The sequence below is a fragment of the Lycorma delicatula genome, chromosome 9 (assembly GCF_047948215.1).
Source record: "Lycorma delicatula isolate Av1 chromosome 9, ASM4794821v1, whole genome shotgun sequence".
NCBI lineage: Eukaryota > Metazoa > Arthropoda > Insecta > Hemiptera > Fulgoridae > Lycorma > Lycorma delicatula.
In genome coordinates, this window is record NC_134463.1 from 124,594,824 (window position 1) to 125,096,593 (window position 501,770).

A 501,770-nucleotide genomic window follows, 5' to 3' on the forward strand; every position below is an offset into this window, starting at 1 on the left:
TACAAATTCAGTTAAAAGATTTTCTTTTACAGAAACTATATTACTCTGTTGATAAATCTTTGAATAACGCTAATTAATTTAAAGAAATATGTTTTATATATATCCCGTTCAACGTGTACATAAATACAATTTTTTTTTTTTTTTGTCTTCAGTCATTTGACTGGTTTGATGCAGCTCTCCAAGATTCCCTATCTAGTGCTAGTCGTTTCATTTCAGTATACCCTCTACATCCTACATCCCTAACAATTTGTTTTACATATTCCAAACGTGGCCTGCCTACACAATTTTTTCCTTCTACCTATCCTTCCAATATTAAAGCGACTATTCCAGGATGCCTTAGTATGTGGCCTATAAGTCTGTCTCTTCTTTTAACTATGTTGAGAGCTCTCATCAAGGATGGAGTATTAAGTTACTTACTGAAAATAAAAATAAAAAGCAAAAGAAAATAATAAATAAAACACTTAAAAACATAAAGATAAATACAAAAAAAAACCTTGTAAGCATTAAAAGTTTGAAATTGCGAAAAAAAAGATTTTCATTGTGGGCGCTCCGATACTTAGGGGGAAGTACTCCGATAAAATAAATTTTAATCCCCAAGTGGTGATAATAAATTAACAAAAGAACTTTTTAAAATCGTTTTAAAAATACAAAAATACAGCCATAATTATAAATTTAAAAAATTTTAATTTTGTACGAAGGTAGTGAAAATTTTAGGCTAATTTTTTCTTTCAATAAATACTATTAAGAGTTAATAGTTAATATTAAGAGTTAATATTAAGAGTTAAGAGCTATTAAAAAATAAGATTCTTACACTTTAAATGCAACGGGTAATTTGCGAGATAAATTTAAATTTAAAATATATCTTTAAAAAATTAAACAATTTTTTTTTAATAACTCAGACCATGGAATGGGACGGGCAGAAAATGTTATAGCAGTGTGAAGGCCTATTGATGTAGAAAATATGCGTGCAAAAAATTCCAATTAACTTCTTTTCTAAAGCAAGATGTAACTAAAAAAAGAAAAATATTTTAAAGTCATTTTTTTGGATGAATCATAAATAAAATGTTTTGATAATTTGTGATCTCCATAAAATAAATTCAACATTTGTAAGAAAACGTTTTCATTCAATCGCCCTAGTAAAGGTTTGAGATTTTATTTTGGCCAAAACCTACCCAACCCATTTTCCAATTTTTTCAAAAATTTAATACATTCTTTCCCTCCGAAGGTTAGTGCCTGTCTACCAAGGTTGAATAAAATCAATCTACATGGTCCAGAATTATAAAACCAAATGCAAAATACAAACGTACGCACATATTAAGCACAAAGTCCGTCTGACAAAAATAGATTTTTTGGATTTGGGAACATTGTAATAAAACATTTTTTGCAGATCATTTACAATTTATTTAAATCTATTTTCTTTTGTTAGATTTTTCTAAATGTCTCCTTAAGGCGCAAAACTTAACAAAAGACGAATTATTATTGAATTTTATTTTCCGATCTATACCTTCACCGTTATAGATATAACTGCTATAGGGAGCATTTATCCCTACAGTCGGGACAGGAAAAATTAAATTTCTAAGAAATAAAAATATTAGTAAGACTGATGAAAATTTTAGTTACTTTAAAAACAGAAGATTATTCAAATTCAATTTATTTTATTTTTTTCAAAATAATATAGGATTTAAATTTATATCCATAATGTGTTTTTTCCTTATAACAATTATGGTGGCTGTGTGTGTGTGTGTGTGTGTGTGTGTGTGTGTGTGTGTGTGTGTGTGTGTGTGTGTGTGTGTGTGTGTGTGTGTGTGTGTGTGTGTGTGTGTGTGTGTGTGTGTGTGTGTGTGTGTGTGTGTGTGTGTGTGTGTGTGTGTGTGTGTGTGTGTGTGTGTGTGTGTGTGTGTGTGTGTTATGTATCATTATTCGTATTTTTATTAATATTAAATTTTTGTTTGTTTTAGTCTTGGTACGACTACAAGCTACAATGGGACCCAAAAGAATACGGTGGGGTAGAAATGTTACACGTTCCATCCGACCATATATGGAGACCGGATATTGTATTATATAACAAGTAAGTGCGACGAATATCATAATTAAATAAATAAATTAGCTAAGTATGCCTTTTCGGTTGAAAAGTTATGCTGATATAGATAATGTGACTCATAATTTGACCACAATCCTGTAGGAGGCAGCTTGGCGGTCGACACCAGACAGTAGACATGAAGAACAGGGAGGCACGATCTACCTGAGGGAGGTTAAGGATCTAATATCTACCAAGAGAAATTTAGAAGGAGATGGCAATATTACAGAAGGCCTGAGGATAAAACATTTTTGAACAGTGTTGCTTGTAGATTAAAACGGCTGCTGAGGTCTATTAAAAACGAAACATTCAGAAACTTCCTTGAGAATCTCTCTTCTTTTATAAAAGGATGATTACGCACTACGGACGACCACGAAGGCTTCAATAGTCGTCCCGCTTTGAAAACGTTAAACGGGTCCTGGGTCCGAGCGACAGTGTGAAAGTTGATGTAGTTGTAAGGCATTATGATAAGTCTTCTGTCCTTTCGACATTCAACGGGCTGGTGAGAAAGAAATAATCAAATTCCTGAGTATCCAATTCCTATCGGTCTTCCTGTGAAACCTTTTTCGTCAGCATTGGTTCTGTGAGTAATCAGAAGAGGGAATTGAAAGAAAGCTCCCGGGTAATTTATAACAATTAAAATGCTTTTTATGCTTCCTTTCAAGGCCATCCAGTATATAACACATCCCAACCCCGTAGGGGAAGACACTCTCACCCACCTTCCGACGTTACCGGCCGCCACACCAACCCTCCGTTTCAAGCTCTGAGGGGCTTTACCGGAGGTCGTCTTTAGACCCTATAACTGATTACATCTCACAGTTGCCAGGTCTCGGTCGGAATGCCACCGATGTAAATGCCTCGGTAGACATTTACATCTGTAAAATACGAATCAAATTTTGCCTTCAAGTAGGCTTCAAACGGACATCTTCACATCCAACTTAACGTGATTCCCTCAATACAACTAACCGAGACCGCGGAAGCGCGGACCCCGCGCCTAGTCTAAATTTGACAACACCGTTCGTGACTGTGAATGACTCGGAAAACGAACGAGTTGTAAGTTAAATCAGTGCTACACTCGTACCGATCAAAATAATGTTTCACGCAACATAGAAATTCAGACCTACACCCGATAATTCGACCGAATTAGGTCACCTAACAAGGAGAACGTAACCTCATTCCGTCTCACGCAGGAGTCGGGGACAAACTCCGCACTCCCACCCGGTCCCATCATGAAGTCTCGCGAGGCATTACCAAGTCACAATCAGCTTCGCCACCGACGGAACGAAGCCACACTCCCGGTCGCATGGGCTACCATACCCCTGGCAACGTGGCCACCCTAGCCAGAATTCGATACCGATATAACCGGGGCACGATGCCAATGCGCCTACCTCCAACCAATCCGATGCCTAGGCCGGAACCCTAGCCACCCGGGATCCTACCATGATGAAATACCTTGATTAAACTCCCTCTGTAGACCTACACACCGCAAGGGTGCGAAGAAACCCTACCGCTATAGACCGCTCCTCGCGGATCATCCGATTAATACGGAGATCCAGAAAGTAATGTATTCTCTCGAGTTTCCTAACAGCTCGTGAACGTTCGACCTCATGTCGGGGACAGACATAGAGGACATGGTCCGCTGTATCATCAGTCTCACAATCCGGGCATTGACTCGAATCCACCGAACGAAACGTAGCCAAACTCACCCGAAAGACACCATGCCCGGAGAGAAACTGTGTGTTGTACCGATTGGGGAAAATCCATCTAATCGCACCTAAATCAGACTCTATCTTTAATGGCATTCTTCATACTACAAGCTTCCCGACGGTATGGAAGGTGTCATAGATGGTAATGGTTCCGAAACCGGGTAAGCGGACCCGTGATGTAGCTTCATACAGGCCGATAGGTCTGTTAACTACTCTGTCGAAGGTATTTAAAAGACTACTTCTTCTGAGGCTATGGCCGATTTTGGAGGAGGAGCCTGTTATTCGTGGTCATTAGTTCGGCTTCATACGCGGTCACTCGACAATCGACCAAACACACAGGATTGTTAACGTCATCAGCAAGTGCCTACGAGAGAAGATGTACTGCTCGGATGTTTTTCTGGACATTTGATAAGATTCGGCTTCCTGGCCCGCTCTCTAAATTGAAAAACACAATTGAAATTGATTTTTCAGTATTACTTGATCCTAAATAAAATATGAATTTTTTTTTTACATTTAAGTATTTATATATTGCAACTTTCTGGACATAATAAAATTTTTTTACGGTCAGCCGTCATTATATTTTAAGGGAAATTAGGAGGCCCAGTACTTCACAGCGGCCGGAAATGAAACTATGTCCTTAGATTCACCCGTAACCAGCCCGCTCAAGATCCCTGAAATTGCTAACACCTGGAGTTTTCTGAGGTTCGGGAATTCTCTGGCATATGCGACTGACACTCAAAAATCAAAAACGGGAAGGAAAGGAACAAGAAATAAGACAATAGGACCGGTGCATGTCTTGGTTAATTGTGGATTTATAAGGTAAAAAAATTTCGGTTCGTTCTCATAATTACTATTGGTATAATTTCAGCCTAACGTTTTACAACTTCTCGTTAAGTTTTAAATAACTTAAAAATAACCGAAACGCCTTCGCTAGTTTTTTTTTTTTTTTTTAATCTAATAATTTCACATGTGTGTTACCACACAAGAGTAAATGCTCTGTAAAATTTCTCCGATTACCACGTTTTATGTTTTATCAGTCATGTTTATGTTTTCCTACGAAATTACTTAAAACAGAAGTTAAATATATATACACACACATACATATAATTAGTAATCATTTGAATATTTTGTTACTATTCATTCTCAGCCCTAAAATTTTTAAATATTTTAAGGCTGCAAGGATAACTACAAGAAAAAAGATAAAATAAATTCTGACAATCTAAGGAAAAAGACAAGAATTTTTAGGCTATTCACCTTTTATTTACAATTTGAACTTAAAAGAACCGGAAATTGAAATGTGTTCAACCTAAAAATTGAAAGACATCTCGTTAAAGATTGTTTTATAAAAGTATAGATAAGTTGAAAGAAATACTAAATAGGATAGATTTATTCCTGGTAGAAAAGTTAAATTTGAAAATAAATAAGTAGAAAACGGAATAATTGAATACGGAAGAAAATAGTTATGAAGAAATAAACATTAGGATAGGAGAACGTACTGTAACGTATAAGAATTAGCGGAAATTTGTTATTACGCTGTGGTATTTCAAAGTACGAACTGAGTGATGGATATCAAAAGCAGATTGACACAAACAAGGAGATTTTTCATATAGGAAAAACGTTTACAGTATTCAAAATACGGAGCTTTGATTTAGAAAAGCGTTCTTAAATAGGACTATTAAAAAGTAGTGCTTTGCGATGATCATAGAGACGCCAGGAAAAATAGAAAACGCAACATAAAATGTAGACTGTCGCTCGTGAGGAGATTTAAGGAATTTGTTTCTTTATCTTTGATTGTAGAATAAATATAAGTTGAAGCGCCTGTCGGTTAAAATATTAAACCTTGTACAATACAGATACAAATACGATACGCGATGCTATTCTGTCAAAAACCTTTTTCTCGCGTGAAAGCGCCACTCCGTGCTTCAGATGATGCGGAAATTTTAAAAAACTCATAATCCTGTGACTAATTTTTTTTCAAGAAAAATCTTTTGATGTACGTTTCGGTCTACCGATGAATATTATTTAAGTCGAACGCATTACCGTGCTCTAGCTTACTATCTAGAAACTGATCCCTAGAATCGCCGGTCGTCCGGCTACCTAGTCGTTTATATCTATTAACCTTTAACATCATTCATATCGATCTATTATGACAGGTTGTTTAATGCTACGCGTTACCATGACGACTGCTCTCACTTACCCCGTTGAGGACGCGGGCGTGACGTTTAACCCTTTAAATTTAATTTACCTTACTTCGCATTTTTTTACCTTACGGATAAAATTTTAGGAAACTTAAATATAAATAGACGAGCATTTAACCGTTGATTTATGTACGCGCCATCATAAAGAGATTATTAAGTAGGAACAAACATAAATAATAGTAAAAGTATAAAAGAGGGATTAGAGAACGAAGCGGTTTGTCGTGCATATCGAGATATACATTATTTATTTCCGAATTCAAAGCAGGTGTATGAGAAAGATACAGAAACAGGAAAGATTAATGTGAGATGTAGGTCGTATAGTAAAGAAAATCTGTGGATAGATAAAGAGCGTGGAGGTGTAGTAAAAGAATATCTTAAATATTAATTTGTCGAGATGAAAATAAAACTATATATGCCGGAGAACCTATTTATGTGTGTGTGTTTGTTCGCGTGCGTATATTTATTTTTATGTACACATATTCTAAAGAAAATATAAAAAAGCGAGAGACCAGTTAAATGAATCGAATAAGAAAACGTAGTATTACAAAATAGAGTTTTAATGAATGCGAAAAAGAAAGAAACCTATCAGAAGTAACTAAGGGAAGCAAAATTATAATCGGAAAAGACATGAAAAATTATTCACATATTTTCAAAAGAAAGATACATTCTCTGTCATAATTATATCGCTTATAGATACCGATTAAATCTATTAATATTATTGGAAATTTTTTAATCGTGATCATAAGTAATTCTATTAAGCATCTATTGCCGGTAAAAAGTTATCGTTAATTGAAAATACAATGCGTCCCACGAAAAGGTATACGCTTTTCATTTTTTATAATTCGCCCATTTTCCCACTGATTCTATTAAAATTTTATAAAACGTAACGAAGGTCCTAAAAATGTTGTGAAAATTTCACAACATTCTCTTGTCTTCTAAGAATTATAGACAAAACATGGCGGCTTTCAAATAAAAACATCAATTTCAGAAAAACCATATTTTTATTCGTTACAAAGTAGCTGATAAAAATGATTAAAACCCGATGTTAATTAGAACTAGAATAATTAAAAACAGGTAGATATTCCTGGTTATGACTAATTATTAACTTGTTTTATTCGATTTGATTAGCTGTTTAACAATACATCATCTGTTTTTTTATTAATTTTTACCATTTATTTTGTAATGAAAAAAAAGTGGTGTATTTGAAATTGATGTTTTTATTTGGAAGCCGCCATATTGTTTCTATAATTCCTAGAAGGTTGAAATTTTCACACAACATTTTTAGGAACCTTCCTTAAAAGATCTGTAAAGTTTCATTAGAATCGGTGGGGGAATGGGCGAGTGATATTAAACCAAAAACGTATACCTCATTGTAGGACACCCTGTAAACAATGATATATCAATTAAAATTAGATATTGTTATATAAAATATATATTGGTACGTACAGTGTCAATAGTACCGATGTTTACTATTAAACAAAAAAGAATTCCATCGGTGATATGAACACCGTTTTAATGGGTTCTTTAATAGGGTTCTTTAAGTGTATTTTAATACACTTAAAATTGAACAATATTAATTCATTTTTACCCTACCACGATTTTTTTATGTTCTTTTTCAAAACAAATAACCTGTTTTTCAGTACGATTTATCTACATTTTTTTCAGGATTTTGAGGTCACAGTGGACCACTTTAGTCAACTCTGATTCGTCTTTTCCTTTCATTTTTTTTTCTTGATTGCTTCCCAATACTTCTTAATTCTGTCAGATCTTGCTTTTCTGAGTTCTTCTGGACAAACCCTGGTTGTTGTATTCGTTTCTTTAATTTTAAATCTGGAGTTTGCTTCTTTTATTATTTTTATATTGTCAGTTTTGTTTCGTAAATCTTCTATTGTGATTTCTAGTTCTTGCATATTTTATTTAATTTCGGTTATCCAGGTCGGTGTTTTGGACATTTTCCGGTATTACTCGATCAGTTTCCTGACGAGCCTCGTCAGGCTTCGATTCTGTTTTTATTATTTGTCCAAAGAAGGAGATTTTTTTCTAAAGTAGTCTAGAGCTGATTCTACGTCTTTATGTACTTCATGGTTTGGTATGAGTCTCCATACTTCGTCATCAGTAAGTCGTCTTTTATTTATGCATGTTCTTAGAATTCATCTTTCTACTCTTTGCATCTCTACTGAGTAGAAAATGTTGGATCTTAGTTTGAAGAGTGTTTCGCTTCCATATGATATTATAGCATTTACTGTACTAAGTTTGTTATTTACTGTGATGCATCTTTTGTTATTTGTTGTTTTGGTGGTATTTTTTGCATAATTGAGCTTTTGTGTTCTTTCTTTCCAGTTTATTTTTTCTTTGATGTCATGTGTGATATTTTTTCCTAAATATTTAAACCGTTCAACTAGCTCGACTTTGTGTCCGTTTATGATTATCTACCTTTTATTAAAAATAACATTTTTTCAGTCCTTTTTAAATTTCAATTTTTAGGTCATTGCAAATGAAAAAACAACTTACAAGATGTTAATTTACCGCTGACTTCAAAAAGTTAAAAAATTAAAAACTATAAATTTCTTTCTTGTTTTAATAAGGTTTTTAAACCAGTTTAACAATTATTATAAATTTGGTTACTTTTTTGTAATTTCCAATATGTTATAGGAGCACAAAGAACGCTACCCGTAAAGAAACACAATTCGTCCATATGAAAGAAAAGATGAAAAACCTCCTACACCTTGATAAAATAAGTAAAGGAATAGAGAGAAACGATGTTATAAAGCTACTGATAAAAAGCTCTCTGTAATACGGAAATATGTAGAGCAGTGATTCTCAACTTTTTTAGCTCCACGACTCCCAAAAAGTAAAAAATATATACAATTAATATTTCGCGACCCCACTCCCAACTGCAACCCGATGAAACCTAGTTAAAGTATTTAGCTGCGTTGATAGCGACGGGTATGAAGAGGCACGTTTGAAGTGTACAAACATGAGCAATTTACTTACAGGTTACAACTTGTGTACGTGCTCCTTGAAATTTGGTCTGCTTGCATAATATTCGCTGTGAGAGCATCACGTTTGAACACGAATATGATACGTTGGAAGACAGAACTCAGATAGTTATCGCGAGGGAAAGTGTTAACCCGGTTATTGGAATTGTGTGGTGAATTAATAATATTTTTCAAGGTTCAAATCCTAGTAAAATCAGTTACTTCTATACAGATTTGAATACTAGATCGTGAATACCTTTGTTGGTTGGGTTTCAATTAACCACACATCTCAGGAACGGTCGAACTGAGACTACACAAGACTATACTTCATTTACATTCATACATATCATCCTGTGAAGTAATACCTTACAGTGGTTCCGGCGGCTAAACAGTAAAAGAATATTATCATAACCTAACCAGACATTACCTACGGTTGCTTCGCTCGCTAACCTCGTTTCATATAATTTTGATGATAAAATCTTTTACGGTTAAGGGGGTCGGCTGGAATCCAAAAAAACAATTTACAAAGACTTTTAAATTTTTTATCAGTTTTACTTTTAATGTTGCATAATTTTTAATGTAAGAATGTCATTTGATCAAGAGGGTCAAATCTTTTTGTTTTTACTGAACATGAATGACCTTGCGTAAGATCTTTACTGAACTGTAAATATTGCATAATTAAACGATTAATATTTAAAAACCCTATGGCGTATTTTAAATAAATATCAGTCAACAGCAAAGTCGAAAAATTATGCGATTCTTTGTCGATTTTTAAAAAATTTAAATTAAATTAATAACCGTTTTTGTATTTTTTTGCGGGAAAATAATGTAAACGTCGAAATCGTTCACGCGACACATCTTTATGCACTAAGAATTTAATATTATTCAATGTTATTAAAAAACAGTAATATCTTTTTTTATAGATAATACTACTCTTAAAAATCTTTCACGATATGGAAGAGATTTGCGACTGAACACTAAGAAATTTTCTCTACTAAGTAAAAAATAAACATCGAAATTTGTTTTTAGGTAATAAATCGTAAGATATTAATATACGTTAATCTGATTAATCTGGTGATTACGCATAATTACCGGTGAATTTGATTAATCGCCTCCAATGCTGGAGAATTTAATAAAATCTAGCTCTCATCGCAGCTTCGCTCGTGCTATATCGTAACTTGCGTTTACCGTAACGATCGACCTTTTTATTTTATGTTTTTTAGTCAAGTAACAGGAGACAGGCGCAGCTAGTCACACATACAGTAACGATGGCAATGGCTGTGTTGGTTGAGCCACAGCGCCGTATACCTTCGCACTCCTTAAAAAAAGTCGGAATTCAAAAAACCTGAAAATGATTTTTAAACATTTACCTGAAGAGTATTTACAAGCCCATATTTAGTGAATATCTGGTTTAGTATAGTCAGGATCGGGGAAATTCACAACCATTTAAAATATTTTTTACCTTTCTTCAACCCTTTCAAGGTCGAATTTCAAAAATCTAGAAATTGGTTTATTCTCATGAAGATACATTCACCAAAAATCAGGTTGATTTCTTCATTTGTTACCGAGAATTCAATAAATTACAGGAGTTTCAGAAAAAAGAATCAAAAATTCATTTTATCCCTTGAAAAACTCGGAATTTCAAAAAATCTAGAAGTTTATATTTAGATATTCGCGTGAAGATTACACACACAAAAATTCAAGCTGATATCATCATTTTTTACCGAGAAATTAAAAAGAAAAAAAATAGTAAATTTCATTGTTACTCCATTTTAACCGTTTAAACTCGGTATTTAAAAAAAATCCTTTCTTAGTTCACTTACAACGTAAGAAAAATATGTATACAAATTTTCATCAATTCATCTTAAGTAGTTTTTGCTTTGCGTTGATTATGAATCGATTACGATATGTTGTTTTCAATTTTCAATAAGACCTCTACTGAAAAATATCTTGGGAGCGGCTGACTGCAAGAAAGAAGCATGAGAATTTAGCAGCTCGCCACCTAGCGGCTCAAATGAGAACTGGAGTACCGTAACGGATTAGTCATTTTTTACAAGTTTTAATAAATAATTTTTCAGTTTTAGGTAATATTTCCGAATAACCGTAATCTGTTAGATCGAGAATGTACCTGATACATGGAATAGTTACCCTTCAACGTACTAACAAATAACTCTAACTCGTTTGAATTTTGAAAATCGGACGATTTTTGCAGAAATATTATAAGAGTACTCCATTGCACCTCCTAAAACGGGCTGCCCCTTTTACCGGTTGATGTTGATGATCGTTCTAGCCTCCCACGAGGGGCTCACATACGTCACTGCTTTAGCTTCACATGTAGTCTCCACGGGAAGCCCATTATTGTTAAATAAAGATATTTAATATTATTTTATTTAAAGTAAATTTAATTCTATTGTTTTTTAATATTATTCATTCGATTAATTTGAATCATTTAGTTTAAACCCGGCTGATAAAGCTATAGAGGCTCACAGTTTACAATTCATTAAAATTTGTTCCGTAACCGGCAAATTCCCGCTACTACAAATATTTTTTTTTTCAGGATTTTTTGAGAAAATATAACAAAAAATTCTCAGTTATACCAAGAAACACGGTTCCTCTTTATATAACAGAATAGATACCGGTCATTTTAGATATTGTCCGCATTATTATACTTTACATATTAAAATAACAACTCGACCGTAAGCAATAATTACTGAATTTATTATTTAAATAACTAAAACATTACTGTTAATTATTCGAGGTTAGCGAGCGAATGTTATGTTCGGTTAGATTATCGTGAATACCGGTGTTCTTTGGCGGTTGGATTTCAATAAGCTACACATCTCAGGAACGGTCAACCTGAGACTGTACAAGACTATACACTTAAGTTTACATTCGTACATTTGATCATCTAAAGTAACATTTTTTCCGGTGATTCCGGAGGCTAAATAGAAAAAGAATATTATCGTACCTAACCAAACGTAACCTAAACTCGCTTCGCTCACTAACCTCGTGTAATTAACCTTAAATATACAAATTGTATATGTTATCCTCCAAAATTTGAGGTGATTGTTCAAATTCTCCGCTAATTATGCGAAGTCATCGGATTAGTCAAATTTACCGAATATATAAAATGATGCCTAATACGTACAAGTCGATTTGAAATCCTTTTTTAAAAAACAAAAAAAATGCCTGCAAAGAATTTCGTAACTGTTTCGGGTCGTCCTTGACAGATTTTTATATCACCATATCCTATGCCATAAGGTTTTTTTTTAAATAATATTAAAGACTTTATTATTATTACTTAAAAAATCTATCAAATCAATTATAAAATAAAAAATGTATACAAATAACCCACTTACTGTAGAAGTCTAAAACAGTAGGCTTAAGATACATAAACACAAAGAAGAAGAAGATACATAGATTATTTACATTAAAAAATTTTGTCTAGTTTCGTGTTTAACGGTTAAACCGGCTTAGAAATATTAAGCAAAATCTAAAAAAAAAAAAAAAAAAAAACATTTTTCGTTGAATACGATCGTGTATCCCCTTCTCATATCGGGGCCGAAATTTAGTATGTTACAACTTATGTAGACGAATATTTTTTATGGTTTTCCTAAGTTTCTGGTTATTCGTTTTGGAGATATATTATATAAACTTGGAAAAAAATTAAGTTAATTTTATCTCGGCCCCTAAATCTAATCAACTTAAAATTTCAGTACTGAAAACAACCCATACAGTACTACCGCTAAACCGATTTCAAAATCCTGCGATGTCCACACAACAAATTAAAATCTTAAAATGGCAAAAGTACCTTATTCTCTATTACGGTTAAGTTTAGTAATATAATGGCATCGTTATGTGTTGAAATACTGGACCCAAATTTCAAGTATTGATTGTTCAGACAGTCAAGTTCGGAGATATTTATAAAAAAAACAGCCCAAAAACCATTTACTTATCTAAACGCATCTTTCTGGTATAATTCTATTGCTTTTTTTTCGGTCGAGAAGGTTGAGATTTGCAAAGATTTTCTTACCCAAAATTTTGACTGATCATTACAGTTTACCTTACAGCTGCTTCAGCAGTTATGTATTGCTGGAAAAGCAATAATATTTTAACAAAAAAAATTTTACAACACCTTTTCATAATTTCTTTGATATTTTATTGTACTTTGTCTTGAAAACGTTATATAACACACGGTTTAAAAACCACCTCAAAAAACATCGGCCTTTAAAAAAAAATTAATAATCAGTTGTAGGACTTTCCTGTCGCGCGGTTTTTTCTGGCTTACACACACACACACACACACACACACGCGCGCGCGCACACACACACACACGCACGCACGCACACACATACAACTTAAAATATGTATCAATTTTATTTAAATAAAATATTTTTGGTTCATATAATTGTCATTCTAACTAAAGCGCGCGCGTATACCGTACTTTATTCACGTGGGTGTAGCGGTACTAGCGGCCACTTTAAATATTTTTTCACACTTAATATTATTAATTTATTTAATTCTACCGGTCACTTGTGACATGGTAACAGCAGTCGACTGCAACAGCTGTATACTAGTGCTCCTTGTGATGAAATGGAGCATATTGACGCAGCATATCCCTTAGCCGCTAGTTTGTTTAGAACATATTTTAGAATGGGGGATGAAATTTTGCAAAAATCTTTTTTTTGAAAATATTATTTTTTAATTGTTAACAAATGTGCGTAAGAAAAATAGGACTTTAATTAGGCGAAATCTTGAGATATGGAGGGTGACCTTACTCAACAGCCACCATCCTTGACCTTTCAAAATGAAAATTTAACGGTAACAATGCCCCATATATAGAAGTAATCTGACCGTGTTTGGTCAAAACCGGTCAAGTAGTTTTGGAAATATAAGGTGAATTAGAGTGTGACAACAAACACTCATACATACGAACATCCGGAGAATTTTCATTCGGTTTTTTGAGTTCGTTAGGTGTGAAAACTGCAAATGCCCAAATCGGACCGATTACAATACTTTATCTTCTAAAGCTATAGCTCTGCTATACCGCTAGACGGAAAAGTAAAAAAAAAAAAAACGATAAATTTACTCTTTAATAAAAAGTAAAATCTGAAATTGTCGGCACTATGGAATGGACTAACGTCCATTAAAAATTATTAATTAATGATTATTTAAAAAAAAATTAATGATTATTTAAAATTTCTGAAAAATTTGATAATAAAAAGATTTTGGTAATAGGGGAAAAGGGTGCTTTTGTAAGAATTTTATCGCAAAAATAATTTTAGTGTTATTATTTTGAATATTATTATTCTTAAGTACCACCGATTTTTAAGTCCAACTCAATTCAAGGTTAAACACATCCTCAATATCGCTCTACTGTCGTATCATTTTTTTTTTCAAAACTTTCACTGAAATAACCCCGCTAACATGTACAGATTATAAAGGTAAAATTTCATAACTGTACATTAAACCGTTCCTGAGATATAAACTCAAAGAAAGGTTCAGCGTATACGTAACCAAAATTTTGGATACAGAGATCTTAAATCGTCGATAAATATAAAAGTTGGTCTTGGACATTGACATTATTTGACCGATAGCGATGCTTTTCTTCTGTTTTATAATTTAAAAACCAGAAACGAATGATAACAGTCAAATAAAAAGAAAAATACTGGTTTACCCAATGTTGTTTACGGTAATCTAATAATCAAATAGATTCTCAAAAATCGTCCGTCCTTTTTCAACTACATAATATATAAAGTTAAGTTAAAATAATGTAATACTTAAAAAAAGTTGTGAAATACATAATTATGATAATGGTTAATAAAGAAAGTTCAGTAACTTTGAACAGCCGATTTACATACCGCTTTTCACTTTTTTTTTTTTTCGGTTTAGTCCTGATATATTGTTAATATCTAGCTTGTTAATCTAGCTACAATTTTCTGATGATATAGTAATTCTAGCCGAGAGTAAAAAAGATTTAGAAGAAACAATGAACGGCATGGATGAAGTCCTACGCAAGAACTACCGCGTGAATAATAAAGAACTACCGCGTGATATAATAAAAAAGAACAAAAGTATGTTTTGAAGTGGTTTGTACTCGGGCGTTCGTGGTGGGAGGTGCACGTGGTAGGTGTCTGACGTTTCCTTTGTTCACAGCATTTACATTTTAGTCGTTGAGATTGAGCCGTGTACGCGTATGACGGTTTTGTGCGAAATGACGAATCCGTAACTGCTGTTCAGCGAGACTTCCGCCGTCAGTTTAATATCCATCGTAATGCAAGTGTCCCTTCTCGTAACACAATATTGCGACGGGTAAAGTAATGAAATGCGGTAGAAATAATGTAGATAAACCACTGATTTTAAGGAGGTAAAAGAATTTTGTTATTTGGGAAGTAGAATTACTAAAGATTGACGAAGCAGGAGCGATATAAAATACCGAATAACACAGGCGAAACGAGTCTTCAGTCAGAAATATAATTTGTTTACATCAAAAATTAATTTAAAGATTTTTGAAAGTATATGTTTGGAGCGTATCTTTGTATGGAAGTGAAACTTGGACGATCGGAGTACCTGATTAGAAGCTTTTAAAATGCAATACTATAGAAGAATGTAAAAAATCAGATGGGTGGAAAAAGTGACAAATGAAGAGGTTTTGTGGCAAATCGATGAAGAAAGAAGCATTTGGAAAGATATAGCTAAAAGAAAAGATAGACTTATAGGCCACATATTAAGGCATCCTGGAATAGTCGTTTTAATATTGGAGGGACAGGTAGAAGGGAATAATTGTGCAGGCAGGCGACGTTTGGAATATGTGAAACAGATTGTTAGGGTTGTAGGATGTAGCGGGTAAACTAAAATGAAACGACTGGCACTAGATAGGGAATCTTGGAGAGATACATCAAATCAGTCAAATGACTGAAAACAAACAAAAAAATATTAATATCAGTCACCGTTCATCTCGTTACCGTTACGCAACTGAAAGCTTACGTAAATGCATTATTTAAATTTGTTATAAATATAAATCACTGGGTGTGCAAAGCAGCATGAAATATTAACTGTCAACAAATTTTTATTTAATGGTAATTGAAGTACGGATAAAAATTTGACGATAATTTATAAGATTTTTCACTTTTTTTGTGATTTTGCAACAGTAGGTACAACAAGATAAATATGATTTATAAAATAATTCTGCGGGGAATTTTTACTACAGAGTGGTTTTAACTTGGGATTTCGGTTTTTTTCTATAATAAAAAAATATTGTTATTGATAGCGTAGCGTAACATATTTTACTTACCCTTTTATAAGCATACTTTATATCCATAAATACAAATGTAATATTTTTATTTTAATTCATAATTTCAATCGAGTAAATATTTTATTTACTGATCTTTATAAAATTAAAAAAAGAACACTTTACAAAAAGAAATAGGTTATAATAAAAACAGAAAAAAACCCATATAAAGTCAAATTTTATAACATTCTAGTTGTATATAGCGAGTAAATAAATTACTAATGTTATGAAAGAAAAGGAAAATGGAAACCGTGCGATTTCTGATGACATGATCCTATAAGTGGTTGTAGGAGCTTCTGTACTACTAAATTATTTTTTAATTTTGTAAAGCACCAGTGTTAGACGCAGCGAACCAAAGTAACTTGCGCGGTTATTTTTTAAGTTTAGTATTTCAGCAAATTAAGAAACGTATAGAAATTAATTTAATATAACAACAACAAAATATGAATATGAAAACTTTTTTTTAATCAGAAAGTCTTACCTCACGCTCAATATCATTTCTCATTTTGTTTTTTTGTAGCATTCTTTTCTTATTTTAAACAAAACTTAAGTTTCTTCTAGTATTTTTTTTTCTAAATTATTTGTTTTCGCCAGGGGAACCCTTATTACACTACCGTACGTAATTAAAAATAAATCTAAAAGAATATAAAATAAAATTCCTTTTTAATTTTAATTACAAAAGAAAAATTTTCTTTAAATATTTAATTTTCGACCCAAAATTAAGGATAATTAAATTGTTTTTTTTTAAGTGTTGAAATTTTTTTTACGGTGTAATATTTTATTTTACATATTTTTCACCCGTTATAAATTGTATGTTATACAGTGTCATTCACGGGAACCGGATGTTTTTAAAATAATCATAAAAAATTGAATATTTACTTTAAAAAAGTTTTATCGGTATTGAAACACTTTTTAAATCAAAGCATTTGTTACTTACTCATGAACAAAACGTTATGTCCGGCAAGTGATGTCCATTTTGGGCAATACATTGTTGTAGCCTTTCACGGTAGGCCTCAATTCTTTGCGGCATGTATACATCAATCTGGGTGACGTGATGACGAATTGCGATCTTTACGTCCTCCAATGTACGCGGTTTCTTGCCGTACACACGCGATCACAGAAAAAAATCATAACTACTCAAGTCGGGGGACCGAGGGGGCCAAGGAATGTCGCCGAATCTGGAAACGATCCGTCCCGGAAACAAGTTACGGAGAACAGCCATCGTTACCCTCGCTGTGTGCGCTGTAGCTCCATCCTGCTGGAAAAACGTATTTTGAAAATCGATTCCCCGGTTTCGTAACTTGGTTACGGTTTCGGGGATGAAAAACTTCAACATCGCAATATAACGATCGCCTGTTACAGTTACGGCAGCGTCATTTTCTTCAAAAAAATACGTTCCAATAACACCGATCTTTCCTATTGCACACCAGACAGTCACCTTTGGGCTATGAAAGGGTCTCTCGTGAAGCCGATGTGGGTTTCTTTTTGCCCCATATCGGCAATTCTGTTTGTTGACGAAGCCATTCAGATGATAACGGGCTTCGTCACTCATTAACGATAAAAAATTTTCATTTTCTTCAAAAACGGTAAGCGTTTGTCGACAAAATTGTAATCGCTGCGTGAAATCTTGCTCGTTTAACTGCTGCACGACGGCTATCTTGTAAGGATGGAAATGCAGGTCTGCATGCAGAATTCGTCTTACCGTACTTGTGCTCATTTGAAGCGCTGCTGAATGCCTCTGAATAGAGCGGCGTGGGCTACTTACAATGGCTTCCCTTACTCGTTCGATATTCTCCGGAGTGCTAGCGGTTCGTCCCGGTGGTTTTTTCTTCAATATTGAACCGCTTGTTCGAAGGTTGTTTACCCGTTGCGATATATGTTACGAGAAGGGACGCTTGCGTTACGATGGATATTAAACTGACGGTGGAAATCTCGCTGAACAGCAGTTACGGATTCGTCATTTCGCACAAAACTGTCATACGCGTACAGGCGTTGGTCTAGCGTCCACGGCTCCATCTCAACGACTAAAATGTAAATGGTATGAACAAAGGAAACGTCAGACACCAACCACGTGCCCCTCCCACCACGAACGCCCGAGTACAACCCACTTCAAAAACATCCGGTTCCCGTGAATGACCCTGTATAATAACCCTTTTACGTTTCTGAAGAATTTACTTTTTCAGATATCGTTTTAAAAAAAACGACGGAAAAGCGGTGCATAAATTTCCCGACTTTACCCTTGACAAATTACGGATTTAAAATCATCGACTTTATATAAAGCTAAAATAAAAAGCGTACAGAAAAATAAACTCTTGCTACAATTTCTCCTATGCACGATATGCTCGCAAATTAGGAAAATCAGAATGCGGCACCGGCGAAAACGCACAATCAACAACCGTAAGGTTTTTATTTTTTAGCCGCTTCCTCGAATCAGTTAATTTGATAATTGAGGGTTTTAATCTACTTAGTGGTCGGGGTCGGAAAAAGCCATACGAAGTCGACAGTAGGTTGTGTAAATACACTGACGGAAATGTCTGTCGAGGCGTTTGCATCGGTGGTATCCTGACAGAGTCCAAACTGATGACTGTATTCTCTTATAGAGTTTAGATGGTCTAAAAGACGACCTCCGGTAAAGCCAATCAGGACTATGATCGGAGGGGATGGTGTGACGACCAGGATCGTTTCAAGGCGAGTGATTTTCCTTACGGGGGTCAGGATGTAAACTTATGTTTGGTTTAAAATAATTATTACTTATTTTATGTACAACGCTTGCTATTGGTATATGCTACTCTTTGTCAGGTGTTTTAAAGGGTGGGTGAATAACTATTTTTATTTACTACTGGAAACTGTCACAAATTATTCGTATTAGCTGTGTTGATTTATTATTTATTAAAATAATATGTTTTGTCTGGATTTGCTGCGTTATTATTTTTAAATACTGGTTGATCAATTTTTATAATAAAAAAAATAACTTTACTGATATATTCTTTCCAGTAAATTACAATTACAATATAATTAGTTTACAGATTTCTTTTTTATGTCTTCAGTCATTTGACTGGTTTGATGCAGCACTCCAAGATTCCCTATCTAGTGCTAGTCGTTTCATTTCAGTATACCCTCTACATCCTACATCCCTAACAATTTGTTTTACATATTCCAAACGTGGCCTGCCTACACAATTTTTCCCTTCTACCTGTACCTCCAATATTAAACCGACTATTCCGGGATGCCTTAATATGTGGCCTATAAGTCTGTTTCTTCTTTTAGCTATATTTTCTCAAATGTTTCTTTCTTCATCGCTTTGCCGCAACACATCTTCATTTGTCACTTTATCCACCCAGCTGATTTTTAACATTCTCCTGTAGCACCACATTTCAAATGCTTCTAATCTTTACTTCTCAGATACTCCGATCGTCCAAGTTTCACTTCCATATAAAGCGACGCTCCAAATATATACTTTCAAAAATCTTTTCCTTACTTTTAAATGAATTTTTGATGTAAACAAATTATATTTCTGACTGAAAGCTCGTTTCGCCTGTGCTATTCGGCATTTTATATCGCTCCTGCTTCGTCCATCTTTAGTAATTTTACTTCCCAAATAACAAAATTCTTCTACCTCCTCTTTTCTCCTCATATTTTCACATTCGATAGTCCATCTTCGTTATTTCTACTACAATTCATGGCTTTCGTTTTGTTCTTGTTTATTTTCACGCGCTAGTTCTTGCGTAGGACTTCGTCCATGCCGTTCATTGTTTCTTCTAAATCCATTTTACTCTCGGCTAGAACTACTATATCATCAGCACATCGTAGCATCTTTATGTTTTCACCTTGTACTGTTACTCCGAATCTAAATTGTTCTTTAACATCATTAACTACTAGATCCATGTAAAGATTAAAAAGTAACGGAGATAGGGAACATCCTTGTCGGACTCGATTTTCTATTACGGCTTCTTTCTTATATTCTTCAATTATTACTGTTCCTGTTTGGTTCCTGTAAATGTTAGCAATTGTTCTTCTATCTCTGTACTTGAACCCTAATTTTTTTTAAATGTTGAACATTTTATTCCAGTCTACGTTATCGAATGCCTTTTTTAAGGTCTATAAATGCCAAGTATGTTGATTTGTTTTTCTTTAATCTTCCTTCTACTATTAATCTGAGGCCTAAAATTGCTTCCCTTCTCCAATACTTTTCCTAAAAGCAAATTTGTCTTCTCCTAACACTTCTTTCATTCTCCTCTTAATTTTTCTGTATAGAATTCTAGTTAAGATTTTTGATGCATGACTAGTTAAACTAATTGTTCTGTATTCTTAACATTTATCTGCTCCTGCTTTCTTTGGTATCATGACTATAACACCTTTTTTGTGAAGTCTAACGGAACTTCCCCTTTTTCATAAATATTACACACCAGGTTCTACCTGGTATGCAGATCAATGTGGTCAATTCTACAGGTATTCCGTCTATTACAGGAGCCTTTCATGTAAATGTATATATAAACCTTTGAGCTGACGATGGTTTTGGGCTCTGGAGGATGTGAAACGCGAAGATATTTCGAAGTTTTCTAGAAGTCGAATCATGGTAACTATTACAGTAGGTAGCTTTCTTATGAAATTTACCTAACAACTGAAGAATGAATTCGTGTACCATCAGACATAATATAACAAATTACAAACGGACATTACTTGAGGTTAGCACCAAGCTGTAGAGGAGAAGCATTTTGAATATTTACTGTAGAACGGTATGCTTTCAAAATTTATTTCATAAGTAATTTACGATCGAAAATATTTATTAAAAATTAAATTAAAAAATTTTATAATATTTAAAGTAAATATTAGCAGTCGATATAGCCGTTTAATTTATTGTTAATTATTAGTTATTGTTTTTTTATTATCAATATTATAGCACTGTTAAAAGTTCGTTATTGTATGCATTATGAATGTAAAATGTAATAAAATTGTTTTTGTAGCGCGTTTTTCCTCGTTTTATTGTTTACACGATTTTCTCGTAATTGCAACTTTGAATGCTTATAACTCGATAACGAACGCTTTAAAAAAAAACAGTTTCACCATTGTTTTTCTTGGAAAATTTTAAATCAAAATTACGTATCATACTTGTGTGTCCACCTAACTATTTAAAAAGATTTAAGTTTGAATGAATATGGCAGACAAAAATTAAAAACCCACCGTAATACAGAATTTTTTTAACTATGTAGAACCCCATTTCTTTCTGCTTCCAAATACCTCTCGATGTGCAATATAAAGCTGTTTCCATACTTAAATATCACCCGTATATACGAGTAGTATATTTCAAGACGGAAAATTATATTTCTTAATTATGAAAATAAAAATTCAAATCTAAACGTAATATGAGTATGCTAAACCAATGTATATATATATAGGGTGATTCAAATAAACGGGTAATTTTGAAAGTTGTGTTGGTAGCCGTGGGCGATCGGTACCACTTGATAAGTGGCGCCAGCCTCTCTAACCTAACCTGCCATTTAGTTGTCATGAATCCTTGGAGCGGTGCGCAACGCGCATTTGCTATCAAAGCGTTTTACAAAAACAATGACAGTGTGGAGGGAGCGCTTAGAGAATTTCGCCGTCATTTTAATCCGGGATGGCACGACCGTGTTCCATCAGCACGTGCAATTAAAACACGGATATCTAATTTTGAGGAAACCGGTTCGGCAATGAAAAAGAAACCTCCAGGCCGTAAGCGAACCGTCCGTACACCACAGAATGTTCAAGCTTTACGAGATGCTGTCACACGAAGTCCACATCGGTCAATCCGTCGTCTCTCAGCATCTTTACAATCGCATAGTTCAAGCGTTCGAAGAATGTTAGTGAAGGAGTTGCAATTACATTCGTACAAGTTGCTGATCGTCCAGGAACTGAAACCGAACGATGCAGTTGTGCGAGCACAATTCTGTAGTGTAATGCTTCAGAAGATAAATGATACCGAAGAGTTTGTTCACGAGCTGTGGATGTCAGACGAAGCGGATTTCCACCTCGGTGGATTTGTTAGCGAGCAAAATTTCAAATACTGGGCGCAAGAAAATCCTACGCAGCTACACCAGCGTCCGTTGCACAGCCAGAAAGTGACCGTGTGGTGTGCTATGTCATCTTACGGTGTTATAGGCCCTTATTTTTTTGAGAATGCCAACGGTCTTGCGATTACAGTGACGTCGGCTCGTTACGTAGCCGTGCTTGAAACCTTTGTTGTGGAACAACAAAAGAGATTTCCACCGATTCTTAACACAGCCTGATTTCTACAAGACGGAGCAACGTTACATACTGCACGAATATCGATGGCAGCTGTACGCCGATTGTTTGGACATCGTGTCATTTTACGAAACGGTGACATTAGATGGCCTCCCGGATCGCCTGATCTCTCAGCTTGCGATTACTTTTTGCGGGGTCACCTTAAAAAGAAAGTGTTCCACAGTAGACCTGCTACAACGGAAGAACTGAAGGCAAAGATCCGAGAAGCGATTGCGGAAATTCCAGTTGAGATGTTACGTCAAACCGTGAACAATTTAACGAAGAGACTTCGTGAGTGTTTACGTAGAAGAGGAGGTCACCTGGAAGATGTCATCTTTAAAAAATAAACTAAAATGTATCTATCCTAAAATGGCAACATTTGTACAATTACATGAAATATAATTCATTTTGTAAAAAAAAATTTTCATTAACGTTATTTAACTTTTAAAATTTCCCATTCCTTTAAATCACTCTGTATATATATATATATATATGTGTGTGTGTGTGTGTGTCTGCATACGATTAGACGTTTAGGCTGTATTTAAAATTAAATTTGGCTTAATCTAAAAGAAATTCACTTTTAAAGATACCAAAATTAGTAATAAATAAATGAAATTAAACGATAAAATGCTAAAATGACGGCACAGTTAAATTTTACTGCTACTTCGGTAGACATAGATAATACGGGTTTATGTGTAAACCCATTGTGTGCAGGAGGCGCTACTTACTCCGACCGCTCTTTTGCATATATCAGTCTAAAAGTTTTTCACGTGTGCCTCACCGAGATAAAAACATTTAAAATCTGAACCTAGTGAATATATTTCAAAATGTTGTAAGCTAATGTTAGAAAGCTAATTGGTTAGCCGTTTTAAATCTGTTTTAAGCTAATCGGTTAGATACTTGGCTTTTGTTAAAATATGACTATTGATTTTTTACATGTAGTTTATTATATCCATATTTGTTGATCTCTTCGGTTCTCATTTTCGAAATGATATAAATAGTATATGATATAAATAGTTGCTTTAATTTCAATTGTAAAATTGCAAAATGCGTATTGCCTACAACTTTTTAAGATTATACATTTTCGCGGTGATGGAACCTCGCATGTGATAGTTTTTTAAATATTTATATCTTAATAATAGTGTAAAAATCCACGTTAGTTACACCACTTTCGAGGCATTATGACACTACACTGTTAACAAACTTAAGGCTGAAAAAAGTTAATTCGTTCCTAAATCCAGTGCTTAATATAAATAACACAGCTGTGTTTTCAGGTACATGTTTTGACCTGCACAGACATGATTAATCTTGTCCATCGAGGCTCACTCTTCAGTATTAGATATGATGTCTTAATAAGTGACTATGATATGACTTAATTCTTCATCTAGTATTGTTTATTTATAGCTTACAAATTACGTTAACAAAGTCAAACGATAAAAAATGAGCTAACAAAATACAATACAGGAGCTTAAAATGCCAACTATACGTTGAAAAATAAAGAAAATCCTTTAATTAAAATTTAAAAATTTTTCAAAAATGGTGGATGATAGAAAGATTCTGAGTTCATATTCATTTTCAACATCAAAAAATAGATTAATATCACGTTTCGCATGTTAGGAAACAAATATTATATTTATCAGTGCTATTTTTATCACTCGTGACCAAAAGGGTAGTTTTTATGACTTATTAAAAACTACCTTATATATTGGCGCCAAAATTTTCTAGAAAATTTTAAGAATTCTACAAATTTCAAAAATGTAATAGTGTTATTCTAGAATTTTCACAATGTTCAACAGTTTTAACGTTTTGTAATGTTTTATGGTTCTTACTCCTCGTCATTCAAGAGCGATTACGATAGGAATGTCAAATACCCACAATATTTTTGCTTAGTTAGAAAGTAATAATTTTCCAAAATTTGGTTGAAAGCGGCTCTGTGGTTTAATAAGAGATTTTTTCCACGTCTCCCACATACATACAATGACTTTTTAAGTATGTATTTAGGATGTATGTATGTATGTTCCACCGTATCAGCTCAACGTCTGAACCGATTTAGATGTGTGACCCAGCATTGGTATCCTTACGCTACCGGGGGTGTCATAGGCTAGAGAAATATATATATGTTTCTAAAATGGTGGGTTGGCAATTTTTCGGATTCTACTTGTAAAACTTAACAAAAAATATACTTAGGAAAAATGGCAATTTCTCCTTTGTTCTCCCCCTGTCCGCCATTTTGTTATTTTTATATAAAAATGTATACCTAAGTTCGAATAGAGGAATCACATTAATATTTTGTAACCGTCTTTTAAATTTAGCAAAAAATCAGGAATTAAATACCTTCGCAAATTACAAAATGGCGGCTATTTTTATTTTTATATCTCCATAAATATTAGTTTTATCAAAATGTATATTTTTTTCTAAAATATTAAGCCATTTATTTTGAACAAAATAACATTTTATTTTTTTAAATCGGTCAATAAATAGCCGAGTTATAGCAGAAAATTGTTTTAATTTTGTGTCTATTTTCATGTCCTCCACTTTACGTTCAATTCGATTAAATATTAATTGTTTTTATTTGTTGTTAATTCTAATATTGTAAAGTAGTATTAAATTAAGTAACAATTTTCTCATAATAATATTTAACATTACATAACAATAAAACAATTGATATTAATTTTTCACTTTAATAATTTTACACAGCGACTGTTACTGCTGATCCTGTTAATAATGTAAAAATAAAGCTTCTTTCAACAGGAATTGTGTTCAAAATTATCACGACCAGCCTATCTGGAGCGACGAGAATCCTTAAAAAGTAGCCATCAACAAAGATTTTTCCTGAACATACAGGCAGGTATTTTTAATGACCATCTTTTGGGTTTTGCCATTCTACCAAATAATTTAAATGGAGAAAATTATCTTGCTCATTTGCCGAAAATCTTCCACATTTTTGGGAACTTCTACAATTAAGAGGAAATATGTGGTTTCAACAAAGTGGAGCTTCAGCATATTTCAGTCAGTTGGTATCAGATTTCTTGCATGAAACATTCCGTGAAAAATTGATAGGCCGCGGAGGGACAGTGCCCTGGCCCGCCCGATCACCTGACTTAAACCTTCTTGACTTCTATCTGTGAGGCCATTTGAAACATATTATTTATTCAACACCAATACTCAACATTGAAAATCTTCAATAAAAGATCCAAAATCGATTTCAAAAAATTAGGAATACTCCCGGAATTTTTGAATGGTTATGACAATCTCTCCGAAAAAACTGAAAACTTGTGAATTCTCTAATGGGGGACCCTGAGCATCTCTTATAACTTTTAACAATTGTTAACTCTTTATTTTAAAAAAAGAAGTATACCTAATATTCTACAACAATTAACGTAAGATTATCACAGGCAGTTGTTTTATTTTTTTTAATTATTAGGTCTATTAGGTGAGAAAATTATTCCTTAATCTGATACTAATTTACAGTATTACAATTAACAATAAATAAAAACAATTAATATTTAATCGAATTGAACGTAAAGTGGAGGACATGAAAACAGACACAAAATTACATCTATTTTCTAAAATAACTTAGTTATTTGTTAACCGATTTAAAAAAATAAAATGTAATTTTGTTCAAAATGAATGGCTTAATATTTCAGATAAAAGTATTTGAAATTTGCCGGTTGAAGCACAAACATTAATGAACTGTAAATTGTGAGCCTCTATCAGTTGGTGAAGTGGATTTGAACTGAATGATTCGAATGAATAATATTAAAAAATTAATAGAATTAAATTTACGTTAATATTCAGTTAAAAAAATTTCTGTTCCCGTAGGGACCGCGTGTGAGCCTAAAGTAGTGAGGTGATGCGAGCACCTTGTGCGAAGCTAGACCAATCATCACAATCAACCGGTAAAGAATGAGGTGCCCCTGGGGCGCTGTTTTGGAAGATCCAATTGGGTGCTCTTATAATCTCTGCAAACAGTCGTCCGATTTTCAAAATTCAAACAAGGAGCTTATTTGTTAGTAGATGTATGATTATACGTACGGCCCCGCGTTGGAATCCTTATGTTACCGGTAGAGTCATAGGCTATATATCATATGACATATGTATCTATATATATATATATATATATATATATATGTTATTGGTTTGCTTGGCATTTCTCCCGCCACCACTCCATTCGGTCGCCTTAAAGCATAAGACCGAATGTCTGTGCCACAAACGGCTACTGAGCCTTGGAAACTTTAGCGACTTGTATGCTAAATAGCTCCTAGAGCTTATCTAACAGCGTGAGCGGGCAAAGCGCGGTGCCATTCACCACCGGCTTATGTGTCCCAACCGCTCACTTGTCATATATTTACTAAAATGGGTAGACGCACCCCGTCAACTACTAAAAATATATATGACATCCATAAATTAAAATTTACTTCGTTTAGACAGCAATTCGCTGTATGCCACGCCTAGGTCGCCGGATGCCAGAAGTACCTGTTCGCCATATTAAAGCGCTTGAAGACTTAATTGGTGGTGGTCAGCCATATATCTCTAGGTTAGGTTATTGCTGTATCCTACAGTAATGCGGTAAGAGTCTTTCCCTTAAACAAACTACGGATGCCGGTTAAACAAAGCAACCGCATCTAGGAACTTCCACACGGTTCGACAATGCGGCTCTCGCCACACTGACACGCCGCTTATGAGTGGCCAATTGATACCTAAGTTCCAGGGTGGCCCGGTCTCTGACCCCCCCCCCCCCCCACCAAGCAGGGCAGTCAAACATCAGGTGTTCATTTGACTGGACCTCCTCGGAGTCGCACAGCTCATCAGCTGCCAGGCGGAACCGAAACAGATTTTGGTTCATATTAACATGATTGGTGAGGAGCAACTGGGCACCCGTCGCCCGTAAAAATGAACTCGAGGGATATCATCCCCCAGATCCCGTATAAACTAGTATAGGGATCTTCCGTTAGTCGTGGTGTCCCATTCCAGCTGCCATGCTTCCATCGTGAGGCTCTGCAGCCTCTTCCGCAGGCGGGAGATGGGCAACTGAACAAAATTTAGGCTATATTCCTATATAGATATGTATATATATATAATTAGATAAATTTAAAAAAAAGTGGATAAAATTAAACTATATACAAAATTGTCACTCGCATTCTCTTTAATTATCCTATATTAGAGTCAATGTTTTTTTAATCTTTAATATTTACCTGTTGTACACAAACATTTCTTAATTTATTTTAATTATTGAAAATTAGGCAGGTAATTCCGTGATCGAACCTGAAAATTTGACTTTTAAAATTTGCATAGATTTTTATAAAAATTAAATAATCTTATAAATATATCGTAAAAAGTTAATATTCAATTGATTTTTAAAATTAGCTATTCAGTTTAGATGTTTTATAAGTAAGCTGTTGCGCCGTAACCGAACCTCCAAATGAAATTTTTCTTTTTAAATAGTTTTGTATTTTAAAAAGTATCCAAAGATCTTTTTGATCTGATAAAAAGAAAACTCATTTTCGTTGAAACTTAATGTAAAAAGTTTACATTCGTATACTCGTTTATTCATGTACAGATGTTACTTTAGGTAGGCTTTTTTAAGATTAGATTGTCTCTCATTGTAATCGAAACTCGTCATGAGGATGTTTTTTTAAAAAAAACTATATTTAATAAAAATCCAAATATCTCGTTGATCAAGTAAACGTATAACTTATTTCAATTTAATGTAATTTAATTAACATTATTATAGTAATAAGGCATTACTCTAATGCATTGTAGTAGATTATTATAATCTATAATCATGTATTATGCCAAACCAATTCCATTACGTAACAATATTTTATTCCATTATTATTTTTACTATTAAGCTATCGCAGTGTGATCGAACCTCGAAAAGCGATTTTTATTTTAATAAAAGTGCAAATATCCTGTTTATTGTGTAAAACACTACGTTTTTATGTAAAAAAAAAAAAAGGTAATTTATCTCAGTTTGAGTGTGTAGCTACTACTTTAAGTAGTATTTGTGTTCTCTGTTTATAGGACTGAACTTCTAAATTTGACTTTTTTTTAATGTTTTGTGTTTAAATTAAACTGCAAAAATGCTTTATTTAATTTTTTTTAAAACCGGCAGTGATTTGCATAACTTTCCCCGTTAAGCCGATCAAATTATGCAATTCAATTTTGAAAAACTTTTGTGGCCGTGCCAAAAATATATTTAAAAATTTGTAACAGAGATTAAAATCAAATCGATGCTTACGATTATGAATTCTTTTCTACGGCCTTTATGAGTTTGTTTTGGAAGAAACCAGAAGAGGAAAGTTATGATGAATCAAAGATACAACATTTATACAGATTATTAAAGGAAAAATTGTTTATGAATATTCAAAAATTTCAAAATGTAAACTTCGGTAATCGGGAGAAAGAAAAACTACAACGTAGCGTTACAAAATATCAATCAATAATGTTCCACCCCGCAGCCACCCCGCAGTGCATCTATTGTCCAGAGAACGACGATGCCGAACATACGTTGTTCATATGTCCAAGATGGGCCGTTAACAGAGGTCAAATACTAATTAATGGTCTTACACCAGAAAATCTCATAAACTGATTGGGGTATAACAATGAGAACTGGGAATGGTTCCGCAGGTTCGCCGGGGAGGTCCTGCGGGCCAAAGAGGATGAAGATAGAAGAATGGGAGTATAAACAGTAGGGTAGGGCGGACAGTCACTCCATGGAGGGCCTGTACGCCTTGGTGTCCGGGTACCTGAGAAGGGGGTGAACTCCAGGGGAGTTTGAGTTTGGGTTAAAATAAAAGACCAAGTCCCGGTCGGCGGGGTCGTCCCTGCGGGAGCCTAGGCTCTTTGTGGGGTCGGCGCTGTCGATTAGAGGCCAAAGGCGTAAAGACCGAGTCCCGGTTCCCTGCTGAGGCGCTGGGGGACGGCATTGCCGGACCTTGGCTCTAAAGGGGGGATTAGAGGCAGGCAATGTAAAACAAAAGATCCGAGACCGGGGAGGCCAACCTGCCGTGCCGGACGTATAGCCGGCGGGTGGGGGACGCCTCCTTTGAGAGTAAAAGGACACTCTCCCCGACTGAGTATACTTAATTGGATATCCGGTCGGGGAGAGTAGGGAAAAAAAAAAAAAATGTTCGGCCGGCCTCCGTGGCGCGAGTGGTAGCATCTCGGTCTTTCACTCGGAGGTTCCGGGTTCAAATCCCGGACAGGCATGGCATTTTCACACACGCTACAAGTCATTTATCTCATCCTCTGAAGCGATACTTAACTGTGGACCCAGAAGTTAAAAAAAAAGAAAAAAAAATTAATTTAGTCAGCTTCAGTTATTTCTTCACCGACATGTATTAAAATAAAAAAATGTAATAAATTTTAATGTTATTCATTTAAAAAAAAAATATGTTTATTAAAATGTAAAATTACTTGTTTGATTATATTTAAATTTTTCTTTTTTTGATTTTTGAAGTAAATATACTCAAGAAAATAAAGCGACAACCTAATCTTTTAATACTTTAATATTAGCATCACAATTTTGAAAAATACGTTTTCGACTTTTTGGAAATTTTGGGTTCATGCATCAGAGGGATTTTTTAACGATTAAAATATTCATTCAAATTTAAATAAATTAAAATCGAAATTTAAAAAAACATTTTTTCAAATTACTTATTTTTTTGTAAATTTAGCAACTCCCATCAGGAAAAGGGTATTAAGTTATATTTTTAGTAACTCTATTCTTTTAAAAAATACGTTTTTAGCATTAAATATATGAAATTAAAAACGACCTTTTTTTTTTAATGGTTACCGTACTCAAGGAAAAGCATTCGGAAAAAATTAATTTTTAAGAAAATAATACCGAACTGGTGATAATGAATTTAAAAACAAGATCTTTTTTAAATTGTTCAAAAAGTACAAAAATGCAGCTATAATTCTAAACAAACAGGTAATTTTCTAGGAAGGAGCGAAAATGTTTGGCTATTTTTACTTGCTTGTACGAAGTAAAGGAAGTATTGTGCGAAAAATTTCAGTATTCAGATTTCAACGGAAATATCCATTTTGACCATCCCTGAATCCATTTTGACTAGTTTCGGCGTGACTTCTGTACGTACGTATATATATCTCGCTCGCATAATTCAAAAAAACAATTGTTGGTAATTGTTGTAATTCAAAAAACACAGGTTACAGTGAGTCAGTAATTCCAATGCTTCGGGGATAAGATCATAGATGGACTTGTAGCGAGCCTGTAAAAGATGTATTTGTTGCTTTTCAGCTCCACATCGGCCGCATCTTGGGCTTTCCGCAGCTCCCCATAGGGTCAGCCTCTTATTGCTGATAACATGATTTGTGCGAATCCTGTTGATATTACACCACTATCTTCTACGAAGAGAAAATCCTGGTACCCTAAGAGTTGGATCTGTCACAAGGTTTAAGTTAGTGATATTCTGGCCTTGACATAGTGATGTCCAGCGATCATTTGTGTTGAGGTCGTTGACCCGATCGGCGGCTGCTATAACTGGATGTCTGGACTTTAGTATCCGGTGCTGTTTCAGAATATCTATATCGGCATGAATAGGTAGAGATGGGTTAGTATTATACTTTTCCAACTATGATTTGAGGGCTACCAGTCGTCTAGTTGGTGGGGGGAGGGTGATATTACTGAACAATGGCAGCCACTTGAGCGGAGTTCATCTAATGGGTCCAGTCATGGTTCGCATAGCCTCAGATGTGTGTCGACGAGCTGATGTGGCAGCTATTAATCCAAACAGGAGCACAATATTCTGCAGTTGAATCTAAGAGAGCTAGTGCACCGAGTTTTAAAGTTTCGGCGGCACCTCCCCAAGACAAATCAGGCTTCTGAATCAGGTTGGCTCTAGTTTTAATTTTAGCCGATAATTTTTCAAGGTGTTCTTTAAAGGTAAGACTTATGCGTTACCTTATTCATTTAACACATTAAACCTACATTTTAACTTTAATAATAATTATAGACTATAATAAACAAATTTTGGAAATGCTTTAACTATATTGTGAGAATTCTTCGCAATACTTGCTAAAACCAACTCGATTTAGAAAAAAATAATTTAATTTACTAATAAAAACAAAAACATAAACGATTAAAATACCGGATTATTCAAAAAGGACTTCAGAACTCTAAAAGCATATGAAAATTTATTTACATAAATTTCAAATTCGATTGAGGTCTCGTTTCACAGAAAAACACGTCAAGGTTTGACTCGCGTTCATTAGTACGGAATTTGGCCACCAACACTGTCACCGATGTTAAAAATGGATACATTTACAGCTGAGGAACGTGCTCGCTGTGTCTTTTGGTTTCACGACTTGAAGTCAGCAAATGCAGTTTGCTGCATTTGCTGATGGTAGGGATCCTGCTAGTAGGCATACAAATTACACTTGGCAACAAACCTTCGTGGACATAGTTTGTTGTATTAAACATCACCGAAACGCCCACGCGTTCCTGAAGTGGTTTGGAACAACTCAGAGGAATCTTTGCACGTAGTCCGAAGAAATCGACTCGACCTTCGTCACGCAAGAGTAATCCACAAACGACATTTCGGTTCGTATTACGTAAACGATTAGTGCAATCAAGTGCTGAAGCCGTACAAAGTAACCGTGGTTTAACGCATTGCAGATGATTACAAAGTTGCTCGGTTGCAGTTTTGTGTGGAAATGAAGAATAGAATTGCAAACAACGATACAATTTTAGACGATGTAATTTTTAGTGATGAGTCAACGTTTTACATCAGTGGCGAGGTAAACTTTTACCCTCATGAAAATTTGCAGTACATTCGTGATAGCCCGAAGGTGAATGGTTTTTGAGTCCTAAGCAAGTAAAAACTGTACTTCTTCCAGTAGCCAATCGTAAATGGTATCGTCTATCTTAACACGCTTCAAAATTTTTTAATTCCTCAGTTAGACGATGATGAGCAAGATGGATGCCATTACTATCAGCAAGACGAGGCACCACCTCACTACCGCCTAGAAGTGTGAGATTTTCTTAATACTCGATTTCCAGGTCGGTGGATCGGTCGTGAACGTCCAACTGTATGGCCACCTCGCTCGCTAGAATTGACCCTGTTAGATTTTTCTTCTTCTGAGATTTCATTAAAGTTCGGGTTTATGTACCCCCTTTGCCTGCCGATCTTATTGATCTAAGACTTCGAATTAACCCCGTAGCTTCAGAGTGAATTAACCCCTAGACTTGCCGGCTACAGTTTGGACTTAAACGACTTCCGGTGGGATGAATATCGGATTACAAATGGTAGCCGTATCGAACCAAAGTGAATTTTAAATAACAAACTTAATGTGTTGTATTATGAAATGAGGCCTCAATCGAATCGGTAAATTATCTCTGTAGATTTTTATATGCTTTTAAAGTTGATTGAGAAGTCCTCTTTGAATGACCTGGTACACAAATAAGAATTCACTTCTTTCAATATAAAAACAGTATTAAATTAATAATTAAATTCTTTTTAATTGGGCTGTGGTTGTATTGCCAGACTTCTCTACAATAATAGTTGTTTAGAACAACTCAATTTTTACTTTAAAAATATCTTTTAATTTCTTTTCAATTTTTGCCGCTTTAGAACGTATTCATAACGTATTTCGTTATGAATACGTTGGAATCTCCTTTGTTTCTTTCTTTTTTGCTGTTTTCTCTCTTCCCAATATTTTTGATTCTTTCTGTAAGTAGTTCTTCCAACCGTTTCATTTTTGAATTTTCTTTCCCCGTCTTTTGTTGTTGATCTAAATTTATTTAAAGTTAACATATTTTTCTTAAAATATTTAGTTTTGACTTCACATAGCACACAAGACACAAAGCAATAATTGGATAATTTATTTCTTTTCATTTTTTTCCCCGGTGAACAAAGAAACCTTAAAGTTTTGTATATAGGATTATTTATTGAGGTTAATAACTTCTACGAGTTAAACTTATTAAAGATTCGATGTTTCAGCGTAAATATAATCTAGAATGATAGTTAATTCTTGTCCGATACAAATCTCTGGTCCGTAGTAATTCAGTAGACGATCGGCTTGATGTGAATTGGGATTTTCGTAATCGAGTTTCGTCTTATTTACCTCATCATCGTTTGACGATTCACGACTACTTATGAATACCTAACTTAATACCTGCTAGATTACAGATTCTGATGGTCATTTTATTTTTTATCGAATAGAAATGCACAGTTAAGTCGAGTTACCGATACGTAGCGTTGAAATGTACATTATTAAAATACGACTAGACTCGAACTTTTCTTGTCGTGTCTTTTTTAAACGTAACGTGCGATGAATTTTTAAACCCGCACCGGCATACACTATATGTAATCATAATCAAAATAAACAATCTTCATTATTTCGTAAGATATATTATAGAATTTACACCAAACCGAATATAAAAAAGAGAATATCAGTGAAGAATAAATAGGCTATAATTCAAAACGATAACAAAACCGTCATTGTTTTTTCATATATCTGGAGGGTCATACGTATGTTGTAATGCGTGTGCGCAATCACACAAGCAATCTATCTCCCGGGACTTTCCTATCCGGCTTATTTAAATTATCGTTTTTTTAGGATATGAATTATCCCGCGGCTACAGAATAAACGCTAACTCCATTGATCGCTCTTTTTTCTTATATAATACGAAAAATAATAAAAGTTTGGTGGGGGAATTTCATTACATTAAATTGCATGAAACCCAAGTCGGTAACCAATTTTTATATTTATCATTAATATACATATACTCGTGTGTGTGTGCACGCGCGCGCTCGCGTGCGCGCGTGCGTGTGCGTGTGCGTGTGCGTGTGCGTGTGCGTGTATTATATTTATTTAAACAATTTTTTTCTTTCCCGACTCTAGCTACATCGGCGAAGTGTATATACATCGCTCAAATAAACAATCTAAAAAAATTGATCTTTTTGTGCCTTAAGGAGACATTTAAAATAAAATTCTAATAATGAAGTAATAATTTGCGAAAAATATTTTATTCCAGTGCTCCCAATTTATTTTTGTCAGATGGACCTTTGTATATTGGCTTATATATTTGATCATATTACTCTGATCCCGTAGACCTTTTTTCTTCATACATGATAGACAGGTATTACATTCGGGAAGAAAGTTTTGCAGAATTTGTAAAAAGGTATGAGGTGTATTTTTTTACGAGATAAAATTTCTAATATTTACTGGGGCACTTTAAAAAAAAAAAAACTTTTTTTACAAAAGTTGAAGTTTTCTTTACAAAGTTCATAAATAACAAAAAAAAAATTATTTTATATTACCTATAATATTAAATAAATTTAATATTAAAGGTAATATTAAATTTTATATTAAAAGTGGAGGAAGTGTTAGGAGAAGACCAATTTGGTTTCAGGAAAAGTATAGGGACAAGGAAAGCAATTTTAGGCCTCAGATTAATAGTAGAAGGAAGATTAAAGAAAAAAAAACCAACATACTTGGCGTTTATAAACCTAGAAAAGGCATTCGATAACGTAAACTGGAATGAAATGTTCAGCATTTTAAAAAAAAAAGGGTTCAAATACAGAGATAGAATAATTGCTAACATTTACAGGAACCAAACAGCAACATTAATAATTGAAGGACATAAGAAAGAAGCCGTAATAAGAAAGGGAGTCGGACAAGGATGTTCCCTATTCCCGTTACTCTTTAATCTTTACATAGAACTAGCAGTTAATGATGTTAAAGAACAATTTAGATTCGGAGTAACAGTACAAGGTGAAAACATAAAGATGCTACGATGTGCTGATAATATAGTAATTCTAGCCGAGAGTAAAAAGGATTTAGAAGAAACAATGAACGGCATAGATGAAGTCCTACGCAAGAACTATCGTATGAAAATAAACAAGAACAAAACAAAAGTATTGAAATGTAGTAGAAATAACAAAGATGGACCGCTGAATGTGAAAATAGGAGGAGAAAATATTCTGGAGGTTGAAGAATTTTGTTATTTGGGAAGTAGAATTACTAAAGATGGACGAAGCAGGAGCGATATAAAATGCCGAATAGCACAAGCTAAACGAGCCTTCAGTAAGAAATATAATTTGTTTATATCAAAAATTAATTTAAATGTCAGGAAAAGATTTTTGAAAGTGTAAGTTTGGAGTGTCGCTTTATATGGAAGTGAAACTTGGACGATCGGAGTATCTGAGAAGAAAAGATTAGAAGCTTTTGAAATGCGGTGCTATAGGAGAATGTTAAAAATCAGATGGGTGGATAATGTGACAAATGAAGAGGTATTGCGGCAAATAGATGAAGAAAGAAGCATTTGGTAAAATATAGTTAAAAGAAGAGACAGACTTATAGGCCACATACTAAGGCATCCTGGAATAGTCGCTTTAATATTGGAAGGATAGGTAGAAGGAAAAAATTGTGTAGGCAGGCCGCGTTTGGAATATGTAAAACAAATTGTTAGGGATGTAGGATGTAGAGGGTATACTGAAATGAAACGACTAGCACTAGATAGGGAATCTTGGAGAGCTGCATCAAACCAGTCAAATGACTGAAGCCAAAAAAAAAAAACCTTTAATATTTCCTTCTCCCAAAAACATGGAACTATATCTTGCAATTTTGAGAATAACAACCCGCCAAATCGTCTTTCTCAGACTCCATTACTGAAGAAGAGACACAATTACAATTGAAACGTTGCGACTGTCATTTACGGGTTCTAACCAAGCAACTTTTGGATTAGACAATAAATGTTCTACTGTATATATATATATATATATATATATATATCACGCACGTAGCTAGCGAGGGGCTAAGGAGGCTATAGCCACCGCCGAAATTGTCGGCCGATGTGTGCTGCAGCTCCCATCGCCCGACAATTATTAAATTTCATCATTCAGGGGTTAAATCTAGTAATTTGGGTACAAAAAAATTTATTTACATTTTACATTTAAAGTAATGTACAACATCTCAAAAGTATTTTCACAAAATTTGAGATAAATCGGAACATAATTATCTGCCTAGTCATTAATCCCCTCCTATATACCTTAACCCGCCGTTACTCGACGTGTGAGCGCCGGGCTAACTCCGACGCAATTTTAATAAAAATAATTGATTACTGGGAATTTCCCGTAAGCCAGAAATGCAACATTTGCTTATCGCATTCCAAACACATGCGTAGACAGCTAGACGGCGTTACAAGAATCTTTCAAATGTTTTCAAGCTCTTTCGCCAGGTTAAGCTAGTCCTAAAAAAGCGGATGAACTAAAAATCTTAGCTATGTATTATGTATGATATTAAACGTTTTGAATCTGTCCTCCAAGCGGAGTATCTTAATTGGTTAAATTTAAAATGCGATTTAGAAGTGATTGAAGTATTGGATCGCTGCAACAAAGAATATTTGCCGAATATCCATTATATCTTACATGTTTTAGCGACTCTTCCGGTAACAACATGCACTAATGAACGCTCGTTCTCCACAATGAAGAGAGTCAAACGATTGCGTGTAACAGGTCGGGGGATGGAAGATTAAGTTCGTTAGTTTCTTTGTCGGTGCTTAGAGTTAATCCTGATGAAGTTTTAGGTATTATGGCGAGAAAGAAAAATCGACGACTAGCTTTATAATAATTCGTAACTTTTATTAGAATGTGAATGTGAAGGTGGAAGGACGAGAGAGTCAAATGCACTCACAATAGTTATGCTATCTTGTTCCATTCTCTGTGCACATACCCTCTCACAGTCTCCAATACGTACAAACTTACCACAGTAGCAATTTTTTTCTTCCTTTCTATGGTTGTTCAGAAGCCATCTTTTTCTTTTATACATTTAGGTTATTTTTACTATTAATAAATTGAATCTCGTGCATTAAAAGTGATTAAATACGTCTGAAGTTTGGAATTTTTTAAAAATATTTTTTGTCCAGATAAATGTTTTTTTGTGTGTAGTGGCAGAGCTTGAGTTATTAATCCAAGGATATCAAATTCGAATCCTAATCGGACTCATTAAAAATGATTTATGCTAATGTACAATTCCCATTCAACCGAATCGTAACGAACTCGTTATCTTCAGTGATGGAAATAAAAAGCATTCGAAGATCGGAATAAAGCCATCACCCCTTGTGTGCCTTTGGCTGCGAATTGTAAAAGTTTTACGAACGTTGTCACTTTTCTTCTCATCGGGAAAAATATTTGGATCAGAGGTTAAATTTTACGTAAACTTTTAATTTACCGTTAACATTTTTTTGTTATAATTCCAATGAGAAATTTTTTAATGCTTTTTCACCAACGAAAAGGCATTAAGAAATTTAAAAAAGCGTCGAAAACCTTAACAGTCAGTTTTTTAATTACAAAGTTTATGTAAAAATGCACTTTGAGTGAGAAAATTAAAAAAAAATACATACATGTTTAAATACCCCACCGCATACACATACACTCACACACACACCAGAGAGAGAGAGAGAGAGAGAGAGAGAGAGAGAGAGAGAGAGAGAGAGAGAGAGAGAGAGAGAGAGAGAGAGAGAGAGAGAGAGAGAGAGAGAGAGACAGAGAGAGAGAGAGAGAGACAGAGAGAGACAGAGAGAGAGAGAGAGAGAGAGAACAGAGAGAGAGAGAGAGAGAGAGAGAGAGACAGAGAGAGAGAGAGAGACAGAGAGAGAGAGAGACAGAGAGAGAGAGAGAGAGACAGAGAGAGAGAGAGAGAGAGAGAGAGAGACAGACAGAGAGAGACAGAGAGAGAGAGAGAGACAGAGAGAGAGAGAGAGAGAGAGAGAGACAGACAGAGAGAGACAGAGAGAGACAGAGAGAGACAGAGAGAGAGAGAGAGAGAGAGAGAGAGAGAGAGAGAGAGAGAATAACATTACTTTTTGTAAAACTGAAAAAGTAGTATAAAAACCTCGGATTCAAACTTCACATTGTTTTTTATGAAAGTAATGATTCTGAAGTTTGAACCCGAGGGTATGTTTTCCAGGATGAACAGGTGTTTCCAGTTAAATTTACAAGCTGAAAGAGTGAATTTACTGTAAAATATATAGTAATAAAACACGGGTTTGAGATGCCCCCAAAATTACAACAAATAATCAACAATCAAATGAAGTTTGAACCTGAGGGTCTCTTTTCACGGGTTTATTCGATACATTAAAGAACAGCTACTCACAATGATTTACATGGTAAAACAGTTGATTTAATGAAAAATTCATAGTAAAACATATGCTTAAGGTGTTTTTTCATTGAATAGTTTGATGATGCTGTCATAGGGATCCCCCCCGTCACTATTAATAATGATTTTTCTACTACAAAGGGAATCACTGTTTTACTATTACATTCTCATCGAATCCAATCTTACATTGAGAAATTTAACTGCAATAACCATTATTAAGTGTAAATTTTATTATGATATTTGATCATCATTACTTTCAGAGATAGTGTAATATATCATTCATTATTTTTTAATGTAAACAATAATAATTATTTAATGTCTATAATGTCAGTTTAAACTTAAAAATCATTGTTAGTTCTTTATTAACCATTTATCACGTCATAAATAAAAAAAAGGGCGCATCTCGAAAACGGTACTTCCTAGGCCAATTCTAACGCGATTTTGAAAGGTTTAACTTTCCAACTTCCTGGAACGATAGCTGCTAGTTTCAAACGTCTAAGTCCAACCGTTCTCGAGATACGCTCTTTTCTCACAAATTTTTTTTAATTTAATGATGAAATGAAATAAAAATATGTTTATATTATCTAGTAACCATTCAATTAACAGTTTTTGGTCACTTTTAAATTTATAACGATGTTTTGAAAAAAATCAGGCATCATTACTTTCAGCCAAATCGGGATGATAGGTGATAAAGGTTGTAAATTGTTTTTTTTTTAATTTTTGAGATAGATAATCTCATATATTATCTTATACATATTATACATAAGAAAGGGTATATTTTATATTAAATAAGATTTCTAAAAAAGGACGTATCTCAAAAATGGTGCGTCCTAGACGATTTTTAAGCAATTTTGAAAGGCTTAGTCGAAAGGATTCTTTCCAACTTACTATGAGTAGTATGCTATTGCACAAGATTAAAAAAAAGAACTGCCTGGATGGAGCAAGGGAAGCCGCGGTAGAATATTTTGATTAAAACAGCATTGCAAAAAACATAGTTGATTATAAAATAAAAAAGCTGACAACACAGTTCTAGGACTCAACATTGAGTTTTTTCTGATGCACGGCTTTTAGACACATTTTATTTAAATATAATATTAATTAAATAAACGAAACAATATTATTTCGTTTACTTAATTCAATGATTCTGATTATTATTAAAACTAACTACTATTATTTAATTCAATGATTCTTTTATAAGTGCGCGCACATACCTTATTTAATTCGCGCGGTTGTGGCGGTACTAGCGGCGACGGTCGGCACTAACAAAACTAACACAACTTACATAGAACAAATTTCGCTTTTACGGTCGGCAGACCGGTGTAGCCGTGAGGCTTAACGCAGCAGGTGTACCGAGTCGACCGGGCGATCGCGTTCGAGACCCGGCCAGAGCAAGTTACTTTTTACACTTTAATATTATACATTCATTTAATTCTACCACTCGATTGTGACGTTACAACATAGTAGTAGTTTAGAGCATTTTTTGGGATGAGGATGGGATTTTTCAAAATATTTCTTTGCAGTTATTGTTATTTTTTAATTGCTAACAAATGCCCCTAAGAAAATATGACCTTAATTAGGCGAAATTTCGAGATACTAAGGGTGACTGTGCTCTATAGTCTCACTCCCTTAATATTTTAAGTTGAAAATTTAACGGCATCAATACCCCATGTACAAAGTAATCTAAGTTTGATCAAAATCGGCCCAGTAGTTCTGAAGATATAAGATAATTTAGAGGCCAACACTGAACACTTGTAAATACAAACATTTTGGGTTTTTTGATTCCATATGTATCAAAACGTCAAGATCCGGTGAAAACCGTATAAGCCAAAATCGGACCTATTACAATACTTTCCCTTCTAGAGCTATAATTCCGCTATAGAGCTATCTAGACAAGAAAGTAAGAATAGGTAAGATTAAAGTTTATATTAATTTTTTAAAGTATAAACACATGAAATATTGTTAAACAAATAAAAAAAGTTAATATGTAAATAATTAGAAAATAAATCTTAATTCAGAAGGGGTTAATGAAAATTATTTGAACTTATATTTATGTACAGATTGAACGTCGTGCAGAAACTTCAGGGTTTTTTTTATTATTTGAAAATTCATCAACAGGTTAATATTGGTTCTGTAAAAGAGAGAATCTTTTATTTTAAATAAATTGGTGGTAAAATGTTTTAAATGGCTCGGTAATGTATTAAAAATGATAACTGAAAAGGTCCTTTCTCATTAATCGAAGTATTATGTTTAGTTATATGAAATAAGTTCTGTTGTCTGATTTGATATTTGTTGCGAATATTGTTTTGTTTTTTTTTCTTAAAAAAAGATAAATTAATTTTATTATTATTATTATCATTACTTTTTGAAATTCATATTCTTAGGGTAAATCTTATCAGTTAGTGTTAAATTGATAAAATTAAATTTCGTTTATTATTTTTCGAAATATCTTACATTAGTCTCCGTTCTTATAAAGAATTATTTATTAATTTGGGGAATGTGGGGAAATTTATTCAGTTAAATGTTAGAATCTTATTTTATTTATTTAACAAAGCTTATATTTTTTCTTTCATTTTTGTTAAATATTAGTAAATTTTTTATACGTTTAATATAAACTAAATTTACTGGGACACCGGTATATCGTGCAAGTACAGTCGTTGTTTAGTAGACAAAATGAGATAAGATGACTTTTTCTCCATTTTATTCAAAAGATAAGAAATGTAATTTGTGACCTGATATCATTGAATTCTAACCGTTCTTTTTCTTTTTTTTTAAACTACTGTAAGGTATTTTTATTATTACTATTTTTAGGAACTCTTATTGAAAATCCTGCTTAATATTCTATCGGTGTAATTACGTCACCGAAACCGAAAACGTATCGTAAAGTAAGACGGCGAACTTCGTTTTTACTCGAAAGAGAAATTCTCAATTAATCAAATAGAAAGAAAGAGTGAAGGAAAAAGAATGTACGCGATTAAATTGTATCATAACGGGAGAGAATCCTGATGTAAAACGTACTAAAGAAGCCGTACGGAGTTTACACGTTGCGGTCGTGACGACATACGGTTATCGTAGGGCGGGAGAACGAAAGAGCTACGGAGGGAAAATATGGACGAAGCGCGAGAGGAGGTAATGATGAAACAGTTAATACTCATCTCTCCCTCGCCGGCCGTTACTTTACGACTTAACCGTCTACTGATAACGTGTAGACGACGTTTACCACCCCGCGTCCGAATTTTCTCTCTAAGTCTCATTCCCTCTCTTGAACTCTACTCGTTGCATCTTCCTTATCGGCTTCGTTCGTGCAGTAATTTCTCGCGTACGACCGTAAAATGATGCGCACGTAAAAAGTACGTTTTGCATCCCTTATGTGGGTTATTTAAACTTATAAATTTTGCTAGGAAAGGAAATTGAATTAATTTTATTTAATCGTATAAAATTTTAAACGGACCGATGCTAAATTAATTCTTTTTTTTCTGGGAAGTATAGTTATCAATTTTTTACACGGTTATTCTAATACTATGCTCGTTTACACGAATGGAAACAGAAATCTGTTGTCGGTTGACGATCTTTTTATAGTAACTATAAACATAATAGCGATAATAACATGTTCCAGTCATTTGTTCTCGTTTATTTTTATCTTAAAGAAAACAGTTTATGATAATAATCCGTAGAACTATTTTATAATGATGTCTTTTATACTTTGATTAAATTTTTTGAAACATTTTGAAATCATAATAATTTGTTTTTTTATATATATAAAAGCTTATCATCTTTTTTATAATGAATATTTTTTATAACAACTTACCTAATATCTTCAGCAGTTTTTCACTAGATAGGAGCATTAATAGGTATTGACTGTGATAAAAAGAAACATTACACAGATAGGAACCGCATAAAATTGGTCGGTAATAATCGTTATATGAAAAAGGTTTGACGCTCAAAATATTGGTGGCTTTGTGTAAAAACCTTTAAGATGACCACGTCTTATCTTAAGTATAATACAGACTACAAACGGTTATAACTCCCTTACTTAAAGTAAAAAATTTTTTGTGTGACTTAGTAGAGGCAATATATATATATACATTGCCCCATATACATTACCTCTACTCAGTAGTAATAAGTTGTTGCCTCGTTATTGTGTGTATATATACACATATATATAATAAAGGGTTATTTTTTTACAGAAGCAGTACATTAGATTGTTTCTTTTCATTACTTGTTCCGAATTTTTTTTTAATGATTTTGACACGCGTAAGAACTTGAGATACAAAAGACACCGATCAGAGTTTGTTTTCTCTCAGAGTAATGATACATGTCAGCCATTCACTTCGGTGAACAGAAAGAACGTTTAACTTATATAGTTCAACATCTCGTACCTTACAATAGGTTTAGAATGTCGAAGTGCAGCAGTCTATTTGGTTATTGTAGATCGTAACCACTTTATACTTCTTTTACCTTAGTAAGTTTGAATTTGGATCCTTATTAAGTACTTGTTAATCTGAATATGATCGTTATTTTTTTCTTTATTCATGTGTGCTTGATTATGTGTAAGAGAGAGATCCAATGAGCACATTTAAAGATGCTAAACAAAAAAAAAAAAACAAAAAAAAACAAGAATACGATAAACTCGTGGAATTTTCGGTTATAATTAATAAAGAAGGTTCAGTCGACGAAGTTAGAGTACTGTTTTGCGAATGGTACACTATCATACGCTGTACACTATCATGTGAATATAAATAAGACACCGTTTAGTTGAAAATATTCTACAAGTGATAATTCTTTTTACGTCTGACTTTCTAAAACGATGAACTTTCTCTTTCAAATAAACAATACAGAATTAATGTACGGTAATTAATTTACGAGTAAAACTAAACAAAGAACGGGAAAGTTTAAGAAATATGAATTAAAAAATATCCCCCAAGGCTAAAAAAGAAAAATTTGAAACGGTAATTAATAGGGCTACATATTTAAAACAAAAAAAAAGAAGCTTTTACTTGTACAACTTGTTAATTCAGACACATATTAAACTGTTAAAAAGTTAATTTAGAACTTTTGAGAGCGTTTATCTTACCGGTTTCTAAATATTAAAAATAATTCAATGAATTTTTAATAGATAATAAAATTTATGCAGATTCTACATTACATGTACTTCATTCAATTCGTACAGAGGTTAAAGGAAAATATAAATCGTTTTCAATTTTTTAATGATATCCATCATTACCTACTAAAATTTTGAAGATTGCTTTCATCTATATGGAGAAACGTTGTTTAGTTACGTCCAAATAATTCCTTGATGTGGTTAGTCAAACCTTCTTAATCTCTCAATTATGTTGACTGTGTGTGTGTGTGTGTGCGCGCGCATTCGCGCACCCGCCCGTGCATGTGTATGATTTTTTACTGATAAAGGTAAAGAAAGACGTTTTGTGCAGGATATACATGTTGGTCAGCCATTCTTCAACCGCCATTGTACTGTCATTGGTCAATTGAATTACGTACCATGATTGGCCTAAATTTCGTGCATTCCCATCCGTCCGATTTATTCATTATTGTGATCGGTTAACTAATTGATGTATAGTGAGCGGCATGGAATCAGTATATTCTGATTTATCTGTGTGGTTCAATTGCGATTTTTTCAAAATGTTCTGCGTCTCGGATATGTCTCGGTGAAAGGTTAGTAAATTTCATGATAGGCTGAAAATGTATAAAAATTTGCGGGGTGTAGACCAAACTTAAAGGACTAATTCAGGATATCAAAACATACAAAAATAATCATGGAACAAATGCCATACTTCGCTTAATTTTAATTTTTTCCGCCATTTTTTATATAAATCTACCTTTCTATCTATCTTAAGAACGGATTGTGATATTTTAATGAAATTTGGTGTACATGTATCCAGCGCCATGTCTTATGTATGCCCCAGGTATGAAGCTGAATGTAAGAAAGTATCTAGAAAGCTTGCGAGGATCAATTCTGGTTTTGATCTGTGGTTAATTGAAAAATCTAAAGAAAATGTAACATAGCTGCTGATTTCCTTAGATTCTTAGGCTTGCGAAGGATGCTGTTATTGACCGAGGTAGAATAGCAACCCAGGTGGCTAGGGGCTCCCTTGGTGCTTACTCAGCCAAGAAAGGCGTTTCGGCATCGAGTCCTGGTTAGCTGAGATAGTCGCTGTTAGAATGAAAACGGACATGTGGAAAACTTTGTGATGGAGCTGCGGTATGTGAGCGTGTAGGCCATTGATTCCCAAAGTGGTCCAGGTGGACCCCCAGGGGTCCAAGGGAGACTCGACGGGGGTCTACGTTGGCGTGACAAAAAAATGGAGGTTCACAATTCGTTAGCGGGGTCCACGAAAATTCATCCGGTTTCGATAGTGAAGAACTAAAATGTCGGCTTGACTTTGCGTATCGATCTAGGCAGATAATGTTTTGAGTAGCTCAGCGACTGTTACTTGTAAAAACTTGCATATTCCATATTCAGTACACTTCAGTTACTTTTTTGACATCCACTCACACCACAGTCAATCAAAAATTAACCGATCAATTCTCACTTTTTTTCGGAAGCTGTTAATTCGTAAAACTCAGCCGTAACGCAAATTTTCATAGTTAGATCTAATCTTCACATTTTCCGTCGACTGGAAATATGGTAGAAATGTAGCTGCAGGGGGTCCACCGGAACCAGCAAAATTTTGAAAGCGGTCTATGAGAAAAATAAGTTTGGGAACCTCTGGTGTAGGCATTGACCTCGCTCCCGAAATTGGATCAGAGCAGAGAGAAATAGAGTATATTTTCATTAGAGGCTTATTAAATTTGTGAATTCGTTTCTTAATTTTTAAATAAATCAAGAGATCTTTAAGTAAACTGAATTTTAGGACAAAATTGTCGTTTTTGCGACCAAAATTTGTTTTGTTGGTATGCGGATAGTATTTATGATGTTTAAAGACTCTATCAAAACAATGATCTGAACGCAAAGTCTTCTTGAAGTTAGATATAGGAAGACTTTTTGTGTGAAACCTTTGGCGTTAAAGGAAGGCGCGGTGATCGCGCTTCCGCGAATCGATTAATTTGATAATTGAGGATTGTAAGTTATGGTAGGCTGTTGTGGTTGAAAGACGCCATACGAAGGCGATAATAGGTTGTGTAGATACAGTGATGGAAAAGTCAGCCGAGGCCTTTGCACCGGTGGCATCCTGAAAGAGGTTCCCTGACGATAGTGTCGTGTTTTCAAGTCTAGAAGACGACCTTCAGTAAAGCCCATCGTGGCTAGAAACGGAGGAGGTGGTGAGGCGACCGGGATCGTCATAAGGCGGGTGTCTTCTCCCACGGAGTTCAGAATCTAAATGTATCCAACTACATTTTCTACAAAATAAAGTTTGAAAATTTTACTTTTGAAAATTCAAAATTGAACCGTATTTAATAGGTCCGTTAATATTAATTTCCTCAAATTATATTTTTTTTAGTTAAAATGCCTTTCAAAAGTACCTTTTATTGTGAACAAAGTTACACAAATTATTTATTTAAATCGATTGATAAACAACTGAAATTGTTAAAATGGATCGCTAAATTTTACGGCCAGACAATTTTGTGCTTGTTTTCATACGTAATTTTTGCAAATTACTTTTTTAAATTTCACCCGTATTCCTGATGTTTATCAACCGATTTGAATAAATGGGGTGTCAGGTTTGTTCAAAATAAAAGGCTTAACACGTTATTTAATAAATTATAATTCGATAAAATTAATATTTATGACTAAACTACTTCAAAAGGCTTGCCATTTTGGAATGTTTTAAGGTAAAATTTTCAAACTTATTTATTTTGTAGAAAATGTTGTCGGGTAAATACACATTAAATTTCATTAAAATACTTCAAAAAACTTTTAAAGATATGATTTAAAAAAATAAAATTAAAAATTTTAATAAACCGACGACGACAAAATCTTAAAAAAACATGAAATAATTAAATAATTGCATTTATACCTTAAAGTTCTTTGTAACATTGTGAGATTGTTTTTCAGACAATAAAATTTAAGATTTTGATTAGCCGTAGTGCGTGACTATAATGATAACCAAAGATCATCTATGCGGCCATGGGGTCTTCGGCGCCTACCTGTGCGGTAGAAGGAGGGCGGATGAGCTCTATTGCCCTTAATGTTGCGACCCGGATACCCCAGAACACGTGGTGTTCTGGTGTCCGCAGTGGGATGAATACCGCCTACCTTGCTCGGCGATTACCGGACCGCTCAACGTGGAGAACATCAACGCCCCCATGTTACGGAGCCCAAGAGTTTTGATACCATTGCAGGGTGCAGCGAGGGTTCTTCAGGAGACTGATCGGGGAGGATGAGGGACAGCCCTCTGCGGAGCTGCCGTTTGCACGTGCTGCACGAGTGGACGGTAGCGATGAGGCACGGAGACTCTCGCACCCCCGAGCGAAAAAACCGAGTCCCGGGGGGAATGCCCCACTCGTGGTGTCCCCGTTAGAGGCATCGGCATAAAGACCGAGTCCCGGCTCCCGGAAGGAGTGGCGCCCCGGGAACAGCATAGCCGGGCGTGGTGAATTCTACTCTGGGGATTTGAGGCGGGCGCAAAGTGAGATCCGACCGGCGGGCCGAGACGTGGAGACCCGTTAGAGTAAAGGATACTCTACCGGGCTGTGTAATAACTGCAGGAGAGAAGAAGAAAAAGAGAGAACAAAAGGTCATCTATGCGGTCTACGAGTCACGTACGACGGTTGAAAAAAAGTGATGAATTGTTAAACGGCTCTTCAAATTGAATAAAACAAGTTAATAATTAGTCATAACCAGGAATAATTAATTATCTATCAGTTTTTTAATTATTCTATTTTTAATTATCATCTGTTTTTAATCATTTTTCCCAACCATTTTGTAATGAATAAAATATGTAGTTATCCGAAATTGATATTTTTATTTGAAAGCCGCCATTTTTTTTTATAAGTACTAGAAAATTTAAATTTTCATAGAACATTTTTAGAACCTTCATTAAAAGGTTTCATTAAAACGTTTCAATAGAATCGGAGGAATGAGCGAGTGATACTAAAGTAAAAGCGTATTTCGTGGAATACACGGTATATACGAATATATATATAATAAACACATTCAATTCTGTTGTGGCATCGGTGGTATATTGTAAAATTCTTTCTTATTATTTGCGAATTACGAAAATGATTGTTTTCATCGTAAATAATTAAGTTTGACGGTTTAAATATTAATATCTGTAAATACGCTTGAAGACAACCAGTTCAACCAGGATACTTCGACAAAATAATAATAAATAATACTTTGCAGCCTACACAGTATACCAATACATTGATTTTAGTTGTATTCATCTCAAGGCTTTTTATAGATGTCACCATAGAAGTCAGTTAACTTGATAAAATAAACACTTTTTTTAATTATTTATGTAATCATAGATCAATTAAAGTGATATATTTTTCTAAATAGAATCTAAAAATATAAGAAAACTAGTTAAATGAAAATAAGTTACAAAGTAAAATAGGTTTTATGAAAACAGCATTAACTATGTACGTGTATTTTTTTAGATGTCAAGCTGCCCTTTCTATGTTTATTTTGTAACTGTATACGTATCGACGTTTGCTTAAAATTCAAATACTGATTGAATGATTCATAGCCTATATTTTTAGTGAAAATTTCAGGAATGGTTTTAGCCTAAAACTTATACAGATTACTCTAATATTTTATCAGTATTTAAATTCAAATTGACAGCGTATATCATTTTATAATGTAACTTTTGTTCAGTAAAATTTTAGATCGCTTACTAAATAGTGCTTGATAAGAATAGTAGGCGTATGGTTTTTTCTTGTAAACTTTTAGAATTATGTTTATTTTTAATTTATTTATTTTCGGTTTAATCTAACTGAGATGTAAGATTTTTAATATAAAATTTGATCGTAATACATTTACCGTAGGAATTTGTAAATATAGTACGTTTACTAATGATAATCAAAATTGGTTTTATACAGGCTGTAAATAGATTCCATTTAAAGTTGGTTCAAATCGGCCGTGGTGTTTTTTTTTTTTTTTTTGTATTCAATTTCAACTCAATAACTACATTCGTCCGATTTTATGATTGTGCAGAATGAAGAATCAACAGAAAACAAAAACAACCTTTTTAAAGGAAATATTACGAATTATTTTTTTTTTTTTCAAGTTGTCAAAGCAATTAATTTATTCGATTAAACTTTTGGCAACATCTGCGATTTTATCGATTGAAATATTTATCGATTACGAAAAATATTGTGGTTGGAGAAAAGAACTATTTGTATCTTTTTCTTCGGAAGATACGAAGATCTTCGTATTTTTGATACGAACAGGATCTCTTATCTCTTACGATTACAAACTCTGGATTACAAAACTCTGTTAATATTAATAAAACACTTAAAAGTGGAATAACACTTTTTAAAAAGTTTTTGATTTTAGTTTATTAATTTAAATGTTATCGGCTCTTGAAAATTAAGAAGAAATTCTACGGTACATTTTGAAATTTAATTACAAAGAAAAGGAAAAAATGCGTTTTAGGGTGAAAAAAAATTTGAGGATGTTTATGGAAACGGTGCGATATCAGTACGTGTGTTACAAAACTGGTTAAAGTACTTTCAATCTGAAAATTTTAATGTCAATGATACACCTCCTTCTGGTCGTCCATTGACTGAAAAAGTCGCTTAAATCGTAGAAAAATTGATCGAGGCCTGAACTTTTAGCAGTCATGATATTAGTTACGAACTAAACATCGACTAAAAATTAATTTTAAACCGTCTGAAAAAGGTTGGATGCAAAAAACCTATGTTCGGATGCCACATGATTTAACGATGAAAAATTTATTGGATCGAACTGTGGCTAAAACATGAAATCGAATCGTTTTTGAAAATGCTCGTTATGGACGATGAAAAATATGTCATATCCAATAATACTGTACGGAAAAGATCGCAGCTCGAACTGAATTAAAGCTCTGCAAACAGTGAAACAGCCAGGATTGAAGCCAAGAAAAATGATGCTTTGTGTATTGTGAATTTGCAAAAAAATTGATTCACTATGACCTACTTCTTTTCACTATGAAAAGATTTTTGAAAGTGTATGTTTGGAGTGTCGCTTTATATGGAATTTGGACGATCGGAGTATCTGAGAAGAAAAGATTAGAAGCTTTTGAAATGCGGTGCTATAGGAGAATGTTAAAAATCAGACGGGTGGATAAAGTGACAAATGAGGAGGTATTGCGGCAAATAGATGAAGAAAGAAGCATTTGGAAAAATATAGTTAAAAGAAGAGACAGACTTATAGGCCACATACTAAGGCATCCTGGAATAGTCGATTTAATATTGGAAGGACAGGTAGAAGGAAAAAATTGTGTAGGCAGGCCGCGTTTGGAATATGTAAAACAAATTGTTAGGGATGTAAGATGTAGAGGGTATACTGAAATGAAACGACTAGCACTAGATAGGGAATCTTGGAGAGCTGCATCAAACCAGTCAAATGACTGAAGACAAAAAAAAATGACCTACTGCCGCCCGGTCAAACGATTGATTCTAAATTCTATTGTCATCCTGACCCCCACAGAGGAAGAAACCTACCTTGTGACGATTCCGGTCATCACACCACCCCCTCCATTCCTAGCCTTGATGGGCTTTATCGGAGGTCGTCTTTTAGACCTCCTAAACTTGATAACACAACACAGTCATCGGATTGGCCTCTTTCAGAATGAAAGAGGTTTATGCTACTCGAAAAGTACCATATCTAGAAATAAATTGTATAATATGCCGATCGGGGGAAATCCACCAAACTGCCTGCACACACTTCTCAAATCAGGAAAAATGCTATGCGTGTAACAACTATCGGACGATTCAATCCACCTGACCTGCCACAAATGGAATTCCTGCTGGTCTATCTCTTTATGAGCCCAGAGGTAAGTTGGCCTACCTTCTTAGCATCATAACGTAATTGACACTCAGTCGCAACGATATCGCCATCGATATCCTTGCGACTGAGTCTCCTTGTTATTTCTGGTATTAAGCTCCTGCTTAATACCAGAAATACTAAGGACTGCCTCTCGAGAAACAGTTCTATAGGCACCAATCAAAGACAACAATAGGAGACGCTGGGCCCTGAACAAAATATTCCTATAACTTTGTATCTCATTTGATGAGCCCAGACAGGTGCAGCATACAGCATTTTAGCTTCTCATACACCCTTATATAGAGCATGCATGGTTCTGTAATTAAGCTCCCGGTCACGGTGAACTGCTCTCCGAATAACGATTCGAAAGATTACGTCAAGCAATTTAGATAAAGCGGCTAAAATTGATCGAAAGGAAAGGTATCATCTTCCATCACGATAATGTCAGATCTCATACATTGACCGTCGAAAAATTGATAGCTTGGCCGGGAAAGTTTGATGCATTAACCGTATAATCCTGATCTTGCACCGTTATACTACCGTTTGTTTCGTTCTACACAGAACTCTCTTAAAGGTATAAATTTTGCTTCAAAAGAAACCTGTGAAAATCATGTATCACAGTTTTTCGCCCTGGTAACACAGAAGTTATACAGCGAGAGGATTATGATTTTACTTTAAAAATAAAATTACAAAAGGTGGTCGATCAAAACGATTCATACTTGGTTTAATAAACTTCATTTTAAATTTTAAAAAAAGCCTTGTTTTCCTTTGCATTGAAATACAAAGAAACGTTCCCCCTAACCTATCATATGTTTCGCATTTACTCTCGCTCCCCGATGAAATTTATAAAATTTGATAGTGGAAAATTAATTTGCTTCCCGTCAGTAAAATCTTTACTTGTAATCTGTTTACGTAAATATATGTAAACATTATAAAAACCGAATAAACTTTAAATAAGCTTTAGAGATGTTTACGGGGATAACAAAGTAGTAGTATCAATTCTGCTATTTAGCAGGTCCTTACACAATATCGGCTCTTTTCTATTTTCAGCTAATCTTATTGTACGAACATAACTTCTTTCTACCTTAATATCATCGAGCGGATTCCTTCTTCGTCTTCCTCGCCCTCTTTTATCATTCAGAGTACTCTCTAAGACAAACTTAAACAAACAGTCCTTCCTTAACACGTATCCAATCCAATTTCTTTTTCTATCTCTTAAAGTCTCCGGTAATGATCTACTCTCTCCCGCTCTAAAACCTCATCTTTACTAATTCTGTCTGTTCTCTTTATCTTTTTCATCTTCCTCCGATCTACATTTCGAAAGAAATTCTAATATTTTCTCACCTTCCCGGCATAAAGTCCACGCCTCCACTCGTATAATGCTACTCTCCGTACAAAACATTTGGCGAGTCTTTTATCGAGATGTTTTTCAAGCTTATCGCACAACAAGCTTCTATATCTATTGAAAGCTTATTTTACCGTTGCAATTCTACTCTTTATTTCCTTTGTGCATTTATAATAACAAAAACGTCATATATATATATATTTCCTGTAAGGAGAGTTTTTTAGAATCCTCATATTGATTGTTGTTTTTAAGTTACTATCCTCTTTTAAAGAAATTGTTGTGTTATTTTATAGATATGTTTATTCGGGACTTAACAATATCCGCGACAAAAAAAAAAAATTAAAATTAAATATTGTTTATAATTGTATACTAATTTATAACAGAAACATTTGTGCGCATAAAGAATTCGTATTTAGAATTTAACGAACGTTTCAGCTTCTTATGTGTATGTTTATTGTTTATATTTAATTTATATTTAAATCACCCGTTTGATATAACTCTCCGTAATATGTAACTTCGTACTTGTTTAATTAAAGTATTTAATTATAATACAGCATTCCTTCGGATATCGCTATTTCCTATTTAAACAAAATTAATAAATACCAGTATATATCATTCTGTGGTAATCGTTTCAAAGTTTCAAAGGTTTTTCTTCTTTAAGTTTCGGTTTCTGAAATATTCTACTAAAATATATTCCCGCTTAGTAACAAGAACTTTGTCAAAATTTAAATAACTTATAAAAAGTATATTAAAATTGCTTTTCCAGTCTCTCCTTTGGCGGGGTGGTAGCGGTCTTGCTTTGGCGGAGTGGTAGCGTCTCGGTCTTTCATTCAAAAGTTCCGGGTTGGAATCCCGATAAGACATGAATTTTTCATACGCTAAAAACTTTCATTTCCATATCTTACGCACATACTTCATTCAAGCTTATGTGGCGATATCATCAACTAACAAAAGAAAAATTGTTTTAATTTTAATATTACATATGCTTGCAAAAATAAAAAAAATAAAAAATATATATATATATACAGAGAGTCCCGAGAGATGTTTGTCAAACTTAAGGGAATAATCACGTCATAAAAATAAATAAAGTTCATGTAATCAATTGCCTACTTCATTTTACGTCTGCCCGACATTTTATTTTTTTTCAATAAAAATTTATTTCTTAGGAACGGACATTAAGATATTATTTCATTGAAATTTGTTTACATGTACCGAATAATGTCTTCTACAAAATAATACAAGTTTGAAAATATTATCTTTGCAGAATTTCAAAATGGTGGCCGTAAGAATATTTTAATCTTTAATATCTCCAAACGTATTAGTTTGATCGAATTATATTTTTGTTAGATAAAATGTTAAGTCTTTTGTTGTAAGCAACATGACTCGCTTGTTCAGTTCGATTAATAAACAGCTAAGGTATGGCTAAAATTCTTAAAGTCACAAAAATTAGCGGCCTAAAAATTTTATGCCTGTTGTACTATTAACTAATATTAGAAATTACGATTCAATCAGGGAAGGAAGTGAAAACATCTAATAATATTAATAGAAAAAATAATTTAACGGTTATTAATAATTTAAGTTATTAGTATAATTAAAATAAAACAGCCTTCGGTGAATATAAGTATTCTAATTTTCTGTTCAGAGAAATCTTTTTCATAATGATAAGAAATTCTTATGCATATCCTTTCAAATTAAACCTAGTGTATCACGAAGTTCTCCGGGGACTTTCATAACCTATTCTACTCGTGAAAATAATGGATAAAGTTCGTATAAATATATGTCCTAAAACGCTTCGTTTGCGAGTTACGGCTAGTGAAAGATTTAGCTCGGATTTCAGCAACCCGGTGAAATTACATCGTACTGAAATTTTATGACGTTAATTAAGGGATAGAATTAGCGATTTCTTATGGCATTTGACCTGAAAAATTGAATAAAATAGTTTTTGAAACGGTAATTATAATAGTCTTTGATAAATCTGTAGTGAAAATCAATAAATTGGGGTAAAACCCCTGTTTTTTTTTATGTTTGACATGTAATAACTTTGTTAAAGGGGTAATAAACACATAAAACTTGAAAACAAAATTCGTAAGAATTTATTTCTCAACAAAATGGTATAAGATATATTGAATAAAACAAAAATAAGTTAGAAAAGGTGGATTTTATTTAGAAACAGTTCACTAGACTAAAGTGTATTCATTATACGTATCGCTTTATAATAATGTGTAGAAAATGAGCCTGCCATTTTCTACACATTACTTGGCACGCTTCTGTACTGCTTTTGTTGCTCCTTTTAGTTCTCTTCAGGTCTGTCCTAATGTTGTTCAGCCGCATCCATAATGCGGAGGATTAATTCCTCACGAAATTGTATTATGGTTTTGTATACAATATTTTTCATCCATTCCCAGACGCAAAATCCCAAAGGTGTTAGATCGGACGATCTTGATATCCAGGAGGAATCTGGACCACCACGACCGATCCATTTCTCAGGGAAATGATGATTTAAGTGAATGAAAACGGCACAAGAGAAGCGGGGAGGCGAGCCATCGTGCTGGTAGTATACTTTGCGTCTCAGCCCTAGAGGAATATCTTCGAAAATTCTTGAAAACAGTGTAAGTAGACCTCAGCGTTTAAGCAGCCGTGTAATATGAACGTGCCTAACGGCTGATTGTGAAGAAATCCGCATTATACATTGACGTTAAATCGTTATTGAAAATTGTCTTCCACCGTTTCATGAGGATTTACTTCTGCCCATGGATGCTCATTGCGCAAGTTGTTGACGCCATCTCGAGTGAAATGTGCCTCGTCGACTCACAAAGCATACTAGTAGAGTTGTCTCTTGCATACTGTTTTCGGACCTATTTTGTTAGATTTTTCAGATAAAAAACCATAAGGAAACAATAATACTGCCCCTTAATTACGTCCTAAAAATTTTAGTACGACCAAATTTCACCGGGATAGCTGAAATACGAGCGAAATCTTTTACTAGTCGTAACTCGAAAACGAAGCATTTTAGGACATATGTTTACATGAACTTTTTCCATCATTTTCACGAGTAGACTAGATTATTAAGCCCCGGGAGAATTTCATGATTCACTCTGTATATTATTTTGTCTTTAATATATTTTATTAAAATTCATCCTAAACGTGTTAAAAAAATATTTTTTTTTGCTTGATGAAATCGCTACATAAGCTTGAAGCTTGTGCATGGGATATGGAAAATAAATTGTTCTATATTTTTCTCATGAAAAATGCCATGCGTGACCGGAATTCGAACCATTTTCTTCATATTGTGAGTGTTCTGTAACGTCTTAGTTTACCTCATATTTAAGCGCCTCTTACCTGACCCTTCGCGTTTTAAATTTATAATATTGCTACTTTTCTCTCTCACACTTTCTCTCTTTCTCTGTCCCCCATTCAATAACAATTGGCATACACCTAATTGCAATTATCCTACTCCTCTTTTTTAATCCTGACCGGCATTCGAACCCAGAACCTTCCGAAAAGTAGAGATGCTACCGCCACAGAGGTCGTCTTTATTTGTAGCACATCATTAAAGATATATCACCGAAGCAGATCCTTGCATCCTATTTATCTCCATTTTATTCTATTCTAACGTTATATCCTAACCGCACCCATTTTCTTTTTAGATCGTCTATAATTTCTAATTCCGGTCTCTCTTCTTTCCACCTTCTTACTAATCCTTACAACAATATTTTAATCTTTCTTCTTTTGATCATTTGTTCCAGTCGTTTGGCTCTCTTATTCCGATTAAATTTCTCTTTTCATTTATTCTTCTCATAACTTTATTTTTCACCATGTTTGTCCTCTTAATTTTATTCAATTTTCTGCTTGCTTTTATTTCAAATGCGTTTAGTTTAAGTTTTCCGTTTTCGCTTTTCCAATCTTTTGTTAGACATCTTCTTAAGTACTTATTTCATACCATATTCTGTCTATATTAATAATTTGTAGGTTTTTAAATTATTTGCTGAATATGCTGTGTTTCGTCTGTTAAAAACAACATGACGTTTGTGAATTTTATACAATTTATTTTAATTTTTCCAACGCTTTTTCTTCCAGTTCCTTTATCTAGAGCATTTGCATTATATTTTCGAGGTACATATTAAGCAGGATCGGATAGGCATACGGCAGCATACGGTTAAATTATATAAGAAAAACATAAAACGTAATTTAAATGTTGCATTTTACCTTATTGCTATAGAATAAGTTCAAAATAACCACTCTGGGTATCGATACACTTTTGTGCTCGACTGATCATGTTGAGCAATGTCTGACGCAAAATGTTGTTGTCAATTGCGTTGATTTCCCGTTAAATGTTCACCTTCAGTTCATCAGTATTCTGGGGATTAGATGGGTAAACTCTCTCCTTTAGTTAGACTTAAAGAAAAAAATCGCAAGTAGACAACTGTGGAGAACGTGGAAGCCACCGTCCTCTGCTGACAGCTCGTTCATTTGTGAATGCTCCGTGAACGATTTAGTGAAAGTTTGATGTGTGAAACGTTGCTCCATCTTGTTGGAAGAAGCTTATTCTTTTTCATTATCAGTTAATTACGCATAGAATTCTTCGAAAATTGTGTATTGACAGTCCGGTCAAAAAATATCGGTCCTACTATACGATTTACGGAAACGGCACACCAAATACTAATTTTCTCTTCGTGAAGTGGACGCTCGAATATCTCGTGAGAATTCCTCACCATCGAATAGCTGGTGTTCTGGGAATTAGCACGAACGGATAAATGAAATCGCGCCTCGTCTGACATAAGATACGATATCTGGTCTATCTGTCCACCAACAATGTATGTTGGTCTGTATTTGGTCTTATAACTCTGGCCCTATATAACGATTGTCTTGAAACTTAGTAGACATTATAAAGTAAGTACTATAAGCTAAGTACCTCAGAGGCTCGCGATGGAAGCATGGCAGCTGGAATGGGATACCACGACTAAGGGAAGATTCTTGTATAAGTTTATACAGGATTTGGAGGGATGGTAAGCTCGTTTTTAAGGCCAACGGGTGCTCAGATGCTCGCTAACCAAGTTAACTTCAACCAATATCTGTTTCGGTTTCACCTGGCAGCTGATGAGCTGTGCGTCTACGAGGAGGTCCAGTCAAATGAACACCTGTTGTTTGACTGCCCTGCTCTTGGGGGGAGGCCAGAAACCGGGCCACCCTGAAACTTAGAGGTCAAGGGGAAAATTGGCCACTCACAAGCGGCGAGTCAATGTGGCTCATTGTCGGACCGTGTGGGAGTTCCTAGATGCGGTTGCTTTGTTCAACCGGCATCCGTAGTTTACTTAAGGGAAAGGCTCTTACCGCATTGCCGTGGGAAGCTAACTCTGAGTACGGCTGACCAGCAGCCAATTATTATCGGTCCAAAGCTTATAAAATGGTGGACAGGGACTTGCTAGCATTCAACGACCTAGGCGTAGCAGCGAATTGCTGTCTAGATAAAATAAATTTTATTATGGATTTCATATATATTTTTAGTAGTTGACGGGGTGCGCTTACCCATTTTAGCGAATATATGACAAGTGAGTAGTTGGGACACGTTAAGCCGATGGTGTATGGCACCATGCTTAGTTCGCTGACGCTGTTAGGTAAGCTCTAGGAGCTATGTTAGGATACTGGTCGCTAAACTGTTCAAGGCTCAATTGCCGTTTGCGGCCCAGATATTCGGTCTTATGCTTTAGGGCGACCGAACGGGATGTGACGGGAGAAATTCCAAGCAAACCAATATTCTAAAGAACTAAGTACTATTTTAGAGGGAAATTTTTGTATTAAATTTCTGCAAAAATTGTAAAAAGTTTTAGGAGTGTTTTGGCTGAAACACCCCTGCTTAATAATGCGGTTAAAATTTGAAGTCTTTACCTTAGCAAAAAAAAAATGTTTTTACAAAAGTTGAAGTTTTATTCATCGACACAAATTACCAAAAATCTTTATTTAATATTCACCCCTTCCCAAAAATAAAGCTCTATCATGCTTCAGAAAAGGTGTTAATGGAAGGTTTTTACATCTACGTTTTCGACACCAATACGCCTTCAAATCATAAAAGTTTTATGGCCCTCCCATTCATATTGTCTGTCGTAACAAAAAGTATTTTTAAATTTAAAAAAAATCTTTTTTTAGTTTATTTTGAATCTAAATCCATCTTGCAAGTTATCCGTACATAAAAATTGTAATTTATTTGATAGCCCTTACGTTTTAGTATTTGTTGAAAAAAAATTGCCATAAATTTTCATCCCTTCCTAGAAAATTACAACGTTGTTTATTTATAATTATAATTGTACCGATGTATTTTTTAAGGTTCTTTTTAATTTATATCATTATTTAGGAATTACTTTCATAGAAATTAATTTAACTCGAATGTTCCCTCTTGAGTAAATGGGAACACCCAAAATGAAAAAAAAATTGCAATTTCAAATTTTTAATACATATTTTTTTAAACAATAAAGTCACTAAAATAATTTAATACCCCTTCCTTGATGACAGAGCTCCTAAATTAAAAAAAATCTGATGTGGACACTACATTACTTCCTTGTACCCTGATTAAATTACATATACACCTTTTTTTTAAATGAAAAGTGCATAAAATTTTATTTCATTAATTACTTCTGATATTTTATATATATATAAATAATAACTATATATATATATATATATATATATATATATATATATATATATAGTTATTATTGAATTATTATTTATTGTAATTTTTTTTTTGCAATCAGAGGTTAATAAATCAATATATTTAAATCAAAAAACAAGAAGATGAAGTCAGATTCGAACCAATTGGCCTTCCCCTCTAAGATCCAAACATTTCATTAATTAAAATTTTATTTGGCTATAACTTTGGAACCAATGAAAATAAGTACTACTTATGATAATCGTTGAAAAGCTCTGAATGAGAACTTATTACTGCAGTTAAGAAAAAGTCCAAAATTAAAATGTTTTTGGATTTTGGCCTTCTTTGGAAACTTTTGGTCCAGTCGATTGCAATCAAAAGGGGAGATGCACAACTAGATGTTACAACAGTCCTAAACACAAAATTTCAACATCCTACGGCTAATCGTTTTTGAGTTAATGCGAGATATATATGTATATACGTACGTACTGACATCATGCCAAAACTAGTCAAAATGGATTCAAGGATGGTCAAAATGGATATTTCCGTTGAAATCTGAAAACCGAAATTTTCGTGATCACAACACTTCCCTTACTTCGTACAAGGAAGTAAAAAAGTCGAAAAAATGTTGTTTTTTTTTTAATTAAGATTTTAATTTATTTAAAATCAATTTTGGTGAATATTTTAATCATTAAAACAGCCCCCAGCATGAGTTCCTAGATTTTCAAAAAATTTAAAACAAATTTTTCGAAATTTTGATGTTAATATACTAATATTAAAAATTTTTGTTATTGCTTTATTTTGTTGAACAGATGTACGTTAAGGATTTAAATATACTCGTAATATTATAAGATTTTAAAAGATATACATATAATCAAACAAGTAATTTTATATTTAATACAAAAAAAAATAGTTTAATCGATAACATTCAAATTTATTACGATATATATTTTTATTTATTTTTTAATAATTTGTAAACCAATAACTGAATCTGGTTAATTAAATAATTTTATTTGATATTTTGTAACGCATTCATACGATGTAAAATTAATTCATAATTTTTGTTATTGTTTTTAATGAAAACAAATTATTTTATCATAAATGTACTAATAGAATTTAATTGTACTTTATGTAATTTAAATGTTAGTCTAGTATACAGTTTACTGCTGCCTTTTTTAATATTTTAACAAGGGGGTCCTGAATGTCTGGCTGTACTTCTGCCTTTTTTATGATGATCTTATTACAAGAATTGAAACAATAGACTTCTGCGCCTTAGTTCTTTTATAAAAGACAAAGCTGCCACGATCGCATTATAATCTGAGCGATAAAAAAAGCTTTATTTAGACGTACAACCGTGACACTCTTAATCTAATTTTAGTTTAGAAAAGTTAAGTGTTTGATAAAGAAAACAAAAGTATAAGCTTTTTCTAAATCGCTTGAATATTTCAACGATTCCGAGAATCTAAATCGACCGAAACGATTTAACTTTCACAAGTTTGTTTTAGAAAGTCACGGTATACGGCTCGAAAATACCTTGGGCTTTGTCAGTTCACGTGACAAACTTGTACGATCATGTATTTACTGCTAAGTGGTAGTAGTAGATACTGTATTATCGAGTTAAATTCTTTTCCACTAACTCCCTTCTCTTTAGATTATGTTAGTTGGGCTACCATTTTCTGTACTATACTTCCTTATTGATAACGTCAATGCTCATAAGCTTTATTAATAAAATAATTTAATTTTAACATGTTTTTGAGGTTTTAGGGGCGTTGACTACTGTGGTCATTAGTTCCTTTCCACTTAAAAAAAAATTTCTTTTACATCCTGTTAAAAAACAATACCCCCGTAGTCAGAAGACTAGCTTTGTCAATACAAAACATCTAAAAAACACTTGTTGAAGGTTATAAAAATCATAAATAAAACACAAGATGACAACGGTGTAAAAGTCCCTTGCTGCTTAAAAAAACACTTCAAAATACAAAACACTTTAAAACATTCAAGCCATCTCTAATGAAATTTTTCAAAAAAATTATGGAAAAATTAAAACATTAAATCACAAAATTAAGTTGAATCACATAACTAATTTGTTAATTTCTATCGCCTAGGTTTCCCCTAAGGCTATATTTTCTTCTTTCTTTTCTCAATTTTTCCTGAAGATCTCGATGTTGAACTCCAGATTGTCTGAAACCTCTGAAATGGATTCTTCTAATTCTCCTCAGGAAATAACGGAGAGTCTCCTACTGCCTGCATCAGATGATGCCAGCTCCGATTGTGCGGTCAGTAGTGTATCAGAGTCCAAGACTCTATACACTCCCCGCTAAAGTTTGCGGGGCAAATGAAGCACCCGCCTTCGGAGACTCCATCGTTGGACTTCAAAGTCCTTTTTTTCTAATATTTTAATTTCCGGCTTCGTTGTTATCCGAGTGGGAATTTTCTCTATTTTTACTTTAACCTGCTCTGACTTAGTTTCGGGCTACTTTTCTGTTTTAATCTCATTTTCGCTATTCTTGCGACTGGTTGATGGCTCATTGCTAGGTTGTGCAGAACTCTTAGATTTGGAAGCATCTGCTTTCTCTGCGACGATTTGAAACTGCTTTTCCTTGACGGTCGGCATTTCATTGATGATGCGTTCGACCGTACTGTGCTTGGTATTCTTTGGCGTTCTGCCGTACACAATCTTCCTGGCTTCAAAATAGCTGACTTTCTGTGTATTCTTATTTCTTGTACAGCTACTTCTTGTTTGTAGAGTGGAAAATTCCTAGACCTTGCAGAACGGTGCCCGTGACAATTAACGCATACAGATAGATCCCTGCACGGGTCTATGGGTCACCGCACGTACAGGTAGGATAAACTAGCGAAAGTTTAACCTGTGGAATCCAACTTTAACCTTCTCTGGACACTTTGGCCTGTTTAAGGTAACATGTAGACGGTAAAACTGTCTCCGTTGCGTTGTGTATTTGGTCGACGACACGCAATAACTCCTTGCGCATGAAGTTCGTCTACGATTTCTTCTTATATACAATTTAAAAAATTTCTGCACACGACTGCATCCTTAGAGGAATTCAGTGTACTATGTGGTGTAACCTCGATGTCCAAGACTTCGATTTTCTTGGTTTTGAGTGGCCGTGACGATTTTATGTCGTTGACAGTTTCAACGAACAGCCCAGTAGCAGTCTTCCTTGTTTCTGTAACAGGTCCACCAGCAGCAGCTACCACGAAAGGACTGACTTTCGAAAAACCCCCTTTTCGTTTGATCAAAATATATTTTGGAATTATTCCAGTACTCTTCGGACAAAGCTTCGTTCGATCTGTCTTCTCCATCTTCAAGATTTCTATACTCTTCCTTCGCTTCGCTTCGCTTCCTTCGCTTCGCTTCCGAAGCTAAAGAGAAGAGATTTTACGTGGACCCTCTGCCACGGAAGTTGAAATATCTATAACAATTGTTTCGTCGGTCAATATGCCGCAAGGTGCGGACGGGACACGATTAGGCGTGCTCCGGATCATTGATCCTCCCTGGGTTCCCCAGTCAGTCGCCTCCCACAGATTTAACCCAAGCCGGGGAGCCAGGTACTGTCTGACCCACAATACCGACATCTCAGGGCTTGCATGTAGCAGTAAGGACTCCGATACCCTTACCCGTGGAACAATCCCTGCCAAGGGCCAAAAAGACTGATTCATACAAGGCGGCGCAAGACTTCAGCAGAGCAAGCTCACAGTATCCCACCCTCAACCCGGCTGCACAGCCGGGAAAAGGGATGTGCACTCCTCGTCCACACTCCGCCAAGCGACGACAAAACTTATTACGGTCATGCCTCCGGTTATTTTTTTTTCCATAGTGAGAGAAAAAATCTCTGCAAGCCGCCGTCAGGCCCGCACTGACGGCAGTGCGGGGCTCTCACCCGCTAAACACCTCCCCTTCTTATCATGCAGGGCCGGATGTAAACCATATGGTACGTACACAGCCCCTGCATGATCACCCGGGCACTCTATTGTCCGAATCTAGATGACCGGAAGGCGGTCATATAGAATCCAGATGGCAGAAGACCTACGGGCTGATCGATGAGCGACGACTCCGAGGAGCCCCCGCCGCCCAGCCCCAGAAGCTGCCCCCCCCCCTTTATCACCCGTCATCCAACTTCATGACCCTTCCGATCCACATATAATCAGCCTGTCGTCCCCTCTCCTCATTGGCCTTCTCCCTATCATTGTTGCGGTCGTAGTCGAGACACAATTGTCGCTAGCGGTAAGTATCACTGCTTACCGAAATTATGACAGTCTTGCATTGTTTCTGTCCATCCTTGCGTTGTTTCTGAGATATTCCGGAAATCATGCATGTCCAGACAGGAACTGGGTGAATTCGTAGCCTGGGTTACCATGCTTTCGCTCCACCCAGTTCCTGACAGCCTACAAGTGACCTATGAGCCTACAAGTCCACCTTCTTTTGTCCGAATCTCGCCATTTTTTTTTTTTTTTTTTTGTTATTATTATTATTATTACTGAATTTAAGTTAAGCTATCCTTTTTCAATGAATTTTTAATGACTATCATAAATAAATCATTATTCTGATCTGTATATAAAAATACATTATGTAGATCTTTTCATTAAAAATGAAATGTAATGTACATAAATACAGAAACATAAATTACAAGACAAAAGATAAATTTGTTTAAAGTCCATGTTAATTATTTAATATTTAAATACAAATACATGAAATAATATTAAAGTAAATAGATTAAACGTAGAAAATTACTACCAAATAATTCTCAATTCAGAAGCCGCTATTGAAAATTATTTTAAACAAGTATTTAAGTGTACAGGTTGAATAGGATGCAGATGAATAATTGTTTTTGTTATATTTTTAATCAGCATTATTTAAAAATTCATCGTAGAATAATATTTATTCTTTAGAAGGAAATAAATTTTTACATTTTATTTTAAATAAATTAGTAAAAAGATTTTTCAAATGTTTTGTCAATTTATTAAAAATATAATAATAGCATATAATAGCGTAATAAGATACTTTCATAAACCGAAGTATTGTGTTGAGTTATACGAAGACAGTTCTATGATTTTGAATTTGTTACAAACGAAATCAATTAGCTCACCCCAAGAAAATGTTATGTAATAAAAACATTAAAAAATTCCGCTTTTTTGGTAACAAATAATTAAAACTGAATATTTAATCTAAAATACAAACAGATTTATATTAAAAAAAATTTTAAAAAACTGTAAATAATTTTTGAAGTCGTCTCCGATAAGATCGGACGTTTTCGATGGGTTTCTTGATGAATACAGTTTCATAAAATATGTCTTTTAGACTAACGATGTAGTTGTTGGCGTTCAAGATGACCGGACGAATATCGTTTAACCAATTTTCTATGGACTGAAAGATGTGTATAAAAGTTGAAAATACGTTTTATGATGTGCCTAGATGGCTGTTAAATTCACAGCCATCCTAGTCTGTTATTCATTTAAAAAAATTAACATTGTCTTTCAAGAATATTTTATTAATTTTTACTTATTCCCTTCCTTCGTATTTTTCCTTATTGTCGTTTTTCTTTTGAATTTCATTTTTTGGTTTATATTCGAAAAATATAATAATACTTGTTGATTCGAACCGTTCGTGTTCGATAAGTAATTCAATAATAAAAACTCGTCTGATTGTAGAGGAAAGGTTTTTATTGCTATAAATTAGCATCATAATTCAAACTAAAGTCGCGTGCTTCTCCCTATATTTATATTATAACGGACTTAATTACATAAAATCTCAATAATCCAATCGTTGTATTTTGTTAGTTATTTTCAACCAAGATTTATATCATTAATTCCAGCCTCGTCTGAGTTTAATAGTATCTCTTGTTAAAAATAGAATTTACATCTAACGTTACAATATTTTTCAACATCCTGTCTTTTTCAAAAAAAAAAATTTTTTTTCATTTTATAACGAAATTTCATTATATTTTATAACAATAGCGGTTAACGACACAAATCTATTATCGTTATTTTGTTTATATACGTTTAAATTTTAATAATAATTCTGTAGACGTACACTTCTTTAAACATTATCCAAAAAATTATATTAATAGTAGCCGGCCTGTCCAGCCGTAACGTGGACCCTCAGGGCGCAGGCAAATCCCGGAGCCAATTTAAGGCCTCCTCGGGTCCTCCCGGGGCCACGGAGCTTTGGTTTGCTTGGCATTTCTCCCGCAACCACCCTATTCGGTCGCCCTAAAGCATAAGACCAAATATCTCTGCCACAAACGGCTGCTGAGCCTCGAACAGTTTAGCGACCTAAGCAGCTCCTAGAGCTTACCTAACAGCGTGAGGGGACTAAGCGCGGTGCCATACACCACCGGCTTACGTGTCCCAACCGCTAACTTGTCATATATTTGCCACGAGGCCACCGAGCTTACCCCAGAACCGTAGAGCTCGCTTCGCTCGCGATTCCCGTATTGCAGAGGGACGACGCCTTGGACACCCGCGGAGCTCGTTTCGATTGCCATTCCCGTCTACCAGACGGCTCCGCCCCCGGAGCTCCGTACTGTTGGTTATGTTCATGATTGTGACAATAGTACTGAAAAATAACAATTAAATTATTAAGGCTTTATAGAAATCTGCAAAAAAACTAGATTACAGAAGATAGAATAATAGTAGCCACGGTAACTGAAGTACACACCTTTGACGATGAAAAATTCATAACGTATTTCTTTACGTGGATTCAGAAAATAATGAAGTAAATGATTAATCTTGTTTTCCTTAATGGATATCTTTAACTTACAACTTCACCCTCCTTGGGGCTGAAGAAATAATATTTTTAATATTTTAACCTTCAATGTAGCTAGGGTCTCGATCTGTGGCTTAAACCTTCCGTGGCATAATACGAATATATTCTAAAAATTTGAAAGCAATCGATCGGTTGGTTTTTCGAGATATTTCGAATTGCCAAGAAACATGGTAAAAATTTGGGTGCCATTGATCGAGAATTTTTTTTGTTTATCCAGAACAAACAAAACCATCTTCGTTAGTATAGTTATAAATGTAGATTAAATTTGTTTTATTACTATATACGGTCAACAGATTTTGAAATCGTACATTTCACTTATTATTGTAAACGATAATACAATAATGCGTTGAGTATTTGTAAAAATAAACTTCTTAAATACGGTTACCACATTAAGTACGATGACGACTTCCTTTATTTTATTTATTCTATTCGAATAAATTTATTTAAGAAAATTCTTATTATAGGCATCTTTTCTAAAAATAAATTTTAACGCTAAAAGTTGTAAATTAAGGTACTTTCAAAACGGTTAATTACGTCTACAAATTTCTAAACTGCTTTTTTTTAATCGTTAAATTAAAGAATAAATAATTTTACCTGTTGGGCCTTGACGTGTTACGTAACTATTCTAGTTACTGTAACGCGTACACGTTACTGTAACGTAACTATTAAGTACTGCACGTATGTATAGCTCATCTGTCTGGGTAGAGTTAAACCGATTAATTTCAAAGAACTTGAATAATTAAGAGTCTTAATCGTAATTATAAATGATCATATCGCATTTAAATATACCCGATTTGATTTAAATAATCGAAATGTAAATTATTTTTATTTTCAATATTTCTTTACACGTACTAGTTTTGATTATCTTTGATCATAAATTTTAATTTTTTTGTAATACAGATTGAAAAAGGAAACGATATTAGGGGCTGTTATCTTTTTTATTTTGTATGTTTTGTTTAATTATTTGTTACAATTCTGAAGAGTCCTAGCAAATGAAAATCTATAGACGGTGATGAAATAATTGACGGACGATGAGTGTATACAATAAATGAAGACGGTAACAATAAATGAAGTTTTTTTCAGCAAATATCTAAAAAAAATAGATTTTGTTAAAGTTAAATCTTTAAATTTTATTAAATTACCTGAAATTACGTTTGCGTGTGTGTGTGTGTGTGTGTTTGTGTGTGTATATATATATATAAAAACACATACACACACACACACACACACACACACACACACACACACACACACACACACACACACACACACACACACACACACACACACATAATTTTTTGGTTGTTTACCTAATTCATCACAAACGTTTTTTGAAGTTTGTACAATGCCATGCCTGACCGAGGATTCGAACTCGGGACCTCCCGATGAAAGGCCGAGACGCTACCAGTCCGCCACGAAGATCGGCGTGGCATTACTTTGTTATGTACATTAAAAAATAACTGTGTTGTACTTTTTTTTTAATGTAATTTCCTGCTCCCCATAACAGAAAGTATTTGTTACGCTAAACTTTTTACGTTTTACTTGAAAACTAAAGATCTAAGAAAACAATTTTAAACAAAAGTTTTAGCGACAGTTTCCTGTATAGTTTTAAGATTTTCTTTTTTTAGTATTGCATACCTCAAAATTGATTTAGTTACGGACAAAATATTCGATTACTTTCGAAAATCTTTTTTTTCGAATTGTCCGGGTTATGGAGATTTTTATCGAAAATAACTGTACCACTTTTTTTTTGGTATTTAATGAAAGAAAATCTTGTTCCTTTATTTTGGTTTATATTTCATAATACGATAAAAAATATTAAACAAAAGTATTTTAAAAATATTTTTTCAATTCCCTGGGCCAACGGTTGGTTATATCAAAAAAATTTACTTAAATAAGTTTTAGGTCCTCATATAAAAATAGTAGGAAGTTAAAACGAATTCGATAACATACTTAATAAGAGAGTTACAGAGATATTGTTTTTACTTGTTTTTTTTTGGTCTTGATCATCCCTTGCCGTAAACGTTGGTCATATCAAAAATTGTTTCAGACAAAATTTTTAGGTAATATTTAGAGGACAACCACTTATAACGATTCGATGCTGTGCCTATTAAGGGAGGTGTGATTTTTTTTTTTTGTCTTCAAAACCCCATTTCGTCACCCCCTGGGGCAATGGTTGGTGATAACAAAACTTTACTTACATACCTTTTAGGCGCTTATCCAAAAATAGTAATACTTTAAACGAACTCGATATTTTACTTAATAAGAAAGTTATAGTAATATTTTGTTTTATCGAAAAAGCTCCCCCATTTCCATCCCCCTGGTCCAATTTTGGTCGTTAACGAACTCGACCGAGATTTTGGAACTATTTATTTTTAAGGCACAATTTGAAAGTGGTTGGCGCAAAATTACGGCAGTTATCGTGTCCACAAGAAAGTGAAATATAAATTATATATATATATAAACTTTTGAGCTGACGGTGGTTTTTGGATCTGGGGGAAGTGAAACGCGAAGATAATATGTTGAAATTTTCCTGAAATAGAATCGTGGTACCCATTACCGTAGGTAGCTTTCTTATGAAATCTACCTAAAACAACATAACTGAATTTATAATGCGATCGTTTTTTGGGGTGCTTCAGCGTACATTTTCAAACGTGTTGAAGCGTATTCAGGCATGCCTAGAAGCAAGTGAAGGCTATATTGAGCATCTTTTGTAAATAAAATTTTATTGTATTAAATATCAGTCCTGTTTCTATCGTTGTTTGAATATAACAAATTAAATCTTTGTAAACATAGGTTCACAGCTTTATTTGAGTCACCCGATTGACTAGATGATAATTTCAATTTTTAAACAATTACCGTAAGTAGATACAACATAATCGAATAAATATAAATACAAAAGGAAAATTAAAGCCAGTACAGGTGGTGAGTGCAGGTAACATATTACTGGCAAACTTGTTTCAAATTGGACTGTCCACAGCTGTTTTATTTTTATGTGATTTTGTCTTATTTTGTAAATACTGGCAGAAATTTCTTAATTTTTATTTTATTTATTTTTATACTTAACTTATGCTCCTTTTTTTTATTTCATTTTTTTTATTTATTTAATGTTATGTAACGATGATGACTATATGCCTAGTATAGGAGCTTGTTCTTGAAGATTGTTGTTTCATTTCAGGAGCGATTTGTATTTCGTATCAAATAAACTTTTTACTGTCGTAGACATAACGGGAAAGATTATTAAACTTTTTTTAAAAACTATTTATTATTTTCGTTCATACGTTACCCTATTTATATATCCTTTATTTTCTCACGCTTACTTCTATTATTAATACTGCTGTTATTTTTTTTTTTTTAATGTGAAGATGATTATCTTTAGGATTCTTATTTAGCGTTTGCAGTTAATGACTGTTTTCAAATTTGGGTTTAAAACAAAAATAATCGGTCTTAAATAAAATGTATTATAAAATTTTGAGTAAAAAAGTACATCTTAAAAAACTATACTTTCGTCGTGATTCAGTTAATCGGTTCAAGGGCTTTTGATGAAAGAAATTTAGTTGTACACCCGTCAGCGAATTCGTATTGACAGCGTAATCTATTCTGGGGTGGTTAAACGAGAACTAACAGAATTTAATTTACAGACCGGCTTAGTATTTACCGAGGCAGAAATAAGCGTTTATAAATTAAAATTCTGGAATTAAACAAATTTACAACCTTATCATCCGATCGGAATTTTACAGAGTATTTTTGAGGAGGGAAATATAATAATTGCTTGTAAAAATTAATTAATTAAATCAGAATCTTACTTAAGGTAAAATTGTTTTTATTTACTAAGGACTGTTTTGTCGGTATTATTATAAAATCTTTTCGTTCAGGAAAGATATATTTCCGACTAGTGGAACGTGCTCTGCTCTCACAATATTTGGCTGACGATAGTCTGTCTCATTTTCAGTGATGTCAAAGTAATACTAAAATTGCTGTTTGTGTTTGTTTTTTTTTTCTCTCATTTTTAGGTCAACTAAGAACACAAACGTAATTGCTTTCAAAAAAAAAAGAATTTTTGCAAATTAAACATTTATTTTGATTAACAACTTTCCATATTTAATTTTTCTTAATCGATATTCATTTTATTTCCTTTTTATTCATAAAAAATATAATAATTGACATTTTCGCTAATGGTAATGAATTTTGCCGGTATAAACTAACAAAATTACCGTGTTGGATGTACACGTAAATCAATTTATTCTCAAACGCCTACAAGTAAAAGTAAAAATTTATACTCGGAAATATTAAAGGTGTTTTAAATATCGACTTTTTGATCTTAGCAGCAAATTATTAACTAAATCCTTAATTTGTCTTTACCAAACGATTACCGTGTATTTAATTTTTAAATGTTTTTGATATCGATTTTATTTATTTTTAAAAATTTATCTCATTTTAAATATTTTATTTTTATATAAATATGTGTCCGTTTAAAAAAAAACCCGTTGAAGTTAAAGAGAAACCTACTTTTTACAATTCTAAAAAGAAGGAATGTATAAAGATGATATAAAGAGATTACTAACGAACGTGAACTAAGGTACTGTGGAATGTGAGAATATAGTCGTATATAACTGTATCTTTATCGGTAAAATAATGATAAAAAATATAATTTTAACAAATATCTTAGCAGACAACTCTTCTGGACAACTAACCGACGGAGTTTGTCAATCTATTTATTGACAAAAAGATTGTTTTCCATCTAAGAAAAAAATGTTTGACCTCAATCCATAAGACTGAAACATAAAATGGAAGCGGAATCTCACAGGACGTGAGACTATAAAAATTGTTTGTACATATATAAAAACGAAAAAAATGTCCAGGTCAGGGAAATTTCTTTCAAACGATTACTACAAATAAAATGTATGTGTGTCGGGAACGTCTTTACGCCTGGATTCTGTGTGTGTGTTTTTCTTTCTTAATTTATTTATACTTTATCAAAAATCGTGATTTGCTAATTTGTGAAACATTATATATTTTGAAATATCGGACTCGTTTAATTAAGATAAACTTTGGAGTAAATAAACTTCAATGTAATTTAATTCAAAAAGTAATAATAATGTTTAATTAAACCAACTAAAAGTTCCGAATATCTGATCAAATTTATATAAATTCCAGATTTTAACCCAAAAAATTCTGGAAAACACAATTTTAAATCCAAATTCAGATCTAATTAATAAGGTTCTTACAAATTAATTCATCTTTTTTTTTTGTCTTCAGTCATTTAACTGGTTTGATGCAGCTCTCCAAGATTCCCTATCTAGTGCTAGTCGTTTCATTTCGGTATAAAAATTAATCATAAACATACTTATTTGATATTAGGATTTAATCCCTGACAGAAATGAGAGCGGAGAGTTCAGGATACAACGATGTGATAAAACTACGAATAAAAGTTAGATTTCTTTGTTCCCATATTGTAATGCAGAAAAAATGAATTCCTTTGACGTAAATTTACACAAAATGTTTACTTAAAAAAGTATTTCAATTTAAAATAATACTAGAAAACAATATTTTTTTGTTTATTTTCGCAATTTTTAATCATGCGACAACGAAATTTCTGTTACGTTGTTTGCAGTTAGCGTTTGTAATGGATATTCTTGGAGTAATAATTTCACATAAGTATGAATAATTTAAAGACCTGCTAATAAAATCTCCAAAGCAGAAAGGAATCCCTTACTGCACATAAAGCTTTAATTATTTCACGACCGTAACAGGTAGATTAATTAGTTGCTTTACACTATTTGACCTAGTCTTTCTTACGGCTGTAACCCTTGTAAATTATTTTAAGTACAAATTGTAGTACTCAATTTCGCTCATTTTTCGGATCTGTTTTGAAATATTACCTACACTATAAATTTTTTTGTCAGTAATTTACGCTAAATGATTTACAAATGACGTACGTATACGTCTTAAAATATCCTCAAAATTTATTTGTTTATTCGCCCTGTAATTCATTCCTCAAATGATCGAGACGAGTGAAAAAGCGGTTTATATATATATATATTGTTGGTTTTAAATTTTCATTAATTTCAAATATGTGTAAAAATTTACCGTGACCGAATTTTTTTTAACTTAGTTTGCTTTTCATTCCTTCTACATTTGGCCTATTATTTTCGTAGATTACTCAAACCCCTGTGCAAGAAAAGTTCCTACACAAATAAAAACTCATTTAAAAATTACTCTTTGAGACGAATTATATTTCACTATTTTGTAAATTACGCAAATAACGGCTACAAACTGTATAAAATTCGCCCTTAAAAAGTCAGGGATGTTAATTAACTTATTATAAATCAATCTTTTCATTATATGACGGTAATCAATTCTTTATTCATTTTGCACAATGAAAATGGAAATTTGTAGCGTATAAAAAATGTCATATATGACCGGCATTCGAACTCCGGACCTCCGGATGACAGGCTGAGACGCTACCATTCCGCCACGGAAATTGGGCAATAGACGTTTCCATAATTTATTATTAATAATTTTGTTAAAAATGTTTTAAATTGAAAACTTTTAAATGATATCTTTAAATGACTTTTAAACACTACCTGTTGCATTCATTTTATCTGTATTACTTTTTTTAAATATTTATTTTAATAGAATAAAAATTGTTTAATACTTGTTTGCTTTTTTGTGAAAGAAGGTAGTATAATTTTATTTTTATTTTAGAAAATATGGGAAGATTTATTTTTAAAGGAAGATTTTTTTGGCGTAGGGTTTTCTTTTAATTTTCTAGTAAATTATGAAATATATATTAGGTAAAATTTTTTTTTTTCAAATCTGTAAAAAAGAAAGGTTTTTAAAAAGACAAAATTTTATGTCGATCAATTTTTAAACAAGATGAAATTAAAGATGATACATCTTTGAAATTTAAGAAAAATAAAAAAACGCATATTTTTATTTTTCCGCTTTTCGCTTAAATCATTAGTTTCGATATGCAAAAGACTCCACATTTTTATCCCGTTGGGAATAAATTCCCGTCTAATTTTTACCAAACTTTTAGGGAATGTACGCCATTTGTGACAGTAATACCCGAATACAGTAAAATGTTTATTTGGGATCAAAATGCGGTTAACGTTACTAAAGTATCAACAAAAATGGCAAAGAAGAACCACTTCATAATTTTTCCTAGTATATGAGCAAATAAAAGGACGAATAGTTTAAGTAGATAAAAAATTAATATATATATATATATATATATATATATATATATATACGAGTATTATGATTTTATGCTGATTGTACGAGCTTTTGTAAGATCAGCATCAAACCTAAATCCGCATCTTCGTGTACAATATATATCGTTTATGTTATTATTTCATTGAAAATAAAAAAATATGTGTCAGAGAAAATGGATTTATTGCTTCGAAATTGAATTTTATTGTAAACAAATGTATTGGTGTGTGTGTGTGTGTGTGTGTGTGTGTGTGTGTGTGTGTGTGTGTAAGTATTAAGATACGATATCAATCGAAGAATTTTTGTATTTCTTATTTTCTTCTTAAAATCAAAGAAATTAAAAAATGTTATAAAACATCAAAAATAGACTATAAAAAGGAAGGTTTTTTTTCATGTGATAAAGAATTTTGTTAGTATCAAATATAAATCTAGGAATTACAAAGGAATTCTTAAAAATATTAGAATACTATTGTAGTATTTTATGACAATAAAAAATGGACCGCGTCGAGGAGGTTATAATGAAAAAGATACACGCTTTAAAATTGTAATGTTATAAGGGAATGTTAAAAATTAAATCGGCCGATAAGACATAAAAAGACGTATTTATAAGAAAAAGAGAAGATAAGAAGAAACAAAGCCTGTCAATGGTTTACAGTTGTATCGGATGGACGTGTCACGGATTACAGCATCAAATTCGTATCGGTTAATTTATTAATAGAATAAAATGTAGAAGGGCTAAAATCTGTTGCGTGAGAAAAATTTAGAAAAAATATAACCGATAGATAATTTGAAATATATTTTAAAGAAGATACAGAAAGATTATTATATTTCCACAAATTACCAAAGAAAGGAGGATTTTATCAAAACGTTCAGCGGCTAACAAAATAAAACTGTAATCCGCGTTATACTGCTACGACTTACAGCTTACATGTTTCTTTATTATCTATTAATAATGAACCGTTTTAAAATCTTAACTTATTCATTGTGTTAAATTATTCGTCAGCTTGGTGTGTTGCAATGAGAATGGCGAGAAACGAAAGAAGCCGTACAGCGCAGGGTTGCGCTACCTATAAAAATGGCGTACAGGACGGTTCCAGAGGAGGCGGCACGAGTACCAGCAGGACAACCTCCATCGAGGTTATTGATTGAGAAACGAAACCGGAAACGTAGAGGACTTGCACCAGGCGAAGCCAGGCAGCAGCTTACAGCGACCTGACAAGAACAGCGGAACACATCGGAGAAGAAGTGGTTGACCTGGAGGCTTATCGCACGGATTGAATCGTAGCAAAGCAGAAAGCACGGAGAACCGAATACCTTACAAGCTCCTCACTAGCCTCGGCGATTTTGGTGCTTATCTGCACAGATTCCGTCTACGTGCAGACCCTGCGTGTGTCTACTCCTGGGAAGTAGATACCCCAGAGCACACCTTCTTCGACTGTGGAAAGCGGGTGCCGCTACGGAGAGGCCTCGGAGTCCTCCAACTGACACCAGACTATATGCCGCAGTATATGCTCAGGAGAGATAGAGAGCGGCTTGCAGTAGCAGAACTTAGCCGCAAAGATCCTGCGAGAGAAGGAGCAGGGTGGACAAATGAACAGATAGTGAGAAGAAAGGGACTCGACCACGTCTAGGGCGCCATGGCTGACCCAACTCAAATGAGAAGGCGAGGCTCCCCGATAATAACGTTCGAACCGTCCGGCAGAACACAGAAGACCAGCGAAAACCTCAGGAAGTGAGGTGTAGGATACCGGACTGGAGAGCGAAGGAAGGACAGACAGCTCTATGCAGAGCTGGCGTTCGTTCGTGCTTGCACGGATGGGCGACAGTGATGATGCACGGGGACTCAGAACACACTGAAATCGAAGGCACCTCCTGAGGCTGACTGATGCTTAAATGCGGTTTCCGGTTCACTCTCGATCTAATAGGTTACGGTTATTAGAAAATTTTCTTATATCTTCGCAACCAATCTTCCGATTTAAAAAAATGAAACGGGAAATTTATTATATGTATATATTATTATTATTATTATTATGCTTTTACGGCCAACATGGGACCACTTAAGTCAATTTTAGTTGGATCTTTTCTGAGAAAAGCGTGTTATTTTACTCTTTCGAGCTGCCCAGTATTTCTTCATCCGTTCAGATCTTGCTTTCTTTTCTTCATCCGTAAACACCCTCTTCGTTGTATTTTGTCGTTTGTCTGTCTTTTGTTCAAATCTAATGCTTTTATCTTTTAGCTTTGTAATTTTTCCAGTTTTATTCTGTAGGTCGGTCAGGGAAATTCCCAATTCTTTCATATCTTCTCTAATTTCTTTGATCCATCCTACTTCTAGCTTTTGGAACCAGAGCTTTTCAATGATATTTCTTGACAGTCTTGTTTCCGGTGTCCTTATGAGATGACCGAAGAAAGAGATTCTTTTTTTCCGCATAGTATCAGTAACAGGCTCTATTTCACGATACACCACCTCATTTGGCACAATCCACCATCGGCCTTCTTTTTGGTGTTTTTTATCGATACACGTTCTGACAATTCTCCTCTCTATTTTCAGAATTTTTTCAATTCGGTTTTTCTCAGTAATTTTGAAAAGGGTCTCGCTTCCGTAGGTGACTTCTGGCTGTACTACAGTTTTATAATGTTTAAGTTTTGTTTTAGCAGAAAGGCATTTTTTGTTATATGTTGACCGAGTTAATTTTTGGGATTTAATCATTTTATTTGTCCTGTTTTGCCATGTCACTTTTTTATTTAAATTATAAGTTATTATTTCCCCTAGATATTTAAATTGTTTTACTATTTTAATTTTCTGATCGTTTACCGTAATGTGCTCTATTACCAGAGGATCTATGGCCATCAGTTCAGTTTTTTCGAAAGAGATATGAAGCCCTATCTTTTGTGCTAGGTTTTGAAGGCTCATGATTTGTGTTTTGGCTTCTTGAATATTATTTGCTAAAAGAGCGAGGTCATCTGCAAATCCTAGGCGATTTATTGTGATGGAGTTTTTCTTAGTACCCATTTTTATATTTTTGGGATTTATTTCATACCATTTTCTCATGACAAATTCGAGGGCGCAGTTAAAAAGGAGTGGTGAGAGGCCGTCTCCTTGCCTCAATCCAGTTTTTATGTAGAAGGGTTGAGAGAGTTCACCTCTGAATTTCACTCTGGACTGGGTATTGGTTAAAGTTAATTTTATCATGTTTACGAATTTAGGGTGAAGGCCCAGGTTTCTCAGAATATTCAGCATGGATGGTCGGTGTGTACAATCATAGGCCCTTTTAAAGTCGACGAAGGTGATTATTAGTTGTTTTTTCCGTCTTTTATATAAGTCCATCATAAGTTTTAGGGATATTATTTGCTCCGGGCAACCTCTCCATGGCCTAAATCCCCCTTGGTATTCCCCAAGTATATGTATATATATATATATATATAAAGTTTGTACGGTATATTTGATATATATGTATATATAAAGTCAGCCTGTCTGTCTGTCTGTCTGTTTGTTCTCCCATCTCGCGAGAACCAAGCGACCGAATTTGCAGAATATATAATTGTTATCCCGGGGAAGGTTTGAAGTCATAGACCGAAGCTTTAGTTTCCTTGAAGGTTAAGATATTAAAAATATTCATTATTACTTCACCCGAAGGAGAGTGATGTTGTGAATTAAAGATATTCATTAAGGAAAAGAAAGATTAATCCATTTAATTCTTTATTACATTTCTGCTACCACGGAAAAGAAATCGGTTATGAATTTTTCGACGTCTACGATATGCGTAATTCAGTTACCATAGTTACTACTGTTCTATATTTTGTAATTTAGTTTTTTCAGGTTTCTAAAAGCCTAATTTATTTAATTGTTATTTATTTTACGAGGATAACGAACAGTGCGGGGATCCAGAGGGCGGAACCCTCAAGTAGACGGGAATGGCGAGCAAAAAAGCTCTGTAATACTGGGGTAGGCCCCGTATCCCCGAGGAGCCCCTGAGTTGGCTCCGAGGTTCGCCAGGCCGACCTGGGCCTCGAGGTTCCAGGTTCTGGCTAGACGAGGCGGCTAGTTTTATAATATAATGACAAATAATTTTATAATAATATAATAAATACGTGTTCAAAATAATTTTTAACAGCTGCTTCTGAAATGTGAAAATTATTTTTTAGCAATTTTTTTCTATTTAATTTACAGTAATTACTCGCTATTCGTTGGGATTACGTTCTGCGAACTTACTGCGAATGCTAAAACCGCGAGTACGGTAAATTTATCTTTATGGAAAAAAGTGGGTTAAGTTCTTAAATCATAAACAACAGCGTTTAGAAAGATGGTAATATGCGATAAATTCTTACTAGAAATACGTGCAGATTAAATTAATATTTTATTTAGTATATTTATGTAAATTATGTTCAATAACACTAATTTTAACAAAAGTTTATTTTAAAATACAAAAATAAAACTGTTTAAGTCACTAAAAAATAGAACTTTTTTTGTTAAAAAAAAAAGAAAAAATCGTTATTTGTGTCAGTTTTTTTTACTTTTTCGAGTTCTTCATGGTACGGTATCAAACCATCCATGTCAAGTTTACATCTAAAGTTCATGGCTCGTTCTAAAAACGGATCAATTTCATTCACTTTAGTTGTTAATTGCCTACCTAAATTAAAAATCTCATTCAGCGATTTGAAGTTACTAGGCGTAACTAAAATGTCGCTACCATTCTCTTAATAACCAATTGGAACAGCCCTCTGAATTTAAGTCGAGATTAAATTTAGCTAAAAATTTAATCCGTTTATTGAATCGTTTCAACGAATTAAAAGGACCTAATACCATTTAATATGGGACTTGATTCGCTATTAAACAGAGATTTTTTGCCATCGCGGTTTCTCATTCTTTCAAATAAATAACGTATTAAATCTACATATTCGTAGAAACAAAAATAATAATATTCTTTTCCAAATTATTTAATATATTTATTATTTTGAGTAGACCGTATCAAAGAGATACGATTAACCAAACTATCGAAAAGGTGATTATAAAAGCCTAATCTGTTCGCTCTCAATAAGATATTAAGGCCGGTTCATCCAAAAAGACGTACTAAGTTACGCTAAGTTTTGTCAGTTTGGTTTCACACTAATTGCCAAGCTAAGCTTGGACGTCCCTTCCTTTCTAGATTTAATGTTATTTCTGTACCGGTCCGATGAAGTTAGGTAATTTAGTTATTATAGCGATGTTCTCCTAAGTGTGTTCATTTATTTTTTTTAAAAGGAATGTTTATCGATTACTGTAATCCGCTTAATTTATATACCGTCCAGTATTTTATTATTCGATTCCACCGCAATATAAAAATATTTATATTTAAATATGAGGCTAGGAATACTAAAAAAGTAAAAAGTTAATGAAAGCGTAGAATTAAAATTATGAAAAATGTTAAATCAAACAGACCTTAAGTTATCAAATTTATTTCGTAGAAATTAATTAAACATCGATGATGCAATCAAACTATCGATATGAACTTTATACGTTTATAAAATTATCCCTAAATTGTATTAATTTTATAATAAAAGCATTTTAAAAAAATTAGGGTTCAAATACAGAGATAGAAGAACAATTGCTAACATGTACAGGAACCAAACAGCAACAGTAGCAATTGAAGAACATAAGAAAGAAGCCATAATAAGAAAGGGAGTCCGACAAGGATGTTCCCTATCTCCGTTACTTTTTAATCTTTACATGGAACTAGCAGTTAATGATGTTAAAGAACAATTTAGATTCGGAGTAACAGTACAAGGTGAAAAGATAAAGATGCTACGATTTGCTGATGATATAGTAATTCTAGCCGAGAATAAAAAGGATTTAGAAGAAACAATGAACGGCATAGATGAAGTCCTAAGCAAGCACTATCGCATGAAAATAAACAAGAACAAAACAAAAGTAATGAAATGCAGTAGAAATAACAAAGATGGACCACTGAATGTGAAAATAGGAGGAGAAAAGATTATGGAGGTAGAAGAATTTTGTTATTTGGGAAGTAGAATTACTAAAGATGGACGAAGCAGGAGCGATATAAAATGCCGAATAGCACAAGCTAAACGAGCCTTCAGTAAGAAATATAAGTTGTTTACATCAAAAATTAATTTAAATGTCAGGAAAAGATTTTTGAAAGTGTATGTTTGGAGTGTCGCTTTATATGGAAGTGAAACTTGGACAATCGGAGTATCTGAGAAGAAAAGGTTAGAAGCTTTTGAAATGTGGTGCTATAGGAGAATGTTAAAAATCAGATGGGTGGATAAAGTGACAAATGAAGAGGTATTGCGGCAAATAGATGAAGAAAGAAGCATTTGGAAAAATATACTTAAAAGAAGAGACAGACTTATAGGCCACATACTAAGGCATCCTGGAATAGTCGCTTTAATTTTGGAGGGACAGGTAGAAGGGAAAAATTGTGTAGGCAGGCCACGTTTGGAATATGTAAAACAAATTGTTAGGGATGTAGGATGTAGAGGGTATACTGAAACGAAACGACTAGCACTAGATAGGGAATCTTGGAGAGCTGCATCAAACCAGTTAAATGACTGAAGACAAAAAAAAAAAATAAAAGCAGAACTAATAAAACCTAAAAACGGCTCTTGTTTGTCGCACTTCCACTTTTTTTTAACCAACTTCTTCAGATTTCATGAAAAGATGAATTATAGTGAAAAAAAAAAAAATTTTTTTAAAAAATAGAAATTACGAAACACCTCATCAATACAGTATAAATTAATAAACACAACACATCATACTTACGGAGGATAAATCTCGCGAATGTTACTGAGATCAGAATTAAAAATATTTTCACAGTTTACAATATTTTTACGCCACGTTTATTCGGCTAAATAACTGTCTAATTGATGACGAGCACTGACACCGTGTTTTTTATTACTTCCTTTTACAACATTTGTCATCAAAAAAGTAAAAAAAAGTGGCGGTGCGATAACAATAAGGTTATGTTATTAAGTTATACATAATATGCATATTTTAAATTAATTAGACTAGGTTAGCGAGCGAAGCGAACGTAGGTTATGTTGATATACATACGATTCGTCAGTACACGTAGTCAATAAAATCTACACAAACATAACCTACGCTCGCTTCGACTGCTAACAGACATATTTTTTATTTAATATTTTGTTTTTCGACAAAGAAGTCGCATCAAAAAAGTGGCGGTAAAATAACAAACATGTACCTGAAAAATAAATAATATAAATAGACAGTACAAGTTTTAACTATTACACTAATAAAATTTATACGTAAAATAAAAGGAAAATCATAAAATTTCTATTAGTTTTATAAAAACTATTGATTTTACCGTCCCTCATTATTATCAAAAATAAAAAACACATTTTAACTTGTAAAATAATATTAGTTGTTATTATTTTTTGTTTTACTTTTTATAGCGATTCACTTAAAAATAAACCTCAAAACACCCGTGCGGCTATCTTCAGAATCTACCGCTGCATCTAATCAGCACGTAGTCTAGGCATCATTGTGAGCGACCGCTACCTAGCAAGGGATCTTCATCGTTCGTTCACTAAAGGCTACGCTTTGTCGATGTAGCCACGTAACTCTCATCCCCGATTCTCTCTTCAACTCATTATACGAACCAAGGCCCATCTCTTCTTTAACATTATTGATGATGGTTCCTTTCGGTCTATCTCTAGGTTTTTTACCCGAAACCTTGCCCACAAATACATTCGTCAAAAACTGGTCATGTCGTATTATATGCCCTATCAATTTCGGTCTTCTTCTTCGTATAACAAGTAGCAAAGACCTCCTCTCACTTACTTCTGCTAACACTTGATCGTTTCTTTTCCTATCCATCCAGCTTGTTCTTGTTATTCTCCTCCAAATCCACATTTCCATCGCTTCCAGTCACCTTCTTTCTGTTTTCCCAAGAGTCCACGTTTCACACCCAGACGTAAGTTTTAGCGAACTGTTTCCTTATTTTCGTACTCGTATGATTATCGATCATTATATTCTTTTTATCCTTGAAAGCTCGTTTTTTCAGCGCTATTTTTCTTTTTACTTCTGTGGCACATTTATTATCGTTAGTGATGGTGCTTGTCAAGTAACAAAAACTGTTAATCTTCCGTCTAATTTAATATCAACCTTTGTTTTTTCTATAATCATAGTCATTGCCTTCTCCTTATTAATTTTCAGTTTGGTATAGATAGAAAACAAAAAAATAACCCGGCCGGTAAACCGAAAAAAACAAATTGGACTTTATTCATTTAACAACTTTGGTATTTAAATTCTGTAAACAATATTTAAATATAATATTAAATTACGATTAAAAAAAGAATCAAAAAATTAACTAGATATTGTTAAAAAAAAAAAAAAAAGAAAAAAAGTCGTTTGATAGTTTTATCACAAAATCGGTAATATTCTATGTAAAATGAATAGTGTGTCCCAACAATACATTTTACTATTATGAAAAATACAAATGACAAACGAATCACTAAGTTTGATGTAAAATCTTTAAATTTCTGGCGTTCGGACTTCACACCTGACTTCGAAACCGCTAGTAATATGCGGAATTACAAATCGGAATTTCTGGACGGGCAGCTTATAAAAATACGTTAGAATTTTTCCATTACGATAAAACGTTAGATAAAACAAAGAAAGTATTCCAAAAACTCTACGCTAGTTTCTTTATCGCCATATTAATAACAACGTAGGCCTATTAATGGTGGGGTGGTCGATCGTAAATTCGATGTACGAATGCGGTTATCTGTCTGAGGCCGAACACCCTCTTTGTTCTGGCAAAAAGCCCGAGTTGCACAAGAGGTGTCGTCCGTTTAGAGTTACAGTCAGTAGCCTGATAGCCTCATTCGATTTTTTTTTTTTTAATTACTCGTGCGTGTTTTTCGTTCATTAATATTATGAAATAGTAGTCGACAAATCTTTACTATAACTATTACAATTTTACAGCGTTTTAAGCTATTTCGAATAAATTTATATTTATTACTTCGTAACTTTGCCGATTATTAAATTATAAAGTAAAAAGGGCAACTATTGAAACGCATTAAAATTTTGGGTATTTTGCAGTTATTGATATTTTATCCCTTGAATCAACAACGAAAAAATCTAGGACATAATGCTGTATGTTCGGATAAATGTACGCATATCTATTTTGCAATATATATGAAATGAATGGAACATAAACATATCGGGCCTCCTTGGTGAAGTGGTAGCTCTTCTTACTTTTCTTAACGTAAGTCCTGGTTAGAATCCCAATTTTCGAACAGATTTTCAATTCTTGGCATTTTTCACACGCATGAAAAATTCATTTCTTAATAAGGGCTATAATTTAGAGTTTGTTTACATCAAAAATTAATTTAAATGTCAGGAAAAGATTTTTGAAAGTGTATGTTTGGAGTGTCGCTTTATATGGAAGTGAAACTTGGACAATCGGAGTATCTGAGAAGAAAAGATTAGAAGCTTTTGAAATGTGGTGCTATAGGAGAATGTTAAAAATCAGATGGGTGGATAAAGTGACAAATGAAGAGGTATTGCGGCAAATAGATGAAGAAAGAAGCATTTGGAAAAATTTAGTTAAAAGAAGAGACAGACTTATAGGCCACATACTAAGGCATCCTGGAATAGTCGCTTTAATATTAGAAGGACAGGTAGAAGGAAAAAATTGTGTAGGCAGGCCACGTTTGGAGTATGTAAAACAAATTGTTGGGGATGTAGGATGTAGAGGGTATACTGAAATGAAACGACTAGCACTAGATAGGGAATCTTGGAGAGCTGCATCAAACCAGTCAAATGACTGAAGACAAAAAAAAAATAATTTAGAGGTCAATTAATGTAATTAATTAAGGAATAATGTAAATTATTAAGGAATAATTTTTCAATTCCTTGAAAAAAATCATGCAATTTGGTACAGTAACTTATTTTTTTATGCAGAATTTATACTAGGGGTGTTCGGATACTTGTCGGCCTGATGTAGAGATGGCACAAGTATGACCAAATAACTCTGATATTTGTCAAGTAGGATCCTTTAGATGGCGTGCTGCGAAGTTTCAGACCCGAATGTTTAGTTGCTTGTTTGCAGATATCGAGTAAATCAAATAACTTTTGCTTGATATTTTCTGAAAAATAAATAAATTTAAGTTCGAGCTGTTATAAAGTAGATCTTTTTTTCAAAAGGTTTAACCCCCAACAGACATACAAAAAGCGTTAGATTTCACTATAGGATTTTTCCTAGTAGGTAAAAAAGTGGGCTGCTGAATTTAAATGTGATCGTACATCTATTGAAGATGATGATTGTTCGATATCACCGACCAAATCGTCACAAAAAACCGCAATACCGCATTAAATGATCGCGGAGTGTAGGGTCGCAAGCTTGCTGACATTGCAAACATCACGATAGACTGTTTCAATTATATTTTACACAATCTTTTAGGTATAATATAGCTTTTCGCTCGAGGATGCCGCGTTTGTGAACAATCGATCGAAAACGCATTCCACCGAACACTTCTTAATTGTGTTTAGACTTATTTAAACGCAATGCCGCTGAGTTTCTTCGACGTTTTATAACAGTGCCTGAAATATGGATTCACCATTACAACCTGAAGACCAAACAGCAGGTGGAAACAGGGAAAAGTGCAACAAAGAAAGCGAAAATGGTTCCATCTGCCGAAAAGATCATGCCTACGGGTATTTTTACTTTCCCGTCTAGCGCTATAGCTAGAAACGATAGAAGCTAGAAAATACAAGGGAAAAGTATTGCAATCGGTTCAGTTTGGAGATGTGGGGTTTTCACCGGATCATGACGTTTTCACTCCTAAGAAACACAAAAAAATCGGATGGAAATTTTCCGGATGTTAATGCTCGTCCGTACGTACGTACTTACGCGTGTGTGTGTGTGTGTCCGGTGTTGCACTCTAAATTGCCTCATCTCCAGAACTACTGGACCGAATTTTCCCAAACTTGGTCATATTAGTTCTGTATATGGGTCATTGATGCCATTAAGTTTTCAACTTAAAAGGACAAAGGGCTGTACAGCAAGGTCTTCATCTCCAGATTTCGCCTAATTAAGATCTTATTTTTCTTAGGCATTAACTGTTTCGAGGCTCAGTAGCCGTTTGTTGTACAGACATTCGGTTTTTTTGCTGTAGGGCAACCGAACGGGGTTGTGGCGGGAGAAATGCTAAGCAAAACAATTTTCTTACGCGTATTTGATAACAATTAAAAAATAATATTTCCAAAAAACATTTTTTTGCAAAATCGCATCTCATCCAGCGGCTAACTGTGTATATTGCATCAATAGTACCACCTCTCATCACAAGGAGCGCTAGTGTAGCACTGATGTAGAGCTGTTGTAGTCGTCTGCTGTGTTGTGATGTCACAAGTGAGCGGTAGAATAAAATAAACGAATAATATTTAAAGTGTAAAAATGTATTTAAAGTGGTCGCTAGTATCGCCACACCCGCGCGAATGAAATACGGTATGCGCACGCGCTTCAATGTAAAATCACCGAATTAAATAAACTAAAAATATTATATTAAATAAAATCGTAAATATTTTAAATTAGGTTTTGTATATATATGTAAGCCGTGCATCAGAAAAAAGCCGCTTGAGGAGAAATTTCTATAACTGGGTCGTCAACTTTTTTTATTCTCGTGACGTGTTGGTCGTTGACTAGCTGGAAAAAGACGAAAACTTTTTTAATTTTTATTTCTTATTACCGAACATTTTAATATTTTTTTGGAAATTGTGCTCTAAATATTGCACGATTAAACAGTTAATATTTAAAAACCCTACAGCTGAAATAGAAATCGAGTAAGAGAAAAACTGGGAAAGTTACGTCGGTCTACGCCGCTTTCTTTTTAATTTATTTGTACTGTCTTCTGAAACTCAACTTAGAAGTATTAGACTCGTATTTTTCTACCGACCGGTTTTTATATAAATGAATAAGTAAGTATTTAGGTAATATCTATATCTAACCCCCTTTATGAATCATGAGACCTTGCCGTCGGTGAGGGGGCTTGAGTGCTCAGGGCTACAGAGTAGCTGGACCGAAGGTGCAACCATATCGGAGAGGTATCTGTTGAGAGCCAGACTAAGGAATGATTCCTGAAAGAGGACAGCAGCTCTTTCAGTAGTTGTTAGGGGCGTGAGTCACAATGACTTAAACGGCCATATCAACATCACTCAGTCCTCTGAGTACTGCGCAGCTGAAAGCAATGGAAAACTTCAGCTGTTTTTTTTTTCCAAGAAAATGTGACTCGCTGCATTTTCACACAACAATAATGGAGGCGCCTTCCTTGGTAAAATATTCCGGAGGTAAAATAGTCTCCCGTTCGGATCTCCGGGTGGGGACTATTAAGGAAGCGGTCACCAGAAAACTAAAAAATAACATTCTACGAGTCGGAGCGTGGAATGTTAGAAGCTTGAAAAAGGTTGGTAGGCTAGAAAATTTAAAAAGGGAAATGGGTAGGATGAAGGTGGATAGGCCACATACTAAGGCATCCTGGAATAGTCGCTTTAATATTGGAAGGACAGGTAGAAGGGAAAAATTGTGTAGACAGGCCACGTTTGGAATATGTAAAACAAATTGTTAGGGATGTAGGATGTAGAGGGTATACCGAAATGAAACGACTAGCACTAGATAGGGAATCGTGGAGAGCTGCATCAAACCAGTCAAATGACTGAATACAAAAAAAAACTATATCTAAGTACTAGTATAATTTAAAATCGTTTACGCTTCACGGTAAAGACAATTTATTTTATTTTTAAAAATAAGTTAGCTGTGTAAATTAACTCGTGAAACAGATGAGTTTTTTAATAATAAAGTTTCCTCCTCAACGAATCGGAAAATAAAGAGCAGTCTTATTCCGACGTACGTTGCATCGATAGGTCCCCCGGTAGGCGATTTTATCGATTTAAATAAAAGGAAAAGTTAAAAACCTTTAATTTTAACGTAACCGACGGTGTAAGCGGAAAATGGGAAATAGATGAAGGTAAAATCGCTGCAGAGTGAAATAAAATGATGTACGCTACGCTAAGCGACTCAAGTTAAAGTGATACCACCGATCGCCCTTCAACAGTGAAAATGAAAGAAAGGCAAAAAAAATATAAAACATTTTTATGAAAAATTATTTTTTTTATTCGTATATCGTTAATTAAAAGTAATATTCGTGAAAAGATTTCATAAAATATTTGTTTATTTTTTTTTTTTGTACAGTGGATGATTGACTGAATAGAATACATCTGAATTCCGTTAAATAATACACTATATTTTACATGTAATTTTATAAAAACTTCTTTTAGTTATATATTTAATAAATAAAAATTAAAGTATGACCGGTAATCCGCCCTGAAGACATATCTATTTATAGGGAAACTCCGCCGGTCGGTCTAACATCTAAATTTTGGTTATTAACATTTTAAGAATATCCTGTTAGGCGCCCCCCCGCTACCCATCTAACTCGTAAAAAACGTTTTGTTTTTGTATTTTTTTTTTTTTTGCTTGAATGATATTTAATTAAAATTAAACTAATTTTAATTTTTGTAAAATTTGTAATAATCTTTTCTTTAAAGAATATTAAGATAAATTTACAAATTTTTATAAGGCTCAAATCCTAGTAAAAATCGGTTGGTTTTGTACATATTTGAATATCAGGCAGTAAATATCGGTGGACTTTGTGGGTTGAGGTTCGATTTACCACACGACTCAGGAATGGTCGGCCCAAGGCTGTATAAGACTGCCTCATTTGCATATCGTATATATCATCCTCATCTAATTGGATCATGGGGAGGTTGCTTTTTGTTCACTGCTAAAACAGACTGCAACAAACAGCCGACGCGACGAATCTTGATGCATGGTGCCACGGCAACGGCAGCCGCAATTCGAATCATTTTACTATGTTTTTAGCATAACATTTTCTCATTACTTAACAGCGAATGGGTCTTCGTAAGACGTATTGTGTTAGCAGAACACAATACATTTCCTAGTTAGTATTGGTTCGCAGAACACAATTTTTTGAAAACTGAATAATGTTCAAAATATTAGTATAACTAATCTAACATTATTACATCTTTAAATTTAATTTGACTAATTATTATATATATTGTTGCCAAATGGCTTCGACGGAACGTAATTCGTAACCTTCTGGTGGCCCTGAAAAGGGCCGTTTTTTGCGTTAGCTCTGAGAAGAGCTGTTGCGGCTCGTCCGGTCGGGCTTTCCCTCAGCGGCAGTCGGGTCCTGACTACAGCGTGGCAGTGGTGGTGACCTTCAAAGCCCCGCAGAGTCGGGTCGGCGTCGGTCGTCCTTCGCTGGCGCGGCTCCCCGAGCGATCCCACGCCTGGCCGGCTCTTGCTGCTGAGCCTGGCGAGCTGGAGCTGGAGCGGGAAGGTAGCGTCCGCGTCCAGCGGCTCCCTCGGCTGACCGCCCAGGGAACCTCTTCTTCAGGTGGTGGTCGACGATGAATCGCCAATTCGGAACGGAACGGAACGCAAAAGTAGCGGGAGTATCACAAATTCTCCCTTCGAATAGCAGAGCCTGGAAAGTGTCCCTTGCTGCTGTATGATTCTGTTAATCGGGCGTGTTTCAAGTGTTTATTTTAATGTCGTGTCTAAGTTTAAAGTTTTGTTTTAATTTTACGGACGGATTTGTGAATAGCGTTCCGTACCCGTTTGGACCAGCCTTGCCAATTCACTCTCGTGCACGCTCTTTTATAGAAGCCTGAGAGCGGTGGGGTTGCAGCGCCGCTATGATGGGTGAAGTGCACGGTCATCTGCGCGGTGGGAGTGATGCTTGTCTACGCGCGTTCGTACACTGTGCGCCCCTCTCACATCGTTGCTACCGTTATCACCCGCCGATATTGAATTAGGCATATATGTGGTAACAATATATTATATATATACACCTATGAAGCAACTTGTCCTGACTGACTGATTCACCGACTTCCAGCAAAAACTATTGAAAATAAATTGATGAAATTTTGTATACACGTTCTTCTTATGGAGCAAGTGCATACTAACAAAGGATTTTTTTGAAATTCCAGGTATTTTTTTTCTGTCTTCAGTCATCTGACTGGTTTGATGCAGCTCTCCAAGATTCCCTATCTAGTGCTAGTCGTTTCATTTCAGTATACCCTCTACATCCTACATCCCTAACAATTTGTTTTACATATTCCAAACGTGGCCTGCCTACACAATTTTTTCCTTCTACCTGTCCTTCCAATATTAAAGCGACTGGTCCAGGTATAAAATTCCAGGGTATTCCAGGTATAAAAGGTTAAAAAATAATAATAATAATTAGTTTTACCATTCTTTTTAATACCACGGTAATAAATGAAGATATAAACTTGATTTTCGATGTGTAATCTTCATGTCAATATCTAAAAATTAATTTCTATTTTTTTTAAATTCCCAGTTTAAAGGGTTAAAATGGATTTTTTGAAACCCAGCTATTTTTTTAATTTCTCGGTAACAAATAAAGAAAGATATCAACTTGATTTTTGGTGGGTGTAATTTTGATGTAAATATCTAAAAACAATTCTTTAGATTTTTCGAAATTTAACCTTGACAGGGGTGAAGAAAGGTAAAAAATTTGAACAATCGTTTCAAATTTTCCCTATTTTTGGCTATATTAAACGAAATATTTACTAGATTGGGGCTTGCAAATACTCTTCAGATAAATATCTAAAAACCATTTCGGGTTTTTTTAATTAAAAATTTTTACGTTTCCGGTTAGTCGACTAAAAACATAAAAGTAATAAAAACATTCAAAAATGGATAAACGTTGTACGATCACCTACTAGTGATTTTTGTCTCTTTCTAAGAACCAAGCAAAATGCATTTTTACCCGAACGAAGCACGAGTAACCAGTTATAAATAATATTTTTAAAATGGAGGCCGACTGTTTTGAAACCCACATTCTTATATCACTCAAAGTTGCGGGTCCTGTAATGAGTAAACTTGCTCTGAAGAAATTAACAATACGCTGGTATTTTTTTTAATTGAACAGGCTTTAATTTTTATTATTATTATTATTCTCACAAGCGTGAGTTTAATGAACACAGCGGTATCCAAGGAGCAGAGCCCTGTGGCAAGTCTGCAAGAGCGAGCGAAGCGTGCCATGACCGGCTAAATATCCCCTAACGGGAAACACAAGTAACCGTATAGCACGGGCGAAGCCGCGACGGATATGCTAGGTTGAAGATTATAATATATTTTTTCTATGTCTTTATTAAGCTTTTGCTTATCAGTTTATATCGGGTTATCTCAATTTATTAATAAGATAAATTGGTCTGACAAAGACTGTTCAATTTTCTTATCTTCCTTTTTTTGTTTTTCTTTATTTAAGCGTTGGACAACAATTCGTTGTTTATAGTATATTTTAATAAAAACTTATTTTTTTGTAAATATTAATAAAAATTTTTAACGTATTTTTAATTTCCGTTTTATCAGGATTTAATGAAAATCTGAAAACAATAATTTTTACTCATAAATAAATTAGTTTGCTATTATAAAAATATTGCGGGTGAAGCCCGCGACATCAACGATCAATTGATCAGCACGATTAGGTGACAATATATTTTTATTTACTCATTAAATCGGAACAAAAACAATTTTTTGTTAAAAAATAAGAATTATAAAATGTAAAAAAATTTAATTTAATTTTCAAAATAAATTTTAATTAGACTAGATTAAATTTTAATTTAATTCGCTTTAATTTCTTTTTTATTTAATTTTTTATTATTTGAACTTAATAAGTTTAACATTTTCAAACGCAAAAATTTATCTCGCCGTCATTTTGGGTACAAACATCGTACCATCTTTTTATTTACGCCATTTTCTTGTCTTAAAGAAGCGTTTAAAATGATGTATCGCACAAGGGTGTTACTATTTAAAATATTTGAGTTAAAACCCTTGGGTCATTCCCCTAGTACGGAGTGAAATTCTTTTTCTCGTTAAAAGGTAAAGTAATTGACCGATACCTTATCCTGAATGTTATAATATTCTATCTGGAATGGTTTTAAAGTTGAGGGGTTCCGTACTTTTGAATCACTCTGTACACTCGTATAGTGTTCTCTAATATTTCGGTCTTTTTTTGTTTTTAATAAAAATTATAATTTGTTTAACTCTTCTTCGTGTTCAACTGACATTGCTCGCACAGTTTTTCTCAGTATTAAATTTTTTACAATATTTTTTTGTCAGATTTCTTTTTATCTTGTTAGATCGTTAGTAAAGAAGTAACACATTTTTGTAATTTGACGATACGTGAAAGCTAAAAAATTGTTTTTTGTGACAGTAATTTTTTGTGTTTTGTAATAATTTTCTTAAAGATTTTGAGATACAGTTCTTAAACCGGTTTTATTCTAATTTTCAAGTTAAAAATCATAGAAACCGTCAAATTTACTCTTTAATTTAAGTTCCAAGAATATTTTTTTTTTATAGTCGCATCAACAATTAAAATCATTAACGCCTTATCAGTTTAATGTAACTTTACCGGTAAATATATAGTCTTGAACAAACCTCAGGCCGACCGTTCCTGAGACGTGTAATTAATTGTAACCAGACCACTAAAAAACGTATCCAAGATCTAGTATTCAAATCCGAATAAAAGCAGCTATCCTTTATTAGGATCAGAAACCTGAGAACTCTCGATTTCGATATCGGGTGATTTACGACGACGAGTTTACTACTAGACCGTCCTGACGAGGTAAGAATTTTAATACGGCTTCCTTTCACATTTTGAGCCGCAATCGGTTTGAAATTTTTTGCAAGCTGTAATCGAAAATGAAACTTTTCACCTATGTTTGTACGATATTATTTCTTTATTTTCACTTACAAAAACGCGACCTGAAATTCTATCCGGTTCTTCGTGATCCGTTTTTTATATATGACCTTGTTTGTATATTCTTTTATTTGACTCTATTCGCGCATCGTTATATGAAAATAAGGTACCGTTTAAAATCAATTTATTACACGCAACCGGTTTTTTAATTCAATTCTTTAGAACTTTGATTGGCTTTCTTTCATTATATGTGCGCTTTTCTTCGAAGTAATTAAAATATGTATAAAAAATTAGCATTCTAGAAAAAATAATTTTTTTATATTCAGCATACGATTACGTTGAATGTCTATCATTCAACGTAACGACTACACATCGAAAAGCGATGTGTAATTATGTTTACCATTTCATATGTGATTATGACGACTATACATTGAAATGTGCTAAGCGGTTATTTCTAATATAGCTAAATTTTATTTAAAATATACTTATTGTAATAGCGATAATAATTATCTACTAGTTATAGTTATATTGATATTACAATATAAGAATAATATTATTGATGGGTTCGAGGTAAAATTATTAATTTAAAATAGATTATGTTGATGATATAAACTATTGAACGCTACAAATATACTGGATCGATTAAAATAAATTACAAAGGAAAGAAGCTAAATTTCGAAAAGAAAAAGGAAGTAAATTATGATCTTTAATATTGAAAATACAAAAATCCCTAAATTTGAAATTTAAGAAGAATTGACCGATTAAACAATAAGAAACTTCTACCCCTGACGGTTGACCGGATAGCTCTACTCCCCGCGTTGTGCTAATGCAAAGTTAGCACAACTTTAGTTAGTTAGTTGATTACTTGTGAAAGGAACTGTCGGATGATAGTAATAAAAATAAAATATGTGTACATAGAAGTCGAGACAGGCAGCACTCGTCGTCCTGGTAGCTGCCGGTCAAATTCCATCAGGAACGACGTTGGAGTTGTGCGAGGGGATAATCCTTGGATGGCCTCGAAAACTTCACGTGCGTAAGAGTACGCAGCGCAGAAGCCTTGATAGTATGCACTGGTGTTTTTAAAACAACCTCCTACGAGGCTACCACCGTATTGGGAAAAGCTCTCCCGATCGATTTAGTGGTGAACGTTCGAGCAACCATGTAGAAATTACGAAGAGCTCGCGAAACCGAGGTATTTGAAATGCGGTTTCGAGTCGGAATAGTACCGGATTGGAACGGTGATCACAGTACACCGGACCTAAATTCGCCCATCTCTCGCCTGCAGAAGAGGCTGCAGAGCCTCGCGATGGAAGCATGGCAGCTGGAATTGCACACAACGACTAAAGTAAGATCCTTGTATAAATTTATACAGGATCTGGGGGGATGGTATGCCTCGAGCTCGTTTTTAAGGGCAACGGGTGCCCAGGTGCTCACCAACAATGTTAATATCTGTTTCGGTTCCGCCTGGCAGCTGTTGAGTTGTGCGTCTGCGGGGAGGTCCAGTCAAATGAACACCTGATGTATAACTGCCCTGTTCTTGGGGGGACTAGAGACCGGGTCACCCTGGAACTTAGAGGTCAAGAGTAAAATTGGCCACTCATAAGCTGCGACAGCCGCATTATCGGACCTTGTGCGTGTTCCTTGCTTTGTTCAACCGACTTCAGTAGTTTACCTTACGGAAAAGTCTCCTACCGCACTGCTACAGGAAGCTAACCTAGAGATATGTACGGCTGACGAACAGCCGATTAAGGTTCCAAGCGCTTTAACATGGTGGACAGGTACTTGTTGGCGTTCAGCGACCTAGGCGTGGCAGCGAATTGCTGTCTAGACGAAATAAAATTTTAATTTATGGATGTCATATATATTTTTAGTAGTTGGGTGCGCCTACCCATTTTAGCAAATATATGATAAGCGAGTCGTTGGGACACGTAAGCCGGTGGTGTTTGGCACCATGCTTAGTCTGCTCACGCTGTTAGGTAAGCTCTAGGAGCTATTTAGGATACTGATCGCTAAACTGTTCGAGGCTAAGTAGACGTTTGCGGCACAGACATTTGGTCGTATGCTTTAGGGTAACAGAATGCGATGGAGGCGGGAGAAATGCCAAGCAAATCAATTCGCTTGCCTAATTCAGATTGAATGTTTATCTACTTTCTGCAATGTATATCACCGTAAAACTATACATGAGTATTATTATTATTATTAAATTAACAAATCCATTTTTCTATTTTTGCATTTTCAACGAAAAAATTTATACAATTCGATAGAATTGTTTTTAATTTAGATTTTCATCGAGAACATTTCTTTTTTTAATTAAATCTTTGTAGATATATTTTAGTAAGAGATTTCAGGCGAGAAGGATAAAACAACACAATAAAGTCAAAAATATATTCGCACAAAACGGTTTTTTTTTTTAATTTTGAATCAGAATTCTCTTCCGGATTATAAACAAGAATTAATATCCAGAAATAACTTTTACTATCGGATAATTCAGCTATGCGGGCAAAAATTTATTGCTGTAAAACGTTGATATCTTTTAAAATAACTGTGCATTTTTTTTAGAAGAGTTAACTCTAAAATTTTGAAAAATTGGGGTCTTCTCGTAATTATTTCGCTTCGGTCGGTTTTACTTAGTTAATTACTTCATTATTTTTACTTTCGATTATAGAAAATTAAAACCTTGAAAATATGTAAAAGTTATCGCTTCAATTTTCATTTTCAGACGCTATAGTTTCTCTTTAAATAATTTCGAGTTTATAAAAAAATATTTCGACATATTTCACCGCTTACTGTCTGTTAAAAAGATCAGTCGATTTTATATACTCGGATGTCTCTGTTAAAGAGTGTACGATTTTGTGTAACGAAGTTAGTTATTATATAACTCTTGCGTTAAATGAAAACACGAACCAGAAATAAATTCATGAAATCGATACGGACGAGTGACAGTTCATGCATATTACGCTCGACTAATCGGGAACTATGGATTATGTATTTTATATACAGATTACTGAAACTGAAGTTTATTCAATTTTGAAATATATTTAGAAATATTGGAATAGTTTATATTAGCTTTTTTTACAATGACTTTATTAGATCTGTTGTCAACCCTTTGTTCATGCACTGTTACAAATTTTCCTACTTTAAAAAAAATTACATCATTTATAGTTTCTGAAAATTAACGGTTTTATATTTTTTTTAGTTATTTAAAAATAATCTTTTTTGTTTGTCTGTTTATATCCATTTCGCTCAGATATTTTCACGGTAAAGCGGACGGGTTATTTACGACCGAATTCCACGCCTGACCGATCGATCTGATTCGGACCCGAATCCTTTTAAAGTAAAAAAAAGAAACGCTGCCGTAGAGATCGGCTGAAAAAATAAATAATTATTAATTAAAATTAAACAACTCGGAAATTAATTTAACTTTTCTAAAAAATTTTATTATTTATAAAAGTAAATAATTACGAATATACGAATGTACAGCGTCTGAGATAAGATTGTCGCTTGTCAATATGGTACTCTTTGAGAGTAATTATGGTTATTATATGACCGATCAGAGGTATCATGTTGCGCTAAATATCACCTAGGTACTGATTTGCGACAGCATATTCGACTCTGTGAAAGAATAACAGGAAACTGCTTCGTTTCTCACTTTCGTTTAAGATCGGGATACTTGATATTCTTGATAATAATTTTGCAATTTAATAACCTTCTTTTTTCCTGTTTAGCCTCCGTGAATTACCGATCAGGTATTACTTCAGAGGATGATATGTATGAATGAAGTGTAGTTTTGTACAGTCTCAGTTCGACCGTTCGCCGTTTAATAATCTAAATCATCCAAAATGTGTTCGATTTTTTCATGTTTTTATATTCGCTTTTATATATTTTTTATTTAAATATTATTTTATTTAATATCGCTCTATTGCTGCCAGTTCTATTGCTTTGGCAACAAAATATAGTGGTCGGCCAAAATGTTGGGTGTGGTTTTTTGCAAATGTCGATGTTACAACAGCCTCCTTAATTCAATAAAACTAAAAATTATTTACGTAGATATATGTACGTGTGTTGGTCTGTTTTCGATTAATATCTTCGGACTGGCTCGATATACATTCTTTAAAAATGGCTCATAAAATTTCTGTAAATAGGGCATTGATAGAATTTGGATGAAATTAAAAACAGCAGTTGGCTTTCGTTTTTTTTTTTTTTAACTTTTGATTTTTTTGTAAAGTGGTGTTAGAAAATTGAGCTTCAATATGATTAAAGTATTTATTATGTTATTTAAAATTTTTAATTTTTAATTCGATAAAATTTAGAGGTGAGGGGAACATTCAGCAATATTTCTAAACAATTTTTTCCTCATATCTCGTGAAACACTCGAACAAAAATTTTCAAATTTGACTATATATATTTGGCTATCTAATATATCAGTCTCAGTTTTGGCTAATATTTGACCCCATCATACCAGGAGGCATCAAGAAATCCATTTTTTACTTTCTTGTACGAATTAAAGGAAGTATTGTGATCGCGAAAAATTTCGGTTTCTAGATTTCAACGGAAATATCAATTTTGACCATCCCTGAATCCATTTTGGTTATTTTTGGCGTGACGTATGTATGTATCTCGCATAACTCAAAAACGATTAGCCTAGGATGTTGAAATCTCGGGTTTAGGACTGTTGTAACATCTAGTTGTGCACATACCCTTTTGATTGCAATTGACTGAACCAAAAGTGTCAAAAAAGCTCAAAATCCCAAAAAAAATTGGATTTTGGATTGTTTCTTAACTGCAGTTATAAGCCCTCATTAAGAATTTTTCAACGATAAATCAAAAGTGGTAGTTATTTTCATCGGTTCCAGAGTTATAGCGAAATGAAATTTTAATTAATAAAATAATTGGATCTTATAGGGGGAAGGCATATCAGTTCGAATCAGACACCATCTCCTTTTTTTTACTTTTTTTTTTAATTTAAATATATTGATTTATTAATAAATTATTAACCTCTGATTGTAAAAAAAATTTACGATAAATAATCATTCATAATCACAATTAAATAAAATATGAAAAAATATCAAAAGTTATTAATGGAATAAAATTTTATGAACTTTTCATTTAAAAAAGTGTGTATATGTAATTTAATTGGCTTACAAGGAAGTTATGCGGTGTCCACATCACATATTTATTATTTTTTTTGTAAACTTTTTTTAGGTTTGTTGAATGACGGTGCACCGAATCGGACCGACTTATTGAAGCAATTAATTATTCCAGTAAATAAATTTTTAACCCCGAAAGACAAGGATGATGAGTGGGATACATACTTAAAATATCAGTTTCTTTAAACATTCGCTTTGTGATAGGAAATCGACTGTGGATAGGATTAATATAAACGACATAGGAACTATGTCATGAAAACAAGTGGTTTTCATCGAACCCGAATTAAAATGGGATTTAAAAATGTTTCGAATATTTTATAGTTTCTGATATTCCTTTTGTCAAGTTATAGCTGCTATTAAAAAGGTTATATGCGGTACCCGATGAGCAAGTGGGAAAATGGAATCCAAATTTTGTTACTAAAGGTTTTACCAATTATATTTTAATGCAGTATAATTTTGACGATAAAACTTATCTAGAATCTGGAGGGTAAAGTCAAATCCTTATTTTTTTACTAAACATTTTAATCTTAATTGTATTCAAAATATTATAATAAAGTTATTAATATTTCAAAATCCTATATTTGAAGTTCAACGTCGGTTTATGAAGCCCTTAATCTTTTTTTAATTTTATTTCTATTTAAAATGGTCAGACCTCAAACATTTTTTTTTTTATAAATTAAAACCGTTCACAAGAAGTTACGTCTTCATAAAAGTAAGAAAAACACGGAAAGAAATGAGGTAAAAAAATTACGACCGAGCATGAGCTAAGGCACCCCGAATATAAGTATATGAATATAATTAGTATTTTTTTTTTTTACTTTACGTACACCATGTAGTTCTCGATTAAAAAGTCTCCGACTTATATTATATGGAAAAAATATACAACAGGACTACTGAAATTAACATCTTTAAAAAATAAAAAAAGAATCATCAATATCAGTCGATTCGATGTACAGTAGTAAGACGCTGAAAAATTAAAAACACATCGAATTGAGAACTTACTCCGTTTTAAGTCGATTAATATAAATAAAATACACGTAAAACAAACGATAAAATGTATAAATTTATTAAATTTTTAAATAATTATTAGTTTTTATCGGTAATTCATCGAATAGAATCCGTCTTTTTTTTTATCGGTGAACTTCATGTTTTTATCTCGTGTCCTCGTTAAAGTTTTATTCGGTTACGAGTTAGTCTTAGCGTTGTTGTCGTTTGTACGAACAAAAGGTTCAAGTTTAAATCCTTTAATTAAATATTTAGCCTTTACGTTCTGCCCGTTTTTAATATTTTAAACGGAGCGAATAAAGAACAATCTAAGAATTGTAAAACAGAACTTTTCTACTAACCTTGCAATTAAATTTTAAAGATGTTAAGATGTTACGGTAGCCCGGCGACAATTGTTTTATCAGCCGTAAGAAATCGTTTCGTATTTATATTTTTATTAAATTGTTTGTAATTATTATTACTTAATAACGGTTATTGAACGTTTATTAATTTTTTTTTTAATTTACAGCCTAATAAGTTATTTTTTCGCAATTATAAAAGTGAAGTAATTTTAGAAATTAAATCTTTCGTTTTTAAAACATTATTTTGCTTTTTCCGTGAAGCGAAAAAAAATCTGTTTTAAGTTTTATTTGAAGGTATACTCAAAAATCAAATCTGAATTTGAAATAGATATTTAATTTTTTTAATTAAACCTTTTTACGTAAAATAGAACATTTTAATAAAATGCCCTAAAAATTCTACATTATTTTTCAGTTACTCTTTAAATTCGTTTATTAGAAGTCGGGGTCAAATTAAAAAAGTAGAAATTTTAATACAAACATATTAATACTAATTTTTAACGCGCGTAATAGTCGTTTTCGTAGTTTAGAATTTTAAAATATGTATAGGCCTTCATAATAAATTTGCTTACAACAAACACAAAAGGTGGAAACTTATTATGAAGTGAATCGATGTTAATACAATATTCTCAAGCGAAGACCGTCTAGAGAAACAGATTAATAAATATCCCTAATGTTTGAAATAGTAGATGTTCTTACCGTAATTCATCTGCTAACGAGTTTACCCAATACGCGCACTTAATTTTCTAAGATTTCTACTTTATCTTCCATCGATAAAACAACTCTTTTTCGTTTTGTTGCAGACATTATGTAAAGGAACCATAAAGATATCGACTCGTATGTTAGCGGCACTAGAGTTAAATTAATTACGCATAGGGACTCTTAATTAAAGTGAATTTATGTAGGCTTAAAATATTCCAATGAGTAAAACTCTGTGAATTCATCGTCACGTCATGAAAATTACTCTGTCTGCCCTGCGCAAAGTTATGAAACTTAGATAAGGCAAACAATACAGTAATTCTCCATTTAAGCTTTTCTTGTTTACGAGATCTAATTGGTGACGTTAAAATTAATATTCTCTTTACTAATAGATGAAATTTTATAAATCCAAGTAAACCGTATTAAAAATATTCACTTAATAGTTGTAAAGTGCTTAAAAATTTATACTTAAAAATATATTTCTTTTTGTATTTTCAGTGCTGACGGCAATTTTGAAGTGACGCTGGCGACAAAAGCGACCCTTAATTATACTGGTCGTGTAGAATGGAAACCGCCTGCAATTTACAAATCATCCTGCGAAATCGACGTCGAATATTTCCCGTTCGATGAACAAACTTGCGTCATGAAATTCGGTTCATGGACCTACGATGGTTTTCAGGTTCGTATAATAATATTGATAACGGTATTTGTATACTTTTTTTGTATCGATTGTATTTTGTATAATATTAATCGTATTTTTTATTTCGCGGTTCAGTACTGGTAATATTAAAATAAAAAATGTGCTCAGAAATTACTCTTAACCACGGTCGGATAAGTCAGAATTTCCGGTATGTAGAAGACCGGCTACGTGAACTTGTTTGTTTTTTGACGTCCAGATAGGCGTATTTCTGACTTTGAGGATGTATACTGTATATCATAACTGTATTTACGTCTTTTAAATGTTTGATCAATAAATTTGAAAAAAGTGATGCTTAAAATACATTTTAATAGATTTAAATATAATATCTAAACCTTCGTGGCCATTTCCTCAATTTCATTGATAAATCTTATGTCTATGTCCAAATCTTTGAAAATTTGGTACAATTATTTTAACCAGAATTTTCCATAATTACAACTAAACTCGTGGAAAATGCTAGAATGCACTTTCAGGTTTCATTTCTAAAAGATTACCTATTAATCTAGAAGTGAATTACTCAATATGCCTCCATCTATTTGTTTATAAAAATTGTTATTGAACTTTCATACGTAAAGTTGTCTTCTTATAGCGATATCCTAAAAGTAACTTGTTTTTTTGACGTCTTTGCAATGAAACATGTTTTTATTTATGAAAGGATCTGTTTGCAAGAAAGATCCTCATCCCTTCGACGAACTGAAAAAATTATAAATGAATTTGTAAATCTGATCGCTTTCTTGCTACTTCAGGGTATATTTTCAGACATATTGAAACGCGTTCAGGCATTCCTAGAGGCAAATGGTGGCCGTACTAAGCATTTTCTGTAAATAAAAATTCATTTTAGTTAGGATTATTCCTGTTTCCAAATTATTATACGAAGATAATAAATTACTTTTTTTTAAATAATGGTGCACAGTTCTATTTTTCATCGTTTATATTTCTATATTTTATAAGTACCGATAGATTACTATAAGAAAGATTCCTATTTAGGCCGATCGACCGATCTTTTAAATTTTCTACAGTTTCTTTAATCGGACCGTTGGAATATAGTGCACGAATAATATCAAAACAAATAAAAATTTTACCGATTTGGAAAATCTCAATATTTTTACAATATTTAATATTTCCGCTAGGATTATCATAATTGATTTGAATGTTATTTTCTCCCCTTCCTACCATCATTCTAACATTCATAGATGACGTGTTTCAGAGTGGAATACAAAAAAGAACTAAATATTATCTTTCAGATAGAAGTGAATAATGATTACGAAGAAGAAATAGTAAGAAAATATTTCGAAAGATAAAAAAGCAAAAAAATGAACGGCAATAGGTAAAAAGAAGAAAAATGAAAATAGGCAAAATTTACCTTCACGAAAAAAGGAATATATAAACTACAGGATTTTTTTTAAGAAATATAACATAGATATAAAATTTACCACAAATAAAACCGTCAGATATTAATTTATAAATAATATAGACGAAAAGAACAATTTCAATAAAAATAGAGTATACCAAATAAATGTGATTATAACGCCACGTATATAGGATAAAAAAATTCAAATTCTGCAACATATTTAATAGAAAAAGGACATATTCTCATCTGACCCCTCGTAGGAGGTGAAATTTTAAAGTCCGTAAATTATAATACACAGAAAAAGGAAAACGTTTAAATATTCTAGAAAACATAGAAATATTCACTAAAATTAAAAGGACAGCATATAATTAATGAACAAATAAAACACTCGACCCTATGTAATATTTAAACATTTTTAAATAAGAATCAGAAGTATTACAATAAATCGTATAACCGTTACAACGTATGAGAAAAAGCAGAAGAGGCCATGACAGTAGGGATGGCGAGTGGGAGGAGCTTAACTTAACATCGCTATTTATTGGACGATCACGACTCAGGAACAATCGTCACTGCCAGTACATGCTACTCTCTCCGGCAAGGAGAGTGTATTGCTAACTCCAACATCTAGGGCTCCAAGAGGCGCATTCCTGCCAGGCCGGAAGGCTTTAGCACCGAAAGGACTTCAGGGGACAGACTGAAGAGGAATCACGTCGACAGAACGAAGCACATAAGCAACTAGTTTTCTAAAATCAACCCCGGTAAACGGTTCAGTCTGGCTAAAGGATCGGAACGCAGTACACAATTCCGTCTATAAATAAAACAGATTTAAAATATAACCGTCGAATAAATAATTACCAGCCCGATAAAAAGAATGTCACAGCAGCAAAGGAATTTTGTCCAGGCTCTGCGATTAGTAGGGAGATTCATAAATCTTCCGCTATCCTTGCGTTTCGTTCCAGGAAACTCAAAACTAGTTGTGAAAATGGAGGCACTACGGAAGGCGTCAGCTATGAATGTTTCAGTGACATTGTTAAGAAGGGCAGAAAATAACATTCAAATCAATGAAAAATTTCACTTTTTAAATTATAAATTTGATGAAAATTGTTTTAAATGAAAAAAAAAAATGTTAGTTGATGTAATTTAATTTTCTTTTTTTTGCGTCTTCCACTAAATGTCGGTCGAAGAATTTTAGAAGCGATTAATCGTATTTGATTACCAGGTAGGTATATGTATTTTTGGCAGCTATATTGTTTTGACATGACCGAATTATAAACAACCAGCCGGTCTGGACCCCCACTGTGCTCATTATGCTTGTGAAAATTATGCTGAAAAGTAACAAATAAAGCACGTTCAGTTTATAAAAACTATCTTTGTATTTTATTTTCACCTTAAGGCATTTTTGGCAACGCGCGACCGAGACATCAGACGGAGGGAGGCAACGTCGCTTTATGTTTCCTTTGTATACAAAAAAATCACAGGAGACGGTGACGTGCGACAGTATCCGCAAGCGATCGCTCTTGAAGTCGAGAGAGGCATATAATTAGCATATGGTTTTCAGAATAGACGGCAGATGCGAAATTTTCTTTAGAAAAAGACAATCTTCAGATTAATTTAATCTAAGAAAATAGGCCGTGTATGATCCTCAAAATGAATCGTATAAAGATGTGTATTCGAGAAAATATTTGGGATGCTATTGTGGCGCAATTAAACAAAACAGGTTTGTTATTTTTTTAATGTTTTCATTTTGATTTTTACAGACAATGAACCAAATTATCATAACTTTTATTTATGTCAAGTCTATACGATTGCCAGTGCCTCTGCATCTGAACTTTTCCTTTTGATTTCATATTTCGAACCCGGACGTGCTTCCAAAGCCACCCCCGTTTGGTTCAAAGATTGCATGTTGTTTTGGAAGTGCTTCTGTAGAATCAAACTGGTAAACAGATTAAATAGAGTTTTCGAAATGTCCATAATGTAGCAGATTATGTAATCAACACGCAACTAATACCAAGTCGACACAGATCTCGGATAAAATTAGTGTAGTAGAGTAAAGTATTCTAAAAATTTGGCTTAGCAAACCAAATGCGTTTTCTGAAACTCTTCTCGCCCGACACAAATGATAATTAAATATCTTCTTAGTTGTGTCATTTTTAGGAATTTTTACTCAGATGTAGAAAAGGCATTCCATAACGTAGACTGGAATAAAATGTTTAGCATTTTAAAAAAATTAGGGTTCAAATACATAGATAGTAGAACGATCGCTAACATTTACAGGAACCTAAACAGCAACAGTAATAATGGAAGAACATAAGAAAGGGAGTCCGACAAGGATGTTCCCTATCCCCGTTACTTTTAAATTTTTACATAGAACTAGCAGTTAATGATGTTGAAGAACAATTTAGATCCGGAGCAACAGTACAAGGTGAAAAGATAAAGATGCTACGATTTGAAGATGATATAGTAATTCTAGCCGAGAGTAAAAAGGATTTAGAAGAAACAATGAACGGCATGGATGAAGTCCTACGCAAGAAATACCGCATGAAAATAGACAAGTACGAAACGAAAGTAATGAAATGTATTAGAAATAATGAAGATGGACCACCGAATGTGAAAATAGGAAGACCAAAGATTACGGAGGTAGAAGAATTTTTTTATTTGGGAAGTAGAATTACTAAAGATGGACGAAGCAGGAGCGATATAAAATGCCGAATAGCACAAGCGAAACGAGCTTTCAGTCAGAAATATAATTTGTTTACATCAAAAATTAATTTAAATGTCAGGAAAAGATTTTTGAAAGAATATGTCTGGAGTGTCGCTTTATCTGGAAGTGAAACATGGACGATCGGAGTATCTGAAAAGAAAAGATGAGAAGCTTTTGAAACGCGGTGCTATAAGAGAATGTTAAAAATCAGGTGGGTGGATAAAGTGACAAACGAAGAGGTGTTGCGGAAAATCGATGAAGATAGAAGCATTTGGAAAAATATAGTTAAAAGAAGTTACAGACTTATAGGCCACATATTAAGGCATCCTGGAATAGTCGCATTAATATTAGAAGGTCAGATAGAAGGAAAAAATTGTGATGACAGGCAACGTTTGGAATGTGTAAAACAAATTGTTGGGGATGTAGGATGTAGGGGGTATACAGAAATGAAACGACTTGCACTAGATATGGAATCTTGGAGAGCCGCATCAAACCAGTCAAATGACTGAAGACAAAAAAACTCAGATATGGCTTCATCATGTAGCTGTCCAATTGAATCGCCTGTTATTATTCTCTTTCCCAAAATAAATTTTCTGAAAATCGCACTGTTACCTTCACTGTCATAAGCACCGACATCAACTGCTATAAATTTATAATTCGCGTCCACAGTAGCTAAAAATACAATTGAAAAGAATTCTTTATAATTAATCAAGAGCCAATGTTTCCTAGCGCCTTTATACGAACTTGCTTGCCGTCTATGGCACTAGTATGATTCGGAAAATTTATGTATTCCAAAATTATTCAGCAAAACTTTTAAAGTGATTCGAGAAGCGAAGAAGTTTATGACGATGATTTGGTAATCACCTTAAGTCATTTTTAAAAACTTATCACCTAGATTAAAACAACAAGCTAAAAATGGAATTTTTGTTATTTTAACAAAATATGAAACATTAAATTTGGTCTGACTGATATGCCCAAAAATTAAAAAAAATCCGCGATCGGAGTGCTACCTACCGGATCCAGTTATGAACCTTAACCACCCCAAGATCAACAACAACACATAAACAAATAAATTAATTAAAAAAACATTTTCTATCGGATAAAATTGTAAATCTAAACCATTCTCGAATCAACTTAATCACACACACACACACACACACACACACACACACACACACACACACACACACACACACACACACACACACACACACACACACACACACACACACACACACACACACACACACACACACACACACACACACACACACACACACACACACACACACACACACACACACACACACACACACACACACACACACACACACACACACACACACACACACACACACACACACACACACACACACACACACACACACACACACACACACACACACACACACACACACAATTTCATCAAAATCAGTCCAGCCGTTTCAGTCACATACATACAGACAGAAGAAATATATATATATATAATATATATATATATATATATATATATATATATATATATATATATATATATATGATTACCTCTTATTGTCTTTTTGAAGCTTAACAAAAAATTACCATAACTGTAAACAATTGTTTTAGTTTTTCCAATATGCCTAAGCATGTAATTAATAAAACAGTAATATCTGTGAAAATAAATTAAACCAGTTTCTTCTACTTGTTTTAAATACGATTTTTAACTCGGTTGTATGTATTAATGACCGTTAAACTAAAAAAAAGTACCCATTATCAAATAAATAACTTATATAAAACATTAAAAAAGACGGGATTTGGAGAATTATTCCAAACGAAGAGATTTACAAAACTATCATCCCGATAACTAATAAATTTAGAAGGAAGAGAATTTCCTTTCTAGGACATATTTCAGAATGGAAGAGACCAGACTTATCAGACGGATAATCGAACTTTTCTGGAACAAGAAAAGCAGACCAAACCGGTTATACGAAGTACAGAAAGACATGGAGAAATTAGACATAATCCAAGAAAACCTAAAAATGAAAACCGGAAACTATGAGAAATTATAAAATAAAGAAACAAGATTCCTATCAAAACCTAAGAAAACAATAAGCCGGGTGTACTCTGAACAAGAAAGGGCAAGAAGATCTAAAACCCTTAGAAATTACTGACAAAAAACAAAAGCTGAAAAACAACAAATCAGCAAGAAAAGAAAGAACTTGCCAAAAAAAAAAAAATGAACTAAAGTGATCCATTATGGTCTTAAAAGTAATAAAAAAAAATTTTTTTTTTTTTTAAATTACTTATATTTAAAAATTGCGTGCTATTTTATTTTATTTATAATGTTTGTTGTATTTAGTGCATGCATCTTGGTTTAAAGTGAAAACAGTAGAAAGGTCGGTATTTACACTGAATAAACTAACACTTATGTTCTATAATATATACTGTACTGTGTATATATTATGTATGATGGTATGATCTACGTCATGAGTGGCAGAGACAGATGAATTACTGCGATAACAATATAATCAATTACTAAATACAGATTACATATATGCAAATCAATTATTACGATAACATGATAAAAAATACTACTAATTTAATATTGCTCTGACTTTTTTTTTAGGAAATTTCACCGTTGAAGATCCTCTTAGAGTTAAGATTTTGTTAAATCATAACAAAAGCAATAAACATAAATTTGTTTTTTTACTAAGAAACTGTTTTTAAGAATTGTTTTTCTCATCAAGAGATGAAGGGCCATTTTTTCTGTTAAAAAATTTCGAGAAAAAAAAGCTAATTTAGTATAAATATATTAGCAAATTCTAAAAAAAAAAACGTTTTCAGAAAAATAATATTATAAATAAATACAGAATATTTGTATGCATTTATATTCCAGCTAGTTAAAGGGTAAATTATTTAATTTTAATTAATTTAGTAGAATTACTAAAGATGGACGAAGCAGGAGCGATATAAAATGCCGAATAGCACAAGCGAAACGAGCCTTCAGTAAGAAATATAATTTGTTTACATCAAAAATTAATTTAAATGTCAGGAAAAGATTTTTGAAAGTGTTTGTTTGGAGTGTCGCTTTATATGGAAGTGAAACTTGGACGATCGGAGTATCTGAGAAGAAAAGATTAGAAGCATTTGAAATGCGGTGCTATAAGAGAATGTTAAAAATCAGATGGGTGGATAAAGTGACAAATGAAGAGGTATTGCGGCAAATAGATGAAGGAAGAAGCATTTGGAAAAAAATAGTTAAAAGAAGAGACAAACTTATAGGCCACATACTAAGGCATCCTGAAATAGTCGCTTTAATATTGGAAGGACAGGTAGAAGGAAAAAATTGTGTAGGCAGGCCACGTTTGGAATATGTAAAACATATTGTTAGGGATATAGGATGTAGAGGGTATACTGAAATGAAACGACTAGCATTAGATAGGGAGGGAATCTTGGAGAGCTGCATCAAACCAGTCAAATGACTGAAGACAAAAAAAAATTAATTTAAAAACTAGTCGTATATAATAATGAGGTTTATCGAAGATCGGATTTATTTATTCAGTTGAAAGGCTGGCTATTTTGGGGCTTATATTTATCAATGTCGATTCATAAATCACATTTCTTTCATCGATTCCTATTATAATCGACTTTTTTCCGAAAATAACCATTTTTATTTCCTTTTACGGAGTAAAGGAAGTATGTGATCGAAAAAAATTTTGGTTTTCATATTTCAATGGAAATATCCATTTTAACCAACCCGGTATCCATTTTGACTAGTTTCACCGTGACGTCTGTTCGTACGCATATGTGTCTCGCATAACTCAAAAACAATTAGCCGTAGAATGTTGAAATTTTGGATTTAGGACTGTTGTAACATCTAGTTGTACACATTCCCCTTCGATTACAATCGACTAAACCAAAAGTGTCCAACAAAGCCCAAAATCAAAAAAAAAATTGTATTTTGGACTTTTTCTTAAATGCAGTAATCAGCACTCATTAAGATACATATCTATATATATATATCACATATATCTCAACGATATATGATAAGTGGTACTTATTTTTATTGGTTCCATAGTTGAAAGCAAATGAAATTTTAATTAAAGAAATATCTGGATCTTACAAGGGGAAGTCGATTCAAATTCGATTTCCCCTCATAAGATCGAAATATTTCATTAATTATCCAAAAATTTCCTTTTTTTAAGTTTTTTTTTTTTAATTTAAATATTTTGTTTTATTAACTTATTGTAAAAAAATGTGTATATGTAATTTAATAGGCGTACGAGGAAGTCATTTGGTTCGCATCAGATTTTTCCCTACGTTAGACAAAATCTTCTGCTTTTTACGGAGAGAATTAAAATTTACCGCTAACTCATGCAGTAATTTCCCTTTCGGCACGCCAGAAGGCGGGAGTGCATTTCACCGGTGCTAAGTGGGTGATAAAAAAGATTTCCATCTTAAAATTAATAAAAACTTCAAATTTACTCAATACGACAGTGGTTGCATGTGAAAAAAGTTTCACATGTTTAGCATAAGATCTTCTTACAATTCCAAAAAAAATTTGGTCATCCCTTGCAGTAAGATTCGGTCACATCAAAAATTGTTTCAGACAAAGGTTTTAAATAGTGTATAGAACACTAACGACTACTTTAAACCGATTCGATTCTTGGGGAAACTCGATTCGATTGGGGGATGTGAAACGCGAAGATATGTCGAAATTTTCAGGAAGTGAAATCATGGTACCCATTACAATAGATAGCATTCTTATGAAATCTATCTAATCACGCGAGTGAAAAATATTGGTGTTAAATAATCCAGGTTTCTCAGGTTTGTTTTTACTTTTTTTATAACCTCTTGAAGAGAAAGGTTACAAGTTAAGTAAACAAGTAACATCATACAAATTTAACGGACAGATCATCGGGATTTTGGGACAAGAGTACGGGAGCTTGCGGTTCATTGAGCGGTTTTGCGGTTAATTACTTTAGTATAGTTTGCGGTCACTTTGTGGTTTCAAAAGTATCTCTTTCAATTACTCTCAGTATATCTTATAACAAAACCAACGAACAGGCAAGTGATATATATGTATATATATATATATATATATATATATATATATATATATATATATATATATACTGGCTGAACATCATATTTTATACATAAGTATTAAATAATTTTTATTTCTTGGATGAGTAAATTAGACATTTTTGAAGTTATACTTCTTTTGATGCGTTAGGAGAAACTGATCACAATGTATCTTCAGCAAGTTACGGAAGTTGTGCGCACCGATGTACAACACCATGAAGATTTGTGCAGGCCCTAGTGGACCAGTTTGCACGCACATGCGTGTACTGTCTAATTCAATCAGTCGTTCAATGCAATTAAGTGATTAGCACGATTACCACTAGCAAGTGATTAGCATCTTGTTAGCATGTTGTAAGCATAACAAATATTGAGTCATAATAAATATGTATTTATATACACGGATTTCTGAAGATGGATATTTTAAACTGTGAATATTGTTGTTCTTATACGTAAAACATTATTTGTATTGCAGTGTATATTTATTTATTCTTTTTTTGTGAAAATTGTGTATCAAAGTTTGAGGTTATATTTATGTAAGTATTACTTTTTATGAGTAAAATTATATTTTTAAGATCACAGAAAATAGCACGCATCAGATAAATTCTTTATTTTGCATATATAATTTTAAATTAACCAAAAACAAATTTTTTGATAAAATACACTATTATAAAATAAAACTATTTTTGTCATATTTTTCATATCATAACCCTCGTGCCTATTCAATCGTCATCCTAAGAATCAATGGAACTAAACTAATCGAAATATATTCGATGAACTTTGTTTTATATGATAACGAATCTTCAATACTTTTTAAATTGTATAAAATAAATATCATTTAATTTAAGTGTTATTTATTCAAACTTTTATTCATGGTATTTAATGTCGTCTATCGATCTTTTGACTCGGTTCAAATTTGTTTGAATGCGTAGAAAAAATTATTTTTCTATTCACACCAAAGTATAACTTCTTACGTACGTACATAAGTGCACACGAGCTTTTTTTTTAAAGTTGCGAGTATTTTAAGAAAATTCGAGATTGTAGAATTTATAATCTGTTTACCTAAGCACGATTTTTTTTTTACTGTTGGAAATTTTTCTGATGAATCAGACATTTAAAAATATAAAAATAAATTTCCAAATTATGATAAAATTTTGCATCCGGTTTTTAAGACTTCTTTGTTTGGTTAGGCAAGTGCAGGCACTTTATAGTATTAGAAAAGTTAAAAATAACGATAGAATCGTTAGGTTTGGCACTACTGCTGAAAATGGTATTATAGAATTGAATCTACACTCTCAAATAACTTATCTAATTTCAGTATACCTGAATTTCAACAAACGGTTTCAAAATTTTAATTCATTATATGATGTGGTATTAATGTATGAAGTATCGAATCTTTTATTTTACCTATTTGATTAAAATGAGGTATTTAGATATATATCCGTCTACATTACCTACGAAAGACTAATAGGTACTAAGATTTTAGACAATCAGGGTAGTTGAAGATGAAGATGTTAACAACACAGTTTATGATGAACGGAGGAAAATGATTAAATATTTCCTGCAGTTCATTGAGGTTGGGACGCTTATGTTGAAATATGTTAAATTCTGTTGCAACAGTTTTTATGTTTTTTTAGTTATTCATTTTTATTATATGCATTTCTTTAACTTGCAGTGGTTCAACCGTGTCCTCAAGTCTTGCAACCTTAATAAAACACATTTCCCGATGTCATACAATAGTGAAACTTTACACAGCGACGTAAGTCGGATGACAATACAATAATCCATTGTTAATTTCATATACTTCTATATTTTATATATACCGGGTGAGCCAAAAGTCACTACCCGTTGTAAAGGTCTGCATTATTTAAGTAAAAAAACAAAAATAAATTGAATTCATAACTAACACTGTATTGAAGCTACATGATCATTTTTTAATCCGTTGTTTCTCGAATTGTTTTCTATCTTTGTCGATGCATTTCTGCAGATTACCTGAGATTCTTAAGTATACTTGTTTGCACAGTCGTGTAACGGAATCTATTTCTTCGAAAACGTTTTGAATAGCGTCTTTCAAGTCCTCAGTTATTTGCGGTTTTGTAGCGTAGACTTGTCTTTAACAATTCCCAAAAGAAAAAATAAATTCACGGGTGTAAGGTCTAGAGATCTGGGTGGCATTTCTATTGCCCGTTGCCGTCCAACAACTTTCCTACCAAATAACTCATCGACATAGTTTCCCGCAGCTGTTGCGTAACGGGGTGGGGCTTCATCATTTTGAAAGAAAAGTAAGTTGAAATCGTCGTAGTTCATTTGTAACCCCGAAATGGCGTAGATTGTCGACATTTCCAGGTACTTCTCTTCAATTACTATTCCAACAAAAAACCAAGGCCTAATTATTCCACGACATGGGATACCACCCCAAACGGTAACACCAGATTGATTTAGCCGTCTCTCAAAAACCAATTCTATGGTTCTCTGAATACCAATAGGTTCAGTCGTGTGACGTGGCCTGTTAATTTTAAAGTTACGTCATCACTACAAATTATATTAAAAAACAACTCGTTATCGCTTTTTCTTATTTCACTTAACTCGCAAAATTGAAGCCTACGATCAGGATCGTCTTCCAATAGGCCACGTACGAGACGAGATATGTAATATTTGAATTTAGCTTTACGTAAAATTCTCCGAACCAAACTTCTAGAAATATTTTGTTCGCGATATTGCGTACGAGTAGACGTTTTAGGGCTCTGGGTAACCGCTTGTAAAACGTTAAGTTTAGTTTCATAACTATATGATAGCCTACCTACCCGAAACATTCTCTCAAAACGTTTTCGTAAATTATAGACAGCCTTCCGTGCCGGTGGAACAGTGTTGAAATGATTATTCCATTCAATTATTATTAAATTATAACCATCTTTACACCAGGTTTTTAAAGTAAAAACTCTTTCTTCATTAGTTAACATCTTCACAAATTAGACTCGACAATGTCCAATGAACATAATAACAGTTGTATATAACAGATGTTTCTATACAACAAACTGTGATGTTTGTGTCAATAACTATCTGATGAAAACAAAAGGTGGTAATTTAAAATCGATGGGAAGATCACAAATAAGTTATCTTAATGTTTACAATGGGTAGAGACAATTAAAACGACTAAAAGTAAAAGCTTATTTATCGGTTTAAAAACTTATACCATTAAAGAAAAAAAAATACTGGTAAAATTAACATTTTAGAAAGAGATTTTTATAACTTAAGAGAATTTAATTTGTTCAAATATAATTTCAAACAACTCAGTTCTACGGAGGGAATAAAGAATGAAATAATTTAATTCCACAAGAATTACTTTAAAAGAAGTATTGAAGACACCAAATCTAGGAAAGCGTGTAGGAAAGGAGATTAAATTGTACAACGATGAAAAAAGGAACAGCGACTCGGTGAAAGAGATGTTACAGAAAGCCCATCAAAAATACAAAGAAAAGAAAGCAAATGATGATAAAGAAGCCAGTTGGTAAGATTGGATATTCACAACCGATACAAAGCGCAATTGTGAGCTAACGAAACACTATTCCAGCGTAAAGTTCGATTGGTATTTCGACGCCAGCGCGAATCGCGATTTTGAACAACAGAAATACCTCAAGACTGCCAAGCTCCCTTGGAATATAATATACTAGCTCCCCATCACAGCTACGCCAGCGCTATATTGTTACTTGCGTTTCCCGTAGCGTTCAATCTTTTTATTTTATGTTTTTTAGTCAAGTAACCGGGAGACAGGAACAGCCAGTCACACATACACTAACGATGGCAGTGGCTGTTTCCGTTGAGCCACAGCGCCGAATACGTTCCCAGCCCTTAAAAAAAATCAGAATTATTAAAAATAAACCCAAAAATGGTCTTGAAATATTTATCGGAAAAGTATTTGAAGGTCAAATTTACTGAATATCCCGTTTACTATAGTCGGGATTGGAAAAATTTACAATCGTTGTTCAAAATGTTTTTTACCTTTCTTCATCCCCTTTTGATATCGAATTTAAAAATATTTATAAATTTGTTTATTGACGTGAAGATTACATTCACCAAAATTCAGTTGATTTCTTCATTTGTTACCGAGAAATAAAAAAAGTAATACGGTTTCAAAACAAATTAAAAAATCCCAATTTAAACCGTGAAACTTGGAATTTCAAAAAAAACTTGAAATTAGTTTTTAGATATTGATAATCATTCAATTCAAACCTAGCTCGCACAGTGATAGACACTCAATTCGTTTATTCAATTCATTAAACTTTACGCTTCAACCGGCAAATCTCCTCTATTACATATTTATGTTTTTTTTTTTCAAGATGAAATATATCAAAAACCTTCTCAGTTATGCCAAGAAACAAGGGTAAAAATTTGGTTGCTATTGGTCAGCTACTTTTTGTTTATCATGAACAAATAAAATCTCTCTTCCTTTATATATAATTTTCTACAAGATAGATAGATAATTTTGTTAATGAAAATTTAATTCTATTATTATGCAATATTATTCATTCTGTTGATTTAAATCATTCAACCCTGTTCACAGTTCATTAAAATTTGTGCTTCAACCGGCAAATCTACATTATTACATATACGTATATTTTTTTCGAAATTTTTCGAGATGAAATATAGCTAAAAACCTTTTCAGTTATGCCAAGAAGCACTGATGGGGTAGTTTTTTTGTTCATCACGAACAAAGAGAAACCTCTTCCTCTATATAATAGTATATATATATATAATACCAAGACATATTTTACTTAAAAAAATTATCTTTATTAATCTCTTGAGTTAACCAATCAACTATATAAACTTAAAAATTAAATTCACTTAGAATTCTCTAAGCTTCGTCAGGTGACAATACACATTCATCCAAGTGAAACGTAGTGAATTTATACATTCAAATACACATTATGCAGAATTCTCTTGCATACTGTAGAGTATGTAAGAGAATTTTATATGATGTGTGAATGAATGAGTTTTGTCACCTGAAGAAGCTTAGGGAATGTTATATGGTGTGTATGAATGTGTATTTTCACCTGAAGAAGTTTAGGGAATCTTATATGGTGTGTATGAATGTGTATTTTCACCTGAAGAAGCTTAGGGAATTTTATATGGTGTGTATTGTCACCTGAAGAAGCTTAGAGAATTCTAAGTGAAACATAGTGAATTTAATTTATAAGTTTGTATTGTTGCTGTTGGTGGTCTCTGTTACGCAAATGAGAGCGTCTCGGACTTTCATTCAGAAATCCCGGGTTCGATTCCCGGTTAGACATAACATTTTCACACGCTATTGTCATTCATCTCATCCTCTGAAGAAATACCTAACGGTGGTCCCGGAAGTTAAAAAAAAAAAAGTTTGTATAATCGATTAATCCAAGAAAGTAATAAGAATAATATTTTTAAGTAAAATATGTCTGGTCATTTTTATTGAAATTTGTATTTTTGTTAGGGTAACCTAATAACTGTGTATTAAATGGTGTAATAATGGAAAAATTTGATTGAGTAGGAGGGAAATATCGGTCTCAGTTTACCCAGTAATAAATAAATTGTTCAATCCAGCTCTATCATCTGCTTCTTTTTCTCCCGTTCCTCTTAGTACGACGTAGATAGAACGTCTACGTATACGGTTAGCTTTACCGTGTTGTAAATAATTGCGAAAAATATTTCTCCGCTATCGGTCAAAAAAAATTTGGTATTCAACTTTCTAAATATCCAGTTTCATTTAGAACAGATTGGATTCAATCCATTAACAGTATTAATCCGATGATCGTATTACGCGTTCATTAATTATTTTTAAATGATAAATTATGCCGGTTCCGTCGAAAGAGAAAAAGCTATGATCTCCATTAGGGAACGATAGAGACAGATGTCGGGTTTATGTATTACATTACAGTCGTTGACCGGAAAAAGGTTTTTTCAGGATCTGATGATCCCGACCGTTTGTCATCTGCAGCCCTCAAGATAATATTATTAAAGTAGAGTGTGTTAAACGGCCGGTGGTGAGCACCTACTTAGTTTCTTCCTCTACCGTTCTCATGATGACCGTCGACGACAACAATTTATCAAAAACATCCATAACGTGAATTTCTTTCTAGTCTCTCTGTTTCCGTAGTAGAGTTAGCACTTTGTCGTCCCTACACGTTCTTCATCGATTTAATGATCGCACGCCTCCATTTTACCACATTTTCTTTTATACTCGTAGTTCGTATGTGAAACGTCATCCGATGCGATTTATATTCTACGGTAAGCCTAAGCTATATTTTATTTATAATGTTCATCGTTTAATTTCTTTTATTCGCCGAATAAAATTTATTTAAATCATCTAACGGTGACTCGATGCCCTTAAAAATAATTTTATAGACTTTTCGACGGTTTACGGCCGTTTTTATACATGTCAGTCATTTATGAAGTTTAATAAAAAAAATTTGAAAATATAGTTTTTAGTATACGTTATTACAAATGATCAAAAAAGTGAAAATCCACCTTACCAGCAAATTAAATGTGTTTCTCTAGATCTTTCAGTCCTTAGACCATCATCAGGTGAATAAAATAATATTATAAAATAAAGTCAAAAAATTAAAATGATTAAGCAGTCATGACTCTTTGCTTGTTATTATTATACTCGTTTAGTATAATTAATTATTATACTAGAGTATACTGATAACAAGCAAACAATCATGACTGCTTAATCATTTTAATTTTTTGACTTTATTATAATATTATTTTATTCACCTGATGATGGTCTAAGGACTGAAAGATCAAGAGAAACACATTTAATTTGCTGGTAAGGTGGATTTTCACTTTTTTTATCATTTGTAATAATTTATTAAATATATTAGCGGTAACCGTATTTGAGAAATTGATTTTAGTATACAGTTAAACCGATCAGAATTGTTTTTGAAATAAGCCCGACAATGATGCATAAGGTTAAGAAAGATGAGCAAAACATAAATCGAAGAATTAAAGACAAATCGAAAAGATGGAGTAGAAGCTTAACTGAGTTTTAGATGAGATTACCAGTGGCCTGTTTTTTACCGACTTTTCGAAGAAAGTACGATATTACTTTCGGCCCCACGGTGGGAATGGGGTGTGAAAATATTTTTTTTTTTTACTTTTTGAGATATAAATTGTACGAAAAAACCTCTCATTTAAATTGGGATTTTCTTATATATGAGGGTAAGTCAATTATTATCCGCAATTTAATTATATTTTTGTTTATGTTGGTAGTACTGTCGTGTTGCGTAGATGACGGATGGTTTAATTGTTGTTATGTCTGTGTAGGTTTGATGCTGCTAGGTTAGTTCCATTATCGCTGCCCTGCCGTTAACCATGGCTGCTCTGCTTTCTGTTTGTACGAAAGAAGAGCACCGTTCAGCGATCCGTTTTTTGCGGTTGGAAGGTGTATCAAGGTGTATCCGAAATTCATCGAAGACTTTCGGTATAGTACGGGAACAGTGTCTACGAACGGATTGAAAAATTCAAAAACGGTCGCACAAGTGTTACGCTCGACGAAGTAGCCAGACGACCGTTTACCGATACAAATGAGGAAAACATTGAGCGTCCACTGGACACGGTTTTCTTAGACAGACGAGTAACTATCGATGAAGCGGCACATCGTCTGCAAATTAGTCACGGTTCTGCCTACGAAATTGTCTACAACAGACTCGGGTTTCGTAAAGTCTGTGCAAGATGGGTTCCAAAACGACTCACACAGTCGCATAAACAAACGCGCTTGGACATCTGCCAAAAATAATTGGATCGCTATGATAACGAACGGGATATCTTCTTAAACAGAATCATCACCGGTGACGAAACAAGGATCCATCGCTACAAGCCGGAGAGTAAACGGCAGAGTATCGAATGGAAACATCCTAATTCGCCCTGCAAAAAAAACGTTCAAGACCCGACCGTCCGCAGGAAAACTGATGCTTACGGTTGTTTGGAATTCACAAGACTCAGTACTTGAACGTTATGAGGAAAGGGTCACGACAATAAACAGTGCGCGTTACAGTGAGATTCTTACTGCCAAGCTGAAGCCTGCAATTCGAAGCAAACGCCGAGGACTGCTGTCAAAAGGTGGTGTGTTGTTGCGCGACAATGCGGTCCAATGGACCGTTGCCCACACTGCTGAAACGCTCCAGAAACTCAACTTTGAAGTACCGGCTCGTCCTCCGTATAATCCTGATCCTGGCCCTTCTGACTACCACTTGTTTGGTCCACTCAAAGAGGCATTAAGGGGTCGTCGATTTACCTCGGACGAAACGGTGAAAGAAGCGGTGCATTCCTGGCTCGCAGCTCAATCTAAAACCTTCTTTTATGAGGGCATCAGGAAGCTTGTGCGACGATGGATGAAGTCGCGTTGAAATGCAAGGGTACTATGTTGAAAAATGATGTACATGTAAGATTCCTATTTGTATTGCGATAAAATTTATTACTACTTTGCGGATAATAATTGACTTACCCTCGTATCTATATTATAATTTATACGCCTATGTATAAAATTTTGTGGCTCAAAAATCTTAAAATCTAATCAAAGAATTTATTTTAAATTTACATATCCTGTAGTATGTAAAACGTTGTGCATTTGAAATATTTTGAAGATATATATTTTTTCGTTCTTGAATTACGCTCAATTTAAGTTCGAAATAATTATTTGAGTGGGGCGCGTTAGAAGCGTGGATCGTTATGATGCTGCAAGATGGAACGTGGAAGTTTCTTTATCTGCAGCGTTGGTTGTTAGCAACATTGTTCGGCGTATTCAGATTACTTGAGGGTCATGATGATCGGGTATGTAGTTGAGCGGGGCAAAAGAAAACAAAATAAAATAACCAAAAATGGTCTTTTTACTCAAAACTGCACAAGAATCTTTTTTTAAATCTTCGTTCTCCAAAGAGTAAAAAAAGAATTCTGCAAAAACGAAAGTGATTCAGTGTTTTTTTTTTTTTTATATAATGTACTTTATGTATTTTATGTGTCATGTGAAGAACACTAATTTTTCACTCTGATTGTTACCTGTTGTGCTTTTTATTTTTAAAAAATTAACAGAGTTAAAGTAAGAAACTGGTGAAATCTGCACAATGTATGTGCATTCTATTTTTTGAACATAAGTTATTTGAAAACTTTTAATGTTTACTGTTCAATTTTGTACATTACTTAGCCAAGTCAATTTTGTATTTCCACGTGACATTGTTATTTAATATTTTTCTTAAAGTTTCGTTGGAAGATGTCAGCTTAAAATAAATTTTTAGAAATTCACGATTTAATTTTCATCTTTCGGGTTATACTCCTAAAGTTATCGAACTTTGCAAATTATTTTATTAAATAAGGTCTTAAGAACTCCCATTTTCATAGCTGGTTTTTCTTTTATTTTTCAAAAAAGATTTTTTAAAATTTTGTTTGCAATATTTTATTCATGGAACCAAAATAACTAACGGAATTTCGTACAACGTTATCCTACCCTAAATGTTTTTAGGTTATTCGTTAAGATTTTATTTTAAATATGTTATTTTGAACACAAAAATATACTCTTCAAAATGTTTTGAAGAATACATTCTGGAAAGTGAGAACATTTTTTTTCAAAAACCTGAGCAACTCCTCACTTTTCATAAATCAAAACGTGAAAAGTATGAAGTTTTTATGAACTTTTACACCTTACTTTTCATTTTCCGTTTCTCTTTTTTCAACTATTCTAATTTAAAATCAACACGTGGAAGAGAAAAAGAAGCGACTTAACACTAAAGATATAAGAGGCTTTGGTTGTTAGGTAGAAACTCGCATCTGCAGTTGTCCGATAAACTTTTGATATACAAAGCGATTCTAAAACCAGTTTTGAAGTATGGCATCCAGCAACGAAGCACGACGTGCAAAAATAACGTCGAGATTATACAACTTTTGCAGAACAAGTTGAAGAGATGCATTGCAAAGTCACCGTGGTTCGCTCGGAATGAGGAAATTTACGATCGTCTTGGATCGCTTATGTTCGTGACGACATCAAACGGTTCGGTCAAACATACAGACGGCGATTAAAGTCCTGTGTGAACTTTCTAGCAGATAATCTCCTAGACAACAGTGAAGATGTTTGGCCGCTGAAACCCCAGCGCGTGCTGGGCTTGTGATATCTGAATTACGCTTAAACCGGTTCGGTAACAGACGTAAGAACTTGTTATGCTACTATTTTGTTAATTTGTATCTATTGTTTAATGGTGTTGTAGATTCTTTTTTGGTTAGTTTTTTCATTAGACTAGTAACCGCTTTAATCTTTATGATCCCGATTAATGCAAATGCGTTTATTTATAAAGACTATTTATGTATATGCAGTTTATCTACGTTTTTTTTTTTTTTCGTAGGCGGAGGAAAAATCTCTACCAGCCGCCGTCAGGTCCCCACTTACGGCAGTGCTGGGCTCTCACCCGCTAAAACCTCTTATCACGCAGGGGCCGGATCTAAACCGTATGATATGTACACAGCCCCTGAATGATCACCCGGGTACTCTATTATCCGAAAATATCTAGATGACCGGAAGGCGTCCCCAGGAGGGGACCGACGAGCGACGTTTCCGACGAGCCTCCGCCATCCACCCCCAGAAGCTGGACCCCCTGATCACCCGTCATCGAACTACATGTCCCTATCGATTCACATCTCCTCAACCTGTCGTCACCTCTCCTCATTTGCCTTCTCTCCTATCGTTGTTGCGATCGTAGCCGAGACACAATTGTCGCTATTGGTGAGCATCAATTCGATTATATTCTTGGTCCCCTCCACATCCGGTTCCTCGAGCACTACTCTTAAGTCGCGCCATCTAGGGCACCACATGCTGTGCTGTATGCTTCCCGCCGCAATCGTGACAGCGACTCGTATTATTTCTGCCCATCCTGTACACATATTCCCTGAAACATTATCGTCCAGAGAGGAACTGGATATTTACGTACATACGCTTTATTGAGGATTTTCGCCGGAAACCTCTCTTCACGTGTTTTTATAATGTAATTTACTTGCGGTTTCTTAATTGGAACCGCAAGTAAATACGCGATGTTTGAGACAAAAAATGCTGTTTATCTTTTATTTTAAAAAGCACAGAAAATAGCAGAAAAAAGTGACAAGAGAAAAATTTAAAAGAACATTTTCAAAAACAGAACTGAAATGTTAACCGCAGCATATGAAGCCCTCGCCTTAAAAAATATTACGAGTAATTGAAGGTAACCTAACGGTAGGAGCTAGCTGAATGCCATTTCATCAGTCGTATTTCAATAACGTCTTTTACTCCACCTCAAAATAAGTTTTATAATAAAAAGAACGATTCAAATATAGCAATATTTTGATCTTGCCCGATTTAATGTAGAGCAGTTAGGAAGATTCACAGCGACATCCGTATTCGTAACAAATCTAGTAGTTATCTATTTAGATAACGCCCTTCAGTAGTATTCCTTAAACACATAAGTTAGTACTCGTTCCTACACCGAACGTGTTTGTTCGGGTTTTAAGTTCTTGTTGAATCATGTTATATCGGCCGTGTATATTTAATTTAAACTGCTTGTTTTACAGGTCGATTTGCGTCATGTAGATGAAGTAAAAGATTCAAACGTAGTAGAAATAGGAGTCGATTTGTCCGAATTCTACACGTCCGTCGAATGGGATATCCTTGAAGTCCCAGCAGTCAGGTAAGGAATATATGTGATGTTATTTTTTATTGTTTTTACTTTTTTAGTTTTTGACTTCTAGATAACTGTTTTTAAAATCGCCTGATTGAAAACAACAACTAACTTTTAGTTTTAAAAAGTCTAAATTAAAGAATTTTTTTTAACTGTTTACATTATCATCGCTCGGAAATAAAAAATCTAATAAAACAATAAGGAAAATTAAAACAAAATAAAAACGAACATTAGAAATCTAAAAATAAAATTAAAACCTAAACTAAAATATGAAATACAAAAACAAAATAAAAAACTTGAATTAAAATATTAAACACAAAAAATTACTATCACAGCTAACATAATAAAAATTTAATTATAACCACTATCACAGATAAAAACTTATCTTCTGTTATTGATAACAACTATATATTTGTTAGTTGTATATATATACACAACTAACAAAAATATGAAATAAATTTAACGAACTCCGAGAGGAGTGTAAAGGCTCCTTATTAAAACTACAAAAAACTGTATTATATAAATAAATTATATTTTATATAAATTATATAAAAAATTATTATTTCTTCAAAGTGTAAGTATCAAGAAATAAAAATACCCGATTCAAAACTTCTTTGTCATTGCCCAGGACTCGACGAATGTTCCTGGGCAATTTAAATTTACAACGCAAGGCTGCATAACGCATGCGATCCACAAGGATGTGGCGCACAGTCAAGCTGCAGTCGTATGCATACGTGCGTTTACTGCTGATATCAGATATCCGTGAGTAGCTCTCCTACGTCCTAACCGCATTCGGCAAAGGACCACTTCCTCACTTCAAATTTTCCTGTATGAGGAGTCCCACGACATGGAGTTTGTTATCTATCTACTGTGCCACAGTTTTTTAACTGCTGTAGCTCCAGTCATCTTGCCAATCTGCGTGAAGAGTGAGTTTTATATAGTTAGTAAAGTCGGATGTAGTAACAGGGGTAGTGAAGGACGGTTGATTACATGTGTCTTTAGCAGCAGAATCTGCACGTTCATTACCCGGAATCCCCACTTAACTAGGGATCCAGCAGAAACTCACTTGTGTGTTGCGACGGTTCAACTCGGCGATTGCATTGTAGATTTCGGTGACGATAGGATGTTTGGAATAAATTTTTCCAAGGCTTGGAAAGCGCTATACGAGTCACTGTAAATAAGAATATGACGATATTTAGAGTTAATGATATTCAAAGACTTATTTATAGCGTATAGTTCAGCAGTAAAGACACTCGTAATACCAGGTAGACCAAACAATAGGTTCGGTCATTAACGATAAACGAGCATCCAACGGTATCGTTCTCTTTCGATCCGTCCGTATTACCACTAGGTCTGGGTTTGTCTTGGAGAGAATATCGTGAAACATTTGCCGAAAGAAAATAAGTGGTGCTGATTATTGTACATCATGAGGTCAAACGTAAAACTTATAAGGTTGATTGTCCACGGATAAGTTGAAAAACTAGAAGGCGAGTCGATATTCATAAGGTCCAGTAAACGTCGGGTACGAATATCTACAGGTGCAGTATAACGTGAACGGTCCTCGTATCTTCGGAAATAAGGATTTCCAAGGACTGCGTCAAAAACCGGGTGATTTGGCTGTCCCTTAAGACGGGTAAAACGAGATGCTAAAACCTGGTTCCGTCTATCCCAAAGCGATGGCTCACCGCAGTCATGGATGCTTACGACAGGGCTTGATCTAAAGGTACCTGTAACAAGCCGAAGGAAATCATGATATACAGCAACCGGCATTTTAAATACGGTATTACGCGCTGAAGAGCAGGCGACACAACCCTAATCCAAACGAGAACGAACTAAGAAAATAGTAAAAACTCAAAATACATGACCGATCGGCACCCCTGTTGGTATTGCTAAGGGGACTCGCAGCACATCTAAAAGTTTGGAACAACTCGTTTTTAATTCTTTGATGGTTTTGACCCGCGTAAGGCGGTAACAAAAAATAAACCTTCAAATCTGAGACAAAAATTAGCTCTCCAGTGAGAAAGATTTGCGGAATTAAAGGAGTCCCGCAAGCAAGGAAAGGCTACACATTTTGTTTTCTCAAGTGAAAATGTGAAGCCGGTAACCTTGGACCAAGTTTCAAGGCGAAATATAGTGTTTTGTAGTAGTATCTCCGCTGTGGCTGTTGAATAGGACGCAATATATATGGCAAAAATTTGAATGAAGATTTGAACATTTGAAGAACATTTGAATTTATGTAGATTATCGATGAAAATTTTTGTTACATAACCGTAACAAAAATTATTCTTGTCACAGAAGAAATCTGAAACCATTACAGAAACCAGATGACAGCTACATCTGCGACTATTTTATTTTAAATGTACGAGCAAATTAAAAATTATTATTACTTTAAATAATTTAGTTATAATTTTATTAATTATGATAAAAATTCTATTTACAATAGACAACAATAATTAAACGGATAATAGTATACAATATTCGATATTTTGGGAGCATCGAATAAATTCCCTTTGTTGTAGCACTGACGCAGCAGCCCTTGGTCTCCACTGTTAACTACTACCATTCTATACGAATAGTATTATACCAAATTTTCTTCTACTGTAATGATTTCATGTACAATATTCCTCGATATTCCCGAAAATAATTTGTAACTTCTATGACGATTACGGAAAAATGTTTACCGTCGCTGAAAACAAAACTTATTTTCCTCGTGGAAATATTTTGTCATATCGTTCACACTATTACGCTTGTAACAAATAATCGTTTCTAATTTTTACTCGAGGTGTAATAAAAATGTCGTTTTAAAAAGATTTTATAATAATTATTCTTTATGAGAAATTACTTGGCAGTTCTTGCTTGGAAAATCGTTAACAGTTACTGTATGATAGCGGGAAAACGATTCGGTCAGTTAGATTTATTATACAAGAAAAAAGCAAACTTCAACAGTTATATTTGACCTCCATATGACTTTCCTTGCGATGTTGCCAGCTAATACTGATGAATTTTTCTTTTATTGCATCCTACAACCAAGTTTAGTATGAACATCTACCGAAAAGTATTTTGCTTGAAATAGTTAAATTTTTTTCTAAATAATTGAGTTTATTAGACATTTGGTTGTGGGTTTGGTAGAAAATTTTAAAAAATTAAAATTTACTACAATTATTACGTATTAATTTGTTTAGATATTTCATTGAGAATAATTTTAATCGTTCAAAATGTGTGTAGATTGATTTTATTTAAAGGTAGTCGATATAAAAAGAAAGTAAACCAAAATAAACTAAAGAAATTATACTAATACGTATAATATTAGCTGCAGTAGGTTTATCCAAAAATTTATTTTCGTACATAGGGATTCTATGTATGAAAAAACATAAGTACAAAAACTGACTGCCGAAACAGTCTAATGCCGTAGAAAGAAAAACAGTTCGAAGTACCGTGTGTCTAAAAAAAGCACTTCTGGATTTCAAGAACGAATATAATTATTTTATTTTGTAGGAGTCAATAATGTTTTACGCGTAAATCTTGAAATGACAACGATTAAGATTTAGTTAATACATTCTTCGTCAGATAGCAGCCGCGTTAGACTGTTGTACAAGCCAATATTGTTATGAACCCGAGTTTCAGCACCTTGGTGTCACCAGAAGGAAAAGCAGAATGCGTGTACCGGTTCGCAGAAACAAAATCGGTGACTGTCGTACAAAAAAATTATACGAGTATCTATCGTAGAAATTCTCCGAGTGATAAAACTATACGTAAACGGTACGAAGATTTTTGGAAACCGGAAGCGATTTGAAAGGACACTTACCGGGTACGCAAAAAAAAAAAAAAAATGTGTGAGAACACAAAAATGAAAGTAATAGGATAGTGGTTGCATCAGCTCAGTCGGGAGGTCCTGTTTAAAATTATTTAAGATAGTAGATTCCGAGCTAGGTAGGTACACAGATGTGAATGTCGCTTATGGCATTTGTATCGATGGTATCTTGACAGCGGCCAGATGAGATTTGTCTTGAGGCCATGAAGATGACCTCCGATAAAGGCCCTTGGTACGGAGGGGATGGCGTGACGGTCGGATCCGTCACGTGGTGGTTGTGTTGCCCTTGGGGTCAAGACGTATTTATTAGAGGTTCTATTAATCCGTTTTAATTCTGTTTTTTTTTTTTGTTTTTTTTTACATATGTACCAATACATTTGTGATAAGTTAATACAACATTCTGAGACATTATAATGTCTTTCCACGAAGTTTAAAACGTTCAATAGTAGTGATAGCCGTCGAGTAAAGATTCCTTAAAGCACTGTCCATGATATTTTTCGCAAGCGACTGAAACTTTGTACTTATAAACTGCAGCTATTCCGTGAAATTAAACCTAACGATAAGCCACGAACAGTTCAATTTGTAACGACCATGTTAGACTTCATTGCTGCTGATGAAAGCTACATTCAGCGCATATAGCTTATTTATTTTCTGATGAAACAACATTTCATTTTCACGGAGTCGTGAATGTCATAATTGTCGAGTATTGTGCTCATAAAATCCACACGAATCGGTGGAATAGACTGCAATTGCCCGAAAGTGATGGCGGTATATTTTAGTATCTTTAATAATCGAATTTTTTGGCTATTTTTTTTCTACGAGCAGACTGTTGCGGGCATAGTGTACTCGTACTCGAGACATATTAGAGAAATTTATGTTTCTGCAGACTGAAAATGCGGAGGAGCTAATTTTTCAACAGGATGGAGAACGTCATGCAGAACATCATATGCGGACTGCGCTCAAAGACAGGTTCCCTGATACAGGCCAGAAGGTTCCAGAAGGGATAGGGAGAGAAGCTCCTACGGTTTGACTACCGCGAAGCTCCGATTTGACGCCGATGGATTCCTTCTTTTAGGGCTACGTAAGGCTACGATGGCAGAAAGGCTCCTGGAATAGACGGAATACCTGTAGAATTACTGCGCAGTGCAGGTAAGGAAGCGATTGATAGATTATACAAACTGGTGTGTAATATTTATGAAAAAGGGGAATTTCCGTCAGACTTCAAAAAAAGTGTTATAGTAATGATACCAAAGAAAGCAGGAGCAGATAAATGTGAAGAATACAAAACAATTAGTTTAACTAGTCATACATATTAGGAGGAGACCAATTTGGTTTCGGGAAAAGTATAGGAACAAGGGAAGCAATTTTAGGCCTTAGATTAATAGTAGAAGGAAGATTAAAGAAAAACAAACCGACATACTTGGCGTTTATAGACCTAGAAAAGGCATTCGATAACGTAGACTGGAATAAAATGTTCAGCATTTTAAAAAAATTAGGGTTCAAATACAGAGATAGAAGAACAATTGCTAACATGTACAGGAACCAAACAGCAACAGTAATAATTGAAGAACATAAGAAAGAAGCCGTAATAGAAAATGGAATCCGACAAGGATGTTCCCTATTCCCGTTACTTTTTAATCTTTACATAGAACTAGCAGTTAATGATGTTAAAGAACAATTTAGATCCGCAGTAACAGTACAAGGTGAAAACATAAAGATGCTACGATTTGCTGATAATATAGTAATTCTAGCCGAGAGTAAAAAGAATTTAGAAGAAACAATGAACGGCATGGATGAAGTCCTACGCAAGAACTAGCGCGTGAAAATAAACAAGAACAAAACGAAAGTAATGAAATGTAGTAGAAATAACAAAGATGGACCACTGAATGTGAAAATAGGAGGAGAAAAGATTATGGAGGTAGAAGAATTTTGTTATTTGGGAAGTAGAAATATAATTTGTTTACATCAAAAATTAATTTAAACGTAAGGAAAAGATTTTTGAAAGTATATATTTGGAGCGTCGCTTTATATGGAAGTGAAACTTGGACAATCGGAGTATCTGAGAAGAAAAGATTAGAAGCTTTTGAAATGCGGTGCTACAGGAGAATGTTAAAAATCAGGTGGGTGGATAAAGTTACAAATGAAGATGTGTTGCGGCAAAGCGATGAAGAAAGAAACATTTGGAAAAATATAGCTAAAAGAAGAGACAGACTTTTAGGCCACATACTAAGGCATCCTGGAATAGTCGCTGTAATATTGGAAGGACAGGTAGAAGGAAAAAATTGTGTAGGCAGGCCACGTTTGGAATATGTAAAACAAATTGTTAGGGATGTAGGATGTAGAGGGTATACTGAAATGAAACGACTAGCACTAGATAGTGAATCTTGGAGAGTTGCATCAAACCAGTCAAATGACTGAAGACAAAAAAAAACAAGGGCTACGTAAAAGACATTGTTCATCAAAAAACAATCCAGTCACTCGACCACCTGCGCCAAAGAATAACAGCGGCCGTAGAAGCGATTCCTGCATCTACGCTCGCCAGCGTTTCGAATGAGATGAATTATCGTTTTGACGTCACCAGGGTTTTAAACGATACTCGTATTGAAATACATTAAGAGGTAAAAAATACTTTAAATTTTTTACTTTAATGTAATAAAATACATATATTTTTTTATAATTCTAAATGTAATGAAGTAAATTTAATATAAAACTGCGGAGTTCTTTTTCGGATTCTTTGTATAAAACAAAAATTAACGTATCTATTAGAGGTTCTATTAATCCTTTTTAACGATAATTTTTTTTTTTTTTTACTTGTATACAAATACATCCACGATAAGTAACGCAACATTCTGAATAAAAATATGTTTATTTTCTCTCAAAAACCGGTTACAAAAATGGAAAAAACATCAATAGCATGTAAAAATGACAGACCGAATTAATCAGTCTAACGAACTGGCAACACAGCTTACTCGTTAAAAATAGGCTTCCAATTTCACGGTGTTATTTGTAGCGTAAAAATATACTTGAAGATACATCGCAATGCGAAAAGCATGTTTTATTACGTAAACAAAGATGGAAATAATATTACAAAAATTTTTTTAAATTTGCTTTATACTTTTTAGTCGTACTTTTATCAAATTATTATCATACATTGTATGACTTTAATTAGTTGGTTATTTTAGTTTTCAAAAGATAACATCATATATTGAAATTTCTAATATATTTATAAAATATCAAACAAATTTTCAATCAAATACAGGGTCATCATAAAAGAATGGTGCGGTTTTGAACATGGTTTAAATTAAAACAGAATTACTTACAGTTTATGTTTTTTTTATTTTTCAAATTTGTCGTCTCAAACATTTTTTTACATAATTAATAAATTGCAATATGTGCGCCCTTAGTCGCTCGACAAATGTCCAAACGATACTCAACTTCTCTCCAAACATTAGTTAATATTTCTTCGTTAACGGTTGTCATCGCTTCATTAATCCTGTTTTTTAGGTGGTTAAGGTCGCGAACTTTTTGCGTATAAACAATGCTTTTGATGTACCTCCACAAGAAAAAATCGCAAGGTGTCAAATCTGGACTCCTTGGAGGCCAAAGTACGGGTCCTTGCCGCCCTATCCATCGATCTCCAAATTTTTCGTTCAAAGCGTCCGTGACCGACGCATTGAAGTGCGGGGGAGCACCATCTTGTTGGAAATGAAATCGATGAATGTTTTCGAGTTCATCCGGCTGAGGAAAGCAATAATCGGTTAACATGTCAAGATACACGACTCCATTAATTGTTTTTTTCAGCGAAGAAGAAAGGCCCTATTACGCGATTTTTCATCACACTACACTAAACATTAACTTTAGGCGAATCGCGTTGTTTCTCAATAATTGCGTGTGGGTTTTCAGAGTCCCATATTCGTGAATTGTGTCTGTTAACGCATCCATTCACGTGGAATGTAGCTTCGTCTGTAAAAATTATATCGTCTAAAAACGATTCGTTTTCACTTATTCTGTCCGACATTTCAACAGCGAAATCGTAACGTTTTACACCATCATCGGGTTTCAATTCCTGCAGTATCTGGATTTTATAAGCGTGTAATTTCAGTTTTTTACGTAAAACTTTGTGAACTGTTTATTTTGGAATACCTAATTCGACGCTTCGACGGGGGATGGACTTCCCAGGACTTCTAATTACCGATCGTCTAATTAGTTCAATCATTTCGTCTGGTACACTTGGTCTGCCGGTTGATTTTTGTTTCTTAACCGATCCGGTTTCTTCGAATCGATTGAACCAACGTGTTATGTTATTTTTGTGTGGTGGATCTCTTCCGAATTCACGTCGAAACGCACGTTGAACTAAAATTACGGATTTTAATTCGGCAATCAATAAAACACTTTTTGCTTTGTCTTTATCCGAGAACATAGTAACTCGCTAAACTCACAGCGACAACAATACAAGAACTGACGTTGTGGATACAACTGCTGATAAACAAACTTTTGGGTTGGAGACTTTCAAGGATACCAATATAACACCTAGAAATTTCCCTACAATCTTCCTATGAATTACTGAAACCGCATCATTCTTTTATGATAACCCTGTATTTACTATACAAAGTAATGAAATAGTGAAGTTTTTATTTCATTTACTTAATTAAATTATTAATTAAGGAGCTGTGTCTCAACATATTGCCCGTCAAAAATCATATATATATATATATGAGTGATGACGAAATGTTGTCAAATTCTAAACTACAAAAACTCTCGTACGTAAGTTTTTATAATTTTTTTATGTCAGACAGTTATCGGATTTGTCATCTGCGACCCCAAAAACCCCGCATAGCCGTTTTACAGATTTTGCAATTTTTTACTCCCGCTTCCTTAATTTCCACCCTTAATTTACCCCGGTATGAGAAGATGTTTTCAAAAGTAATGGTGGAATATTGTATTGTCACCCGACCTTAGTAAATGTGCAAAATTTCATCAATCGCCAATGTCAGGAAGTATGTTAAATTATTACACCTGCACCCTTTATTTACTCCCGTACGGGGGGATTTTTGTAAAAGTAATGGTGGAATATTATATTTTCACCCGATCTTTGTAACTGTGCAAAATTTCATCGATCGGAAATGTCAGGTAGTATGTTAAATTAAGGATGTAAGATTTAAGGACAAACATGAAAAACCATTGTAAGTAAATGAAAAGCAAGTAACAAAATGTTCGTTTGCATTTTAATTGTTGCAGTATTTAGGCTAAATATTATTTTCTGACGTAAACTATATACTTTAGGAAATGAAGGCCAGTGGAGCTTCTTTATTTCATATCAAAATTTGCATAAAGTGATGCAGCTATTATAACGTCCGCAGTTTTTAACTTCCCTCGTCAATGAAAATGTGCTGATTCGAACAGGCATCTTTTAGATTACAAAATCAGCGTATTATCATCATTTCATCCCGACCTTCCCTTCAAAAATTATAGCTAGATTGGTAGAATATAAAGCCGTTAACAGCGCTGATAATCGCGATCGATGTATACTCGCAGTATAATATATTGTATAATGTAATTTGCATTAAATAAATTTAAAAAATAAAAAAAACATCACATAGTATGCGATCGTTTAATCGCTAAACATTACAATATTTCACATTGTTTATTACAAAGTGGATTTAGAATACGACCGCAACAATTCATAAATTAACAACAATCTTCATCTTATAAACAACGGTTTCTACATTTTCACTTTTCATGGCGTTTCTACTGTTTATACTGTAACTGCTTTTCATATACTCTTTGTAACAATAAAGCAGTTGAATAGTTACGGTAGAGTTGTACTGTTTTCACTAAATCATTTTCATTGCCTCTTTCATCCCTACTGACAAACATACTTACGTGCACGCTCACACCCTCTGAATATAGGAATGCATGGGTGGTTTGTCTGTGTGTGTGTGTGTGTGTGTGTGTGTGTGTGTGTGTGTGTGTGTGTGTGTGTGTGTGTGTGTGTGTGTGTGTGTGTGTGTGTGTGTGTGTGTGTGTGTGTGTGTGTGTGTGTGTGTGTGTGTGTGTGTGTGTGTGTGTGTGTGTGTGTGTGTGTGTGTGTGTGTGTGTGTGTGTGTGTGTGTGTGTGTGTGTGTGTGTGTGTGTGTGTGTGTGTGTGTGTGTGTGTGTGTGTGTGTGTGTGTGTGTGTGTGTGTGTGTGTGTGTGTGTGTGTGTGTGAATGTGATACCTGTAAAGGCTGGATCACGTTGCGTTTAATTAAATTTCACTGTACAATCGAGTAAAATGAATTCTTGACGATTAGGTCGAACTACTGTTCAACAACATACCGACTGTTTTACTTCTGTTTACGTCAACACCCCCCATTTATTCTTCAGTTCTAATCGGCGGGTGTATTTATTTGTATCCCTTGAATCTAATTGAAAATCTATACTGGATTTGAAACGAAACACATTAACGTCCAATTTCGTGCCGCAAGAAATATTTCACAACCGTTCAGCGTTAGGAATTCATCCGTACGTTTATGTATTTTTAGATTTGTGTGCATGAAATTTTATGGAGTATTAAAAATATGCTGAAACAGTACAGTCACACTAAATAAATGTATTTACGCTACGAATTTTTATAACAAAAAGAAATACGTTGAACGCCATGGAAAAACGTATAATTGAAAATTATTAAAAATTATAAACGTTTTAAAAATGATGGAACTTTTTATTATTTAGGCCTTTTGGAACTAATCGATATTTTCCTCGATTGAGTTTTCGGTGAAAGAACACTAAACTCCACCGAGGAAGGTGCTGATAATTAGCTCCGAAATACCTATATAAGAACAAATTCCATAAATTTGAAAACGAGTCGTTTACAGCTTTTAATAATTTTAAATATTTACTTACTTCATTATTTAGCTTTATCGGCCAATCTTTATACGACTATAATTATGAGCCTTATGAAGCATCAGAGGTATAAAAGGCGTTAGACAAAATTGCTTTCACCGAGAGTAATGGTGTTCATTATACCGTTCAGTTTCTGCGGTGAGCAGAGTAAGGTGACGCTTGTCACCTTGAATATCAGCGCTATTTCATTGTTTTCAGATATTGATAAAAAATGTATATAGTTGAATTAATAATAAAAAAAATAAATAAATAATAAAATAAAATCACTTTACTCTCGTCTTCTTCGTGTACTCGGCATAAATGTTTTCTATTCTTGAGCTTAACTACGCGAGTTTTGGAAGAATTCTGTGAGTCACGGTAGGTTACCTACAGCAGTTGGATACTACGATACTAATTCTAAAATTAATGATTAATTTTTTTTAATTTTTTAAATGCTATCTACGGAATAATAAGACATTTACACCGCTAATTATGATTAGCCCACCAGATGGTTTAGTGGTTAAGTCGTCGTCGCAAATCAGCTGTTTAACAGCTGATTTTCTAATTCGAAGGATCTGAGAGTCAAATCGTAGTAAACGTTACTTGCTTTTTTATGAATTTGAATACTAGACACTGGATACCGGTGTACTTTGGTGGTTATTAACTACAAATCTCAGGAATGGTCGGCCTGAGTCTGTATAAGACTATATCTCATTTATATGTCATACCTATCACCCTGACCTCCTTGGGCCGTGGTTGGGGGTTTGCTTAATATCCACAAGTTGAACAGATTGCAACGTACACATTAAGAATAAAAAAAAATTTAATTAATTATGATCCATACTCGATAACGATATATAGATATTCTGATCATCTTATCCACCAAAAGGTTATAATTTTTTTAGGGTTCGGGTAATTTTTTTACGAATCCACCTCTTTTCTTCTAGATGTTAAAATTACGTCGAAAAAAAAGATTGTTCAAAAAAATATGAATTCCTATTAAGACCCTTGAATATATACATATAATTTTTTTTTCTGTATTTTATAAATATATTTTTCTTTGAACATATATATATATATATATATATATAAAACGTCTTCCGAACAGACGAAAATAGTCTCTAGATATGTTCTTAAAGTGAAAATAAAGAAAAACGTTCATACAAATAGTAAATGCTTCGTTTACGAGTTTCAGCTTACGAAAAATTTCATCCTGATTTCTGCTTCAAGGATAATATGAAATAACACTGGAATTCTTAGAACTTATATTAAGGGGTAACCTTCATGTTTTTGACGTAGAAAATTGAATAAAACATGTTTCATTAACTTCGTTACATTTAATAACTTCTTTCAATTTTTTATAAATAAAATAAATTTATTCCGAGAAAATCACGTTAAGTAATGTCAACTTAACGTGAAAAAGTTTAAGAAATTTGACTTTTTACTTCCTTGTACGAAGTAAAGGAAATATTGTGATCGCGAAAAATTTTGGTTTTCAGATTTCAACAGAAATACTTAGTTTGATCATCGCTGAATCCATTTTAACAAGTTTCGGTGTGACGTCTGTACGTACATAACTCAAAAACTGTTAGCCGGAGAATGTTGAAATATTGGATTCAGGACTGCTGTAACATGTAGTTGGGCACCTCTCGATTTTATTGCAATCGAGTGAACCAAAAGTGTACAAAAAATCCGAATATCCAAAAATTTGGATTTTGGACTTTTTCTTAACTACAGTAAAAAAGCCCTTATTGATAGCTTTTCAACGTTATATCGTAAGCAGTGGTTATTTTCATCGGTTGCAGAGTTATAACAAATTAAATTTTAATTAATTAAATATTTGGAACTTACAAGGGGGAAGACACATCGGTTCGAATCCGACTTCATTCGCTTTTTGTTTTTAACTTTTTTTTATGTTTATAATGATTAAAGTGTATGAACCTTCGAACTAATGATTTAGAGTTTCTGATAACCAGATTCATTGCAACTATGTAACTTGCAACAAAAAACCAATAAATTTGAATTAAATTCTAACAATTTCAACTATGATTTAGTAACATTCATTTTACGTATTATAATTTGAATTAGCCTAGTACGGAATCCTTATAAAAACTTTTCAGTCGATTGATAATATAAAGAGAAAAAGTAATTAAAACTGAAATAATATTCCTGATTGAGGTAACCGTAAAAAAAATTTAATCGTATCACAGAAAAATAGTTAAAGCATGTGAAATGATAAAAAGAATTAATTTAAATGCGTTACAATTTGCCGTATTTTTTCAAATAATTCAAGATTTCTATAATTAGATAAAACTGTTTTAAAAAAAGCTTTCATAACGTAAATTGGTTAGTGTTAAGTGATTCGCAAAGTCATCAATTATCTAGTTTTTGCCATGCCAAAAACGAGTTATTTTTCTCTTGGTAATTTTTAAAAACTGTGCATTTTAAAGAGTTTAATATGTAATTTTCATTAGGAAGAATAATAGAACAGTTTTTTTGTTTAATTAAATATTTATCTCTAAAATAATTATAATTAATTTTCACTTTCATCTGAAACATTTCTATGATAATTTTCCGATGGAAAATATTTGGATTCAAAATAATAATATTTATTTGTGGTCGTACGGTACCTGATAACAGACATATATCGCTCATAAATGCGGCTTAGCTTATTCTAAAAGCAAAAAGAATATTACGTATTAGAAAATGTAAGAAATTATTTTGTTTCGCATTTCTTTCTTCACTAAGCCAAATATGCAATCATATCGTACAAAATTCTCAAAAATGCAGGTAATATAACATGTAGCGCTAGAGTTGACACCGTTCTTTTCACTACAGAGATGTTATTTCTCTTAAAGAAAAATCTCTGATATTTGCACCTAAAATATATCACAGCTACTATATTAAAGATTGTGATAGTGTAAAGCAATAGATTAACATACCTCTTTCTGTGGGAAACAATACATTAAAACATTATAATGTACACTTGTGCGCGGGCGCGTGTATTAACCATTTATATACGACATACATAGGTATGTTTGGAAAGTACTCGTACATAATTTGTTACAAAAATCGAAAATTACATATTTATTATGAAGCTTATATGACATATGCACAAGTATACCGCTACTTTTCTGCATATACACTATTCATTTCCAAGCATTTGGTCGGCCGGGATATCAACGTTCGTATTCTTTTGTCATACGTCCTCCTTTGACCATTTACACACGGCATTCTTTACCTTTTCGTGAGTTGAAAAGCGTTTTCCCCCCTATAGTCTTTGAAAAGGCGGAAGGAAAAAGAAAAGAAAGGTGCCAGGTCGAAGCTACGGACAGGATAATTCAGAATATCTCAACCAAAACTGTTGAGGAGATCGACAGTTTTTCTTGCGATTGACGCCGAGCGTTATCGTGCAACAGACACACTCCCTTTGTAGAAGGGACTCTCTTCTTTTGTTTTGAACTGCCCGATGAAGCTTTCGGAAGATCTTCTGACCCCGTAGGGGAAGACACACTCTGCCTCCCCCCTCCGTTCCGAGCCCTTACTGGCTTTACCGGAGGTCATCTTCGAAACCTCGGCTTTTGACATATTTTAGTCCGCCTTGGCCAGGATGCCACCGATGCGAATGCCACGAGTGATATTCCCATCGGTGTACTGCTATTTAATTAACTCAAAACAAAGCACAACTCACCGAGTATTTTACAAGACTGAAATTACCTAACTAAACGAAGAAATTGAACTACCTTTTTTTTTCTTTTTTTTTTTTAAGAGGTGGGAAATCCCATTTACGGACGCTTAAGCAGTGTCGGGCTCGCTAACAGGTGCCGCACGATGATATTAATATGCGTATGTAAACCTGCGCACTACCGACTAAACTACCACCCCTGGCTACCACCCTTCCTGGAATCGCTAACGAAGCATTCCTTCTGGAAGGGGGTTACACGCCCACTCACACATTCATACGTCATAGTGCAATATCACCGTACATCAAGTAACTATGTAACCATATGTAACTACATACTACACACAAAGAAGAAAGTCACACAATATCTGTGGATGCCAACAAATACGGGAACGGAGTGTCCGTGGCCTCTTCACGTCAAGGCGACCCCCACATGTACGAGGGACCCCCTAATCGCTCACTCACGAACCTGTCCGCCCCCGCACTCTCCGACGCCGCCCATTGTTTCGTGACTCCTCCCGTGCTTGGAGGTCCCTCATCATGATTTTCACATACGTAGTGATCGCCTTCCAGTTTTCTTTCTTTTCTATCATTATGTCCATCAGCTTCTCAGGTTGGAACATCACTTCCCTACCTAGTACGTCAAGTAGCTCTGTCCTAGGTCCTTCGTATCTCGGACAGTGGAAGAACACCTGGTGTGGCGTTTCCTCCTCCTCGCACACCGGGCAGTTCTGTTCATCGTCGAGACCGTACTTATGAAGGTATGCTTTGTATCCCCCATGGCCCGCCATAAACCGGGTAAGGCTGTAATCCAGCAAGCCATGAGCTCTCTCTCACCAGCGCCTTACATCTCTCACCAGGCGGTGTGTCCATCTGCCTTTTGTGACAACACATCATGACAGAAACAATTTTTGTTTTGTTATTCTTTCAGTTCTTAAACTAATTTGAGATTTATCATGCGGTATAGAATCCATATGATAATAAATTGATATCTTATCATAGCTTCATAATTGCGCATTTTCAGTATTTGATACTTTTTTGGAATCACCATTTAAACAGAGTTTAGAAAGAGTTTTTAGACTAGAGTAGAAAGCATTTAGATATATGATACAAACTAAAAAATATGAAATACATACATAATCTTTTAACAATCAAAAATTAACGGTTGTTCATTTGTTTTTTATGTATTTATTTACATATGAAATAAAATAAGTTTAATTACAGTAATAAATATTGTAGGAAGACATTGTGCCTACAGGACGGTCTCCTGTGACGCGGTCTGCATCATTGCGGGAACGCCACCAATAGACCTATCGGTGCAGGAACGATGCTTGCGGTTTGAAGGTGTAAACAAAGAGAATGCAAGAGCGCAGATCATGGGCCATCTGGCAGCAACGGTGGGAGGCGAGCCAGGTAGGACGGTGGACTATGCGTCTGATTCCGGACGCTTTCTGAATGCTTGGGTGGAACGTAAGCATGGTGAAGTTGGATACTGCCTCGCTCAACTACTTTCAAGCTATGGGAACTTTGATAGCTATCTGCATCGCTTCAAGAGGAGGAGAATGGCGGGTTGCAGGTACTGTGCGACAGCTGACACAGCCGAACACACCTGGTTCAACTGTGTCAGGTGGGAGAACGAGAGACGTCAGTTCCGGTGGCCGTAACACCAGATAACGTTGTCAAACACATCCTCCAGAGTGAGAATGGATGGAGGGAGGTAGAGAGAGTGGCTCGTCTCATACTAACAGCGAAGAGGGAGGAGGAACCCCCTTGACGTGCACACGGTCATCGATGTCATCAGAAGCGTCGAAATGTGTTTTATTTTTGTAGTTGTACTTTGTAGTTGTAGTTAATGTACTTTGTTAGGTTAGGAATTTATGATTGTATTATGTGTCTTTGCTCATCCCTTGACGTGCACACGGTCATTGATGTCATCAGAAGCGTCGAAATGTGTTTTATTTTTGTAGTTGTACTTTGTAGTTGTAGTTAATGTACTTTGTTAGGTTAGGAATTTACGATTGTATTATGTGTCTTTGCTCATGTTGTTGTTGGAATATGCTGCCGGATATACCGATGGACATGGAGTGGGGGGATATTGTGTGCGGTGCTCTACCGCTGACGTCGAGGGAGACATGGCGCAACAAGTAATGAGGGGTCATGGGAATGCGTGGGGTATCGAGGACAGGTACAAGTCCATCTTGATGCGTGTAGGGGCCAGAGAGGCAGCTTCTATGACTAGGGTGTTCAGGCCTACTCACACACAAGAGGGGGTGGGTCGGAGCTCCCCGATGATGGTATGGGGGACCCTTGAGGTGTGCATGGGGGGACGCATACCTGTGAAAGGCAAACGAAGTGTGTGTCTTGATCAGGTATAATAGTGATGAGAAGGGTAGCTCTCCTGCAGAGAAACATTCTGATCACCGGAAGAAGTGATTAGTATGTTTTTGAGGAGGCACAGGAGATCCTGATGGGATGTCTGAGTTCGGACGAGCTAGGGAGGGCAGACTGCGCTGCCGTGAAACCCTGAGGTGACTGTGTTAAGCTTTTTAGCGTGGGCTGGTTGTCTTGGAGGAGTTTAAAAAAAGAGAAAAAATTACAGTAATAAATATTGTAGGAAGACAACTTTTAAAAAAACATTAAATATTAACAATTATCACATAAAAAATAGAAAAGTTTTTGTAGAAATCTGTTGAGTTGCATTATTTGAAAGTAAGTGACCTTATATAGAGTGTAAATTCACGAAGAAATCATGTAGCATTAATACCTTTGAGAATAATAATAAATGCTTGTACAATAATACTAAAACTATTTTTAATAGAAAAATGTTATTACTCCAGTTATTAATTCCATTAATTCCTCTCCCTTCCCAATAATAATTACTAATAGCTGAGGAAATATTAAGTTTTAGATTAAACAAGTATTTAATTTTATCTTTTAATTCATCATATATTTTTATTCTGTTATAATAATTAAAAACAGATAATTTTCGGAAGAATGTGATATTTACATACTGTGAGCAAATCTCAACATCTAAGTGGCGCATACTAGGTAAACTTTCTATCTAAATAGATAGGTTATTTATGCACTCATGTGTACGCTATTACCACCATAATGGTAACAGTTAAGTGATAATTGTGATACCATCGTTCTTGTATGAATCCATTGGCTATCAACTTGATAGGGTACCGGTTAATGTTACATTAATGGTGTTCTGCTTTCAAAAAGGAGGAAGCCAAAAACTGGATTTATTGCTTTTTATTCCATCCTGATTTCTAATTCGATTTCTAATTCTATCTTATACATATGATTTATTGATTTAAGTTGTTAAGTGCTACTTATGTTAAATTTTGTGATAATTCTCTTTTTGCAGGCATGAAAAGTTCTACACATGTTGTGATGAGCCTTATTTGGATATAACATTCAATATTACAATGCGTAGAAAGACATTATTCTACACCGTTAACCTTATAATACCTTGCATGGGTATATCGTTCCTTACAGTACTCGTGTTCTACCTGCCATCTGACAGCGGTGAAAAGGTAATTAACAAAAAGTAATTATTACTTATATTTACATATAAATTAGAAAAAAATCTCCAAAATTTATTGGAAATTCTAAAAATAAATGCAACATTTTTTGCATTCCAAAATAATTTGGGTTGTATTTAAGTTTAATTTCTAACTCATTGTAAATTTTTTATTCGCTTATAATTATTAAAAACAAACTATTTTTGAAGAATCTGGAACTTTCCAGATAAGAAGCAGAATCATTACTTACCACTTTACTATGTATGTTACTGGAATAATGGAAAAATAATATTTTAAATTTCAGAATTTGGTTTGATATTATTTTAGATGAAGTTGAAGAACAAATTATACATTTTGAATATTATTTTTTTTATTTTAATCGAGAAATTAATATACTTATACTACCCTATAAATCAAGTATTGATGCTCTACTGAAGGGACCAGTTTCCACTTATATCCATTTTTCATGTTTCTCTGCCACCTATATTAGCCTTGGATAATTTAATTAACCAAAATTATCCTTAATGCTTGGATAATTTCTCTCCACCTTAATGGTATGCAGGTCTAGTTTCTTCTTCATCCTATCTTCATTTTCTTCCTTCTATTACTTTTCCTCTAATTCCCATCGATAGAATAGTTATTGGAGAAAGGAGTGAATTATTTACAGTTTAACTGGATACACAATTTTAGGAATTAGTGAGTTTAGGTTTAGGAAAACCTGAGCCTGTTTTCATGCCTCTTTATTACCTGAAAAAATTAGTTTATTGTACATACTTTGAGCTAGCTAAAACCTAATCATTGATCTATTATTTGCTGCTTTCATCCTGTGTAAAGAAACCCAGACTAATAAAGAATTATGAACTGGATGTGCAACCATTAATCTTTAAAGAACTTCCTAAAGAGTTTTTTTTCTTTTCGCAGCACTTTGTGGGCAGATCACCCTTTTTTACTAACCATCCCCTCTTATTCTTGATGCCTTCTTCCTCTGAATGTTCTAAGGGTTTTACCTGTGCCCCACATCTTCTGAATTCTTTTCCAAAATTGAGGAGAATACAGACTTTATACCTTGTTTTCTGTCTGGTTTGGTGGAATGGCTTTGCCTCTTAACCTGTTAAAGAACACACACACACATACATAATTAAATACATCCTTCTTAATCATTTGCTCTGTCCAAAATCTTTTCAATCCTTTTATAACCTTAATAATTTATTTATTTTCATAAATGTCCTGTTCTCTCTCTCTCACACACACACTCTCTCTCCCTCTCCCCCCTTGCTCTCACTCTCTCTCTCTCTTTTGTAATCCTTACTATCCACCATAAGGTACTTCTAAAATGTGTCTCTACTCTCCTTTCATCTTATTTATTCCCCAATATCCTGCCCCATATATATTGCCACTGGCAGCTACCTTTTCTATTTGGCAGTTTTTTAATATTTCATTTCATATTTATGATAATCTATAACAATAATAATAATTTACTCTTTGTTACTGAATCTGTACCCAAAGGAAACAAATTGTCTCAATATTTCATTGAAGGTGATGTTTTTCACTTCCTGTATGTGGAATTTGAAACTGGCAAGGGCTCTTAAGAAATGCTGTGAATCAAAACAGATTTACAGAAATTCAGTCAGGAACTTCAACCATAGACATTTGATTGATTTCCGTTTATAGCCCATCATAAAAAATCCACTCCTGTGAAAGAATTCTCCTAAGTTTATTGTAACATTGAGTGAATAAACTCTTGTCAATCTCTGCACCAAAATCATCAACTATAATATTATTATTAATATCACATCAACTGCTGATTACACCTTACAAATTCCATCTGTGCACTTAATCATTTCATTAATATTTTTAGTTAATTGCAACAGATTCAATTAATCAAATAATAACTTTTTACTATTTAACGCTTTATGTTTTAACATTTATGTAGAGTTTTTGCTGAAAGTTTTAAGTAAAATTCATTTAATTTATTTTGAATAGAAGGAGGTGTGTGTGGTATTTTATTTTCAACACACAGAATAATTAAACAGAAATATCTTATACTTCTATATTAGATTTCTTTGTGTTATATCATACTATTTAATATTTATTTATTTTTAAATTTATTAAGGTTGAGATAGAAAAACAGAAATCATTCTGAAACATTATATAAATTTTTTGTGTAAAGCAAAAAGAAATAAAAATAGGAAACATGATATTTTTATATAAACCTTATTATTTAGAAATACGACTGTACACTGACATCAATCAGTTATTTTTTTTTAAATTGCTGCTATAGCTTTTTGTCTCGTAACCTTAGTCGAATATATTTTCCTCAGAAAGTATGTTCGCTTCCAAATAATTTTCTGTCAAGGAAATCCTCTGCTCTTAAAATATTTTACAGCAAAAAATATATAAATAGAGACTTTACTTTTCTTTGATTTTAAAATACATTTTATAGAAATTTATGGTGATATACATCAGTAGTAATGCTACTGCTTTTAAATCAGCCGATAAAATATTTTATGTTATTTTGAAAACATAATTGTATAATGTCTCAAGATATTATATAATTATTTGGACTACAACAGAAATGACAATGATATAAATATAGATTGTATTTTTATATCTACTTCATCAAAAAGTAATAATATTTGTCATTTGCTCTACCTTGTTATCCTTTTTTATTATAGTATTGTAATTTTGATTCTCTAAATTATATGTTTTATTAATATATTAAATAATATGTATTAATTCTTTATTGCACTACAGGTCAGTTTATCGATATCAATATTGCTGTCACTGACTGTGTTTTTCTTGCTGTTAGCTGAAATTATTCCACCAACATCACTAGTAGTACCTCTTCTTGGAAAATTTGTACTTTTTACTATGATTTTAGACACTTTTAGGTAAGTTAAGTCTGCTAGTATTATTATTATTACTTTATTATTACATTCCCATATTTTAGTATATAATCTATTAATTCTTAGATATGTAACACCCCTTTGATTCCAAATATCTTTTTAAATTGATTTACTGTTTTTGAGTGGAATAAATAGTTTGAAGAGCTTTGCAGTTGTTTTTATATAGGAAAAGCTGCTCGAAGCCATTAGCAGTTAAATTGTCCTTAAACTGTTAAGAATAAATATTTTTATTAAACATACAGGCTATTCATATGATAATATATCTGAGTCATTCAGTAAATAAAAAGAAAAACAATTGTTAATTTAAAGGTCTACTCTATTAATTTAGCACTTTGTGTATTTTTCAACATTGTCCTTAGATAAATTTAACAATTTATCTAACTTTTTACTTTTTAGTTTGCTACTTTCCACTTTTCGAAATCATTATTCAAGAAACAATACAGAAACAATACAGAAAAAACCATTGTAAAGTGAAATGTCACAGTGTTCTTCATAAATCAGTTCAAATATGCAAAGTGAATTAAAAAAATTTGATATGGACACTACATGACTTCCTTGTACGCCAATTAAATTTACATATTAACTTTTTTTTTTAAATGAAAAATACATAAAATTTTATTTCATTAATAACCTCTGATATTTTTTAATTTTTTTTTTATTGTTATTATTGAATTATTATTTATTGTCATTTTTTTTACAGAGGTTAATAATTATTAATAAATCAATATACTTAAATTAAAAAAAAAATTTTAAAAAAAGGAGATGAAGTCTGATTTGAACCAATGTGTCTTCCCCTTGTAAGATCCAACTATTTCATTAATTAAAATTTTATTTTGCTATAACTCTGGAACCGATGAAAATAAGTACCACTTAAGACATATCGTTGAAAAGCTCTCAATGAGGGCTTATTACTGCAGTTAAGAAAACGTTTTGGGTGTTTTTGGACACTTTTGGTCCAGTTGAATGCAATCAAAAGGAGAGGTGCACAGCTAGATGACAGCATTCCTAAATCTAAAAATTTCAACATCCTACGGCTAATCGTTTTTGAGTTGTGGGAGATATATATGTACGTACATACGTATGTACAGATGTCTTACTGAAACTAATCAAGATGGATTCAGGGATGGTCAAAATGGATATTTCCGTTGAAATTTGAAAACAAAAATTTTTCATGATCACAATACTTGCTTTACTTTGTACAAGGAAGTAAAAAAAACAGAATCATTCTGTAGTTTACAAATTCTGAAAATGAAAAGTGAAAAGTTGAAATGCACTTTCAAAAAACAGGCCCAGGTCTCATCACAAATTATTATCTTTTTCATGATCTCATGTTCTTCAATCTAATGCGCTATTTGAGTTTCCTACAAACATGAGGTCTGATTTCTGTATGATTATTGGTAAGTTCTCTTGAAACACATTTTGCATACATTTTTTTCTGAATTATTGCCGATCTCCATGGTGGAGTGCTAGCATCTCAGTCTTTCATTCGGAGGTCCTGAGTTCAAATCCCAGTCAGGCATGGTGTTTTTCATATGCTACAAAATTTCCATTTAATATTCCTATGCACAAGCTTTGAAACTTATATTGTGAATTAACCATCTAAAAAAAATAAAAAAATGTTATATGATCTGTACTCAGCTATAAATAAGTTTGTCAATGTAAGATTTCAGAACTGCCATTGAAATCTCATTTGGTCTTTTATCACATTGCTTATTAATAACACTTATTCGATTATTTTGTAAATGTCCTCAACCATTTATTTAAATGTGCACAATTTATACCCTTTTAAAAACCAGAATCCTTATCACTATATATTGTTCTTCGAAAGAGTAATTATGAGGTGAATGATTGATTACAATTACATATATTAAAATACTTGTCAATAAGCTGTTTTAAATAAAAAACAGGGATGCCAGCTTATGAATTTGAATGTATAAACTTCTTGTTTAGATGTGATTTTAACTGTACACATTTGTCTCTACTTATTGAATAATCCTTGTAAAGTCTGATTCTTTTATATTCATTGAAGTACTAAATGTATTAATTTTTTTTTCGATCTTTATAGTATATGTGTCACAGTAGTGGTGTTAAATGTGCACTTTCGTTCACCACAAACACATACAATGGCACCATGGGTCAAGAGAGTTTTTATTCATATACTACCAAGACTGTTGGTCATGAGACGACCTCATTACCAAATGGATAAAAGGAGGTAGGTAATGAATGGTTGTTAGAATGTTGACTTAAATTTATGAGATAAACTGCATAATTTAGAAAGAAGCCTTAAAAGCCTTCCTGATTTCTATTTATTATGTTAACAAGAATAATATTCAGAATGATTCATGAAGAATGTAACAAACTTTTAGAGCATGATCTACTAGTGAAAATAAAGAAGAAAATCCATTTTAAACATAGATTCAGAAATGCATCGTTAATGAGTGTTGGCTGATGAAAGATTTCATCCTGATTTCTGCACCTTCAGTCAAATTAAGTCAAATTTTATTTCTGGAGCCCAAATTAAGTATAGATTTAATGTTTTTATAAGAAATTTGACTTGACAGATTTTTTAAAAAATAGGACCTCAAGCTGTATTGTTAATAGTTTTCAAGAAAGTTAAAAATTTGTAAAAGACAAAAAATTGGGATCGAAAAACATACTATTTTATGTTTGACTTAAAATAACTTCATTAAATGCGTAAAGACAAAAATTTTAAACAAAACTTGTAGAGAATTTGATTCTGAGCAAATTGCTACAAATAAAGTCTAAGAACAAAATACAAATGTAAGAATTTCAAAGTTTATTAAAAACAAAATGTGGCAGATTTTAAGTAGATATTAAACTGTTCAACAGGTTCTTGCAGCTTGAGGTACCATGCCTGAGAGAATATGTCATGCTAATTCCCCAATAACATCATCGGATATGCTGCAGAACGAACGGGCATGGCATGCAGTGTGAGGATATTGGTTGCAGTTTAGATTATCCTGCGGTGCAGGGATGAATACTCCCTGATTTTCCTTAGGTCTGTGTTCATAATTAAAGCATGCCTGGCCCCAAGGAGAGATAATAGATAAAAATAAAGTGTTATGCCTATGGCAGTCACTTAAAAGAAAATTGTTCTTGTCGTTTCTCAAGAAAAACATCAGTTCATTATACCTGGTAGATTAACTGCTTGTTCTTAGATCACAGGAGAAAATTTTCATACACCCAGTGCACACATTTATGTTAGTTAATAGTACAATTAAATTTAGAAAGGATTGTTTTAAATCAAAACAGTTATTAGATTTTGAAAATATTTCCTTCTTTTAGTTGAAAATATTTTCATACATTTACAATTACTCATAAACTTAGTCACTACTTTCATCATCTAGTAATTTTCAGTCTTCCACTTATTCAAATTTTTACTTTCTGTCAGCCTCAAATATGTCATTTATTTTTTTATTTTTTTTTTTTATTGTTACCGAAATGATATACTTAAATTGTTTTAATGATAATTGTGGTTTCACTGTTTTTAATTATATTGTTTTTCCATTTGACAGTCAAAAGAACAAACAAACTCGTAGGGTATAATTATTAGTTATAATTAAGTATCCATCATTTATAAATTTAAATCAATTTGAAAATAAAAATCTTGTTTCATAAGCAATATAAAACGTAATACCTACTCAATAAGGGGTTAATGCAGCATTCTATAAAATACTTATAAAATGGTACCAATCTGTAGGGATATTTTTGATCAGTTTGTTCAGTCTGTAAAATATTAAAAAAAGCTTTAAAACACTGGCTTATGAAGCACGGATTTAGAGACATTTTCTTAATTCATTCTTCTATTAAACAGTGAATGTTGTCACAAATTTCTCCATTATTTTAGATATTTATTTTCTATAAATTATTTAAATATCTAATTTTTACAATTATCATAGTAAAGAAAAACACCCATAAACAATAACTGCTTTTTTCTTTAGTTTGTTTTGAACATTACATAGAAATAGTAATTTGTAATGTTAAACCAAACCAAATTTACATTAAAGGAAGTTGCAAGACTAAAATAAGAAAGAAGAAAAACCTTTTCTTTTAAGTAAATTTCATTCACTTTTTGCACGCTTAAAATTTTGTATTGTGTTTATGGCAAACCACGTATTATTGTTATTAATTTTATTTGTTTTATATTTTTAATTATGAATATATTTTTTAATATATACATGTCATGTTATGTTAAGAACACGATTTATTAAATTCATATCAAAACTTAGGTGTATATGAAAATATATGAAGTGATTTTACTTAATTCTGCAGTTGAATAAAACACCATTAAAAATATTACCGTATTTATTCGAGCCACCCGCACTTTTTTTTGGAATTGGAGAGAAAAAATAAAGGTGTGGAGCTTACATGAAACATAGCCTTTAGCCAGGATAATTTATATAAAGTAAACAAACGTTTTCTTAGAAGTACCTAAATTCATTCACATAAATATAGTTACATTAGGCTTTCGTTTATCAATACCGGATGCACTTATACAGAATACATCCTTAATTATTAACATTCTGTTCATATTATCGATAGGAACGAAGTTACGGTATTTTTATAAAACTTGTATAGGCTGCATGCGGTTCTAATGACACTACAGTTACAGTATCAGTTACCCACCCTCGTCTTGACTATTCGCCATAGTCGTTGTACTGTTTGTATATGTGTTTGATGGTTGTGTGCATTTTATCTGTTTAGTTTATCTTATAGAGTTTAATACGGTGATTTATTTTAATTACGGGATTAAAATGAGTACAAAAGGACAGCGTCCACGATCTTTTACGGTAAATGAAAAATTGCGCGTTTTAGAAGAGGCTGAAAAAATTGGAAATCAGGCGGCAGGAAGAAAATTTGACTTAGATGAAAGCCGCATTCGAGACTGGCGTAAGAAGAAACAACTTCTGGTGAAAGGCATTGGTAATAAAAGGGCGTTTCTTTGCTTAAAACCAAAATACACACATACAAAAAAAATTGTATGGCTTTGTATGGAAAAAAGGAAATGCGATTATGCTGTCACGACAGAAATGTGTCGATCATATGCTTGTGAAATCGCTAAATCGTTGAATAAAGTTGATTTTAAAGCAAGCCGTGGATGGATAACACGACTTTTGCACAAAATGATTTGTCAATAAGACGAAAGACGACCGTTTCTCAACGACTCCCAGACGCTTATGAACAAAAAATATTACATTTTCACAAATACATAATAAATCTTAGAAAAGATAAAGGCTATTTGCCTTCTCAAACAGGAAACGCTGATCAAACCCCCGTATATTTTGAAATGTCATTTGACAAAACCGTAAACAAAAAAGGTGAAAAAAGTATTACGATTCGCACTGGTGGTAATGAAAAACAAAGGTGTAGTGTTATGCTTTGCGTTACTTCTGATGGATCAAAATTACCTCCCTACATTGTTTTTAAAAAAACACACTTCCTACCGGTAACAGGTAAATGGAGTTATTATCAGAGCACAGGAATCAGGATGGTTGGATGGGAAACCTTAATTTTAGATCGGATCAGGTGTGTATGGCAAAAGCGATCAGGAGATTTACTTAATAAAAAAAATATCGGTATGCTAGTAATGGATAGTTATCGGGGGCATACGACTGATAAAGTGAAAGACATTTTTAAAAAGGTATGACAGACCCAAGTAATAATTCCAGGCGGATTGACATCTTTATTGCAACCGCTTGATGTCTGCATTAATAAACCGTTCAAATCTGCATTAAAACAACTGTACAGTAAATGGATGGATGATGAAAATTTCTTTCTCACGCCTACAGGAAGAATCAAACGCCCAGATTTTAACCGGATTTGTGTTTGGATAAAAGATGCTTGGGAAGATATTTCCGCGGAATTAGTAAGGAAAAGTTTTAAAAAATGCGGAATGTCTAATGAATTTGATGTTAGTGAAGACGATCACCTTCGGCAGAGCGACGTGGAGCCTATCGGTAACTCTTCTACAGACATTGACATTGACAGTGATTAATTAAAAATAAAATCCCATATTAAAAAGTGTATTGAAATGATCCTTTTCAACATGATACTTCCTTTCGTTTTACTGTACTACTGATTCTGAACTAAACTAGTACTTACGGTAATTAATCATTAATGTAATATTAATATTGTAATTTAAATGAACGAATTAAATGCTGTACTTTATGAATATTTTCATATTTACGTATTTTTTATCATATCTGTTGCACTTTAAAATACCAATATATACTCGATTTTTTTTAGATTTTCGTAGATTTTTAGAAAATCGTGGTACGAGGCTTATTCGGGGGCGGGGGGTACTCGAATAAATATGGTATTTATTTTTAACGTATTTATTTATTCTTATTTTTGATCTTACATTAAGGGAAAAATCAATTAAACAATAGTTTAAAAAAATATTTTTTTTATAACAAAAATATTTTTGTTATAAAAACCCAAAAATAAATAAATAAATTTGTTTGATAAATTCTTTATCTTAGATAGTATGGTAGAATTAGATGACTAATATAGAAGGAAAATGATTTAATTTTAACTGTATAATTTTTTCTATCAGTCTGGCAGGATCATGTCATAGAATTATGGTGCGAACTTGCAATGGATTAGAACTAAGAGATCCAGCCGCAGGATTGTTTGCTGCTCAAAATTCAGCATCAGAATTGATTGATACTGCTCAGCATGATGTCTTCCCAAATTTGGAACAATTAGATGATTTCGCACCTCGGTAAATAAGTTCATATTGTCACTTTTTATAGTTCTTTAGTACTAATTAATTATTAGACAGCATGTAGTTTTTTCCTGAGCTATATGGTTATGCAATATACTATTTAAAAGAAAGTATGCCAGGTGGATCAAATTTTATATTTTGGGGTTTTTCAGATATTGATGTTTCATGACCCTATCTAAAAGAACAATCTTTGCATTAAAAAATTATATGTGTGTAATTATATGTGTAAGTTGGTCTGTTTTTTTTGTGGTATCTCCAGACTGGATGGTTTGGCTTGGCATTTCTCCTGCCACAACCCCATTCGGTCGCCCTAAAGCATAAGACCACAAACAGTTTGTGGCACTGTCTGTGCCATAAACAAGGCTCAGTACCTTGAAGCACTTTAGCAACCAATGTCCTAAATAGCTCCTAGAGCTAACTAACAGCATGAGTGGGACTAAGCGCAGTGCCATACACCATCGGCTTACATCTCCCAATCACTCACTTGTCATATATTTACTAAATGGGTAGGCGCACTCCATCAACTACTAAAAATATATATGACATCCATAACTTGAAATTTACTTCATCTAGACAGTAATTCGCTGCCACTCCTAGGTCGCTGAATGCCAGCAAGTACCTCAGTGACGGATTTACCATAAAGCAAAACAAGCAGCTGCTTGAGGCCTCACTTTGACAGGGACCTCGAAGTAAAAAATTTTGAAAAATAAAAGTAAAATTACAAAAAATAAAGAATATATTTATAATACTTTATGTATTACTTTTATAACTTATGTATAATTGTAATTGCTATCTTCAGTTATGTAAAAGCTTCATTTATATTTATAGCATAGATTATAATGACAGTATATTTTAAAATTGGTTTGTCATGCAAACCATTTTTTCCCGCGCGTCATTTCCATGTGTAACAAAAAGATGGCGCCTTGGTCAAACGTTTTGTTCGTCTTTGTCTAAACCGGCAGAGATTCTTGGAGCATCTTGTTTCGTTGCTTGAGTCAAAGATACAAGGTATGTATTCGAATCATACTATTTAAAAATTCAAACGAAAAATTAAGGTCAATAAAATTCATTAAAAAATGTATCAGGTTGTGTCTGATTATTTCTGTTATCATAACCTATATGTTTATCAAATGAAATTTTGTAGGATAATAGGCAATTGGAACTTCCAGGGGAGGCCTCATAGTTGGGAGGGGGGCCTCAAAAATATCGATTTGCTTGGGGCCTCGTCCAAGGTAAATGCGGCGCTGAAGTACCTGTCTCCACCATCTGTGTTTGTGATAATTTACTACTGCAGTAAGACATTTTGAAAGCACTTGTTACTAAATTTACACAAAAATATTTTTTTATTATTATTACAAAATTTTTATTATTTTACAAACATTACAATTTTTAGTAATAATGAGCGAATGCCACACCAATCTAATTTGTTGCTGTTTAGTTCATGCATTATCAGTGAATTCAGTAGATAATTTTGCTATTATTTGACTCTTATGTCTTACACTTTATTCACCAACCAGTATGACAACAGTATGGAGGCTTGTTCAGTATATTGTCTGGCCTGTTTAAGAGTCCTGTCTACCTTGTTTTGCATCTTGTCTAGTTTATTCCATATTCTGGTTGACTGCAATCAGTTGCTGACTAAACTCAATCAGGGCTTGGTCGGTGACAATCACCTGTCTACTCAAATAACCCTTTTTGGAAATAAAAACTGTACATACTTGTACAGATTGTACACTTCTATTCTTCAGCTACATTACTTGGTATTGCTTGATGTGGATTTTTATAACCTAAATATTCTGCAACATGTGAGCTTTAAATTAAAATTCCTCTACCCCTAGTAAAAATAAATGCAACAAATCAAAATATACTTAATTCTCATTGTGTATATACTTAAATATCACCATAATTCATTCCTCATAAAAAAAATAATAATTAATAATATGGCTTATATCAAAACCAGAGGAATTTCTTTGGAAAACTACCACTTCTTTCCAAATCCTCTATTTTTTATGTTTTATGCTGAATTTGAGATTTTAGACTATTTTTTTTTTAATTCTGCTAACATTACATGCTTTTTTGATACATTACCTAAAATATCATTATTTTTTTTTTTTACTTTTGTTCTCACTTAAAAGTTACACCCCACAAGCAAGTTATAAAATGTAAATCTTCTGAATAATCAACTTAATAATTTTCTTTGGCCCATATTATCATTTTTATTTTATTATTGTTACCAACATACAAATTCATTTGCATACAAATATTCAATTAAAAAATAGACCTATGAAAAAATAAACTAAAATACTGTGTTTCTATATTTAGCATACACCCAGGTATAAAAATGGTCAATTTTCCATTTTGACGGGAAATAAAAATATCAAGAAATTATGTCCTTTTTTTGTTGCTCAACTGTGCATAAACAGTCTGCGTACAATTCTTCATCTACAGCATACATTGTCATCAAATGGCTTTGACTGCACGTGACACCTTAGAACCTTGTGGTAGCCCTGAAAAAATATTTTTTTAAGATTAAAAAATCAGTACTTTTGTCCCCAGTATAAGAAAACAATAACGTAAAATGTCATAATAAAATTAGACTCATCTCATCTTTTAATGTATTGACTATGGAATATACACTATAATGTTGACATGATGTTATACTGAAGCAGACTACATACTTGTTACATAGTTAGATCTAGTATATTTCAGTACTACTCATCGTAACAACCACCTACTTAATTGAATCTGGATTTATTAGTATGCTTGAGTCTACACTTAATGACTGTAGTGTTACTATCAAGTTTATCTACATATTTAGTACTTAAAAATAAAAAATCCAGCTGTTATGTGGTTTTTTTATGTTATATTTTACATGAAAATAACAGAAATATTTGTACAGAAATGATAACTGTTTAAATAATTTAAGTGTTATTCAGTTACAAACATATTATTTTACTTGAAAGCTTATTATGACTTTTTATGGGTAATGCCTTTAACTTATCAGAATAATGAATGATAGTGGTATTTAACTTATCAAAACAATGAATGACGCTTATAGTGGTAGTGATAGTAGATTACTACACATAAAGTCATTAGGTAAGTAAAATAGTGCAACAGAAGTAAAATAAAGTAGTAGTCAACTGCCCATAATTTTCAGAAAGTTCTAATAACATTGATTGTTGTCTATTAAAGGTTATCAAATTTATTTGCCATGTTGTTATATGAAGTGGATCAACCGTTATATATGCGTGTTATGTTTTTAACCTAATTTTTACATTCAGTATATTTTTATTTATTAAAATATCGGTTTTAACATCAGAAAACATTACGTTAAAAAAATAATTCAGCTTCTGGGTCAAATTTTTAAAAATTTAGGCCTGCATTCAACATGTTTTAAACATATAATGAATTAATAGTAGTAGATAATTATGAAGAATATTTTTTTAAGTACCGTTTTGAAATTCAGTTTCGAAGATATTATTTTACTTGAAAGCTTATTATGACATTTTGTGGGTTTTAACTTATCAGAATAATGCTGCTAGGCTGCAGTCGGCATTCCATACATGCGCACTGTGTACTCGCATCTGTTGGCAAGCCACGTACACTTGTGTCTTGCGACAGGCAAGTGAGGATGCCGAACTTCAACAAAACAGGCCGATTGTAGTCACACGCCACACTACTCTTGGTGTGTTATTTGAACGCGCGAGGATGCATGAACATATCAAGCAATCGGATTTATTATTAAATAATATTAATATTAAGTTACAATATGTAACTAATCTTGAAAAAGCAAAAAAATAAAAACTTCATTGTAATTATATTGAATAGAGATGTTATGGAACCCTATCTACACATAATCTGTTTCTTTCAATTTGATCTCAGAAATAAGTGTCATTTTAGATGACACATAGTGACTCATAGATTTTAATGATTGATTTATGACTATATGCAGGAAATACCTAAACAATGCAATCTTGCAATGAGTCATAACAGAGACTGTCCCTTTTTAGAAAAACTCATTAAATGATACTAAAAATGACTACTTCAGTTTTCTGATCAGTCAATCACAGATCTCGAGACTGTTAAAAGGTCTCGATATCCTGGTTTGAAAATTGAACGAACGTTTATAATGAGCATTATTTGATTTTTTATAAATAATAATATACACATGCACATTATATATATTTTATTGATTAAATTATATCTATAGTGCGATTTTGTTTATATTGTATTTTATTTGATTTGTTTTTTAATTTTTGGAAACGTGTTATTGGTCACAATGTTTTCTTGTACCATATGCAAAGAATCATTTACGTTAAAAACAAATCTGCAGCGGTATTTAAGTCAACATAGTATCACTAAATACGATTGCAATATTTGCAAATATTCAACGACGCGATCGGATAATTTAAAACGACACAATTTTACTAAACATAAGAAACCACGTGAAGAATCAATGAGTGATATTCCTTGTGTATTGTGCAGTGACAATTATTCGTGTATTATGCGCAATGAAATGCTTCAACATTATAAGGTAACGCATGATATTGTGATAGTGGATAAAGAGTTTTTATCATTTGATAGTGAAAAACAATTTGATGAGTGGAAAACAGCAATCGAAAAAAGTGAAAAGAATCGTTTTGTGCGTCACACAGGAACAAAAAAAAGTGCTGTCTACCAAAAAGCAAAGGCAGAAACCGACGAATGCCATAATTGCTCCCACTGTACAAGAAAAACACGATATTGCAATAAATTTGTTATCCGATAGTAGCATTGTTTTCTCTACTTCCCAAGATTATTAATTTTTTTACTTTTTAAACTTTTCTTTTTTACGATTTTTCAGCTTTGGTCAATTTCATAATTTTTTTTACATTCTATTATTTGTTTTTCAAACTACAGATAAGTTTGTTATATTTTTAATAATTTAAAATTTTTTTTAATGTTTCGTTCATTTTTTTACTCATTTAAATTTTTTTTTTCATTCTTTTTTTTATTTTTTATTGTTTAAATCTGGTTATGGTTTGTTTTTCTGTTTTTATTTTATTACTTTTCATTTGCTCTATTAAACAAACAATAGAATTTTGTCCTAATTTTTATCCTATAATATTAATATTATTTAATAATAAATCCGATTGCTTGATATGTTCATGCATCCTCGCGCGTTCAAATAACGCGCCAAGAGTAGTGTGGCGCGTGACTACAATCGGCCGGTTTCGTTGAAGTTCGGTATCCTCACTTGCCTGTCGCGAGACACAAGTAGCCACAGACGCCACTACGGAAGTATTCTGTATTCCATACGTAATATTCTTGTATACGCTGTACAAGTAATTACGTTTGTTTGCGAGTATTTAAATGCCTCCGCTGATCAAGAATCCCGCCGTCTGTGAAATACGTGGTGTGATTCGTTTTTTTTAGTGCTAAAGGCATGAAAGCGGCTGCAATTCATTGTCAGATCAGTGAAGTGAATGGAGAAAACATTATGAGCGATCGAATGGTACGAAAATGGATTAGAGCTTTAAAGATGTCCACCGGAATGTCATGATGAATGGAATGACGACCTTCTGTCATTACTGAAGATTTGGTGCAGAAAGTTGACGAAAAAGTGAGAGAAAACATTTCTTCACTATCTGAAGAGTTTTCTCAAGTTTCAAGAAGTGTTGTCAATGAAATTATGACCAAATGCTTAAATTATCGACGATGATGGTGTCAAGCCGACCGTGTTGCAGTGGTTAAGTCAGGCGGCAGACTTCTATGACGACAGTGTTCAAAAGCTAGTTGCATAATGCGACAAGTGCCTTATTATTGCTGGCAATTATGTAGAAAAGTAGATTAAATATATATATATATATATATATATATCGTACAGGCTTTCGGATAAAAATTATATTTTTAAGAATAGTGTACTTGTTTTTTTTTTAACGGTACTTTAAAACATACCTTGTAATATAGAGTTGAATTAACATCATTTCATCTAGTTTACAAAAGTTTAAACTGTTACTAGTTCAATTTATATATGTAAATTTAAAGACTTATAATTTACTTCTATTAAATATCAAAGGGAACTAGAAGCATCAGGATTGGGAAGTGGTTGTCGAATTCATGGTACTCCTCCTCTGCCACCTTTAATCTGCCCGGATGAACTTCCTCCACCACCATCGGAAGAGACGCTATGTCGACGACTAACCCATTGGCATCATTGTCCTGAACTGCACAAAGCTATTGATGGTGTGAGATTTATTGCTGATCATACAAAACGTGAAGAAGATTCTACTAAGGTACTTTTTATTTGATGTATGTAGTTCATAAATTGCATATTGATAGTTCATTATCTTAAAAAAAAAATTAAGTTTATTAAAAATTTATTTTTGCTTTTATCACTTTTTATCTCTTGCTAAAAACAACTTTTATATACCTTATACATTGTACCTTACCAAATACATTCATAGTTTTGAGAATAATATTGACTTTGCCCATGTCTGTAGCTAGTGCAGAGTTAAGTTTTCAAAATTGAAACTAATAAAGACTGCCCTAAGGATGACAATGACACAAAATAAATTAGACAGTTCAGCTGAAATGTTGATAGAACAAGATAATTTAAAAGAAATAAATTTAGAAGATGTGATAGCAAATATTATTACAATTAAATCTCACAAAATAAAACTATAATTTGTATTATGTAATGTTTCTATATATGTAATTATTAATGTATTTATAATAATTGATAGTGCAATAAAATGATACATAATGGGAGTAATAATCTTTTAGTTTGTATATGATGAGAGGGGGTTAGAGAAGCTATTTTGATATTGTTCAAGGGCGCTGTTTACCCTCTCAGGCTGGCCTTGGTGATGTAAATTTTTTAATGACTGCAAGAGCTAATCATTTCAGTTACATTTAGCTTTTAAGAAATTGAATTGTTTGCGTTTAAAGATTAAAATTTTAGGATTTAGTCCATCTACTATAAACAAAGAGGTTTTATCAGCAACAAATAATGTTAAATCTATATATCTATTAGTTCAAGTGTTTTATTAAACAATTTTTCTTGAGATGATTAAATTGATATACAAAAATTAATCAGAATATAGTGTTTTACTTTGAATTATTATAACAAAATTTTAAGCTTCTCATAATTAAATATTTATTATGCTTATGTATACTACCATCATAGAATCATCTTTTGGGGCTGAATTGATTGCATCAAATACAGTTCTTGATATTAGCACTTGTCCATATAACAACTAAAAAGATTGATGGAGGATTCTGAGAAAACTATTTCAGAATACCAGATCTCTCAATCTTATTCGTATATAAGATGGGGTCCCTCTCAACTAAAAGAGTAGTAATTTAAAATATTTGCTGTTACTATTTTATCGAGTTAATATAATTAATATTGAATTAAATTTCAGGTGAAAGAAGACTGGAAATATGTTGCAATGGTGTTGGATAGATTATTTCTGTGGATATTTACATTGGCTGTATTAGTTGGTACAGCCGGTATCATTTTACAAGCACCAACACTATATGATGATCGAATACCAATAGATGTTCGGCTGTCAGAAATAGCATCAACTACAGCTAAACCTCACATAGCAACTGGTTTATAAGAAATAAAGGTATTAATTTATTTTTTTGCAAATATTAATATTACAATAAATTTATGTTTATATGATAATTCACTTAATAATATAAAGTTCTGTTATGACAAACCAAACTTTTATAAGAAAAAAGTAACTTTCAGTTGTTTTTGCATTTGCCTTCAATGATTGGTGCTACTGTTCCCACTCTGGCACAAAAAAAGGTTATCTTACTGCTGGCAGTAAATGCTGCACTTGGCAATAACACCATTTTGTTTTTTTTTTTTTAGTATAAATTCATTGTTTTTTGTGTTACTTAATGATGAAGTGTGTAATGATATGCTTCATTTTTAATGAACGTGGAAAATATCTAAGTATACCATAAAATAATTGAGTTTCTTGTTATTTGGGCTTAATAAATTAATCTTAATTTACCTTTATTAAGAATAATAGAATTAAAAATGTATAACCATATGAAAAAAATATTGCATTAAGATAAAATATATTTTTATCTTGATTATACCGACATTATTTTTCTATTAAAAAAACTTTTTTATTCTTTTGGATGGTAAACGTGTAGATTTTAAAATATCTATGATAAAAAGCATTTTTTGATTGTGTGCAATCTGTTTATAAACCTGGATTCAAAATAATAAATAAGTTATAATCAGTAACTACTGTATTGGCTCTACAACAGCTCCTTGTAAATATTTTTTTTTTTTTAAATATAAAAATGTCTATCTATTAGTACCACAAATGTAGTAATTGAATATGACAAAAATTACGTTCAAAAATTCCTTAGCTCTGCTCAAAAACATTAACCATCCCATTCCAAATATGAGTGTGAAACATTTTCCAAATTTTTTAATAACATGAAATTAACAAAAATATATACAATTTCATCATTTTCAGTAGCTGGTTTTTACGTTACAGTTACCATTGTTATTTTTTTCTGTGGTACTTGCTCACTGCCATCCTTTATAATCTTATTGTTGTTTTGCCTTAATCTTCCTGGTTACATAAGACACATTATTTCTACTTTATTAATGCTGGATAATAAGATTATACTAATACCTTTATTAAAACAGAAAATACTTGCACAAAAAATATTTTATTATATACACAAATCTAGGTAATATTCTTGGTCATTAAATCAGTGGAGGTAGTGTGATGTAAACAAACAAACAAAATTTAATAACCTCCACATATATTAAATTAAAACAAATTTAGATACAAATAAAAGAAACATGCATAATTAAATTCTTTAATTAATTTATATTTTTATTTCCGTGCTTGTTTACAATACTTAATCAAAACTGTTCAATACAAAGTATTTAAAAATTTATTAATTAATTGTCAGATAATTTTTTTTTAATTCTTGAACCTTACTTTATATAGTATTGGACAGACTATAATTAAAAGTTTCACATCTTTCTCTTTAAGGTTACACAAACTTCATTAGTATGATGGAATCATAAAAGAATACTTGTTTAAAAATTAGTTCTGTTCTAGCATTAAAGAACGAACTGATTACCATAAAACTTTCTTTGCTGTAAATACAGAATGATTCAGGAGGATAGGGAAATGAAGTCATACTGAAATTTTTAAGGTGTTATATAAAGGGGTAAACTTGATGTCTTTTATGTTTTTTGTCTGAAAAATCTAATAAAAGGTTCTAGAAATATATCTCTTAGTTTTCATAATATCAAACACAAAACAGAAAAATTCGGTGACAAAAATACACTTCTTTTAGGTTCGAAGTACAACAGGTACTTCAAACAACAGATTTCTGTACAACAGATTCAAAGAAACGGGAAATATTAAAAATTAAATAACGTTAATGAAAAATTTTTTTTAGAAAATGAATTTTATTTCATGTAATTGTACAAATGTTGCCAGTTTAGGATATATACATTTTAGTTTATTTTTTAAAGATGACATCTTCCTGGTGACCTCCTCTTCTACGTAAGTACTCACGAAGTCTCTTCGTTAAATTGTTCATGGTTTGACGTAACATCTCAACTGGAATTTCCGCAATTGCTTCTCGGATCTTTGCCTTCAATTCTTCCGTTGTAGCAGGTCTACTGTGGAACACTTTGCTTTTAAGGTGATTACAAAAAGTAATCGCAAGCTGAGAGATCAGGCGATCTGGGAGGCCATCTAATGTCACCGTTTTGTGAAATGACACGTTGTCCAAACAATCGACGTACAGCTGCCATCGATATTCGTGCAGTATGTGACGTTGCCCCGTCTTGTTGAAACCAGGTTGTGTTAAGAATCAGTGGAAATCTCTTTTGTTGTTCCACAACAAAGGTTTCAAGCACGGCTACGTAACGAGCTGACGTCACTGTAATCGCAAGACCGTTGTCATCCTCAAAAAAATAAGGGCCTATAACACCGTAAGATGACATAGCACACCACACAGTCACTTTCTGGCTGTGCAACGGACACTGGTGTAGCTGCGTAGGATTTTCTTGTGCCCAGTATCTGAAATTTTGCTTGTTAACAAATCCACTGTGGTGGAAATGCGCATTGTCTGACATCCACCATCCACAGTTGGTAAACAAACTCTTCGTTATCGTTTATCTTCTGAAGCATTACATTACAGAATTGTGCTCGCACAACTGCATCGTTCGGTTTCAGATCCTGGACGATCTGCAACTTGTACGGATGGAATTGCAAGTCCTTCATTAACATTCTTCAAACACTTGAACTATGCGATTGTAAAGATGCTGAGAGACGACAGTTGACCGATGTGGACTTCGTGTGACAGCATCTTGTAAAGCTTGAACATTCTGTGGTGTACGGACGGTTCGCTCATGGCCTGGAGGTTTTTTTTTCATTGCCGAACCGGTTTCCTCAAAATTAGATATCCATGTTTTAATTGCACGTGCTGATGGAACACAGTCGTGCGGTCCCAGATTAAAATGACGGTGAAATTCTCTGCGCTCTCCCTCCACACTGTCATTGTTTCTGTAAAACGCTTTGATAGAAAATTCACGTTGCGCACCACTTCAAGGATCCATGACAACTAAATGGCAGGTTAGGTTAGAGAGGCTGGCGCCACTTATCAAGTTGTACCAATCGCCCACGGCTACCAACACAACTTTCAAAATTTCCCGTTTCTTTGAATCACCCTGTATTTCTGGAAAAACTGATGTAATGAAGTCTACGAAAAACAAAAAAAAAAAAATTAACTTTTTTTTATTAAAAACAAAACAAAACTTAAAATAAAATTGTATGAATTTGTACACATTTAAAACAGCTCTTTTTAGTATAATAAATTTAGATCTTAGAAAAATTAAAATACCTTTAATTCACTTAAAAAATAATATTCACTGTTGTGTTTATAGTATTAATTTACAATAAATGTTTGAAAATTAACGTTGATGAAGGTTTCAACTCGTTTCCTTACATTTTCTGTTGCCACCATAATGATATCTAAGCATTCCTTGATGAGGGCAGCAGCATTGAGAATGCAAGCAATCACTTAATCACATCTGTCTAGTTTTGTTTCTATACCTTGCATTTCATACATCCCTACAAACAGGAATCTAAGGGAGTAAGATCTAATGATGTAGGTGGACAATTTACCGGCCTTGTATGTCCAACCCATCAAGAGTTGTCTTATTTCTTTTGTGAAAATGTGTTGGTACTTCTTCAAGTTTACAATACATTTCAGTAAATTTCGCTGTTGAGAAATTTTCAAGCACTGTAAGAAACCCATTGTTTAAAAATTCCAGATAATTTCTCCTTATGATATGTTGTTCTAATGTGAAAGGGTCTATTAATTGGTTATCGGTCCAGATCAAACATTTACCGAAAATCATTGCTGGAAATTTCATTCCAACTACAGCATGTGGGTTTTCTTCAGACTCCCAGTATGAAATTCATTTGTTGTTTATACCATTGCAAGTAAGAGTAGCTTCATTTGAAAATAGTATGAACAGAATTAAGTGGGAGTTATTGTTAATTTGTTGACAAAATTGCAGTTGACTGGTATGTTCACCATGCTGGAGGTGTTCCCAGAACATGATAAGGATGCTCCATGAGCATGTAATGTCCTCCTACTATACTCCGTGGAATTTTGAATCGTGTAGAAATTCTTTACATGCTCATTTTAGGACTTAGTTGCACCACCTGAAGAATATTTTCCTTTTCATCACCATGAAACACTAGTTGCCATTAAATGAAACATGAACACTGGGAAATGTACCAATCTCATGAAGATTATTAAAAGTTCTACAAAAAACTTTATGGTTTGGAACTACTCATCCAGGATACTTAAATCAGTATTCTTCCACCACAGCTGTACACAATAATCATATCAGCAAATTCTTCATGAGTGAAAAGACAGAATTTTACTTTTCAATGCAGATTCAGCTAGAAAAATGTAGGTACACTTAAAACGGTACAACAAACACAAAAACACTACCTAACTTGATTCTCAAAAATAACTAAACACAATCAAAAACAACTAAATCACCTAATATTTATCAACATGTAACAACAATTTTATGACAATAATGATTGTATTCAAATTAATTTTGAGCACAAAATTAGTGTTACCAACCCAATTTTTCAAAGGTCTAAAATGTACTAAAAAATTTTACAAATTAATAACATTCTTCTGTTAAGTTTTGTTCTGTTTTGTTTTAATAACAAAATTTAACTTTTCTTTTCTCTAGAGAAGTTTAATTCTCTACAAGTTTTGGTAATAAAATGTATCATTTATTAGTCATTTAAGACTTATTTTGGTAATAAAATGTATCATTTATTAGTCATTTATTTAGTCATTTAATTGTTATAATTTTAACCTATAAAAAGTGTTTTTCATAACACATTCTTTCTGTTTTAAGTTGGATATCATCAAAACTAAGAACGATACAGTTCTGTTAACCCTTTTTTATTTGATTTTTCACATCAAAAAACATAAGAAACCATTAAGTTGACCCCTTAGACAACACCTTAAAAATTTCAGTATGACCTCATTTCTTTAGAGAACTGAAATCCAAATGTAATTTTTCACTAGCCATAACTCGATAACAAAGCCTTTTCAGACATATGTTTGTATGAACCTTTTTCCTTATTTCAGACTCTACATTCAGTTCCCAAATTATTTATTTCCCCTTCCTCCTGGATCACTCTGTATATCCTCTAACACAATCAACCCACAGAATTTGAATCTTTGACTATTTACTGGAACCACATGAAAATATTATTATTTTATTTTTACAATTATGAAACACGCCTTCCACATCCAAATCTTCAAGTAAAGTACTATGTTAACCATAATCATATTCTGTAAACCAAAAAACTTTCTTTTTTACAGTTATTTTTTCAAAGTACCTTCTGTCATGATATTTAAGAACATTTTGGTTATGCTTTTAGTGAGATATTAGTTCTGAATAAAACTTGGTGATAAACCAGTCACGATGTGTAAAACACAGTTCAGCATGTTTACAGGCAAATAAAAGACTTTTTTTAGGATGAAATGCTGGGCCGCTTCTAATATCCTGTTGTTACATCCCCAAACTTTTGAGCTCTAACAGACTATCATTCTTGAAAATGTGTCAAACATCTGGAGTTTGACTAAAGTAAAACATATTCTGAAACAATTAAATGTTTAATATATAAAGGTACAATATTAAATAAAGAATATTAAAATACCACTAAAAGAACTTAGAGTAAGATTGGCTATTATTAACTAGATTTTTAAAACATTCATAAAGTACAAAGGTACTTTATGAATGTACAATAATAAATCACTGAACTAGATTAGATCTCTGTATAACAATAAAATAATAAAAGCAACTGAGTCATGGGCAAGCCAGTAAACTGGATTCCTTATGACTGACATTTTTGGTACTCCTGCAATGTCTTAGTGAGTGGCATATTCAATTTAAAATTGAACGTAATATTAAATGAACTAATTCCTGTCAATTATCAAAAATAAACATTATTGACTCCAGTTTCGCTATATCTTCTTTGATGGCAAAAAATTAACTGTAATTATTTTTTTTTAATAAATTAAGTGTGAACTTAATATCACACAGGTGGAAACTCTTAAAACAACAAAAATTCAAACACATTTTAACTTTAGTTAATATAATTAAACTTACGGGAGAATTAGTCATATTTTTACTTTAAATGGACCATACAATTTTTTTATCACCACATTTTGATTGAGTTTGAATTTTAAGTTCTAAGTGACGCACTCCATAGATTTCATTTCATAAACCTTCATTTTGTTTAAAAAATGATATTGCAGTGACAGAATATATTGCATGGTTCATTTACATTTAAAAAATGGCAAATTCCTGTACACATTCTCATTATTTGCTTTTTAACTCAAATTTTCTTTATGCAGAGTCTATTCATTCTTCATATTACCATCTATTAATCTGTATAAAATTTTAACTTGCTTTGATAAAACAAACTGTATGATAAAAAAAAAAGAAAATATTTTTAAGCAAAATAAATTTAAAAAAAAAAAATGTAAATCTCATTTCTGTTTTTTCCCTTTCAGAAACTGTGGCAACATTAAGAAATAATAAGCAAGTGTATACTTGTAAAAGTAGGTAATATTTTTAAATACTGCAATTTTATGTCATCATTTTGATATCAACACCTGCTGTAAAATCCAAAGTCTACAATTAAATATTATTTGAAGTGTGATTTTAATCTATGTTAATTGAAAAATCATGTTTTGAATTGATGATATGAACAGTTTAACTAAGATTTATCAACCTGTATTTATTAAATATTATTATTATTATTGTTATTTTACTACAGGCCAAGTGCTCAATGAAGATATAATAGTAGTGGTAATAATAATTATAATTATAAATGATAAATACGGAAACAAAAAATAGAATAATTTACTAACAGTTACTGAAATTACTATTTAGTATAAATAATAACTAATTATAATGTCCACTACAAAAATATACTTACCTGTTATTAATTTATTTGTAAAATAAATTAATAATAACTGATATTGTATAATTATGTTATAAGTGTTATTTAGGGCTAATGCATTATGTATTTAACAAAAATAAAATTATTATTATTTGTACCTAATTAAAAAAAAAAAAAACATGGTAATTATTTACAAATAAATTGCCCAGATTTTAATAATCACATGTGTGCATACAAACACTTAAATACATACACTACACATACATGCATACACATAATACACTTTGTACAGTATAACCGCAATGGATTTAGACCGTGTTAGTATCTTAGCTGGTGGATGGTCTACATACATACTCATCTGCATTTCATTATTTTAAACTGTCCCCTTTGTACACACTAATATTTGAGTTTAATACTTTGGCAATTCCTTATACTATCTATACAAACCAAGAGTTTTAATTTTAGCAATAAAAAAATTTATTTTTTAATTTGAAAAAAAAATCTCATTTTTAGTTGTAATATTTTACAGATATCAGATTATACTTAAAAGAAAAATTGATAAAAGAATGAATTAGTAAAAAGAAGATGAATTTGTAAGTTTTCCTCCGGTTATCCCAGAATACTAAGTGAAAGTATCTGTAAAATTTTTTTGTACCAAATCTTGATGTTTGGATTAATTTTTATTCCTTGAAACCTTTTGCTGAGATATCTTCCTAGTAAGTAGAACACAAAGAACTGTTCCTTCTTCAAAATGAAGGTAGAAACTATGTTTGAAAGTTTAAAAAATAAATTCTACACAAATGGTTGAAAATCCTACTTTTTTTTCAATTCTGTTTACCAATCATAGTAGTAATATGTTACATGATTCACCGACTAAATCGTTAAAAAAATTGTCTGACTAAAAGGAGAGGAACTCTCGACTACTCAAAATGAAAAAACTTCCAAAGAAATTCATTTTATTTGTTTAAATCTTTTATTAAAATAAATACAGAATGTGTAAATTAAAACATTTCACAAAAAGAGAAGAAGTTTATTTTTTATGGCTAATTCTTTTTTCCATTTCATAGTTCTTTTTTAAATGTATTAATCTATTTTTATTGAGAGGAAGCAAGCCATTAGTAAATATGATTATGAGGACATACCTACCTAGGATTTCAGTTGTAAACTGCTACATGTTGTTTTAAATAAGTTCATCTTGCAAGTTTTTTAAAATAACAAATTTTACCATTCATGTGTAATCTACACAATTAAGAAAAGCACACATAAGTTGAGATAATGGAATATAGACTAATAAGATTTAAAAAAATAAAAAAAGACTAATAAGATAGAGTATTAATTGAAATAGTGAACTTGTGTTTCAATTCTGTATGAAACACGAAGATAATATGAGAATAAAATGCAATAAATAGAGACTTAGCCAAAACTTTAATAATGTATTTAGTAGATAGAGAGATCTCGTTAAAAAATGTTAACATAGGTCATAGAAAACATGCTGCTATCAGTAACAGAATACAACTCAAAATATAATATTGATACCAACGTCAAATTCTTTGTACACAAAAAAATAGCATTATAAAAAAGAAGATACTGTTGATTTTAAGCGCATGAGTTTTCTTGAAACACTTAAAGCAGAATCATTCTCAGAGTGATCTTAAAAAAAAAGTTACCTAAAAGAGATGTTAAACAAAAACCTTATAATTAAATTTCTGATATCTAGAGAATTGTTAATCCATTACTGATAAATGAGACCAAAGTAAAATTCAATCTGTTTTCTAAATTTCATTGATGAGCATTATATATAGCTAATCTTTGTGAGAGATAGCCATATAATATGCGTGTGATTTCATCAGACACTTATATTACTATGTAAAAAAGACACTAAAATATTTGCTTTTAGTTTTATTATTCGCCTCTTAACAACTTCTGAATGAATTTATTGGCTAAAATCATCCTCAAGCTGCAGTAAATAACAGGTGTAATAGTGAATCGGGTAATTTGGCAACACTAGATATACTACCATTGATGAGCTGGGAGAATAGAATTATAGTTTTCTCGTGTTTTACAATTCAATCAGAATGGAGTTGTGGAATAATATCTGCTGTATTTTTGCTATTAAAGCACAATACAACAAAAATATTTGCATGATTATTACAAAAATAATGACAGTTACATGACAATGCACTAAATGTTCTGGAATCACTTATATATTCATATTTTTGTATAATGACTGCTGCCCTCTGCCCACACAATAAAATGTGAGTTTAAAACTTTGAGAAACAGGCACCACATTGAAAAGAATTGAAACCATTAAAACTGTGCATACATCAGAAAATGTTGCTAATTGATCAGTACAAAGTATCATTTCTAATTACACTATAAAAAGGATTTATCCCAAGATGTCCGGTACATCTGTGTAAGATTCAGATCGTGCATTCGCTGAATGATGTTGATCATGAAAACTGACTTGCTTTCTACCATCAGCTGTTAGACATGTTCAGTGTTAATTCAGATCTAAACAATTTTTTGATGAGTGGTGATGTTCATCCACCTTTTAGGTTTCATCAGTAAGTAAAACTTTTGCTACTGGTCAAGTGTAAATCTTCAAAGATTACATGAAAAGATGGTAGTGACAAAGTGATGGTCTTGGTGTGTCACTTCATCATTTGAAATTATAGGGCTATGATTCTTTGATGTTGATGTCAGACAAGAAATTATACTAAATTCACAATGCTATATTAGATCATTTCCTTCAGCTTGAAGGAAATTTGTCAATCTGTTAATCAATACACGTTTTTTCTGCAAGATGGTGCTATGAGTCACATTTCCAACGGTTTCCGTGACAGTTATCCTAAACGTATCATCTTGAAGATAAGGACATGCCATGGTCCATAAGATGACCAGATCTGCCTGCATGTGATTTTTTCCTTTGGGATATTAGAATTATATATTTTCCAAACATACTACAAGCAACATCCACGACGTTAAAGGATGGAACCAAGAAGACGTGGCCGTGCTGCAAAATGTGATGTGTAACCTTTGCACTAGTCCAACTATGTTGGAATGTGTGAAATAAAATGGTGGCCATCATTGAGATGTTATTTTTAAATAATTGTAAATAGTCTATTTTCATTTTGTACATATTAGATTGATGATATAGTTCTTTTTTACTTATTTATGGTATATTTGTAATCGACCAATTCACTGCCAAACCAGACACAATGTTTAAAAATTCATTAGGTTTGGCCTGTGGTTCCTGACACCTTTTAATTGAACACTGTTGTACAAACACATGGATGTTCTAATTAGTAAAGATTAATCATGATGTCTAACTTTTTGTTCCCTTATGATAATTTTCCATGATTTAATTTATTATTTATTCTTTAAAAAAATTTATATATATTTAATTTAATGTTTTATTTTGTTCTACAGATTTTCCTTTTCAGTTGTGCCTACATGTTTAAAATATAATGTAAATACAAATGCTTCAAAAGAACTCAGATCAAGAGTGGTTATTTCCAAAGTCGTGACCAAGTATATAATCTAGTTTAAATTTAAACACAGTGTGAAAACTTTTTTCTTTTTTAATTAGTGATCAACAAAATAGTTTATCGTCAAAAGAGAACAATAAATAAATTCAGGACATGGTGGTAATAATTTGCTCTGAATAAAATTTTATTCGGTTCATTTGTTATTGTTTCATTTATTATTACTGATAATGATTATTTAGCGATCAAAATTCATGTTAAGTTGTAAATTTTTACATAATTTAAATGGTTGCATTTTGTTATTTATTTTATTCTTTTAATCCATTTGACATTTCCTTCTTATTAAAAGGATGTTACTAAAGTACATGAACTGAAATACTATTTGGACACATGACTGCAAATAGTTCCCCTCTGACATAGTATTCCACTGTGCTGGCAGGTTGTAAATACAAATGCATTATATATGTAATTTGTTTTGTTGTTTTTTTATTGTATTATCAAAATTAGTGAACCATTACAAATGTTAATAGAGAATTACTTTATTATCGCACATCCAATAGTATTTGGTAACCATATTATTGTTAAGCATGTAACATGATTTACTGCAAGTCTTTATTTACTGTCAGCCTTTATTTATGACACTGTTTCAGTGTTACAGATGCCAATTTTATATCTATAAATTCTCAGTCATCAATAACTTTTTTGGATTATTATTATTATTCCTAATGTGTACATTGCATTCTGTTCTACTAATGAACAATAAGCATCCTCCCCCCTTGGACCAATGAGATAAGGATAATATGTAGACATGTAAATGAAGTGTAGTCGTATACAAACTTAGCCAAACTACTTCTGAGACATGTGGTTAATTGAACCCCAATTACCAAAGTATACCAGTATCCAATGTCTAGTATTCAGATCCATATAAAAACAACCATCTTCTAGTAGGGTTCAAATCTGAGAACCTTCAACTTTGAAAAGAAGCTGTTAAATAAGTGTTTTTGCGACAATGAGTTTACTTCTAGACCAGCCTGTGGGCTATCTTTTTTGGATTACAAAGACTTTAGTGTACTTTTTAATGAATTTATTTGGTTATGATATTTTTAGCAATACTCATTGAAAAGGAAAATAAAATATTTTCTTTAATAGTGTTTTTAAAATCTGTTACCTTTTTTCAGAAACATCAGGTGTATCAGATGACTGGTTCAGCATCATTTTTAATTCAGTGGGCTTTCTCTGAACAGCTTTTCTGGTTAATAAAAAATTAAGTATCTCTTCTAACTGGCCTTGTAATGATTGTTTGAATTAGATACTATTTAAATGAAATTAGTTTGACAATTTTTACTTCGTGTTTTGAGTTTTTTGTACCTTCATAAATGCTTATGTCTTGTTTAAATACATATTAGGTGTGTAAAATCTTACCCTGATAACAATAAACGCCTCACATTAAAGAAAGATTAACTTGATTAATGTTATTATTACTTAATAATTATACAAAATATTGCAATAAAACTTCTTTTCCTTTGAATTTTGTAAAAAAAAAAAACATGCACAAAATAGGTGGCCTTTTGAACTGCCAATAACAGACTTTAATCTGAATACTGAGTTGTTTTAAAGTTGATACTATATTCTACTTTTTAATCAAATTTTAGTTATTTAATTACACTGATAGACAAAAAAAAAAACTATTTTAATATTTCTCAAAGTGTGATACCATTTCTTGAATTGCTTTTTTGCACACATTACAGATCAGTAAATACAATTTTTCTATCGCTCGTTGTTTTAAATAAATTATGCTTCAAAAAAAATTAAGGGAAAATACAGTTAAAATCTGTAAGATTTATAATTTTGCATGGCCATACCTGTGTTAGAATGATTTCACTGATGCTTTTCTTTTATAAATAGCCTCAGACACATCCCAAATTAATGTCCAACAGTAATCAGCTAGCATGATAGTATTCCATTTCCCTTTGTAGCGGCTTTCCATCACTGAAATGTCTTGGTGGAAGTGTTCACTGCGTTCGTCACTTACGTCACTGAAGATGTCTGGGAAAAAATCCAGATGTGAGTGGAGAAAATGTATTTTCAAAGACATATTACATCCCATAGCTTTGTATGAAGTAAGAAGTTGATTAACAATATCGTGGCAATTGTCGGATTTTTGTTTGTCGAGAAATCTTTTGCAAACGTCTTTAAACGAAGCCCAAGCTACACTTTCTACATTATTTAACAGTGAGTCATCTTTGACCAACTCTCTTATTTGAGGACCAACAAATATTCCTTCTTTAATTTTTTCTTCATTTACATTCGGAAATTTCTGCCCGATGTATAAAAATCCGGGATAGATTCTTCAATAAATTTTTCATTAGTCCTAGCTTGATATGGAAAGGGGATAAAAATATTTTTTTTGGTTCAACTAAGGGCTCATGAATATTTTTTTCATTTGGAGTTAAGCTGTCTCGTTTCTTCCACTCTTTGGTAACGTAATGTTTATCCCTAGCTTGTTGAATGGCTGTCCCATTCACAAAGAAATCACATGTACTTAGTACAACCTGAGTGCATGCCTAACAAAATAGCTATAAATTTCAAATCACCACATATGTTCCAGCTATGTTTTTTATAATTTATTTTTTTCAAGAACCTCTTTCATCACATCGTACGTCTTTTTCAAATTAATACCATAAGGTATCGAAGGATATTTGTTACTGTTGTGTAGTAGAACCACTTTTAAACTATATTTGGACGAATCTATAAAAAGGTGTCAGTCATCAGGTTTATGAACTTGTCCTAAGTACAACATAAGCTCATAAATATTTGTGCAATAAAACTAATTATTTTCATCAATAAAGTACTGAGAAAGTTCTTTTTGTCGGCTTTGAAAGCTCGAAATTTTTTTGAAGTAAATTCCAACCTTGCAGTCTTGATCCTAACAGTTTAGCTTGATTTTGTGATAAATTTAAATTCCTAACAAAGTCATTTAATTCCCCTTATTAAACAAAAGTAACAATCGGTTACATGATCCTTTGGTTTTCACCAAACCATTGGTACATATGTCATAATATGTGACTATGATATGATTTAATTCTTCGTCTAGTATTGTTTATTTATAGCTTACAAATTATGTTATCAAAGTTAAACAAAAAAATGAGCTAACAAAATACAGTATAGGAACTTAAGATGTTTAAACTAACTATACATTGAAAAGTGAAAAAATCTTTTAACTAAAATTTAAAAATTTTTCAAAAGTGGTGGACGATAGAAAAATTCTGAGTTCATATTCGTTTTCAGAATCAAAAAACAAATTAAAATCATGTATCGCATGTTAAGAAACAAAAATTATGTTTATCAGTGTTATTAAATTATTGTTGTCAAAATATTGCTCACAGTTTTGGTATATTATACTCAGAATGTTAGCAAACAATAAAGCCATACTCTAAAAAACAATTATTCACACAAAAGTAAGATTATAATTATTATATAATTGTTCACTCTAAGAAAAAAAAAATAGTAGTTAAAATATTTATATTAAGAGAAAAATAATAATTTTCTTCATATTTGAGGAAACATAAACTGACAAAATATTATGTATTTAGATTTCTCCTATAACTGTTGTTTTATGTTTTATTTAAAGAAATGGTGTTATTTTGTTCAAGTTCAAAATAAAATGCTTAAGATTTTTTCCAATGAAAAGAAAATTTGAAAAACTTAATATTTATGAAATTATTACTAATGATTTATATATGAATTGTGCAGTGATCATTGTGAAAATTGAAAAGATTAGAAAACCTTATTTATTTGTCATATAAAGACCAATATTTTAAATTTGGATTTCAAATTTTGTTAAAATACTTCAATTAGTATTTGAAATATGAATTCTTAAAAAAACAAACAATGTTGAAAGCTAAGTCTTATAGAAGCTGTTTTCTTTATTTTTTACATGAACTACCACACTACATTATTTTGCTATATAATCTTGAAACATTTATATATATAAAATTGATTGATTTCTACCTTTTTTAAATGTTTTTTATGCAAGACAATTTTAAGATTGAATCTGTTTTTATTTTTCTTTCTTCCAATTTTTATTAAACTAGGACTTCTTAGAGAATAATTTTACTCTAGGCATCTGATAAGTGAATACCTATTTTTAATTGCATCCTGTGGTATGTATATGAATTTAACATATACTTGGATCATGGAAGCTTAAGGACACTTATTACCGTTTCAAATAATCCCCCTTAGAATTCAAAATAAGCACCAGCATTGTCAATAACTTCTGTAAATGTTTTGGTACAACATCCACAGCTTTTCTTTAGAAATCGCTGGATACTGATTTCAAAACATCACAGATTCTTTCCTCAAGTTCATCAATAGTTCTCAGAAAAGTCTTATAATCTTCTTCTTTAGCGCAACCCCACATAAGGTGTCAGAACAGGACTGCTAGCATACCACTCTGTTGGTCCATAACAGCATAACCATCTTCCTGGAAACTGAATATCCACCAGTCAAACTGACTACTAATTACTACTGTTATTGTTATTGTTACTGACTACTGTTATTGTTACTAACAATAACAGCCAAGTGTGGAGGTGCACCGCTCTGCATAAACATGAGCTATCCCATTTAGTATTATTCCGTTGAGTAATAACAGGCGACACAAAGTTAATAACCATAACCAAGTAACATTCACTGATCATCGTTTTCATAAAAGATAAGGGCCACCAAATTTGTCGCTATCATTCCACATAATACTGTTACTTTTGGACATGACTGCATTTTTTCAACAGTAGCACCTGGATCAGCATCATTCCAATAATGACAGTTATGCTTATTAACATTACCACTAACATGGAAAGTTGCCTCATCAGTCCAAGAAATGTTATCAAACAGATTTGGATTATCTTCCTTCCATCCTAAAATGAATTCTGAAAAATCCATTTGGTTGTCACAGTCCTTGGGAAAGAATTAGATGACATAATGAGGCTACCATGGAAAGAAATTCAAATTTTTATTTAAAACAGTGCGAATGGTGTAGCATGTTAATTCACTTTCTCTGGATCCCTGATGGATGGATTTTGTAGTTCTTCTTTCAACACAGCCCGTACTCGTATAACATTTTCAGATCATGAAGTCAATGGCCAACCTGGTGGTAAATCCAATACAGAACCTGTGATCATTAATTTATGGCAGCAGGTTCTAATGGTATTTGGATGAAGTGTTGCACTTATACCATTCTCAGCTCTCCACCGACACTCAACTTGAACCGTCGATTTCCATACTATACTTTCTGTGATTTTTTTCTTTCTTCTTTGCTAAAAACTAGAGTCATTTTCAGTTGCCTGAAACATAAATGGTAAGGAATAAGCTCTTGCTTTCTGTATGATGAAATCTTTTTATTTACCAATAAAAAGATGTTCCAACATTAAGTATTATAATTTAAAAATAGGTATTGACTTATTAGACAAACTGCATTATTAGTTTATTATTTTAAAACTGATAAACCAATAAATTCCTTCTGAATTTTTCACCGTTTCCATAATCAAAAACTTTTTGTATCATCATCATCAGTAATTGACTTAGGAGACTAAAAGAGGATAGTTTTACTGATATAAAAGGAAAATTAATATTTTTGGATTTAGTTCAGAGAAATCTAGTATAAAAGTATGTGAAACCTTTCAAAAATGCAATATGAATTATTTTTTATATATGAAAAGAATTTTCAGAGTAACAAAATTAAAATCTCTGCACTTCTAAATGACCCTAAAATTTTCATAATGTAGAACAACATAACTAATTGTAATATTGCAAAAGTAGCAGAAAAATCAGTTGTGCAACATTTTAACATCTATATTGAACAATTAAACAAAGATTTAAAGCTGAATTGCTTTTTTCTTTCCTTAATAAAATTGTATTGGTAATTACCCAAATTTTTTTCACCCAGTATGAAGTATTCAATAATTTTAGTAGTTTCTCAATATGAAGTTTACAAAAAAATCAAAGGTGATGGACAGTATTAACTTTGTTATTTTCCATTTATGATAAAAGATAAAAATTGGTTCATTATATTTTATTTAAATTTGCACTGTTGTAAAACTTTTGACTTTTTTTAATAGTCAAATTTTGAAATTTTTTTTGTATACTTTTCTTGTATTGCTTTAAAAAAACATTTACCTGTTTTATAGAATTGAAAAACTGTAATATAGAAAATTTATAATAATTTATCATAACTTTATTATTTTAATAAAAGAGCATTTTAATATTTTCTTACTTCAAGAAAGCAACACAAAATAGTTTCTCTATCTTTTTTTCAAATGAACTTTAAAATGCTTCTTATTGATAATTTCTTCAATTATTTATTTATCTTGCTACATTAAATATGTTATTTCCTTCTCCAATAACTTTTCACTATCCATGGTGGTTTTTTTCTCTGAAAATACCACGAATACTGTGAATTGTGAGATTATAAATGTAAGGAAAAAAGATTATGAACTCTTTTAAAGTGTGTAATTGTACACCCACCTTTATTATTACTAATATTAAATTTTAATTACATTAATAAACTTTGTTATTATTTTGTGTACCAGATTGTTATTTATGTTAACATAATTGCATACTTAAATGCTTCCTGCATGTTAAAAAAGAAAGAATTTCAATGAATTATTTTATATCGCTCTCCTTTAACCTTTTGTTTTAGACTGATGATTTCCAACATTATCAATATGAATAGTATCTTCCAGTAGTTTTTTCCAACAGCTAACATTGGTTGGTGTTTAAATTTTTACTTATTTTCTATTGCTCTAAAAAAAGTCTGAAAGTTCAACAGCAGTAATATACTTTGAAAGCAGTTATACTGTATAGCTCTGAATAGCAGAGGATTATTGTATTTATTTTTTTTTTTATCATAAATGCCTTTCTCAGGTACATTTTCTATATGGAAAAATATATTTAATTATAGGAATAATACATATATATATATATATATATATATATATATATATATATATATATCAACAAATAATTGTGTTTATATGGGTGTATAGTTACTTTTCAAACCCACTGTATTTCCTTATACATTGAATCAAACACCTGTCACTACTGAAACTAAAAGTTATTTCTCAATATTTTATCTATTACTCTCATTCTAATCGCAGCCTTTTGCCAAAATCCGAAAAATTTTTTGTTTTGTAAATGAGAATAATAATTTAGGAAACATATTGCAGTGGTCAAAATGAATTCCTCAGTTTTTAGAATTTAAAAATTTTGAGATCTGCATACAAAAATACAAATAAAAGGTAGGAAGCAATTTGTATTCATGATTAGAATGTGTGTGTGGGGGAATACCTACTTCTCTTGATAAAACATCATGAAAATTAGCATTATGACTTCCTGAATCCTCTCATCCCACAACAATTAAATAGAATTTATTTAAAGTTCATGATTTAATATTTTAAATAAGTGATAGTTACAGAGTGCCACGGGGAACCAAAAGAGGGAAAGGCCCCTCTTGGGTTCAGGAGATCAGAAAATTATTTTTATTTTTATGTTATAGTCTACTTATAACATTTTTGTTAAAGTCGGGTAAAGAAAGGTTGGCTCTCTTAAGATTCTTGATTAATAGCTCAATCCAGATGTAATTTAATTAAATCTCCCCTGACAAATATCAAATTCAGTTACCAATATGACAAAAAATATCTTTCATAAATTTTTTATTGTAAAACAATCATAATATGTACTGCTTTTAATTCAACTTGTGCAGCAAATCTTTCATAAATCTTTTAAATTTAAAAAAATTATATTTAAGGTATACTTTGAGTTAATTTATACATAAAGATTATTGCGCATGAAACCAATGATCTCTTTTAATTTTAAACTTCTTAAAGACTTTTTTAACATCCAAGTCTTTACTTATATAATACGGTCTAAGAATGGTGAGTGTTAAAATAACAAGGCCAAAACATTATTTAAATCCAGATCCAGTTCTTGAGTAGATTAATCAGGGTTCTATTTAATAAACTTCTGAAGCTGCCTAATTATAGTATAAATAAAAAAAAAGTATTAAAATGAACAAACCTAAATTTGATTCATTAATAAAATATTTTTGCTCTTATAAGTTGAAATTGTCATTTTTAAAAATTAATTTTAGTGGGAGTTTTGATATGAAAAATTTTAAATATTAAACTGTTTAATATTAAGCTTCACAATTACTAAATGCATAGACGATAATTTATTCTTTAACATTTCTAAGTAATATTACAAAAATAATAAATTTTACATTAACAATAACTGAATTTAAATTTATGCATTCTGTATGCAATTTATCAATTTAAATATTCACTGATAATAATAATAATAATAACAAATTATGCATTCGTACATACATATATATAAATAGTATGTTCATAACATAATATGTATGAAATTAGGTTGTATTACAGTATCATATTTTAGAACTAATATTGTATGTTTTTTTACAGAAGACTTTCTAAGAGTGGTACTTACTGTTAAATTTATTTATTTAACTGGTGGTATATTTTATTTTGTATTTACTTCTACATCCACAAAGCTAATTCTTTGTGTAGATATGAGTTTTAAATTATAAATTATTTATAATAAAAAATATTTTGCTTAACTCTCAGTTATAAACGATAATGGTGGCCTATGAATAATCCATACAAAGATTAAACCCCAGATAACTGAACTATAAAAAAATAGATGATTATAACTTTAAATTATATATAAAGTAATAAACACTGGAGATGTTAGCCACCTATTAGAAAAGAACAGTCATTTCATAGTGCTCTACAGTCAAACAGCTGTACAACGCGTATAAGGCATACACTGTATTTTAAAGCATGAGAAACCGAGAAACAAATGTGTTCTTTTTAACAGACCGCTAATGTTCTTGCTTGTTTAATTCATATCCCTTTTCTTTTTCTTTGTTAGATGAAATAATGAAATCATATTTGTATACATATATGATAATATGTGTGTGCTGTTAGCACAGATACGTAAAGAACAAATTTATTCTTTTACTAACTACCATAATGTCATTTAATTATTTTTATAAATGGCTGCCATTTTGCCTATCAGAACTTTTTTTTAATACTTAAATTGCTGCAAAAACTATAACCTTAAACTATATTGTTTTTATATTATCCATTAAGAAAGTTATAGAATATTGGAAGAAGCATTACATTAAAAACAGGTGAAAACAAGATACTTTTTTCATAATTTATTTTAATTACTATAGGTGTTCTTCAAATAAATTAAAAATCTAAAATAACAGAAAAAAACAAGGTTTATTAAAAGTATAAAATTAATTATTTTTCATCGATCGGTTTATGATATAACTTAAAATATAAACTTTTTTATTTCATGATAAATAATGTCTGATAACATATTAACATGCTGTTCATAGCACTTATTAAATATGTTTTGATGCTTTAAAATATACTGACAGTTATAAATAAAAAATAAATCCTACCAAGCGGAGAGTGTACATAATGCATTCTTTCATACAAAAAAGTTAAATTAATTTGTTGCTTTACATTATCTGTCAAAATATTTTTCATGGCTGCAACAAATATGTTATACTGAGGTACAAGCTGAATGTAATGATTTAAATACTATAATTAACAGAGTTAAGGCTAAATTAACACTTGCAGGCTTAAGTATCATTTTCATTTTGGTTTGCTTAGCAAGCTGGTAATTTGTAACAGTGTCAACTGGTTACTAAGAAAGCAGTGACAAACAACTTTACTCCTTACTTTTTGCATTATACCTGGCATGATATGCTTGTTATTCCTGGAAATGGCTGTGTCATTTTCAGGAGTGACTTTTATTTTATGTCAGATAACCAATAGGTGCTATGGTTATGGCTTGTAACATACAAATAATAAATAATATTAGAACACTAATACGTATGGTTTTTACCTGCTCATTTAAAAATAACATTTTGGCATTATAATAGGTTAAACCTTAAATTTATTTAAAATAATTATGAAGTGTCTTTCGTTTCTTTCCGTAAGATGTTTCATTTTAATTAATGACCAGAATCAAAATAATATTATCTTGCCCATTTTTTGCTGAATCTCCATGTAATTTAATAAAAGTTCCACATTATTCAGATAGATCTGTATGTACTTAGTTACATCATATGTGTTCATCTATCATTTTAATTTTCAATAGATTTATTCTTAACCCAGGACTTAATTTTTTTCTCCTGTTACCAACTCAATCTGGGAGACCATCATCTACTTAAACTGTTCACTGTTAATTTAAGCATCAGATTGTTCAAATCTGCCAAGGTCAGTTAAAGACTATTTCATTTACAAACAAACAAAATTTAATGCTATTGTTCATAGTTTCTTAAAACTGATATTGGAGGAAACATTGGCATGAAGACTATTTGCTTTATTAAAACAAACATTCTCTTTGCCATTTTATATAAATAACTTATTAAAAAATTTTAATCTTTTACTTTTTTTAATGTGATGGTTAGTTTTGAATTTAAAATACAAATTGTCTGATCATTCTGTTGTTTTTTGTTATTTTTATAATGTCCTTCAATCATGCGTTAAGATGTCATAGTATGCTATAAGACAGAAATTTTTAACATTTTACAGCGTTTTATTTTATACGTTTTTATAATGTTTCTAATCAAGTGGCATATAAACAAGCACACTATTGTTCAGCAATTATAATATGAAGTGTTATTATTAGCTATTGTCAGTTCAAATATTTGCAATTAAGTAAATGTTCATTATTTTATTAATTTTTAATTAGTAATCAGATGATGAAACAATTATTTGTCGTTCTTAAAGAGTTTTTATTGTAGAAATTATGATTAAAATGTGAAATAGATCTACCCATTTTTTGATTGAGGTAATATTAATAATGATTGTAAAAAACCAGTGAAGTGAACTATAGAAGATGGTTGTTCAAAATTCCTGCTCCTAGAAAGTCTAATGGTAATAAAAAAAGTGTGATCATTGTTTGTCAGTGAATGTAAAACGGTTGTTTTATTAGAAATTATATCTAATATAAGGAATGATAAAAATAAATAATAAGCTCTGATTTGTAAACCCAGCTTGATTGATAACATTAATCTATGGTAAAACAATAGTTTAATTCTTCTAGAAATAATAAAAGAAAATACAATAAAAATTATAAATTTATTTTAAAAATTTTATAGATTGATTGCCAATAATTGAGCTTAGTTATATTTTTTCTCCATTTCTTCTGAAGCAATTACTTCTCTACACATCAATCAAAACAATTATACCTAATATAAAAGATTGAGTGATTTTAAAAAAAAATCAAAACATATTGAATTAATGAAAGGTTCTGAAATAGAGATGATTAATTAAGAGTAATCATATGTTTTATATGCTTTTTAAACAAGAAATTTTAAATATTTTTAATGAAAAATTATTTCCCAATAGACAAAGCTCTCATAGTGTTTGACATACAAAAACCAAGCAGTAATGGAGATACTAATAAAAATAATGAATTTTTTCTTGTAAAAAAGATGTTTTTTTCAACACAGTAGAAGTGTCATAGGAAAATTACCAGATAATTGGAAATTGTAAATATAATCTAACCAAACTTAACCTATGCTCGCTACTTAGGTTAGCGAGCGAAGTAAGCATAGATTAAGTTTCATTACATAATACTTATATTTATAATATAAGCAATAATGCAAATATATTATATTTCATTTTCCAATTAGCCGGGCACATTGCAGTAAGTCTGATTTTTCAGTTTGCCTATGACAGAAATATTATTTTATTTTTTTAATTTTGATCTAATTTTGCTCAGTTGACTTGGGAAAACTCTGTCATATGAAATTTCCGAGTACTTGAGTCAGTTAATTTTTTCTTTTGTTGGAGATTTATCCATCAAATAAGTTTTAAGTTTGTACATGGAGACATGAAATGGACATTTTTGTATAAAAATACATTATGCCAAAAAAAAAACCATTCACCACTTCATAAATTCTATTGGAATTATTTTCTGGTTTAAAATAAAAGTTGACTCATATTCAACAGAATAAATCCATTTATTTTGAATATCATCAAACTGTAATTTACAGGACCTAATAATAATTATTATAGCCATAATAGTAGAAATCAGTTGTCTTTTTAAATTATTGCCATCTATTTTATTTGCTGTATGTTGATTTGCAGACTTTTTTGACAAAAAAGGTTCCTTCTTTTTTTTAATTGTTTTCTGATGGAACTTTTCATAAATATATATTTATGTATTGTAAAATAAAACCCCCTTTTTCCAAATGAGATTGAATTGAAACCAATCTGGATAATGAGATCTGAATAACACTCGCACATATATAATATATATATGAGGTCTGTAAATAAAGTAATGAGAAGTTTTTTTGGCAGCCAAAGTGGCAATACTGTAAAGTTACTAGTAAACAGGTTATTTGAACAGCTGATTAATATTTCTAGTCTATTGTTGCTACATGAGACGTAAACAAACTTTTTGTAAAACAAGTTTTTATTGTGCCTTACAAAAATCAGTGATACTAATTATGAGCAGTGTTGTGCAATCAAGTTTTGTATTGAACTCGGTGAGAATGCTACTGAAACATTTTCAAAATTGAAAAAGGCGTATGGAGATGACGCTCTATCACAAGCAAAAGTTTTTAGGTGGTTTAAAGCACTTTCAGATGGCCAGGAGAATCAGTTGCAAACAATTCATACTGTGGAAGACCATTAATATCAAAAAGTGACGACAATGTTGAGCTAATCAGAAACTTGATACGGTACAACCAGCGATAAACTGTCAGAATGATTGCAGAACATTGAACAGAATTTGAACCAAACCACAGTCCATCAAATTTTGACAAATGAATTGGACATGAAAAATATTTGTGCAAAATTAGTCCCAAAAACCTCACTGTTGAACAGAAAAACAACATGGTGTCTGTGCCGCAATCTTCCAGGGCAAATTGAAACTGATCCTGATTTTCTAAAAAATGTTATTAATGGTGATGAATCTTGGATATTTGAGTACGACCCAGAAACAAAATGCCAGAGCAAGGAGTTATGCCAGAGCACTTCACTTTTTTGGGAAAAAATGAGGAAATCAAAACCATGCTATTTGTTTCTTTGATAGTAATGGCATTCTCCAAAAGGAGATTTTGCCTAAGGATAGACTATGTAAATCAATATATTTACCGAGAAATTCTTGAAAGACTGTGGATAAGAGTTGCCCGCATGAGAACAGCCATCATAGTCAGCTGGATGCTGCATCATGACAATGCACATTGTCACACTGCACTCTCAGTTAATGAGTTTTTGGCAAAGAAAAACATTCCTGTAGTTCCTCTCAACTACCTTATTCACCTGACTTGAGTCCCTGTGAATTTTCCTGTTACTGACTTTACAAAAACACCTCAAAGGACACTATTTTGGAACAGTAGAAAACATTTTAAAAAATGTAACCAACCAACTGAAGGATATTCTGAGTTCCAACACTGCTATGAAGAGTAGGATAACCGTTTGAAGCGTTGCATGGCTTCTCAAGGTAACTATTTCGAAGGTGATAGAGTCCATGCACAATTGGATTGTTAATAAAAAGTTTTTCTGAACAGTCTTTATTTACAGACTTCGTATGTATAAAATATTGCTTACAGTAAAATAATACAGAATGAGTTTTTTATTTTAATTTAAAAATTCAATTTATAATAGAACTTTAATGTTTTCATTCTTTTTATTAAATAGAATAATATATTTTTAAAGAAATCAAACATAAAAACACAATAAGTTTACAACTTAGTAAAAAAAATAAACAGTTGAATTTAATTATTTTTAAAAAGTCAATTATTTTTGTCTTATTTAATTAAATAATTTATGTGCCACACAATCATAAATATGGAATGTTTATCAGCCAGTTAATTCAACAGTATAGTAACCTGTCGGAACATTTTATTCATCATCTGGGTCACTTTCATGCGACTGAAATTTTCTTTCTTGTATTCCCTTGACGTTTCACTTTTATCTTTAGAAGAATAAATTGCAATTATTTCATAAATTGAATTATTTTAGCTTAAAGACTTCAGTTGGCTTTAGCTTTCTGAAAAACCATTTTTTATAGATTCGGGTCGTCAACCTTATCCCAACCCTGACCTTAGAGGACCAAGAAGGACCCTTCTGTCTTAATAACCTAGCCAAATTTTCTCCATTTAAAATGCTGAGCACTCGCCTTTTCATCCTCGTCGACCAGCTATTTAATGATAACTTGTACCCCAACACACATTTCCAAGAAATTGAGTAAAGAGATCAAAGTAGGATTTGCTGACAGAACTGACCAACTGCAACTGTTGAGAAACTTCTGTTCATGACAGAAACAGTAGGATTTAACGATGAACATATTTGGATTCTGTTCCCTGTCAGAACATTTTACCAACATTTGATCAGAACTCTCCCCTTTATTAAGTACCTTAATAAAATACTAAGGTTGTCATCATTATTAAATACATATTATGCTCATATTTCCACCTAAAATATAATATTATCTCTTGAGGCAACTTCAAAATGTCAGAACAAGGTTTCAAAAATGTACTGAGCAAAATCATTCTTGGTATCCATTGTGTAAATCTTGACCAATATTTTAAAAAATTATATTAATTTAATGATTAATTATGATTTAACTGTTTTTATTATAGTAATGAGTGTGCAATCTTTGCTAAAATGAATAGTCATTTATTCTAAAAAAAAATAATATTACCTCTATTAAATCAGACATCAGAACTGTTTATAAATAAATTAAAATTTAATATGAATTCAATTTTTATAATATTATAATAGTATTGAATCTGCAGTTTGATCAGTGATCAGTTATTTAGATTAGATATTTTCCCAAGATTTGTTGATAATTACGCTTTAATATTTTACCCCAGGACCTTGCTGTATAAATACATGTAATTAATTGCATTTATGATGAAAGTATAAACAGGCTGGATGCAAAGTCACAAGTTTATGAATAATGTATTGAATTTTTATTAGTAGCTAAACATGTGAAAGCTATAATTTCAACAGTTCTTGTTTATTTGTAAAAATAGATCAAATTTTTACTGATAATTTGTAGTTATTATGGACAAAAACACACATTTAATAATCAATAAAAGTTGATCATGTAAATGTGGTTTTACTGTACACAGCTTTTTGTGAAAATTCCTTTTTATTTTTTTTTATAAGTTAATAAAATTATTTTTAAATTCAAGTGCTTAAGGTATACAATTGAATACATAAATTCAGCATAATGAGCTAAGTTGTTTTAAATCTTATAGTTAATGTTGCCTGTATAACCTACTTTCTGAAATGTTCACATATCAGTACCAATAGAGCATAATAAAATGTTGCAATAGCAGCCATGTTACCTCATCCTCATGCATTAAGAGGTCACCATATCAAAAGTATAGAAATATTTTATTTAGATAATGATAGAGTGGAACTGAAAAAAAAAATCTTTCATATTTAACATTTATATTAGTACATATTTGAAGATAATTAGTATTTCCATTATTACAATAAAGAACTTTAAAAAATTCTATTAAAATAATGCTCTGATAAATGTGATTTTTTTTTAATTTCCAAAATTAGTGTATGGTCAAATGAATATGAGAGCAGTATATTGTGAAAATATGAAAAACATTTTGCATCAAGAAAATATTCCTTTTCCCAAACAAGAAATTATTTTTTTTACATTACTCTGCCTATCACTGTTCTATACTGGTTTAAAAACATATGTACATAAAGAATCCCATGTTTATTTATTTTTAGTACAATGATTTATTTTTATATTTTGTTCTAAATAAAATTTAAATTAAATCTCACTAATGGGACCAAAATATGTTGAAACTTAATTATAACAAAATAAATAAATAAATTAAACGCCATAATAACAAAATATATAATAATGTGAATTATAAAACTGTTAATAATATTATTAATAATGATAATGATGATAATAATATTTAGAAATAAATAATTATATATGTATAACATATATAAAAAATATATATATATAAATGAATATGCAGTTAAAATTGACTTTTTTTAATAATTTTTTAATTCATATTATTATTTTATGAATGTTATTTTTAAATTTGTTGTATTGTAATTATATGCTACGAATGTGATGGAACATGTAAAATTACTTCTTTCATAAGTCGCTGGACAGAATAGAAAACTATCATAGTTTCTAACTTTGTTATAACATGACATTCTATTATTATTTTTAACAGCTCAATATCAGAATTAATATTTTAATTATTTCACTCTGTTGTAGACAAATAATATCTAGGACAAGCTTTAGTGGTGAAGTTTTTTACAATTGCAGTGTAGGTGGTGTTTGTCACCGTGTAAAATTTAAAAACTTACCATATCATATGTTTAGATTATACTTCACATAAAGTTAAACATGCAGTAAGAGAGTAGATAGTACTTCACAACACGCACACTCTCTCTCTCAGTCTATCTCTCTCTCTCTCTCTCTCTCTCCCCTCACACTCACTCTCTAACAAATTATGCCTGTTTTACAAAAAAATTAATTCATAGCTCCTATTCTTTCATGCAGATGTAATTCCACAAGCTATTAAACCGACGTAAGCATACACCAGCTTCCCTGTACCCAGCCCATCTGAAATACTTATATTTAAAAGGACACTATACAGATTTACCAGAATTTTGGTTTCTTTTTAACTTCTTTAATAATCCAATTTACTTGCATTTAAACATATGAGCATATGATATAGCTGAACTGTCCTATTTATATCACTTGTGTATAATATTATTTTACTCTATTCTTCTGTAAATACCATTTCAATGTCAATACTTTCAATGTCCGATCACCTTTAGTAAATCTACTACTTTTCCTTTTGCTTTCTATCTTCCAAGATTAATCTCTTACAAAATTCCTTTCCTTTCTTTTAACATATACAAAGCAACATAATTTATTTTTCTTAACACTTTTTTCTCAAATTTCTATCTACTTCTACAATATCCTTATTTATGAATTCCTTATTTTTTCTTATCTGCTTATTATAAGTTATAATTTCCTTCGGTAAATTTTTCTGTTCTGTTTTAGTTACGAATATTCTGCTGGTTATATCAACATTAGTGCCTGCTCTTCTGTTAAAATTTAATTAGCAACAGCTTCATCAGTCATTACCCGTAACTAATGAAACTACTGCCATTGTTTAGTTTAACCAAAAACCAGTTTATTCACTTTATTATAACTTTCACCATTTAAATTTTAACTTATTTCACATTTTTTCCTTTCAGAATGCTATCTCTTTTGAAACGTAATGTTTCAAAAGATGTTATAATGCAATGTAGCACTGCATAGTATTATAAATGTAGTAAGCCATCAAGTTGAAGGTCATAACATTTCATCTGAGATTAATGTTTTGTTATTATAAGAACTGCTACTGTAAGACTGATAAAAAGAATAAAAATTATACAAAGGTAATTTCATGTTGATTGCAAATGTTGCCATATTTAAAAGATATAGATCATCAAATAACAATATAGTTTAAAATAAGTCCTAGATATTGTTTAAACTGAAATAATGAATTCTTGTTAAATTTAGTATTAATGAAATAATTTTCAACTCCCTAGTCACTTTTATCCATTACTGATCATACAATCAATCACCAAAACTTTTTAATACAGTACTTTTATTTAGTTTCTAAAGAATGGGACATTTTTAAAGATTACCAGTTTTTTTAAATCGAAAAACAACAAGTGAATCAGAAATTTTAGTTTATTATCTATTTTTTCTTATAAAAGAAGTAATAAGTATAACAATTAAGAAAGTTTTGTGATTTTGCTGTGCATGGTAGTTTATTTTCTTTTTAATGGTTATTCTTTCTCCATAACTGATCTCAGGATAATATTTTGAAATTTTTGTTGTAATTTTGGACTTTGCAATTCATACATCTTTATAATGTTACAGATTAATGATAAAATCAACTCTGATTTATTACAGATACTTTTGTTTTATATTACAATCATCTATTTTTCTTGTCCAAGAAATCATGAAATTCAATTTTGGTTTATGTAAAACAAATGTCTTTTTTATTTACAATTTTTTTTTAAACTTTGTTAATATAAATGTTTGTAATATATATAAATAAAAATATAAATTAAAATTTAAACTTTGTGTTTGCCAATTCACTTTTACATTTTAATATAAATATATTTTGTTAATTTATAATAATAAATATAAATTTTTATTATCTGGTTACTGTAATACTGCTAACTACTAGAATTTATATCTTAAATATAATTAGTATTGTAAATTATTCAAAAAAAATTACTAAGGTAATTTGTGAAACTTTACAAATGAAAATTCAACAGATAAGAATTTTTCATTAAGCCTTACTAATAACGCTTGCTATAAAAGTAGACCAGTAAAATTAAATTAGTTCTAGAAAGAAAAAGATAAAATAAGAATTTTATTGCTCTCTTGTAGATAAGTGCTAAAAAAGTACAAATAGTTAGAGTTCTATCTATACTCTAAGTAGGTTCAAAATGGATAGTATACCCACAATATTACAACTATTAAAATCATTTGATACTACTGCAATACAAATACTTCTCTTGCTCATGACCAGAACTGTGTCATGTGTCTAACGAAATATTAAAACATTAGTTATTCATAAAGATGAAAATAAAATCCATTTACTGCAAATAACACCTTTTAGAATAACAAATATTCTAAAAGGTTTAAACAAAATATAGAACAGTATAAATACAGAACAAAAAATTATATAAAAAATAAAATCTATCCAACACTGCAAAATCCCCTGAGAAGCCCAAGGAGGAAAACCCCCACTTACATATGCTTATTAATTATTAAACTGAAGAGTCACCATCAAGACATTTTAAACTTCTTAATACTCTGGGAAAAATATCAGTATCAGAATGAGACGCGATTGTTCACATTATAAAAAAGCATCATAAAAGATACAAAAAAATTCATGGCATAATTGATTCTATGAGTTCTACTGTAAAATAAATGCCATGATCTAAGGTTAGTTATTGCAGTATTAAAATGGATATTTTTAATACATCATTCAACTTTCCAAGCAAAATGAATCTCAGATGAAATAACACAACAAATCATCTTAGTTTGAGAGACTTGGTATCAAACAAAACAAAAGGAAATCCGTGTACGGTATTTGATATGTGTAAGAATTATATAATTTATAAAGCAAACAGCAAAGAAATCTTTTTAATTTAATTAACATAAAATGAACAGTAAGGACGTCAGGTAAATGATACATACTATAGAAAAACACCAACAAAGAAAATAATTTTTTTGCAAATATATTTCTAAACTTTATGCCAACTTCTAAGGACAAGACCAAAAATCCTTATAGCCTGGCAAACAATTTTTGTCTCATAGAGCTTAAAATCAAATGCAACTCTTAAATCAGAAATCTCAGTCATTTGAATGAGGATATCATTAGACATAATATAATTGTACTAAAAAGTACTTTTCTTCTTTGAATGTGGTATGACATAACACAAAGGAGACATTTAATGTCAATTTACTCCAAATGGACCGTTCAAGTAAATGATTAATATCAGCCTGAATGTTTATTAATATCAGCCATCATCTGCAGCCCCCAAAAATAAATAAATTTTCCAGTCATCTGCATTTAGCAATAAACATGAATTTGTAGTATGACTCACAATGTCATTTATGAACAAAATAAATAAGAGAGGACCAAGGTTTAAACCTTGGGTAACATCAGATTACAGCAAAAACAGGTGGTTTTACCAAGTGTGTAAATATGAAATCGGAATTTTTTTATAGAAACTGCATGTTTATTATATGAAAATGATAAAAATATTTTATTCAAAATTTTGTCTATCGCTAGCTATACATTTTTCCCATCTCTCTGACAATTGATTAATGCCATGGCAAAAAAAACTGTTGCTCTTTTGAAGCAAATCAGTCGTCGAGCCATTTTCATAAAAAGTGAAGCGCTGCTCAGCAAGTGCATGTCCTATCGATGCAAATAAATAGTAATTGGATGGAGCCAAATCTGGTAAGTAAGCCGCATGCAAAAGTATTTCCCAACTGAACACTTCAATTGTTTCCTTGACTGGTTTTTCTGTGTGTGAAGGTTCATTATCATGAAGAAAAATCATTTTGTTTGGTCTTTTTGATATTCTGGTCGTTTTTCACACAATACTTTATTCAAATCAATCATTTATTGTCGGTAGCGTTCAGTATTAATGGTTTCACCAGGTTTTAGCAACTTATAATAAATCACACTCTTCTGATCCCACCAAACACAGAGCACTGTCTTCTTTCCATGGCGATTTAGCCTTGAAATCAATTTCTTTTATGCTTAGTATTCTTGAAATATATCCTACTTTTCATCACTGTCACAATTCAATGGAGAAATGACTTTCTTTTATACCTGACATTTCTCAAGTAGTATTTTGGTTTTCTTGCTGTCCTTTATTCAGTTCATGAGGAACCCATTTTCCAGAAGATCCATCTTCTGGATCTTTCCCATGGCTTTCAAACATATGGAGACTGCTTTTCGTGTTACATTTAATTGAACCATGAGTTGTTGTTGTGTTTAAGCATCATCCTCATACAACAATGCTTGCAATTTGCTGTCTTCAAACTTTTTAAATGGTCTTCCACGTTCTTCATTTCTCACATCAAAATCGCCACTTTTGACTTTTTTAAACCACTCAAAGTAATGTGATTTACCAAGAACATGCTCACTGTAAGCTTTGACAAGCATTCAATGGAATTCTGCAGCATTTTCTATTACCATATCTTTAAATGTTAACAGAAAATCAATTCTGTCCGCAAATCGTAGTTTGTAGGTACAAAACTCGACATGTTCAATGCTAATTAAAACTATGCTGTTGTATGAAACTTGTACTGTTGTGAGTTGAAAATCTTTGTCAGCTGTCAAAGAAAGAAAATGGCACCAATGATGCGGTTTGACAGTAATTACATTGACAGCTAGGGCCATCTATGGGCAAATTCACAATTGACAAGTTCACATTAAATTTTAAGAAACAAGACTTTTTTTAACATCATTATTTAATACTACCACCTCAACTTGTTGAACATAATTATTGTAAAACATTTTTATTTTATATTATATTTTTACCACATCTGATTTGTCGTATTTTTTTATGGAAAATTTTTTTGAATTCTTTTTTGGTACTTTTCTGTCAGTTTAATTAAATTTATAATCATCTTACTGAACTAAATGGGATGTTTACCTAATGAATCAGATTTTATAATAAAATATTTCTGCAATATCAGTCACAAGCAATAAATAAAAAATATTTTATTATTTCAGTTTATCATAAAAGTGTATATTTTAAAACTAAGACAAAATATTTCTTGCAACATGGCTATTGTTATAATAACAATATGACTGACTAGGGAGCTCATCTTGCTAAACTCATTTTTTTTTTAATAAACTATTGCATTAAGTCAAGATAAACTTTCCCACCTATAGAATTATAAAAAAAATAAAAGTTCTGCTGCATAATGATGGGAGATTGCTCACCAAACACCAATTCTAAATATGCATAATGATTTTTTTGAGAAAAGTATAAAAATTTTCATCACTCTATATTTGGATATTTTGACTGTTCAAGTGAAATCAATTCTTGTCACTAAAGTTTACTAAAGTAAACTTGGTCCAGCATCTCAGTTAGTATCATCAACAACAGACTGAAACCAACAATACTTTGAAGCACTAATGCTTTTCATGATTTTTTTTTTTAGTTCATGAACATAATGAATGTAAATATGCATGGAATTTTAACTTTTTTAGTAGCTGTTAATAATCCAATTTATGAAGATAATGTTAAAAACGTTTTGGATGAGTGAGATGAACCCTCTCACATCCTCAAGTACTTACATGGTTAGCATTGATGCAAGGTAACTCGGACCCTTGATCCTTTTTACACTTTCAGTCTCACAAAATGTATACATTAAACACGATAGTATTAATATATTTGAAACTACAGATGGGAGAAATTTCAAATGAAACTAATCTTGTACTGAAATTCATATTTTTGAAATATTATATACAAAATAAGTCTATAACACACATTCATTTTTGGAAAAAACATACATGACATAATACACAGGAATGATACAAAACCAGCACTATTACATGATACTTTTATTTTAACTGCTGGCACGGATAACCTTGAATTGTCATCTGGCAATTAGTGTTAAAAAAATGTTATCCATGCATGATATCCGAGTTATACCCCTGATTTTCTAGATTGCATTTTTTTTCTTAAACAGCAATTAAAAATTACTGTTGTCATGTGTCATTCTAGATTGAAATCTAAAGAACAGATTAATATGAATATTTTAATACATTTATGTAATTTTTACTTATATTATTTTATAATATAGTAATATTTCATGCCTATGCATTTAAATGAATTAGTTTTACTGAAATTCTATGTTGAGGGTAATCGGGTCAAAAATGTTTTTTTACAAAGTTATAAATAATTTATTTCATAATAACAAAAAAGGACCTAAAAATTGAATAAGTAATCAGCTAGTAAAAATATATACTTATTATTAAGACTATTAGTACATTGTTACAAAATAAAATTTTATTATTAATAATTTTATCTATCTAATGTTTCAACTGTCACTATTTAATTTTTTATGGTTATGTAGTGCTATTAAATAATATAGATTGAGGAATAAGATGATTTTTCTTTTTATTTGTTTATGCATTTAGTTTGTACAATGTATTAAAGCAGTTTTTTTTAATGTTTAAATTGAATTAGTGATTTCAAGTTTATTACAATACAAATTCTCAGACCCCCCCCCCCTCAAAAGATGGAAATACCATAAGCATGAGGTGATAAATAATTCATAATAAAATATAATATTATATTAAACTGAACAATTCTTTCCTTAATAGAATTTATTTGTTATGTATATTTTTTTTATATTTTACTGATGTCTTAATGTAATTTTAAATATTCTATCTTTTAAATAAAAAAAAATATTATTGAGATATGAAAGCAAGCAAGTTATTGATAATGAATTAATTATGATCATATTTTACATACAAATGTAATTCAGTTCTATGTTGAAATAAAATTATTATCGATTAAATCACAGTCTTTTTTTATGAAATAATTAATATTTATTATTGTGTTGCTTAATAAAGTAGACCTTAAATATACATTTTTTTGTGTTTTTCATTTTATAACTGAAGCATTCTGATATGAAAGGCCTAACCAACGATATGTTATGGTAATTGTTTTTTAACATGGAAGCAGAATTTTCTTCTTCAAGTTTACAATTTGATTGTTTCTTGTGGTAGGATTTCTTTAGCTCTATAAGTCTAATTACCTTTCTATCTGGAAAGGAATTAAACTATACAGGAATTGGTTTATAAGGTTTCATTTTGGGTTGTTTATACAGGGAATCTAATGTTTCATAGATTTTTGTTCCCTGGGGAGATAGCAGCCTGCTCTATGTAAAATACATTTTAGACGACTACAGTGCATCAAGATTAACACTGTACATAAAAAATGTGAACTAAACATTTCTAAACTGCCACTTAAGTCAACAGTCACAGTTACAGACAGATTTCAAGCATCAGTATTACAGTTTTTCATGTACAATATAACAGAATTATTTTCTTTCATTATTACTAATAAATATATCAATTTTTCATTATTATTATTATTATTATTATTTTTTTTTTTTTCTTATTTTTACAGGTCTCTACTACTAAGCCCTCGTCACATTCTTAGAAAGAAATTAGTATCACCATCAGGATATCATATGTAAGGGTGTAAAGGGCCCTTACATTTTATTTAAAAGCACAAACTACTCGGAAACATTAAAACAACAAAGACAAACACAACACTTTTGGGGTGTAAAGGGCACCGATATTAAAAATTGAGATAAAAATTTCAATGAATATGAAATTAAAAATATATGTCTATACAATACCATATCATTATTCTACCTGTCTCGTTTATTAATTTGTTTAAGCACCCTCGGGGCGACCAGAACCCCCGTGAAGCAATATATTAGTTGCGCCAGGGTGCCGTGGCAGTTGACTCCTCCTTATTAACAGGCTACAGGCATCCATTGTGCTTACCCATAGCCTCGCGCCCTCAGTTTACCCTTGAGGGTCCCCCATGCCATCATTGGACACACCCCGACTAGCTGCTCTTGAATGCAGACGAGCCAGGATGGCCTAGGCAAGAGGGCTACCTCCCGTCACTACACCTGCCATGCTTGAAGACCGTATATGCCATTCTTCATGTATATGGGAAGACTCCCATATACATGAAGAATTCTCTTAGAGATTCTTTAACACAGCTTTAAAAATTTCCAACTTTTAGAGACTCCTAAGAAGTCCACTGGTGTGTAAATAAGCAACTATCTTTTCTTCATTTACATTATCCAGATCAGCAGTAATGTCATTTCTTAGACAGAACCTCTTTCTGACGTCCTTATATATTGTACACTCTTTTATTAGATGCTTAATTGTAAGTGTTTTATTGCAAACACCGCACATTGGTCTCTCTTCGCCCGTTAACAAATATGAATTTGTTAATCGCATGTGGCCAATTCTAAGTCTGGTCACAGCTACTTGTTCACAGCGAGTCAACTTAAAGTCGCTTTTCCATTTTAATGGAGAAGTTTTTATTGAATTTAATTTTGTATTTAAACTCCTCCAATCAGTATTCCACTTGTTTCTTGCTATGTTCGTTAGACAGTTTTTAACATCTGCCACTCTTACAGGAAATGCATCCAAATCATCGCAGACTGTTGCCTTTCTGGCAGCTTCGTTTGCGCTCTCATTACCTGTAATACCAGCATGCCCTGGAGTCCATACAAATACGCATCGCTGTCCTCGTTGATTTAAAATGTATAAAATAGACAGGATGTTTGAAATTAGGACATCCTTAATGTTTTTGTTCCGAATTGCAACAAGTGCACTTAGAGAATCGCAACAAATTAGCACTCTCTCTTCGCAATAATGTTCTGTGAAGCGAAGAGCTTGCTGAATGGCAGTAAGTTCTGCCGTATAAACACTGGCCATATCTGGCAGTTTCCAACAACGGGCTTCTCCATTTATATATATGGAGCATCCAACACCATGTTCGGTTTTAGAACCGTCAGTATAAATTCTAAAATGTTCTTCGTAACTACTGACGGTTGCCAAAAATTCCTGTTGGATGATCACTGCTGGCTTCTTTTTTATTTCTCCCTGAGAGAGATCCAACCTTGTATTTACCGCTGGTAAAGGCCATGGCGGTATTTCTCTTGTGGAAAATGCTAGTATCTCAGGAATAGCAATTTTGTATTTTCTTCTTAATTCGTGGTAACTAATTCCGGCTGGTCTGGAATAGGTAGCACGACGTTCATGTAATGCAGCCATAGAATGATTTGTAAAGAGTTTGTGATTTATATGGGCAGGAAAAGCCCATACATATGCTGCATATCTTAACAAAAGGATCTCTCTTCTATAATGTAGTGGCAGTATTCGGCTTCAGACATTAGACTAGTCGCCGGACTTGTGCGGAAAGCGCCTGTCGCATATCTTATTCCGCTATTATGTATTACGTCTAACTTTCTTAAATGCGACTTCCTAGCGGATGAATATACAATACATCCGTAGCCTAGTTTTGTTTGTACCAATGCCTTATACAATCTCAATAATATTTCTTTATCTGAGCTCCAATTAATATTCGATAAACATTTTATAATGTTTAGGACTTTTTTTGCATCTAACACTTAAGTCCTGTATGTGTAATCCCCACGTAAGGGATTTATCCAATACCAGTCCTAAAAATCTCACGTTATCCTTATATTGTATTGGATTATTGCAAATTGTCAACGTAGAACTTTGATGAGGAATTCTCTTCCTACAGAAGTGTACACAGCATGTTTTTTCTGTTGAAAATTGGAATCCATTATTCTTTGCAACTTCACTTAGAGCGTTAATCGCTCGTTACAATTTGTATTTCACCATAGAAGTCTTCTTGCTGGCATACACAATTGCCAAATCATCAACATAGACGCTTTTGCTGATTTCTACTGGAATGGCTAATATCAATTTATTAATGGCGATGGTAAACAAGGTGCCGCTCAACGGCGAACCTTGTGGTATGCCATTTTCCAACATTCTTTCAGATGAATATTCATTGTTGACACGTACTTGGAAGGTACGGTCATTCATATAGTTGCTGAGCAATACATGCAGATTGCCACGAATGCCCCATTCGTGTATCTGGAGCATTACTCCATGTCGCCAGGTCATATCAAAAGCCTTCTGAAGATCGAAGAAGACTCCAACACAATGTTTCCTTGTAATAAAGCTGTTATATATAATATTCTCTAAGTTGATCATTTGATCGGTGGTAGAGTGGTATTGTCGAAAACCTGCTTGATATGGTGATATCAGGTTTTATTTTTCTAAAACCCAAACGAGTCGATTATTAATCATTTTTTTGAGTATTTTTCCCATAGCGCACGTCAAGGAAATAGGACGATAGCTATTGGGATCTGTTAAATATTTATTTTTCTTCGGTACTGGAACAACATGAGCTTTTTTCCACTGCTGCGGGTACATTCCATCCCGCCATATTTGATTATACAGTTCTAATAATCTGTGTTTTGCAGTGGTATTCAGCTGCCTGATCATATGGATTTCATCCGGACCAGCAGCTGTGTTGCCTGCTTTCTCCAACGCTTTCACGAATTCTTCCATTTTGAATGGTACATTATATGAGTAATTATACTCGGTTCTGAAGTAGACCTTCAAGTTCTTCTTTTTTCGCTCGAAAATCTTCTTCGTAGTTGGCCGTTTTGCTGGCCTTTTCGAAGTGATTGGATAATAGCTCTGCAATTTCGTTTGGAATGTCTAATTTCATCTTCATCTTGAAGGCTAGTTATGGGAGCAAAATTTTTACGCCTACAAATCGCCTTCACTTTCCTCCAAACGTCTGATGCAGTAGTACTTCTGTCAATGGATGACACGTATTGCTGCCAGGATCGTTTCTTCGAGTCTATCATGAGACGTTTTGCATACGCCCTGTATTTTTTAAACACAATAAGATTCTCTGTGGTAGGACGTTTCTTAAAGACGTTATACGCCCTTTTCTTTCTTTTTATAGCTTCACTTATTTCATCATTCCAACGTGGAACGGGTTTATTCGTAAGTTCCCCAGATGTTTTGAAAATAAATCTCGATGCCGACTCAAGTATCGCATTTGTTATAGCGTCGACATCGTCCCCGATAACTCCAGTTGTTTCAGGGAGTATCGTTCTAGCTGTGAAGCTCGTCCAATCTGTCTTTTCAAACAACCTCTTTTAGAGATGGGATATTTTTTTCTTGTAGCATCAGTTACAATTTGCACCGGGAAATGATCGCTTCCATGCAAATCGTCTAAAACATGGAAGCTGTACCTCGGTGCTATCGATCCGCTTATGAGTCCAAGATCTATACAGGACGTCGATCCATCTCTGGCATTGAAAAAGGTTCCTGACCCATCGTTTAAAAGTATAAGTTCAGAATTCATCAGGAACCTTTCCACGGGGATCTACTCGATCCGATCCCCAAAGTGAATTATGAGCATTAAAATCAACCACCAGTAAAATAAGTGGAGGAAGCTCAGAAATGAATCGTGCTATGTCATCCTCCTTCCAATCAAAATTCGGCAGGTATATGCTGCAAACAGTGACCTGTAGCGGACCCTTCATTCTAATGGCGACCGCTTGCTGGTTTGTATGTATTTAGATCAACAGCTTCGGCGGTAGCTCTGGTTGATGTTAATATGGCTACTCCACCTCTAACTCTTACATTTGGCGGTTGATCTCGCCGAAATATATCGTATCCTTTTAATTTAAAATTTTCATTTCGGCTGAAATGTGTTTCTTGCAGACATATACAAATCGGGTCTACAAGCGTTGGAGCTCATGGATGTTTGAAAAACATCCATTGATGTTCAATTGTACAATCGACTCGCTGATTTTAAATTAAATTATAGCCTAGGTTTTCCTTTCGGCCATCCTTTTTTTCTCCATATTGCGAACAGCATTGTGTTCGCGAGAACGTCGTCGCCCGTATAGCTTCCAGTCTCCGAATCGGAGACCACCGAAGCCGCCGACGACGACGGACATGGATCGATGCCGGTTTCAGGCGCCGATTGAGAGGCGGCAACCTGGCCGACCCCCGACACGAGAATAGCACCAGTCACCGCCTGTGGAAGGGGGGACAATTGCCCCACCTGTGTGGTTTTTTGTGGCCTCTGTGGTTTAGAGGCCTCAGTTGCAGGAGGCTTAGAAACCTCTATAACACACTCTTTCTTCTTATCATGAAGGATCTCGCTAAGACGGACTTGACCTTCTGGTTTGGCGTCCGTTTTCTTTTCTACAGGAGCAACTTTCATTTTTACAGATTTATCTTCAGCAGGCTGTACCACTATCTTTGGCTTAACAAATTCTTTGGTGCTGAAAGGCTTCATCTTGCTTTCGATGATCCTTTCAATCGTTAGCCAAAGTAGGCGCAAGTTCGTTTATAATTTGAGTGTCATCTACAGCAATTGGAGCAGGAGCAGGAACAGCAGCCGCAGCCTGAGCACAAGTTGTTGTTGCTCTAGGCTTGCGGGCGTTAACAATCTTCTTTGCTTCGAAGTAGCTGACATTTTGCAGGGTTTTTACTTCCTGCACAGCCACCTCATCTTTGTAGACAGGACAGTTCCTGGATCTACAAGAATGTGTTCCCTTGCAATTGATACATGTAGGAGGCTCTTTACATGGCTCCCCTTTATGCACCTCATCACTGCACACGCATATTTGCGGTCTTTCATATCTAAGAGCGGTGTGGCCAAAGCGTTGGCACTTAAAGCACCTCATAGACTGCGGGACAAATGCCCGCATCATCCAGTCGATTCATCGTCCAGTCGATGAATCCCCGCTCTTACTTTCTCTGGCAAAATAGGCCGGTTGAAAGTGAGGACATGAGAGGCTGAGGGTAGGACCTCACCGTTCCTTCTCATGTTCAATCGACGACACTCTATTACTCCTTGCGATGACAACTCTTCAACAATTTCTTGCTCCGAGCAATTTAGAAGATCCCGACAGATGACCACACCCCTTGTACCATCCCCACGGTACGCTCAACACCTGTTGAGCGTACCGTGGGGATCAACACGTACAGACAATTCTCCAATCTTTTTAAGACCTAGGATCTTCTGAGACTGAGCATCATTTACAGTCTCAACATGAAGTCCTGTGAAGGTCTTCCTTATTTCTTTAACAGTCCCTCCAGCGCATTTAGTTATTTCCCGAGCAATGACAAAAGGACTCACCCTCGAGAAATTTCCATCCTCCTTTGTAATGACCAAGTATTTGGGTTTAAGTACATTACTACTCTTGAAAAAAGCTTTTTGTAAGCTTTTTTTTTCAATCTCAATCCTTCTTGATCCCGCACTCTTTCTCCGTTTTGCCTCAGGCGAAACGGCTGGTTCTAGACGAGGGTGTTTACGTGAACCCTCTGCCACGTTTGTTTGTTCAACTTGCATGAACGTTTTATCCCTTCTGCAGTAAGGCTAGCCGCCGGGGTACACCCCCACTTCAGGGCTACGAACTCTGGAGGTCCGTTCCGGTATTCCGGTGGAACCGGCATATGTCTTGGCAGAGAGCGGATGCGCAGTCTCTGCACTGACTCCAGGCCCTTACACAGCGACAATTTCAGGGCTCCCATGCCCCGAAAAACTTGAGAACCTTAACTACATGGTTGCCATCGCGGGGGCATGTGGACAACGATAGGCCTCCGTTATACCTGCAAATAACTTCGACCGTGGCCGCCACATCGCCAGCTCTAAAGGTGGTATCAATCCATTTCCATAATCTTTAAGAATTTCATACCTGCAGGTGGCCGCGAAATCCAATCCTGAAATTCGGCCTGTAGATGAAATTCGGCCGAAAAATAGCATATCCGAGAACAACACTCGGAACCCCGTTAGCCAGCTATATGTAATGTACGTAAGTACAGCTGTTGGACGTGGAACGTAGATGTTGTGTTCCGGACGTGGGGATTATCTACCTCAGGGCATTATTATTATTTTTTTTTGTATTTTTACGGACATCGACTACTAAGGTCATTAGCCCTCGTCACATTCTTAAAGGAAATTAGTATCACCATGAGGATCGTCATATGTAAGGGTGTAAAGGGCCCTTACATCTTATTTAAAAACACAAACTACACAGAAACATTAAAACACCACAAAAACAAAACTTATGGGGTGTAAAGAGCCCCTAAATTAAAATTTGGGATAAAATTCTCAAAGAAGATAAAAGTAAAACTATAAAAACAATACCATACCATTCCATTTATTTTCTTATACCCGTCTCGTTTAGTTGTTAATTTTAGCACCCTCGGAGCGACAAGAAACGCCGTGAAGCAGTATATTAGTCGCGCCAGGATGCCGTGGCAGTTGACTCCTTATAAACATGCTATAGGCAGCCATTGCGCTTACCCATAGCCTCGCGCCCTCAGTTTACCCTTGAGGGTGGTCGCCCATGCCATCATCGGAGACACCCTGACTCACTGCTCTTGAATGCAGACGAGCCAGGGTGGCCTAGGCAAGAGGGCTACCTCCCGTCACTATACGTGCCGCGCTTCGAGACTCGCATATATAAATAAATGAAACTACCTCTTAGAGACTCTTTATCACAGCTTTAAATTTTTCACTTTTACAGACTTCTAAGAAGTCCACTGGCGTGTAAAAATGCAACTATCTTTTCTTCATTTCAATTATCCAGATCAGCAGTAATATCATTTCTAATACGGAACCTCTTTCTGAGGTCCTCATATATGGTACACTCTTCTATTAGATGCTTGACTGTTAGTGTTTTATTACAAACACCGCACATTGGTCTCTCTTCGCCGGTTAACAAATATGAATTTGTTAATCGCGTGTGACCGATTCTAAGTCTGGTCACAGCTACTTGTTCTCGGCGAGTCAACTTCACGTTACTTTTCCATTTATATGGAGAAGTTTTAACAGTTTAATTTTGTATTTAAACTCCTCCATTCAGTATTCCACTTGTTTTTAACTACGTTAGTTAGACAGTTTTTAACATCTGCCACTCCAGGATGTTTGAAATTAGGACATCCTTAATGTTTTTGTTCCGAATTGCAACAAGTGCACTTAGAGAATCGCAACAAATTAGCACTCTCTCTTCGCAATAATGTTCTGTGAAGCGAAGAGCTTGCTGAATGGCAGTAAGTTCTGCCGTATAAACACTGGCCATATCTGGCAGTTTCCAACAACGGGCTTCTCCATTTATATATATGGAGCATCCAACACCATGTTCGGTTTTAGAACCGTCAGTATAAATTCTAAAATGTTCTTCGTAACTACTGACGGTTGCCAAAAATTCCTGTTGGATGATCACTGCTGGCTTCTTTTTTATTTCTCCCTGAGAGAGATCCAACCTTGTATTTACCGCTGGCAAAAGCCATGGCGGTATTTCTCTTGTGGAAATTGCTAGTATATCAGGAATAGCAATTTCGTATTTTCTTCTTAATTCGTGGTACCTAATTCCGGCTGGTCTGGAATAGGTAGCACGACGTTCATATACTGCAGCCATTGGATGATTCATGAAAAGTTTATTATTTATATGAGCAGGAAAAGCCCATACATTTGCTGCGTATCTTAACGAAAGGATCTCTCTTCTATAATGTAGTGGCATTATTCCGGCTTTTTTACAATTATCATTAACTGTAATTATTACTGAATTTTCAGATATGAAAATTATTAATTCTTTTTTTTTTAATTTTATTGTCTGTATCATTATTTTTTTTTTTTTTTAATATTTATTTTAAGGCTATAAACAAGGACAAGTTCGCAAAAAACAGGAAACTACACTCTTAATGAATGTAGAAATATTTCTAGTAATCTTATTTTAATTCCAAGCTGTTAGTTCACATTTTTCGTGCAAATGAAAATAGGTTGCCGTTTAACATATTTTATGCCATTTACCATGAAACATTGTACCATCATAGAAACTGATGTAAAACAAAGAAGAAGAATTATTTTGACTTTTTTTAATATAAATTTGGTCTAAAAGTAAAAAAAAAAAAATCCCTTGTTATAAAAAATCGCCGCCGAGCGGTAAAGAATAAACGCACCTTTTAAATGGAATTTCTTATAATTATCCCTTACAGAGCACATCGTGATTGCCAAACTTAGTTTCTCATTTACTTCTAATTTTATTTTTAATTAAATAGTCATTTAATTGACTACTCATTTTTAATTGACAATTAAAGCTGATTGGAATAGGAATTAAAATGTTAACTTGAGGTATATTGTTGCTCTTTCTAAGATTTTATAAAGAAAAATTTGACTGAATAGTGGGAGATAATGATTATATTGTACAGCACAGCGGGGAGAACGATATGTACCTCGCTCTGGTAACTATGTGGTCACTGTGATTGTGTTTAATCTTTTTATTTGGCTTTTGAAACTACATATCATGTAGATTACATTGAAAATATAATATTCGTTGAATAATAGAAAAAACTTAACTCCTAACAAACAATATAAACATTCTATCAATGCTTTGTAATGGTGTGAGATAAAACATTGCGGTCAGTATGATAAATTAATTTCTTCGTTTCTCTCTCAACCTTCTTTAGATAAGTTAAAACAATGAATTTTTCTTCTGTGATTTCCTTTTTTCTTCCTGTGAATGCGATAAAAATTCTGTGTTATCATCACAGATATGTAAAATAGAATTCGATGTAGTGGAAAAAGTATAAATTTCATAAATTTTTCTTTTACCACCAAAATCTAATCGCTTGTTTTACATGTAACTTTGTAGCGAGGGGAAATCTATTCTATAGTTGTACGCAGCTACACACCATACGAGTAGATTAATGTTTAACTTTTGAACATAACATCTACAAATATTTCTGTGTTTTTAAAAACTGAAATATCTATTAACATAATACTTTTCATCACATTCTTGCTATTTTAACGAATGTCATAATCCCACAAAATCATGTAAGCCAGTTGTTATTTATTAAAATTATAAATATTATATTACTACGTAATTAATCGGTCGATTACATAATTTGACCAGAGGGACATATTTTTCGGTTTCAGTGATTGATGTTGGTACTTAGATTGGGTCAGCTGTCGTTTGAAACAACATCTAAGAACCAATGTTGAAGTGATTATTGTTATCTAAAGATTGGTGTGTTTGTGTATGTAAAAACCGTGTTTAAATTTCGTTATGTACTTTGAATTTAAAATATTCTGAATTTTTAATTAGCTTAATTTTGCATTTTATGTATTGTTAACGTAAAGTAGGACATTCGTTTGAACCACGCCTCTTGATCGTGTTATGTATCGTATTAAAACCACGTTGAAAATAGATATGACATAATTTGCTTGAAATTTTTACACTTGTTTACGTATTCAATTTGTTTTGAAAAATGGTTTTCCAGTCGATAGCTCTAAATTTGTTGAATAAAACGCTTGGTGAATATGTTGAAAATTTGGATAGTTCCCAGCTGCAAATCGGAATTTGGGGAGGTAAGTGTTAAAATTAGTGAGTGATTAACATTACTATAACCTAATAGTACGTGAAAGAGAATATTACCGGTAGAATTTCTGTTCATGATAATGTTTGAGGTTTGGTTATATTATCATAGATTCATAGGCTGTAACTGGTACAGCCTATGAATAACTCGTGTGAAAAAGTGATAATGTACCTAGATAACGTTGTGTTCTGAGAGTATTTTTTTGTTTTCATTGTAATCTTTTAGTTTTATTTAACGATATGTTTAATTGAAATCCTAAATCCAGAGTCTTGTCAAGAATTTGATTTGTTTCAATTTACAATCTGACAGTGGAGACCACAAAACTGCATAAAAGGTTGAACTCAGTCCTTTGAAATGACGCTGTTTTGTTTACACTATCCACTGAACAGCCTAGGTTAATATACTAATATAATTATTAAAAATTACACCCCAGGTTATGGTATTGATTATTTTCGGTTTGTGATTTACTTCTTAAACAGAAAAGAACAATATTTAGAAATAGAAAAAAAGTGGATATCAACTGAGATTTTGGTCCAACATTTTGTTACTGTTAGCAATTATCTTTCTAATATTTGGGTTAATCTAACCGCTGATCTTGTCATTGATGTAATAGTCGCATAAGACATGGATGCACACTTTTATGGATGTATTTCTGGCCCATCCCATTTTTTTTGCAATCATCATGCTAACTTTCCACATTTTGCCCAAATTCAGGCTCCATTTACTTATAAATACAGTTAATTCCCTTACAATAAAATTTCAGGATATTTTCTTTTAGTATTAAATATTCATTTCAGTTCTTTTATATCTGTTGCTGTATAACTGTTTGTGTATTATCTTTAGTATTTTCAAGCTTTCTTTAATACATTAATAATATGTCTTGTTGAATAATTCATGATTTTTTTTATCAGCTGGTTAGGTTTTATTTTTACTGTTGTACAAACAGAAAAGCTGGCTAATCGGTTTTTGAGAAGAGGGTTAATCAGTGTGAAGGTATTAATAATAATAGTTAGCTGTTCAGTATTGGATTATCATTGTGTACTGCTATATGTGGTTGTGTACCACTGAAGTTTTGCATTTTATTCTTTAAATTTTTTAGGTGTTGTATTTGTTTCTATTAATTTTTTTTTTCAATATTCTATGTTTGCTTACATTAAATAGAAAAAGTATATATGCATTGGATATATTTTATAAGATCATTACTTTTTTTCAATGAGGTTTTGCTTACAATAAATAAACTAAATTATACTAACATTAAATCACAAGAGAACAACTGTTTGTAAAAGTATACAAAATTGGTTATTTATTGTGTCAGTTTTTTTTTAGTTTTATATAAGAATACTTTTCATGTTTATGCTTTTACTTTTGCTGAAGAAATATTTTATCTTCGTTTTTGTTTGACTTATAAACAGAAACTCATATAATTTTTTATTATTTAATATTTTTAATTTTTCCCAAGTTTTTAGTTATTCATTTCACAAGTCCATTTTCAGTTTATGGTCTTTTAAATTGTTTATTGTTGAAACTTTTTTTTTTTACATCCCGAAATAAGCAAAAGATAGCAATTTACAATTAAAGAGATTGTTAAAAATATTTGTCATTTAGAAATTGAATGTGCTAGTTATAAACAGATCTTATTAAGTACAAAAAGATTTCCCAAGTTAAATGAAAATATATCCAAATTTTTACAGTGCAATTCAAACAGTATAAATAATCAAAAAGCTATAGCTGTTTCTGAGTGGTTGACTTTCTTGAAAGATTTTGTCAAAAACTTTTTAGTTCGGTCTATGAATTATCCCCATCGTAATCCGAGACTACAGTACAACCTTTCATGACTACACCTATTATTTCCTTTTGGAAACTCAGTTATGGTTTGCTAATAATTTCTATTATATTAGGTTTCCCAAATGAAACTGTCCGCCAGTGTTTACAAGCATTTAATTTATAATATTCAAATAACAATAGAAACAGGAATACTACTTGCTACAATGAATTTTTATTTACAGGAGATGCACAATATGGTCACCATTTGCTTCCACGAATGCCCAAACATTTTTCAACATTATTTGTTGTTTGACTTTGGAATCATGAAATTCCAGAATCTAATGAGGATTTTTCCTAACTAGGAATAATTATGTATTCCAATGTGAAACCACATTTCATCTGAAAAATATTACATTGGGAAACGTCTGCTCCTCTTCATTTATTTAATACAAAAATCACTGGCAATATTTAACATGTTTAGGAAATTCAGTATCTTGTAATCAATACACAACAGTTATTTTGTACAGATATAGTTTTAAATGTTTAGTCAGTGCTCTGTGCGTACTGCTTTATACTTTTGCTTGTTGTACCAATTATCTGATAGATTTTTTTTTGAACTTTAAGCTATGCTATCAGAAATATCATCATACCTTTTCCTCTGTCAGGATAGCTAGTCTTCCAGACTGAGGCAGATCTTTGACTGATTCAGTTTCTTAGAACTTATTAATCACATTTCATATAACATTGCAATGTGAAACATCAGTACTTTGAAGTTTGTAATGAAACATTTCCTTCTTGTATTCTATATAGCCATCATCACAACAAAACACATTTTCAACCAAACAACTGCAAGCGTCAAGTGCTTAAAACTATCATCGTATAGTCAACAATGAGACATGTAAGTCAGTTGTTGATTTCACTGTTGACAGTATCAGAAAACATTTTAGATTGTATTTTATTGATTGAGATCCAGATACTTTTGTTTAGGTGTGCACAGTTACATTGGGACACCCAGTATACATTATTTAAACTTCCACGTGGTATATTAGTTACTAAACTTCTTTCCAGTTTATTACATAAGAATTTCTTCTTTATTTTATTGATAAAATTTTTCATCTTCTTGCATATTGATCATGTGATTCACTTGCTGTTCATTTAATGACTAATTTTTGCTACACTTACATTATCTTCTTTAAAAATTAAAAAAAATCTGTTGAAATGTTATTACTGCTTTTAATTTATGTGCAGACTAATTACTTTTATTGTTATTATTTTTTTTTTAATAAACAAATGTAATGTATTCATTAATTAATGTCAAAAGAAATAAATTATGATAGTAATAAAATATGATTGTCATAATTGAATCTAGGTTTTGTTACTAGTAATGTTATTATCTGCTGAATTATAAAATACAGGTACTGTTCGCAAGAGAGTTGTAAACTAATTTATAAATTCTAAAATTTATTTCCTTGAGTTAATAAAGTTAAAATTGATCGATCATTATTAGCATTATCATTATCAGCACAGGATTCACATAATCAAATACGATGTTGCATGCTCTTAAACACATGTTGCAGCATGTGCTGAGGAATTGAAGCGACACATCGTTCAATTTCACTCTGCAATTTATTAGGATGAGTTTATAAACAACATCCTTAAGGTATCCCCACAATAAAAACTCAGGAGGGGATAAATTAGGAGATGGAGGGGGTCCCTTTCAAAATCCCTTCTTGAAATCGCTTATCCATGAAAATACTGATCCATGACAGTCATAGTGTCATTTGGCTGCATGAGCCATAGCATTGCCCTGCTGAAACCCACATGTGTTCCAATTCTTGATACTCATCAGACCACAACCAATCATCGAGTTGTTCCCCATCTGGCATTGTTACAGATGACATGAACCGCTGACAGAAAGCTGCACATTTTCCAGTGTCTGCAGATAATAACTCTTGAACAACATGAATTCAGTATGGATGCATCTTAAAACACTTGCTTGATGCCGTGTGGGCACTACCGATGGAAAGACCGATGGAAGATAGGCGTTGCACAGATTTCTTGGGACTAACCCACCGGGTTGGTCTAGTGGTGAACACGTCTTTCCAAATTAGCTGATTTGGAAGCCGAGAGTTCCAGCGTTCAAGTCCTAGTAAAGCCAGTTATTTTTACACGGATTTGAGTACTAGATCGTGGATACCGGTGTTCTTTGGTGGTTGGGTTTCAATTAACCACACATCTCAGGAATGGTCGAACTGAGAATGTTACAAGACTACTACACTTCATTTACACTTATACATATTATCATCCTCATTCATCCTCTTAAGAATTATCTAAACGGTAGTTACCGGAGGCTAAACAGGAAAAAGAAAGAAAGATTTCTTGGGACTAACTTTTCTAGTATTAGCACTTTTCAGTCGACCACTTTTGGCTGCATTTGCCGCATTCCCTGTCTCTTGGAATTTTTCATACAGCCACTTGATGGAGGACTTGTTTGTGCATGCACACTATACTTTTCTGTGATGGCATTCTTAGTCTGGACATAACTGGCACATCTAATGTATTGGGAGACAATGAGCAGTCTCTGCTGCATTGTGTAACCCATTTTTCCTCAATTTTTCTTAATTAAACCTTTAACAAAAGAAGGAAACATTCTTCCATATCGCAACACTTTTTGAAGACTGCAATATAAAACAATCAATTACAACATTAAGACAACTGATATTATCTGATGGCAATAGCTGTTGACGATTATCTCTGGATAATTAGAAATGCCAGTTGGGTACAATCTCATCATTTTTGCATAAGTTTAATCTTTTGAGTTTCTTTCGTAGGCTATGATTTTGTTTAATGGTATTTGAATCTTGGGATGACCCCATCTTTTGGTTGTTCACCATTTAAAAAAAAAGCCCAAAAAGGGTTCCATAACTTCCCTAGTTTTGCCTCTGAAAGATTTTTGTTTCAAATATATCATATTATTTTTAAATATTAATGACCCAATTTTGCAGTGTTTAGAGAAGTTGCAAAACAGATCAAAATGTTCAGAACCAAAACTTTGGTCAAATTTGATCCCTTGATCAAATGACAGTTACTTCATTTAAATTTTTATTAACAGCCACAACTTGAAAAACAGAGATTAAAATATCAGAGATTATAAAAAATGTTAAATTTTTAAACTGGTCCCTTTGGACCCTGTTTTTTTTTTTAAATGTTCATATTTACATTAATACTGTTGGATTTTCAATCAATCTTGAAAATTAAAGTTTGCAAAACTTTTAATTTTAAGTACAGGTCCCATTCAGCCCCCTTGTTTTTTGGGGCTTAAAAGTTTATTTATTTGAGTAATTATTTACATCAAATCAGGCTGACCAAATTAGGCTGATTTGATGTAAATAATTACTCAAATAAATAAACTTTTAAGCCCCAAAAAACAAGGGGGCTGAATGGGACCTGTACTTAAAATTAAAAGTTTTGCAAACTTTAATTTTCAAGATTGATTGAAAATCCAACAGTATTAATGTAAATATGAACATTTAAAAAAAAAACAGGGTCCAAAGGGACCAGCTTAAAAATTTAACATTTTTTATAATCTCTGATATTTTAATCTCTGTTTTTCAAGTTGTGGCTGTTAATAAAAATGTTAAATGAAGTAACTGTCATTTGATCAAGGGATCAATTTGGTCTGACTAAAAACGAAATACAAGAGTACTAGAGAGTTGCCTTCTTGTCAACAAAATTGAAATCAGACCAAAGCTTGTGCGTGGGTGTGCACACGCATGAGTAACTATATGAAGTAACTATATTAAAATTAAAAATGGCAAAACCCCTACCTTTTTAAAAATGTTTTCTAACATTTAATACCCATCTGTATCTTATACAAATTTTTTTTAGAGATAAATTCAAAATACAGGCACATTTATATATATTAATAACACTTACATTAATTAATTTCTTGCAGAAATTTCAATAACTTTTTGCTTTTTCTTTTTTTGACTAAAGAGTCATGATACATTACCATTTGCAAAAACTCAGATACCCAAAAGTGTAGCCAGTGGCTATACTTTCCCATTATAGCACAGCAATAAAGCCATAGCTAATTTATTTATGCGTTTCATTTTTTTAAATAAAAGAATTATGCCCAGTATATTCAAATTTACTACTCTAAATAAAACAAAGTTAATTGCTGAAAGAAATAAGTATAATTATTTTAAAGAACTTGAAAATTCTGTTAGAATTCAAAAAGATTATAACTTCTTGGATGGATTGTAACCATGTAAGTTTAAATGTAAATAAAATTATTGTATTGTGCTTCTCAGGTAGACTTAATGGCTGTTAATCGGATAGAATTACCACTAATATTATTTCTGTTATCCATAAAGCAAAATTTCTGAGTGTTTTATTAGATGACAAATTCTCTTTGAATGATTTCATTTGCACAGATCAAACCTTACTGTTTTACTTTTTAGGATCTTAATAAAATAGCATGTCATCATTTTTGAATATTTATTATGCTCACATATATTCCCAAAAAGTATAATGTCATCTCTTGGAGCACCTAAAAAAAGTCATAATGCTTTTTCAATTTTTTGGTGCCCATAATTATGAATCTTACACTTAAAAAATTAACTGATACTTAGAAAATTGTAAATGTTGACTTAAGAACACCAAAGAACGCTGTGGATTGGTATATACCAGTGTTCTTTGGTGGTTGGGTTTCAGTTCCTCAGTACTCAGTACCTCATCTCAGTGCTGGTTGACCTGAGATTGTACAAGACTACACTTCATTTATGTTCATACATATCATCCTCATTCATCTGAAGTAATACCTAACAGCGGTTCCCGAGGTTAAACAGAAAAAGAAAGAAAATGTTGATTTAAACTTTATTTATATTTATGAATGTACAATCTTTGCCAAAAAAGGAATAGTCACTTATTCTTAAATAAAAATAATACCCATATTTATCAAACCAAACAATGGAAGTGTTTTCATGTTAACTCAACATAATACTTTGTCGTATAAGAAGTGGGCATATGCTTCCATTGCATAAATTTCTGAACTACCTTACCATTAATTTATTTAAATGCAATTAATTTTTTTTTTATAGAAACAATCATACTCTATCAATGAATTTTTAAATAATAATTAAATAATGTTAAAAAACCCTGAACAAATTGTTATTAAGGCTTTCTGAAATTTTAATTATTTTATATTTAGTGTTTTCTCTTGTATTTGTCTTAATATTATTTCATGGTTTATATTTTAAATACCAGAAACTAATATCCACTTTAATTACATTATTTTATAACTTCAGGTTTTTTACCACAGTTTCCCAAGCAACTGATGGGGTAGTTCCTTTTATTGTCCATGGTATACTGTACCTACATATTTCTAACATGATATGTCTTAATACATATCTAAAATAAGGATAATAAGGACTAAAATAAGGATTTATTTATTTACTGCCTAAACTTAGGAAAATTATGACTTACTAAAATCTATTTTACAAGTGTTATTTCAAAAGAATCTTTCTCTTGAAAAACATAGGTAAAAAACAAGTTAACTCTTGTTAATTTTGTTATTATATTTCCATTTCCTTAATTTATATTAATGTAAGAGTTTGTAACAAGCATATTATAGTTTGTTTCTTATAAAATTAAGCCTTTGTGTAGAAAATACAACCTTAAAATTGTGGTTTGATTTCAGAAAGTATGCAACTGCATATTTAGTCAGTGTTTAATAAGTTTGTTGAATAACATGATAAAATTTAATATAATACATTTTTTACATAAGTTAAAAATGACTTGCTTTCAAATCATATGTAAATAATTCTTCCGTTAATATAAAAGGAGTAACTATCTAACTTTACTAATTATTCTATATATTATCTACTTTCATTTATATAAAAATGAGTCATTCATAATTTTTAATCATTTTAAATATTTATTGAGTAAATTATGTACAGCATTATTAGAATGTAAATTGTATAAGTTTATTACTGCATTACTTTTTTATTTTTAAATTACAGGAGATGTAGTATTCACCAACCTCAAATTAAAGCAGAGTGCCTTAAATGATTTAAATCTACCATTTAAAACTGTATATGGACATTTAGGTAAGTGTTTTATAATAATTTATATAATTATTTTACTGAAATTAACTTAAAAATCTCACATTTTTTAAGATGTGGGATCCTGTGAAAGTACTCTTTTGAAAACTTAAGGTAATATATGCCATATCTCAATATTATTGTATTAGGTGGTTTATTTAATAGAATTTAAATATAACTGTTTATTGAAAAATACATTGATTAAAACAAGTATTCAATAATGTTATTCATAAACTAATGATTCATCCAAATATTGGTAAAAATATGAAAGAGTTAAATATGTGATGTTTAATTATTTTAAAATAAGAGATTTTTTTGGGCTTTTTGTAATTTTCTGGTTTTTGTGATTTTGCCTTATCTTCCCATTTCATATATGTAATTTTTTATGATCTCTTAAAAGGATGTTCACAAGGATACTATTTAATACAATTCTTCAATTTAATACTATGTGCACAAATGTACAAAATTATTTTTTCTGTGTAGCCTATACAATTCCCCAATCTATGGTTTGCCAGTTGCTCTTTATTATACATTTCATAAATCTCATCATCCACTCCATTCTAGTTTTATTGGGTTTTCTTAGGCATCATTTATAAGACTCTTAGTCACTGAATACAGCTGTTGAAAAGGATATTATAATACCAAAACATTCACTGTCAGCTATCTTAGATTTAGATTTTAGGAGTAGTGGTTACCTATATTTCTCAAGGCAGACAGTAAGACTGAAATAATGTTTATTCAACTCTCAGTCGTCTGTATTCAATGTCCAGGAAATCTCATGTCTCAATTTTATTCTCAAAAGTTGGCTTGTGGCTTACACCTCTTCAAGCCTGATGTAGATATCCAGACCATGTAACATGGATGTGGACCGGTCCAGGTCCTTGTGAACAGTTTACTTCAGCTTTACTTCACACATTGAAGTCAGAATGAAGCAGGTGACCATACCAGTGTTGATTGGTTGTGTGTTAAACAAAAAAAAATATTTTGGCTTAGGACCAGCTCTATCCAAAAAAAAAAAAATATTGATACTAGAGTTTCTTGAGTTTCTTCCCAAAAGACATGTCATTAATGTCAGATCAAATTTAATTGACTTTGCATTTTAAGCCCCCCCCCAAAAAAAAAATACAATAAAACCACAATGCAAAACAGGATTGTTGCAATCTTGATTTTAAACTTTGTGGTGTTAATAAAAATGCCCATTAATAATTTTAATTTTCCTTTCTCATTACAGTAGTTAACAGTTAATATATCTTCATCGTCAACATTAATAAACAATAACTTTATGTATTTCTACAATGTTGTACATTTAGATTTTGACTTGATCCTAACTAAAACAATATTTGGCTTTACATTTTATGGCATCTATAGGCCTGTTTTCTCATTGGTACTTCTACCATTATGTTTTCTACCGTCTGATTTTGTGTTAATGTTCTACAGTCTGACTTTCTGTATTAATCTCAACCCGTGAAACTTTAACATCTATTTTGAATTATTTAGGTTGTCACTCTTATGTAATAATTAATATTCTAAGCTCAGATCTCACATTTGAATGAGCTTAATTCTTATTTGGAGTAGTCTCCAGCCAGAGATCTGAGTAAAGCTATATGTGTTGCCAAAATGCAATATTTGATTAATTTTTTTTTGTCCTTTCTGCTTGGTTTCAAGCTTTTTTTGCTAATGTTTTGTCAACCAATTTCACTATGACAAAGAAAGAAGAAAGAACTACTGATCCAGTTCAGCATTCATTCTTATTCTGTTTTTTTGATTTTGAAAAGTGATCCAGCTCTTATGTGATATGGCCATCTACTCCTAAAAGATTCACCAGCTTTGCAAAAAATAAACTATTTTGATTTATTAAGAAATTGATAATTATGAATATTATTATTATTAATTGTTAGTATTTTGCGAGTATTGTTTAATCTATTTCTTTTTTCATAGGAAAGTTAGTGTTGAAAATACCATGGAAAAATTTATATTCCGCCCCAACTGAAGCATCAATTGAAAAATTATTTTTGCTTGTCGTTCCCCATCAAGAAATTAAGTATGATCCTGAAAAGGAAGAAAAATGGAAACAGGAAGCAAAACAGGTAAACTAATTGTTTTAATTTGTATTTGTTCTCCGCCCTAACATGCAAATGAAGAACACCATCTTACCTTATTTATCTTTGGTTTAACTTTGTTTTTTGTGAATATGGGTGATTTGTGTTATTGTATAAACAGATGATCTTTCTTTCTTATGCCATATCTTCATACATGTTGGGTATTTAAATTGTATTGTCTTTACAGACCATATAGTACAGCATTACTCTTCAGGAGAGCATGAAGTATGGTTAATTAAAAATGGAACAAGAAATTAGGAAAGGTAAAGCCTCCACAGAACAAGATGTACAAGGTAGTAAAGACTATCATCCTAAGTAGTATGCATGAATAAAGTGGACTCATGCTATTATTGCCTTTCATCTTTTAGGTGTGGCAAGACCAAGGATTGATCTTTCTCAGCATGCTGGATTATTAAGCTGAAAAATGGCATGCAAGTTGTACCAACAAATTAAGATAAAAAATTTGCAATTCCTTTATTGTGCAGTTGAGAATATCTTTAGGATCTCATAAGGGATAATATACACATTTATTCAAAATATTTGAATGACATGCATTAAAATGTATGTTACATGGATATATATAGTATATTACATGGATTCAATTGTTACATCTTCTTTTTTGCTTGGTATATTCCATAATTAAAAACTTTATAACTTTTCTGTAGGTCTTGCTAAACAGTTTATAATTCAGGTATGTACTTTCTCGTGATATATAATTGTAAAGATGAACTCCAATCTACAATTTATTATCACTAAATTATGGATGCTATCAATATCTGCTCCTAGATATGCTTTGCAGTCGAATTGATTTCTAAATTTTTGCTTAACCATGATATAATCTCTCTGATACTATGCAGTATCACCCAGCTTTTTCCATGTGTATATTCTTCTATTTTCTAATATTGCCAACTTTGTGTTTTGGCAATTAGTAAATTATACTTCATGCAAAACTCAGTAAGTCGATCCACTGTTTCATTCCTTTTGCCCAGTCTGCATTTACCGACAATATTTCTTTCCTTGCCTTTTCCAATGCTGGCATTCCAATCTCCAACTATTATTAAATGTTCATCCCCTTTTATGTATTTAATTGCTTCGTCAATTTTTTCGTATACACACTACCTCATCATCATCCTCATGAGCACTTGTAAACATGTAGACATTAAAAATCGTTGTCAGTTTAGGTTTTGATTTTATCCTGATTACAATGATTCTATCACTAAGCTTTTTGAAATACTCTACCCTCTTCTGTATCTTTTTGTTCATTACGAAACCCTGTATTTGGCTGAGTTAATTATTATAAAATCACCTGACCAAAAGTCGTTTTTAACCTTTATTATTCTAATATTCCATGCTCTGACTCGTAGAATGATATTTTTTAATTTTCTGGTGACTCCTTTCTTAGAGTCCCCACCTGGAGATCTGAACATTTCTGGAATATTTTACCAAACTAAACTGAAACTGATTACACCTAAACAATATGAAGAAAGAAAAGTTGATAGCAATCCAGAAATAAAAAGAACCACTTCTACATTTTGAGTGCCAGTTGGATATAACAGAGAGAGACCAGTTATTCAGTATGGCGGAAAATACAGTCATCTGGTTAATAGTGTTCTTCATAATCGCTACTGAATAGAAAACCATGCAACTGAAATTATATACAGTAAAAAACTAATGTGCTGTCATGTTGGCTGTTGGCCATCATAGCAGGTGATAAAAAATTCTGCCATGGTAAAATAGAGCAACTTTCTTTCCAACAGGAGAAGTTTCCTGTTGGTATCACTTAGAAATCCTACACAAATTCTGCTATTTGGTCATAGATTCAAGAAATATGGTATGGACTAGTAGACCAGGTGGCCTATTACGAAGAAAGTCAGTGTTTGTGTTCAACATATCATCTCATGGCCAAGATTTGGAAATGGTTGTTTGTATCTTTATGTAGGATTGAGTAGGCCATTCAAGAAACATTTATTTTATATGATAATATAATGAGTGAATGCAGCCAAATGTGAGATCATGCCAACAGTTTGTATCAACTGTGCTTCATTGCCTGCAGTTTGCCATTGAGTTCTTTAGTCTTGGATGTTTTAAAATGATAGGAATTTCAAATCTTCTTGAAGGAATTATTTTAAGGAATACGATTGTCTTAAAAGATATAAATCAGCAGTGATAATTCAGAAGATGAAAATGAAACTGATTGAAATCAGAGCATGTTAACATAATTTTTAGTAATTTATTGTATACTTTACCATTTTAGGACTTTTAAATTGCGTTTACCTAAACAGAGTAAATTGTTTAATTTTAAACTGAATTTGAATAAATAAAATTTTTTAGTTACTATGAAACTTAATTGCAGTTTTTATTGATCTAATTAGAACTGCAATTTTTTCAAGAATGCTGTTTAATCATAAGGTAAGCTTGGTAGCACTAAAATTTTTACTAGTATTGATGATTTGTTAGTTTTCACTATTTGTGTTGTAAGTGTTAGACAGTGTTTTGTGTTGTAACTCCATGTGTTTTTTGGGAGCAAAAATCAAGAAAAAGTTTGACCAAAACATTATTAATATGATAATTATTCTAATCTAACCGATTGAGAATGATTAAGACCTAACTCTTTTTAAACGTAATAAATGTGTAATTTACGCTTACGCTGTGTAGCAGTGGTAGTAAAAAGTTACTCTGGCTATGATGCAAATGATGCATTAAAGCATTAAAAAATGCTGCTGATATTTTTTCATTTAATTTTTTACATAACATATACAATCTGTGTATTATATACAGTGTGTAAATTTTTTTTTATTGTTTACTTTAAAATCTCAAATAAATTTTGAAATATAAAATTTCCGTCATTTCTTGGCTGAGAGATGCACTAAAATGGTCAGCGGTTGGTGTCCATCATGTTTGACATACAATTCATGTTTTTCTCATCTATTAATTTTTGACTAGAAATTGTAGTGTTTGCGTCATGAAAATAAAGTTTGCCCTTGAAGTGTTATATCTTATCAACCACTTGCATAGAAAAAATTGATTTACACCTATTATACATTAATTTTAAGTTAATTGAACATAAAAAGTGTCCTCTTATTGATTTTCTTGATAATTCAATATCAGCATGTCGAGACTCCATATAAAATTAGAATTGTGCACAGAATTACTGTTTAGTAAATGTAAAAGCAGAGTTTTACATGTTACTTAACTACTGAAAAAGATTTTTAATGGTCAGTTTCAATACAATGTTGATTTTATAAAAACTCACAATTTTGGCACAAGTAAAATGAAAAAAGAATTTTCATGAAAGTTAACAGGAATTTCACTTACCTCTTAGAGACAAGTACAGTTGTTTTTCACATATCTGTATAACATAGACATTTACATTGTTTAATTGAAATTATATAACTTTGACACTTATCAATAATAGTTTTTAGTTTATGGTGTCCAATTCATATTTGGTATCAGTTTTTTAATGGTTTTTGACTTTTGATTAATTGCACAGTATAGTGATGTATTTCAGAACATGGTTTCCATTATCAGACATAAAAATTATAGCATTGTCAGATCTTTTACATCTAAGCAATTTTTTTTTTGTCTTCAGTGATTTGGCTGGTTTGATGCAGCACTCCAAGATATTCCCCCTATGTAATGCCAGTCATTTCATTTTGGTATACCCCCTACATCGTACATTCCTAATGATTTGTTTTACAATTATAAATGTTGCCTGCCTGCACAATTTTTCCCATCTACCTGTTCTTCCAAAAGCAACTATTCCAGGATGTCTTAATATGTGGCCTATAAGTTTGTTTCTTCTTTTAACTATATTTTTCCAAATACTTCTTTCTTCATCAATTTTCCACAATACTTCTTCATTTCTCACTTTATCCACACAACTGATTTTTAATATAGCACCACATTTCAAAAGCTTCTAATCTCTTCTTCTCAGGTACACAGATTGTCCAAGTTTCACTTCCATATAAAGCTACGCTCCAAACATATACTTCCAAAAAGTTTTCCTCACATTTAAATTAATTTTTTATGTAAGTAAATTATATTTCTGACTGAAAGCTTATTTCACCTGTGCTATTCAGCATTTTATATCTGCTTCATCTATCTTTGGTAATTCTACTTCCCAAATAACAAAATTGTGTTCTACCTTCATAATGTTTTTCCTTCCTTGTCAGGCTTCTTGTTTTCATCCTTCTTATATTCTTCAATTATTACGTAGATTGGTTCCTGTAAATGTTAGCAATTGTTCTTCTGTCTCAATACTTGAATCCTAAATCTTTTAAAATTCTGAACATTTTATTCCAGTCTACGTTATCTTTTCTAAGTCTATAAAGCCAAGTATGTTGGTTTGGTTTTCTTTAATCTTACTTCTACTATTAATCTAAATGCTAAAATTGCTTCCCTTGTCTCTATACTTTACCTGAAACAGTTAAGCTAATTGTTCTGTATTCACATTTTTCTCCTCCTGCTTTCTTTGGTATCATGACAGTAACTTTCTCTTTGAAGTCTGACAGAACTTCCCCTTTTTTGTAAATATTACATACCATTTCATATAATCTATCTATTGCTTCCTCACCTGCACTGCACAGTAATTCTGTAGGTATCCCGTCTATCCCAGGAAGCTTTTGCCATTCAAATCTTTTAATGCTCTATTAAATTCAGATCTCAGTATTGTATTTCCCTTTTCATCCTCTTTGACTTCTTCTTCTTCTTCTATAACATCAGTTTCTAATACATTTCCTCTTTATAAATCTTCAATATATTCCAGCCACCTATTGACCTTTTCTTTTGCATTATTTAACACATATTAAATTTTAACTTACTACCACATAATTCTCTGTAACTTTCCTGTATGCTCCGTCTATTTTTCCAATGATATTTCTCTTTCCACTTCTGAACACTTTTCTTTAATCCTATTTGCTAATTTGCGCTTCCTGTTTATAGTATTTCTTAATTGTTGATAGTTACTTTTACCTTCTTCATCACTAGCATTCTTGTACTTTCTACATTCATCCATCAGCTGCAATATATCCTTTGATATCCAAGTTTTTCTACCAGTTTTCTTTGTTCTGCGTAAGTTCACTTCTGCTGATTTAAAAATTTCCTTTTCAATATTCTATATTTTCTATCTTATCTTTTTTACTCAGACCTCTTGCGATGTCCTCAAAAATTTTCCTCCTCAAGCGTCTCTAAATTCCACCGATTCATCTGACAACTTTTCTTCAGGTTTTTAAACCCCAATCTACATTTCATTATCTAAATTATGGTCGCTATCAATGTCTTCACAAGAATATGCTTTGCAGTCAAGGAGTTGATTTTAAAATCTTTGTTTAACTACGATATAATGTATCTGATACCTTGCAGTATCACCAGGCTTTTTCATGTGTATATTCTTCTATTATGGTAAACTGGGTGTTGGCAATTATTAAATTGTACTTCATGCAAAACTCAATAAGTTAGTCCCTTGTTTCATTCCTTTTGGCCAGCCTGTATTCACCCATAATTCCTTCCTTGCCTTTTCCGATGCTTTCATTCCAATCTCCAATTATTATTAAATTTTCATCCCCTTTTATGTATTTAATTGCTTTGTCAATTTCTTCGTATACACACTACCTCACCATCATCATCATCGTCATCGTTGGCATTTGTAAACATATAGATGTTAAAAATCATTGTCAGCTTAGATTTTATCCTGATTACAATGATTCTATCGCTAAGCTTTTTGAAATACTCTACCCTCTTCTGTATCTTTTTGTTCATTCTGAAACGTACTCCTGCCTGCCCTGTATTTGATGCTGAGTTAATTATTCTAAAATCACCTGACCAAAAGTTGTTTCTTCTTCTTACTGATTTTCGCTAATTCCTGATATACCTACATTTAATCTACCCCAATTTCCCTCTTTAAATTTTCTAACCTACTAACCTTTTTTAGACTTCTAACATTTCATGCTCCAAATCGCAGATGTTATTTTTTAATTTTCTGGTGACCCCTTCCTTAGTAGTCCCCACCTGGAGATCTAAGTGTGGGACTGGTTCACCTTCAGAATATTTTATCAAGGAAGGCGCCTCCATCTTTATTACATGAAAATGCAGTGAGCTATATCTTCTTGTAAAAGAAAAACAGCCATAGTGTTCCATTGTTTTCAGCTGTGCAGTACTAATAAGATTGAGTAATGATGATGATGATATGGCTGTTTAAATCTTCCTAACCTACGCCCTTATACTGAAAGAGCTGCTGCCCTCTTTCTGGAATCATTCCTTAGTCTGGCTCTCAACAGATACCTCTTCGATACGGTTGCACCTTCAGTCCAGCTATTCTGTATCACTTAGCATTCAGCCCCCTCACCATCGCTAAGGCCTCACGATTCATAGAGGGAGAGATCTAAGCATTAAAAACATTAAAATAACTATTATTAACCACACATTTAAACATTTTAAAATACACAGGAGGTGTTGTAGTTGTGAGCCTATATCAAATGCACAGACAATACTAAAAATGTATTAGAAATTTGTTTAAATGACCATGATAATTGATGATTAGATCATTTTTTTAAAATATCTAAACATTGAATGTAGAATTGCTCTTGAATATTAATTTTGTTATCTTTTAATGTTATCAAAGGATGTTGAAAATACATTACACTAGGGAAATAGACAAAAAACCACTACTTTTAATGCATAACATAAGATAATTTCAAACAAATTAAAACTTAAGAATACTACAGAAAATTACTAGGAGAAGCAGCATTATATATATATTTTTTAATGTGATTAAGATTAAAATCTTAATAAATAAAACAAACATTTTTTTCTTGTTTAGTGCTATTGTTCATTTTTGTTTGTAGTGGATGCTCTTCACTGGTCACTGAACATAGTGTGCTATGTGATATCTGAACTTTAATTATTTTAGTTTTAAAAGGTACTTGCATTTTTGACATATGGAATTGGGATTTGAATCTTATCAAAACAATAATAATCTGATACATCGCTTGAGCTGATAATGCGCATAGGTTCGATTGTTAAGTCTGATAAACCATTTTACACAAACAAAAATGAAGGTGACTATTTTTAATGGTTTTATTTTTTCAGTTAAAATTTTAGTATTAGCAGTTCCATTACAAGAAACATTACCAGAACTTAGCATTTTGGTTTCTGCTGTTACTACTATTAGTACTGTATTACTTATTATTACTGACCAGGCAAAGCAAAGCCCTGTTTGAATTTGACCTTTAACTATTTTCTGTGTGTGATGTAATTCAGCTAAGGGTTCACTGATTTTCATTAAATCTTTCATTTATTAGCTTTAATTTAATTAAAGCTTTCTCACCTCTATCCACAATGACATTTGTTAAAAAATTGTTGCATGACATTCTCCATTCCAAAATGTGACCGTTAAATTACAGCTGATACAGTTGTTGGGAAGAGCACTGATTAGCTCACAGACTTCCTAGCTGGTGCTGTTTTTATATATATATATATTTTAATTAAAGAAGCAATTGCTGTATGTTAGCTCTAACAATTAATGTTGTTTGAATTATTTTAGTTCCTTCCCTAGAACCTTATCGAATGCTGAAGCCAGTCATTTCTATTTAGTGCCTGCAGCAATAATTATAACTGAATTACTTTACAACCGCTCCAGTCAGCTGTTTACCAAATAAACTTTACTATGAAAACTACTTCTACCTTTCCTCTTGAGGTCACTTCTCTCAATTATTAACTTTGTTGTATATTTATATACTCTAGCTGAAAAAAGCTGTGCAGATTTAGTGGAGGTAACATCTCAACAGTCATCAAGTCTTGTCTCCAAGGCTAGTGCTCACAAGATTACTAATACAGTAAGATTATTGTGACACGGGTATCATTTATGATTGACAGCTCCATTTAAATTTTCACTCTATTAATTCATTTTCATTAGAATCCGCTTTATTTTAAATTAAGTACAAAATGAGTGAAGTCTACTGCTGACAGAAATACTTTGTTGCTTTTGATTTGGTAAAGACTTTGAGAATCTGCCTGATTATGACTACTCTGTCTTATAAATATTAAAATAATGAATATTTAAAGATGTTTGTGTTAATACCTTTTTTAATGTGTTAAACATTTTTTAACTGTTTTTCTAATTTTTATTTTGCAGGCTGAAATCGCAAAAGTTGAAGCGGCTAAAAAACGAGAACTTGAAAAAGGTAAGTCAATTTTTTTATTTGATTTTATTAGGTATTGTTGATTTAAAGTAAGGTAGATTTTTGTAGCCGTGATTATATATGGTCGATTAGTTTTAATCTGTCTGAAGATCATTTAAACCTACGATCTTAGAATTCAAACGCTAGATAATGACCTGTATATTTTCAGTGAACATAGAATATGTTATCATTAATTATATTTATTGTACTGTACATATGTAATAGATCAAGGTAACAGAAGATTGAAACAATAATGTAATTAGTAGTTTTTGCTTTTATCGCTTACAAACTCTGTTATTAAGTTTTTAGCATTTGCACATCATGTTACTACAAAATTCAATAAACTCTTAGATGTTTAATCATGACTGTAATAGCGTTGCTCTCTTTATAAGGATCTCCCCAAATTTTTCTCTTCTTTGCAAATTTGCCTTCATTTCGAACTTTATCGACTCGCTGTTATGTTTTTTTTATGTTTTTTCGACCTGTAATACTAATAATACTGTACTTATTCAACAGAGGCTCTATTGTTTTCCTTTCATCTTTCTTGTTTGCCTTTTGCTGCTGTAGAAAAATATTTTTTTCTGTAAGGTTCCTCTATATTTGGTGCTAATAGACTTACATCTTTTCTTTGATACTCTGTCCTTTTTAATTATATAGCATTAAAATAAGTAATTCATCAAATTAGAACTTCAGTTAATCGAAAACTGAATTGCTCATGAATCATTTGCTTTAGAAAGTTTTCTTACATTTGCATGTAAGAAAGTTTTTTTTACATGGAGTGTACTACATATAAGATTCCATATCCACGTCATTGAATTACCATTTTTGAATACAGCCTTAATTAACTGAATACTGTTATAAAATTACTTTCTTAATAATATTATCAGTATAAAATCTTTATATTTATAAATTGTGTGAATTTTACAATTTTTTTCTTTTATACCGTGTAGTTTATTGCATATTGTTTCTCTCTAAAAAATTACAAAATTTTACAAAATAATTCTTATATTTTGTTATCTTTATGTTTCTAAGATTGGATTGTTATTTTTTTGTAATTTTGGGTATTTAGTGTACAGTAGGAAATTGGTGTATGGCAAATTGTTCATAGATGTATGAAATGTTTACACCATACAGTGATTTTATTTCATATGTTCATTTCTTGAAAGAGATATTCATATCTTCTACCTTAAAATATCTGTATCTGTAATTTCTAAGATTCATTCTTATTTAATGAATAAAGTATATTAGTCTTTACATGACTCGCAGACACTTGTAAAGCCTTCAGGTGTAACATATTGAAGGTAGAAGCATTTAAATGAGGATAAAATGACAGTGGTTGGAGTCACGCTCATCAATGAATTCAATCAATTCATCAATTCATTGATGAATTCAGTCAATTCATCAATGAATTTTGATTAGGTTGGTAATCATTGAAGTTGAGATTTTTTGATTAATTATCCTTACATCTAAAAAGTTTCTTTTCTATTAAAAATGCCTTATGTAGTCTAAATTAGCTATTCACTTGCATATAGAAACCACCTTGCAGCTTTGTTTCATGTTTCTTTATTTTTTATACATCCTTGCAATTTATAAACCATGATTAATTTTTTTTTTAATCATTATGAAGTGAACATTTTCTCAGTAACCAACATAAACTAACTTGATTAATTGCTAAGCTTTGGTTATCTAAATATGTTTTAAAAAAGAGAATGCAAAATGAATTATTTTAGAATTTAGCTGTTTATTATCCATCTATTCAATAATACCATGCTGTTGAATTGTCATTTGAGCTTATGTATGACACTGTTATAGCAGTACTTTAACATTTGTGGGAATCACAAACCATCACACCTTAGCAATGCCATTATGGGAATTTTGTGGGTACCAATCATTTGTGAAGTAAAACAAGCGCGAGTAATTTTTATTTCATTGTTGAACATCTGCTAAAGTAAAATGATTAAAAAAAACACACGTGATTCAGGAGGGTTGTTAATTGTGGGTACCAATCATTTGTGAAGTAAAACAAGCGCGAGTAATTTTTATTTCATTGTTGAACATCTGCTAAAGTAAAATGATTAAAAAAACACACGTGATTCAGGAGGGTTGTTAAAACAAACACAAAAATTCCTTACATATATGTATCCAAAATTGCTTTATTTTTTGGTCTTTCATGTTTTTTAAACTGATGCTATTTAAAGTACAATACATTAATTTTTTTTTATGAAAAAAATCTTGCAATAATAACAATAAATACATTTATATTTCAAAACTGTGGCCATTTCAACTTATTCTTGTGTTTCACATATTCATGTAGATGCTCTATTTCTAAAATAAGGAGAAAGACTGAATTTTGAGCCAAATTTCAGTACATTCACTTTGAATAGGAAGTACTGGTTATTGATAAATTAGCTGTCACTAATTACTGTTATAATATTGCTTTTTTATTATAAATCTAGATAATGAATTGCATTTTATAATAAAATTTAAATAATATAAATTCAAATAAATTTGAAGTATTTCTTATGTCTTTGTGTTTCTTAGAAATTAATGTTTATTAATACCTAATTTATTAATTACATTATTTTCTTTTTCATAATGAATCAAACAAAAATCTGTTTCAAAATATATGGTTGGGAAAAAGGTTTCTTAATTTTTTATTGCAAAAGTAAATTTTTATTAAACAAAATTTTTATGTGCTCTTTTAATATTCTGTGATTTCTGGACAAAAAAGTGTGATAAATAACCATTTTACAGGCCTCTTTTGAAGCCAACCAACTTCCCAGCCAAGCTTGATTTCATTCTGATTTAGAAACTATTTAAACTATTTACTATCTTCAAATGATCTTTGTTGGTGTTTACTACGTTATTGATGTCACGTATCATGGGCTGACATTGTTGGTGTTTACTACGTTATTGATGTCACGTATCATGGGCTGACAGAGCAAGGTAGTTAACACCAATTTTATACCACATATTAGCCTGAGTATGTCCCTTTTAATTTGTCCTTTTTTGTATTTTGTAATAGAATTATTAAATGTATTATTAAATACTGAGTGGTGTCACCTTTCAAAAGCATACTAGTTGCCAGATCTTCTATGAGAAGATGAAGTGAAGATTCTCCAACCCTGAAATTATTAGAATTTAGAATTTGAGTGTTGACCATTTCATGCTTGGAAAGCTTTAAACTTCCCTAAAGAAAAAAAAACACCATTATTTTTTCCCTATGGGATGGCTAAAACTTATAATTTAATTTAAAAGTGGGGCTGAAGCACTCATAATATTTGTTAATCTGGGATTAACAATCACTCACAATCTGGGATTTAGCCTGCTTGGCAAAGGCTAAATTGTTAATAGCAAAGGCTATTCATTCTTAACATTTATTGTTTATTATAGTAAAGTTAAGCAAATTAATTTTTAATTTTTTTAACATCCAAAGTTTTTTTACATTTTTTGCTATATATTTTTTTTTATGTGGTTCATAGTAATATAAAAGGCACTTCTGTAAGTTTAGAATACTTCCAAATTTATAACATTACAATAACATATAACAAACATATACAGATAGATTACAAAATTACAAAATAAATATATTTTTTTTAATAATAGTAATAATAATAATCATAATAGTCATTACTTATATTTTTTTCTGGCATGTTGTTGTTTGATTTTTTTGATGTTGATGGATTATTTTGGATGTGTCTGTAACATTCTGTCGGTTGATTTGGTGCATCTTTTACATAGTTTTGAATCCAATTTAAATGTTTGCAAATAAACATAAAAGTGTGCACAAGTCCTTTCATTCCACATTCGAGATCCAACTCGCTGTCATTATCTTCCAGTTCCTTATAAACTTGATGTGCAATGCCAACTAGATGATCTGTTCAAAAAATATTCATCATTAATTAGTAATTAATCAAAACAGATTAATTATTAATTAATAATGATGATTTTTTTTTTAAATTAGATATTTAATTTAACTTATTATTTTTTAAGATAAATGTATTTAATTAAACTAATAAAAATTTAATGTCCCATCTAATGGGAAGGGGAAGATGTTTTTGCAAATATTAAAAATTTAAAATTTTTAATAAAACCAAGATTTATGTAATGTAACATTGCATGCCATAATGAAACATTATTGGAAAAAATTTTCTTTAACTGTTTTTGTTTGATACATCAGAACTTTATTGAATCAGAAGTTTTATCTGATTTATAGGTTTAAATGAAGCTTCTAACGTACACTATTGTACGCTACACTTGGTGAAGTGAATAAACTATATACTTTTTACTTTAAAGTAATACTGGTCAAGTAAAGTAAACTCTTGAGACTAAGTGAATAACCTTTTACTAATACTTATAAGTAAATACTTGTAACATTTGTAGTTGTCCAAGTATTTGCTATTTGCGAGTAGTTTTTGCATTTTGCTTTTACTTATCCAGTAAATACTTGATACCTGTACATCATCATGTTCAGACACGTTGGTCAATACATCAAACGTTTCTTTTGTTTTAACCTTTTCCCATCACAATGATCTGCGGTTGATTAGTGCTCCGCGAAAATATGTTGGTATCTGATTGCCTCAAAAATTACGATAATTTAATTGCAGAATTTTTTCGCGCATTTCTACTGTGTTTTTTATTAGCGATATTTTTTTTTTTTGCTTTGTGTTTATGAAACATAGTTTGCTGATTTTAAAAATCATACTTTCAAGCAAAATTGGGCAAAATATAATGAAAAATCATTAAGTTACGTTAAAATCATTAAAAATCAGTAACATATGTTAGTATAAGTGAACGTAGATTCAGAAAACTACGTTTTAATAACTCTCACCACTCAAAAGGCTATTCAGAGTGTCAAAAAACCATTTTTACTGTATACTCTTATTCATTACGAATCTTTATGTGTTACATGATGTAACACATAATACATAATACATACACATAATATATCTTTACCGATATCATTTGTCAGAAAAGATATTTATAGACCAAGTAAAAGTGACGTATTCTTCTTTTTTTTGTATGCGGTATATCATAATTTATTATGTGTTTCATACAACGATATGTTGCTAGTAAGATAAGCTATTTTTGTAAATAATAAATAAATCCGTAACCCTCATAGAAATTATAATACACAAATAAGGTTTTCCAATTTTTCCCAATTTTACACGAACAAGATTCGCTAATATTGGGAACCGTATCTTAAGTTGACCACCAAAAATGTGTTTCTTTAGAATGTTTCTTTAGAATGTTGTTTGTTTATTGAACACTGTTTATCGTGCCTGTTTCCTGCTGGTTTAAAAGATGTTATTAACCATGGGGTAATTCCCACTGTGGCAAAGGCATACCATTAAATTTAGCCATGGTTTGGCAAACACTGCTCCGTTTCCAATGCGACTGTCATGGGTGCTACCTGGCCAAGAAGCATCAACGCTAGTGATTTTTTCAGTGGAATTACATGTTGTGATTCAAAGTGCGTGCAATCCACAGCTCCGCATTGCGAGAACTCCATTTCCTCTTCGCTTCATTTAACTCATAGGCATTCTGTGGAAAAGTGAGTCCACTCAGTTTCATTTATTTATTCAGAACTTAATCGAAAGTTTTGTAGAACGGTGAATCCCGAAGTCTTCACTGACACAGTTTTGAAATCCAGGGTCTGAGAAGTACCGCAAAAATACTTACTTCCATCTTCTGTTGACGACAGAACACCTCCTCGCTTTTCATTACTTTCTTCCAAAAAAGCGTTCGTCAAAAATTCAACTGATTCTTTTGCAAAACGATGCAAAACGAATTAGTTCTTCATATCTTCTTGGACTCAAAACTCGCCCTTTCTTTGTAAGTTTTTGGTTGATGAATGTTGACAAAGGCAGCCATACCAAGTATAAAAAATTTGATAAGGTTACTAGCTACCTTGAAATTCTACCAGTAAATACTTGAATACTCTTACAAACTTAGGATTTTATTCACTTGTTTTAAGTAGAGTCTGACCGTTTTAAGTAGAGTCTGACCAGAATCAGTAATTGCGTGTAGTTACAAGTAAACGCTTGATAAGTAAAGGTTATTCACTTCCCTGTTTTACAAGTAAAGAGAGAAAACTTGTCAAGTATTTGGTTTACCATTGTTTATTCACAGAACTGCAAGTAAACACTTGTATAATTGCAAGTAAAAGTACGTACTGGTTTTTATTCACTTCACTAACTATTATTATTATTATATAATTCTATGCGTACAACCGGTTTATATATAAAAATATTTCTATTTAAATATTTTACTAGACTTTCTTGATAAAAAAAAAGCTGACAACACAGTTGTTTCTGATGCATGGTGTACACACACAACTTAATTTAATTCACATGGGTACCAGCAGTGATGGCACTAGCTAAACTAAAGTAATTTAACAATTTGCATAGAACATTTGCTAGTACGATCAAGCCGTGAGGCTTAATGCTTACAGGCGATCATCAAGACCCCCCCAGCCAGACTGAGTTACTCTTTTACACTTTAAATATTATTCATTTATAAATTCTACCACTCACCTGTGATGTCACATAAGACATACAAGACATATGTCAAGTAGCAGACAATAGAATTTTTTGGGGTGGGAGTGTGATTTTGCAAAAAACGTTTTTGCATGATGCCATTTTTAATGGCATCAGTGCCCCATATATAAAAGTAATGTGACCAAGTTTGGTCAAAATCAGTGATTTTAGATGATAACACCAAACTCACAGTGTTTTGGGATTCTTAGGTGTCAAAACATCAAGACATTCCCAGTGAAATTACATGCCCAAATTAGACCAATTACAATATTTTTAAAGTAAGGGTACTTGTTTAATAACAGGAAGCCAGTTGTTGTTTGCTGTATGACTCACTGTCTCCTTATTTTAACTGTCATTATTTTAACGATAATATATGGTTTCATATATTCGCTATTATATTACAATGCATCAATCACCAAGAATGCAAAGATAATAAAACTGCTTGTAATATCAGTGCTGTTTATTTACTTTATTTACCTTTATTTACTCATTTCATTCCATTCGTTGCAACCGGATTTAATAGTTGAAAATGGATATTTAGGGTTAAATGAAGAAATAATCTTTGCACTGTTACAACAAAAATGAATAGATGAATAGATGATGTGTGAAGGGTCATAACAAGCAATTATTTAACAGTGATCACATATCACATACAGTGATGCTGTCATTTACATGAGTGCCACATGAAAGTAAACAGCTCATATCAATTGCATGGTATGAAAAGTAATTTAAAAAAACCGTTGTAATAGCTGTGTGCAATAACATCAGTATTGAACACATTAACAAGGTGGCCAGGAGTCGGGCAGTAAAAATATTATTGTTGAAATATTGGACCCAAATAATTGAAATAGTGGGGTAGTGCAAAATGGAGAAACAGTACCCCATTATCTTTAATAATATTTAGCCGAGTTGAAGCAGCAATAATCATGCGAGAAAGACTGATTTGTCCCATACCGAAAGCAGTTGCCGACTTCTGGCCCCGGCAACAAGTACATCATTTAGCTAATGCTAATAGCTAGCTAGTAATTTAAGCAGGCAGGTGTGGGTTCAGCAAGTGGCGGGCTGTAGTTGTGTATACTATATCTAAGGTTAAACAGAATTTATTTTTCAGGATGTTTTAAAATGCGAGCCCAGATTTTGACAACATTTTGTTTATTATCTCTTGATGTATGACATGTAACCATGACATGTGTTATTATGATAATTGTCATCATTTTCCGAAAGTAATAGAAAATTACTCCAACAGTTGAATGAGGAAGTTTTTTTAATTTGCTTGTCATGTTCTGTGTTCCTTTCTTATTTCCTGTGTTCTTAAAATTTTCATGTCGTCCACAAATAGTAGTAGGTCATGATAATCTTTAATCTAATTTGAAAATAAGATAAAATGTGGTGGTGAGAAGGATGATCTGAGGGGGAAAAGGAATACTGTGAAGTCGAGTGCCTGTTTCACCCACAGCTCAGGAAAACAAAATATTTTATCCATAGAGTAAGTGCACATATTAATAACTAATGATTGTTGACATTTATGATACGGTATTTTTGGATTTAAAATTCAAACCATTTGGAATATTCAATACACTTTTTTCTTTTCTTTTTGGTTTTATCCTATAGACATATTTTGGTGAAACTTTTTGTGTACTAATTTATACATTTTTTGTGTACTTATTTATTGTGATAAATATAGTTCTGATAAATTCAACATAGCAGCAGATGGATATGAATCTCCACTAGAAACGGGTCCTAATAAAGGCAGTTACTTTTATACGTTAGAATACTAGCTTGTGGATTCCAGTGTTCTTTGGTAGTTATTTCAAATTAACTACGGTTCATTTACACCTGAACATTAATTCCCGGAGGCTAAACAGGATAAAGAAAGAAAGGGGCTCCACTAGAAAACATGAATTAGGAATAGGTATATTCTAAGTTTTAAAGAAAGAAATAGTTTGTTAAAATATAAGTCTATATATTCGTTCATTTTCAGTTTTTTTCCCAGATTTCTTATATAACACTGTATATCTTTGTGTTCGCAAATAATAAGACAAAATTAGCGGTATATTTAAGTATATTTTAAAACTGATCAAAATATTTGTTTAGTTTCATAAAATTGATTTTTAAGAAACGATAAAATTTATGAAGAATTAATTTAAATTTAAGTAGGTTGATAAAAATAAACCAGTAAGAAGCATATTAGGTCTTTTAAATAAAGCAGTAAATGATGGTTCAACAACACCTGGAATGCCATCAAATGTAGGGTCTATGAAATTGAAAACTGTATAAATAAGGTCAAATACCCTGTGGCCAAATCAATTTTCAGTGAACGAGTTCATGTTGATTATTGTAGTTAGATGAGGCAAGCTTAAAAACTTTTTTTAATATAAAAATGTAATGTTATTAGAAGAATGCAGAAAATGTTGTAATTTTAAACTTGAATTTAATACAAAATTGAAAAAAAATTAATTGCTGAGCATTTCTGCAGATATTTTAAAATAAATAAATGTGGAGTATAAAGTCAACCAACACTCATTTCATTTGGTTTCATATCATTTATGCAGTTTTGTTGAAAATCACAAATGATTTGTATTAATTATTTTAGATTAATCATTGACAGTTTATACACCGTATTTAGATTTAATTCAAATACAGTGAAACTCATATTACTATCTCGGTTTAATATTTTACACATTTTAACTAAATGTCCCATGTATATACTAATTTGCCATTTCATTATTCATATGAACAAGATATTATTTTCACTTACAATTTTTAGTAATGAAAATTCCTGCGCTGCAAAACATATCAATGAAGATCTCCAAACAGAAGAATTCCCAACATCAAAACTTAACTCGGCTTATGATTGTTTATTATATATTAACAGATCATTTCCAATGATTATTTATACAAATGTCCTGTACAACAACCTGTTGTTGAACAAGAAAACATAAATACATATTGACATTCAGATGGTATAACAGTCCTCAACTTAGCACTAGAAGAATTTAAAATTTGCATGGGAATGCCATTTACTAGGAGGGTTAGTACAGTTCTAATCAAGAAGATTTTTTTGTGACTTAGATATATAAACTGTTGATAATAATGTGAAGTAGTAGCGAGTTGGGATTAGATATTAATCATACCGTTGAAGATTGACATATAATGCATTTCATTTATTTGTGGATGAATTTATTTTCACAAGAAATAGAATAAATTCATGTAACTGTTGTAGTAATCGACTGAAGATTAAGTAAAGAAATAAAATAAAATTTTAAAATTTGCTTTTCTTAATTTTACAGTTTGACCGTGAACATATATAAATAAAAAAAAAAAACCAATTGGAATGTGGAAGTCATAGCTCATGGAAAAGTTATGATACCAAAATTAAGAGTGTGATATGTTATAGGATTTTTATTTTCCCGCTATAAATTCATTTTTATTTCCTAAAAATGTTTTTCAGTTACCGTTTGTTTAAAAATTGCACTACACGTATTGATTTTAAAAAAAAGCAAGTCTTTTTTTTAAACTGTACTCTATCCATTACATTTTGGTTCTTAATTGATCCATACAAGATGAAACTGAGCTTCATCTAAATAAAGAATGTCTACTGTCAATTGATATGTCTAAATCACCCGAACAATGAAATCACCTGTAAGATCAGGTTCTACTCTAAAAGTTCATACATTGTTTTAATCTAATACGCATGTATAATTTCTTTGTTTTTATTGTTGAATAATTCTTAAAGTTTTTTTGGTAAACTTTACTGAGTAACTGTAGTAAAGAGTTATACTGAATATTTTTGATTTCTCAAAAAACCGATATATGACTTATATATGCTTATGATCAATAAAACATATATTTCATGAAATCTAGACAGTCTGAAAATAGCTGATTTATCTGATCCCACTTAGTCCCCACTTAGTCATTCCATGAACTGTTTGTAACAAAACTGATCCACCTGATAGAGTTATGAAATGACTACATACTCTTCTTTTCAATGTGACATTTGTGTGTTAACACCGGAAGGTTAATTCAGGCAGTGGGTTGATATAATATATATTTTGTGTGATTTAATCATTTGCAGTCATATTGATCCAGTAAGAAGAAAGTTTCAAACCAGAGGTTAGGTTTCTTTTTTTGGTTGCTTGTCTGCATGAAAAAAAAAATTATAAATGTTTATTCAAAAAAAATAATAATCTGTTGCCCGTCCTATAGAGTTATCTCTTAAAAAAAAAATGTTTTCAACTAGAGACTGTACTTCACACTTATTCATTAGTTTACTGTTATAATATCCTAATGGCATCAAAGCCATGAACTATGAAACTTTATCTCTAATGGCTACCTGAAATTCTTATGCTGACCGTGATTGTCAATATTACCAAAAAGATTTCCATAGATGTGGGATTGCTTTCATTATAGGGCCTCACAGATTAGGATGATACATCTTGCACTCTCAAAAAACCATTTTATGGAGGTATGTAGCTTTCCTCCAGTATTCACCATCTACTTGGGATAATATAATCAAAGAGAGGTCTGTTTTAGTTATTACCTTGGACCTTGTTCAAATTGTAGTAAGCACTTGAATTTAAATTTTGCCGTAGTTCAGTTAATATCACATATATGATCTGAGTTTATATATGGAAAAGGTATCTCCTCAGAGCTAAAACTTAGATCAGTCGCACCAAATTAATCAGACTTTATGGTCCTCTTTTTTGAAATCTCTTTGTTTGGCTCTAGATGTATATGAGGCTCGGCTGATAAATTTTGCACATGTATGCGTAGCGTGGGAAGAGATATTGGAATGAAATAAAAAATAGATAAAAGTGCAATATCTTAGTTACAAAATACAGTATTTATTTTTCAATATAATCCCCATTTACACCGATACGTTTTTCCCAACGTGTCCCAACATGTGACAAATTTTAGCATTCAGTCACTGAAAACATCTGGTGGTCTTTCCCGGATCCAAGTGGCTACTTCTTCACATCATTTTCGGTGGTGTAATGATTACCTTTGAGATCCCTTTTGAGATGGGGGAAGAAGTGGAAGTCGCAAGAGCCAAATCTGGCGAGTATGACAGATGCGAAATATGCTCAAAGTTCAGCTTGCGGAGAGCCATCAGAGAGTTTGCATGATACCCATCATTTACGGTAATGTTGCCTACTCATTCGTGATACCCATCATTTACGGTAATGTTGCCTACTCATTCTTTAGATATGCCTGCCTAACTGAATAGCGATGCATTGGTGGGTGATTCGCCAGTCACTTTGAAGCACTTCCTTTCGATGTTTCTTGTCAGTCACAGAAACTGGTCGTCTGCTGCGAGGTGCATCCTCAGTTGTCTCTTTACCAGCTTCACATTTGTGAAATTTCAACGCCCACCTATTCACAGTACTCCTGTCAACAGTTTCACTTTACCATAAACTGCTTTTAAACGATGAAAAATATTCATAGGATTCCCACTTTCTGCTGTTAAAAATTTGATCACAAATCGGTAAAACAGATTTCAACGTATTATCGCAAGTTTGTAGAAGGCGATTTTTAGCTATCATGTGCTGTTACGCCCAACTCGATAATACCTTTTGTCTCCGTGTAGCACACTAGTGTGCAAAATTTATCAGCTGAGCCTTTCATCAAGAATTAGATTATGAAAATGAATAAATTGATTTATGAAAAGATAAATAGTTATAAGTAATCCTAACAAATCAGATTTATGAAATCTAAATTTATTTTCAACAGTTTTTAATTTTCAAGTAGAACCATTTGTGACATCTTATATCTCATTTGACTACATGTAATAAACAAAGTTATTTTAAACAGTATTCTTAAGGTAAGCTAATGTCGATGATTTGATTAAGGGTGCCAACATTTTCTGCATTCTTTTCTATTTTGACATCATTTTGTAGAAATTATTCTTTCTACATTTAATTTTACATTTAATTCTGAGTTAAGAAAGAGCTTCTTATTTTTTTTCATAAAGTATTTAATATATTTTTAGTATGTTATGCTTTTATTGATGTACACTAGCGTGTAAATTAATCTGAACTCAGGGAATTTTTGTTTATTTTAATGTTGTGGCTATATTGTTTGACCACACTCATTCTTTAAGTTGTCTTTGTAATGTGAGATTATTATTTTTGGTTTTTTAACAATTTTCATGTTGTAAATAGTGTCTTGAGAAAGTTATTTGATTTTTTATTATAGAATTATTTGTTTGTACTTTTTGTTCTGTGTGTCTTGAATATATAATAATATGGACATAACTCAAGAAAGCATCTAAAAATTTTTTTTTTTCTAAGCATTACCAGTATGACACGATGGATAAATAGCTTCTGAGTGTGGTATTGGCCTAGGGACGGTGATTGCTATTTTAAAACAATTTAAAGAAACTGGTTCCTTTACCCTTCAAAGGAAAGGTGAGTGTGACCATAAAAGAAAAGCTACTCTAACACTGACAAGGGTCAGTTTTATTAGTGAGAAAAAATAAACTTGAATCTGCTGTGGACTTAAATTGAGAATTAGAAGCCAGTGGAGCAGGTTTTCACATGACAACTGTTGCAGCTGGATGGAAAGCTCGTTGGTTAAAAGCATCTTTTAACCAACTATGTGCAAAAAAGGTTCTTGTGGGCCAAAGCACATGCTAATGGGACCAAATAAGACTGGAAAAGTATTATGTTTTCCGATGAGCCACAATATTTATATTCAGGGACAAAGGGTTTCACTCATTAGAAGAAAAGTATCAGATGAAAATACAGCACCGGCTGATATTCAACAATCATTTAAACATTCACAGAAAAAATGTTTTGGGGTTTTTTCATATTCAAAGGCCTTTGTTCATTACTTCCTGCAGATGGTATAATGAAACGTGATGGATAGGATATATCAATAATGTTAAAGAAATGGTTACAACACAACCAAAACAAATTCCCTCTAGGCAATGGAATGTTCCACCAACAAGATCTGACATCATGCCAAAATGCCAAAAAAGTGAACAATTTTTTCAATGAATGAAACAAAAGACTAGCCAGGCAACACCACAGACTCAAACCCAATTAATTGAAAATCTTTGGGCAATAACAAAAAAAACTCTCGAAATTAAATTGTACCACAAAAATTGATCTCATTAGAGCAATAATATTGGTATGGTTTCATGATGAAGAAATAAAAAAAATGTGTATTACACTTGTCATGATGCCAAATCATGATGCGAGGTGATTAAAGAATAAAGGAGGAAATATTTAATTACTAAATATTTACAAATTGTACAAGTATGATTTTTTTTTCTAAATAAAGTTACTTTTTATTAAATTATCTGTGTTCGGATTAATTTGCTCGCTATTGTATTAACGTATTGAATAAAAGAAAATAGGGAAATTAGAAAAGGAGCAAAATGAGTAAGAGTGCAGATTTTAAGCATCTTAATGCTCACGTTACAAAAAACATAATATGAAACAAAATCTTTCTGTAATAAAACATTAAAATACAATAATTAAATCATTCTTACTGTCGCATATTAATGGTCCTCCAGAATCTCCATCGCACAAACCTCTTCCGCTGCTCGGTTCTGTGACGCAGATCAAAGATGAATATTGTTGTTTTGTTAACCCGTGACAGGCTTCTTTAGAATGTTCCGCATTCACATTTAATTTAACTAAATTTGTTGCTTCTACATTCTTTTCGATGTCACCCCATCCAATCGCTGTGCAAGGTATCTCTTTTCCGACAGGAAAAGGTCTATTATCCATCGGTATAGGTGATGTATAAAGATCGAACAGCAATGGCATCATGAGCTTAACTAATGCTACATCATAACGGCCGAGTTTTCTTTCCTGGAAAAATGAAATAAACCATATTGGTTAAGCTTTTAATAACATTGTTGATGATAACTTAATAAATTATGCGGTAGTTATTGATCGCTTGTCCGTTACAGACAGGCTGTGTGTCTGTACATTGTGTAGCTGTTCTGTAGAATAAAAAGGCTCTCTGGGCTTTATATGAACCAGTAAAGTGATTTCCCATTGACAGGTGAGTCAAGGAACCCTGATGATTTTTAAAGCAAAATAAGTTGCCAACCCTGATGTTTAGGCAGGAATTGAAGTAGCTTTACCTTGCATACTGGATGTCATTTCAATAGTGGAGCAGAGGACTGCTATACACCATGTGTTCAGTAGAAATGTATTTTAGAAATAGTGATGTGGTTGTGTTTACAACAATTATTCTATCTGGCAGTTTAATATTCTATGTCATTATGCCAAATGGATAATAAATCTCCAAATTACAACCTCTGCAATGAAAAATAAGCCACCAGGTCCTGTGCAATTTGTGAGAACTCCAAACATTGACAGTCACGTAGGCCTTCGGTGCTTAATCAGAAAGCACATTGCAGCCTTTGTTAATCCCACAGTAGTGTCAGAAGAATTTTACATTTTTTGTGTCAATGAACGACTTTTTGTGCAAATTTTATTAAAAGATTTAATGGCAGGACCATTTGATGAAATGGACCTGCTAATGAGTGATGAAAGGCATTTTAAATTATCAGGTGCAGCGATTAAAAATTTATGTTACTGGTCTGATACAAATCCTAGTGGGCTTTGTGTGCAGCCTGCTCTCTGTACACATTTAACTATCTGGTGTGCTCTGGAAAGTTTTGGAATCACAGGGCCATATTTCTTTGAAAAGGAAGGGCAGGTGGTGAGTATATTCTGAATGGTACATTAATGATGATGTAAGATTTCCTTACTCCCGAACTACTTTGTTGCGAACGGCTTGAATTGTGATGTGGTTTCAGCAGGATGGATCAACAGCTCGCACTGCTAGAGCATCACATGATCATTGGAGATGTTTTCATGCATGTGATTTATAAAGGAGGAGATTTTCAAGCAAGAATAAACAGAAACTGTCTCAGATGAACATAGTGCAAGCAGAAATTGGAAATCTGCAAGATAGACCACAGCAGTGCATAGAAATTGTGGAGGGCATTTGTGTGATATATTATTTACAGCAATAAATGGCATTATATTTACTTTAATAATATATTAAAACCTAGTTAGGTGAATGAAATTCTATATTTTATATTTCATTTTTAAAATTGTTAGATTCCTATGATGTTATTTGGCCTTACAAGTGAGTCTTACTCTTTTGTACCATCAAGAGTGTTTATTACATTTTTTAATCGCTTTGTATATTAGTATAATAGTATATAATTATAAACTTATAGATGCGCAGTAGTTGTGAGCTGTCTTAAACAGTGTAGGCAGCAGCACTATATCGACTACACAGTAGAGGAAATACTGTACTGATGTTCAGGATGTTCAACATCTGAGGATGTTCAGGAAAGTCCTGTTGGACTTTCTACCTGGATGTCACAGATAGAAAGAGGCTAATCTGAATCCTGCAGTCCAATTGCATCGTTCATGAGAATTGAGCTTTCTAAATTTTGACAATATAAACTTAATTTACACATATAAAAATTTACTTAAAATTTATTAATGTGAATGTTAGTTCTGTCAAGGTAGATCTTGCTCATTGTAGTTTATTTGATTTAGCAAAATGATCTCTGCAGCAAGATTAGATTAATGAAGTAAACATTTAAGTAAATGCAAAATAAATTGTCAGTAGTAATTGATACCAACAATAATAATATTCATATCGGCAATATAGTAAGCACTGTTTCCACAGGGATTATTGTAGATTTCTCTGGCTGATGATTGCTATGGAAATTCTTCCATTACATCCATAATATTTATAATATTATTTCCTTTTTTTGTGTTATAATGTTTTCTTCCTTTTTTTATGTAAGCAAGATGTCTGGGAAATAAATTATAAAAAAATTATATCAAAAGTCAACACACTTGATAAGTAGAAAAGCACGAAGGTATTCAGCAGTCAGAAAATGGTTCAGAGACAGACAAACTAATTACGATAAGCATAATTATAGACTTAATTGTGATTATAGTGAAGTAACTAATGTGTTCCCTGGGGGACAGACTAGAAATAGTAAATAATGTCATCCAGACTCCATAGGGGAAGACACCCCTATAGGGCAGTCATCAATCATTGCCCATATAGGGGCAATTTCAGTTGCCACGCCATCCCCTCCACACCTAGCCATTATGGGCTTTACTGGAGGTGAAAAGGCATATCTCAGCTTTGTTCTTATGTCACCCCAGACCATATAGTGAATGTTGTTGGTCTGGAGTGGAAGCTACTACTGGTGATTTGACAAAAACTTTCCCTTCAGTATACTTCACTAATTTGTCTAATAAATAAGCAGCCGACATGAGTGAAATGTGCATTATTTATTTATTTTTTTGTATATATGAGTATATTTGTTAAACAGACTTTGTTTTCATTTATAATTTTGTTTTAAACTTCATTAAAAAAAAAAGAAGAAATTAATTACCTGACTTATGATGATGAAACTTATAAAGCAGTTACAACAGATGGTCTAAATTTTGAAATTTAATCATTGACCGAGCTTCCTTCACTGATTTACCTTCATTATATATACATTACATGTTTAAGGGGTCGAATTCAACCTGATTAAGGGTTTCTATATCAGAATTACATTGAACTTATAAAGAGAATTGATAATAAAAATTTTAATTTGTACTGTTTATAAATAAGATTATCCATATCGTTAATTAATTAACAGCAATAGAACTTCATTTTTTGTGTGAAAAATACATGAAAATTTCTTTTGGTTTAATAGATTTTCTTAAAATATATTTCTGCTCATTTTAATAGCTTAAAAAGAATTAATTTAATTTGAAGTCTTCAAATAATCATCTTCACTACACAGTTGAGTGTGTAAAATAAATTTGGTAGTAGGAAAGCTGTTAATTAGAGAAGCCATGAAAGAGAGGGAAGGAAGCAGCAGCTCTTTGGATTTAACTTTCAACAGAAACATTGCCTTTATTTAGATAACTTTTATTTAAGCTATTACATAAAGTATAGACTCAAATTCTGGTATGTAAATTATTCTCCTAAGGTAAGATGGTTTTGCCGAATGAACTAAGTAATGGAAATATTTGCAAATATAATTTTATACTTAGATCTATACAGTATGACATTTTATCCTGTTAATCGTGCATTCTTATTTTGTATAGCGTCGGTTTACTTACTGTGAAAGGATTAAAAAGAAATAAAACAATAAAGTAGATTTTTTTTATCAATATTTACTCAATAGCAAAGCAATTACCATAATATTTTTAAATAATTTCTAGCGGAAGCATATTTTTCTATTTTACTACATAAAAAAACCTGCAGAGGTTCAATTTACAAAGCAATACTGCAAATGTACTGTGCAGCAACCACTTTATGAATTAACTCAAGCAAAACGTTTTCATGAATAGACCTCAGTAAAAACAAGAAAAAGGTTAAATTAAAAAACCTTCAGAGGAAACAATTAAAAGAAAGTAAAGCAAAAAAAGGAAGTATAAGAAATTAATAATACCAGACAAAACTATAATTTAAAAGAGGTATTTATCTAAATTAAATGAAAAAAATAATATTTTAATTAAAGAAAAAGCAGAAACAAAATTATGGTAGAACCAAATTATGGTTGAAATTATCACATTTTTAAAGATTTGCAAACCTATTAAACTTTTTTCATCATCTGCTTTCCCATTAATTTTATTGTAAAAATTATAATTATTTATAATCACATTTATATCCATGAATGTGTATATAGGTGTTCTTATTTGTTTAAATAGGATATATCTTTTTTGGAAGTAACATTTTCCAGAGTATTTAAATCTGGTTATCTGCAGATAAGAGAAATTCAAAAGTGAAAATTTTCACTATCTAATTTTTGATAGCCAACAATGGGGTGTGGAGAGATGTCTTTTCTTAAAGAAAAGACTGTTTAAAAATTGACATGTCTGCATATAATTTTTCTTAATTAAATCAACTTTCACGCTCCCATGAAAACTCGAATTCCTCTAGAAATTAAAGAATCGCTTATGACAGGCAAACTAACCGACCTGATTATGGAGGATGGTAATCATGTTGAATATTTATTTAAATTTGAAATTCAAGGAGTACTATTCTTCCTTTGACAGAAAAAGTAGAACGTTCAGATTCTAAATTGACTCTTCCTTTAAGAAAAATAGCAATAGATAGACAAATGTCCAAGAATTTAGCCGCTGTATTATTGTTTTAACTGGTCATCTTTTTTTCATATTGTAGAAAGTAATTTGCCTTACTGATGGCAGTATTCATAAGCTAAAATAGTTCACAAGTTAAAATGTGGAACTGTAAACTAATATGCAAATACTTTTATGCAAATAAGCTTGTGCAGAGTACATGGAGCTCATTTAAATATATTGACGTTACACAATATTAACTTAAGATGTAATCCTTCACTATTTTTATTTAGAAGAAAATGCAAAAAAGAGCAGAATATTTAATTATTAAGATGAATATTACTGCAGATAATGAAAAGTAAACAGATATTATTTCTACACATTGATAAAAGCTAATAAGATTTTAAGTGATTAATTTGGCACAGTATTTTACTTATGTAATGTGCTGTAATTTTACAGCGTTTTACATTTGTAATGCTGTTCTCTGTTCCTTTCAGTTTTTATTTCAAAGATATGGTTGTCATTTAACCTGTATGTTGTAATTTTCAATTTTTACTCTTGAATGAATAGAATTTGATGGTCGATTATTTTTATTTTCCAGAGGAAGTTAGTTTTGCCAATAGCTTAATTGTAAATTGAGCGGAGAATTTTTTGTATTTAAAATTAAATTATATCTACAGATTTGAAAATATTTTCTTGTTTTTTCCATTTTTACTTTGGTATTATAGATGTACCAGGAAGTGATGGCCGTAACTTATTTCTTCCTCTGTCCTTATTTTGTGTTTTTGCAATAAAAATTTATATCTTGAGAATGGATTGAAATGTGTTAATGGAATTTGTATATGTATGCAATGACTAATACAAAATAAGTACAGAAATTTTCAAAATAGCTACGATCTAAATTATTGAATCGTTAATAACTTTTTTATATTTAAGTCTGTTTTACTAGATAAAATTTTTTTTATTGTGAGTAAAATAACACCTCGTTTGTACAAATAGGTTGGAAAAAAAATGTAAGTTTTTTGATTACAAATTTGTGATTTGACAATTTAGATTTTGGATTTTTCATCAATTTAAAAAAGTAAAGTAGTGTACCTTGCTGCATTTCAGAGAGCTTTACCTCTGAAATTTGGCAGTAATCTCTTTAGATTGTTCCTTTAGATTCTTTTTCATATTTTTATTAAGAAGCAAGCTTCTCTTTTTTGTTTTAATTTTATCATTATAGAAACAGACCAGTTTTTCAGTTATTGATGCTCATTAGGGATCATATAAATGCAGGAATTTTGATAGCATGTGCAGAGTACTATGTTATCAACAGTATAAATTTAAGAAGGAGAGCATGACTGAAACCCACTTCCAAAGAAAACATTTTTTTTATCCTGTTCGTTTAAAAAAAATTTACTAACATATCTGCATGTCTGTGTTCATGAATCTCAGATTTGCGTGTAGGTTATCAATCAGTGTATTATGTGAAAACAGTTCAGGTTTCAATGAATCAGGCCTTTCTAAAATCACAAGAAAGAAAGTAGAACTGCAGTATAGACCCGCCAAGTAAATAATCGCTCTACCAGCTACCGACTCAGTAGATGCAGTAGTCTACCTAATTTATATAGTTATAAAATATAACTATAGTATAGTAGTAATATAGAGTATAGTATAACTATACTATAACTATATGTAGTTATATTTATATTTTGTGGACAGTTGTCCAGAGAAAAAAATGTTATGAATAAAGAAAACAGGATGTAGAAAAAGTAATGGATTTACCTTACAAAAGGACTGTGAATACATTTTATCTGTTCTCAGTGATGTTCTTGCACCCTACTTGGGATCAATTAGGAAAACCATTAGGACTAGTGATGTCCTTGTTTTGTGTTTAGGATCGATTTGATCGCAACATAACATCCTGTGCTTCCTTATTATTTAGATAATTTGTACTACTAATTTTTATAAAGGTGGTTAACAGCGATTACCTTAAAGTTTGGGTTGATAATTATATTCTCAGCTGTTCTTTTTTGAGTGTACCCGTTATGCAGTTGATTTATATTTGTTAGGCCTGTTATTATTATAACATCAGCTGAGCGCACTGGTCTTCTGTTTGTCCAGTAACAGTGTGCAGCTCCTAATATGTATTCATCTGATATTACGACCGCAGTACATTTTATCTGAAACATATTTTTTCTTTTTACTGTAAAATGCATTATCAGTAAAATAAAACCACACAAATGATTATATCTAAAAAAAAGCTGCACTAAATTCAGAATGCGTTAAGAGAAAAAAATATATAAAATTAATATACGAGTACAGTAATTCAAATATTATACCTTATCTCATTTTATGTAATATTAAATATGTTTGTACTGAAAATTAATTTAGGTTAATACAATTCGTTATTAATTAAAATATTCTCATATCAGCTTAACAAAAATTATGTATACATTTTATAAAATAATAAAAATTACGACTTGCCTTTTTAATTTGTAATAAAATCTTTTCAAAATCCTGATTTGGTTTTATTCTGTAGTGGTGTACTGTTTAGTGCTTCTTCTATACATGACAAACTGCATTACCGCTATGAAAGAGACTTATAATTTTGAAGAGATCTTGAGAAATCATATTTCTATGATAAAGAGCAAGTCAGGATTTCGTAAATAAAAATTTTGTTTTACAATGTTTTTCATTTTTACTTCAGGTAAAAATTGTTATTCAGAATCTATTAGATGATTAATTTTACTAATATATACAGTGATTCAAAATTGCATGTCAATACTATGAAAATTGATTTGGGATAATTATAAGTAGAAGAAAGGTTTTTATAAATATGTACAAAAAAATGTTATTTTTAATTTATGACTAGTCAAATACTTCATTGGATTTATGCTGTTAGAATAAAATAAACACTGAAATTCTTGGAGCGCAAATTAAACAGCATTTATATGCTTTTAACATGAAAAATTTAATAATTTAATAAAATAGATCTTGGAACTATATCTTGTTGCAAAGCCCCCTCCCAAAACCTCACATTTTAAAGAAAATTATCAGTAATGCTTAAAAAAGCAAATTAAATTATCTGAAAGTTTCTCTTTGCTACATGATTGTTAATAACTGCGATCAATAATTAAATTTTATGTACTATGTGCGAATAATTTTGTGTTTTGTTTATGTAATTTCAAACTAGTTTGCATTTGGCGAGTTGATAGTCATGCTGTTAATTATGGTAAAGTAAGTAGTAATGGTTCTGATTTGAGGTAGGTCAATTAACTAGATTAGATAGATACTACCAAATTTGTTATCTTTTTTCTTGGGTGCACAGCAAAATATCATTATCAATTCCTACACAAAATTACCAAAGTAAATGATTAAAAATTGAAATTTGTAACATTTGAAGTTGTGGAGAGATCTGAGAGAAATAGGTTTTTTGAAACAAAGTCTAGTAGATGTTGGTCGGCAATAATTTATAAGAAATACAAATATTAATTAAGAAGTAATCAATACTATACAATTATTTCGTATTATCATCATCATCAGAAGTTGAAATGTTTGTTTAAATGTTTTAGAATCGAGCATTTGGCAAACATTACGGGAACAACAATTGTACCCGTTCTATATATTTTGCATGTACTCTATATATTACTGTCAGATAGATTCTATTAAGTGGATAAAATTCTGTCGATGATTAATTAGAAATGTGTACCAGGCACATTAGAAAATGCTATCGATCCCAGTTTACATAATCATATTCTGGATTATTGAAGAATCGTGCTTCATGAGGAATGGGTTTCTCAATTTATTCCAAAAATAAATAAGTGTGGGTATTCCAAAAATACCGGAACTTGGACACAGCAAGAAAATCTACATGACATTGCCACCATAGTGCATTTCCAACACACTTTTTCATTTAATGTATAACATGTCCTTTTCTATAATAATTGCAGATTCTTTTTTTTTCTTGCCACCAAGGATTTCAGGAGTGTAATATTTGCAAAGGAATCCGATTGAACTTTTGTGTTTGTAGATAAATTGGGATATGGTTTATGCACAATTGCGTAGCAGCTTAATGTTCTTGTAATGTTAGAGATTATTTAAATAATATGTATGAGAGATCAGTCAAAATGGTTCAGTAAAATCAGCATTATAATCTCTTGATATTGCATCATCAGATTCTTTTCTTTAGGGTTAGATGAAGTCAATTTATTCACGCTTATCGATACTCAAGAAGTAAGAAATCATGTAGAAAATGCAGCGACTACTAAGAATAGTCTTGATTTTATAAAACATATTTGAGAAGGATGGATGTGTTGTGCCCATTGATGCATTCAACATAGCGGTGGCCATATAGAACAATTACTTAGAATATATTGTGGTATATACAGAAGCTTCAACTAATGAAAAGTGGTAGAAGGAAAAAGAAAGAAAATGAAAAATATAAATCAACAAATTAATTTTAAAAAGGGAAAATTCAGAAATAACAAAAAAGGAACAGTGAAAAGAATTCTAGAATAATGCTGAAGTTTCGGCAATAGATTTTCTGAAACCATTATACTGAATGAACAAGAGGATGGATTGGCTACTGTCTTACAAGCCCTAGAGACCCAAGAATGTGAATACTGCCAAGAATCAGCAAGCGGTTCTAGTTACAATAACTGTCAAATATATAAGCAAAAGTGCTTCATAAGCATATTTCAATTTGCAACTAGTACAACAGTGTTCTGTTTGTGTGATGAAATAAAAGAAGCTAAGCCCTGTTCAGTTAATTCACTCTGTACAGGGGAGGTCATGGTGTTATTATTATTAATTTATAAAGCTATTAGGCTAGTCTCCTTTGTAAGTTGTAAAAGTATGAAATCTTTGTATAAAGTTTATTATTTATAATTTCTGAGTAAAATTAGAATTATTGTTTGTGACTTATAATTTACTTATTGTGTAAAATTTTAAAAATCTTAAGAGATAATTTTAAATAAGACTAATACAGCCTGCAGGAGTTTCTCACTGATACAATTTAGATAAAAAATCTATTATAGAAAAATAAATAAATGCATCTAATTTTGGCTGTAATGTTTTATTTTGGAAATTGTCTTTTAAATGTTTAATGCAGGACAGTTAAGTTAATTGATATTAATTGTTATTTATATGTTTACTTAAAATTTACATACAGTACTAGCATTTTTTTAATAATTTTATACAAGATAATTCTTACTTGTCTTAAGCTTATTCTTGTTGGTATTTTCTGGATTGTCATCAGCATATGCAGCATTACTTGGTTTTTTGTGAAAAATTATTGTTATTTTTATTAAGATTATAATTTGTGTCTGAGTAATATTATAATAATTAAACATTCACAGACTAGATTATAAATTAGACCGATCAAAATATTATTAATATTCAGCAGTAGAGTTTTAAGAACTTTTCTATCTTCAATATTTTAATTTTGAAAAATCTTATAAACAGTTATTATCGAATATATTGTGTTTATGACAGACTTATGATGATCGAAGCTAATTTGTGATTTGCAAATAATACATGTCGACACCAGGTTGTAATAAATGCAGAAGAATATTTTAATCACATAATTATATAGGCTAGCTATTACAAAGTATAATAAGATTATTATACTTTCTTCAAGGGTGTTCAGTCACCCTTGATGAAAACTCAATATGAGGTTAGAGATATAAAGTGGCCATGATAACAGATATTTGACATTACTGTTCTGAAGAAATATTCTGAAATATAAAGTGGTTAGACCTATTACATTTTACTAAGATTAAAATTTCAATAGTTTCGTAATTATCTTCTACATTTTTCAGTAAATTTTATTCATCTGTCAGCGAACTGTTATTTTTTAACCATACTAATTAATTAGCTAAAGCTTAGTGAAACCTTTTTAGAAATTAGAAAATATAAAGAACAATATTATGAGTACTTATGATCATTATATTTATTTGTTGCCATTTGTAGCATTTATAAATTAATAATGGATTTACTATATATAATGCTTTTTAAATAAAAGTTGTGTTAAAATTAAATACATATTACTCACGTCAGTGTGTACAGATAATGCTACGTATGGAAATTCCCCGGGAGTGGCTCTTAAACCTCCTGCGACACGATTTTGTATTTTGCGACCAAAGTTTTTTTGAATTAATATAAATATTAACATGATATGCTGTAATATTTTCATTTATTTCTTTTGCATTATAATTGTGTTATATTGTTTAGAATAATTAAATTTTCTAATGTTATTACTTTTCAGGGTTTTATATTATTCATAGATTTTTTCGTTTAATTTATAATTTCATATTTTTTCTTAATAAGGTTATATTTATGTATTATAAATAGATCAATTACTATTATTGTTTACATTTTTTAACATTTATTTTTTTTCTTTAATAGATGCTTTAATCAGCTGGTTTATTTTTAAAAATGTGTTAATTTTTATTTCATTTTTTCTGGTTCATTATTAATATATATATATATATATTCATATATATATATATATATATATATATATATTCAGCAATACATATTTTACTGTTGTCAATAAGTAAAGTTATTAAATAAAAAAATTGTCAGTAAATGATTTCTTTGAATATTCTTTTTTTTTACAATTTATTTATACAGTTTTGTTTGGTCTAAAAAATAATAAAAAGTAAATCTTTAAATTAAAAATTAACAGCTGTTATTTATTTGTAATAAATAATGTTTTTTGTTCAAATGTAGTAATGGATTATTTAATAAACTCTTTAAAAAATGAAACTGATTACTTAATTTTTAACTACAAAATAAAAAAAACCAACTGTATATCATTTTGCTGTAACAATTCATTAAGTCGTAATAAAAAAATGAAAAATGTAGGATTGGGGGAAAATTTTCTTCTTATGTTAATTCAAAAAACAATTTTTTTTTATTTGAAATGAAGTTTATTAAACCAAATATGTCATTTATTTTGATCAACCGTATTTTGCCATTTTTGAGGTAAAATAATACTGTCGTCGTAGATTGAGTGTTTTCTGAATGAAAAACTGTTAAGTAATTTTCACAGACCTTTCTTGTAAACAATTTTATACTGATTTTTTAGACTGAAACAAATTTAGTCTGGCACCGCAAGGTCATGACTAAGTGATGGTTATGTTAAAAGCACCTTGCCAAATGCTGTCAATTTTCACTGGAATGAATAGTTTCAAAAATTGTTTGATTTCATTTGGTCTTAGTAACGATTCGCCGATGGAAATTTGTTCCATTAAAATTTTTGTTGTTAAATCTTGCGTCATCCAACAAGTTTTTTAATTTTATTTGTATTCTGCCTTCTTCAAATTAATTTGAAGTGACATTTAGTTAATTACTGATATCACGACTCTTAATGTACCAGACTTTCTCACTTTTTTAAACGGTTTCATAAACATTTTCAGGACAACCAGAATGTGGTGTATTGAGATCAAAATTTTCAGATAGTTGAACCATGTTCGTGTGGCCGCATTTACTGATACTGCGTCATGTATATAAACATCACAAACTTTTTTTAGCAGCCTTGGTTCAATTCTTTACTTTTTTGTAATAAAATTTCAAAATATATTGAATTTTTTCAATATTTCAACTTGTTCTCAAAATGTAATAATTTTTAAATAAATAATATAATCTTAAATTTGTAAAAAATCTCTGATATGTCACCTTTCAAAAACAGATAGTGGACAGCTTTGATTAGTATTACCAGAATTTTGTAATCCTAAAGCCAAATCTACCAGGAGAACACAAAGAAACTTCAACCCAACAGGTGCTTTCCGCACAAGTCCGGCGGCTAGTCTGATGTCTGAAGCCGGAATAATGCCACTACATTATAGAAGAGAGATCCTCTTGTTAAGATATGCAGCAAATATATGGGCTTTCCCTGCTCATATAAATAATAAATTGTTTACGAATCATCACATGGCTGCATTATACGAACGTCGTGCTACCTATTCCAGACCAGCCGGAATTAGGTACCACGAATTAAGAAATAAATATGAAATTGCCATTCCAGATACATTGGCAATTTCTACTAGAGAAATACCGCCATGGCTCTTGCCAGCGGTTAATACAAGTTTGGATCTCTATCAAGGAGAAATAAAAAAGAAACCAGCAGTGATCATCCAGCAGGAATTTTTGGCAACCGTCAGTAGTTACAAAGAACATATTAGAATTTATACTGACGGTTCTAAAACCGAACATGGTGTTGGATGCTCGATATATGTAAGTGAAGAAGCCCACGTTTGGAGACTGCCAGATGTGGCCAGTGTCTACACGGCAGAACTCACTGCAATTCAGCAAGCTCTTCGCTACACTGAACACTGAAGAGAGAGTGCTGATATGTTCCGATTCATTAAGTGCACTTGTCGCAATTCGGAACAAGAACATTAAGGATGTCCTAATTGCAAACATCCTGTCCATTTTATACGTACTAAAACAACGAGGACAGCGATGCGTATTTGTATGGACTCCGGGGCATGCTGGTATTACAGGTAATGAAATCGCAGACGAAGCTGCCAGAAAGGCAACAGTCTGCGATGTTTTGGATGCATTTCCTGTAAGAGTGGCAGATATTAAATACAAAATTAAACACAGTAAAATCTTCTCCTTATAAATGGAAAAACGACTATAAGTTGACTCGCCGTGAACAAGTAGCAGTGACCAGACTTAGAATCGGTCATACGCGATTAACAAATTTATATTTGTTAACCGGCGAAGTGAGAGCAATGTGCGGTGTTTGTAATAAAACACTGACAATCAAGCATCTTATAGAAGAGTGTACCATATATGAGGACCTCAGAAAGAGGTTCCGTTTTAGAAATAATATTACTGCTGATCTGGATAATGGAAATGAAGAAAATACAGTTGCAATTTTACACGCCAGTGGACTTCTTAAAAGTCTATAAAAATGAAAGTTTAAAGCTGTGACAAAAGAAACTCTAAGCGGTAGCTTATATATATATATATAAAGAAAAAATGGTATTGATAAGTTTAATTTTAATTTTAAATGTATGCATATATGCATAAGGGAGTCTCGAAATGTGGCACGTATAGTGACGGGAGGTAGCCCTCTTGCCTAGGCCATTTTGGCTCACCTGCATTCAAGAGCAGTGAGTCGGGGTGTGTCCGATGATGGCATGGGGGACCCTCAAGGGTGGATTGAGGGCGCGAGGCTGTGGGTGTACGCTGTGCATGCCTATAGCCTGTTTATAAGAAGGATTCAACTGCCACGGCACCCTGGCGCGACTGATATACTGCTCAACGGCGGTTCTGGTCGCCCCGAGGGTGCTTAAACAAACTATAAATGAGACTCGTAGGAGAAAGAAAGAAAGATATGGTAGGATAAGTTTTAATTTTAATTTTAATTTAATGGTCTTTTGGGAACCTATCTCAAATTTTAATATTGGGGCCCTTTACACCCCATAAGTGTTTTGTGATTGTCCTTGTCTTTATGTCTTAAATGTTTTGTGTAGTTTGTGTTTTTAAATAAAATGTAAGGGCCCTTTACACCCTTACATATGACGATCCAGATGGTGATAGTAGTTTCTTTTAAAGATTGTGACGAGGGCTAATGACCTTAGCAGTCGATGCCCATAAAAATTCAGAAAGAAAAAAAAATAATAATATTTAAATAGATAATAATTAATTTTAAATAGATAATATTTAAATAAATAATATTTAAGTAGAATAGTATTTAAATGATTAAAATTGAATGTTTTATAGTAAACTTGGTTTAATTATATTGAAGTTACATGTATCATATTTGATTATAATTTTTATGATAATATTTCACAAATTTATGAAATTCTCTCTCCCTCTCTCTCAATATATTTATGTATGTATATATATATATATTATATTAATCTGATCAACTAAGTACAGAATTAATAAATAAAATAAAATAGGATGACACGCCTACCTTATTGCATACTTCATGCATGAGCGCTTTCACGAGTTACTTGCATCATCAGTTGCTCCATATCATTTTTTTTTTCTTTCAAATTATATATTAAAATTTAAATTAAAAATCATCGTATACTATACTTAAGATTTAAAATTTAAACTTGTTAAAAGATCCTTTTCCAAATTAAAACTAAAAAATTTTAAATTAAAATTAAAAATTGCATATATATAAATATGAAGTCATTTACTAAAATTAAAAGTTACAAATAAAATCAGTAGTAAAAACAAAATAAAATAAATAATTTAAGCAAAATAGAAATCCATGTGGACTAGCTAGCCAAAGTTATATGACTGTCTATTTTTCTAAAGTCGATCCTTTCGAGAATCATATTTTTATTTATTAATTCTGTGTTTAGGTTGATCAGATTTAATATAATTTAATTATCGGATTAAAATATAATATAATGATTGGATTATAGTACAGAGGAATATAATTTTTGCAAGGATCAATTTTAGAAAGAAAAAAAAATATATATGTATGTATAACTTTGTTTTCATATACTTAAAATTATGGGCATTATTCGATTTTAATTCCTTTTTTTTTAAAATAAAGCTACATTAAGTTGATATTTTTTCCAGACCAACCAAAGACTGATGACACATTTGCTGAAAAGTTGGTGGCTCAGATAATTAGAAATGTACAGATTTCAATTAAGGATATACATATTCGATTTGAGGATAAGGTTACTGATCCTTCTTCACCGTTTGCGTTGGGCATTACCTTGCATAACCTGACTGTTATAACTACAGATAAGAACTGGTTTCCTTCTATTAGTCAGGATCGAATCGGATATATTTTTAAGGTTGGTATATACTGTTTTGATGTTAAATTTTTATTTGGTTTTGAGAAAAGCAATGATTTTAATGGTTCCACGATCTTAATTTTTTATTTATCATGACATTAGAAATTATTTTTTGTGATCATCATGAGTGTTATTTTCTGCCCATCCTAGGATTGTTACTCTGACATTCGTAGTTGACTCATTCTAGATAACCTACATACTCAAAACTACTTTTAGCAACACTCAAATCAATTATGATAATCCCAGCAGAAATATAAAATATTGAAAATATCTTTTGTGATCAGAAGAAATTTACACATGTATGGTAAAAAAATTTTGTTTAATTTCTTTACCGCAAAAAATTGCCCTAATTTTAACTTTTTTTGGTTTTTGGTTTCTTTATAGAAGTCTGAAAATTATATTTCTTAAGGTTTTTAGCCCAATATCCAGTTTTGAATATTGGGCTAAAAAAAACTAAAACTGGATAATGAAGAACTCATAGTTTCACTTCTCTGTATGTTTTATATTGCAATCATAATTATTACAGTAGTTGAGGACTGGCTGATATTTTCTAAATAAATCTTTTACTTTGATCAACAAATAAAAATACATTATTTAGATTGCATCAGGGGTGGGTAGACACGCTAGTCTGTGTTAAGGTAAAGATATGAAGGTAAATCTAGAAAATAATTAAAAAATAATTCCCATTTCAGAAATTGCTAATGAAAATTATTTGAGAACATGTAGACTTACATGGGATTTAGAAAATTTAATTTTTTTTTCATTTTTAATTTATATTATTTAACAATTCATCATCAAAGCAATATTGTTCCTGTAAAAGAAAATTATATAATTATTTTTTAAATAAAGTCCTAGGAAAAACTTTTAAGTGGTTCTATTGTTTATTAAAAATTGCACTAGAAGCACAAGGCCCTTTCTTATAACCCTAACAGCTCTTTTGTCTGGTGTGACAGAAGCGGAAATTATTATTTTTTATAAGTGACTATTCTTTTTAACATTAATTTTCTAATTGACAGTCTACATGATTCATACTTAATGCTGCCAAACAATGATCTGAAACCCATTTTTTTATTTTGAAAATTCATCCCGACTCTTTGATTGAACCCCAAGAGATGACAGTATACTTTATATGAGTATATATGTATCCATAACAAGAGAACTTGCCATTCAATAAAACACCCAGAAATTTACTTTATGACCAGTAGAAATTGTTATTAATCGAAATTCACTTCATAATCCATGCGATCAGCAGTGTTTTATCAAACTGAGAACAGATAAGTACATATATCAGATACTAGAATACATAACAACATAAGTACATAATACATATATATCATAATAGAATACATATTACATATATAATAGAAATGCATAACTAGAATATATAATAACAAAACTACAAACTACTTACCAGTACATCCCTGAAATATACATGTGACATAGTACCATGAAATGGAATTGTACTTAAAAATTAAATAAAAGGTTTAAATATAAGGTCTTGTATGGCATGAGTGCTCTATTCTGTATCTGCATAAAATGTTACAAACAATGATATTAAATAGTGTTTGAGGACTGAATTTTTTTTTAACACTATAAAACATTTATGTTTTTTATGGAATATATTTATTAAATAAATCTTTTATTCTTATCATTACATTATGTTATTGTACAGTTTATGGATCAATCTGGAATGGGTAGATATGCTACTCCATGATTAGAAAAAGGTGTTATCCCAGTATTTGCCAGTCAAGGAAAACCTTGATCAGACTGCTACACAAAATGAGTAAAAGAATCTGATCCATCAAAAGAATGCTATATTCTAAATTTTAGTTAAACATTGTCTACTCCATAATGAGGGTAAAATTATAAGTAAGTTGATTGATAAAGAAAAGCTATAAATTTACAACTTACTTAAATAAGTTCTGAATTTATAGCTTTTCTTTGTGTTCCATTGTGTTAATATGTCAAATCATTGACATTTTTGTTTGTTTCTAGCATTTAACAATTGATGGCCTATCTGTTTATTGGAATTCTAATACTCAACTCTTTGGTAGGTTAGCAGATGAAAAGTTGATATTTAAAGAATTTCAGTCTGGTATTCCATCCAAAGGACAACTTATTGAAGGATATAATTATAGTAAGCATTAAAATTAATTTTTTAAATAAGTTTTACTTGTGGTTATTTGATAGATAAGAATTAGTTATTTTTTCATCTTATATTTTATTTTTACAGGCTTCAGTTTTTATTATTTCTTTAGTGCGGTTTTTTGTTTGATTTTTAAAAGAAAAATATTTCTGATTAAAAATTTGAACAGTTATATATAGAATATACTAACAGAATATAATTATATAACAGAATATAATTGTATGAGATTTTGTCATTCCAACAACAGGATCCTCATCACTGCACCAATTGATGTGGCAAACACATTTGGAAACTCATTTAGGTCAGTTTCACTCGCATCATCTTACTGTCCTGAGTTTATGAGGTGTAAGTTGGTAGAAAATATCCTGTTCGTGACTGTAGACTCGTGAAATGAATTAAACATACCTTTCTGTTTTGATGAGCTAAGGTATGCCTTGAGTAATTCATGTGACACTTTTCCTGGAAATGATAATATCCGGTTTAGTATGTTATCACACCTCCTGAACACTGCATTACAACATCTTTTGTGTATCTGCAATAAAATATTTTCTGATCAGATTTTTCCAGATTCTTGGTAGAAACATTGGTGATTCCCGTACTGAAACCTAAGGTCTTGAACGGTAGAGATATAAATCATGCCCTCAAGTTATCATCCTATCTCCTTAACCAGTATCATGTACAAGTTGATGGAACAAATGGTAATGGTCGTCTAGTGTGGTACCTCAAGAGAAACTCCCAAATTGCCCTTGAACAGTGTGGTTTTCACCAAGGTAGATCATCTATTGATCATGTAGTTGCTCTTGAATCTGTCATTCAAAATGTCTTCCTATTTCGCCAATGCCTTGTTGCTGTATTTTTCAATATGCAAAAGGTGTATGACACAGCTTGGAGGAGAGGAATCCTAAATGAACTGCACGAATGGGGTATACAAGGAAATTTCCTTCCATTTATCAGGGAGTTTCTCAGCAGTTGGTCGTTTCGAATTCGATTTGGAACAATGATATCCAAAAATTTCACACTAGAAAACAGATTACCACCACAGGGAAGTGTTCTAAGTGTTATCTTGTTGCCATAAATGTTATAACAAATGCATGTAAAAATCTGGTTTGTTTTTTATTTGTAGATAATTTTTTAATTTTAACTTTAGCTGCTGGTGAGAGGCTGCTCCAAAATACAATAACCTGTTTAGAATCATGGCATAAAATGACTGAATTCATGTTTTCTCCAGAGAAAACAAAATGCATTTGCTTTTCATGATTGAGGGAACATCTTGACCCTCAGCTGTTTCTTCATATTGAGCCAGTTGAAGCAAGCACACAGGTTAGGTTTTTAGGAATGTGGTTTGACCTACAACTAATGTGGGTAACATATTTAAAGGAGTTAAAGGTAAACTCTTTAAAAATGCTAGACATACTGAGACTTCTAGTTAATACTTGGGATGCTGATCGAGTATCCATGTTGCACTTCTACTTAGCTCTGATTTGTTCATTATCTGAGCTCTGATACTTGGTGCAGTCCATCATTCATTTATCTGTTTGTTACAGATACATTTTGCTCAAGCTCCTGTGGTAAGCCTACTATTGGGCAGTGGTGGGCCATTTCTTTGGATTAGATGGAACCAAGTGATATGCTCCTGTGTAGCTTGTATTAAAGCATGACCAAATCATCCCACCTTTGATGCGGTGTTCTCTAACCCGCATCTTAATCAATATCAGGAATGATGTTTTGTTTATAAACATCAGGTAGTTACAACATCTCGGCGCATACAATAGTGTGCTCTATATACACGCATTACCACACTTACCGTTTGTTTATTTCATATCTCATTCTAAGAATGAACATATTTTAGATTCATCAGATATTGTACAGTCAGAAAGTGTGAATAATTGTATTCAAGATTAGGAGGTGATCGGGGTGTGATATTTTTTGTGTATGCATAGAATAATAATAATACTGAATTTTTTATTTACATTTATGAGGTGGTTAATGCATACATTTAGCATGTTGTTATAAAGTGCTTACAAAAAACTGTTCATTGTATCTTTGTTTGAAGCCAAGTCTAGTTTTTTTTTTTATATAGAACTTAATGCAATCGAAGTGCAAATATTTTTTTCAAATAAATAAGCATGTTAAAGGTTAAAGATTACTGGTCTAGTTTGAGAGTTCTCAGTGTAATATTAATTATGTATCCATCACAAAATAAGTAATTGTGAATGGCATCAGCACCCTGTATAATAGATAAGTAAATAGATTTATATAAATTTCATTATTCTTATTTATTGTTGATGTTTCAGTTTATAAATAAATTTAATATGCTAAATTATTTGTTTTGAGTTTTTATGTTTGCCGTACTATTACCCTAAACTTTATGAATTTAAAATTGTAATTCAATATTTGTTAAATCCCTTCACCTTAAAATCAGCAAAGTTCTACTACATCTGAATTGCAACAAATTATGCAGTATTTGGCGGACTACTTGCATTATTATTGTGCATTAGGAAGTACTAGTTATGGCTCTTTAATTTTTATAAAATTTATAATTCTTTATTAGGATTATGTTATAATTTTGGTGAAAAACCATTTTTCATCTTTTTCTTATTAAGAGGGTAAATCAAATATAAATCAAGATTTTTGTTCCTGAGCGTCTATGGTTGGTAGAACTGCGCCTGTGCTTCTGGTATGCTTGGGTAGGGTCATTAGGAATGAAGAGAGCCAGCCATTTCACGCCAACCAATTTATCAGTCACGCTCACGATGTCAGAGCAACAGGTACACCCCTCCACTGTGCAACGCATAATAATTAAAATTTCTTGCTCGTTAAGGAGTTCAAGCAACATAAATTGGGAGCTGTCACACGATCATCACAAACAACCTATAGTTCCATAAATTGTATGCCAGATGGGTTCCTTGCCTTTTGACTGCAGATCAGAAGTTGAGACTTTTGGAGGTCTGTGAGAGGCTTACAGCAAGGTTTGCGAAAGAAGGTGATGCATTTTTGAGTTGGATAGTCACCTGCGACAAAATGTGGGTCCACTACTACACTCCCCAGTTGAAAAAAGCCAGTATGGAGTGGCGGAGGAAAGGGAAGGCAGCCCCAGTGAAAGCCAAGACTTGACTGTCAGCTGGCAAGATTCTTTCAGCTATTTTTTTTGACTGGCGAGGCATTTTCCTCATTGATTTTTTGCATGAGCAATGCACAATCAGTGCTGCTTACTGTCGCGAGCTGTTGAATGAGTTCAGGACTGCATATTGCCGCAAAAGACGAGACCAACTGATTCAAGAGGCCATCCTCCATGACAACGCCAGGCCCCACACTACAGCTCTAACAGTTTCAAACTAGAAGAAACGCACTGGTCTCAACTTGATCATCCTCCCTATAGCCCAGACCTATCGCCCTACGATTTTCATTTGTTTGGGCTGTTTAAAGAACCTCAAAGAGAGCAACGATTTGAAGATGACAAGAGCTTGGAGGTATTCATGCGCAATTGGTTCCTGATGCAACCAGCTTCATTCTACGATGCTGCAATAAAAACCTTCTTTCTCACTGGGAAAAATGTATTTCTAAAACAGAAAGCTATGTAGAAAAGTAAATTATATTTGCCTTTTATTTTTCAATAAATATTTTTTTTGTTTAAATAAAATCTTGTTTATATATGATTAACTCTCGTATTAAAATATTCATTAAGGTTATTTATTAAAAAAAAGGTCTGTTATCAAAGAATGTTCATTTTTTAAAATATTTTAATAATATTTTAATTACATTTTATATTCTGGTTTTATGTACATTTCATTTAAAAACAATGAAAAAGACATATTTTTTTCAAAATTTCTTCTGTTCAAAATTTTGTTGAAAATTGTTCAAGTAAAAATTGGTTTTACACTTTAAACCATACAAGATAAATATTAATTGAATGAAGAAAAAAGATAAAAGAATTATATTTTAAACAATGGCTGCATAATTGGAAATTCAAATTTCATAGCTTTTGTTTGATTTATTAATTTTTATTATCAGTAAAATTCTTGACAATTTCTTGTGCAATTAACAACTACTTTTTTATAAATTTGTTTGGCGTTTACCATAAACTACAAATTAACTTTCTTCAATGCGCCTTATTGTAAGCAAAGCAAGGTTTACCTAGCTATAATACAGTTTCTTTGTGTACAAATTGTTGTAGATGTCTTCTACAAAACTTTGAACTCTTAATGATCTTAATGATTTATTTCACATCATAACAGTGATTACTTTGTTATTTAATATCGCTATTATTATGTTTTGTTTTAATTTCATAATTTGTGTTTGTTGTAAATATAAAATAATTATTTCACAGTGGTTGGACCTATCAGCTGTGCTGCTAAGCTTCAGCTTAACATGAAACCAGAATCAGATGATTTTAAAATTCCAAAAGCTATACTTCATATTGAGTTGGAAAATGTTGAGATCAGTGAGTGTTAATAAGTATTAATTTACATTATTTTATATGTTTATATATTTTTATTTTCACATAAATCTGCTTCTTTGCTATTTCTTAAGAATGATAATTTAATTTATAATCAAAATGTTAACAGGTCAGGTCATATTATTTTGCAAAGTAAATAGTATTCACTTTTTTGTATTGTTTATCAATAATGGAATCGCTGAATACAAAATATTAATGATATAACACTAGGTGTACAAAAAGAAGACCTACTTAATAAATTAATTTTGACTTACAGTGATGAATCACAATTAAAATGAAAGAGTAATTCTTGCAGTTTTTCGCTTTAAGTGTTCACTGTGAGCACTTCTGTCACGGCACATAGCCAACTGATAGGAGAATTCATCCCATACTTTAACCAAAGCATCTGGTGTAATGGAAGAGTCAGCTTTAATTCTTTGCCTCAAATCAGACCAATCAGTAGGTAGCTGAGGGACAAAACAAGTTACTTTATAAAACCCCAAAAATTACATGAGGTCAAATCAGGTGACCTTGGAGGTCACCTAGGTATATTATGCAAACAAGCTCTGTCATCAGGTTCTGCCAGTGAGGAGGCTCACCATCTTATAGCCAGATAAAATTCTCTGGTCCATCCAGTTGAGGAAGAGCTGGTTATACAAATAAGCAATTCTCATTATGCTTGCTTGGAATAAAAATAACGACCATTAAACTTGCCGTTGAGATAACGCACAGACAACATGTAGAGAATCCCATTTGCATAATATGTTCATGGGGATTTTTGACTCCCAGATATGGATATTAAGTGTTTTAATTTTTCCACTATGATGAACTGCTGACTCATCAGTAAACATAATACAATAAAGAAAGTCATCATCTTCACATCGCTACATTTTGATTGTGAAGTCAGAATATACAGTAGGCTTTAAAGCGCATAACAACTGTAAATGGCATGGACATATATGTAAGCATTTTCTTTAAACATTCCACACTGTCATCAACAGGATTGCTAGTTCACATGCCTTACTTATAAATTTTTAGAACTATGCAGAAAAGAGGCTCACTGACATGTTCAACGTTTTCTTCAGATACCTACAGTGGTTCCATAGTCTTCCCTTTAACGTCCGTGATAAATATTATTGTTACTGATGACGATTAAATTTTCTATGGAACTTGTGTTGAACTGTAATTACAGATTCATATTCAGCAAACATGCAAATTCAGAAGGCTTTCTGTTAGGAGTCAGTCACCATCTTTACTAGTGGCTTTGTCAAGAAGAAAGGTAGGGATCAATATACAGCCATGTGTACAATCCTTTTTGCTCTTTGATTCTAGCTTTCACCACTGTACATTTCATCCAACAGATATAACAAATTAAAACCCCAATATTGTTTTTGTACAGTATAAAACAACTCGCCTAGAAATGTATTTTGATTCATAGACCGCCTTCAAGCTTTGCTCCAGTTATAATGTACATTAAAAATAATTAAATTATTACTGTAGTAATAATATTTAATGTAAGAAGAATAATAAATAAAATGGAATAAAAAAAGATTACACGTGATTAAATACTTTAAATGATGTCTTTAAACTGGGGAGTTATGAGTACTCTTTTAGGCAATTCATTTATTAACATTTGAGATTTATAATTAAGGTTGCAGCCCAAAGGCTGGTCTGGCTCTGTGCAGTATTTGTCAGTACATAGCAACTGTTTAGTAAGTTTAGATGGCATTGGATGTATTTACTAGGTCTGTAATTATAGAATAATAATATTAATTATATCAATATCAGATTTAGTTACCTTTCTTCTGGTTTGTGGTTTTTACTTCACGTAGACGAGAGATTAATGTGCATTTTAATTCTTTATGAATACGTAGTTCATGATAAAATTAAATAGCAAAAGGTGATGGTGGGGGTCTGTAAATATAGTGAGAAAGAGTTCATGGTCATAAAGATAATGTTTAACTGAAAAATAAATTTATTTAACTTTATTAATTAATGAACCGGTTAGTGATGTTTTATAAGTTGTGAACTTATGTATACAACCATGCCATGACTGTAAACTCATGTATACAGTCATGATGGACTGTTGTAACAGTCTTGGGGATAATTACCTTTTCAATGAAAATCATGATAAACTTGTGTACAAAGTGAAGCCAAAAATATATTACTTTTACTATTATTAGAGAATAAAATATAAATCATTAATTTGAAATTTATTTATTCTTGTGTCATATTAGTAATTTTATCATTGTGGTACTTCAACGCATCTGCAGACCATGTAAAAACAGCCGATTAAAAATTTGTAGGGAGTAGCAATCCGAGGAGAAAAGATTAAGATTTATTGCTGATATTATGCGTTTACATGATGCTAAGAATGGATAAAAAATTATTAAGGAACACTATCAATTCATTTTTAGTTTTTCAGAGAAATTTAATTTTCAAATTAACAAAAGTAAAACAAAAGAATGGAAATGTAACTGAAAGGAAGAAAACAGCGTATTAAATAAACATTAAGATAAGTGAATGATATGTAACAGAAATAGAAGAATTTTGTTATTTCAGAAGTAAATTATAGAGGATATGTAAGGAAGATGTTAAAAACAGTGCCGATTAGCATGAGGAAGGAGAGGCTTTAAGCAGAAAAGAAATTTATTATGAAGTATAGGTTTTTGTGAATTAGGAATTTAAAAAAATGTTAATATTGAATATATTTCTGTAAGTTAGTGAGGTGAGATACAGACATTAGAAATACCAGAAAAAAAGTTGAAGTATGGATTTATAGAAAAATCTTAAGAAGTAGGTTGACAAGTTCAAATTGAATTAGTAAAAAGACCGGTAAGCTTTTTTTTAGAATTAAGTTAAATTAGGTCATTACATTAAAATCACCCGTGTTAATTTAGAAATGGAAGGATGTGTAGAAGGTAAAAGCTGTGTCCGAATATAAAGATGTGGGATTTAACAGATATGTTGAAATTTTGAATTAAAAGTTCAGTGAAAGAAAAACAGTAATAATGATGAGGGTATCAAATCACTAAACTGATGACCCATAACAAAAAATTTTGATGTTATTGCTCTCACATTATAATGCTTATAGAAGTATGGTCATTTGAGATTAATATGAATAAGATTATGATGAACTTAAATTTTTTATTATTTGATGAAAATTTAGTGTAATTTTTCTGTTACAGAGTTATCTAAAGCACAGTATTCAGACATATTTGCTTTACTGGAATCATTAGATAGAATGTCACGAGCTTCTTTGTATAGAAAATATAGACCAGAAGTTTCTACATATAAAGAAAATTACAAGACTTGGTAAGAATTGTTTTTATACTTAGTATTATTTTTACGTGTTGTCAGAATAGTTTCTCTGAGATAGGCGTTGTCTGTCCTGATTTGTTCTTCTTCCCTTTGTACGTACATCTATTTTGTAAAACTCTTACCATAGTTTTTTCAGATATTGCATAAAATGAAAGATGAAGGCTGTTTTTAAATATATCATAGACATTTTAAAAGTTGTTCTTTTCTTAATTATGTAATGTCCAGTACCCATAATGAAAACAGCCAGACCAACTTTGTTGATGTTAATATAAAAGCGATCAATCTCTTACAATATTTATCACATAGGTCTTTTTTACAGTTCCAAAAATTCTTTTGGAAAAAATGTTCTCATGTAGTGTATATGTTAAAAAACTTCAGTCCTTCAGTGTAAAGATTTTTGTTATAAAAATTTTGCTGAATTTAACAGTTTCTTGAGACGCTTAGCACAGATTGCTTGAAACACTATTATCCTTGCATTAATAAAAATCCAGAATTTATTGGGTATAAATTTTATAATTTTTTTCTCTACATTTTACACCGTAATATTTGAAAACTGTTGTTCTTATATGTAATATAGTATCTGACATTTTATAAAATGACTTGTAGATTTTTAGAAGTTTTTCTCTTTTTACCCAGAAGCACAATGAATAAATTTGAAGAGACAATGGCCTGACTACGAGGACCATTCTTCAGAAAGTTCTTGGCCTGACAAAGAAAACAAGATTTTTTCAGAATTTACTTTTTTTTTAACATAGTCACCTTGTAATTCAATACTTTTAGACTGACTTTCCAACATTACCCTCACTATAACGCAATTTATCAAACTCTACAAAATAAGCAATTGTCGTCTCAGCTTTAACCTCATCATTTGAAGTGAATCTTTGTTCAGCAAGTCAGACCTTAAGGTGTAGGAAAAGAAAGTAAGTTGCTGGGAGCCAAATGTGGCACATGTGAAAACATTTTGAAGCCTAGGTAGTAGAGTTTTTCAACAACAATCCAAGACTTGTAACATCATCATGGTGAAAGAGCACTTTCTTTTTAGCCAGATATGGATATTTAGCATGAATAGCACTCTTCAATCAGTCTGGTAATTCATAGTACTCTCTAGTGATAGTCCTGCCTCTTTCCTGGTTTCTATGACCACCACACTATGAGAATCCCAAAAATATCTTCATGGACGTGGAACTGTCTTTTACTTTCTTTGGTGCACTTTCACCTACACCCACTTACTATTTGGACTGCTTTTGGTGGGGCATGTAATGATGAATCCATATTTTATCTATTGTTATAAAGGATTGAAGAAACTCAGCGGTATCATGTTTAAATAATTTTAAACACATTGAAAAGTATTCAGTCTAATGCAATTTTAGTTGATTTTTAACAAATGCAGCACATATTAGGCAGAAAGCTTTTTCATACCCACAACATCATGTGAAATATAATGGTCTGTTAAGATGTTTGCGATTTCAGCAAGCTTTGCCTTCTTTTACTAAGCAATCATTATAATGGTGCTGTGGATATTTGTGATGATTTTGTTAGTCGGATTGGTTTTTGGGCATCTCGAGTGTTCAACATCTTGAATAGATGTATGACCACATTTAAATTCAGCAGCCCACATTTTCATTGTCAAAAACGAAGGATCTTTTAACCCTTTGAAGACCACTTGACGATTTTTCATCAGGTACAGTTTTATGTTAAAAAGACCAACTGGCGATTTTTTGTCAATCTCATTTTATGCAAGAAAGACGATTTGGTGGAATTTCATTTGTCAGAAAGAGTTTGGTACTGATAACATGTTTGCTAGTCTTCCCTTAGTAGAATTTGTTTTGTGATAACGTTTTTTCTAGTCTTCCCTTAGTAGAATTTTTATATGAAAGGAATATCATTTTTACTGGAACTGTTATAAGAAACAGAAAAGGTTTACCCAGGAGTTAAAGCAGCATCTACCAGTCGGCAACAAAATTTACTACACCATAAATAATATTTCTTATTTCTGATTTTCAGATTACCTTAAAATATTACCTAAAAATTGTATGTACATGAAAATAGTGTTACATTTATAGATTCATAAAAAAAACATTTTACCGACAAAAGTATTAATTTTAGAAGATTAGCTAAGAAGAATAACAAAAATGTATTAAGTATTACTTATAATTTCATTAATGACCGTAAATATTTTATCAACTTTAAATTTAAAATAACTTTTCTTTTAATACATTTTAAATGATTTAGTACAACTTCTGTGTTTGCATGTTTGGTGCCATGACTTATTGATGTTTGGTTCTAAGCTGTCAGACACGTGATGTAACACACAGGTGTTTTTTTATATTTATTCGTACAGTTGAGACGTTCCCTTTGTTCTCCACTGGATCTGACTGTCCAATGAATTAGTGCCACTTGTCTTTTAGATACTTTACATGTCACAACCATAAGTAAAACTGAGACAAATAGCGCAAAGAAATGAATTAATGTACTCCTTTCTGTTATAAAATAAGATATTATTATACAAGAGTCATTTAGTAATTAAAAACACAAATACTTGTGGAGCCAAAAGAGTTGACAAGAGGATTATGATACTTTTGGAACAGTACGTTTAAAACCCTCTGATGACTTTTGATCAGCTCTCAAAATTTCATTTAATAATAGGCAGTCATCTTGAAGTTTACAAATTAATTTAACAGCATGCAGTGGTTGTTTTTTGTTTTCCATAGGTGAAAGTAGGTTAATATATCCTTGTATGACAAAACACTTGAATTCATTATATGAACCTCAGAAATTTTTACAAGCAGGTAGAAAAATTTAAAGACAATCAAACTTTAGTGACTGACAAGTGCCGTTTGGGACATCAGATTGGTTTTAACTCAACTGCCTTGATACTCACATAGACTATCTCATTCAAGAAGACCAAGATTCATTCAAGACAGTTGAGATTACAGCTGAAAAATTACAAGTGTTGGTACAGAACATATCATTATCACTAACAAGCTGAGGTACCATAAAATAAGCACAGGATGGGTTCCAAGAGAGAGCCCGTCTGATTCATGATAATGCCCTGCCCCATACAGCTCAATTTACTCGAGAAACCATTGACAAATTGCATTGGAAAGTACTACCTCAATCCTGACTTCACCCCATCAGATTTCCACTTGTTTGTTTGGTACTACATGGTAAGAAGTTTAATGGCAATGATGATGTCAAACAAAATTTGCTAAATTGGGTGTGACATTAAGAAAAGATTTCTTTGTAGCAGGCACAAATAAGCTGATTCACAGATGGGACAAGTGTATTAATGTTGCTGGAGATTATGTTAAACAGTGAAATAAAATGTCACATCGATTAAATAAACCAGTTTAGCTCCAGAGTAATTTGTGTCTTTAATTATTGAATGATCCTCAGAAATCCACTGTCAGAAGGAAAACTACACAATTTATACCGGGTACCTCAAATGTAACTTTAAACAAAAGCATCTGAATTTCAATCAATAAAATGCAATTTATCTTTGTTTTATTTTTTTAATTGTCAGCAATGAAACGAACAGTTGACTTTGTTCGTAAATGATCTCCATGAGATTGTTTGCTTTTGAATTTTAATCTTGTCTGATATTTATGAGTATTTATTATTAGTATATTATCATTTTTATTAATCTTTGCAGTTGTATTAGGGATAATTTAATACGTCCACTGCTATACCCTTTCATCTTTGTGTGAATTCATCCATTTTGATATACCTCCAATATTGTTATCACGAATATTTCTTGTTTCATTGGTTTTAGAGAGATAAGGAGAGCTATGAATGCTTTTATTGTTACTATACAACACTCAAACGAGGTCTAATTTTTATTATAGGTTTTTTTACAGTACAGAATGTTGATATTTTTAAACGGATAAGTATTTTGTTTAGAAATTGCAAAAAACATTTTAGTATAGACAATAATACATTAATAACTATGTAGTAGTAAATGTGTTACATTTAAAATTAAAAATAATTTAATTTTTAATCCTTTTGAAAAATGTATTTTTTCTTTTTAACAGGTGGAAATATGCATACTCTTGTATACTAGAAGAAGAAGTGAGACGTAAACATAGAGATTGGGATTGGACACATATATTTAATCACCGTAAAATATGTCGTCAGTATGCTAATGCGTATCAGAATAAATTGATTTATGGTGGTAAAGATTATATTAACGAGATAACAAATTGCGAACAATATCTTGATGCTTTCAATATTGTTCTCATAAGACAGAAAGTAGAAATGGAGGTCAGTGATTTTATTTTTAAATCTGATAGAGCTATGTTTTGTAATTGTGTTTGGATAGTAAAAATGCTACATACAACAAAGGATGTATGATTAAGTAAATTTGATTAGTTTTTTACTGAAAATTTATAATGTTCTTGACAGTTTTTATGATGATTTTATTAAGTGTGTCTTATTAAATCAGCTTATGTATAAACTGTCTGTTTATAACCAATTTTCTTTTGGTTATCTATGATTGTCAGATTTTTTCATGGTAGATGAGTTTTCAGATGATGGGAGTTTTCCCATCCTTTGTAATTTTACTACCATTTATTAGTTTTTTACCTGTTTGACTGAGTATATTGTATTCCCCTATTTTAATTTTATTTATTTTCAAGCTAGATTTCTGCCCTAGTATTACTTCCACACTGTTCAGTATTTTTTCTAACTATTCTTAGTTTTTCCTAAACTAAATTTTCATTATCAGGTCTTAATAACTTTATTTACTGTTCTTTCACGAATGAGAATGAAGTAATTGACTTCATTCTCAATTCCTACATTATTTCTTTCACGTACAAGTTGAAAAATAGCAAGGAGAGTAGATTACTTTCTCGTCTTACTCCTTTCTGCCCCTTCTATTTGATTAGCAATCTAATTCTTATACAGATTGTAAATAAATTTTCCTTCTTCATATTGCAATGCATTTTCTTTAAAATTATTAATATTTTATTCCATTCTGTATTAACAAATGCTTTTTCAGATCTCTAAATGCCATGTAGATGGCTTTATTCTTCCTGCTTTCCAAAATTAGTCTGTGCATAGAACTACATTTTTGTTCTCAATATTTCTGAGAGTGAACAAGCTTCATGCGATACACACCTTCCACTGTATACTCTATTCTCTTGTTAATTATTCATGTAGGCATTTTTTTACGCATGAGATGTTGACATCGTGTTGGTAATCGTTAAAAAAATTTCTTTAAATCAAGAGATCTGGACTTCCATCAAGAAGTACACGAGTTAAATCATTACAGGCTTGGTGAGGTTTAGCATAGCAATTTAGTCGTTCAGTTTTTCCATATGCCATAAATTTCCAGGGATGCACAAGGGCATTTGTCTAGAAAACCTTAGCCTATTCTTATGAGACTCAGTAATTTTTAGAAAAAAGCAATTTCTTCCTTGAGACTAACTCATTGAATATCACTGTTTTAACAGTAACACCTTAAAATTGTTACAGCCAGTAGGATGTTAATTTTGTGAAATGATGGTTTTTTCCAGTAAATTAAAATAAAAAATAATCGCTTAAAAGATATAAATATCTAATGATTAGGGCTAAACCGATAATTTAGGCACTGATTTGTTAAATAAACAATTTATTTTTTATTTTATAATAAAACTAATTTAATTCAGCGCTGAAATTATTTCAGAGTTCTTGTAGACTGACTTGATTACATTAGATATTATTATAAAATGAACTAAGAAAACTAAAAATATAATTAAGAACTATTATTAAAAAATGTTATCTGTATTCATATAATAAGTACAATATATTTAATACATCAGTACATTTAATCTAATACAGTAAATTTAATTAAAAAAAACTCAAGCCACATGGAAAGAAAAAAGTTCTAATGATCAGTAATGCTGAGGATTTTTGAAATTTTAAGTAATAAATATTTCAATTTTTATTTTTACAATACAGTTTTGGCAAAATATTTCAGTTATTTAAAAAAAAGTTTTAATATAAATTACACTGTTTGCTATATTATTTTGTTGCTTTCTACTTATTTCTACCACATTTAAAAAGCTCTATCCCCCTTTTAAAAAGGTAGTTCTTCTAATATAGCTGTTTAATTTGGTGTAAAATAATTTCATTAAAAACATGATGGAAAAAATGAAATTTTATGGTTACAGGTGTTCTTTCATTACTTACCCATTATGTATCTAATTTAAAATTATGAAATGCAAGCAAATAAGGGGTATGAATCAGAACTATCACCTTGCATGTTCGGTGGTTGGGTAATAATATGATAATAAATTTTTTTTGTAATAATGTTGTACAACCTCATATTATATAGTAAGCCATACGTAGTAGTAAATGGTATAACATCACATCCCTCATAGTGATATTTTGTGTCATAGTGTATTTTAATTACTATTACCTAATTGATCTTGCCTTTGTTCAATGGTTTAATTATTTAATACAGAATTACGAATACCTCATAATGATTACAACTAAATAAATTTTTTGAAACAATATGATTAAAAATTAAATTTCAGATAAGACCATGAGAGGGTAATATCTGAAGGAAGTATTATTATTGTTTTAGGTGGAAAGAGAAGGCAAAAAAAAGAAAGATACTAAACAACAAAAAAGCTGGTTCAGTGGTTGGTGGTCAAAAGAAGTTAGCGAAGAAGAAACTCCAAGTAGTGGAGATATAAGTATGTATTATTGAGTTTTTAGAGTATAATCTGTCCACAGCAGAATCCTGTCTACATAGAATAGTTCCCTGACCCTATGAATTTTAAGTTAATTTTCCCTCTATAATAAAACTTGGCTGATACAGAAATATAAAGAAGACTCCCTTACTTAACAACAATCTTTTATTTAGTGTAAATTATTATCCAAAAAACTGTCGGCATGTAGTTTGTATCAATTCTATGCAAACATTCAGTTGTTTGTTTCATTTACCCGCAATATAAATTGTTCAGTGTAATAAAAAATAAATCATAAAAGGTTTTAACAGATATATCTGTTTTGCTTACCTTTATATTTTATGCATTTTCATTATTTAATTAATGTAACTGGTGCCGAATTATGTATAGTTAATTATTAATTATTTGGTGTCAAGATGGTAACAAAGATACACACAGTTACTTTTATTATTTCTACTTTAATAAAAGCAAAACATCTGTACTAAATTAGTCTTAATATAATGCAAATGTCCAATCTCACTTCGTATATGATCAATCACCATCAAAGATGAAAGCAAGGCGACACTGGCCTATATTCGCAAGGCGACATATTCACACTATGACTGCAAGTGAAAATGATATTAAAAACAATACTGATTAATGTAAAATTATTCAGCATATTAAAGTGACAGGAATTGGCTATATCCCCCGTTCTTTTTTACAAAAGAATGATTCGGAATTTTTTAGTATGGTTTTTAAAATTATATGATATTGGAGTATCTGAGAAGAAAAGGTTAGAAGCTTTTAAAATGTGCTGCAGGAGAATGTTAAAAATCAGATGGGTGGATAAAGTGACAAATGAAGAGGTGTTACGGCAAATAGATGAAGAAAGAAGCATTTGGAAAAATATAGCTAAAAGAAGAGACAGACTTATGGGCCACATACTAAGGCATCCTGGAATAGTCGCTTTAATAATGGAAGGACAGGTAGAAAGAAAAAAATGTGTAGGCAGGCCACGTTTGGAATATGTAAAACAAATTGTTAGGGATGTAGGATGTAGGGGGTATGCCGAAATGAAAAGACTAGCACTAGATAGAGACTCTTGAAGAGCTGCATCAAACCAGTCAAATGACTGAAGAAAAAAAAAAATTATATTGGCTGAGAGTAGAATCCTGCAGAGAATGTTCAGTAAAAATTAAAATTATTGATTGTTTTTCTTTAAGTGAAGACGAAATTGCATAAAGCACCTCATTATACCTAAATTAATTTAAATATGTTTTCATAGAAAGTTTTAAAAACTTTCATCGTGCTTCATTTTAAGTGTTTTTATCGTTTAAAATAGTGACTGTGATGTTCTTAAAATATAGTAGTATTTAGGAGTTTTTGCTTGTAATAAAATTATTATAATTAGTGTAAATAATGTGCTAACAGAACTTGTCAATTAATAATATATATATATATATATATATTAATTGGCAAGTTTTGTCAGTATATGTAATCTAATTTATATAACTCTGAAAATTCAAATAATTCATCAACATACTGACCACTTATATATTTGGGAGATGTTCTTATTAAACCTGTAACAGATTGCTCCTGTAAATTAATATGCGATTATAATTTTTCAATCATGACAGGATTTAGAATCCCGCGAAGATACTTTCATCAAAACTTAAGGTACTATATGTGTACCTCAATATTTTGTACTAGGTAATTTATTTAAATATATATTAGTAGAAGAATATTTTTTAATAGAATTATTAAATACAATTTTATTATTTAATATAATTTATTATTTAATATAATTTATTATCTATTAATATTTAACAGAATTTAAATAAATATATATATATATATATATATATATATTTTTTTTTTAAACTCCATTAATATTAACCACCTCATACAAAATATTGTGATAAGAAATACCTTACCTTAATTTTACCATGAAATTACTTTGACTGGATCCCACAAGCTCATTCATGATTGAAATATTTAATTAAAATGCTTATTAAAAATTCTAAAATAATGAAAACTGCAGAGCAATAATATGAATTTAAAAATATATAATATGCATATATATTATTAAAAAAAATAATAATATATATATATTAATTCTTTTAATATAAACCATCTAGTACAGAATATTGAGATAAGATACATCTTACCGTAATTTTACCATAAAAGTACTTTTTTGGGATCCTACATCCTCAGTCATCTGTTGCAGTTTTTATAAGACTCTCTCTGTCAAACACTGTCTGATGGTTTATCAAATTAAAATATTGTTTTTAGTTATTCTTTATATCATATATACTTATTTTATATTTTTATATTAATAAATTTCCTGATGGTCCGCACTAATCTCAGAATCTACTAAACCAATTTCAATGAAACTTTCCATCCTTATAGCAGACTAAGCAGAAAGGTTTCCACTTTGTTTGATACTGATATGTTAAAAAGAGCCATAGTTATTACAAATTTTGTTCACTTATCTTTTTGACATGCCCACAAGTTAGTCCAACAGTGTACCGCATTACTCACTCTGCCCCTCGTTCTAAAGAACACTATTGTCTTAAGGTTATTTAATAACCTTTACATATATGTGTTGCATTGTATTAATGCTGACATACATTGGGTTATTTTCATGTTTAGTAGGGATAGAGAATTCTCACCAATATACTTTAAAATCATGCTAAAATCATGTTTAATAGGGTTAGGAATTTTCCCATAATTACAGTATAGCCAGTATTTAGCTTACTTAGCCAGTGTTAGCAAGGGTTTCTTTTCATTAAGTTCGGTTCTTGAAAGTCATCGCTAAGTAATGTTATACCATACATATAATCCTTATTCTTTTGTTTAGTTTTGCGATGCCAAAAGATGATCATCTTCAGACAATTTACTGCAGATGCAATCAAAAAACAATGTTGTAGAGCTAATAAAACTTCAGAACGGTAGAATGGAAAATTGAATAGTGGTTTCAGTTATAATCCAGTTATTGACTTTGCAATAGAAACAGATATCAATTACCCAGTATGGTTTGCCCTCATTGTATGGCCTTAAAATGGAAAGGTGAGCCATATGAATATGTGCTCCATGATAATTTGCACGAAAGAATACAAAATCTAAGAAACACAACTTTCATGGCATTTTTCCATTTGTATTGGGAAGATGACTTTGCTTTATTATGCAAAGAAGTGCTATTACACTTTCAATTGACAGTCAGGAAAATTTCAACGTAAATTTCGAGGAGCCTTCTTAGAAGGGTACAAGAACGTATATGATGGGTGAACACATATTAGATCGAGTGTATACAGTTCATCCAAACAATCATGAATGTTATTCTCTTTGTTTACTTCTGCTCAGTATACGTGGGCCAATTTCATTTGAAAATATCAAGACTGTCGATAATGTAATTCATCCAATATTTCAAGCTGCATGTCAAGCTCTTGATATTCTATGTCACTCATTGGAATGATACGTTGTCTGAAGCAAGTTTATTTGCTAGCCCTGCCAAAATTATATAACTTGTTGCATTAATGTTGGTATTTTGCAGTATTTCAAACTCAGGTTCATCGTGTATTAATTATAAAGAACAGTTCTCTAAAGAGTTGATTCAAGATATTGTGTTCCAAATTTCTTATGCTGATTTTAGTTTATGCAAGGAAAGCATTGAAAGTGATTTCTTACTTCTTTAACAAGATTTTATTACTTCAATCGGCACTAATCCGATAAGTCAATATGGATTGCTAACTCCATATTAGTGTGCAAAGCATTTCAAAAGAATATTTTTCTGAAACCACTTATGACAGACAACAGCTATTTCTACAGTTAGAGATAATGAAAGATTACTGACAGATGAACAGAGAAATATATATTAGCTCATTCTTCAAATTCTATATTGTAAATCTGGAAATGCATTTTGCCTTGATGCGGCAGGTGGTACAGGTAAAACATTCTTAATCAAATTGATTCTCTTGAAATTAAGAATGGTAGGCAGGATTGAATTAGCAGCAGCTTCCTCAGGAATCGCTGCTACATTATTACCTGGTGGAGAAATGGTTCATTCTTTATTCAAAATACCAGTAGATTTGAGTTGCAGTGAATTTGAGGTTTGCAATATTTACAAAAATAGTGTTAAAGCGAATTCGATACAAAACACAGACTTGTTTGTTGGGATAAGTGTACTATGCCCCATAAAAAATTCAGTAGAAGCTCTCGATAGAACGTTACAAGATTTTGTGCAATGACAACAGATTTATAATGGTGTAACTTTTATCTTTGCCAGAAATTTTAGACAAACATTGCCTGTAGTTACATGAGGTACTAGAGCTGATGAAGTAAATGCTTGCGTTAAACAATAGAATATATGGTGTACCATTTAAACAGCGTTACATACAATAAACATAGGAGTTCAGTTTGGTGGCAATACAGATGTTCATGAACTATCTTCTGCTTTATTAAACCTTTAAGATGATAAAATACAAGAGACAGATGGCGTGATGTGTTTACTGCCATTATTATGTTGTAGAGTTTATTCAGTTGCAGTTATATTAAAATTAAAAGTAGGTGTTCCAATTATACTCATGAGAAATCTGAAGCCACCACAGTTAGTTATGTAATGGAACTTGATTGAAAGTTAATCTTTAAAAAATATATCAACAAAGCGACTATTTTAACAGGCTGTGGCAAAGGAGAAACTGTATTTATCTCTAAAGTTCCAATCAAACCTAGTAACTTTCCATTTCAGTTCAAAAGACTCCAGTTTCCAGTTAATATATGTTTTGCAATGGCCATCAGTAAGTCACAAGGTCAAACTTTATGTACAGCTGGTATAGATTTATGAGCTGCTTGCTTTTCTCATGGGGAGTTGTATGTGGTATGTTCTCGAGTAAGCAGAGCAGTGAGCTCTTTATTTGCTCTGATAATGGAGAAGCCAAAAATGTAGTTTATAACGGGGCACTGATGTATAAATGTATCTACAGAAATGAAGATTTCATCTATCTGTATTTATATGAATCTTGTTATTGCTTGTTTATAAATATCTCAAAGTTATCAAATATCGATTTAACGTATCGAGGACGTGTAAATGATGAGTCTGTTACTTTATACTTTGAATATACATAAATCGCAATAAGAAATATTTTATTTGTATTACTAGCGATTTATAAACTCAATAAGTACTGCAACAGTTATAGCCGCAAGTACCTGCTAGTACATGTAATATTTTAGTGATATATTTCATTTTTTGTCTTTTTTTTAACCCCTAATATTTTTGAATTTGTGTCAATATCAGAAATAGAATGTTTATTGTTTATTAGATGGTCTGCCATCTATACTACTATATAAAGAGGAAGAGGGTTTTTTTTTTGTTCTGGATAAACAAAAAAAAAAACTACGTGATATGGTTTTATATATTTTTAATCTAGAAAAATCTAATATGTACATGTACATATAATTGTTACCACTTATACACCTAGCTTTTTTTCCTGTATAGCCTTTGGGAATTACCATTCAGATATTACTTCAGAGAATGAACAAGGATGATATGTATGAATGTAAATGAAATGTAGTCTTGTACAGTCTCAGTTTGACCATTCCTGAGATGTGTGGTTAATTGAAACCCAACCACCAAAGAACACCTATATCCATGATCTAGAATTCAGATCCTTTTAAAAGTAACTGCCTTTACTAGAACTTGAATGCTGAACTCTTGACTTCCAAATCAGCTGATTTGGGAAGACACGTTCACCACTAGACCAACCCGGTGGTTATATACACCTAGCTTAATATCGGCAGACACAACACTAGCACCTCAGATGTCACCGGGAGTACAGTATATGTACATGCTTGCACAAGCATCACTCTCACCACGTATCTGACCACAAAGCTCTCCAATCATAGTGGTGCTGCAGCCCCACCACTAGCAGGCTCCAATAAACGAGCAGAGTGAATTTTCAATTCATTGTCGACCACCACCTGGATAAGAGCAAGAAGAAGAAGAAGAAGATGGAAGAAGACAAGAAGTTCCCTGGCCGTCTCAACGTGGGACCTCCTGGTAGATGCCAAATCCCCATTAGAGCAGCAGGCCTGGCCGGCCCACCAAGAGAGATGCTGGGAGTAAATGATGCTACCTTCCCACCCAGTGTGTTGTGCTTTAATCGCCCTGGCCAGAAGACGACAAACAGCCCTTTTCAGGACTACCATAGCATTTTAAAGTGCAATATGCCATCAGAGCCATTCTGTGATAATATGTATATCTAAAACCCAAATTATAGATGTTTTGAAATTCTAAGTTTCAGGGGTTTAAATTTTATTTTTTATTTTTATTTTTTATTTTTATTTTTTTTTGAAACCCTGTTATATTTTTAGTTTCTCAATAACAGATAAAGAAATCAACCTGATTTTTGATCAGTTTAATCTTCATATCAATAAACCAATTTCTATATTTTTTAAATTTGACGTTGAAAGGGGATGAAAGGTAAAAACAATTTCAAACAATGATTGTAAATTTTCTCAATCCAGACTATACTAAATGAGATATTCAGTAGATTTGGTCTAGCAAATACTCTTCAGATAAATATTTATAAAACATTTTTGGGCTTTTTTAATTCCGATTTTTTTAAGGGGTGCGAAGGTTTGTGGCACTGTGGCTCAACCAACACAGCGACTACCACTGTTACTGTATCTGTGACTGGCTGCACCTGCCTCCAGTTACTTGACTAAAAAACATAAAAAGATTGACCGCTACAGAAAATGCAAGTAACCATATAGCATGGGCAACACTGTAACAGGGAGCTAATATTAGATTAATCTAATTTATTTTTTAATTTCTATAATGTTCAAGAAATCTAGTTTTAAAGAATCTATTTGTTTTCACCATATAAATACCACCACAGTCATTATATTTAATTTTATAAATTCCACACAGATTGTTTTTTTATTATTATTTTTGCTTTTTAAATGTTTTATTGTGCAGTTATTAAGAGGTTTGTACGCTTTAAATATTTCTATTGTAATTTTTATAAATGTTTTCAGTGATATTAGTGCGTAAATACTTTGTTTTCACTCTCTTGTCTTATGTATCCGTTGTAAGGTAATTATGTTGTTATTGTGTTTTATAAATATTATTAAAGTAGTATCAAATCCACTTTCAATCGTTATATGTTTTATGATGTTTATTTAATCACAACTTTTTTTTTTGTTATGTGTGTATTTGATTTCTCTGTTAATCATATTTGTACAAGTGTTAATTTTTTTTGAAACCAAAGGTGGTTTAAAATAATTTAACATTCTTTTATTATCTATTTCTAATGAGAATTTTAATTTGATAAACCATAATCACAAGCAGTGTTTGTGAGAGACAGTCTTATAAAAACTGCAACAGATAGCAGCACTTATATATAATAAATTAATACACAATTTTCATTATTTTAGTACTTTTAATTTTTAATATGCAGTTTAATTAAATATTTAAACCATGACCGAGGATGGGGGATCTCACAAAAGAAATCCCCCATCTCTTGGGGAAAATTATGTTAAGTTGTGTCTTGTATCAATATTCTGAACTAGATGATTTTTATTAATAGAATTTAAAATGTATAACAATTTAACAATACAGGGGATAATATGAATACTTATACTCCAGTAATATTCCAATAATAATTGATTTTCATGGGATCCTGCATCTTCAGTTGATATTAAATTGTATATCAAATTCTGCTGTCCAGTATTAGACAGCAGAATTTGATATAATCCAAAATAATTTTCAAAATTTTTAGAAGAAAACAATTTTGACAGACTGACAAATTATAAGATAAATATGTTTTAATGTAATTATAGAATTAAATACCAACTGAAGATACAACATCCCACAAAAATTAATGATTGGAATAATATGACAAGTATAATGTATCTAATTACTATGTTTTGGTGGTTTATATTTCGTATAATATTAAATATATATATATATACCAGGTGATATTTAAGTAGGGAAACCGCTTTATTCTGCATTTCTGAGAGGTATTTGGATGCAGAAAGAAGTGGGGTTCTACATAGTTAAAAAAATTTGCATTATGGTGGGTTTTTAATATTTTTCACATATTGAATCAAACCTAATTTTTTTAAATAGGAAGGTACACATACGACATTTGATTTTGATTTAAAATTTTACAAAAAAAAAAAAAACAATGGGGAAACCCATTTTTCTGTTAATGCCTTTGTTAACAATAAAACTAGGCAAAATGCACTGCATGAACAATTTTATTGTACTTACATTCATAATGCTTACAATAATGAACTTTGAACAGTACTGTAATACTGATAATAATAATAATAATAATAATAATAATAATAATAATAAACAATAACTAATAATTAACAACATATTCGTAAAAAACTGTCTTTACAGTCCCAAAAAACCGATGGCATCAGCTTTTTTGAAGAATGTGTTTGATGGGTCTATGCGTTTTCGAGAACTGGTGTGTTCTCACTACATTGATTGAGCTTTTGTTTCTATCGTAACAAATGTAACTTATGTCTCATTGCCTGTTAACGATGTCAAGCAATGTTTTGAAAATGATGAGTTGAAAAACAATTCACAGGTAGCAGAGTTTTATGACTCTGCTACTCAAGGGTATTCAACAGATGTGACAAGTAATTTAGATGCAATTATGTAGAAAAGTAGCTTTAAGATATGTATAATAAATTGTTTTTTTATCAGTTAGTGTTTTTTTAATAATGAATCTAAAGTTACTCTCCAAATAGCTCTTGTATAGAAAATTAATTCAGGTTGTAAGGGGAAATATAACATTTAATTTTAATTTAAAAATAAGAAATAACATTTTAAGCCGTAAGTTTTTATTTGATATGAAGGACCTTTTTTTATTATGGATACAAATGTCATATATTATAATCTTATACAGATGTCTTTTAAAACTATAAAACCTATCTATCCGGTACGCTTAAGTGAAAAAGACATGAGTAAGTTATTAAATACATTTTGTTATCAGTTTTTGCAACACCTTAAATTCTAGAGTAGATGCTGAAAGCGGTTGACATCACTGTCGCTATTGTATCATTGGCTGAATACATACTTCCACCTTTTTTACTGTGTTTCTTGCAACTATTTTCAGAGTTTGTGAAACTTTGAAGTTTCTGAGTTTATGAATGGGATAGCCGATTCAAATTTCATATAAGGTTGTGTGTTTTGTGTAAACAATATTGTGTTGTGTTAAACGGGTGAAAGACTTTCATTTACTTAGCTGTATTTCAATAGTAATTAACAGAAAAGTTATTTTTACACCTATTATTGTGTATTACTATTATTATATTTTAATTTGTCAATCAAGTGCCTGTATTATTTGTTATTGTGGTATAAGCAACAAAGTACTGATGCTGAGACTGAAGAAAAATTTCTGAACTAAAATTGGACATACGGCCTTTTCAGAGGTTGCACTATCTGAAAAAAATTTAATTTTTATTTATTACATAATAGATTTTAACAAGCTGTTCAATATTTTACATTTCAGAAAAACAGTTCCAGGAAGCAATGACTTCTGAAGAAAAAGAAAAACTATTCAAAGCTATTGGTTATCAAGAAAATTTGGCTCCTGATGATTATCCAGTTGAATTTGTTGCTGTAAAACTCACATTTTCCCTACATTGTCTTGAAGTATGTTTTCTGTTTTAATTTTATTATATTATCTTTTTAATATGGAAAAATAAATAAATTTTTCATTTGTTTTTGTTACTTTATGTCTCCAGCCGTAATAATTAATTGCGTGTAGGTAATAATTGTTGGATATCAGATACCTGCAGTTAAGTTTACATTTCTATGGTTCCCATTTGTTTAAAAGATATACTTTAAAGGATTAATTTTTAAAGGATTTTTTTTTTTTTTTAGTATCTTCTCAGAAAGTAATTAATTGTATTTAAAATGCATGTATTTTAATAATTAGATAAAATTATTTTGGAGAAACAAGAATGTTAGTAAAAATTGATATAGTATATTTTTAAATATAGCATTTATTATTACAATTACTTTTATAAATACGATACAATACTATTTTATTAAACGATAATTATGCTTCGGGATGAAACTCACTAATACGTTGACATATCAGATAGAAAATCTTCTCCCTCCTTGTGTCGGTGACACCATAGAAATTCATATAAATAAGAAACCAACAAACTCTATTAGCCATCATTAAAGATTGCATCATTTTTGTATATATTTAATGTTGATTAGATGAGGTTAGTGAGCAAGCGCAGGTTATATTTGGTTAGATTATGTGATATAAGTATGATTCATCACATATCTTTGAAAAAAAAAAATAGAATAATTTTGGAGGGAAATTCTGAAAGAGTTCCCAGGATTAATGCTGATAAAATTTTACTTTGCGAAGGATATATATTCATCTCTTTTGTACTGTAACAAATTCAGTAGTCTTGTTTTACATATGATAGACTGTTTGGTATCGGTAGCCGTTGTACGTTGGGTAGTTATGTTTCACCAACCGTATGCAAAAGTAGCAAAGTACGTGGAGCAGATTTTTAGTAAGTTTTGCTAATTAATTTTCTAATCAAGAAGACAGATTTGTCTACACTGACAGTCAGTTGCCGGGTATATCGGTTTAGTCGTATTGTTATTAAGTATTCTACACTGTTAATGTGTAATAACTGATAAAACTAAAAAATTCTCCCTAACTAAAATTACAGCTGTTATTTGGTTCTTGATGTCAAAGAATAATTCAGCTGAAGAGATCCAAAGATAAATTAATAAGATCTACGAGCCAAGTATTAAGAGCGATATTTAAGTTTGATAATGATATGCAATTCAGAAATGACAAATGAATATTTATAATGAAGAGTGTAACAATCGTATTACAGTAATGATTGCTGATTCGGTAGCAATAAAACAGTTGCAGAAGTCAACATTTCTCTATTAGTAAGTAATTATGATATTTTAACTGAGAAGTTGGGTTCAGAAAATTATATGCAGGAAGGTAGCAAAAAAGTTACAAAGGAGCTATACTAAATGCTTATTGAAATAAATTGGAATTCAAGACTATACTCTAAAAACCAAAACTATTTCAAATGTAACTAAAACCTAGTATCGAGAAATTATAAAAAAAAAAAAAAAATATTAAAAAGACTGTAAGACAAATGAATCTGAATTAAGACCGTTTCACATCGATGAATACTTACTTAAGTGACTGTATTGGATGATATTTTATTCTGTTTTTAAGTTTTTGTATTTTTTATGTCTTGTATTTTTTTTGGTAATATTTTTTTATCTTTTCTCTTGACTGCATACAGATGCCTTGGCATCTCTGCAAAGTACTTTTGACAAAATGTCTCTGAATTGTATTACTTTGTAACTGGGTATTTTAAATCACCATGTCAGTAGTTAAACAATTGTTATCAGATCGTATAGATAAATTATATATTTATAAAATATTACTAAATAAATGAAAAACAAAGCAAAGAGATTTTAATAACAAAAAAAAATTGACAAATAAATACTTGCTAAACTATTTAAAATGAGTATTTTTAGAAAAAGAACAAAAACTAAAAACAAGTAACTGTTGTTTTAGACAAGCCCAATAGAAAACATAAATCTAGCTTATATAAAGCTAAACCATTTAAATATCCATTCCACATTGCCCGTCGCAGCTTATTCTACACTTCTGTGTAGATAAAACTACACATAGTAAAAACTACATGTAGGTTGCATAGATAAAACTTAAAGAAATATAAAGATAACATGAACCTGAAACTAATCAAAAAGTTTTTCTCCACCCATGAATATTAAGAGGCAGGATTATCAGCTTAATGTTCTTATGATTGAAAACTTTCAGAAAATTATTTTTAAAAGACTTTTAATTCTAAACAAGTTGTGTGATATCGTACTCTTATCATTGTTGAGCAATGAAATTTCTGTTTTACTATCAATATCTACTTCCTGGTTATTAGATCTTGTTTTTAATTTACTGAATTTTTGACCGGGTTTCCAGGTAATGTTGGGATAATGCCAATTTCTTTGGATTTTCATATTTGTAATGAGCGAAATAGTCTTTTATTCTAGTTTCAATCTTTCTTTCAGTTTGCTCTGCGAAATCCTGAATTACAAATATTAGCCTCGCAGATCAGTTTATAAATGCTCCCTTTTTTGATGGGTTTGGTTTTGCCCTTTGTATTTCAAAGGATAGACCAATTTTCAAGACAAAGCTACAATGACATTGACACTTTGTATACAATGGACAAGTATAACTCATCTGACCATCTTTGCACGCTTTAACAACAGAAGAATATACATCATCCTTGTTTAAATTTCTATATTTTTCATTAAGACGACTCCAGGTCGTTTTTTGTTGATTTTAGATGTTCAGTATTTCTTACTGAATTTGTATATCAAGTTGTTTTCGCTATCTATTGGATAGTTCTTGAACTGTGTTAGGTTGAGTGAAATGATATTTGTATGGCACTTTGAAGAGATATTTTTTTGAAGAAAGTTTGTTTTGTTGACTTATTTTCCATGTTTATTCTACTGTCACAAAAAAATTTATTTAAAAATTAACAAAATGAGTGATATTTATTACCTTAAATTAGTCAAATTGTTGTATGATATCTTGGATGATAGCGATGGAGACAATTTTGATTCTGACAAAGAAATTGAGGTTGTGTCTATTGAACGTGAACAAATCATGAATTATTTTGATGTTGGTTCTGAAGGAGAACTAGATGATGGGGATAGGAACCCAACGTGTGACGATCCGGTTATTTGTTATCAGGATTTGTATTCAAATAATGATTATTAAGACCAGCATTCAAAAACAAAAAAAAGTTGTTTCTGTAACTGAACCTTTGTTAAGTGATATTATTTCTAATGATTCTACTTCTAGGCTATATTACTATTAATGATTCTACTAGTGCTACTATTACTCCTGTTAGTTTTTCTTAGAAATTTCTAACACTTCTGCTGATAATTCTATTTGTACTGAATTAGATTTAGGCCTACTTTCAACTTCATCAGCTCCTGTTATCAGCTCTCCTAACATTGTAAGAACTCTTATAATTATTTTTTTAAATTATAAAATAGTTTCTAAGAATAATAATGTTCCTATGTACACCTAGTTCTCAAGTGTAAATAATCAGAATGTGTGAAACAGTAGTATTCACTCAAAGTAAAACATCAGACAGGCTCTGGGTTTTGTGCTGAACTTTACTAAAAAAAAGTTTTTCTTTCAAGTGCTTTAACTTGTTACTCCAAAGTGATATCTAAGTAAATTTACAAAGCATATTCATAAAGTGAGGGCCTTTTGGTCATTAAAAAGAATTAACTCTTGAGAAAAGGTTTTTACTTACGGTTTTAGTTTACTACATTACTTCAGTTTTCACAAAATCTGCATTCAGTTCTAAGCACTTTTCATAATGCTGTACCAGTTTCTTTAACCCCTCTGCATAGAAGTTGAAGCTGCCTGGGAATTGAACCGGTTGACAACAACAGTCTTGAGTTCCTTGTCGTTTTCTAACCATTGTGAACCAAGCCACTTTTTCAAATGCAAAAAGAGGAAGTACTTGCTAGGTACAAGGTTGGGACTATATAGAGGGTGGTCAAAAAATTCCCAATGAAGATCTTGAATCTTCTTGGTTAAGGCAGAGGTGTGAGGATGCGCGTTGTCATGAAGGGGGATAACACTGGAGACAGTTTTCCACGTTGTCGACTTTGGAGTGCACATCTCAGTTTGGTGAGCGTTTTGCAGTACACATCAGTTGTAATTGTTGATCCTCGTTCCATGAAATCAACCAAAATGACGCACTTTTCATCCCAAAAAACAGTAGCCAACGTTTTTTGACTCTAGTAAGGAGATTGCTTAAACTTTATTTGGTTTGGGGAACTTGAATGCGCCACTGCATTGATTGTTGTTTCAATTCTGCGTTGGTGTAGGATATCCATCTCTTGTTATCCGTAACAATGTGGGAAAGCAAATCATCTCCATCTTGTCGATACCAGTCCAAAAACACTCTTCCATTATACATTCTTTGCTCTTTGTGTTTGTCGGTGAGCATTTTTGGTATCCACCTTGCACACAATTTTTGATATCCAAGCTTTTCTTTGACAGTCATGTAGACATTGAGGTGTGTCCAACATGTAGAAATTCATCAGCCAGAGCACTAACCGTCAATTGCCGATTGCATCGCAGTTTTCGGTTCATCTGTTCAACGATTTTGTCGATCTGAATATTGGGTCTGCCTCTCTGTTCTTCGTCATGCACATTTGTGCAGCCATTTTTAAAGTCTCGACACATTGTCTAGCCTTTCCTTCTCTCATTAGTGTAGGTCTGTATGCTAGGCACAACTCCCGATGAATTTCAGCAGCTGAAGATCCTTTTGCCCACAAAAATCAAATCACAGCGTGCACTTCATAACCAGTGGGAGAAACAATTGTTGCAGACATTGCGATCTGCTTTCACTGGCAGGCAAATGGCTATTGAAGCAAAGCAACAGCTGCAGTGGCTTTCTAAATAGCTGATAGATGGCCCTACATGCATGAAATTGTGTTCAGACCAGCTAATATTTAAATATAAGCCAAACGCCCTTACTTTATGAATATGTCTTGTATATTGAAAGGGTATGTTCCCGTGTTTCTAAAAATATGTTATGTGCAATATAAGTAACTGTACATATAACAATTGTAAAAATATTTAGTGCTTGCATCGCAGCAATTTTGTTTTCTACATTTGAAAAGGAAATTTCAACATAATACTTACACTTTGGGAAGTCACATTTATCTTTTTTATTTACGTAGGTCAGATCTGCATGTCTTTTTCTTTCAGGTGGTAAAATCCATGTAAGGAAATTATATAATTATGATAAGTAGGAATTTTTTTAAAGCACTCTAAATTGCCCAGTTTCTGTGGACCACCATGTGCAAAGAAGTCCAGTGTTCAAAGTGTTAAAAATTGTGATTTTTTTTACATCGCTTTATATGCTATTTTTGTCCATGCTTTCTTCAATCCTTTTTCTCTTTTTTGTAGTAAGGTTTGCATCAGTTTGTTAATTTTTTCTGTATTTTGTCAGTGATCTGGTCTTTGTATTAAAACCACTGAGCTCAGCTGAATTTTTAATTAAATTCATTTCTCTCTGATAGACCTGCAGATCCAGCAGCTCTCCTCGCTTGTGCCATTCTCCTTTTGAGTTTTACTTTATTTCAGCTATCCTTTATAATTTTATTCTCTAATTAGCAAAATTATGTGACTTACGGTATATTATATTTACCCATCTTAATTTGTTGTTCCTTATTATTTTTGTTTCTATCGCATTTCATTTTACTTTTTATTTTCAAACTGAATTTTTCTCTTAGCTATGAATCCATGTCACTTGTTATTTTTTCTAACTCAATTTTGATTTCTGTTAAAAGAACATTGTCGTCACTGAATCTCAAACATCAGTAGAAATGCAATAATATGTGAGAAAAATAATAATGAAATTTGAAAGCAGGATTCGGATTCTGTATATACACATTATTTTTAGCAGTCATAGTTTGTTTCATCTTAGCATCATTCTGTACCGCTCTGATAATTCTGCTGGTATTGCAGAAATCTTGCACATATTTCCCTATTTCATTGTTCACTTATTTTATATTACATCATTAAATTAATGTACATACATTAGTATATACTTTAGGTGGCTAACATGAGTCGTAAGTTACTCAAAACTATATAGCTTTCTCAAGAATAACAAACATTCCTTGCCAGCCATACTACGGAGAATGAAAAGTTAATTCTTCTATATTTATGGAATTAACAGAGCCTTACATATTTTTCTGAGCATTCAGAACTTTACTGTAAATAATCTGTTTCACTTCTCTTTCAGATATTATGATCTAAACGTACATTTAATGTGACAGATCAGTAAATTACTACAATCATGAATAATTAAAATTTAAATTGACTATAAATTTTATAGTCTTGATTATAGATTTTTATAGATTATTGATTTTTTATTTTTATACTGTACTTATTTACATGAAACACTTAACTAGTAGCACAGAGCAACTAGGTAACATTTTTAATGACAAAAAAAGTTATGATCTCAAAGTGAATAATAATAACAATAATATGATGTGTATCTATTAGAGAAAATCAATATAAATGTAATATCCAGTAGCAGTTAACAAAAAAAAATGTTCCTTTTGATTGAAATCCATCAGCCTAGCGTTAGTATAAAATATGTATGCTAGAAATTAACAATAATTAAATTCTCTAAGTTGAATAGGTCTGCAGTTAAAAGTATCATTCAAATAAATACAAAGCGAGTACTGGTCTTCACCATTCAAAAACTACACTTGTCTTTTTTCAGAAAACTTGTATTTAGATATTTTAGTCTACATGATTTAAAAATTGGACAGATTACAACAAAATGTAATTCTGCTTAAAATTTTACAAGTAGCATAACTGTTATAAGATAGTTATGGTTGGAAAGGCCTATCATTTAAATAAAAAAGCTCAAACTAGAGAATTTCTGCAAATTAACAAAACAAACAAGTTTATCTCTCCGTATTAAGAAGTTACACAAATCTTAAAAAGTGATGATTAATGCGTACTTGTCTTTCATTTGTAATTAATTCTGTCTATATAAACAGTTTTTTTTTTTTTTTCATTTTCGAGTCTGTTGTAGTTTTAGTAAAAGTATGATATGAAGATTTAGTTGAGTAAAGATTAGAATCTACATTCATTTCCTCACCATATTATTCTTACCATCACCGTAATCCATATATAACGTTTGAATGAGTAAGGAATGTACCTCAGTACACCAAATATTTTTTCCTTTCTTTGCTTTATCCCTCAGTAGTCAAATCTACTCCAGAAAAAAATCAAAAGTTGACTGTAGTTTAAATATAAGAGTAGTTAGGTTGTGTACTCTGTATTGCTGTCTTTTACGTTGTTATTTCTGTTAAATCTTCGCTAACGTGAGTTGCATTGCAGCAAAGGGCATACTGGACTTCTATTTTGTAGATATACCATTCCTATTCTTATGTATAGAAAATATAGGTGATAGATATTATCATAAATATGTTGCGTGAGAAACTACTACGATGTAGAGATGTCTATCAGTATTTGACAATCACAGGATTTCTCCTAGTAAATGTAAATTTTCATTTTGTCATGCGTTAAGTCGTTTTTGCTCCTCTGTTAAAAAAAAATTCTGTGTATTGTTTTTATTTATTTGCTTACTATTTATTTGCATAAGCTAAAGTAAGATTTAAGTTTTGAGGAGTGCAGGAGGAATTGTGATAAAATTATAGGAGAGGCATATATTTTTTAAACTATTTATTATATCAGTGAATTTTTGAAGATATTTTTAGATGTATTTTTAAAGCATTTATATCATTAATGAATCAATATTATATTGGTTGTTTTTATTTTACAGATTCAAATTAGGGATGAAAAAGCTGTAAAACCACAAGTCATGGTTATCAGTTTGAATGAAGTCACATTGCAGTGTCAACAGAGACCTTCTGCTAACGGTTTAAGGTGCTTTGTTACTAAATTTATTTTTACCTATTTATTTTTTTTTTACAACACTTAAATGTACCATATGTTTAGAACTTAACCTTTCTCTATTGCAGGTATGATTTACCTAGGAAACACCATTAAACCGCAATTCACATGTATCTATTTATATTTCAGTGATATCCCATAATTTTATTTTTTAACTTGAAGCAATGTTTGTTTTATATCTGTAGATCATTAACTTAAAGTTCATAATTGTATATTCAGTTATACCAAAATTACAAAATATTCCCATAAATTCTTTTTAATTTCAAGGACAAGATCTGCTAGTGTGGAAGACTGCTGTTTCTTTGTTCATATATCACTATTTTAATTGTACCTAGATTCGTGATGCCATGCATTTTGGTGCATGTAGCCGAGTCATCATATGACAAACATATTCATAATAAATTTCAGTCTATGTTATTCCTTTAATCCAGAAAAATAAAATAACTTATCACTCACTTTCTTCTGTTCAGAGACTACAGTAGCTGTTGTTAAACTGACTAGTTCAGGAGAAAGGTAGTGTTGCTTGGGCTTAAAAAATGTTTGTTCCTAGTATTAGTTTCTGAGCTGTTAACTACCATTTTAGTATTTTTATTATATATGTTCCATCCTTTGGTTCAAATGAAATCAATATGTTTCACTCCACATTTTACTAGAATTAATCTGAATCAAGGAAAGACTTTTCACCTTCTTTTCCTTTTATGTAACAGTAGGTTGACTTATCTGTTCTTTGCACCCATTGTAGTAGATGAGCCTTAATTTCTTTGAGATTTTCATCTTTTTCTATTAAATGAGATTCAGTAAGTCTTAAAGTTTTATTATGTTAACACAGATCTCTAAATTGTTACTCACCACACCACAGAGGTTAGCACATTCTCATTAACAGTAGAGAACATAATGTTTGCTCTATACTTCATAGACTATCTTCTACTATCTCTCTTCCCTATGTGGAGGGTTAAATTACACCAGGAGGTTGCTATTTATTGCCATGTAACTTCTTATAACAGAGAAGTAACTTTATTTCATATTAAGTTTACGTCTCATAATATAATTAGAGGGAATCTTCTGTTAGAATTATAATGTCTGCCAAGAATACCACTTTTCTTAGTGCCAGGTAAAATTTGTCTTTATCCTTGGCATTAAAGATATCGAATTTTGCTACAGGTAGAGGGATTACTTCTCCTGTTGAGCATTTCATACTTGATATCAAATCACCTCAGAAATATTTAATGAATAGCCAAATAGTTGCGAATGAAGAAAGGTAAATCCTTTCTTCATTCTCAACTGGACCAGCTTCAGTAGATTTAACTGCAGAGGGTGTTGACCGTAACTGATGAAGCCATTTGAAAAAAAGTTTACGTTTAATAGTATAGAATAAAGAACAATACACTAGATTGCAAATTAAAAAAAAATTGTATATCATTATATTGTTAAGAAAAATATTATCGTGTCATAATTTTTTTTTCAGTGTGGAAGGTACAATGCATGAATTGGCAGTAACCGGATTGGAGCAAAACAACATAAATCCTCAGATTTGCAGTAGTTTAGATCTTGAACAAAATAGCAACAGTCAGAGAAGTATTGGTGATACACATCTCATAAATTTCTTGTTTGAATTAAATCCACTTATGAAAGATTGTGATATCAATGTTGATATCAATTTCAGACCGTTAAAAGTTATTTATGATGCCCAAACAATTAATAAATTGGTCGATATTTTTACACCTCATGAAGATAAATCTGCTTTAGTTTATCAGTAAGTTTTTTTATTTTATACTTTATAACCTTTTTGTTGTAATAGATTTTTGTTCTTTGTTTTATAAATGTTTTCTATGTTTTAGTATTTATTACCAATCGACTTATGCTGAGAATGGTTACATATCTGACAAGTTTTGTGCACATATGACTTGTTTGTTTTCTGTAATATATGTTACGAACATTTAAAGTGATACAGACACCTATTTTGAATGTTGTAATTTTTTATCAGCAGTAATTTCATGAGAAATTCCAGAGATATCGCACAATATCTCCTATTTTATATGATCTGCAATGGATTCCAGTGTAATATTGCACCTATGAAACCTTCTACATGTGTCTATATCAGTTGTAGTATATATAAATACTGCTAGACAGTGTTACTTCCCCAAATTCGATTGGAAGAAAGATTTCATTCAACAACTGATAAAAGTATTATTGTGTTGTTTTTTTTTTTATCATTGCGCTGAGCAAGGCTTTGGTAATAATGCAATTTTGGATGAATTGCATAACGATTGGATTGATGACTAATCTGAATTCAATACATATGATATTGATGAATGTGGTTTAGACATTGAATTCCAAAATATTTCTTTATTATTGTAATATTACTGAATAATCCTGAATTTTTTCAATTTGTCAAAATGTGTATTTTTCAATTCTTACCGTAAATGTATATCACAGATTAATCTACCTTATATTATATGAATTTAAAAAGAAGTTTCAAAATTTATTCTTCATCATACTTTTAACTTATATTAACATTATTAGGAAAGCTCTGAAGTACGAGGGCAAGTTAAAAATTATCTACACTTATCCTTAACGCTCCTTTAAGGTTTTCATAGTGCCTTCTGCGCATGCATGCTAAAGTTTGGTACATCTGCAGTCACGTGTACGAAATTTGATCCCAATCGCAGCAGTGGCTTTCTGGCTGTTATAATGTAAGCATGTCTGCTATTATGCTAGCCATTTGTACCTAAGAGGAACAATGAACAGCGATCCAGTTTATCTCCTCAGAGGGTGTGAAAGGGGCTGAAATTCATTGTATCACAATATGGGAATATCGCTTTATCGCATTAAGAAGTTTTTTGTGGATCAAGAAGTTTAAAAGTGGGGGAGGTGAGTGTGACCTACAAAAAGGGAGTAGGATACCCATCAACCTTCACCACAGAAAAGATTCTGCAAGCTCAACAGATGGGTCTGGCGAATAGGCGAGTTATCATTGATAAGGTAGTGTCTTCTTTGAACTCAGTCATAGTTCTGCCCATCAAATCATCCACAATGAGCTTGGCTTCTGTAAAGTCTGTGTGCATTGGGTACCAAGACAGCTTACTGCAGAACATAAGCTCAAACAGTTTTGACTCTGTCAGTGCTTACTCAATCGCTTCAAGAAGGAAGGTAACACGCTTTTGAATAGAATACTCACCATTGATTAAATGTGGATTCATCACTGAGCCAGAATTAAAATACCAGAGTGGTATTTTAATTCATATATTTTAATATACCAGTGGGCAGTACTTACTGCCTACCTTTGTTAGCTTCATTTTTTTATCACTTGTTGACGTGTTTTGGAACCACGCCCAATTTTCAAAACTTATTGTACTAGTATTTGTAAATATCTGTTAATCTTTATATAGTGTTTAGACAACACCCCTCCCTAAATTTGACATCATGTCTTATCTGGTCTTCTTGTTTATTTGTTATTAATGGTTACACTTCTCTTTTAATTTTATTTATCTATTTCCTGTTTTCAATAAATTGAGGTTCTTGAAAAGGACTAACTTGATATTTGTTGACCTGTTCATTTATGATTGTTTTATTTTTACTTTTTAATTTAAATTTCTAGATTTTCTAAAATGTTCATTCTTCTTTTAACACATTTGTGTTTCATTGATTCTTCCTCTTTCATTGGGGTGTGCCCATCTTTTATTAAATGCGTTGCGTAATTAGAATAATTTTTAAAAGATGTCATGCGTTTGTTATATCTTAATTTTAATTCGTCCCGTTTGTCCAATGTATGTTGCATTGCATTTACATTTTTTTGTATATACCATTTCTGTTATATATATTTTTTTCAACAAATGTTACTATTACAAACCTATTTTATTGTATTAAAACTACCCTATAGTTTTGACAAACAGGCTGTCTGTAAAGGCAAGAGCACAAGCCATCTGCATGTAGCAGAGGAGAACGTGAGATGAATTGAAAAAAGTTTTCTACAAAGCTCAAGAAAGTCAACCCGTAGAGCAAGTAGAGAACTTGGAATACCTCAACCAATTGTTTAACGTGTTTTGAGGCATTGTTTACTTTTCGAGCCATACCACCTACAACTTTTACAACCTCTTCACAGAGGTGACAAACCAAAGCGTGTTGAATTTTGTGATCAAATCCTGGAAAACATGGAGGATGACACTTTTCTTCTGCATTTAATTTTTAACAATGAAGCAATGTTCCATCACAGTGGAAAAGTGAATAGACATGATATTTGCATATGGGGGTCTACAAAATCCCCATGACATTCTACGGTCCTATCATGGACCATTATTTTTTGCAGAACACACAGTTACTAGGATAATGTACCAGGACATGCTGGAAAGCTGGTTTTTCCCTCAACTAAATGAAGATTCACAAGACTTCATTTTTCAACTGGACAGAGCTCTGCCCCATGGCACCTAGATGTTATTTGCACAGACGCTATCTGAATGAATCTCTACCTTAACAGTAGATAGGACACATCAGGAATGAAGACCTGACTCTTCAGTTCTGGCTTCCAAGATCACCTGATCTCACACCGTGTGACTTTTTCTTGTGGGGTTTGTGAAATATGCAGTTTACGTACCACCAGTTTGACTACCTAAAAGGTCAGGAAAATAGTAATTGTGAAGTATTTTAATTAAAAATAAGAAGTTGATAAAAAGAAAAAATTTTGTGTGTAAAAAACAATATTTGATATCATTTTTTTTAAAAATATTAACTGAATGATATGCCAAATAACATTTTAATTTTTTTCTAATGTTTTCATTAAGTGTTTATTCAAATTTTTTTTTGTAAAACTGAAAATTTTATGTTATTAGTTTTATATGAACTCAGATCATACTTTTAGATGGTGATTACTTTTTTGTAATAACAATGCTTTTATTCTTCTTTATACTATAGCTTTATAGGTCATAATCTTGAATTATGACTGGGAACTTGGAAGATGGTTATTTTGATCGTGTGAAATTAATGTATTTGGTGTGAATTTATTTACAGACTGCAGATGGCAGCAAATATGAAATTGGCCGAAGTAAAAGAGAAGTCAGCACTAGGTCTGCAATATACAATACAACAGCATTCCCGTCTCAATTTGAAGATAGATGTAATGGCATCATATGTTATTATTCCGTATTCAGGATTATACTCTGAGTAAGTGATATGATGAATTTATTGATATGTAATGTAAACATCTAGTAATATAATGCACTTTTTTTTTAAAACACCAGAGATCTATGTTATCATATTTCTGTTTTTTTTTTAACTCTTGGTGCATCACTTAAATTAAGATCTTTTGGGTGGATGTTTTCATTTGTGTACACATCAGATGATGAACGTGTTATATTTAAAATCACTAATTTTTTTTATAGATAGGTTTTGGTTTCTGATAAGTGTGGAATTTTCAACATGTTTTTCTTTTTATATTTCTTTTGGTTTTGTTTGCAGATTGATTTTTTAAGCATGTTTTTATGATCAAGCAAGTGCCGATTATAAAATAAATATTATTTGGTTGTACATATGCAATAATTGAAATAAAAAACATTTTTTTTTTTTTTTTTTTTTTAGTAATTTATGAATTTGTTGACATAATGCTTTAGTAAAAAACTAGCCATATATACAAATCTAATATGTTTGGTTCGGGAAAAATCCTGAATGCAAGTTCACCTTACTACTACTTCACATTTGTTTTTCATATGTAACTATCCCTCACATATTTAAAACAAAAATTTAACAAAATATATAATTTTATTGATACCTTTTTTTTTACCAGTAGATCTACAGTTATTTTTAAAAATACTGTATTTGTTACTAGATAATTTTCAAATACTTGTTCCTTTTTTCTGTGAAAATCAGGTCTGAGATGATCCTTGTTTATAATGTGGGAAGGTTGAGTGTAAAAACAAAAGGCAGACAAAGTTTAACACCTTCTGTAAAAGCAATGTACAAAAGCGGAAGAAAAGAAGATGAAATTTTAGAAACTATGATGTCTGAATCATACGATAAATTTGAACTGAAGATTGAAGATATTCAGGTATGACATTTATATTATTATTGACATTTCAGATGTTAAGTTTTCATATTAAATATTAATGAGCTGTTAAATTAATTCTTTTAAATCTCTAAAATATAAGTTAATGTTCATTTTTAATAATTTGGCTTTTTATCGTTTGAGTCATTCAGAACTCTTCCACAATCCTTTTTCTTCTGGTATGTTTTAATATCATTATATTTATATCAGCTTTACAATTAGTAGATTTCAATTAACTAAATTATGTGTTTTTTTGGGATTTTCTCTTTTTTCTGATTGCTCTTTGTATTTCTCTTCAACGTATATTCCTAATAATGTCTTTGTAATCCACAGATTTATGTTTGACATCCAAGTCCTTATTTTCTTCATGAAAGTTGTTATCTCTGTATTCATAAAATACTATTATATTACTTAATTTCAGAAATATATCTATGCAGTAATAACTTTGAGTAAAGGTGAAAAAAATGTTGTTACACTGACAAAAAATATAAGTAAAAAGCATAGCTTACAACAGTCTATTACAAAATAATTCATGTTATATCACTGAATAATTTATGATAACAGTTGTGATATTAGTAAAGACAGTTATACTTTTTATCTAGGAATTTAAGAATATGTTTTAGTTGAATATAAGTATTTTTAAAAATGAAAATTTCAGTAAAAAGTTGACACAATATGTTTAAAAAAGTTGATTAAATTTTACAAGATATTCATTTCAAGATTTATACCCTTTGATTAAATCATTAGTTACAAAATGTAAGTATTGTTGCTCATTAAGAGAACATTTGTATTGTGAAAATATTAACAACGAAATGTGAATTGTCTGAAAGACATGAAATGTCTCTGACTGAAATTTTTCCTTAATTCTGTGAATTTAACTGTAAGTTAAGCACTAATGTTCTGATTTTTATATGTATTGTCACACCATTGTGGTTCAACAAGGATATTTAGAGCCTAAATATTTCTTACAAATATATTTTATTATCCTAAAAACATATTAACAAAATAAATAATAAAAATAGTTAAAACGATAGCGGCCATCTTATTGTTATTAAATTACATTTATAAATATAAAAACAAAAATAAAAAAAAATTTATATCAGTAACTTAAAAAGCTAAATACTATTGCTATTAAAAATTTAATCGTGAACCAAATTTAAAAATAAATAACAGAAAAAGTAATCAGTATCAACAAGTAATTAAAGTAGACTTTTACAAATATAAACTACTGTTGACACTCTAGTGTTCTCAATATCCTAGTGTAGCATGTTCGCAATTTGAAAAAAGGTCAAAATTTGTTTAATGACAAATTATAAAAACCAAAATTCACTCAAATTTACTAAAAAGATTATAATGACCGCTAGAACCTAATATTGCATTAACCAGATAACGCTAAAAAAGTCCAAATTTCATACAATTTTTGCCACATTATTATTTTTACTGTGGTTTTTTTCTGCCTGTTTAGCCTCTGGGAATCACCGTCAAGTATTACTTCAGATTGAATGAGGATGATATGTAAGAGTGTAAGTGAAGTGTAGTCTTGTACATTCTCAGGTCTACCATTTCTGAGATGTGTGGTTAATTGAAACCCAACCATCAAAAAACCGATGTTCTTTGTTCATGGATACCGGTGTATCCATGATCTAGTATTCAACCACATAAAAGTAACTGCCTTTACTAGGATTTGAACATGGGAACTTTTGACTTTGAAATCAGCTGATTTACGAAGACACATTCACCACTTTAGACCAACCCGGTGGGTTTACTTTAATTGTTTATAAAAGAACTACCCTACTCTTTATGAACAAATAAAATACGGTTACTTTCACTACTGTTTACCAATAACTCACCGAACAACTTCTTGTGTTCACCCGCTGTCTACGCTGGTAACTTGTAACGTACTCCTCACTCTGTAGTTACCACATGTTTACTGATATCGCTGTTATCAGGACACCACTGAACATGGCCTCACAAAATTACTGATGATGTTCGCTGGTCTTTGGCAGTATTTATATCCTTTGGCCTGCAGGACCAGTATTTGCCTTATCCTTTTAATTGTTGAAGCATAGTAATTTTCACTGTCCGCGTCCTTACATTTTTGTATTGATTCGTTTCCCAGTCCAGTAACCCTTAGGTTGAACAAGAGCTTTTTACAAAGTATGTATGAACAGTCTGTATTACATAGAACAAATTGTTGAGCAAACTGTTACTCCCAAGAAAAGAACCCCATTTAGAGTCTTCTTTTTATTATTATTTTCTCTTTCTTTCTTAATATGAGGAAATTCATTACCTTGGTTCATTTATGGTCCTGTTACAGTATTTATTGTCAATCAAGTATAAATAAATGTTTGTTTCAATGTTCCATTCGCTAACAAATTAAAAATTTATAGTAAGAAAAGTATTAATGATGTTTTTACTGATTTTGTTTTACTTTATTTTATTATGTATAATTTTTTATGTATTAACTCATAAATATTGTCTGATTAATTTACTTAACAGCAATTGTAAGTGATAAAGCAATAATGAAAGAACATGTAAGATTTCTGATGTTTATACTAGTAAGAAAACTGTCATTTGAATGAGATTTAAAGGATGCTGCTTGTCAGATTGACCATTAAGACTACACGCGTGAAGTGATAATGACAACAATAACCATAATAGTGACAATATTACAGAAGAGAATAGTATGAAAACCAAATTCTACAGCATAGAATTTTTTCCTATTTTTTCAGTGCGCTAGACTTTCTCCTGTTAAAATTTGATTTCATCCATAGTGGAATATTGTTTTTGTAATTTTTTTTTGTTTTGAACATCAAACAATAAATCAGCATATAGTAATGTAAGTAAATTTCTGCTCAACAGAATACAGTTCATAATAGAACATTTTTTTTTTTAAATCATGAAATTTTATTATTCTGGTTTTATTTTTAAAGGAATTAAAAAAGTTATGTAAACATAACTGAAATACATTATTTATTAATTATCTGAAATTTGTTCCAGATTATTCTTGCTCATCCTGGTGAACCGTGGCGCAAAACATTAGAAAATTATGAAAATTCAGAATTACATTTACTTCATCCGACCACTTTATTTATTGAAGTGCATAAGTGCCTTGTGTCCGATGACCCTAGGTTACCGAAACTAAAAATTATTGGAACCTTACCAAATATTACACTTAGAATCCAAGGTATACCAAATATTGTATTATTTTTTCTCATCTATTATTAATTATTTGTATTGTGGATTTTATTAAATACTTTTTATTGTATGACGTGCTGTATTTTCAGTGGCTTCATCCTAATTGAATGAGTATTTTTGTAACATCATTCATAAACTGAACCTGATTTTAGTCTGTCCAAGGCTGTTGTTTTGGTTCTGTAATTATTGATTTTTTTAAGCTTACAATTGTTGATCACTGTAGCTCTATGCATTCAGCAAGATGGTGAATACACATGTCCACCGGGTAAATAGTTTGTAAGTGTATATAAATATTCAAAATGTGTAGTAAGTCCACAACATATGTTTATCTAGGGTACAGGGCTTCTGAAATATAATGTTCAAACTACTTTGTAAACTTTGTTGTGTATTTATTGCACATACTGCAGTTTAAAAAAATCATAAAACTAAAAAACTATGCAAATCTAGTAGAAGTTCCAGCACTAGTTATGGTAGGTAGTGTGTCTGGAAACAGTGTGTGATTTTGCTAATACTGTAGGATTATGTTTGACAATGGCCAAATCTCCACTGTCAATTTTTACTTTATAAATCCAATTTTGTTCAAGCATGTTTATTTGTTTATTCAAGATGCTGAATTTTCTGTCCAGTAAAAAACATCTTATTTATAATGCATGACATTACATTAAGTTAGAAAATTATACTTTTTTAATTAAATTAATTGTGAAATCTGTATAATGATTGATTGCTTAAGTGAGGATTCACCCTGCAAAAATGCAGCTTTTCTTCCAGTTCATTAATGTTTGATAATAAGTTACTGGTTTAATCCCATTTCAGATTTGATAAAAATGGTTGCTGATGCTACATTTGAATTAAGAATTCTACAAAAAAGAATTTTCCAATTGTGCAATTTTTTTTTTAGTGCCACTTTTTTATAGATTTTTTCTGTCTTTAATTCAAAATAGTTACTGCTATAAACTTTTGATATGATTTTGTGTTATGTTAAAAAAAATATTTGCATCTATTTATTTATATTTTTATTAGCCAAATAAGCATTTTTTTCTTTCTAACCTAAACAGAATTTGTGACTTATTTTTTATAAAGTAGAAATCTCTTTTATTTTTTTGTTTAGTTACATAACAGTTGTCTTTGTTTTTAACACTTTTTAGTAAAACCACGTTTTTAATTTTACCATAAACAAAGAACCTGCTCTGTGAGCAGGTTCATGACAGCGGCTTATGTCATGACAGTTACACAGTTTGGACAAGACGATAACATCAAAAATTGTTGTATTAGAAATTAATATTAAAAAATATACTGCAAATATTAATTAAAACAGTTAATTTTATTATTTTAACAACTGGTCATTACATTAAAAATTTTTGATTTTAATTTTAGATATTTATTTTTAAATAATTTTGCATTCTTTTAGAATTCATATTTTATAGATCTTTGAAAAAGGTCTTGGAAGTTTTTTTCATTAATAGCAGCATTCCAATAACTATTAAAAAAGCATAAACGTGTATTCAGGCACAATTGCCAGGAAGAAATATCTTCCACATTTACTCTCACTCTGTTATAGATTCAGTTTTACTCTTTTTGTAATTAAGTTTTAATAAGATAAATTACAAATACAAAAACAAATATAAGATAAAAAATAGATATGATTAAAGTCCATATACCACAGTCGTTTGGAAAGTTCTCTGCCTGAAACAGAGCTAGCGCAAATGTAACCAAATGACTTTGATATTTGCCAAGTATGATCCTTTAGATGACAGGCTGTGAAGTTTCAGACATGTGAATTTAGTTGCTTATTTGGGAAGATTGATTAAAACAAACTAGTGTTAACATTTTATAAAAAATCAAAAAAATTCAAGTTTAAGCTGCTATAAAGTACTTTGTTTTAAAAGGCTTAATATTGATGGACATGCAAAAAGAATGAGATTCCACTTTAAAGGATTCTTCTCCTTTGTTTTCTACAGTAAAAAGCAGGTTGTTGAATTTAAATGTGGTCAGACATCTATTCAAGGTGAGTGCTCAGGATGCCAAAAACCACTATCGCTGACAAAATTGTCACAAAAATCCACAGATCACCAGCTAATTTAAATATGATTCTGCTGAATTTCTTCAATGATCTATTGCAGCACTTGAAACATGGATTTGCCATTACACACCGGTGAAAAACTGCCATCAAAACAGTGGATAGGAGCAGATAAAGGTGTGTCGGAGAAAGCAACAATGGTAACTACACCAGGGAGTATTGCGCTTCACTAATGGACTGATTGTTGTTAGGGCTAAATATTAGTATTGGACAAAAAGAACGAGCTCTTTTACCACAATAATGCAACTATACACATGTCTCGGGTTGTTGCTGCAAAACTCCATGACCTATTCTGTTTGTTTGTGATTTGACCATTTGATTTTGTATTTTTATGTTAAACTGTTTAACATATCATTTTGTATTGATGTTCATTTTATATTAAGTTTCCAATTTTCTAACAAGCATTTAATAATCGGTTTAATGGTCAACCTTTATTAATTATCATTAATCATTTGCTCAACTACTGTAAGCAAATGCTTTATTTACATAAAGGCTCAAAATTTTTGTTACCAAATTATATACTTTTATTATCACTTAATGTGATGTTAATGTAATTAACATTCTTAATAAATAAATACTTTGTTTTTGTAACTTTTTGTTTCAGAGAAAAGATTATTTGATACTATATCATTATTGCTCAGTATTCCTTTTAGCGAAACAAAACCTAAACCGGTTCCTGAAGATCCATATTCTGGAGTAAGCAAGTATTCTTTAACTGTTTGTTTCTATTCATATTTTTAAATATACCATTTGAGCTCTGCAGTTAATTTTATATTAATTTAAAGCTTGACACAATGATTCTATTCTTTCAATGGTGTTAACATCAATTTTTTTTTTTTTCAAAAAATTGTTATTTTAGATTATTACTACTTTATAAATTAATTTATACTGTTCAGTTGAGAATCAAATTGGCCCTTGGTTGACAAATGGAGGTTTTCTTATCCCACGAGTGACTAACATACAAACTTTTATAATTAAATAGTTTACCAATTAGACAATCATTTTTTTTAAGTTAATACAATATTAAGAAAATTTGTATAACTATTATATTGGCTATACTAATTTTACATTATAATGTGTTATCTAAAACCATAAAATTGGGTAATCTTCATATATGTTTTTGAATGCAGAAATGATCATGTGTGTTGTTAAAAAATGCAACTACCTACCCGATAGGTTAGAAGTTTAACACACAATCATAACATAACACAAAACAAGAAATAAAAATAAAACAAAATAGTACAAAAACATTAAACCTTATAACACAAGAACAACAAAACCAAAACACAGGAAAGACCAGGCAGAACCCTAAATTCCCTCAGCAATCTGTTCTCTTGTCAGGTATCTGATGAAACTTTCAACGATTACCCATTCGGCCCAGTTTTTCCAATTCTTACGGAACTTGAGTCCTGTAAGCTTCCTTTGACCAGCAGGAACCCATTATCAGCATAAGCCACAATCATCACACAATGATTCCATCCAGAAGGGAATCAAACTCCACCACCCATAACAATGGATTCTACACACTGCCCTGAGGACAACCCTTGGACAGCATCTTGCCTACCTCATGCCTTTTTTAATTTCAGTTCCTTCATGTCACTCAGTTTTGCTAAAGATTTGAGATAGATGTGTTTTGTTGTAAAGAGTTTCCTAGTAGTATACCGATATTACATATGGTATTTGCATCGGTAGCATTCTGACTGAACGAAGAACAAGGCTAAGAGATGCCTTTTCCCAAGGTTCTGAAGATGACCTCCAGTAAGGCCCATAAAGGCCAGATATAATGAGGGGTGGTGTGGTAACCGAAACAGCCACATGGTGGGTGTCTTCCCTATAGGGTCAGGTGCACTGGTTTTTTTATTAATTTAAAGTTTATTGCTATTTTATTTTTTACATATCCTTCTTCCTACATTGTTTCTTCTATTACTGTGTTTAATATAAGTTATATATATATTAATATAAGTTAAATTGATGTTTGTATTATCTTATTACAATCAGATGAATTTACATGAATAAATTTTTCACATAATAAATCATTCAATATAATATACATAATATTTATTAAAATAATTTATATATATAAATCGAGTATGACTATTCTGACAGTCAAAAATGGAAAGTTTTCTACAGAAAATTCTACTGGCTGATCCAGAGATCAGAAAAGTTGCCAATCAGACACAGTAGGGTAACACTTAGAAAACTTGGATGAATCAGAGCATCTAGAAACTCTCATAAAAGTCACACCAAAATCTAATAAAGTATAACAAAATTTCATACTTTGCCTCACGCAGTGTTAATTCCCTAAGAAAATCAGGAAAACTGAAAATTTGTACAGATATCTGTGACAAAGAGAAAATACTGATTATGACCTTGCAAGAAATGAGAAACACTTTTCAGAACTCGATGGAAAGTCAAGGGTATAGACTTTACAGAGGGATTCCGAGTAAAAAAGTCATGAGAAATTATGCTGTACAATTTGGCAATGGTTTTATACTCGGTCTTAAAATAATAGATTTCATTTTGAAATCTAAATCTCAATCTTCGAAAATCTCCATATTAACCCGTAAATCGACTAATAAAAATTACACATTCATCAATACCCACAACCAACAAATGAGAAAAAAGTCTCAGAAAAAGAGGTTCAAGAATTCTGGGAAATCCTGGATAAAATGATTGTTAATATTGCTGCGAATCACATCAAAGTATTGCTTGGAGATTTCAACGCACAACTTGGCCAGGAAAGAAAATACAGAGATGTAATCAGAAAATAGCCAGCACAAAAAGAACAAACAAAAATGGTATTAAAACCACTTAATTGTGCAGAAATAACAATTTAACTACCAAATCTACATATTTTGAATGTCTTCCACATGAATTAAAAACCTGGAAACATACAAATTATAAAAAGGCCAAATTTCAGTTAGACCATGATTTCACGGTAAAAATTATCATAAAGAGATCCAGAATGTAAAAGTTTTGAGAGGAACTGATTCTGGTTCTGACTATTGCATTGTCAAAATAAAAATTAAACTAACCCCATTTAAAAAGAATAAAAGAAATTTTGACCTAACGAATTTAATCGATAATGAAGAATTTAAAAGAATACAAGAAGTTCATAGTATCAAAAATTTAGATGAGCTGGTCCTAAAATTAAAATCCATCACGAAAGAACTTGCACCATTTCAACCTAAAAAGAAACATGCCTGGTGGAACACAAACTGTGATTTAATACTTGAAAAAAGACATCAATCATAGTTAAACATCAAGCCAGGAAGTCTGAAGAAACTACTAAAAATTTAATTGAAATACGTAAAATCACCAGCAAAATAATTTGTAATCCTAAAAGATTTTATTACAAAAATATGCTGGACCATATTCAAGAGGGATTTAACAAGAGTAAAACTCGTGACTATTATCAAACCTTCGGGAAATATCTGGAAAAACATGATTCACCAACATTGATGTTAAAAAATGAGCTAGGAAAACTAGCTCATAACAATTTAGAGAATGCAGAAATACTGACCAAATCTTTCAGTAAATTATTAAACTGCAAAGAGCCAACAGAGTTGCTAGAAGTAAAAACTAATATGAAAATCCTGTCAAAACCAACTAACATTGACCCACCAACATTCCAAGAACTGATTCAAGCAATAAAAGAAATGAAAAACTAAAAAACTTGTGACAAAGATTAGGTATTCGCAGAAATATGAAAAAATGAATGTCACATTTCCCTTACAGAACTTCACAGCCATTTAAATAAAATTTAGATTAATGAGAAACTTTCAGATCATTGGATAACAGGGATCATCCATCAACTCTTCAAGAAAGGCTATAAAACCGATCCAGACATTTACAAAGGAATTACTCTGTTGGATTGTACTTATAAAATCTTATTGCAAATAATTCTGAACAAAATTAAGAATACCTTAGAACTGCAAGTAGAGGAAACTCTAAAAATCAAATAACAAGTTTAGAAAAAATTTCAGGAAGAATCGGATGTAAAATATCATTTGAGAAGGCGGAAGTAATGGCATTAGATTCATTATTTATTAATAAAATCCAAATTAATGATCAAAATATAAAATTTACAGAACTGGTATTTTACCAGAAGTGTTCTACACCTGTTAAACCCTAATCCAAATTAAAAATGAATGTAAAAGTGATCAGACAATTAAAACCAAATTTAGGATCATCAGAACCTACATAATAAAAATTACAAAAAGGATGGTGTGTGGAGAATTCCCACTAATGAAACTGTTTATAGAAATGTGGAACCGATGATCAGTCTTATAAAAAATCACAGAATTTCCCATTTCTTCCACATCTTTAGAATGCCAGAGAATAGGTTATTATAACCATAGGTTATTATAAACAACTTATAACCGGAGTGCTCAGTGTGAAATCTGGCAGAAGATACGAGGGTTATTTTTTTTCAAGGTCCGATCGGTCACTAAATTAAAACCACAGTGAAAATAAACAATTTTTTATTTGTAACAAGTAGTTACATAGTTACGCTATTTTTCTACATAGTCGCCACTCTTATTTAGACTTTTGTTGTAGTAACATTTTAGTTGTGGTACCAACTTTCCAATACCCTCGTCATAGAATGGAGCCACTTGTGTTTTCAGCCATGTTTCTATGCTGGTCTGCAGCTCTGTGCCAAAATGTTGTCCTCCTAGCCAGTGTTTCATATGAGCAAAGAGGTGAAAATCAGATGGAGCCAAGTCCGTGCTGTATGGTGGGTGATCAAATACTTCCCAACGAAAACGCTGCAGGAGCTTCTTTGTTACAGTTGCAGTGTGCGGCCGAGCATTGTCATGGAGAAAGACAATGCCTGATGACAACATTCCTCTCCGCTTATTCTGAATTTCCCTTCGTAGACGTTGAAGAGTCACGCAGTATGAGGCTGCAGTGATAGTTGTGCCACGTTCGATGAATTCCACCAAGAGAACTCCATTCCGGTCCCAGAACACAGTAACCATACGCTTTCTGTTGGAGAAGGTTCGCTTGAACTTGTTTGGTTTACTGGAGAATGAGAATGCATCCAGTGTTTGGATTGTTCTTTTATTTTTTCAGTTTCAAAATGGACCCATGTCTCGTCCCCTGTGACAATTTTGTTCAAAAAATTTTCTCCTTTATTGTGGTAGCGCTGGAGAAACGTTAGGGAGGCGTCCATTCTCATTGTTTTGTGATGGTCAGACAGCATCTTGGGAACCCATCTCGCACACAGTTTGCGGTACTGAAGTCTCTTACTCACAATCACGAGATCATCGGTTGACACTTGCTTCCTTCCCTGACCGCCTGCATCATGACCATCTGTACGTCCTGCTTTAAAGTTTCTGCACCATTGTCGCACTTTGCTGTCACTCATTGAAGTTTAACTGTACACATTACTTATTCGTTGATGAATTTCAGCCACGTTACACCCCTCATCCTGAAGAAATCAAATTACCACACGCACTTCAAACTTGGCGGAAGATGCTATTGTTGTAGACATATTTAGCTGTGTGTTCAGAACTAAACGAAGTGACTCGGCGTGATTGAAGGCCATACTAGAGATGCTGCACAACACATGCGCAAAGGTTCATCCGATTTTTGCATGGGTTTTTATTTTGCGACCGATCGGACCTTGAAAAAAAATAATCCTCGTATATCACTGTAATTATAGAAGATCCAGAAGAGACTGGACTGAGGATTGAGGGTAAACCAAAGTTAAAAAAATCTCTAAACACAAAATGTTTTAAAATGGACAAAGTGACTAAAATTGTGCAGTTAACGGATGAATAATGAAAAATTAAGGTTCAAAATATGAAAAAAATATTGGCAAAAACAAACCAATAAAGTCCAAAGAAAACGAACCAGAAAATTGACTAAAGTGATCCATTGAGGTCAGACAAGGACTGAAAAAGTATGCAGTGTAATACAAAGATTAATATTTTATAATGAAATGCCTTAATAATATAGTCTATGTTCATGAAGATATACCACGCTATCGAACCTGTTCTGATTTTTTGTTCTTCTGTCCAGCACATGCACTCTCTTTTTTTTTTTTTACATTCCTTTACTTGTTTTATTTTTGGACGCAGTTTTATATTTCAAAAATTGATCAAAAGGTTTGTTGTTCAGTCTATATAAATCTATTCGAATCATATATCCCTCAAAATTTAGTCTTCTTTTTCAGATTGTAGTTTCTAAATCTTCAAAAATGTTATTTATATATATTTTTTTTAATTTTATAAATTTTTTTATTTAATTGGATTCTGTATTGACTTTCGTTTTCTTGCGTCATGGTTATGAAGATATACCATGCTATTTCAGTGACTGTGTCGCCCTCGATCTTTTGTGGCCTTGTTGTTAACAGAACCTGTTTTAATGGATTCAGTCATTGATTTTAATACTGATGTTTTATTAGGAACTGGGTATATACATTTAAAGATTCTTGCACTCCAGTCACTGATCGCATACTGAGTACAACTCTGTGATAAAAACACATTCCTCTTGTGAAAACACCATCTTCTCATTCACAATGCACTAAAAGTTCTGGTTGCATTGTGCTTTGTAAAGGCTACCAGTAGTTTACTGCATTGGAGCGATAGATGTTTGACGAGTCTATTCTAGTAAAATGTGGGGTTGTAGCGCAGTTAATTCAAATTTTTTTAAAAGACTGTTTTTGGGTTGCATTTTATGTAAATATATATTAATTATATTATATATGTATTATGTATTATATTTTATATATATTTCTGGAACTGAATTTGTCGACTTGCATTTGTCTTCATATTGTTTCAGAAATATATCAACATGGAAAATGTATTTTAGTAAGTTCTAAATTAATTAAGGAGGCTTTGAGATTAAAATGCATATATTTTATTAAATTTATTTTTTTTTACAGATCAACTTATACGGATCTTCTAGTTCAATATTTAAATTAGGATTAGATAAGGAACTTGATTACAGTAGAAGGAAACTGAAATCTATAAATTATACATCAGAAGAAGAGATGACACAGTTTACTGATCTTGATGCTAGATTTCAGTTAAACGGTAATAATGTGAACTGTTTATAGTCATATTAATTTTTTTTTATTGTACTGTGAATCAGCTTTATGTATAGCTTCACTCACATCATGACTTGTCCTCCACAAGTGATGTGTGTTTATTAATGTTTTTGATGAATCCTAGCTGAAATTGTTTTTTCTTCAAACAGACCCGCAGAGGACCACGCAAATATCATTTTAATTCCTTCTGTTCTGATTTTTCTCTTTCTCCTTCAGAATTCTTTTATTCTTTCATTATGCAAGTTTTTCATTCTTCTGTTGAGAACATGCACTCTCTTTTCTTTTTACATTCATAAGAATCTCTATTTGCAGAATTTTTCTCTAAATTTTTTCCTATCTTGACAATCTTTTATTTTATATTTATTTTACTTAGTTCTTCCTTTACTTGTTTTATTTTTGGAGGCAGTGGTTTATATTTCAAAAATTTATCAAAATGTTTGTCGTTCAATCTATTCGAATCATATATCCCTTAAAATTTCTTCTTTTTTGGATTGTAGTTTCTAAATCTTCAAAAATGTTATTTATTTTAATTTTATAAAATTTTTTATTTAATTGGATTCTGGATTGACTTTCGTTTTCTTGGGCCGTGGTTATTCTTAAAATTTTCCTTTCTGTTTTTAAAAGTGATTCTACATTTGTTACATTGGAAGTTTATCCGTAGAGGATTACTGGTTTCAATACTGTATTATAGTGTTTTAATTTTGTATTTATGGAAAAATGTTTCTTCTTTTTAAATTTTAATCTCAAAACTATTTTTCTGCTTTCAAATGCCTTCAGTCGTTTAATTATTAAAATATAATTATTTTGTGTAATTAGATAAGATTATTAAAAACAATTTAGTTGCAGAAAGTGACATTCATGTAGCACCATTTTCTGAATTAATTTGATAAATTTAGTTGAGATCGGTTAAACATATCCCTCTGCAATTTTCAGCCAAAAATGTTGTATGAGTTTATGGAAATTTATAACAGTGTATGTAAAAATTTGAAGTAGGTGATTTGATTATTTCAGCTGATACAGGTTAATCAAATATTATAATGAAATTTGTTTACTAGATGTTACTCGACTGTTGCGTGTCTTATAATATGAATTTTTCATTAAAAATTATATCTTTTTTCATTAAAAATTATAATTATATAAGGGGAACATTTTAGTAGATAATCTGATCTAGTTGAAATAAATGTCTGTTTATTTATTTAAATATAGATACAATGTTATTTTAAAAACTATTTATTTGCCTGTAAAATGTGTAAATAATCTTGAAGTTTACACCTACGCTTGGCGATGAGTTTTACATAACACAATTAACTAATTTGTAATAATTTATAATTTTTGTATGGTATTTGTAATATTAATAAGTAAGAAAGTGTTATATAATTTTGTTTGGAAATGAAAACATTATATTAAAAAAAAAACTTCCATACAAATAAATAATAAAAACAGACAATAGCGGGCATGAAATCCAACTTTCAACTTCAATGTGTAACCGACATAGAAGTCCTGTTGTATTAATTCCTATTATTTTTTTTTTTTTTTTTTTAATTTTATTATGTTCTTTTATTTACAGAAATTGTTATTGAATTACTCCAGAAGGAAAGCAGTAAAGGAGATAATAAACCTTTCCTTACTCTAAAAGTTATGACTGTTGAAGCAAATTTGGTTATGCAGACATATAATATGTGTGTCAGTCTGCTAGTCGGTGGTCTTTCTGTCACTCAGATATATTTAAATAATCTTATAAGGATGATCAGTACTCCTATGACCACTGGGGAAAGTGATTATTTGTTTCAATTTAAATACACGCTTGTAAGTATATTTAATGTGTAAAGTGTTTATTTATAAATTCCATATTGGCAGAAATATAAACTGCATTTCCTTGTACGTTGTACACGTAAATTTTAATTTAAAAAAAAAATTATTCCAGGAAGTATGATTACAGAGTTGTTCAATGCACATAATTAGCGTAAACTAATGAAACCCATTAACCGTTGATATAATCAGATTGTATTATTCATTGTACAGCGACAGTGATTGTGAATTTTGTCTTATTATTGGCCTGACAATAATAAGACAAGGAAAAGTTCAGTAGTAGAATCATAAGTTTAACAAAAGTCATATGAATGTTTGTCATGAACATAGGGCTAAGAGGCTTTGTGTTCAGACGGGTAATTTTGTTGAATAAGTGATTAAGTAATTGGATAAGCAAAAGTTGAGAAAACTAAGACTAGGATTTTTGTTCTTCCATTGCATTTTAAATTTGTACGGTGTAAAGAGAAAAATTAAGCTACTGTAAATTCTGAGGAAGATAAGTCTCAAAAATTTTGACAGCTGCATAAACAAATCCAAAGGTAATATTTACACAGGTATTTTTATAGTGCTGAGAAAAGTATACAAACTTAGAAATTACCAAAAAAGTGAGTAGAGTTGAAAACGAATGGATAAATATAAAAAATGGAATAATTAAGACGGGAGGGGAGTTAAGGTAGAGAGGTAACAGTTGTACAAAACTGTTAAAAAAATATATATCGCAATTAATGAATAAAGTAACATAGAATGGATAAATACTGTAGAAACGATAAAGTCAGGAACTGTATATGCACTTAAGACATGTATATTATTAATAGAAAATGCAAAATAATATTAAAAAAATATTATTGAAAATGTACATGTAACATAGAGAAAAATAAGAAAAAACTTACGCGGAAATAAAACTAAAACTATTAGTATATGAGCTGTAGATGGAAAACCATTATTTGAGAGAGAAAGTGACGGGGGGGGGGAAAGAACTTACAGGTGGCAGGAATATATAGAGAAACTGAAAATTCTATTTTGAGATTTAATTAAGCTCGTAAAAACTCAAACAAAAATAAGTTTAGGCAGTTGTGATAGATGATTTGCCATAGATTATAATCTTGTTTAGGAGAAGCATGACTAAATCATCCAACAAACCCTGAACCCTGTAGTGAGAGACACTTGTCTTGTGACGATCCTGGTCGCCTCACCACCCCCTCCATGCCTAGCCCTGATGGGCTTGTCTTTTAAACTTGATAACTTAACACAGTCATCAGTTTGGCCTCTGTCAGAATCCCACTGAAGCATATGCCTCGGCAGACATTTCCATCAGTGTATTTACAGAACCTATTAATGCCTTTATATAGCCTCTTCCAACCATGACCATTTTCATAATTTACAATCTTCAAATATTAAATTTACCGATTCGCAGAAGCACGATACCTGCACCTTCCTCTAACATTGAAGGTGTCGCACAAAAACTCTTCCTGTATCTAAATTTAATTAGACTATGCACTCAGATCATTACATCAATCTCTCTATTCTCAGGGGTTCCATTCTGTAAATAGAGCAAATAATGAAACCCTGAATGGCGAGAAGGGTATTTAATTTTTTACGCTACAGTACCTATTAAAAAATTACATAATAACATACTATATGCTTATAAACAAGTGTAGACATAATGAATATGTTTACTTGCATACAATATTGTATTTTTATCCACGTTTGTGTTTTTATTCATGTCATGTTAATTTGAACAATGAAAAACTAGTGTACAGTATGTATAAAACGGTAAACATTAAGATAAAATAGAATGTTTTAACCACATAATGTAGGCCTATGTTAACTTACTGTATTCTTTAAAAAAAAAACTTAATTTTTGTTTTATTATTAATTTTATTTTCTAGTTCTTTACATAATTCGCTATACGGTGCTAATGCTGTTTCAAGTTGTCATTTAAAATTTATTGACTGCTCTAGAAAAGGATCAGTTTCAGAAACCTTTGTTATTAGCTGCCTGGCTAGACAAAAAATTTAATTTACAGATTTTAAGTTTAATTCACTCGTAATTTAATTTTTCTCTTCATCTTTCATTGTAGGTAAAGACTGTGTTATCAGCTCTCAAATTTCTTCTTCGGTGAGCTCTTCCTTGTCACTGTTCATCCGTTCCTGAACATCTGAAGCATTGATTTCATTGAAACCTTCTTGAATTTTATGTGCTATTTGCACACTATCGTTCACAATTTTATCAGCTTTTTTTTTCAGTTTTCATTTTTCTCTTAATATTGTCAGACCACAGATTCCACCAGTGTGTATTGATTGCTGATAATTTAATTTCATCAACTGACTCCTTAATGTTTACAATGTAATCTACAGTGGTGTAATTTCACCGCTAGCTTACAGTCAATGAATCCACCTCAGTCCACTGAAAGTATGCAGATAATTGGCTTTGAAAGCAGCAATGATCCCTTAATCCAAAGGTTGAATCAGAGCTGACATGTTTGGTGGCAGAAATAACACTTCTACATTAGGATGCAAACATTTTACTTCTGGATGTGCTGTAACATTATCAATTAAAAGAAGAACTTTAAATGGCAAAGACTTTGTTTTCAGATAAAGTTTAACATGTTTCGCAAAAAAATGAAACCGCTCAATAAAAAGAGATGCTGTTATCCACACTTTTTGGTTTCATTTTCATAAAACTGGTAAATGATTTTTATCTTTACCTTTCAAAGCCCTTGGATTTAATAATTTGTAATCAAGAGTTGGTTTCAGCATGAAGTCACCACTAGCATTGCAGCAAAACAGGACTGTCAGATGTACTTTAAGACTTTTTAAAACCTGGAGCAGACTTTTCCTTTATTGATAAAAAGGTTCATCCTCATCCAACAGAAGTCTGTTTCATCTGCATTAAAACCTTGATCTGCTAAATCACCTTTTGTTAATATGAGTTTATGCAGTTGTCTAGAAATGAAAGCACTGCTTTGTGGTCAGCTGATGCTGTCCCTCCAGTTATGCTAACATTGAGCAGGGACAACTGTTTCTTGAAGTTTTCAAACCATCCTTTACTAGCATAAAACGTAACTGCACCGGTCCCACTTTCATTCTGAGATTTAACACGGTCATCAAAACATGCTTTTTCTTAAATAAGAAGTGAACTGAGAGGTACCCTTTTTTTTTGCATTTGATTTTCGAACCATAAATTCAAAGCTTTTTCAGTTTTTTCAATGTTTGTGTTGTGACATATAGACATAACCTTAGCCGATTGAGAAGACCTACCGTTATACTTTTCTGTATCTTTTCTTTATGTTTTATTATGTAGCAAATAGTTGATTCACTAATGTTAAGCGGTTTTGCTACTGAAGCTATGCTTTTACCAGTTTTCAGTTTATCTCGGTCAACTTTCCTAATTAGAGGCATAATTCTTTTTGTTGTTTACTTTTGACATATTTTTTTATTAAAGACGAGTCTTCAAAACAAAAAAAAAAGAACAATAACTACGACAAGCATCTCAGAACTTACTAAAACCACGGACAAACCGAACGTATCCGCTCAATATCACAACTGCAACTTGGTGATTGGTTTTTTTTACTGTATGTACTGAACTTGAGAAAACAACATAAGCAGCCTGCACGCCAACTGCTTCTGCTTCCAGATGAATTGGCATTTGCGCCAAGAATCAAAAAAAGAGATTCACAAATTTAAAATATACCTTATACCTTAAAATACTTATATACTCATACCTTAAAATATACCTTTTCTATTAATACATGTCTTAAATTCAAAATATACCTTATTTCTCTCTGTCCTTGTTCGCTTTTGGGAGCAAGGTCAATGCTTACATCCCCCACACCACAGCTCCATCACAGAATTCTCCACATATCCATTCTCATCCTAACAGAGAATACCTCAGCTAACCGGGGCTCGATGCCAGGACTGAATAGACTACATAGAGTTTGGAAAAGTATTCACAGATTTTTAAAATATATTAGATATTATATTCAAAAAAACAGGAGCCAATAAAATGTGAGAATAATCAAACCATCAGTTTAACATCTTATTCATAAAAAATAATCTACGATTGTTTATACATGATAAGATTATGTTACAAAAGGTACTGGGTGATGATCCCTTAGGTTTCAGAACGAGCTTATGTCTGAAAAAGGACATTAAATATTAATCCGTATCCCGTATGTAAAATTCCTCCTCATTTCAGACGATTGGAATGTGAATTGCAATATCCAGTTGAAGAATAGTCAAGTTGATATTCTTCACAGAAACAATAGATTCAGCTTACATTTCAGTTACAGTGAAATCATTCACTAGTTCATCCTTGAAAGCTAACTTAGGATGAAATTAATAATGCTTGGATTCAACAAGATGAGATGACCGACTATATTGCAGGCAGTCCATCAAGTTACAGCAAGAGTTTTTCAGAGATTGAATCATTTCTAAGCGCTTGTGACTATCACTTTCTCCAGTCTTAAGTTCACTATTACTTCTAGGTTATGCAAAAAATAATGTTTGTCAAGGAACCCCCCCCCCCCCCTACAGCTTCCAGGAACTTCCATGAACTACTGCCATTCATGATTTTACCAAGAACATTTCACATGAGCGACTTGTAAACAAGAACGAATGCATGTTCTTGTTCTTTGAAAGCAAGAAAAAATGCTTGCAGATGTGCCTGGATGATCACAGTGCCATTTCCTATAACTACTGTAAGATAAGTCGATATTACAAATTGTGCAAGTGTGTGACAGTGTATAGCTTTTTTCAAACGCAGTGTAAAATATTAAATAAAAATCTTTTTAGATATATAGAAAAGAAAGATAAAGAAGATCAAAGCCACCAATATAGCATTTCTAGATTTGGAGAAGGTATTTGATAATGTAGAATGAAATAAAATGTTTAAAATAAACTGATTATAGGAAAGAACTTATACACAGAAAATGAAGAAAGACAGGCTCTTGATTCAGAAAGGAGTGAAGTAAGTAGACATGTTATACTAGAACTCCTGTATATGGTAAGCATATTTACTCCTTATGATTTAAATTAAGTCAGACATATGTGTTTTGTGGCAAATATGTGACTTCCACATAGTTACTATTTGCTTAACATTTACTTTTCTCAAACAGTATAAAGGAATTTGTTTTTTCTTTTTCCTAGGTTGATAAAACCAGCCCAGATTTTCGTACTTATCACAAATCTGTTCTACAATTAATTGAAATGAATTTCTCTAAATTAAATGCTCTTGTACACCAGGAAGCGCTTCTTTATATGATACATTGGTTAAATAATATACAGGTTTTAATGAATTCTGTAAGTATTTTTTTTCTTCTTGCATATAAAGAAATAACATATTAAGTTAGCTGAGACATTGAATTATTCACTGAATTATAAATTAAGATTTTCTCTTTTTATTATTATTTTTAAGCTATTCATTCAATAATCATCAAGTTTGCTAAAAATGGTAGCCTTTTTTGGCCTCGTTAATATTTTTGATTGATTGATTAGAAAAAGCTTTTGACATCAAATTTATATATTATGAAATTGTTATGAGCAAGAATTTCTCTTTTAAATTATTAAATTTTGAAGAAATTTTTTTTTTTTTTTAAATAATCTTGATAGTGTTTGTTTTCATTATCAGTAAAGTCTGTTTAATCTGGTCAAAGCTGTTTATCATATGCCATATTATACTCTTTATTTTATTCTCAGATAATGCGTACAGTTTTTGTGAAATAAAAGTTTTATATCTTTTGTAATAATTCAATTAAAAAAGGAAATTCTTAATTTGACTAATTTGACCTTTTTAATCAAGCTTTACACTTTATTACATGGACTGTTTACAGTTTTTTTTTTTTATAGAGGAACAGTTACTCTTGTTAAAAAAAAATTGTCTAAGTAGGTCACTGAAAATTTTTTTTTTTCTTCGCGTAGTAATTTTTTTTATGGCAGAGTTATATATATCTTTACTTTATTTACATATTCAGAGTGGCATGTGAAAATTAGCTGGAAAATTATTATGTAAAAATAAAATATATATTCCCCCCATTCCAGAGCTTATTTAGTTTCTCTGAAATCATTTCTTATTTAGATCAAGCTGCAGATTCTCACCTTGTCTTTCTGCATGTTTTCATTCAGGCAACTGTTTTTTAACTGGTTATGTAGACAGTATTTATATGTTAATAAAAAAAGATAATTAAATAAACTTAAAAAAACTCCCTGAAATTATAAATAAAAATTTCCAATTTTTTTAATTTGGTACAAAAAAAATAGAGTTAGTTGAGATAGTTGTCTAATTTTGTATCGATTTTAAAAGTAAAAATTTAATGAAAAATTCAAAAGCAACAAGATTTTTTTTTACATCTAAAAATTACTTATTTTATTCAGATTAGAGAAAGCTGGAGAACAAGATAATGCTCAAAAAACTTAAGTAAGGTTCCCAACTGTTATTTTCCTTTTGTTATGTACATATTTTAAAATTATTATTTATAATATTCTCGGCTTCAGTCAATTTCTCTGGTGTTCTATATTTGTAGTGACCCATAAATAGTCTTATTCCAATTTTATCTTTCTTTTAGTTTGCCCTACGTATCCTCTTTCTTTTCTGTTTAACATCTGGAATCACCATAAGGTATTACTACAGAGGTGAATGAGGGTGGTGGATGATATGTATAAATATAAATGAAGTGCAGTCTTGTACAGTCTCAGATCGACCATTCCTGAGAAGTGTGATTGAAACCCAACCACCAAAGAACACCGGTATCCATGATCTAGTATTCAAATTTATATAAAAGTAACTAGGATTTGAACCTTAGAACTTTGGACTTTGAAATCAGCTGATTTGCGATGACGAGTTCACCACTAGATCATCCTGGTGGGTCTGCCCTACATTATCCCAAATGGCAATTGTTGTCTTTACAAATCGATTTATAAATATCTGCTATCTTGATGGTTTAGTTTTACCTTTAGTGTTTTGTTAGTAGAGAAGCTGATTTCCTAGATGTAGCCTCAAGTTGAATTTTTAAAAATTATTTCGTTCTTGTGAACCGTACCTGTTACGAAATAATTTATTCTTCATATACCAATATTTAATAAGCTGTGATGAGTTAAATTGTATCTTAAGGAAATAATGTTTGCAGCAAGATTTAGGTGAGTAGTGGTTTTAATAGATGTAATCATTACTTTTTACTTTTTGAGCGCTAATTACTTTTCCTAATCAAACATTTTTTCCAGACTGTGTTTACTTTTCTTCATAATTTAATGTTTCAAAAATAAATAACCAAATTCTTATTCGCTTGCCTTTTATTTTATTTTTTATTTGTTTATAAATTTCTCCATTGCAGTGATAAATATTATGTTCAGTAATATGGTTTGTTATTTTTTACAGAGCAGCGAAGAAAAAAGTGAAATTATTCTAGAAGAAGAAAGTTATCCATCTTTGAAAGAGGTTAAATCAAGCCACAGTCGTTTGTTTGTGATCAAAGAAACCTCATCAAAATCCTGTATGTTTTATTACTTTTTAAAAATTTAGTATTTTGTATTATGGATTTTCCAAAATAAAGTAGTTTATTCTGATCGCTAGTTTGTCAGAGTGTTTGCAGGATTACAAAAGACCCAGTCTGAAGTTGATAGTAGTAGTCCCATAAGTTAAAAAATGGTCATCTTAGGCACAAAAAAATCAGATTCCTTGACCGAAGTTAATGAATTAGAAACTTAAGACATTGATTAAAATTCCAGTAAATTGGAATTTTAAACTGCTTGGGGCTATTTATTATTTAATTGTTGAAGTAGTCATTCTATACACCAAAAACTGGGTTGTTAAGTTTGGAAATTTCTCTTTAATTTTTTAGTGACTGTTAAAATCATTTCTTAGTTTTCCTTAGACCTCTGTAGGAATAAATAAGGCAAATTTTAGCTTGTAATTATTTGCGAAATAAAAAAATTAGAGATGAGTGAGTCAGCAAGGGACTTTCACATTTTAATGAAAAATAAGCTAATATATATATTTTTTTACCTTTGAGAACCGATTATCCATTCTGCAGAAGTAAGAAACCCCCTTTCCTTCTATTTCAACATTCCCTTTTATAGTTGTTGACTATGTTTTTTGATATATATTGTGTCAACTTATTAGTGCTTGATACAGTCGAAACAAAAAACTTCAAGCTTATTTAGGCCTTCAGTTCTGGTCTGGTTAAAAGCAATATAAGACTACGCTCTCTATTGCACGTAAATGTCTTTTCCTTATTCCATTTCTTTTTTGTTAAATCAGTATTGAAGCTTCTGCTTGAAATATACTAGTAGAGGTGAACATCAAAATATTATGGATGTAAAATGACTATTTTATATCCAGTGACTACTTAACAAGGAGACTTCCCTGTCAGATCTTAAGTGAATTCTATTCAAAAGGAGGTCATAAAAAACATGAAAATCATATTCTTCAGATCAGAGAATTGAATGTTATAGGTTTAAATAAAAAAGTTCAGATAATTTAGAAAAAAAATGGTTAGGTACAGGTAGATGTAGTAGGAATTAGGTAAAGTGTAAAGACAAATTTCTGGTCTCAGAGTTGCCAGATAATTAATACAAATTAAAAAAAAATGCACAGACAAAATAATCAGTAAGAGTAGGATAAAAAGGATGTTATAAAAAGTAACATGACAAAGGAATTATTTTGGTCGGGATAGATTCAAAGTCATAGCCTACAATAATATTGCAGCTTATACATTATATGATAATGTTACATATTATATTTACAGCAGTGAATTTGTTGGTATGGTGTGGGTAGTTAGTTAAATATGTGTGGAAGGGAGCAACTGGCCAGCCACACCTGTAGGTCATGTTCCCACATCACTAGCAGAATGTGTGAGCAGGAGGTGCCAACATCCATTGCACAATGAATCGGATTTCTCACCAACGAAGGTGAAAAATCCTCTGAAATTTTGACTCGCCTCCAGGCACAGTTTGGAGAGACTATCTTTTTATTTTTTAGCCTCTGGGACCACTATAATTGATTCAGAAGAAAAGATGAGATGACAATTTTGTAATATGTGAAAATGCCATGTCTGATCAGGATCCAAACCCAGAACCTCAAGATGAAAAGCCTAGATACTGCCACTAGCCATGGAGGCTGGCTTGGAGATGATGGTACCCAATCAAAAACTCAAGTGTTAGATTACATCAAAAATTTAGAAGTGGTCATGAGGCGGTGGGGAATGAAGGTCATGAACATCGTCCGTGGACCAGAATCAATGATGACAACATTCAGATTCAGGCCATTCATGACCTTGTGGATAGTGACTGCCTCATTACTGTGTATGAAATTGCATCAGAGATGGGCATAAGTGTTGGGAGTGTATATACAATGTTGTCAGATGTCAGATGTTCTTCGATACAGCAAAGTGTTGGCGAGGTGAGTTCCACGTCTACTTACTGAAGCTCAGAGAAATGTCTGGAAAGAAATTGTTATTGGCTTCTTAATCACTTTGGGGAAGAAAGAGAGGCATTTCTTGACCATATTGTGACCTGTGACAAAACGTGGGTCCACTGATATACCCTGGAAAGCAATGAAACAAATATGGAGTGGTTAATTAAGCGATTATTAAAACTTTTTCGGTTTTTAATTAATTGTCGTTTTGGTTTAAATAGTCAGAATTACATTTTTTTGATATTGTTTTACTTGTCTCACGAAGATCTTTACTTTAAAGCAAAGTATGACATAACCGAATGTCACATTAAAGATTTTTGAGCCACGCCTGCCTCCTGCCCCCCTGAAGGTCAAATTGGGGCTTACTGAGTTAGCTTCTCATATTGGAGAAAATTTCCAAAGAAAGGATACCTCAAATAACAAAAAAAATAAAGGGGAGTATACAACCATAGTTCTAGCTAACTAAACAAATACATTTTTGGCTACCATTTTGAACCGGGTGATCAGAATTTAGTTTTAATTGCATCATTTTCTTTTGGCTCATCGAGCTCTTTAAAATGGTATATCAAATGGTCATCAGTCCCTTTCAAAATTTTGAGTTGTTTCCCGTCACCTAAAAATCAAAAAGAGTGAGATACCTTCATTGAAGTAGCCCCTCGATACAAGGAAAAATGCCGAAAACCGCATCCAGTTAACTCAATTATAAAAAAAAGTTTGAGGTGAATGTAAGTTACTTTTCAGCCACCCAGTATGTAAATAATATATATATAAAACAAAATTAAAATGTTTTCATATGTAGTTTCAGGAAGAAAATCAAAAAAGAAACCAGTGGAAACAATTGATTTAAAACTTAAAGCAGCAGTTAGTGAAATCGGTATTACATTAGCCAATAATGAATATCAGTTGGCACGGCTGGAAATAAAAGGTGGGGTGGGAAGTGTTTTAGTGAAAAGATCGTACACTCAAATGGATGTAAAAATTGCTGATATAAAGGTTATTGATTTCAAGAACAGTGTTCATCCTAAGGTAATTTTTTATTACATTTTACTAATATTGTAATTATTATTATTAATACTTCATATTCATATATAAATATAATATATGGAATTACACTATCGGTTTTAAGAAGTATATGATTTTACAATAAAAAGAAAAACTATTTACAATAAAATAAAAATTTATTACTAGATGAGATTTTTTATTGCTAAATAATCATAATCAGTAGGTACAAGAATTTGCAAAAGTCAATAAAACAGCAAAAACAAAAGTTAATAAAATAATTATCAAAGAAATAATAATACAGGTCAACAAACAAAAAAAAAAATCTGAAACAGATAAAAAAAGGTGAATTAGAATGTATTTTTTATGCTGAATATTAAACTAAAATCAGTTTTTTTCATCATCCTCAGATTTTTAGTTATGACACTAAAATATTAAGAAACTTCTTAAATAATAGAATATAAAAATAATAATAATAATAATATTAATTACAATTAAAATTCCTACTTTTATTCTGCAGACATTTACGCTTATCTTAATTTCTTTTTTCTTATTTTCCTTTTATGTTCAGTGAATGAAGGCTTCTCTTTTTATCATAAAGCAGTAGTCACTCATCATAGATTCATCCCATCTGCCTTGACAACGTTCCATCTGCAGTATATCTCCGTGGAACGTTTCTCATTGTTCGTCGTTGATCATTTTTGAGTTCATTTATAAGCAGATCATAGTTTTCAGATCTTTTGTTTCCAAGAAAACCGGTAACGACTGAATGACTTCCATGCTGCTAGTTCTTCAGGATTCATTTTGCTATCAAACATATTTTCATGAATTAATTTTCTTATTTCTGGGCCGATGAATATTTCCTCGTTTAATTTGGCTTTACTTAATTGTAAAAAAATCTCAGCTAAATATTTAAAGCTGTCTTCATTTTTATCTAATGCTTTTACAAAATTCTTCATCAGACCTTGTTTTATGTGTAGAGGTGGTAAAATAATACGAACTGCTTTGACAAGGGGAATATTGACAACATTTTTGTTTCCTGGAGTAAACTGATTTCTTTTTGGCGAGTCTTTAACTGCATAGTGTTTGTAGCCTGACAATCCCACAAACACAAGAAACACATATATTTCATATAGTCACTCTGGAGACTGAGAAGAATCCTCCTATTTTATTTTATTATATAATAAATAAAATAATGTATCACTGACCTGAAAGCAATAGGGCTTCTGCCCTATTGCTTTCAGGTCAGTGATTATTTGCCATGAGTGTTCATCATACTTAGTAGCTTTTAAAATTTCTCACATACGTTTCTCACATATATTTCTTTCATTCCTACACCATGTGCTACCAGTATAAAAAAAACTTATTCGAGTTATGCAGCAACACTGCCTTTAAGCTTCTTTTTGATGAGTCTATAAATAGACGGCGATCATGAATAACATATTCAATGTCCAGTTCAGACATTAGCCCCCTAACATCATGGCAGGAACAAATTAAACCATCTCTTCTAAAGTGTTTCAGTAAATGTTTGTTTTGATTTCTATATACTCAAATTTTAGTATCCTTGTTTAATAATTTCCATTGTTTAAGATGTGAACCTGGGAGTTCTGCATGTTTCGACAAATACAAGTCACGAATTAGGTCAGTTAGTTCTCCTTGTGTGATGAGGTGAGGTTCAGTATTTGATTCCTCTGGAATGTAATTAATATCTATTGGTGTTGAGGATTCATCAGTTGAGCCTTCTGGGGAATCAGAAATTTCTCTCCAAGAAGTTGAAGCGATCAGAATTTGTAAATCAACACTAAGTACTGGTCTCATAGCTGAATGAACATTTGGGTATGCGATACTGCTTTTATTGTTTGAACTGAAATCAGTAACATTTGTTAGGAAAAAAATCAGTCATCATAATGGTTAGTGGGCTCTTGCCAAATCATAGGTTCACCAAAAGGCAAATGCTTTTTTTTTCCTTTTAACCACTGGGTTAGTTTAACATATCACTTGATGCATGCTACATGTGGAGCCCATGATTTACCTTGGTCTCCCAAGGGACAGTCAAAATAATGTTTGTAAACAGATTCGATAATGGTTTTTGTTAACTTTTCGTTGTGAATTCTCCACAAACATTATAAAAAATATTTGGAGAATTTTTACAAGCCCTATTAGTATTATTAATTGGAAAATTTAAAATGTTTTAATGAATGAAAGTAAACTGAAATATTACAGAAATACTTACTTAATTATAAAAATAATTAAGTTTTAATTTACAAATACGTAATTAAAATATTTCATTAAATTGTTTCACCAAGGAGGATAATGTTTCAATGAATTATTATGAAATTGTTTCAAATTATTATTATGAAATATAATTATGAAATTGTTTCATAAAGGAGGAATAAAACACAGTGTGAAACACATATATGCACACACACACACACACACATAAAAAAAAATGTTGGTGTTCAATAAAATAATACCAGAAGTTGTTCTGTAATAAAAATATTTCACTAAAATTATGGCATCACTTATGAAACACTGTATAATATGTATATGATAAAACTACTACCACAACTAAAGAACATAGCAAGTCATACCGAGAGCTGAACTCATACTGAAAAAAATTTCATCGCATTGAGTTACTTATTACTTGACTCACTGAAATGTCTATACATGTCTGGCTTGACTGACATAAAATGACATAATTTGATTGTTATGTATCAAATATAGGTCTACAGGCATGCATCGCAATATAAATCAGATGTAGATAAGCAAACATACAGACATACTGACTTATTTGTATTGTTTGTTCCACAAATGATGGAACAAATAAATTTAAGGGATTGTTACTTAAGAACGTTATGTGATGGGTTGTTTCGGAATACATATTCAGATTCAGCATATAAAATACTATATGGAACACCTACTCCCTTTTCACTTCCAAATTTTATGTTGACCAGTATAATTATAATGAATTTAAAAAAATTATAAAAACCCAGTTCATTTTGTGAAAAATGACAAAATTGGTATTTCTATCTACACGGATAAAGAGGAACCACATTTGGCTGTAATAAATTTTAAACCAATAATGTGATATTAATTAGTACTTATTACAGAACTATATTTTTCTTTATAGTTGATCATTTATATTTAAATGTTTATCTTACTGTGCATTAGTTTTTCTATTTCTTCATTACAGAAATCAGTCTCTAATTTTGTCGTCTGCTTACTGATATCTCTTTATGACCTTGTTCTCATTTCCAGATTAACTGCTGCTGAAATTTCTTTTTATTTTAGGATACAATGAAAATAACTTGGGGCGAATCGGGGTCCAATACATACCAGCCAAATTTTTTAAACCTTACTTTGTTTTAGCCAAATACAGAGATGGACTTCCTGAAGGTTCCACTGAATTGATTAGCTTGTATTCTCAGTTATTTTATTATATCCATTTTCATCTCCAGTATAAGTACAACTAAGGAATTCATCCTCTTGCTTAATTTTTTCATGTCCACTTTATTCTGATCTTTTTTAATACTACATCTGACATCCACAGATATCTGTTTTATATATTGTAGTCATTATTTAATTCTACAGTTTTACTCTTTCAGTTGTATCAGTTGAGAGTATTTAAGGCTACTTTCATTCACTTTTCTATCTTCAGATAATAATTTATAAACTTTTCCAATATGTAGACTGAAATTTTTTAGCTAGAATAGACATTGAAATCCAAAGAAATAGTTACATTAATTATGGATATTTTTAACCATTGGGACCAACATTTTGGGTACAAGCAGAGATTCCACCCTCAAAGTGATGTTTGTTGTATCTGCAGAGGGTCCTCTATATGCCGACGTGCCGAGGTATCTGTATGTGCCGACGAGTTTAAAAACATCAAGCGGTAGGCCATGGTAGTTGAGGGTGCAGAGGTACTGTATATGAGAAAGGGCCTGAGGGAGGAATTGGAAATAAAAGTGGGAAAAGAAGGAGACTTCTGGTACCATCAGAAGATTGATACAGGAGAAACTCGCAGACGCTAAGGTGGTGAGCAAAATCAAGACCTCGAAGACGGCTTTGATCAGGATTATAGATGTGTGTCAAGATACTGAGGCCAAAGAAATAATTAACTCTGTAACTGCTGTGTGCAAATCTTAACTGTATGCTGATAATCACTTCGAAGAGGGTTGCCTTCGGGTAGACATGGAACGTGGTTGTTCAGGTAGACAAGGTGGCTGTGAACACATTTTGTGATTTAAGGAGATTACAAATCGGGTGGCTGCACTTCAGGGTTGAAACATGGACAGATGAAGCCAAGTGCTTCAAATGTTGTTGAGAAGGACCATCAAGCCAAGGACTGCAAAGGCAAAAGCAAATGTTTGGTTTGCAGAGATGTAGGGCACAGAACTGGTGAAAGAGAATGTACGAAGACTGGCTGCGAATCTAAGGGGATGGCATCTAATGTTTAAAGTACAAATTTTTTACAAGTTAATTTAAACAGGAGTGTTCTTGCGCATGATATGCTGGTGAAAGTAGCAAAGGACAAGGGCGTCGACATGACTACACTGTGTAAGCCAGACCCGAGGAAAATCAAGGAGGTGTGGTTCAGAGAGTGTGCTATCTAACTATGACACATGTCCCTATCATTAGTATGGGTAGAGGTAGGGGAATATATATATATATATATATATATATGCAGAGACAGACTATAGCTGTGGTCTATAGCTGTTACATATCCCTAAATGTGTTCCAAGATGCCTTTAATGATTTCCTGGAAAAATTAGTAGACTCCACCAGGGGAATCATTATAGCCGGCGACTTTAATTCAAAGAATGCCGCACGGGGTTGCACCTAGACAAATACGAGGAGCAGAAGGCTGATGGAGGTGATGAACCTCAGGGGCTTGGTGTGTCTAAGTCTTGGAAATGTCACAACGTATGTCCGATGTGAATATGGTAGTGTTCTGGATTTAATGTTTGTGATAGAAGATATTTGCAGGACAGCTGAAGTATGGAGGGTGTTGACCAAAGAGTTGTTAAGTGATCATTGGTATGTGTATTTCGAGGTGCAGTCCACAAGCCCTGCCCCAGAAGCTAGGAGGGAAAGGTGGAGGATCTCCCCGAAAGAAACAAAGTTGTACAGGAAGCTGCTCAGGAGCAAGGTTGCGGAGTTTGAGGCTATGACTCTTTGGAATGTAGTTGATGTGCATGAGTCGGCATACCAAGCAGTGAACCTGCTCCTGGTGCCGGTAGAAGGAAGCCAGTATACTGATGGCTAAGAATATAAAGTCCAAGAAGGCGAGGAGGAGGTACACTAGAGAAGGTAGAAGAAATGGTGGCGGTAGTAGGCAAGAGGCATGGCAATTTAATATTAAATCGTTATGACAATCAGATGTTACAGCGAATTAAATTCTTTTTTCTGTGACTCTTTCTGAAGATATCCAAAACATTTGCATAAAATTTTAATTTTAATTGAAAAAATGTAATCAGTTTTGCTTCTCATTTACCATATTCTTTTTTAAAGTGAAGTCCTATCACTTTGTAATAAATATTACCGCATGACCAAGTTTATATCGCTTCTGGACTTGATGGCACAGCACTGTGATTAACACTGATGTATAACACAATGCACATGCTTAATTTCATATGTGAGGAAATTGTAAACAACAGCTTACAAATTGAAGTATACAGGCTGATCTGCTTTTTTGTACTTTTTATCAAAGTATTTATTAACATTACTTCTTAAAAACATATTACTTGTTAATAATGCTTCTACCTTCGCTTCAAATACGCGGTTATCTCATATTTGTAGACTTGTCCTTGTATGTAGTTATGATCATCGGTAAAACAAGTAAGTACTAAAAAAGTAATGAGATAAACAATAAGATAAAAAGAAAACTACTGGACCGAGTTTAATCATTGAAATTTCCATTAAAAAGCAATGCAAAATTAAATATTACACATGCTGAATATAAATAGTAATACTAATAAGAATTGTTTTATTTATTAATAATAATAGAAAATAACAATGTTTAATTTTATAGACATTACATTAAATTGCAAGCATCTATTACAGCTATAATATAAGCATTATTTATAGCTATAATAGATGCTTGCAATTTGAACCTGTAACCATATGACAGTCAATTAGTGGTTTAGAAGTCTTTTATATTGACATTTTTCTTGCACAATGGTTGCATTCTACTTGGAAATCCCAATGTTCATTGAACTTCCTGGCCGACACCAATAGTTATTCCTCCTTGATATTCCATATGTTGTTTATTATAAAAATATAATTTTATAAAGCTCCTTTAAAGAAATTTGATTTGAAAAATGATTTATTGGTTAAAAATTCTCGTTTTAATTTTTCTCTGAAATTACTTTTTTTGTCTCTGAAAATGCAAGCAAATTGTTTGAGGTAATAGAACAATTTAATTTCTTATATTATTTAGTCTGGAAAATAATTTTGTATTGGACGTATTTTTAATTGGATATTAATTTAGCGATGCAGTAAAAAAATATGTCATCCAGTTGGTAACTACAATCAGTATTTCAGTGCAAAACTTGACAGTATTATGCTTATTTTTGGAAACTGTGGTGTATTGATTGGTCTTTTTTTTATTTTTTTTTTAGATATTATCAATTCTTGGAAAGGAAGAATTAATAACAGCCCAAATAGTGATATTCAATGAAGAATGGCAAAGGAAAGGTGATCATGTTTCGATGTCAATCAGTGCTAATGTTGCGTGTGTTAGAGTCGTTTTTCTTAATCGGTTCCTCACATCTGTTATGGTTGGTTTGTTTTTAAGTTACTATTTTCATCCTTGTAGTATGATATATGTATATATATATATACACACACACACACACACACACACACACACACACGCACACATATATCTTTTTTCCCTTTTTTTTTTTTACAAAACTTCGAGCATTATCATGTATAATAGTGGTTTATAATTAAAGGAATCTTTTTGTAAGAATGATGATTTTCATTACATATGTAGTCAGCCTCTGTTCTGAACAGTGTGAAGATATCACTTATATGGCTGAAATGCCTGTATTTTGTTGGGGTTTGGAATAACATTGACAGACATCTGGAACTACCCACCAGGTTGGTCTAGTGGTGAACGCGTCTTCCCAAATCAGCTGATTTGGAAGTCGAGAGTTCCAGCGTTCAAGTCCTAGTAAAGCCAGCTATTTTTACACTGATTTGAATACTAGATCGTGGATACCGGTGTTCTTTGGTGGTTGGGTTTCAATTAACCACATATTTCAGGTATGGTCTAACTGAGAATTTACAAGACTACACTTCATGTACACTCATACATATCATCCTCTGAAGTGTTATCTAAACGGTAGTTACCAGAGGCTAAACAGGAAGAAAGAAAGACATCTGGAACTCTAAATAAGCGTAGAATAATGTACTTGTAAATGTTTTGTTACCAATGTAGACATCAGGCTGTGGGTATATAATAAAAATTCTTTGCAACATAAACGTGTTGTGACAAATTAATGTTACAGTGTTTTGGTAAGTGGCAGTATTAAAATTCTCTTTGAAAATATCTGAATGTACAATTTTTCATATTTATTGAAGCTTTTAAATGCTAGGAAAAGCTAAAGAACTGTATAGGCTATTTGTCTGAGAGCTCCATAACTTGGAGAATATTGAATCTGGAGATTTTTTCTAGAATATGCAATGATTGCTAATATCGCAAAAGTATTGGCACTTTTTTGCTGTACCATTATTTATAAGTACTTTTCTATATAAAATTATGTTATTTGTGTCTTAGCGATTTATTTATATTTTTTTTAGATATTAATTGTATAGAAGATGCACTTGGTAATATTAAAATTAGTATCTTGAACTTAATTAAAAATAAGCCTAACATGTTATAATTTGGCTGAAGTATTGTGATTAATAAAAAGGAGACTAATTTACTTGGAAGCACTAGTACCTTGAAGATGGTATAAAGTATGTTGCTTATGACAAGATAGTACTGCAACACTGAATTTCTCTCAGATTGCCATTGTGGAACGACATAAAACAAAAATAAAGTGTCAATGGTTAAAGCCACATTTAAGAAACTAGTTCTGGGTTAAATACTGAAATTAAACAATATAAAGTCCAATTTCACATCATGCTCTCAGTAATTTATTTTTGACTTATAACCAAATAGTTAATGCAAATAAAATCACACTGTATGTAATAAGCTAGAAATTGTGATAACTATTTTTATAATTTTATTAATTTACCTTTTTTTTGTTTTCAGAATTTTATGAGTAATTTTCAAACCGCTCAAGAAGCTATTATTGAGGCATCTGCTGCAGCTGCAGAAGCAGCTAAAGTTAATATGCAACAAGCATACAGTGCCGCACTCAAAATTAAAATTAATTTTAATTTAAAAGTAAGTGTAATAACATAATTTATTTTCTGTTAGTGTTTTATTTAATGAAAACTATTTGTTTATTTATTTATTTTTTTAAATAATGTGAATTTTTTGAAATAGGATTAAGTTTTATTCTATTTTACAATATTCAAAGGAAATTACCTCAGACTTTACTAATTTTTATGAGAAATATGTAATAATCACTCACTAATAAAAAAGGATGGTGTGGCATTTTGTTATATGTGCTCACATTTTTATTTTACTGCTATTGACACAGAGCCGACCAATGGTGATGTACCGGGTGGTTGTGTGCAGCGCACAAATGATTGATTCATTCATTCAAACAATTTATACTACTTGATACAAATGCCATGATACTTCTTGATATGAACTTGGTAGGCCCGCCTTTTTTTTTTAGTGAGAGTTGTTACATATTGTTTTATTTTGTTTGATGATGTAATCTGGGGCCAACTATTTAATATATAAGCATTAAGGAAAAACAATTTACAAAATTTTACATGCAAGTGATGTCAAGTATTTATGTAAGAAAATATGGTGGGATGCTGTGGGTAGTTAGTTGGATATGTGTGGAGGGGAGCAACCAGTCACCCCACCCGTAGTTATATTTCCACGTCACAAGCAGAATGTATGAGCAAGAGGTACTATCATCCGTTGTGCAATGAATCATAATCCAATTTCTCCCCGACAAAGGTGTCAAATCCTCTGAAATTTTTACTCAGCACAATTCAGAGATGCTAGCCTGTCAAAACCTCAAGCATTGATAAAGCTAAAATCATTTTGAAGTGGCTGTGATACAGTGGAGAACAAAGATCACGAATGACATCCGTGGACTAGCATCAGTGATGAAAACATTTGGATTCAAGCCATTTGTGACCTTGTGAAAGGTGACTGCCGCTTAACGTTGCTGAAATTATATCAGAGTTTGGCATAAGTGTTGGAAGTGTGCATATCATTTTGTCAGGTGTCAGAGATTCTTGGATACAACAAAGTGTTGGCAAAACGGATTTCATGTTTTCTCACTAAGGCACAGAGAAATATTTGGAAATGCATCGTTATTAGCGGCTTCTGAATCGCTTTGAGGAAGAAAGAGAGGCATTTTTGGACATATTGTGACCTGCAATGAAACATGGGCCCAACTCTACACCCTGGAAAGCAAGAGTATGGAGTAGTGGAAACATAGGGAGGAAGCACTGATCATAACCAAGAAATGCTTGCTAGCTGTATAAGTTCTGACCACTGTATATTGGGACTCAAAAGGTGTGCTGCTGATTGATTTCCTGGCAAGATACGAAGTATGGTAAATGCTGCATACTACTACTGCCTGTTGCTGGATGATGTCAGGGCTGCTTATTGCAACAAACAATGCTAGCAACCAATCCAAAATGTCCTCCATGAAAATGCACAGCTGCCTACAGCAGCAGCTCAGACTTTATAAACTTGCGAAAATTCATTGGACACTCCTTAAACACTCATTTTACAGTCCAGACTTCTCACCATGAAATTTTCACATGTTTGGCTTGTTGAGAGAAACTTTTGGAAGGGAAAGATTTAAAGATGATGCCACAGTCAAGCATTATGTGCGCAATCGGTTGTTGGGGCAGCCATCTTGTTTCTTTGATGAGAGGATCAGAAAGCTACCTATCCAGTGGAGAAAATGTATCTCTGTTGAAGGAAACTGTATGGGAAAATAAGGTAATTTATTTGTAATTTTATCTAATATCAGTAAAGCTATGTAAACAAATTTCAATTTATATTTGAATGAAAATAAAATATACTCCTTTGATTCAGTGTTTTTTTATCTACAACAAGCTGATAAAATACTCAATTCCTGCTAAGTAGTTCATGTTATTGACAGTCCAGCAAGTCACCTATTTTTAATTCCAAAGGATTTTTAAGATTAATTTTAAAGTACCCTAAAAAATAAGAAATAAATCCAAAGAAATCAAAGAAGGAGAAAAAACAAAAAAATAAAAAATAAACTATTAAACTTTAAATTAAAAAAAATAAATAGAGTAGGCTGTTAAAGTAACTTACTATTAAATAAAAGTATAACAATTGAAAAAATTTCTGGAATGAGTTTTCTCATGACATGCACCAACCATTGGCTTTAGGTTATATTAGGCTAAAAAAAGTAGCCTATTTTGGCCAAAGTCGAACACCTTTGGCTTGTTGTGAATGCGTCAAATCATCTTCACTCCTTATATAAATAATTTATGTAATGACTGTAGATGTTTTTAAAAATTGTCCAATTTTTTATACTCCAGATTTCTTACTTAATCCATATGGATATCTTGTAATAAAAAAATTAAAAATTTTCCTATAAAATTCTATTAAAGATCGATAAAGTTAATCAAAGATTAACTATAATATTTTTACTGCACCAATCATCATTCTTTGAATATTACTGACATTTCAGACATTTTCTTCAAATTAATAAAAAATGATTTATTTATGGCTTTATCTTATAGTACTCATTAGGCTTGTTGTGCAGCCATTGGACAGGGAACAGTCTTTGAGTTGATCTATGCGCAGCTTTTAATGTATCACGTAAATAATACATTATTTCTTAATTTTTTTAAAAATTCAGGTTTTTGAGAGTTGTGAACTTTTTGGCATTTATTGTATCAAAAAAGAAAAAATTAGGTATGTGATTTTCTCTAATATCACACCTTTTCTTCAAAAAACTTGTAGAATTTCACAACATGGCAATGGTGTTTAAAAAAAGGATATCAGAAACTTTCTAACAATAGAAAGAGAAATAAATTTTCATTTGGCTACAGTACAAAAATATATTTGTGTACACATCGGTAAAGTAAATTTTTGTTATTATTACAGATTCTGCAAAGAATCTACTTGGTTGTTCATTACTAATTTTATATAATTTTTTGTTGTTTTCAGGCTCCTGTTGTAATTATACCAGTTAATTCTCAAAGTTATGATGCAATTCTGGTTGACTTGGGTAATTTAACTATTACAAATTCATTTCAAGATGTTACAGTCACCAGTAAAGAAGATCATACTGCTGTTCTTGATCATATACAACTTACTTTGGATAATGTTAAAATTTCTCGGTAATTTTGTTTCAAAATCTTAGTAATTACATAAAATTATTGTTTAACATGGATATCGAGCTCTGATAACAAAGCGATACCATTTTCACTGTTTAGCCTTGTAGATAATTTTTTTTTTTCATCGCTAATAACCGTAGGGATTACTAAGGTTATTAGCACTGTCACAATCACACGATTATGTAACAGAAAGTAATCCTTGTTGTCATTTGACTTCAGTGATTAATATGAACTGATTTACTGAATGTTGCTTTGACTATTGAAATTTATTCTTTTTTTCATTAAAATAAATTGTATGTACATACCTAACTTTAAGATGTACATTTTTTATAATCTATATGCTGGTCTTTACTTTAAGTATGTCATCATTGGGATCTCATTAATTTGATAAAATGATCGTCTATATTATAATATTGAAGATATAGAAGAATTCAATGAAAGCACTCATCAATAAGTTTATTAAATTTACTGTGTTATGGTGGTATGAATTACTTCTTACATATAAATAAAATATTAATTTAATATATTTTTGACTGTATTAAATATACTGCAGTTACTGCTTATTCCATGAAAATAATACTATTGAAAGCTGAACTGTTTCAATGCTTTTGAGTGTAGTTAGTAGTATCAATTAAATTTTATTAATGTTTGAAAAGCTGAAAAATGAAATCATTGTATATAATGAACAGGAAGTTATTAAAAATAATAAAAAAATTTGACAGCAACTTCTTAAAAACATTGTGCCAAGTACAGTACTTAAGTTGTTAATAACTCATTAGTAATTAGGCATCCTGCAAACTAACAGCATCAGGAAAGAGACCGTGCTTTTAACATTCGCCCTCAGCCTCATCCCATCCGGCCTACCACAAAGCATTACTATATTGTTCAATTTCCCAAACTTTGTCAGAAGTTAATTCACATAACTTCTTGGGAACATAACGCTGTTGCCGCTCTGATGCAATCAAGTCTATTGGTTTCATGTGCGCAATCATCAAGATCGCTTCCTGTGAAATCATACAGTAGCCACCCACTAGCGTTAAAAGTATAAGATATTGAGCCCTCAACAATATTTCCCGATAGTGTTTAAATTTTAGCCTATCTGCCCAAGCAGGCTTCACATATAGCATAATTGCTTCGCAGACACCCTTGTACAGGATACTCATGGTCTTAAAATTTAGACCCCAATCAGTATTGACCACTCATCGAACACCAAAGAAGGCACTTCTCCACAACGTATTGAAGGTGCTTCTTGAATTGCATTTACTCATCGAGAAACATCCCGAGGTACTTTTGAGCCTGAACTTATTTTATGCACTGGCCTGCCATCTAAAACATACCTACTGCCTCACTGCCAAACGACCTTTGAGGAGATCCAAGCTGAAGGTCATCTTATGTTGACGACCCCATCAAGTACCCTGCAAGCCTAAGTGGCTTGGAGCTCAACCTCCCTTTGACCAGCTGGAGCCCATTGTCAGCATAAGCCACTATGCGACACCCGCTGGACAACCTCAGCTGCAGAAGAGAATCAAACTCCACTACCCACAACAAAGGACCCAATACGCTTGCCTTGGGACACCCCTCGAACAGTATCTTGCCTACCTCATGGCTGCCCTCGCGGAGCAGCACATCCCGACCACTGAAGTAACTGCATTACCTGCAATTCACTCACAGTGCATTCTCTTTTTTGCAGTTGATAAATGGCCAAAGGCCACCGCAAATTGTTAATTGTCCCTGAAATGTCTAGAAAAATTCCCAGGACATATTCCATCGCATTGGTCGTCACCATACTCATCACACAGAATATGGGGTATCCTCAGTACCTTTCCCGGGATAAAACCCATACTGGTTCTCCATCAATAAGCCACACAGAGTTAACCTCTCTTTTATGTGAAAGTAAAGAACCTTTTCCAAGACCTTACCAATAACTAGTAGCAATGTCAAGGGCCTATATGAAGAACTAACAATAAGATTCTTGTCGCTGCCTTTAAACAACACTTTAATAATCCCTTTCTTCCGATAAACCGGGAAGCATCCACCAAACAACAATTGAAAATATGCTTGATAATTCTAATGCTCACCTCTACCCAACAAACAAGAAGCTCCACTGTTTTCCTTCAAACCCCAGGGCCTTACCACTACCTCTATAGATGGCTTTATGCACCTCGGCCTCAGTAATTTCCAAGGACAATGCACCCCCACAAAAATGAGCAACCTCTTGCTGCACCTGCAGATGGTATATGGTCTCCCCAGCTTCGATGTCATCAGGCAGTAAATCATCAAATAATCTGTGCAAGATTCCAGACATATCTGAAATCATACTAAACCTGGTCGAGAAAGCAGATAGAAAAACGTCCTCCTTCTTTTGTGTCCCAAAACCCTATATACAACTCTGCAGGGATCCTTGTTCCTCTGCTCATGCACAAAGGTACGCCAGGAATCCCTCTTCACCGTATGAACCTTATGAAAGTAGTGAGATCTGCGGTCCCAATATTCAGCGACAAGGACTGCCCACTGCTCAGGATCACACTCATGTTGAGACATTCTCCTTAAGTGTCAGACAGCCTGTTTCAAGGCTGACAATTACCCCAGCCACCATGGAGCAAGCATCTCAAACTAAACTGCGGGGAATAGAGCAGTCAGTGACATTGATGAAAGCAGCTGACAAACTCTCTGCCAGATCCTCCAATTCCAAAGACTCCAGACCCTGATCTAAAACTTGAAGTCTGGCCAAAAAAAGTCAATAAATTTCTAGTCTGCTTGCCTGTACAGTAGATGACCCTGCTGAGCTGGAACATTACATCGGTAGTGTTCACCCGAATCACCAACAATCTCATAAATTATCAGTCAATGATCACTTGAGCAATCATCCACCACCTTCCAGTCACAGACATTGGCAGAATAAACCTTCCACTGGTGACATTGATGTTCGTTTCACCAAACAGTCAATACCCATCTACTATATCTGTTTTGGTGGGCAACTCACCAGTTACATTAAATACCTGAAGATTATATTGGCCTAAAAAGCCCTCTATTAATTCACAGTCATCATCAGTGAAACCGCTTGACTAAAATAACGGCTTAGTGTTGACATCTGCACCAATAACGATTGGACTGGTACCAAAGAATCTAAGGATTTTATCCTTGATCTCAAGATGATAATCAACAGGGTCTCTGTACTGAAAATATGAAATTCCAACATATAGATGCAAGTTCTGAACATCCACACGGACAACATGATTGTTAGAGAGCTTTCGAATGAAGAGACAATCTATTTCCCTTCTGCACACAACAGTGGATATGCTATTGGAACCACAACAGTGGATATGCTATTGGAACCACAACAGAATCTCTTACAAACAGAGAAATCTGGCTGTTCTCTGGACACAATATATAGATGCTGCAATAAAACAACATTCAACCCTCAACAAAGAGCGACTTCACCAAGTTCAATCAGAACAATGTAAGCATCCTGTGCATTTAACTGCCTGAATTTAACCATTCAACACTAACGAATTCAAGTGCATACTAGTAACAGCCCTCTGATAAAAATCACATTCCTTACTATTCATAGAGTGCTTGGACTCCTGAACATGCTTGCAATTTGCACAAGTCAGACACTCCAACTTTTTTGGGCACTCATCATCATGCTTGTGACCCTCATCACCACAATGAGCACAGACTGTAGAATGATTACAGAACGTAGCCCTGTGACCACACCTGCAGCACTTGAAGCACCACCGGATATTTAAAAACTCCTTGACTTTACATGAAGAAAAATCCACAAACAATCTGCCCTTATCGACAAAGCTGTGAAAAACAGTTAGCTGACCTCAGAAATTCCGTGGTAGCTCTCACCCTCGCACCTATCCAATTTGAAAAATAGTTGAAATTCAGATGTGAAGGTATCCTCAGTCATCTGAGTGTTTTGCTCTCAGATAAGAGTCATTAACTCCACCTCAGATAATCGTCGATTTGTCATACACAATAATCTGTGGGCGCCTCTTATGTTTAGGGTCGACTTTCATGTCGGGACTACTGATCTTGGGTGAGTCTGAGATGACCTGCATGGTCTCTTTGTAATCAGCAACGATGACTAATCTCTTATTTGTTTCTTTTATATTGCAAATTTTCAGGCTTGACATCTTTTGTTTAAGGACAACCTGAAACTCATTCTTCATTTCTTTTGTAGGCTTAGGCTGCCCCCTCCGTTAGGTTAACTAATAGCACCTCAGGCTGCTTCCAGGACAAACTTGCCTCCCATTTTTCTTTTAATACCTCAGAGTATCATTTACGCTGAGGCACTGCCGACTGCAGAACTGGAGGAGGGGCAGGAACAGTCTCCTGCACCACATCACCTATCATAACCTGCAGCCGAAGCATCAAAAAAAGGTTTTAACTCTACCTTAGAAGTAATGTTACCCCAAATATTCAAACCAATACTCTTTGGGTTAACAAGAAATTATATCAGAGAATCAAACTTTTCCTTAAAAGCTCTCATTAAAGGAATTGAACCACCAACTTTTCCAACCATTTTATTAAACTCATCAATCACTTTTTTAACACAGGGCTTTGTGACACACCAGAAGTTCCCGGTGTGACCTCCTCCTCCCCTGAGGAGGCAGAGGAGTCATCATCAAGTCAAACCTTAGTAATAGCCTGTGGGGTCTTACTTGGCATGGACCTGCCCAAACTCTTCCCTTCAGTGTCTGATATTATTTTTCACTTGAAGGAAACCAAAAACCTAACTAAATGTAAATAACAATAAATTAATAGTTTGTTCATTAACTTACGTAAACAAAAACAAACGTAAATAGTATCAACCAATAGCAACACCCGCTGACAGGCCAACAAAAGTGATAGGCCATTAGCAAGCCACCTAGTATAAATAAGATGGTTGCCGATGGCAACACCAACTAAAAAAAAAACAAAATATAATAAATGTCAGAGACTGAATAACTACAAAAGTAATGTAGTAGTCCACCCCCTTGAAAGCGGTATAAATAAATAAAACCACCACTAAGCTAGTCTAGATAGCCTACCTACACAATTAACTATACTAATATTCAGACAAAAAAATCCTAGAACACAAGAGCAAAGAAAACCAAACTGTAATGATATCTGATCAAAGGAACTGTAAATAGCTAATTTATGAATGAGTTAACGGTGGCTATTTAGACACAACCATGTTGAAAACTCTATTTGGTGTTGACTGTCATCATCCTCAAAAGAGCAAGGCCAAGTGATTCTCTGTGCTGAAATGTAACACCCACCATATAACTACTTTAGGGCTGTGTAGTGGCCATTCACAGAGTTTGCATAAATTTGTAGGTGCACCCATCAGCAGTTTTGTTGTTTACGGAACTGTTGAGCAAGAAAATTGCTTTATCACTAATGATGAGGCATCTCTTGAGGTCATGCGATACAGTTACACCATCTGTTGGTAACAACGAGCGCACAATATTTTGTGTGCAGCAGTTAATTTCATAATTCCTAGACAACTTGCAGTTTATATGGGTGTAAATGCAAATCATGGTGTAAAATTAGTCATTCACCTGTATCCAGTAAATTCAAGTGTTGGAAATGGCACCTTGCTGATCGATGTGGTTGCCTCTCAAACACTTCTCAGACACTCAGTATTTTCAGGTAATTGGACAGTGTTTGATGAGTGCAGGCTTTATCCTGTACGATTTTAGTTTCATACCACTGACTATTTATTTTTCTTGAAGGTGCATTCCCACATCGCTAATTTTCACCAAATATCCCTCTCAAAACCCTCTCTGCACAGGTACAATCGACTTGATTTCCATTATTCATTGAATCCAAGCCCATATGAAACTTGGCCACATTGTCAGTGACTCTTCCCCACACAAACAACTCAAAATGGGTAATGGTAATTGCTACACTCTGCATATATTTAATTATTTTGGGGTAATCATATAAATAATTAACCTATTGGTTTTACTTCTAGCCAAGAATCTTGTTGGTTGATGCTGTCATCATCAGTTGTATATTTACATAATTATGAATAAAGTGTGCTAAAAGTTTGAATTTTCTTTCAAATATCGCTTATCCAGTTTGTGTTTTTATTTATTAAGTTTTGTCATTTTAAGTAGATAGTCGCTCTCAAATTTTGCATTAATTTATTTTTATCTTTAAAGTTATAAACGTAAACATATTAATACTATTATGAATTTCCAGTACAAGTAAATTGTTTTTATAGCTTATAATTATGCTATAAAGCTTTTATTGTAATTATAAGTTTCTACGCTAACTTTGTAAATTATGAAATCTTAATTGTATTTTGTTTCAGGTATATTTGTTTTACCATTTTATTTATTTTAATTTTTTTTTAATTTGAAGTTTTTGTGAATTTATGCAGTGTGTATTATTACAGTTCTATATGTTTATGTATTATTGTTCCAGAATTGTTATTGATGCAAAAGAAAACTTTGAAGTGGAAAAGCCTTTATTGCAACCAATTTCATTTAAGTTACTAGTTCAAAGAAACTTATCTACGTCATGGTTTACTGATGTACCAGATCTTGACATCGGTGGACGCTTTGATACTATTCATGTAAGCTCTTTTCTTTTTAAATTAACTATATTTTAAAATCAATGAGTATGCTGTAAAGCTTTTCAATGACTGTAAAAATAATTTAGTGTTGTGTGATGTTAGTCGCATAAAAAATGAAATCGTACATCGTACCTACGGTTTCGATTTTGGCAGAATTGTTAGGGTTCCAGAAAAATTATGAACTGTAACAAATTTTAATTTAATTCTTAGCACTAGTTTTTCTTCTGTGATCATTTTCCTACTTATAAATAAAATTCTTATACAAGTGTTTAAAAAAGAATGCAACTCAAGGTTTGATAATGTATATTTTATATTTACTATTTATATTAGACTATTTTTTACTCACAATATGAAATTCAAATTGCAAAAAGAAAACTTTCAGTGCTTGTATACTTTAATGTAACAAAATAATACATTAAGTAATTACCTTTAACAACTATAGGTTTTTAGCAATTTCATGAAATTCGCTTTTTGTAATATATAAAACGGACAAAATGTTATACAGATACTTTTTTGCAACATTTATTCATTTAAGTTTTTAAATCTCATATTTAATGTTAATTTTTATCTTATCTGAGTGTGAGGGTTGTTTAGAAAATTACTTTTTTAAATATCAGCAAAGAAAAAAAAGTGATGGCATGAGGCCTAAAAATCTTTGTGGTCACAATCATGAGATCAAATGATGATAAAAAGATTTTTGTAATAAGGGTTTCTTTTCATTTCAAGCAGTACTGTCATTTTGCTGAAACTAACATTCGTTTTCTTTAAAAATGAATGTTAGGTTATATAACATTACATTAAATTGTTAGGTTAAATCAAAATAAATTTAATCTTTTACAATTTTGTAAAAAAATGAAGGACTTAGAAGTGGGAGATAGTGATCTAACATCAGTTTCATCTATATGCAATGTTCATTCATGAAAAGAGTGATGATTTTTATTGCTTCACTTTCTCTCATTGTGGCTGATCACAAAGTCATTCGAGGAAACCAAGTCTGTCCATTAAAATATATAAAATTCAGCATCTGAATCCTATTTTCATCAGCAGAAGACTGAAATCAACAACAATACTTTAAACATTTGTCACAGCCTAGTTCTTTCAATACATGAAATATCACTAATACTGATTTAGTACAAGTGAAGTTTTTAATTTTTTGTAGCCCTGAAAGCAATAGCTGTTGACAGAACATTTTTTTTTTTTTTTTATGAAAATTTGAACCATTTGAATGTTAAATTTGATTTATTGCATTTTAAAAATTTTAAACTTTTTCACTTTGGGGTTACTGTGAGAAATCAAAGTTCTTTTTTTTTATTTGAATCAAAGCCAATAATTCATCTAATTTATGACTTTGACTTAGGTAAGAAAAATTCCCTATAAATAGGGAATTTAGTTAGTACATTGTAGTTTGTAATATTGAATTTAATTTTTTTATTCTGTTGAGTTGAAATATTATATATAACACATTGTTTTACTAAGAAAGAAGTATATTAATTTTATTAGCCACTTAAAAATTTAAACACATGCTCCAATAATTGCATCCAGTATAGTTTAATTTTGACCATCTACAGAAACTGGGTTATTAAATTGACTTCAGCCATTTTCATTTTTATTTTATTCCACAAAGTTTAGTTTCCACAAGATGATAAGGTTTTGATACTCCCTGAGCTTTTGTAGAACTATGAGAGATGCAGTTTAATGTTTTATTTAGAACTTAAGATCTTTCTTTTATCAATTATTTGTAATATGAATATTCAGTTGGAATTTTTTAATAATCTCATATAATAATTTTATGTCGTGTCAGTAGTTTAAAACAGTATTTATTATTTTTTTTAGCTGTATTCAATTGTAATTTATTTATGAATATCTATTTTCTTTTGATAACTTTCCAGATAATTTTAAAAAAAGAGGATTATGTTATGTTAATGACTGTATTGTCTAAAAATTTTGGTGAAAGCGATGAAAAAACATCAGTGCCTGTTACCACTCGTAGTGTTTCTAGTGGAAGGGTACCTTCAAAACAAATAGTGGTTGTGCCTTCAGATAGACATAAAAGTGTTACTGAAGAATCAGGTATATATAAATATTTTGTATATCATAAGCATTTTTTAAATTGATCCCAATTAAAACAGTAAATTAGTGATTATTCAAACGATTCACAATTCCATTAAGGATTTTGAAATGGATTATGCATCGTTTAATGGAAAACTCAATCGCTCAACTTGTAGCTGAGTTATATATCAGTTAGCTCCAGGGCATAATGTAATATAGCCTTTTAAACATTTTTTATATTTAGTGTGGCATTTTGGAACACCTATCATCCATTCCTGATAAAATCTTTATAATCTATAATTTATCAGACACATTGAATCCACTCTTTCTATTAATAATATCCATTAAATATTAATTATTTAAACTTCCAATATAGTAAAATGATAACAACATTTAATCTCATAGAACTTTCATTGTTGTTCGCATCATCAGTCTGATTAAACTTTATTAAAAATAAAATTACACACAGTCATGAACCGAGACAAATTGAATTGTTGAATACAATTAATTAATGTACGTATTTTTTTTTTTATTATTACTTTATACAGATCATAATAGAATCACATTTAATGCTTTATTAGATTACAATCATCTTTAAATTATTATAAGTTGCATAATACAATCAGGTTATACAGAAAGTAAGTTCCAAAGGGCTAATAAAAAACATCAAGAACATACTCGCCTAAAATTTTTGTTGCTCTTTGAAATATAAATCTTACTATATTTATCAAAATAGTTCGCACCATTGTTGAGGCATTTATCATAGCAGGAACTGCTATATAACTTGTTTGACCTCATCATGACCATGGAACTGTTGAACAGCAAGGAAGATTTAAGAGACAGGAGCAAGTAATAGTCACTTGATGAAAAAGATGATCATTCGGTTCCAAAGGAAGTTCATGCAGGCTGTGCAGAGGATGATCAAACTGTTTCTAGTCAAAGGCAACAAGGAGATGATGCATTGTAGTAGCAACATGTGAAGTAGCACCTTTTCATGTTGCTGGAATTCTTCTTGGTAATGTTTCTGATCGCTAGCACAAAATATTTATCTTGAATGGGAGGTTGGGGACAGCTGCTGTATTCTGATCTGGACACTTCAATGACTAATATCTAAACCACGACTGAAGCTATGGATGTGGGATTTTCACTAAAGTTTTTCTCGTTACTTTAAAATCCAATTTAGTTTTACATTAAATGATTTTAATCTACATTAAAATCATATTTAATGTAACCATCATGCTATTTAGAAAAATAATGTGAATTCAATGTGGCAGATCCAAAATGACCGACAGTAATTTCAATTTTCTTTGATCAGTAATCAACTACATTTATTCTGGTAACATAGTCATACTCAGTTTTCTACAATTAAGTCGTTTTCAGACACCGTGGTATATTATTCTTTTAATTATTATACGATATCTCACTGTTTAGGTATAGAAATCTAAATAAATAATTTGATATTAATTACTATTTCATATGGAGAACATTCAACTACAGTTCATTAATGTTCAATAGAAATACACAGCTGTCATCTTTCTCTGCTTTCACCCATATAGTCTGTTTACTTAGTGTATTTGTAGTACTAGAATACTTTCAGTTTTTGCTGCTTAGAGGCATATCAACTATTAGTTAGTGCTCTCAGCAACTTCTAAATATAAGAATTGCAGACTACCTTTCTGAATTAATTTCTTACAATGGTCTTAACAAAAACTATTCACACAGCCTGTGTTACACCTGCAATAAGGCTTTGAATTGTTACATCACTCTTTATGTTGTTCAGCATCTACATATTAGAACTTTGTTTAATCTGTAATCTACTCTTTGTCTAAATGCTCAGTAAATAATTCCAGACTCTAACTTTGATTAAGAAAAATATCTTTAATTAATTTCAATCAAACTTTAAAGTAGGAATGTGAAGATATTGCTTTAAAAGTATAGTATTTAGTATTTTGATTTGGACATATGAGCCAGTTTAGAGATAGCAATTTATGTATTTTATACATAAATTCTATTTTTAACTGATTCTAAAATGCTGTCACCATATTGGATTCAAGTTATGTTTTTTTAAATGGCACGATAGTCATAAAACACATCACTTCAATGTAAAATTTAATGAAAAAATTTATGGCAAAATCTGTGTAGCGATATCATTGCACGGATAAAGGATACTCTATCCATTAGAAAGCCTATTAATTGAGAGTGCTTATTTATTAATTTTCCATACTAGATTTTTAACTAACGATAATTAAATTTGTAAAGTTAAAAATTACTTTGCTTTTTTAAAATTGAAACCAGTTTTATTAATTTTTAAGCTAACGTCAATCAAACATTAACATTTTTTTAGTTTGTTACTGATAATATTATTAGGTGCTCAAAATTTAATTACTCTGACCTCTAAATAGTTGTATATTCCATCTTTAAATGCTCTTCTTACATTTGCAATCATATGAAAACTAAGAGATGTATGCATTAACTATCCTAGTCTTCACATTTTCAATATTTGTTGCATAGATTTTGTTTACATTATACTTAAAATTGGGTCTCACAAGAAAAAAAAGCAACATAAGGTATGGAAAATATTCTGGCTATTCCACCAATCCTCCCCAACATATTCCATTTTTCTGGAGATTCAGCAGTTAAGAATACTTTTACTTTTCTATTGAAGTAAGGTAGTGCGCACAGTCTTACTGAAAAAACCTTCCCATATTGCTGGAATTCTTCCTGGTAATGTTTCTGATCGCTAGCACAATTTCTTCTTCCATTAAAATCAAAAAATCTACTGATCCCTTAAGTTTATCATAAATGAATAAAAGTCCAATTATATGATTACATAGAATGGTGACAAAAAACATTAACATTTTTGAGATACTGGATTGTCAGGTTCAAGTAATAATTGTGGATTGTTGGTATCCCAGTACCTACAGTTGTGTTTATTAACAAAACTTATTTTTATAGAAATTGAATTCAACACTGGAGAAAGTATTTCGGACAAATAATGAGTTATCTATCGTAATATTTCTTCACAAAATTGAATCTGATGATGACAATCATCTTCATTGAGGTTTTATGTAGCTACGTTGTGTAAGAATAGAATTTGTTTGTTATAAAAACTTTCTATGACACACTCCATACTTGTTACCAATATTTTTAGCAGACTGTTTAGGATTTTCCAAAACTTTACAATTATTCTATTATCATCTAAAGGAGATTGAGACCTGTTTGAATGGACCTGATGAAATAGTCTTGATATCAACATTGAAATTATACTTATCTAACTTAACTTGTACTTATCTAAATGTAACTTATCTAATTGACTGGTTGTTTCTTGAAATAGGACGATCAGGAAAAGGATTGCTAAAAGTGTCATTTTTTCATGAGAGTTTCTATTAATTACTTGCTCCTAAACTAAATATTTTTTTCTTTTTTCAAATATATCTACCAGTGTGTCAAAGATTCCAGTGAGGAATCAACACATAACTGGTGAACAAATTGAATAATCACAGGCCAAATTATAAAAAGTGCTAAAGAAACAAAAATTTACATTTAAATAATAGTGCAGTTTGTAGTATTACTTTTAACAATAACAGTGATTGATCCATTTTGTGAATAAAAAAAAAATAAACACCTTCTTCCTTCAAATTGAAATTTTACTAAAAAAATACAGTATTAATCAAACTAATTCACAATTGTTCGTAAAATATCAGCTATAAAATGAAAGTTATGATGACTTATTTATATGGTTCAAAAAATTTTAAGAGAAAATCAATTAATGTAAAATGAACCAATAAATTTTCATGCTTCAAAGTGTTTCTGTATATTGGTTTATTTTAGTTCAGAGTTGTATGAAGAAGCACCCTCAGTTGGTAGGTTTTTAATGGCTGATGTCTTGAAACAAAGTTATTGATACGTTTCTCACCATCAAATTTTTTGTAATTTTAGATTGAAATGATGTTCCACAGATGTACTATTTAAAAAATAAAGTTGAATGGTCACAAAAATTCTACAAAAGGTAAAAAAGTAGAGTATTTGTCTAAAATAGAAATGCTGTCTATTACGATTCACAATTATAGAAAAAAATAAGAGGGGGAATTTATTTCAAATATACTCTGTATATATTTCTGTAAAATATTTATATTTTTCATTTAATTTAAAAATTTTTTTTCAGAATATCTTAAAATATTTTAATAAATCAACAGTTATTGTATTGGTGTTTATATTTTTATTTGGAGAGGGTGAATTTGAATCTTGGTCAAGTTAGGTATTTTTCACGTACTGCATATTTCATATATTACAATCACCTACATTCTTCTTGTAATGAATTAGTCATTAAAAGACATTGTGAGAGAGGGAAATGGAAAGGAAGGAAGTTGTCTTGAAATTTTTAGAAATAAAGTAGGTACTTATGTATTAACGCCACCGCAGCTACAGCTTTATTTAAAAACAAAGTAGTCAATCGGATTTCGGTGGAAAATGAACAGTTTATTTTATAAATATAATTTAACCTACGCTCGCTTCGCTCACTAACCTTGACTAATTATCACCGTAATTTTTTGAGTATTTATTTAATAAATTCAGTAATTATTGCAATTATTTAAATAATCAAAACACTCCTGTTAATTAGTCAAGGTTAGCGAGCGTAGGTTAAGTTTGGTTAAATTATATAAATAACCATTTATTAAAATTAATAAAGAGACTGTTTTGAATCTATGTTAAACTCTATATTGGCCCATTTTCCACCGAAATCTGATTGACTACTTTGTTTTTAAATAAAGCTGTAGCTGCGATGGCGTTAATACGTAAGTACCATAAAGTATTACTCATAGCAGAAGATGGCCATTATTAATTTGTGAATCAACTTCGTGTATTCTGAATTAATACCTTATAAAAAATGTAATAAATTAAAATGACTCATTTACATTTACTAAATTAAGAAATGTATTCTTTGATACTTTCAGGTAGGAAATCCACTATTGTGGCAAGGAAAGAAGTATCAACAACAGTTAAATTTACGTTTAGATTGGAAAGCATTATTGTGGAATTATTTGATTTTGACATAAGATCGGTAAGTTCTGTTGAATCAGATTCTTATATATTTTTTCATAGCATGATTATTAATCAAATATGTATTGTTAGGTTGCTTTTTTTTTTAATTTTACGAGGCATATTTATAAAGTAAGAGTGATCAGCTTATATTTAAATATTAGCGGGTTAACACAATTTTATGCATGCAGGGCCATCTATCGGCTATTTACAAAGTCACTGCAGTTGTTTTGATTCATTAGTCGTTTGCCTGCCGGTGAATGGAGATCACAATGTCCGTGACAATCATTTCTCCCGCCAGTTGTGAAGTGCACGCTGTGATTCAATATTTGTGTGCAAAAGGATCCTCAGCTGCTGAAATTCATCGGGAGTTGTGCCTAGTGTATGTACCTACAGTAATGAGTGAAGGAAAGGTGTTAAACAGTGGTGTCGAGACTTTAAAAATTGCCACACAAATGTGTATGAAGAGGAGTGGAGTGGCAGGCCCAGTATTCAGACTGACGAAATTGTTGAACAAGTGAACCGAAAACTGCGATGTGATCAGTGATTGACAATTAGTGTTCTGGCTGAAGAATTTCCACATGTTGGACGCACCTCTCTCTGGATAATTGTTACAGAAAAGCGTAGATATCACAAATTGTGTGCAAGGTGGGTACCGAAAATTTGCAATGGACAAGCGATTTTTGGACCACTATCAACAAGATGGAGATGATTTGTCTTCCCACATTGTTACGGGTGATGAGACGTGGATATCCTACACCAACGCAAAATCAAAACAGCAGTCAATGCAGTGGCACCATTCAAGTTCCCCAAAACCGATAAAATTTAAGCAATCTCTGCACTCAATTCAAAAAATGTTGGCTACCATTTTCTGTATCAACAATTACAGTTGACATATATTGCAAAACGCTCACCAAACTGAGACGTGCGATCTAAAATTGACAACGCGGGAAATTGTTGCCAGGCGTAATCCCCCTTCATGACAACACATGTCCTCACACCACTGGTTTAACCAAGAATAAGATTCAAGATTTTTGTTGGAACTTTTTGACCATATAGTCCCAACTTTGCACCTAGCGACTTCTTGCATTTGAAAAAGTGGCTGGGTGGACAATGGTTTGAAAATGATGAGGAACTCAAGACTGCTGTTGTTAACTGGTTCAATTCCCAGGCGGCAAACTTCTATGCAGAGGTGTTAAAGAAAATGGTGCAGCGTTACAAAAAGTGCTTAGAACTGAATGGCGATTATGTAGAAAAGTAAAGTAGATATGTAGTAAACTTAAACGGTAATTAGTAACCTTTTCTCACGAGTAATTCTTTTTAATGACCAAACGGCCCTTACTTTATGAATATGCCATGTGTTTAAAACTTTTCAGTAGCAGTACTTATATAAATATAAGTACCTACTACAAGAAAGAGTGTTTTTTTAGCAAAGAAATTTTTAAGATTTAGATTTAATTACCATTTGACATATTGAGAAAATATGTACTGTGTCTGTCTACCACCGCCACAGCTCTGTGTTAAAATGTGAGCATGCGCTCCACATTTTGTCATTTGTTGTCTTATGATAGACACCTTGCAAGTACAGTGACGTTTGTGTTTACAGTTGATTAAAGATTAAACATAATTTTAAATGTTTAAATGTTTTTTAAAATCAATGCAAGTCCTACCAGTTGTGATAAGGATAGTTTTTTCATTTTTTTAACACAAGAAATATCAAACTAGTTGATACTCATCAACAAATTAGTGAAGTTTTTGGTGAAAAGCTATGAGTGATGGAATGGTTAGAAAATGGGTGCAGCAGTTCATTGAAAGACAAAGTAATATGCAATACGAACAAAGGAGTGGACACTATTTCATTATGTATTGGGTATTCTGAAATTTCTTAAACAGTTCTGCATGAAATTGTGACACGAAACCTAGGCTATCGCAAACCCTCCTTGCTCTTATTGGAAAATGTTGACAAAGGTCCACAAAATCAAGCAATTAGACTCTGCTCAATCTTTTATAATCCCATATGAAAATGAAGGTACCGAGTGACTGCCACTAGCTTCTCCTTCTCAAGCAATGTCTTGTTGGTTAGCACTACAACAATTATGCCAGTATGAAAAATACTGTACAACACTGATCATCTATAGTGGCAGCACTGTTCTTTGAGGAAGAAATGAAAAGCATTACTAGGTTTGAAAAGTGTCCCAATAATGATGGAAATGATGCAGAAAAGTAGTTTAAGGTTGCTGTCATGACTGGCTGCACCTGCCTCCAGTTACTAGACTGCCCTTATAGCATTATGGTACTTCAAGTGGCTAGTCTCCACTTTGAGTCGGTGTTTCTTGCATGGCCAACTGTATGTGGGTTGCTTCAGTCATCTGTGAGAACAATCTGTATTTATACACTCAAGAGATAAAAGCTGTAACTACTATTTTTAAGATGACGACTGACTATTCTAAAACATACTTCAGATTACTCAGTTTCAAGTCCTGTGCTGATCAAACTAAATTTTTCTCGTTTTTATTTGCTAAAACATGGCTTCTACAAAGGTTTGTGGATGTTCAAATCATCCAGACAATTTTGGTTATTTCTGTGGTAAATCGACACCTAAATTTCAAAGAATACTACTTCTGAATTGATAAAAACAGCTTATAAATTTTATTTTGATTCTGTACTCAGGGATCAACTTAAAACCTGGGCGCCTCATGTTATTTGCATATCGTGTTCAATAACTCTTAACTGAATGGTTGAAGGGGAAACGATGGGCCATGCCATTTGTTGTACAGATGGTTTTGTGTGACCCTACGGACCACTTCACTGGCTGCTACTTTTGTATGACAAGTATATTTTGATTTTCATTCAAAATAAAAAGCTCATAAAATAAGCAGATGTATCCTCAGCCCTAAAGCTCATACCTCATGTTACCTGTACCTGTATTGCTAGAAAACCAGTCTGAAAATGGAGCAGATTATGTAGAGGATGCTGAAGAATTTCTTCCTGTATCTGATGACTTATTCAAATCAACAACATGAACTTAATGATTTAGTTGCGATTAGTTATCAAAGCAGCAAGTTGAACTTCTGGGGTCTTGACTGCAACAGTGGAATCTTTTAGCGGAAAAAACAAAAGTTACTACTTTTAGAACACGAAACAAAACTCTTTCAACTTATTTTACTTTGAAAAATTCACTGTGCATTTGTACTGATGTCGATGGCCTGATGAAAAGAGCTTGGAATTCAATATATTCCTGAAGAAATTGTGTCTTTTTATTGACTCTTTTAAAGTTAGCATGAAAACAGTTTTTTTGATAATGGTAACAGACAGCCATCCATTCCATTAACTCATGCAGTCTACATGAATTTAACTATGGCATCAATATTAGAAGCAATAAAATAGAAACAGCATGTGTGGAAAGTTTGCAGGATCTGAAAGTTGATGCTTTACTACTTGGTTTACAAGGGGGGTTTATGAAATATTATTGTTTTCTTTGTCTTTGGTTTAGTCGTGATACAAAAAGTCATTACCAAATAAAGAACTAGCCATTGCGGCAGAACTTTGTGGCCGGTGAAAAAAATTTAAAGCATTTATTATTAATTGAGACTGGTAAAATCATATTTCCACCATTTCATGTAAAATCCAGACTCAAGAAAAATTTTGTAAAGACAATAGACAAAGATGAACTAGGATTTAATCATTTAAAAATAAGTTTTCCTAAATTGAATGACGGTAAGCTCAAGGAGGGTACATTTATCGGTCTGCAGATCAAGAAACTGTTTAAGAACTCAACTTTTGACAATAAATTTAGTATATGACCGAGCTGCATCGAAGTCCTTCATAGACATTGTTGATGATTTTTAGGTGACAGAAAAGATGAAAACTATGTTTTTGTTTGTTTAATAAGCTGTTAGAAAACTAAAAAACATTTACAATCTAAGATGTCATTAAAAATTAATTTCCTTCTCTCCCACTCATACTTTTTTTAAAAAATTTGGGTTCTGTCAGTGATGAGCAAGGAGAGCTTTTCCATTTGGATATTCTGACCATGGAGGAGCATTGGTATCAAGGAAGGATCCTGGAATGATGGATGACTATTTTTGGTTTTTGTTTGGATTTGGTTTGATCAGAACCTGTCAATCATTGTATAAGTGAAAACATTTGTATTATATTATAAAAATTAAACATAAGACAATTCCAGTGACTTAAATTTTTTTAAATTGTTATTTTAAATACATTTCCATTGACTTTTAGACACTGTTCATTTAAAATTATATTAATGTATTTCAATTTATCTGTGTTTGAATAAATAAAAATTGAATCTAAAAAACATGACATATTGCATAAATTCTGATACAGTTTTGAATTCAGCATCCCAAAATCAATTAAAATCACCATGTACGATTCCAGATACATGAAAAAAATGTTCTTCTGTTGACCAGTGTTATTTATAAGCACCCTCAGATCAGATTAAATATATTACAAACCATACTTAAAAGAATTAACCTAATTCCTCTTTCTAGAATTAACCTAATATTGTTTCAAAACAATATTAGAATTAAACAGAGTATATATTTTGAAAACAATAATCATAGGTTTATTTAAATTAAATTTTTGTAGTCCACATCTCCTCTGTACTTAAAATCTAGCTAATTGTATAATATAAAACTTATTCAGCCACTTCACAAAGTACAGAATTAAAGAACATTCTTACCTTAATTTTTTTCATATTAAAGCGCTTTTGGGTATAAGCCCATCTTCAGTAATGTTTTTTTTTTAATTTTACTTTTCTACATTTACACATTAGATAACATGATACATTAAAATTTATAGAACAAATTTGTTTAGTCATCAAAAAATTAATTTTTTTTTTTTTTAAATCTAAAACATTATAATATTAAAATTTCCTTTAACATGCTACCTATATGTCAGTACAGTACTGTACTGATTATCTAATTTATTTAAAATTCCTTATCAATTCATTACCATCTTAAATAATATTTAAAAGAATGTCCCTATCAAATTCTGTCTGCAGATTCATTAGGCTGAATTTATATTCATATACTAGCAGACCCAGCAATGCTCGCTATTGCTAGATTTGAGTATATATACAGATTAAATCGACACAATTGAAAGTTTGATAAAACATTAGCAAAATGAACATTATGGAACTTCAGAAAATTTAACCTTTCCCTTTCTCCCTTTCCTTTTTCCCTTTCCCCCATTTTCATTTTTACCATATTCACATTCAGCTGTTTTCCTATCTCTCCCTTTCACTTTCCTTCCCCAGTTCTCTTTCCCTTATTTTCCTTTCCTTTATCTTTTTTCTCCTTTCCCCCTTCCATTTTCTTTTTTTCATTTTTCCCTTCTTTCCTTTTACCTTTTTTGATTTTCTCTTTTTCCCCACTCGTAAATCGGTCCAGTAATGGAAGAAGTGTTAGGAGAACACCAATTTGTTTTCAGGAAAAGTATAGGGACAAGGGAAGTAATTTTAGCGCTCAGATTAATAGGAGAAAGAAGATTAAAGAAAAACAAACCAACATACATGGCACTTATAGGCTTAGAAATGGCATTTGATAACATAGACTTGAATAAAATTTTCAGTATTTAAAAAATTTTAGGGTTCAAGTATAGAGATAGAAGAACAGTTGCCAACATTTACAGGAATCAAACTGCAACAGTAATAATCGAAGAATATAAGAAGCCGTAATAAAAAAGGGAGTCTGAGAAGAATGTCCCTAACCCCGTTACTTTTTAATCCTTACATAGAACTAGCTGTTAATGATGTTAAAGAACAATTTAGATCCTCGAGTAACAGTGCAAGGTGAATAGATAAAGATGCTACAATTTGCTGATGATATAATAATTCTAGGTGAGAGTAAAAAAGATTTAGAAGAAACAATAAATGGCTTGGATGAAGTCCTATGCAAGAACTACCGCATGAAAATAAACAAGAACAGAACAACAGTAATGAAATGTAGTAGAAATAGTATAGATGGACTACTGAATATAAAAAAATAGTTAGAGAAAAGATTATGGAGGTAGAAGAATTTTGTTATTTGGGAAGTAGAAGCACTAAAGATGGACGAAGTAGGAGCGATATAAAATGCCGAATAGCACATGCAAAATGAGCTTTTAGTCAGTAATATAATTTGCTTGCATCAAAAATTAATTTAAATGTCAGAAAAACATTTTTTAAAGTATATGTGTAGAGCATAGCTTTATATGCAAGTGAAACTTGGACGATCGGAGTACCTGAGAAGAAAAGATTAGAAGCGTTTGAAATGCGTTGCTACAGGAGAATGTTAAAAATCAGATGGATGGATAAAGTGATAAATGAAGAGTGTTACAGCAGATTGATGAAAGAAGCATTTGGAAAAATGTAGTTAAAAGAAGAGACAGACGTATAGGCCACATATTAAGTCATCCTGAATAGTCATTTTGATATTGGAGGGACAGATAGATGGGAAAAATTCTGCAGGCAGGCATTGTTTGGAATATGTAAAACAAATTGTTAGGGATGTAGGATGTAATGAGTACACCGAAATGAATCGACTGGCACTAGATAGGGAATTTTGGAGAGCTGCATCAAACCAGTCAAATGACCGAAAACAAAAAAAAACATATATTAGAGCTCAAAAATGATTGTGAAAGAATATAATTTAGAAAAATTGGAAATCTGTTAATTGTTATTAGAAGGGTGCCATTAAATTTCTGTCTGATGGCACATTCACATAATTTTATTTTATTTATGAATATTTGTGATTCTTTTTATTCTATTATTATTAATTAAGCTGTTATTATATTTTAGAGCTCAAAAACAACTATAAAAGAATACAGTTTAGCAAAATTGGAAGTGTATTTATTGTCATTAAAAGGGTCATTACTCTCTGATGGCACATTCACATCTTCTGCACTCCTACTTGATTTCTTGGTCGATGATACTCGTCCTTCCCAACTGAATAAGATAAATCGTTACATGGAACGTGTTCCGATTGAGTTAGATGGTGTTGAAGAAAAAGCAGAAATAACACCAAAGTCTATGATAGATGCTACTATTCGAATAAAGGATGAGTCTATATTCGGTAAGTGTTTTCATTTTTATTCGTGTAAGTATTTATCATAGTTAGAATATTTTATATATTTAGTTTATTTTCTATTTTGCTATTTTATTTTACCTTGCTTTTAAGTTTACACGATTTCATCAGATAACAGTGTTGTATCGATCAGGTACACTTTGAGTCCTTAGTAAGAAGTTAAATACATTCTTGCAACTTAATGTATTTAACTGGAATGTCTATTTCAAAGATAATAACACCCTGCAGATTGAAGGATGTGAAATATGAAGTAAAATAAAATACTGATGGCCCAAGCCAAATCAATGATTTCTTTTCCATATATAACTGAAGTAATAAATATTATGTGATTCATCACATGGGGTTAATGTATTTTTAAGTCTGATGACTATAGCAGTTAGTGTCTCTTGAAAAAAATGTTTCTTACATTAAAATGTGCTCATGCTTAATTAAACACTTGGACAAGTTATTTTAAATTTTAAAATGTACATTGAGTATTGTACAACGTCTGTTAAGAAAACCAAATATTTTTAATTACATGCCAGTGGAGATATAGTGACATGTGATTGGCAGCATTGTGTTCTGCATAACCTCTCTAATCACATGTTCTTGGATTGGTGATAACATGTTTAGTTTTTATGTTATTGTTGTTTGAGTCCAACATGATTAAGTGTTAATAGCGATTTTTTGTAATGCGTGATTTTCAGGAGCAACGATACAACGTAAAATTTTGTGTGAAACTGAGGAAAACTTTTACAGAAACATTTCAACTTTTGAAGCAAGGTTATAGAGATGATGCTGTGGGTTCCATGCAATGTTACAAATGGTTTTCACAATTTAAAAGTGGTCATCAGTCAATTGAAGATGACCCTCATCCAGGAAGGCCTTCAACTGATGACACCTACATTCAGAAAATCGACAATCTGTTGCATGCAAATCGCTGATTGATTGTCAGAGAACTTGCAGAAGAGGTTAGCATCTCGATTAGATCATGCCATGACATATTTACTGAAAAATTGAGCATGCATCGAGCTGCAGCAAAGTTTGTTCCTGGTTTGACAACCAAACAGCAGAAAGAACACCGAGTGGACGGACATTTGCTAGCAACTTCTTGAACAAGCTGATGACTGTGAAACATTCATTGAAAGGATCATAACAGGAGACGAAAGCTGGCTTTACGGCTACATCGAGACAAAAGTTCAATTATTACAATGGATTGGCAAAGGATCTCCACGCCCCAAGAAAGCACGTCAGTCTCTATTTAAAGAGATGCTCTCTGCTTTTTTCAAATTTAATGGAGTTATACATTTTGAATTGTTGCTTCAAGGTGAAACAGTGAACCACGCATACTATCAAGGTGTTTTACAATTATTTTAATGATATGGTGATTTTAATGATTCTTTTTCTGTTTCTCTGGTGATTTGATTATAAATTTTGTTAATACCTAATTTAAGTGGGTTACTTTTAAACTTAAAAATTACTCATTGATTTGACAATTTGGTGATATTTTTTATGTCCAGTATTGTGTAACATTGGGTTATCTTAATGATATGTAGCCTAATGTCATCATCATGATATTTAAATTATCTCCTGCAAAAATTCAAGAAAATTAATAACAAAATTTTCAGGTTAAAAAAAGTAAAACATTCCTTCATTATAGAGAGCCATAGTTCATGCTCGGTAAGAATCTCTTAATCTTGTTTCTGCACATTTCTTTTGTTGTTCTCACAGATTTTTATACCTTTCATGGTTTTTCAAACTACTTTTTCATGCTAGCGAAAATTTGTTAAAAGTGTATATATATTTTAAATAGATACAGTAAAGTCATCCTAATCCAGACCCTGATGCCGGACTTTGTGGCGTGAGTGGTAGTGTGTTGGCCTTTCAGCTGGAGGTCTCGGGTTTGAATCCTGGTCAGGCATGGCATTTTCACATGCTACAAATCATTCATTTCATCTTCTGAAGCAATACCTAACGGTGGTCCCGGAGGTTTAAAAAAGAAATCCAGACCAATTTCAAAAATATGTTATTAAAGATTTCAGATCCATAAACGCCTCAGTAAAAAAAGTAAATGTAAAAGCTACAAATAAATACAGTAGCAATAAATATATGAAGGCGGTAGGCCATATATATATATATATATAGGTGGCCAATAAGATGACTAATGACTTGTGTTTGCGTTTTACGATTATACATAACTTAATGAATGATACAGTAGTACAATTTACCATATTCCATATTGACGAAAGTGAGTTATAAACCAAATAAAAATTTCACATTTATAATCTCATCACTGTTTTCAAGAAATAATTTTAGACTTCAGTCACTTTCAACCATTCATAGTTTTAATATGTTCAGATTGTAATAACTGACCTTTAAGTTTACAGTACAATTAAATTGGTACCATATGTGAAATTTTTTTTAAATTACTGTTCAGTATTTGTTTGTTCATTTGTATATGAGTTTATAATAGCTTGTTTTGTGTTGGTAAATGAAAATGGCGATGAAAAGAAAAAAGTTTCTATGCAAGAAAAAATGAATGCGCTTAACCATATAAACAAAGGAGAAAGCTTAAAAAAGATAGCTTTCAAATTAGGAGTTGCAAAACAAATTATTCTGACTGGAAAAAAATAGAGAGGCCATTAAAAACTTTTGTGTGAAAATGATCGCTAAAGATAATTTGGGAAATAGAGCTAATCTAAAGAAATTCAAACATGAGCATTTGGACAAGACTTTGTGTGTGTGTGTGTGGTTTTTAACAGTAATACAACTGAGGGATCTCTTAATTCTATAGTCCAAAACTCTTAGTCTCAATAACAAATTAGGAGGTGAATCTTCATACAGCTAGTTTTGGTCAGTTAGCAAAGTGGAAAGAATGGTATACATCTGTTAAAAGTCTGTGGCGAAAGTTTTTCTAGTGACATTGTAGCTAGTGAAGAGGTTAAAAAAAAATTTATTAAGTTCATTGTTGAAAAAAATTTAACTTCTGATCAAATATTTAACACAGACGAGACTGGTTTATTTTTTAGTATGTTAACGAAAACAATGGCCTCAAAACTTGAATCTTTGACAAAAGGCCATAAATCTGATAAAGAAAGAGTGTCACTTGAACTTTGTAATAATGCATTGGAAAGATTAAAGTTGCCATTTTTACTTATAAGGAAGTCTGATAGACCGTGCGCACTAAAAAATGTAAATATAAAATTTCCAGCTAAGAAAATGTACCAAAAATCAGTTTGGATGAGTCCAGATATTTTTAAAAATTGTTTTCATAATACATTTGTTCCCTTAGTCATCAAATATTTGAAAGAAAAAGGATTTTGTTCGTCGACAGTACTTCACGTCATCCAGCAAGAACAGCTGAAATCTGGTAATGTCTACGTCAAATTTCTGTTCGCAAATGTAAGTGTTCTCATACAAGACTCCACCAAGGAGTTACAGAAGCTTTCAACAGACAATATAGAAAGAAATTATTAACTTCAGTGTTTGAACAACAAGAGGTTAGTGACAAATATAAATCTTATAGAAATTCTTAAAACAATCACTCTAGTTAGCAAAATGTTTGGTCAGATGTCCTAATGGACGAATTATGCACTGCATCAAATTTCATCGATAAAGACAGTGACACTGTGACATTGTTCAGTTTTAAAAAATTGAATGGCTCTTCAACAGTTATTAATTAAGACATTGTTCCACGAGTAACATTGTGGAGGCTTGTGTGGCATCGTCCTTCACGCAGGTTAGCCAAAATGATAGCTCAATTAGGCCAAGACACAAAGAAATAAAAAGCTGCTGTTAAAAAAGATCCAGTTATACCACACAGTATGTAATATGGTTTGTAGATCAACATGTATATGTTTCCAACTGTTATTTTTTTAGTTTTTGGTTTCTAAATTAAAAAGTAATGGAGCATTCATAGTACTTCAATGAGAGAAGTTGTAAACAATTAAAATACCTTTAAAATGAGCCCTTGAATGACTTGATTGATTCATTTTTTCAAAATTTCAGTCAATGGTATAAATATTATGTGTGCAAAATCTGAATGCTAAAAAATACACCGTGTGCTTCTATTACTATATATACAACTTCTCCACCACTGTTTACTCCCCACCGCTTGACTACTTTCACCAGTTAGAACCAATATTCTCATGTTTAGATGCACTTTTATTCTGTTTCAACACATTTTAACAACATAGAGTATTGACAATTTTTTAGTAAATTTAGTTTCCAAATCTTTTTAAAAAATATCAATCAGGCAATTTCTGAATAAAATTCACACTGCAAGGCAGGTACATAATTGTGTGTATAAAATTCAAAATGTAGAAACTATTTATCCGATAGCACCGAGATTTTGCACATGTAAGATTTACATCATTGACTACAATTTCACAAAGAGCTACTGCTACAGGAAAAATTGACCAAGCTATGAATTTTTGAAAAAATTCCTTTTTTAAGTATTTTTTTAGGGTTTGTTTAGTTATTCTAAAAAAAAAAAAAAAATGAAAATTTTGTATTTGGTAAAAAATGAACCAATCAAGTCATTCAATCTACTTAGTTACTTACTTTGAGAGCTAAGAAGATTGTCATTTAACAAACTTTTAGCGATAAAAGTGTCTGAAAGATCATACAGCCCAGAAGCGGTTATCAATATTGAAACGGAAAAGCATTCATAATTTTTTAAATTTTACTTTTTTAGAACATGCTGATTACAGTGCATACTGTATTTTTTTGAACATTTCAATAAAGTTTTCTAAGTTTAATGTTCTTTGTGATTTGTGTTATTCAGTTGCTGTACTGTACTATATACTGCGATATTTATTCATAAGCCTAAACTTTAAAATAATGCAAGTAGAAATCAGTTTATGTTTGACAAGTAATTTTAGCTGCATTTAGTAATACCTATAATTTTAACAATACAGTAACACCTGTAAATTTGCTTGAAATATTGTCCTATGTTTTAGTTAATCACTGTTTATTCTACAATATATTGTACTAAGAAAGATTTGGTCAGTCGTTCAAATATTGCAACCTCTAAACAATGCCTCCATCGAACCGTCAAATGTCGTCTAGATAATCCAGACTTTTGCTGATTTGGACCGCCCATCAAGCCCTGATTAATGCAAGTTTACTGTTATTAATTGTTTAATTTTAATTTAATGAAATTGAATAATTTTATGAAAAAGACCTTACTTGTTTCATACAGTTAATAGATTATAGAGGAAAATTATTTTTATGAGGTTTACGTGTAAATTAAAAATAATTATTATAAATAATATATAAATTTTGTCATAGCTTAGATTAATGATGCTTTTTTTACAGATATATATGCACCACATGTAGATGTAAAATTGATATTTTTTTCATAAAATTCATATATTTATTTTCCTTTTTGTTTGCAGTTGATTTAAGAGTTTTCAGTTTCTTAATGATTCTTAATCTGCAGTATTTGTTGAAGTTAGCTGAATTTTTCACTGTTGATATACCAGATACACAAAAACCAAAGGTGTCAGATAGACATATAACTTCTTCTGCATCCATGGTTAGTGTTTTGATACTTTTTTTTTTATTTAGCATCTTTTTAAGTAAGGTTCATTTTAAATTCTATTGATAGGATTAATTATGATAACTTATAATACATTTGTTTACATTAGTAGTCATCTCTTTGGTGTATCGTTAATTCATATTATTAAACGCTGTCTGTGATAATGTGTTTATAATGACTGCTAATAAAAGTTTAGCCTCTAAAGTGGTTTTTGATGGTAAACATTAATTCTGATTCAGTATTCTTATATATAAATTTATGTAATTTAAGGGTTGTACATTATGATGGCAGTTAAGCTGGACAATTGAATCTTTTTTTTTTTTTTTTTTGAAGAAAGGATAAACAAATTGTTTCAGTGAAAAACACAGCAGTCATCCCAAAGTTTTTGGTATCTCTTTACAGTTTATGAACTATTTTCCAAATTTTATAGTTGTAATTTTTTAAATTCTAATTCCATATTAATATTATATTTTGATTAAAAAGCTGCTGTATTAGAAAATGTTTTGTGATGGATGACGAAAATGTTGAATGATTTACATAATCTGCTTAACCTGAGCTTTAAAAATTGTTCAGTTTTATCAAAGCGAAGGAGCTGAATTGTTTAGTTACAATATTACTATCACTTCCAGAAGGAGTCTGGCTAAATGCTTTGCAGTTTTACGGATATTTCTAAATACCAGATAATTTCAGGAATGAACTAATGTTTTTTTTTTTTTTTACATTTTTTTACCTGTTCTCAGGTAGCTCTTCAGTTAATGGAAGAACAGTTTTTGTTGCTACATTTATTTAAATAGGTAGATGAAACTACCTTTCATCTACTTCATTTACTGACTATCATCAGTCAGTAACATGCTTCTTTCAAACAAATAAAAATGACCTGTTCCCCCCCTGAAAAAATTGTCAGTTAGATGGTAGCTTTCCTTGGGGTTTTCTCTGGGGTTGTTTATCTTGTATTATGATTCCTAAAACATCGATCATCGTTTTTTACCACCTAACCCATTTCCTTATCCTTGATATCCCTACCTCATTTTCAGTTCTGTGGCATAGAGTTCTGTAAAAGAGTTCTTTGACTCGTTTAGGTTCATGCTGAGGATCTAAAATCTGTAGAGCCACTGCATTTTTGGTATGATATGAATGGGGGCTACCTTGAATCAATCCAGGGACTCTTTTTCCTGTTTGGTAGCCGCACAATAAGCCTGATGGTTAAAACCTCCTTAATAAACGACCTGGACCTAAAACACAAATGCATTTTAATTGAAAATGATATCTAAATATAGTCAGATGTCAAAATAAAAGAGCAGTCAATATAATGGTTGAAATATTCTTGTGGTTTAACAAGAATGTTTTATCAGAAACCAGTCTAGAATTTTAAAGAGATCTTACTCGTCAAATTTCTTGTTCAGAGAAACATCATAAACTTACATTTGCAAAAGATATAGGATGTTGATTGGCCAGATCATGTTTTTGCGCAGTAATGCTTGGATAAGCCAAACACTTCAAGAGTCTTAGCAAGTTTTGCAGGGAAATTTTTTATCATTTTCCTCACAGTCCGGACTTTACACTAAGTGATTACTGCTTTTGTCTGTTTGTATCTTACATAGTAGCTTATATCTCAGAGGCATTTGTAGTTGGTTAAAATTATTGACTGGAAAAGTATTGAAAATCAGAAAGAAGCTAGTAAATGATGCGATAAGTGTGTTGAGTCAACGGTGACTTTGTAGTAATAATAATATATATATATATTATAATATATATATATATATATATATATATATATATATATATATACACTAATCTACCGAGAATGGTTACTCTCAACATTTATTTTTATTTCTATCCTACATATTTTAATTAATTATTAAATAAACTACTGAAAACCCAGTAAATCTAGAAATATCTTACCATACCTAAATATAAAAACCAATCTTACTGTAAAATGTAAAACAATTTGCAACATACTAAATACTTACTAATCAAAGAACAATTTCTGTAGTACAAGTATGTTGCTGTTTAACCATCTTCCTAACATCGATTGATTTTATAGTCGATTAATCAATCATTAATCGCCTGGAAATCAGTTCTTTAATTATTTGTCCCTTTTATCGATTGTTTTTTTAAAACATTTTATTTTTTCATTAGTCTGATGGATGTAATTTACAGAACCAATATTATTTTTTCTCTATTTTTTACATTTTTGTTTCAGCAAACGCAATCACGATCTTCACATCGGATTTCAGTAGCCAGTAAACCTCCAAAGGAACCTATGACTGTTATAAATTTATGTATTGAAAAACCAGATATAATTCTTGTTGAAAATTTAGATGATATTAATACAAATGCTCTTATATTAGAGGTATATTGATTCTTTACATTTCATACATTTTTAAAAATCTATTACTGATAGAAATATATTATATATTAATTGCTTTAAGATGTTTTCTCTTTTTTTTTTTAACTACTTTGAGCGTATCATTTTATTAGGAAATTTGCTGATGTTAGAATAATATTTCTGTTATTAGTAAGCTGATAGAATGCAGAACAACCACCACAAGAGAAAAATGTAAACTCTCTTCTTCACAAGTCTTTTTAACTGTCTAAAAATGCAAACTTTAACCTGTATTTTTTGTATCGATTCAAGACTAATTTTTTTACCAAGGTGCACCAGTTTTAATAATTTTTATTTTATAGATGTTCCTCTGGTAACCCCATAGTAGGTTTTATCTAAATAATTTAAGCGGAAGATTTTTTTAAAGAAAAAAAAAGGTATATACACCTTGTTGTACTATGTATGCAGCTGGATTTCATTCTGATATTAAAATCCTTGTTGAACTAAGAAAACAGGTTTGACAATTTGCATTAATCTGTCATAAATGTAAAATGTTGTTTAAAAAAAAATTTTTTCATGTTTTTTATCGTTCCTATGTCACTTAAGAATCATAAGATCTACATACAGTGCCAGATTAAGCCTCTACCTGGCCCTAGACAAAATTTAGATTTGGGGCCCCATTTATATAAGTTGCCAACAACTTCAAACAAATATTGAAATGTAGTTGGGAAATCCCTTTCAGCATCAGAAAAAAATAAAAAGATCACCTCCTTATATTTTTATTTGATTTTAAAAAGAAACATTTTTTTTATTGTTTTTACTTTTTTTTTTAATTTTAAAGGTTTTTTTTATTAAATAGGACCATGTTAACTTCCAAGGGGGGCCATGGACCACCTTGCATCCACCAGTGGTATTAATCTAATTTTATTACTTTGTTAATTATTATGATAACATTTATTTGTAATTTAAAAATAACATAATATTCTTTCTTTTTTTTTCTTTTGTTTGGACTACCTGAGGATGATGATGAATAGTATTCAATTTCCTGCCCTTCCAATATTTAATCAGTCTTTCTTGGTGATTCTTCTTCTTTCTACTGCCCAAGCTAGGCTTTTTAAGATCTTATTTACCTCTGGAAACTTAACTTCTGAAATCAACATTCTGAAAAGAGATCTGTCCAGTATATGTTCTTTTGATATTTTAAGCAGTTTAAAAAATCCTTTTCAACTTCTTGAAACCATTTAGTTTTTGTTTTTCTGTTTTCAAAGAAATTAAAAATTTGTTTTGTTAATCTACTGTTTTCCATTCTTTGTAGATGACTGTAAAATTTTAATCTTCTTTTTCTCAAAAGGTGATCAATTCTCTCGAAGTTTTTGTAAATATCTTCTTTAAGTTTATAGAATCCTTCCTTTGAATCGGACCATGAATTTTTCTTAACATCTTTCTTTCCACTTTTCCAATTCTTTTTTTTGTTATGAAATTCAAATGTTCAGATCCATATGAAGCTGCAGGTAAAGTTACTGTTTTATAGCGCCTAAGTTTAGCATTTCTCGATATTGATTTTTTATTATAAATTTGTGCTATTGCACGAGAGGCCTTTTCCATTTTTTGTACTGTTGCTTTCATGCTTTCTACTTCTAGAACATTAGGAGAGATTAATTCTCCAAGAATTATTAATCAGAGAGAGATCATCTCCCTGATATACACCAGTTTTAATTTCAAAATAGTTGAGAAATTGCTTATTGAAATTTTACTTTAGAAAAGGTTTTTATTAATGTTTTTTTTTAAATAATATTTACAGTTTTTGATCGATTTTGAATTCTTGAAGAACTTGGAAAAGTGATTCTCCATGAATTGAATAATAATCTATATTACCATATAAAATTAAAAAAAATGTTTTTAAATTATTATTTATTTTTATTTTATCCTGTACTGAACCCAGGCTCCTCCAAATTACAGATGCTAGACAGACATTTGTCTTGCAATATTGTTCTTTATTTATAATGACATTATGTGTTTCATGAAGTATTGATAATTTAGTGATTAAGATAATCTTAATGATTGTAAAGTTTTCACTGTCATACATTTTTGTTGGTAAAAGTCCATAATCTTATTGAAATTCACAGGCAGCTTATTGTGGTTTACTGGTGAAATTTTATGTGTGACCATAAATTTAAGTAATAATAATGTTGTTTGTTTGCGGAAGGACAAATGAATGTTCATGATGAAGAGTGTAACGATCACCTGACAATGATAATAGATGAGTTAATGGAAGATGGGAATGCAAAAGTTCATGACGGTCTTTAATTTTTGGTTTCAGAATTGTCTATTCAATTTTTTAATGTTCTACATCAGTAATTTACAACATTGTGACAGAGAAGCTTGGTTATAAAAAAATGTGTCCAAGATGGGTGCTGAAGATGTGAATGGATGCACATAAGTCAGCCTTCAACTTAGAATTTTTTTACAGAGTTTTGAAAAGAAGAGAATGGTTTTGACCCAATCATTTCAGGTTCATCTTGTAATATTCAGTAATGATAAAACCTGTATCGAAAAAATTATTTCCTACACGTAGTCAAATCAAAGCATTAGTTAATACAGTGTGGCAAATCATCTCCAAAAATGAAGAAGTTTAAACAATCTCTTTCTGTCCCGACATAGCTTGTTATTCAATGCGGTTCTGCTTTTTGCACGATAACACTCAATCTTTACAGATTGGAAAAATTTGGTTGAAAGGTTTTGGCTACTTACCCTATACCCCTGATCTTGCATCAAGTAATTACCACTTTTAAAGAAATCTAATTTAAAAGTAATTGTATTCAAAGAAATGGCTCAGATTGTAGCCGTTTAGAAATGATGGAAAGCTAAATAATGGTATTAGTAATAGTTAAAGACTGAAGCAGCAAACGTTTTTGTTCATAAAATGTGGATAGTATTTAAACAGTATCAAAAATATGTAGAAATCAATGATAATTTTGTAGAAAAATAAAAAAGGTTTGTAAATTTTGTTTGGTTGTAATAATTTATTTTTATCTTTCAGATTTTTTTTAAATTTCAAAACAAACTTAATTTCAAACACACCTTGCATTTACACCTGATAAGAACTTGTTCTTGTAACATGTCATTTGATATGAAGAATGAAATTAAAAGCCAGATTTGAATTATGGTGTTTATAAACTTTCGGAATCGATCGAAAAAAATGTTTTGACTTGGGATATTAAATGAGATGTATAAGTAAAGAATAAAATGCATCACAGAAAGCTTCAGATTATACTCTGTAACGGTCTCTATATTATTTTTTGCATCTCTTTTCTTATTTTTATTAAGAAATAGTTTTTCGAAGTTTACTTTAATTCATCAAAGTTTTTTTTTCATATGGGGAGTGCTATTTGTAAGCTTTACATTTTAAATTTACAAAAAGGAATATTTCTTCTGATATTTATTGTTAAAGTTTGACTTTTGAACTTAGTAAGTTATTGTTGATAATTATTTGTTTTTAATTTGGTGCTGATTTCAAAACACAGGAATTCTAAGAAGAATGTAATAAATATATAAGGGTTTTTATTTTTTTTAACTGATTGTTAGAGAAAACTAAAGAAAGTTTATTGTGTGTGTGCATTTGCAATTATGTAAATAATTCTGCTTTATTAAAATTATTAGTTAATTTATATGATGTAGTGCATTATTACAAGTATTCTAAACATTTTCATTTTAAGAAATCACCATTCTTTGTATTAAGTGTGAGGTTTCATGTGTTGCATTTTTAAGAAGGAGCATATGTGTGTTCTCTTACCTCAATTCACAGTTGGTTACTTTATTTCATTCTTTTCTGGACTTCTTTTTTGTTTATCTTGAAACAGAAGTAATTATGAGTTATCATTTTTTATATTTTTTACAGATGGAAAGCACAATAAAAATCCGTTTAGTTGGTAATACACAACAGGTTATCACTGGAACAGTAAAAGATTTACAGTTATTCACGTGTTGTTACAATCCAGAAAAACGCCATGAGACAAAAGCTCAAGTATGTACTTAGATAATAATTTAATATATTTCCTTTTCTATGAGTTACTCTATATGTAATAACCATAATTACGCAAACGTTATGCTTGAATGTTTTATCCAAGTTTTCTGAACATAATTATTACGTTCGCTAAACCTTAATAAATTATTAAGCTTTTGTAGAGAAGAATCAATCAAAATAAGATTATTAAACAATTTGATAGGTATGTTCTAATTTTAAAATAATACAATTAGGTAAAATGTGATAAAAACATTGTATTTGCTTAAAAATAATTTTCTTTTGATCATTTTTTTTTTATCTATAAAAAATTCAGTCTCTGCTGGAGATCTATAATCTGCTATATGATACTATAAAAAATAAAGATCAAGTTTGCTACATTTAAATTGTTTTATTAAAAAATAAATAAAATTGTTAAAATAATGTATACCTGCTATTTTAGGATTCATGATTTTGATTTGAAAATAAATAACATGCCATATTATGTTAAGAGTCTTGTTTGTTTTAAAAAATATTGTTTTACAAGTAACATTTTCCTTTTACTTCTTATAATATTTATTAAAAGCTTCCTTTTACTTTTCCTAGTATAATATTTAGTTCCAGAATTAGTAAAAAAATTTATAACTTTAACAAATTCAAAAATAAAAATATTTGCTAATTCTTACATTATAATAAAATAAATAAACTGTTGGAAATATTGATTCAAATTTTTTGCATAAATCTTTTTGTTACACCTTGCTTTTGAATTTTTTTCTCAAACTGAAAACTGCGTAAGTACTGGGTGGAAGGTCTTCTAAGATGATAAAATGCTCTCATCGAGAAGAGAAAATCTAAAACCAATAATTGTATTCTTATGTAATTTATGATGTTATTGTATGCTTATGTATTTGTGATTGTATGCATAATTTTTGGCCACCTAACCAGGGCCGTTTCTGCAACTTCTGAATAAGAAACCATTATACCAGCCGCACCTATTACATTTTGGAAAACACACAATTTGGAAAACTGAGTTCCCATCCCAAAATAAAGTACTTAGTCGGTTTCCATGAAAATACCAAATGAGAAAATATCAGCAACTTATTGCTGATATTTTTTTCTTAAAAAAACCAGCAAAGGTTTACATAATTTTCCCAATTATTTTCCCTTCACAGATTTTTATTTTGAATATAACATAATCACGTAACTCCCTCTAAGAATGATGATTCCTTGCCGATAGTGAGTGAGCTTGCGTGCTCATTGATACAGAGTAGCTGGAAGGTGAAGGTGCAACCATATCGTAGAGGTATCAGTTGAGAGCCAGACTAAGGAATGATTCCAGAAAGAGGGCAGCAGCTCTTCCAGACGTTGTTAAGGGCATAGGTCAAGAGGAATTAAACAACCATATCAATATCAATCAATCTTCTGAGTATTGCACAGCTGAAATCAATAGGAAACTACAGCTGTGTTTTTTCCAAGAAAATATAGCTCTCTGCATTTTCATGAACAAAGATGGAGGCGCCTTCCTTGGTAAAATATTCCAGAGGTAACTAGTCCCACATTCGGACCTCTGTGTGGGGACTACTAAGGAAGGGGTCACCAATAAATTAAAAATAACATTCAAGTTGGAGTGTGGAATGTTAGAAGTATAAAAAAGGTTGGTAGGTTAGAAAATTTAAAGAGGGAAATGGATAGGTTAAATGTAGATGTAGTATGAATTAGCAAGGTTCAGTTGGAAGAGGAAAGTGACTTTTGGTCAGGTGATTTTAGAGTAATTAATTCAGCATCAAATAAAAGGCAGGCAGGAGTAGGTTTTCGTAATGAACGAGAAGATAGGGAATAGAGAGAGTATTTCAAAAAGCTTAGTGATAGAATCATGATAGTAAGGATAAAATCAATACTAAAATTGAATACTAGATCGTGGATACCGGTGTTCTTTGGTGGTTGGGTTTCAATTAACCACACATCTCAGGTATGGTCGAACTGAGAATGTACAAGACTACACTTCATTCACACTCATACATATCATCTTCATTCATCCTCTGAAGTATTATCTAAACGGTAGTTACCAGAGGCTAAACAGGAAAAGAAAAAAAGGATAAAATCAAAACCTAAACCAACAGCAATTGTTAACATCTATATGCCCACAAGTGCCCATGATGATGATGAGGTGTTGTGTATATGAAGAAATTGATGAAGCAATTAAACATATAAAAGGATATGAAAATTTAATAATAGATGGATTGGAATGCAAGTATCAGAAAAGGCAAGGAAGGAAATATTGCGGGTGAATACGGGCTGGACAAAAGGAATGAAAGATGGGACCAACTTATTGAGTTTTCATGAAGTATAATTTAGTTATTGCCAACACCCAGTTTAAAAATTATAGAAGAATATACACATGGAAAAAGCCACGTGATACTGCAAGATATCAGGTGGACTATATCATGGTTAAACAAAGATTTAGAAATCAACTCATCGACCGCAAAGCATATACAGAGGCAGACATTGATAGCGATCATAATTTAGTGATAATGAAATGTAGATTCAGGTTTAAAAACCTGAAGAAAAGGTGCCAAATGAATCTGCGAAATTAGAGAAACTTGAAGAAGAGGAGTTAAAGAAGATTTTTGAGGAGAACGTTACAAGAAGTCTGAGTAAAAAAGATTAGGTAGAAATTATTCCTAAAATTCTTCTTATTAGGAACAAGAATGGAAGAATGTTAAGAAGGAAATTCTTATATCAGCAGAAGGTAACTTAGGCGAAACAAAGAGAACCGGTAGAAAAACTTGGATATTGGAGGATACATTGCAGCTGATGGATGAACGTAGAAAGTATAAGAATGCCAGTGATGAAGAAAGAAAAAGGAACTATTGACAATTAAGAAATACTATAAACAGGAAGTGCAAATTAGCGAAAGAAAAGTATTCAGAAGTGGAAAGAGAAATGATCATTGAGAAAATAGACAGAGCATACAGGAAAGTTAAGAAGAATTTTGTGGTACATAAATTAATCTAATAAAGATGGTACACCAATTTATAATACGAAAGAAAAGGTAAATAGGTGGTGGAATACATTGAAGAGTTATACAGTGGAAATGAATTAGAGACTAATGTTATAGAAGAAGACAAAAAGGGTGAAAAGGGAGATAAAATACTGACATCCGAATTTAATAGAGCATTAAAAGATTTGAATGGCAGTAAGGCTCTTGGGATAGAGAGGATCCCTGCAGAATTACTGCACCGTGCAGGTGAGGAAGCGATAGATAGATGATACAAACTGATGTGTAATATTTCCAAAAAAGGGAAAGTTCCATTAGACTTCAAAAAGAGTGTTATTGTCATGATACCAAAGAAAGCAGGAGCAGATAAATGTAAAGAATACATAACAATCAGCTTAACTAATCGTTCATCATAAATCTTAACTAGAATTCTGTACAGAAGAATTGAGAGGTGAGTGGAGGAAGTGTTAGGAGAAGACCAATTTGGTTTCAGGAAAAGTATAGAAATAAGGAAAGCAATTTTAGCAGTCAGATTAATAGTAGAAGGAAGAATAAAGAAAAACAAACCAACATACATGGCATTTATAGACTTAGAAATGGCATTTGATAACTTAGACTTGAATAAAATGTTTAGCATTTTAAAAACCTTAGGGTTCAACTATAGAGATAGAAGAAAAATTGCTAACATTTATAGGAATCAGACTGCAACAGTAATAATCGAAGAACATAAGAAAGAAGCCATAATAAAAAAGGGAATCTAACAAGGATGTTCCCTATCCCTGTTACTTTTCAATCTTTACGTAGAACTAGCCGTTAATGATTTTAAAGAACCATTTAGGTTCGGCGTAACAGTGCAAGATGAATAGATGAAGATGCTATTGTTGGGATCGAAAATCAAGCCAAAGCTGGGCAACATGTATATATAATATTTGTGTGATATTTCAAATAACAAGTTTTTGCAGTATGAGGCAAAAACTGTTCAGAAATAATGTTGAATATTTCTCCATTTGGTAATCCGATCGGCTTAGAACTTGTAAATTTTAAATAACTTTTTAAGTACTTTCATCATACTAAAGCTCAAGTTTTTATGATCACTATACAAAATCAGACATTAAAAATAGTGAGAACTACTCCTCTTCCTCCTTTTTCAGTTTTATAAAATATTGATGGATAATTATTACATTATATTAAAAACTATTTGAGCTATTTTTGAAGAATTTATGTTCAGCCAGTCTGGAGATATTAATCAAAATACTGGTCAACATATATACAAACATCTTTGGGAAATTCCTATAGGCCCTAACTTTTTTTTGTGTTTTTCGACTAAAGGTAGGTCTTGAAACATCAACATTTGTAATATCCCTGATACACAAAATGTTGGACGATTGCTATAATTTTCCTTTATAGTTATTTTACTAAAACAGCAGTAGAACTATAGTTGAGAATAAAAAAACGGAGAAGGTGGAAAAAAGAGTTACGAGAAACATGTAAAGATACTCCATTTGGGATCAATCTAGTTCAGCACTTATTTTCAAGAATAATTCTTTAATAGTTGTCGGTGTGCATACTCAACAATTAGATTTTTTGTAAGGAAGTGAGTTATTTTGGTCTTACCTTTAACTAACATATTTAAGTAGTTCCAAAGTTTCTTAGTGGTTATTTTATATAAGGAACTGTAAAAAATAATTTAAATATATATTATAATGGAATTGCAAATCTGATTATGTTAAAAATGTTTTATAGGTTTTGCGCCCGGTTTCAATCAGCCTGGCAGGATCTACTCCTAATAAATCAGGCCTTCATCTTGATCTTTGCACAACTAATATTCACTTATCTGTTTCACCGGGTAAGCAAAACAATATAGTATGGAATATTTTATTTTTGTTTACTTATTTTTTATTCACTTGTCTGATTTATATTAGATATTGTAATTTTCTATACACTGGCTGGTTTTCACACCTGCACAACAAATTGTCATCAATTTCTGTAAATGTTTCTCAAACACTAATTTAACTTTTTTTTTTTAATTATAAAAACACTACATTTTAAGATTTTTATTTAGAAAATATAGAAATTATGGATTTGTATTTTTTGCCATTAATTGTTGTTAGAACTGTGGCAACAAGTTTTTTTTTTAAGGTTAGGATTGAAATAATCTTTTATTATAGACATTTTCTACTAAATGTTTGTAAATGGGATATCGCTATTTCAAAATAAAAATTTTTAATGAATAAAATGATTTAATATAACTTCTTTAAACGTATGATGATTTTTGTTCGAGTAATAAGAAATGTTTAAATAAATGGGAAGTGCCAAGTGCAGACATGAACATACATATAATTTTAATTTTTTTAAATTAATTAGTAAAAGAAATTTTTAAAGTCCACACTGTGTAAAATAAGTTGATTTTTTTTAGAAATTTTTTATGGAATTTAATTTACTAAGCATTTGGCGCCGCTGGTATTAATACAATTGTATAAATTAAAGTTGTTCCACTTACCAACAATTTTTAAAAGTATATTTCCAAGTACTTTCAGAGCTGTTACTTCATCATCAGGGATTTCTTGTAAGATGTTAATTTAAAATTCAAATGTTTAATTATATTTAAATTAAACCTATTAATGATTAGTTATTATATAATTCGTTTATATAGGGCACCATTATCGAATTTGACTTGTTCGTTCATTAATTTATTATTATTCAAATATATATGAAATTTTTCTAATATACTGATTTTATAATAGTTATTAGTGTATTTTAATATATTCGTTAGGGTTATAATTACGTCCAGGTTCTAAAATGTGTTTAGCGTTTTCTTTATTATTTTTAATAACACAATTAATATGTTCTTTAATTCTTATGGCGAATGAACGATTTGTCATTCTAATGTATTTTAAGTCACAGTTTTCGTAATTAAGACTATACACCCCTAGTTTTTCTAAATAATAATTATTATTTATTGTTATAGACGAGTCTTGACAGACACTGTGATTGTATTATTTCTGTAAATGTGATATGTATTGCATATAAATATGTTTGTAAAATAATTTTACAAAAATAAAAGACCCAACCAGTAAATTTTTAAAAATAACAAAGTTTAATAACAAATTATAAGATAATTTTTAATAATAATTTGAGGTATCACTCTAGATTATATCCATTTAAACCATTTGCCCCCCAACTTATTGGTCTTCCTAAAATACATAAACAAGATAACCCAATGCATCTATTAATTAATTTCAAATCCGCACCTTGTTATTTTACTACTAAAATAATCGATAAAATACTCAGATCTAAATTCAGTTTCCCAAATAAGTTTATTGTAAAAAAATGGATATAATTTAGTTAACAAATTAAATAATTTAATAGAAAACAAAAATACTAAAATGAAGTTATGATATAACTAACATGTATCCTAATATCCGTATTGATCAAACTATATGTATAATAAGAAATAAACTGAAAATTAATAATGAAGACCCAAAATTTATCGGTATATAACCATCGTTAGAAATATATGTCGATAAAAATTTCAAGCTTAACAAAAAATTTTACACACCAGATAATACTTTGCCTATGGCATTTCCATTATCGGCCATTATGTCTGAAATTTATTTACAGGAGTTCGAGAATAAGATGGTTATGGTATTTCCCACGTTCATAAAATTCAATTATGGGTTCAGTATGTTGATGAAATTTTGGTAGTCTATGATCCTGTTATAAAAAAAAAAAAAAAAAAAAAAAAAAAAAACATGAATAATTTAACATTTAATAATTTAATGAACATTTAATAATTTTAAAAAACTTAATTCTTATCATAATAATTTAACATTTACCTTCAAAACAGACAAATACAGAAAAATAAATTTTTAGATGTTGACATAGAGATAAGTAAAAGTTATAAAATTATAATATCTGTATATAGGAATCCAACTAGTAAAAAAGCTATTAACAGAAGATCAAACCATTCTTGGGCACACAAAATTAATGCATTTACAAATGTGTTAAATAAAGCGATATATTACACACAGAATAGTAAAGAAAAACTATATGCAGAAATAGATATTATAAAATGTATTGCAGTAAAAAATGGTTGTAATACATCATTAATTGATAATATTTTAAAAAAACAGAAATTGAATTCTAATAATGCAACAACATTGATATAAATAATAAATGTGATAATGAAACTATTTATATAAAATACTCTTATACTAACAACATTATTGAAAGCTTGGTTAATGTTTATAATGGGAAAAACATAAACCAGCACATTGACCATACAATAAATCATCTGAAAATCCATAGTAATGATAATGTTCCTAATAATGTGTGTGGTATCTATAAAATAACATGCAATGATTGTAAAAAAATTTATATTGGGAAAACTAGATCATTCAGGGCAAGGTTTGCAGAACACTTTAAATCTTATAAAAACAATAAATTAGGTTTATCCAATTTTGCAGATCATTTAATAATCAATAAACATTCAATCACCAACTCAGATACAAATTTAAAAACAACAGAAATTGTAAAAGGATGTGATAATAATAATAAAAAAGTAAATATTTTATAAAAAAATTATGTATACACATATAGACAAAAGTTGATTAATGTACAGACAGAGTTTGATCTTATCAAAAGTGCCATAGATAACAGCACATTCATATAATTTATTAAATAAACATTTTAAATAATGTTAGTTCAGTACTGTATGTGTGGCTGGCCACATGAAATATTATTTTATTTTAATTGATATTTATAAATATAAATTTGTATATAAATATAAACAAAAACATGAAAATGATGAGCCACCAAGTCACATTCAAAGATGTTGATTTAATTAAAAACTAATAAAATTCAATCATAACAACTAGCAGTAATGGCATTAGAACAAAGGAAGATATAATGTTTTAAGTATTACAATATTCCAGTACTAGACTGCTGGATTTTCGTATTCATCCATAATAAATCTCAAAATTTATAAAACTAACAATTTTGACAAATTCAAAAATTCTAAAAACAGTCTATTTTAATCATTGTTAAATATATATATATATATATGTGTGTGTGTTATAATAATAATAAATGTTAATATATATAAGTTCTATTAAATAAATCACCTAATACAGATGACTGTAATTTTTATGTGTTTAATGCCACTGAAATCAGATTGTACTGTTTTGATTTGAAGTACCTTAATGAAATGCTAAACTTGTCATCAATATCTTATTATGTTTATGTAAAATTTCATCTGGGAAGTATATCACCACCTTGAGACTCCCTCAAAAGTTAGAAAATAAGTTTTCAAGACACAAAAATGGAATGTCAGATTGTTTGGCACTCTTAAGTATGAATTATATAGACTGATATTTATTAAATTAAAAAAGTTGAATTATCTTTGTTATACCTATGAATATGCAATCTTCACAAAAAGAATTACAGTTATTCTTAAAAAAAAAAAATATCTACTATTATCAAACCAGATAGAGAACTGCTTTTTTGTAACTTAACACAATTTTTCAGATTATGAAAAGAGCTTTTTATGCTAATGTTGTCATTTTTAATAACTTATCAATCAATTTTTTATTTTTGAGATGACAGGCATCGACTGCTTTGGTCATTTTGCCCTATGAGAATGGAAATTTATACTGTTAGTTTATTTAAAATACAATGAAAACATTTTCTTTTATAGAAAAATATTACTCTGCCCATAAATTTTTAAATAATACTAATTAAACATTTTTTATAAACCATGAAATTTCTCCATCCTGTGCAATGTGGCATAAATAAGTGCTTAAATAATTTTCATTAACATCTGAATTGTGATTTAATTTTCAGCAGCTATTCTTTATATGTAGTATCTTCAGGTTTTTTCATTTATATATCTTATCCTTTGCATTTTTTCAGTTTTCTATGTTTCAAATAATTAGCATTTATTTTTAATCGCATCTATTTTTTTATTTTATAATTAATTGTGTACTTTGTGATGCTTCTATGATCAAGGTTTTACCACAGTGTCCCTTGATCCGCCCAGACAATCACCGGGACAGTTCTTTTTTTTTTCTATGGAGTATCATATCTACCCATTCCTTGATCTACGAGGCATGTTTTTAAAGTAAGTACCATTTTGAAATTAAAAAAAAAAACAAGTACACTTTTCTTAACAATTTTATTTTTTGTGAAAGCCTGTACTTTAATCTACTTCTCTACATAATTGCCACCAATATTAAGGCAGTTGTCATATCGTGCAACCAGCTTTTGAACACCATCTTCTTCATGGCGCTGACCACCCAGATGTTTCTTCAAAACATCTGGGTGGTCAGATGTTTTGACTACCACGAACAAGTGGTAGTCACTGGGCGCTAGATCGGGACTGTATGGAAGGTGATCAAGTTGTTTCCAGCCAAATGATGCGATAAGTTCTTGAGTTTGATTAGCCGTATGTGGACGGCATTGTCATGAAGCAAAAGGATCAGCATGCCACGTCTTTTGTTTTGGATTGCACGGCACAGTTTTTTTAAGGTCTCACAATACGTCATAGAGTTTATTGTGTCACCACGAGGCAAAAACTCCACCCCCTTCCAGTCCCAAAACACCATACACATGATTTTCTGAGCTGAAATTGTCTGCTTAAACTTCACTTTCTTGGGTGATATTGAATGCCGCCATTCCATGGATTACTGGTTTGATTCCAGTGTAACATAAGCCACCCATGTTTCGTCACCTGTTAATTTGGCTTAGAATCATTACCCTTTTCGTTGTACTGTTCAAGGAAAGTCAATGCACTGCCTAAATGTTTGGTTTTGTGCATCTCAGTCAACATTTTTGATACTCCGTGTGAACAAAATTTTGAAATAATTTAAGAGTTTGGTCACAATTTCGTAGACAAAACTCCTTGAAACTTGAAGAAATTCTTCACATAGCAAAGAAATCGTAAAGCATTTGTTCTCTCTTACTTTTTCATCAACTTTTTGCACCAAATCTTCAGTAATGACAGAAAGTTGCCCATTCCGTTCCTCATCATGGCATTCCTTATCCATTCATTCCAACATTCTGGCAATCATCTTTAACTCTAACCCATTTTCATACCGTTCCATTGCTCATAATGTTTTCTCCATACACTTCACTGATCTGACGATGAATTTCAGCCGCTTTCATGCCTCTTTAACTCTAAAAAAACAAATCGCACTTCGTATTTCACAGTCAGCAGGATTGTCAATCAGCGGAGGCTTTTTAAATACTCACAAGCAAACATAAACATAGTCGAATATTTCCATAATGGCGTCTGCGGCTTGCCAACAGATGCAGGTGCACAGTGCGCATATGTGGAATGCCGACCCCGGCATAGCAGCAACAAAATTTCAAAACTGTACTTACTTTAAAAACATGTCTCATATGTTATGTACCGATCACATTAAATGAATTATTTATTTATATGATAATTTTTTTTTTTTTTTCAGGAACAATAGAATTATTAAATAGGTGTTATAGTGCACTGTATAATGAAGTAGCTCAGGTTGAAGATGATGAAGCAGAAAAAGATGATTTCTCAGATGTATGGGAAGCTTCAGAGTTTAAAGATTCTGACTTCTGGTTTTTGAGATCTGGTAAGGGTTTTATTTGTTTATTTTAGGTTCATTTAATTACACCTTCTTAATGACCGTGCTTAACTGACAAAGTAAAATTCAAACAAAAAGATATAAACCAGGTAGATAAATCACTCATGTAAATATTCAATTTAAATTTAAAAAATCAAAAGGAATTTAATGTTCTTTCCCAATCTTATCAATACATTGTTTCCATGAAATTTAGAAAATAATCCTTATTTTTTTTATTTCTTTTGATTCATCAAAATCAGATTCTGATATTCCAGATATTGTGAATTTTATAAAAAACTGTTTTTTGTTTTATGGTGTGTTAATTATTATCTACCGTAAAAATTATGCTTTCTCCTCTACAGAGTAATATTTTGTATCAGAATAACTCTGTAACTAGTATATGAAGTATTAGTTAAAATCTTCAGTTTCCATTCTATATGTGCACTTAATGTATGTTGAACTTTTTATTTCTATTTCTGCATTTCTTATGAATAAGCATGCATGTTTTTAACCATCACTATCAAGCTTTTCCTTATGTAGAAGTAGATTTTTTTTTATTTTTATTTATTTATTTTTTATAGAAGAAGCTGATGATGCCTTAGAATTATTTAAATCTGAATCTGAAGTTTCAACAACTAAAGAATCTTCAAATGAAGATGTATCTGAGATATGCCTAATATCTATACCGACTATTGTCATAACTATTGAAGCTGGTATAGGATCTCATACATTACCAATGCTGCTCTTAGAAAGTAGTGTTAAAGGAACTGTTAATGATTGGAGCTCTCAGGTAGGTGTGCTCACATTTATTCATTAATTTTTCTTCACAACTTAAGATTTGGTTCATATTTCTCTTTTTAAATACAAATTTCATTAGTTTGTAGATATTTCCATTGATACTGCATTCAACTTCGTTTAACTGCAAAAATCTACAGGAGTAAGTTTATTAAGCATGGCTTGGCCATCGTTTAATAAATATTTTAGTATATATTTCATACTCTATAAGAATAAGATGTTTTTGATTCAATGAAAATTATGTCTTGAATAAATAAATACATAAAAAAGGAAAAAATGTTACTAATAGCTCAGGTTATTAGTTACATTTAAATTTAAATATTATCAACAGCTAAGATAATTAATTACTACCTTTTTTAGACCTCACTTATTGCACTGAATTTAACCGAGTTCTGTAGCGAAATTGGATTTATGAAGTGAAAACTGAGATAAAATGCATAACAGAATTGTTGATAGCAGAGGTTAGGTCTTTATCAAACATTCTTCAGTAATAGTAATATCATAGACACTACAGCCCCATACTTTTTTTCTGTAGTTTTGTAATTTTTTAATCGTAATAAGTATTTGCAATATATTTACAAAAAATTAGTATATATATTACGTTCAAGAAGTACCTGTACATGACCCCGTAGGGGAAGACACCTCCCTTATGATCCTGGTCCCACACCCCTCCAACATTCTTCCTAACCCTGATAGACTTTACCGGAGGTAATCTAAACCTAACAAATCACAGTCATCAGTTTGGCCTTTGTCAGGATGCCATTGATGCAAATCAAATGCCTCAACAGACATTTCCATCGGAGTTTTTGTACAACTTTCTATCACCTACGTATGGCTTCCTGCAACCATGACCACCTACATAGCTTGCAACCCTCAACTATGAAATTAACCGATTCGCAGAAGTGTGATTCCTGCGCCTTCCTCTAAAACCAAATTTTTCATACAAAAACTCTTCCCATATCAAACTTTGATTAGATTATGCACTCAGATCATTACTTGAGTCTTTTAAACACCAAAAATATTATTCTTATACCAACAAAACAAGTATTAATCGCAATGACAATTTTGTCCTCAAATTATTCAGTTTACTCAAAAATCAAGAAACAAATTAACAAATTTAATAAGCTTCTAATGAAAACACCCTATCTCTGCTTTGGTCTGCTCTCAGGAGTGTGGTCAATGCCTACAATTTCCCACACCTCAGCGCCATCACAGAATTCTCAACTCATCCATTCTTCATCCTAACAGCAAATAATCCCAGCTGACCTGGGCTCCATGTCAAAACACCTGTCTTGGTGAAGTCAGTACCCAGGTAGGCCCCCAGCCATCCTGGGTCTGGGTTGCTATTCTATTCTGGGCCTACCCTAGCTAGTCTGGGTTACTATTCTATCTATACATCTATAACAGCATCAGACCCCCTCAGCCATCCTCTGCAGGGCTAAGAATGTGACGAAGCCAGCAACTACGTTCCATTTCCTTTCTGTTTTTCAATTAACTTGCAGCTCAAAACCAGAATTGATCCTCGCAAGCTCTGTAACTACTTTGATACAATTTCGTTCCTGGGGCAGACATATAAAACATCATGGTGTACATCAGCAATGACTCTGCACTCCAGATACAAGCCTGAATTAATCAAACTAAATCTGACCACCCTATCTCAAAAGCACTATGTCCAGAAAGAAACTGTCTAATGCCGATCAGGAGAAATCCTCCTAACAACCTGAACACTTTTTACATAAAGAAAAATATCATCCATGTTACAGCCATTGCACGATTCAGTCCACCTAACTTGCCTTAAATGGAAACCTCGGTCATCTGTTTCTTTTATACCCTCAGAGGGCAGCATAACCCTTCTATACCCTTCTTGGCAGCATAACATAATTGGCACTCAGTCACAAGGAAATCAACGGGCTCAATACCAGAAATAACAAGGACTGCCTCTCAAGATAGACAACTGTGATAGGCACCGATCTCAGATAATAATAGGAGACACTAGATTCTCAACAAAATATTCCTATAAAATTTATACCTCATTTGATGAGCCCAGGCAGGTGCAGCATACAGCATTATATCTTTGTGTACATCCATATATATAAAGTACCTGTACCCCTAGAAAAATTCAAATGTACCTCTTCCATCTTTGAGCAAGCTTCTTTTTTTCTTTTTTATGCCTTCAGAATAAAAAAATGTTTTTGGTTGAGCATCTAACCTTGCGTGCATCACTTATATAGATTTTTGTTGGAAGTTAGTCAACAGCCTCTTAATGTCTCTTTGAGTGAAGGAACAAGATCAGAACTGTACAGAGAGTGAGACAATATTTCAATTGATACTAAGATAATAATTTTATATTTTCTGCTAAGAACACTACAATTTTTATGTTGAATACTGTTTACCTTCCTTAGCTTCATTCTTTTATTATATTTTGATGCATTTTGGAATAACTCATTCTAAAAACTTGTACTGGTACTTTTAAATTTCTGTTAGTCTTTGTATAATGTTTAGTCAATGCCACTCCCTTTATTTGGTGTCATGCCTTGTCTGGCCTTCTTGTTGTTTATTTGTTATTAACAGTTACACTTACATTTTAATTTTACTTTTCTCTTTCCTGTTTTCAGTAAATTGAGTTTCTTGAAAAGGACAGCCTTATTGATCTGTTGATTTATGATCATTTTATTGTTACTTTTTAATTTGAAGACTTCTAAATTTTCTAAAATGTTCATTCTTCTTCCTTTAATGCAATTGCATATTAGTTTTATTGATTCGTCTGTTTTCATCAGGGAATGTCCTTCTTTTATTAAATGAGTTGCATAATTAAAATCTTGTTTTTAATTTTTTAAAGATCTCATGTGTTCACGATAACTTAATTTTAATTTTCTTCCCATTTGTCCAATGAAAGTTGCATTGCATTTACATATTATTTTGTATACTGTTAATATCATTATTGTTATAAATATCTTTTTCTTCTATATTGCTATTAAAAATCTTTCTTAAGGTATTATTTGTATTTATATTTACTGAAGAATTGTTTAATTATATAAATTTCTTTTCTCATAAATTTTAATTTACTCCATTTAAAGATTTCTTTATCGTTTGTTGTTTTAATTTCATTTCTTTTATTTCTATTTTTATTCATTTTTCTGATAATTTCTTATTTATACCTGTTTTTTTTGCTGTATGAAAAGTAGTATTTAACTCTTTTTTGTATGCTAGTTTCTTTAATGGTAATTTATGTAGTTTATCTATCGTGTATCTAAAAACCGCTAATTTATGCTCTAAATCATTCATTCTCAAAGTGGGCAATAACACCCCGTTGTGGGCGCTGGAAGCCTTCAGGGGGGCAGTAGAAGGCCCACAGAAAATGTGGGACATTCAGGCCGTCTAGGAAGGTGATGGCTGATTAAAAAAGGCAAAAATTATGTTTTCCTGATATTTCAGACTAAAATTAAATACCTACTACACCAGTACAAAAAGTTAAAGAGACACCTATAGTTTATGATAAAAAATGATTGTATTCAAACTACTTTAACTTTGCAAAAAAGAGGTTTAGAGAGATTAATAAAAAAAAATTATAAGTTTGACTACGCTACTTTTTGACAGTATACTTCAGATTTAAAAAATGATCGAATAAAAAAAAAATTTGTGAGAAGAAAAGTTTTAAAAATTTGAAAGTTTTTCTTCATGTTATCAAGCGATTGGATGAAGTGAAATTTTTCAGTAAACTGCATTAAAATCATTTAAAAGCTTAAGACTTCTGCTTTAATTTCTTTTTTTGTACATCTGTACAGTTTTTCTGAACTGAAATATTCTACTTTGAAGAGAAAAGGCCACTTTTATCTTTAATGCTTCACATCTCCTGATCTTAGCTACGTTTTGATACAAATAAATATGGAAATTAAACGGTTTTGATCTACCTTTAATGGCAAATTGTGAGGTCTTTAATGTAATGTTGTAGTTTTTGGCTTTTGTTAATTTTGTGCCGAGATATTCAAATCTTTAAAGATTGAGACTGCAACTTGTATCACCCACTCTCAGCTTAACCCAAGATCATGTTAAAATCTCAATCATTAAAGAATGTAACTTTTTTGAAAGCATTTTTAATAAAAATACTTCCAACTATGATTATGATATGCATTTTAATTGCTGTCATTTAAAATGTAAGTTTCAACTCAGAAATATGATATGCCACGTTTAAAAACAGCAATTGCATTTACTATTTTTAATAGATATAAGTTTAAAAATGATGGGGGACGCTAGAAAATTTTGATTCTCAGTGTGAGCGGTGGCAAATTCACTGCTCTAAATAAAGCATAAATTCGAATCATATGCTGTGATGTTATGTGAATAAGTTTCTTTTCTGAATATTTCAAAATCTAGATTATTTTTATTTCTTTTTATTGTTTGGTTAAAAAAATTAATGGTTTCATCTCTCTCTTTTTCCATTGTATATTTAATGTTATGGTGAAATTTGTTCATTTCTTCCAGAATTGTTTCTTCATTATTATTTATTTTTTAATTAATAATAGAGTTTCATCCACATGACTATTATATTCTAAGCAACTGTATTTTTTCATGTTATCTGGTATATTTTCTTCTTCCATATTCTGTAGGAATACTTCACTTAATATCACCGATAGTTGGGTTGCCTTTGCTTCATTCTTCATTTTTGGTCCATTCTTCATTATATTTATTTTATTATTAGATTTAAATTGGTTTTGTTGAAGAATTGTTTCTAAAGTTTTAATCATTTATATTTTCAAGTTATTATTTATCTTTCTGCGATTTAGTTTCTTTTCTAAAATCTTTATAATTTCTTTTAATGGTAGAGTTGTTCCAAAATGCATCAACATATAATAAAAGAATGAAGATAAGAAAGGTAAACAGTATTCAACCTAGAAACAATATTTCAACATTGATTTTGGGATATTTCAACCCAATGGAAAGGGATTTTAGTGAGGGTTGAAACCTTCCCTAAAATCCCTTTCCCTTAGTGAGGGTGTGAACAACGGTAGTCAGATAAGACAGTTATTTTCGTGCAGTAAAATAATGCCTTTTAAAGTTTTCCTTGGTATTTGCTTCAAATTGCAGGCTTCAACTTCTGAAAAAGTATTTCACTATAAAGAGTACTTACTGTTTATTGTTGATAATCTGTCAGTATTGGGCCTTGAGAGTTCCAAAAAATTTTAACATGAATTTTCCTGCTGACAGTTGACTTTTAGACTTTTCCCAAGTTGACATTTGTGGATGTTTTCATTCCATATTTCCTACTTACTCTCTAGCTTGAAATAGTAGACAAATGTTTTGTCGCTAATGAAGATTGCGTCCAAGTAAGCCTTCATTATCATAACAGATCAAATTTTGTTCAACAGATGTTCCGATCACATTTGTTTATGCAGTATTCCACCAAATTGTTTAGGGACCCATCTTGCATAAACATAATGGAAGGTAAATCTACTGTGGATGATTTTGTAGGAAGAGCTGTAACTGATTTATAGATCATTTGCTACCATTTCATCGGTAGTAACTTGTGCATCTTTTAGAACCATAACACATATAATTGATGGCAACATTGTCACCACTGATGCAATCGATAGGCATCCAGTTCCTTCATTCATAACAGTCGTATAACTGCTTTTGAATTTTTCATACACTTTTAGACACTGTTTTCATATTGTCTTTAAAAGTCTTTGATAGATTTCGGCCCCTGATACACATTTATATTAAAAAAATGGATAATTGAATACTGCTCTTCTTTGGTGCAAACAGAAAGCAAAGCTGCCAAAGTTAATGTTACAGTTGTGAAAATAAAACTGACTTTCAACTTCAAATTTACCCATAAGTGTTTACGGGTAAAACAATTCAGTCTCTGCATGTGTGTATGGCTCTGTTGCCAATAGAAACCATTGTGGATAATTATTGTTTTACCCTCATATTTTCTTTGATTACAAGACTTTTTTTATAAAGAAATTATATGTAATATAATACAGGGTAAGCAACATAAAACCAAGCCCATAATGAAACCGCTACCCAACACTATGAAAGACTCTCACACAACTAGCGCGACTAGTGGATGTAACTGATTGTTGCTGCTGTTTGTCAGGTGGTTACGTGTCAGTGCAGTATATATTTTGTTGCAGTACAGTTGTGATTGTGTAAAATGCCTTATTCAATCCAGGAGAAGATAGCTATATTTGAGGCCTGTATTCGTTCTGGATCGTTTGAAGATTCACATCAAGAATTCGTGGAAAAATTTCCGAATGCCTGTATACCAGCAAAGAGTAGCATGCACGATTACTTAAAAAATGATGTAAAACAGGTTCAGTTTTAAATGTAAAACAAAATAGGCAAGGACTCCACAGGCCACTGCCGATTGAAAAAAGAATTACTGTCAGTCCAAAAAAATTATTACGCAAGTTATCCCAACAATCTGGTGTTAAATACACATCTTGTCGTAAAATTCTTCATGAATTAAAATAGATGCTGTATTGCATTACAATTGTGCAACAACTAAAGGAGACAGACAACAAGCTGTTAGCAGAGGATGGTGGCCTCCACATTCCCCAGAGTTGCCTTCTTGCGATTTTTTCCTTTGGGGCTACTTAAAGGAGTGAGTTTGTGCATCTAATCTCCACAATATTAATGAACCGAAGGTGAAAATTTGACAAGAAATCGACGCAATTGACAACATTTTGTGTCAGACAACTCTCAATATGACCAATCGAACACAAAAGTGCATCGATGCCCAGGGTGGTCATTTTTAACATCTTATGTAACAATAAGATAAATAAAATTCCACACTTAAATTATGTTTTATGTTTTAATTATTTAATTTATTCATATCGTTCATAAAATTTCATTTCAACATAACTTATCTATTCTGCAGTGGTTACGTTACTGGTTCAGTTTTATGTTGCTCACCTGTATATCCAAATAATAATTAACATTGTATGGGAATTCAAATAATATTTAGGTTATCCACCTACAAAGGGTATAAAATTGGAAATTAATTTTTTGCAATTAATTAATAAGCTTAAAAAGCACCAGAATGATAGGAAAGGCGTGCAGCAAACAATTAGGGTAGATATGTTTGTACTGTGGCTAATACTGTGTTATTTAACACAGAAGGAATTATTTCATTCACCGCTCGCTTGAAAAGACTCAAGCAATTTTGTGTAGAGATTTCAAATTAACATTTCCTTTTGAAAATTACTTGATTGTCTGATACTTTAGTATATCAGTCATGCATGTTTGTATGTTTTATAATGTTAAAGTTAAGGACTTCATTAACATTAACAAAAGGGTGGGTTAGATAAACAAAATCACTGTTCTTAATAGTAAGTAATATTTGATTTTTATTTCATTTTAATCCTTAATTATAACATCGTGTCATGAAACATTTTACTTAAATATCACTTTTTTCAGCAATTAATTTTAAAGGAACAGTTAGTAATTTTTGCTTGCCCAAAATGTTAAAATAGACAATATTCTGGGGTAGTTGATGTTTAGGTGCCCTGTAAAAGTCGTACTCATTTTGAGAGCAGTTATACCTCTGGTAGCAAAAATGTACTAGCTAAAGTATTAATTTTCGTTAATTTTGTATAACTGTCAAAAGTTGAAGCACCATCAGAAACATTTTAATGAGTTTTAAACAGTGTTCATTAATTATTTGTACTTTTTGTTGCAGCTAACAGCGGAGATGCAGATCACATTACAAATTGGTTATTACAATAGTCGTTTGGCATTATGGGAGCCAATGATTGAACCAATCGAAGTAATTAGACAAAGTGTCAGTCAGTTTTTCCCATGGGAGCTTAGCTTAAAGGTAATTTAGTTATTTTTTAAGGTTTACCATTTCATTTTTTCTGCCTTTATTTTTATGTGTATACAGAATAGAATATATTATAATTATTTACCATAATGATTATACATTTCTGTTTTTTTTATGAGAGACTATCGTACATTGAAATTTTTGAGCATTTTAAAGGTCTTCTTTTTGTCTTACCGTATTCATATGATTTCTACCGATCTTACAGTTTTTAGTAGTCTGTCTGTTACTTTATATGAATTAAAGAGTTAACATTTGTATAAACATTCGATGCACATTAATTTTTTCCTTTTCTTGTTTTATAAAAATACATAATACTTGGGAAAAATAAATGTAGTTTTGTATTCATTTGTAATAATTTTTTTTGCCTGTAATGCAGTCTGTTCAAAAAAGAGTGAGCATCATTTAGTAATAAAAGGTTAAAGGTGACAGTTCTCTGTCGCTTACTCAATAAAATCACCATTATGATTTTTAACTGTAAATTTCTTAATTTGATCGGTTCATAAATTACATGGAAATCAAGTTATACAAAATGTCACAGGAACCTGGCAAAATACAAAATACAATTTTTCTAACTGTGTTTTAATATGTAATTGCAACAGCAAATATAATGCCATTCATCGGTGTAACTTCATTTTTTAAATAAGTTATTAAACAAATATTCTAAATCATTTTCTGTTCGCTGTTGTAATTTTTCTCACAGATTTTACATCACTGCTTGCACCATGTTGTCTGGAGTCACTCTGATTTCTTCTTGAACGGAGGCTTTGAATTTGTTAATGAACACTAGATTGAACGCTGTTGATAAACACTAGATTTTCGTAGAGAAAATAGTCACATTCTAACAAGTCTGGAGAATGTGCATATGACATGTCTTCCATTGGAAATCACATGGCCTGAATGAAAACATCCTGTTCAAAGTTATGTGGGCCTATGATTCCAAAACTTTCAGAATACACCAGATAGTTACACTTAGACGTGAATGGAACCCATGAAACTGTTCAGATTCATATCGAAATGATTTGTTTGTTCACTCTGCTTGATAAATGAAAATCTTTCCAAAATGTCACCAAATTTGCTTTTTTATGCCCGCTTAAATTTTGCACTGCCTTCAGTTTATACCGATAAAAGTTCAAATTCTTGAGAAGAATTCTCTTCTGACACTGTTGTGGAATAAACAGAGGGCTGCATTGTGCTTTCTGGTTGAACACTAAGACTCCTCATCATCGCCTGCCTGACTCTTTTAGTGTTTGGAGGAGTTTTCACAGACTGCAAAGGACCTGGTAGTTTGTTTTTCATTGCAAAAGCAATAATGGGAAATTTATTATCCACAAGTTTATCATATTGCAGCCAGGAATGGCAACATGATGTGGAATAATAAAATCTCAATAGAATAATCTCTGTGTAATCATGATTTTTAAAATATGTTTCTACTATGAAGGTATGATGTACAACAGTCCACTACTCCATTGTTACTGAAATGTCATCTGGTATGCAAGGTCACAGCCATTTCAGTTCACGCTTATACATCAGGGTGGCAACTTTTCCTTTAAAAATTGCCAGGTTCCCGTGGCTCACCATATTTGTTCATATTCTACATTTTAAATAATATAATATCCAGTTATTATAAGTAGGGAAAACCGTTAAATTTAAACAGTGTATTTTCATATTTTATATAAATTTGTTTGCAGTTTGAGAAACATGAAATCGATGCTAGAGATGGTCCTATTGATTCAGATTCTGCTAATCAAACTGCAAAATTACTTACTACAAAACATCCACTATCAGTCATAGTAATCTCTTCTGAGGTATGTTAATTGAGACAGATCATTTTTGCTTATTACTTTTGTTAATAATGAACTTCATATATTTTAATTTTCAATTAAAACTTAATTTACAATAGACTTAAGGGTTATTTTTTATTTATATAATTATATATCAGAAAATCCAGCTTTATTTAATAAGAACTGTAGACCTGTTAACCTATATTATATAGGCCTTATGTTCAGGTAAGGGTAAAATAAATCTACAGGATCCGCATCCTTTGTATAAATCTTGTCAAAACTTACTGAACCTTGTAGAAGAAGGAATCACTAATAAGGGAAAGAACAGATAGAGAGAGAAAAAGAAATTTGTGTCTGTAGAAGAATTGTGAAACAAGAAAAAGAAACCCGATAGAGGACCTTAGATAATAATAGGAGCCTGCTATTCTGATAACAATCCCGCTGGAGGTCAATTCATCTTTACCTGAATACCATGTTACTTATTGACCAGCTCAAGTGTATGTTGTAACAGATTATTTTTCTTCCACACACTAATAAACCTTCTGCTAGTAGGCTTAGTCTTTTTTAAAGAAAACCGTTACTTATTCTCAGAATTGTTTAGCAAATAGAAATATCTATCTGAGCTATAAACCGTTCAGTTAGACTACTCCTTCCTCCTTTGGATGTGCAAAGTTCTGTGCTGACATCTTATTTATTGAATATTTACAAAGGTTTATTTTTTTAACTAGCTTTTGTTGTTTTGGATATTAAAATTTGAATATAGTCATGTTAAATTTACAAGAAGTTACCCACAAAGTAATAGTTTGGAAGGGCTGTTAAAAAAGATCAAATACATATCATGTAAAAAAAATTTTCTCTTGGAAGAACAAATCTTACTTTATTTTTCTACATAATTACTCCATTGTTGAGGTATTAATTTAGCTGGGCACCAGAAGTTTTATCCTTTCTACATAGAATGATGCCACCTGTGATGCGAGCTGCTTGGTGGGAACTTGTTTGACCTCGATTTGGTGTTGTGGAACTTTCATTCAGCAAGAAAGCTTACACAATAACAGGTGATAGCCTCTTGGTACAAGCTGTATTACGTTAATTTAACTGTTTCCAGCCAAAAGTCATGAGGAGACATAACAATTTCTGATTATTCAATTTATCAGACGCAATTTTGTGTTGAAGCAAACATGAAATTTATGGAAATTGATGCGATTGTGAACCTCTGTCTTTAATCTTGACGTCAGTTGCACTCACCAACTTGGTAATCACAGAAGAACACCCACTCCGTTCATCATTGTGAACGTTATCGCATCCTTCATTAAACAATCCCGCTTATCTCTATATAACATGGAGTTACTCATTACATTTACTCCATAAACATTGCAAATTTGTTGGTGAATTTCAGCCCCGGTTAAATGTTCCTTGTCTTTAAGAAACAGAACACAGACCAAATTTTATATGCAGTGGGGTGTCTCGAGTTTCTTAAACAATATTATCACACATTAATAAATGTATAGATTAGATAAATGAATAAGGATGTTGTCAGTCCTTTCCTAACTTCAGTTGTTACAGAACAGATACATAGAATTGTGTTTTATAGTGTTGAAGTAGCAATATTTAGAAACAGAACTTAATTTCTGGGAACACACACACGTGTGTGTGCGCATGTGCATGTATGTGTGTAAAACAACACATCATGACTGATTCATGATGAACACCCTGCAAAAACTACTGAAGATAAACAGATGAAAATTTGTATACACTTTCTTCTTATGGTGTAAGCGTACAATAAAAAAGGATTTTTTGAAATTCGAGTTTAAAGAGTTAAAATGGAGTAACAATGAAATTTACAATTTCTCAGTAACAAATGAAGATATCAGCTTGATTTTTGATATCTGTGATCTTCATGTGAATATCAAAATACCAATATCTAATTTTTTTTTTAAATTCAACCTTCAAAGGGATGAAGGAAGTTAAATGAGATATACACTAGATTTGAGCTTGCAAATAAATATGTAAAAACCTTTTCTGAGTTATTTTTAATTTCAGTTTTTTAAAGGGTAGCTCAACCAACACAGCCACTGCCACTGTTATTATATATGCAACATGATTGGCTGCAACTGCCTCTGGTTACTTGACTAAAAACAGAAGAAATAAAAAAAAATTTTCCATGACAGGAAAAGTAAGTAACCATCATAGCGTGGGCAAAGCCATTATGGGAATGCTAGTATGTGTGTGGGTGTATGTATATATATATATATATATATATATATATATATCTTTATACATATATTTCTTATGTGCGTGTGTATGTCACTGAACTCCTCCTAAACGGCTGGATCGATTTTGATGAAATTTTTTGTGTGTGTTCAAGGGCTCGAATCCCCTGTAATTAAAAAATATAGATTGTGCAAATTTGTAAGGTACAGTATTGAAGTGAAAATGTTTTTTTAATTTATTTATGTGTTGTTGATCTTGGGGTGGTTAAGATTCACAATTGGGTCCAGTAGACAGAGCTGCAATCGTGTTTTAGAAGTTTTTTTTTTAATTTTTGGTTTATCAGTCAAATCCGGTAGTTGGTGCTGCGATCGGATTCTAGGAATTTTTTTTTATTTTGTTGCTTTTTCGCATATCAGTTACTTACATCGTAGCTTAGTGTTCTTACATTAAAATTCATATTTTTAACGAACTACTGTGTTTAGAGAATAGTTTGAATTAAATCCGATAGGTACTGCTGTTCTACCCACCGGGTTGGTCTACTGGTGAACGCGTCTTCCCAAATCAGCTGATTTGGAAGTCAAGTTTTATACCTACAAATTATAATTTGTTACCATTTAAAGAAAACTGCTGCGGAATTGCATCGAATGCTTATCCAAGCTTACGGTGAGCATGCTCTTGGTAAATCACAGTGCTTTGAGTGGTTTAAAAAATTCAAAAGTGGCAATTTTGATGTGAGAAACAAAGAACATGGAAGACCATCGAAAAAGTTTGAAGACAGCGAATTACAAGCATTGTTGGATGAGGATGATGCTCAAACACAACAACTCACGAATCAATTAAATATAACACGAAAAGCCATCTCTATACATTTAAAATCCATAGGAAAGATCCGGAAGATAGGAAAATGGGTTCCACACATGAACTGAATGAAAGACAGCAAGAAAACTGAAAAGCCACTTGCAAAATTCTGCTTGCCAGATAGAAAAGAAAGTCATTTCTCCATCGAATTGACAGGTGTTGAAAAGTGGGTATATTTCAAGAATGCTAAGTGTAAAAGATCTTTGGTAACTCCAGGCAAACCATCAACATCAATTTCAAGGCCAAATCACTATGGAAAGAAGACAATGCCCTGTTTTTGGTGGGATCAGAAGGGTGTGATCTATTATGAGCTGCGAAATCATTAATACTGAACGCTACTGACAAGAAATGATCGATCTGAATCAAGCATTGCGTGAAAAATGACCAGAATATCAAAAAAGACAACACAAAGTGATTTTGCTTCATGATAGTGCACCATCACACACAGCAAAACCGGTCAAGAAAATGATTGAGGCTTTCAGTTGGGAAGTACTTTTACATGCGGCTTACTGACCAAACTTGACTCTGTCCAACTACTATTTATTGGATCGATGGGACACGCACTTGCTAAGCAGTGCTTCACTTCATATGAAAATGTACGAAAATGGCTCAAAAGAGCAACAGTGTTTTTGGCGTGGCATTCATAAACTGTCAGAGAGATGGGAAAAATGTATAGCTAGCGAAGGACAATATTTTGAATAAAACATTTTTACACACACATAAGATAAATGAATATTTTTCAGCATTTGTACATTATTGAATATGAAATCAAACAAAACAACCTGAAAAAAAGTGCTTTTTCTCCATACACTGGCTCACACTGCAGCAATTGCAGAAGCATAATTACATAAATTACACTACAGATTGCTTCTACATTTACCATATTCTCTAGTCATGAAAAATGGTTTGGTGGAAAGATATTATTACCTTTTATGAAATTAAGCAATTCCACATTTTAGAGATTTTGATAAGTTGTATTTTCTTGTAATAATAAGCAGCTGAAATAAGTTTGTCAGGCTAAAAGGGGATCTTATATATTTTTTTTTTTTAATTTGTAAAAAACTGTTCTGAGAAATATCAGAAACGTGTCTCATAACCAATAAAAAATGATTTTACACAATATATTACTGTATAATAGAAAATTTATCAACATAGAGTATTCAGGTTGTACCAAACAGTGCCGAAGTACAAAATCAGTTGTACCAACAGTTCTTTTTAGTTATAGTTTTTTCCATACTTTAAATAATTTTCTTTTCCTAAGTTGATGTTTTTTTTAATTTTATTATGAAATAAATTTTTCAGGAAACAATGGAAATGACAGTGAGTAAAACGTGTATGGAAGTTCTTCAATCACTAGGTGCTTCATTCAATGATGCTATATACAAACCAAGTGCTTCTGTTAAAGCTTTCAGTGCTCCTTATGTTCTTAAAAATGATATCGGTGTATCAATAGTTTTAATACTTGAATCTATTCCATTTTATGTAAGTTATGTCAGTAATCATTTTAATAATATTTCTTTGCTTTACTTTACTTTTAATGTTTTTTTATATATTAGAATTGATTTTCAGTTATTTCATAATTGAATTGTCATATCAGGTATTGTCCTGATTTTGTTAATACTTGATTGTAGAAAATATTCTGCTGAATTTTATTAAAATTTTAGAAATTATTGTAAGTGTCTACAAGAGCATCACCAAAACAAGAAATGCACAACTGTGAAAATTATAAGCATGTAATATGCATTCTTATATCGCCAGTTGACTAAAAAAAATATAATCTATTATGGGTTGCATGAAGAAGATAATGTGAACCATCCTCTTTTGTAAAATTTTAAGCCTTCCTAGACAAAAAACTCCACTTATTTATAAAATACAGTTGCTGCAATGATAAAATAATTAAAAATGTGTAAAAATTTACACATTGAGAATTAGTGCATAAGTCAGACCTTAATACTGGTATTCCAAATTGAGTTTTTCTAAGCAGTGATGTTATCTTCTTACAGTTACAGATCCTTATAAAAGTAGTGATACACTGATAAAATGAATTTCATGATTCATTTATGGTTAAAAAATGGCTAATTCTTCCATTATTTCATTTCAATAATATTTTTCTAAGTTTTAGTTATTTTAATATTCGTACTAGTTTTACATCGAGTTAGTAGATCCTTAGTTTATATTTACCTAACATTAGATTCAGGATTTTCAAGAAAGTAGCAAACAGAGCCAAGCTGTCAGCAAATCTGAGACAAGTTAACCTTCTTCTATGATTTAAATATAACTCATACCTGAATCAATTCCAAAACAATTGCCGTTTCAATCTTTTCACTTTCAATGTTTTTATACCATAATAAAATGTTGTTTTCTTTTAACAGTATCAGATTTATTCCATTTACTCTTCTGGCATCCTTAGTTAAATTATTATTTTGTAATATGTAAAAAATTAACTGTACACGTACAAAAAGGTGGTCTGTAAACGATATAGTTTCATTGCATGCAAATACTGCAATGTTAAATATACAGATCTTGATGCAGTGGAGGTGTACAGCAAGGTTGTCATGTCTTGTATTAAACTCTAAGATAACCTAGCTTGTTTACTAGTTTTTTCTTGTCTTCAATCACTTGACTGGTTTGACGCAGCTCCGAGATTCCCTATCTAGAGCCAGTCGTTTCATTTCAGCACACCCCCTACATCCGACACCCCTAACAATTTGTTTTACATATTACAAACGTTATCTCCCTGCACAATTTTTCCCATCTACATGTCTCCAATATTAAAGACACTATTCCAGGATTCCTTCTCCTATAGCACTACATATCAAAAGTTTTTAATCTTTTCTTCTTCGATACTCCAACCGTCCAAGTTTCAGTTACATATAAAGCTAGACTCCAAATACATACCTTCAAAAAGTTTTCCTGATGTTAAATTAATTTTGATGTAAGCAAATTATATTTTTGATTGAAAGCTCATTTCGCCTGTGCTGTGTGATATTTTATATCGCTCCTGCTTCATCCATCTTTAGTTATTCTTCTTCCAAAATAACAAAATTCATCTACCTCCATAATCTTTTCTCTTCCTATTCTTATATTCAGTGATCCATCTAAATTATTTCTACTACATTTTATTACTTTCGTTTTGTTCTTGTTTATTTTCATGCTGTAGTTATTGCGACTTCATCCATGAAGTCCTTCATGGATGAAGTTTTCATTGTTTCTTCTAAATATTTTTTATTCTCTGCTAGAATTACTATATCATCAGCAAATTGTAGCATCTTTATCTTTTCATCTTACACTGTTACTCTGGATCTAAATTTTTCCCTAACATTATTAACAGCTAGTTCTATATAAAGATTAAAAACAACAGGGATAGGGAACATCCTTGTCAGACTTTTTTTATTATGGCTTCTTTCTTATGTTCTTCAATCTTTACTGTTGGGTTCCTGTAAAAGTTAATTATTCTAAAATCACCTGACCAAAAGTCGTTTTCTTCTTCCCACCAAACCTTGCTAATTCCTACTACATCTACGTTTAGCCTATCCAGTTCCCTCTTTTAGTTTTCTAACCTACCAACCTTTTTTAGACTTCTAACATTCCACACTCCGACTCGTAGAATGTTTTTTTTAATTTTCTGGTGACCCCTGCCTTAGTAGTCCCCACCCAGAGATCCTAACGGGGGACTAGTTTACCTCCAGAATATTTTACCAAGGAAGGCGCCTCAATCTTTCTTACATGAAAATGCAGAGAGCAACATTTTCTTGGAAAAAAACAGCTGTAGTTTGCATTGCTTTCAGGTGCGCAATACTCAGAAGATTGAGTGATGTTGATATGGCCATTTAAGTCCTCCTGACCTTTGCCCTAACAACTACTGAAAGAGCTGTTGTCCTCTTTCAAGAATCATTCTTTAGTCTGGCTCTTAACAGATACCTCTACAATATAGTTGCACCTTCGGTCCAGCTATTCTATATCACTGAGCAATTAAGCCCCCTCACCATCGGCAAGGTCTCATGATTAATAGAGGGAGGTTTACTAGATTTATTTCTGTAATTTTCCTAGGCCTAAGTGCTTTCAATAACTTTTTTTTTGTCGTAATCATATCAAAGGGAGGGTGATATTTGTTTAGTTTGTTGTATAGTATTCTTTATCTACAATTGTACTATTTGATATAAACATAAACAATTTCCATGTTATTTAAGTGTCATAATAGAAGTAGTTTTTGATGGCATAATCATATTAATATCAGCCAAAGATGTGTGTGATTTTAAAATAACCATTTTCGTGGTATTTTTTTTACTTTTCCACTTGGTGATCATATTTTACTTTTTACACTATTTATCTCAACATTCTGTCAAAGATATTTATTATCGTTCTTTTGTAAATTATAAAGTGTGATTATTATTTTACTTTTTTTATGTTCATCATAATTATTCTTTTTTTTTTTGTTTCAAATTAATTACTGGCAAATTGCATTATTTAAAGGGTATATAAAATTCTTTGAATGGATGTAGACAGAAGTGTCATGTAATTTTTCTATTTCATTTTCATTTTATTGTTGGACCTCTTAATCATCCTCAAAAACAATTAGTAAATTGATGTAAAAAAAATTGATTATGTTTACTTTAGATCATTGTATTCCTCAGATAACTGTTGTTAATTAGATTACTAGGTTTAGGTAACTTAAATACTAAAGAGTAAAAATACTAGCCATTTTATATATTCCTAACCATAATTCCATGGCCAAAAAGACTGTGATAAAACTCTGTGACTCATAGGTTTAAAATTAAAAAATTATACACCTCAGTTATGAATGGAGAAAATTGATGTAGAAACACCTTCTTTTTTAAGCCTTTATACTGATTAAAGTTTTTTTGTATTGACAGCCAATTTATTACAAGTACATCAGATGTCTGTTGAAATAAAATAGCTCATTTTTACATCTTAAAAACTCATTTGGTTTTTTGAGGTACCCTAAGAGGTGATATATTTTGTATGAGAATATATATATAAGTATAATAAATATTTAATAATGATGACAAGCTTGGCGTTTTATTTGACACTTCAAGCATAACAGTATGGTTTGATTTTGTTAAGATTTTATTACAAAGTTTTATAATAAAATAACCAGAAATTTTGCTTTACAGGAATGTTATATCCACCTGAAAAACACAATTAAGCAGTTTTATCCATATTTAAAGGCAAGTGTGGTGTAATCGATCCACTGAATAATTTTTTGAACTGCTATCATACAATTTTCAATTCCTTTCAATTAATTATCTTCAGTTATAGATACAATTATCTGTGAAATAGGTTATGATGAACAGTTCAAGATTTTGAAGCAGATCATTAATAAACAATTAGAAAAGCAAGGGACCAAGGATACTTCTGCTGTACCATTCCTAAATTTTACATGTGAATTTTTATCAAAATATTAAATTTCAGTTACTTGTTTATGTGGTTCGTAAGGTATAACTTTAACCAATTTTAAGCAGCTCCTCTTATATCGTAACTGCTAAGTTTTTTCATCAGTAAAAAATGTGGAACTAAATTGATTGCTTTACCGAGATCTAAAAAAGTTTTAAAGTGGAATTTGTTTTTTTATCTATACAATTTAAATTGTTTTCCAAAAACTGGAAAATAAGTGTGTCAGTGGACAGTTTTTTCCTAAAGCCATCCTGAAAGGCTGTCAATATGTTAGACTTTTCAAGAAATATTAAAAATTGATTTTCATAATTTTTTCAAATATCTTAGAAAATATGGACACTAATGAAATCAATCTATAATTTTGTTAATTAAGTGCCAAACCTTTCTTAAGGAAGAAGATAGCAACAGCTATATTAAGGCAGATGGAAAATGTTCTGTTATTGAAAGACTTATTAATTAAACTACATATAATTCATCATTATGTAATTTGAAACATGAATTTTCTCTGAACATTTTTGATTACTGTTAAAAATCACTGAACATAAATTTTTCGGCTTTGTTTTTTCAATTTTAATTTAAATAATGCACCTAATAAAGATTATTTGTCTGAAATATAAAATAAATAATCATAAGATATAATTAAGTATCTGTTTTTAATATTACAAGGATACTGAAGATTGTGGTTCTGGAGAGATATGCAAGCATTCAGTAACAAGTGTAAATGTTTAGAACAGCTCTTAATAATTCAACTGATCTTATAATAATAATAATAATGAGTCATCAGCAGATAATTAACAAGTAGCTTTTTTCATTATTTACTGCTATTTTGTAAATATTACTGATAACGGGTATAGTTATTTAAACTAAACAGTACAGTTTAGTTTATTTCTTTCTTCTATTTTTCTTTATCGTTATCAGGTATATGGTGTCAGCAGTGAAGAAGATGTAACTGAGGTTCTTATTGAACCAAACGCTGAAGTGAGTCTTTATTCTGTTGATGATCCTTCTACATCAGCCTTAACATTTCCCAGCTCAACTTCGATGACTGTAAATGAGAAATATCTCATTATTAAGGTAAGTAGTAAATTTATTTATTTTTATTTTGACTTATTGGTTACATTTGTTTATCTTTTAGTTTTCCCTTTTATTCCTTTTGGAATATTTTCAGAATTTTATTAGTCATTACAGACAGAAAAATCTTTCTCTAGTAGGAAAATTGAATGGAGCAATATATTTACACTATATCACTTGTATACTTGTATAATAGGCATGTATACTTTTATTATTTTCAACCTGAAGATCAGATTTATTTACATAGCAATAGTAGAGATTGATAATTATAAATCTTTGATTATCAGTGTTATCCTGATGTTTATACACTAGCTGTGAAAGACAGAAACTAATATCATAGCATATTGTGGCCCAAATCATTACCACACTCAAATTGTACCTTTCTGGAAGTAATTTATATGAAATTTAAAACAAAGTTGTAAGTAACCCTATAATACATACTACAATTAAATTTCATGATTATAGGTTAAACCATTCCTTTTATATAAAGCCAAATAAAGACCGGTTGACATTTAAAAAAAACATATGTTTATAAACAGAATATAATGAGTTTTATTTTTACACAGGAGTTCTTAAAACCCCCAACAATAATTATATTTATATTTATTGCTGCTAAAAATTCTAAATTGTAAATTTCCTTTTTTAGAAATTAGGATTTAATTACTTCCTATTAAATTAGGTTGAAAAACATCAAATTTAAAGAAAATAATAAAACTTTTCAGAGTAAGGAGTTGTTTATATAGTTTTTTTTTATTATTATTTACTGGTATATCTGATTTTATTTTTATGATAAGCTTAATAACTTGCATGAAAAAACCTATCCCTATAACCTACCTCTTTTAAAATACAGCACCCTTCCTCATATATTCACAACCCTCAATTAGTTTTGTCTAAAATTTAATTATCGTGTTAATACAGACTACCACATAAAATTTTTGATTATAGGTTAAATCCTTCCTTATATATAAAGACTAATATGCATTAAAAAAAACACATGTTTATATTATAAAAAGAATTTTGTAAACAACTTTTATTTTTACTTGGAGTTCTTGATACAAAGAAGTATAAAATTCAGGGTTTTTTTGTACCAGTAGCAATACTTTATTTCTGTTGTACTCAAGGACCATCCTTAAAGTAAATGTTTGTGCGCATAATGCTTGCATAAGTGAACCTCATGCTAACAGTTTTTAGTTAGTTCTATGTTGTAGTATCAGCTCAATAGTATCAGCCAATTAATGCACATAGTAAGTTTCAGTTCATTTAAATTCAATGAATTTGAATACATTACCATTTTCTTGAATGTTTAAAATATAAATAAAAACAAAACATCCTACCAGATAGAAAGTTTATGGGAAATATTAACGTTAAGGTATTATATACTGTCTCCGAATGACTTCGATGGCACGTGGCACCTACTAACCTTATGGTAGCCCTGAGAAGGACTGTTGTCGTCGAATGGCTTTGACGGCTCGGCCTGCTGCTCCAGCAAGGATGTTGGCATCCACCAGGAGGTTCCATATTGAGCCAGCCAGGGAACTTTTTTTGTCTTCTTCCATCTTCTTCTTCTTCTTGGTCTTCTCCAGGTGGTGGTCAACAGTGAATTGAAAATTCACTCTTGTGCACACTCTTTTACTGGAGCCTGAGAGTAGTGGGGCTGCAGCGTCGCTATGGTGAGAGAACTGCACAGTGGGAGTAATGCTTGTATCAGCACTTATGTATACTGTGCACTAGTTCACATCGTTGCTACCGTGTTTGCCCGTCGATATTAAATTAGACATATATGTGGTAACAATACTATGAGTTTTATGACCCTGAAATAAATGAATCTAGTATGAGAAAAAATGGTGTATTTGTTCAGCGAAGGAAAACATAATGTTCACAACAAAGATCTTTCTGAACACCCTTATTAGTGACAAGAACTGAAGCAAGAAATTGACAATGAAATTTATAACGACAGGTGATTCACTATGGATAGATTATGTAGCTCTTTTCTCATATTTTAAGGTATCTTGCAAATTAAATATACCAGGAACATGCTGGATACAAAAATTTACTCCAGATGATACATCAGCTAAACGTAAATGAGGGTGGGCTTGATATAAGTTATTTCTTTATAAGTAAGTGAAATAGTGACGAATTTCTTAGCATTTTGTTTTTTGGTGATGAAACAGAGTTGTTCATAAAGCTATTGAAAGTAAACACCCATCAATTACATGGATGATTTTGGAATACCTTCAAAACTGAAAAAAGTTGAGCAAACTTTGAATGAATAGAAACTTACAGAGAATATTTTCTGGAGCTGGAAAAGAATTTTAATCATTGATTTTATGCAAAATTTAACAACATAAAGGTACAAGTTTACTATGACATTTAATCGGCTCCTTTGTACAGTACAAAACAAATTATGTAGCGTGTTATCAAGCAACGTGTTATTTTTTTCATAATAACAATTGGTTGCAACAGTTTAAAAATTTGGTCATTTCCAAAAATTCAAAAAAAAATTTATCAAAAATTTGGCAAGCACTTACCAAACAACCTTGTTCTGAACCCCAACAATAGTCTATTTCTGTACTAAAGAATTTTTAGACAGAACTCATTATGGAAATGATGACTGATAAGGTTAAAAAAGCTTTCAATCAATGTCTGACATAACTAGCGATAGATTTATGTAATTATAGACCTGGTATTATGTGTTTAAATTTAAATGGGACTATAGAAAATTGAAATAATGTTTTATGTACCAAATAAAGTCTTTCAATTTGTTTCTGGATGATCTTCTAACGAAAACTGCCTGGAAAGTAAAAAAAATTTGAAATGATGATTGAATAATAAATCAAATACCAATAAATTGATACATTGGTTTTTTGACCTGATTAGTTTTTATATACTAAGAAAAAATTGTATATAGATAAAAATTGATATTCTTAAGTGAAAAGGTGACTGATTTGGCTATTAGAAAGTAAGTACTGCATTTGAGTAAGTGAAATAATACTAACATGATTACTAACTGTTAGTTTAATGTCAACTAATTACAACAAAATTAGTTAGATTGTTTTAGTTTCCAGTATTATTACTGTTATGAGTTTTTATGATTCATTATATCTATTATAATTTTTTTCAAGGCTGATTTTATGACTTAAAAAAAGTCCTGAGAGTAGCATGACAAAATACTTCATGTTCTATTGTTCACATTCTCACAATAATAGCTAACAGTTAGGTTCATCTCTTTATTTAAAATTCTTCTTAGTCAGTCTTAGGTATTTAAATGAATATATATTGTAATTTTTATTTTATTGTTTTTATTATTCTTTTTATATAAGTAAATTTTATGGTATTGTCTGAGTTATTAATGTAACTATTTATAATTACAGATTAAAAATATGGAAAACGAAATAGAAATCCCTGTTACACGTGCTGAGAAACGATATTTTCCTGTTGTTCTTGATGAATCTGTCAGTGAAAAACAAGGAATTATTTCTGATGTATCTGTTGCAGATGGATCTATCACAATTACATTGTGCAGTATTATAAGGGTAAGTGTTATAGAATTTAACATAATTACGCTTTTTTTTTTTTGTCTTCAGTCATTTGACTGGTTTGATGCAGCTCTCCAAGATTCCCTATCTAGTGCTAGTCGTTTCATTCATAATTACGCAGGTCAACAAAAAAAAAAATTTGGAACTGAGATAAAAGTAGGTGTATTAGAATGTATTTTTTATGCTGAATCTTAAAATGAAATCATTTTTCTTCATCACCCTCAGATTTTTAGTTATGACCCTTAAAAAATTAAGAGACTTATTAAATAATAGAATACAATAATAATAATAATAATTACAATTAAAATTCCTACCTTTATTTTGCAGACATATACATTTATCTTAATTTCTTTTTTCTTATTTTCCTTTTGTGTTCAGTGAAGTCTTCTCTTTTTATCATTCAGCAGTAGTCTCTCATCATAGATTCATCCCATCTGCCTTGATAACGTTTCATCTGCAGTATATCTCCGTGGAACGTTTGTCGTTGATGTCACCCAAGTTTAAAGGGAAAAAGTTCAAATGAGAATGTAAAAAATGAATTTTCAGTGACATTCTGCAGTCTAAATTTTTGTAGTTCACTAAGAGTTCATTTATAAGATGATAATGGTTTTCAGCTATTTTGTTTCTAACAAAACCAGTAACAACATGTTTGAGTGTCCATGCTGCTAGTTCTTTAGATTCAGTTTGCTGTCAGATATATTTTCACGGATTAATTTTCGTACTTCTGGCATTATGAATATTTCCTCTTTTAATTTGGCTTCACTTATTTGTGAAAAAACCTGAACTAAATATTGCAAAGCCATCTCCATCTTTATCTAATGCTTTTACAAAATTCTTCATCAGACCTAGTTTTATGTGTAGAGGTGGTAAAATAATACAATCTGCTTCAACAAGGGAAATATTTACAACATTTTCCTTTCGTGGGATAAACTGATTTCTTTTTGGCCAGTTTTTAATTGTGTGGTGTTTATCAGTAGTCCAACTATCCCACAAACACAAGAAACACATATATTTTGTAAAGCCACTCTGGAAATCGAGAAGAAGCCCTATCACTTTCAGGTCAGGGATGATTTGCCATGAGTGTTCATCATACTTAATAGCTTTTAAAATTTTTGACATACTGTCATATGTGTCTTTGATTCCTACAGTATGTGCTACTGGTATAGAAGAAAACTTTTTCGAGTTATGCAACAACACTGCCTTTAAGCTTCTTTTTGATGATTCTATAAATAAACACCGATCGTGAATATCAAGTTCACAACTTGATATTCAATATCCAGTTCAGACGTTAGCCCCCCTAAAATCATGGCAGAAACAAACTAAACCAACTCTTCTAAAGTATTTCAGTAAATTTTCATTTCGATCCCTGTATAGTGGAATTTTAGTATCCTTGTTTAATAAATTCCATTCTTTAAGACATGAACCCCTAGGTGTTCTGCTTGTTATTTCGACAAATACAAGTCACAAATTAAAACACTCAGTGCTGCTGTGTATGAGGTGAGGTACATTATTTGATTCTTCTGCAATGTAATTAATATCTATTGCAGTTAAGGATTCATCGGCTGAGCCTTCTGGGAATCAGAAATTTGTTTCCAAGAAGTTGAAACAATCTGAATCGGTACATCAGCACCATGAAGTACTGGTATCATAGCTGAACAAACATTTGGGTATGCGATACTGCTCTTATTGTTTGAATTGAAACCGGTAACATTTGTTAAGAAAAAGTAGCAGTCATCATAATGGTCATCATAAAAATATTTGGAGAATTTTTCAAGGCTGATTTTTATTCATTGTAAAATTCAAAATGTTTTAATAAATGAAAGTAAACTGAAGTATTACAGAAATACTTACTTAAAAAAAATAATTAAGTTTTAATTTATAAATACATAATTACTTAGAATATTTCATAAATTGTTTCGCCATGGAACGCAATAAAACACAGTGTAAAACATACACATACACACAAACTTAACAAATTTTGATCTCAATAAAATAATACCAAAAGTTGTCTTGTCATAAAAATCTTTTACTAAATTTTTGGCAATCTTTTATAATATTTAAACAATCTTTATAATATGTGTATGATAAAACCACTAGCACAATTAAAGAACACAGCAAGTCGTACCAAGAGCTCAACTCATGAAGAAAACACACTGAAAAAAACACTGAAGAAAATTTCATCACGTTGAATTACTCATTACTTGATTCACTGACATGTCTGGCTTAACATGAAATGGCAGCGTTCAACTGTTGCGTATCAAATGTAGATCTACAGCACACATCAGAATATAAATCAGATGTGAATAAGGAAACATACAGACGTACTAATTTATTTGTATCGTTTGTTCCACGAACGATGGAACAAATAAATTTAAGGGGTAACTTAAGAACCTCTTACATGATGGCTTGTTTCGGAATGCATATTTATATTCGGCATATAAAATACTATATAAAACATTTACTCCCTTTTCATTTCCAAATTTTATGTTGACCAGTGTTATTCTGCCCTCAATTGGAAGTTCATTTATTCTTTTCATATCGGAAGTTCAGTTTTTCTTTGTCCGGTTCAGTTCCTTTTAATCCCTCATCGTTTTACATCTTTGGCAACTTTATCCTTTCTGACGTGCTCATTAATGATTCACTTTCCTCAATTCATGATATACAGTACAGTAAAAGGGGAAGCCTAACTTAAAACCACACAGTTCACCGCTGCAACTTCATTTTTTTTTTTTTTTGTCTTCAGTCATTTGACTGGTTTGATGCAGCTCTCCAAGATTCCCTATCTAGTGCTAGTCGTTTCATTTCAGTATACCCTCTACATCCTACATCCCCAACAATTTGTTTTACATACTCCAAACGTGGCCTGCCTACACAATTTTTCCCTTCTACCTGTCCTTCCAATATTAAAGCGACTATTCCAGGATGCCTTAGTATGTGGCCTATAAGTCTGTTTCTTCTTTTAACTATATTTTTCCAAATGCTACTTTCTTCATCTATTTGCCGCAATACCTCTTCATTTGTCACTTTATCCACCCATCTGATTTTTAACATTCTCCTATAGCACCACATTTCAAAAGCTTCTAATCTTTTCTTCTCAGATACTCCGATTGTCCAAGTTTCACTTCCATATAAAGCGACACTCCAAACATACACTTTCAAAAATCTTTTCCTGACATTTAAATTCATTTTTGATGTAAACAAATTATATTTCTTACTGAAGGCTCGTTTAGCTTGTGCTATTCGGCATTTTATATCGCTCCTGCTTCGTCCATCTTTAGTAATTTTACTTCCCAAATAACAAAATTCTTCTACCTCCATAATCTTTTCTCCTCCTATTTTCACATTCAGTGGTCCATCATTGTTATTTCTACTACATTTCATTACTTTTGTTTTGTTCTTGTTTATTTTCATGCAATAGTTTTTGCGTAGGACTTCATCTATGCCGTTCATTGTTTCTTCTAAATCTTTTTTACTCTCGGCTAGAATTACTATATCATCAGCAAATCGTAGCATCTTTATCTTTTCACCTTGTACTGTTACTCCGAATCTAAATTGTTCTTTAACATCATTAACTGCTAGTTCCATGTAAAGATTAAAAAGTAACGGCGATAGGGAACATCCTTGTCGGACTCCCTTTCTTATTAGGGCTTCTTTCTTATGTTCTTCAATTGTTATTGTTGCTGTTTGGTTCCTGTACATGTTAGCAATTGTTCTTCTATCTCTGTATTTGAACCCTAATTTTTTTAAAATGCTGAACATTTTATTCCAGTCTACGTTATCGAAAGCCTTTTCTAGGTCTATAAACGCCAAGTATGTTGGTTTGTTTTTCTTTAATCTTCCTTCTACTATTAATCTGAGGCCTAAAATTGCTTCCCTTGTCCCTATACTTTTCCTGAAACCAAATTGGTCTTCTCCTAACACTTCTTCCACTCTCCTCTCAATTCTTCTGTATAAAATTCTAGTTAAGATTTTTGATGCATGACTAGTTAAACTAATTGTTCTGTATTCTTCACATTTATCTGCCCCTGCTTTCTTTGGTATCATAACTATAACACTTTTTTTGAAGTCTGATGGAAATTCCCCATTTTCATAAATATTACACACCAGTTTGTATAATCTATCAATCGCTTCCTCACCTGCACTGCGCAGTAATTCTACAGGTATTCCGTCTATTCCAGGAGCCTTTCTGCCATTTAAATCTTTTAATGCTCTCTTAAATTCAGATCTCAGTATTGTTTCTCCCATTTCATCCTCCTCAACTTCCTTTTCTTCCTCTATAACACCATTTTCTAATTCATTTCCTCCATATAACTCTTCAATATATTCCACCCATCTATCGACTTTACCTTTCGTATTATATATTGGTGTACCATCTTTGTTTAACACATTATTACATTTTAATTTATGTACCCCAAAATTTTCCTTAACTTTCCTGTATGCTCCGTCTATTTTACCAATGTTCATTTCTCTTTCCACTTCTGAACACTTTTCTTTAATCCACTCTTCTTTTGCCAGTTTGCACTTCCTGTTTATAGCATTTCTTAATTGCCGATAGTTCCTTTTACTTTCTTCATCACTAGCATTCTTATATTTTCTACGTTCATCCATCAGCTGCAATATATCGTCTGAAACCCAAGGTTTTCTACCAGTTCTCTTTATTCCGCCTAAGTTTGCTTCTGCTGATTTAAGAATTTCCTTTTTAACATTCTCCCATTCTTCTTCTACATTTTCTACCTTATCTTTTTTACTCAGACCTCTTGCGATGTCCTCCTCAAAAATCTTCTTTACCTCCTCTTCCTCAAGCTTCTCTAAATTCCACCGATTCATCTGACACCTTTTCTTCAGGTTTTTAAACCCCAATCTACATTTCATTATCACCAAATTATGGTCGCTATCAATGTCTGCTCCAGGGTAAGTTTTGCAGTCAACGAGTTGATTTCTAAATCTTTGCTTAACCATGATATAATCTATCTGATACCTTGCAGTATCGCCTGGCTTTTTCCAAGTGTATATTCTTCTATTATGATTTTTAAATTGGGTGTTGGCAATTACTAAATTATACTTTGTGCAAAACTCTATAAGTCGGTCCCCTCTTTCATTCCTTTTGCCCAGCCCGTATTCACCCACTATATTTCCTTCCTTGCCTTTTCCAATGCTTGCATTCCAATCTCCAACTATTATTAAATTTTCATCTCCTTTTACGTGTTTAATTGCTTCATCAATCTCTTCGTATACACACTCTACCTCATCATCATCATGGGCGCTTGTAGGCATATAAACGTTAACAATCGTTGTCGGTTTAGGTTTTGATTTTATCCTTATTACAATGATTCTATCGCTATGCGTTTTGAAATACTCCACTCTCCTCCCTATCTTCTTGTTCATCACGAAACCTACTCCTGCCTGCCCATTATTTGACGCTGAGTTAATTACTCTAAAATCACCTGACCAAAAGTCGCCTTCCTCTTCCCACCGAACCTCACTAATTCCTACTATATCCACATTCACCCTATCCATTTCCCTTTTTAAATTTTCTAGCCTACCAACCTTTTTTAAGCTTCTAACATTCCACGCTCCGACTCGTAGAATGTTATTTTTTAATTTTCTGGTGACCCCTTCCTTAGTAGTCCCCACCCGGAGATCCGAACGGGGGACTATTTTACCTCCGGAATATTTTACCAAGGAAGGCGCCTCCATTATTGTTATGTGAAAATGCAGAGCCACATTTTCTTGGAAAAAAAAAAGCAGCTGTAGTTTTCCATTGCTTTCAGCTGCGCAGTACTCAGAGGACTGAGTGATGTTGATACGGCCGTTTAAGTCGTCCTGACTCACGCCCCTAACAACTACTGAAAGAGCTGCTGCCCTCTTTCAGGAATCATTCCTTAGTCTGGCTCTCAAACAGATACCTCTCCGATATGGTTGCACCTTCGGTCCAGCTACTCTGTATCCCTGAGCACTCAAGCCCCCTCACCAACGGCAAGGTCTCATGATTCATAGAGGAGGTGCAACTTCATAAAAAAATATATACGGTATGTTTTTTCTGAATTTATTCGAGTTAAATTAAACGTTACAGCTGTTAATGAAGAAAAATGATCCAATTATTAATACTTTCAGTATTTTTTATTTTAAAAATATTTTTAAAATAACTTGAATAGTTTTTGAAACCGTTTAACACAAGTAAATTCTATAAATTTCAGTGTTCTCTGCCTTGAAAAAATGTATACCTTTACCGTAGATTTCATCCAAAACATTTATTTATAAATTATGTTTACATACAACATGGATAACATACTGGATTACATACATCTGATAACAATATGGTACAAAAATCACAGTGAATTGTTAACTTTTTCTGTCAAAACAGATTAATTAATTTTTTTTTTTAATTTTTGTATATACAACTATTATATGTTCTGTATATAATGTGTAGGCTTTTACCTGTTGATAATTTAAATTTTATGAAATTTAAAAAGTATTAAAAATGTTCTATAATTGTTTCCATTTACAAAGCATAATATTAATTTCAGACTACTAGTTATTGCCTTTAGGGAGGATATTTAAGTTTTTATTAAATAATAACATTTTATTTTTGCTAAATAATAATTTTCTACTGTTTAATTTTTTGTTAATTAAGAGGTGCTTAAGATTTTCTTTAATTAGAGAAGATTTGTTTAAACAAGCATTCATTTCAATTAAAGAAAAAATTGTTTATCAATTAGCCCATTCATCGGCTAAATTCTGAAAGTTGAAATTTTTTATTACATGTTTTAGATTCATAATCATTTCAAAGAAGAAGTTTCCATATATTTTATGACAAAGAAAGGTAATGAGGTTCAACTTGTTGGTTCAGTAAAACCAGAAAGTCATCTTAATTTACCATTACAGGCAGTTTATACACCAACAAATGAAATATTTTTTAGTGTTCCTGGGTAAGTAAATATTTAACTTTTCTTTGCTGATAAGTTTACTTATATTTTAAAATAATTTCAGTTAAAAATTCATTAAATATTATAATAGTAATATACGAATAAATATAAGAAACTTGCAGTTTACCGACATAATAATTATTTGTTAAAATATAAATATTTATCTTATTATCCTTTTTATATGCATTTAACACTTTTATATAGATCTCTGCTCCTTTAGAACTGTTTCTTTTTTTCTCATATATATAAAAATAAAAATCTTGAAATACTAAAAAAGCAGTTATACCTAGAACTCGATAATTCATTAATAGCAATTGCAATACATGTACACCGATTATCGATATTTTGTGCTATTTTGCAATTTGTGAAACTGGTATTTGCTAAGGTAAAATACAGTATTTTGGGTATTAGATATACATAATCCGGCCGTTGTGGCGCAAATGGTAGCATCTCAGCCTTTCACCCGGAGGTCCTGGGTTCGAATCCCGGTCAGGGATTGCATTTTTCACACACGCTTCAAAGCATTCATCTCATCCTCTGTGGAAAAAATTGCTTAACTGCGGACCCAAGCGATTAAAAAAAATACATAATAAATATTTTTTTTTATTAAAGGGTTTAATTTAACTTTTGGGCGTCTACTGTTATTTGAAATATATATTTTTTCATCGATGTGATGGTACCAACATTAATCATTTGCTATCTCACTTCCGTTCCGATCTCTCTGTCTGCATAATGTCATAGTGAAATTGTGCGTATCGTTTTAAATATTTAAACATTTATATATTTTTTTAAATTTGCAAGTTTTTTTTTCACAAATAAGTACAATGTGTACTTTATTGTTCAAAATATCTATATTTGTAACATATATGTTTTGAGTTTTATTTATCCATAATGAATAATAATGACCTCAAAGAACATAAAAAATCTGCCGATAACTTCGGCTTGGTTTTACTATTTATATGATGAAAAAAATATGCTGGCAAAATGCAAAACATGTTCAAGGATTATTAAATTTTTTTGAAGAAGTACAAGCAAACTACATACACATTTATTTATAAACATAACATAGCATTAATTTATTGAAAAGAAGAGAATCCAATTTTAATGAAAAATTCTAACTCGCCTAAAAATGATTCTACTAAACCAAAGACGTCATAAATTACAGGTTTTTTAAATAGAAAACACTACTGTTTCAATGAAGTTTTATCGAATATGACAGCATTAGATGGTTTGTCGTTGGCTTTTCGGTATACCTAGTGTTTTGTAATTCAGTTGAATTGAGAAAGTCATTTATTGCAAGAGGTTTCAAAAATATACCAAAATCTGTTAATAATATAAGAACTGTTATAAACTATCTAAAAAAATTACAGTGAAATTGTAAACCGTACATTAAGAGTCTTGCAGATATTTTTTCTGCTCAAAAAACAAAAAATTTGTAATATAAATAAAATTGTTTTTAACAAAACGATACTGATATCAGAAAAGGTAAGACACTAGATTTCTATTATCAAAATCTGTTATTAATTTAGAATTTCGTTAAAAAAAATTCATGTTAAATATATGAAAACTATTAAATATACGACTAGTATATTAAATATACGACTAGTGAAAGATTTTGCCCCGATTTCTGCTCCTTTGCTAGAATGAATCCCTATTGAAATTCTGGGAAGATAAATTAAGGGGCAAATTTAGTGGTTCCATATGATTTTTGACTTCAAAAATCTTTAAAAAAGAGCAATCAGATTGTATCCCTACTGTTTTCTACAAAATAGGGTGTAATAAACAAAAAGATTAAATTTTTTTAGCTTTGTTAATTTGTCAATAAACAAATAAAACTTATTGGTTAAGTTGCTAGAGAATTTAAGTTTTTACAAAATTGACATAACTAAAGTCAATAAAAGTAATTAATGGTACAAGAAATAATGTATTCTTTGATGCAAAACAATAATACGTAGCAATATAGAAAATACTGAATTACAATTTTAGATTAAAACAGCCTTCTTTTATTACAAACTAGGCTTCTAAAACAAAATAAAATAGCATAAGTTATTCTTATATTACAGATGAGATAGAAATTTCTAAAATTCATGGATTTTTTTATTTCTTCAATAGCCCACGTGACTATTAGTAAAAGTTCATTTGCATTTTCAGATTTTTGTCATATGCTAACGCTTTCATTAATCCCCACGAAAAGAAATCCAAGGGATTCTTATCAGGTGATCTAGCTGACTATGGTTGAGATCCACCTCAACCAATTCAGCAGATAAGAAATGTTTCATTCAGATAATGAATAACAGGACCATAAAAAAGGACTAGTGTGCCTTCATATTGGAAACACATATAAGTTCTTATACTAAGTGAAACTTCCTCTAAAAGTACTGACAGCTCATTTTGAAGAAAGTTCAGATAACCATGAGGTCTGATAAGAACATTACCTATTATCCCACATCAGACATTTAATGAAAAACAGTGCTGAAAATTATTTCCAATGTTTTCACCAGGATTGTCATGTTTCCAAAAACATTTGTTTTATGTATTGTTTATCCCATCTCGTGGAAATGTTACTTCATCTGTAAATAATATTGGCGATCGAATCTCATGATTTTGTAATAACCATTGATAATAATTCAGCTGCAGAATTTAATCACCTTCTACAAAATATTGAACCGGTTGAGGATGATATGGATAGAGACCTTCATTGTGTAATGTCCACCATATTCTGTTACATGGAATCCCCAAATGTGAGATAATCTACAAATAGTAGTAGGGGGATTGGATTTCACTCCATCATACATAAAATCTGCTCATTCATTTGTTTCATTCTTCAGTAACTCGTGTAGCATTGTTGTTACTTTTTTCAGAAAATAAGTTTCCAGCCTGATAAAGAAAACAATTTTTTTATTTTATTTTTCAATTTAATCTCCACAAAGACTAATACATTTTTCATACCAGTGCTCTAATTTAGTTATACCATTTTTATAATGCGATTCGTCGAGCTCCTCATTAAAAATACCCATTTTTTTTACAGTATCATTAACTTCCTTGTTGCTCTTAAATCATTGTCCACCAAGCCATTTTTGAGGTTAGGAAACAGTTGGTAGTCGCTGGGTAGTAATTCTGGTGAATAAGGTGAATGAGCAAACAACTCAAACTTTAGTTTGTTGATTTTAGCCATTGTGACAACTGATGAATTTGCTGGTCCATTGTCATGGGTGAAACAAGATTTTTTTTTTTCATTAGATGTCATTTGGTTAACCTAACATCCTTTTGATGTTTTAATAGTTTCAGCTATCTCACATACTTTTAATCTGCAGTTTTCCAGTATGATTTTATGAATCTTTATGAATCATTTCACAATTCATCAACTCAGTGGTGCGTCTGGAGTGTGGTTCATCCTCAGCGCTCTTACATCCTTTTTTAAACTCAGAAACCCACTGTTTTGTCAGTGAATATGATGTAGAAAAAAAGTCTTTTAGTGTTGAATCTATTTCTTGTTTCATTTGAAACAACATTAAACCTTTCAAATAGAAGTATTTTATTACCGTTCATTTTTCCAATTTTTCCATTTTCATTAGACTAACAAAGGCATTTCACTCCAAATGTTGTCAAATATATACCAACCAAGCTATTGACCTGAAATTATATATATAAGCTGTTGGAGAATAGTACTGTAGAATGCTGGTAAGATATTAGACCTGCTGGTGCCATCTCTATGTTAGGCCGGAGCCTTATCCCTCATAATTACATATAAATCACAAATCCACAAATTAAATGAAATTTTATACTGAAAATTAACTTCTCAATAATAAATACAGCACACTGAAGCAAGATTCTGAATTGTAACACAATAATGTTTGAACATTTTGTTTGTAGAGCTTTGTTCTCTGGTAGATTAAACACAGACTACTAATATTGTATAGCATTACAGCATCCCTAGTGGGGAATTAATGCACTAATAATTAAGAATTAGCATCATAATAGTGCAGGCAGACAAATTCATATCAACATAATTTTTCTATTATTGTTTTACATGAAAATACAATTAATTGCTGTTGCGTGTGATATCTATCAAATTAATATATTAGCAAACAAACAGATTGTAATAAATCAATAACCGCCAAGTTTAAGTATAATAACAGCTAAAATTACTAAAGCAAAATTATTTTACACCAAAGCTAAAAAACTGTGTTTTTCAACACAATTTTTTTTTGTTTATTACACCCTGTTTTGTAGAAAATAGTGGTCATACAGTTCTGAGACCCATTTTTGAAAACCTTTTCAGCCCAAAAACCGTAACAAACCACTAAATTCGCCCCTTAATTTACCTTTCCAGAATTTCAGCTGAAGAGCATAAATTAGAATGAAATTTTTCACTAGTCGTAACTTGCTAATGAAGTGTTTCAGACCCATATTTATACAAAAGTTTTTCATTTTTTAACGAAAGAAATACATCCATGAAGTTTAGCAGAATCCTTTCAGGACATTATTTATATACAGTGTATGGCTATTAAATAATAATGCTGCTACAAAAGAACTGCGCATGCGCAAAATTTGTACAACTGTTAGCTATGTAGCATGAAGCCTTCTCTTTCGATTGTTATCACTCCAGTTTCTGTAGACATATTAGTCTTGACTGTGGCCTTTGTTTGGATAACATCTGTTTTTTTGTTATGCCAAAAAAATGATAAGTGTTTTATTAGAGTAAAGAATTGTCATGAAATTTCATATAAAACTTGGAAAAACTGCTACTGAAACTTATCTTTTATTAAAAAAAGTGTATGGCAATGAATCTTTATCACGTGCACAGGTTTTTGGGTGGTTTAAGCGTTTCCAAGATGGCTGAGAAGATGTTGAAGTTGATATCCACCAGGTCGTCTTTCCATGTCAAAAACAGATAAAAATATTGAAAAAATTGGTAATTTGATTCGATCTGAATGTCGGTTAACTATTCGTGCAATTGCTGAAACTGTAGGAATTGACAAAAATGAGTAAGACAAATTTTACATAACAATTTTAACGTGCAAAAAGTGTGCATGAAAGTGATGCCTAAAATTCTCACAATCGAACAAAAAGAAGCTCATGAAAACGTTTGTTCTGACACTGAATACCACTGAAAATGACCCAAACTTCTTGGAAAGAGTGATAACATGTGATAAATCTTGGTTTTTCAATCCTGAAACTAAGCATCAATCCATGCATTGGAAGGCCCTAAATTCACCAAGAGCTAAAAAAGTTTGAATGAGCAAATTAAAATTCAAAGTGATAATTGTTTTTTTTTTTTATATTCATGGGATTGTGTACTGTCACTGGGTTTCTGAAGGTCAAACTATTAATCAACATTTCTACCTCGAGGTGTTTGCTCAACTCTGTGAAAAAATAAGAAAAAAATGACCTGAATTGTTGAAGAACAAATCACGGGTTCCTCATCAAGACAACACACTGGTTCACACTGCATTGTCTGTCAAGACGTTTCTAGCCAAGTATAAGATCCCAGTGTTAGACTATCTACCTTATTCACCTGACCTGGCACCATGTGACTTTTATCTGTTCTCAAGATCAAATCTGCATTAAAAGGAACAAGATTTCAGACCGTTGAAGCTATGAAAGAAAAAGTGGCACACATCATGAAAGAGCTCGCAAAAGAAGACTTGTTTCATTGTTTCAAGACATTGTTTCAAACAATGGAAAATTTGCATGGAGCGTTGTAGGGATAGAGGAGGGGGTGTATATTGAAGGGGATTATAACTAAATGTGTATAAATTTAAAATAAAATATTTTAGAGGATTAGTCTCATTATTTAATATATATATATATATATATATATATATATATATATGTGTGTGTGTGTGTGTATGTGTTTATATATATATATATATATATATAATTTTTTTTTATAAGTAAACTGTTTATCCTTTGAATAACAATATACCAAATTGGACCCATCTTTTTGAAGTAAATAATTACTGCAGTACATAAACTTTTAAGACCCCAAAAACACATTTTATTTTACTAAAACTATTGATAAAAATAACTGCTTTTATTTATTTTCATTTAACATTTTGCATTTTCAAGGAGATTTCTGCTTCTTCAGAGAGGATTTTTTTCTTATGATGGAGTCAAAAATCACAGGCCAAAGATAGGACATTTATAGCCAAATTTCAACTTTTTTTATCTAGTAAAGTTCTAGAGTTGATGCAATAATTAATTGTTTAGAAATAATGTTAAATATCTCTCATCCCTAAATCCAATTGAATTAAAACTTTAAAATATTAAATAACTTGGTAAGTAAGTACCGTCATCATACTAAAACTCAGTTTTCTACAACCGCTATACAAAAAGTCATAAATTAAAAATTGTGAAAACTAATCCTCTCTTTTTTTTTAATTATGTCCAAAATTTAATGATTTCAATGCCCCATACACTAGAAGCTTTTGAGACGTTTTTAAAGAATTACGTTGAACAGTCTGGAGATATTTGTCAAAATACAGGCCAACAGTCTTATGTATGTAGATCTTCTAAAAATTTCTACAAATATTTTTTATTTATTTTATATTTCAAGAACAGTTTTATATGATGTATAAAAAATTATTAATAAACTAGTATTGTATAAACTATTATTGTATTCTGAATTTGTTTTAGATAAAAACTTATATAAAAGTGAGTCTGAGAGGTAGTACACTATACTATACAAAATGTTAAACTGGAGAGGCACTCAGATCTCAATAAAACCATTACTTTTACATAAAATTGTAAAAAAAATATATTGATTATTGCGTTGATTATTAATGTGCAGATTTATCTACAATGAAGAGCATACCAAATGTAGATCACTTCTGTTTCAGGAAAACAAGAATAAAATTTAGTCCACATAGCTTTATACTAGCGTTTGTAGATCTTGAAAAAAAAACATGATTATAAAGAAAGCAGTAAGTACAATGTCTGGGATTTTAAAGAAGAATAAAATTTAAAATATAGAGAAAAAATAATTTAAGAAGAGTAAGTATAATACTGGTATAAAATGAGGAAAGGCAAATTGCAACAAATAAATTATTCTAATTAGTAGACAATAATGCATTGTATAGATCATGTTAGGAGTAGATAGATAAGCTACTACACAAATAGAAAAAGAAAGTGCTCCAACGTTTATTCAGATGCATCACATGAAACTGAGCCAAAACCTTGATCAGAGCTGCAACAAGATATGATAATGATTTATAAAATGAGAAACAGATATGATTAGGTTCCTAATAATTATTTAAAATATAAACGTATGTAATAATTTTAAGAATTAACAGATGAAGATACTAAATATAAAAATTAACTACAAAATAAAACAAATTCAGAAGCCGTTAATGAAAATGATCTGAACATACATTTATGTACATTTTGAAAGGACAGGTAGAAAATTTGAGATCTCAGTAGAATTTTTATTTAAGAATTTCAACAAAGTAATATTGTTTCTGTAAAAGAAAATATCTTTTTTCTATTGAATTCTGATTAGATTATTGAGAAGATTTTTTAAACAAAATGTATAGTACAAAAAAGAATGGAGAATGATGTAATGTTTTCTTATTGCTTTTTTTCTGTATTTACATGGAAATACCAATAAAAGAACTTGGAAAAAGAAGCAAATAAAGATTCTAAGCCACAGTGACAGTTCGGAGATAAAAAATAAAATAAGTTTAATCGATTACATTCTTTTAATAAAAAAAAAAAAAAAAAAAACTAAACATCGGTTATATGAAATATTAAATAACATAATTGAAGAATTTGTGTATTTGTTGCCAGGAAATAAATTCAGTTTGAAAGTAAGAATCAAATAATATTTAGGAAAGAAAGGAGGATAATGAGCAATTAATAAGATATTGTTACTTAGTGTTATAAAATTTTTGTTATTCAGATGTAAAATTACAAACGAATGATAAAGTAAGAAAGAAATTCATGCAAAAAATACATTGGCAAGTAATTAATGAATATTTAAAAATTAAAGAGAAACTCTGTATAATATGTTCATGTGTATGGTAAATAAATATAGATACAGAAAAACTGAAAAGAAAAAGAATATAGGCTCTTGAAATGCGGTGAAACAAGAGAATGTCGAAGATTAGGGGGTTGATTGATAAAATACAAAGTGAAGAAGTTTTCAGAAGTAAGACATATATTGTGCCAGATTCTTGTAAAGAGATAAGATACATAAGCCATATATTGAGACCGACAGAGCCGTATAGATGTTAGAAAACGTACAGAAAAATGAAGGAAAGGAAGTTGTAGTACAGCTTAGCATAGACTGAAATAGAAAGAGGAGAATGGCATCAAACCGACCAAATAAAGGGTTGCACAACTCTTTGCCGGCTTCTTTTTTAGTAGTATTGTTTTGTTGAGAAATTTTGGATTTTTTTTATTTATTAATTTTTCCCTTCTATTTTATAGGTACACTGTCTCTTTGAGCCCTTATATTTGGAAAGATTTACAGAAAACACTTACATTGACTAAAATTCTGCAGTGTAATTCAAAGAATATTGAAGATAAAGAACCGTTTTTTATTAAGGTATAGTATTAATTATGTGTTGTTTTTTTATTTTCATCAACTCAAAAAGTGATTATATACTGTAGAATCGGTGTATATTCCATTTTAGGATTATCACAATGGTTATTGAATGGCTCAACTATTGTTTAGCTTTATCACATTAATATACTTTTCACAAGGTAAACTTACATAAAATTAACTACTTTAACTTCAATATATCTTCATATATGATATTCCTTCTGCAGTCTGTGTATTGAATTTTTAATTCTGTCTTGACTTTTTGCAGTCTGTCATTCCTTTATTGACTGATTATAATTTAATTGTAACTAAATAATTAATACAACAGTCTATTTTATATAAAATCTGTTTATAACATAAGGTTAAAATTTAAAAATTATTTTTCATTTACTCTTGACATTATTTTAGTCATGAGACAGACATTTTACAAAAATAGAATGCACCACAGTAATTCATTATCATAATATATAAAAATGTAATAAAAACATAAGATCTGTGTAAATTAAACATAAATAGTTAATTTATTAAGTAGTATAACATAGATTACATATAACTAGACTATTTATCAGGTGACATGAAGATTTCTCAGCACTATACTTTAACGATTAGAAAAGTTTTGTTTTGTTGCAAGATTCTGGTTGACAAAGGGATTGCATTTGTAACTGTCTTTTTCTAAAGAATTTTTTGTGGCACCAAAATAATATTTTAATGCTTTAAATAAATACTTTAATGTATTTAATAAATAAATACTTTAATAATACTTTAATGCTTAAATACATAAGAATTGTAGCGAGTCTGTATATTATTTTATAATGAGTTGGCATTATGGTTTTATTTCAGTTTATTATTGATAACATATCTAAAATGACTAACAAAATTCTTGGTTATAAATTGAACAAAAATTAAATAATTTTTGAAAATATACAACCAGAAAAAATTAGACAGCGGCTAAAAGTTTTTTATTTTTATGTTGTTAAGAATTATATAACCTGCCTTTTTTTGTGTATGTGTGGTTTATACTGTAGAATTTTTTTTTAATTGATTTACATTTATAAAATTTTTTTACAGGCGTTAGGTGAGATGGAACAAGTTTACTATGAGTACGGTCAACGGCATACTATGGCGAGTACATGTTATAACATACATTTAAGAGCTACAGTTATATTGAAGAACTTTTTACCGACCGATATTATAGTTTGTGTTCAAGGCTTAGCTAAAGAAAATTGTCTTGCTTCTGGTGAACGACTTGAAATTCCCACAGCAGAACCAGGTTCATCTTCTATTGTAATTAGGGTAAGTTATTTTTTTATTGGTTTATAAATAAACCGCTTGAGAAAATTTCAAGAAGGAGAGGCAACAATTTTTTTGATTATTTAAGTATCATAAATAATGTTTAAGCCTTCAACGATGCATAAGATTTCTGTACATTTTGATTTTGAACCGTACTTTCTACATTTGAAAGAATTAAAAAGTATCATTTATTAGTGTTTAAAGATAAAATACATATAGATTTGAAATTTGTTCACACATATATTTCCTGTACTTATTGTAACTATTTTTTGTTTGTATTTATTTCCCAAACTAGTTATTTTTATGTAAATTTTTTTTTTTATTATTATTAAATCTTAATATACAGATATTAGAATTTTTACTTTTTAAGTTCTGGTAATTTTTTTCCTATTTTTTTCAACAATTCTTTACAGTGAAAATTTCCTTGTCATCAGTTTACCAGTTTTATTCAGATCATTAAAATGATTAAATAGCCTGAAAAATATGTAACAGGACATTTAAGAAGAGTGATCAACCATAAGTGTAAATAAAATTCTAGTTCATACTTAGTAAGTTTATAAATTAAAAATTTCTTCTTTTCACCTAAGAAAAAATAATGAAATGAAAAAAACTTAATTTTTATAAACAAAAAGTCTACAATCCCATGAATTTGTGAACATTCATTAAATGTTTTTTAACCCTTAATCATCTGAGTCACCCATTATCCATCTATGATCATCCTTCCTGTATCGTATCTCCTTCATTACCTTTAAAACTTCACTCGATTTTGGGAGTTGGAGTGGCCTCCTTAGTGTCTCGGTTTAATCTAAAAGGAAAGGACAAGTAAAACAGCTCCTTTCTAGGAGAAACATGGTGGAATGATGGCTCGAATCTAATAAAATTTTTTTGATTTATTGATTGTTTTACTAACTATAATTATTTTTTATTTATATACGTATATTGTGTGCTTTTTTTTAGATAAGTGGATACTTAGATAAGGAATGGTCGTGTAAACATAGTATATCAGAAAATCCACCAGAATTGGAAGTGTGGACTTTTGAATCGTACGATTCACCGCAACGAATCACATTCGATCTGGGCATGCATGCCATTAACAAACAGGGTTCTTTGGTGCTAGCTCTGTATTGCCCATTCTGGATGATTAATAAAACTGGATTGTCATTATGTTACAGAGTAAGTTTCATTACTAATCTATTAAATATATTTATTTTATGTTGTCGACTTAAAATTTTTGTCTGTCATAGGTGTCAAGTTTTTATATAGGTGTGCTAGATAGTGTTGTAATAGAAGTCTATTACACAAAAAAAGTTGATCAAGAATTACACAAATTTATTAAATAATTAATATTTAGCATATATGAGGGACATTCAATAATTAACAAGACAAATTGATGTATAAAAATAATTTATTCAATGACAATGAAACTTACACTTCTTTTCAACATAGTATCCAGCAACATTTAGACACTTGTCCCACCATTCTGTGAGTGTTCTGATTCCTGCAGTGTAAAAGTTGACCTTGCTGTTTGAACCATTTGTGTACTGCTTTTTTGACCACTTTGTTGTCGTCAAACTTTTTGCTGCATAAAAAGTCTTTGAGCGGGCTGAACAAATGAAAATCAGATGGGACGAGGAGGATGGCTATAAGGAGAATGTGACAACACCTCCCAAACCATTTTGTCAAGCATTTTTCTCCTTCTCTGAGCGTTGGGCACACGCATTGTCATGCAAGAGAATCGCACCTTTTGTGAGAACGCCCTGATGTTTTCACCCTATCGCAGTCTCACTTTCTGTTGGAACATGTTAGAATAGTGCTCCACTGTTCACGGTACATTGTTCTTCTAAATAGTCACTAAAAATTGGACCTTGTCAGTTCCAGAAGACCATCAACATTACCTTACCGGCTGATGCGTGAGTTTTTTTTTGGTGGACGAATCCAGATGTTTCTAATCAAGTCTTTCCCGTTTGAATTCAGGTATGTTTCAAACTGTTCTTTGAGCTCAGAAGAAATGCAAATCCAGGTTCTTGATGGGCTTGAGTCAACTGTCCTGGAACCCATCTCTAACATGTTTTGTAATAATTCAGCACACCATGAGTGATTGAATGCTCGGTTCCAACACTAACATTACACAACTAGCAATTTGGGACATTTTGACTAGTCTGTCTTCACAAATAAGATGATTTATGCGATTTTTGAACACAGTAGTTGAAACTTCAACTGGTCTTCCACAGCAGTGGAGGTCAGTTACATTTGTTCTGCCCAAATTAAACTGCTCCACCCATTTTTACACGTTACTGTTGTTTAAACACTTTTCACCATCCTGTTTGAACATTCCTGAGTAAATTTCTACCGGTTTCACACCTTCTGATAGCAAATGTCTTATCACTGAACGTTGCTCTTCTGGCATATATGTTTCAAGCAGAGCTGACATTCTGAAATCAACAAAATTAATTATGATCGAACAGCTAATTAAATTTGTTCCCAAGGTTGCCAACTTGACCCTCAAACAGTTTCTTTGTAACTGAATGAACCATTTTTTTATACGTCAATTTTTCTCATTAATTATTGAACAAAAATGAAATAATAATTATACCATAACTTTTGTTTTAAATAAAATCTAATCGGGCAAATTTATAGCAAATAATTATTAATCTATTAAATTATTTAGTGAAAATATAATTACTAATAATAAAGAAATTTAATAATCTTTGATTATTCTGACTCCAGTAAGTTAGATGCTATAATGTCTTGATGACTGATATCGCTATATATAATAGAAGCTAAAGGTACATTGTAGTGGTATAATTTAAAATTTTATAATTTTGGACATTATTACAGCTATTGAAGTAAAGGATAAATTGTTTAAAAAAAATGGCCATTCTACCGATTAAAATTTGATAATCGTATTCTATTTCTAGTTACTAGTACTATCTGCTTGATATCAAGATTGATAGTTTAATTTATTTAAAAAACTAAAGTAATTTGCTTAACTTCACATTTAATTTAGCTAATTCTCCAACGATTTAATTTAATAAGTTTTTTAAATGATTTCATCTACTTTATTCATATGAATAAATCTTATCCATAAAATATTTTATTATAGTAATATTTACTTTTAAAAATAAATAAAATGATGTATAATTTGAATTCATCCATTAAAAAATAGAAAATTTATTTAGATTTGGACCGTTATATGTTTCTTTACGAAGAAGTCTGTGTTTACAAAAGCGCTAATTTGGGTATAAAAATAAATTACCTATTCTTAAACAGTATCCACTTTTCTAAACTAGGCAGCAGAATTTGTTTTATGTACTCAGAACAGTACTTCAGTGTAGGAAAAATTTTAATTATATCTTACATTGTCATTTCTAATCGATTACCGTTCTGCTTAAAACATCTTCCCACCAATTTATATAAAATAAAATTAAAAACTTCCTTTCTTAGAAAAATTGTTACTCTATAGATAAGTTTTTAAATAATACTGATTAAAAAAATATATAAGAACACCTTGCATTTTCATCGTACTTATTATATTTAAAAATTAATATGAACTTTAGAATGGTGTTTTTATTTATTTTGTTAAAATTAATTGTGTATTTTATGATGCTGCTTTGATCTGACTAAGCACTTGCTTGAGCAGTTCCATCGTTTAGCCGTGGAGTAGCACACTTGGCCATTTCTGAAACGATTGTGTAATGTCTACTATTATGTATGATCAGAATTAAGTAATTTATTTATCTCCTTGTTGGAAAAATGTTTATTTTTATTTAAACTATTTTGTTTTATTTTTTGATCTCAGTTTTTTTAATGTAGCATTTTATTGCTCAACACCATATAATTATTTAATTGTAATACCAATTGATATTTTATTTTAACATCACTTAGTATTTCATTTATTTAGTAATCCAAAGCTTTGAACTTTAATTCGTATTTATTCACAGAGAGCGAGTAGACCTGAGCGATCAGAAGGCACTTCAGTTCCGGCTGAGGTATAATTTAATAGTTTTGCCTGCATTTTAATAGTTTTTTTTTACTTTATAAACACATAAAAAAACATTAACACCATTTTACTCTACTAACACTATTAATAGTCCTTCTTAATATTCTGTCTAACAACTTATATTAGTATGTAGTTTTAACTTATTTTTCTAATGAACTCTTTAAATTCGGTTCTACTCATTAACGGATATAACTAAATTTTGCTTGCTGTTATCATTAGTCATGTTCAGATCTATTAGCTTTTTATTACACTTGTATAATCTTGTATTTTTTACTAATCTTTCTTTTTTAAATTTCTTATAATTGATTCTGTTATTAACTGAAATTGCAGAATTAATTACTTTATACTTTTTAATTCAGTAAGTTTTTTTTTTTTTACTTTAGTAATAGATTGTTAGTAAACTAACTTCTTTGGCCTATTGAAAGTAGAAACTCTTATCCATTAAAAAATAATATTACAACGGTGATTTATCAACAATATGAAATTTGAAGTTTATTTTTATACATGATTATTTGATCTATTTAAATTTTTTAATGTAACTTTAAAATCTTCTTATATAGGATCTCATGTAATTAAGGTTATTTTTTTTTTTTTTTTTTGTAATTGTACAATTTATTGGATATGTTTGTTTTCCCTTTACTTTACCATAAAATGAAACCTGTTCAAAAGGTTATTGAGCTTTTGTTTTATAATTGTTTAGACCTTACCTGAAAGCTACTGGTCCTTCATCCTCAAGAGTTGCCCACCCCTCTATTGATATGCATGTCAATAAAGATGATGTTTTCACTTCATGATGCGATCATAATCAGTTAGAATCCCTTCAATGATTTTGAAACTTGTCTTTTAAATCAAATTCATAGTTAAAAAAACAACAAAAAATTTACAGTTGTCAAGTAGGAAGAGTACAGAGGCTGCATAAGAATAATCATCCTAATTTTTACACAAAACTCATAAATTAAAAATTTGAGCCTCTTATTGATATTTTTTTTAATTGTAAACTTGTTGTGGCATAAATTTTTAATAATTGATCATTTTAAATCGCCTAACCTTAAATTTGACAAATTTTCTTGTTTGTTTTGTGTCAAATTTTAACACATTCAGCTAGCCAGTTTTTCAAAAAATGTTAATTATGTTTATAGAACATGTCCTGTTGTATTCTTTGGAATAGTCACAAAATATTCTTTTGTTACAATCAGATGATCCTTGGCCGCTATCATGCTAGAAAAATCAGTTTCACACAAAATATTGTTAGGGTCGCATAGAAACTGGAAGCATATTTTAAAATAAGTTCTCTGAAATATTATCCATCCCATAATTCTCTTTCTTGTTCCATTTAAGTTTTTTTGTTGTGAAAAACTTATCCCATTACAGTTAGATATTGTATACCTTTCCTGGAATTTCTCACTGTATATAAAAGATCATGTCCTGGCTAACCGATTCATCAACACCATCCAAAAACTACTAAAGATAAATTGATGAAAATTTGTGTTAGGTTCTTCTTATAGTGTAAGTGCACACTAAGAAAGGATTTTTTTTAAACGCTAATTTTAAAGGGTTAAAATTGAGTAACAATGAAATTTATTATTTTTTTTTAATTTCATGGTAACAAATGAAGATATCAACTCAATTTTTAGTGTGTGTAATTTTCATGTAAATATCTAAAAACCAATTTCTAGATTTTTCAAAATTCAACCTGAAAAGAGTGAAGAAAGTAAAAAAATTTGAATAGTGCTTGCAAATATTCCCCGTTTCCGACTATACTAAACAAGATATTCTCTAGACTGGGGCTTGCAAATACTCTTCAGATAAATATGTAAAAATCATTTTTGGGTTCTTTTTTAAATTCAGTTTTTTAAGGGGTGCGACACGACTGACTGCATCTGCTTCGGGTTACTGGACTAAAACACATACAATAATTTTTTTTAAAATGAAAAACTAAGTACGGTCACTACCTAGCGGTGTTTGTAAGGTAATAATAAAACACATTTTTACCCATACAGAGAGGTCCAGGGGGAAGAGCTCACTGGCTAGGCAGGAAGGGTGAGTGAAGCGAGCCTTGACCAGCTAAACAACATCCCTTGACCACGACGGGAATTGCAAGTAACTACATATTGCAGGCAAAGCCACAACGGGTCTGTTAGTTTATATATAAGTGTTCATCTATTTAATATAACATGGCTGTTGCAATATCACACTATTGAAGTCATAGACCCTCTACCAAATGATTATTTTCTACCTTGTTTGTCACATCGATTATAAATTTTCATAAGTTGTAGAGATAAATAAGAATTGATTTGTTTTCTGATTGTAAAAAAAAATTCCATTTTTTCTAATAATGTTATATAATTTTGAGTTGTTTTTTTTAGTTATAAAAGCATTTTATGATAATTTTTAATTATTTTGTAAATTATTCAAAACTATAAATTATCATCTTAATTATAAATTTATTTTTATTAGAATCATTCCTTATTTTTTCTGAAACATTAATGTGATTACATAGTTTATGAACAGCCGGTTGTATGATATACAATGAGATTGAAAATAGAAATGAACAGTTAAGTATTAAAGTTAATACAGTCATATTAGAAATTGTTTCTGTAACATGTAACTGTTTCATTTCAAACACAATATTCAGTTTGATATTTAACAGTTTGTAACAATACTAAAGATTCTGTGCCTTTACCTTTGCTAGTAGTATTCATATGTGAAAATCTAGCCACACAGTACTTTACAGGTGTCGATTTCAAATAACTATTATTACAATTTACATTTAATAGGTTGCTTTTGTTTGAGGTTAATTTAATATTATTTTAGAGTAAGGTAAATTAGAGTAATTATTCTAAAATTCCATAATTAGAGCACTATGCACTATACTTAGTATTTTATTTTACTACAATCTATGAGATTTAACTTTTGACACTGAAAGAATAAATATAAATTCATTTTACTTTCTGCTACTAATTGCAGTATTTTCTCTCATTTGACAAGTTTTACCTGTCATTTCACATTACAAATAGATTTGTGTTTCTTTCTCACAGTAAAGGTAGAATAAAAGGCATGTTTACAACAAATGGGAAAAACCTACGTCAAAATTTATGTCTCTTACTTTAGTTAATGTGTTTGTTGTCAGTCCATATTTGTTTGTTGTAGCCATTACATATCTGCTATGTGAATTTACTTTTATGTTATTAGAAACTTAACAATAATATTATAGTATCATGTTGTCGGTGCTGTTGTATTTTAGTTTATTTTATAATTGTAGTTTATAACAAACAATTTTTTAATACATAATTTATTTTTTTAAATCAGAACTACAAGTTTATCAAATAAACAGAATAAATAAATACCAAAGACCCATTTATACGAGAAGAAATTAGCTACAATTTATTTCAATAAAATTAACTTATTATTTATTTGTGGACAATATCTAGTTTTCATCCAAAATTTGAATAAAGATAACAACAGTACACAGAAAATGATTTTGTAAAATAAGTTGATTTTTTTGCTTGAAAAGTTTCATAAGCATAACCAGTTCTTTTTTTTTTTGTTGTATTTGTCCATATATATATATATATATACAATATCCATATATAATTTTTTTTCGAACATTTTTCTCGCTGTATTGAATAATATAAAATAATTAATTATAAAATCAAAACCACTAGTTACAGTACATAAGTAAGTAGAACTTACCAAGTGCAGCATTTTTGAAGATTTACTTAATTGTTTCAGCAGTTAAAATTGGATATTACATAAAATACATCAGCATACACTCACTACCTTGTCGTATAACATAAAAACCTCTTTCTCATATCATGGTATTATGAGTGATAATTCTTATTGAAATATTAGACTATAATAACAGTTCTGCTGATTTATATAATGAACCATCATACTCTGTTCTTTATTAATTTATATCTACATTTAAATTTATTGATATTATATTTTTTTAAATATCAATTTCCCTGTTTTATTATTTATTTCTAAATTATATATATATCAGCAATTTTATGATTATTTTTTATAAGGTTACAGTTACATTTGGAAACTTAATATAACCTCCTATAAATATTAAAATGCTCTGAAAACCATTTTATGAAGGTCTTGTGATTTTATATATACATTCAGTTCATTTAATTTTTATATGCCGCAAAGTTAAATTTATTATTAACTTTATTACTTTTTAACGAAAATATAAAAGATGAACACAATATTATTAAAATATGAGAGATCCCTGGTTCGATTCCAATCCTGATCAAGCATGGCATTTTTCACACGCTGCAAAATTCATTTATCATCTATCGATAACTACAAGGGGGATGAGTAGGCCTGTTTTTACTATATAAATAATAAAACAAAAATTAAATAAATATGTATGACAAAATTTACACATGAACTTGAAATAAATCACACTATCAACTACCTAAATGTAAGTATTGAAATAATAAATAACAAAATTGTAATTACTGTTTATAGAAAACCTAATAATAATTTATATACAAGTGTTCATAAAGTCTTCCCATGGTTACAAAAATTTATTATAGAAAACCTATTACAATTAGCTGCTGTATGGTTTGTGGCAAAAGAAATAAAGAATTATCAATCTTTTTTTACCGTGTCAATAAACTTCAACATTTGCGCTTTTTGTTGCTCGTGGAATGTCCAACCGATAATCGATTTCACACCATGTGTTGGTCAACATTTCTTCGGTAACACTAGCAACAGCTTCAGTTATCCTCCATCTCAATATGTCCAGATCAGGTATGGGTGATGCGTAACTCTGTCCTTATCATAACCCCAGAGTAAAAGGTCTAAGGGAGTTATGTATGGTGATCGTGATAGCCAGGGAGTGGGACCGTCGAGCCCAATCCATCTGCCGTGAAATTATTTATTCAGAAAATCTCGAACTAGTAATCCGTGAAGTGGTGGTGTGCCATCCTGCTGAAAAACCACGCTAGGGTGCAAGTCATTCAGTTGAGGTATAGCAGTGTTTCAACATATCCAGCTAAATAATAGCTGTTATTGTTTGCTCGATGAAAAAAAATGGACCGATGATTCTATTGTATATCAAACCACGCCGTACATTCACTACAGGGAATCTCTAATTTTTTCCCTGGTAAAGTACGGATTTTCTGAGCCCCATATTCTCACATTATGTCTGTTTACTTTCCCTGAGGTGTGGAAAGTAGCGTCGTCTGATAAACATATGCAGGTACTCATTGTCATTATCAATCTGTTGCAAAATCTCGGTCGCAAAGGCAGCATGACGAGGGCCGTCATCTGGCTGTAGATGTTGCAATATCTGAACTTTATACACGTGTAACCTTTGTTTCTTGTGTAAAATGTTGTGCACTGTAAACCGGGGAATCCCTAGTTCATGAGACGCACGATAGATAGATTTGGAAGGGCTGTGTAAGAACGCTTGCTGCACAACCTCAACCTTCCCTTCAGTAACGGATGAACACTTTGCTCGTAGAAGGTCGACTGCATTTCCACTCTCCTTAAACTTTGCATACCATGCAGCGATACCCTTGGTATCAGATGCTGGTCGTTCGTATTCCCTTCTAAAATTGCACTGCACAGTAATTGTTGATTTTGACTCTTGATACCGCAACACATTGCACTCTCCTGGATTGACGCCATTTTATAAAAACTTTATCACAGTGTCCTCTACTCTGCCTCTACCTGCAACAAACCAATATTAAAAAAAAATTTGATAATTCTTTCTCTCTTTTGCCACAAACTACACAGCTGTAACTGTAATAGTTTTTTGTAATCATAGAAAGACTTTATGGACATCCTGTACATTTCACAAATCTTCAAACGTGCCTTAGACATACAAAACAAATGTTTATAAAAATATGAACTAGATATTTATATAAATATGAACTATATGTATATGTATAAACGAGAGTAAAATGAGTAAAAAAATCAAATATATAAATGAAATTGTAAACGTAAATTGTTATAACAATAATCTTATTGATAAATTATGAAGAAAATATGTAAATAACAAAAATACTGAAAGTGTTTTAATGTTGAAGGATTCTACTTCAAACAGATAAATAAGTAATAAATAAGAAAGGAATAAGCAAATAAATAAAATAGTTTTGAAAAAGCATGATTTCATTTTATTCAAACATTTTTCATTTAAATTTGTTTCATTGTAGATTTAAAAACTATCTACTAATTGTATTCAATCACAATAGATAAGTTTGATAGTGGTTATTGTTTTCTTAAAATTCTAACCAGAAAGTATACCATACTTTCACTTCAATAAAATATATCATTATAAAACATATGTAATGTGTACTTATTTAACAGTTAAAAAAGCTTATGCAGTTTAGACGATGTTAAAAATTAATGATTAATCGATTACTACAGTGAATAATAAATGAATAGTGCAAAATGTGTAAAGAATGCAATGCCTGTTAACTGCACAATCTGAGGTTTATATTGGTCATGTTATGTTGCAAATATTTTGCTTGAGCAGCAAAAATACTGCTTCGAATATGTTTTTGAGAATTGGAATTAATATACATTGTAAGTATGAAAGTAATCAAAAGCAGATACCTGGAAACAAAGAACTTTATGCATTATGTTTCCTTTTGTTTTATAGGTTCATATAGAATTGCAATAAATAGAGCTTACCTGGTTTTTTACTGACCGAATCAAACTTCCCGGTATTTTTCCAGTACTGCTTTTAACTATTTCCCAGACGAAAACAGGATCAAAATTCGAAAAAAAAGTTTCAAATCAACAGCAAATAAATCACAGAAAAAGCTGTTTTTACTATGAGGGAAGATAAAGTGTTCTGTTAAATCAATATATATATATATATATATATATATATATATATATATTATATTATATTATATTGCTTATATATTGCTTGTTATATTTCAATAAACTCATCCTTAGATATATCATAAAAATAGTTTTGCAAAACAAATTTTAACATCTCCATTTTTCCTCTAGAAAACTTCTAGCTGCTCTAAAAGATCACAGTTTCCAAATGATAAACAGATTAAAATAATTTTGCCTTATGACCTGCAAGTAGATGATGATGGTTCTCGATCTTGAAAAAATACTGAAGTGTTTTAGTTGGAGGATTCTACAACATTAAAACAAATATTACTTAAGTTGTTTCAAATATTACTCTTGGTTGTTGAAATTAATGATTAACCTGAATCCTGATCGTGTAAATTAAAAAATCCCCAAAACATTAGCGGGGTTATTTTCTAAATCACATCCTAAAGTAAAGACATAAAACTAAGGTTTCTATCATTTAAATTGTTGTATGAGTAAAATCAGTTCATTATCTTAAGTTTTATTTTGTGTAATACTTGAAAACATTCCTCATCAAAGAACTTCTAGTTAAGTATAAACAGTCTGATATTTTACACTATGTTAATTTCATTATGAAAAATTACATATTTATCTATCTACAAAAATTGAAAAATGATGCACTTTTCGACCAAAGTACTAAGACCTTGAGAGTAGTTGATTGTGATAAATGAAAATACCAAAATAAAAATTTAATTCATTTTTAGAATTTTATTGGAGGAACCATAAAGATATTGTCAAATAAGATTCAGTTAGTGACTCAAAATATTTCTATATAAAATATGACACAGTCTTTACTGCTAATCAAATTATTATTTTTTCACTTTAGTCAGTCCATTAGCCGAGCCTCTTCGATGGGACTGTTTGGGACCTGTACTTACTTACCTGTACTATTGGAACATACTTTTTTGTATGTTCCAATCTTTGTGCGCTTTCTAGTGTTGAAAATGTTCGTGTTGTGAGTGTGAAGCGAGTTTTTGTTCTTGATTTTCTTGTTTAATTTTGTTTTATCTGTGGTGTCTTCTGGTGTAAGGCCAATTCCTTGAGAGCGTCTCTTATTTCTCTGATCCATCTGCATCCTGTCTTTGTGTTTTTCGAGTCGAGATTGTACTGTACTAGCTATTTCAGAAGTATTGAATCTAGCATCCTTATGATATGTCCAAAGAATCCTAGTCTCCTCTTATACATTGTATCAGTGACGGGTTTGAACTCTTTGTTCATGATTTTTTCGGGCACAATCCACCACTGCCCATCATACTGGTACTTTTTATTATTGTATGTTGTCTTCTTTAGATTTTCTGGAGTATACTTTCTTTGATAGTTCACTCACGTAGAAGAGTGTTTTTCTATTGTATTGATCACAGAAAATGATAGAAATAAAAAATATCTTAGCAGTTTACTGACATTTGACATAACTTTTATTATATAAACGGTACATACTTGGTATGTACCGTTTATGTACTACTGCATAAGTGGCTTTTGGTTTTATAACTGGGTTGTAGTGTCTTATTTTTGCGTTTATTGATAGTCGTTTTTTTATTCTAAGTGTACCAGGTTAATTCAATTTGAGCTTTAGCTAGTTTGTTTCTTCTTATTTGGATTGAGTTTTTTCATTTAGGTTGTTTATTGTTATTTCTCTGAGATATTTGAATCAGGTTACTATTTTGATTTTATTACTGTTTATGTTTACTTCTTTTAATCGTGTTGGTTTTTGGAAGCATAATTTCTATCTTTTTTGATATTTTGAGGCCAATTTTATTTCCAGTGTTTTGAAGTTCTAATATCTGTGATGTAGCTTCTTCGATGTCGTTTACTAGCAATGCCAAGTCATTGGCAAAACAAAAAGTAGTTTTGATTTTTCAGTCTATTTACTTTTGGGAACATTTTTTGAGCCATTTCCTCATTACCATTTCTAGAATACATTTTAATAATAGTAGTGAGACCCCATTGCCTTGGTGCAGTCCTGTTTTGATCTCAAATGGTTCCAAGAGCTCACCTTTGAATTTTACCTTTAACTTAGTTATTTGTGAAGGTCAGTTTTATCACATTTATTAATTTAGTATGTAGTCGGAGGTGTCTTAGAATTTGTAGTAGGGATTCTCCATGGATGCATTCATAAGCTTTCTTGAAATCTACAAATGTTATCACCATGTCTCTATTTCTTTTCCTGTTGTAATCCATTATTAGCTTGAGACATGATCTGGACTGGACAGCTCCTCCAGGGTCTGAAACCTCCCTGGTATTCTAGTTCTTTCTCGAGTTATGAACTGATCCTGTTGAAGATGTCTCTTGAAAGAATTTTTTATGTTGTGTCTAGGAGTGAGATTTCCCTGTAATAGTTAAGGTCTGTTTTGTTCCCTTTTTTGTGTAGGGGATGAATGAGGGCTGTTGTTTAATGTTCTGGTAGATCTTCTTTAATCCAGATGTTACAAAGTCTGATCCTAAACATTACACCCTGGTAAGTTAATAATGTTATGTTAAAAGATTTTTCAGTAAAACTATGTTTAAAGCTCAATAAAAATAGCTCTAACAAAATAATTCTGATTGGCCTAACAGTTTCTGAGTAAGAGAATATCAGTATGTACAAACTAATATAGAAATGGAACTAAGCAGTTTATTACATGTAAAAATGATTGAAATAGACTAATATGAACAAAGAGGTTCCTATTTTGCATGAGAGGAACTAACCAATTATTATGATAATAATAAGTATGCGTATAAAATTTTCACATTCTTCTGACAAAAACTGTGTATTTTGTAGGTACAGAAATGGATTTGGTGAACTTGAAAAATACTTTGTGCTTGGTAATTATTCGTCAAGTGGAGAAAGCATAAGAAATCATAGTTAACAAACCCTCAAGTTGTGCAAAGAATTAAGTAATTTGATAGACATAAAAACATATCATCTATGATATAAAGATGTCTATTTGCCGTGTAAGTCAACATTTTAAACCAGAAAAGGGAACCATTTATTACAGATCAATTCAGTATTTTCAAATCGGAAGTCAGAATTTTAAGACCAAAAAGGGGTCTTAAAAGATTGATTTAATTTCTATTTCTTTTAAAATTAGTTTTATTACCCAACTGATATGTTTTACTTTGAAAATTTACATACGTGACAAATTTTCTATTTTGCTCAAATTTTTATTCGCCGACAAAAATGGTAATGTTCACCAAAAGAGCAAAGCTAATAATTGTTCTCCTATACTATAAGTGAAGTTATAATAAATCAGTAACCCAGTTCTTGATTATGTGATTTTTCAATTTGGATAGATATTTTTAATGTTAATTATGATTTCAGTAAAACTAAACATTTTAAAATGTACTTCTTTTTATTCAGTCACTCTTCTCTGTACTTAGTAGTTCTGTCTAGCATGTAAAAATTGCTTCTGGTTTAATAAACTAACATGTTTGTTTAATTATGATAATTGTTTCAACTTTTTTTTATCACTAATCTAATATTCTTGTAGTCTCTTTTTTAATGGCATTATTTGTAATCAATGATGTTTATTTAATTAGTTATATTGTGCATTATTTTGTTCATATTTTACAGCACTTATAGCACTTGGTAGAAAAAAGTATATTGTGCATGTGATATTTTGTATTGTGTGATTTTGAAAATGTGATTTATGTTCTGCTGATAAATCTTCCTTGTAATATTTTCAGTAATTTTCTTTAGAAATTAGCTGGAAGAAAAAATACACATTATTAATATTCTAAGATAAGATGTGCATTGTTTGATATACAGTTATATATGATTGATTTACTTACACGTAAATCAATCATCAAGATCACATAAACCATGATCATCAAGAAAGGTGTCTATGATTTCTTATCTTTGTATATCTTGGTAAGACCACTCCATTGTTGTTCGAAAAACATCTAAACAATATTATATCATCATCCAGATCTAATCTATCATATCAAACATTACGTTTTTAACATTAGTCCCAGGTAAAAATATAGACGAATCAGATCAAGATTTCTTGGCAGCCAGGAAACAGCATTGTCTTTCCTGATTCAAGGAACTTATTTAGAGTCCATTTCTAACATTAATTTATACTAGTCTGTGTATTTTGTTCTTTTGTTTAAAGATGACCGCTATTCCTTTTGGTGTCAGTATTCTGAGAAAAAACTAAACATTGCTGGAAATTGAAGCAGTTTTTATATTTGAACTTAAAATCCATTCAAGGTTATTTGAATGACCAAAATAAGAATATTTAATGTTTCTAAACGGTTCACTATAATAATCAAATAAATAAGTTCATAGTTATTTTAATTATTTAAATAAGAAAATATCACTTTTTTTTAATTTTATATGTTAAATGATCATCTGTAATAGTAATCATAGGGAGAGAAATTTTTAATTATAATATTGTGTTAAAAGATCATAATATTTAGCTTTATAAGCAATTATTTTTATTTTGGATTGTACACCTAGGTTATTGCCAGCTGAGATTAGCTGTACACTATGAATGTATATATTTGACATGTAGTTTTACCTCCCCCCAAAAAAAACTACTGGGCTGTGCGGTAACCCTGATTTACTTTGTTATAGTAACTTATTTTCTGTAAATAAATAACTAACTGTATACCCGTTATTATCTATTGCATGTCTATGTAATTTTATTTTAAAATAGGGAAATAATGATCATTTTTTTAAAAATAGTCATGTTTTCTATACTGATAGTGTAAATAATTGTGTATTAAGATATAAATTATTAGACAAAGACTGCTGTTATCAGTGATACACTTAATTCCTTTGTTTCAAACAACTCTTTGAAACATTTATATTGTTGAAAATTGTATGAGACAAGATTAGAGTGAATGAATTATAAGAACAAGTAAAGATGAAAAAAAATCAATTTTCCTTGAAAGGATCCAACACTTGAATTATGTAATGGTTAAGGGAGAGAAAATTGATGAATATTATGCAGCATTCCGATATTTTTTTCCACAAAGTGATAATTCTATAACAAAGATGGTAAATTTCAGAAAGGTTTTAAAAGTAAGGTTATTTTAAGAGTCTTACATTTTCTTTACCTTTTATACAGCCAGAAAATGTTTTGTAAACTTAGAACCATTATTAAAAAAAAATAAAACAGAATTAATTTTCTGTCAAAATAATGCCCGTTATATCTGATTATTCTGCACTGTTCAAAGGCATTTCCATTTTGTTGCATTCACCTTATTCACCTGATCTTATCTGTTTGACCTTTTTTCCCTCCTGTAATTAAGTTTTGAAAGGACATAATTTTAAATAAGAAAAGTCTTCATAGCAGCTCCATTGGAGTAATCCAAATGGTTCAACTACTTTGAAGCTGTCCAAATAACAATATTGATAATGAGGGTAAGTAACTTTTTTTAACCAGTATCATTGCTGCATTTGTCAGGCCTTTTTTAATGATCATATTCTTCAAGTTATATGTAAAAATACCGGTTAAGTTTCATACATAAAGTCTTTTAAAAAGTGTAGCTCCTTAAATATTTGATTTTTATTTATATTTATAATTATATTAATTTTGTATTTTGTTTTGTGAGTTTAAATTTTCAAATAAATTAAAGTTTATACTTTTCATTTTGGAACGTCATGAAATGTGAAGTGTTATGTGTCAACGTTAAGGAACACTACCTGCACACTGTTTGAATGTGAGCACATGATTAATCGCATTGTTATTCTTATTCAGTACTTATTTTGTAATTTCTGCTATCAATTCTAGTTAGTTATCATTTGAGATGATTCCAATTGATCGGCTACATGTGAAGTGCCACAATCGATGTATTTCAGATTTTCAGCAATCAATTACATGTTCTTACAAACCATTTATATAAATAAATATTTATTAATTTTTTTTTTTTGTTGACAGTTAGCAGATGATATGAGCAACATTTTATATCATCCTGTAAATTATCAAGAATCAGTTATGTTTTCATTTCAAGCTAAAAATTTTTTCCGTAAGAAAAAAGCTTGTATTAAAGTACAAAATGGGGAGTGGTCAGAAAAATTCTCATTGGATGTTGCTGGAAGTTTTGGAGTTGTTAGCTGTAAAGTAAAAGATAAAATATATCAGGTAATTAGAATAATTACAGTCTTTCCTGTATTTGTTTATATTTTTATTAAATATGAAGTAGTAAAAATATGCTTCATTTTCTGGAATTGCTGACAGTATGAGAAAATTTGCCTGCATTGTATTTTTAAATTTACATAGGGAGGATCTTTTTGTGGTTTTGTTTTTTTATCATTATATTAGTAAGTTATAGCTTACTAATATATATATACACAATATTATATTATAATATAGCTTATATTATATTATAGTTATAGCTTATGTATAAGTAAGTTATCTTCCTGTGTAGTCCTAAAGAATCTCTTGGGAAGGCCGACTGTAAACTGATGATGTTGATGATGAATATGTGGAACGTATTAAGGAAACACTTGCATATGCATCCATGATGATGCCACTGAAAAGATTCCAGTTTAACCATCAGGAGGGTATAATAGCTAATGCAAAACCAACAACAGCAGATAAGACATCCTTAAAAAGTACTAGAAAAAATGTTTCCAATAATGAAAGGAATAATGGAATTACAATTGAAAATACATTAACTACTTTGAAAGAGACTAAGATCGAAAGCCACTTGTTTAGCTATTTTTATTTGTTTATGGCCTGTGGTTAGATGCTTTTTGAAAAGATCTTGTTCAAATAAAGAAATATGCTAAACATTATGGAAATCAGGAAATCACTTGGAAACCAATAAAAATTTTATTTAAAATTTAAAATTAGATGGCCATTTTGATCGCTAAACTATTGTCATCTGTTGATAATATAATTATAAGATGTAGTATATATATATTTCGTGAAAGAGTTCTAAATTAAGTTGACTGATCTCATCTTTTTTATCCAGTTTCTTTGATTATCTCTTAACTTTATACAACATAAGAACTTTAATATCTGTATCTAATGAAACATCTATCATCAAAACATCAAAACCTTGCCCAACAACAATAGCTTACAGTATGATAATAACATTTCATCTATAAATTCAAGATTTCTAAAGATTTGCAGTTTAAACATTTTTTTATTCAGTTTTATGCACATTAATGAGATTGTGAGTTATAGTAGCTGAAAATCTTCTCATAACAATTCTGTATATAAATATGATCCGATGAAAGGTATAGAAAATACTGTATCCTGTAATCAGGAGTTTTTTCTGAGTTTGAATCCCCCACTCAAGCTTGTCATTTTATTACAAACTAGAAAATGAATTTATTATTAAATAGCTATAATCGGGCGACATCATTTAGTTTTTAATATGAATAAATAAGTAATAACTTGATTCCACTTCATCCAAAACTTAGAAGGAAGAAAATATGAAGTAGGTGTTAAGTCCCTACCGTTGAAACCAGTTCTAATTAAGAGAAAGTTCACTAAAGAAGAAATTATGCTGCTAAATTTAACTAAGCTTTGCGCAGCCTTCCTGATGTTGGTACCTGGTGGATGGTAATCCTTGAAATTTTCATGCAAATAAGCAGTTAATGATACGCTTGTTTATTTTAATGTAATTTTGTTTTTATCATTAATAATTTTGTTCAATAGAATTTTTTTGTTTATTTTTAGATTGGAGTTCATATAGAATTGACATATAACACGCTAACAAAACAGGTGATTTTAACTCCATATCACATTCTTATTAATCACTGTAGCCGTGTAATAGAATGTTGTGAAGGTGGACGAACTGAATGGCTTAAAGTAAGTTTCATTATTTATCATTTTATTTATTTTCAGGTAAATAGGAAAAATTAATTTCATACAAAATCTATTCATTATTCTCCACAAAAATTATAAAGGTGTGATAAAAATATGTGATCATAGAACAACACAAAAGTCAAAAGTAAAGATCAGTTGCTGATAAAAGGTGCTATTGACAATAATGAACCAGAACATTCTTGTCAATAGCTAGAATATGGCACGCACAATAGCTTCAATTGATTAATTAAGTAGCTATTTAATTTTTTTATCTTGTGGCAGTGAGTAAATAAATGGCTATAATTACAGTCAATCCTGCCATCTGTTATATACAGTTCGTGTTTTGATTTCTCAACTCAAAAGATAATTATGTTGCCAAAATCCGCTGTAAATTTAATGGGCTTACAGTAATGAATTAAGGAAAGGTAAGAAGGAAAAGTAATGGTGGCATTGTCACTATGAGTTTAAAAAAGATGAATATTTGTCATTAACAGTGGAGGCCTAGTTTTCAGATTATCAAATACTCTTTGTAATTAGTATTATTGCAGCATAATTTCTAGATTTACCACAGAATCTACAGACACATCATAAAAATTTGATTACTTAATGAAACAAAATTATTCTATCATAATCCCTATGTAAGGTTAATCCTGTAAATGTTGACACTGGCATCCTCAAAAATTATTGAGTGACATTCACATTTATTTTACTACTGTTGTTTTTATATTCGATTTAAATGAATCACAGACTCGCAAAAAAAAAAATTAGAACTTAACTTCATAAACAATCTTTCTGTATCACATTATATATATATATATGATGGTCATTCAAATATAAACTAATTTATTTACATAGTTTTATTGATATTAGATAAAATTACAAATAAATTACCTTATTTTTCTGCATAGTTTCCTTCAACAGTAATACATTTTCTCCACCGGATAGGTAGCTTCCTGATCTTTGCATCAAAAAAATAAGATTGCTACTCGAACAACCAATTGTGCACATAATGCTTGAATGCAGCATCATCTTCAAATATTTCCCTTCCTAAAGCTTCTTTCTGCAAACCAAGTTTGTGGAAATCACATGGTGACAAGTCTGAACTGTCATCGTATAGAGGTGTCTGATGAATTTTAGTGATTTTATCACACATCTGAGCTGCTGTATGAGGTCATATGTTGCATATGAGAAGGATGTTGCGAATCCATTGCCAGCGTTGTTTGTTGCAATCAGCAACCTTATCATCCAAAAACTGGCAGTAATGTGCCCCATTTACCATCCTTCATTCGTACAGGAAATCAATCAGCTGTACACAGGGTGTAGTGATGGACCCTCATTCCATCAGGTCACAATACGGTCCAAAAATGCCTCTCTTTCCTCAAAGTGATTCAGAAGCCGTTGACAGATGTATTTCTGAACATTTATCTGTGCCTCAATGAGAAGATATGGAACCCACCTCGTCGACCTTTGCTAGATCCAAAAGTCTCTGGCAACATTGTATACACACCCCCAACACTTATGCGTCCACCTCTGATGCAATCTCAGCAAAGGTTATGTGACAGTCACCTTTATCAAAGTCACAAACAGCCTGAATGTTTTCATCATGGACGATGATCCACACACAACGTTCATGACTTTCATTCTTGACTGCATCACGGCGACTTCAAAATTTTTTGACTATTCAAACACTTTAGTGTTTGTTCAGGTAGCATCTCCAAACTGTGGCTGGAATTTTGTGTTTTACATCAGATATCCTAAAAACTACTGAAGTTACAGTTCTGGTATTTGTTTTATACATTTCTCAGCTCAGATTACATAAGAAACCATCAACTTTACTCCTTAATTTGGGTTCCAAAAATTTCAGTACGAATTCTTTTTATTAGAAGAGCTGAAATCCGGGAAAAATTTTTCACTAGCCATTACTCGAAAATAAAGCGTTTCCAGACCTATGTTTATATTTACTTTTTTCATTATTCATCAGTATATTTTTTCATTTTTCATTGTTCATCAGTAGAACATGTTCTGAAAGTTTCTGTTTCTTTGAGAAACACCTTGTATATATTTGTATATATGCATATATCAAAAACTTGTACTTATCTTTTTTTACATGACTGCCCAAAAAGGAGTGTAATGTTTTTAGGGTGTATGTATGTCTGTTCCACCATAGCAGCTCAATGGCTGAACTAATTTAGTATGACCCTGTGTTGGAATCCTTACAAACAGGGAGTATCATAGGCTGTATGTAAATATGTATATATGTGTGTTTAATTGTAACTGAAAAGTCATCACAAAAGATCTAAAAAGATATATATGATTATAAATCAATAGTATTTTCAGTATCAATTTATTTGTATCGAAAATATTTATTTTTAAGATCTGCTAAAATATTGAATGAATGAATTACAATAATAAAATTTTATAATTATTATTTTTGTTATTTATTGTTTGTAAACATTAAAGAAATAATTTTGATTTTTTGACAGGGAGTATGTACTATTGTGTAAGCATGTTCTTTTTACGGCTAAATATTAACTAATAATCCCGTTCTTTTATTAATAAATAAATACAAATATAAATAATAATCTATGTTTAGAAATTAAATAAACTGTAAATTAATTGACAGCTTATTTAATTTAATTTCTAATATGACTGCTTCTAACAGGAGAGAGTCATGGAGGGAGCCTTATGCAGCCACCTGGTTTATCACCATTGGTTCACTCTGCACTACAATTTTATTGCTAATTATTAACTAATATATTAATTTATTTTATTAATAAAATTAATAAATAATAATAATAATAAGTAATTAAAAATACAAGTATAAAATATAAATAAAAATAATTTATAAATTAAATTAAATTAAATAATCTGTAAATTAATTGACAATGGATTGCTTCTAGCGGGAGAGAGTCGCAGAGGGATCCATGTGCAGCTGCCTGGCACACCACCATTGGGCTGCTTTGCACCACAATTTTATTGCTAAATACTAACTAATAATCCCTTACCAGTTTAGATGTATGACCACACATTGAAATCCTTTTGTTACTGGGAGTGTCACATAGTGCATATAAATACGTGACTATTGTATATATTAAAGTTATACTTACACAAATATGTATATACTTAAACTTACATATGTTGAAGTAAATTTAAAAAATTTGAAAAAAAAAATATGTACAAAATTGTTACCTACTCTTCAATTATCCTTTATTAAAGAAGTTTGTCAGCAGTGTTGTTTTTTTTTTGGCAGTTGTGTTTTTTAATTTTCAATTTTTATTTATCTCTTGTTTATAATTATACGTATTTTTACATAAATTATTTATCTGTATTATCACTTTTTTTTTTAATTATTACTTAAATTTAAGTGTCTTTATTTCTTTGTTGCTTCATCACCTTGCATAACACTCACAGACTGAATGACCTGAAAATCATTAATATTTTAAATTCAAACTAGCCTTCCATCTTCCAAAAATTACCATATAAAGCTTTTTTTAGACTGTTGATGTGGTTAATATATTATGTAAATATTACATCCTGACCATTACTCAGCCGGTTCACTTATTCTCATTCAGCAGAAGATAATTGTGCTTGTTGTCTGATTTAACCGAGCTGTTACATTAATGTTATGGTACTTTAAAAAAATGTTATTTGTAGTGTAAATATGTAGTACAAATTGTTGATTTAAATATTCACAGACTTGTGTTTTTATAAGATTTTTTAAAAATATTTTCCCAGGTGGAATCTAATTCTTGTTTACCATTTTGGCCTAATCCTGGAGCTCAGAAAAATTTAGTCGTTCGAATTGAAGGTACCACTGAAGAAAGTATTTCATTTCCTTACAACACCACTCACAGTACTCTTCTTAAACTTGAAAATAAGGTACTGTTTTATATATTTCTTTTATACTTAAAAAATGTTTATATTATAGTTAATAATGAGCCATTAAATAAGATAGTATAAATGATTTAGCTAATATCGTAGAGGTTTTTGTCATATTATTTCATAATCTGAGAACTATTATTAAAAACTAATTGCATTAAAATAAAGTAGTTTGATGTACAATGATTGTTGATAAAAAATGTATTATTTGTAGCTGGTATTTTATAGCTCTATACTTCTTAATACAGTATTTTGATAACTTTTATTTATGAAACAAAATATACTAAAATTATGTGTAAAAGTTATTATTAGACAGCTTTTAGAAAAACATAAGAACTTTAGCATGTGTGTGAGTACATGTTACATTAATGTAAACATTAAGAAAGTTTAAGTAACTTTAGAAGTAGAAAATAAAAGTAAAATAATTGTAATTCATTATATCTGAAAGGAAGATAATGTTAGATTAAGGTAATAAGATTAAAAAACAATTTTCATTAGAAATTAATATTATAAAGTTAAGGATTATATAGCCAAGAAATCAAAAAGTTAGCGTAAATAAAAAGAGATTTCAACTGGGAAATAAATTTATTATCAAAAATTTTGGTAACTGGATTTTGATTTTGGAACTAAAAGAATTTATTTTTAATCTGTTAAGTGCTTTGTAGGAGAACATGGATTTTAGGGAACTCAGAATGGCAAAGAATAGAGGAGGGATTTTGAAATATTTGTTATGGTTTAAATTTCAAAATGAATTGGCTCAAAGAAGAAGCTGGAATGAAGGAAGTCTCTGGAATAAAATTATTGCTAGAGAAACTAGGCCGATCGATTAAATACACAGGTCATCAAAAAAATAAAAATATTGAACTGAGATAAAAGTAAGGTGAATTAGAATGTATTTTTTTTGCTGAATCTTAAACTGAAATCAGTTTTTCTTCATCACCTTCAGATTTTTAGTTATGACCCTTTAAAATATTAAAAAACTTCTTAAATAATAGAATACAAAAATAATAACAATAATTACAATTAAAATTCTTACCTTTATTTTGCAGATATTTACATGTATCTTAATTTCTTTTTTCTTATTTTACGTTTGTGTTCAGTGAAGTCTTCTCTTTTTATAATTCAGCAGTAGTCACTCATCATAGATTCATCCCATTTGCCTTGATAACGTTCCGTCTGCAATATATCTTCGTGGAACCTTTCTCCTTGTTTGTCGCTGCCATCACCCAAGTTTAAAGGGAAAAAATCCAAACGATCATGTAAAAAATGAATTTTTCATGACATTCTGCAGCCTAAAGTTTTGTAGTTCACTAAGAGTTCATTTATAAGCTGATTGTGTATATCAGCTTTTTTGTTTCTAAGAAAACCAGTAATATCTTTGAATGACTTCCATGCTGCTAGTTCTTTAGGATTCAGTTTGCTGCTGTCAAATGTATTTTCACAAATTAATTTTCTTATTGTGGCCTGATGAATATTACCTCTTTTTATTTGGCTTCACTTAATTGTGGAAAAACCTCAGTTAAATATTTAAAGCCATCTCCATCTTTATCTAATGCTTTTAAAAAATTCTTCATTAGGCCTAGTTTTATTTGTAGAACTAGCAAAATAATATGATCTGCTGCAACAAGGAGAATATTGACTACATGAAAACACGGGAAATGGAATAATAACATGCTAGCCGATTACTGTTGGACATTAATTCAGGATGTACCTGAGGCTATTTATAAAAGAAAGACATCAACAAAATCATTCTAACAGGTATGACCATGCAAAATTATAAATTTTACAGATTTTAACTATATTTTCCTTTAAGTTTTGTTGAAGTGTAATTTTTTTAAAACTAAGGGTGATAGAAATTGAAAAATTAAAAACTAAAGATCTGTAAATTGTATTTAGAGATCTGTAATGTACACAAAGAAGCAATTCAAGAAATGGAATCACACTTAGAGAAACATTAAAAAATTTTTTTTGTCTTATCAGTGTTATTGTTGATTTTTGAATCATTTTTTTTTCTGTAAGTTTCAGATACATTTGATATAACAATTTATATTCTTTGATTTAACGTGACAATTTTTTAAAGTATCAGTGATTAAACTATTTTAAGAAAAGTTGTCACCAAAACAAATGCCAAGGTTTGGATTTTCAAAACTTTGAAAAAGATTATTTCTGAGTCTCAGTCAAATTATGCTCTTTCTTTGAATGGACAGGAAAGATGAGACTAAGAGAAATATATTGTTAGAAAGCTTACAGTTCATAATTAGGAATAAATAAATTTCTATTTACATCAGAGCATTTCATAAGGAGTATTAGTAAAATCATATCATTTTACTACAGCTCAGTAAGTTTGCTACTTTGTAATACGTGATGTGAATTAATGCCCATTTCCTCATTAGCTTTTTTCTTTTCTTTTTTTAAATATTCTTTGTACAAATGACCTGGATATTTTTTCTCTATTAGTTGTGTAATTATTATTGTTGTCTTTTTCAGTATGGTGGAATCAGTGTAGAAATTCAGATGACTGAAGGTGCTGTGTATATATCATTTAGTGATTTTAAGCAAACTTTAGCACCTGCATTGCTTATTAATTATACTTCTCATGATATTGTGATGTGTGAGAAGAACACTGATGCCAGGTAAAAAGTGACTACATTTTGCTACATTCATTTTCATGAGTACTTATGGAAAGCTCATAGGGATCCATTTGCATTTCTTGCCTCACTGAGAGAGAGTTATGGAAAAGAAAATAGTTTGGGATGTATACTGTTTGTTTATGTATATATAAAGAGAGAGAGAAATTTTTCTTATTGGCTTGAACTAATTTTTTAATTTTAATATGATATTCCCTTCAACCATCTTGAGAAAATATAAAGTAAAGTTGAAATTATTAAGAGTATTAAAAATGTTAAGGAATATGGGGCTGTAATGTATACTGAGAGAAAAATAAATTACGTATGTAAAAAAGAATAAGTGTCAAAAAAAGGTCAACTAAAATATAGAAATATAATATGCTGTCAAGATAAAGTCTGTATTCATTGCTCTTTAAGCTTTTTAATTGGTCAATAAAAGAATTGGAAAAAAAATTTTGAAAGTAGAGAACAATCCCATGAAGAAAGAGAAGGCAATATTTTCTGATGGTTTTTTTTGTAGGGGTGGGGAATTCATTTTACAGATGCGAAATGGCAGTGTCGGGGTCACTAACAGGTTCCACAAGAGTAGTAAATGCACATGTGTACTTGCACACTACCGGCTAAACCTACATCCTTGGCTACCCAGCCTTCCTGGAATTGCTTAAAGAAGCATTACTTCAGTAAGGGTGGTGATATGCCTACTCACACATTCATACACCACAGTGCAATACATCACAAACAATACACAGCAACAAAATTATGCCAAGAAATCGCATCCAACAACAGGCAATATAAATCATGATCAAATAAAATCAAAACAAAACATATATATAATAAATCTAACAAAGTAAAACTCAGACTAGTTCACATCAAACACCACATGAGCAAGCACATAATTGCAGACAATACATCAAAAACTTCAAAACTTGTCAAATCAGCCCCTTTCAGAGGTCATCATTTGTACAAACTCCCACAATCATCCTGTCTGGATGATCACAACAAGGTTCCAGAACAAAGAAAACTAGATAATGTAATAAATCTAAATAACATAATACACTAGCATAACACATCAACGGGAAGTGTCAGTCAGATCATTCATATACAACAGAGATCGCAAAATTATACGGAAGACATCTCAAAGTCACTGAACAAAACACAGCAAGATCATAATAAAATGTAGCGACTATGAAAAGAATGCAACATACAAATTATATTAAAGTGTAGATAACATAAAAAATTATCGTCTCAACCAAAATATCACCCATTCTCCGTGAGGCAGGATTTTTTTAGTCACCATTAGTTGCATGAAAGGAGTTCCCTCAGCCTTTTTGCACTCAGACAGCCCCCACATGCACAGGGGGGGGCCTCCTAAGCACTCAGCTGAGAGCTTGTCCTAACACATGCCCCTCTGTTGCTGTGCTCTGTTTCAGGTCTCTTCATCAACGTGTAACATTCGCATGACAGTTTTGGTGTAATCTTCCACTGCCCTCCAATGTGCCTTGTCCTGCAGAAATATCCTTTGTGTTTCGTCAAGGGAAGACATACATTTTCGGTTCAGTCTGCCCAGAATTTCATTTCGTGCATCAACAAATCTAGGGTATACAAAAAAGATGTGTAAGAGGGTCTCCTCCTCTTCGCATTCCGGGCAGGTGTCAGTGTGGTCATCAAAATCGATACAGGTATGATCGGAAGCCTCCATGATTCGCCATGAACTGTGTTAGTTCTTATCCTAAGAAGCCATGACTTCTACGACACCACCCCTTGATGTCACCTATAAGTTGGTGTGTCCATCTGTCATTCGTGGTCCAATCCCATCGCTTCTGCCACATTTATGTCGTCTTGTCCTGGATCTGGCACTTCTTTTCATCTGTAGGCAGCGGGCCCGGTTCCTCTACCGTACAGAGTTGGTTAATGATGAGGTCTATGAGTGGCAGTCCAGCTAGGACCTCCACCACTTCTCTTAAAACCATCCTTTAGGCTGATATTACCCAAAGGCAACACCTCCTATGGACAGACTTCATAAATTACTTTTGAGCTAGAACAAAAATGAATTAGAAGAAATACCAAATAGTGTTGGGAGATTGTTAGGAAAGATTATTTTAAAAATAATATGAATAAAACATGTAATAAATTGACTGAAGGAAAATGATGGTTTATTAAATATTAATATAAATAAGATAAGAACTAAGGTCATTCAGAAAGTTCTCAGCCTAACACAGAGATGTCACAAGTATAACCAAATGTTATGATATTTTCAAATATGATCCTTTAGATGGCATGCCATGAAGTTTAGATGCGTGCATTTCTTTACTTGTTTGTGATGATCGAGAAAAAGCAACCAAGTTTTGACCATTTTTTGGAAAATGGATAAAATTGAAGGGTGAGCTGTTATATAGTACTTTGTTTTAAAAAATTTAACCCCGAGTGATATACAAAAATAGCTAGATCCTTTTTTAAGGATTCTTCCTTTCAATTTGAACAGTAAAAAGAGGCCTGCTGAATTAAATGTTGTATATCCATTCAAGATATGAATACTCAAGATCAAAAACCACTACGATTGATGACATTGTTACAAAAATCCATAATGTTGTATTAAATGATCATCGACTGAAGATACTCAAGCTTTCTGATAATGCAAATATCTTGATACATTGCATTTTACATGATGTTTTGAATATGAAAAACGTTTCTGCTTGATGGATGTGAGTTTGTTAACAGTTGAAAACCCATTGGACTGAACACTTGTTAAGAATGTTTAAACTTATTTAACCATGATTCTGCTGAGTTTCTTCAATGTTTTCTAACAGTAGATGAAACTTGGATTCACCATTACTCACCAGAGACCAAACAGATCATCTACAGGAAAAGTCATGTGTATGGTTTTTTGGAATTCTTGTGGTCTGGTGCTCATGGACTACCTGGAAAAAGGCAGGACCAATGCTGGGGAGTATTATGCTTTACTACTGGACTGACTGAATAGTACTATTCAGGCTAAATGTCTGGCTGAAAGAATGTGTTTTTTCACCACAATAATGCACTTGCTTGTGATGATCGAGAAAAAGCAACCAAGTTTTGACCATTTTTTGGAAAATGGATAAAATTGAAGGGTGAGCTGTTATATAGTACTTTGTTTTAAAAAATTTAACCCCGAGTGATATACAAAAATAGCTAGATCCTTTTTTAAGGATTCTTCCTTTCAATTTGAACAGTAAAAAGAGGCCTGCTGAATTAAATGTTGTATATCCATTCAAGATATGAATACTCAAGATCAAAAACCACTACGATTGATGACATTGTTACAAAAATCCATAATGTTGTATTAAATGATCATCGACTGAAGATACTCAAGCTTTCTGATAATGCAAATATCTTGATACATTGCATTTTACATGATGTTTTGAATATGAAAAACGTTTCTGCTTGATGGATGTGAGTTTGTTAACAGTTGAAAACCCATTGGACTGAACACTTGTTAAGAATGTTTAAACTTATTTAACCATGATTCTGCTGAGTTTCTTCAATGTTTTCTAACAGTAGATGAAACTTGGATTCACCATTACTCACCAGAGACCAAACAGATCATCTACAGGAAAAGTCATGTGTATGGTTTTTTTGGAATTCTTGTGGTCTGGTGCTCATGGACTACCTGGAAAAAGGCAGGACCAATGCTGGGGAGTATTATGCTTTACTACTGGACTGACTGAATAGTACTATTCAGGCTAAATGTCTGGCTGAAAGAATGTGTTTTTTCACCACAATAATGCACTTGCATACACATCTCGTGTTGTTCCTGCAAAATTCCATAACCTACATTTCAAAATGCTTTCACTTGCATTGTATTTGCCAGATTTGGTTCCCAGCCTCTTAGAACCAAATCTTGATTCTTACCAAGCCAGGTTTGAAATAATATTAATAATCCATATCTTCAGGTTATTAACCTGAAGAAATGGCTCGCTGGATGAAATTTTACTTCAAATGTAGATGTCAGAGCTGAGATAACTGTTTAATTTTCAGAGTTGTACCAATCGCATTATAATGAGGGTGTTAAAAAATCAGAAAGTCATTGACCAAATTCATTAAACTGCAAGGTAATTGCCTTAAAAAATTTGAAAATTTTGTTTTCTTTATCAGGCCAAGAACTTTCCAAACAACCCTTGTAGGCAGAAATTGAAATAAAAGTAGAATGGATAATATAAATAATATATTAAAACCAGTTTACCAAAATAAAAGGTAGGTAATAAGAAAGAAAAATAAGGCAAAGAATATAGGCTTTTGATATATGATATAATTGATGAATGTTGAAAATTGGTGGAACAATAACGTTCAAGACTGATAGAAAGAATTTCTTTTTTTTTTAATTTTCCTCAATGACTAAAAAATATATAGTCTTTTCAAGTAGGCCAAAGTAGTTTGCTGTATAAAACTAAAATGATCTTTTTCATTTGTTTTTTATAAAACACAAATCCTGTAATCATTTAGGAATAAATTATTTTTCTTTAGTGTTAAAAAGGTTGTTCATTTATGTCAGAATTTTTAATTTTCTGAAAATCTGTCTATATAAATAGTATTTACCGGCACCATATAGAAATCTTACAGTCCCAGTTTCTTATTCTGAAAACTCATTTCAACTTTTTGAAATCACCTCCATATGTAACATTATATTTTAGATGAGAATATATACACATAAAAAATATTTAATATTGATATCAGAGAAGTTTAATAATCGATTTACATTTCAAAGCATAATGGTTTGATTTAATTTTTTTATAAATAAAATTAAATTGGTCATCTCATAAAAACGTATCATCTAACAAAACACCTAAAAATTGTACTTTGCAGTCAACAAAAATGCTACCATTATTGTTATGGGAATGCTAACTAGGTGATCAGCAGTGGACATCTACCTGAGAAGCACATAGAACTTTTATTTATATTTAAAATTAGATGGTTACAATCCGTTAATTGATTAAACCGATGAATATCTACCAAAAGAAAGAAAAATTAATTAAGCAAAACATAAATATTTAAGTATCATACTAACTGAAAATTGCAAAAGTGAAAATAAAATAAAACAAAAGCAGCAATACCTAAGGGGCAGTTAGTTATTATTTAATTAGAACTAGAATTGAAGAAATATCTTGTGAAATGTACTACTCTGTATGTTTCTGAAACATGGACTCTGAAAATGGAAAAAGAAAGGGAATTTCCTCCATGTCCGAATTTGAAATCTTCTGTATGCCTATATTTTAATTTTCTTCAATCGATTGAAGAAGATTAAATGGACCAATATAAAAAAAATAGACTGGCCAAGAGAAGAATGTAAAGAGAAATTGGAACTATTAGAAACTCAGAGTTTTAGCTGGGAATAGAAGAATTGAAGACAGACTTGGTGCAAGGGACTTACCTTAGGTCATATAATCATATTATTGTGAAGATAGTGATATAATTTTTTTTAAATATCTGACTGAAATTATTTACTATTATTTTAAAAGAAGTTATGTTATTCTGTACAGAAAGTGCATCTCGTATGTACACAAAACAATTTTCTATTATCCTCACATCACCAAGCATAAAATAAATTATATTTTAAAGTGAAAGTGACTTTAAATTATATTGAAGTGACAGTGACAGCAATTTTTCAAAACATTGGATATTAAAAAAAAAGAAGATTTATGAGATTGGAAAACATATAAACCAGATTGGTGAGGAAAAAGATTTTTTAAGGTGTAAAATTCATAAAACTGGAGTAAACTACATTTACTCATTTATTAGTTTATTCTGTTAATTTTTCAATTATTTTTTTCCAAGTCTCAGCACTAACATCATAATGATCATCATAAATATTGTCATTTATTAAGAAAATTCATTTGTATTTTTGCAAATACTTAATTTTTTTTTTAATTTGAGGACTATCTTGGCGCTCATGGTAACAGTAGTTTCACTAAAATTATTTGTGACTGTCTTATGTCTTACCAATATTTTGTTTGGAATTTGTTTTTTTTGCATAAAAATTAACTGTTTGCATTAGTGTAGAATGGAAAAATAATTGCATAACTGAGATATGAGTAAAACTGAATAACAAAATTAAAAAATAACTTCATTTAATTTCAACTATTCAGAAATCCAACTGGCATAGATAGTCTACCTAGAAAGAGGTTTACTCATCTTAGTCTGCCGTTCTCCATTTCTAAGAATTTTTTTCAATTTTAATCAGTACTTTATTGTAAAATCATAGTGATAAATAAATTTGTTATAAGGCTGCTTACAGCCTTTAATTAATTTATCCTTTATTGAAATTGATATACCAAGTACATATTAAAATAAAGTGTAAATATCATTAGCATTCCTGAAAGAACAACCATTTGCATTTTTTTACAAAATAAATTGAGTTTTTCTTTTAATTTAGTATTGTTTAGTTATTAATTGGTATTGAAATATTAAATATATTCATATACCATAGTTCTTCAAATTTAAGACACCATCGAATTGAAGATGCACCCTAAATTTAGTAGATAATTTCTGGAAAAAATAAATTATGCAATAGAAATATTAAAATACTGTATCATTTATTTATTATAAATTATGGTAAATCATATAAGTATTTTATATATGTATATATATATCAGTATTTTTCATTAAGCTCATCCTAATTTGAAAAATGAATATAAAAAGTTAAATAGTAGCTACTTTCAGCAATGTATTGATTAATCCGTATGTGCTGTAATACATTTAAATCGAAAGCACTTAACACTATATTTTGTATTATAGTTTGTCAAACGTAAATGTAGTTATCTATGTTCGTATTTAGCTTTATAAGCACAGTATTTTATCACTGATCACAACAATTTTCACGAGTAAACAGTGTGTCTCATTAGCTTTTTATGTTGTTGAATCATCTGAGTTAAATTCATTTGCGTCACTGTGATTCCAAAGAACATCGTCTTCAGAACCATCTGATGGCAAATCATTTCAAGCTTAAACAACCATTCTACAATCATAGCTGTTGACGCTTGTTTAATTTTGTCACATGGTGTAAGGGGATGATTGTTTTCAGTCGACTGCTGATTGTATTGTGCATGAATATGATCTTTAAAAGATTTATTATCCCTGACCAACCCAGTGGTTGTAATTGACTTGTCATAGTTCCAGGAATTACATACAACTAAATTGCATTTTCCATTTGTCAGTTTTGTTTTAATTTTGACAAAATGACAAATGACAACAAAAAGCATCCAACACTAACATACTGTTTAGTTTCAGAAGTCCACCCGGTCTACATTCCCATACACATCCTAACTGATCTTGCATTAGATTGCTCATCATCCAGGCGTTCTGTTGAGCTCCAATGATTACAGCATCACAGAACCTTTGTTTTGCACTTATAGTGTAATTTGGTGGCATATTAAAAAACACAGCAACTTTATTAGCATTACCGATTTGACTGAGACAGTATTATTTCTTTAATTCTAGATCGATTATGTAACATGGATATCGCTCTAATTTATGCTAGTAATCTAATGGTAACTTCTGGCAAATGTAGGTTCTGCGAAGTGATGACAGACATTTCCTTTTCATGAATTTCTCACATCTTCTACGGGTATTTAAATTGAAGACCATTATTCCTGGCAATTTCCCTGGCCTTTAACATCAGTCCATCTCTTGTCACCAGAAGACCTTTTGTGCAGAAACAGGAAATATGTTTTTACTGTTAAAATGTTACTACAAAGTTATTGATCATAATTTACATTTTTCTATGTTTATTAATTTTTAAATAGTTTATTGTCCAATTTTAAAACGCTTAATATATTGATACGATCACCTACTATATTATTTTAGCCTGTTTCCTTCTTTCAAAATAATTTAAGATCTACTCGTACTTTGTAAATAACATGGTTTAGTATAATACTACGTATTAATATAAATATTTTTAATTCTACTTATTAATGTGTATGTATTATTAAACTTTTACGTACTATGTATTAATATAGGCATTTAATTTATCAGTTCATGGACTTATTTGGGATCGGTAAAACTGCTGCCTTATTATTAAAATTACATACTACTGTCAACATATTTTAATTAAATTTTGAGTAAAAAATATCAAATACAGACAACCTGTAACTTGAACCTCATTAACTCCAAAAGCTTGATTATTCAGTTTTTCTGTTTTCCTTTCTATTTGTAAAGTAAAACCTCTATAAATAGAAAAATAATAAACAGTTTAATCAGTTTTTTGGAGCTGCTTTAATATTTAATTCCTTCTAAATAATATCAATCGAGTAGGTGAATTTATTAATAAAAAAAGCCTATTCTTTGTTTCATTATTCATTTGATTTAGCAACGGTGAAGAAGGGGGTGATTTTTTGAAGAAGGTAGCAAAAGGTCCGTTATGAGTCTATTTAGTTTGACTCATTTCATTCTTTATTAATGTTTAAGCGTTCCAATATATTTGTAATTTTTAATATATGATGTCTGTCTATTCAATTTTGATTTTTATAAAATACAATAGTACAAAAATAAATTACACACATAGTTCAGTCAGATTCTTTGTATGGCATGGTAGATTTTATTTGTTTTCTCGATGACTTAGAATTTATTATAGAACATTTCATAGATATATATTTTACTTCTAAATTTTTTTATATTTTAAAATGTAAATACTAATTATTAAATAACCAAGCACGGGAGTAACTAATGCAATATTTTAATATAAAAGATTACATCGGCATGATATAATATAATCTCATCTCAAATTACAGAGTAGGTTTATGGAAAATCTGTACAGTATTGAAAACCTTACTGAGTTTGAACAAACTCAAAATAATTATTATCTTCCTTCAACTTTTAGTTAATAAAATCTGATAGTGATAATGTATTTCCACTTACTGACGATTTCATTTACTTAAACAGATGATTGTGGGTATATATTATAATGATTACAAAATATAGAATTACACTGACTGATGTTATCTATACAGCTCTCAGAAACCATCACGTTCCTATCATGAACTCTACTATATATTTCATATACCGTGAGTGAATCCAGATGTTATCCTAACTTTGGTCCCTATTATGGCTGAGGTTAATCGATTGATTTTTCATGATATCCTGAATGTTACAGAAATCTATTGCAGCTTTGTTGACTCATCCCGTAAACAGGTTCTGTCCTTTGTAAGTGTGATAAATATAGTACCCCTGTAGCTATTTCATTGATTAGGAACGAAAGCGGGAGTCAGGCTTTACCGGGTAGATGCCTTGGCTGCTAGTTTGCTTTTGTGCAACTCTTAGATAGGAAAGAGAATCTTTGGGCAGTAATACTAGTAGACAAGGCCACTACCCGACCGATCTTCAACAAAGGACAGTTCCTGCTGGCTGCCAAAAGATAGTGGAACCGAGATGGCCAACCCGACTTTAATGGTATTTACTGGTGAAAAGGGAATAAAAGATAAGGAAAGTAAAAAGGACAATGAACCTGCAGAGGATACTCTGTTCAGGGTTGCAGTTTGATATACTTCTTATTACTGGGCCAGGATATGTTATTTAATCTGAGTTCAGTTCGGCGGCCAGAAGGCAATATTAAGGAGCAATTAGCATTAAAATATTATTGGGTCGTGAACTGTCTACCTACCGCATAAATAAGCGAACCCTAATCCTCTATGCCCCTCTGACACATAGCGGCTGACTTGTCTGGAAGAATTAGATCTTCCTCTCTTGCAACCTAAATCAAAATTCAAGTACCGTTATAGATATCAGATGATGTTGATTTTTATTTGATCGGTGGTAATTTTCTGTTACGTTATTTAGAAATAACAAATTTGATTCATCCTGTTTGTTGATTCAACCCGTAAACAGATTAAGTCCCTTGTAAGTGTGATAAGTATAGTACCCCTGAAGCTAGTTCATTGATTAGTAACAGAAACAGGAGATAGACTTTACCGGGTGGACACCTTGGCTGCTAGTTTGGCTTTTGTGTGGCTCTTAGATAGGAAAGATAATCCTTGGACAGTAACTCTAGCAGACAAGGTCGTTTCCCTGATTTGAATATTTGTTCAAAATGAATCGTGAATCTAGTGGTGATGAAGTTCCCATCAATTTGTTTTTGTAAAAACGGCCTCTTATTAATACGTTTTCTTAATTCTTCAGTGGATATGTGTGTATGAAATGGGCAATTTTGATTTCAGATTTACTCTTCCTTCTAAACATAAAAAATTGTTTTGTTGGTCAACTGTAAGGGACAATAAACAGATTACATGGGGGGATGGAAAATATTCAAGTGATCTTCGTATGGTATGTTTTTATTAATTTTACTATTATTACAGTTCTATCTTGGTTTAATATATCTTTTTTTTTTTTTTATTAATTACGTTATTCTGATATTAATTTTGTTTAATGACTGCCTCTTGTCATAGATGTTAGCATGATTGTCTGTTAAATCAAAGAATTTTTTAATGATTTGTTACATAACAAGTATAACTATCTAAAAAAATTATAAGACTGATTTCCGTAAACATCCAGTTGATCAAATGCTGATCTTTTGTGGTAAAATTTTATTTCTTGTTCATCGAATGAAGTACGGTTACCAAAAGGATAAACGAATAAATTATTTGTCACCTGTACTGTAATACTGTAATAAAACACTTAGCATGATGTTAGATAATTTTGAAGGTACCACTTTTGATATCACTGTCACTGCTCACTAATCTCCAATTAAGAAGCATAAGTCATCTCATAATTACTATTTTTTTTAGTGGCATCAACTGCTGCAGTCAGTAAATGCCAACAGTAGCATGCATGCCTAATGGATAATTTGCTGCACCTAATATTGTTTAACTTCATTAATCCACAGAAACCATTTAATCGTCTCTTCGGCTGCTGACATTTTATCCATACTTCACACTTTTCAAATACTAGTTCACTGCTCCCTGAAGTGTTTCAGGTATTCTGGAACTATCAGGTTATAAGGAATGTAGTTTACTGTTTTACTCAGGGTCATCAATTTTTAATATATGTAAAATTATTACCACTTATTTTAAAATTGTCAATTACTTTTACTATGTCAATTTATTATAATCTAAAAATGTGTTGTAGTCAGTACTGAACTAAATGCTTCATAATTCTACCAGTGCTATTGTATATTCCCCGTTGTTGCTGATCAGATAATCCTGTTCAAAAATTGTTATGCTATATTAGTTGCTCTGATAAACATAATTTTTGTTAACTATGAAATAGTAACTTAAGTCATAACACAAGCATCACTTATCATGACATCATTCCTCTCTATTGAAGTGTACTTGAATGATTCAAAATAACATAGGCTTACTGCTTTTAATAGTATAATCTCTTAAGTCATTGTGATAACTGTATTAAGTTAGTGAACAGTGACGTCTCATAACACATCATCAGTGAGTAAATGGTTCTGACAGTTTTTGTTACATATGTGGTTAATTCACTTTAAAAATCACATAAGAAAAACATTACACCTTTAATTAAAAAGCTTATAAATTGTTCTTCGACTGTAAAATCGGTGATAAGGAGAAGACATGGACAACACGTAATATGTAGTAACTGTGCGATCACCTTAGGATGGCTAAAAGATATGCAAAAGGCCTTGCTATTTGGTGCCCCTATGGTTTACCATGAACCAAAAGATCACTTAACCGATTCTTATTTCTGTTTAATCAATCTCTGGAATTTCTGAGAAGTCTAAACACACTTTAATCTACCTTCATTGTCATTTCCACTCAGATCTGCACCTCATAGTGAATCTGTTCCAGTTACCTGAAAACATTGATGAAGTAGCAGACATTATGAAAGAAGACAATCATGAATCGGACAGAATTACAATCCAATGAGCCTTATCTTATATCAGAAAGTGAGCTAAATGACTGTAAGAGATTATCATTGTAACTTATCAAAAAATCAAACTGAACTTTTAGACTCAAAGATTGCAAAGATGGAATTTACTATTAAAAAATATGAAAATTTCAGGTATCAAAACTGATAGAAAGATTTTTCTAATACTTTGCTGAAGAAAATTACTTAGTTTACTGAAAAAATATTGATGAGCTTGTTACAATTAGAGAAAGTTGATGAGAATCTGAGGAGTAGCATTTTTTCATTGATTCGTGCAAGTATAACTTAAAAGCAGTTCTGCTATTTGATAGTAATAAATATCCTTCTGTTCCGATCTGTTCTGGAATTAATATTAAAGAAACGTGATATTAAGAAAACTGTTATTGAGAAAGTAGATGGTAAAAAGCATAGTTGGAACGGGACAGCCAAGCTATGTATCAACATTATATTGTAAAACAGTGGAAGAAATGTGAAAACTTAACTCCTGGTAAAAAAAAAATTATTTATGAGCCTCTAGTTAACCAGGAAAAATATTTTTATCACCCCTTCACATCAAACTGGTATTAATAAAAAAATTTGTAAAAACTATTAAGGACAGTCAAAGATTCTTGTTCATAAGACAGAAATTACCAAAAGTAAGTGAAGTAAAAATTAAAAAAGGAACTTTTGTCATTCCACTATAAGGAAACCAGTTGGACATGAAATATTTAACTTTGTGTTGATGAATATATAATTAAGTATTATACAAACATGAAAATATTAAAAATGTTATCTAACATATGAACATTTTTTTAATTGAAATTTAAGTGGTGATCTAAACTTTTTTTTTTTTTTTTTTTTTTTGTCTTCAGTCACTTGACTGGTTTGATGCAGCTCTCCAAGATTCCCTATCTAGTGCTAGTCGTTTCATTTCAGTATACCCTCTACATCCTACATCCCTAACAATTTGTTTTACATATTCCAAACGTGGCCTGCCTACACAATTTTTCCCTTCTACCTGTCCTTCCAAAATTAAAGCGACTATTCCAGGATGCCTTAGTATGTGGCCTATAAGTCTGTCTCTTCTTTTAACTATATTTTTCCAGATGGTTCTTTCTTCATCTATTTGCCGCAATACCTCCTCATTTGTCACTTTATCCACCCATCTGATTTTTAACATTCTCCTATAGCACCACATTTCAAAAGCTTCTAACCTTTTCTTCTCAGATACTCCGATTGTCCAAGTTTCACTTCCATATAAAGCGACACTCCAAACATACACTTTCAAAAATCTTTTCCTGACATTTAAATTAATTTTTGATGTAAACAGCTTATATTTCTTACTGAAGGCTCGTTTAGCTTGTGCTATTCGGCATTTTATATCGCTCCTGCTTCGTCCATCTTTAGTAATTCTACTTCCCAAATAACAAAATTCTTCTACCTCCATAATCTTTTCTCCTCCTATTTTCACATTCAGTGGTCCATCTTTGTTATTTCTACTACATTTCATTACTTTTGTTTTGTTCTTGTTTATTTTCATGCAATAGTTCTTGCGTAGGACTTCATCTATGCCGTTCATTGTTTCTTCTAAATCCTTTTTATTCTCGGCTAGAATTACTATATCATCAGCAAATCGTAGCATCTTTATCTTTTCACCTTGTACTGTTACTCCGAATCTAAATTGTTCTTTAACATCATTAACTGCTAGTTCCATGTAAAGATTAAAAAGTAACGGAGATAGAGAACATCCTTGTCGGACTCCCTTTCTTATTATGGCTTCTTTCTTATGTTCTTCAATTGCTACTGTTGCTGTTTGGTTCCTGTACATGTTAGCAATTGTTCTTCTATCTCTGTATTTGAACCCTAATTTTTTTAAAATGCTGAACATTTTATTCCAGTCTACGTTATCGAATGCCTTTTCTAGGTCTATAAACGCCAAGTATGTTGGTTTGTTTTTCTTTAATCTTCCTTCTACTATTAATCTGAGGCCTAAAATTGCTTCCCGTGTCCCTATACTTTTCCTGAAACCAAATTGGTCTTCTCCTAACACTTCCTCCACTCTCCTCTCAATTCTTCTGTATAGAATTCTAGTTAAGATTTTTGATGCATGACTAGTTAAACTAATTGTTCTGTATTCTTCACATTTATCTGCCCCTGATTTCTTTGGTATCATTACTATAACACTTTTTTTGAAGTCTGACGGAAATTCCCCTTTTTCATAAATATTACACACCAGTTTGTATAATCTATCAATCGCCTCCTCCCCTGCACTGCGCAGTAATTCTACAGGTATTCCGTCTATTCCAGGAGCCTTGATCTAAACAACAGGATTATTTGTTAGTTCCAGTGGTATGTTGTGATGCAAATCGCACATCTCAAAATATGTCTGTAAGCACCAGAAAAAAGGTGGATTATTTTTTAACAGATGTATATCATAAATAGCAGTTTTTTACTAAGAGAATTGATCTTGCTTGATAAATGAGGAAGATCAGTGAAGACTGTGTAGCTTATAACTAGCAAAAGGTATCTTTATATTAGTAATAGTATTCAAATTGTCAGAGAACACTGTAGTTCTACTTCATTGTACTATTTATAAAATTTGTTTGCTCATTTTTTTAATTAATATCAAAATAATTTCTTGATAAAATTTTTTATTCAGTTGCTTTAGATCAGAAATTCAATTAATTTTATTTTTTTTATAACTTATTTTTTATTTAGGTAATTAATTATAATAAATCATTATAATTTTAGCTGCTTACTATTAAAACTTAATCATTCACAATTTTAGGATGTCATAGGAGATTATGTTGCAGAACAAGACATTAAAGCATACTATGTCTCATTTCTGGACGGTATGCAAAGCATACTTTTATTTACAAATGACGCATCTATCGCTAAAGGGGCACAAAGTTCTGATGATATGACATTTTTTGATCAAGATCTTACATTTTCTTTACATGGAGTCGGATTATCCTTGGTTGACAATATAAGTAAATCTGAAATACTCTACCTTGGAATCACTAGGTAAATAACTTTTATTTAATATACTTATTTATCAGAATTTTGTTAAATTTTATTCTACCAGCCATTTAACTTCTTTAAAATCACAGTTGATTAGTGCTAACCGTTGTTTTCTGTTTTCTTTTATTAATTATCTTAAAAAGATGATTTATTTCTGGAAAACTTTTATAACTTTGTTGCTATTGCCAAGATATTTAATTCAAAAACCTTCATTAAAATACTTTTTTATTCCTCATTGTTTACTGATGACCATAGCTACCACCACCAACAGTAATAACCTTAATACTTTGTCACATGCCAATATTTCCTACAATAAATCATATTCAAGAGTATGTTCTAATATTTTTTGGAGTTTTTTTGTACTCTACCGCTTAGCAACAATTAGTTTTTATATATTAATTATTATGTATCTGGAAAGAGCAAGTTCTGCATTTCAGAAAGACAGATTCAGTGATACAGTAGGATAAATTTAAAAAATGTTAAAATTATAAACCGATGAGTGCTTTCTGGTAAATAAATATTCTTGGTACAGCCTTCAAAAGATAGAGTGTATTGGATAAAATGAGGATCTGTACTGCTAATCTAGAGAAGCTTAAGTTAGAATTTTATACAAAAATATGCTTAATGAAAATACCCATGCCTCTGTCTGTATCACGGGATAGCATTCCATGATTAAATGATCATTTTTATTGTGTTGTTTTTCTTAAGTATAAGATCTTCATTGACTTAAGTTTAACATATCTTACAAAACATCTAGAACTAATGATGATTGACACACTTATTCGCAACATCTCAAATAACTTATTTTACATAGGCGAGGTGTATCCAAAAAGTAGGTGCCATTTCCATTTACCACTAACACTAGCGCTGCAGTTGTAGCTGTGAGCATGCATGCCATTTACTCATTCATTGGCTTTTGATAGTCACCATTGTAAGTATAGCGATGTTTGTTTACAGTTGATTAAACGTAATTTAGAATGTTAGAAAGGTCGATCAAGAATCCTGCCGATTATAAAATATGGCACTTATTTGATTAGTAAACACAGGAAATGTTTAATCACTTTATATTCATTGGCAAATTTGTGAAGTGTATGATGAAAAAGTTGTCTATATGAAGGCATAAATGAACCTATTAACGCAAAACGTTCGAGGACATTTCTTGAAAACTAGAGAAAAAAATCATGTTTGTTAGTTCAAGTGTTTTTTTATGAAACTTTTAGCTGTAACTAATAAATACAGCTTTGCTCTTTAAAGTTTTTTTGTATTTTCTGAAAAAAAAAACTTAATAGGGTAGAAAAGGCTCAGTATAATGTCATAATATAGTTTTCTCAATATTTTAATAGATCACTCTAAAAATTCTTTTATCATTTTCATTGCCATTATTATGAAAAGATTATTTACATCAGTTTCTCATTTTTTATATTTTGCATGCAACTAGTTATGTGAAGGCATTATATTGCTAAAATAATTAGCAATATCATGTCATCATAGCATATTCAACAACATGATATAAATCTATCTCCCTTATTGTTGGCTTTTACCGTAGCATTTTCAACAGCTCCTTACTTTGTTGTTCTTTCTCACTCATTGTTTTTAATAGTGTCACTATTTTAACTCGTTTAGTTCTAACCATATGAGAAATTTAATGATTTAAGATAGATTTTTAATTCTATCTGATGCAAAAATGTACATAACCATTATTTTTTTTTTATATTACATTATTTTTAATAAATAATTGACCAGAAAATTAAAAATATTGTCCTTTTTTCTGATTATGTTATTTTAGTCAGTTAATAATAAACGGAAAACCTGAAAAGAAATGAAATGAATAAAGCAAGATCACTAGAAACCAATACGTATATTAGAAAGAATAGAGTCATGCCATCTTTCATAGCATATAAAATAACAAAAAACTTGACTACAATGTACTAGAAATTATAGAGTTTGCAACCACTGGATCGTCAAACAGGCTTATATGCCACCAGACAAGGATAATATACTGCATCTTATGTTTTACAACCAACGACATCGATAGTGTTAATTAATTATGTTGCTCTCATACTAAAGAATTTGTACCTAGATTCTCATTTTAAGAAAGCTTTTTAATTACAGGATCTCAGATTTCTCTGGTTTGCAATTAAAAATTATATTTTTTTTTTTTTTTTTTTTTTTTGTTATAGTTCTGGAGTGATTTGGGAGACGGCACCAAAAAAAAAAACTCGTTTCAAACCATTATCCACCATCCAGATGGAAATGATTGAAGAAACCTATCAGAGCTATCTGCAAGAAAAACAGCTCGGTCTTGGAATCGCCAGAAGGAGTATCGATGATAAAATAGAAGTAATCTGGACTTGATAAAACTATGTGTTTGTTTATTTATACTTTAATCGGGTGTCTTTTATAATTTTATGTTACAATAGTAAATTTTAATTTACCGTAAGTGAACAAGGTGAAAAGGTTTGGTATTAACTTTACTTCCAGCAATTTTATTTAGTTCTCAGCATTCCTTTTCTTCCAGTATTTTCCTTGCTTCTGGTTCGATTTAAAAAACAAAAGATCATTTGGGATATCTGCTATGGCACTGTTGATGTGCCCAGTGCGTCGATAGTGCTGTTTAGATCTAACATACCCTTTATATACATGCTTCTTGTAGTTATTAGAATCGTCAGTCTAACCATAATGTTTTACACGTTTCAACTGAATGTATGACTCTTGAAAAAATAATTGGTCTTCCTTTCCTTCTGTAAATTTTAAATCTGTTTTAAATAGTTTACTAATTTAAAATACCACGTTTTTTTATAAAAGGTTTGCAATTATTTTTAGTTTTCTGTTAGTTACAAAATACTTCTGTAAAATTTTGTGCATGTATTTTATCTGCAGATGCAAGCGATCTTATTCGTAAAACCACTAATAACATCTTTAATGTCTGTTGTTTTTATGCCATGTTTGAAAATTGTGCTCAAAATTACTTAATGCACAACTTTGAAAGTTGTTGTTAACTTTGTTCTTCATTTTTTAACCAGATTTTCTGGGTATATTGAAATTTCATTTTCTCCCAGTTTATTTGATTCTGTTATTACTTTATATACCACGTACAAGCTTGAATCTGTTAGTGCGTAATGTATTTAGATTTTCTCCAGTTATTAAAAACATTGATTATTATATATTTAACTTTTTAAAGCCAACTTCTCATCCTAATCTGCAGTTAGATCTTGGCTGAGACATTGCGAAGATAAGCGTGAATGAGAAGATAGTATTAAAAAAATTTTGAGTATTAAAAAGTACTATTTACAGATCATAGAAACAAAACACAAAATTGACAAAATCAGTGCAACAAACCAATGGGTTTTTTGCTAGCTACAATGTTCTGTCGCAGGTACATTATCCACTTCATTGTATTATTAGCAGTTAGCAGTACCAACATTACCTCAGGCACCCGAGGTAGAATTACTGCTCATCTATGTCTTTATACATTGTAATGTTTGATGAGCAGTAATTCTTTTATTTTCTAATATATTTTAACCAAAAATTAACAAAAACAAATTTGTAAAGAAATTGTTCCGCAAACTAAAAAAAAATAAATTGTTTATCCCAGTAATTAAAATTATGTATGAAATTTAATTGTATGATTGAAACAGTAGATCGAAAGACATGGTTAATTAATCAATAAAAAAATATTGTTAATTCTATAAAATGGAAGAATTATCACACATGTGAAAATTTCACAAAATACATTAAGTAACTTTAAATGGTAAGCTTAACAAGACCCTATAAACTTAAATGAAGTGCTAACATATGATGAATAACCACCAATGTGCTGACCCCACCACCATCCAATAATAATAGACCAGACAGTACACAACCGCATGACTGGGTTAGTGAGCATAGCGCATACTAACATAGACCAAGCACTTGTCCTTAAAGATTCCTCAAGTATAATATGAAGATTTCTTCATCATGCATATACACACACACACATCAAAATGTTTAAATTTATAATAAAAAAAATAATAATTTTCTTTATTACTTAATTATATTGTTGTTTTCTTTTTCTTTTTTTTACTTTTAGGTTGACTTTGAAGAAGGCCTTATGATCCGACCACATTCTAGAATTATCAGAAGGACTTACAGTACCGGTTTATGGCTACAAATGAAAACATCAAAACATCAACTGCAGCTTCACGCTAAAGTTAATAGACTTCAAATTGATAATCAAATGTACGATTGTGTATTTCCTGTTGTACTCGCACCTGTTCCTCCACCAAAAAGTGTCTCTCTTGCAAATGGTTGGTTTTTTAAAGTTTTTTGTTCGGTTTTTTTTTTTTTTCATTTAAGAGCTTAATGTACTTATTTTAATTGTTATTTTTAATAACAGTTTATTATATTTTGGCATTACCCCTTACTAAAGCGATTTTTTTTTTTTTCATCTATAATGTCACTTTACTTAATTATGCTCTCATTTAATTAATACATTCATACAAATATTTCCTCACCCTTTCTGGTCATTTCCTGGTCAGGTTATTCGATTAGTTGTCGAGTTATTCCATGTCAGATCAATCAGTAGGCTAATTTTTTTTACTTTTCTGAAATTTAATAATTGTTTTATTAATATAAGCTATTATATCTGTAAAATGTACTAAAAGTAAAAAAAATTTTGGTCTAGTAAATTATTATTTTTTTAGCAATTTTCAAAAATGACAAACAAAAATTTTTGTGTGTTTATCGATTACAAATGTGTACATTACTCTGAAACCATCGGTGCTAGATGATTCTGCTATAGCTCACTTAACATCTCTTTTAATGGCTTTCATTTAAAATGAAATAACCCATTTAAAAAATAAACAAATATTTTTTACGCTGTTTAAAAATTTTATTTTTTAAAAACTTCAGAAATAATCTTTTGATTTTATAGATTCTAATCTTTATGATTTTATCATATTCCTCAGTATATTGGTTATAGATATACCGATTTTAATGATGGAGAAAATATGGGTTCATATGAAAATAATTTTTCTATGATAACAGTGCACATGTAATCGGATAGTTTAATTTAAAAATCTGTATGTGCTTAAAAATGCTGCTTAGAAGTTATCTTTCTCTTGAAGCCTGTTTTTGTTAAAACTGGATCATCTTATCGCTAGATGGTAAATAGTATAACTTACTTTTATATAAGGCATACCTGATTCATTCCCAGCTAATAATATGACAGTGAAAATGATGATTAATAGTAACCAATTAAAATTATTCAAAAAAGTTTTTTAATTATATATTTTCACATTCATCAAGTGATTTTCATTTTTACTGTATTCCTCATTTTGTCTGAAAGGATGACAGAGGTAATCTCTTGTTTGTAATCAAATAACCGCAAGAGGTTTCATTATTGATCATTGCAGATTTGCTTTTGCTGCCATATTTTTTTCAGGTCCTTTGATTATTAAAAGAATTCTTGCCGAGAGGTTGAATTAATCCTGCTTTCGGCATCAATTTCAAAACTTTTTTTATGTAAATTTACATAAATAAGCTTAAACTAACCTTAAGCTACTTTTCTACATACTCAACCGTTAATATTTAAGCACCTATCATACAATCCGACAAGTTTTTGTATTACCACTTCACCATTTGTTTATTGAGAAGTTACTGTTATTTTTTTTTCATGTCTGTCACTCTTAAAACACTTTCTTCCCAAAACTTCTTTCAATTTGGTCAACAGTAGATAACACCTGCAGTCAGGTCAGAGTTGTAGACTGGATTTCCAATTTTTCAAAAATTTTCTTTTTAAAAAAATTTTTCTTAAAACAAGAAACAAATGAAAATTTGTTTCTCACACCATCATTGTATTGATGATTTGTCCAGCACGCTTATTAAACTTCCTTAATTTTACAGTAATTATCATACAGTCACATATTTCTTATTAAGAAATTTATCATAGATCTCACCCCTTGTGCGGCACCATTCTCTATTTTCTTATTTATTTTAAGCGTGCACAGAAATTGCATAAGTATAAAGAAAGCAATGTAATTATAAAGAATGCAATGAAAACTTGCACAAAGTAGCACATGACTTCAGAGCAGCTGAATAGGAATAGAAGTGCACAGTAAAGATGCACCAAGTGTTACTTTCCATACAATCCTTATACTATTTAGTCATCCAAAACAACATATTTTAACTTGAACTCATCCATCATTTGCTTGTATTTTGGTGACCAGAACAGACAAAGTTGTAAACAGATTTTTTATTTTTTACTTGACGATTGTAAAGGCCTTTTTTGATAACATTATAATTTCTAATTCACCTTTTATGATTGATGAAATTTCTTCCTGTAAATTTTAAGACCTAGTAAATATTTGTTCAAGAGTCACTTAACTTTCTCAATTTTGTGTTTTTTTTTTGTGTACTTTTTAATTGACAGTTACAGAAAATTGAAAAAATATATATAACTACTCCCCCTAAAAATCTACAAAAAAAAAGTCATTGACATCTGAGACAACAAATTTCAGACTTTGTGAGCTTTGATGTGGAATGAAAATCGCCATTTTTTCTGGTCTTTTCACATTCTACTATTATGAGATTGATACATTAGTCCTTTCTATTCACTTTTTTAACTGTGCTTCCCTTACAACTTTTAATTTTGCATAATTTAAAAATATTGCATGCAATCATTATTTTACACTTTTTAGAAACTGAATTATTTTTGAATAATTTTTAATGTTTACTAATAACAGTGTACAATAATATCTATTAATACTCAAAATATTTTAAAATTTTTACTAGTTCAGAACAGAGTTCAAAGAAATGGATGTACTGACCCAAGATTATTGGACCCATAATAGATAAAAGATTTATAGTTATTCTTTTAATTAAGAGTGATTCCACATTATTTAAAGAAATATGTGATATTAACAGAATTTTAAAAACTTAGAACTATTGCTTGTGTGTGTGTGTGTGTTTTCCATCTATATATATATATATATATATATATATATATGTATATATTAATTTATATTTAATAGATAAACCCAAGTACTATTCAGGAATATTCAGAAAGTAAGGAACGTTTCCACCTGACACCGCCAGGCGCACGCCAATCGCGTATATATTGATGTGCTCGTGCTCGGCACCTCAGTCAATGTACAGCCATGACAACGGGAACATTTTCGCACTGCCCGTTTTTTTATATACAAATTTGAAATGTGTACTGCAATCGAAAATCCCGCCAGATGTGAGGTGCGGTCTGTGATTTGTTTTTTGTTGACAAAAAACTTAAAACCAATAGAAATTCATCAGGAACTGTGTAAAGTGTACGGGAACAACGTAATGAGTGAAAGTTCTGTCAGGAAGTGGTGCATTCAGTTTAAAAATGGCCGAACAAACATTCACGATAAAGAGAAGAGTGGATGTCCGAGCATTGTGACTGACGATCTGGTCTCCAAAGTTGTCGAAAAGATTCGTGAAAACCGCCGTTTCACAATAACTAAGCTGTCTCTATGTTTCCCACAAATTTTACGGACTTTATTGTTTGAAATTGTTTCACAGAAGCTAGGCTACCATAAATTTTGTGCAAGATGGGTGCGTCACTGAGTTAATATAGATGCACTTGTTTCATAAAGGTACAATCTAGTATATGTTAAATTATTTTTATAATTAAAAATATTACAAAATATTAGCAAAAATGTTCCTGTTCCATCACAGTTGAAAAACCCTTTCACATGCAACTATTTTTTTTTTTTTGGATTATAGACAAATAGAACACAACCAAGGAGATACGATTTCTTGATTCTTCTGAATAATCTTTTTCAAGATTATTCATTCTTAAAATCTTTCTAACCAGCCAGGATTCACAGTGGATTGCAATTTCAGTTCAATACAGTTAATTTGAAATAACTTATCTGTCTTGTTCAGAAGTAAAATTTTAACTTATTTTTATTCCAGTGAATAACACTTGGTAACAACTCTATATTTTTTCTGATTTGATCTCTCTTTCATTTTTCTTTCTGCAATAAATCAGACAACTTTAACTTAATACTATTCCTAAGCCTGTTTCCGCAATGAACAATTTTTTACTAGCTTTAGATTTTGTAATTTATAATCAATATAGGAAAGCTATCATGAGAATAATTTTATTTGATTACAAATGTTTTTAAAAAAAAATCATTAATAACTTCTGATTTAAAAAAAAGAAAATCGGAAAATATTTCTATTTTATGAAATAAAATTTTATGGACTTTTAAAAATGTGTATATATAATAGATTTGGTGAAACATCTGATTATTTAATATTAATTAAAAATTATAATTTAGAATTGTATTATTTTTGGATTTTCTAGTTTAATTTTATCTGCATTAAAGTTAACTACAGATGGCAAAAATAAACCCTCACAAGAACAACATATACACTGAGGCATACATGCCCAATCTTTAATAAATTGCAAAAAATTCTTATCGTTTAGTTTATTACTCTTCTAATATTGTCGGACATTATCTTCCAAGTCGGAGTAGACCATCATTTCGTTTATTTGTTTTTTGTTGCCAATGATTTAATTGCTCTTTGGTTTGATATAATTCTTCTGATCTTAATTTGTGTACACATTATCTAGTTTTCAAATTATCTCTCATCATCCTCTCTTAATTTTTTTATTCTTCCCTTGTTCTTAACATTTTCTTCCTCTTCATATTCATTCATCTTCTTGTCGTTTTTTTTAGTTATATTTCTTCATGTTATCTTTCTTTTTCCTGTGTGGTTGTTTCTTTTTCAGTTTTGATTATTCACCAAATAATCCAATAATAAGAACTGAATATTTTATATCGTAAGGTCGAAATTAACATTTGTAACCAGTATACAGGAGTTCACTAAACAGAATAGTTTAATTATTATTAACTTTTATTTATACAACTCACTAAAAATCTGAAACTTTTGTTAATCAGTAACTTACAAAGATTCGAATAATACGATCTAGTAATACGAGTAATAAAGGGACTTTTTCTCTATCTTAATGTTTCATATAAGTTTGTTGAATTAATAATTGTTTAAATATTTGATGTTAATAAAAACTAATATTTCAGCAATTGAAATATTAGTTTTTATTAACATCACTAATGAAGTGTAGCAAAAAATGTGTATATGTAATTTAATATACGTTCACATCATGTAGTGTCCACATCAGATTTTTTAAATAATATGATTCTGAATTGAGTACTATAAGCCCTTGTTAATTTAAATTATAAAATTTTTTTTTATACATATTTTGTTTTATTTTAATTTGTAGTGCTGAAGCCGTTTGCGGAAGTGAGCATTGTTCAGAGGATAAATGAGCATTCAACTGTCAGACAGTATAAATATTTTAAGGTGCTAATTCAGGAATTCCATATTAAATTAGATATTGGATTCATTAACGCCATTGTTAATTTCTTAGAAGCTGGTGAAGTTTCTGATGCTTTAGAGGTAAGAAAGAGTTTTTTCGCTGTTTTTTTATTTCTTTAATAATTTTAATTTTTTAATTATTACTGTTTGCATGTTTTTGCTGTAGTTTAATCTTTAATTGAAGTATAATAAATATGTACACGTCAGTATTATTAATATTCCAGTTGTGAAGCATAGTTCCAAAACTGATGTTCTTATAGCTGCTGTTTGTTTAGCTGTCATTTTTTTCCTGATTCTAGAACTATTCTGAAAAGGTGTCACTGAGCCTAGGTGATGGTACATTACTAATAAAAACTTTCAGATCCACTTAAAATTACTATATATTTTCCTTATATCTGTATGTATCGTTATATCATTCATAATTTTAATGTATCTTTCATTAAATAATACTGGATTTGAAACTTGATCCTTCAGCATTGAAGAATTGACTATGATTTTGAATATGTGTGAGGGTGCAGTCAGTATTAATAAATAAATTCTTTTGTTGATCCTGGTGGTTAATGTGTGCATGAAGATTAACTGATTAGTCGCTCATTCAGTCATATAACTGTCAAGATTACAAAAACTTTCTAAATGTTTCTCTTGCATTTAATTTTTAAATCGCCCTTTGGTTTGTTTTTAACATTAAAGCAGTTATCGCTCCCTATAAAAAATTATGGTGCGTGGGTTTGTTTGTCATAGCTGCTCACATTTTTATTTTAGCTGCTATTGGTGCAGAATGGACCAATGGTGGTGCACCGGGCGGGGGCATACAGCTCCCTCCATGACTCCTGCTAGAAACAGTTCATTGTCAATTAATTACCAGATTATTTTATTTAATTTCTAAGCATAGATTATTTTTATTTATATTTTTATTTACCTATGTTTATTAATTTTATTAATAAAAGAAGGGTTATTAGTTAATATTTAACAGTAAAAAACAGGATCCTTTATTTAGCAGGAGAGGGTCATTAGCATGCCTCCGGTTAGCACATCATGTGTTCTACTCTGTGCCAATAGCAGCAGCTGGACTGGCAACTAACACAACCTCACACGAACACACACAAGAGTAAACGAATAAGAAGGTGTCCCTTAGTCAACTTCCTGTTATTGATATGGCTAGCATTAAACATTATATTTCTATTAAAAACTATTAAATTCTATATCTATATCTATACTCACTCCTTAAGCCTATTTATTTTAAATATAAAATCACCAAAATGTTCAAAAAAATATTCTCTACACATTAATATTTGTTTTCTTAAACTATTTCTGTTAAATACTTAATATTCTCGCAAACATGAGGATAGGAACACATTGAGGGTGCAGAACCCCTGGCTAGATGGTCTGGCGAGTGAATAGGGCACTGACTGACTAGCTAGTTAAAAATTATATTTAATTACTTACTACTGCTCTTAATATTTTTTTAATGGGGTTAATATAATTAGTATACTGTTTTTTTTGTTCGTTTTTTTTTTTTTTCAGGCAAACCAGTTTGAACTTGATCACAAGTTAGCCAAAAAGCCACTTATGGATCATGTGTCAGTAATTTCATCACAACAACAAAAGAATTTTTATGATTTTCTTCATTTCTCTCCTTTAAAGGTAATTAATGTATCTTTAATGTTTAAATAAAAGAAAATGAACTAATATGTTTATTGATATTCACAAAATTATTTAAAAAATCACAGCAGCTGTTTCAGTACACAATATCTTCTCTTCTCAGCTGTTAGAAACAGGATACTAAATCTTGAAATACATACAGCAAAAAAGATAATACAAAAACCAAAAGAGATATAAAATAATTTATAAAAAATTAAAACTGACTTCAACAAATAATAGTACTGAAAAGTTACAAATAACTGTTTTTGAAATTGGTGCCAGCCAACACAAATTAAACATAAAGTTAGTACCTCAACTGACAGCTGGGCAGCTAGATGGGATCTCAAAAGCATATAAGAGAGAGCATCTCATGAAATCTCATCTTGAGTTTGCTAAAGCACATATACTTGGTGATTATATATATTTACGTAAGCATCTATAAAGTATTCTTATATCTTATTTTTGTAAATCAGATTTTATTGTTGTATTATTTATTTGTAGATCTCATTTTACTGTAGTAAAACTTCTAGTCAGTTCCAACTTCATTTTCTCTTTATTTGTAATATTAAGATGTTTATTTCTTTCTATAAATGTAAACAAACTTGTTATATTGTTACTGCCATATTGTACAATTAAGTACAAACCAGCTGTTTGTACTTAATTATGTTAATATGCGTTATTAAAATTGGTATTTCTTTATATATCAGACACACATCGCACTTGCAATAACACTTATATATATAAAGGTTAATAAAGAATTTACTCAAAATATGGCTACTTGTATATTTAATTAATATCCTTGAATTAGTGCTGTGCTGAAAAATAAAGTAAAGAAATTCTGTTATGTGAATCTAAAACTAGTTACCAATTTTTCGCTGTTTGAAGTAGTATTTGTATTATATAGATCACAGGTTTTTTTTCTACCTTGTGTTGGCGGGCACTGACTTCAAAAATAGTTATTTGTTGTAAATACTTTTTCTTTAGTTAATAGATAAAAATATAATTATTTGTAACTTTTTTGTACTATTATTTGTTGAAGTTTGTTTTTATTTTTTATAAATTATTTCACAATTTTTAGTGGTATCTAGTGCTTATATATCTTATATATATATATTTATATATATATATATATATATATTTAAAGCATAGATAGGCTTACTAAATGCGCTGCTTAAATGAGACAGCGACATTTAAAGGAAAGTTGTCAAGAAAGGAATGAACGTTTAAGGAAAATAGAGAAAGAAATCCCATGAATATTTCCGCAGAAACTTCTCAACAACAAGAATGTACACTCACAAATGAGAACATACAACAGTCGATTCTTACAGAAAGAAAGTGTAGAGAGTCATGCTCATCATGTCAATTCAATACACAAACGTTTGTCAAACAAAACGCAAGAGCAATGTTCTCGCTGCCTCAGCTTGATGTATGAAGAAGGAGAGTTACTGGAAGTTGTACTCATAAAATTTGATGATGAGACTATCGGTCTTAAAATGAAAGGTGTTGATGGTTGCATAGCCATTTCACCAGTTTGTACAACATGCCAAAATGACAAAAGGATACGAAGATGTCAAGCACAAAATGCTACCTCTGATATTAAGCTCAACTGTAACCTGTCACAAACTGCAGGGTACAACTCTTGATAGGGCAGTGATAAACCTGATCAAGAGAAATTTTGCCAAGGGGAAACTTATGTCGCTCTTAGTCGAGTTAAAACTCTAGAGGGCATCGTCTTATCTGACTTGGACCCAAATAAGTCATTAAATAGACCACATGATGAGAAAGCCTAGACAGAAATGATGAGATTGCATAATCTATCCAGTTTATAGGTTTCATTATTGCAAGTAGTCATTTGAACAAGGTTTGCAAGTACCCAGTTAAAAAGTGTTTATAACTATAGAATATTATTTATTGCAAAATTATAATATTTAACTAGCTCCATATCAGGTGGTATCAGTTAGGAACTTGTTATATGACTATTTATTTAATATTGCAAAATTATAATTTATTATTGCATAATATAAATACTTATATTATAATTTTGCAATTAAGGATGATACACATTATCCTTAAAATTAAATGAGGTCAACATTCAAAAGGTTTAAGATTTAAAACGTTAATTAAGTGTATTTTTTCACCAATACACTTTTTCACCATTTTATATAAATATTAAATATAGCTTTAATATTTATATGGAGTTTAGAGGAAAGTAGCATAGAAAAAAAAGGAATGAATGTTTAAGGAAGAAACGCCATGAATATTTCCACGGAGATTAAACAATGATAATGTAGACTGTTATTAATATTCTAGTCATACAGGGAACAGAGCATCACTGTACTAGTGCTAGTGGTCAGCGGCTAAGGGTTCAAGCAATTCAGTTTTTTTCTTATTTTTCCTAAGATTATCATCAGATTTGGTTAAAATTTATGTGGGACAATTCTGAAAGTATACTCTTTCAATTAAAAAAAACTATCAAAAACAGTTTATACTAACGTTGGAGATATTGCGTAACATACATTTTTTAAAAATACAGTTAAATTTATAACCTTCTTCTTTTTTGAAGTCAGTTAAAAATGCACAAAGAGCAGCAATAGGAAGTATAAACTTCTATCAGTAACATATAAATTTAACAGCAAATACTATTGGTCAATTCAGGAAAAGCAGCAGTACTTAAAAAAAGATAGAACCCCATATCACAATGAACAACAGCAAACTATTCAAGTCTATTTGACCATTTAAAAGTAAATTAGAATTTTCAAGTTTATTAATGTCAAATGACTCTAACAGGTTCAGTTTCAAACCTTTGTTCTCAAAATGAAGTACTTTGAAATTATCATTAAATGCATGATCCTCATCAAATAAATGACAAGCATAATTAAAAACACTCTAATTATTATAAAAACAAGATTTTTGGAACCTTATATGTTTTTCAAAATATCTATCTTCCTGTTTGATCAATATAATAATAAACTTTATCACAAGAACCACATTCAAGTTTGTAAACTCCTGATTTTTTTTTTAAGTTTATCAGTTTTACTCTAGTTATTCTTAATAAATGTATCTAGAGAATTATCAGATTTAAAACTAATATCATTATTTCTGTTTCCAGACAATTTTCTAATTTTTTCTATGGTGTTTAGTGGCCCCAAAGATGATGCATTACAGAAGTTTTACTATAACTGTTAATAAAAAAATTTACTGTTATTTTGTCAGCGTGTATTTATAGATTTATATGTAAATTTGTATTACAGATCCATCTGAGTTTTTCATTAAGCAGTGGAGGCAATAGTGCTGGTATCTCTGGTCTTCCTCCAGTCTTGTCCGTATTAACACAAAGTCTTGGTGTTACACTGACTGATATGCAGGATGTTGTTTTCAAGTAATTATGAAATTACATTTATTTTTATTATAACTTAATGCAATTAACTATGTTATAATATCATTTACTCTTACAGTTTTAAGATATTATAGTTTTTTTAATCAAATTCTCAAGATTTTGAAGACTCATCATAAGAATTTAAACCATCAATAAAACTTTGCCATAACATTTTTCATGGAACTGAAGAAAGGTACCATTATTAGCTCAACAATTTTAAAGTGAAAAATGGAAATGTCAGATCTTTCTTGGCTTTGTAATTGGTCGAATTAAGTCATAACTCTTTTGGCTCCTTAAGCAGAGTTGCCCTCCCATTTCAGTATTCATTGTTATCCACAAGCAAAGGTCGCCACCGCCAGTTTTTTATGTTTGAATTTATATCCTTTGCTGAGGATTTTTCAATCGCTATCTTGTCCTGCACTCCAACACTTTGAGGAACTATTTCAAAGGCCAAATAATTGAATATCACCAAATTTTATTAAAAAATTAAAAATGAATTAACCTCACTTTGCATCTTTACAAGTTATAAAGTGCTATACAAGTATGAATAAAGTGCTTCTATTTTTCATGACCGTTTTATTTTATTTTAAGCAACTTATATTTATTAATTATATTAAAAAATTGCTAATTTGCAGACATTAAAAGGCACAAATTCTTGAATGTATGAGGATTCAGAATGTGATATTTTTTGTCAAAAAATTATTTTCAGATTTTAATCACAATTTTGATTCAGAATGCGATAGTGTTATTTCAGAAGGTAATATAGAGTCGGGTAATAGTATTTTAGAGTTTGTAAATGATAATCTAACATTAGAAAATAATACATTGAATGTAGTTTGCTTGCAAAGTATATCTACATTTCCGGAAAACTTATCTATTCACAAAAATGAGAGATAAAACATACTGTAACGTAGGTGATAACTTAATAACCATTAACCGTCATTTATCGCTAAATATGAGGAAACAACTGAGAAGTGAATGGATACTCGTGGAAAATAAATAGGAACCAAAAGAGTTAACGATTTACCCTTTCCTGTCTAAATTACAAACAAATGATTAAATTTGTTTGCATTTGGGATGAACTATTTCTACTATTCTATAATTCCTGACACATGTTAATTAACTGACTGCAAATAATTTAAATATTTAAAAACTTTTCATACAAACAAATAACTAATGAGTTGCTCTCGCTACAATAGACAAATCTTATGAGTATTTGTCTGAAATCTGAATAAGCAATATATGTTACATGAAAATGTTAATTCCCTTAAAAATGATTAATCCAATTATAGTAGCTGCATGTTGTTAGATGGTTCTTTTATATTTGCTCCATAGCAAAACAACACAAGAAAAAAGATTTTTAAGTACATTTCTGAACTTCTATATACAGTCATTATTAATAGTATAAATTAGTGCAGTTTTTTTTCTAGGAATTATGATATCCTAGGAAAACAGTGAAAAAAAATATACAATAGTCACTAAATGAACAAATTTATAACAATTAAATGAAAACTTCTTGCTTAGAATTTTATTTTATATTAAGAAGAATTATTTGTTTTATAAAAAGCAAAGATTATTATTGCAGTATAATAAGTTGTTCCTTATTTCCATTGTTTAGCTGTACAGCAACAACAAATTGCTGACCCCAGGTAAACTTAATTTTGTATTCCTTAGACTTGAGCATACGTTGACCAATGAATATGATTTGTTTCCCGATTGAATCTCCTTTATACCTAAAAAAGGTCATTATCTGAGAGAGAACCCATAAGATTCTTATGTGATTTTTTTTTAGGCATAATTGAAGATAGTAGTTTAAAAATTCAAAAATTGTGAAAAAATAGATTTCTGCATATTTTATTTACCACAAAAAGATCACCAATCTTACAAACTACTAAGTTATGTACTGACTACATGTCACTTATTAATCCTGACAACAGTTACCAACATTTACTTTATTAAGAAATTAATTCTAATAATATAAAACGCAAATAGGATAATTGCTGAATATTATGACTTACTCTCATAGAAATGTATTTGTTACTCTACCTTTTTAGATCTCATATTTCTTTCCTGAAAATGAGAAATTTAAATATGTCATTATGTTCAAGAAATGATATCGTTATGTGGAGGAAATTGTTCAAACCAGTAGTACCAAAAATAAGTTTTTTTAATAGGTACTTATTCAAGAGAAAGTAAAAAAAATAAAGGTATAGTTTTAATCTCCTCCCAATTACATATCTTGCAACACTGTTTGTTCCATTATAGATCAAAGCTTCATACTATCTTAAAATGTATTGTTTCATTGTTAACTGTTTGTGATTGTTTTTAAAAGCCAATTTAAAATAAATACTTCTTTGTGCAATTGCTCCAAAAAAGAAATAAGCAGTGATACATTCTTATATTCAGAATGAAGTAACGGAAATGGGTGAAGTAACAGAAATATTTCATAGGATGCAGCAGCAGTGCAGAGTTTTTTTTTTTTAGTGGAAGCTAAAATGACTGTGTTCACTGAAGGCAAAAACAAAGTCTAAAAGGTACAGTAAACTTTTAAAAGATCTGATTTTACTTGAGAATAATGTTCTCATACGGTTAACAAAACAACCCTTTTCTTTAAATCTCAGTTTTGAGCTTCTAGACCACCCACCTATCCTCTTTCCAAATAGTTTTCATCTTTTTTAGCCCGCTGAAAGAAAACGTGCAAGAGAATCATTTTTGTTCTGAAGAGGAAGCAAGGTAGCATTGCGAAATTGGCCACTCGCCGGACTGAAAAGTTTTTTCCAGGAAGAAATTCAGAAATTAAAATGGGCTAAATGCTTAGAAATGGAAGAGAATATGTGGCAAAAGAGATTTTATTTTTTGACATCCTACTAGTACTACCACCAAACCCAGTTTTATAAATAAAGGACTCATTCAGTCATTAATCCTTTTCTCTGATTGGAAACTTTTGTCTTAATTCAGCCTTTGTAACTGATGGAACTCATTGGAAATAATTAGATTTTTTTTTTATGATGAATATTGTACATCATTTTATTTTTTAAGGTTAAAGATTTTATGTACATAACAATTTTATATATGTACAAACTTAAAATTGTCAGTAAAGTTTATGATTTAAAAACTTGCATATATTAATCAGTTTGTTCTGTATTTAATACTGATCTATTAAGGCTTATCAGAATTTAAAAAGATTCTGAATTAAAATTTAAAAATTATCTACATTAAAAAATTCTTTCTGGCCAGAAGTAAAGAGATTTTTATAAATTTTCAATGTAGATAATTGTAAGGAAGTTTTTATTCATGAATAAAAACATGATCTCCAATTAAGCAGAATTGTATCGATCAGTACTTTTTTATGTTTTCTGATATTCTGCATGTGAAAGAAATTTAAAAGTAGATGAACCATTAGGGTTGTTGAGATATCTTGAAAAAATCTGTGTTAGTTGTACATGACATAATTTTTCCTTTTTTAAGATTTTATAATTATATCATTTTTAATCATGATAAATACAATAATTGTAATTTTATATTCTGTTTCAATTTATTTTCAGGTTGTCATATTTTGAGCGTCAATGTACATTTTTAAGTCAACGTCAATTGATAAGTGAGGCACAGATGCATTATACTGGACAGTTTTTTAAGCAAGTATATGTTCTGGTATTTGGATTAGATGTGCTCGGCAATCCATACGGGTTGGTGATCGGTCTGAAACAAGGTGTGGAAGCTCTTTTCTATGAACCTTTTCAGGTAATTTGTTGTTTAAAGTTTCTGTAAGACATATTGGGATTATTATTTTTATAACCATAATTCTAACATTTCAACTATATGCTAAACAAAACAGCTGCTCTCCAAGATTTTTTCTACTCATTGCAGTTCAATATGATTATTTATTGGCATATAGACATTTAATGATAATTCAGTTTTTTGTCTGATATGATAAAGCACATCAGATATGATAGATTCAACAGCTTATGTTTGTCTTGAATCCGTGGATTCAATATTATTAATACAAACACTATACATTGTTTGATGTAAATACAGATGTAAAAGTTTTAAAGGAATAATGTGTAGTGATTTTGGTGACCATGCCTTCAACCCATCTCTTCCTAATGAGAGCTGTGCAAATATGATATCCAGAGATTCACAATTTTACAGTGTAAAGGAGCTTTTTTTTAATACAACACTTTCACTAATTTGGATTTCTGTAAATAACTCCAGTATTTCAAGACAGTTGCATAACATAACACTAGATTCTAAAAAGAAAAATAGGCCTACTACTCGTGCATTAGAGTATAGGAAACATTCACTTCAAGGTGGTAATTTTTACAAATAATAGAGGATTACAAATGTTCATCAGCTACATTTAAAGTTGTTAGATTTATTCAATAACTTACTCTCTTAGTCAAAAAAATGTTATCATTTGTAAGGATAAGAACAGTATGAGTTGTATTTTAAAAATATTTTAAAACGCAATAGTCGTAACTGAATTTTGTTTAAATAATAAACAATATGTCTGTTCTGTAATTCCTAGAATTTCCATTAAAATATTTATCAGAAATAACACTTATTGCCTTTTGTAACAGTAGGCGATAGAGTAGGATAGGCCTACACATTTAAAACCAGAAAGGCACTTAGTATATTTTTATTTGTAAGAAATTATAATTGATTATATATATACATTTAGTCTTAAATTGCATTATATGTTTTTTGTCTTTATGATTTATCAAAAAATTACGGTGTGTATTACACAAGTATATCTCATAAACAAACTTATTCACAAATGTGTAGCTGTTTAATGTTGGCCTTTAATGTTAGTATTGAATTTTTTCAACAGAAATTGAATGTTACATTCTGAAAAATTGTTATACATTTTCATCAATGTTCAAATATTTTTGTGTTAAAATGAGTATCTAATCTCTAACTGAAAAATATTTATAACTAACAACAGGATGAATTTATTGTAGATAATAATGTAAAGATTTAAATTTAAATTCTTGCAATGATAATAATGATAATTTTATTTATCCAGGGTGCTATTCAAGGTCCTGGAGAATTTGCTGAAGGATTTTATTATGGCGTTAGAAGCCTGTTTGGACATACAATCGGAGGAGCAGCTGGTGCTATGTCTCGTATTACTGGAGCTATGGGTAAAAATTTTAATTTTTTTTTTATAAAACTGAATCTTTCTCATAATTTTAAAACTATGCTTACTTCTTCATTGCCCCTTTTTATTTTTATTAAATATTTATAACTTTCTTAACACTTTCAGTAACAATACATTTTCATCAAGGATTCTTTTGAGAAATATATTTAAGTACACACACTTATACAGATTCATTTTTACTTTCTTGGTTACAGCTCTATTTCTGCTACAACAGCGTAGTTATAAAGGGAAGTGATAACAATCGGCCAAAATTTTGGATATCAGGGTTTTGCAAATATCAACATTTTAAGAACCCCTGTAGTCAAAAACAAAAAACATTACAGAAATATCTGTAAGATTGTACATTCATATGTACATTTTGACCTGTGTTTTGATTAATACCTCAAGACTGGCTCGACTTCAACTATTCAGAAACGACTCAAAAAAGTTTTACGTGTAGGACATTAAATTTAAGTAAGGCTTTAAATTTTAGACAGAATTAAAGATGGGAGGGGTAGTTTTCACCATTTCTACTTTTTGTATGTGGTATTAGAAAATTTAGCTTTGATACAATGAAAGTACGTAAGTATATTAAGTGCATAATATATTAAAATAACCAAAATTTTATGTCAGATTTAAGAATGAAGGTTATTCAACATTATTTCTAAACAGTTTTTGTATCATATCATGAAAATTCATTGACCAAAAAAGTTGAAATTTGGGACAAGTACTTGGTTATTTATATACCTCCCATGGTACCTTTGTAGGGATACTGAATGGGACCCATATGTAAAATAACTTTTTTCAACTTTAATTTTCAAGATTGAAAATCCAACTATAGTATTAATGTATATAACACGGGAATTTGGTAAAATAAGGGGGTTCCATGGGACTCAGCCAAAGAATTATAAAAAAAAAAATTGTGAATATTTTATAACGTGTGGTACTTTATCTTTCTTTCAAGTTCTGGCTATTATTAAAAATGTTATGTGAGGTAGATGCCAAACAAGAGGGTGAAATGAGACTCAAATCATATTACAGTTTATACTCAAAATTATGCTACAATTTTAATGATAACAATGTTATTTGATCAAGGGAGTGAATCGGTACCCAAAAGCTTTTGTTAAGAATTTTATTTTTTTCACAATATACTTTTTTGCTAAACATCACTTGATGAAGATGGTCAAATTTTTTTTACGAAACATTTGATCTTTTTTGCAATTGTGGGTTAAATCTGCTTCTTGTACCTGGTCAGCCAACTAATAAAAAGATTATTTTCCTTATTATGATAATAATAATCATTAATAACATAATTTAATAATAATATTCACAATTTTTATTATCATTTATCTTATTTAATAATTATTTATTAGATATTTACCGCTTAATTTCAATTTCCACTACAGTAGATGACAATAATTGTTTTTATCAGTATCATCATGCAAATGTATTTGTTTATTAACCGATTACCGTTATACTTCATTTTCTATTTATAAGTAATTATTTACAACTACAAAATTATAAATTAATATAATCATTTTACCCTAACAAAAGGCCATCCACATAAAATAATTAGTTTTGCTAGTAACACTTAAGTCAAATCTAATTCTACTTTTAATAAGTATATCGTTACGGTTTTATCGAAAATTAAGTACTTTCAAGAATAGTGTTACACTTTCAAGACTACATGATGAATAATCTTGTAATCTGCAATAACTAATTCTACTTTTTTCAGGTAAAGGATTAGCTGCTTTAACCTTTGATGAGGAGTATCAAAGAAAAAGAAGAGAGCAGATGAATACTGCTTCATCATCCGGTGTACAAGAAAGTATGGCACAAAGCGGAAAAGGACTCGTTATGGTATTATTACATATAATTTCTGTTCTCATTTTTAAATTTAGATTGTTGGTGGGACAGTAAACTTCATCCAGTTCATCGCTTGTACTACCATTCATTTCCCTTTTTGGATGTCATGTCCAAGTTTCCAAAAAATTAATAATTCCTTTATACAGAAGATAAAACCTGATGTGAACCATTATTAATAATTATAGAAGGTGGCAAATTTAAAAATAAATAGTAGTTTAATTGTCGGTGCAGTAATTATATTTAACAAAGAACAGGGTAGTCATTCGATGTTTCTTTAAATAAAATTTAGCTTTTTAAAAAATAGAAATTCAATCTTATCAAAAATAGCTAAATGCGTGATTATTAATAAGCACAAATAACAAGTATAGAAAATAATTTAGAAATTATCGATAGTAATATTAAGATAAAAAATAAATAAATTATAAAAAAAAATAAATAAATTTTTAAAAAGATTTAAACTCATTTATAAGTAGATGAGCCACCGAATAGTTTACTAGCAGAGAACAATTCATTTAATTATTATTAAAGTAATAAGGAATATTTCAAACTATTATATCATCTGTATTTATTTTACATTTTGTAGACCAACATCTCATACCAAAAATTGATAACTTCTGATTATATGATTAAATGCATATTTTTTTTTACATTAAATATAATAATAATAGTGTTTGTTAAACTCAAAAATATACATTACAAAAGAATTATGAAATACATTTAAAAAAATACCACTAATTTAGTCTATTCACCTCTAAATTATCTACATACATTTGGTATATACCTAAAGTTGTCAAGTTGCCTTAATGAGTCGGCTTAGTTTTAAGAATTATACATCTTTTATTAAGTAATATAAATAACAGTTATTAGTTTTTTTTTTTGTCTTCAGTCATTTGACTGGTTTGATGCAGCTCTCCAAGATTCCCTTTCTAGTGCTAGTCGTTTCATTTCAGTATACTCTCTACATCCTACATTCCTAACAATTTGTTTTACATATTCCAAATGTGGCCTGCCTACACAATTTTTTCCTTCTACCTGTCCTTCCAATATTAAAGCGACTATTCCAGGATGCCTTAGTATGTGGCCTATAAGTCTGTCTCTTCTTTTAACTATATTTTTCCAAATGCTTCTTTCTTCATCTATTTGTCGCAATACCTCTTCATTTGTCACTTTATCCACCCGTCTGATTTTTAACATTCTCCTATAGCACCGCATTTCAAAAGCTTCTAATCTTTTCTTCTCAGATACTCCGATCGTCCAAGTTTCACTTCCATATAAAGCGACACTCCAAACATACACTTTCAAAAATCTTTTCCTGACATTTAAATTAATTTTTGATGTAAACAAATTATATTTCTTACTGAAGGCTCGTTTCGCTTCTGCTATTCGGCATTTTATATCGCTCCTGCTTCGTCCATCTTTAGTAATTCTACTTCCCAAATAACAAAATTCTTCTACCTCCATAATCTTTTCTCCTCCTATTTTCACATTCAGCCGTCCATCTTTGTTATTTCTACTACATTTCATTACTTTTGTTTTGTTCTTGTTTATTTTCACGCGATAGTTCTTGCGTAGGACTTCATCTATGCCGTTCATTGATTCTTCTAAATCCTTTTTACTCTCGGCTAGAATTACTATATCATCAGCAAATTGTAGCATCTTTATCTTTTCACCTTGTACTATTACTCCGAATCTAAATTGTTCTTTAACATCATTAACCGCTAGTTCCATGTAAAGATTAAAAAGTAACGGAGATAGGGAACATCCTTGTCGGACTCCCTTTCTTATTACGGCTTCTTTCTTATGTTCTTCAATTGTTACTGTTGCTGTTTGGTTCCTGTACATGTTAGCAATTGTTCTTCTGTCTCTGTATTTGAACCCTAATTTTTTTAAAATGCTGAACATTTTATTCCAGTCTACGTTATCGAATGCCTTTTCTAGGTCTATAAACGCCAAGTATGTCGGTTTGTTTTTCTTTAATCTTCCTTCTACTATTAATCTGAGGCCTAAAATTGCTTCCCTTGTCCCTATACTTTTCCTGAAACCAAATTGGTCTTCTCCTAACACTTCTTCCACTCTCCTCTCAATTCTTCTGTATAGAATTCTAGTTAAGATTTTTGATGCATGACTAGTTAAACTAATTGTTCTGTATTCTTCACATTTATCTGCCCCTGCTTTCTTTGGTATCATGACTATAACACTTTTTTTGAAGTCTGACGGAAATTCCCCTTTTTCATAAATATTACACACCAGTTTGTATAATCTATCAATCGCTTCCTCACCTGCACTGCGCAGTAATTCTACAGGTATTCCGTCTATTCCAGGAGCCTTTCTGCCATTTAAATCTTTTAATGCTCTCTTAAATTCAGATCTCAGTATTGTTTCTCCCATTTCATCCTCCTCAACTTCCTCTTCTTCCTCTATAACACCATTTTCTAATTCATTTCCTCCGTATAACTCTTCAATATATTCCACCCATCTATCGACTTTACCTTTCGTATTATATATTGGTGTACCATCTTTGTTTAACACATTATTACATTTTAATTTATGTACCCCAAAATTTTCCTTAACTTTCCTGTATGCTCCGTCTATTTTACCAATGTTCATTTCTCTTTTCACTTCTGAACACTTTTCTTTAATCCACTCTTCTTTCGCCAGTTTGCACTTCCTGTTTATAGCATTTCTTAATTGCCGATAATTCCTTTTACTTCCTTCATCACTAGCATTCCTATATTTCCTATAAGTTATTAGTTAAATTCTTCAATTAGATCTTTCTTCACCATAAAGCAATCGTTACAAATCTTAACAAATTGAACCGATTACCCCCACTTAAAAGTGCTACTATTTCCTTTCCTCTAATACTCTACACTCAAGATACAATCTACAAATATCTCCTAAAACCAAGCACCTACCTATGAAGTGATTCTATGCTCTCTACCTTTATTGAGTAGCATAGTGAGCAGAAACAAGAGCTCTCTTCCTCACCCTGATGCCCATTTAGAGAGAGCGGCATAGCGTTCTTTGTCTTAATTTACCAATAAAATTTCTTAAATACTTATCACACACATAATCTTTATCTCCAGAAAGAATATCTAATTTATAATAAAATACTGAGTCCTCTTTGTTCACTCCATCTGAGTAGTTATCATTTCATCTTTAATTTTTTCTGAGGTTAAGTTTAGTCTCTCCTGCCAATGCTCTGCTAATTAGTTTTAAGAAATCTAAATCATATACGTACTTTTCCCCTAAATCCGCCCAATAATTTTCCCAAGAAATAGTTTTCCTTTGAATTACCAGTTCGGCTAATTTCTTTGGTAATCTATCGTCAGGTAAGAGTAAAGAATTTATAACGTATTTGAAATTTAACATTAGCATCTATGAAAACAAAAATGTTATCTTCGACTCAAGATACAAAATGTGGTTAGGAGTAGACCTCCGAACCGAGGCCATGAATATATTTTTTTTAGAAAGAACCGCTAAAATGCTTATACTTTATTGCTTTGTCGATATCCCCATATTCGGTCCCTATATGTAACCATTTTTGGTCAAGATTGGAATATTATCTTTAATTATAAAGTTTTCCACATATTATTCAGTGTATATTTGGCAGCAGATGTTCTCTATTTAAAGAATAGTGACCGATTCAACAAAACATCATAATTTTTTACTTTAAAAGATTTAGATTTATTACCAAATTTCACCTCCATAATATGCTTTGAAACAATTAATCATACTTTGCAGTATTTTGGGCCCATAAAACCATATCATCGGTATAAAGAAGTAGCCTTGTATTCAAATTCCCTATTCTCAACCCCTGTCCCAATGTATCATGGAGATTATTCACAAAAAAGGCAAATAATAATGGGAAGAGGAGACAACCCTGTCTAACGCTAGTTGTTATTAAAGACTTGCATGTTAGACACCATTATACTGCGCAAGTGAGGATGTACCGTTATATAAATCTTTTAAAAATTTATTACTTAAAGATAGAGTATACATTTTATAAAAAAAATGTATTTCTATCGATATTGTCTTATCACCTAGCAAATCTACAAAGTAACAATAAACGTTTTTGCTTTGAGCAAATTTAAACTTAATGGTGCTGTACAAGTAAAATATGTAATCCACCGCTGAATATCCTCTTCTAAATCCTGCCTGATAATCAATTAAGATTTTGTTTCTTCTTACCCAATTTTCTAGACTCCTTAACAAAATCCTCCTAAAAGGTTTGAAATAGCGTCTTGAAAAGAATTTTCTCCATAATTATCAACTACATCTAATACTCCCTTTTTATGCAGAGGAAATAAAATAGATTTTTTAAAGTAATCGGGTGCAATACCTTTTCAAAAATATCAAAATAATACTCTTAAGATCAAATTAACAAATTCATTAGATGTCTGCTTGTAAAATTTAAATGGAACTCAAGACCTGATGCTGTGTTGTTCTTTGCATTTTTTTTAGCGTAGACTGTGACTAGTGCACGGTGACCTCCATCACAGTACCATCTGTGAGATGGGTCCTGTACCTCTGGAGTTACATCAGCAGTAGCTCCTGTATTACCGATTAAATTCAGTAATCAAAAAAAAAATCCGTGCTTGTGGTTCTATAACAGCAGCACTCTCAAAACTTTAAACTTAAATCTGTTACCTCTCTTACTTTCCCCAAACTATTTTTCAAGCCTTTTACATAACTTTTCCTATTTTCCCTAGATACCTGCTTAAAATACCTCTTAGCTTTAAAATAATCTTTTATAAACAATACTTTCCCTACATACATCGAGTAAAGTAAACATCCTATCCTTAGCTTTCCCACATTCGCAGTCAAACCTTCCCTCTCATCCACCTAGTTGTGTATGTGTAGTATATCGAATCCTTTTCAGTTTGTTAGCATTTTTCTGAATGCTTTTTAAGCCCGTATCTCTCTTGCACATGCTATTTTCGGTTTACTAACCCTCCTAGGATCTATTATATGAGCTCCCCGTAGTATGCGAGTTCTATTAACATATTTTCTTTAAGCTGTACAGTATCAGCACAAAAGTTCTCGACCACACTTTTATGTGATCATTTGCCTTTTAATTAATTCCCTTAAAAATGAAATTATTATGATGCAATTGATTTTCAATATTACTCAGTTTTGCTTTACTCTTTACTTTTTCTGCTTTCAACTCTCTTTTAAGTAATTAATTCTCTTCATTTAGCAGTTTAACTATATTTCTAGATCATTTAATATCATCCTTTGTAACTAAGCCACCGGCTTTTCATCTAAACGTTTTGACATCACTGCAGCCATAGGGTCTGACGTATTAGATGCAGGAACCAAGTTTTCTTGTGTTTGTTTTCTTTTAGCAAATTGCTGAAGCAATTTAAGCGAACTCAAAGCCCTTTGTCCCTTCTTTGCAGATTAATTTAGTGTAAAATATTTTTTGATATATATATATATATATATATATATATATATATATATATATATATATATATATATATAGCAAGGGTGCAACAGAATTTATTGTTTACAAATTAAAAAATTATAAATACAATAAATCATTACTTACAGTAATTTTCAAGTATTATAAATAAACAGTGGTGGGGGAGGAACAGAAGAACTATGTAAATAAAATAAGACAAAAAAATAAATACAAGAAAGTCAAAAAGCAAAAATAAATAAATTCATAAACACAAATTTAAAGACAAAGGACAAAAAAGAATTGTAATATTTCAAATCAGTGTCGACTAAAATCCAATCAAGAAAGAAAGAGAGAGTGAACATTCAAATCGATATTGAATTTAAGATAAAGAGTTTATCGTTATCTGTTATTTTCTTGTTGAAGGCTTTCGTATTAAACAAATATTTTAATTAGCAGAAGAAGTGCTTGCAATCTAGTAATTGTTCAAGGCCACCGTATCCACTGATTTATTATGTAAATTTATCTATTAGATAGATTTTAATATATACTATAAATTTGTTTCAAAGTAGAAGTGGAGAAGTACTTACAGTTTTTTCATCGCATAACAATAATAAATTTAAAAAATATAGCACCAGAATGTACCCTGATTGATACTTTCTTTTTTTAATTATATATAATTCAGCTTTAAACACCAATTTTTGCCATGCAAAAAATACATAAATCATTGAGAGAAGAAACACACAACTTCATTTAAATCTGATCAGTAAGATTTAATCGGTTTTGTTTAACTCATTCTGCAGGAATCTATTTATTAAATTCTATGGTGCTTTCAGATTTTTTTCTTATTTCACACCCTTCAATTTTTGCATTGGAATTTCCTGAAATTTTCCAGATGTTTATGAAGTATCGGTTCTAAGTTGATACATTTTACTGTGAATTATGTCTTTATTATTTTATTTAGGTAGTTAATTTCTTTAACAATAAATAAATATTTATTTACATTTTTTGCCATTTTGGAATTTTTAACAATTATATAGAATTTAAGTTTTCAGCAGTCGCTAAAGTTTGTTGAAGCTCTGACACAATCTTCGAATTTAGTGGTTAATTATGATTAATATGAAGTTAATTATAGTAGTTGAAACTGAATTTCACTGGATGTATTAGAAGTGGTTGTTCTGGCAACTACACTGATCAGATACATTTACTACATAATGTTTAGTAATGTATTCATTGATTTATAAATGTACTGTTAACTTGTGATTATTAGTCACAACTTAAATATAGTAATAAATATTTTATATATTCTTTTTTCCTAACAGGGTGTTGTACAAGGTTTTGGTGGTGTTTTTACTAAGCCTATATCAGGAGCAAAGGAAGAAGGGGTTGAAGGTTTTTTTAAAGGATTTGGCAAAGGTATGGTCGGATTAGTAACACGTCCAACTGCTGGTGTTGTGGATTTTGCCAGCGGTACTTTCTCTTCAGTTAAAAAGTAATTGTTAATCCTTTTTTCTATAAAAAATTATTTTATTAATTTTTAATAAATATTCAAGTATATAAACAATATATTAGAATATTGTTATTATAATTTTTTTCTTCTTTAATTACAGATTATCACAGTTACAAGATGATGTATCAAGAATGCGAAATCCGCGTAAATTAGGTACATTACTTCGACCTTTTTCTAGATTAGAAGCTGAAGGACAAAAATTATTAATGGTTTGTATCAAATTTTTTATTATGAGTATTTTACATTTTGGTGTTCTTACTGGTGCCTCTTTCTTTTATAATTCTTATTGATTCTAATCTGTTCGTTATGGAGTAAATTTTGATACTTTCCACCATTTTTTTAAAAATACATTTAATCCTTTCATATATTTATTATTTTAATTATTTTTCCTCCCCCCCCCCCTAAATAAATGACATTTTAATACTAATTGTTTATAAATTTTATTAATAATTTTTAAACTATTCAATAAATCATATTATTTAAATACAGTTCTTTTTTACAATTTTATTTTTTTTTAATTAGCACATGATAAGATGTCATTAACAATTTTTTTTTTAAAATGTTATTATATTAGATTAAATTTTAGGATGAATAGGAAGGAGGCTCGGTGCCTACTTTATCCTGTAGGCATCTCAGCCACTAGTTTGTTGTTTTTTTGTCTAATACCTAGGTAGAAAACTGTCCATGAAAATCTTCACAGGCTCACAGAATTGCTACCTGCTGACCACCAATAAAAACGCAGCAATTTTTTTTTTTTATTAAAAAATGCTTTTGTTTTAGAAATATTTATTATAAAATTATTTGAAATTGTTTGTAATGCATTTAATAAATTACAAAACTTAATAAAAATTAGTTATCTGTTTTGGGTTTATTGACTTTTTTGCATAGAATAATATTTTTTACTGCTTCTACGAGTAGCTAAAGATACATAAAACGTGTACAGTAGGTGTCACAAAATTTGATACCTAATAATAAGGCAACAGAACCCGCTTCAGCCAATATTACATTATCCTTATAGCGTAATACATAGTCCCATCATTTTTGTACTAATATACAGTGTTCTTCTAATTTATTTTACAGATACAGATGCAGGTTATTATTTTTATATTTTCCTCAATTAAATATTTTTTTAATTAATTAAATTTTTAATTAAAAATTAAGTGACGTAAAATGTACTGTGAGTACTTTAATTAGAATTTAGACGTACTTATTACTTTCTTATAGATAGATTTTTTTTAATGCGATTGTAAATTTTTAGTTATCTCATCAAGAAGTCTTCTTATATTTATTTTTAATTTGATATTATGCCGATCCATTGAAGAATTAAAATAAGATTAATTAATTGAACTTATAATTAGGCTTAAGAAAAATAAAAAATCACCACTAAATCTTCAACGTCTGAAAGTCATAATCCAGGTCATTAAATTCTGCATTTCCTGTGTTACTTTTGTTATTGCTGTCATCTCCCAAAGAAATTATAAAAGATTCTATCGCATTATCGGTATTCTTTCATTTAATGTATTCATTTTCTACTTTCTTCACTTCACAATAGTTTCTGATGGGATGAGTCCATTTCAGCAAATTTATTTTTGCATATCTATTTAATATTGTCTTTGTTAAACGTGACATTGCAGATTTCAACATAACATTTTCCTTCAGATAATACCATTTCAATATTTTTCAAGCCTGCATGATAAGGAGTTAATCGTAACGCTTCATGTGCTTTTTTTTTACGAGTTCAAATAAATACAATCTGTATGTATTTTTCTTTGATGTAGTTAATTAAACTATGCATTGAGGTTTCAGCATAGAGGACAAGAATGGAATGTAGAGTAACCGGCCCTACATTTCTTGTTTTCTTGAAATGAATGTAGGTAATTTTTATTTTACTGTAATGAATCGTCTGTAATTATTACTAAACTTTTGGTAAGATTTTTCATAAATTTTTGTTTAGCCTATTTTAAGCTATTCATAGAGAATAGCGATGCGATAGTTACTACTCTTTACAGTTGCTATTCAGGTTAATAAACCGTTCAGAAAAAATCTCCTTTCTCCTCCTTTCTAAAGGCAGTAGATTACAATTAATTTACTATTACTTATTACTATTTTTTATTTATTATTATTACTATTATGTAATTTACTATATTAATTAGATTATAATTAATGTACTGCCTTTAGAAATTGGAATTTTTAGTGTGTCTCTTGAAGCAAGATAATATAGTAGAGATATGACTTGACATCAAGGTAAATTTTGTAAATTATATTGAAATATGATCTGCCTCTTATTAGTTCTGCTTTTTTGACCCTGTCCAGATATTATATTCATTTAAATCTTGCGTCTTGCTTCTCATTAACAAGTTTTTCCATTTAAAACTATTTTTTTAATATTTTCCTTAAAGTTTCTTCACTTTCTGAGAAGTTTATTGATCTTTCAGACATAACTGCCATTTTTTAACAGTCAGTAACTCTATGTACATTATGAAATTGATTTATGGTTCTTCTCGCATCGCCTCTATCAAAATCATTAGCTCTGCCACAACTTTCTTAACGATTGTATATTTTTTGTGTGAACTACAAGAAGAGGAACTTTCAATCAGGTCATAAGCAGCAGCTGTTCTTTTTTCACACTTCTGAATTTAAATAATATGGCGATCATGTTTTCATGATTTTCCTAATCTATCTATTTATTCTATTCATGAATTGGTGCAAATTATCTCCCTAGTTTGGTGATATAATATTTATGTTTCACCATAGATATTAAAGATTTTGCATGAAACTAAAATAAAAATAAACACATACTATAACTTATTCATTACATGATACAGTATGACAAATCAAGAGAAAGCCTTACTAGCAGAAAATCTTTTTATACACAAACAGCTGATAGTTAATCCTTTGTACTTTCAATCTATATTAATTTAAGATAATTGTTATTTATTTTATTTTGTATATGATCCTTGTTTTTTTTATATGTACTGTTTGTCTGGTGATTTAAAGAGAGGATGATTCATTTGTTTGACAAACCTTGTATCCCACTGGGTTTATGTAATTTGGCAGCTCTTCAAAAAAATGCTGGTTATGAAGCAAAAAAAAAAAATGTTAAATACATTATTATTGTATAATGTATTCAAAACATTTACTGTATTGTTGGTAAAAGAATAAAGGAATCTTGCTATCAGTTAGATGCACTATTAAAGCAGAGATCAGGCTCAAATTATAAAATAGCTAAGATTGAACCGGTTATAGTATAAGACTGAAATCTGAAACTCCAGTGATTGTTGTAATTCATTGCTTGCAATCACTTCTTAGAGATCATTCTCGTGCTATACCAAAGGATCATACAAATGTGTGTATTATTTTATGTATGTAGTAGGTTATTTTTATTTTATTACAACACTAGTTTTTACAGCATCAATTTATTCTAAATGTAAAAGAGCATCTGCTTACAGATTTCTTCAAATTTATTGTTTGGTTTTTTTTTCATCTAGGAAGTGGATAAAGGTCGTCTCAATGCAACAGATTCTTACATTTACCATATGTATATCGGACAAAAAGACATTTTAATTTTAACTGACAAACGAATCGCTTACCTCTGCCATAATGATGTTTTTGGAGGTCATCAGGTCAGTTACAGTTTTGTTTTGTTATTTTAGTTGTTATCATTAATGTAATAAATCGAGTGAATTTGAAAACGATTTCACAAATCTATCTCCCCTGAATGATGGCATGACACATGCGCATAGGTAACATTTGTAAGCAGCTACTGCAGAACTTGCTTACCGCACAATGATTTTTTAAAGGTCGCATTTACATTTTGCTACCCCTCATATTTGAATATACTGTTGTTAAATTGTATTGTTTAGGTATATCACTCGCATTTTGTCAAAATAGCCTTTATGGATTACTTGGAAGCCCTTTTATGTAATTATCAGTCTTGGAATATAAAAATATTACTGTATATGGAGATTTTAACATCGACTTAAATAATTATTATCGGAAAGCTAAAAAGTTTAATAATTTTTTTTTTTAAAGGTTGGAATTAGGTCGAAATCAGTGTTATTGATTCAGCTAGTACTATATTTCATTGTAAACATTGTACGGACAATATTTTTACCGATATAGATGCAGATTTATGTCTTATGTATATTGGCAGCCACTGATTTGCAAACCATCTGACTATTATTTTTAAAATGATTACAAATTCCAACAGCAGGAAATTTAAAGTCAATACTTGTGAAAATTAGCTTTCATATTAAGTACCTAAAAGATTTATTCTTAACAAGTTTGTTTTCCTGTTTGGTAAAAAGAATTGGGAGTTACTTTACCAGCTGAAAAATACAACTGAGACTATTTGTAAGATTCTTTGTAATTTGCTCCAAAAAGAGTTTTTGATTCAGACTGAATGCGAAACATTGAGGTACACATTTAATAAAATTTTAAAAATGAATTAATATTCTACTTTTATTTTTGAAAGATATTTAATAATACAGATTTTTGTTATTGTTTAAAAAAGTTATAAACTTTTAAATAATAAATTAAAACGATAGTGTATAAGTGAAATTAAGCCAGGCAAGAACAGATTATTACAATAAAATTGTTATAAAAACTGCTTACAAATTTTGTTTTTTGTATGCGCTCACATTTTTATTTTTAATGAAGTGCTACCAGCTAGTAAAAAAAAATTGAGCCAACAAACAGTATAATAAATTGTATTTTGTACTACAAACAATACATTGTTTACATTAACATTAATTATACTTATTTTGTTTTTTTTTATATTTTATTTTAAAGAAATCAATTGTAGACGTAAGTTTTTTGGAATTTTTATAAAAATAAGTATAGAAGCACAATACTTCTTGATATGAACGATGTATATTTATAATATGTAAATGTATTAATCCTTTCACTTCATTTTAATTCTGTCACCATGGCAACAGAATTATAAATAAGTAAAATTACTAATCCTTTTTTCTTTAATGAATATCTGTAAAATACTTAATATTTTCAGAAACATGAAGATACGAATGTGTCGAGGGATCCAGTAGGCGGAACCCCCTGACCGGCAAGTCTTATAATAAGTGTAATTCTCTGCAGTTATAAAAACCGCATTTACTGATTATAAATTTTTCAATAGCTTCATAATGATGGAGTTACAATTGTGATGAATGATGGCAGTAACAGTGAACTATCAGAAATACTAACTCATTTTTGATACTGCAGACTGCATCTCAGAGATTACTTCTCATCGATGTGCCGCATACAATAATAACTTATGGTTATGATAGTGGTATCGATAGTACCTCTAATATATATACCTCTGTAATTAAACATGTATAATTTGACCTTTTCAAAAAACCTCTTTTGTCTCAAATTCTGACCAGGAACAGAACGTCTGAGAGAATTAGGCCTAGGGCCTGTTACTTCTCACGTGATAAAACAAAATATAAAAAAAGAGAATGTATGAATTTCTAGATAAATATCATAATAAGTAATTTGTTTTAGATTGACTGGTCATATACATGGGAAGAACTGGCAGATATACCAAAAACTACAGACAATGGTATTATAATATCAATAGCTGAGCCTAAAAAGAAATTTTTTAAATCTACTGCTACCAAGAAAATACTTCTTATAAATAATCCTGAGCAGAAACAGGTTAGTATTGTTTTGTTTAATATCCTGTTATTCTTATCCTACATGCAACTAATATTTATATTTAAATATTCATAGATCAAAAAATCTTGTATACAAATTTTTTACGTCAGTTTACATAATAATATTCACTTATGAAATACAAGGGTCGTTCAGAAAGTTCTCAATCTGACAAAGAATTTTTCAGAAATTTTTGTATATTTTTCAGTGTCAATTACCTTGCAATTCTGAGTCAAAAGACTATTACAAAACCTTTAAAAAATCAGCTCTATAAAATAACCCTACCCTACTAATAATCCCCAACCCTACTAATAAAGAATGAAAACTGTAAACTGACCCATAACAATAAAGACAATGTGGAAATTTTAGCTAAATATTTCAATAAACTCCAAAATTGCGAAGAACCAACAGAACTCTTAAACTTCAACACCAACATCCCTATAACAATACCACCAGAAAACATCATCCCTCACCCCATAAAAGAAGTATATCAAGCCCTGGATGAGATGAAGAATTACAAAGCAGCAGGAGAAAATCAGACTTTTGCAGAGATCTGGAAACATGTAGCAGAGATTGCCCTTCATCAAAAGCTTGTCAACATCTGAATAAAAGAAGAACTACCAGAACAATGGATGACAGCCCTCATCCATCTACTACACAAAAAAAGTGATAAAACAGACCCTAACAATTACAGGGGAATTTCACTCCTATACAGAACATACAAAATTCTTTGAAGATCATCCTCAACAGGATAGGTTCACAACTTGAGAAAGAACTAGGAGAATATCAGGGAAATTTCAGACCCTGGAGGAGCTGTCCAGACCAGATCATGAGACTCAAGCTAATAATAGATTACAACAGGAAAAAAATAGAGACATGGTGATAATATTTGTAGATTTCAAGAAAGCTTATGACTACATCCATAGAGAGCCCCTACTAAAAATTCTAAGACACCTCGCACTACATACAAAATTGATAAACATGATAAAACTGACCCTCACAAACACAAAGTTGAAGATAAAATTCAGAGACAGGCTCTCACCACTATTATTCAACTGCACTCTAGAAATGGTAATAAAGGAATGGCTCAAAAAATGCCCCCCAAAAAATAAAAATATGCCAAAAGATTAAAAAAAAATTGACTTTGTTTCACCAACAACTTGGCACTGCTAGTAAACATCAACAACTGCTAGTAAATCACAGATATTAGAACTTCAAAACATTGCAAATAAAATTGACCTCAAAGTATCATTCGAAAAAATTGAAATCATGCCCCAAAAACCAACATGATTAAAAGAAATAAACCTAAACGGTAATAAAATCAGAATAGTAACCAAATTTAAATACCTTGGAGAAATAATAACAAACAGTCCACAATAAAAAATGCCTATCAATAAATGCAAAAATAAGACATTATAACAGTTATAATCCAGAAATCACTTATTCAGCAGAAACACTCTTCCACCTGTTGAACAATCAAAGACAGACAGATTCCAGAAAATCAAAAGAAGAATTGGAAGAACCTGCATCAGAAAGTACCAGAAAGACAGGCAGTGGTGGATTGTCTACAACAAAGTCATGTAGAAAGAGTTAGAAATTATCATTGATACCATGCGTAAGAAGAAACACTTCTGAAACAGTTAGTACAGTATAATCTTGACTTGAAAAACACCAAGACAGGATACAGATGGGTCAGAAAAATAAGAGAGGATCTGAAGGAAATTGGCCTTAAACCAGAAAACACCGCAGATAATATAAAATTAAATAAGAAAACTAAGAACAAAACACTCACTTCACTCTCGCCAGAAAAAACTCACGACACAAACATTTTCAACACTAGAAAGGGCACTAAGATCAGAACGTATGAAAAAGTACTGATAGGACCGCAAGGCCCAACAGTCCCTTCAAAGAGACTTGGATAATGGACTAACTAAAGTGATCCTATGCGGTATTGAAAGATAACAATAATGCTGCAATTTTTTCTACACTGCAAAATAAGCAGTTCTTTCAGCTTTGATGTGAATCTTCATCCTGCAAGCCATTTCTTCAGGTTTGGCAAGTGAAGTAATACTTGGGAGCCAAATCGGCACATTTAGAAATACTTCATGGAATTTTTCAGCAACAACCAGAGACATGTGTACAGGTGCATTATCATGTGAAATAAAATTTTTTTGTCTGGCCCGAAAAACTAAAGGATACACCCTTCAATCAGTCCTGGTGAAGCATAATATTCCCTGGTTATGGTGCTGCCTTTTTCCAGATAGTCTATGAACACCACACTACAAGAATCTCAAAAAAAACATAACCATGATTTTTCCTGCAGATGGAACTATTTTTGTTTTTTTTTACACACTTTCACCTGTTTCCACCCACTGCTTGGACTGCTGTTTGGTCTGTGGTGTGTAATTAAGAATCTGTGCTTCATTTACTGTTGAAAAATGTTGATGAAACTCAGCAGAATCACATTTAAATAAGTTTAAACATCATTGAGAAGTGTCCAGTGACGTGCATTTGTGGTCGACTGTTAACAAACATGGCATTCATTGAGCAGAAAGCTATTTCATTCCTAAAATATTGTGAAAAATGTAGTAGTATACACAGTCTGTCAGAATGTTTGCATTTTTCACGATAGAAAACTTCTTAACAAATTTCAGATGAAATATAAATATAATATAAAACAGATGGAAATAGTACCGTTAAAAGCTGGTGATTCAGTCTGTGAATTAAATGCTCCTTTACATTCAGTGAGTTGTTGCGTGCATTAAAAAATTCAATGACACCTCCCCTGAACCTGACAACATTCATCTAAGTATGCTCTCAAACCTTCTCAATTCAGCACTACGTCACCTATTGCATATTTATAATGTTTGTTCTCCACTCAAGTTTTCCTACCCTATCTCCATACATTTTGTTCAAAGTGATGGAAAGAATGGTGAACCGCAGGCTTACATGGTATTTAGAGAAACATCTCCTGATATCTCCAGAACAATGAGGTTTCCCCCAAGGATATTCTTCAAGATGCGCTTTTAGATCAAGCCCTGTCACAAGCATACTTGTTGAGCCATCACTATGGGATAGTCTCCCTCTTAAAGGACAACTGAATCGGTTGATTTTTAACACAGTCCTTGTCAACCCTCATGTGCAAAGTTATGAGGATCATTCACGTATACAGCAATAGATGTTCATATCTGGCATTTACTGTACCTTTTAAATTTTGACATGCTTTCTATTTTTCCAGCATATCCCTGTTCACAAACTCCATATAGAATCAACCCCACAAATTTTAATTTTGACCTTGCATATAGTAAAAAAACAGGCTCCTATCTTTCAGCAATTGTTTTACCAGTTTCTCTCCAAGACAAACCCAGATGCAGTAGTAAACACAGATCGATAGAAACAGAATGTTACTTTTGGATGCTCATTTATTATTAATGATAGAACTTATAGGTTTGGTCTACCTAATATTATAAGTATCTTCACTGCTGAATGGTGTCTTTGAATATCATTAACCCCAGACACTGTCATATCCTTATTTGTAGCTACTTGCATAGTGCTTTCCAGGGTTTAGAAGATTTGTATTTTAGATATCTTATTGTCACTGAAATCTATAATGCAAACGTTGAGTTGAACCATCGTTCCAATGGAGAGGTGTGACTTCATTACATTTAAATTTTTATATTTTCTTTTATTTTTTAAAGTATTTCTTTATTTTTAAGATTCTGACCGATATTAGTTTTAAGTAAATTTTTAGTGATAGTCTAACTATGATACAAGTTGTAAGTAGTTTTAGTCAGTTTTTTAATATGTTAAAGTTAGTTTTAGTATGTTAGCTGTGATACTAGTTAATATTTTGTTCTGTTTTATTATCATGTAGGATATGATATGTTTGCCCCGGGTATGATAGCAAAAGTGTTTTTCATCCCCCTCCAAAAGAATATTATGAATGAATGACAGACATCATAAAAAATATTAGACTTCACTCTTAAGTGAAGAAAAAAACTTTTTTCATATAAAAAGTAAATTTTTCATTGACCGCTATAACCATAAATTAAATTAAAAAATTCCAGCAGAATGTCACACAGTATTTCTAACTTTGCCAATAAGAAAACCGGTTCGTTGAACGTAGCTTTGGATGTTGGCACTTAATCGTATTTCATTTCCTTCAGTTTACAGGATGCGACTCCCTGAGAAATTCTAAATGCATAATTTATTATTAATAATTGTTTTTTAAAAAAAATTTTTTTTAATATTTAATAATATTTAAAAAAAATTTTAATATTTAATATTAATTTTTTTAAATATTTTTTGATATCTTTCTATTAAATATTCAATTGCCTTTCAAATTCTATCTCTCGCATTCATTTATTATAATACGCATTTATTTTATACTTTTCAGATACTGCTGACAAAAATAAAGCATTGTATGACAGTAACAACTTCAGTTCATCTTGGTTCAACCAGTACTCAGAGAGCTTCCGTTTCCTCCAGTTAATCGCCTAGTTTATAATCAGCTTCAGCCATATTTTTAATATTAGCTGTGATAAAAAAAGTTTATTTTTTCTGCAGAATGTTGTGATTTTTCTCTATTTTTACAGTCTTATTTCTTTTATTATTTATTTTACTAATAGTGCTATTTTTTTATGTACTTTATATATTAATATTATTTAAAAGGTAAAGACTATAACTGAATATATATATGTATATTTGATTATACTCTTATTATCCAATTATATATATATATATATATAGAGCCACCATTTCTTTTTCTATAATTTATATGTAATTGTACCCGTGTATTTTATTACATATATATAAAATACAGTTTTACTGTGATCATAGTTTTTGTAAAACATGATGACTATTAATTAACAGTTTTTAGTTTAAAATAAATTTATGTACTATTGTCTTCTACCATGCAAACTAGTGGAGGTAATGTACAAAATAAAATCTGTTATCGCATACATTAGATCTATGATCCCTGCATTAAGTGAGAACCCCAGTGGTTATAACGGTATTAAAAGTGTTATTGCTAATGTTTGCTGATATACATATATATATATATATATATTTATTTATGAACTAAATTAATTTATGTTTTGGAATTTATATCACAAAGGAATAGCATTTAATTTATTATATTTAATTGCTGTAGCATTGTTTCATATTAACTATAAATATATATATATATATATATATATATTATTATTTTGTTTTTTTCTCATTTTGTGTCATATTACGTTAATACTGTTAACAATGTTGTTACTGTCTCTGGCTGCCTAATTTACTTAATAATATAATAATAAGGATATTTATCGGTGATTAATATTGTTAAAATAAAAGAAATATTTTGGCCGGTAATAAGATTTCTTACTTTGCTGTCTTGCTAAGTATTTCCTAGCCATTCATGGGGTTTATGTTCTCAGAAAATACCATGAATACAAAAACTGTGAATTGTAAGATTGTAAATGTACAAGAGAAAATTTTATAGGTTCCTTAATGTGTAACTTTGTACTTATTAGCTACATTTAAAACCTGTAGGTTTCTAGTTAAACGCATATAAATTTGGTACTTAGAGTTGTTTCAAACAGTTTTACTTTGTGTTGTACATTATATTTTATTTAAAAAAAGCTTAAGCATACCGAAATGCTCCAGCACATAAAAAAAAGTGTACTTTTAATTTTTTCTATTTTTATTTATAGTCTCATCAACAAAAAGTCATTAGCAACTCTCAAATATCTAAACTTAGTAATCTAAAAAAAAAAAAAAAAAAAAAAAAAAAATAGTTCAAACTCAACAACACAGATTAAATAATCTTTGTTGAGAGAGCAATAAACTAATAATAATAATAAGCAAATATTAGAAAGATTCAAACAGGAGCGGATCAACTGATTTCAATATTATTTCGCAGCAAACACAAAGGAAACTAAGTAGAATTCTTCATTTTCTCATTACATAAAAATTTTAACATGATCTTGGTGTCACACTCTTGACTAAGTGACTTCTTATTTGGAATAAATTCTAGTTTCTGATGATCAGCTGTGAATTTTGAACATTCTAAAAGAAGATTGTTGAAATTCCACTGTACATTACATATCTTGACAGTATGATCGAGGACTACAGAAGTAGCTGGGTGATTCTAGTGCGCCCAATCCTTTATTCATGTTTGAATGACTTGATCTCATCTGTTGTTAGGAACAAATGGGTTTTTGAATACACTTTCCCTGATTTCATGAAGACACACAGGTGGATTCAACAACCAAAATCTATTCCACTATATTCTCAATTTATCGCAAGCTTCTCCTAGTTGCTTCATCAACCTCTTCACTACTGGGAATGCCTGAATGACTTGGACCACAAACCATTTTTATTTATTTTTGAAAGAATGTAACAAATTTCCTGAATGATTTCCTGAGTTCCTGCAATTTAATCTTTGAAAGCCATTTTTTGAGATTGTCATAATTAGAAAATTACCTTTACTATGAGTAGAAATAGCTTTTAATGCAGAATATGTCATCCTCACAGAAAAATATAAAGGAGTAAGCACTGAATTTATATGACAACTCATTGTCAGGAAATACAATAGAGCAGCCACACCCTTCAATAGAAATATAACCGTCTATGTAGACATGTACATGATCTTTGTAGGTCTGAGTTATCTCATTAAATTGGCTCTTGACTACATTTATACTTAAATTTTGTTTGTCGCCAGTAACTAATGATTATTCAGTTTTTGAAAAGTTTGTAGCCACGGTGCAATACATTCCTTTTCATACTGCAGAAACTTTGGAATAGGTAAATTTAATTCTTAGCGGTAAATCTTCAACTTTCGATTAAAAGGCGAAGGCATGGATTTCTTTTCAAGCATTTGATCAAATGCAGCGTTCTAACTGTTTGTCCTGGATACTTAGGAAAAGTTGACCTATTGATTTTGAAAGTGTGATATTTCCTCCGGTACAATAGAAATTCAAGAGATTCTGCTAGCATGCTAGGAATTAAAATTGTTCCAAATGCTCCTAGGGAAAGTCAGATGAAAGTATTGTGCGTAATGGATTTTTAACTTTTTCGTTACATAATCTTATAACAGAGATCCATAATCTAATTTGAACAATATTAATCTTTTGTTGGTATTAAGTATAACAGTACAACAGATTTACCTGCATCCCAATCATAGGACGCTATTAATTTAATGATGTTAGTCGTTGAACATTCAGTTTTAATAAGGCTAACATGACTTAACTGATTTAATTTATCATCAAAAATCATACTCAGCATTTTAATTGTACCTATTCTTTACTTCATCTTTCCTTAAATATTGTTTGACATTCACATTTCACTTTTATTTTGTTGCCTAGAAAAAATAATAAAATTTGATTTAACCTCTGATAATATAAAGCAGTTATTCAATGCCCACTTTTGTACTGAGTTTAATGAAATATTGTATCTTTAGTAGTTCTAATATTTTTCCCTCTGCATGTGACAGTAAGATCATCATCAAAAACACATTTTCTAACCGGCTGATTACTACAACAGCTATTTTGGTTGGTTATATCAACAAAAAAAAAGTATAACACTTGGAACAGAGCCCTCAGGCCCTCCATTCTTTATTTCAAATACATGTGAAGCCATTCCATTTACCTTGATATGGATCATTTTATTATATAGAAAATTCGCTATAAAATTTAATATATTTTTGTTAAGTCCAGTATGTAGAAAATTATCCTTTCCTTCCCTAATACTTCATAAGTTTTGCGATGTCTAAGGCTGCTGCCAAAAGTTGATCATTACAAGCAAATGCTTTCAGATTATATTGTCCATACTTCACTTATAGACAACAGATGATCCTTTATAGATTGTTTTTGCCGAAATCCATATCAATATGGAGAAAGAACGTTATTTTTTTTTAGATGCCATTTTAATGTATTGTTCATCTTCTACATTACTTTGCATAAAGTGCACATAAAAGCTATTTAGTATTGTTATTAATACTAGTATCTTTCTCACAAATAAATTGTTTTTTTTTTAAACTTAAAATTTATAGATAGATAATAACCCTGAGAATAATAGATTCGATACTAGATCAAAACCCAAAAATTTAAGAAAAATTCATTAATTCAAAATGTATATATAACTGAAATATTTGTCCCCCTCTCATTTTCCTGACATAAACATATTGACAATTTCTTAAGCTTTATTGTAAATTTTATATTTGCATTAAAATATAAATCTGATCTAACACATTTATAAATATACACATACAATAAAATATGCATCTAAATGAACTCATTGTTCGATTCACATAAATTTTTCTGTATTTGTTATTGTAAGTCGTGAGAAGATAAGAAAGTATTTTTTGTTGAAATACAGTATAAGAAAGAGTATTGTATTGTAATCTGTGGAAGAGTACACTATGATAATAAAGATGTCAAACTCCCATGCCTGAAGTAATTTTTTATGTTACCTATAATTATTTTTCAAAGCATAGAAAATTTTGTTTGAGAAATAAAAAAAAATCTGCAGAAAATTATTTTAAAAAATAACATCATTCTATTTCATTTTGTAATAAACTATTTAACTGATGTTCAATATAAGAAACAAAAACATTTTACAATATATTAGTTCAGCTATAGTACCGCATGTTTTAAAAATATTTAACTATTTTATTAATGTTTAATATTAATGTACAAACCAAAAAATCTTTCAAAAATTTCATGTATGACCGCTCGGTGATTGATATAATCATTTAGGAAGTAATTCAATTACATTCCCGTAAAATGACATATGTTTTCTCTTAACATTAAAGAAATTATATTTAAGGCAAACTTATTAAAAGAATGTTATTTAATAATTCTTGCTTTTTTTCTTTTCTATTCATTTAATTACACTGTATCAATGTACCATTAATCTGAGTACAGTGTATTAATTAATTAAAAAGACTGAAATTGTAAAAATATATCAAATCTTTTTTTATTTAATGTAATTTTTTTAAACAATCGATTTGAAGCATCACTTACTGCTTCCAACATGTGTATAGTTATTTTACTTAAGATAATGAGTCGCAGAAGCTGTTACACCCATTATTCCATATGTCTTTGGTTATATGTCTAGGCCAAAATAGGTAGATATCTTTTGTTGGATGTTCATAAAACTTAGCTAGCTCATGGACTTTACTTTGGTGTAAGCTCTTGGTTTCATTGATTTATTTAATTTTTTCATACTTCATTATTATAAATTGGTCTGACCAATTTGATAGCTGATCGTAATTTTATGGATACTTGTTCATAAATAGTTCAATTTTTTCAAATTTTGCTTTATATTGCATAAAATAAATTAAAAAAAGTAAGCCTGCATTTACACATTTTATTCAAATATTAGCAAGAATGATATTTTAATGTTGGCTAATAAAATACGTACGTTTTTTCTTTTTTATAAAAATTTTATTATTTAATCATTGTCAAAAAAAAATTTATATATAATTTTTTTATACAACTTTACAAAAGTTAACTATTTAGGCTTTAACTACGTATTTCTTAACTGTTGCCTTACTTGTTATAGCGATATAATAAATTATGAATTTTTACCTTCTCTTCTTTATATTTATTTATAGTGAATTCTTATCAAACTAATCTACACTTAGATGGCATAAATGTTCAGTTTAATATATAGAAAAACATTAAACCTGCAATTCTTTTTTATAAAAGTTTAAATTCACCATTATATTAAAACTTTGTTTCACTTTTGTAGCAAAATTATTTTTCAGCATCATCTTTTATGTTTATTTGTAATAATTATTACTACCTTTTAAATGATAGATTTTTGTTGTTTTTTAACTGCAGTTACACCGTCCTTATACCTACCAAAATTTATGATTTTATAATTCACTGTAAATTTTCCATGAATTACAATGATTGTGAATCAATCTACTTGTAAAATTTTCATACTGTTCAGTTATGTTATTCAATTTCTACTATAAACACATAACCTTGGTTGGTTTTGATCGCTATTATGTAAGGATATACATATGAACCTGGTAACCGGCATGTACAAGAGTTGTTATGTTGGAAAATTAGATTCCAGCAGTTATTTTTAGTTCAAAGTTTACCGTAATTTACATTTAGTAAAGCAGCTTATTGAAATTAAAGAGAACAATGTTTTAAAATAATAAATGCGATAATGTTGTATTAGTCCAAGCATTTACCACGGCTTAACCGGTTTTCTCTCTAAATAGATTAAAATAATGAGTGACATTATTTCAAGCTTGTCGATGCCAATAGGAGCTGGAAACTAGATCTGTACGTGAATGACACCCTAAGACTTCACACACCAACATACTCTTCTCTACTGCTAACTACACATAGTGTAGAATGTGATAATATGTATCCCAAAATCATTATTCTTTGTCACAGCAGTAGCATTGAAACCATTAAATAAGATTTCTAATTTAATTTGAATTATAAGAGAATTAATTCCACTATTGTAATAAATCATATAATATACTATCGTAAATCTATACTCATATGTTGCTTATTAACCCTTAACCGGTGTAAATCTTGTTCACTATCTTAATATGTTACTCATGAGTATAGCAATTTTCTAAAATCTTATGCCAGTGTTTTGTAATACCTGTCGGCAAGTTATTGAAATTATCTTTCAGTAATTTGAAATATATTTATCAAGTTCTTTGTAAACAAAGTTACTGTATATTATTGTAACTATATTTTTCTTCTAGAGAAAAAGATACTCCTGACAAATTTCAATGCTTAAATTATTTTTAATTTTTAAACTATTTTTTTTTTCTTTTTAATTCATCAGTTACAGTTTCACTCTGGTAAAGTAAAATAATAAACATACAAGTTGTAGTGTAAAAATTTCATTTTGATAAAATAAAAAAAACAGTAAACATGCTAGGTTCTAATCTAAAAAAGAAAAAAGGTTGTATCTCAACTCTGCTATTTATAATCTTGATTCACTTTAAATCACTGCTGATTTGAAATTTAATTGGTCTTGAAAGACTAAATTTTTTTTTTTTTTTACTTACCAGCAGTTCAGTGCATGACATTCAAAGATGATCATTAAATAATTTTGACTGTTAATTTAGCAAACATTAAAATAATGTGTATTCCCTACCATGTAAAGACTATGTAAATTATTCTTCTTAGAGTAGGAAATGTTTATTTCTTACTGTACACTATCTGCCCAGTCTCTCTTATGGCTGTAATATAAATGGAAACAATAATCAAAAGGAGAAGGACCTCCTGTACTTCACGTACAGGAGGCCCTCCCTATTAGCACTTCTCTTCTCTGATGATGATAATAATGTTTCCTATATGATAATGTGTAATGATTTTATTGAAAAATAACTTACAGTTCATGTTAAGTCATAAAACTATTTACCTGAAATACAGTCATGATCTTCTGTTACTTATTAATAATAATAATAATAATATTCTTTATTCCATAATACATATATAAAAAAGAATGTTTTTACAATATACAGTAACATATAACTATGATAACTGAAAAATATAAAATTAACATTAATAAACTAATTTACAAAATTTCTCTTAAGTTAATTAAAATCACAATATCCTTAATTTTGTTTTTAATTATTACTACATTTAAACTAATTTAATTAATTAAACGTAGCGTTAAATGAATTTTCATTAATAAAAATTTTAATTCTTAAAAATGAACATTAAATTCTTAGATTTGATCTAATAAAAAAATCTAAAAAACAAAAAAACACAGTTCAAGAGACTAACAAAAAAACTTAGATTAATGCTTTATTATTTATTACCGTTAATTATTTAAAAAATAAAAGTATATGTACTAAGGATAACCATCAGTTCTTAAAATAATCAGTTGAGACGGATGCTAACAAGTTTCTCTAATAAAAACACAAAGATTCATTTAATAATTATTTATAACTAAGAAAATTACACATAATAGAACTTTACCTTCAATCTTTACACGATTACTTAACGACTTATTTAACACTTACTTACTCATAACTTAATTACGATTATTCAATGACTAATAAATTAGTGTCGCTCGATGAAAAATTTAGTTTGTTAATTAAAAAGAAATTGAATATCCTGCAACGTCAAAAGCCATAGTCTCAGCCTTTTGGAGAAGATCGGTAGAGAATTAGCGGATGTTATAGAAACTGGAAGTTTATTAAACAACTTTGGGGCACAATAAATGAAGAAGCGTTTATAAGCCTCGTTTTTCGGAAACGGAATAGCTGCACGGTTCTGTGCTTGTAGCCTGCCTGAATAAACACTATTATTACCCCTCATATAACCTTCTCTAATATAGAATATCCGCAAAACCTGATAAACATAAATATACCTTAACGGTAAGATTTGCAATCTTTGAAACAGCGGGAAGGATGGTTCAAATCTATTTACTTTAGTCATAATTCTTACAATCTTCTTTTGAGCAATCATAACAGGATTGAGAGTAGAAATATATGTACCTCCCCAACAGTAAATGCCGTATTGCAATCTTGAATTAATAATTGAATAATATATTGTTTTAAGGACAGAAATTGGACAAATATATTTAAGATAACAGAATTTCCTAAGCGCTGAATTTACGTAACCCTTCATACTAGTTATGTGAGCCTTCCAGTTGATACTCTCATCAATTATAACACCCAAATATTTTAGTCGGTCAACCCGCTCTATTCAGATACAGTTACTACAAAAATTATTATCCAAAAGACAAGGTTTACATTTAAAATAAATATCATCCACTGTAACCCGCTTAGACCTGGTACTCAATGTAAAATTAACAAATTTAGTTTTAAAACTCAGGGCCATTCTGTTTATTGTAAACCACAGTTTCAGCATATTAAAGTCATTTTGCATTTCATTTTTAACGGTAAATGCGTTTTCTGAGGAGTAAGAGAGCGCAGTATCATCTGCTAAACAAGTCAGAGAACCTGTGAATTTACCAGTACATAAATTATTGATGTAAACCAAAAATAGAATTAGTTATTATTTTATTACGTTTTATGAATGCCTACATTATTATGTAAACATTTGATTATTTATATAATCATACTGTTGATCACTTTTGATAAGAATTACAAAAAGATATAATTTATTCCGCTCAAAGAATCTTAATTGGTCGTAGTTTGAGATTTATTCATTGTTAGCTGTGTGTTATAATAAATACAAGTGGAATAAGAAGCCGTTTTACATGAAAGCACCTTAGCCACTAGTTTGACCACTTTTTCAACCTTTCGATTGAAATCGAGCCCCTCAACAACTCGCTTTCTCATTCGAGAAAGCGGTTGTTCATCAATTACTGTTTTTCAGAAAATCCCATTACAGCAATGACAGCTGCAGTATCGACCCCTGAAGAAATGAAGGATAAAGACAGGCAGTCAACCGAAGAGAAACACTAAAAAGAAAAAAGGTAGTTAACTCCCTTACCAAGACCTATGTTTTTTAATGCATAATTAATATTATTATTAAACTGTTAAATTATGAAGGCAAGAATAATCTTTTATATAGTTTGGCATTGTTGATTTTTTTTGACAGATATATCACCCCTTTTGTCTGATATTCTGATACCTTATTTTAAAATAAAGTAGCTGCAATCTTGGTTTGAGTTTTATTTAAAATACTTATAATGAGAGGATATTAAATTATTATTTGATAATGTATTCAGATTGCTTACAATGCTTTACATCACGTATACCAAGTTTGTTTGACTTCTTTGTATAGCTAGAGTCTGTGACTGCATGTGCTTGATGTTTCTGTGGTTAAAAGATTTTTAATTAGCAAGCATGTATGTACTGCACAGTGTATTCAGTAAATGATGAAAAACTGAACAGTAAATTTGTCTTGTCTTGATGTTAACGTAAATTAAACATGGAATCTAACAGCAGAACTAATATAACAATACAATTAATTACCAATATGATAGTTTTTAAGAATTTCATCTGGGCAGCGTGATCTAAATCTATATTGATTTAATGATCAATTATAAATTATAATAAAATCCAGTTTAAGTCTTAAGTTATTTTGTCGGTCCAAGTCTGTAAATTCAGAAGGTTCAGTGTTTTTTTTTTTAATTTTTTCTTAGTCTACAAGACAAATTTTAAAAATATATCATACTATAGAGCCAAGACTAGAAAATTATGAATATTAAAAAATTGTGTAAAGCTTGATCTTACGCTTAATTATGCTTTTACTTATGTTTTAATTAATCCAATAGCACTGGGCGAATATCAGCATTCAGATGTAATTTCTAAGAATAAAATTACATAATTTATTTTTAACAAAAATTAACAACAAACATAACTGTTTTGTGTGCATTTTTGTGATAAATATAACACTTGTTTTTGCTGCTATGAACCATGATCAGAATTAATTCAATAAATTGAATTTTGTATATTTTTTCAATGTTAATTAATTCATTTATGTCTATTTACTTTCCTGAAATTGAGTTTTTTTCACTTGAGTTTTTATGAAAAATATCAATATAAAAATAACTATTAACAAATATGTAAATTTTTAATCAGCAGTTTGTTTTTTATATCCATTGTATTATATGTAAAGTGCACTTATTTTTGTTCATTGTTACTACTGATAGGTGTTAGTTTAATGCTTAGTCACTGAACTGTGATGCACTGGTTGTAATTTAATAAATTAATTTATAATTAATATTATTTACATATTTAATTTTTTTATGTACATATTTATTGCATTTTGATTTTGTTTTTGATTAACTGAACAAAATATGTTTACTGGTGTTTGTATTAACTTAATTATTTTTCATTTATGTGCATTACAAACTACAAAATACAAAGGCTGATTTTTGCTGTAATTATTACTTTTTTTGCTAATTTACTGTTCATACATTTATAATAATAATAATTAAAGCGTTATTAAAAGCATTTCATATAAAGGCAAAATTTTTTTATCGTGATCGATTCTTGAAACCCGATTACCACTAAAGAAGTATGTACAGGCTATTACAAAAGTCACTAATAAAATGTATTTATTTATTACACATATACTGTCCATATATTTGCATTAACTTACAGTCACAACCACTTGATATACTCTGCCATCAGGGAACTCACTGTGAACTTCTCATTGGTTTCACAGCTCTGGTTAGCCAGATATTGTTTCTTCTTGGTGAAGGAGTGATAGTCATTTGCTAAACCCAGCCTATGGAGTTTGTAAAAATTCTCTAACTACTTTATGTGAATTTCAGACAAAATTTCCCAGCAGATGCTAATGAAAAATTTTGTTGTGGGAAGCAAGACCTTTCATTAGCATACTTTTCATTTGTTTTCAGATTGACTCCTTAAGCTTTTTTAGACATGAGTTCAATCAACAGTTCTTTTGTAGTGTTAAAACTCTACAGCCATCATTTTCAGCTTGATAGTACCCGGTTGAAATTTTTTAATCGTATCCTCTCTGAACTTTCAGAATCAATCCCTCAAAATGCTTTACGTTACATTATTAGTATAAACATCAATGAATCCTCTTACATGTACAAAAAAAAAAACAATTCACTGAGTAACATGTTTCATCAATTGCAGATTTCTCAGCATTGAATAGAACGTCAATGGTAGATCAGAATATATCAAAATTATACTTTTCTATAACAGATTTATTTTTAACAGCCAATCAGAACTGTCAATTTTGAATAACTTCTGGAACATTTTGTCTTTTTCTGTGAATGTAGAATTTTGACTTTTGTCAACCAAATGTTTTAAAAAGAACTAAAAAGAAAACTATATCAACAGTGTATTGACATATTGTCTCACTTGCAGTTTTCTGTTTTGTTTTTTTTTAACATGTATTTATAAAAAGCCTTGTGATCAAGTAATGAGTAAGGAAATTAATATACAGAACCTATGTAAAAAAAAACTTATGTAATTGTAATGGGGCACCTTCAAATAATAAAAAAAAAATTAATTTTTAACCTAGAAAAAAGTATATGGAAATTCAATAAAAGTACTTATTATTTTAGAAAGTACATGGCTACTTACCAAGATTTACAACTCATGAACACTAAAGAAAATAATCTTTGGAATCAAAATCATAGAACATTCTGTTACTATGGACAGATAGATATTCAGAAAAACTGTAAAATTGTAATTTTTTCAACATAGCTAAGTTATAAAAATAAAGAACCTTTTCAATAACTGTAATTGATCACGACTGTATAATTTAATTCAACCTTGGGTTAAAATACCACGACTTTGATTTTATAATAAAAATGCTTATTAGAAGATGATGTACTCGTTCTGTAGATCCAGAAGTTATATGACATTCGCAGTCAGCTATCAACTTATTGCATTCATTTTTTTTACACATGTTTCCAAGCGTGATCTTTTTTTAAACATATTGTATAAGAAGTTTTGTTTTAAAATGTTACTTTCTATTTGTCTACACCAATTTTTCAAATGCACTTGTATTGTACTCATATCATATTAAATTCTCAACCTAAAATATATTTCAGTTTATTTTCTGTAATTTTGTGTTCGTTTTTTCCTGCGGTTTAAAATGTTATAGTAATAGCTGTAAGCTAAAGTGAAATTGAATATTTTCTGTCCCAACTTTAAGATAATATGCTACCATGTAAACTGTTGCAAGTGGCATAATATTATTAAAAAAATAATATGTGAAAAAATAAAATAATAAAAACTGAAAATTTCTCTAAACACACAAATATTAATTATGAACTTATTTGTGAATATAAATAAGTAACAGTGAACTAAATATGGACTAAACATGTAGGCTATTCTGTCTTCCCAATTTTTACAGTAGTAATTTTTTTTTTCATTGTTTAATATAACAAAATAGTAATATTTGGGCACTGGATGGATAAACAGAGGCAAAGGTAATAATAGATGAAAAAAAAGTAGGTTAGATCAAAATTATTTTGTTTAGTAAAAAAAAAAATGTAAATAAACATACAAGAGATGGATAAAAAATTTAAAAGTTCAATTTTGAACTGTGTATAATTGAAATTTTTTAGTGTATGGCAAAAATATAATCAGCATTGAAAGTGTTAAGAAGTGTATTTTTTCTTGAATTAACTACTTTCTCTAAAAAGTGGAAACAATAAGTAAGTTAGTTTAAATAATGACAGCATGATATATTTGTGAGATCTGGATCTACCTAAATTCATGTCGATTTTATCTAAAGTTCTACTAAACTTCAGTAAAAGTTATGGTTCAGTTAATGGCATAATGTGTTTAATTATCCTCTAAAAGACCATTGCTGTGATAATTACTTATATTACTTTTAAGGTAAACCTTGCCACAAAATCTATAATCTACACTGTGGCCTGAAAGTCTCTTTCCCTATAAATAAATAAATGCAAATTGTTCAGCATTAGTTTAATTAGTATTTTTACTAATAAAACTTACTTTAAATTAAATTTGTATGTATTTCTCCATTGTCCGCAGACAATATTATTAGTTGTCAACTCTTTCATGTTGATGAAGGAGTCATAAGAACAATCTCTAACAGTAGTTTCTGCAACTTGCTTAGTATTATCAACATGCTTAGTCGCAAATGGGAAATTTTTTCTTTGATTATACTCCTCACAGTTTGTTAAGTCTGGACTTCTAGGTGGCCTCTGAATTTTGAACCCCTACTGATCCACTGCCCTTTAAGATGTTTATTTAAAACGTCTCTTCCGACTAAATATAATGACCTGCAGCTCCATGTTGCTGTAAAACAGCAATTAATTCTTTCCATACCAGTCGATCAAAGCTGAGAAATAAAATAATTTTCAAGACTAAGTATGAAATGTTGCTGTTAACATTTCCTTGAAAAACATACAACCCTATCAGAAGCATCTTTGATATAATTAACCACAGTAACATGTAATTTTGATTTCTTCATAAAAGTGGTAATTTTATTAATACCAAAAATACATGTTCCAAGATCTATTATTCAGGTAAATGGCATACTCACTGTAGAAGATAACTGGTTGGTGGATCAGCAGATTGCCTTAAACTTTGAAAAGGTTTCCCTTAAAGCCATGCCCTGATATCACTATCACAGCTATTCAGTTGATTGGAAGGATATCCAGATCATTTCAGAGGACTGACCTGGTGAAAAGGCTTCTTTCTCTACTTTTGGAGTATTGCTAGTGATAGAAATTCATCACAATGTTGAATGAATCCATCTTTTATGTTTTCATTTGAATTTGTATGCTCGCATACCTAAACACTACCAACAACTTTTACTTTAATCAAATACTTGCTTGTATCTGTCATTCACCTTAACAATGGATAAATCAAAATGCTCACAGAGCGTGAAAATAACATCAACTTCTAACAAACATGTTACTTTGAGGATATACCATTTTAATTCAACAAATTTTCAAAACTTTTATTGCATAAATATTTTAATTTTGATGATATTTGATAACTATCCACCTTGTAGTGGCCAAAAAATATATTTAAAAAAAATCTTTTTCTTGAGCAATAGACTATTTTCTAACTTGCCAACAGATAAAAGCGGCCATTTTCATTACTTTTTCCATGAGCTGTATAGCATTCTTATTTTACATAATACGGAAGTCAAAAAGGGCTTTTTGGAAAGAGTAAAGATGGAACTTCATCTTAGTGTACTCAAAATTCATTTTGAGCCTAAAATAAATAATGAAGGGCTTAAGGTAACAGGCCTGTTTTTTACCTTTTAACTCTTAGATACCAGTAGTACTTATAAAAAAATTGGACTGTTATAGTGTCCTTCATTAAAAAAAATGGCCGCCAAATCATACAATTTTGAAAATGTCTCATTTTTGGGGCCCAAAAACCACAGGTGGAAGTGTTTACAGCAGTAAGTACTTTTTATGTACTTAAAAACCATATAAAATTATTTTGTTACTCAAAGAGGTTGACGATCAAAACCACTAAAAACACTGTTCCTTCTAATCGTGAACAATGTATCCAAAAAATTCACAGCATGTATTTTTTCAGATAATAATGTAGGCCTATTATACAAAATATTTTATATATCTATAATGAGATAGCTTATATTCTAGATAGTTTGTTACTTAAAGTATGACACACACACAAACCCATATTTAAACACGAAAGTGAATAGACGTGCATGGAGATGAATTTAATTTACTAAGCATTTGGCAACGATGGTATTAATACAATTGTATAAAATAAAGTTCCACTTACCAACAATTTTAAAAGTATATATCTGAGTACTTTCGCAGCCAACACTCCATCATCAGGGATTTCCCAAACGATGTTAATTCAAATTCAAATGTATAATTGCATTTAAATTAAAATTGTTATCTAATTACATTATTATCTTATTAGATAATAGTTGCAAACATCTTACGAACATGACATTACGTTCTTATTGATGTGCAATTTAATTTTATTTTTTGACAACCAAATATTTTGAACATTATTTTAATTTTAAATACAATTATACATTTGAATTTGAATTAAAGTGTTTTGGGAAATCCGTGATGATGGAGTAATGGCTGCGAAAGTACTCGGATACATACTTTTAAAATTGTTGGTAAGTGGAACTTTATTTTATACAATGGACATGAATGTTCGCATAATCCTGAATGCAAACAACTGAAGGCTCAGTTACCGTTTTGATTTCAATGTTATATGTTGTAGTGTTGCTAGTTTTTAATACTGTGATTAGGTAATGTACATTTGTTTATAAATTGATTTTCTTAGCATTGAACTAATCTTTATGGAATATCTTTTATTTTTAATTTTATTAATTAGAGAAATTTTTATTTTAGCTGTAGAGAAACTGGGATAAGACAAAGCAAGATGCAGTTGGTAGTTTTGTAATTTATACTAACTGTATTGTTATTATAAGAACACTTGTATTTTATAAAAACGGATTATGGAGTATTCAGTTGGCATCTGAAACAGTGTCACAAATTGATTTACAATAGATCTTCGGTATTGCACAATATTTTAGAGTTTACTGAAGAGCAAATAACATTGATATCTTTAAAAACTGGTTGTACTTAAACAAAAAATATCTGTATTTTTCATAAAACCGAATATTTATATAAATATTTTCATATTAATGGGAAAAGTTGCTCTGACCAATTTAGCTGTCATACTAAACTGATTGTAACCTCTTTGATATAATTCACACTTTCAACAAGCAATCCAAATTTAAAATTAATTCCAGGCATTTGGTTGTTCAGCAACTGGCATTTCCCCCGTTAAGTTCAAAAATTATTGAGTAGCGTAAAGGAACCAATTTTAAAAAATAAAATTACAAAAATAGCAAGTCAGTTACCAGTAAATTAAACGATTCCTTTGATTTAAATATTTCTACAGAAGAAACCAGTTTAGTACCATAAAATTATGCTGATTTAGGTATGGAATATGAAGAATAATCATTAAAATAAAGGATAAAATGAGAACAGTTACATCAACCCAGGAAAAATTAATATTTTAAGTTTATTGCCAAACAGCTGGAGCTTCAAAATGAGTTTAGTGTTAGTCAGTATTTAGCCCGTCAATCCAAACAATTAGTTAAAGTGGAATTTTGCCACAAATCAGCAAAAAGACACAGTCACGTAATTGATGAAAATATTATTGAATGTATCCATGATTTTTACCAGAATGAGCACAGCCAGATGATGCCAGGAAAGAATTATGTCTGTAAGACAAGCTGACTGGAAGAAAATTAATATTCAAAAAAGGCTTATCTTATGTAACTTAAAAGAATTGTACACAACCTTTAAAGAAAAACATAATTCAAAAATTGGTTTTTCAAAATTTGCTGATTTAAGACCAAAATTTTGTGTTCTGGCTAGTGGGTCATGTACCCACATTGTTTGTGTATGTGTATGCCACCCTACATAATATAAACTTATTATCTGCTCTAAAAATGAAATTTGATTTTAAAATTTCCTTCTAACCACGGTATGGTATGTGATATAGAAAATGAAACGTGCATGCTGTCACAGTGTGAAAAATGTCCAGGTACTAATGAAGTGCTCAGATTACAGTAAAATAGCTGTGATGATTTTGATTCTGAAACTATCTTCAAACAGTGGGTTTCTGTTGACTGTTGTGAACCAACTACTCAAATTCTTCCATTTCAAGAGTACTCAAGATAAAATTACTGAAAATTTAAATAATCTAAAAAGGCATCATTTTGTTGCAAATAAACAAGCTAATTCCCTCAACATTAAAAAACAAAACTGTTTGGAAGATGAATGTATTGTAATGGGAGACTTCTCTCAAATTTTCTTTTTGCGATATAGAATGATGTCGTCATAGCACTGGTCAAAAACATATACCACAGTACATCCATTTCACATATACTTTAAAAAAGAAAGAAATTTACAAAGCCAAAGCTATTGCATGATTAGCAAGTACTTGAAGCACAATACTACATCGTACTTCTGCTTCCAAAAGCAAGTTATAAATAAAGTAAAAACACTTACCACTAGTTAAACAATTTTTTTGATAGCTCCTAAACCCAGTATAAAAACAATAAATTTGTGCTACCATCAAGAAATTTTGAAATCGCAGCTGACGGCATTTTTTTGCTTCAGACCATGTGATGGTACTGGTGGAACTGTAAATAGGGCTGTTACTAAAGCAAGCCTTCAAGAGACAGTCAACAATCAAATTGTTGCAAAGACAATATTAAAAATGTAAAATTTAGATGTTCAAGAGACTGAAGAATACCTCAGTTTTTGTTATCGGGTAATCACAACAGTTCCAGAAACAAGAACCTTTCACAGTTATGCTCAAAGTCAGAAATGTATTCTGAAAGTCCGGGCGACCTCTGAATCAGAAAAATTTACGATAGTATTGGTACACAAGGACATTAGTGTTTCTGATTGCTTTATAGGTTTAACAAAGCCAAAATGTAAAAATTATGTCTGCTGCATATACGATGGCAAGTGGCGGTTAGGCGAAATCATTGAAGTCAAAATACATGAAAATGAAGAGGAATATCGAATACACTTTTCCCATCCGCAGGGTGCTGGTATGTCATTCAAGAAATCATTCAGGGATAATCAAACATGGGGTCAACTGGAAAATATTTTTACGATTCTCATGTCTTCAGAGCTTTTTCTATCAACTACTGGTAGAGGTCACAACATTACACTTAACATGAATGAGGACTTAATAAAACAATGGCTGGAGCAGTTAGTTATGTTTATTATCAAAAAGTGCAAGATTTATTCATAACTTTCATTAGCAGGAATAAAATTAGGTAAAAGTGAATTGAACAATTTGTTAATGGATTTGAATTTTTATCAATCTGTAATTGACTACTTATCAATTTATTCATTCATGAGTTTAGTGGTAATTTTTATCATCTAAAAAAAATGCACATCAACAGCTTTGGATATACGTTGTTTACAGTTAGAAGGAATGGTGTTTTTAGCGTTTTTTTTGCTTCATTGCTTGTTAATCCCATTACAAAATAAATTGTATATAGTTTTAAAGTACTTACTGCTGTAAACAATTCAGATTTTTGCCACTTTTCCCATATGTGGTTTTTGGGCCCTAAAAATGAGACATTTTCAAAATCTTACAATTTGGTGACCATTTGTTTTTTTTAATGAAGGACACTCGGTAACTGCAATTTTTT

General features: G+C 31.2%; 3 protein-coding genes across 5 annotated transcripts in view; 2 read left to right on the forward strand and 1 right to left on the reverse strand.

Annotated features, from left to right (window-relative positions):
* The window catches only part of LOC142330580 (acetylcholine receptor subunit alpha-like), a 668,320-nt gene extending 502,417 nt beyond the window's left edge, over positions 1 to 165,903 (forward strand). Inside the window, exons 5-15 of one of the 2 annotated variants that reach the window (XR_012757812.1) lie at positions 1,959 to 2,068; positions 98,001 to 98,181; positions 118,869 to 118,984; positions 136,703 to 136,871; positions 139,614 to 139,750; positions 141,831 to 141,977; positions 146,343 to 146,510; positions 152,572 to 152,788; positions 153,920 to 154,126; positions 160,617 to 160,664; positions 164,438 to 165,903. Coding sequence is in view for 1 of the 2 variants with exons in the window: in XM_075375962.1 (XP_075232077.1) it covers positions 1,959 to 2,068; positions 98,001 to 98,181; positions 118,869 to 118,984; positions 136,703 to 136,871; positions 139,614 to 139,750; positions 141,831 to 141,977; positions 146,343 to 146,510; positions 152,572 to 152,788; positions 153,920 to 154,117 (1,443 nt within the window). In the remaining variant the exon portion in view is untranslated. Of the gene's footprint in view, positions 1 to 1,958; positions 2,069 to 98,000; positions 98,182 to 118,868; positions 118,985 to 136,702; positions 136,872 to 139,613; positions 139,751 to 141,830; positions 141,978 to 146,342; positions 146,511 to 152,571; positions 152,789 to 153,919; positions 154,127 to 160,616; positions 163,648 to 164,437 lie in introns of those variants that run through there. The other variant, XM_075375962.1, reaches the window with a different exon arrangement.
* Positions 165,904 to 197,708: 31,805 nt separating this feature from the next.
* Vps13 (vacuolar protein sorting 13C) lies at positions 197,709 to 483,916 on the forward strand. Of its 2 annotated transcripts, XM_075374575.1 has the most exons (64): positions 197,709 to 198,125; positions 205,921 to 206,007; positions 207,940 to 208,088; positions 216,232 to 216,280; positions 245,436 to 245,659; positions 247,655 to 247,796; positions 252,133 to 252,246; positions 255,429 to 255,555; positions 259,593 to 259,821; positions 262,127 to 262,238; positions 271,739 to 271,881; positions 279,645 to 279,748; positions 281,241 to 281,528; positions 284,780 to 284,932; positions 285,635 to 285,812; positions 288,810 to 288,996; positions 291,689 to 291,780; positions 297,977 to 298,127; positions 299,709 to 299,947; positions 305,098 to 305,250; positions 307,322 to 307,436; positions 310,158 to 310,384; positions 316,981 to 317,139; positions 318,624 to 318,758; positions 321,660 to 321,832; positions 328,253 to 328,403; positions 330,293 to 330,473; positions 335,408 to 335,514; positions 342,289 to 342,562; positions 347,953 to 348,092; positions 350,299 to 350,448; positions 354,320 to 354,445; positions 359,163 to 359,265; positions 364,883 to 365,029; positions 365,602 to 365,810; positions 373,497 to 373,634; positions 375,329 to 375,445; positions 379,793 to 379,972; positions 384,824 to 384,979; positions 388,348 to 388,509; positions 395,284 to 395,441; positions 403,869 to 403,986; positions 405,052 to 405,276; positions 406,231 to 406,446; positions 409,215 to 409,262; positions 421,987 to 422,190; positions 423,739 to 423,870; positions 427,603 to 427,746; positions 430,234 to 430,379; positions 440,555 to 440,660; positions 444,994 to 445,229; positions 447,407 to 447,566; positions 449,296 to 449,512; positions 454,489 to 454,664; positions 456,108 to 456,227; positions 459,476 to 459,603; positions 463,146 to 463,341; positions 464,624 to 464,741; positions 466,473 to 466,597; positions 473,327 to 473,496; positions 473,615 to 473,723; positions 477,003 to 477,137; positions 479,017 to 479,169; positions 483,563 to 483,916. In XM_075374575.1, exons 1-64 carry the CDS (start codon positions 198,026 to 198,028, stop codon positions 483,656 to 483,658), a joined length of 9,807 nt encoding a protein of 3,268 aa, XP_075230690.1. In that variant the 5' UTR covers positions 197,709 to 198,025; the 3' UTR covers positions 483,659 to 483,916. The 2 variants fall into 2 exon arrangements, with proteins under 2 accessions (XP_075230690.1, XP_075230691.1); XM_075374576.1 differs by lacking the exon at positions 409,215 to 409,262.
* LOC142330367 (chymotrypsin-1-like) lies at positions 216,813 to 242,351 on the reverse strand. Its single transcript, XM_075375593.1, has 6 exons — positions 242,306 to 242,351; positions 240,931 to 240,989; positions 236,867 to 237,058; positions 230,312 to 230,636; positions 219,929 to 220,154; positions 216,813 to 216,918 (listed from the first exon to the last, which is right to left on the reverse strand). The coding sequence occupies exons 1-6, from the start codon at positions 242,349 to 242,351 to the stop codon at positions 216,813 to 216,815; spliced, it is 954 nt and encodes a 317-aa protein (XP_075231708.1).
* Positions 483,917 to 501,770: the final 17,854 nt, after the last annotated feature.

Excerpts from the sequence above, each read along its gene's own strand:
- Vps13 (XM_075374575.1), top strand. The coding sequence starts at position 198,026 with ATGGTTTTCCAGTCGATAGCTCTAAATTTGTTGAATAAAACGCTTGGT. Across the intron at positions 395,442-403,868 it reads ATATTTTTTAGTGTTCCTGG|GTACACTGTCTCTTTGAGCC; the intron begins GTAAGTAAATAT and ends TCTATTTTATAG. Across the intron at positions 445,230-447,406 it reads CTCTACCTTGGAATCACTAG|TTCTGGAGTGATTTGGGAGA; the intron begins GTAAATAACTTT and ends TTTTTGTTATAG.
- LOC142330367 (XM_075375593.1), bottom strand. The coding sequence starts at position 242,351 with ATGGTTCAACTATCTGAAAATTTTGATCTCAATACACCACATTCTG. Across the intron at positions 240,990-242,305 it reads TCTCAATACACCACATTCTG|GAGGTTTAAGAGCCACTCCC; the intron begins GTTGTCCTGAAA and ends ATCGTGTCGCAG. Across the intron at positions 237,059-240,930 it reads CATTATCTGTACACACTGAC|ATAAAATGTACTGCGGTCGT; the intron begins GTGAGTAATATG and ends AATATGTTTCAG.